This window comes from Neofelis nebulosa, chromosome X (assembly GCF_028018385.1).
Source record: "Neofelis nebulosa isolate mNeoNeb1 chromosome X, mNeoNeb1.pri, whole genome shotgun sequence".
NCBI classification, from domain to species: domain Eukaryota; kingdom Metazoa; phylum Chordata; class Mammalia; order Carnivora; family Felidae; genus Neofelis; species Neofelis nebulosa.
The window spans coordinates 63,867,454-64,418,157 of NC_080800.1; the positions used below are offsets into that span (position 1 = coordinate 63,867,454).

A 550,704-nucleotide genomic window follows, 5' to 3' on the forward strand; every position below is an offset into this window, starting at 1 on the left:
ATAAAAGAACAGATAAGAACCATATGATTCTGTCAATCAATACAGAAAAAGCATTTGACAAAATTCAGCATCGCCTCTAAATAAAAACCCTGGAGAAAGTCAGGATAGAAGTAACATACTTAAACATCATCAAAGCCATTTATGCAAAGCCCACAGCTAATATCATCCTCAATGGGGAAAAACTGAGAGCTTTCTCCCTGAGATAAGACCATGACAGGGATGTCCACTCTCACCGCTGTTGTTTAACATAGTGTTGGAAGTGCTAGCATCAGCAGTCACACCACAAAAGGAAATCAAAGGCATCAAAATTGGCAATTTGAAGTCAAGCTTTCGCTTTTTGCAGATGACATGATATTATACATGGAAAACCCGATAGACTCCACCAAAAGTCTGCTAGAACTGATACATGAATTCAGCAAAGTCGCATGATACAAAATCAATGTACAAAAATCAGTTGCATTCTTATACACTAACAATGTAGCAACAGAAAGAGAAATAAAGAAACTGATCCCATTCACAATTGCACCAAGAAGCATAAAATACCTAGGAATAAACCTAACCAAAGATATAAAAGATCTGTATGCTGAAAACTATAGAAAGCTTATGAAGGAAATTGAAGAAGATATAAAGAAATGGAAAAACATTCCTTGCTCATGGATTGGAAGAATACATATTATTAAAATGTCAATACTACCCAAAGCTATCTACACATTCAATGCAATCCCAATCAAAATTGCACCAGCATTCTTCTCAAAGCTAGAACAAGCAATCCTAAAATTCGTATGGAACCACAAAAGACCCCGAATAGCCAAAGTAATTTTGAAGAAGAAGACCAAAGCAGGAGGCATCACAATCCCAGACTTTAGCCTCTACTACAAAGCTGTAATCATCAAGACAGCATGGTATTGGCACAAAAACAGACACATAGACCAATGGAATAGAATAGAGACTCCAGAATTGGACCCACAAAAGTATGGCCAACTAATCTTTGACAAAGCAGGAAAGAGTATCCAATGGAAAAAAGACAGTCTCTTTCACAAATGGTGCTGGGAGAACTGGACAGCAACATGCAGAAGGTTGAAACTAGACCACTCTCTCACACCATTCACAAAAATAAACTCAAAATGGATAAAGGACCTGAATGTGAGACAGGAAACCATCAAAACCCTAGAGGAGAAAGCAGGGAAAAACCTCTCTGATCTCAGCCTCAGCAATTTCTTACTTGACACATCCCCAAAGGCAAGGGAATTAAAAGCAAAAATGAACTATTGATAACTCATGAAGATAAAATCTTCTTCACTGCAAAGGAAAGAATCAAGAAAACTAAAAGGCAACCAACGGAGTGGGAAAAGGTATTTGCAAATGACATATCAGACGAAGGTCTAGTATCCAAAATCTATAAAGAACTCACCAATGCTGATGGGCTAGATGGGTGATGGGTGTTAAGGAGAGCGCTTTTATGATGAGCACTGGGCGTTGTATGTAAGTGATGAATCACTGAATTCTACTCCTGAAACCAATATTGGACTGTATGTAAACTAACTAAATTTTAAACAAAAAATTGAAAATTAAAAAAAAATTTAATTCAGGTAATATCCAACTAAGGGGGTCCCTGGGTGGCTCAGTCGGTTAAGCATCTGACTTTGGCTCAGGTCATGATCTCCCAGTTCATGGGTTTGAGCCCCGTATTGGGCTCTGTGCTGACAGTTCAGAGCCTGGAGCCTGCTTCAGATTCTGTGTCTCCCTCTCTCTGTCCCTTCCCAGCTAGTGTGCTGTGTCTCTCTGCCTCTCAAACATGAATAAATGTTTAAAAATTTAAAAAATAAAAAATATCCAACTAAGGTTTCAGCGTGAAATATGGGTTCCCAGGGGAAACCTCAATATGTCTACCAATTTAACTCCTTGTCCATTATCTCTTACATGGAACAATTTATTTTCCCCAACTTTTATCTGTTACCCACATTCTCTTTTTTAATATAAACAGGGCCTATAATGATCAAATCATACCCTGAAAAATGAGATCAGGTCCAGAGGGGAGAAAAGGAAGTTTTAACCTTGCAGAGTGTTACAGGCAAGAGTAAACCCACATAACCATTAATTCATGATAGTTAAATTTGGACATTAACTTGATGGTCGGATGAGGACATCCAAATCATCACTATAGGCCCGCAGGATCCCAAGGGAAAGCAAACTCATGACTTCTCAAGGCATCCTATTTCTTCTCTAACCACCTCAAATATGTCTTTCAAGTATTATTGCAATGCAAACATCAATTCCCCTTTTCTCCCAAGTAAAGGACCTCATACTCCAGATATTTCTACCCTTCAAACATTATAATATACAAGTGTCCACTCTCCAAAGCTGCTAATATGATTCCCCACTACCCAGGTAAAGTGAAACAGGTCACTGAAGCAGTTACAGACTGTACTGCAGGCACCTTTGGTACTTCAGTCCTCACTTTCCCAGACCAGAGAAGGCTTTAGAAGGGCCTTGGAGACCTCTCTCAGAGGTGACCACACACACCTCAGCTGGTCTGGTCCTGCTGAAAGGCTCAGAGGAAGGGCAAAACTGCCAAACAAAACTATTAAGTTCTCACCTGTTTCCTTTGCTAATTACAGAATGCAGCTCCTGGCTTGACATGTGAAAAGGAATTAGAAATAAATAGGAGGGGGGAAGAAAAGATGAAAATGTGGAGAAAACCCAACCCCATCTAGTGGCAAGAGGAAATGTCTGATAACTGGGAAATCAGGTCTTCCTTTAGAAGGCCTCCGCACCCATACCCTCAGGTTTTCATCATCATTTTAAGTCATTCTCTACTATGCAGGAAGAGCCACTACAAAATAAAAATGAGGCTCCATGTCTTGCAGTCCATGCCAAACTCCTGTGCAACTTCAAAATCAGTCAGCTTTCAGAGAAAGTTAAAAACTACACTAGCTCCTTCACTAATCATCTATCTGAATATCACTGGGGACTAACTTCCCTTCTGGAACCAGAGACCTCATGGCAATTAAGGGTAAAAAGTCTAAGAACTTGGTAGTTTTCAAATTCTTTGGGTTCCAGATCCAAACATACTACCTTCCAGGTAAGGGCAATAGACACACAGATAAACCTAGGAACCCCTCCCACTTCACTCTCCCTTCCTCCACCACCACTACTATCCTTGAATTCATTTATGGAAGTTAGCATGATAATTCAGATCCTAATCCTCAGGAAATTGAAGACATTTTTATGGTACTCGTAATGTCTCTGTCTCAAAAACATCTATCTCCTGGCTAAGATGCACTGTACACCAGGTTTTCGAATGTAAAGTTTATATTTTTTCTTTGTAATAATATGTAAACTGTGGTGATATTCTTTTAATATATGTAAATATCCTGTTCTCCATCAAAACTTTACCCATTACTTTTAATATCTATTAATGATTCTTGCCTGAATCAATGATTACTGTGCTGCAAAACACAAGCATACCTTGTTTTATTGTGCTTTACTTTATTGCACTATCAAACACCATTTTTTCAACAGCATTTGCTCACTTCATGTCTCTGTGTCACATTTTTATAATTCATTCAGTATTCTAAACTTTTTCTTTATTATGTTTTTATGGTAATATATGACCAGTGATCTTTGATATTACTATTGTAATTGTTCTCGGGCACCACAAACCACACCTATATAAGATGGTAAACTTCTTTGATAAACGTGTGTGTTCTGACTGCTCCACTGACCAGTTGTTCTTCTATCTTTCTCCTTCTCTTTGGGCTTCCCTGTTCTGTTCCCTGAGATACAATATTGAAGTTAGGCCAATTAATAACTCTACAATGTCCTATAAGTGTTCAAGTGAAAGGAAAAGTCACACATCTCTCACTTTAAATTAAAAGCTAGAAGTTATTAAGTTTAGTGAGGAAGGCATGTCAAAAACCAAGATAGACCAAAAGCTAGGCCTCTTGTGCCAAACAGTTATCCAAGTTGTGAATGCAAAAGACAAGTTCTTGAAGGAAATTAAAAATGCTACTCCAGTGAACATACAAATGATAAGGAAGTGAAACAGCCTTATTGCTGATAGGAAGAAAATTTAGTAGTCTGCATAGAAGACAAAAACAGCCACAATATTCCTTTAAGACAATGACTAATCTAAAATAAGACACTAACAATTCAATTCTATGAAGGCTGAGAAAGGTGAGAAAGCTAAAGAAGAAAATGTTGAAGCTAGCAGAGGTTGGCTCATGAGATTTTGAGAAAGAAGGCATCTCCATAACATAAAAGTGAAGCATCAAATGCTGTTGTAAAATCTGTAGCAAGTTATCCAGAAGATCTAGCTAAAATAATTAATAAAGGTGGCTATACTAAACAACAGATTTTCAATGTAGACAAAACCGTATAGTGAAATAAGATACTATCTAGGACTTTTATGGCTTGAGAGATGTCAACACCTGGCTTCAAACCTTCAAAGGACAAGCTGATTCTCTCATTAGGGGTTAATGCAGCTGGTGACTTTAAGTAAAAGCCAATGATCATTTACCATTCTGAAAATCTTAGGTCCCTTAAGAAGTATGCTAAGTCTACTCTACCTGTGCTCTATAAAGGAAAAAACAAAGCCTGGACATCTATCTGCATCATGGTTTACTGAATATTTTAGGCACATTGTTGAGACTACTTCTCAGGAAAAAAAATTCTTTCAAAATATTACTGCTCATTGACAATGCACCAGGTCACCTAGAGCTTTGTGGAGATGTGCATGATTAATAATCTTTTTAAAGCTTGCTAATCCAATATCCATTCTGCAACCCAAAGATCAAGGAGTCATTTCGACTTTAAAGTCTTATTTAAGAAATACATTTCATAAGGCTATAACTGCCATAAACAGTGGTTCTTCTGATGGATCTGGGCAAAGTAAGTTGAAAAACCTCTGGAAAGGATTCATTATTCTTTTTTTTAACATTTATTTATTTTTGAGGGCGAGAGAGAAGGCGGGAGAGGGGCAGAGAGAGAGGGAGTCACAGAATTTGAAACAGGCTCCAGGCTCTGAACTGTCAGCACAGAGCCCGACATGGGGCTCAAGTTCATGAGATCATGACTTGAACCAATGTTGGACATTTAACCAACTGAGCCACCCAGGTGCCCTAGGACTCACCATTCTAATGCCATTAAGAGCATTTGTGATTCAAAGGAAGAGGTCAAAATATCAACATTAACAGGAGTTTTTAAGAAGTTGATTCTAACCTTCATGGATGACTTTGTGGGGTTCAAGACTTAAGTAGAGAAAACAACTAAAGATGTGGTGGAACTAGCAAGAGAACTAGAATTTAGAAGTGGAGCCTAGAGATAGGGCTGAAATTTCTATGTTCTCATGAGAAAATTTGAATGCATGAGGAGTTGCTCCTTATAGATTAGCAAAGGAAGTATTTTCTTGAAATGGAATCTACTCATTGTGAGGATTCTGTAAAGACTGTTGAAATGACAAAAAGGATTTAGAATACTATACATAGTTGATAAAGCAGTGGCAGGGTGACTCACTGAAAGCTCAGATGATGGTTAGCATTTTTTAATAGTAAAATATTCTTAATTAAAGTATGTACATTTTTAGACATAATGCTATTACACACTTAATTGACTACAGTATAGTGTAAATGTAACTCTTTTTAAGTATTGAGAAACAGAAAAATTCAATTGATTTTCTTTATTACAATATTCACTTTATTGCGGTAGTCTGGAGCCAAACCTGCAATATCTCCAAGGTATGCCTGTAGTGACTTTTCTAATTCTATTGTTTCTTCTAAAACCAACATTATGTGACTCCCCATATGATGTATTGAAAAAGACACAGCATCTTTTGTGGTATTTATACCAAAAATGCATAATCTCAATCTAATCATAAGGAAATATCAAACTCAACTTGAAGGACATTCTATAAAATAACTGGCCTGATCTGTTCAGAAGTAACAATGTCATGAAAGAAAAAAAAAAGGCTAAGGAAATGTTCCAGGCTAAGAAAGACTGAAGGTGAAATGCGTAATCCTGGATTGGATCCTGACTTGGGAGGGGACATTGCTATATAAGACATTATTGAGACAAATGGCAAGATTTGAATATCAACTATAAATTAGATAAAAGTATTTTATAAATGTCAAATATACTGAATTTAAAAATTGCACTATGGTGATATAAAAAGGAGTTCTATCCCTAGGAGATACAAACTAAAGTATTTAGGGGCAAAGCATCAGAAAATCTGCAACTAATTCTGAAGTAGTTCAGCAATAATAAAAAATAAAAAGAATAAGATAATAAGGACAGCACAAGTGTTAATATGACAGAATGTTAACAGTTAATGGATACAAATGAGGGACATACTATTGCAATGTTTCTATAAGTAAAATGTTTGCAAAGTAAAAATATTATATATATGTATATATATATAGTACACATATATCTTATGTAATATCTATTATATACAATGTATATGTATATATGGTCATACATACTATATGTGTATATATAATACACACTTATATAATAGTATATATGTATATGGTATTACATACATATGGTATATAGGTATAAACATGTATAGTATATGTAAGAGTAATATATAGTAATAGTAATATTGTTATAGTATATCATGTATAAGACCATATATAGTATAATGACTATATGTATTGTATATAATATACATTGATATGTATATTACATATATGTTTGTCTCTAAACTCATACTCATTCTTTATCTGCAATCCCAAAAGAATATGTGCTCCTCTTCTTTTTAAAATTTCAACTTTACACCTAGGCTATAGATCATATCTCCTCCAAACTTCTCTAGATCCTTGATCTATCCATTTTCCATTTTTGTATCTTCCAACATCTATATCCATCAGCTCTTTTCACACTGAGATCTACCTATCCCACCAAATCCTCCACTTTCACTCAACTGTCCCTGGTCTGTCTTCATTCCCTTCACTTGCAAATTCCTCTAATCAGTCAAAGATCAGTACCTATTGCTTCCATTCTCTCATCATGAATTCACCCACAACATAGAATCCCTGCCCCTTATTATTCACATCCAACTCACCAACAATCCTGTTCAATTATCAAAATAGATCAAAATAGATACAGAATCCAACAAATATATTCATCACCTCCACTGCCACTATCAAACAAACACCACTCTCCACTGAACCACTGCCACAGACTGCTAACTGATCTCCTTGCTTCTATTCTTGCCTCCCTTCAAATCATCCTCCACAAAACAGCCAGGGTGATTTTTAAAATATAGGTGAGTCAAATCATACCTGTTTAAGACCATTTAATTGTTCTTTATTGTCTACAGGAGAAAATAGAAAGTTTTTGACAGAGTTGCAGGGCCCTGCATGCTCTGGACATTGTTTCCATTTGTAGACTCATCTTTATCCACTCCTCACCAAACATTCTTCACTCTAGCCACACTCAACAACTCACCATTCCCAAAACATACCAACCATTCTCACCACCACCCCTATGCCTTTGTGCATATTACTTCAGTTTCCTGGAATATCCTTTCCTCACTTTTCTTGGTGAACTTGCCCTTCATATTTCAACTCAGCTGTCATCTCCAAAGAAAAGCACTACTGAGAAACATAGTATAATTGCAAAAACATGACCATTGTACACACCCTGACTTCAATAACTCTGAATTCTAATTATTTGCTTTCTTCTTTGTCTCTGCAAACTATAATCCTTAAGGTCTCATACTGTCTTGTTCATCATTGCATCTCCAACACCTAGCACAGAGCCTGAGGGCCAACAAGCAAGCACCAAATATATGTTGGATTTTTGCTTTTTGTTTGAGTCTGGCTTCTGCCCCAGACACTCAACTAAAATGGTTATCCCATGTATCATCCATGCCCTCTTCATTACTATATCAATGGAAGCTCGGGTTGTTCCCCTGCCTGGAATAGCTTCCCATTTTATTAAATCTACCTAACAATTCTTTCTTCATGAGTTAGCTCAGATCTCTCCTCCTAGAAGTTTTCCCTGATAATCCTCTCCTTCTCATATACTGATACAATTTTTAGGTGTCTCTCTAAAGTGAGACTGCCTGGTCTAGAAAGAAGGAGAGGAAAAGGAAAGAGTTAAAGGAAAAGAAAGGAGGAGGAAGAAAGATGAAAAAAGTAGAATCAGGATCAAAAATACCTTAACACACTACATGGATTGGACATATATAAGAAGAATAAAATGTAATCAAAATCAAAATAAATTTCTATAAGTGAAATATTATCCTGTGGAGCCCGAAGTAGTAGAACTAGGGAAAAAAGTTACAGAGGATGAATTACACCTCAAAATAAGACTTGACAAAAATAGGCAAAGATAGATGAAGCTGCACTGAATTCACCATCATAGGATCTCTTTTTTGTTTGTTTGTTTGTTTGTTTGCTTGCTTGTCTTTGTTTTTTATTATGTTTTCTGTTTTGTTTTTTATATGAAATTTATTGTCAAGTTGGTTTCCATACAACACCCAGTGCTCATCCCAACAGGTACCCTCCTCAATGCCCATTACCCACTTTCCCCTCCCTCCCACCCCCCATCAACCCTCAGTTAATTCTCAGTTTTTAAGAGTCTCTTATGGTTTGGCTCCCTCCCTCTCTTTCTTTTTCCTTCCCCTCCCACATGGTCTTCTGTTAAGTTTCTCAGGATCCACAAATAAGTGAAACCATATGGTATCTGTTTCTCTCTCTCTATGACTTATTTCAATTAGCATATTCTCCAGTTCGATCCACGTTGCTACAAAAGGCCGTATTTCATTCTTTCTCAGTGCCACGTAGTACTCCATTGTGTATATAAACCACAATTTCTTTATCCATTCATCAGTTGATGGACATTTAGGCTCTTTCCATAATTTGGCTATTGTTGAAAGTGCTGCTATAAACATTGGGGTACAAGTGCCCCTATGCATGAGCACTCCTGTATCCCTTGGGTAAATTCCTAGCAGTGCTATTCCTGGGTCATAGGGTAGATCTAATTTTAATTTTTTGAGGAAGCTCCACACTGTTTCCCGAGCGGCTGCACCAGTTTGCATTCCCACCAACAGGGCAGGAGGGGTCCCATTTCTCCACATCTTCTCCAGTGTCTATAGTCTCATGATATGTTCATTTTAGCCACTCTGACTGGCGTGAGGTGATATCTCAGTGTGGTTTTGATTTGTATTTCCCTCATAAGGAGTGACGTTGAGCATCTTTTCATGTGCCTGTTGGCCATCTGGATGTCTTCTTTAGAGAAGTGTCTATTCATGTCTTCTGCCCATTGCTCCACTGGGTTATTTGTTTTTCAGGTGTGGAGTTTGGTGAGTTCTTTATAGATTTTGGACACTAGTCCTTTGTCCATTTGCAAATATCTTTTCCCATTCTGTTGGTTACCTTTAGTTTTGTTGATTGTTTCCTTTGCAGTGCAGAAGCTTTTTATCTTCATGAGGTCCCAATAGTTCATTTATTTTTATTTTTATTTTTTAATATGAAATTTATTGTCAAATTGGTTTCCATACAACACCCAGTACTCATCCCAACAGGTGCTCTCCTCAATGCCCATCAACCACCCTCCCCTTTCTCCCACCCCCATTAGCCCTCAGTTTATTCTCCGTTTTTAAGTGTCTCTGATGGTTTGGCTGGTTCCAGGCTGTCAGTGCAGAGCCAGATGCAGGGCTTGATCCCAAAAATGGTAAGATTATGACCTGAGCCAAAACCAAGAGTCAGATTCTCAACTGGCTGAGCCACCCAGACACCCTTGGCAGGCAGTTTAGAGAGGAGATTGTGCCATCAGGTGGAGAAGTTGGACCTACATGTTTGATGACCTTTTCGTCCTGAAATTACCCAGTTATGTTAAAGGGAAGGAATAGAAGAGAAAGAGTGGGAGAGGCTGCATTACACGTATTGCCAATTTGTTAATCAAAGTGCTCAAGGAAATAGTGAAGAGATGAAAGGAACAAGAACGGATAACAAGTGTGTGCTAGCTCTAATGGCCTCTGAGATGTATAAGAAAATTGGTAGCATGGGAGCTGTCTGTCTCACTCATATTCTCAGAGACCTTCCCTGTGATTCTCTCCCTTCCCTCAACTCTCCAAATCCTTGAATCTCAATGGCCTTACCTCCCTCCATGTCTGTGGGAACTTATCATAACTGCCAAAGTGGCAAGATCTCTAGCTCTCCAGTTCTCTTGTCTGGGTAGCCCCAAACATCACTGGGTAGCAGTAGCAAGCAAAAATAACATTGCTGAGATGGGACAAAAGGCACACAAGTCCTATTTTTCTCTCCTCACTGCCTTCATCCCCGGAATCTTTTACCATCCTGGCTTACAGATATAGGGAGTCTGTGGGAGGAGTGGCTAGTTTTTGAGATCAGTGTCATTAGTTCTAGGGGTCAGAAAAGACACTTCCTACACCTCCTAAGAGAAGATCCAAAACAATGGAGTAGAATCTGTCCTTCTGACATTTTATAATGAGACCAAGAAGAACCTCTTGACTTAGATTCCTGGTTTAGTTTGTGGATTTGGTTACTGTTCCAGTGTCTCAATGGACTTCCTAGTGTCTGCCACAACCAGAGTAATATTATTAAAACATACTCTGATCACATCACTCCATACTTGAGACACTTTAATGGCTTTACACTGTTCACAGAATCAAGTTCAAGCTCCCTACCATGGCCTACAAGGATTCATCTTTTGCCTTTTGCCATTCACAGTGTTTCCACCACACTAAAACTGTTTCAGTTCCTTGAAAGTGCCATTGTCACTCACACCACTGGGCACTCAAACATACTATGTCCTCTGCATAGAAAGCTCCCTCTCAAGTAATTTTTCCACTTTTTTTTATCCCTATTGCTACTACCCTGACTCTGCCCTCCATTGTTTCTCATCAAGACTACCAAAATTGGAAGAAGGCGCTAAGATGATGGAGTAGTAAGCAGACGCTAGGCTTGCCTCCTCCTTTGAACACAGGTAGATAAATATCAAATCATTCTGAATACCCAACAAATCAATCTGAGAACTGACAGAACAAACTCCACAACCAGATGGAGAAAAGAGACCACATCATGGAAGGTAAGAGGTGAAGCGACATGATTTGGGGGAGAAATGGATCATGGGTGCTGCAGAGGGGAAGGGGCCCCAATGAAAAAGAGAGAAGAGAGAGGAGTGCACAGGGGGATTATACGAGGAAAACACTTCCCCAAAGCCATTGACTGGGAAAATGAGAGGAGCTGATTTTTGTGAATTTTTACAACCAGCAGGGCTCAAAGACTGGAGTTTTAGAGTTCCATGGCATGGCCAGTGTGGAGCCCTGAGAGAACTGCATTGTTCCTGTAGAGAAGTCAGACAGGTAACCTGGATGCAGACTGCATGATCTGAGGATCCTCTCAGGCTCACTGGAAGAGACAATTCCCACTTCTTGGAGTGCATCAGAGAGATGGCATTGCCCCTCTGAGGACGAAAGAGCTGGCTGGTACCATTTCCTTCTACATAGGAAGAGAGACACCTGCTAAGGGAGGGCAACATGGACACTGGCTCTTTGCTGTGCTTTACTCAAAATCCCATGCTCTTGCACTTTGGCGCAACTTCCCTTCTGGGTCAAATCTACATGGGTGTCAGTGCAGCAAGACTCTCCCCTAGAGGACTAGTGCGGATCCCCAACATGCCAATTCCCTAAAGTCCAGAGTTTTAAAACTCAACCATCCTGCCTGGGATAGAGCCCAAGGTGAACTGTGTTACCAGGCAGGCGATCCAAACACAGACATTGGGAAGGCAGTGATCTGAAGGATGCATGGGACACACAAGAGGAGATTGTTCACTTTTCTAGGATAGCTTCCCAGACAGTGGCAGTAGTGAACTCCCCTCTCTGGGGACAAGGGAGCTGGCTAACACCATTAACCTCCCCTACTCTTCAGCATAAACCAACTTCGGTAGCAGCACAGCACCGATATGGACAGGTGGCCTAAACTGCTTACACAAAGTCATGCCCCCCTGCACTCTGCAGGTGCTGCTTTTCTTGGGAAAGTGTGCCTGAGAACCAGAGCAGCAAGCACTTCCCCCAGATGAGCACAGAACCCCATATGCACCATGTCTCCTGACCACAGAGTTCTGCAAAGCTTCAACCCTAGTGGAAATAGTGTCAAGTCTCCTTTAACAAGTAGACCACAGCATATCTAGTTAAAACTCCACACACTCTGGTAAAGGTCCAAACACTCCCTACTGCAGGCAAGGAGAAACGCTGCAGAGGACTGACCTGAGGGAAAGAGCAGTCAAAACACAACAGCAGAGAGTATACACATCACACCAGAGACACTCCCTGAACCGCCAGGCCTAGGAAAGTATATGACCTCTTCTTTATAAAGCCATTACTCTCAGGAGCAGGAAACATAACAGGTCTCCTACCACACAGAAGACAGAGATCTACACATAATTCCAAGGAGAAATTCATCCCAAAAGAAAGAATAAGAAAAGGTCATAGCCAGGGATCTAATTGAAACAGATATAAATAACATGCAGAATGCAGAATTTAAAGCATTAATCATAATGAGGTTGAAGAAGTTAAGATGGTGGAGAAGTAGGGAAACCCTGGGCTTTCCTCATCCTTCAAACACAGCTGATTGAGCTGATTACTTGGAACACCCAGTTAATTGATCTATGGACTTGCAGAAGGATCTCCACAGTTGGAAGGAGACAACTTGACAGATGCGAGCTTTTGGAGCTCATACTCTGAGGTTTTGGAAGTGTAAAACTTTCTCCAGAGTGGAGTTATGGCACAAGCTCCTGGGGAATAGGGAGCTAGCCCCAGAGTGCATAGTGTGGTGTAAAGATCTCTGGGTGCACCAGGAAAGAACATTCCCCTTCCTAGATTACTTTTGGAAGAGGGTTTATTGCCTCCCCAAGGGAAAAAGAGCCTGCATGTACCAGCCAAAGACCTTTCATCATTAGAGTGGAGAGGCTCTACTCAGGAGCAGGGGAGCAGATCCATGCCATGCTGGATCCTTTAAGACTTTGGGTTTTGAATCCCAACCACACGCCAAAGAAAAAACACAGGAGAGCTGTGGTGCAGGGAGCTGACTGTTCTTGCTATTCTGTGAGGGCTGCCTGAACAGCAAGTATTGAGATTCCCGGTCCAGGGATGAAAGATTGAGGTGGTGCCATTTTCACCCCAGTGCCAACACGGTGAGAAGAACACAGTCGCTCCCAGTGGAGGTGGGAACTGCTTACACAAAACCCTGGCCCTCGGTGCCTGGTAAGGGCCTATTTACTGGGACAAGATTGACTCTGAGCCAAGATGGCCTCTCCTCCAAACCAGCACATCAGCACTAATAGACAACTCTTTTTTCTTGTTTTCCTCCTTCTTTTTTTCTTTTGGAGTCAGGCTCATAGTTTCCTGTTTGTGTGTGTGTTTGTTTTTTCATTTGCTCTTTTTTTGGATCAGGCTTTTTTTATTCTTTTCTTTTCCCTTCTTTTTCTTCTGTTTTTTTTTCTTTCTTTTTCTCTTTTCTTTTTATTTAGAATTAGCCTTATAGTTTTTTGATTCTCTGTTTGTTTTTGTGTTTCCTTTCCTTTTCCCTTTTTTTGGGGATCAGCCCCCCCCCCTTTTTTTGTCCAGAGTTACTTCAACAAACAAATCAAAGCCCACCTAATCAAAGGTCCAAACATTCCACTGCTGCAAGCAAAGAGGAGCTCTGCAGAGGACTGGCTGGTGGGAAAGAGCAGCAAAACGCAATAGCAGAATGCACACAGCATACACCAGAAACACTTCTTGAAGTGCCAGGCCCTGGACAGTGTATGGCCCTTTTTTAATACAGTAGTATTCTCAGGTGCAGGAAACATAACAAGCTTTTAAAACGTGCAAAATACAGAAACTTAGCCAAAATGACAAAATGGGGGGAATTCTCCCCAAAAGAAAGGTCAAGAAGAAATTACAGCCAGGGACTTGTCAGAACTGATATATGCAATATATCTGAACAATAATTTAAAACAACAGTCATAAGACTACTAGCTGGCCTTTTACGAAGCATGTAAGACACCAGAGAAATCCTTGCTCCAGAGATCAAAGACTTAAACTAGTCAGGATGAATTTTTAAATGCTATAAATGAGATGCAAAACAAACTATATACAGTGACAACAGGGATTGAACAAACAGAGAAGAGAAAAGGTGAAATAGAAATAAAATTATAGGAAAAAATGAAGCTGAAAAGAGTAAAAGGAAATTATTAGATCACAAGGAAAGATTTAGAGAACTGATTCCATGAAACAAAACAATATACGTATCATAGGAGTCCCAGAAGAAGAGCAGGAAAGAAAGACAGAAGGTTTATTTGAACAAATTATAGCTGAGAACTCCTTAATATAGGGAAGGAAACAGATATCCAACTCAAAAAGGCACATAGAACTCCCTTCAAAATCAACAAAAACAGGTCAACACCATGACATATCATAGTGTAACTTGCAAAATACAAAGATAAAGAGAGAATTCTGATCTGTCCATTGAAATTTGGTACGCCAGACAGGAATGTTAGAAAATATTCAATTGCTGGGGCGCCTGGGTGGCACAGTCGGTTAAGCGTCCGACTTCAGCCAGGTCATGATCTCGCGGTCCGTGAGTTCGAGCCCCGCGTCAGGCTCTGGGCTGATGGCTCGGAGCCTGGAGCCTGTTTCCGATTCTGTGTCTCCCTCTCTCTCTGCCCCTCCCCCGTTCATGCTCTGTCTCTCTCTGTCCCAAAAATAAATAAAAAACGTTGAAAAAAAAATTAAAAAAAAAAAAGAAAATATTCAATTGCTGAATAGTAAATATATACAGCCAAGAAATCTTTTTCCAGCAAGGCTGTCATTCAGAATAGAAGGAGAGATAAAGAGTTTTTCCTAGACAAACAAAAACTAAAGAAGTCAGTGACAACTAAACCAGCTCTGCAAGAAATTTTAAGGGGGACTCTATGTGGAGGAAAAAAAAAGACCACAGCAACAAAGACTACAAAGGACCAGAGAACATCACCAGAAATACCAACTTTACAGGTAATACAATGGCACTAAATTCATATCTTTCAATAATCACTCTGAATATAAATGGAATAAATGCTCCAATCACAAGTCATAGGTTATCATAACAGATGAAAAAAACCAAGATCCATCTATACTCTGCCTACAAGAGACTCATTTTAGAACTAAATACACATTCATATTTAAAGTGAGGGGATGAAGAACCATCTATCATTCAAATGGCTGTCAAAAGAAAGCCAGAGAAGCCATACTTATGTCAGACAAACTATATTTTAAATCAAAGAATGTAACATGAGATGAAGGGCATTATATCATACTTAAGTGGTCTATCCATGAAGAAGATCTAATAATTGTAAACATTTATGCCTCCAACTTGAAAGCACCCAGATATATAAATTAATTAATAACAAACTTAAAGAAACCCATTAACAAAACAATAATAGTAGGGGATTTTCTCACCCCACTTACAGCAATGGACAAATCATCTAAGCAGAAAATCAACAAGAAACAATGGCTCTGAATGACACACTGGACCAGGTGGAGTAACAGACATATTCAGAACATTTCATCCTAAAGCAGGAGAATGCACATTCTTCTCAAGTGCACATGGAACATTCTCCAGAATAGATCACACACTGGGTCACAAATCAGGCCTCAACAAGTACAAAAAGATTGAGATAATACCATGCATATTTTTGAAAAGCAACACTATGCAACTGGAAATCAACCACAAGAAAAAACTTGGAAAGTCCTCATATACATGGAGGTTAAAGAACATCCTACTAAAGAATGTATGGGTTAACCAGGAAATTAAAGAAGAAATTAAAAAACACATGGAAGCAAATGAAGATGAAAACATGACAGTCAAAACCCTTTGGCACGCAGCAAAGGTGATCCTAAGAGGAAAGTACATTGCCATTCAGGCTTATCTCAAGAAGCGAGAAAGCTCCCAAATATACAATCTAACCTTACACCTAAATGAACTAGAAAATGACCAACAAATAAAGCTAAAAACCATCAGAAAAAGGGAAATAATAAAGACTAGAGCAGATACAAATGATATAGAAACAAAAAACGTAGAACAGATCAATGAAACTAAAAACTGGTTTTTTGAAAGAATGAACAAAATTGATAAACCCCTAACCAGACTTATCAAAAAGAAAAGAGAGATAACCCAAATAGGTAAAATCATATACAAAAGAGGAGAGATTACAGCCAACACCACAGAAATACAAAAAATTATAAGATAATATTATGAAAAATAATATTCTAACAAACTGGGTAATCTGGAAAAAAATGGACAAATTCCTAGAAACTCACAAACTACTGAAACTGAAACAGGAAGAAAAAGAAAATTTGAACAGGACCATAACCAGCAAAGAAACTGAATGAGTAATCAAAAATCTCCCAACAAACAATACTCCTGGGCCAGATGGCTTCCCAGGGGAATTCTACCAGACCTTTCAAGAAGAGTTAATACCTATTCTTCTCAAACTGTTACAAAAAATAAAAATGGAAGGAAAGATTCCAAACTCATTCTATGAGCCAGCATTGCCTTGATTCCAAAACCATACAAAGACCCCACTAAAAAGAAGAATTACAGGCCAATATCCCTGATGAATATGGACACAAAAATTCTCAACAAGATACTACCAAATCAAATTCAACAGTACATTAAAAGAATTATTCACCATGATCAAGTGGGATTTCTTCCTGAGCTACAGGTCTGGTTCAGTATTCACAAATCCATCAATGTGATACACCACATTATTAAAAGAAAGGATACAAACCATATAATCCTGTCAATAGATGCAGAAAAAGCATTTGCTTTCTTAATAAAAAAAATAAGCATCCTTTCTTAACAAAAATCCTCAGGGAAGTCGGGATAGAAGGAACATACCTTAACATCATAAAAGCTATGTATGAAACGCCCACTGCTAATATCATCCTCAAAGGGGAAAAAACAGAGAGCTTTCCCTCTAAGGTCAGGAGAACAACAGGGATGTCCACTCTCACCACTGTTGTTCAACATAGTGTTGGAAGTCCTAGCCCCAGCAATCAGACAACAAAAAGAAATAAAAGACATGCAAACTGGCAAAGAAGAAGTCAAACTTTCACTCTTCACAGGTGACATGATACTCTACATGGAAAACCCAAAAGACTCCACCAAAACACTGCTAGAACTGATCCATGAATTCAGCAAAGTCACAGGGTACAAGAGGATATAACATAGAGATTAAGAAGAAAAGTGGAAATGCAGAATAGCCACTAAGAAATTCAAGAATTAACTACCTAGAGACATACAGAAGGGTTGCTGTGCAGCTATTTGAGGGCATAGGTTAGAATGTGAGGATGGGATCACGCCAGTCAGAGTGGCCAAAATGAACAAATCAGGAGACTATAGATGCTGGAGAGGATGTGGAGAAACAGGAACCCTCTTGCACTGTTGGTGGGAATGCAAATTGGTGCAGCTACTCTGGAAAGCAGTGTGGAGGTTCCTCAGAAAATTAAAAATAGACCTACCCTATGACCCAGCAATAGCACTGCTAGGACTTTACCCAAGGGATACAGGAGTACTGATTCATAGGGGCACTTGTACCCCAATGTTTCTAGCAGCACTCTCAACAATAGCCAAATTATGGAAAGAGCCTCAATGTCCATCAACTGATGAATGGATAAAAAAATTGTGGTTTATATACACAATGGAATACTACGTGGCAATGAAAAAGAATGAAATATGGCCTTTTGTAGCAACGTGGATGGAACTGGAGAGTGTGATGCTAAGTGAAATAAGCCATACAGAGAAAGACAGATACCATATGGTTTCACTCTTATGTGGATCCTGAGAAACGTAACAGAAACCCATGGGGGAGGGGAAGGGAAAAAAAAAGAGTTTAGAGTGGGAGAGAGCCAAAGCATAAGAGACTGTTAAAAACTGAGAACAAACTGAGGGTTGATGGGGGGTGGGAGGGAGGGCAGGGTGGGTGATGGGTATTGAGGAGGGCACCTTTTGGGATGAGCACTGGGTGTTGTATGGAAACCAATTTGACAGTAAATTTCATATGTTAAAAAATAAAAATAAAAATAAATAAATAAATAAATAAATAAAAAGAATGTGAGGATGGGAAACCATAAATTTGTATTAGCTCCAAATTGAATTGTGTGTGTGTGTGTGTGTGTGTGGACACATGCATGTGTGTTTTCCAACAGCCTGAGTGTTGAGCAGAGAAATGGTGATAACTTAAACTTATTCTGGGTTGCAGCTCTACAGGGCAAGTATAGCAAAAGGAGTAGGTAGCATGGTGAAAATGAATGAGGTAAGGCTCCTAGGCTTAAGATGGAGCCCTGGGGAACATCAAAATGGGAAGGGTAAACAGAAGATCATGCAAATGTACATGAGAAGGAATAACCAGAATTCACTAGTGTCGCAAAAGAAAAAGTCCTGAAAACTCTAGCATTTGGAGAGCCGTCTGGGATTATGTAATCCAAACCTTTAATTGTGGTAAATAAAGAAAGTGAGGCTCCAAGGGAGGAAGGGACTTGCCTGAGGTTTACAATGAATTAGTGGCAGAGCTAAAACTAAAATTCAGGTCTTTTAACTCTGTCCCATGCTCTTGTTTACTCTATGGCACTTTATTATCTTTTCTCCTCTTATTTTAAAAGTAATATATGTTTTCTGTAGACAATTTGGAAAACTCAAAAAGAAATAAAATGTAAAATTTAAATCTTTTATAATATTACAAATGACTGTAAACATATTGGCACATATGGTGGTTTTAAAACAAGTTCAAAAATTCTTTGACATTTGTCCTATCAAGAAGCAAAATCTAGTTCCTCTCCTCTAAAATATAGGTTGGATTTAGTGACTTGCTTCTAACAAATAGAATGCAGTGGATGTGATGTTGCATGACTCTTAAGCTAGGTAATAAAATCAATATAGCCTCCACCTGGCGGTCACTCTCTCGCTCTCTCTCGCTCTCTCTCACTCTCTTGAGATATTTGTTCTTGGAACCTAGCCATCATGCTATGAGGAAACCCAGGACACATGGAGAAGTCACATGTAACTCTTCCAGCTGAAAGTCCCAGCTGAGTTTCTAGCTAGCAACCAGCATCAACTGCCAGACATGTGAAGGAGGAAGCCTCTGAGATTTCTCCAGCTCCAGCCATTGTCTGACTGCAACTGTATGAGAGACTATGAGCAAGAATTATGTAACTGAGCCCAGTCAATCCTCAGAGTCTTGGGAGATAATAATAAATGATTGTCACTTTACATTAGTAAATTTGTCATACAGTGTTAAATAACAAATATGGCAAATTTCCTTCTAATCTTTTAAATGCATATACATTTAAATTATAATATTGGAAGGGCACCTGACTCCACTAGCTCAGTCAGTGGAGCATGTGGCTCTTGATCTCAGGGTTGTGAGTTCGAGACTGACATTAAGTGTAGAGATAACTTCTTTAGAAAGTTTTAAAAATAATAAATTTGATAAACATTGGAATTATAAAGTATATACTATTTCATATCCTACTTTCTTCACCTTGCATTATTCGTGATCATTTTAATGCAACATTAAATTTTGTTTTGAAAGATCATTATTATAGGTACATAATATTCTGCCATATAGACATATCATACATATTTAAATAGTCTTTATTGTTAGACACTTACATTATTTTCCCGTTTTCACTATCATAGATAATGCTGCAGTGAACATTCTTGCATCTACACCTTTTTTTAAAAGCATGTTTATTTTGCCATTCAAATGACAAAAGCACCACAGATTAACTGAAGCAATTCAAATACAATACAAAAATTCCTAAATTTAATTTGATATATTCTTTCACTCACTCTCCAAAGCCACCCCCTTAATGTAACCACTGTGAAAATCTAGTGTGAATCCTTAGACATTTTTTCCTTCACATATATAAATATATAAACATATAGCATGAGTTTATTTTCTTTCACAAAAATGGGGTCACTATAGCTTTCTTTTTTACCCAACAATGTGTCATAGAGAGCTTTCCAAGTCAATATGCCTTATTCCTTTCAATTACTAGATAATAATCCATAGTATAGATACAACATAATGTAATATAACTAGCTCCGTATCAGTACACATTCAGGTTGTTACTATTACAAAAAAAATATTTCAGTAAACTCCCTTGTAATCTTACCTATACATGCTGGCACTTTTATTTCTGACAGTTAAATTATCATAAGTGAGATTTCCAGGTCAAAGGGCATGTGAATTTTTCATTTTAACAAATACAATTAGAGGACTTCCCATTAAATATGACAGATTAAATACATGTTTATCTATTATCTCTTCTAAAACTGCACTAAAATAAAAGTAAATGAGTTTTTAAGGGGTATAAATCCACAAATACAAAGAGAACAGGAATGAAGGCAGCAACAGACAAGATATGTAAATACATTTTTAGAAGATGGAAAGTAGATGCAGGTTAGCAGAGCTGAAAACCAAGAGCCTGTGGCAAGAGGTGTGAATGTGAAATGAGAAGCAAGAAAATGCATGCCACAGAATTCCTGGAAAGCTCAGAAATTAGAGACAGCAGTGACCAAACAAAGCAGGGGCCCATCAAGAGGCTGAAAACAGAGCGTCTTGTTGTACGTATGTAAGAAGTGCTGTCAGAACACCCTCAGATTCCTTCCCTCATCCTGCTTAGCCAGAAAAATACATTTCCCTACTCTGACAGGAGACTGGAAGTTTGTTTTTAAAAAACTGATCCACAGAAGCCCCAGATCCAGATGTCCCAGGTAGAGTGGAAGGTACAGAAAGGGCATCATATTGAAAATAGGAGCACTAAATGAAATTCTACAGTAAGATCATTTTCCCTACTCGCAAACACCTTAGTTCCAAGACTAGCAGCCAGTTATGTATTTTCCAGGTAGAAAATTGGAGAATTCATCTCTGAAAAAACTGGAACTACTTCCAAAGAAAAGACCTATAGAATATGTCATTTGGGGGATCCCCAGTAAATTAGCCAGGCTTTCAGTCATCTTATAGTGAAGATCACCAAGTGATAAGCCCTGGCTCTATAGGAAAGCCTTCTATATTAAAGATAAAGAACGAAACAAGCAAATGAAACAGTGAAATAAAGAAAAGAGCAGAAGGAAACTTTTATTATACTCAGAGTTCTAAAATATTGTAACCATGAAATAAAAACAGGATGCTATAAAAAAATAAAGATTTAGAAAAACCAAAGAGAAGTTATACAAATATCCTATATTTTCTTATAAAACCTTTATAGTTAACTTTTTACATTTATATCTCAAATTCTATGCAATTTTTCAATATGGTACAAGTTGGATTTCTGAATATATTTCCTTAAAAATTGACATATAGCTGCTCCATGTGTCATTTATTGAGTAATCCATACACACAGACCTTAGTTCACATTAATTCTTAAGATAAAATCTTATAAGTAGAACTACTAGTTTAAAGGGCAAGAATAAAGCTTTTAAAATACATTGTCAAATTGTCCCCTAGAAAATTGTACCCGTTTTCATTCTATGAGCAATGTATGAGTGCATATCTCCTACAACCATACCAAACTATTATTATCTTTACCGATTTTATAAGCCAACAGTGGTATTCTTTTACTTAATTTTTTCTCTTAATTAATTTTGGTATAGCAAGAGGTGGGACTAAATTCCAGTTCTGTGATAATTTCAGTAGTTCCCTGTGACTTCTTTCCTGAACTTGCACTTTTTTTTTGTTCTACCTTTGTCCTCATTCACATATGTTTCTGCATGCTGTTTTATACACAGGATTAGGGCACTGACCTTACGAGTAGATAGCTCTGTAATATAGGACTGTCAATTAAAAATTTTCCACACCATTTCTGAAGTAAAGTTTGGCAACATATTAAAATTTGACATACACATACTCTTTGACCCAGCAATTCCCATTGGGAGAATGTTGTCTAAGGAAAAGATCATCAGAGAACTGTACAAAGATGTAGGTATAAAACTATGCATTCAGCTACTTTGACAAGTGTTATTTCAGGAAATTGATATGATAGCTCTTCTGTAATGCTAAAGACGTGTTTAAAGACACATATAATAAAGATGTCTTTAAAAGCAGAATCAGACCTATAACTACAGAGAATAAACTGGTGGTTGACAGAGGGGAGGGTGGGGGGTGGACATAATGAGCCAAGGGAAGTGGGAGATACAGACTTCCAGTTATGGAATGAATAAATCATTATGATAAAAGGCACAGCATAGGGAATATAGTCAATGATACTATAATAGCATTGAATGGTGACAGATGGTAGCTACACTTGTGGTAAGCACAGCATAACACATAGAGTTGTTAAATTACTGTTGTACTCCTGAAACTAACACTGTCTGTAAACTATACTCAAGTTTTTAAAATGTATTTATGAGAATAAATATGTGAAAAAACTATGCACTCAGTATTGTTGGTAAAAGCAAGAATCTAAAAAAAATTAAATGCTATCAATGGGAAATGAGTTCAATAAAATATTCTACATTCAATTAAATGAAGCACAGTTTTTTATTTTATTTTGTTTTCATTATAATAAGTGTACTCTTTAATCCCCATAACCTATTTCACCCATCCCCCCTACCCTCCCTCTGGTAAATATCACTTTGTTCTCTATAGTTAAGAGTCTGTTTCTTGGTTTGTCTTCTTTTTTTTTCTCCCTTTGCTCATTTGTTTTGTTTCTTAAATTCTAAATGAGTGAAATCACACAGTATTTGTGTTTCTCTGACTGATTTATTTCACTTAGCCTTATACTCTCTATCTCTACCCAGGTTGTTGCAAATGACAAGATTTCATTCTTTTTCATGGCTAAATAATACTCCATTGTGTGTATATATACTGCATCTCCTTTATTCATCTATTTATGGACACTTGGTCTGCTTCTATAGTTTGACTATTATAAATACTCCTGCAAAAACATAGAGGTGCAAGTATCCCTTTGAATACATATTTTTGTATTCCTTGGGTAAATGCCCAGTAGTTCCCTTAATCATAGGGTAGTTCTATTTTTAATTTTTTGAGTAACCTCCACTGTCTTCCATTGAAACAGTTTGCATTCCCACCAACAGTGCAAGAGGTTTTCTCCATATCCTCACCAACATCTGTTTTTTCTCGTGTTGTTGATTTTAGCCATTCTGATAGGTGTGGGGTGATATGGTAGTTTTGTTTTGCATTCCCCTGATTGTAAGTGATGATGTACATCTTTCCATGTATCTGCTAATCATCTGTATGTCATCTTTAGAGAAATGTCTGTTCATGTCTTCTGACCACTTTTTAATTGGATTTATTCATTTCTTGGGTGTTGCATAGTGTCAGTTCTTTATGTATTTTGGAAACTAACCTTTTATCAGATATGCCATTTGCAAATATCTTCTCCCATCCAGTGGGTTGCCCTTTAGCTTTATTGATTGTTTCCTTCACTGTGCAGAAATTGTTTATTTTGATGTCATCCCAATAGTTTATTTTTGCATTTACTTCCTTTGCCTCAGGAAATAAATGTGAGAAAATATTGCCATGACCAATGTCACAGAAATTACTGCTTGTTCTCTCCTCAAGGATTTTTCTGGTTTCAGGGCTCCCGTATAGGTTTCAATCTATTTTGAGTTTATCTTTGTGTATGGTGAAAGAAAGTAGTCCAGTTTCATTCTTTTGCATGTAGCTGTCCAGTTTTCCCAACACCATCTTTGGAAGAGATTATTTTTTCCCACTGCATATTTATTCCTTCTTTGTCAAAGATTAATTGACCATATAGTTGTGGGCTCATTTCTGGGATTTCTATTCTGATCTATTGATCTGTGTGTCTATTTTTGTGCCAGTACATACTGTTGTTGTTGTTTTTTACTATACCTTTGAAATATAACTTTAAGTCCAGAATTGTGATGCATCCAACTTTGCTTTTCTTTTTCAAGGTTGCTTTGGCTCTTCAGGGTCTTTTGTGGTTCCATACAAATTGTATGATTGTTTGTTTTAGTTTTGTGAAAAATCCTATTGATATTTTGATAGGGATTACATTACATGTGTAGATTGTTTTGGGTAGTATAAACATTTTAACAATATTTCTTCTTCCAATCCATGAGCATGGAATGTCTTTTTATTTCTTTATGTGCTCTTTATTTCATGAGTGTTTTATAATTTTCAGAGTACATGTCATTCACCTCTTTGGTTAGGTTTATTTCTAGGTATTTTATGGGGTTTTGGTGCAATTTTAAATGGGACTTATTCCTTAATGGAAGACTATGTTACTTATCTTGATTTTGGCAATCATTTCACAATGTATACATATATCAAAATATCACATTGTATACCTTAAACATATACAATTTTTATTTATCAATCATACCTCAATAAAGCTAGAGGTGTGGGGAATAGAAACAGAAGTGTTCTCAAATGACACTGAAGAATAATCAAAGAACCAGTATGAGAACCAGTAGAGTACAGTGCCCTAAAAAAAACAGTGTAGAAAGTCTCTCAAGGTCTAGAGTAACCTGGAGCTAACTTTCCTTTGATCTGAATACCAAAAAAGCAGCCTGTGATTGCATTAGCTTTTTTTAATAGCCATGTCATAATTTTAGTTCATAACTGAGTTTTCTGTCAATTGCAACTCCCAAGTCTTAGCTATAAGAATTGTAATCCAGTCAGATCTCCCTGTCCTAGACAGTTGAAGTTGCAAAAGCAGAACCTATTTTGTTTATATTTAATATCATTGTATTTGTTTCCACCTGTTATTCTACCCTATACAAGAATTTTTACATCTTGATTCTGACATCTGACATATTTGCTCTTTCTCCCAATTTTTTTGTCAACTGCAATGTAATAATATCACTGTCTATATCTTCATCCATACCATTGATTAAAATGTTGACTAGAAAATTAACAAGTCTGGTGAAGCACTGGATATCCCCTTTAGGATGTCATAAAACATGAGACAACCATTTTGGGGTTCAAATTATGAATCTTATAATATTCCATCATTCAGCCGATATTTCTTCATTCTGTCCACAAAGATGTCACAAAAAATTTACAGAAGTCAATATACACCGTTACTAATGAATTCCCTTTGTCTAGAACTCTAGTAACCAATCCAGAGAAGAAATCAATTTCTCTTGGTAGGCTAGCGCCTACATGTTCACTTCTCCATTCCACACAGCAGGTAAAGAACATTTATTCCACACTCACTATGTACTAGAAGCTGTATAGGCACTTTACATATATCATTCCACCTAAAGTCCTCCCAACAACCCTGAAAGGTAGATACTATTACTACTCCTATTTAATAACTGATAAAACTAAGGTTCAGAAATATGGGAAGACTTGTCTGAGATCACACCTCTAGCAAGTGATCTAGGTAGAATTTGGACATTCACATGCTAAAGACTGCGTTCTTCCACTATGTTTATGAGTTCAAGCTCCGCATTGGACTCTGTGCTGGTAGTGCAGAGCCTGCTTGGGATTCTCTCTCCCTCTTTCTCTGCCCCTCCTCCACTCATCCTCTCTCTTTCCTTCTCTCTCTCTCTCAAATAAACGTTAAAATAAAGTAAAATAGACCTTTAATAAATGTTTGTTGAATCAATCACAATGGTCATACAAAACTCCATTTATGCCACTGTTATCTACTTCAAAAGATCATATGGTTTCAAATTTGGGGTCAGTCTTCATATGGCCTTTTGTGGCTATATGCACACTGCTCTCCTTCCCAACTTTTTGCTTTACCAGGGATATGTTTCAAGAGCTGTAGGGGCTTTTGCAGCCTAATTCAGGCCAGCTCCAGTCTCCAAATAATCCTGTTGCTATACTAAAGGATATTGTTTCAAGGACAATAAGCAAAAGCCACTGTTTAAAGAAAATAGTTATCTTTTTATACAGGTATGACCAAGGTTGACTATAATGACTTGTGGGAAAAGTGACCCAATCATATCATCCCAGTGGTAAGTGAGAGAGGGAGGAGAGTGTACAGGACTGGCAGTCAGAAGACTTGTGATCTAGCCTAGGTTTTGTCATTGATGCATTGCAGGGCCTTGGACAAGTCACTGCCCATTTCTCATTCTCACTGTTAACCATCTATGGGTTTCGGATAAATAAGATTGCTTTGAGAGCTGACATCTGTAAACCTATGACCTAGACATGCAAGTATGCACGCGCGCACGCGCACACACATACACACACACACACACACACAGTAGAACAAGCCCTATCACTTGTGTAATCACCAGCCATTTATAGAACATATTTACATAAGGGCCAAATGTAGTGCTTTCTCTCTGCTTGCCAAGGCTTAATCATTTGATCATTTATCTTGTAATCTATATCCACTCACAAGAAGAATGTTGTTTTTCATGGTGTTACCTAAATTAAATTTGCTAAAGTGAATGGGACTGAAATCTGGGCCTGAGGAGTCTAATTGTACTATTTCAGTACTTTAAGTTATCTCGAGTGCTCAAGTCTGACTGATAAGAAAATCTGCTAGTGTTTGGGTTTTATCCCCTAGCACCGAGGGTGGTCTTAAAGTTCGCTGATCAATGGTAGATATTTTTTTAATGTTCACATTCTTCCTATTAAGCTTTTGAGTCTATTTTTTTCATTGACCTTATTCTTAGTAAAGGCTCCAGCACTCACCTGGGCTTAGGATTTCCTGGTTTGATATGATCAACCCCTGTAGTGTTCCCCAGACCCTCAAGATAGCTCAGCTTCTCTAGTAATCCCGTCATCTTGCTCCTCACCCTTCAAAATACAGCTAAGAATACAAACATTTTAGTGCCATTCATGGAACTCCATTTACCACTGGGGAGTCATATTCATGATCCTTATACATATAGAGGAACAAGCATCATGTATACTGGTGAGGTCAGTGACACTTAGGAAGTCTGGCTTCTGCTCCAAATCCTGCCACCATGTATGTGACCTTGAGAAATCCCTTTCTATTATTTGGGCTTTTATATTCATCTGTAAAATCGCAGGGTTGAACTATGTAATCTCTAAGGACCCTTTTGGTCCTAATCATGATTTGTTCACACAAATATATCCATGTTAGAATGTTCTCTCCCAGAAGTTGGAGCTGTAAATCTGATTAACATCACCTTCAGTACTTCAGAGTCACACAATTCCAGGAGTACTGTTCACATTGTGATGTATACCACTCACTTGATGACTTGAAGTCATCTGGCATTGTATTTAAGAGAACCTGACAAAGGCTTTTTGGGTATGTTGCCTGCCATGGCACATATGTCTTGGACCATGAATGCTGAGTTAAAGCCTATTTTCTCATTAACCCTTGGCACAGGAGTCCCCCACTCCAAAACTTTAGGTACCCACTACACTAAGAAAGCATATATCTCTAGATATCTGCCTTGGTCTCCTTCACCAAAATGTAGGGCCCAGGGGGAATGGCATCTGTATTCAAAGTAAAAAGAGCTTGCATTATATAAAAGGAATAAAGAGGTTCAATTTGGTTGAAGATAGAACATCTGAAGGAAGCATCTTGGCCTGAATAAGATCAACAGACCTTTTTCTCCCTAGCACAAAAGCCTAAATACCTAAGAGAGAAGGAGATCACAGAAAGGTAAGATTAAGACACTTTAAGCTACATGGAAGATTTCACAAATTCATTTGGGCCAAACCAAGAGTTCACTGCCTATATCCAGGGAGGGTATATATCAGAGTCATGAGGTATTAACCCAAGGTTATCTTTGGTAAAGGTGGAGAGGTTACACTTCTTTCAGGGGTATGAACTGAATGAATGCTATTAAAAAATCAAATGTGGTTATAAGTAGGACAAGACATGTGTGCACATTTACATCTATTCACAAGAGGCTCCAGAGAACTAGAGCTCTACCACATGCTCTGTACATGCACATGGACTCTAACCCTGCCAAACAGATGAACTGGTCTTTTCATCCATCTTTTAAACCATTGAATACTTTCCCTCACTGGACTCAATTTCCCAGTATGTAAATGATAGAGCTGGAATGCATGGCTTGAGGGCTACCTTATTGATGAGAATGCATGGCTCAGGGCTACCTTATAGATGATAAAATCAAGGAGAGGCCAAGAGAGCAGAAATCCAGACCGCCAACACACATTTCAACAGAATAGTTCACCTTCTATCTGATTTATAAATTGGCTTCCATGAAAGGTCCAGTTGAAAAACAAATTGTTGAAATGCTAAGTAGTTGGAAAACTACTGGCTTACATGCTTGCTAAGTACCCTATAAGATCTAATGTTAGAAATGTTAGAAAAGGGTCATAAACTAAGAACTTTTTTTCCCTTGGGAGACTAGTACTCTGCTGGGAAGAAATGATACTAAAAACCCCAAGAAGTAGCAAACACTCATCTTTCGCTGAGCTATGTAGATAGGTCTCTGGTTAAGTTTTGCCTCCCAATTGGGTCATGAGATAAAAATCTTCTCTGCTTTAGTTGCCTCCCTGTGGGTGAAATTCCAACTGAAAGAAAACTGATTTAGTTGAAAGAGGCCTGGATATGAGTATGGGTATAAGGGCTCCCTAGGTTTCAGGTGGAGCTCTGTTCAAGGAAATTAAATGGTGATGAGCATAACCCTCATCTGAACTTTCTAGAACAATTAGTTAATATGCCTACATTTATTTAGTTTATGATTTTAAGGGAAATTTAGATATTTATTTCAGGAGGGAGAAACTACATTTTAGCACCATCTGCTGGTGTTAAATTAGCTCTGGAAACCAAATGCCAACTACCTACCTTACTTGTAAGCTGAGCATCTTCTGGTACTAATTAGTAAAGGTGACTTACCTGTTTCTGTCATATGGCCACTTTGAATGATTCATGTGTAAAGAAGAGAGTTGTCATCAAAGGGTTCCGTAGGAGTCCAGAACTAATGACTCCCCCCAAAAGATTGGTAAAGAAGGTAACCACCCCAGAAAGTTCACAGATACACAACCTAACCTTACACCTTAAAGAGCTGGAAAATGAACAGCAAATAAACCCAAAACCAGCAGAAGACAGGAAATAATAAAGATTGGAGCAGAAATTAATGCTATCAAAACCAAAAAAAACAGTAGAACAGATCAATGAAACCAGAAGCTGGTTCTTTGAAAAAATTAACAAAATTGATAAACCAATAGCCAGTTTAATCAAAAAGAAAAAGGAAAGGATCCAAATGAATAAAATCAAGAATGAAAGAGGAGAGATCACAACCAACACAGCAGAAATAAAAACAATAATAAGAGAATATTACGAGCAATTAATTATACGCCAATAAAATGAGCAATCTGGAAGAAATGGACAAATCCCTAGAAACATATGCACTACCAAAACTGAAACAGGAAGAAATAGAACATTTGAACAGACCCATAACCAGTAAGGAATTTGAATTTGTAATCAAAAATCTGCCAAAAAGCAAGAGTCCAGGGCCAGATGGCTTTCCAGGCGAATTCTACCAAACATTTAAGGAAGAGTTCACACCTATTCTCTTGAAGCTGTTCCAAAAAATACAAATAGAAGGAAAACTTCCAAACTCTTTCTATGAAACCAGCATTACCGTGATTCCAAAACCAGAGACGCCACTGAAAAGGAGAACTATAGACCAATTTCCCTGATGAACATGGATGCAAAAATCCTCAACAAGATATTAGCCAACTGGATCCATTAAAAAAATTATTCACCACGACCAAGTGAGATTTATACCTGGGATGCGGGACTGGTTCAATATCCACAAAACAATCAATGTGATTCATCATATCAATAAAAGAAAGGACAAGAACCATATGAGCCTCTCAATAGATGCAGAGAAAGCATTTGACAAAATACAGCATCCTTTCCTGATAAAAACCCTCAAGAAAGTAGGGATCATACCCCGAGATCATAAAAGCCATAGAGGAAAGACCCAACGCTAATATCCTCCTCAATGGAGAAAACTGAGAGCTTTCCCCCTAAGGTCAGGAACAAGACAGGGATGTTCACTCTCACCACTGTTATTCAACATAGTCCTGTTATTCAACATAGTATTGGAAGCCTTAGCCTCACCAATCAGACAACACAAAGAAATAAAAGGCATCCAAATCGGCCAGGAGGAGGTCAAACTTTCACTCTTCGCAGATGACATGATACTCTATATGGAAAACCCAAAAGATTCCACCAGAAAACTGCTAGAACTGATACATGAATTCAGCAAAGTAGCAGAATATAAAATCAATGCACAGAAATCGGTTGCATTCCCATACACCAACAATGAAGCAACAGAAAGAGAAATCAAGGAATCAGTCTCATTTACAATTGCACCAAAAACCATAATATACCTAGGAATAAGTCTAACCAAAGAGGTGAAAAATCTATACGCTGAAAACTATAGAAAGCTTATGAAAGAAATTAAAGAACACACACAAAAAAATGGAAATATATTCCATGCTTCTGGATAGGAACAACAAATATTGTTAAAATGTCGATACTATGCAAAGCAATCTACATATTCAATGCAATCCCTATCAAAGTAACACCAGCATTCTTCACAGAGTAGAACAAACAATCCTAAAATTTGTATGGAACCACAAAAGACCCCCAATAGCCAAAACAATCTTGAAAAAGAAAACCAAAGCAGGAGGCATCACAACCCCAGACTTCAAGATGTATTACAAAGCTGTAATCATCAAGACAGTATGGTACCGGCACAAAAACAGACACTCAGATCAATGTAACAGAATAGAGAACCAGGAAATGAACCCACAAACGTATGGCCAACTAAGCTTTGACAAAGCAGGAAAGAATAGCCAATGGAATAAAGACAGTCTCTTGAGCAAGTGGTGCTGGGAAAACTGGACAGTGACATGCAGAAAAATGAACCAGGACAACTTTCTTACACCATACACAAAATAAACTCAAAATGGATGAAAGCCCTAAATGTAAGAGAGGAAGCCATCAAAATCCTGGATGAGAAAGCAGGCAAAAACTTCTTTGATCTTGACCACAGCAACTTCTTACTCAACACATCTCCAGAGGCAAGAGAAACAAAAGCAACAACGAACTATTGGACCTCATCAAAATAAAAAGCTTCTGCACAGCGAAGGAAAAAATCAGCAAAACTAAATGGCAACTGATAGAATGGGAGAAGATATTTGCAAACGACATATCAGATAAAGGGTTAGTATCCAAAATCTATAAAGAACTTATCAAAATCAACACCCAAGAAACAAATAATCCAGTGAAGAAATGGGCAAAAGACATGAATAGACACTTCTCCAAAGAAGACATCCAGATGGCCAACCGACACATGAAAAAATGCTCAACATCACTCATCAGAGAAATACAAATCAAAAGCACAATGAGATACCACCTGACACCTGTCAGAATGGCTAACATTAACAACTCAAGTAACAGCCAATGTTGGCAAGGTTGCAGAGAAAGAGGATCTAATTTGCACTGCTGGTGGGAATGCAAATTGGTGCACCCACTCTGGAAAACAGTATGAAGGTTGCTCAAAAAATTAAAAATAGAACTTACTACGACCCAGCAATTGCACTACTAGGTATTTATCCAAAGGATACCCTGTTTCAAAAGGGCACATGCACCCCCATGTTTATAGCAGCACTATCAACAACAGCCAAAGTATGGAAAGAGCCCAAGGATCCATTGATGGATGAATGGATAAAGAAGATGTCATATATATATATATATATATATATATATATATATATATATATACACACACACACAATGGAGTATTACTCAGCAATCAAATAGAATGAAATCTTGCCACTTGCAGCAACGTGGATGGAACTAGAGGGTATTATGCTAAATGAAATTAGTCAGTCAGAGAAAGACAAAGATCATATGACTTCACACATATGAGGACTTTAAGATACAAAACAGATGGACATAAGGGAAGCAAAAATAATATAAAAACAGGGAGGGGGACAAAACATAAGAGACTCTTAAATATGGAGAACAAACAGAAGGTTTCTGGAGGGGTTGTGGGAGGAGGAGATAAGCTAAATGGGTAAGAGGCATTAAGAAATCTACTCCTGAAATCACTGTTGCACAATATGGTAACTAGCTTGGATGTAAATTAAAAATAAATAAAAATAAATTTTTATGGTTTCAGGCCCCACAGTTAAGTCTTTAATCCATTTTGAGTTAAGAACAAATACTGTTAAAATGTTGATACTACCCAAAGCAATCTACATATTCAATGCAATCCCTATCAAAATAACACCAGCATTCTTCACAGAGCTAGAATAAACAATCCTAAAATTTGTATGGAACCAGAAAAGACCCCGAATAGCCAAAGTAATGTTGAAAAATAAAACCAAAGTTTAAGGCATCATAATTGCATACCTCAAGGTGTATTACAAGGCTGTAACCAACAAGATAGTATGGCACTGTCACAAAAACCGGCACATAGATAAATGGAACAGAATACAGAACACAGAAACGGACCCACAAACGTATGGCCAACTAATCTTCAACAAAGCAGGAAAGAGTATATAATGAAAAAAAGTCTCTTCAGCAAATGGTGCTGGGAGAACTGGACAGTAACATGCAAAAGAATGAAACTGGATGCCTTCTTACATCATACACAAAAACAAATTCAAAATGGATGAAAGACCTAACTGTGAGACAGGAAACCATCAAATCCTACACCAGTAAACAGCCAGCACCCTCTTTGACATAGGCCACAGCAATTTCTTAACATGTCTCCGGAGGCAAGGGAAATAAAAGCAAAAATGAACTATTGGGACCTCATCAAGTTAAAAAGCTTCTGCACAACAAAGGAAACGATCAACAAAACTAAAAGGCAACTGATGGAATGGGAAAAGATATTTGTAAATGATATATCAGATAAAAGGTTTGTATCCAAATTCTATAAAGAACTTATCAAACTCAACACCCCCCAAAAAAGCAAATAATCCAGTGAAGAAACAGGCATAACATATGAATAGAAACTTTTCCAAAGAAGGCATGCAGATGGCTAACAGACACATGAAAATATGCTCAACATCACTCATCATCAGGGAAATACAAATCAAAACCACAAGATACCACCGCACACCTGTCAGAATGGCTAAACTCAACAACTCGGGAAACAACAGATGTTGGTGAGGATGTAGAGAAAGAGGAGCACTTTTGCACTGTTGGTGGTAGTGCAGCCACTCTGGAAAACAGTATGGAGATTCCTCAAAAAACTAAAAATAGAACTACCCTATGACCCAGCAATTGCGCTACTAAGTATTTATACAAAGGATACAAAAATGCTGATTCAAAGGACCACATGAACCCCAATGTTTATAGCAGCACTATCAACAGTAGCCAAATTATGGAAAGAGCCCAAATGTCCAATGTCCATCAACTGATGAACGGATAAAGAAGATGTGGTGTGTGTGTGTGTGTGTGTGTGTGTGTGTGTGTGTATATATATATATATATATATATATATATATATATATATATAGTGGAATACTGCTTGGCAATGAAAAATAATGAAATCTTGGCATTTGCAACAACATGGATAGAACTGGAGGGTGTTATGCTAAGCAAAATAAGTCAGCCAGAGAAAGGCCTCATATGATTTCACTCATATGTGTAATTTGAGGGAATACAACAGATGAACTTAGAGGAAGGCAAGGAAAAATAAAATAAAAACAGAGAGGGAGACAAACCATAAGAGACTCTTAAATACAGACAACAAACTGAGGGTTGCTGTAAGGGAGGTGGGCAGGGAAATGGGTTAAATGAGTGATGGGCATTAAGGAGGGCACTTTTTGGGATGAGCACTGAGAATCATATGTAAGAGATGAATCACTAGGTTCTACTCCTGTAGCCAAGACTACACTGTATGTTAACTAACCTGGATCTGAATTTAAATAAATAAATAAATAAATAAATAAATAAATAAATAAATAAATAAAATAATTGAAAATTAAAACAAATTAAGACTTAATTTTTTGAAGTTCTAAGAGAGGCATGGCCTGACAGGAAGCTGCCTTCAGGGTCTGAGATGCTGTCCATATTATATAACAAAAGCTAATATGGTTTGATATTTTATGGTAGGTACTGTTATAATTGCTTTGTGTGAAATACATCATTTTAACCATCTCAGACTTAGGAGACAGCTTATAATGTTGATTTTACAGATGAGGAAACTGACACACAATAAAGTTAAGTAAATAATCCAAGGTCACACAGCTAGTATAAAAATCTATTAAGTCTACAGAGAACAAACTGACAGTTGTCAGTGCGTGGGGGGAATGGGCAAAAATAGGTGAAGGGGAATGGGAGATACAGGCATCCAGTTATAGAATGAATAAGCCATGGTGATAAATGGCAAAGCGTAAGAAATAAAATCAATGATATTGTAATAGCATTGTATGATGACAGATGGTAACTATACTTGTGAGCATAGCATAACCTATAGAGTTGTGGAATCAGTAAGTTGTACTCCTGAAATTAATGTAATATTATATGTCCACTATACTCAAATAAAATTTTAAAAAGACAAACATTAAATCTGACACCAGGGTGTGTTCTTTTAATCACTATGTTATAGTTAGTGCTCGCCCTTACTTAAAAGCAGAAAGACAATATCTATAGGTAATTATAATCAGAACTTTAAATTATGGTATCTAAAGGATGTGGGTTTAAAAAAAAAGGTTGAAAAAACAAAAAAAAACCTCATCATAGACACACAGTCAGTACCATTCAGACAAGTGTACATGTGATACTGCCATCTCTGGGCAAACATGTTGATGCTAAAAGATGAATCTATCACCGACTACCTAGGAAAAGGGTTTTCAACAAGGAAGTTTCTTTAAAGTGGAGAGTGAATTTAAAGAGATTTCAGCCAAATGGCTAATGAACTACAAAAATTAACAGAAAGATGTTCTCAGAGTTCAAAAATGGAGACATCCTTTAGACAGAGTTTAATAAAGGGACATGTGCGAATGAGATGAGGGGTACTGAAATGGGATGGTGATGCACCGTCAGACTAGCTATATAGCAAGCAGCGATTACCACCTCTGGGTCTGAAGGCTGAAGGGAAGGCAGAAGTTACTAGAGTCCTGAGAGAATATCTACATTAGAAAGTGTTACCAACAAGAATTGCCATAGCTAACCCATATTCCCTGGCTGGGAAGAAGTTGTGGAGATCAATGCCCTGACCTTCCTTTCCTCCTACCTCCAGAACTCCTGCCAGTACTTCCTATTGCCAAACCCAACCAGGCATCAGAGAATAAGAGAGGGGGTTGATGCTCTCCATACAAGGCAGCCAGCTGGGGCACAGATGAAGATGGAGATGGGTAGAGGGTGCATCTAGAGAAGCAGACTATATCCAGCTCATAACCCATTGGAATTCTGATACATACTTTATTTATTAATTTGGCAAGAACTGAGATTTTTATATTAGCTCTTTCTGTCAAGGAACCTAGTATACATCTCCATATTTGTTTTATGCTCTTCATTAGATTTTGTAATTTTCTGCACATAGATCCTTTATCTTTCTTGGAAAATTTATTCCTACATGTTTATAATTTTCATTGTTGGGTAAGATTAACTTTCCATCCTATCAATAAATGGTTCTCAGTGATATAAAAAAAAGGGAGACATCTTTAAGAACAACATTTTCTAGTTTCAAAAGAATATATATTTTTGGTTCTTTCAAAGTGTTTAATTATTCTTATCTGTATGTGGTCAGGTCCTGGCAACATATTTACAACCAGGCCAGTTTTAGCCAATGATCCATAACCAGTAACTCAAATTTATTGAAGCACTTATTTATTGCTTGCAACAAACCACCTCAAAACTTAGTAGCAAAAACAAAAAGAAAACAAAAAACATTTCATTATGCTCACAAATATTGGGAATCAGGAGTCTGGGCTAGACTCAGCTGGGTGCTTCTACTATTAGACTCTCTTGGGTCACTCATGTGGCTATTAACTATCTGGTAGTTCAGCTGGGGCTGGATGGTCTAAGATAGCCTCAGTCATTATGTGTGGCTGTCTGTTACCTGGGCCTCTCAGTGTGGTTTCATTTTCAATATGGTCAGCCTTGGGGGATGCCTGGGCAGCTCAGTTGGTTAAGCGTCCAGACTCTTGATTTCAGCTCAGGTCATGATCTCACAGCTCATGAGCTGGAGCCCCATGTTGGGTTGTGCACTGACAGCATGGATCCTGCTTGGGATTCTCTCTCTCTCCCTCTCTCCTCCTTTATCTCTCTTCCCCATCCATCTCTTTCCACCCCTCCCCTTGCTCTTTCTCTGTCTCTCACAAAATAAATAAACTTTAAAAAGAAAAAAAATATGATTAACCTGGTCTTTTTAATATGGTAGCAAAAGAGATCCCAGGAGCAAGAGAAGGCAGCCACAAATCACAAGGGTTTTTCAAGCTTCTATTTATATCACACTTGCTACTATTCCAATAGCAAGTTACTTGGCCAAGCATCAATGTGGGAGGGAAAGCATAAAAGTGCATAGATCCTGGGAGGCATGATTCATTAGGGACAATTACATTAACAATCTACCAGAGCTGTTATTCAAAATTTAGCCAGACACCAGTGGCTAACACAATTGTCTGCTTATTTTCCCTTTCTGTCTGGGTTCCTTGTGAGAAACTAGTCAGATGTCTTCCAAAAACAGTGCATGGTAGAAATCCCAAGCAGGAGAAGGCCTTGAAGCTATAGCCTGGTCTATCCCTGATCTGCTTGTGTCACAAAATGCCAACAAAAGGAAAAATGAAACTTAATTACATATTGCTAAGTGAAAGAAGTCAGTCTGGAAAGGCTGCATATTGTATGATCCTAATTACATAACATTCTGGGAAAGGCAAAACTATGGAAACTAAAAAGTACAGTGGTTGCCAGTGATTGAAGATGGAGGCAGAGATGAATAGGTGGATCACAAGAGATTTTTAAGGCAGTGAAACTATTTTGTATGATATTATAATGTTAAATACATGAAATTGTACATTTGTCAAAAACCACAGAACTCTACAACACAAAGTGTGAACCTTAATGTATACTATGGATTTCAACTAATAAGAACGTATCGGGGCGCCTGGGTGGCGCAGTCGGTTAAGCGTCCGACTTCAGCCAGGTCACGATCTCGCGGTCCATGAGTTCGAGCCCCGCGTCAGGCTCTGGACTGATGGCTCGGAGCCTGGAGCCTGTTTCTGATTCTGTGTCTCCCTCTCTCTCTGCCCCTCCCCCGTTCATGCTCTGTCTCTCTCTGTCCAAAAATAAATAAAAAACGTTGAAAAAAAAAAAAAGAACGTATCAACATTAGTTCATCAATTATAACAAATGTCCCCCACTAATGCAGTATTATTCAGCCTGTAAAACGAAGGAAATCCTGCATTTGTAACAACATGGATGAAACTGGAAATTATGCTAACTGAAACAAGCTAGACACAGAAAGACAAATATCACATGAGTGCACCTACATGTAAAATCTTAAAAAAAAAAAAAGTCAAAATTATAGTGACAGAGTAAAATGATGGTTACCAGAGACTGAAGGTGGGAGAATGGAGAGATATTGGTCAAAGGGCACAAAGTTTCAGGGGCGCCTGAGTGGCTCAGTCAGTTAAGCATCTGACTTCGGTTCAGGTCATGATCTCACAGTTTGTGAGTTGGAGCCTTGCGCCGGGCTCTGTGCTGACAGCTCAGAGCCTGGAGCGGGCTTCAGATTCTGTGTCTCCCTCTCTCTCTGCCCCTCCCCCGCTCGCTTGCGCTCTCTCTCTCTCTCAAAAACAAATAAACATTAAAAATATTTTTAAAATTTTTAAAAAGGGCACAAACTTTCAGATATAAGATCAATAAATTCTGGCCATGTACAACACAGTGATTATAGTTAGTAATAATGTATTTTATGCTTGCAATTTGGTAAGAAAGCATAAGAAAGCACAAAAGAAATATAATTAGGGGAGGCGATGGATATGTTAATTAGTCTGTGATAATCATTTCCAAGTATATACATATATCAGAACATAACATTGTATATCTTAAATATATACAATTTTCATTTGTCAAAAATAAATAAATACAAATTTAAAATTCTTAAGAGAAATCATGAGGGGAAGAATGTTTGGGAACTCTGCACTATCTGCTAAATTTTTCTGAAACCTAAAACTGCTCTAAAAAATTACCTATTGATTAAGAAAAAAAGTCTAAAAAAGAGAAAAGGAACTGTGGTAGACATATTGGTAGCTCCCAGTAAATTACTCTTCCCAGTGTTTATACCCTTGTGTAGTCCCCTCTCACATTGACTTTGGGCTTGACCTCGTGACTTGTTTTAGCCAGTGAAATATTGACAAGCATGATACAAATAGAGGCCTTTTTTCTTGGAATTAGACTTCTTGGAGACCAGCTGCCACGCAGTAACAAAGCCTGGGTTAATCCTGCTGGATATGGAAAGAGGCTACTTAAAAAGGCCTGAAAGACAAGATATGCAGAGATAGAAAACACATGGAGGAGAACCAAGGCACCCCAGTTCAGCCACCAGCTGAATTCAGACACAGACTGATACCAGAAAATATCACTTGAACAAAAGAACCCCTCAGCCAACAACCCACAATGTCATGAGAAATAATAAATTTTTGTTTCAAGACACTAAGGTTTGGGGTAGTTTATTGTGCAGCAATAGATAACTGAAACAGGAAGCTTTCTTTCAAAAAAATCTCTTGAAAAACTGAGCTATTGATAGCACTTACAAAACAATAATATGTGGGATGCAAGCACAGAGATTTATCTTAGATACTTCCCTGTGTAAAACTAGCTTTTCTGAATAAACAACAAAGAAAGATATTGACCTTGTTAGCAAGCAGTACATAATGGAAGTCCCTTGTTTCTCATAGTAATTCTTTACATTTATATAAATGATTTGTAGGTAGCAAGGTGCTTTCCTATGAACCCCATATTCCAATGGTGAAAATGTGGAGGCCAGAATGATAATTTGGGAATTGATGCAATATAAGGCCATAAGTTATTCTTGAGAAAGAATAATATGATGAAAATAATATTTGAGAATAATTCTTCTAGTATCCATATATAGGATCATTTAAAGCAAAGAATCTTGGAGTCCATGCAACAAACCACATTGTAAAGCAGGTGGAAAATACCAAGGGAAGTAATAATAATAATTTTAGAGCTGTGGCTGAAAAAGTATCCATAAGATTTACCATCTAATTAGATATGGTGAAAGAGAAAAGTCAAAATGGGCTTTATATTCATTTTCTATTGCTGCTAGGCCAAATTACCACAAACTTGGTAGCTTACAACGCCCATTTATTATCTTTCAGTTCCATAGCTAGGATAAAAGTCTGATACAGGTATCACTGAGCTAAAATCAAGGTGCCAGCATAGCTGTATTCCTTTTTGGAGGCTCTAGGTGAGAATTCCTTACCCTTGCCAGCTTCTAGAGGCCACCCATATTCCTTGCCCCATGAGCCTCTTTCCCCGTCTTCATAGCCAGCAGCATTGCATTTCTCTGAGGCGTTTGTTCCTAGTCACATCTGCTTGTGACTCCCTCTGCCTCCTTCTTCCACTTTTAAGGACACTTGTGATTACACTGGGCCCACCTGGATAATCCAGGAGACTCTACCCATTTCAAGGTCAGTTGATTAGCAACCATAATTCCTTAATTCCTACAACCTTAATTCTCCTTTGTCATGTAAGCTAATACATTCACAGGTTCTAAGATTAGGACATGGACATCTTTTGGGGTTTAGGGATACTAATCTGCTTACCACAAGCTTCAGCGGTTAGAACTTGGGAGCTCACAAGGATCGTGGTGCCACTGATGATGATGGAGAAAATGAAAGGAATTCATTTGGATGGGAAGGCAATAAAGGTTTGCCAAGTTAAGTGAAGTGTCCAAATGACAATGGTCCCCAGAACTTGAGGATCTAGATCCCAGGAAACTCATCATGATTAGGGACAAGAACTTGGAGAGTTTTACACTTGGAAATAAAGTCTTAAAGTCCTTGAGCCACTGATCCCCTAATAGAATGGGAATAACACAAGGATAAGAAGCTGAAAAAGGAAATGTCCGCATCACCTCTTATCTAGGTGCAACATGGGAAAATACTCATTCTTTGGAGAACTGAAAGGAACTAAAGGAAGGCCTAGAGAGCCCTGAAGATGGTGCAGCAAAATTCCAAAGGGGACCATTTAGCTTGTCCTTTCAACCACATCTGTGGCCCAGATGTTCCATGTAACCAGAGCACATGCCCACACCAAAAAGCCAACATTATATGCTCCATGAGGTCTGTGGCCAATGTAAAACTGTGGAGGAACCTGTCCACATGGAAAACCAAGTTTGTTATTTGTGTCACATCAAAGCCAGAGCCTCAATGAGTTACTGCCCTCTGAGGTCATTTAATTATGATTAAGTGAACTAAGAACCAGTGTAAATGGCATTTTATACTCCAGTGAATTAAGGTATGAGATGTAGCTAAAGTGAACAAGATTTATGGCCCAAACTCATGCAACCTTACAGTAATTTCATGACACTTTTATTATGAGGCAAGCGATGCCAGCTCTTGAAATAATTAAAAGTACATACCAACTCTAAGGCTGGGCTTCAGGCATTTATGGGAAACAAGGAGACAGAATGAGGAGGTTTATGTGTGCCTAATTTACTCTGGATAGCAGCAGCTGTTTCTTTTACTTGTAGCAAATGTCTTAATTAGAGTGGGAAGACTGACCCTGAGCAGGCCATGCTGGCTCCAGGAGGTCAGACCATACCACAAATCTTCAGGACTCAGGTTCCTCCCCAAATGAGGAATGCCTCACATACAAGTAGCTTTTCAAATCCCTGAGTTCATATGCCACTGTCCTCTTCAGATCCTTTTGTGCCCTCGGGATTACCATCTATAAATGCAATAACTGTCCACAGATCCCAAGGGAACTGGCAAAATGGGACATGGATCAGCCATAACATGCCTCATTTACCTTTGGCATTTTTTTCCCCATTGCCAGCTATCCCTTGCTTTTTGGTACTTCTACTTCTTTAAGATTTATGCACCACTTAGCATCTTCCTGGCTTTTGATTTTGCACTCCATCTCTGAGATTCCGATCTCATCTCTCCTACTCAGTGTGGGGGGGGGGGTCCCATAAACCAAACCCAGAGCCAACAATAAAGGAAGACCTCTATTACCTTCAGCTTCACATATCCAATTTAAGAAACTTCAAGTATGAGGATGAATCTTTGCCATTATAGTCAGTTAAGTTCAAATATGGGACAGAATCTTCTTCTGGCAGCTCCTGACACTCATAATAGGCATAAAGAAAACAAGGAGATGAAGAGAAAGTTGTTAACCTCTAATCACTGAATAAAATAATATATTTTTATTTATCAGGTCAGATGAGTTGAAGAACCTGACTGTTGCAATATTATCCCAACTAATCCCATCTTTAATCCTGCCCCACTCTAATTCAGTCTCCCTCGGTGAAATGAATAATTTTTCTAAGCAACAAATCAGTTTAAATCACTTTATTTTTTTTAATATATGAAATTTATTGTCAAATTGGTTTCCATACAACACCCAGTGCTCATCCCAAAAGGTGCCCTCCTCAATACCCATCACCCACCCTGCCCTCCCTCCCACCCCCCATCAACCCTCAGTTTGTTCTCAGTTTTTAACAGTCTCTTATGCTTTGGCTCTCTCCCACTCTAACCTCTTTTTTTTTCCTTCCCCTCCCCCATGGGCTTCTGTTACGTTTCTCAGGATCCACATAAGAGTGAAACCATATGGTATCTGTCTTTGTATGGCTTATTTCACTTAGCATCACACTCTCCAGTTCCATCCCCGTTGCTACAAAAGGCCATATTTCATTTTTTCTCATTGCCACGTAGTATTCCATTGTGTATATAAACCACAATTTCTTTATCCATTCATCAGTTGATGGACATTTAGGCTCTTTCCATAATTTGGCTATTGTTGAGAGTGCTGCTAGAAACATTGGGGTACAAGTGCCCCTATGCATCAGTACTCCTGTATCCCTTGGGTAAATTCCTAGCAGTGCTATTGCTGGGTCATAGGGTAGGTCTATTTTTAATTTTCTGAGGAACCTCCACACTGCTTTCCAGAGCGGCTGCACCAATTTGCATTCCCACCAACAGTGCAAGAGGGTTCCCGTTTCTCCACATCCTCTCCAGCATCTATAGTCTCCTGATTTGTTCATTTTGGCCACTCTGACTGGCGTGAGGTGATATCTGAGTGTGGTTTTGATTTGTATTTCCCTGATGAGGAGTGATGTTGAGCATCTTTTCATGTGCCTGTTGGCCATCCGGATGTCTTCTTTAGAGAAGTGTCTATTCATGTTTTCTGCCAATTTCTTCACTGGGTTATTTGTTTTTCGGGTGTGGAGTTTGGTGAGCTCTGTATAGATTCTGGATACTAGCCCTTTGTCCGATGTGTCATTTGCAAATATCTTTTCCCATTCCGTTGGTTGCCTTTTAGTTTTGTTGGTTGTTTCCTTTGCTGTGCAGAAGCTTTTTATCTTCATAAGGTCCCAGTAATTCACTTTTGCTTTTAATTCCCTTGCCTTTGGGGATGTGCCGAGTAAGAGATTGCTATGGCTGAGGTCAGAGAGGTCTTTTCCTGCTTTCTCCTCTAGGGTTTTGATGGTCTCCTGTCTCACATTCAAGTCCTTTATCCATTTTGAGTTTATTTTTGTGAATGGTGTCAGAAAGTGGTCTAGTTTCAACCTTCTGCATGTTGCTGTCCAGTTCTCCCAGCACCATTTGTTAAAGAGACTGTCTTTTTTCCATTGGATGTTCTTTCCTGCTTTGTCAAAGATGAGTTGGCCATACGTTTGTGGGTCTAGTTCTGGAGTTTCTGTTCTATTCCATTGGTCTATGTGTCTGTTTTTATGCCAATACCATGCTGTCTTGATGATGACAGCTTTGTAGTAGAGGCTAAAGTCTGGGATTGTGATGCCTCCTGCTTTGGTCTTCTTCTTCAAAATTACTTTGGCTATTCGGGGCCTTTTGTGGTTCCATATGAATTTTAGGATTGCTTGTTCTAGTTTCGAGAAGAATGCTGGTGCAATTTTGATTGGGATTGCATTGAATGTGTAGATAGCTTTGGGTAGTATTGACATTTTGACAATATTTATTCTTCCAATCCATGAGCAGGGAATGTCTTTCCATTTCTTTATATCTTCTTCAATTACTTTCATAAGCTTTCTATAGTTTTCAGCATACAGATCTTTTACATATTTGGTTAGATTTATTCCTAGGTATTTTATGCATCTTGGTGCAGTTGTGAATGGGAACAGTTTGTTTATTTGTCTTTCTGTTGCTTCATTCTCAGTGTATAAGAATGCAACTGATTTCTGTACATTGATTTTGTATCCTGCAACTTTGCTGAATTCATGGATCAGTTCTAGCAGACTTCTGGTGGAGTCTATCGGATTTTCCATGTATAATATCATGTCATCTGCAAAAAGCGAAAGCTTGACTTCATCTTTGCCAATTTTGATGCCTTTGATTTCCTTTTGTTGTCTGATTGCTGATGCTAGAACTTCCAGCACTATGTTAAACAACAGCGGTGAGAGTGGGCATCCCTGTCGTGTTCCTGATCTCAGGGGAAAAGCTCTCAGTTTTTCCCCGTTGAGGATGATGTTAGCTGTGGGCTTTTCATAAATGGCTTTTATGATCTTTAAGTATTTTCCTTCTATCCCGACTTTCTCCAGGGTTTTTATTAAGAAACGGTGCTGGATTTTGTCAAAGGCCTTTTCTGCATCGATTGACAGGATCATATGGTTCTTCTCTTTTTTTTTGTTAATGTGATGTATCACGTTGATTGATTTGCGAATGTTGAACCAGCCCTGCATCCCAGGAATGAATCCCACTTGATCATGGTGAATAATTCTTTTTATATGCCTTTGAATTCGATTTGCTAGTATCTTATTGAGAATTTTTGCATCCATTTTCATCAGGGATATTGGCCTGTAGTTCTCTTTTTTTTACTGGGTCTCTGTCTGGTTTAGGAATCAAAGGAATACTGGCTTCATAGAATGAGTCTGGAAGTTTTCCTTCCCTTTCTATTTCTTGGAATAGCTTGAGAAGGATAGGTATTATCTCTGTTTTAAACGTCTGGTAGAACTCCCCTGGGAAGCCATCTGGTCCTGGACTCTTATTTGTTGGGAGATTTTTGATAACCGATTCAATTTCTTCGCTGGTGATGGGTCTGTTCAAGCTTTCTATTTCCTCCTGATTGAGTTTTGGAAGACTGTGGGTGTTTAAGAATTTGTCCATTTCTTCCAGGTTGTCCAATTTGTTGGCATATAATTTTTCATAGTATTCCATGATAATTGTTTGTATCTCTGAGGGATTGGTTGTAATCATTCCATTTTCATTCATGATTTTATCTATTTGGGTCATCTCCCTTTTCTTTTTGAGAAGCCTGGCTAGAGGTTTCTCAATTTTGTTTTTTGTTTTTTTTGTTTTTTTTTCAAAAAACCAACTCTTGGTTTTGTTGATCTGCTCTACCGTTTTTTTTAGATTCTATATTGTTTATTTCTGCTCTGATCTTTATTATTTCTCTTCTTCTGCTGGGTTTAGGCTGCCTTTGCTGTTCTGCTTCTATTTCCTTTAGGTGTGCTGTTAGATTTTGTATTTGGGATTTTTCTTGCTTCTTGAGATAGGCCTGGATTGCAATGTATTTTCCTCTCAGGACTGCCTTCGCTGCGTCCCAAAGCGTTTGGATTGTTGTATTTTCATTTTCGTTTGTTTCCATATATTTTTTAATTTCTTCTCTAATTGCCTGGTTGACCCACTCATTCGTTAGTAGGGTGTTCTTTAACCTCCATGCTTTTGGAGGTTTTCCAGACTTTTTCCTGTGGTTGATTTCAAGCTTCATAGCATTGTAGTCTGAAAGTATGCATGGCATAATTTCAATTCTTGTAAACTTATGAAGGGCTGTTTTGTGACCCAGTATATGATCTATCTTGGAGAATGTTCCATGTGCACTCGAGAAGAAAGTATATTCTGTTGCTTTGGGATGCAGAGTTCTAAATATATCTGTCAAGTCCATCTGATCCAATGTATCATTCAGGGCCCTTGTTTCTTTATTGACCGTGTGTCTAGATGATCTATCCATTTCTGTAAGTGAGGTGTTAAAGTCCCCTGCAATGACCACATTCTTATCAATAAGGTTGCTTATGTTTATGAGTAATTGTTTTATATATCTGGGGGCTCCAGTATTCGGCGCATAGACATTTATAATTGTTAGCTCTTCCTGATGGATAGACCCTGTAATTATTATATAATGCCCTTCTTCATCTCTTGTTACAGCCTTTAATTTAAAGTCTAGTTTGTCTGATAGAAGTATGGCTACTCCAGCTTTCTTTTGGCTTCCAGTAGCATGATAAATAGTTCTCCATCCCCTCACTCTCAATCTCAAGGTGTCCTCAGATCTAAAATGAGTCTCTTGTAGACAGCAAATAGATGGGTCTTGTTTTTTTATCCATTCTGATACCCTATGTCTTTTGGTTGGCGCATTTAATCCATTTACATTCAGTGTTATTATAGAAAGATACAGGTTTAGAGTCATTGTGATGTCTGTATGTTTTATGCTTGTAGCGATGTCTCTGGTACTTTGTTTCACAGGATCCCCCTTAGGATCTCTTGTAGGGCTGGTTTAGTGGTGACAAATTCCTTCAGTTTTTGTTTGGGAAGACCTTTATCTCTCCTTCTATTCTCAATGACAGACTTGCTGGATAAAGGATTTTCGGCTGCATATTTTTTCTGTTTAGCACACTGAAGATATCGTGCCAAGCCTTTCTGGCCTGCCAAGTTTCAAAAGAGAGATCAGTCACGAGTCTTATAGGTCTCCCTTTATATGTGAGGGCACGTTTATCCCTTGCTGCTTTCAGAATTTTCTCTTTATCCTTGTATTTTGCCAGTTTCACTATGATATGTCGTGCAGAAGATCGATTCAAGTTACGTCTGAAGGGGGTTCTCTGTGCCTCTTGGATTTCAATGCCTTTTTCCTTCCCCAGTTCAGGGAAGTTCTCAGCTATAATTTCTTCACGTACCCCTTCAGCACCTTTCCCTCTCTCTTCCTCCTCTGGGATACCAATTATGCATATATTATTTCTTTTTAGTGTATCACTTAGTTCTCTAATTTTCCCCTCATACTCCTGGATTTTTTTATCTTTCTTTCTCTCAGCTTCCTCTTTTTCCATAACTTTATCTTCTAGTTCACCTATTCTCTCCTCTGCCTCTTCAATCCGAGCTGTCGTCGTTTCCATTTTGTTTTGCATTTCGTTTAAAGCGCTTTTCAGCTCCTCGTGACTGTTCCTTAGTCCCTTGATCTCTGTAGCAAGAGATTCTCTGCTGTCCTCTATACTGTTTTCAAGCCCAGCGATTAATTTTATGACTATTATTCTAAATTCACTTTCTGTTATATTATTTAAATCCTTTTGATCAGTTCATTAGCTGTTGTTATTTCCTGGAGATTCTTCTGAGGGGAATTCTTCCTTTTGGTCACTTTGGATAGTCCCTGGAGTGGTGAGGACCTGCAGGGCACTTCCCCTGTGCTGTGGTGTATAACTGGAGTTGGTGGGCGGGGCCGCAGTCCGACCTGATGTCTGCCCCCAGCCCACCGCTGGGGCCACAGTCGGACTGGTTTGTGCCTTCTCTTCCCCTCTCCTAGGGGCGGGATTCACTGTGGGGTGGCGTGGCCCGTCTGGGCTACTTGCACACTGCCAGGCTTGTGGTGTTGGGGATCTGGCGTATTACCTGGGGTGGGTAGGCAAGGTGCACGGGGGCAGGAGGGGCAGGCTTAGCTCGCTTCTCCTTAGATGATCCACTTCAGGAGGGGCCCTGTGGCAGCGAGGGAGTCAGATCCGCTGCCGGAGGTTTGGCTTCACAGGAGCACAGAGATGGGTGTTTGCGCAGAGGGAGCAAGTTCCCTGGCAGGAACTGGTTCCCTTTGGGATTTTGGCTGGGGGATGGGCGGGGGAGATGGCGCTGGCGAGCGCCTTTGTTCCTCACCAAACTGAACTCTGTCGTCCGGGGGCTCAGCAGCTCTCCTTCCCTTTGTCCTCCAGCCTTCCCGCCTTCTGAGCAGAGCTGTTAACTTATGACCTCCCAGACGCTAAGTCGCGCTTGCTGTCGGAACACAGTCCCTCTGGCCCCTCCACTTTTGCCAGCCAGACTCGGGGGCTCTGCTTGGCCAGCGAGCCGCCCCTCTGCCCCGGCTCCCTCCCGCCAGTCCGTGGAGCACTCACAGCCTCGCCGCCCTTCCTACCCTCTTCCGTGGGCCTCTCGTCTGCGCTTGGCTCCAGAGACTCCGTTCTGCTAATCCTCTGGCGGTTTTCTGGGTTATTTGGGCAGGTGTAGGTGGAATCTAAGTGATCAGCAGGACGCGTGGTGAGCCCAGCGTCCTCCTACACCGCCATCTTCCCTCTCTCCATCTAAATCACTTTATTTGTAAAACCTTTCAATGGATCCTCATTGCTTATTAGGCAAAGTCTATACTCCTTATCATGGCCAACAGCAGAACTTTCCAACCAGTGTGCCTTAAATGGATTACTGGTATGCCCAGGTATTCATCACCTCGGTCCTGTGGAGAGGCCTCGGGTAGCTGATCCCCAGAGACTTTGACCTTAGGGAGATCAGATTTATAAGCAAGGTTGGAAAGAGGGCTTTCAAAACTTTGGTATTTCCCTTCCTCTCTAACCATCGATGTAGTTCCAAAATTTGTGCCAAAGTGCATGCGTGTGCACACACACACACACACACACACACACATGTATTATTTTTCTTGATACATGAATGTATATGTGCTTGCCATCTAGATTATATAGAACATTATAACGCATTAGAATCACCAAGGGAACAAATTAAAATGCAGATGCACAGACCCCACTACAGAGATACAGTAATCTGGGAATCTGAGTTTAAAAACAAAAACAAAAACAAAAAGTCTGTGTAATTCTGATGCAGATGGTTTGTAGACCAAACTTTGAGAATTACAGCCTATTCTAGCTATACTGGACCATATCGTAATTCTTCAAATATACTTGCTCTCTCCCTTGTATTTGCCCATGCAGTTCCCTGTGCCTGGGATGTCTGTCCCCCATCTGATCACCTAGTTAATCCTTATTTATCCATTAGGCCTATTCTTTCACCTCGTTTCTGATGGCTAGCTTTCCCTCACTCCCCAGACCATGTTAGGTTTCCCTTATAATTTCCTCTGAGGCTCCATACTTCTCTTATAGGACTTAAATGATTATCTGCCATAGAGGCAGAGTCCATGTCAATCTTGTTTACCATTTTATCCCTAACACACTCAAGTATAATGCCTAGTTGACTATAGGCATTTAGTAAACATTTGAACTAATGCCTTATCTTGAATACAGGTCCCAAAGGAAATCTAACTTCATTTGGCCATTTGAGATCTAGATGTGATAACCTCCATCAGCTTCAAAATAAGGCCACCAATCTAGCTCTAAACTCTTAAAGACAGGAACCTGATTCTTCCCTGTTTTCTGGTTTGTATAAACATTCCTTGTGCTTTGTAGCAAAACTGGAAAAGTGCTGCTGCCCACCCCCCAAATTTTATTCTCTGTGGATGGCACCCTTTATCATGTCTAAGGCCCAGACATCCCATAGTTTCTCATTTATCAGCATCCTGAAAATGGTTTTCATTGCCCAGTATCACTCAGGAAAATTTTTTCCTTCTGGCTTCTTTTCTGAATGGTTTTCTCCTGCCCTAACCAGGGATGACATTTCACTTTCTTCTAAACCAGAGGGTTGTAAAGCATTCCTCAGGCCTTTTCATTCTCTATGCTAACAGGGGTACCAGTTTTAGGGCAACCTGGTTTTCCCAGATCATTCTTACTTTTAACATTGAAATGCCCCCTATCTCCCCATTTTCCCCATCCCCCAGCCCCTGGCAACCACCGTTTATACTCTCTGGTTCGATGAGTTCAATTTTTTTTAATTCCACATACAAATGATACACAGTATTTGTCTTTCTGTGTCTGTCTTATTTAAGTCAGCATAATGTCCTCCAAGTTCATTTATGTTGTCACAAATAGAAGGATGTCTTTCTCATGGCTGAATAATATTCCATTGTATAAATATAGCACATTTTCTTTATTCATCCAATGATGGACACTTAGAGTATTGGTCAAAAGGAAAAGCTTTCATTTATGAAATTAATTAATTCTGGGGGATCTAATGTACAGCATGGTGGTTATGGTTAATAATACTGTATTGTATACATGAAATTTGCTAAGACAGATCTTACACGTTTTCATCAAACACACACAAAAGAATGGTAACTATGTGAGGTGATGGATCTGTTAATTAATTTGATTGTGGTAATCATTTCACGACATATACATATATTAAATCATCATGTTGTATGCCTTTTAAAAATCACATTTTACAACATATATATATATATATATATAGGCAACCATACTTCACTAGAGCTGGGAAAAATAGTCTTTTAGAAAATAAAAAAGAAAGATCCCCATTTCAGGAAACCCCTTAAATCTGGGCAAACCAAAATGGTCGATCTAAATTTGCATTTACAACAATAACTGGCTCCCCCACTCCTCAGATAAGTAAATGTGGGCTACTCATCCCTGGAGCCAATAGGGATCCTCCAGTTGAAATTCCCAAAAACTGCCCTGGGACCATCATTTTTATAACCATTATCAAAACTACTACATCTTCACTGTTTCTGGGATGTACTGCTTTTATATCTAAGTAGTTGGTTTCTCTTATACACACACCATGCAAAAGACACCGCTATCTCTCACAAGTATACACTTCACACAGTAAAAAGCAATGTTTGATTTACCTGCTGTGGGCCTGTTCTCACTGCTTCAGATCTAGGCATTGTTGTCCTCATGACCTCAGGGTAGGGATTTTTTTTTTGTAATTTTTAAAAGTGAAATAAAACTTGCCATTTTAAAGTGGTTTGGTGGGGGCTTTAGTGTATTTACAATGTTACACAAACATCATCCCTTCTAATTCCAGAACATTTCCAATATCCCCCAAATATACCCCATATCTGGGCAGAGATCTTTAAGATCCCCTCCACTATTGAATATTCCTGTTCTTCAAATATGATAATGATGGTAAAAACAATAGATTCTGCATTTTCAATTTTTTATCTAATTAACAGAAATGAGATATACCGATCTAACATATCTGGTCTCATTTGCAACCAAAGACATAATATTTGAAGATAAAATAATAAAAATAACAATTCTCTATATGACATAATGTAATAATAATAATAACTGCTACTATTTATATGCTGCCTTACAGCTTAAAAGGAGTTCTCACATTGTCTCTCTCATTTGATAATATACATATAACTCTCAGACTCATTCAAGGTCTCAGAGCTGATTAAAGGGCAAAGCCAGAGCAGGAGCAGAACCTCTAACTTGACTCTTAGTCAATTACTCTTCCCTGACTCTATATTGCCTCACTGGCTGGGCTGATTGTTAGTCCAGCTAGTGCTTATGGAGCCAGTCTGTATTTTGATATAAAACGAACTGTCCTTTGATAGGATTCTAACTCCCAAACTTCGTTTTATTTGCTTACTCAAATTCCAACCAGGCAGAGAGACAACTAAGAATGATATCCAAAAAGGAGTTATGGCCCAAGCTGAAGACCCAACTTGGCACCTCCACCCTGAGGACAAAGTGAACATATACTCAAGAAAACAGATATCATTGGAAAGGCTCCAGCCTCCCCAAACATGAATTTCTCCTCTTTAGAGATCACCCAGACTAAAATATCCCTTTATATTCCCCCTTGATCCTAGGATTTCCTTAATCTCTCCTAGAGGTGCTAATTATGAAAAGCCAGAAGACCATGTGGTAGTAATGATATTAACCCTTCATATCTACACCAGGATTTATGGTTTATAAGGACTTTTCACATTTATTAGATCTATTTAATCCTCTCAACAATCTTGTAAGGTAGGTATGCATTATCCCCATTTAACATAAAATGCAACTGAGACCCAAAAGGGTAACCAAACACCTCTTTTGTCCTACAGTTAGTAGATTGAAGAGCCAAGAGTCCAAGACAGGTGCCTTGATGAGGCCACATGTCATATATTCAACTCCAATCTTGTCAGGACTTGACTAGAGGGTTAGTCTCCTGGTCCTTTCTTGTGATGATTAGCTATGGGCTGTCCCTGGGCCCCAGGGAGTTATATCTCCTTAAGCTCTCAGCCGCTAATTCCAAGGCACCCAGTACCTACCTAATACTTGATATTGCTACCTAATCCCTACCTCTGCCCTTCCAAATCAGGTCTTTCCCAGCAAGTTTTTCATAGACAAATGGGAGAATTAAATAGTAAAATCACTAAATACATTCCAAGTAGCACTTTTGGCCTCCCACTCCACCGTTGAATATACTTGCCATTCTCTCCGGGGTCTTAGTCATACTTCTTTCTGCTTATTTTTAAAGGGTAAGGGAGCCTCTCCAAGTTCCAAAGTCCTTACAAGAGGAGGCAGTCAGACTTGAAACCAATAACTGGTTCTGTTATTTAGTTTATGATCAGAGGCCTGGCTCCAGCTCTGGCTCTTGGCTGGCCTCAATGAACAGAAAGAAGGAAACTCGTTTTTCATTTCTTGTTTCCAAAGTCTGATCTAACTATCTGCATGCAAATTCCATGATGGAGTTAGGCGCTTTATGTGGCAGCAGGTGGAAAGTGTTTCTTTCCTGATGGGAATTCCTGGGCCCAAATCCCAAGCCCCTCCTCCTTTCTCATAGCAACTCACAGTCCCCTGCTCTCTGACTGCCCCACCATCTCCTAAGCAAATCAAACAGACTCCCAGCTAGGCCTGGCCCCAGCAACTTCTCCCTTAAGTGCTGAGTGCTTACCTGAATTGGGAACAAGGACCTCCAAGATTTTATTGAGTTTAGGGGCACCTGGGTGGCTCAGTCTGATAAGCATCCAATTTTGGCTCAGGTCATGATCTCGCAGTTCCTGAGTTCGAGCCTTGCATCAAGCTCTGTGCTGACAGCTCAGAGCCTGGAGCCTGCTTCAGATTCTGTGTCTCTCTCTCTCTCTGCCCCTACCCAACTTGGCACTCTGTCTCTCTCTCTCTCTCAAAAATAAATAAAATATTTTAAAAAATAATTGATTGTGTTAAGTTGTATGGGGCATTGGCAGGTACTCTGGGCTGAAAATGAGCAGCCCAAGACTCCTAGGCCTACCTATCTCAAATCACTTCACAGAGTTTTCTCAGCAAAGGTAAGAGTGGCTTCCTAGCCTACCTCCATAGGGATTTGCACAGAAAATGAAAAACCTTATTCAAAAATAAATGACAGAAAGTATAGAATAAACTTGTTCAGCCCACTATCCCTCAGCCCAAGCCCCAGGGCACAGTTAGTCCTTAGTTATGGATGAGTGTTTTAATAAGAAAAACAGAGCAGTTAAAACATGTATTGCCCTTCCAGGCCCTATCCTCTACTCTTTTCCCTGAATCTAAAAGTTACCTAAATTGAGGCTGATGGTGGGGGAAGGGAAGACCTGTGATGAATGTGTATGTGGGGGTGGTCCTTCCTCAGCAGGCACAAGAAAGGTCTGGACATGAGTCCACATGTGTATGGGTAAACATTAGAGTAGGGGGTCTAGGGATGTCAAGAGGCATAATGGCTAACGTGCCCAAAGTACGTGAATCACACCCATGTACAAAGCACATCAATGCCTACCATCACCAAACTCTCTTTTCTACCTGCTATTAATCCATTACTCCAACAAGACCACCTTTTGCTGGGACTTGAGCAAGGAGGTGATCCCTTCTTATGATTCCAGCTAAGTTCCAGTTTGATGCTGGAAGAGAGCCATGGGTGAACTTCTGGGCCCAATTACTTTGAGAAATGGGAGGATGTAGTAAGTCTCAACCAAGAAAACTGAGAAAGAGCAGTCAGAAAGTAAAAGAGAATATCATCATGAAAATTAAGGAAGGAGAGTTGTTAGAAAGAGGCTAAGCACAGAGAAAAGTGATCAAGAAATGAGCACAGAATAAACACTATTCGATTTGGTGACCTTTGAAAGAGTGGTTTCAATTAAGCCTTGAGGGCAAAAAGTAGCGAGAACTAAGGCCTGAGAAATAAGTTTGCCAAAGCTAGCACCCAGGTTTGAAAGGCTTGCAGGCCAATGACAGGATGTAGGAAGCAGCCAGATTCTTACATGAACAGCAATGTCAAGCAGAGAACATTCAAGGAGAGGAATAGCTCACTTTTCTCTCCTCCCTATTATTCCCCTATCAAAGTCACCATCAACATCTTGGTCACATTCCTTTTTCTGAGCCTAATTCACTTCATAATTTGTCCTATCCTGTTTCTAATAGGCTACAATAAAATTGTCTGAAGAAATATAGAACTGCAAACACCTGCCCTCTCACCCCAACTGGGATCTGCCTACTTCTTAACATACTTTTTAAAATTTATTTTAAGTAAGCTCAATGCCCAATGTGGGGCTTGAACTCATGACCCTGAGATCAAAAGTCATGTGCTCTACCGGCTGAGCCAGCCAGCTGCCTTGATGCTTAATATATTTTCCAGTCATCTCATGTTCACTCACCAAAGCAACTGTTTCAATTCTTGTCCACTTTCCTTGATCCACTGGCCCCCATACACTTTTTCTTGGCAGACGATCTTACCTCCTGCTATACCTACAAGATAGTCTTATCAGGTCCAATCCTTCCACTCTACCTCAAATATCTCAAACGCTATACCCTTTCTCCTTCCACCTGTCTTTAAGGAAGTTTACCAGTGCCCCAATCCATGCCTTCATTTCAGTTCCCAGCAGTCCCTATTTAGAGCTCTGCTCCCTCATTTTATCTCCTCTTAGGTTGACTTAGATATGGGCACCTTTGCCTCCCCAGCAAACCCCTGTGACAGAGATTCTTATGCTGCTCCAGCTTCCATGGCAAAACTTACAAAGAGTAACTGACTTGAGATAACAATCTAATTTCAAGCATTCAACACAACATAAATCCTTGGAAAACGAGCTTCTGAGAAGTAGTTTAACATAGTTGTTAAAAGCACATACTTTGGACCCAGACTACTTGAATTAAAATCCTGGCACCACCATTACTAGCTGTGTGATGTTGGACAATTCACTTCTTTCAAATTCCCAAACATATACAAAAGTTGAAGGAATTTTACAGTGAACATCCATATACCCACCACTAGATTTTACCATTAACATTTTACTATACTTGTTTTATCATATATATAATATATATACTTATTATCCATCCCTCTATCCATACATCAGACCATTCTTTTGTTCTTGTATCTAATAGCATGTTGCCTACATCAGTACACTTCCCCCTAAACACTCCAACATGCATTTTATTAACTATAGTTTAGAATAATTTGCATTTAACTTCTCTGTGTCTCAGTTTCCTTATCTATAAAGAAGGGATAATAATAGTAACTACCTCAGAAGATTTAGGGGAGGGTTAATACATGTAAACACTTAGAATAGTGCCTGCATATAGAAAATAGTCCAAAAATTTAGTCATGGTTATTACTATAGCAAATCCCACCCACTCCATTTCTCCTAAGAGAAGCAGGCCAGTGGCCAATGTTGCATCTCCACACACACACAAATTCATTAATTGTCTCTTAGGTCTTCTGAGGTCCCCACACCAATAGGAGTTTGTCCTTTCTCTCAAAAGAGACAACTTTCTCCAACCTTCACATCCCTAGGCAATCAGTCACCCTGGTCTGAAATCATAGAGCCTCCTTCCTGGTCATGTGACTCCTTTCTCATCTGTATTTTTTACACCCTAATTTGGGATACTTGGAGAGAGAAGTTGCAAAGAGCTGGAAAGGTTTCTGTCAAAGGAAGTACCTTTCTTCTATACCACACTTCCCTTGATTTTGCTTCAAATCACACTCCAATCTAACTTAAAAATCACAGGTTTGGGAAAGCCTGACTGGAGTATTTTCCCTGTAAGTCAAATAAGAAACTTAGGGTAGCAAGGAGAGGGTGGCACTGATCATGACCAAAGACATCTTTCCCCTCTCCAAGAGGAGCCACGTTGCTGAAAATATTTTCCTAACACTCCTGTTATTATACATAATGGAGTACAGGAAGCCCTAACCCAAACACAATCCACCCATAGCCCTGGACAGTTTCTCTCTGGGCCCCCTCACCACACTTCTTGACCAAGTTGTGTATGGTAAGCAGAATTTTAAGATGTGATCCCAAGATTCCCAGGCCCTGATGTTTACATCTTCTCCCATTTATTCAATCAAACACTAATTTAGATGCTGATGTAAAGCAATTTGGCAGATGCAATCAAAGTTCCTAATCAGTTTACTTTATTTTAAGATTATCCTAGGTGAGCCTGACCTAGTCAAGTGTGCACTTAAAATAAGTTAGAGATATTCAAATAAGCAGAGGTTCTTCTATTGGCCTTGGAGAAGCAAACAAACCATGTTGTGAACTGCCTGTGACAGGGGCCACATGGCAAGGACCTGAGGTTAACCTATAGAAGCTGAAAGTGGTCCCCAGCCAACAGCCAGAAAGAAAATGGAGACCTCAGTCCTACAACCACAAAGAAATATATTCTGCCAAAAATCAGTGAGCTTAGAAGAGGACTCTAAGCCTCAGATGAAAGTGCAGCTTTGAGGACAACCTGATTTCAGCCTGGTGAGACCCTGAGCAAAGGACCAACTAATCTATACTGTGATCCTGCTCCATAGAAACTGTAAGATAAGTCTGTGTTGTTTTAAGTCACTGAATTTGTGGTAATTTGTTACACAGCAACGGAAAAGTAATACAGTGTGAAAAATCTCTCTTTTCCCTTAGTTCAATGAAAACAAGTTGGGGATTTGTCAAAGAGTTTTTATCAGGAGACCAAGGGCAAACAAAACAAACATGCAAACAGACCCAGTTAATTTTACATAACATTGAACTCTAATCCTAATGTAACTCAAGTAGTTCCACAGGTTGACCTGACATAGCTAATGGGATATCCCATCCCTGTTCCTTCTTCTTGGACAATTCACTTTTTTTAAATTTCCAAACATATTTGGATATTCCAAACACTTCAACACTATCTGGGGTGAGAGAGTCAATGCTAAAGAAAGCCATTAAGACATGGAGCCCTAGGTTCTGGACTATGTCCTGTTTTACTTCCAAAGCCTTCCTAAACTTCTAGAACAGAAGGGTCCTTTCCTTTTTTGTCCCAGAGATTACTCTTTGGGATTACATACCCTTTTGAACCAACCTTGTAATCACTTCTCTAGTCAATCAGAGAGATTTTCAGGACTCTGGCTACTGGAAATCCTACCTTCTCTCCTGGCTTGGTCTGTGCTGTGGTCTGTGGACCACTAACTGAAGTTTATTCAACAGCCAATTTGTAAACTTGAGCTCTTTAGTTAGTAACATGATAACAACTGCTGATTGATGCTTCATTAGACTGCCTCCTTCTTCCCTGCTTATAAGATCAAATGTGCCTACAGAAGCTGTTTATTCTCTTAGAACAGGTGACATTCTTCAACTCCAGTCTCCAAAAAAATTCATGAAAATTCCCTAAGATCATGCCCAGAAGGTACAGTTTCAGTTTGTATAATACTCTACAGGATAAATAGAAACATACATGGAGTACCCGGGTGGCTCAGTCAGTTAAGCATATGACTCTTGATATCAGCTCAGGTCATGATCTTACAGTTTCTGAGTTCAGGCACCATGTCAGGCTCCACGCTGATAGCACAGAGCCTGCTTGGGATTCTCTCTCTTCTCTCTCTTCCCCTCCCTCGACTCACTCACATGCACTCTTTCTCTCTCTCAAAATAAATAAATAAATTTTAAAAAGAAATATACAATCACTGTCTATCAGAGCTAGAAAGAACCTTAAAGATTATCTAACTCTGTGGTGCCCAAGCATGGCTTTTCATCAGAATCCACTAGGGAGCTTGTTTGGTACAGATCCTTTGTCCTATACCCAGATATTGCCATTCAAGACACCTAGGGCATAGCTCAACGCTGTCCTGTCAAAAAATGTCTCCATATGATTATGATGCCCAACTAGATTTGGAAAGCAATGTTTTAATTTTTCTTCTTTCCAGATATGTGGCTTTCTTCTTCTATACCACTGTGGATTATCTGTTGAAGACTGCCGGCTCTACCCTTGGCTCCATTCACCATCGTTTTAGTTTTTGATTCCATGAATGGTAAAAGCAATGGTTAGCAAAGGAAGAAGGAAGATATTTAATCCTCTGGTGCAGGATTATTATTCTCTCCATTTTATAGATGAGGAAACTAAGAATTAAGTAACTTGCGCAGGGTCACAAAGGTAGTTAGTGGTAGACCCAGCGGTAAAAATCAAGTCTTACAAGTCTAGAGTTCCCTTTGCTAATTCTATGATGATTTCACTATCCAAGTGATGGAGACTTCCATGTGAGCTGTAGAAAGGACTAGAGTGAAAGGAGACTATCAGGCAGGGACTAGGGACCAAGGCAAAAGGAGGAACTTAGAGAACTGGTTCTCAACCTGGGATGATTATGCCCCCAGGGGACATTTGATGTCACATTTTAAGTTGTTACAACTGGGTAGGAGGGTGCTACTGGCATTGGTAGATAGATACCAGGGATGCTGATAGACATCCTACAATGCACAAAACAGCACACACACACACACACACACCCAAAGAACTATCTTGCTCAAATGTCAAGAGTGTCAAGGTTGAGAAAGTTTGACCTAGAGTGTAAGAAATTGGCTGAAGATGAGGGAATATCCTTCTTTGAGCTATACATAGGCAATTAAGTAGAAAACAAGGCAATGGAGGAATGCCAGGGCCCAGGCACCACAATGTCCACCCCTGTCATGGAGGTCTTTTGCTTACGTGTCCTAAAAGCAATGCTCCAATTTTCATCTGCCTGGAACTTTTGAAAGGGGACTTTACAATCACAGTTCCCATCACAGTTCTAGAAGCACTATCCACACTATGAGTGAAAATAACTTAACCTCACAAAGGAGAGAAGGCTCAGCAGAGAAGAACACAGAGAGAAAAGCGGAGAAATAGAAACAGAGACATGAGCAGCATGCACAAAAAAAAAACAAGCTTCAAAATATGCACAAGAAATAGCCAAGTAGCCACAAAACAAATCACAAAATAAATCATGTAACTAGGGAAAAAATTAATCTAAAAGGCAAATATTTATGAGGTAGGAGTAAGCTGAAGAACATAAAGGCTGAAAGATACCTGATCCTGCTGACCAGTGAGCCAAGGGTTGGCCTTAACCAGGGGTGAGTTGCAGAAGTCATTTTGGGGGTGCCTGGATTATCCCAAATTCCAGCTGAAGCACAAGGAAATCTGGCCCCTTATCCATGGTTCTAGTCATTATGAAAAATACCCTAAGATGGGCAGATTATCAGCAGGTACACTGACAGCAGAGGCTTAGGAAAGATCTTAAAATATGATACTGGATAATCAGCTGGTATAATTAATGAAGACAGATGAAAGAAACTAAATCTTAATTGGAGGAAACCTGAGGAGGAAAATATCAGCATGCATGTATTTGGACTGCATAAACATAGGTAAAGGGAATAGTTGAGATACGAGTAGAGGGATCATGGTCAGGAAGGTACTGAATCTCAGAGGAAGCAAGAAATCAAAAAGGTAGTGCAGAATACAAAAAAAATCTCTATCTGCATATCAAGTATGTTTGGACTGGCCCTGGATGCCAAAAACAACTTCTGTTTTGTTGGTGGAAAAGATATGGCCCTAGTCATAATCATATTTGTATCAGCTCCTAACACCCAAACTTTCTTTACTCAGAGTTGTCCCTGCAATATAGTCAACTCTTAAGGCAATATAGTGTTCTGAGGAAAGACAAGTCCCTTCCAAATGAGGTGGGCAGATAAGGCTTCACAAAAGTTGATTGACACCATTTGTTAAACAAATCTTTACTAAGAGCCAAAATGTGCAGAACATTGTTCTGGGGAATCTTAAGATTACAAAGGAAATGCTGGACATGGTCCTTGTCTTCCAATTGCAAAAAAAGTCCTTCAGAAAATGTAAACAGAGCCATACAATGTTCCTCATGTCACTGTTTATCACTGATAAAGGCAGGCAGTACATGCAAAGCAGTCCTAGGGTTCCCAGAAAGTGGACTTCAGAGAGAGGACTGAGATCTAATGTCCAAAGAGACTTCTTAGAGAAGTTGGAGCTTGAATGATAGGTAAGATTTAGCAAGTTTTTAACAAAAAGGGAAGGTCTGTCCAGGGGAATAGAACAACCAAGAGCATAGTTGGGTGTAAAAACATCTCATTAAGGAATAAGGGTGGGAGGACCCTGATGACCCTCAAAACATTCTATATAGGTGACCACAGCATATAGCATATAGGTTACTTAGTGTTCTGCATACACATAAGGTCAGCTTTCAAACATTCCTTCACTAAGTTGGATATAGCCTTCCTTGACTTGGCCTTAGATCTATTTTGAATTCCTTTCCACAGTGGCCCAGCTGGCTGGCTCCTCAAGATGGCTTTCTGATACATGGATTATGTTTCATCACCTACCATCTGGGATTACTAAATGAATAACTGTCTAGCTGTGTTATGTCAGGATGCCCAGAAAGGCCTAGTGATTTAATTTCAATAAACGTGATGTAGAGATGTGTTCCAGGCCTTCTGTCTGGAGTATTTTAACACATATAAAACCCAAAAGGAGTTGTGGCCACATCTGAGAGCCTACTTGAAGTCTCCAGGGGAAAGAGAGAAGAAAATCCCATGCCCTTTCTAAATCTGCCTGGTATTTGCACCACAAGGTTTCAAGGCTGTTTTGACTGTTTTCACTGTAAGAAAAATGAAAGGATATTAAGCTACTTAAAGGAAAATGGTATTTTGCTTTGACACCTGAAACACATCTTACTCTCAAAGGAAAATCCTTTCATTACACACTGAGTACAGTCAATACTATAGGACAAGAGTTACTATAATGGAAAAGGAGAAGAGAAAAATGGTCTCTCCTACCACAGCCTGCAACCTCCCTCGGTGATGAACTGCCTGGATCCCTACCCAGGTATTCCTCTGTGCCACACAGCTACAGTCACTGTGTTCAGTCAGTCATTCATTCACTTATTCTTCAACAATCTTTACCAGATACTAGCTCTGTATTACGTACTGTATCAGGTACTAGAGATCTAATCAAATGAAATGATCCTCTATCCTCCTGAAGCTTAAATGCCAGTGGAGGAGACAGATATTTTAAAACTACATGAATAGGGGCACCTGGGTGGCTCAGTCAGTTAAGCATCTAACTCTTGGTTTGGACTCCGGTCATGATCCCATGGTTTCTGGGATCAAGCCCCATGTGGAGCTCTGTGCTGACAGTGTGGAGCCTGCTTGATATTCTCTCTTTCTCTCTCTCTCTCTCTCTCTCTTTCTCTGCCCTTCCTCCTCTCATTCTCTCTCTCTGTCACAAAATAAATAAACTTTCAAAAAATTACATGAACAAACATATACTTAAAACCTGTGATCAATGCTATGAACGAAAAGACCAAAGTACAGTTGATTCTCATTTTTCACAGTGGTTACACTCTATGGAGTCTCTGCCAACAATGAATTAGTGAATCTTGAACCATTACCCCTAGGGAAATACAGGGTTAAATTCCTGTGCATCTCTGGTCACAATATTTGCATGAACCAATCAATACATAAACTTGTTTTATGTATGCCTCTGTTTAAAGGCACTTTATTTAATACGTATTGTTTGGGAATGCAAGCTGGTGCAGCCACTCTGGAAAACAGTATGGAAGCTCCTCAAAAAACTAAAAATAGAACTACCCTACAACCCAAAATTTGCACTACTAGGCATTTAACCAAGGGATACAGGTGTGCTGTTTCCAAGGGACACATGTACCCCCATGTTTATACCAGCACTATCAACAATAGCCAAAGTATGGAAAGAGCCCAAATGTCCATTGATGTATGAATGGATAAAGAAGATGTGGTATATATATACAATGGAGTATTACTTAGCAATCAAAAACAATGAAATCTTGGAGGCTTCTGGGAAGATGGCGGCGTAGGAAGACGCTGGGCTCACTGCCTCCTGCGGATCACTTAGATTCCACCCACACCTGCCTAAATAACCCAGAAAATCGCCAGAAGACTAGCAGAATGGATTCTCTGGAGCCAAGTGTAGACAGGAGGTCCACAGAAGAGGGTAAGAAGGGCAGAGAGGCGGTGCATGCCACACGGCTGGCGGGAGGGAGCCGGGGGAGGGGGGTAGCCCTCTGGCAAAACGGAGCCCCCGAGTCTTGCAAAAATGGAAGGGCCAGAGGGAATGTGTTCTGACAGCAAGCGGGACTTAACATATGGAAGGTTATAAGTTAACATATCTGCTGGGACAACGGGAGGGCTGGAGGACAATGGGAGAGAGAGTTGTTCAGCGCCGGACAACAGAGCACAGCTTGGTGGGGAACAAAGGTGCTTGCCAGTGCCATCTCCCTCGCCCATCCCCCAGCCAAAATCCCAAAGGGAACCAGTTCCTGCCAGGAAACTTGCTTGCACCGCGCAAACACCCAATGCTGTGCTTCTGCGGATCCATCCCTCCAGCGGGTCTGACTCCCTTCTGGTGCCACATGGCCCCTACCGAAGCTGATCTCCAAAGGAAAAGGGAGCTGAGCCTGCCCCTCCCACCCCTGTACACCTTGCCGATCCACCCCAGCTAATACTCCAGATCCCCAGCACCACAAGCCTGGCAGTGTGCAAGCAGCCCAGATGGGCCACACCACCCCACAGTGAATCCTGCCCCTAGGAGAGGGGAAGAGAAGGTACAAACCAGTCTGGCTGTGGCCCCAGCGGTGAGCTGGGGGCAGATATCAGGTCTGACTGAGGCCTGACCCACCAACGCAAGTTATTCAAGACAGCAAAGGGGAAGTGCCCTGCAGTTCCACACCACTCCAGGGACTATGCAAAATGATGAAACTGGAAATTCCCCTCAAAAAAAACCTCCAGGAAATAACAACAGCTAACGAACTAATCAAAAACGATTTAAACAATATAAAAGAAAGTGAATTTAGAATAATAGTCATAAAATTAATTGCTGAGCTTGAAAACAGTATAAAGGACAGCAGAGAATCTATTGCTACAGAGATCAAGGGACTGAGGAACAGCCATGAGGAGCTAAAAAATGCTATTAATGAGCTGCAAAATAAAATGGAGACGACCACAGCTCAGATTGAAGAGGCAGAGAAGAGAATAGGTGAACTAGAAGAAAATTAGTGAAAAAGAAGAAGCTGAGAAAAACAGAGATTAAAAAATCCAGGAGTATGAGGGGAAAATTAAAGAACTAAGTGATGCACTAAAGAGAAATAACCTATGCATAATTGGTATTCCAGAGGAGGAAGAGAGAGGGAAATGTGCTAAAGGTGTACTTGAAGAAATCATAGCTGAGAACTTCCCTGAACTGGGGAAGGAAAAAGGCATTGAAATCCAAGAGGCACAGAGAACTCCCTTCAGACGTAACTTGAATCGATCTTCTGCACGACATATCATAGTGAAACTGGCAAAATACAAGGATAAAGAGAAAATTCTGAAAGCAGCTAGGGATAAACGTGCTCTAACATATAAAGGGAGACCAATAAGACTAGTGACGGACCTCTCTACTGAAACTTGGCAGGCCAGAAAGGAATGGCAAGAAATCTTCAATGTGATGAACAGAAAAAATATGCAGCCAAGAATCCTTTATCCACCAAGTCTGTCATTTAGAATAGAAGGAGAGATAAAGGTCTTCCCAAACAAACAAAAACTGAAGGAATTCATCACCAATAAACCAGCCCTACAAGAGATCCTAAGGGGGATCCTGTGAGAAAAAGTACCAGAGACATCACTACAAGCATGAAACCTAAAGACATCACAATGACTCTAAACCCATATCTTTCTATAATAACACTGAATGTAAATGGACTAAATGCGCCAACCAATAGACATAGGGTATCAGAATGGATACAAAGATAAGACCGAACTATTTGCTGTCTACAGGAGACTCATTTTAGACCTGAGGACACTTGCAGATTGAAAGTGAGGGGATGGAGAACTATTTATCATGCTACTGGAAGCCAAAAGAAAGCTGGAGTAGCCATACTTATATCAGACAAACCAGACTTTAAATTAAAGGTTGTAACAAGAGATAAAGAAGGGCGTTATATAATAATTACAAGGTCTATCCATCAAGAAGAACTAACAATTATAAATGTCTATACGCTGAATACAGGAGCCCCCAAATATATAGAACAATTACTCACAAACATAAGCAACCTTATGACAAGAATGTGGTCATTGCAGGGGACTATAATACTCCACTTACAACAATGGAAACATCATCTAGACACATGGTCAATAAAGAAACAAGGGCCGTGAATGATACATTGGATCAGATGGACTTGACAGATCTATTTAGAACTCTGCATCCCAAAGCAACAGAATATACTTTCTTCTAGAGTGCACATGGAACATTCTCCAAGATAGATCCCATAGTGGGTCACTAAACATCCCCTCCTAAGTATACAAGAATTGAGATCATACCATGCATACTTTCAGACCACAATGCTATGAAGCTTGAAATCAACCACAGGAAAAAGTCTGGAAAACCTCCAAAAGCATGGAGGTTAAAGAACACCCTACTAAAGAATGAGTGGGTCAACCAAGCAATTAGAGAAGAAAATTAAAAATATATGGAAACAAACGAAAATGAAAATACAACAATCCAAACGCTTTGGGATGCAGCGAAGGCAGTCCTGAGATGAAAATACATTGCAATCGAGGCCTATCTCAAGAAACAAGAAAAATCCCAAATACAAAATCTAACAGCACACCTAAAGGAAATAGAAGCAGAAGAAGAACCCAAACCCAGCAGAAGAAGAAGAGACATAATAAATATCAGAGCAGAAATAAACAATAAGAATCTAAAAAAACTGTAGAGGAGATCAATGAAACCAAGAGTTGGTTTTTTGAAAACATAAACAAAATTGAGAAACCTCTAGCCAGGCTTCTCAAAAAGAAAAGGGAGAGGACCCAAATAGGTAAAATCATCAATGAAAATGGAATTATTACAGCCAATCCCTCAGAAATACAAACAATTATCAGGGAATAATATGAAAAATTATATGCCAACAAACCGGACAACCTGGAAGAAATGGACAAATTCCTAAACACCCACACACTTCCAAAACTCAAACAGGAGGAAGTAGAAAGCTTGAACAGACCCATAACCAGCGAAGAAATTGAATCATTTATCAAAATCTCCCAACAAATAAGAGTCCAGGACCAGATGGCTTCCCAGGGGAGTTCTACCAGACGTTTAAAGCAGAGATAATACCTATCCTTCTCAAGCTATTCCAAAAAATAGAAAGGGAAGAAAAACTTCCAGACTTATTCTATGAAGCCAGAATTACTTTGATTCCTAAACCAGGCAGAGACCCAGCAAAAAAAGAGAACTACAGGCCAATATCCCTGATGAATATGGATGCAAAAATTCTCAATAGGATACTAGCAAATCGAATTCAACAGCTTATAAAAAGAATAATTCACCATGATCAAGTGGGATTCATTCCTGGGATGCAGGCCTGGTTCAACATTCACAAGTCAATCAACGTGATACATCACATTAGTAAAAGAAAAGAACCATATGATCCTGTCAATCTATGCAGAAAAGGCCTTTGACAAAATTCAGCACCCTTTCTTAATAAAAACCCTTGAGAAAGTCGGGATAGAAGGAACATACTTAAAGATCATAAAAGCCATTTATGAAAAGCCCACAGCTAAATCATCCTCAATGGGGAAAAACTGAGAGCTTTTCCCCTGAGATCAGGAACACGACAGGGATGTCCACTCTCACCGCTGTTGTTTAACACAGTGTTGGAAGTGCTAGCATCAGCAATCAGACAACAAAAGGAAATCAAAGGCATCAAAATTGGCAAAGATGAAGTCAAGCTTTCGCTTTTTGCAGATGACATGATATTATACATGGAAAATCTGACAGACTCCACCAAAAGTCTGCTAGAACTGATACATGAATTCAGCAAAGTTGCAGGATACAAAATCAATGTACAGAAATCAGTTGCATTCTTGTACACTAACAATGAAGCAACAAAAAGACAAATAAAGAAACTGATCCCATTCACAATTGCACCAAGAAGCATAAAATACCTAGGAATAAATTTAACCAAGGATGGAAAAGATCTGTATGCTGAAAACTACAGAAAGCTTATGAAGGAAATTGAAGAAGACACAAAGAAATGGAAAAACATTCCGTGCTCATGGATTGGAAAAACACATATTGTTAAAATGTCAATACCACCCAAAGCTATCTACACATTCAATGCAATCCCAATCAAAATTGCACCAGCATTCTTCTTGAAGCTAGAACAAGCCATCCTAAAATTCATATGAAACCACAAAAGGCCCCAAATAGCCAAAGTAATTTTGAAGAAGAAAACCAAAGCAGGAGGCATCACAATCCCAGACTTTGGCCTCTACTATAAAGCTATAATCATCAAGACAGCATGGTATTGGCACAAAAACAGACACATAGACCAATGGAATAGAATAGAAACCCCAGAACTAGACCCAAAAAAGTATGCAACTAATCTTTGACAAAGCAGGAAAGAATATCCAATGGAAAAAAGTATCTTTCACCAATGGTGCTGGGAGAACTGGACAGCAACATGCAGAAGGATGAAACTAGACCCTTTTCTTACACCACTCGCAAAAACAAGCTCAAAATGGATAAAGGACCTGAATGTGAGACAGGAAACCATCAAAACCCTAGAGGAGAAAGGAGGAAAAGACCTCTCTGACCTCAGCCGCAGCAATTTCTTACTTGACATATACCCAAAGACAAGGGAACTAAAAGCAAAAATGAACTAATGGGACCTCATGAAGATAAAAAGCTTCTGCACAGCAAAGGAAACAATCAACAAACTAAAAGGCAACCAACGGAATGGGAAAAGATATTTGCAAATGACATATCGGACAAAGGGCTAGTATCCAAAATCTGTAAAGAGCTCACCAAACTCCACACCCAAAAAACAAATAATCCAGTGAAGAAATGGGCAGAAAACATGAATAGACACTTCTCTAAAGAAGACATCCAGGTGGCCAACAGGCACATGAAAAGATGCTCAATGTTGCTCCTCATCAGGGAAATACAAATCAAAACCACACTCAGATATCACCTCACACCAGTCAGAGTGGCCAAAATGAACAAATCAGGAGACTATAGATGCTGGAGAGGATGTGAAGAAACGGGAACCCTCTTGCACTGTTGGGAGGAATGCAAACTGGTGCAACCACTGTGGAAAACAGTGTGGAGGTTCCTCAAAAAATTAAAAATAGACCTACCCTATGACCCAGCAATAACACTGCTAGGAATTCACCCAAGGGATACAGGAGTACTGATGCATAGGGGCACTTGTACCCCAATGTTTACAGCAGCACTCTCAACAATAGCCAAATTATGGAAAAAGCCTAAATGTCCGTCAACTGATGAATGGATAAGGAAATTGTGGTTTATATACACAATGAAGTACTACAGGGCAATGAGAAAGAATGAAATATGGCCCTTTGTAGCAACATGGATGGAACTGGAGAGTGTGATGCTAAGTGAAATAAGCCATACAGAGAAAGACAGATACCATATGGTTTCACTCTTATGTGGATCCTGAGAAACGTAACAGAAGCCCATGGGGGAGGGGAAGGAAAAAAAAAAAGAGGTTAGAGTGGGAGAGAGCCAAAGCATAAGAGACTCTTAAAAACTGAGAACAAACTGAGGGTTGATGGGGGGTGGGAGGGAGGGGAGGGTAGGTGATGGGCATTGAAGAGGGCATCTTTTGGGATGAGCACTGGGTGTTGTATGGAAACCAATTTGACAATAAATTTCATATATTAAAAAAAAGAATGAAATCTTGCCAGTTGCAACTACGTGAATGGAACTGGAGGGTATTATACTAAGTGAAATTAGAGAAAGACAAAAATGATATGATTTCACTCATATGAGGACTTTAAGAGACAAAACAGATGAACATAAGGGAAGGGAGACAAAAATAATATAAAAACAGGGAGGGGGACAAAACAAAAAAGACTCATAAATATGGAGAACAAACTGAGGGTTACAGGAGGGGTTGTGGGAGGAGGGGATAGGCTAAATGAGTAAGGGGCACTAAGCAATCTACTCCTGAAATCATTTTTGCACTATATGCTAACTAACTTGTATGTAAATTTTTAAATAAAAAATAAAATTAAAAAAATACATATTGTTGATTCATTAATATTGAACTCGCACCCAACAGCATTATAACTCATGCCTGAGTGAAGCTTATCCAACACACAAATTTTCTCTGTTAGACACATCACAGTCTTTGCTTAGGAACGCTAGACAGCACTTCACCACTACACACGAGGACCACTTTAAACAGCAAAATACCAATAAAAAGAACAATAAAATGCAAAAAATGTAGCACTAAACAGATCACAAAAGGGACTCTTGTTTACAGTATATGAGCTGAAAGAAGACAGAGTACTGTCCTGTTCAATCTCAGCCGAAACACATGCCTTAGCTCAAAATTTTCACCATTCTGTGTCTGTCCATGAATGTCCAAAGTGCCATGAGTAATTTTTAACTTTTTATTTAATTAACTTTTTTTTTTAATTTTTTTTTCAACGTTTTTTATTTATTTTTGGGACAGAGAGAGACAGAGCATGAACGGGGGAGGGGCAGAGAGAGAGGGAGGCACAGAAGCGGAAACAGGCTCCAGGCTCTGAGCCATCAGCCCAGAGCCTGACGCGGGGCTCGAACTCACGGACCGCGAGATCGTGACCTGGCTGAAGTCGGACGCTTAACCGACTGCGCCACCCAGGCGCCCCAAAGAATCAGTTCTTAATTTCATTCATATTTTCGATTTTTTTTTTGTCTCTATGTCATTTATTTCCACTCTGATCCTTTTTATATCCTTCCTTCTACTACCTTTGAACTCCTTTTGTTCTTTCTCTAGTTCCTTGAGGTGTACAATTAGGTTGGTTTTTTTTCAGACTTTTTTTTGTCTCTTAAGGTAGGCCTTTATTGCTATGAACTTCCCTCTTAGAACTGCTTTTGCTGCATCTCACAAATTTTGATGTGTTACTTTTCCATTTTAATTTGTCTCAAGGTAATTTTTTATTTTTTAAATTTTTCCTTTGATGTATTGGTTGTTCAGCAGCATGTTATTTAATCCCCACATATTTGGGAATTGTCCAGGCTTCTTCATGTAATTAATTTCTAGTTTCATACAACTGTGGTTATAAAAGATGTTTGGTATGATTTCAATTCTCAAATTGATAAATACTTGTTTTATGGTCTAACATATGATCTGCCTTAGAAAATGTTCCATGTGCACTTCCTGGAAATGCACATGGGTGGAATGTTTTGGGGTGGAATGTTCTATAAATACTTGTTGAGTACTTCTGGTCTAACGGTTGTTTAAGGTAGATGTTGGGGCATCTGTGTGGCTCATCAGTTAAGCGTCAGACTTCAGCTCAGGTCATGATCTCACAATTCGTGGATTTGAGCCCCACGTCGGGCTCTGTGCTGACAGCTCAGAGCCTGGAGCCTGCTTCAGATTCTGTGTCTCCCTCTCTCTGCCACTCCCCACTCACACTCTGTCTCTCTCTTGCTCTCAAAAATAAATAAAACATTAAAAAATTAAAGAAAAATAAGGCAGATGTTTTCTTATTGATTTTCTGTCTGGATGATCTATCCATTGATGTAAGTGGGGTATTAAAGTGCCCTACCATTATTGTATTGCTTTCTGTTTTTAGATCTGTTAATATTTGCTTTATATGCTTAGGTGCTTCTAAGTATCAAAAATATTTGCAAATGTTATATCCTTTTGTTGAATTGACCCCTTTATCATTATGTAACATCTTTCTTTATCCTGTTACAGTCTTTGTTGTAAAGTCGCATTTTTTTTTTCTGATATAAGTACAGCTACTCCAGCTTTCTTTTGGTTTCCATTTGCATGGAATATTTTCTTCCATCCCTCCCCTTCCAGTCTGTGTGTCCTTATATCTAAAGTGAGTCTCTCGTATGCAGCCTATAGATGAGTTTTTTATCCATTCAGCCACTCTGTGTCTTTTGATTGGAGAATTTTGTTCATTTACATTTGAAATAATTTTTGATAAACACATGCCTATTGTCACTTTGCTAATTAGTTTCTAGCTGTTTTTGTAGTTCTTCTCTGTTCGTTTTTTCTTTACATTCTCTCTTCCTTTGTGGTTTTAATGACTTTATGTAGTGGTGTTTTTATAGTCCTTTTTCTTTAAATTTGTTTATCTCCTATATGTTTTTGCTTTGTGGTTTCCATGTGGCTTATATATAATAACTCATATCCATAACAGTCTATTTTAAGTTAATAACAACCTATGTTTGATCCCATTCTAAAGTTCATCATTTTTACTCTTCCCCCATGTGTATGTTTCTGATATCATTTTACAACTTTTATCTCGTGTATTCTTTAACCAAAATTATTGTTATCATAGTTACTTTTGTCTTTTAATATTCATTTTAGCTTTATAAGTAATTAAATCACTAATTTTACTATGTAATTACTTCTTCAGTGAGACTTATTCTTTCATACGTGTTATTATTACTAATTGGTGCCTTCTTTTCAGCTTAAAGAAGTTCTTTTAACATTTCTTTTTTTAATATAATTTATTGTCAAGTTGGCTAACATACAGTGTACATGTGCCTCTATGAGGCAGCACTCCTAATCCTTTGGATAAATTCCTAATAGTGCTATTGCTGGGTAGTCGGGTAGTTCTATTTTTAATTTTTTGAGGAACTTCCACACTGTTTTCCAGAGTAGCTGCATGAATTTGCATTCCCACCAACAGTGAAAGAGGGTTCCTGTTTCTCCACATGTTTGCCAGTAGCTGTTGTTTCCTGAGTTGTTAATTTTAGCCACTCTGACTGGTGTGAGGTGGTATCTCAGTGTGGTTTTGATTTGTATTTCTCTGATGATGAGTGATGTTGAGCATCTTTTCATGTGTCTGTTGGCCATCTGGATGTCTTCTTTGGAAAAGTGTCTATTCATGTCTTCTGCCCATTTCTTCACTGGATTATTTGCTTTTTAGGTGTTAAGTTTGGTAAATTCTTTTTGATTTTGGATACTAACCCTTTATCCAGTATCTCATTTGCAAATATCTTTTCCCATTGCATTGGTTGCCTTTTAGTTTTGTTGACTGTTTCCTTTGCAGTAGAGAAGTTTTTTTTTTCTTGATGAGGCCCCAATAGTTCATTTTTGCTTTTAATTCCCTTGCCTTTGGATACATGTTGAGCAAGAAGTTGCTGCGGCTGAGGTCAAAGAGATTGTTGCCTGTTTTTTCCTCCAGGGTTTTGATGGTTTTTTTGTCTCACATTTAGGTCTTTCATCCATTTTGAGTTTATTTTTATGTATAGTGTAGGAAAGTGGTCTAGTTTCATTCTTCTGCATGTTGCTGTCCAGGTCTCCCAGCACCATTTGCTAAAGAGTATTTCCATTGGATACTCTTTCTTGCTTTGCCAAAGACTAGTTGGCCATACATTTGTGGGTCCAAATCTGGGTTCTTTATTCTATTCCATTAGTCTATGTGTCTGTTTTTGTGCCAATACCATACTTTCTTGATAATTACAACTTTGTAGTAGACACTAAGTCTGGGATTGTGATACCTACACTGTTGTTTTCTTTTTCAACATTACTTTGGCTATTCAGGGTCTTTTGTGTTTCCATTCAGATTTTAGGATTGTTTGGTCCAGTTTTGAGAAGAATACTGGTGCAATATTGATTGGGGTTGCATTTAATGTGTAGATTGCTTTGGGTAGTATTGATATTTTAACAATATTTATTCTTCCAATCCACTAACATGAAACGTTTATCCATTTCTTGTGTCTTCTTCAATTTCCTTCATAAGCTTTCTATAGTTTTCAGCATACAGATCTTTTATATCTTTGGTTAGGTTTATCCCTAGGTATTTTATGGTTCTTGGTGCAATTTTTAATTGGATCAATTTCTTTATTTCTTTCTCTTGCTTCATTATTGGTGTATAGAAATGCAACCAATTTTTGTACATTGATTTTGTATCCTGTGAGTATGCTGAATTCATGTATCACTTCTAGAAGCTTTTTGATATTCCATGTATCATATCATCTGCAAAAAGCGAAAGTTTGATTTCTTTGCCAATTTGGATGCATTTTACTTCATTTTGTTATCTGATTGCTGAGGCTAGGCCTCCCAACACTATGTGTAACAACAGTGGTGAGAGTGGGCATCCCTGTCATGTTCCTTATCTCAGGGGGAAAGCTCTCAGTTTTTCTCCATTGAGGGTGATATTAGCTGTGGAATTTTCATATATGACTTTTATGATGTTTAGGAATGTTCCTTCTATCCTGATTTTCTTGAGGGTTTTTTATTAAGAAAGGATGCTGAATTTTGTCAAAAGCTTTTTCTGCATCTATTGACAGGATCATATGGTTCTTACCCTTTCTTTTATTAATGTGATGTATCACATTGATTCGTGAATATTGAACCAGCCCTGCAGCCCAATGAATCCCACTTGATCATGGTGAATAATTTTTTTCACATGCTGTTGAATTTGATTTGCTAGAATCTTGTTGAGAATGTTTGCATCCATGTTCATCAGAGATATTGGCCTGTAATTCTCCTTTTTAGTGGGTTCTCTGTCTGGTTTTGGAATCAAGGTAATGCTGGCTTCATAGAATGAGTCCGGAAGTTTTCCTTCCATTTCTATTTTTTGGAACAGCTTGAGGGGGATAGGTATTAACCCTGCTTTAAATGTCTGGTAGAATTCCCCTGGAACGCCATCTGACCCAGGACTCTTAATTGTTGGGAGATTTTTGATAACTGATTCAATTTCTTCACTAGTTATGGGTTTGATCAAATTTTGTATTTCTTCCCACTTGAGTTTTGGTAGCGTGTGGGTGTCTAGAAATTTGTCCATTTCTTCCAGGTTTTCCAGTTTGTTGACATATGATTTTTGATAGTATTCTCTGATAATTGTTTGTATTTATGATGTATTAGTTGTGATATGTCTACTTTCATTTATGATTTTATCTATTTGGGTCCACTCTCTTTTCTTTTTGAGAAGTATGGCTAGGGGGTTATCAATTTTGTTTATCTTTTCATAAAGCCAACTCTTTGCTTCATTGATCTGTTCTACTGGGGGTTTTTTTGGATTCTATATTGTTTATTTCTGCTCTAATATTTATTTCTCTTCTTCTGCTGGGCTTGGGGTGTCTTTGCTGTTCTGCTTCTAGTTCCTTTAGGTGGGCTGTTAGATTTTGTATTTGGGATTTTTCTTGTTTCTTGAGATAAGCCTGGATTGCAATGTATTTTCCTCTCAGGACTATCTTCACTGCATCCCAAAGCGTTTGGATTGTTGTATTTTCATTTTCATTTGTTTCCATATATTTTTAAATTTCTTCTCTAATTGCCTGGTTGACCCATTCATTCTTTAGTAGGGTGTTCTTTAACCTCCATGCTTTTGGAGGTTTTCCAGACTTTTTCCTGTGGTTGATTTCAAGCTTCATAGCATTGTGGTCTGAAAGTATGCATGGTATGATCTCAATTCTTGTATACTTAGGAAGGGCTATTTTGTGACCCAGTATATGATCTATCTTGGAGAATGTTCCATGTGCACTCTAGAAGAAAGTATATTCTGTTGCTTTGGGATGCAGAGTTCTAAATATATCTGTCAAGTCCATCTGATCCAGTGTATCATTCAGGGTCCTTGTTTCTTTATTGATCCTGTGTCTAGATGATGTATCAATTGTTGTAAGTGAGGTAATAAAGTTCCCTGCAATTACCGCATTCTTATGAATAATGTTGCTTATGTTTGTAATTGTTTTATATATTTGGGGGCTCCCGTATTCGGCACATAGACATTTATAATTGTTAGCTCTTCCTGATGGATAGACCCTGTAATTATTATATAACGCCCCTCTTCATCCCTTGTTACAGCCTTTAAAGTCTAGTTTGTCTGATATAAGTATGGCTACTCCAGCTTTCTTTTGACTTCCAGTAGCATGATAGATAGTTCTCCATCCCCTCACTTTCAATCTGAAGTTGTCCTCGGGTCTAAAATGAGTCTCTTGTAGACAGCAAATGGATGGGTCTTGTGTTTTTTATCCATTCTGATACCCTATGTCTTTTGGTGGGAGCATTTAGTCCATTACATTCAGTGTTATTATAGAAAGATATGGGTTTAGAGTCACTGTGATGTCACTTAGTTCTAACCATGTTGTTTCAAATGGCAAGATTTCATTCTTTTTTATGGCTGATTAATATTCCATTGTAAATATATCACATCTTCTTTATCCATTCATCAATTGATGGACATTTGGGCTGTTTCCTAATTTGGCTATTGTTTATAATGCTACTATAAACATTGGGGAGCATGTATCCCTTCAAATCAGTATTTTTGTATCCTTTGGGTAAATACCTAGTAGAGCAATTGCTGAATCATAGGGTAGTTCTGTTTTTAACATTTTAAGGAACTTCCATACTGTTTTTTCAGAGTGGCTGCACCACTTTGCATTCCCACCAAGAGTGGAATAGGATTCCCCTTTCTCCACATCCTGACCCACACTTGTTATTTCTTGTGTTTCTAATTTTAGCCATTATGACTGGTGTGAGGTGATTGATATCTCATTGTACTTTTGATTTGTATTTCCCTGATGAGTGATGTTGAGTATCTTTTCATATGTCTATTATCCATCTGTATGTCTCCTTTGTAAAAATGTAATAAGAAAAACAAATTCTTATTGAACTTATTTAAATAATCATTGCCATGAAAAATAAAATACTCAATAAAAGTTTCAGAATTTTGGAGGGATTAAACAGAAAGAAGAATATATCATTTAAAAAATATTTCCTTTCAGGAGTTCTAGGGTGGCTCAGTCCGGTTAAGTGTCTGACTCTTGGTTTTGGCTCAGGTCATGATCTCACAGTTTCATGAGTTCAAGCACGCTGGCAGCAAAGAGTTCACTTGGGATTCTCTCTCTCTCTTTCGGTCTCTCTCTCTCTGCCCTTCCCCCACTCATGCTGTCTCTCTCTCAAATAAATAAACTTAAAAAAAATTTCCTTTCTATTTATGAAAGTGTAATCTATAAATTGTCATGAGTTACAGGTAACTTAAGACAAAAAAGAATGAGATTCCTTACTCAGAAAGTAAACCATTAAAACATTAACAATATTCCAAACAAAACCCACAATCATCCCTCATCAGTTGATTCAGGTCTGTGTAATTAATTATTGTTCTACGTAGTCTTGGCTTAGTGATATCATGGACCCATCTGTTGACTAGAGTTCTGAAAATCCAAACTTGATTCATTAGTATGGTCTCAAAATTGTCTAAATGACGTCATCAGAACCCTGTACCTAATAATACCTGATATACTCTTTTTCAAAGGAACTTCTGTCCTTTTTTGGAAGATGAAGCACTCTGGTCTGTAGCTAATTGCAAATATTTCAAGGAAGCATTAAATTAAAACATAAAAAACTGGGGCACCTGGGTGGCTCAGTCGGTTGAGTTCAGCTCAGGTCATGATCTCACAGTCCGTGAGTTTGAACCCTGCATTGGGCTCTGTGCTAACAGCTAAGAGACTGGAGTCTGCTTAGGATTCTGTGTCTGTATTCTTCCCCTGCTTGCACTCTGTTCCTCTCTCTGTGTCAAAAATAAATATTTTAAAAAAATTAAAAAACAAAAAACTATCTGTAGATGACAAAAGACTGACATTAGCTGTGATTACCTTATTACTGATCATTTTCAAAAGTGAAAGATCTAATGAGAGTTCATTACATAAATAAAATAGCTGTCAAAATTAGAAAATAAAGTCAATTCAAAATAAAGTTTTAAACAAAATCTCTATAAAACATAATAATCTATTTTTAAAGAAGAGCAAATATTACATCTACTTTATAAGACTGTAACATAATTTTACCAAGAAAAAAACTTCAGATATAACATAATCGTAACACGCCATGAACATGTTAAGCCTATCATTAGAATATACCAAGAATATATCAACAATTCAAGTAAAGAGTTTCTGCAACTCTAGAGTAGGTCTTAAACATTTCATATTAATAAAACTCCATAGGGGGGTGCCTGGGTGGCTCAGTCGGTTAAGCATCCGACTTAGGCTCAGGTCATGATCTCACAGTTCGTGGGTTCAAGCCCCACATCAGGCTCTGTGCTGACAGCTAAGAGCCTGGAGCCTGCTTCAGATTCTGTGTCTTCCTTTCTTTCTGCCCTTCCTTGGCTCGCTCTCTCTCTCTCTCAAAAATAAACATTAAAAAAAATTTGGGGCGCCTGGGTGGCTCAGTCGGTTGGGCGGCCGACTTCGGCTCAGGTCATGATCTCGCAGTCCGTGAGTTCGAGCCCCGTGTCGGGCTCTGTGCTGACAGCTCAGAGCCTGGAGCCTGTTTCAGATTCTGTGTCTCCCTCTCTCTGACCCTCCCCCGTTCATGCTCTGTCTCTCTCTGTCTCAAAAATAAATAAATGTTAAAAAAAAATTAAAAAAAAAAATTAATAAAACTCCATAGGTAAGTGATTTGAATACCACAATTAAAAACCACTGGCTTAAATTCAGTAGAAAAAGCCTTTGCAAAAGAATCATGAAAAAATACAGTATCAGATATTAAGGTAAAAATTAGAATATATATTATTCATGTAAATAGTAGTAATCCAGAAAATGGATATCATACTTCTAGTAGCAAATGAATTGATCTATAGTATAACATTTCAACTACAAAATAGAGACTTTGGAACATTCTGTTATATGTGGGGAGGATCATAACAATGTGTAATGAGAGTTAAATAATAATATAAAATCTTTAATAATGTATACCAAAAATCTTATTCTGCATCTAAGATCCCAAGCAAATGAAATACACTTCATTTCCATGAGTTTCCAAATAAAAAATTTTTAAATCATCTGGCATTTTAAACAAATTACAGAGAGAAATTATTATGGCTTATTCCTTGCAATAATTTAATTTGTGTTTACAGTTGGACTGCATCTTAATGGACAATCACATCTCATTTCTGGTAAAAATTCAAAACTAACATGGTAATGCAGCCTTCATACCTGAAAAATTAGTATTTACAGTTGCAAAAATAGCAACTAAAACTATGCATTGGAGAATAACATTAATATAAAAACCTGATTTCTTCTCTGTTTAAAAAATACATCAAGAATTCTATTAATGAGGAGATCTTTCTAAATAAAATTTGTGATGCCTCTCAAGCAATACAAGGCCCTAATCTTACTTCTATAAAAGCCAGAAAAGTACTCTGAAAAAAATAAGTGGACATTAATTTCTTGCATGATTTCATCATTATGTCTCTACATTTTGAAGCCTAACTGCCATAATTTAAATCCAATTTTAACTCTAAGGCTTATAAACAAACAATCTCTGTGTTGATATTATGACTAGTTGAATCAAAGCCCTATATATTTGCCAATATTTTGTTAAAAATAGGTATCATTAATATACTAAAATGGAAACTTCCTTGTGAAAAATATATACATTGGACAAAAAAAACAAACACTGGCTTACATTTGTAACAACATGGATGGACCAAGAGGATATTATGCTAAGTGAAATAAGTCAGACAGAGAAAGACAAACACCATATCATTTCACTTAAATGTGGAATCCGAAAATCAAAACAAATGAACAAACAAATGGAAGCAGAAACAGATCCATAAATAAAGAGGACAAACTGATGGTTGCCAGAGGGGAGGAGATGAGGGATGACCAAAACGGGTGAAGGGGAATGGGAGTTACATGCTTCCAGTTATGGAGTGAATAAGTCACAGAGAATAAAGGCACAGCATAGAGAATATAGTCTATGGTATTGTGGTAGTATTGTATGGTGACAGATGGTAGCTACACTTGTGAGCATAGCATAACATACAGAGTTGGCAAAGCATTATGCTGTACATCTGAAACTAATGTAACATTGTGTTTCAAATGTACTTCAACATTTAATAATCCACTGGTTTAGAAGATACTAGATTCAAATTAAATAAGCAACATTGCAACCAAGTTAACATTTTTAAAAAATAACTGAAATTATGACTGATAATACTATTTTATTTATATTATTTGGCAAAGCAACACTAGGATTCTGACAAACAGAAACATTTCATGGACACAGAGGACACTGACAATTCTCTTGGAACTTCTCAAACAGCATACAATTTATGAAATACTTATATTAATAACATTTTACCTATACTTTACTGTAGGAAAGGCTGAGAATCCCTTCTTTAACTACTCTACTCATGCAACTCATTGAGAGTTATATATCAAACAAACCCAATTATCTCTAGCTGTTCTATTTTACAAGGTAAAAGAACAAATCTTTTTTGTTTTGAATTTTCCACAAGCCCTCTGGGAAATCTGAAAGACAGTTGTAGGTACAAAAGATATCATTTAGGGTTAGATTTTGGAAAACCAAATATCAAAAGTTGTCGAGATATTTGAACGTTTAAGATAGGATAATGGGCTACTGAAAAACAATACTTGGCTACCTATTTGACCAATTTGATAAAAGATTTGAAAAATAAAGATAAGAGGTGACATGATTATAAATAATCTTAGCTCTTTCTTAAGTAAGGATAATTTCTTTTTTTAAGTTTTTATTTATTTATTTTGAAAGAGAGAGAGAGATAGTGGGAGAAGGGCAGAGAAAGAGAGAGAGAGAATCCCAAGCAGGCTCTGCACTGTCTGTGTGGAGCCCCACGTGGGGCTCAAACTCATGAACCCTGAGATCATGACCTGAGCTGGAACCAAGAGTTGGACACTTAACCGACTGAACCACCCAGGCGCTCCAAAGACCCTTTTTGTAAATAATCAAGGACATAAAGTCAACATAAACCATAGAAGGTTATTCTAGCAAGGCACAAAAACTTTGTCTTCTAAGCAAATGGCACAGAAAGTGAAAAATAAACTTTTACAACCTATTAAGAGCAGACCAATAATTCAAGAAAAAATTGTCATTTTAACAGAGAAAAAATGCAATTCTAGTTTTGCATCCGTATAATAGCCCTAGGGGTGCCTGGGTGGCTCACTTAAGCGTCCAACTCTTGATTTTGGCTCTTGATTAAGGTTCATATGGAGCCCTAACAGGCACTGTGCTGACAGTGTGGAGCCTGCTTGGGATTCTCTCTGCCCCTCCCCCACTCACACATGCTCAAAATAAATAAACTAAAAAAATAGTTAACACTAAAGCTCTTTTTTGAAAATATTATAAATAAACACAGGCTTCCAATATCCTGTCTTTAACATATGAAAATCCTTTTGGAAACTTCCTCTTGACTTTACCTCTCCCGCCTCCCAAGTATATAATCAGTCTCTCCTCAGAGTCCCAGGGCAGCTTTTCCTGCCCACAGGTCCTGTCCACATGCTTTACTAAAATCAATTTTTTGCACCAATAAATAAACAAATTAAGAAATAAACACATCAAGCCTTAGCCAGCTGTGAATACAACAAATTTAATTCTCTTTCCACAAAACTTCTGTAACTTTCTATATCCACATACAACCCTTACAGTACAACTTTTCAAAATGGTAAAAATTAACACATTTATTAACATACCCAAGTATAAATAGCCTCTGTAGCATATAAAAATGAGGTGCAAATTATATAAATTTAAAATTATGCATAATAATGAATGTTTCAGTATTCTATCTTAGAAATTATCTAAGATATATGATGAATATCCAGTAATCAACTCAATTTAGTATTAGTCCAAGATTTTAAGTTACATAAATATTTTGGAAATTATCTTCAAGCTGACATGCTACAAAATATAATTACTCTTGAAATAGAGTTTGTCAGATTAATGATTTTATTTGGTTAAACACAAATTTACAACTCCACCAAAAGTCTGCTAGAACTGATACATGAATTCAGCAAAGTTGCAGGATACAAAATCAATGTACAGAGATCAGTTGCATTCTTATACACTAACAATGAAGCAACAGAAAGACAAATAAAGAAACTGATCCCATTCACAATTGCACGAAGAAGCATAAAATACCTAGGAATAAATCTAACCAAAGATGTAAAAGATCTGTATGCTGAAAACTATAGAAAGCTTATGCAGGTAATTGAAGAAGATATAAAGAAATGGAAAGACATTCCCTGCTCATGGATTGGAAGAATAAATATTGTCAAAATGTCAATACTACCCAAAGCTATCTACACATTCAATGCAATCCCAATCAAAATTGCACCAGCATTCTTCTTGAAACTAGAACAAGCAATCCTAAAATTCATATGGAACCACAAAAGGCCCCGAATAGCCAAAGTAATTTTGAAGAAGAAGACCAAAGCAGGAGGCATCACAATCCCAGACTTTAGCCTCTACTACAAAGCTGTCATCATCAAGACAGCATGGTATTGGCATAAAAACAAACACATAGACCAATGGAATCGAATAGAAACCCCAGAACTAGACCCACAAACGTATGGCCAACTCATTTTTGACAAAGCAGGAAAGAACATCCAATGGAAAAGAGACAGTCTCTTTAACAAATGGTGCTGGGAGAACTGGACAGCAACATGCAGAAGGTTGAAACTAGACCACTTTCTCACACCATTCACAAAAATAAACTCAAAATGGATAAAGGACCTGAATGTGAGACAGGAAACCATCAAAACCTTAGAGGAGAAAGCAGGAAAAGACCTCTCTGACCTCAGCCGTAGCAATCTCTTACTCGGCACATCCCCAAAGGCAAGGGAATTAAAAGCAAAAGTGAATTACTGGGACCTTATGAAGATAAAAAGCTTCTGCACAGCAAAGGAAACAACCAACAAAACTAAAAGGCAACCAACGGAATGGGAAAAGATATTTGCAAATGACACATCGGACAAAGGGCTAGTATCCAAAATCTATAAAGAGCTCATCAAACTCCACACCCAAAAAACAAATAACCCAGTGAAGAAATGGGCAGAAAACATGAATAGACACTTCTCTAAAGAAGACATCCGGATGGCCAACAGGCACATGAAAAGATGTTCAACGTCGCTCCTCATCAGGGAAATACAAATCAAAACCACACTCAGATACCACCTCACGCCAGTCAGAGTGGCCAAAATGAAGAAATCAGGAGACTATAGATGCTGGAGAGGATGTGGAGAGATGGGAACCCTCTTGCACTGTTGGTGGGAATGCAAATTGGTGCAGCCGCTCTGGAAAGCAGTGTGGAGGTTCCTCAGAAAATTAAAAATAGACCTACCCTATGGCCCAGCAATAGCACTGCTAGGAATTTATCCAAGGGATACAGGAGTACTGATGCATAGGGGCACTTGTACCCCAATGTTTATAGCAGCACTCTCAACAATAGCCAAATTATGGAAAGAGCCTAAATGTCCATCAACTGATGAATGGATAAAGAAATTGTGGTTTATATACACAATGGAATACTACGTGGCAATGAGAAAAAATGAAATATGGCCTTTTGTAGCAACGTGGATGGAACTGGAGAGTGTGATGCTAAGTGAAATAAGCCATACAGAGAAAGACAGATACCATATGGTTTCACTCTTATGTGGATCCTGAGAAACGTAACAGAAACCCATGGGGGAGGGGAAGGGAAAAAAAAAAAAAAAAAGAGGTTAGAGTGGGAGAGAGCCAAAGCATAAGAGACTGTTAAAAACTGAGAACAAACTGAGGGTTGATGGGGGGTGGGAGGGAGGGCAGGGTGGGTGATGGGTATTGAGGAGGGCACCTTTTGGGATGAGCACTGGGTGTTGTATGGAAACCAATTTGACAGTAAATTTCATATATTAAAAAATAAATAAATAAATATAAAATAATAAAAAAAAAACAAAAAACAAAAAAAAAACACAAATTTACATTTTTCATAATCTCATTTAGTAGAAGTAATGCTAGCTAACTTGATCAGTAAATGTATAAATTTAGGAAAAACATACCCCAGTAGAATAAAAATGTATGCTTATAGTATATTCAAGACTGATAATTTTTTTCTTTTTTTTAATATGAAATTTATTGTCAAATTGGTTTCCATACAACACCCAGTGCTCATCCCAAAAGATGCCCTCCTCAAGACTGATAAATTTTAAAAAGCACAGTTGTTTTTATTAAATGAAAAGTATTAAACAACTGTCATTTGCTAGATTTCCCTAAATTATGTGAACTTGAATTTTTAAAATATTTGAATTCGTTTCCATAAAAACACTTTTGTGTAGCACAGTGTAAGTATCCAATACAATACAATTTTCTTAATTTCTGGGAATTTTAGGAACATTCAATTTATACAAGCATTTATTTATTTCTAAGCCAATCAGAATGGAGCTCTTTTTAAGAGATTTTATAATCTAATTTGGTAATACCAACCAAAGGTAGAAAAATATTATACACTCACACAATGAAAGGTAGAGGTCTTTCTGAATTATACATAAACATACAAACACAAATAGAAAAACAGCTTCTGGCTTTAATTCTAAAATTTCAGTATGAGTCAAATGGAAACACAGAATTTTAAAACTCACTGATCCATATCAAAGAGCTGTTCTCTTCCTGATCGGCATGGAATTTTTAATTGATCTGAGCTCAAAACAGACAGAAAAGACTGACCAGATACTGTCTTCTTTCACCTAACCAAGACAAGATGTCTACAAACCATCAATCTATTCACAGAAATCACTGAATGGTCAAGTCAAGAAAACAAAAGAAGCCAATACCAAAATTCAAGCAAGTACTCAAAAATAATCAAAATCAAATCCTTACAGTTCTAACAGTGGACAAGAGTCTGGAATACCAAATCTGGAGCTGGACTAACTGTTGGGTCCCCAGATCACCAGTCAGAAGAGAAACACAAAGGCTTTTGAGAGGCCTTGTTATCTAAGGGGAATAAATATGTATCTGAAGGTGAGGTCCAATCCCATTTGAGTCATGACACCAGTAGAGAGCAAGATGGAGTCACTCATGTAACTTATGTCAAGCAGTGATGTCAGTGACTTATGTCAAGCAGTGATGTAAGCAGCCAAGGGCATTGGAGCTAAGACCGGATATTGCCAAAACCAGTACAGGCTGAAGACATCCAGAACTGACAAGCCACAGAACCAGAGGAGGTCTATGAAGGCCCAAGATTGATTAAACTCCTTTAAAAAGGGAGAATTTTTGCAGCAAACTATCAGACTCTCCAGATGCTGACCCTTTCACATCTGACCACATCAAAAAGGCAACTGCCAACAAGGGCTCTGCCTGATTAATCTCTGAACATAATGGAGATTCTCCATTTCTTAAACATAATAAGCCGCACCTGTCAAGAGCTGACCTGGACAGGATCAAGGCTTTATCTCAATTGCACATACAAGGACTGACTTCGAATTAGGTTTGTTAACCTCTTACCCCTTGTTGTATCTTGTTTGTTGTGTGACTTTGTGTTATGCTTTGCTTTATATGGTGTATATGCTTTGCTTTATATGATGTATATGCTGTATAGAAAGCCAAGTTAAATGTATAATGAAATATCATTGATTTTGGGATCTTGAACCTGCTTTACAATTATGTTAACCTTTGCATTATGATTGGATAAAGCAACATTATGGAAAGACACAACTCATACGTGTGCCTTCATAGCATGCTTGCAATAATACCCAAACCATGAAAGACAAAATACAACAGGCAATTAAGGACATGATTTTATTCAGGTTGTTGCAATAGGGAGAGTGTTCATGAATGAGGAATGTATCAAAGAAAAGGGAGAAGGCTTGGGATGAGTCTTAGCTCAGTCATTCAGAAAGTGTGGAGGTGGGTCTGGTCTTATAATGGTCCCAGATGGTCTTATGGTAAAGGTTTTTTTAGAAGCACAGGGCTCAAGATAAAATTCAACATTGTCAGACCAGACCATGCAGCATCTTGCTGACCATGATAAAGCTTTTGTCTTTATCCTAAGAACAATAGGAAGTCATTGAGGGTTTAAGTAGAACTATGGCAGGGTCACTTGACCTCAGACATTCTGGTGCTATCCTCCTCTGTCCTCCTCCAGAATATCCCTTCCCTCAATATTTCCTGCCCGAGTCTTCACAAAATGCTGTGTTCTGGGATCCCTATTACTATGATCCCTCTGCCTGACAGGATGCCCAATGGTGCCCCCAGGCTACCTCTCTCAGGCTTTCTATTTCAGGCCCTGCTACTCATCTGGTCTCCCATCCCTGCAGCAGAATCTTCCTGCAAGATCTATCCAACCATGATGAGTGTTAAAAGTCCAGGGATCACAAATTGGTCTACAAGAGCCAAACAGGTAGTCTAAATGAGAGAAGAACACATGGTATAATGCAACCAGTAAGAAAATGGGGGACTGTGGAAAACTGGAAGTGCAGATCCTGCCCAAATGTGGCAGCCACTGCTCAGTATAATTGTTATCAAATAAGCACCTTATTCAGTGTTATATGATCTTATTAAGTTTCTGAATTTTTAAATGTGGGCAACCAATTCAAAATGTTTGAAAACATTGTTCAAGTCACATAAAGTGTGAATGCTGGATTTGGCCTTTGGATTTCTGCTTGGCAACTTCTACTCTTCATCCCCAAGGAGATTATGCCCCTCTCAGCTTGCTCCCCACCCCATCTGCCAAATGAGTTCCAAGCCCCTGTTCCAGTGCCCTTGGCCCAAGAAGGAGTTAACCTACAAACCCACCGCACTGAAAGTAAATTATTTGATAATCACCTCTTGGTCCATGAGCACATTTAGTATCCACATTTATATATAAATCCAGCCCCATTAAGAGAATAAATTCATCTGAATCTACCACAGATAAAGGGTACAATTCTAATACGCATATGAGTGGTAGCTTCATCAGTGCTCCTGTCAGGGGCTGAAGTGTAGGGAAACCTAGTGGCCCCACAAAGGCCAGGAAGCAAGATATTTTCCAAATGAAGGGCAGTGAGGTTCAGCTCTTTCCCTTTTCACTCTTCCTCTGGAGAAGTGGGCAAGAGGCAGAGGAGTAGAAATGGCTGGCAAGCCCTGTGATAACCTATAAGCCACAAGACAACCAGCCTTTGGCAAGTTCGGGTACTCTGATCCAACTTCTCCTGGACCACTTTCCCAAAATTTATTCAAGGTCCTCACATTCTGAATGGAAAACTCTGAGACCCAGAGTGGCAACCTATCATGCCTTCAGTATTTCAGAATTTAATACAATCAGGAACAATGCTCCAAGAACCTTAGGTGTGGTTTTATTTACATATAAAGCAGAAAGGAGGAAAAATTTCTTTTCATAGCCAAATTTTGCACTACAGACTCCTGAAAAGAACCAAAGGACAAATTCATAGAACATACATACAAGGCATGCACATTCAAAATACACACTCATGCCCACAGTCCATACAGGGACATCCTTACCCCAGCCCTACTCATACCTGCAAACCCACACTACTCTTAGCCAGTAAACCCCTCACCTTCCCCTCCTGGTCCTCAATACACATGAAATTGTTGGCATTGATACTTGAGGCACAAAATTTATTTCTATTCAACATTAATAGCACCAGAGGAACTTTTAGCCAAGAATTACACCTCTTTCCAAAGGAGCTTAACACTGGACCCCAGCAAAGACCCCAGTCTATTCTGTGAGCATGTGAAAAGCCTCAGGAGCTGCTTAGGGGGATTAGCAGAAATAATCTTTCCAGACTAATGCCTTTTCTGGAGCCCAGATCTGATCTCCAAACCTGGTACAGAGCTCATCAAGCCTCTTGAGCCAGTGTGACTCAAAACTCAGGGGAGGCCCAGGTAAATTGCTAAAGATTGGTTCTGTGTGCTTTTGGAGGTCTTACAAGAAAGAAGCCCCTATGTGTCCTAGATGCCTCTGGCATTTAATGCAGGGGAACATAGTGTAAGCTGCTGCAGCAAGCTCTTTGTAGACAAAAGGGGGGTGGCTCCCTACCAAGGCAGTTTGGGAAATGGCTTAAAAGGCCCCCAAACAACAACAAAACATGGCCCTCCCTTGCCCAAGCACCTGGAATCCACCAATACTCATTCCTCCTGAAGCAGGAAAAGCTCCCTGTTAAAATGTAAATATATCATCCAATTAACACCCATTAACACATTAGCATCAATTTCTTTTCCACATTTGGTGATTAAATAGCCTAAGGAAAAAAAAAGTAGAGTCCTAAAGGAGTGGTAAATAGGTTTAGGTAAAGGTCAGCATGGCTAGTAGGGTAGGAAGGGACAAGAAAGAAGCCTGAATGTGTTTGGGCCTCACAATAACCCTGGTAAGTGGTGGGTTTTTTTTTTTAAGTTTTTACTTAAATTCCAGTTAGTTAACATACAGTGTAATATTAGTTCCACGTGTACAGTATTCAACACTTCCACACAACACCCAGTGCTCCTCACAACAAGTGCATTCCTTAATGCCCATCACATATTTAACCTATCCCCAAACCCCCATCCCCTCTGGTAACCATCAGTTTGTTCTCTATAGTTAAGAGTCTGCTTATTGTTTTCTCTCTCTCTCTCTCTCTCTCTCTCTCTCTCTCTCTCACTTTGGTAAGTTGTTTATCCATCCTTCTCTTATAGGCTTAAAGAGGTTAATTGACTTGCCCAAAGCTAATCAATGGCTAAATTCAACAGTACATCAGCAAATCATTTGAGTTGAACTCCAAAACATTTTCTGCATATCTGCTCTACTCAGACAATATGCTCTTTGTCCAGGATACAGAGATGTCAAGACATTGTCCTCATTGTCAATAAGTTCAGTCTACTATAGATGACAGTCAGGAGGTAGTGACACAGCCGAATAATGTGATAAGTAAGGGAAATAGTAGGCACTGTAGAAACACAGAGAAGGGGCACCTGACCCATATAAGGATGTGGGGGTACAACAAGGTCAAGAAAGGCTTCCTGCAAGAACTAAGACTTCAACCCAAATACTCTCATTCCAAGCCCCATACTCTCTCCATACCCTTGATAACTATCATGATGTTTTGACACTCTGGTTTTCCCAGCCCACAGATAAGACATAGCATGCTCCGAGACCCCAGCTCATCACTTCCAAGTTCTAAAGAGCTGTGGCTACCAGAGAAGCCAGGGTCCCAGGCCCTGCTTTCATAGTCAGGGCCTCTATGCGCTTTCCACAACATCCATTGTTCTTCCCCTTTAACTTGTGGGCCAGTGGGAAAGGGGGAGACCTGAGGAGCCTGGAATATGGTTTAAGGTCAGGTTCTGCTTCATTGAAAACCAATCAGAATTGAAAAAAAGATATTGTTTACTATATGCCAGATACTATGCTAAGCTTTCTGTAGACATTATCTCATTCCATCTTCCAACAGCCTTATGTAGTAGGTACTATTAACGCCTCCAGTTTAGAGATGAGGAAATGGAGAGTTGGAGAAATCACATGAGTTGGCAGAGACTGGGATTCTAACTCAGACCTGTGTAATGTGGTCCACTACACTATTGTTCCTGGATTGTTGTAAGTTCCCCCTTCCCTGCTTCTCAGCTACTTGCTCCATTCATTCAATTCATTGGTGTTTATTAAACACCTACTACCTTTAAGGTACTATACTTGAATACGCTGTAATTGAGATTCTAAGATATGTAAGCCAAAGAATTTAGCTTATGGGATTTCACAGAACATAAACTTGCTGATTTTTAGAACTGAAATGTCACATTGCCCAACTCTTTAACCTACAGCGAAGAAACAGAAACCCAGAGAGGACAAGTGAGTCACCGAAAGTCACATGGCTGGTTAATGGCTGAGCCAGGACCAAGATGGGTCTCCCTAAATCACTGGCTCTCAAACTTTGTGTATCAGAAGAATCTTCTTTCAAACAAAGATTCCAGATCCCCATCCCAAACTATACATTCTGAATCTGTGGAGATAGTACCTCGGAATCTGCATTTAAAGATGGGCTACACATGATCCTTCGGCCACACAAAGAAACTGTTTCTGTGTCCTGATGCATTATCTGCATCACTGAATGAGCACAATAAAACTCATCTTAACCTGAAGTGAGAAAGAAGAGCTAGGCCTGATCAAAAGTGGAAAATACTGTGAATAAAATCTACTTGGAGAGATAAGACCAATGCAAAGGAAACATTTGGGAAGGAACACATGACAGTAAAGGAAGAATTAGCAAAATATATAGCAAAGACAGTAAGGCTATAGCAGCCAGAGAAGGAAAAGATCTCTGTGGGCTGAGGTGATCAGGGAGGCCTTTCTGGGAGGAGGTGGGACATGAATCCAGCATTGCAGGATGAAAAAGATTGGGTGGACAAGGAAGAATACATTCAAGAGAGAGGAAATACTTTGAGCAAAGGTACAAAGTGAGGACATATATGTTGTATTCAGGAGACAGATAAGAGGCTTGCCCAATTCTGTCTGATTTTGGGGATATGGTAGGGGACCAAACACAGTCAGTCCCTGCTCTTATGGAGCCTACTTGGGACAAGGGGATGGAGAGGGACAATAAACAACCAAATAACCAAATGGGAATTTGAGGTAGGGAAAGCTGCTGTGAAGACAATAAACAGAGTGATATAGCGGGGGGTGAGAAGAGCTATCTAACTAGGGGAGTAAGGGACAGCTTCTGAAGAATTGCCATTTTTGCCACTAAATGAGGGTAGATATAGGAGAGCAACAGAGAATGATAGGAAAGACAGTTGTTAAGACCATAATTAGGGAGTCTCCACCCTAGTTTATCTGCTTTCCTCTAAGCTCTGGTGAAAGACACATAGGGCATCATTGAGCCTGTTTTGTTTTTTTTTTTAATTTGGTCAAGATAAGGTGGAGTCTATCTCCCCAGGCCTCCAGCAGCACAATCACTTGTCACTTGGCTCTGGAAGCCATGAGGAAACAGCTTTTGGACAAACCTGGCAAAGCCAACACCAGGCCCCAGTCCTGAGTGGCCACGACCAGCCACCAGGCTTCAGCAAGCACTAGGCTTATCAGAGCCCCTATGTCTCTCATGAGAAACTAGGCATGCTGTATGTAGCAAGCAGAAGCAATTGAGTTCTTTCATATCAAAACAGCAAAACAACAAAAAAGAAGTTGACAGAACCCCATTCTTTACTATCCAAACCACATACAACCCTTCCTGACACCCTGTAACCATGTGCCTTGCACCAAGTGGGAAATAAACTCTAAGCAGCCAGTGAGAAAACAAAATGATAGGGTGTGTTCTAGAAATAGGCAAAATGTATTTCTGGGTCACTGGGTAAAATTGGTTTGGGGGCCTAGCCTGACAAAACGGGTAACATCTAAGGGCACACTTTGCTCTAACATTCATGTCTTTCACTAAGTCCAAATCCTCACACATTCTCCCTTTCCCCTCAGATACCCAGAAGTTCCCAAACTGGTTCAGCTTTCTCAACTCTGTGGGAACCATGGGCCCTGGAGCCAAGGCTTGATCCATAAAAATTGCCCAGTGCCCCAGGACTCAGCCTAAAATGGCCCAAACACACAAGCTGTTACCTCTTACCTTTTTTGAGGCCTGAATCTGTTGCTCTAGAGCCAGGGCCTGAGACCCATGCTAGGAAAATGGCTCATTAAATTAAGTGATCTTCGGGGACACCTGGGTGGCTCAGTAGATTAAGCATCTGACTTCGGCTCAGGTCATGATCTTGCCCTTCAGGAGTTTGAGCCCTGTGTCAGGCTTTGTGCTGACAGCTCAGAGCCTGGAGCCTGTTTCAGATTCTGTGTCTCCCTCTCTCTCTCTCTGCCCCTCCCCTACTCACACTCTGTCTCTCTCAACAATAAACATTTTTAAAAAATAATAAATTAAGTGATCTTCCTTTCACCCTTCCTTTGCCTTCCCCCACCATCACAAAACCCCTGAAGCAGTAGCCATGACCTGTGTCTACAAATAGTGTACGGAAAAACCAACAGATTGGTGATTTGTCTTCAATGTCCCAACATCCCTTATCTTTGCCCTCCTCTCCCCTTCAGGGCAACCTCTCCCTAAACAAATGTCCTGGACCCTCATGGTCTCTCCTTTCACTCCATCTCCTCTCAAGAAACAATAGTAAAAGTCCATTAATATTAAGACCAAAGTAAATAATGAGGCTTAAGGAGCATTTGAATTGTTTTTCATATGGAAGGCTCAAGTTTAATGCTGCCTGAGATAATCTCAATACACTTTAAAGTAGAAACATTAAAAATAAAAACTAGTGATTCTTTTTCATTAATGTAAACAAGTTTCCATATTCCTCTGGTTTGATGGCAAATGTAGTATGTAGCATTAAAAGGGATGCTTTGTTTGCATTTCTTATTTACCAAAAGTATATTTCACTTTGCACAAAACAAGTGGAGAAAAAAGTAAGACTAGTAAATTTTATAGTCCTAATAAAGGAGTGAGGGAAATATTCATAGCCCTACACTACTTATTTTCATAATACCTATATTATACTTTGGCAATAATATGAATGGATAATACTTAGGAACCTGGGAAATGTGTCTCAGAAAAGGCAATCAGTGACAAACAATAACATAAATTAGATTGATATTAACTATGAAGTTTCTCCAAGATATGGCCCCACTTGCAAGTTGCTCAGCATCTAACTTGAGTGATGCAAGCAGGAAATAATGTGCTAAATGGTGTGTTACAAATCGTAAGAACAATAAAGACCAGGGGCGCCTAGGTGGCTTAGTTGGTTAAGCTTCCAACTTCGGCTCAGGTCATGATCTCAGGGTTCATGGGTTCAGGCCCCGCTTGGGGCTCTGTGCTGACGGCTCAGAGCCAGGAGCCTGCTTCCGATTCTGTGTCTCCCTTTCTCTCTGCTCCTCCCCCACTCATGCTCTGCCTCTCTCTCAAAAATAAATAAACATTAAAAAAAAAACTTTAAGAAAAATAAAGACCAGAAAGGGGAGAGAGCAGTGTAACTAAAAAGTGTCTTAAGGCTTAAATAATATTTAGATAAATGTAGATTAGATAAGATGTAGAACTTTGGGGGCTGACCATTGGGGATAATACATCACACTGGTGGTTGCCAAAATAACAAAAAACAAAAAAGTGGAAACTGATACTAGAAATGGTGTTGGTTATGGAAAGAGCCCAAATGTCCATCAAATGATGAATGGATAAAAAAGATACATATATTCAGCCATCAAAAAGAATGAAATCTTGTCATTTGCAATGATGTGAATGGAACTAGCGTGTATTATGCTAAGTGAAATAAGTCCATCAGAGAAAGACAAACACCATATGATTTCACTCATATGTGGAATTTAAGAAACAAAACAAGTGAACATAGGGGAAAAGAAGGAAAAATAAAATAAGATAAAAACAGAGAGAGAGGCAAACCATAAGATACTCAACTACAGAGAGCAAAACTGAGGGTTGCTGGAGGGGAGGTGGGGGGATGGGCTAAATGGGTGATAGGCATTAGGGAGGACAGCACTTGTGCTGAGCACTGGGTGTTATATGTAAGTTATAAATCACTCAATTCTACTCCTGAAACCAATGCTACACTATATACTAACTTGAATTTAAATAAAATCTTGGAAGAAAAAATAATAAAATAAAGTAAAAATGGTGTTGGTCATATACAGAACTGTCAAGGCATTTTAAAAAACTGTTTCAAGGGGAGGAGAATATAAACCAGAAAACTAAAGGGAATAGCATTAAGTACTGACTTTCAGAAATGGAGTGACCTAATAAAAAGACAAATTAGCCCTGGAACAACCAAAAAAACTATGTTAAAGGGACCACTGCCCCCTAAAAGATCCTGAGTGTGTACTTTCTTTGCTTCTCTTCTTCTATTCCAAACAAGCTCTCATAACTCCGATCAGCAAAACCATCTACAAGACAAATCCACAGTAGACACTACCATTGCAGTTAGCACTATATATCTTCCCTAATAAATTTTTATACTTACACAGAATATAGTAGCTGCCATTCTAAAAATATAATCACTGTGTGCAGGCATTGCATTAGGTGCTTGACCAACATTATCCCAGATCGTCAGCACAATCCCATTTAATCCTAATTCATTTTATTATTTTGATTTCCTCATTTAAAAATAAATTGCAGGAGGGGCGCCCGGGTGGCTCAGTCGGTTGAGCGTCCGACTTCGGCTCAGGAAATAATCTCATGGTTTCTGAGTTTGAGCCCCGTGTTGTGCTCTGTGCTGACAGCTCAGACCCTGGAGCCTGCTTCTGATTCTGTGTCTCCCTCTCTCTCTGTCCCTCTCCCCCTCGTGCTCTGTCTCTTTCTCTCAAAAATAAATAAATGTTTTTAAAAAATTTTTAATAAATTGCAGGCAGCACATTTCACCCATAAACATTTCAGCATGCATACCATTAATTAGAGTTCAACATTATTTTCAGTTGTTTTTCTTTACATATAAATACAATTTCCCTAAAAGTACATCAGATTCTTTAACCAAAATTAAGTTTTGTCATTTGCGCTTCATTTAGGCAGTGGTACTACCCTTTCACATCACTTATTTTGAGAAATTGCAACTTTAACCCCAGATGACTGTACATTCAGTGTAGGAAGGTGCAGAAAGTCACTCAGACTCCACTCTAGCACTATTAAGTAGCACTGTGACCTTGAGCAAATTATTTAACCTGAAGTCTCAATTTTATTTTAATTTTTTAGTGTTTATTTATTTTTGAGAGAGAGAGAGTGTGTGTGTGTGAGTGGAGAAGGGGCAGAAAGAGAGGGAGACACAGAATCCCAAGCAGGCTCCAGGCTCTGAGCTGTCAGTACAGAGTCCAGTGCAGGGCTGGAACCCATGAACTGTGAGATCATAACCTGAGCCAAAGTCGGACACTTAACCAACTGAACCACCCAGGTGTTCCACCCATTTTTTGACAAGTAAAATTAAGATAATGATAATTTCTTCAGAGGTTTGACAGCTGGATGATATCATATATGTAGAATGCTTAGTGCAAGACCTGGTATATTATGAGTGCTTGATAAATGCTAATTTTGTCACCCTTGTAACCAGAGTTTCCTTGATGTGTATGTTATACAGAGCCTTGTACAGTTTCCAGAAGAGGAAACAGATGCTTTGACCTCAGGCAAACTAGTGTGCTAAACAGTCCACAGCCCCTAGGTTTTCACAGGCTCCATAATGGTGAGAACCAGAGGGGTTGAGTGAGGATTGTGTCCATTCTTAGTCTCTGAATAGACCTACTGTTGGTATATTCTTAACTCTAAAAATGCATGTGATACATTTTTAGTGATAATTATGTATGTTGAAAGCATAGAATACCCTTTGAGAAAAGGTATTTCCATTCTAAATATATCGAATGAAATTTTCTGGATTTTTAGAAAGAAAACTGGGTTGTGTATTTGAATAAGTAAAGGTTTCTGTGAAATTTTTTTTAAAAAAACTCCACACACTCCATGGGCAGTCAGAATAATCTATGGTAGAAAAAAAATAATCACAATGGTTGACAATGGGGTGAGTTAGGGATTGACTGAGAAGGAATATTTTTGGTGGTGGTAATGTTCTGCATTTTGATAGGGGTTTGGGTTGCATAGATGTAAAGATTTGTCAAAACACATTGACTTGTGCACTAAAATCTGTGTATTTAATTGTATTTCAGTTTATCTTAAAGGAGTATTTGAATTTTGACACAGTGAAATTATAGATATTAGTTAATAGATGTGGAATTTTTTTTTAATTAGGTACTTTATGTGCATCCAAAAAAAATTTTAGGAAAGCAATTGCCTATTCTAGAAATATTGAGTTAAACTCTGGTTCCCTAAGGCAGAATCTAAAAGAAAGACAATGCAGGGGCTAGAAAGAGCCAAAACACAGATTTGTCATAACTGCAGGATGAGTATATTTGTTTTTAACCATAATAATGATTAATATTATGGCAACACCCTGCATTGCGGGTATAAAAACACAATCCTCTCCCAAAATATTACTCAGCCTCTGTGCTCCCAGATACACTGAAATTCTTTGGAAGGCAGCTGTAGGCCTTCATGGAGGCTCCTGTTCTTTCTTGTTTCACAGTTAGACAAACCAAAGCAGACCCACACCCTTCATGCTAGGTGCCCAATCATAAGGAAAGGACTGAGCTCACAAATCCCCACACAGCCAAGTATGTCCTATTCAAACCAACAGTTCCCTCATCCTCAACAACCACCTGGGAAATGGGCTGCTTCTATGCCAAACTCTCTGGTTTTTTTTGTTTGTTTGTTTTTGTTTTGTTTTTTTTTAAACGTTTTTATTTATTTTTGAGACAGAGAGAGACAGAGCATGAACGGGGGAGGGTCACAGAGAGAGGGAGACACAGAATCTGAAACAGGCTCCAGGCTCTGAGCTGTGAGCACAGAGCCCGACGCGGGGCTCGAACTCACGGACTGTGAGATCATGACCTGAGCTGAAGTCGGACACTCAACCGACGGAGCCACCCAGGCGCCCCCCAAACTCTCTGTTTAACAGCAGTCCAAACACTTCATCTTGGACCTTTGAGTGTAAGTTCAGAGAGATAACTGTTTATTTTTATCCACAAAATTCCTACACTTTCAGAATCTTATCCCTGCCTTCCACTTTCTTGGGGACTATTTGTGATTATATATCTTACACTAAGAAGTTAAATTTAACTCAGTCCTTCTACTCAGACCATACCCTCAGGTGTAGCTTTTCAGTTAACTGCTTCCTGGGAGGAAGGGAGTGGGCAAGGGCTAAGAAGATCTTGGAAGCCCAAGCATTCTAATTAGCATCACTTTTGAGTGCAGGCTCCAAAGGTTTTCCTTTCCATTTATCATATTTATTGAAAGGGAAGGTAAGACCCCAAAGAGTGCAGGAATTTGCCAAAGGTCACACCAAAAGTATAGAGTAGAGCTTGGGAACAGGATCCAAGTCCTTTGCCTCCAGCCAAGTGCTCCATCCAAAAAGATGTGTGATTTTCCTTAGTGAGTCAAGGAAAAATGCAGAGAAACAGGATGAACAGGAAAGAGAGAAACAAACAGAGCCTGAATGGATGAATTGGAAATCCCTGAATTGTAGAGGAGGAGGGCAGCAAGATGAGAGTCTCCTGTTTTCAAAGATGCTGCTCCAGCATCAGGCCACTCCAACTGTCCAGATGTCCTTCACTATCCTGGAGAGATAAGGAGGGGAAAAAAGAAAGGAAATAAGCTGGAGAAAAGATTTGGAAGAAAAAAGGATGGTTGAATGAATGTTTGAAAAAGAACGACATGCAATCCCAGGATACTTTGGGGCCCTAAGTTATAGTACACGTTGGTTCCCTTTCTCTTCTCCCCACCTCCCATTCTGCACTGTCTTAGACACACATACACACACACACACACACACACACACAGAGTCTATTCTGGGACAGCCCCTCTTTCTTCCGCAGACCTTCTGGCTGAGGCCTTGGGCTTCAATTGTGAAGGAATTGCTGGGACAACCCAGCCTACTTGCTGTTTGACCTATATATTTCACAGATGTTATTTCCCTATGTGAGTCCCCAAGAGGTCTGAGCAAAGATATTTTAGCAGGAAAATATCTATTCCAAATGGTCTTATTATATTCAAAAGGAAAAAATGTCACATTTTTTAACCCCTGTCTACCACCAGAACAAAAAGGCTTCTTCTCAATGCTCCTAGAGACTACTCCCTTAGGGCAGTTCTATGTAGACAGTTGAACTAAAATGATGTATACACTTCTACTACCCGACTGCCATTTTACCTATACCAGTGGGCTTCACTGGCCCCGGAGGACAACAGGGCCCTCTTGAATCAAGATGAGAACCACTCTCCAGAATCCAAATGAATAACACATCATGCATCCAGAGGTCACTTCTCTAGCAATCTCATATATTTGGAACAAAGAAAAGAATGAAGTGAGAAGGAAAAAAAAGATCTCAAGGAAGTGAGAATAGATGTCAATATCTATACAGTAAAGTTTGCAAGCTTTACTCAAAAGAATCTTTCTGGAGCCAATTTACTTTACTTTAGACTAAGTCCTTACAAGTGTATTTATTGTTTTCATAATCACAACAAATGAGAAACAGCAAATTATGAAGAGACAGAAATACTGATAACAGCAGAAGTGACAGTTGAATGTAGATTTGGACTGTAAATCAAAGGCTTAAGGTATTATCTTCTTAATAATACACTAGTACTGATTCCTGTTGTCAAACATGGAGCAACTTGCTGATCAATGAGAAACTTGGCAAGTCTTTAATGGCCAATCTTGCCTAGGTATCCCCATTAGGACATTATTAGTTTTCTCTGGAACATCCTTTCAGCCTGACCATTTGCTTAAGGGTAACAAGTTCTGATGGTGACAGCTCAGCTGTTTCCTTTTTTAAAAAAGTTTTTATTTATTTATTTATTTTGAGAGAGAGAGAGAAGGGGAAAGGCAGAGAAAGGGAGAAAGAGAAAACTCCAAGCAGTCACCACACCATCAGCACAGAGCCCAATATGGGACTCGACCTCACGAACTGTGAGATCATGACCTAAGCCAAAACCAAGAGCCGGATGCTCAACTGACGGAGCCACCCAGGTGCCCCAGTTTTCTTTCTTAAAAAATAAAACAATTAAACTCCTTAAGCCAAACTGAAGAAAACCATTGTCAAAAATGATGGAGTCCATTGACAGATAAATGGATAAAGAAGATGTGAGATATATATATATATAGACACACACACACATACATACATACATACATACATATATCACTCAGCAATCAAAAAGAATGAAATCTTGCCATTTGCAACTACATGGATGCAACTAGAGGGTATTATGCTAAGTGAAGTTAGTCAGAGAAACACAAATATCATATGACTTGACTCATATGAGGAATTTAAGAGACAAAACAGATGAACATAAGGGAAGCGAAGCAAAGAAAATATAAAAACAAGGAGGGGGACAAAACATAAGAGACTCATAAATACAGAGAACAAACTGAAGATTGCTGGAGGGGTTGTGGGTGTGGGATGGGCTATATGGGTAAGAAGCATTAAGGAAGGCACTTGTTGGGATGAACACTGGGTGTTATACATAGGGGATGAATCACTGGTATCTACTCCTGAAATCATTATTGCACTATATGCTAACTAACTTGGATGTAATTTTTTTAATTAATTAATTAATATTTTAAAATGATGGAGCCCAGGACTTCTGGGGAAGATGGTGGAGAAGGAGGACCTTAAGCTACTTTGTCTGGCAGATACAACTAGATAACACTCACATAAATGTAAATAACCCAGAAAATGACCTGAAGACTGGAAGAACAAACTCTCCACAGCTAAATGTAGAAAAGAGGGCACACTGAAGAGGGTAGGAATGGTGAAGATGAAGTTGGGAGCTTAAATGGACCCATGGATCCATCCACTGGAGAGAAGAAGCTGTGGAAACAGAGAGGGGATTAAAACAGAACTTTATCCCAGGGACCCCCTGCCAAGAAGATGAATCCTCATAACATTTGGCTTTAAAAACTAGAGGGGCTTAATTTGATGAGTACTTAAAACAGGTGGAACTTAAAGCCTAGTATTTTAAAAATCAGTGGGATTGGCTCTGGGAGAGCCAGGAGGGCAAGAAGAAGCTGAGTTCCCACCCTTGAAAAGACAACACAACAAGCAGCCCCACAGAGATACAGCACAGACGTAGTAGTTTGAAAAAATACCTGAGACATATGATAGGGAGAGTAGTTTATTCATCTCAGAGCATGTCCCACAACAGAGATCACAGGGAGACTCTTCCAAGAACAAAGATGCTGGCAGGCTCCATTTCCCTCCTCCACCTCCCAGCATAAACACATGATCACCTGCAGGAACCAGTATGGCACAGACACTGACTACCTAACTTCCTAACATCACCACCTTGCCCTCCTCAGCACATTGAAGATCCACCCCCATCTAATACATTCATTGCTGGAGTCCATCCACAGTTGTGCCACAGATCTGGCGGTGTGCAAGCAGCCTGACAGGGGCCAGCACCACTCCAAAACTACTCTTTCCTTTGGGAGAAAGAAAGATAACCACACACACACACACACACACACACACCAGTCAGACTATGGGCCAAGCAGTAGGCTGGGTCTCTCTGCAGGCCCTGACCACCAATGAAAGTTTCTTGGGGGACATCACAGGGAAAACACCCAGCACTTTGGTGCCACTACATCTCTGACAAATGCCTGGCCTGACTCAACTCAAGCCCACAGCATCCTCAGACTGGCCAACTAACATCACAGGGACCACACATTGCCTACAGTCAGCAAAGAGAGACACTGCAGATGATGGAACATACAACACTCCTAAAAGACACCCATGAAGCAGCAGGTTCTAGAGAACAGGAGACACAGCACTGCAGAGCACTACAGGACCTCTTCTTCATAAGGCCATTACTTTCATGTGCAGGAGACATAGTTGACTTTCCTAATACACAGAAACAGACACAGAGTTACATAAAATGAGATGATAGTGAAATATGTCCCAAATGAAAGAACATGACAAAATCACAGCAAGATACCAAAGCAAAACGGAGATAAGTAATATGACTGAGAGAGAATTTAAAGTAATGGTTATAAAGATACTCACTGAACTTGAAAAAAGAGTGGGGGCTATCAGTGAAACCCTTAACGAAGAGATAAAAAAGCAATCAGAGATGAAGAGTACAATAAGTGAAATTAAAAATACACTAGATGGAATAAATGGTAGGCTAGAGGAAGCAAAAGAATTAATCAGAGACCTGGAGGACAGAGTAATGAGAATTAATGAAGCTGAGCAAGTGAGAGAAAAAATTATGTAAAATGAGAATAGATTTAAGGAATATAATGACACCATCAAGTGTAAGAACATTATCATTATAAGGATCCCAGAAAGAGAGGAGAGAGAAAAGGGAGCAAAAATTTTATTTGAAAAAATAATAGCTGAAAACTTCCCAAATTCAGGGAAGAAAACAGATATCCAGCTCCAGGAGACATAGAGATCACCCAACAAAATTAGCCAAAGGAGGTCCACATCAAAACACATAATAATCAAAATGGCAGTAAGTAATGATAAAGAAAACCATTTTAAAGCAGCAAGACAAAAGAAAACAATTACGTAGAAGGGAAACCCCACAAGGCTATCAGTGACTTTTTCAGCAGAAACACTGCAGGACAAAAGGGTGTGGCATGGTATATCCAAAGTGCTGAAAGGGAAAAACCTGCAGCCAAGAATACTCTACCAAGCAAGACTATTATTCAGAATAGAAGGATAGATAAAGAGTTTTCCAAGCAAAAACTAAAGGAGTTCATGACCACTAAACCATCCCTACAAGAAATATTAAAAAAAACTCTTAGTGGAAAGGAAAGACCATAAGTAACAGTTAAAAAAAAAAAAGTAAGAAGCACAAAAGGCAGTAAAAATAAGTATATCTGTAAAAATCAGTCAAGAGACTCACAAAATAAAAGGATGTGAAGTATGACACCATATACCTAAAATATGGTGGGAGGAAATAAAGAGTGGATTCAAACTTAAGCAACCATCAACTTAATATGGACTGCTAAATGCAGAAGACTACATACACAAAACTAAAGGTAACCACAAATAAAATACCAGTAGTAGATATTCAAAAATAAAGATAAAAGAATCTAAGTACATAACTTAAGAAAGCCAACTAATCATGACAGAAGAAAGCAAGGGGAAAAAGGCACTACAAAAACAATTATAAAACAAATAACAAAATTGCAATAAGTAAATACCAATCAATAATTACTATGCATGTGAATGTACTAAACACTCTAATCAAAAGACATAGGTTGACCAATGGATTAAAAAAATGAGACTATCTAATGCTAAGTGAAATAAGTCAGTCAGAGAAAGACAAATACCATATGTTTTCACTCATACATGGAATTTAAGAAAGAAAACAAATGAGCAAAGGGGAAAAAAGAGAGAGATAAAGAGACAAACCAAGAAACAGACTCTTAACTATTGAGAACAGATTCATGTTTACCAGAGGGGCGGTGGGGGGGAGGGATGAGAGAAAAGGGTGATGGGGATTAGAGTACACTTATCATGATGAGCACTAAATAATGTATAGAATTGTTGAACCACTACATTTTACACCCAAAACTACTATAACACTATATGTTAACTATACTGAAATTAAAATTAAAAAATTTTTAAAGGAAAAAAATAAGGCCCATCTCTATGCTGTCTACAAGAGACTCATTTCAGACCTAAAGACAGAAAGTAAAGGGATGTAAAAGCATTTAACATGCAAATGGATGTAAAAAGAAAGCCAGGATAGCAATATTTATATCAGATAAAATAGACTTTAAAACAAAGACTGAAAAAAAAAAAAAAGAGGTTAGAGTGGGAGAGAGCCAAAGCATAAGAGACTGTTAAAAACTGAGAACAAACTGAGGGTTGATGGGGGGTGGGAGGGAGGGCAGGGTGGGTGATGGGTATTGAGGAGGGCACCTTTTGGGATGAGCACTGGGTGTTGTATGGAAACCAATTTGACAGTAAATTTCATATATTAAAAAATAAAAAATAAATAAAAATAAAAAAAATAAAATAAAAAATAAAAAAAAATAAAAATGTAAAATCTCTGAACAATGATTGATAGAATAAAAACCTCTCTGCATATCTAAGTGTCAGACATGTTACACACATTATCTCTTTTAATTCTTAAAAAAAAAAAAAACCTTCAAGAAAAATAAAGTTCAGAAAAGTTAATATGACCCGTCTGGGGTTATATGGCCTGTGAGTCACACACCTGGTGTTCAAGCCCCATTTGCCTGACTCTGTTCCATACCATGCTGCCTCTCATTCTTTGAAAAGATAATGGGTAGATAAGAGGGGAAAAGTCAATGAAGGAGCATGCATTCATAAAACAGTCCTCTATTGCTGCAAGTTGACTCTAACCCACCTCTCAAAAAACACTGTAATGAGCACTAATGGAAATGAAAAAGAATCACAAGACCCACTAATGTAGAAGCACAGCGTTCCTGGAATGCATAGCACTGTATAACTAGTTACCATTAGTAACAGTGTTACTAACTCATTGAGACCTTCATGGACAATTTTATATATGTATACACACTCATATATAAATCACATTTTAGTCTCACAATAACCTAAGAGGTAGGTTCAATTATTGTTTCAATGTTACAGTGGAAGAGACAGAATTGGAGAGGATTAAATGCCTTGCCTAAGGTCACACAGCCAGTGACAGAGTCAGGAGTCAAACTCAGTTCTGTCTGATTCCACATCTGGTACGCTCCAACTGCGTATCATTTCTGTACTTGATATTTCATACCTTCTACAAATTCATTCTTGGACTAAGAGAAAGCCTGTGACCCACCAGTTATGGTGTGTATCTAATTCCAAGGCTATCAGCCCCTGTAGTGGCCTAGCTCCAAACTCTTGGTGGAGGGCAAGTCATCCTGCCTCCACAAGCAGTGGTGGGATGACTTGCCCTCCACCAAGAGTTTAGGCAGTTATGATTTAGGCGGCTAAGCAATTCCTACTAGGATTTTCTCTCTCTTCTGCTTTGGAAATCTCCAAGGCACTTGAAAATACAAAGTTTTTATATCTGCAGAAGAGGAAACCCCTGTCACATTTAGAGAAACCATGAGTGTTGGTCTCACCCTTGAACCATCTGGGCATTGTTTGCCTCCCCCAGCTCTCAGCTCTTCCTTCCTCCATGCTACCATAACCATTCCCTAATCCACACTTGGTTCAGGAGAAAGTCAGAATTTTATAAATAGTTTCACGTCATGGCCATGCTTTGAACTACATAACCCCTTGGGTAAACTATGAGTTTATAAAATTTAGCTTTTAGAGAAAGCATTTGTTTTATGGCCAGCCAAGTCATGATACTGTCATCTCATCTCATACCAGAGTGACATCATCCTCTATTGTGGGCCTGAGATGCTAATCAGGAAAGACCTGGGTTTGGGCAAGTCCAGACAGTGAAAGCAATACCATGAAAAGACAACTTTGTGCTCCTTTTATGGGGTGGTAGAGAAGACAGAGGGTGCAGTAAATGAGGAAGCATATACTTCTGGACTCTGCTGCAGGCATTTTGAGCATTAATATGGTTATGTAAGCTCGTCTGGGTAGCACTGTGATGGCCTGTCCAGCTCCATGCTCCTTCCAAGGCCACCTAACCCCACTGATAGGTTTTTTCCTTCCATTTCTACAAAACTTGGACCCTGGGATTCATTCTATTCTGAATCAGGAGGAAATACAAGACATCTTCATCCATGCCTCACCAGCTGAGGCTCAAGTAAGTAGTGTCTGGCCTTGCTCCGATTTCATAATTCCAGTTCCAGTAACTGGGCTCTTGTCCTTTCCCTTACGTACAGGTATCTGCCTTATACCCAGTTCCTGTGATTGAGTCCCTGTCTTATTCCCTCTGAGGCCCTGTAGGTATCCAAATTCTTTCAGCACTGGGGGGAGAGAGGGCTTCCTTTCCAATCCCTCCAATCCCTACCCAACCTGGGTCTTTTCTGACAATTGGAGTACTTTTTTAAAAAAATATTTTTTAATGTTTTATTTATTTTTTACAGAGAGAGACAGAGCATGAGTGGGGGAGGGGCAGAGAGAGAGGGAGACACAGGATCCGAAGCAGGCTCCAGGTTCTAAACTGTCAGCACAGAGCCTGACGCAGGGCTTGAACTCACAAACTGTGAGATCATGATCCGAGCCAAAGTCAGACGCTTAACCAACTGAGCCACCCAGGAGCCCCTTAAAAAATATTTTTAAAGTAAATTCTATACCCAATGTGGGGCTCAAACTGATGACCTCAAGATCAAGAGTCACATGCTATACCCACTGAGCCAGCCAGGTGCCCCTGGAGTATTTTTAACTTCACATATTTCAATTTTGGATGCTGTCAATTTATATCCTATAGGAAAGGTTAACAAATCAGCACTCAGTTATGCTAAATGAATAAGCCCTAGAGATCTACTGTACAGTGTAGTGCCTATGGTTAATAATACCATATTGTATACTTAAAATTTGGCTAAGAGGATAGTTCTTACGTTAAGTATTCTTATCACCAAAAATAATAGTAATAATAATAAAAAAATAAAGACAATGAGAGGAAACCTTTGTAGGTGATGGATATGTTTATGGAATAGATTGTGGAGATGGTTTCATGGGTATATATTTATCCCCAAACACATCAAGTTGTATATATTAAATATGTTCAGCTTTTTGTATGTCATTATGCCTCAATAAAGTAGTTCATAAAATCATCATTTATTCATCTGTTTTCTCTCCCATCACCTCTTTATTTTTGTTAGTCATATTAACATTTCTACTTTGTTTGGATTTCTAACCTATTGGTAATGTGTCTCTGCCACCTTCAACTGCACTTCCTTGACACCAGCTCACTACCTAGAACCTTATCTAAATTCTGCTACCAAGTTTCCTAGATGCTATCTCTGCACGCTGCAGAGACACTTATGTCGGCCTGCTGCTAGGCTCTGTGGTATTGACACTAACGTACAACCTAGTCCTCCCTGGGCGTGTTGCTGAAACCTCCTCTTACCACCGACTCTGCTCCCCTTGGTTATGTCTCTCCTTAAGTTATACTCTGAGGCAGTTCTGGCCTCACCATCTCTAGTCACAGGTTCTGGTCAGGTTCCTTCACTCTAGCCCTCACACTCTGCTCTGAGGTGACATGACAGGATCTTTGAACCCTCCTGAACTCTAGGCTGTCCTAAACCATATGTGCTGTGCAAGTACTATTCAAGCTCCCTTGAAATGAACTTTTACCAATAAATTAGATGTCCTTCAATAGATGAATGGATAAAGATGTGTGTGTTTGTGTGTGTGTGTGTGTGAATACATGTGTGTGGAATACTATTCATCCATTAAAAAGAATGAAATCTTGGGGTGCCTGGGTGGCTCAGTCGGTTAGGCATCTGGATTCAGCTCAGGTCATGATCCCATGGTTCGTGAGTTCGAGCCCCACATCAGGCTCTGTGCTGACAGCTCAGACCCTGGCGCCTGCTTCAGATTCTCTCTCTCTCTCTCTCTCTCTCTCTCTCTCTGCCCCCCCCACTCACACTCTGTCTCCCTCTCTTTCTCTCTCAAAAATAAACATTTTTTGGGGCGCCTGGGTGGCGCAGTCGGTTAAGCGTCCGACTTCAGCCAGGTCACGATCTCACGGTCCGTGAGTTCGAGCCCCGCGTCAGGCTCTGGGCTGATGGCTCAGAGCCTGGAGCCTGTTTCCGATTCTGTGTCTCCCTCTCTCTCTGTCCCTCCCCCGTTCATGCTCTGTCTCTCTGTCCCAAAAATAAATAAACGTTGAAAAAAAAAATTAAAAATAAACATTTTTTAAAAATAATGAAATCTTACCCTTTATGACAACATGAATGGACATACAGGGTATTATGCTAAGTGAAAGAAGTCAGACAGAAAAAGACAAATGCCATGTGATTTTACTTATATGTGGAATTTAAAAAAAAATCAACAAACAAACAAAAAACAGAAACAGGCTCAAAAATACAGAGAACAAACTGGTGGTTGCCATAGGGGAGGAGGCAATGACTATGGGTGAAATAGGTGAATGGGATTAAGAGGTACAAACTTCTAGTTATTTTTTAAAATAAATAAGTCATGGGGATGAAAATCACAGCATGGAGAATATAGTCAATAATATAGTAATTTTGTACATTGACAGATGGTAACCACACTTATCATCATGAACATTTTGTAAGGTATATAACTATTGAATCACTATGTTGTACACTTGAAACTAATATAATGTTGTATGCCAACTATACTTCAATTTAAAAAAAAAAAAAAAAGACCAGAGGAAATAACATGCACTCAAAAGAACTGAAGTCTAATGGTTTATAGAATAAACCTAGCTCTAACCACGGATTGGATTAAATGACAGTGTATGAGGTCATTTGGATATTTTTTATCCTCCACTCCCTCTCCCAAATCCCTTTATCAAGGGTCATTTTGTTTTGCTCCAAGGATTTCCTACTTCCTGCAGAAGAGGGGTTCAGCCCTAGTCATAGAGTCCTACAAAAAATAAAGACAGTGGACAGATAAGTAGCAGATGATTCATGTCCAGGGGGATAAAGACTATTTCAGCTCTCTGTGCCTCCTGCTACTGAGCAGCTGTTTCAGCTGAGCATGCCTGCCAATGACCCTCTGACCTAGGCCTAAGCATGCCACAGTCCTGTTGGTTAAGCATTGGACTCTTGGTTTCCGCTCATGGTTTGTGAGTTCAAGCCCCACATCAGGCTCCACAATGTGGAGCCTGCTTGGGATTTTCTCTGTCTCCCTCTCCCTCTGCCCCTCCCCTGCTTGTGCTCTTTCTCTCTAAAAATAAATAAATAAACTTTAAAAAAAAAACCCTCTTTTGCTCTCTCTCCTATTACCTCTTCCAGGAAGCACATCAGTATTTGGCTTCTTAACCTCTGCAGCACTTAAAATCTATACCACACAATTTAGTATTTAATTCATCAAACTCTTAACCTTCTGTTGCTTCATGTAAGCTAGTTTATGCTCCACAATAATACCAGAAGTATCCTTCTTGACCTCCCTCAGGACACTTAGCATAAGCCTGAGCCTGTAATTGAGGCTCAGCAAAGACATGCTGGAGATACTTTCTAGAAACAAAGTCAGGGGTTTCCATTATTTTTTGCATAACTGGCTAGAAAATGGAGTGCTCAGACACAGCCATAAAAAAAACCCAGCATCCTGGGGAGCAGCTACCAAAGACACCACATGTATTCCCAAGTCATTGAACTACAGAGTGTCAGAGATTAAAGGAATCTTAATCATTTACTCCCAAACATTTAAACTGGGGTATGTATACTTCTAGGGGTTCATGGCAGTGTGTCAAGGGGTCCACAAAGCCACAGGATAAATATGGCATTCTTCCTTAGAGTGTCAATTTTACTAGAGTGTAAGAAGTTCAAAATATTTCTATATTAAAATAAATATGGCAATATCATATAGGAAAATGCAAACTTTGCATGTATTTTTAGGATAAAACACGAGGCCTCAAGGATGTTTCAAGCTTGAAGTAGGCTGCTTTGTGTTATCCCATTCACCCTTCTCCCCTACCCATGCTGGGGATTTCATTTTCCCTCTCCTTTGTCATTAGGGCTACTTCAGTTAAAAAATAAAAATTTGAGGAGACTGATCTAGTCCTTCTTTTCACAATTAGGAAAACTGAGGTCCACAGATGAGGAATAATTTGGCCAAAGCCCAAGACAGTAAGTTCAGCAAGAGCTGGGACCACAATGTACCACCATCAGAATGTACATTTTTTCCTAGTGACTTGCTCCAGTAGCTACTGAATGGGAACTACACTTCTCACTACTCCTTTCTAACTCTTTTCTGCCCCCTTGTACCCTTCAGCATTTTTTTTCTTTGCCAAGGGTTATACAACCTATCCTTAGGGAAGCCTGTGGCATCAGCAGTTCTGAGAGCAGGCCAGAAACTTTAGTCTCTTTCTATAGCTTCAAACACAGTAAATAATGCTGAATTTCCCAGAAATCAGAGTGTAACTGATGAGATTTAAATCCCTCACATAAGCAGAATAAAGTTCCCAGTTTTGGGGAGAGAGGAAGCAAAGCAAGGAGACAGTCCTGCTAATTGAAGGCCATAGCCAGGAAACAAAGAGCTGATCTTGAGACCATACATTTTTCCTTCTTTTATGTGAGAAAGAGATGCTAAAAGGCTACCTCAGCAAGGCTGCAAGGAAATGGGGACTTCAGGGAAGCCCCCCAACTGGCTTCCTATCTCATAAGGTAAATCTTTCATCAGGTTGTGGGACTAAAATAATCATCTCAGGTTAAAAAAAAAAAAAGAAAGGAAGTGACTTCGTATTCAAATGAACTTAGCTTCACAACCATCATATATATTCTTTGGGCAAATAAGCAGGAACTGCCTATAGACTCATACTTTCATCCACTTATTCACACCTTAAACAGATAATGCAAATTGTTACACAGACATACGCAAATTCTTCTGCACAGTGTCACAAACAAAAATCTAAGTACGCATTTGTGTTGGGAAAACCAATACAATCATAGTTTCTGACCACACTTCTCTCCCAACACCGAGCTCTGAACCTACACATCCACCATTAATACTCACGTTCACCGTCACACACATAAGGTTGAGAAGTGACCCAGGTTGCCAAAGGTTAGAGCCACATTCCACGGTGTCCCATTCCTCTCAAAGAACTAACAGATCATTTCACAAAGATGTCATCACCTGCCAACTAATGGCAAGTGACAGCCAGAATAAATGGTTCATTACCCCCTCCCCATTGCAGGTAGACCCATGGGAGAATAACAGCAGAGACAAAGGAGACTTCAGACTTGACTCTTACTGCAGGAGACTGACCAGACAAGTAAGATGGGGGCTTGTTCCAGCCAAAGAGCTGGAACTCTTTGGGCCCTAGAGTTGGGGTGGGGAAATCAGAATGCAGTCTGACTTTTGCAGACTTCTCAAACTCAGCTGTAAATCATGTAGGGGAAAAAAGACTGCTCTTTTAGCCTGGGTTTTCCTTGTCTAAAAGGAGATTGGGTCACACTGTAACACTGTCTCTTTTGAACAAGGCCCCAACACTTTCAGAGTAGTGTAGTGATCAACAGCATGGACTCTGAACCCACTCTCCAGGGTCTGAATTTCAGCCCCAGCTCCTATAATATGTATGACCTTGAGCAAGTTACTTAATTTTTCTAGCCCTCAGTTTTGCCCTCTGTTAAAAAATGGAATAATAATAGTATCTATCTAGTGGTAGCGTGATGTGATTTAAATACGAAGCACTTTTAAATAATGCCAGGAACTTAGAATGCTCAATATATGGAATTTACAAAACAGCAATTTCCTATTTTTCTCAGACCACCACTCTCGCATTACTTCCCTGCCCACAGAGAGGTGACGGTTCGGTTACCTCATTTCGGAGACAGGCCTCTAAAGCCCAGAGAGAACAAGACTGGCCAAATATCACAGAGAAAGAATAATAGGATTGGAAATGATTGCTTTTGGTTTACTCAGCCGGTGTTCTCATCTCTCCCTTAGGAAAAAATGAGCATGGCCTGAGGAAACCTGGGGAGGAAATATGACTGGGGCCAAGCAGGTTGTAAATAATACTAATAACAATGACCACTTAATATGTGCCAGGCAGTTTTAAGAACATTCTGTGTATTATTTCACTTAAACCTCACAGCAACCCTATGAGGTCATGACTATCATCATCATCATCATCAGCCAAAAAGAAGAAACTGAGGCTTCAACTCCTAGAATGGCTTTAAGCTGGGATTTGAACCCAGGCAGTCTGACATCAGAGATGAGGGTGCAACTGCCACACTGTACTGCTGTCCAAAAGACAAAGGAACAATATAAGTTCTTTTTGTTTTTTTTTTAATTTTTTAAATGTTTATTTTTGAGAGAAAGAGAGAGTGAGAGAGAGAGACAGAGAGAGAATGAGCGGGGGAGAAGAGAGAGAAGACAGAGGATCTGAGGCAGGCTCCCTGATCACATCCAAGAGTCCCGCGCAGGGCTGGAACTCAGGAACCGCAAGATCACGACCTGAGCTGAAGCCAGAAGCTCAACCAACTGAGCCACCTGGGCACCCCTAAGTTCTTTTTGAAGTAAATAGATTGAGGCAGTGTAATGTTAGGGTTATGTCCTAACTTAAAATCAACAGTTTAAGTCCAACCTCTGGCACTAATTATTGAATATCTTTGGGCCTCCGCTTCCTCGGCTGTAAAATGGAAATAAAACTATTTCTTAGAGTTGTGATAAAGCTTAGGGAGATAATGCATGTAAAGCACCCAGGGCAATGCGTAACCCAAGGTAAGTACTCGGCAAATAGGAGCAATTGATGTTATTAACTATGCTCTCTGCAGGATTTGCCTGGCAATACACCTCCCCATGCCCCTTCTCAGGGAAAATAAATTAGAAAGGAGAAAACATTTATAAGCTGTAGGGAAAATTAAGAACTGGGCTGAGCAACAATTCCAGACACCCTTTCCTACCTTCTGGGTGTGTGTGGGGGGTTGGGGGGTGGGGGTAGGTGGGAGGTGAGTACTAGCATTATTAACATCACCATCTCCTTCCTTGAGGAACAGATCCCAGCAGGCTGCCCCCCAGCGTCTGGTCACTTATAGCCTGAGTGAGAATGCTCTTTTTTCTTAGAGTTTTCTTTTTCTATGTCCTTTTCACATAGGCTGTTTTATTTTTCATATCAACCATATGAGATATCAGAAAAGGAGGATGGAATCTCAGGTGTGTTGAGTGTCTTCTATGTGCCAGACAGAATGCTGGACACTTTCCATCAGTGATTTCATCCTCACAATACCACTGTGAAGTTAACCTCACTTTAAAGGTGTTGTCCTGGGGCACCTAGATGGCTCTGTTGGTTGAGCGTCTGACTTTGGCTCAGGTCATTGTTAAGGTCAGGCGTAGGGCAGGGTAAAGATAAGAGTCAGAAGCTAAAAAATTTTAGCAGTCAAAGGCTTTATTGGGAACTAAGGTCTCGGATGAGGTTCCGTGACTCAGGAAGAGAGAGAGAGGAGTCAGGGAAGTCGCACCCTGGTGTGGTGGGGTGGGGTTTTTAAGCTGCAGCGGTTCAGGGTTTAGGTCCGGGTGGGCTTTTTTTGCGCCAGGTCTGCTGTCGCTTGGTGATTGGTTGACCTTCAATTCGTTCTGGTGAGCTGCTCGGGGCTTTCCGTTGGGTTGCGCTGGCAAGATGGCTGTCCCCTCCACTGTGGTTCCAGGGACATCCTAACAGTCATGATCTCATGGTTCATGGGTTCAAGTCCCGCATCGGGCTCTGTGCTGGCAGCTCAGAGCCTGGAGCCTGTTTCAGATTCTGTGTCTCCCTCTCTCTCTGCCCCTCACCCACTTGCGCTCTGTCTCCCTCTGTCTCAAAAATAAATAAACATTAAAAAATAATAATAATAAATAAAAATAAATAAAAGTGTTGTCCTGAACTCAGTGAGGGTTGCTTCTTTTCTTATGTACATTTTCCTTTTATCTCACATATCCAGCACAACCCTGGCCAGAGGTTGTGTCCTCTTGAGGATTTTCTATAAACCAAAATATTCTGAAATCTCACTGTCCTCAATACACTGATCTTTGCATAATCCCAAGACCCATAAATTGAGAGTAATTTGTCCCCAGTGGATCTGAAATCAAATTATGATTTTGCTTATTAGCTATATGATTCTGTGCTAGTCACCTAACCTCACCTCTAAAATGGGGATTTGACACCTCCTACTCCACAAGGTTGTGAAAATTAAATAACTTTCATAAAAGTGCTGTCAGTCAGGTCTCTTCATGGAAACATTTAAAATAGAATCATCAGTCAGCTTAATCTCAGAAAAGCCCCAGAAGGGCAATAGAATGCCTATATCCCTGATCTTCCATCAGGTAGGACTCCAGATCTGCAACTGTGGTTGGTGACTTTGGGAATTTTGGGGGACAACAAATGCAGAAATTCTCTGAAGTGATTGTTGAGGAAATGGCCTTTCACCACTGTCAATGTGTGATTTATATTATCATGGAGACATCTAAATCCTTTACAATCACATACTGCACAAAGCAGTTTCACCTATATTGTTTCATGTGACATTCACTAAAGCTCCCAAGAATTAGTCTTTGTCATTTAAATTGTCCCACTTGCTTTGTTACTCCTTTCCCCTTCTTGGAAGTGGCCCATCTGAATTTGCAAAATCCTTCCCATCTTCCTTTCAGGGCCCATCCATTATGAAGGCCACACTTTGGCCCAGAATCCAGTCCTAAATCCCCGAGATCAGTCTTCTTTCTGCTTTCTGAGTTTATACAGCACTGTACCTTACACTACTTTGTATTCTAGTCATTTATATACTTGTCTTAACCTCTGCCCCTCCACCCTACCTTCTTACTAAATCCACAAACTCTTCAAAGGGAAGAATGAAGAAGGAAGGAATGATTTCTTTGTTTTATGTCAGTCTCCCTTTAAAGATATTTTTATTATGAAATATTTCACGTGTGTGTTTATATATAAAGTAGAGGAAATTTATAATGAACACCCATGTACCCATCACCCAGCTTCAACAATTATTGCATCTATGCCTCCACTCCTTCTGCCTTCTCACTCTGGATTAAAGAAAATCCCAGATAGCCTGTCATTTCACCCATAAATACTCCAATAGGGACACCATCTTTTGCATTTCTGTGTCCCCTACAACAGGAAGATTGTTTTCATCTGTGCGCCTTACTACTGGGAGCACATAAGATAATTTCTGAGCACCTACTATGTGCCATACCTTGTGCTTGGCTCAGGAGGTTCTGTCTGAGCTAAGGGGGCACACCAGAACCAAGCCACGATGTTCCAAACCAAGAACTGCTACAGTTCCAGACAGTGAATATGAGGTGCACGTGGGAGCCCAGGATCAGGAATCAAATTTCACTAACTGAATTGAACGGAATCGGTTTTCTCTCAGGGACAGAGTTCGAACTGGTCATGAGACACGGGTTCTCCAGGAGGAGGCGCTGCAAAGGCGGAGGTGCAGTGGAAGTCCCCTGCGGGAGACTGGGAAGGCAGCCAGAGCCCGCTGAGGGTGCAAACTGCAAGCAACAATGCAGTTTAATAGTCGAACAGAACGCCGAGCGCCAGGGCCAGAGAGGGGTCCCAGGGTTCAGGTGTGGGGCAGGGGCGCGGGGACGCTGGACAGGCTGGGCACCTGCTCCCCAGGTCTTCCCGATGCTGCCGGTTGCCCCGAACTGCCGCCAGTTCCTGCTCCAACCATCGCTCTTCCTGATAGAGTATCTCCAAGCAGGGCACGGCGCAGAGCAAGGAAACACCTGTTTCCAACAAGAAAAGAGGTAGGGGAAAGCCCCCACCAGGCTTCCAATGGCCTCTCATCGGGTTTGCTCTCGGGAGTCTTGTAAAAGAGCGCCCAGAAAGCCAGTGCAGATCATTTTTCAAAAAGATCACTTTCTCTTTCTTACTCCCTCCTACTTTTCCTAAGCTGTAAACGTCCCTTTAAAAAAAAAAAATGTCTTCTTTCCTCCGTGAGGTTTCCAGCTCCTCCCAGACCCCTTAAAGACTCCGGCTTGGTGCTCGCAGGGACCGCTACTATCCCCAACTTCACTCGCCTTCGTGTTTTTCACTTCCTCGGCTCCCGCCGACCTACAGGTGGGGAGTGGGACTGGGGATGGGCAACAGAACAAAGAAACCAGGGAGCTCCTGTCCCAGGCCAGGCGCCCCTTCTGCAGTTTTCGACCAGCCAGGAACAAGAAGGGGTCAGGAACGCGTGAACCCCCAGCCCGGGTCTCAAGCCACTTTCCAAAGGCGAGACGCCAGAGGAGGCGTGGGAGGTGGGAACTGCCCACGCGCAGCTGACAGACCTCCACGCCACAGGCCTGAGTGGCCGTGGGCGCCAACAGCCTCCACGCACTGGGCTCCGTTATTTCATCAGCAGTTTCAGAAAAACCTGCCAAAAACAGTTATGCCTCACTGCAATGTGTAGCTTTTTCCTGCCATTTTTTTTTCATAATAAAAGAGGGAGTGAAGCTCGCTTGCTCTCTCCTCCCTCACCCCCTCCCTTCCAAAAGAGCCAAAAGGATACAAGGGGGGAAAAAAACCCACACACCAATCTCCGAGGGGATGCCAGTGAGGTGTGGCTTGTATTTAAATATCCAATATGTCAATGTAAGGGGAGTGGGTATGTATATAAAGTGCCGTTTGCATCTGATAGCTCGACGAAGCCAGCTATGAGAGGCCTAGGGAGATGGATGCGTAGGGGAAGCGCCACTTTGACTGAGAGAAAGGTCAGGAGCTCGTTGCCCCGCCGCTGAGAAGTTCCTTGGACGCGAACAGACGTCCACTGCAGCTAGGCAGAGCGCGGAGCGAGCGAGGGAGCGAACGAGCGCCTCCGAGTCGCCAGCGCTCGCTGAGGGGAGAGGTAGTTCGCGCCCCGCGGCCCCAGCTCGGCCCCGCGCACCCAGCCATGGCGGAGGTGGGGGGAGTCTTCGCCTCCTTGGACTGGGACCTGCACGGCTTCTCTTCGTCTCTGGGGAACGTGCCCTTAGCTGACTCCCCGGGTTTCCTGAACGAGCGCCTAGGCCAGATCGAGGGGAAGCTGCAGCGCGGCTCGCCCACAGACTTCGCCCACCTGAAGGGGATCCTGCGGCGCCGCCAGCTGTACTGCCGCACCGGCTTCCACTTGGAGATCTTCCCCAACGGCACTGTGCATGGCACCCGCCACGACCACAGCCGTTTCGGTGAGGACGCGGCCGGGAGGGACGGGAAGCGAGCGGACGGTTCTCTGGGGAACCGATGGCTCTGGGCTCCGGCTTGGGATCCGCGGGCCGCCCCCAAGCCTGTGCCGTCCGGGCCCGTCGAGGCGGGACACCGCCAGGGACGCGGGGCAGGCAGGATCGAATGGTGCAAACTTGGCGTCAGGGCTCCTGGCACCCTCAGACGCTCCAGGGAGGAGGCGGGGGCGCCTTGAGGTGCGGCCTCTCTTTTCCCCACTCCACCCTTCTTCCCTCCCCCATAGCGAGGGGATCATTCTGACGACGCTGCGCTTAGGATGAAAGCAGGTGGAGCTGGAGGAGGGTAGAAGCACCAGCTGAGGAGACCAGGGACCATGGCTGTAGCGCGGGGTCGAGCCTTGAGAGCAGCAGGGTTGTCCGGAGCAGAAGCCTTCGTGGGCTATCGATGTGGTGGGTGGGCGGTCCGTGCCGGAGTGGCTTTTAGCTGACAGGGGGATCCGCAGCCGTGGCACCTGTCTGCCTCTGGCTTGCTCTGCCTGGGGTGGAGGTCAATCCCGGTAGCAAGGCATGAGCTGGGTGTTGGAGAAACTGGGAAATCCTCCCGCTGTCCACTGCGTAGGGCACAGCCCTAGGTCAGCTATTGCCTAGATATACCTCTGGACTCCTTGCCTCACAGGGAGGAAATGGTCCGGGGCCCACTCCTGGGCCCACTCCCAGCCCCAGAAACAGGTGTCTCCTGGGCCCAGGACAGGAAATGTACAACCTCCATCCAGGATTTTCTCTGCCCAACACTTGGCAGATTGTTTAAAGAGCCTGTCTGACATACAAAACATAATTAGTATAAACCTTCATGTGGGATGGAGATCATTAGGTTTCAAAACAAATGTGTTCATTTCTCAGTAATTTGGCCATTTTTATTTTCAATTTCCTATTCTCTGTTAAACCATAATTCAGGTACTGTGACAGCTACCTTTACTTGGTAACCCCATCCCCCAATGCCCTATGGACCCTATGGCCCAAGGACATCTTCTATCCCTAAGCCAGTAGGAAGAGGCTTTGCCTACCCTCAGGCATGATACCTGTTCCCTTGCTTATCCCACCTTCCCCCGTTCCCCCCAAACCTCCCCATCTTCTTTTTCCCCTGCCTTGCTAGAGTTGCATCTGGAGTACACAGTAAGAGAGGGGGGAAGCACAGAGGCTAGTTTCTGGGCAAGGCCAAGTCTAGCAAACAACTTAGGGTTGGGGCTGATCTTCCTTGCTGAGAGCAAGCAGGAACCCTAATGAGATCTATGTCATCTTGGGGAAAAAAAAAACACTCACAGAGCTGGAGTACAGTGGGTTGTGTGTGGGGTGGGAGTAATGGAGGGGTGCAGGTGCCTGTATAAACTTGCAGCAGGTCCTCAAAAGGGTGATAATGTGGAGTCAGGGAAGAGGGAGTATTAACTTGGCTCCTTTCCCTTCCATCACTTGTGACTTTGCAGTTCCCTTTTGTTCCTCTTCGGAAGGAATGGGACTCCCACCCTGGGCTCAGAACCTCCCAAAGTCTCCCAGAAATGGCCTAAAGACATTGGGGTAGTCCATTCCTGATATATAAAAAGAGGAATCATGAAATGATGGAGAAATGTAGGGTGGGGGGCAGCAGAGGTGGAGAAACTGTGACCTTGGCTTCCAGCAGCTAGTGTTTGTCTGACTTTGTGCCTAAGCTGAGCCAAATAACCTACAAGGTCAACATAAATTAGTAATAGGCTCTTAGGATAAGTGGTCTTTAATTACCTCCCTAAGGACACATCTTGATTTCTTTTCATCTCTCAGGCCTGCTAAGGGTAAGTTTCAGGAGAAATCAAAGGAAATAAAACTGGCAGGAGGAAGGGATGTTTTCATTGCTGCTTAACTGACTGCTTCATTTTTGGTTTTGCCTTTTAAAATAACACTGCCTGAGACCACCTCTGCACCACCTTTTCCCTTTCCTCCTTCCCTGGCTTCCTGGCAGTTCCATGTATTTCCTGTAAAGGAAATGATAACTAGTCAAAGCTGTCTCTTTGTAACCTCCGCTGCCAACTTTCAAACACACATTTATTCTTTCTTGGTTTAGCTTTTGGCAAAGAAAGAGGTGGCGTTTGAGTTTGCTAAGTTTCCTCCCTCCACATTTGAGTTAATCAGCCAGGGTATTCAATAAATCGAAACTTTAACATTCCATAAGTGCTTTGGCAGTCAACATTCCAGCAGGGTAAAGTAGGCCAGACATAAGATATAAAATATTATAGATTTCTGCTTGGGGGGAGGAGGTAGTCTCCAAAGGCCATGTAAAGTAAATAGCTATTTGTTGTAATTTGAGAGCAGGGCCCCCAAGGATTACCCTGGAATCCATGTGTTCAGAATGAGTCAGGCTGAGCCCAAGAGCAGCCACGACTCCAAATAATAACCTGTTGGCATAGCCTATCCTCCCCCTCCCCTACTCCATTCTGCAATCAGTAGTCAGGAGTATTTCAATCTCCACTTGGCTGGTGGCATTCATGAGGTTCACAGGGATACTGACATTCCTGAGGGGCACCTGTGGACTGGCAGAGCTTGGGAGATAAACTGGAGGAGAGGCCTCACACCAGGTATGATGAAGCAGGCTAATGCAGCTGGTTCAGTTTTTGAGCAATCTGGTTCTTATTTGTCAAGATGCCAAAGCAGCACCGTCTTGGCCCTGAAGGTCTGAAAGGATGGCTGAGGGAGCCAGGCAAGTCATGTAACCAGATTCAATGACATGTTAGCCAACCATCTAGCTAGGTTCTGAAGCAGTGGAGCTCAGGGCAGATCTGTTTTAACTGAGACCATGGGGGGAAAGATGTAAGAAGAGCCTGTAAATTGTCAATCAAAGGCCAGAGGCTGAGATGGACAGGTCAAGATGAGGCAGAGTAGAGGGAGGTCCTGGACCTTGAAGGGGGTGAGAGTGCTGAGGACAAACATAGCCTACTTAACACTTTGCCTCAACACTTTGCTGTTAACTCCCCTCTCCAACTGTAACTGGGGAAATGTGAAAATGGCTTGTTTTCTCTCTCCCTTCATGCTGGCTGAGATTCAGGAGGTTTAGGAATATCTGTTCCATCATCATGTGCTACTGGGTTCCCATAGTTTGAATCCAGCTAATAGGAAAATTGGCAATGAAAATGATGCCCAAAGACAGCTGGGCAGGGATGATTCCAGCTGTTGGAGACCCCTGTTACTGGACACAACCCAAGTGACTTCCTGTATGATCTGTCCTTTGGCATCAGGGTTAACAGAGAGTTGGAGAAAAACTGTGGTGACTCAAATGGCCACACCTCTTGGGTTTCATGATTTGTTCTCAGACCAGGTCTTGGACAATGAGATCACAAGTTGCCCTCTGCTACTTAGTGAGCTCAGGGTGATCAGAAACATGAGATACTTAGAGAATGAGGGAACTAAGACTTGAAGCTCAGAAGTAATCTGTCTAAGCAAAGCAAATAACTGAAGCCTCCAGCAGGTTGGTATCACTCAAAGTTTAGCACACAGAACTGAATCATGACCTGGTTTCTTTTTTCCTTGCCATACTGGCCATTCTCCTTTGAACACACTCCTGTTTTTCCATAGACCTCTGTAAACACAGTAGAACTAAAAACAGTACACTCAGTGTGGTCTAAGGCAGAACAGAGAGGGGGCTGTCTCCTCCCTTATGCCATTACTAGACCTCTATCAGTGCAATCTTAGATCACACTAGCTTTTTTTTCACATTAGCTTTTTGATAAATTTTAATTTTTACATGACTAGTTTTACATTAGCTTTTTACATTATTATGAACTAATGCATATTAGTTTTACATTATCATGAATCACGCATACTGATCTTATCTTGTCCAAATCCCTTAACCTTTGTTGTGTATGTTTTGCTAAGCCACATCTCCCCATTCCAATGGTGGACTGACTTGTATTTAATGAAAATGCATAGAAACACAAAAGAATATAACATTTTTTCAATAAAATATACATGATTGCCTGAAGTACAGAGGGGGGTGGAAAGAGTATGGAAATAAAAAGAAATAGATAAATAAAAAGCCCTGGTCCAGACCAATTATGATAACAGGCAATAAAGCAAGGAGTGTGATTAATTCAACTGTCTGCACTTGTGGCTCACCATCCCCCAACAAAACCCCAAACAAAAAACATCTTGAGTAATCAGTTTGGGGACCAAAGTGCAGGACTTTACATTTATTCTAATTAAAGCTTATTTTGTGGAGTCAGTACATTTTTCCATCCTCTTGAAATCTCTTCAGATTTTGATTGTGTCACCTTCTCAGCTGTACATCTTTTGGAAGTAGAGTAAGCAGTTTCCCTATGTCCTCTTACAAGTCATTTATTAAAACGTTATACAAGGCAGAACCAAAATCAGACACTTGTGCAATGCAGCTAAAGGTTTTGATCCATTAAATCACTTCCTCCTTAACCCCCACTTGACACCAGCTATTTGCCCTTCTCCTCCTGCCATCTTGTGTCAATGTGTTTTCCCAAAACTCCTTTCTTGTACTTATAAGTGTTAGTAACAACCTGATTGACAATAAAATGTAAAAGATTTCAATGTTAGGGCACCTGGGTGGCTCAGTTGGTTGAGCATCTGACTCTTGATTTTGGCCCAGGTCATGATCCCAGGGTTGTGGGATGGAGCCCCATGTCAGGCTCCATGCTGAGTGTGGAGCCTGCTTAAGATTCTCTCTCCTCCCTCCCTCTCTCTCTCTCTCTTTTGGTGGCCAAAGCCTACACTCTGAGTGTTCTATACAATGGCAGCAGAACCTTTTGCATTCTTCAAATAGATCCAAGTGGGCCATGGAAACATGTGCCCTAAAGCTGCAACAGCTGCACACCTATCTGGCAGTCCAAATCACTGGGGCTTTTCAAGAGACTTCCCACTGGAGTCTTGAATCTGATTTACAAATGATACTCCCTATGTAGATTACATAGAATATTGTTACCCTTAAGAATTGCATTTTTGGATAAGAAAAACAGCCAGATATGAGCTCATTTCATACCTTTGGATGCCTCTGCGAGTCAATCATATAAAGTCTTGGTCTGTACTTTGAAAAACACGGTTAGAGACAGAAACATCAAAGAGGAATCTACTTGACCATTGTGTTTGTATCCATGGAACAACAGATTGTGCTACCTTAGGACAAAATTGTAAAGACTTCAGCATCACCAGGATTTCAGTTCTGGGTCCATTTTCCCTCTTAGAAGTTGATTTCTTTTTTCTTCCTACTGCTGCTGAGTAAATGAAAACATTTTCAAATCCTCACCTCTAACCTTGTCAGCTAGAGGGATGTTTCTGAATGTCTTCCAAACTTTCCCCTTAAAGTTGCAACATCTCAAATCAGTATTAAGTCCAGTACTACCTGCCAACTCTTGGCCATGGGTAAAGTTAAAATTCTAAAGAGAGAAGGATAAAATGACAGGCTTATCAGCCTGGGGCTGCCCTGGCTAAAAGAATTTTATAGGAGAAGGCTCTCACCAGGCCATATTTTGCCTTCTGCCGTAGGTAAGAAGAACAGACTTAGTGAGTGGCCTGTGTGGCCTTTGTTAGAGTCAAGTACCGGCAGTTGACAGCCTCATGTGGCTTTAAGGACATGGGAGCTAAGAGGGTGCAAAATGAATTCAGCCTAGAGGACAACAAGGTAATGCTGTGTGCTCTAGGGAGGAGGGAAGTGACTTTGGAAACATACAGAAATCTAGCCACATTCTTCCATTAATAAAGTACCCTCCCATTTCTTGAACTGTTGGTATTTAACAGCAATAGTACCTTGTAATTATGAAGCTTTTGTAGCCAAAGCCTTCACATGGTCTCTTCTTCATAATATGTCTAAGAGTGTTGAGTAAGAGGTTGTTCCACCCACCTTACAGATGGAAAAACTGAGGCCTAGAGAGACTCAGTATCTTTTCTGAGTTTCCATTGTTGCTGCACAAGATGGTGTCATAGGGAGTTGGGTATAGATGACTGGTAGCTCATGTCACCTGAATAGCTTCCTCTTGGCTTGATGTCAGTAATGGAAATGGCATTCACTTTTTTGCTCTAGGAATCCTAGAGTTCATCAGCCTGGCTGTGGGGTTGATCAGCATCCGGGGAGTGGATTCTGGCCTATACTTAGGAATGAACGAGCGAGGAGAACTATATGGGTCGGTAAGTTTAAGGTTTTCTTTTCATCAGAGGCTATTACCACCAGTGTTTGGACTATGTAAGGCAAACCTATAAAAACATTTATCTAGCACTTGAAATACTTCTGTCAACTGTGAAGGATTAGTGTCTTCTAGTTGCTTCTTGGATGCCTGGGAGCTTGCTATATAACACTTTCACTCATTCAGTTCCCATCAAAACTTAAGCTTTTCTGTGGTACATTTGCTTTCACCTTTTCCATTAGACAGCCAGCTAGTCTGATGATAATAGTAAGCTGTGCTGGTTTGTCAACAGATGGTAAGGGTTTGGGCCATTTACTCCCCTGAGGAGCACCTCTGAATTTTAATGGGTGCCTAGAGGAGTAGCAGACTAGCTGGCACAAAAATAGGCAGTGGAAGAGCTGCCCTTCAGATTGAGATTCTGAGATTAAAAACACAGTCCCTGATTTCCAAACTGCTTCAGCTTAATTCCAGAGGCCAAATGAAACAAACAAATGAAAAGTGAGGGTTCCAGAGTCTGGTGACAGGCTTAAGTCCCCAGCTAGGACTGGGTTGGCTGCAGTACATGTTCTCCATTCTGGAAGCTAGCCCAGAGCTGGGGAATGGTGAGTGACTTTGCTGACCTTAACCCTTTCAGGGTTTGGCTTTTGAGCCACATAGCACACTTTCTGGCTGCCTACACCCCATGAAATCAGAGTACATTTTTCCCTGACACCTAAGAGATAGGCCTGTCCCCAGCACTTGGTATCGGCAACCACAGCAAGTAGTATGCCAGCTGGATCAAGTGTGAGAAGGGGCAGAGGCAAGAGACCTGCCTCAGGAGCTGCTAGCTTGAAGTAGCCAGATTGGAGGAACTTTTCAAGGAGATCTTTTCTGAGCTTTTCAACTGACAGCCCTGAGGCCCTTCATTAGGAGAGATCACAACTCTCCTCTCATGGAGCTTTATATAGATCCAAGGCCTTTGCCTGCTAGTTGACATGGTTGTCTGTAATATCAATGGATTTGACATTATTTGCCCTAAGTAGGTAGAAAATTAGGGTGCCAGAAGAGCATTGGAAGGCCATAGCAGAAATTCTCAGGCTCAAAGAGCCCAGTGAGACCATCTCCTTTGGTCTCCTGCCTTTAGGAAAGATCTCTCCTTAAACATTTCAGTGTGGTTCATGAAAGAAGATGAAGGCAATAAGGACAGGACTGTTTTGTGCTATTTGGAAAGAAGATGCCTCAGGAATACTGGGAGATAGGACTGAAATTTTCTAATGTCAATATGCTATTGATATTTCAGCAAGCCGGGACGGGAAAAAGAGTCATATAATAGGCTCTGCTTTATTTTCTCACCCTCACAGAAAAAACTCACACGTGAATGTGTTTTCCGGGAACAGTTTGAAGAAAATTGGTACAACACCTATGCTTCAACCTTGTACAAACACTTGGACTCGGAGAGACAGTATTATGTGGCCTTGAATAAAGACGGCTCACCCCGGGAGGGATACAGGACTAAACGACACCAGAAATTCACTCATTTTTTGCCCAGGCCAGTAGATCCTTCTAAGTTGCCTTCCATGTCCAGAGACCTCTTCTGCTATAGGTAATGGACCCCTAGTGTGACCTCTGTGACCCCTAGGGCCACAGTTGTCTCTGCAAGCACTATACTCATAGCTTTTCAGTCTTCTTTCCTATAAATTTAGATAACAGAGAAGCACTTAATGTTCAACTCAACCCAGCTGTTCCCTTGTTCAAAGTGTATATCAAAGTTGGGTTATTTGGGAGAGGGATGTGGGAGGATGGGTGGGCTACAGGGAATCTTGTATATACTTATTTCTTTACTCATGTTCTTTCCCCCAAGGTGGCACGAGAAAGAATGGGGGCCCCTGCCATGGGCCAGGGGTATCTTGCCCCACAATCCACCCAAATACTTTGACAATGGGTAAATGAAAGACCAAGGAATCTGTCATAGATGCTACATACAGAGCTTTAGGAAAGTCTCATTAAAATCCTTGGGGCTATGGCCCTGTTGCAGGTCATCCCTGCACTTGCTATGGAGATTTATCATCTGTCCCGACATGCAGGTTTCCTGCCATTGGAACTAGGAGATGGGGTAGATTGTGAGAAAATGATATTAAAATGTAAGCATGGATACTGTGCATAAGGACAAACTATTTATGAAATGTACATGCTATTTATTTTATATATTTATTTATTTCAAAATAATTTTATTTTTAATGAGAGATGCTATGACTGGATTTTCATCAGAAAGAATAAGGTCCTACTGAAACAGGATAAATGAGTTATTAAAGGCTTTTATTGGCAATAAAATTTTATATTGTAACCATTGTCTAATTCTACTGAGTTATACATTTAGTGGGATGAGAAGGTTGGTTATACATTTAGTGGGATTAGAAGGTTGGTTACCTTCTTTCTCTCCAACTTATTAGAATCTCCTGATGTCAGCATTATGCTGCCTAGCCTAGAAGACTTATCACCAACAATGCTAGCATTATTTAGGGGCCTTATCTGAAGTCCTTTCAGGTTCTATGAGTTTAAACTTAGTGATGCATCAAAGCTTCAGGAAGGCCTGGACCAATAGCTCTTACAGAAGCTCCTATTTGTGCTTAAGACAAGGTGTAGATAAACACTCTTTTGGGATTTGGTTAGGCCTCAATGCCTGAAGGTCAGAAACCCTAATTGGTGGCTTCTTACTTTAGATATGAAGAAGAAGTGATTACAAATAAACAACAATCAGTAAGGACACCTATTTTTTTTTTAACCAACTTCCCTTCTGGAAGTGTTCTCCCACTTCCTCTCCAATCCACCCCCCATCCCCTGCCAGTGCTTCTAGAGCATTCTGAGAAGCTGTTAACACACTTCCCTAAAGAGGTAGTTCTCAGAGTATATGGTCTCTTGACCAGTAGCAGCAGCTGCGAACCTGTTAGAAATGTAAATTATCAAGAACTACCCTAGATCTACCAAGTCAGAAACTCTGGGATGTGGGGCCTAGCAATCTGCATGTTAACAAGCCTTCCAGAGGATCCCTGTGCCGGATAAATTTTGAAACCCAGTGCCCTAAAGGAATGGTTTTCAAAAAGAATTCTTTCTGAAACTGAATGGCTTATAAATAAAGTTTTAGGATAACTTTAGTCCATAAAACAAAAGTAGAGTTGCTCTAGTTCGAATGGAGATGGCATTCCTTGGAACTCCCTCTTCTCTAGAGCAACCCCTGATATATCATGGTTTAAAATCCCTGGCCTCTTTACTAATATTTACCGAGGTAGAAGCATAGGGTTATTTGAATTTTCGAACCAAATGGTGTCAGGATAAAACAAAATAAATGTCTCATTGCGTACTCAAGCCCCATGAAGGACTGGTGGGAAAAGGTTTTGGGCTTAGGCTAGTACCTTGATTCTCCTCAATCACATCATGTAGGCATCCACTGTTTTTTTTTTTCTGACTGTGGGGTAGCAGCAAATAACTTAGCAGCTCACTTAAAGTCTAAAAGCTCATCCAAATCTAAGTAACCAACAGAGAAATCACACATATGAGAATATATACATGAGACAGCAAATAAGATTATGTGATAAAAAGTGCTAAGTTGCATGATTATGCATGATCACAGATTAGAATGCTCACCAATGGATCCACCTAGGTGAAGATCTCACAGGGCTAGGGTGAGTAGGGAGAGTTTCCTGAAAGGGGTAACTCCAGCTGTGAAAAACCAACAGAACTTGGAGAGGCAAAGAGGCTGATGGCAATGTCTGTGTTAAGCTGCAGGGAAGAGACACCACCTCTAGAGGTCTCTAGGATAAGGGTAAAAATCAGCTGTGTGACGTTATCACATTTTTAATGAGCATGACATTTTTATTTTAAACCAAAACTTAACCTATATTATCTACAGTCAGCTACTTATAACTTTTGATACACAGCCACAATTTCTGAGGACTTGTGAGATAAATGAAATATATTTTAACCAATAGGAAGCTGGCACTTCCCTGTGAGTAGGGCCAATCATTACTCTAGTAAGACACTTGACATGAGCCTGGCAAAGCCATAAGCACAGTACTACAGGGCAGGATTACAAGGAAAAATCCACTGTAATGAAATAGGGAAAGACTCCAAATCTTAGGGTCAGGCCTTACCTTTATCCTCTGGGTGGAATTACAGGGAAAAAGACCAAAAGAATGGTGTAGGATCCCAGGAGGAATTCATAGGGGAGGCACTCTTTAGGAGTAACAATGAATGGGGCACATAGCCAGAAAATGTCAATGGGCAGCTATTCTCATTTTCAAAAGGATGGGAAAGGTAAATTCTGGAAATGGAAATGTAAGCTAGATAACCTAGTACTACTAGATCGTTTGACAGCTGAATGGCACCATATCCCTAAAGTGCAAAAGTAATTCTTTTGTGCCAACCTGAGAGAATTTTAGAGTAGTAAACTCTGGACCTTTGGTGTTGGATGAAAATATGCACAGAGACCATTTCTAATTTATCTTTGCATCCCCTCCCAGGGTTTAGGGTATTACTGGAACAAAACAAACAGGAAATGTTTGTTTCAATAGACACATGATTGGTTGAAAGAATAGGTGGCCCCTGTGACCCTGTGTGAAAACCATGATAGATGCTTTGTGTTTTTTATTTCAAAGATGTGGATTTTATGTATGAAAATTTTGACTCCTATCCTCTAAGAGATAGCTTCAAGTTTGGTGACAGGGAGGTGGGAGTGAGGAGAGGGAAGACCTGTGATAGCTTTACAGCTCAGTGGTTCTGAAAAACTCTCAACCCAGGGCCAGCCCCTACAACATTCTTGATAGCAACCAGATCTCCTTCGCCTCCCTACACATCTCTGTTTTCACCCTCACTGTCCAAGCTGAATGTTACGCTTAAAAGGCAAGCAGAGACCGAACTCACCATGCCCAGACACAAGGAGGTTATCAGAGCCATCAAAGCAGACTTCTTCCCAAAAAGAACATAAAGTATTGAAATAAAAGATTAAGTTATCTACCTTCAAGTCACTGAAGTGCTCAGCCACCAAATCTTTGGCTGCATAGTCAGAAATCCATCAGGATCAGTGTTCTAGTGGGACCACAGTTCACACAGGCTCAGTCCAAGTTGCCTAGAGTACAGACTTAATCTTCCTCCTCCTGAAGAGGGCAGCCCTTGGGGATTGCTGTCCTTCTCTCTGAAGTAGAGTTAGACTGCCTTTCCCGAGCACAAGAATAGGGATCTGTTGTGGAGGAGTGTGGGAGGCTAGGGAGAAGAAACCAAAGAGAAGAGATCCTCTCCTTAGAAAAGACATGTTCTCCCATCTGTCATTTAATTTCCTTGCTCAACAGAAGAATCAGAACATAATTTAGTTTGTCATTCCTAGAGGTCCTTCTGTTCTCAAGAGAAAACTGAAGACCTAATAGGTCTCTCTACACCAAGTTTCTGGTGACAATTGCAAAGATACCCAATTATCTCCTTAATCCTCAATAGTCTCTCTCCACTCCTCCATCCCAGAATAGGCTGCTTGCCCTCTGCATCTCTTTCCAATTTCCAGACAAGGTATGGGATCAGCCCTGTTAATCATCAGCAACGAAGCAAAAGACACAGACAGCATGCTCCTCAGATCCTAGAGTCAGACCAACCTTGTTTTACATCCAGATTCCTTAACTTCCTAGCTCTTTGACCCAAAATTCATTCATTCACTCATTCATTCATTCTTTCTTCCATGTGACAGATATTTATTGAGCACTTATTATGTCTTTAAAGATATAGAGTAAGGCAGCCATTCCTCTCCTCATGACATGATCTAGTCAGGAAGACAGACATAAACAAGTAAGCTTACATATAGTAATATGTGTTATAAAGAAAGAGAACTTGTTACAAGAGTGTTACAAAAGTGTATATTAGGGAGATACACCTATCAAATGAGTTAGGGAAGGCTTCCTAAAAAGCTGATGCTTAGGGTGGGCCCTGAAGGGTGAGTAGGAGTTAGCTTAGTTGGGGGTAGGAATGAATAGCTTTACAGGCAGAGAAAGCAGTAATACATAAAAGTCCAGAGGCAGGAAGAAGTTAAGCATAATCAAAAAAAATTTAAGAAAGTAGTATGGCTGAATTGTAGTAAGCCACATTGTGTTCACCTATAAGGATGATCATTAGGACCTACCTCAAGGGCTGTTGCTATAAAGATTAAATAAGATAATGTATGAAAAGTATAAAGTGTTTAGCACAGTACCTCGTGCATAGTAAGCACTTGATAAATATTAACTATTGTTATTACTTTTAGTTCATTATTTATTAGTATTAGTATTAATTTGAACACATCTATGAATGCATTATTCATATGCATCATTCCATCCCCTCTCCTGTATGTATGATTCTGCTGGGATTTTACAAAGGACAGGTTCCAGAAAGCAAGGTGGTACATGGGATAGTCATGACATACAAATGCTGGCCTCTTACTAAGAACATGTCATGAGAGCACCCACTTGGAAACTCCATCTTTGAATGTACCTGGTATGAAGTAAAACCAACAGAATCTCTCAGCCCTCACCCAACTTCTATTTTAGTTATATTTTAGCAGTGCATCCTAGGGTCCCAAGATCCTCCTTTCTCCAGGCTTCCATAACCACATCATGAGAAGACAGTATCACCTGAGTCCCAGATATCCAAAAATCCTTATCTTCATTTCTCTTCCTTATAGTTGGGTTCTCTGAGCCCCAGCCCAGTCCCCTTTAATGTTCCACACACCAGACTCCCTGTTGGCAGATATATGTTTGCCTTGTTGGTTTCTAATTTCCTTATATCTCACCAGTTGCAAATGCTCTAAGTTTCCAAAACTCGTCACACCATCCTAACCTCACCTAACACTATATCCTATAGATTTCTCCAGGCATCCCCGTTAGGCTATTAAACCACACCCAATCGGCCCCCGGGGAACTCTCCTACAACATAAACCCAGAGTATAACCTACTCAATGTGAAATCTGAATATCATATATCTAGCTAGTTACAGGGCAACTTAGCTCCCACCCAAAGCCTCATCCAACACTAGTTTAAAGTGCCCACTTTCTTTGGGGCACCTGGGTGGCTCAGCTGGTTAAGATTCTGACTCTTGATTTCTGCTCAGGTCATGGTCTCACCATTCATGAGATCGAGCTCCACGTCAGGCTCTGTGCTGGCAGCACGGAGCCTACCCGGGATTCTCTCTCCCTCTGCCTCTCCCCCTCCCTTTCTCTCTCTCAAAATAAACAAATAAACTTTTTTTTTTTTTTTAAATTTTTTTTTCAACATTTTTTATTTATTTTTGGGACAGAGAGAGACAGAGCATGAACGGGGGAGGGGCAGAGAGAGAGGGAGACACAGAATCGGAAACAGGCTCCAGGCTCCGAGCCATCAGCCCAGAGCCCGACGCGGGGCTCGAACCCACGGACCGCGAGATCGTGACCTGGCTGAAGTCGGACACTTAACCGACTGCGCCACCCAGGCGCCCCAACAAATAAACTTTTAAAAAATAAAAAATAAAATGCCCACTTTCTGTGTTTCTACTCCTGGATTGCCAACATTACTCAGGAAAGTTATGAAAATTGGGTCATTACATGGCTCCTCTACAAATACAGTCTTGTCAACTTCAAATGGACCAGTCTTTTCTACTTGACAATCCTTTTATTCACTTATAGTTTTGATTCTGGCATTCACCATAGCTTGTCATAAAAATCCCTAAATTTAAACACTTTTATATTGGCTCAGTGTTACCCAAACTCTGTTCAGTATCTGGTGTAATTGTCTAAAAATACAGACTCTTGGGGGCGCCTGGGTGGCGCAGTCGGTTAAGCGTCCGACTTCAGCCAGGTCACGATCTCGCGGTCCGTGAGTTCAAGCCCCACGTCAGGCTCTGGGCTGATGGCTCGGAGCCTGGAGCCTGTTTCCGATTCTGTGTCTCCCTCTCTCACTGCCCCTCCCCCGTTCATGCTCTGTCTCTCTCTGTCCCAAAAATAAAAATAAAAAATAAAAAATGTTGAAAAAAAAATTAAAAAAAATAAAATAAAAATACAGACTCTTGGACTCTGTTGGGACTTCCTAAATCAGAATTTACAACTTAAATTATCTATCAGTGGTTCTCAAACTTTTTATTCTGAGGAAAATCCTTACACACTTAAAAATTATTGAGAACCTCCAAGAGCTTTTGTTAATGTGGGTTAAAGCTATTGGTATTTACCATATTAGAAACTCAAATAAGTTTTTAATTTCCAAAAAAAATTGTATCTAATAATTCATTTAAAATAACAATAAATCCATTAACATCAATATAAATCATGTTTTAATGAAAAATAACTATATTCTAAAACACTCAGTGAGTGGTATTGTTTTCCAAACCTCTTTGATATCTCCCTTAATAGAAGACAGCTGAATTATTTTTTAACTTTATTTGAGAGAGATAGAAAGCATGAGCAGGGAAGGGGCAGAGACAGAGGGAGAGAGAGAGAATCCCAAGCAGACTCTGTGCTATTAGTACAGAGTCTGATGCAGGACTCAATCACACAAACTGTGAGACCATGACTTGAGCCAAAATCAAGAGTCAGAGGCTTAACCAGCTGAGCCACCCAGGTGCCCCAACATCTGGATTCTTATATCTGCTTCTGTATTCAATCTGTTGCTATATGTTCTTTTGGCTAAATTATAGGAAGAAGATTTGGCTTCTCCTAGATGTGTAATTAGAAAAGGAAGGAACCTGGGGTGCCTGGGTGGCTCAGTTTAAACATCCAACTCTTGTTCTCACCTAAGGCCTTGATCTCAGGGTTTTGAGTTCAAGTCACATATTGGGCTCCACGCTGTGAAGCCTACTTAAGAAAAGGAAGGAACCCACAAACCACACCCCAGAGTCCTTAGACCAAACTTTGAGAATCACTGATCTGTGTTTTTAACAAGTCCCCATGTATTTATATATTTTTTTTTATTGTAGAGAGAGAGCATGAGCATGGGAGAGGGGAAGAGGGAGAGAGAGAGAATCCGAAACAGGCTCCATGCTCAGCATGGCACTGACTCAGGGCTCCTTCCCACGACCATGGGATCATGACCTGAGCCAAAATCAAGAGTCAGATGCTCAACTGAGTCCCCCAGGCATCTCCCCCAAGTAATTCTTATCATGACAGTAGGGATTAAATATTGCTTTAGTTCATGTGACACAATATAAATTTTCATTTGTCTACAGTTCTCAACTCCAACCTGTTCTGGATCAGGCACTCTTTGGTATCGGTAGATGAAACCTCCCTCAACGTTTCACTAAGACCCAAGCCATCTAATTGTGGCTTCCTAGTAATCATTTTTCATTATGTTTAGTTTTGTTTTTTTTTTCTTTTCTTTTACTTTTATTTTTTAAATGTTTATTTATTTTTGAGAGAGAGAGAGAGAGAGAGTGAGAGGGGAGGGGGAAAGAGAGAGGGACATACAGAATCCAAAACAGACTCCAGGCTCTGAGCTGTCAGCACAGAGCCTGACACAGGGCTGGAACTAAAGAACCATGATATTATGACCTAAGTCAAGGTCGGACATTTAACCTACTGAGCCATCCAGGAGCCCCCTTGCTTTTTTCTTTTAAAGAGAATTTTTTTAAAAAAAATTTATTGTGGTACAATATATAAAACAAAATTTGCCATTTTAACCATTTTTAATTGTGTAATTCAGTAGCATTAATCACATTCACAATGTTGTGCAATCATCACCACTATCTACTTCCAAAACTTTTCATCTCCTCAAACAAAAATTCTGAAACCATTAAGGAATACCTTCCCATTACTTCCTCTACTCAGCCCCTGGTAACGCTTAATTTATTTTGTCTCTATAGATTTTCCTTTTCTGAACATTTCATATAAATGAAATCATTCATTTCATATAAATGAAATATATGGTCTTTTGTGACTGGCTTCTTTCATGTAGCATAATGTTTTGAAGGTTCATGCATATTGTAGCATGTGTCAATATTGCATTTCTTTTTATTGCTTAATAGTATTTCATTGTATACCATATTTTGTTTATCCATTCATCAGTTCATGGACATTTTGATTGTTTTCACTTTGAGGCTATTATGAATAATGCTGCTATTAACATGTGTGTACAAGTCTTTGTGTGAACACATGTTTTCATTGCTTTTGGATATATACCAAGGAGCAGAATTGCTCCTTTATGGTCATCCATTTGAGAAACCACCAAACATCTTTTCAAAGAGGTTATATCATTTTACATTCCCACTAGCAATATATGAAGGTTCCAATTTATGCACATTCTTACTATCACTTGTTATTTTCCAACTTTTTTATTGTAGTCAACCTAGTGGGTGTGTAGTGGTATCTCACGATAGTTTTCATTTGCATTTTCCTGATGACTAATGATGTGAGCATTTTTTCATGTGCTTATTGCCCATTTGTGTATCTTCCTTGGAGAAATGTCTGTTTTGATTCTCTGTCCCCTCTTTAATTAGCTTGGCTTTTTATTATTAATAAGATTCCTTTATATATTCTGGACACTACTATATGGTGTGAAGTAGAGCTCCAACTTCATGCTTTTGCATGTTGTATGCCCAGATGTTTTAGCATTAGCACCATTTGCAAAAAAAAACAAACAAAAAAAAACCAAAAAACAAAAAACCAAAACTATACTTTCCCCCATTGAATAGGCTTGGAACTCTTATTGATAATCATTTGATCATAGAGGTATGGGTTTCCTTCTGCATTCTCAATTCTAAACATTTATCTATATGTCTATCCTCATGTTAGTACCATACAGTCATGATTACTATAGATTTGTAGTGAGGTTTGAATCAGGATGTGGGAGTCTCCAACTTTATTCTAAGACTGTTTTAGCTATTTTTGGTCACTTGCAATTTCATATGAATTTTAGGATTAGTTTGTCAATTTATACAAAGAAGCTACCTGGGTTTTGATAGAGATTATATTGAATCTTTAGATCAATTTGGGTAGCATTGGCATTTTAACAATATTAAGTCTTCCAGTCCCTGTACATAGGATGTCTTTCTATTTATTTAGGTTTCCTTTAATTCCTTTCTAGCAAGTTTTAGATTCATTTTTCCTTTTCTCCTCTTTCAGAGAGTATTCCTCTTTCTATAAAAGCTATGTGCTTTCTTTGTACATTTGATCCCAACTCCTCCACACAGCCTTGTCTTTGCAACATGTCCAAATTTTTCTAGTTCTTGAAGAACTTCCTAAACATACAAGTAAAGGATGAAACTATTAAAGAAAATATCAGGAAGTTTGTAAAGTCCTAAATATAAAAAATAATTAATAAAATTAAAAGGCAAAAAAAAAAATCCTTAGGGAAACATTTTCCACAGAATACAAAAAGTTATCCTTAAATATACTGAATATAAGATGCTCACAAATATATAATAAAAACACCAAACCCCAACAGAATATGGCCGAAGAACATAAGCAATTCACAAAAGAAGATATACAACTTGCAAAAAACATAAGCAACATACTTCAACCTCAAAAGTAATTAGTGAAATGTAAAACAATGAAATATATTTTTCTTAGCATATTAACAAAGTGTTTAATATATGATAATATTCAGTCACCCACCACAATGAGGGTGCAGAGAACTAGGCCCAATCATATACTGCTATTGGGAGAATATTGATGCTGTAACTTAATATAAATCAAGAACTTTACAAATGTCCATGCCTTTTGATCCAGTAAATCTACTTATAGTAATTCAACCAAAGACTTATACACAAAGATACTTATTGCAACATTATGTATAAAAGCAAACACACACACACACACAACCTGACTTTCTAACAATAGAAGAATCACTATACGTTATGGTACATTGGTATGATTATGCAATCCATTTAAAATGAGGTTGATGACATCACTACTCATCAGGGAAATGCAAATCAAAACCACAATGAGATATCACAATGAGATATCACCTTACACCTATCAGAATTGCTTGAATCAAAACCACAAGAAACAAGTGCTGGAAAAAAAGGTACCCTCATGCACTGTTGGTGGGAATGCAAACTGATGCAGCCACTGTGGAAAACAGTATGGAGGCTCCTCAAAAAATTAAGATGGAAGTTCCATATGATCCAGTAATTGCACTATTTATCCAAGCAATATGAAAACACTAATTTAAAAGGATATATGCACTCCTATGTTTATTATAGCATTATTTATAATAGCCAAATGGTGGAAGCAACCCAAGTGTTCATCAATAGATGAATGGATAAAATAGATGTGAAATACACACACACACACACACACACACACACACACCATGGAATATTATTCAGCCATAAAAAATGAAATCTTGCCATTTGCAATAACATGGATGGATCCAGAAAGTATAATGCTAAGCAAAATCTGTCAGTCACAGTAAGACAAATACCTTATGATTTCACTCATATGTGGAATCTAAGAAACAAAACAAATGCACAAAGAAAAAAAAAAGACAAACCAAGAAACAGACTCAACTATAGAGAACAAACTGATGGTTACCAGAGTGGAGATGCGTGGGGGAGGAGTGAAATAAGTGAGGGGATTAAGAGTACACTTAACTTGATGAGCACTGAGTAGTATACAAATTGTGGAGTCACTGTATTGTACACCTATAGCTAATTTAACACTGTATGTTAACTCTACTGGAATGAGAAAGAAGAAAGAAAGAAAGAAAGAAAGAAGGAAAGAAAGAAAGAAAGAAAGAAAGAAAGAAGTTCAAGAAAGAAAGGAAGGAAAGAAGGAAGGAAGGAAGGAAGGAAGGAAAGAGTGGAATAGGGAAGATGGTGGAGTAGGAGGATCCTAAGTTCACCCTATCCCACATTTATAACTAGATATCACTCATATCCATGTAAATAAACCAGAGAGTGATTCAAAGACTTGAAGAACAGGGATGCCTGGGTGGCTCAGTCAGTTAAGTGTCCGACTTCCGCTCAGGTCATGATCTCAAGTTCATGAGTTCAAGCCCCATGTCGGGCTCTGTGCTCACAGCTCAGAGCCTGGAGCCTGTTTCGGATTCTGTGTCTTCCTCCCTCTCTGCCCCTCCCCGCTCATTCTCTGTTTCTCTCTCTTTCTCTCTCTCTCAAAAATAAATAAAACATTTTAAAAAAAGACTTAAAGAACAAACTCCACAACTAAATGTAAAGAAGTCACATCTGAGAGGTTAGGAAGGGCAGAAACAGTGGTCATGAGCTCCCCATAGGAGGGACAGAGCTGAAGGTACAAAGAGGGGAAAGAAATGGTTCTTCTCACCAGGGAACCCACATACAGAAGATGAATCTCTGTAATATCTGGCTTTGAAAACCAGAGGGGTTGCATTCTGTGAGACTGTATAACCAGCAGTACTTGGAGCTTAGAGCTTTAAAAATCAGCTGACTCTAATAAAACAGAAAGTGAATTTAGAATAATAGTCATAAAATTAATCTCTGGGCTTGAAAACAGTATACAGGACAGCAGAGAATCTCTTGCCACAGAGATCAAGGGACTAAGGAACAGTCACGAGGAGCTGAAAAGCGCTTTAAATGAAATGCAAAACAAAATGGAAATGATGACAGCTCGGATTGAAGAGGCAGAGGAGAGAAGGTGAACTAGAAGATAAAGTTATGGAAAAAGAGGAAGCTGAGAGAAAGAGAGATAAAAAAATCCAGGAGTATGAGGGAAAAATTAGACAACTAAGTGATACACTAAAAAGAAATAATATACGCATAATTGGTATCCCAGAGGAGGAAGAGAGAGGGAAAGGTGCTGAAGGGGTACTTGAAGAAATTATAGCTGAGAACTTCCCTGAACTGGGGAAGGAAAAAGGCATTGAAATCCAAGAGGCACAGAGAACTCCCTTCAGACGTAACTTGAATCGATCTTCTGCACGACATATCATAGTGAAACTGGAAAATACAAGGATAAAGAGAAAATTCTGAAAGCAGCAAGGGATAAACGTGCCCTCACATATAAAGGGAGACCTATAAGACTCGTGACTGATCTCTCCTTTGAAACTTGGCAGGCCAGAAAGGCATGGCACGATATCTTCAGTGTGCTAAACAGAAAAAATATGCAGCCGAGAATCCTTTATCCAGCAAGTCTGTCATTTAGAATAGAAGGAGAGATAAAGGTCTTCCCAAACAAACAAAAACTGAAGGAATTTGTCACCATGAAACCAGCCCTTGTAGGGATCCTGTAGAGATCCTAAGGGGGATCCTGTGAGACAAAGTACCAGAGACATCACTACAAGCATAAAACATACAGACATCACAATGACTCTAAACCCGTATCTTTCTATAATAACACTGAATGTAAATGGATTAAATGCGCCAACCAAAAGACATAGGGTATCAGAATGGATAAAAAAACAAGACACATCTATTTGCTGTCTACAAGAGACTCATTTTCGACCTGAGGACACCTTTAGATTGAGAGTGAGGGGATGGAGAACTATTTATCATGCTACTGGAAGTCAAAAGAAAGCTGGAGTAGCCATACTTATATCAGACAAACTAGACTTTAAATTAAAGGCTGGAACAAGAGATGAAGGAGGGCATTATATAATAATTACAGGGTCTATCCATCAGGAAGAGCTAACAATTATAAATGTCTATGCGCCGAATACCGGAGCCCCCAGATATATAAAACAATTACTCATAAACATAAGCAACCTTATTGATAAGAATGTGGTCATTGCAGGGGACTTTAACACCCCACTTACAGAAATGGATAGATCAGCTAGACACACAGTCAATAAAGAAACAAGGGCCCTGAATGATACATTGGATCAGATGGACTTGACAGATATATTTAGAACTCTGCATCCCAAAGCAACAGAATATACTTTCTTCTCGAGTGCACATGGAACATTCTCCAAGATAGATCATATACTGGGTCACAAAACAGCCCTTCATAAGTTTACAAGAATTGAAATTATACCATGCATACTTTCAGACCACAATGCTATGAAGCTTGAAATCAACCACAGGAAAAAGTCTGGAAAACCTCCAAAAGCATGGAGGTTAAAGAACACCCTACTAACGAATGAGTGGGTCCACCAGGCAATTAGAGAAGAAATTAAAAAATATATGGAAACAAACGAAAATGAAAATACAACAATCCAAACGCTTTGGGACGCAGCGAAAGCAGTCCTGAGAGGAAAATACATTGCAATCGAGGCCTATCTCAAGAAACAAGAAAAATCCCAAATACAAAATCTAACAGCACACCTAAAGGAAATAGAAGCAGAACAGCAAAGGCAGCCTAAACCCAGCAGAAGAAGAGAAATAATAAAGATCAGAGCAGAAATAAACAATACAGAATCTAAAAAAACTGTAGAGCAGATCAACGAAACCAAGAGTTGGTTTTTTGAAAACATAAACAAAATTGACAAACCTCTAGCCAGGCTTCTCAAAAAGAAAAGGGAGATGACCCAAATAGATAAAATCATGAATGAAAATGGAATTATTACAACCAATCCCTCAGAGATACAAACAATTATCAGGGAATACTATGAAAAATTATATGCCAACAAATTGGACAACCTGGAAGAAATGGACAAATTCCTAAACACCCACACTCTTCCAAAACTCAATCAGGAGGAAATAGAAAGCTTGAACAGACCCATAACCAGCGAAGAAATTGAATCGGTATCAAAAATCTCCCAACAAATAAGAGTCCAGGACCAGATGGCTTCCCAGGGGAGTTCTACCAGACATTTAAAGCAGAGATAATACCTATCCTTCTCAAGCTATTCCAAGAAATAGGAAGGGAAGGAAAACTTCCAGACTCATTCTATGAAGCCAGTATTCCTTTGATTCCTAAACCAGACAGAGACCCAGTAAAAAAAGAGAACTACACGCCAATATCCCTGATGAATATGGATGCAAAAATTCTCAATAAGATACTAGCAAATCGAATTCAACAGCATATAAAAAGAATTATTCACCATGACCAAGTGGGATTCATTCCTGGGATGCAGGGCTGGTTCAACATTCGCAAATCGATCAACGTGATACATCACATTAACAAAAAAAAAGAGAAGAACCATATGATCCTGTCAATCGATGCAGAAAAGGCCTTTGACAAAATCCAGCACCCTTTCTTAATTAAAACCCTTGAGAAAGTCGGGACAGAAGGAACATACTTAAAGATCATAGAATCCATTTATGAAAAGCCCGCAGCTAACATCATCCTCAATGGGGAAAAACTGAGAGCTTTTTCCCTGAGATCAGGAACACGACAGGGATGCCCACTCTCACCGCTATTGTTTAACATAGTGCTGGAAGTTCTAGCATCAGCAATCAGACAACAAAAGGAAATCAAAGGCATCAAAATGGGCAAAGATGAAGACAAGCTTTTGCTTTTTGCAGATGACATGATATTATTCATGGAAAATCTGATAGACTCCACCAAAAGTCTGCTAGAACTGATCCATGAATTCAGCAAAGTTGCAGGATACAAAATCAATGTACAGAAATCAGTTGCATTCTTATACACTAACAATGAAGCAACAGAAAGACAAATAAAGAAACTGATCCCATTCACAATTGCACCAAGAAGCATAAAATACCTAGGAATAAATCTAACCAAGATGTAAAAGATCTGTATGCTGAAAACTATAGAAAGCTTATGAAGGTAATTGAAGAAGATATAAAGAAATGGAAAGACATTCCCTGCTCATGGATTGGAAGAATAAATATTGTCAAAATGTCAATACTACCCAAAGCTATCTACACATTCAATGCAATCCCAAGCAAAATTGCACCAGCATTCTTCTTGAAACTAGAACAAGCAATCCTAAAATTCATATGGAACCACAAAAGGCCCCGAATAGCCAAAGTAATTTTGAAGAAGAAGACCAAAGCAGGAGGCATCACAATCCCAGACTTTAGCCTCTACTACAAAGCTGTCATCATCAAGACAGCATGGTATTGGCATAAAAACAGACACATAGACCAATGGAATAGAATAGAAACCCCAGAACTAGACCCACAAACATATGGCCAACTAATCTTTGACAAAGCAGGAAAGAACATCCAATGGAAAAAAGACGGTCTCTTTAACAAATGGTGCTGGGAGAACTGGACAGCAACATGCAGAAGGTTGAAACTAGACCACTCTCTCACAGCATTCACAAAAATAAACTCAAAATGGATAAAGGACCTGAATGTGAGACAGGAAACCATCAAAACCTTAGAGGAGAAAGCAGGAAAAGACCTCTCTGACCTCAGCCGTAGCAATCTCTTACTCGGCACATCCCCAAAGGCAAGGGAATTAAAAGCAAAAGTGAATTACTGGGACCTTATGAAGATAAAAAGCTTCTGCACAGCAAAGGAAACAACCAACAAAAGTAAAAGGCAACCAACGGAATGGGAAAAGATATTTGCAAATGACATATCGGACAAAGGGCTAGTATCCAAAATCTATACAGAGCTCATCAAACTCCACACCCAAAAAACAAATAACCCAGTGAAGAAATGGGCACAAAACATGAATAGACACTTCTCTAAAGAAGACATCCGGATGGCCAACAGGCACATGAAAAGATGTTCAACGTCGCTCCTTATCAGGGAAATACAAATCAAAACCACACTCAGATATCACCTCACGCCAGTCAGAGTGGCCAAAATGAACAAATCAGGAGACTATAGATGCTGGAGAGGATGTGGAGACACGGGAACCCTCTTGCACTGTTGGTGGGAATGCAAATTGGTGCAGCCACTCTAGAAAGCAGTGTGGAGGTTCCTCAGAAAATTAAAAATAGACCTACCCTATGACCCAGCAATAGCACTGCTAGGAATTTATCCAAGGGATACAGGAGTACTGATGCATAGGGGCACTTGTACCCCAATGTTTATAGCAGCACTCTCAACAATAGCCAAATTATGGAAAGAGCCTAAATGTCCATCAACTGATGAATGGATAAAGAAATTGTGGTTTATATACACAATGGAATACTACGTGGCAATGAGAAAAAATGAAATATGGCCTTTTGTAGCAACATGGATGGAACTGGAGAGTGTGATGCTAAGTGAAATAAGCCATACAGAGAAAGACAGATACCATATGGTTTCACTCTTATGTGGATCCTGAGAAACGTAACAGAAACCCATGGGGGAGGGGAAGAAAAAAAAAAAGAGGTTAGAGTGGGAGAGAGCCAAAGCATAAGAGACTGTTAAAAACTGAGAACAAACTGAGGATTGATGGGGGGTGGGAGGGAGGGCAGGTTGGGTGATGGGTATTGAGGAGGGCACCTTTTGGGATGAGCACTGGGTGTTGTATGGAAACCAATTTGGCAATAAATTTCATATATTAAAAAAGAAAAAAAAAATTCAGCTGACTCAGCACTGGGCAAGTCCAGAGGGCAAGATAGATGAGTCTCCACCCTTAAAGAGACAGCTGCCTTAGAGAGGCAACATAGAAACAACAGTTTTCACAACACTTGGCACAAAAAGGAAGAAGATCTGTTTATACTGATTTTAGAATGTGTTGAGGGACTTCTCCAGAAAGAAAGGAGATGGCAGGTGCCATTTTCCTCCCCCACTCCCTAGGATAAACACAGAGCCACCTGTCAGGGGCACCACTGCACAGACACTTGCTATCTAACCTGCTAGCAGTGTGCACCACCCATACGTTCTCTGAGGACTCACCCACTCCAAGGCAGCTGGCCTCAGCCCTGGGATAACCACAAATTTTGCTAACACCCCCACCCTGCCACCAGCTCTCTTGTGGTCACGCCTCTTCAGATTCAGCCAGCCTGGGTCTCACTAACACCACAGAGAGCCAGCAGGCAGAGAATCAATGCAGACATCTGGACTGAAAGAAAAAGCAACTGAGACACAACAGCAGGAAGCAAGCAATACATATAGGAGACTCACCTGAAATGCCAGAATCTGATGAACAGAGGACAGTGCACTGCAGGGCACTACAGGGACTCTTCCTCATAAAGCCATTACTTTTAAGAGTAGAAGACAGCTGACTTTCCTAACACAGAGAAACAGATAGATGTAGACAAAATGAGAACACAGATAAACATGTGCCAAATGAAAAAACAGGACAAAATCACAGCAAGACTTCTAAGTGAAACAGAAATAATATGCCTGATACAGAATTTAAAGTAATGATCATAAAGATACTCGCTGGACTTCAGAAAAGGGAGGACATCAGTGAGACCCTTGACAAAGAGATTAAAAATAACATTATAGATGAAGAACTCAAAAAATGAAATTTAAAATATAATAGATGGAATACACAGTAGGCTACAGGAAGCAGAGGAACTTAAGTGACCTAGAGGATAGAATAAGAGAAAGCAATAAGATGAACAGGTGAGAGACAAATATGGCATAATGAGACATAAAGTGTAATAAAATTTGCATTACAGGGATCCCAGAAGAACAGAGAGAAAGGGGAACAGAAAATATATTGGAAGAAATAATAGTGGGTGTGGGGGGTGGGTTAAATAGGTGATGAGGATTAAGGGGTGCACTTGTGATGAGTACTGGGTGATGTATGGAATTGTTGGATCGCTATATTGTACACCTGAAACTAGTATAACACTGTATGTTAACTAACTGGAAGTAACCAACTGGAAGTAAAATAAAAGCTTATAAATAAATAAATAAATAAATAAATAAGAAATAATAGCTGAAAACTTCCTGAATCTGGGGAGGGAAACAGAGATCCAAATTCAGGAGCCACAGAGATCCCCAAATTCAACTCAAGGAAGTCCATACCAAGACACATAGTAATTAAAATGGCGAAAAAATAGTGATAAAGAATTTTGAAGGTGACAACAGAAAAGAAGACAATTACGTACAAAGGAAGCCACATAAGGCTGTCAGCTGATTTTTCAGCAGAAACTTTGCAGTCCAGAAGAGCATGGCAAAACATATTCAAATTGCTTAAAGGGAAAAATATGCAGGCAAGAATATTCTGTCCAGCAACGCTATCCTTCAGAATAGAAGGATATCAATCAGAATAGAAGGAGAGATAAATAGTTTCCCAGACAAGCAAAAGTTAAAAGAATTCATGAGCATTAAACCAGCCCTACAAGAAATGTTAAGGGGGGACTCTGAGGGAAAAAACAAAAAAACATAAGAAAGAGTAAGAAAAAATAGGAAGCACAAAAGCAAAAAATATATATCTGTAAAAACCAGTCGAGAGAAGCACAAAATAAAAGGATGCAAAATATAATACCAAATATCTGAAATGTGGAGGGGAGAGGAGTAAAGTTGAGTTCAAAATTAAGTGAGCTTAATATAGACTGCTATATGCAGAAGATGTTATATATAAACTGAATGGTAACCACAAGTCAAAAAACATAATAGATACGCAAAAACTAAAGAGTAAGGAATCCAAGTATTTCACTAAAGAAAGCCAACTAATCATGAGAGAAGAGAGCAAGAGAATAAAGAAACAGAAACTACAAAAACAACCTTAAGGGATGCCTGAGTGGCTCAGTTGTTTAAGTATCCAAATTTCAGCTCTGGTCATGCTCTCATGGTTCGTGAGTTCAAGCCCCACATCAAGCTCCATGCTGAGAGTGCAGAGCCTTCTTGGATTCGCTGTCTCTCCCTCTCTCTTTGCTCATCCCCTGCTTGTGCTCGCTCTCTCTCTTTCTCTCTCTCTCTCTCCCTGTCAAAATAAATAAACTTTAAAAAACAAGTAACAAAACAAGTAACAAAAGGCAATAAATACCCACATCAATAATTACTTTTAATGTAAATGGACTAAATGTTCCTATCAAAAGACATAGGGCAACAAAATGGATAAAAAATAAGACCCACGTATATGCTGCCTACAAGAGACTCATTTCAGACCTAAGGACACATGCAGATTGAAAGTGAGGGAATGGGGAAACATTTATCATGCAAATGGATGTGAAAAGAAAGTTGGAGTAGCAATACTTCTATCACACAAAATAGACTTTAAAATAAAAGATGTAAAAGAGACAAAGATGGACACTACATATACATAAACAGAAAATTCCAACAAGAAGATATAACAATTGTAAATATTTATGTACCCAACATGAAAGCACACAAATACATAAAGCAGTTAATAAACAAACATAAAGGAAGTAATTGATAGTAATACAATAACATTACAATACAATACAATACAATACAATACAATACAATACAAACCATAACAATACAATACAAAAGTGGTACTTTAACATCCCACTTACATCATTGCATAGATCATCCAAATGGAAAATCAACAGGGAAACAGTGGCTTTGAATGACACATTGGACAAGATGGATCTAACAGATATATTCAGAACCTTCTATACTAACACAGCAGAATACACATTCTTTTCAAGTGCACATGGAACATTCTCCAGAATGGATCACATATTAGGCCACAAAACAAGTCTCAACAAATTCAAAAAGATTGAAGTCATAATGCATCTCTCCTGACCACAAAACTATGAAACTAGAAATCAACCACAAGGAAAAACCTGGAAAGCACACAAATACACGAAGGTTAAATAATATGCTACTAAACAATGAATGGGTCAACCAAGAAATCAAAGATGAAATCAAATAATACACAGAGACAAAAGAAAATAAAACACAATGGTCCAAAGTCTTTGGGATATAGCAAAAGGTGTTCTTAAGAGGGAAGTTTATAACAGTACTGAGGTACCTCAAAAAGCAATAAAAATCACAAATATGCAACCTAACCTTAGATTTAAAGGAACTAGAAAAAGAAGAACAAACAAAATCCAAAACCAATAGAAGAAAGGGAATAATAAAAATTACAGCAGAAATAAACAAGATAGAAACTAAAAAGATCTTTGAAAAGATCAACAAAATCAATAAACCTTTAGCCAGACTCATCAAAAGAGAGAGAGAGGGAGAGAGAGGACTCAAATAAATAAAATCAGAAATGAAAGGGCAGAAATAACTGACACCACATAAATACAAAAGATTATAAGAGAATATTACAAAATATCATATACCAACAAATTGGACAACCTAGAAGAAATAGTAAATTCCTAGAAACATATAACCTCCCCAAACTGAATCTGAAAGAAATTTAAAATCTGAACAGATCGATTCCTAGCAATGAAATTGAACCAGTTAAAAAAAAAAAAAAAACTCTCAACAAACAAAAGTCCAAAAGTGCAGGACCAGATTGCTTCTCAGGTTTTCTACCAAACATTTAGAGAAGAGTTAATACTTATTCTTCTCAAACTATTCCAAAAAAATAGAAGAAAACAAAAAACTTCCTAATTCATTCTATGAAGCCAGTGTTACACTGGTACCAAAACCACTGCAAAGACACTGCAAAAAGAGAGAGAGAGAGAGAGAGAACCAAAGGCCAATATTTCTGACAATCATACATGCAAAATCCTCAACAAAACATTAGCAAACAAAATCCAATGATACCTTTATAAAATCATTCACCACAATCAAGTGTGATTTATTCCCAGAATGCAAGCGTGGTTCAATATCCTCTAGTTAATCAATGTGATACATCACATCAATAAAAAAGAAGGGATAAAAACCATATGATCATTTCAATACATGCAGAAAAAGCATTTGACAAAGTACAATATCCATTCATGATAAAAACCCTCACAAAGTAGGTGTAGAGGAAACATACCTCAACATAATAAAGGCCATTATGAAAAATCACAGCTAACATTATACTCAGTGGGGAGGTAAAACTGAAAGCATTTCTGTTAAGGTCAGGAACAAGATAGGGATGTCCATTCTCACCACTTTTATTCAATATAGTACTGGAAGCCCTAGCCACAGCAATCAGACAACAAAAAGAAATAAAAGGCATCCAAATTGGTAAGGAAGAAGTAAAACTTTCACTATTTGCCAACGGCATGATATTCTACATAGAAAATCCCAAAGACTGCCAAAAAACTACTAGAACTGATAAATGAATTCAGTAAGGTCACAGGATACAAAATCAACATACGGAAATCTGTGGCATTTTTATATACTAATAATGAAGCAACAGAAAGAGAAATTAAAAAATATGTCCCATTTACAATTGCACCAAAGACAATAAAATCCCTAGAAATAACCTTAACCAAGGAAGTGAAAGATCTATACTCTGCAAACTATAAAACAGTGATGAAAGAAATTGAACACAAGACATGCAAGTAGAAGACATTCTATGCTCATGGATTGGAAAAACAAATATTGTCAAAATGTCCACACTACCCAAAGCATTCTACAAATTTAATGCAATCCGTATCAAAATATCGACATTTTCCACCAAATTAGAATATGTATGGAAACACAGAAGATCCTGAATATCCAAAACAATCTTGAAAAAGAAGAACAAAGCTGGAGGCATCAAAATTCCAGGCTTCAAGTTATATTACAAAACTGTAGTAATCAAAGCAGTATGGTACTGACACAAAAATAGGCAGGCACATAGATAATTGAATGGAATAGAATAGAAAGGCCAGAAATGAACTCATGTTTATATGGCCAATTAATCTTTGACAAAAGAGGAAAGAATATACAACAGAGGGAAAAAACAGTCTCTTCAACAGATGGTGTTGAGAAAACTGGACAACTACATGCAAAAGAATGAAACTGGACCACTGGGTTACACCATATAGAAAGATAAATTCAAAATGGATCAAGGACTGAAATGTGAGACCTGAAACTATAAAAACCCTGAAATTACTGCACAAGCAGTAATTTCTCTGACATCAGACCCACCCACTCTTTTCTAGATATGTCTCCTGAGGCAAAGGAAACAAAAGCAAAAATAAACTGTTGGGACTACATAAAAATAAAAAGCTTCTTCACAGAAAAGGCAACAATAAACAAAACTAAACAACAACCTACTGAATGGGAGAAGATATTTGCAAATGACATATCTGATAAAGGGTTAGTAGACAAAATATATTAAAAACTGATACAACTCAACACTGAAAAACAAATAATCTGATTTAAAAATGGCAGAAGACATGAATAGACATTTCTCCAGAGAAAACATACAGATACAGATCGCCAACAGACACATGAGAAGATGTTCAACATCACTCATCATCAGGGAAATGCAAATCAAAACTTCAATGAGGTATCACCTCACACCTGCCAGAATGACTGAAATAAAAAACTCAAGAAACAACAAATGTTGTGGAGGATGGAGAAAAAGGAACCCTCTTGCACTGCTGCAGCCACTGTGTAAAACACTGTGGAGGATCCTCAAAAAATTAAAAATAGAACTACCCTACAATTCAGGAATCACACTACTGGGTATGTACTCAAAAAATACAAAAAACACTAATTCAAAGGAATGCATGCACCCTTATGTTTGTAGCAGTATTATTTCCAATAGCCAAATTGTGGAAATAGCCCAAGTGCCATCATCTATAGATGTATGGATAGAGAAGAAGTGACATAAATATAACAATGGAATTTTACTCAGCCATAAAAATGAAATCTTCCCATTTGCAATAACATTGATAGAGCATAATGTTATGCAAAATAAGCAAGTCAGAGAAAGACAAACACCAATTGATTCATATTTGAAATTTAAGAAACAAAACAAATTGGCAAAGAAAAATAAGAGACAAACCAAGAAACAGACTCTTAACTATAGAGAACAAACTGATGGTTATCAGAGAGGAGGTGGGTGGTTGGGGGATTGGTGAGTGAAGGGGGTTATGAGTACACGGTTATGAGTACCATGATGAGCACTGAGTAATGTATAGTACTGTTGAATCACTATATTGTACACCTGAAACTAATATAACACTGTATGTTAACTACACTGGAATTAAATTTTTTAAATAAAAATTAAAAATAGGAGACTGATGCCCAAAGAGGGTAATATATTTAAGGTACATGCTTAGTGACAGAATCAAAATTGGCTCCAGAGTTTACCAAACTTCCATTCTAGGCTCTTCACATCACATCATTTTGTCTATAGTGCTACCACATATTACCACTTCATCATTACTGCTCCAACGTGCTGTCTTCATGTCAAGAGCATCAGCCGTATATTCCCAAACAGGTTGCAAGAAGGGTCACTTAAAAAAAATAGAAGGGGCTTTGCAGGTAGCAGATTTGGATTTGAAACGTGGATGTTCCATGTGATGTGTATGACCCTTTGGCAAGCCTCAGCTTTCTCATTTATAAAATGGTAGAGTAATACAAGACTAAATGACTCAATGAACATAAATAAAATAGGATAGTGGCTGGCACACGGAAAATAATCAATAGGAGATACATACAAATACACAAGCTTTTTAAATTTTTTTTTACATTTTTATTTATTCTTGAGAGACAGAGAGACAGAGCACAAGTGGGGAAGGGGCAGAGACAGAAGGAGACACAGAATCCGAAGCAGGCTCCAGGCTACCAGCAGTCAGCACAGAGCCCAATGCGGGGCTTGAACTCACATGACCTGAGCCGAAGTCGGACGCTTAACCTACTGAGCCACCCAGGCGCCTCCAAATACACAAGCTTCTTAATGCCAATATCCAGACCATAGCAAGTTCTCTCTTTTTTATTAATTTTATTTATTTTGAGAAGCACATAAACATCACAAGTGGGGGAGGGGCAGACAGATGGAGACTGAGAATCCCAAGCCAGTCTCCACACTGGCAGCACAGAGCCTGATAACGGGGCTCAAACTCATGAAACCGTGAGATCATGACATGAGCCGAAACCAAGAGTTGGATGCTTAAACCACTGAGTTACCCAGGCACCCCTCTATAACTTCTTTATCATACCCATCACACTGCAGGGAACTCAGTAGGTGCTAACAAATATTCATGGACTTGACTTGAGGCAAGGCTTACAGTATAACCAAAGGTTCCGAAAGCACAGAGAAATCCTATTGCTCTGCAGCCTGTGTCTCTTGCCCTGGAGTTTTTCTGCCCCCATGTACAGTGATTGCACAGTAATGACTGAAACCCCTGCGCCAACTGACAGAGAAAACAACCACTAGCTCCTCCCACACTACTCCACAAGACACATCTGGGAGGTGGGGCACAGAAATTCTAGGCTAAAGAGGCCAAGACGCCTGGCAGTTTTGATGACTTTTAGAAATTTAGTGATAAATATAACATTATATTCCCTGTCATATGAGCTGCTATATGGTGGGGAGCAACCTAAGGAAATGAAACATGATCAGATTTGCATTTTAATATCACTCTGGATGCAGTGTGGAGGATGGATTGGATGAAGGTGGGAAGACCAATGAAGAGACTACTGCAGTTATCCAGTCAGGAAGAGATGAGTAGCTGGAGGTTGAAAGTATAGGAGAGAAGGGAAGATGGATACATCCAGATCTCGAAGGAGGAGGGAAGAATTTGGCTCCATAGCACAAGTAGAGGAATTCATTTCTTGCCAGAAGGGAGACACTGACACTGAAAGACAAAAGAAGGGGAAGGAAAAGGTATGTTTGTGAAGGGGACTGGGGGGAAAGGAGGTTGAGAGGTTCTGACCTGATGCTTTTGTCATTCTCAGTGAACTGGGAGGCAAGGCCATCTTCTGAGCATGGAGAAGAGGGTAGTAGGCAGCTGATTAAGGACACTTAGAAGAGTTTCTAGGCAGCTGAGTTTAGAGATCATTATTTTGTTGTGACTCTAGTCCACAAGTTGTGGGATTTTTCTTTCTGAGAAACAGTCATAGGCTTTGGTGATTAGGATATCATGGGTTCCTGTCAAGAAAACATCTTCTGTGGCAGGGTTGGAGCAGAAGACATATTGCTGGACCTGAGGAGTGAAGAGCAGGGCGAGGGAAAATGCAGACACCGAGTATAGACCACACTTTCAAGAGGTTTAGCAGAAAAGACAAAGGGGTGATAGGGCTATGGCTTGAGGAAAAAACAGAGAAAGGACTCTTTGCATTTGTTTTTAGGATAGGATTGACTCTGAGGCCTAAAACAGATGCTGTGTATGTACTCTAATGGAGGTAATATATAGTAGTGTTTAAGAGCATATACTCTGGAGCCACCAGTGCCTGGGGTCAAATTCTGGCTTTGCCACTTACCTTAAAATTAAGTAAGTCACTTAAACCTCTCCATGCCTTAGTTTTCTCAATGGCAAAATAGGGGAAATTATAGTACCTGCATCAGAATTGTTGCAAGTAATAAATAAGATAATATTTGTGAAACAACAATAACTTGTATGTACTAAGTGCTTGATAAGTGTTAGATATTATTATCATTATTCAAGAAATAATTACATGCAGAATATGATTGGGTTTGTTTTGATTTTAGCAAGCTTATTCCCTCATTATTGTAAAAGTAATATATGCACCTTTTTTAAAAGTAGCTTTTAAAAAATTATACAAGTTTGGGTTTTTTTTTCTACAGAAAAAATCAGAAAATACAGATCACCAAAAAGAAGAAAACAAAGGTAGCTATATTTTCAATCCCTATCATCTTTAATATTCTGGTGTATACCATTCCAGACTTTTTCTATTCACCCTATAGTGGTTTTCAAATTGTGTTTTGGTCTTTGTAGCAGCTGGGGTTAATTACCCTAATACACCCAGGGAACTGCCCCAACTCCTGGTTCTGGGGACCCCAACACATGAGAGACCTAGGCCCTGCATCTCCTGGAGAGGAGAGGGAAGGTCAGACACCTTATCTGAGGTGCTGCTTCTAGAAACGCCCATCTTCTGGTTCCCCTGTGCAGAACGCAGATACCCTATCTCTGACTGTCCTGTATCCATTATCCTCTTGCTCCTCGAAGTATGGTCCCTGGACCAGCAGCATCAACATCACCCAGAAGCCTGCTAGAAATGCAGATTCTTAGGCCCCATCCCACACCTGTTGTGTCAGAATCTAAAATTTAATAAGTTCCCCTGGTGATTTGCACATACATTAAAACTTGAGAAGCACTGGACTAGCCCAGGTCCTTCCAATTCTAGGAATGAAGAGTTCCCTAAATGTTCTTAATCACTAGAAACTTCAAGAACTTTCCCACCAAAAGTTTTACCTTTCATTAGGCCATTCTGTTTCATGGAACATTCTGAGCTTTGTAAGTGAACAATAGGCCTTATGCCTTCCTCAGGATTCCAGTGTATCCCATTCAAACATTAAACATCTTTATGATCAAATTCAGTAGACAGAGGATGGAGCCAGGGAAAGACAGAATAACTCTGGTCCTAATGGGGCTTCTGATTTCTTCTGGATAAACAATGTCAAACAATTTCCTCTCAGAAGAGAGGAAATTATGTTATTTGGGCAATGTGGGCCATACAATCAGGGAACAAGTTCCCACTAGCAGATATAACAGGACAGCTTCTGTGGGATGTTTCTGCCCCTGAGTTCTACACACCATCCTAAGTCAGAAATGAGAAACTCCTATCAAGGATCACTTACCCATTAAATAGGTAATAAATGAAGGGGCCCTTGATTATAAAGCATTTTTTCATTGCAATAAACTACATTACTTCTTTTTTAAAAACTATGAAAAGAAAATATAAGACTTTATTAGGTAAACATAGTGGAGAATATAGGCTTTTGTTATGGCTTGTTAAGAAATCGGGACAGGGATGCCTGGGTGGCTCAGTTGGTTAAGCATCCAACTCTTGGTTTCAGCCCAGGTCATGATCTCATGGTTTTGTGAGTTCGAGCCCTGTGTCTGGCTCTCTGCTGGCAGCACAGAGCCTGCTTGGGATTCTCTCTCCTCTCTCTCTCTCTCTCTGCCCCTCTCCCACTCGCACTATAAATAAAATAAAACTTTTTAAAAAGATAAATAGGGACAGAAGAGATACTAAAGGAAAGGAGGAAGACAAAGAGACCCAAAGTAAAGGAGAATAGGCATATATATACATATATATATATGTATATGTATATATATATATATATATGTATATATATATTTACATACACACACACACACATACATACACGTTTAAGCACACAGAAACACAGACTGATGCTATTGACATTGGCATGATGTTCTCAGATAAGATATAACTGCCAAGACATCCACACATAAATTCATCAAACATTTTTCTCACACTTTTTCTGTGTCAAGTGCTAAGGATATTAAAGTGAATATGGGTCTCTGCCTTAAGGGAGTTCATACATCTAGCAGAGGAGCAAGACATTGATCAAGTACTCACACAAATGACCATTGTATTGGTTTCCTATTGATGTTGTAACAAATAACCACAAACTTGGTGGCTTATAACAACACCCATTTATTATCTTTCAGTTCTGTAGGTAAAAGTCTGATCCAGGTCTCACTGGGCTAAAATCAAGGTGTCAGCGGAGCGATACTCCTTTTTGGGGGTTCTTAGGTGAGAATTCTTCTCCTTACTCCTAGCTTCTAGAGGCCACCCACATTCCTTGCCTCATGACCCTCTCCCCACATTTTCACAGGCAGCAACATTGCATCTCTCTGAGGTGTTTGTTCCTGGTCACATCTGCCTGTGACTCTCGCTCTGCCTCCCTTTTCCACTTTTAAGGACCCTTCTGATTATATTGGTCCCACCTAGATAATCCAGGCGACTCCCCATTTCAATGTCAGCTGATTAGCAAACTTAATTCCTGCAACCTTAATTCTCTTCTGTCATGTAATCTAACATATTCACAGGTTCTGAGATTAGGACATGGACGTCTTCGGGGCTCCATTTTTCGGTGGCCTACCACACCATTTAACTACAAACTGTGCATTATAGAAGCTGTTGTCTTAAATGGGGCTATAGACTTCTGTGCACAAGTACAGAATTCTGGAACTATACTGAATTCTATTCTTTGCTGCCTACATATGTTTGTTAGCTGTTTCCTCTGAGATGCCATTTTCCTCAATCTCTATATATCCATATTCTAGCTATCTTTTAAGATCTTGCTCAAATGGCACTTAGACTTTATCAGGTGGAAAAATGAAAAATAATCTTTGTTCAGAATACTTCTACCTTTAGTATCTCAGTTGGTGTCTAATTGAACTTGTGAGGAAGCCGCTGTATTCAAAAATGAATTGTGATATCTTAAAACACACTTTAAAGTATTCAAACTGGACTTTTCAGACACTTCTTTTTGGATCACAGAAGGAAATGAAAAGAGAAAGCCAAGCCCTCTAGGCAACAGTGAAGAGGGACAGAAGGAAGTGACTTAGAAACACCACACCAAGGGGGAGTATTCTGTTTAAGACCTTGCTGAAAGTAAAAGCAGACAAATGGGAGCTGATATGCAAAAGAACAAAGTGATAAGGTACCCTTAATGGTTTGCTAAAGGGTGGAATTAAATCATGGTTCTAGGAAGGGTTGCAAGCCTCTTCAATGGCAAAAACATAGAATCTGATACACGTTGTTGAATCCTGCCTCCTCCAGTCAGTTATGAGACACTGGGTGAATAACTGAATTATTTTAAACCTATTTCCTCACCTGTAAAACAGGAATTACAAAAGTGACTAATCACAGTGCCTGACACCTAATAGGTGTTCAATAAATCTTGCTTTGTGAGTGAAGATTCAGAGAGGTGAAGAAACTTTTCTAAGTTTATACAGATTGAGCCAGGCCCTCGAATTCTAATGTATCAAAATTGTTTTGCTGGTTTTTCAGTTCTTTGGAAATATATAAACTATTCATGGTCCTTATAGCACATCTCCATAACTAAAGAATAGTTTACCCTTATCCTGACTGAGACCACTACACTAACAGAGCTTTCTCTCTTGTTTTCCTGTGAATATAGCAGCATTTCTCATTTGAAAAAGAAGATTTTAAAGTACTTGGTACATTAACCTGCCTCCTTTGAGGAAGTCTGAATGATTCCATTCTTGGCACTGAAGGACACTAATATCTGGAAAGTGGAACAGTGTTTCTAGAGCCTATTGTTCTAAACTTTGATGATTGTGGTAAAAGAACCTTTTAAACAGATTAAATATCCCTCTGAAACAAAGTCCTGAAGCCAACACCCTAGATACTAAATTAAAAGCTTAGGGGATATGTCAGCAGTCTTCCCATTTTACAGGTGACACACAAGAATTTGTTTCCCTTTCATTTTGGTTCACATATTCCTCTACTTTCCGCAAACATTTTCCATTTTGAAGCTTAGTTCAGTAATAGTTATTCTGAAATTTTACTTAATGTCGTCTGGCAGACTGAAGAAGTGAATTGGAATACAAGTGTAATAGCAGGCATCTGAATGGAGTGGAATGAGAAGTGGAATAGAAGCTAGAGGACACCGGTACTCTTGGGCCTCTTTCCGTTTCTGGGCCTTTGTTTTCCAGATTGTAAAGGGAAAGGGCTAGGCTACAGAGTCTCTTAAGATCCCTAGCATTCTATGATTCTATGGGCTTTCCCCACTACACTGAAGTATTAGAATATAAAGGAGTATATATATATGTATGTGATGGGGGGGGGTGAAGAAGGGGGAAAATGGCAGGCAGGCAGGCACTTCATTTGAGCTTACACATCCAGTAGAGTGTGCAAGATAAGGGAAGAGGGCAGGAAAACTTGCTAACAAAAGGTCTACTTTACTAAGGATAGTATTCAAGCAAGCCTGCATCACTAAAGCCTCCACTCTATAGCTGAAAGCCTACCAAGAGCTGGGAATGAACTAACAAGACCTCAGATGATTATATTAACCACGTTTTTCCCAAGTTTGGTTTTGTTTCCACTGAAATGTATTCAGCAGGCTAGACATGTTTCTACCGACTTTGCTACTGGCATGTAAGGACAAGGACAAGCAGCTACAGAAAAAAAAAAGATTACTATTTCACTCTTCTTAGTTTGGGTCACAAGATTTGACTCTTTATAAAACCTATACCTCAAAAAGTATGCCATATGTGTTGTGACGTAAGAGTCAATATAAGCAATATCGCCTCTTACTCATTATAAATTTCACCCAGACCAGACAATTTAAACATTGGCCTAATTTGGGGTTTAAAGTTATGAATAGAATGGAAAGTTATCGTTAAAAGCTGACTTTACAGAACCAGACTTATATTTACTTTGATGTTTTGTCATGTATATAAACCCAATCAGGCAACAAAGATAGAAGAATCAGATCCTTAAACAGTCTTTCATTTTCTGAGTTCCAGAAACACAGCTCTGGGAGTGCCTCTGGGCAAAAGATAAAGGTTACAGTTATGGAAGTGGTAATTAGAGCCCATTACAACTTATCTGCTTTGTCATTAAAACGCCTGTCAGACCTCTTATTTTTCTAACCCGAGGAAAAGAAAAGGTATACCTTAGTCTGGGAGAGTGTTAACCAAAGGCAAGGGATTTCTAATTCTGTTCACAAATTTACCACGTAACCTTAGACAAACCCATCGCCTTTTGCCTTCAAACTGTGCTTAGCTCACAGTTAAACTTTAACTCTTGGAGCTGAAAGGCACTTCAGGAACTCACCTGGTCCAGGGTCCTGCCTTCAGAAGTGAGTTGTCATTATAGTCCTATTTTCCAAATGAGACCTAAAGACCCAGATAGCTCAACTAGAATGTTATCTGCTGCCTAAGTGCAATGGATTTTATTTTGTTCTTTTACCTTAACTGTTATGAGGAGAATGTAATTATTCTTTTTTTTTTCACAGATATGTCGTATACAGGTTAACACACAATAACCACAAGGCACTTTGAAAACACCAAAGGAAACTTATAATATTAACAACAGATACTAGCACTTGGAATGGGTGGGTCTGAAGGAAAACTAAAAGGAATGGACTTAGCCCTTTGAAAAATTAGCTTGAGGAAACAAACAGCATTACACTCAATTTAGTTAAATGGACCGAACTCACTTTCTATATATACATGTAAGAGTATAATTAGGAGTAATGAAAAATGAAAAAAAGAACAGGTATGCCACTAACGGTCTTACCATTAGGCTTGAGAGGGTAATCAAAGCAAGTGACATTTTGCACGTAAAATAAGAAATCCTGAAGAAAGTGGGCTCCTTGGGGGAAGAGTAAAAGGAAATGACGGCTTTTTCTTGCAATTTAAGAAGTTCACTTATACAACCTCTAGTGATCTCTTCCTTTCGCCCTTAAAAATGGTCTATAGTCTGGTCACTGAATGCCTGGATTATCTTCCTGTCTCCAATCTTTCTTCATTTTGCATTCTTAACCATTCAAATTACCTGTGCCAAATCGCCTTTACCTGCAACTTTGAACACATTAACCACCTCACAAACCCGTAATCATCCGTTATTGAATGATTTATTCAGCATTTCAACATCTTCCATCAATCCACTCCAATATATTCTCTTTCCCAATCCTTCTCTACCTTTATTCCTTTTCTTTCAATACTACACTTTCTCCTCATATACCTGAAACAAATCCCATCCTTGCATCTGGTAAGTCATCTCTCTTCATCTTTCTTGAAAACCAACACTTACTTGATGTGAGAACTATAGGGAGAGGGTTGAGTCGATTCAATAGATAGAAGTCTCTTGGTAGTCATCTGATATGATTAACTAAAGGAGATTGGAGCTAACTCCCCTCTTCCTTACATGTTTCTACCAGCGACAAGGTGAGGACACAATGATGAAGCGCAGAATTTGGAGGAGTGCTACAGGGTAGAGATTGCTTGGAATATGTAGTAGTTGTGAGTGTTAAAGAGGGCCTGTAGTGTTTTAGGATTTGTGTCTTTTATTCGTTCAATTACAGCTTTCTCTCCATTATCTTTAATAAAGGCCTCAATTTATATGCTGCCTTCCTTGATGAACATATGTAGTAGTCACTATCAGATCTCTCAAGTGAAGGGTGACTGCCATAGTTAGCCAAGTAGGCACAATGGTGACAGGAAGGATATTCCAAACAGAGGGTGGCAGTATATACTGTAAAGCAATTTTATGGCAGTACATACGGGAGTAAAACTCTTAGGTGGGCAATTCCATTATTATATCCAACATGAGTAATATGGGCAGAGTTTGGTTACCTAGCAGATATTAGGCTTAGAAACAATATATATTTTGGATTTTAAATTTTTATTCACCTCCATATAACAGCATATATAAAATGTTGCACAGACAAAAAGCATTTCTGAAATTTGGTAACTCTTTTGGGATTGGCACAGATTACAGACTTGAAAAAAAAGCCATGGTGGAAAAATTTTCATCTCTAAGGGTAGATTTGGTACGGAGATAGCTAAAAGTCACTTGAGACTAAGTCTAGTGAAATCAGGTGGGTAATAACCTGAACATAATTTTTAATGAAATAAGCATGTAAAAGAATGACCTAATTTACTGTTAGAGTAAGTATCTATAGCTTCACAACATGCCACCCTTAAAAGAAACAAAGGTTACTGAGATAAGGTAAGTAATTAAAGTTTTGTTTGGGGCATAAATGTTAAGTATCTGATTTTGTGATAGAGGGAAAATGGGCATAGCTAAGGGGAAACTACAAAATATTCAGCTTCTTTGGAGGCCAGGTAATAAGGCTTCCATCAACCTGCTATGGCTTCAGGAGGGTAAGCAGCTTTTCTATCAAGTGTGGATTGGTAGCCTTGCTTGATTTAAATGAGTGATTTCAGCTGTTAGGAAACAGGAAATTGGTGCTGGATTACAAAGAGACAACCAAAACTAACACAAACACACATAGGCTTCCTGGTATGTAAATTATTTTTGAGGTTAGAGATCTCCTTTTACAGAATTTAGTACATAACAGATTCAAAGACCAAACTTTTTGACCTCCCAATATTAAATAACTAAATGTGCAAAAGAATCACCATTAAATAGGACATCAAAAGCTATACATTTTCTATGAAACAATATGTGCACAGATTTTCAAAGCTGTGAAAATGCAATAAAGAGCACAACACATTTTGGTCACTTTATTAAATGACATTAAATAGTTTAAGTTTCAACTACTAAACAGCACTTTGAATGGTGAAAACACAGATAGTATTATTGTCATACTTGAATGCTTTTCTTTAAAAACACAATTCCAGTCCTTATATATATTACAAAACAGCCTTAAAGGAAGAAGTGACATCTTTTCTACAGTACTTAAGATACTCAATATGAAACTGAAAAGCAGTCTAAACAGAAACAAAGGCAAGTCTTCACAGCTGTATGATTTCAGCAGCCAAAGCTGGATGATGGACCGAAACATTACTATACAACTGGGACAAAACATATACAATATCACAATACTAAGCAAAAACGCTTTACACCCAAAGAAATAAAACAGGTTACAAAATGTGGAGAATTTAGCAGGCAAAACTGTATTACAAGCAACATTTTAAATCGTCATTTTTTAAGCCATTGCAACTATTTAAAACATCTAAAACAAATAGAAAAATGAGCCTTTTAGTATCTTAATTGATGTGATTTTGTCTTTAAATATTTGTTAAAGCTTGATGTTATACTCAAAGTACATATTATGTAGCTAAAATGTCAAGTGAGAAGAGTGTATGCAAAGTGGTCCAAGTTTTATTTCAAACTCTCTTAGTTCCAATTAATCCTTTCTATGTATTACTCCTTAAGTCATAGTTTCATCCATGGTGAAAAAGGTTTAGAAGGTTGCCTACAATTTTTACATCCATGTCTTTGAGCAAGTAATCAGACCATGTTGAAAGTTCTCAGGTCTAGTAAATCAGGTTTAAAGTATTCTGAACTTGCAGAAATACCAACTGACAACAGCTGGCCATTGTGTACTGCCTTTAAATACTTCTCATAAATCTTGTCCTTTTCATTCTTCTAAAGTAAAAACATATCTCCCCCATCCCAATTAAATAAACTTGATTATATGGCTGGCACAATATCCAAATATATGGAATTTGTTAGTGATAACTCACCATGGTAAAGTGGGAGGGGGGATGGAGTGGATCCACCTAACCTCACAAATTCTGTATCACAAACCTTAGTGCTCTTGGATGTTTACCACTAGTTCTTTCATGATAAAAATGGAAATCTCTTAATCATCCAAATAACTCAAAACAGTTCTAGCTAATGTTAAACTCATTCTAATCCAGTGATACCTAGAGCAATTCCGCCACCCAACTTTCATTTTTTATGCAATTCCTTAGCTATTTCCACTACCTGTTACATCACCATCTCAAAAATGGTTTTGCCATGTTGAGTTGACTCCCATAGTCTAACAATCTTTTTCTTCAAGGAACTCAAGCAACCAAATTGTACATGAATAAACTCATAGGTCATTTTATAGGCTTGGATTAAGAAAAACAACAATTTAATGGTTTTCTAGTAAAAGTTCATAAAAGGGTAGTAGATGAATTTTGATCCTAAAACTGCCTCACGGATCTAAACTAAAAAAAATCAAACTTTGAAATGTAAGTTATTTAAAATAACATAGGAAAGTTGAGGGAAAAGAACATAAGGGTGACAGAAAAGAGGAAGAGCATAGAAGCCAGTGATCCTTATCTTTCGGAGGAATTATTTCACAATACTGACAGTACTGGGAATTATTAAAGCACATTCCTCATGTGAACTTAAGAAGTCAGCAATGGTTCTGCCATTTTGATATTTATAGAACAGGGTGTGACCCTACAACCACACCATCATCCTTAACCTCCTAAAATGCTAGAACTTGATTTTGTTAGTCCACATCCCACTGCCAGCAACAGGATGAAGCACTAGCACTGGCACAAAGCAGTTAGGAGGTGTGCTTTATATTAGTGCCAGGAGCGAGAAAATTCATGTGTGGGAGATAATCCACAACCCTGAAATTTTACCAGTAATTATTTAAGCACATATAAGTGAAAATAAAAAATGGCCCAAAGACTAAAGAAGAAAAAGGAATTCTCTTCTTAGGCTATACTTAAGGCTGTTTATACAATGCTAAGATAACTGCAAGACTCCTCCAAGTTTTAGAGCAGTAGTATTTGAGAATATTGCACACAATTCTGTGTCAAAGATAACCCTTAGTTTCTAACTTTCAGTCACGGAGATAACAGCAGGAGCCGAGTTGCAGACTTCAGTCAAAAGAACATTAAAACCATTTCAAACACTTTAATAAAGAAATGGATTAAGTACAAAAGTATTTTATAACTTGAGGAATCAACTCTAAGAACTCAGCTGTGTATTTTTATATGTAAAGAACGAATATATAAATCTGTATTCTTTGCTAAATTCATTAATTTTATGACAATTTTATGGTCGCTAAAAGCAGGCATAAAAATTTAGAGAGGAAATCTGTGGAGTTGTTACTGTTATGGAAGGACTTGTTTTCACTGAAAACAATTTGAAATATCTTCTGTACTCAATGTGTGTAAGAAGATTCTAGGCAACATCACTGACAAATGTCAGGAAAAAATGGGATGCCCTATTAAAAAAATTAAAACTAATATGGAAGATTGGCATTTAAGGGGACCAAACTATTTATACAGTTGAGTTCTGTTAAGTCATTGATTCCTAAAAAAATAAAAGATCTTTCTATGATTTTAACAATCCATTTAAGCTTAGTGCAAAATCACATTGATTTCCCTTGGGAAGGTCCTGGATTTTTGCTTCTCATTGGGGGTGGTGCACGTTGCAATGGTGGTGGCTGCATACCACCAGCTACTGACTGATACATTCCTCTCATATCAATTTGCTGGTAGTTAGAAGGATTCATGATTAAATTTGGAGGCTTTGGCATCATGAGGTGACCCAGTGTTGCTTGTTGATAAGTCATTTGTTGTTGTTGCTGCTGATTGTACTGCTGCTGGAGCCTTCGGTTCATAAGTATTCGCTGAACACAGCTGATTAACTAAAGAGAGAAAAGGGAGTGCATGTTACAAGTGCATGACCTGTCTCAAAGAGGCAAATATCAAGTTTTAAGTTAAAATCAATTTGTTAAGGGTGTACCATACCAAAAGGAAAACACATTATTGTTATCACCATTACTAATTTGAGGCATTCACAAGACCATTACTGTAGAAACCAGTTAGTAACACCATTTAGGGCTAAATTTTCTTAATGACTTGACTACTGTATTGCAATGCAAGCAGTATTTAGGTTAGTTGCCATAGTAACTGTCCTGCGCTATGATTAGTTTCAAGTATTAGTTACAGCACTTTTTGTCAAGTCTCATTTCTTGTTCATTCTTCTGAATATTTCACATAATGACAGACAAACATTTTTAGTGACAAACACCAAAGGGGAAAAGCATTTGCAGTGGGAATAATTCCTACTTGGACTATCTCAAATTTCCTAAGATAATCTGAAATCAATAATTCTACAGCGCTTTCTAAGTAAAATTCATGCCACAGAAATTGATTCCCTGGAGTCAAGAGTTGAAATTTCCCACTGAAAGGCAGATGGCTGGCAAACAACTATGCTGGGAAAAAATGATCAAAGGTCCTGGAATATGCTAGCCTTTTAAAGAATTAAATAATTTAATAGGAACTGGTGACATATATCATCTATAGCTCCACTTTTTTTTTTTACTCTCAAATATATTAAAAAGTATACTTATTTTGGGAAGGTGTTTAAAAATGGTAAATATGGTAAAAGTTTGGCAAAAATCCTTTTTAAAAAAAATTTTTTTTAATGTTTATTTATTTTTGAGACAGAGAGAGACAGAGCATGAATGAGGGAGGGTCAGAGAGAGAGGGAGACACAGAATCCGAAGCAGGCTCCAGGCTCTGAGCTGTCAGCACAGAGCCCGACACGGGGCTTGAACGCACGGACTGTGATATCATGACCTGAGCCAAAGTTGGATGCCCAACTGACAGCCACCCAGGCACCCCTGGCAAAAATTCCTTTTTAAATGTCCAGACTACATAAAATATAAAATTATGTGAAAGAGATCCTACATAATCTTCAAGGAGACCCACTTGGGAAGTTGTTGCTCTTCTGTAATCTGGTAACCAAGATATTACACCTTTACTTGACATTATTAGGTTTTCTGACAATACTTCTTCCAGGAACAACCAATGACCCAGCCAGCCAGCCATATGAGGAAGGGATGGTTATTGACATAGATGTCACACAAACCCATTATTATGAATTCAAGAAAATTGGACATAACTTAGAAATAGTCAAACTCTTACCATTTGTTGTTTTGTCAATACATCATTGTAGATTGCTTCTCTTCGTTTAACATCAAGCTCCTGACTGGCTTGTCTACTTAATGCTAACGCCTGTACTTGGGCCTCTGAGAGATTCATGTTTTCTTTCCACTAAAAGAAAAAGGTTCTATTTACTCCTTATTGCAGTACATTGAGGAAAAATAATTAAGGTACTTAAAAATATTCAGGATTTTAAAAGTTTTTTTTCTCTCTCCTTTATTCTTTTCTAAAGAAAACAAGGATGTAAAAAGCAAGGCACTAAGTTATCCACCGTTGTACAAGGTTTGGCTATCTCTGGAGTGAAACTACTTGGATTTAATTGGTGCAACAGATAAAACTTGTTTATGTAAACAACACATACATTTCTATGACTGACTGATTTCCCATTTCTTAGCTATTACCCATTTCTCTTTTGTGCCAGCTTTTAGGTAAAATTGCTGAATTATAGCTTGACACTATTATTCAGTTTACGAGCATTTTACTATTGCCAATAAAGATATAAGAATTATGCTGTTTTTCCCACAGAAGGAGTGAAGCAAACAACAATTAAAAATTAAAACAAATTAGGGGAGGGACAATATTGCAAGTTGGAGTAAGACAACTGCCAATTAACTTACTACGGCTGAAATTATATCTTCAAGAGGCTGAATCCTCACTGCCGTCACACTGTTCGTTGCTTCCACAACCTTTTCTCTTCCTTGATTAATGAGGTCCTAGAAGAATATAAGAAATCTTATATAGGGCATATAAAAGATGGCCTGGTTGTAAAGTATAAGGATCCTTCCTCTTGCCAATTGCTAGCACTTGTTTTCTTTGTAAATGTTTATTTATTTATTTTGGCGGGGGCAGAGAAAGAGGGAGAGAATCCCAAGCAGACTCTGCACTGTCAGCACAGAGCCCAACTTGAGGCTCAATCTCCTGAACTGTGAGATCATGACCTGAACCCAAATCAAGAGTCAGGCGCATAACTGTCTGAGCCACCCAGGCACCCCTTTTATATAGCATTTGGTTTTAAAATTCTTCAAATAATTGAAAAGCAGAAAACTGCAGCATCAATAAAGTGGGTAAAATGCATCAGTGAGGGTCTTGTTAGGAAGATAAAAGTTTGGGTTTGCACCAGTAATTTATAAATTTAAATACATTTTAAAAAGGAAACACTTTCAATTAAGTTATTACATTATTGGTATAATAAAACCTAATCTTTCTTATTTAATTTATAATTGACTCTTAATTAACTTATTTCATACTGAACATTATCATATACTTAATGCTGCATCTCCATTGCATCACAATGTAAATTAATGTATTCTATTTTCAAACATTAAGTTAATTTGTTTATTCAAAATATTTTATAACTGAAGAAAGTTCTATTTCCCCAGCTAGTCAGCTGCCTATTGTTCCTTAATTAAAACAATTCAAACAACATTAATTCAAGGCCTAATTCTCTTGTGCTCTGAACAAACCACATTCTACCATACTATGTTGGTTCAAAAGGGTCAACAAAATAAAAGAAAAATTTCTTGGTCTATTCAGAGGTAATCTTTTGGAGAATGTGATATTCCTGCATAGGGAACCCTCAACAACAGGCACTTGAAATTGCCTTTAATTCAAGTTAAACTACTTTTGTACTTCACAACTTACCTCCAGCTGTTGATTACTCATTGCTGACAGGGCTCCCAAATTGAAAGGAATATAAGGAGTTTGAGAGTTGAAACTGACAGGGGGTAAATTGGTCCCAGTTGGTATGTTGAAACGCATGGTCAGTCCCTAAAAACAAAAAATTATGCACTTTCCACACTGTGATTTAAAACTTGAAATTCTACATCACCTACTGGTTTAGAAAAGAATCCACATTCTCAGATCTAAGAAATTATTAACACTCTTCCACACACAAACAAAACACCCTTTTCACCCGAAACCAAGATCTTATTACACAGAAAGTTTTAACCCCTAAAGGTGTATTCTTTTTTTCTGATAATTCCCACAGAATGGGGCAACTCAGAGAATTCTAATGAGACTCCTAACATAACATTAACGTTAAAGAAGTTTGGTACAATGAGTTAGGAGTTTAAAGAATTCAGGTATTAGGATAAGGTTTCCCATGCTCAGGCACATTTTTGCTCAAGTGGATTGGTGTTTAAAATAAACATGGAAGGAATTATTTTAAATAAAGTTGCTGTTGGAGAGTGACATTAATTTCCAATAATGGAATATTTTTGTGTTCTGACAGTCAAAATTTAGATTTCAGGTACACATGCTAAAGCAACATTTACTCCTACCTCCAAACTCTAAGCTCCTGTATATCTGTTACTAGAGTGAGGGTGTTGATGGGAGTTAAGTGATGCTAAATATATAGCTTCCCACTAATCTCTCAATTCAGCAAGTGCTAAGCAGAAATGGGGTTACTACACTTTAAGTGGAAACTATTTTCTTCTTTCCTTTCCTCTCACCCTACCCCAAAAGGTAGCCAAAAGCCCATACACTGACTCTCATATTGTTCCTGACGACTATTATTATTACTTATTCCAAACGTGACCCTTTTCTTACTCACCTCTCTTTCAAATGACTAACGCAAATACAAAAACCAAAAAGCATTTTGAATGAACTACCTTCTTCTCTGCTTCATACTCAGCCCAAGCTGCTTTTCTTTCTTCTTCAGTCAACTCTTCTTCTTCTTTGTGGTCCAAAAGAGAATCGTGCTCATGATATCCTACAATGTGTTCTTTATGTATTTGAAGAAGTTCTGCAAGTATGGTGTCCTGTTTAGAGGGGTTGAAATAACAGAGAATTATTTTTTCTCTCTGGATCCTACCTCCAAAGTTCTTTGGCCTACTGTCAGACTAGAAACTAGACACTGGCTGCTACACATATTTCTGATATATATGATATAAATTACTTAGAAAACAGTCACAATACATGCAACACCAGCCTCTTATGTAAGAACTTTCTATATAACAATGTTTATATAAGCATGTTTTAGGGGTTCAATTTTTTAAATGACTACTTTTCAGCTTCAAGGTTTTTTTCCTCCAACTTTCTTCTAATTTTTCATATGTACTGCTTTGTATTTTGCTTTTTTTTTAAGATTTTATTTTTTAGGTAATGTCTACACCCAATGTGGGGCTTGAATTCACAACCCCGAGATCAAGAGTTGCATGCTCTACTAACTGAGCCAGTCAGGTGCCCCATGTTTTGTACTTTGTTCTGAGTTGATAATAAATGCTAATATAAGTCTGCTTAAATAAGAGATTACATTGGATGTGCATGCTAAAAATCATAGCTACTCCTGTTTATACATATTTAACAACTTTATTTTCACAATCACTTTGGCTACCAACCACTATACTACCGAAAACCAAATCTAAATTAATCTAAACAGCTACAGGACAATTTGACTAGAACATATAGCCCTTATATTTCAACTGTACAAAGGTCAAATATAAATTACACTGAAAAGACCCATGGTCAAATTTAAACTGATACACATTGTTTATCAATTTATTACAATTTTTTTAAGTCATAGTGTCTTAAGTCAGTCTTTTAAGGTTAAAAAAATTAAAAGCTTGAAAACTGGGATCATTTATATACTTAGTAAGAACAACCAAACTCCTGTTCTGTGTAATTACAATTATGAGAGGGACACAAAGAGAGGCTGGGAGAAAGGGGTTAAAGTGAACCATAGATATGTTACTTGCTAATAAAAAATTAAAATACTCACAAGTTGTTTATTAAGAAATCACAGATGAAAACCTGGATATATAAAAGGCAAATTAATTCACTTTACAAAAGGATTTTTCATAGCTTCTAACAGCAAGTTCTTTTAGAACACACTTTCTAAATTGAGTGTGAATCTAGTGAAGTAACAAATAATTATAGGGCAAGGGAAAGGTTGCAGAGGTATATAGTACATTAAATGTAATCTACATCTAATAATGCTTAATGCCTTCCTAAATTTCAGCACAGACAAAGCCCACGCTTGAAAATAATTCTGTCTTTACATCTCCATCCACCTCCAGAGTATAAGGTCCAATGCATGGTAGGAGCTCAAATGTCTGTTAAATAACTCAAGATGAAAAATTCAAATTATGAGGCCCTAAGTTTTTTCTGCACATAACAAATGCTAACACTATTTCCAAATATTCTGAATATCTGGTATTATGTAAATAACTCTTAATCTCACTACCCCCATAAACACCTGAAATAATTTCATCATTCCATGAAATAAAAGGAATTGATTTCCTTAATGAATACAGCTGTAATAATTCATTTTGACATGATGTGCTATTTCTTTTGTTGAAAACCAATAACATTAAAAGATTACACAAACGAGAGGGCTCAAGAAAGCCTAAAGGCAGAATACATAGATGCTAACAGGTTCAATTCTTCTGAAATGTTAACTAAACATTTCTCTTCTACACCAGTGTAGAAATCTATCATCAAAGCTGACTTCCCATATAAAGTCATATGCCATATAAAACAGGTTTATAATCACTAGATAGATCTCCAGAGTTCACAGTTACTGACCAAGCAGGCAGGGAGATAGGCCAATGTGATTAACTTCTATTAAAAGATAATGCCTTCCTTATGTGTAGGTCTCCCATGCTCACCCCCAACCATGACTCAAGAGAGAGGTATATAATAAAACAAGATAACACTAAATATTTTTAATAAGTGACCATGACAAATACAATTAGGAAAGTAATCTATTCTACAAAATACCAAATAAATTATAAGGTAGAAATGTTCTATGGATAGTCCCTAATTTTACTTCTGTTAAGCAAGAAATGATGTTCTTAACCATATCAAAAATAACTTCATTTCTCTAAGAAAGAAACCTAAGAGAAAGACCAAGAGAATTGTGTGCTAGGAACTGAATTTATTTTCAGCTGTGCCACTGATTCTCTCTGTAACAATGAATAATTTAGTCTAGCTATGACTGTCACTTAAACATGAATGAAATCCTCTCTACTCACATGTCTAACAGGATGATACGAGAATAGCAAAAATAGATGAAACACCCAATTCTTTGGAAATAAATCCTATGTCAATTAAGTGCAGTGTTTATTTCACAATTATAAACACCACAGTTAATACATTACTTTTTTATAGTTAGAGAGAAAGCCTTTCCAGAGATGCACATATGCAATGTACATGTGCACACGCGCACACACACTCTCATATATACCCTTTAAAAAATGTCTGATTAGGGAGTTTTATCAAGTCAACCCTTATCATCCTATAATTTCAAAGTCCAAATTTATCACCTTGGAATTGGTAGAAACCTATGTCAAGAGAGGCAAAGTAACTTGTTCCAGTCACACAACTAACACTAACTGGGACCAGAAAGTGAATTTCCTGACTTCTATCCAGTGATCATTGTATCACATTATAAAGAATGACCATGGTTTTGTTTTTTGTTTTTGTTTTTGAGAGGAGGGAGGGGCAGAAGGAGAGGGAGAGGAAGAATCTTAAGCAGGCTCCACGCCCAGCTGAAATCAAGAGTGGGACACTTAACCGACTGAGCCACCCAGGTACCCCAAGAATGAAATATTTTGAGGCATAGTTAGTTCCTCCATTTCCCAGATCTGTTCTCTTATATTAAAAAAGACTGAAGGATTCCAGGGGTGGGAGAAACCCAAGTATGTCTATTTTCCCCCCACTTTTTAACACTTTTGTACTTTTTGAAGTTTTTTTGAAGCATATGTTAATCTTTTAATAAAAGGAAATCTAAAAACTGAAGCAAACACAATTCTCAGAAACAAATCTGTGAAAGGCCAGTTCGTGCTTAGCCTAAACCTGACATGAACTATTTTACCATTTTCATCTTTTGGAGATAGTCATCCTAGGACACCCCACTTCCAAAACATTAGTCTTCTCCCCACCAATTCCAGACTTAAGATCTATCCTATCAAGTCAAGCATGATTGCTTTATTAAGGTCAGATTATGGTAGAGACTCAGCTTCTGTCCATACATTCACTTTCCTTTTGACCCACAGCCAAGTGAAAGCCAGTAAGTCAGAGAAGAAATGCATGTGACATTGTTTTGTATTATTAAAAAATTTTGGACCCTTTCCCCCAAATATTAGCTCCCTCCAAACATCAAACCAAAACACCATTGAAATTGCTTCTATTGGCTACAACACTTCCTTCTTTTCAAAGAATTTAAAAAAATACAGAAACAATGCTAATGTCCTATTTTAAAACCTAGAAATAACTAATGGTAACACCTGTCATATATTTCTCCACACATTCACATTTTAAACTCACACTCACACACACATTTTCACATAAAAATGGTATTGTACTACAGTTTTGAAAACACTTTTCTGAATTATTATCTTTCCATGGACATTTTACATCAAATACAAACCATAATTTTTAATGGCTGCAAGATGCTTACAAAGTATATAGATATACCTTATAATCTATTTAATTATTCTCCTACTTAATTAAGGGTTTATTAAGACATTTAGGCCACTTCCAGTATTCATTATGACCAATTCTGCAATGAAATACATTAATGGACAATTTTAATGTATTTCAACCATTTGTTCATACAATAACTATGCCGATAATACTCAAGGACTTAATGTTTACAACAATCTTCACTGTAACAAAGAAAAGACACTACATGTTAAATTAACTGATTTTTATAGGAACAAGATTCATTTTACACAGCTCACGAGGGCATGAGACAAAAGCACGAGGGCAAAAATGTTTCTTTCCTCTAGAGTGCCGTTTGAGACAAAAGAGAAAGATACAGAATTTCTGATATAAACTGTTTCTACATCTTTCCCTTTGTAAATTAACTGTAGCATACTGTCAATACAAGAAACAGATGATGAGATTAAAACAGCAAAGAAAAACGTGTAACAGAATTCTCAGAATGTTTCTTTGGGAAAAACAGTTTTGCAAGTCTAGAGCAAATCATACAAGTTAATAAAGAAAAATTTCATCCCAATGTACAACACAATCAGTGGAGAGGCTTTTTGTTTCTTCCCTTTGAAGCATGCATTTATTAGTTGCTATAGCAACACTATTATTGAAAACAATACTGGAACAGAATCTATAATCACTAGGCCAACAGTCATGAAAATGAGGTTTAAATTATATCCAAATGTGTACCTTTTCTTTGTCTAAACTTTATTTTCCTTCAGTAAGTGAAAAAGCTTACAAGCTGGGAAAAAGCATGGTCTATATTCTAGCTAACAGCTAAGTTAGCTTAAGCTTTAAAAATGACTGGTTTAATTAATAAAACAAAATCAATGATAAATTAAAAGTTTAAGTTAATTTATTTAGAAGTTTAAAGTATTTGGCAAGCTGACAAAAATTCCCATCTAATCAATTCTGAAATTCAACCTTGAAAATAAGAATTTTAAAAACAATCAAGTCTTTGCCTAAGGGTGGGGGTAGGGGTTTGCCATGTTTCAAAATATTTTGCTTGCCATCACTTTGAATTTGAATTTTATAATATCTGGAAATAAAATGCCACTGGAACACATAAGTGCCACAGGACCCATTCAAAAGCTATGAAAAAATCCTTTTATTACTTCAATAAGTCTAGATTTTTAGTAAAGAAACTTAATATTCCTGGTAAAAAAAAAAAGTTTCTACTTTCAAATTTGAAGCCTGTTCCAAACTGGAAAAAAAAAAGCAACATACTTGAAAAGTAACTAGGGAGCTACTGAATAAAGTTCATGTACTACCTCATATGAGATTTTTAGGTCAAGAGTATATAACTTCTGCCAAAAAGCATTTATAAACATATCCAGATTCCCAAATTGTAGGTGTAAAAAAGACAGTGACAACTACAGAACTTGTCACTTTCAAATAAGGAAAAGGCAGGCCTGCCAAACTGACTTTGGTGGAAGGTAAGAGCCAAACTCTCCTTTGATAAGAATGGTTTCTACTCAATTTAACATTCAAAGAACTAGATAGTATATTGAGTATTTAGCCTTTAAAAACTGGTTATCCGTTATAATTACTACATAAGCCACATGCCATTCAATGTGAGGTAAAGAGTGTCATTCCAGATTTTACAAGACTGCAGTGACTTTCTAGAGGTTACAGCTTTCCAAGTAGAGCCTGAAATGGAACTTGATTCTCAAGCTATACAATGTGGGGTTCATATTATCTCTTTATTTCATAAACACTGTTAACATCTTCTAACTATAGCTATGCTGTAAAAAGGATACAGATAGAAGGAAGACTATTTGTATGAAATAGGAATGAAAGCAGATATTTAGCAGTTCAAATTACATTTTAAAGAAAGAAAACATTAAACGATGAAAGACAAAATAGTAAAAACAAAATATACAAATATGGTCATCTATCTAGTGATTCTTGTACTGACCAAATCTCTCATGCAAATTATATTCCTTTAAGGGTTCAAAGTAATGAATATGATATAAACATCTTGGTCATGAAAACATCATTAACTGAAGAGATAGAAGGAAGCATTCACCTACTTGATTCCCCTAAAAGTATCACAGCCTAAATTTTCCACTGCTCCTATTCCTAGAATGTTACAAGGCATATTCTGAATCAGCCAACCTAACCAATCAAGTAACATACTTTAGGATAGTAATATACAGATACTGTAGCACTCAAGTACTTTATATTAATTCAGGATCACTGATCATTCCAACATGTTAGTTATGTCCTTCTGAATTCTCATAAATGAAAGTGGAAAAAAGTGAAAGGATATATAGCCTTGCTTTCCAGGTTTCTCCCTACACCAGATAATTTCATGACCAGACTGTTAGACATACAAACACCAAAATAATTTTTGCTGGAATCAACTGATTTGATAGAAAGAAGACCTATGTCAGCCTTTTGAATTTCAGAGGAAAATTTAATGGCAGGATTTATTTTAAATTATATACACATATATAAAACTTTGTAAATTGGGAAACTTTATGTGTAGTGATTAAGATCGCAGGCTCTAGAGTACTGCTATCCAACAGAACTCTGGGCAATGATGGAAACGTTCTGTCTGTGCTGTCCAGTATGATAGCTACTAGCCACATGTGGCTTCTGAGCACCTGAAATGTTACTAGTGCAACTGAGAAACTAAAATTTTAATTTAATTTCTTTAAATACAAATGTAGGGGCGCCTGGGTGGCTCAGTCGGTTAAGCGTCCGACTTCAACTCAGGTCACGATCTCGCGGTCCGTGAGTTCGAGCCCCGCGTCGGGCTCTGGGCTGATGGCTCAGAGCCTGGAGCCTGCTTCCGATTCTGTGTCTCCCTCTCCCTCTGCCCCTCCCCCGTTCATGCTCTGTCTCTCTCTGTCTCAGAAATAAATAAAACGTTTAAAAAAATATTTAAAAAAAATAAATACAAATGTAAATAACCACATGTAGCCAGTTGCTCTTGAGTTAGTGCCGATCTAGAGTCTTACTGGGTTTAAATCCTAGTTCTAACATTTACTGGCCCTATGTCCTTGAGCAAGTTACCTCTCTAAATCTCAGTCTCCTGGTCTGTAAAATGGGCCTAATAACTATCTATTTCACAGGATCTACCATGGATATTAAATATTACACATGAAGTGCCTAAGCACAGTGCCTTATTTACTAATGACCTTTGAATTGCTAAATCTGATGGTCGATTCTCAGACTTGATCCTATCCATCCACCAGCAACATCTGACAGATCTTAATCCCTCTCTTCACCAAAATACTATCTTCTCTTGGTTAGCTAACTGGAAGAATTCTACTGGTGTTATTTACTACTCTCTCTTACTTCCAACACTGTTTCTAAAGGTCTAAAGCAGACCCTAACTTTAAAAAACAAACAGTGTGTTACTCTACAGAGAAAGAGGTTTTACACTTTATCCAAGTTTTTCTAATGAAAAATTCAGGAGATGTTTGACAGGACAAATTATTTGATATCAGAATTGTCCTAGAAAACCTTGGATATATGGCTGTCATAGAAGGACCAATAAATTATTGCCTGTTCTGTGACTGTATATGTATTATATTTATTTTATTTTTTAAATATCTTTTTTTGAGAGAGAGAGAGAGAGAGAGAGAGAACAAGTGGGGGAGAGGGAGAGAGATGGGGACAGAGGATCTGAAATAGGCTCTGTGTTGACATCAAGTAAGCCCAATGAGGGGTTCAAAATCATAAACCATGAGATCATGGCCTGAGTCAAAGTTGGACGCTCAACCGATTGAGCCACCCAGGCAGCCCAATTTTATTTATTTTATTTTAGATGGAGAGAGAGTGAATGGAGGAGAGTGGCAGAGGGGGAGAGAGAGAATCTTAAAGGAGGCTCCACACTCAGCGTCGAGCCCAACACAGGGCTCAATCGCATGACCCTGGGATCACAACCTGAGCCAAAAATCAAGAGTTGGATGCTCAATCAACTGAGCTACCCAGGCACTCCACTGAGATAATGTATTTAAAGGAACATAGCACGAACACTTGATATGTAGTACTCCTTTTGCTTTCCACTTTGCCTCATCCTATATTTTTTAAAAATATTAATCTTTTTACACATCAGCTATAAAACATTCTTGCCAGAAACATATGCTGTGAATTTAATCAAGCCTTTGGGTCTAATTTCCAGTTTACAGAATATATAAGAGATAGAAGTTTAAACACACCAGGAAATAAATTCAGAATGAAGGGAGGGGATATGACTACACTAAATTAAAAATATAATAACAAGAGACAACAATCAAATATAATGTGTGGACCTTGAATGGATCCTGATTTGAACAAAGGAGCTATAAAAGATATTCTCAAGACAACTGGAGTACTTTGAATACAGATGTGGTATTAGATGATGTTAAGAAATTAAGAAGTTATTAATTTTATGGTATAGTGGTTATATAAGAAATGCCTTTATGTTTTACAGATTTGTTTATAAGTGTAATTATAAATGAAACATCAAAATCTTAATTTTAAATAATTTTTTTTGCAACTACATGGATGGAACTAAAGGGTATTATGCTAAGCGAAATTAGAGAAAGACAAATATCATATAACTTCACTCATATGAGGACTTTAAGACACAGAACAGATGAACATAAGGGGAGGGAAGCAAAAATAATACAAAAAGAGGCAGGGGGACAAAACATAAGAGACTCTTAAATATGGAGAACAAACAGAGGGTTACTGGAGGGATTGTGGGAGGGGGGATGGGCTAAATGGGTTAAGGGGTATTAAGGAATCTACTCCTGAAATCATTGTTGCACTATATGCTAATTTGGATGTAAATATAAAAAGTGAAATTAAAAAAAAGAAAAAAACCACATTTTTCATGTTTATTTTTGAGAGAGAGCGAGCGCGTGCATGTGCAGAGCTGGAGAGGGGCAGAGAGGATGTAAATTTAAAAAATGAAATTAAAAAAAGAAGAAAAACACATTTTTCATGTTTATTTTTGGGAGTGTGAGAGAGAGAGAGAGAGAATGAGCACGCACATGTGCAGAGCTGGAGACGGGCAGAAAGAGGGAGAGAAAATCCCAACCAGGCACTATGCTATCAGCACAGAACCTGATGCAGGGCTTGATCTCATGAACCATAAGATCATGACCTGAACCATAAGATCAAGAGTCAGACGCTAAACTGACTGAGCCACCCAGGTGCCCCTACTTTAAAAATATATAATTTAAAATATTTCAGAAAATAGAGGAGGCAATAGTGGTAAAATATTAACAATGACTAAATCTAGGTGTGGGGTATGAGTATCCATTATATTTTTCTGGTTTGAAAATTTTAAAAATAGGAAAAAAATTAAAAGGAACATTTTTTTAAATTTACTTTGCAATAATGGAGACAGAAAACACTAGACAATGTGACAGAATTCTGGGACAGCCCAAAGTCTGAAAAATGGGTCATTATCCTTTTTACCCTTTATTATCCTTTTTACTCTATATTTTAGCACACCAAAACAGTTTTCTAAAGCTGGGATCTGAATCCAAGTCACCTCTTTATAGATTTTTTAAAGCTAAACTGAATGCATAATTGCATACTAACACTGTTCTAAGAACCTCACGTGGAATATCTAATTTTCATAACAATTCTATGAAGTACATACTATTATCATCACCATGTAACTGATGAGATTTTCTAAGATAATGAATCAGCATGGGCTGCTGGCTCTTTCCCACCACAATTAACCCACAGAAACCACAGAAAGGAAAACAAACCATGAATTCCAGGAACTTATTGGTGCATGCAGGTGTACGTGCGCGCGCGCGCGCGCACACACACACACACACACACACACACACACACCGCACCCCTGCAGTGACAACAAACTGACATCATGAGGGAGGGAAGATGGCGGCGTAGGAGGACGCCTGGCTCACCGCGCGTCCTGCTGATCACTTAGATTCCACCTACACCTGCCTAAAGCACCCAGAAAACCGCCAGAGGATTAGCTGAACGGAGTCTCCAGAGCCAAGCGCACACGAGAGGCCCACGAGGAGGGTAGGAAGGGCGGCAAGGTGGTGCGCGCTCCACGGACTGGCGGGAGGGAGCCGGGGCGGAGGGGCGGCTCGCCGGCCAAGCAGAGCCCCCGAGTCTGGCTTGCAAAAGCGGAGGGGCCGGACGGAGTGTGTTCCGACAGAAAGCGCGACTTAGCGTCTGGGAGGTCATAAGTTAACAGCTCTGCTTTCGGGAAGGCTGGAGGACAAAGGGAGGGAGAGCTGCTGAGCCCCCGGACGACAGAGCTCAGTTTGGTGGGGAACAAAGGTGCTCGCCAGCGCCATCTCCCCCGCCCATCCCCCAGCCAAAATCCCAAAGAGAACCAGTTCCTGCCAGGGAACTTGCTCGCTCCGTGCAAACACCCAACTCTGTGCTTCTGCGGAGCCAAAACTCCAGCAGTGGATCTGACTCCCTCCCGCTGCCACAGGGCCCCTCCTGAAGTGGATCACCTAAGGAGAAGCGAGCTAAGCCTGCCCCTCCTGCCCCCGTGCACCTTGCCTACCCACCCCAGCTAATACGCCAGATCCCCAGCACCACAAGCCTGGCAGTGTGCAAGTAGACCAGACGGGCCACGCCACCCCACAGTGAATCCCGCCCCTAGGAGAGGGGAAGAGAAGGCACACACCAGTCTGACTGTGGCCCCAGCAGTGGGCTGGGGGCAGACATCAGGTCGGACTGCGGCCCCGCCCACCAACTCCAGTTATACACCACAGCACAGAGGAAGTGCCCTGCGGGTCCTCACCACTAAAGGGACTATCCAAAATGACCAAACGGAAGAATTCCCCTCAGAAGAATCTCCAGGAAATAACAACAGCTAATGAACTGATCAAAAAGGATTTAAATAATATAACAGAAAGTGAATTTAGAATAATAGTCATACAATTAATCGCTGGGCTTGAAAACAGTATACAGGACAGCAGAGAATCTCTTGCCACAGAGATCAAGGGACTAAGGAACAGTCACGAGGACCTGAAAAGCGCTTTAAACGAAATGCAAAACAAAATGGAAACGACGACAGCTCGGATTGAAGAGGCAGAGGAGAGAATAGGTGAACTAGAAGATAAAGTTATGGAAAAAGAGGAAGCTGAGAGAAAGAGAGATAAAAAAATCCAGGAGTATGAGGGAAAAATTAGAGAACTAAGTGATACACTAAAAAGAAATAATATACGCATAATTGGTATCCCAGAGGAGGAAGAGAGAGGGAAAGGTGCTGAAGGGGTACTTGAAGAAATTATAGCGGAGAACTTCCCTGAACTGGGGAAGGAAAAAGGCATTGAAATCCAAGAGGCACAGAGAACTCCCTTCAGACGTAACTTGAATCGATCTTCTGCACGACATATCATAGTGAAACTGGCAAAATACAAGGATAAAGAGAAAATTCTGAAAGCAGCAAGGGATAAACGTGCCCTCACATATAAGGGGAGACCTATAAGACTCGTGACTGATCTCTCTTTTGAAACTTGGCAGGCCACAAAGGATTGGCACGAGATCTTCAATGTGCTAAACAGAAAAAATATGCAGCCGAGAATCCTTTATCCAGCAAGTCTGTCATTTAGAATAGAAGGAGAGATAAAGGTCTTCCCAAACAAACAAAAACTGAAGGAATTCATCACCACTAAACCAGCCCTACAAGAGATCCTAAGGGGGATCCTGTGAGACAAAGTACCAGAGACATCCCTACAAGCATAAAACATACAGACATCACAATGACTCTAAACCCGTATCTTTCTATAATAACACTGAATGTAAATGGATTAAATGCGCCAACCAAAAGACATAGGGTATCAGAATGGATAAAAAAACAAGACCATCTATTTGCTGTCTACAAGAGACTCATTTTAACGTTTTTTTTTTTTTTTTTTTAATTTTTGGGACAGAGAGAGACAGAGCATGAACGGGGGAGGGGCAGAGAGAGAGGGAGACACAGAATCGGAAACAGGCTCCAGGCTCCGAGCCATCAGCCCAGAGCCTGACACGGGGCTCGAACTCACGGACCGTGAGATGGTGACCTGGCTGAAGTCAGACGCTTAACCGACTACGCCACCCAGGCGCCCCAAGAGACTCATTTTAGATCTGAGGACACCTTTAGATTGAGAGTGAGGGGATGGAGAACTATTTATCATGCTACTGGAAGCCAAAAGAAAGCTGGAGTAGCCATACTTATATCAGACAAACTAGACTTTAAATTTAACGCTGTAACAAGAGATGAAGAAGGGCATTATATAATAATTACAGGGTCTATCCATCAGGAAGAGCTAACAATTATAAATGTCCATGTTGCGAACACTGGAGCCCCCAGATATATAAAACAATTACTCATAAACATAAGCAACCTTATTGATAAGAATGTGGTCATTGCAGGGGACTTTAACACCCCACTTACAGAAATGGATAGATCATCTAGACACACAGTCAATAAAGAAACAAGGGCCCTGAATGATACATTGGATCAGATGGACTTGACAGATATATTTAGAACTCTGCATCCCAAAGCAACAGAATATACTTTCTTCTCGAGTGCACATGGAACATTCTCCAAGATAGATCATATACTGGGTCACAAAACAGGCCTTCATAAGTTTACAAGAATTGAAATTATACCATGCATACTTTCAGACCACAATGCTATGAAGCTTGAAATCAACCACAGGAAAAAGTCTGGAAAACCTCCAAAAGCATGGAGGTTAAAGAACACCCTACTAAAGAATGAATGCGTCAACCAGGCAATTAGAGAAGAAATTAAAAAATATATGGAAACAAACGAAAATGAAAATACAACAATCCAAACGCTTTGGGACGCAGCGAAGGCAGTCCTGAGAGGAAAATACATTGCAATCGAGGCCTATCTCAAGAAACAAGAAAAATCCCAAATACAAAATCTAACAGCACACCTAAAGGAAATAGAAGCAGAACAGCAAAGGCAGCCTAAACCCAGCAGAAGAAGAGAAATAATAAAGATCAGAGCAGAAATAAACAATATAGAATCTAAAAAAACTGTAGAGCAGATCAACGAAACCAAGAGTTGGTTTTTTGAAAACATAAACAAAATTGACAAACGTCTAGCCTGGCTTCTCAAAAAGAAAAGGGAGATGACCCAAATAGATAAAATCATGAATGAAAATGGAATTAGTACAACCAATCCCTCAGAGATACAAACAATTATCAGGGAATACTATGAAAAATTATATGCCAACAAATTGGACAACCTGGAAGAAATGGACAAATTCCTAAACACCCACACTCTTCCCAAACTCAATCAGGAGGAAATAGAAAGCTTGAACAGACCCATAACCAGCGAAGAAATTGAATCGGTTATCAAAAATCTCCCAACAAATAAGAGTCCAGGACCAGATGGCTTCCCAGGGAAGTTCTACCAGACGTTTAAAGCAGAGATAATACCTATCCTTCTCAAGCTATTCCAAGAAATAGGAAGGGAAGGAAAACTTCCAGACTCATTCTATGAAGCCAGTATTCCTTTGATTCCTAAACCAGACAGAGACCCAGTAAAAAAAGAGAACTACACGCCAATATCCCTGATGAATATGGATGCAAAAATTCTCAATAAGATACTAGCAAATCGAATTCAACAGCATATAAAAAGAATTATTCACCATGACCAAGTGGGATTCATTCCTGGGATGCAGGGCTGGTTCAACATTCGCAAATCAATCAACGTGATACATCACATTAACAAAAACAAGAGAAGAACCATATGATCCTGTCAATCGATGCAGAAAAGGCCTTTGACAAAATCCAGCACCCTTTCTTAATTAAAACCCTTGAGAAAGTCGGGATAGAAGGAACATACTTAAAGATCATAAAAGCCATTTATGAAAAGCCCACACCTAACATCATCCTCAACGGGGAAAAACTGAGAGCTTTTTCCCTGAGATCAGGAACACGACAGGGATGCCCACTCTCACCGCTGTTGTTTAACATAGTGCTGGAAGTTCTAGCATCAGCAATCAGACAACAAAAGGAAATCAAAGGCATCAAAATTGGCAAAGATGAAGTCAAGCTTTCGCTTTTTGCAGATGACATGATATTATACATGGAAAATCCGATAGACTCCACCAAAAGTCTGCTAGAACTGATACATGAATTCAGCAAAGTTGCAGGATACAAAATCAATGTACAGAAATCAGTTGCATTCTTATACACTAACAATGAAGCAACAGAAAGACAAATAAAGAAACTGATCCCATTCACAATTGCACCAAGAAGCCTAAAATACCTAGGAATAAATCTAACCAAGGATGTAAAAGATCTGTGTGCTGAAAACTATAGAAAGCTTATGAAGGTAATTGAAGAAGATTTAAAGAAATGGAAAGACATTCCCTGCTCATGGATTGGAAGAATAAATATTGTCAAAATGTCAATACTACCCAAAGCTATCTACACATTCAATGCAATCCCAAGCAAAATTGCACCAGCATTCTTCTCGAAACTAGAACAAGCAATCCTAAAATTCATATGGAACCACAAAAGGCCCCGAATAGCCAAAGTAATTTTGAAGAAGACCAAAGCAGGAGGCATCACAATCCCAGACTTTAGCCTCTACTACAAAGCTGTCATCATCAAGACAGCATGGTATTGGCATAAAAACAGACACATAGACCAATGGAATAGAATAGAAACCCCAGAACTAGACCCACAAACATATGGCCAACTAATCTTTGACAAAGCAGGAAAGAACATCCAATGGAAAAAAGACAGTCTCTTTAACAAATGGTGCTGGGAGAACTGGACAGCAACATGCAGAAGGTTGAAACTAGACCACTTTCTCACACCATTCACAAAAATAAACTCAAAATGGATAAAGGACCTGAATGTGAGACAGGAAACCATCAAAACCTTAGAGGAGAAAGCAGGAAAAGACCTCCCTGACCTCAGCCGTAGCAATCTCTTACTCGGCACATCCCCAAAGGCAAGGGAATTAAAAGCAAAAGTGAATTACTGGGACCTTATGAAGATAAAAAGCTTCTGCACAGCAAAGGAAACAACCAACAAAACTAAAAAGCAACCAACGGAATGGGAAAAGATATTTGCAAATGACATATCGGACAAAGGGCTAGTATCCAAAATCTATACAGAGCTCACCAAACTCCACACCCGAAAAACAAATAACCCAGTGAAGAAATGGGCAGAAAACATGAATAGACACTTCTGTAAAGAAGACATCCGGATGGCCAACAGGCACATGAAAAGATGTCAACGTCGCTCCTTATCAGGGAAATACAAATCAAAACCACACTCAGATATCACCTCACGCCAGTCAGAGTGGCCAAAATGAACAAATCAGGAGACTATAGATGCTGGAGAGGATGTGGAGAAACGGGAACCCTCTTGCACTGTTGGTGGGAATGCAAATTGGTGCACCCGCTCTGGAAAGCAGTGTGGAGGTTCCTCAGAAAATTAAAAATAGACCTACCCTATGACCCAGCAATAGGACTGCTAGGAATTTATCCAAGGGACACAGGAGTACTGATGCATAGGGGCACTTGTACCCCAATGTTTCTAGCAGCACTCTCAACAATAGCCAAATTATGGAAAGAGCCTAAATGTCCATCAACTGATGAATGGATAAAGAAATTGTGGTTTATATACACAATGGAATACTACGTGGCAATGAGAAAAAATGAAATATGGCCTTTTGTAGCAACGTGGATGGAACTGGAGAGTGTGATGCTAAGTGAAATAAGCCATACAGAGAAAGACAGATACCATATGGTTTCACTCTTATGTGGATCCTGAGAAACGTAACAGAAACCCATGGGGGAGGGGAAGGAAAAAAAAAAAAAAGAAGTTAGAGTGGGAGAGAGCCAAAGCATAAGAGACTGTTAAAAACTGAGAACAAACTGAGGGTTCATGGGGGGTGAGAGGGAGGGCAGTGTGGGTGATGGGTATTGAGGAGGGCACCTTTTGGGATGAGCACTGGGTGTTGTATGGAAACCAATTTGACAATAAATTTCATATATTAAAAAAAAACTGACATCATATGCCATCTGAAGCAGAGTTATTGGAAAAATGTACCAATAATTCAAAATAAGCATGAAAGTATAGTTAAGGAAGGTATTACCAATAGGATATTCAAACAAAACCTATCTAAAAAGAGCCAAAATGAAATATTAGGGATAAAAAATAATCACTGAAATAAAATAATAACTCAGTGGATAGTATAAAAAGCAGAAGAGGAATATATACATATACATATATATGTAGGTAGAAGGTACACATATATGTAGGTATATATATATATATATATATATATATATATATATATATACACACACACACACACACAGACACATACATATATATATATACACACACATATATATAGATATAGATACCATATACATACACACACACACAAACACAAAAACACACATATATAACCTAGTGAGTTAGGAGATCAGAATGAGGCTCCCTTCAAGGAGTCAGTAGGAAAAGATAACGAAATAGAAAATATATAGGTATATATATATACCCATATGTATATGTATATAGGTATACATATATATGGTAAGATATGGAAGCTAAAGCAGAACGGCAGGCATTTATTTACTAATAACAATCTCAGAAGGAGATGAAAATGAAGATGAGATTTTTGAATAATGGATATAAATATCTCAGAATTATAGATCAAGAAACTGAGGCACAGGGAAGTCAAATAACTTGACAAAGGTTAAGATTCAAATCCAGGTGGTCTTTCCCAAGGTCTCCTATTCTCAACGACTATGCTGTGCTGACTCAGTGCTAGAGGTAAGTAAGTTCAGCACCCAAGATAGTTAAGGAGGAATAGGCTCAGCTTTACCAACCTAGGATTTTGCAGTAACTGAAGGATGAAATCTATACTCTCCAATATTACACACCTTGATTAACACTGAAAATGCTTTTTCATAAACTCATAGAACTGATCAAGAAGTATAAGGATATGAAGAAAAGGGAATGCTTGTGGAATGATGGTGGGAATGCAAATTGGTACAACTACTATGGAACAGAACATGGAGGTTCCACGAAAAATTACAAATAAAACTACCATATGATCTAGCAATTTCACTTCTGGACATTTATCAGAAGGAAAGGAAAATACCAAGATACCTGAACCCCCACCTTGGTCACAGCATTATTTATAATAGCTAAGGCATGGAAACAACCTAAGTATCCACTGATGGATGAATAGATAATTAAAATGTGGTACATATACACAATGGAATATTATGTGGCCATAAAAATAAGGAAATCCTGTCAATGCAATACATGGAGGGACCTTGAGGGCATTATGCTAAGTGAAGTAAGTCAGACTGAGAAAGACTAATACCTATGATCTCACTTATATGTAAAATCTAAAAAGCTGAATTCATAGAAACAGAGTAGAGTGGTGGTTCCAGGAGCTGAGGGTATATGTGAAATGGGAAGATGTTTGTCAAAAGGTAAGATGAGTAAGTTTTGGTGATGTAATGTACAGCATGGCAACTATAGTTAATACTGTACTGTATATCTGAAAGTTGCTAAAAGAGTTGATCTTTAAAGTTCTTATTACAAGAACAAAATGTGTAACTATGTGTGGTGATGGATGTTAACTATAGACTTATTGTGGTGATCATTTAGCAATATATACATATGTATACTGAATCATTATGTTGTACACCTGGAACTATTATGTCAATTATATCTCAATGAAAAAGAAAGTTGGTAATGAAAAAAAAGGAGTGTGAAGTCATATCAAAGAAGAGTGCCTCAGTCTAATTCTACAAGTTTAATCATGTAACATATTAATGTCAGCACAGTAGAGTGTAGTGGTTAAAGTGTATGGTGTCTGCAGTTACAGCACTGAGATCAAATGCAGGTGCCATCACCTCTGTTATAATTTCATCATCTGTAAGATGGAAACAAACTGTGCCAGCTTTGTAAGGTACCTATAAGAATTAAATGACTCAATGGTAATAAAGCCCTTAGTACAGTGACTGGCATTAAAAAATGTAAGTGATAGCTCCTGCTTATTATTCTTAATTCAAAGGTTTAGCTGATAATAACTATAAAGACAAATCATGCTACTATATACCTTCTACCCCACAACAGTGGTGGACCTTATTAAAAATACAGATTCCAGGGCACCTGAGTGGCTCAGTCAGTTGAGTGTTCGACTTCACCTCAGGTTGTGATCTCGCAGTTTGTGAGTTTGAGCCCTGCATCGGGCTCTGTGCTGGCGGCTTGGAGCCTGCTTCAGATTCTGTGTCTCTCCTTCTCTCTGACCATCCTATGCTCATACTCTGTTTCTCTGTCTCTCAATAATAAATAAACGTTAAAAAGAAAATTAAAAAAAAATACAGATTCCCAAGGCCCACTCCCAGAAATTGATTCAGTAGGTCTTAGATGAAGCCAAGAATATGCAGTTTTATGAAGCTACCAGGTGATTCTGATGCTATTCAGATGCTAGTTCAAGAACTACACACAAGAAAAACTGCTATTTTATTTATTTTTTAAATATAATTTATTGTCAAGTTAGCTAACATACAACGTATATGGTATGCTCTTGGCTTCGGGGGTAGATTCCCATGATTCATCACCTACATACAAAACCCAGTGCTCATCCCACCAAGTGCCCTCATCAATGCCCATCACGCATTTTCCCCTCTCCCCTGCCCCCCAGCACCAACCCTCAGTTTGTTCTCTGTATTTAAAAGTCTCTTATGGTTTGACTCCCTCTCTGTTTGAAAAACTGCTCTTTTGTTATTTAAATTTTTTTAAATACTTATTTATTTTTGAGACAGAGAAAGAGCATGAACAGAGAGAGGGAGACACAGAATCCAAAGGAGGCTCCAGGCTCCGAGCTCTCAGCACAGAGCCCGACGCGGGGCTTGAATTCATGGACTGAGATCATGACCTAAGCCGAAGTCAGGATGATTAACCGACTGAGCCACCCAGGCGCCCCGAAAAACTGCTATTTTAAAGGTATGTCAACCATTGCATTTTGACAGTCAGCTTGCAATCTAAGGACAAAAATTCATTTGTTCACTTGTCACGTTTTTAATGAATACTTACTATGTGCTAAGTATTATAGGAATATAGTGATGAAGATTCCCTGACACAATCCCTACCCTCACAGGCCAGTAGTAGGAAGGTTCTAATCTACAGAGCACAGACATCTTTTGTCTATAAAGCCAAAACAGTTCCTGCTACTTAATTCATTTAATCAGTGAACATTTACTAAATACAAACCTGGTATTTTAAGTTTCAGAATTTCCATGATCTTGAGTAGTAGATATTTCTAGTGATTCAAAAGGAGACACTTCCTAAAGTCTACCCCACATCCTCCCCAATGGAATCTTGCATTCCACACCCAACTCTGCTAGTGAGGTAGCCTTAAAGATACTGATATTTCCATTAGCAGTGATTTGTAAGACATCTTGCCAGGGTTAGGGAGGCTGCTACTTAGGGGCATCACTGGCACTAAAGTCCCTTTAAACCCAAATGGTTTCCCTAAAATACTCGGTAACCTTGGCTATTTAATAATTGTTCTTGCTCATTATAAGGTGATATAATCAATAGAAGACACAAAACAGCACTTTAGATAGAGCATGATCAGTCTATTAACAAGTATTTATTTTATAGTTTGTGGAGGAACACTAGAAGGACCTCTTCATTTTAAAAACTTACTACAGAGGTATCAGCTGGCTATAACATAGATAACTTCTAAAGTTGTATGTATTATTTATGAAAAAAATCTTTGAATTAAGGGTAGTAGTTCATAGTCAAATGCATGCTAACATCATTAAAGTTGATTATCAATATCTAGTATTATTCAGTCTTGATTATAATTGATCTCTACAAGAATTCAAGCCTCAAATACCTGTCTCTTCTGAAGTCTAGCTGAGATTACTGCCTCTGGCCCCTAAATGTTTTTAGTCCTCTACTGATCTGTCATATGTCAAGCTTAATCTCCTAAGGATCAGAACTTCATGATTCCTCTGAAATTCTAAAACATTGGGTTTGTACTGGTATCAGAAAAATTAACCAAATATAATGGCAATATTAATAACAGTTATGAAAACAAAAATAGCAGCTAACATTTGAGCACTTACTATGTGCTAGGCAGTGGATTATCTCCTCTGTGAGATAGGTACTACTATCTTCTTATGTTCTTGAGGAAAGTGAGGCTTGCAAAGTTTACATGGCTTGCCTATGATTACATCCTAAAAAGGGTGGTTGGCAGGTGATGTGGAAAAAGGAATGGGCTTAAACCATTTGCTCTTTTTACTTGGTATCATCCATCCCAGTAAACACTGAATGGGAGACTTTTATAATCTACAAAGAAATTGTAAAATTAAAACAATTTCTCTAGAGTACATTATGAATAACTGCCCAGCTAGCTCAGTTAGTAGAGCATGACACTCTTAGATCTTAGAGTACATTATGATTTCTGGTGGCCTATTCTTATTCAGATGAATAATCATTCTTATGCCAGTGAATACAATAATAGAAACAATACCAGAACTTTCTTTATTCAATAATAAATATATAGCTTGTGATAAAAGAGGCAGAGAAGTAGGAAATAATGACATCAAACCTCATATATGCTTCAATTATGAGCATGGCTCCTTATGGGCACATGTCAACAAATATTGGGCTCATGTGCCCCCATGTGGTTAATATGCTATAGGTTACTGACACCTGCCCTACAATTAAATTGGTCCTTCTGAACTTTTATTCTTAAAAATAAATGTATGAAATTCCCTACAAAGGTTGATTAGCTATTTTATACTTCACATCAGATTATTTTAGTGAGTATATTTCTCTCTAATGTTAAATAAGACTAAGTAAGGTTAAACCTTATATAACCACTGCTGGTCAACAAAACTGCATAATAACATCTCTGTTCAGTAAACTATGCTCTGAGCTATTAAAACATTAATAAAGGACTAAAGACAAAGGGAGAAAATTGTACACAAGATCAGGGTGGAGGAAGCAAACCTTGGATATGTTAGTTTAAATCTCCATTTTGTTCTCTCTGGAATTACTGACACTCAGGACACCTTTACAAAGACATAGGTAGGGATCCGGGGAAGATGGTGGCGTAGGAGGACGCTGTGCTCACCGCGCGTCCTGCTGATCACTAAGATTCCACCTACAGCTGTGTAAATAACCCAGAAAACCGCCAGAAGACTAGCAGAACGGAGTCTCTGGAGCCAAGCGCAGACGAGAGGCCCACGGAAGAGTGTAGGAAGGGCCGCGAGGCTGTGAGTGCTCCACGGACTGGCGGGAGGGAGCCGCAGCGGAGGGGCGGCCTGCTGGCCAAGCAGAGCCCCCGAGTTTGGCTTGTAAAAGCGGAGGGGCAGGACGGAGTCTGTTCCGACAGCAAGTGGGACTTGACATCTGGAAGGTTATAAGCTAACAGCTCTGCTCGGAGAACGGGAGGGCTGGAGGACAACAGGAGGGAGAGGTGTTGAGCCCCGGGACGACAGAGCTCAGTTTGGCGGGGAAAAAAAGAGCTTGCCAGCACCATCTCCCTCGCCCATCCCCCAGCCAAAATCCCAAAGGGAACCAGTTCCTGCCAGGAAACTTGCTTGCACTGCGCAAACACCCAACGCTGTGATTCTGCGGATCCATCCCTCCGATGGATGTGACTCCCTCCCGTGCTGCAGGGCCCGTCCCAAAGCGGATCTCCGAAGGAAAAGCGATCTGAGCCTGCCCCTCCCCAACCGTGCACCTTGCCAATACATCCCAGCTAATACGCCAGATCCCCAGCACCACAAGCCTGGCAGTGTGCAAGTAGCCCAGATGGGCCAGGCCACCCCACAGTGAATCCTGCCCCTAGGAGAGGGGAAGAGAAGGCACACACCAGTCTGACTGTGGCCCCAGCGGTGGGCTGGGGGTAGACATCAGGTCTGACTGGAGCCTCAGCCACCAACACAGTTATTCAAGACAGCACAGGGGAAGTGCCCCACAGTCCCACACCACTGCAGGGACTATCCAAAATGATGAAACGGAAAAATTCCCCTCAGAAAAATGTCCAGGAAATAACAGCTAACGAACTGATCAAAAATGATTTAAACAATATAAAAAAGTGAATTTAGAATAATAGTCATAAAATTAATTGCTGGGCTTGAAAACAGTATAAAGGACAGCAGAGAAACTCTTGCTACAGAGATCAAGGGATTAATGAACAGCCAGGAGGAGCTAAAAAATGCTATCAATGAACTGCAAAATAAAATGGAAACAACTACAGCTCGGATTGAAGAGGCAGAGGAGAGAATAAGGGAACTAGAAGATAAAATTATTGAAAAAGAAGAAGCTGAGAAAAAGAGGGATAAAAAAATCCAGGAGTATGAGGGGAAAATTAGAGAACTAAGTGATGCACTAAAGAGAAATAATCTACGCATAACTGGTATTCCAGAGGAGGAAGAGAGAGGGAAAGGTGCTGAAGGGGTACTTGAAGAAATAATAGCTGAGAACTTCCCTGATCTGGGGAAGGAAAAAGGCACTGAAATCCAAGAGGTACAGAGAACTCCCTTCAGACGTAACTTGAATCGATCTTCTGCCCGACATATCATAGTGAAACTGGCAAAATACAAGGATAAAGAGAAAATTCTGAAAGCAGCTAGAGATAAACGTGCTCTAACATACAAAGGGAGACCTATAAGACTCTTGACCGATCTCTACTGAAACTTGGCAGGCCAGAAAGGAATGGCAGGAGATCTTCAATGTGATGAACAGAAAAAAATATGCAGCCTAGAATCCTTTATCCAGCAAGTCTGTCATTTAAAATAGAAGGAGAGATAAAGGTCTTCCCATACAAACAAAAACTGAAGGAATTCATCACCACTAACCCAGCCCTACAAGAGATCCTAAGGGGGATCCTGTGAGACAAAGTACCACAGACATCACTACAAGCATGAAACCTACGGGCATCACAATGACTCTAAACCCATATCTTTCCATAATAACACTGAATGTAAATGGACTAAATGCGCCAACCAAAAGACATTGGGTATCAGAATGGATTAAAAAACAAGACCCATCTATTTGCTGTCTACAAGAGACTCATTTTCGACCTGAGGACACCTCCAGATTGAGAGTGAGGGGATGGAGAACTATTTATCATGCTACTGGAAGCCAAAAGAAAGCTGGAGTAGCCATACTTATATCAGACAAACTAGACTTTAAATTTAACGCTGTAACAAGAGATGAAGAAGGACATTATATAATAATCACAGGGTCTATCCATCAGGAAGAGCTAACAATTATAAATGTCTATGCGCCGAATACCGGAGCCCCCAGATATATAAAACAATTACTCACAAACATAAGCAACCTTATTGATAAGAATGTGGTCATTGCAGGGGACTTTAACACTCCAGTTACAGAAATGGATAGATCATCTAGACACATGGTCAATAAAGAAACAAGGGCCCTGAATGAAACATTGGATCAGATGGACTTGACAGATATATTTAGAACTCTGCATCCCAAAGCAACAGAATATACTTTCTTCTCGAGTGCACATGGAACATTCTCCAAGATAGATCACACACTGGGTCACAAAACAGCCCTTCATAAGTATACAAGAATTGAAATCTTACCATGCATACTTTCAGACCACAATGCTATGAAGTTTGAAATCAACCACAGGAAAAAGTCTGGAAAACCTCCAAAAGCATGGAGGTTAAAGAACACCCTACTAAAGAATGAATGCGTCAACCAGGCAATTAGAGAAGAAATTAAAAAATATATGGAAACAAAGGAAAATGAAAATACAACAATCCAAACGCTTTGGGATGCACCGAAGGCAGTCCTGAGAGGAAAATACATTGCAATCGAGGCCTATCTCAAGAAACAAGAAAAATCCCAAATACAAAATCTAACAGCACACCTAAAGGAAATAGAAGCAGAACAGCAAAGACAGCCTAAATCCAGCAGAAGAAGAGAAATAATAAAGATCAGAGCAGAAATAAACAATATAGAGTCTAAAAAAACTGTAGAGCAGATCAACGAAACCAAGAGTTGGTTTTTTGAAAACATAAACAAAATTGACAAACCTCTAGCCAGGCTTCTCAAAAAGAAAAGGGAGATGACCCAAATAGATAAAATCATGAATGAAAATGGAATTAGTACAACCAATCCCTCAGAGATACAAACAATTATCAGGGAACACTATAAAAAATTATATGCCAACAAACTGGACAACCTGGAAGAAATGGACAAATTCCTAAATACCCACACGCTTCCAAAACTCAATCAGGAGGAAATAGAAAACTTGAACAGACCCATAACCAGCGAAGAAATTGAATCAGTCATCAAAAATCTCCCAACAAATAAGAGTCCAGGACCAGATGGCTTCCCAGGGAAGTTCTACCAGACGTTTAAAGCAGAGATAATACCTATCCTTCTCAAGCTATTCCAAAAAATAGAAAGGGAAGGAAAACTTCCAGACTCATTCTATGAAGCCAGTATTCCTTTGATTCCTAAACCAGACAGAGACCCAGTAAAAAAAGAGAACTACAGGCCAATATCCCTGATGAAAATGGATGCAAAAATTCTCAATAAGATACCAGCAAATCGAATTCAACGGCATATAAAAAGAATTATTCACCATGATCAAGTGGGATTCATTCCTGGGATGCAGGCTGGTTCAACATTCGCAAATCAATCAATGTGATACATCACAGTAATAAGAGAAAAGATAAGAACCATATGATCCTGTCAATCGGTGCAGAAAAGGCCTTGGACAAAATCCAGCACCCTTTCTTAATAAAAACCCTCGAGAAAGTCGGGATAGAAGGAACATACTTAAAGATCATAAAAGCCATTTATGAAAAGCCCACAGCTAACATCATCCTCAATGGGGAAAAACTGAGAGCTTTTTCCCTGAGATCAGAAACACAACAGGGATGTCCGCTCTCACCGCTGTTGTTTCACATAGTGTTGGAAATGTTAGCATCAGCAATCACACAACAAAAGGAAATCAAAGGCATCAAAATTGGCAAAGATGAAGTCAAGCTTTCACTTTTTATAGATGAGATGATATTACACATGGAAAATCCAATAGACTCCACCAGAAGTCTGCTAGAACTGATACATGAATTTAGCAAAGCTGCAGGATACAAAATCAATGTGCAGAAATCAGTTGCATTCTTATACACTAATAATGAAGCAACAAAAAGACAAATAAAGAAACTGATCCCATTCACAATTGCACCAAGAAGCATAAAATACCTTGGAATAAATCTAACCAAAGATGTAAAAGATCTGTATGCTGAAAACTATAGAAAGCTTATGCAGGTAATTGAAGAAGATATAAAGAAATGGAAAGACATTCCCTGCTCATGGATTGAAAGAATAAATATTGTCAAAATGTCAATACTACCCAAAGCTATCTACACATTCAATGCAATCCCGATCAAAATCGCACCAGCATTCTTCTCGAAACTACAACAAGCAATCCTAAAATTCATATGGAACCACAAAAGGCCCCGAATAGCCAAAGTAATTTTGAAGAAGAAGACCAAAGCAGGAGGCATCACAATCCCAGACTTTAGCCTCTACTACAAAGCTGTCATCATCAAGACAGCATGGTATTGGCACAAAAACAGACACATAGACCAATGGAATAGAATAGAAACCCCAGAACTAGACCCACAAACGTATGGCCAACTAATCTTTGACAAAGCAGGAAAGAATAGCCAATGGAAAGAAGACAGTCTGTTTCACAAATGGTGCTGGGAGAACTGGACAGCAACATGCAGAAGGTTGAAACTAGACCACTTTCTCACACCATTCACAAAAATAAACTCAAAATGGAGAAAGGACCTGAATGTGAGACAGCAAACCATCAAAACCCTAGAGGAGAAAGCAGGAAAAGACCTCTCTGACCTCAGCCGTAGCAATTTCTTACTTGACACATCCCCAAAGGCAAGGGAATTAAAAGCAAAAATGAACTACTGGGACCTTATAAGGATAAAAAGCTTCTGCACAGCAAAGGAAACAACCAACAAAACTAAAAGGCAACCAACGGAATGGGAAAAGATATTTGCAAATGACATATCGGACAAAGGGCTAGTATCCAAAATCTATACAGAGCTCACCAAACTCCACACCCGAAAAATAAATAACCCAGTGAAGAAACGGGCAGAAAACATGAATAGACACTTCTCTAAAGAAGACATCCACATGGCCAACAGGCACATGAAAAGATGTTCAACGTCGCTCCTCATCAGGGAAATACAAATCAAAACCACACTCAGATATCACGTCACGCCAGTCAGAGTGGCCAAAATGAACAAATCAGGAGACTATAGATGCTGGTGAGGATGTGGAGAAACAGGAACCCTCTTGCACTGTTGGTGGGAATGCAAATTGGTGCAGCCGCTCTGGAAAACAGTGTCGAGATTCCTCAAAAAAATTAAAAACAGACCTACCCTATGACCCAGCAGTAGCACTGCTAGGAATTTACCCAAGGGATACAGGAGTACTGATGCATAGGGGCACTTGTACCCCAATGTTTATAGCAGCACTCTCAATAATAGTCAAATTATGGAAAGAGCTTAAATGTCCATCAACTGATGAATGGATAAAGAAATTGTGGTTTATATACACAATGGAGTACAACTTGGCAATGAGAAAGAATGAAATCTGGCCCTTTGTAGCAAGGTGGATGGAACTGGAGAGTGTGATGCTAAGTGAAATAAGCCATACAGAGAAAGACAGATACCATATGGTTTCACTCTTATGTGGATCCTGAGAAACGTAACAGAAACCCATGGGGGAAGGGAAGGAAAAAAAAAAAAAAGAGGTTAGAGTGGAAGAGAGCCAAAGCATAAGAGACTGTTAAAAACTGAGAACAAACTGAGGGTTGATGGGGGGTGGGAGGGAGGAGAGGGTGGGTGATGGGTATTGAGGAGGGCACCTTTAGGGATGAGCACTGGGTGTTGTATGGAAACCAATTAGACAATAAACTTCATATATTGAAAAAATAAAAAAAAAATAAAAAAAAAGACATAGGTAGTACAGTGTTAGAAAAGGGAAGTACAAAAGAACTTTTATACCAGTTTTAGTGACTTTTGTTTTCTTAAGAAAGGGTACAGAGCTTAGGCTATATACTCACTTAAGCATATTAAGAAATATGAACTTGACCAAGATTTTCATCTCCGATATCTGTGTAATTCAGAAGTTTACTATCAGAAAAGATACTTTCCCTAACATAATCTACATAAACATTAACAGAAGTGAGTTATTACTTTAATAGTTAAAAAATAAATAGTTAAGAATCAGTCAACAGATCTTTATCACTACAAACTTATGTTAAAAGGTAAGTTTAGATCATGTTGGAAGTTTCAAAATGGCTGAAAAACACTATTACCCTAAACAACTAAAGAGATGTACTGCCACTCTGTAGACATGATTCTAAAATCAATATATTTAAAATCAATATATTTAAAAATGGGTTCATGAGAGTATGAGACTGTTATATTTCAAAAAAAGAAAAGCAGCACCAGCAACAGCAAGAAATCAATGAGGGGATTTAACACAATATAATTCATGGGTGGAATGGAGAACAGAGCTGACTAAGCTGATTCAGTACAAAAACTGAAGACACAAATTAAAGCTCCAATTCTCTTCCTTTCACACACCTGCTGTGATGGATGACTCACTCTTCATTTCAATTTTACTATTTGCAACAGTAAGTCTAACACTGCTTATCAATGATATATTTCAAAAAAAGGCCATACAAAAGTGCCAAAGTTATTTTATTCATTATGGATGAATAGAATAGTGAAGAAGTGAAAAAGGAAATAGTGAAGGAAGAAAAGAAATAAAGGATATAGTTCTTGCCTTTAAAGAGCTGCAAAGATAAAAGACAAAAAGTCAAGTGGTTAATAAATTAAGTCTGAGATACTAATTAAAAAGTAGAGAAGTAAAAAAACGTAAACAAAAAACAGAAATGCATGAAGAGGAATTCTATAATAATTAAAGAGGAAGTGATAAAGCAGAAAAAAATATATAATAATCATATACCAAGTAAAGTGAAAATAAACTTTCATTTTTAGCAGGCTTTCATCTTGAACATTATATGTAACAAAGGAAGGTGTTTGCAACTGTACTAGAATAATAGGAGCCAACTTTGAAATGTCTTTAATAAGGGCAGGTTCAAATACCAAGAAAATCACCTACTTATACCTATTTCAGAGAGGACCAATTTTCAAATTCTTGTTAAAGGAAATCAAAACCAAACAGTAATGGGCAGAGTTAAGTGAAATTCTACATATAAGCCCAGGGAGCAAATTTAACATTTACTGAGTACCTACACTGTGCTTGGTACTTCTCCACCCTCACCGCTACCACTTTACTTCAGGCCTGCATTACCTCTCTCATCTGGATTTTAAGTGCTATTAATATAGCATCCTAACAAGTACCTTTACATCTACTTTCCTTTCTCCAATCCATCAAGTACACTGATACCAAAGTGATTTTTTTCTAAAATGAAAATTCAGCGTTGGCTGTTTTCTTAAAAACACAATGTAACACAATGTCCAAACTCTAACTTCTATGATCTGATTCCCATCTGTCTCTCCAGTCTTTTCTCTTACCTCTTCCCCATGCCTTACCTCCCTTACTCTACCACCATCTCCTTTTACTCTATTATACATTTTTAACCACTTTAGGCTCCCAAAACTTGCCATGCTTTTTGGTGCATGTTTCTTTTTTCTGTTCCTCCTCTTGAGGGGCCTTCACCTTTTACCCTCATAGCAATGCAAACAGCTACCTACTTCTATTTTCAACATCAGTTCAAGTCTTCCTAATGTCAACTCCCCACCTCAACTTTTCCAAGAAACACCTGAATATTCCTTCCTTTTTTAGTATATGTGCTGCCGAAGCGAGCACTGAATATTCCTTCCTTGATGCCTATACAGATTTGTATCATAGGACCCATAATTTTTATTATATTTACTTGCTTATAGTACACTGATTAGACTACAAACTCCTTAGGAACAGGAACCTAGTCTTGTTTACCAATGTATTCTTAGTAACCAGCATAATGATAGTTACTTTTCAGGTACCTGAAAAGTTTTTAATGAATGAATGAATAAATAAACTTCATTATTTAGGTAAATTTTTTTCACTGCCTACTAAGTAAAAGCTACAGTCTATCACCAGTTATTGAGTTCTCCCATTTATTTTCTTGAAGTGCTTGATTCACTCCATAATCATCACCCTATTTTTTTAAGTTTATTTATTTATTTTGGGAAAGAAAGAATTCATGTGAGTGGGGGGAAGGGGCAGGGAGAGAGGAGAGAGAGAATCCCAAGTAGGGAGAACACGACCTGAGCAGAAATCAAGAGTCATTTAACCAACCAAGCTGTTCAGGTGCCCTTTATCACCCTATTATGCATCCTCATCCTGCATTTTACTACCAGATTAATTTTCCAAAAGCTCACATTCATCATACAACAGATCCATTCATGAACTTATGTAGTAAATACTATTTTAAATACAAATGCCTCCATTTACCTTTCATGGCTGTCTATTAGCTGGCCCCACATTACCCACACCTCACACATCCAATTTCAACTCTTCACCTGGCCAATGTCTTCATCATACCTTGAATTCGGTACATAAATCATTTTCCCCTTTGCCCAAATTGTTGCATCCTACATTCAAACCTCATTCTTTCCTAAACCAACTAAATACTAACCATCTTTTATTGGCCAGTCTGATGTTTTTCCACCAAAACTGTACCTGAATGCTCTATCCTCCATTTTTTAACCATATATACTATATGGAAAACACATTCAGTACTAGTCACATCAGCACTTCATTCTTTTTTCTTAAACCATGCTAATTTTCTCTCCACAAGTGGGTTATCACCTTCTTCAGGTAAATCTCATACAATATCCTATTTCCTTTTAGATCCCTGACAGTTCTTAGTTACTGTGATAGTTAGAAAGGCATTATAGTATATACAGTACACTGTTTTTAAAACTTTTTTTAAAAAGCCCTAACCTCTGAGTAAGTTACAGGAATAAAAAGCAGAGCATAGGGGGAAAAAAGGTACCAACATCCTCCCTTTTTAAATATATATATTTTTAATGTTTATTTTTTGAGGGAGAGAGAAAGAGCATGAGGGGGAGAAGGGCAGAGAGAGAGGGAGACACAGAATCCGAAGCAGACTCCAGGCTCTGAGCTCTCAGCATAGAGCCCTCATGGACCATGAGATCACGACCTGAGCTGAAGTTGGACGCTTAACCGACTGAGCCACCCAGGCGCCCCATCAATATCCTCCCTTTAAATGAAATCTTATGTTGCAGCCCAAATGCATAAAAGAGATAAAAGGAGAGAGACTCTGATTGAAATGAGATGTGGGGTTTGGAGTGCTGCCTGCCTGTCTAGCCTTCCCCTACTCAGCCACATGGTGGCACTGGAGCACCTATGCTACTCTACTGGAAGCTCCTTGGAATATGACATTTGAAAGCTGCTAAATTCAAGTTCTAGCTCTTAACACTGGACATGTACCCTTGGGTAGTCACATTCTCCCTAGACTTCCATCTCCTAAAATAATGAATATGTATGAGAAAAGTTAAACTTTAAAGTTTTCTATAAATTTGAGGAATTTACAACTTCACAAGCCATGAGCTAAACGCTGTACTATACAATCTCAATAGTTACATTACACAATGGTATTAACTGTGAAAGAATTCTACATTTTCTTTTATTTGTTAATGTTTTTATTTCTGAGAGAGAGACACAGAGCATGAGCAGAGAAGGGGCAGAGAGAGAGAGAGAGAGAGAGAGAGAGAGAGAGAGAGAGAGAGAGAGAGAGGGAGACACAGAATCCGAAGCAGCTCCAGGCTCTGAACTGTCAGCACAGAGTCTGACATGGGGCCGAACTCACAAACTGCAAGATCATGACCTGGGCTGAAGTCGGATGCTTAACCGACTGAGCCACCAAGGCTCCCCAGGAATTCTATATTTTAAAATCCAGCTTTATTTAAAATAAAATAAAATAACAAATATAACATAACAACATAAAATAGAAGCATTCTAAATGCCATCTGATTTTAGGAATCCTAGGTACTCTGCCCTGTTTCATGTACTTGGACTTAACATTCTAATTTCTAATGGGGGGCAGTAAAGTATATAATGATTAAGACTCCATGCTTTAAAGTTGGGCATACTTGAAGACCAGCTTCGCTACTAATTACGTGTGTAAACTTCAATAAGTTACATAACCTCTCCAAACCTTAATCTCCCCATCCAAAATGAAAACAGCATTATTGGCTTTTCAATTGCTGCTGGATTGAAGAAGATAATCTGAACAAAGTGTTTAGCACACAGTATGAAACCCAGTAAGAAATCAGTAAAAGTTAATTATTATTTTCCTTTTGGGAAGAGTTGTGGGAGAGTCAATATTCCTTTTCCTTTTTGTTCTTGGGCAAAGGGTTATACCATCAAAAGCAAAATAAGGGGGCACCTGGGTGGCTTAGTTGGTTAAGTGTCCGACTTCAGTTCAGGTCATGATCTCATGGCTCGTGGGTTCAAGTTCGACATTGGGCTCTGTGCTGACAGCTCAGAGCCTGGAGCCTGCTCCAGATTCTGTGTCTCCCTCTCTCTCTGCCCCTCCACAACACTCACTCACTCTCTCTCTCAAAAATAAATAAGCATTTTTTTAAAAAAAGCAAAATACAGTAAGTAAAGTCTATAAATGAAAAAGCATGATACTTTTAACAACTCAGAGTACCAAGTTATAAAACAGATGGTTTCTTTTCAGACATCTTACAACAATTAAATAGCATTCCTTTCCTGCAGGATTTTTTAAATCTTCTTTAAAGTACAGACGATATCTTGCTGGTCTTGGTATACCCTCACAGTACACCTCAAAATCAGCTAATAATAAATGTTTGTCAAATTAAATTTTTTTAAATGTTTTTATTTATTTTTGAGACAGAGAGAGACAGAGCATGAGTAGGGGAGGGGCAGACAGAGAGGGAGACACAGAATCTGAAGCAGGCTCCAGGCTCTGAGCTGTCAGCACAGAGCCCGACGCAGGGCTTGAACTCACGGACTGTGAGATCATGACCTGAGCTGAAGTCAGAGGCTTAACCAACTGAGCCACCCAGGCGTCCCAAATGTTTATCAACTTAAACAAATATTCCCATAATCAGAAATTTACCACATAACGAATAACTTCAAAGCAATTACTCCCTTTCAAAGTGGAATGTTTGCTTCCTATCAGAAATATTACTAACCGTGATGCACTTCTTATAAAAGTTGAAGCTTAAAGTGTAATTTTAAGAACGATGCTAATCAGACAAAAATCATTCTCAAATTGAAAAGGGAAACTTCACTATCTTTAAAATTATAAACATACATGCAAGTCCTTAAAAGAATACTTCTTGCCATACAGAATTAAGTAACTAATAAGAAAGCTGTTGGGGATACAAGAGTTAAACAAATCAAGGCAAGTGAACACTATGCAGCTGATTTTTAAAAAGTAGAGGTATATATACCAATATAGAAAGATGTTCAAGAAACATCTTAGGTGAAAAGAACAAGTTGGAGAAGAGTATATATGGTACGATGCCATTTGTGTTTGTGGGTTTTTTTTAATTTTTATTTTAACGTTTATTTATTTTTGAGACAGAGAGAGACAGAGCGTGAACAGGGGAGGGGCAGAGGGAGAGGGAGACACAGAATCTGAAACAGGCTCCAGACTCTGAGCGGTCAGCATAGAGCCCGACGCGGGGCTTAAACTCACGGACCGTGAGATCATGACCTGAGCCGAAGTCGGACGCCTAACCAACTGAGCCACCCAGGCGCCCCTGTGTTTGTGTTTTTAACATTTATTTATTTTTGAGAGACAGAGAAGGAGTGGGAAAGGGGCAGAGAGAGAGGAAGACACAGAATCCAATGCAGGTTCCAGGCTCCGAGCTGTCAGCACAGAGCCTGACATGGGGCTCAAACTCACGAACCATGAGATCATGACCTGAGCTGAAGTTGGACGCTTAACCGACCAAGCCACCCAGGTGCCCCTGTGTTTGTGTGTTTTTAAAGATATACAAAAAAATTTGAGTGCATAAAATTTTCCAAAGACTATTTAAGAATTCTACTGATGTTCTATAATAACATAATTTAGAAAGCCAAATCACTATCAATTTAGTATTTCATAACATGAAAATGAAGTAATATTCTTTAATGAAGTATTTTAAATGTTAACTTAAAAAATGTTATATTCAAACCCCCATGTGGCCTTAAGCCATTATCAAAGAGATTTGATGGACACTGTCACAAAAACTCTTTCATAAATGTTCTACCAGTGACTTTTAAAAAGTGTATTTATTTGAGAGAGAGAGCGTGCCAGCAAGTGGGCAAGGGGCAGAGAGAGAGGGACAGAGGATCCCAAGCAGGCTCCATGCAGTCAGCACAGAACCTGATGCGGGACTCAAACCCACAAACAGTGAGATCATGACGTGAGCCGAAACCAAGAGTTGGACGCTCAACCAACTGAGCCACCCAGGCACCCCACCAGAGAACTTTAAATGGAAGAGTAGTTCACTGATTAGAAAAACAAAGTATTTAAAGACAAAAGACATTTTTAAAAAATTTACAAATGCTTAATGTCCATGTTACTTAAGAATTGACACGTACATTAAAAGTTAACTGGAGAATCGCTTCTCGGCCTTTTGGCTAAGATCAAGTGTAAAAGTTAACTGGAGAAATCACTGACTGACGTTAGCATTAGAGAGTTATTTATTACTATTTATCTTTTGCTTTCATTAAATGTGTCCAACTGTATGAAAAGCTAAGATACTTATGAGGTAACACATACACAAATGACTAAAGTGACTTTGGTAGAGTGATACTATAACCTGGTAGCTGCTTTCCCAATTCTCTTAACAGCTACAGGGGACATTAAGTGCTTGAATCTGAAACCAAGACAACAGGAAAAGCAACCCCCCAACAACACCGCCTAAAACAGCTTTTTAGATGAACTAGAATAGGTTTAAATATATTTAGATCACTTTATATCAGAGAACATATGGCTTTGTCTTACATTCAAAAGGGTCAAAATGATATCTACCATTATAATACATTTCTATATTGATCTAAATAATGTCTTTTTTTAAATCCAAGAACAATGGACCGGAAGACAGATGTAGATACTACTCCTGATTCTGCCACTTATTAGCTGGAAACTATGAGCAAGTCACTGAATATCTCTGACCCTAGCTTTCTCCACTTATATAAAATAAGAGGGCTTGGCAAGATTACCTCTAAGTATCCTTTTCCAAGTGTGAAAGTCTTACTTGCTTTATGACAGTGAAAAATATCAAGTAAGATACACCTTTATTTGCTGATTCTTAACCGCAACAAATGTTATGACAGCAACAAATGTTAAAGAAAAGACCATTAAAATTTCATATAGAAATATTAAAATTATGTATGCCCTCTACTGGAGATTATTAAAAGAGAAACATACTGTTTCCTTTAAGGTTTCTACTCCATAACTTTTTTTTTTTTTACAGAGCTGAACTTTTTATTTGGCATTAAATATGTATTTCAGATTACACGATCTTTTTGTGGTGTTATGTAGAGAACTGACCAAGCACCCTCTCATTTAAATACAATTTTATTCTCTTTGGAAAATTCTGAAATCTAGCCTTATTCAAATGACTAACTTTCATAGTAGTAGTAAAATATCTTTAGTCCATGGTGGGTTTTTTTTTTTTTAAGCTAATCTAAAGATGTTTACCTTTGGCAGCATAGGAGTATCTCTCTTCTTCTTTTTTTCAGAATTAGGGTCATCTAATAAGTCTGGCTCAAAAGTATAAAGTTCAGTAAGCTCATTCATGGTAAAATGACGCTCGACCTGCTGCTGATCAACAACTCGAAAAGATAGTGACTGCTTAGTTACTTGACGATCATAAATCTTATCTTCCATGGTTCCCTTGTAAAAAGAAGGAACAATATACAAATAAGCAACTTTTGTACACATGAAACTTAATCAAGGAGAAATACAATTATTGGTTAATACAAAAGAGCAAAACTCTTCATAATAATATACTGCCATAAAGCAAGTTTTATTAGCAATAATGCTTAATTCATGAGAGATTTCATCTGTTCACTGTAGTTTACCTTGACAAAAAAGAAAACTACATTACTGATAATCATTCTGTATTATCTGACCAATACACATTCATGTTTTGCTTTATATATATCTGTACTTGGTGGAAGTAGAAGTGCAGTTAAACACCAGGGTAAACAGAACACAGAAATAAAGAAGTACATGAAATAAGATTTTAGAGGGTTATAAAATAATACAAGAGAGTAGCTTAATTCCTTCTGAATGGAATATAATAAGCTCTCAATCACTACAAACTGCCTTTCTATCGTCTTACTTTCCATAATTTCAGGACAGAAAATTAATAACTAAAATGCCACATCTATTACATATATAGCATTTTAAACTAGAATGTAAAAGAGCTTTTAGTTCAAGGATAGGAAAGGGGTGATAGTGTAGTCTGCCAATTAATAGTAGTATGTACTAGAGAAGATCAAATGAGCAAGGATCAATCTACCAATAAAACCCAGTCTCTGGTTCAGAAGCCCAGATTTGGAGGCAGGTGGAGAGAACAGCATCTGTTCCCAAAACAGATGTACCAGTTAAAAGGCAACTTGCTTGATTCCATAAATATGTATTACCTTGTACTTCTTTAATTTTACTTATTTTTCTTAAATTTCAGTTTCTGTTTTTTAATATCTGAGTTTATATTTAAAGCAAATAATGTTAATATTCTTTCCTAGAAAGTATTACTCTTTGTAATAACTCATTATTATTATAAGTTAACTTTTTCTTCCTATTTACCCATATTTTCAAATTAAGAGAGTATCTGGTGGCCACTAAAAACAAGAATTATTTGACCTTTACATCTATAAGCAAATTAGATTTACTTATTTGCTTTTCTATGTATGCTAAGTAAAAGAACTATAAATTTTTAACTTTCCTAAACAAGCAAGAAAATTCTAAATCAGTTTACCCATGCAAATCCATCTCAAACTGAGAAAGGTGACATTATAGACATGGATGAACTACAAAACAGAAAATCATGAGAGGCCAAAATTGAGTTCTGCTGCATTATATATAGTATAGGATTGATGTTCTCAATTTCATTTGCCTCTTCATAATGCATATATGTTTGGCACTCCAAAAATATTATGTTTCACCCAACCTTTCACTATGAAAAAGAAAATATAAATTACAAACCTACCTGAGCTAAGAACCTATATACATACACAGGTTTAGTTTGTCCAAAGCGATAAACTCTGAATATACTCTGGATGTCATAAGATGGATTCCAAGAAGCATCAAATATAATCACTCTATTAGCAGCTACCAGATTAATTCCAAGAGATCCTGCTTTGGTGGAAATGATAAACAATCGTCCTCTGAAAATAAAAACATGAATAAATGCTTTAGTAATAAGCGCTTCACAGATATTATGAAATGACTTTTTAATCCTAAGGCAGTTTTTTGAACAATTAAAAGTTCAAAGAATTCATTTCTCACTTACTGAAAAAAATAAAGACATGTCTAAGGAGTCAGACTGATGATTTATACATGCAAGATGAATCTTATTGCTAGAAAATCAAATAGTCTCATAGGAATAAAGATAAATATGGAAATCACATTAAAGATAAATATGGAAATTATGTATTCAAAGCATTTGTAGATTCTGAGTAAATAGAAAATCCGTGTATATATAACTCAAAAGTCCTATTGTGTTCGGTACTGTTATGAGCAAGCACTAAGTACATCAAAATGAAGGACAGTGTCCAAGGAACTAAGTGTAGTAGGAATGAATGATAAGCAATTATAATAAATATAGTGTAATGAACACAGGGAGAGAAGTTAGACAGATGCAAAATACTGCAGTAGCTAAAACAGAATCAAGAAAACAGACTGCTCCAAGAAGGATGTGAGGATGTGTTAAAAAAATTTCTGTGTTGGAACACAAGAATTTATATTGCTGAGAATTTGAAAATGAATTAGTTGACAGGTTCATAGAAAACTAAGCAAATGTTAAAAAAGAAATAATTACTTGAACAAAAATAAATATGTGCATTAAAAAGGGAAAAATAATCACAGTTTTTTAAGTGGTTTATGTATGAATATTTACATAGTCACAAAAAAGCAAATACTTCCAGACTCATTTAGGCAAATATTACAAAACAATACGTTGGGAAAATGAATGAGGAAAAGTGTGTGTGTGTGTGTGTGTGTGTGTGTGTGTGTGTGTGTGTGTAAATTCCCACCTTAGATTGTAATGTGGATATACGAAAGTAAATACCAGAAGAATTGCCAAGAGTTGAAACCGGTTACCTGCAGAGAGGTATCATGTGTAAGAAGGGGTTGGTTAAGGGACTGATTTTGATCTCAAGCCTTATAAAACTTTTTAAAAATTTGTAAATATATTACTTTGATATAAACAAACTTTAGGAAGATTTTATACGACATTTTTTTGAAAATATAAACAAATTTAAAGAAAAAAAATAGTTCCATTCCCCAGAAACAACCTCCATTCCAAATCATGGAATATTTCCTAGGGTTTCTTTTTTATAATCACATATATTTTTGGCTTTACATATACATGATAATATCTGTGTATATAGTTTATATTAGGAGTATTTCTTCAACTTTCTTGGTAAACATCAGGCTTGGTAGCTAAATAATATTCCATCAGAGGACTATATAATTTACTGTTGGCCAAACTAATTAAGAGTGAGAAAACCCCTGGAATATAATAAACTTTCAAAATTCTCCACGAAATGCCTTTAAATACCAAGCCTTACTTTCTATAATTTCATAAGGGAAATTTGTAACTAAAATGCCATACTGATTACATACAGTATTATAAACTAAGATGCAAAGAAGCTCAAAATTTAAAACAGGAAAGAGTCAACACAGGTACTAAATTCATGTTTTATATGGAATTGGTGCTACTACATGTCTAAGAATACAAGCTACAGAAGTTATCAAAAATGGAAGATAATATATTCATTCACACTGTTATAAATAAGATCATAAGATTGAAAATAAAAAATATGTACAACATAGAGGACTAGATTACACTCTGGCTACTCAATGAGTTACATTACCAATAAAAATCTATATTATGTTAGGGGCACGTGGGTGGCTCAGTCGGTTGAGTGTCTGACTTCAGCTCAGGTCATGATCTCATAGTTCACGAGTTTGAGCCCCACATTGGGCTCTGTGCTGACAGTTCAGAGCCTGGAGCCTGCTTCGGATTCTGTGTCTCCCTCTCTGCCCCTCCCCAGCTCACACTCTGTTCTCTCTCTCTCTCTCTCTCTCAAAAATAAATGAAACATTAAAAAATTTTTAAAAAATCTTTATTATGTTATGTGAAAAAAAGCAAGATCTAGAACATTATTAAGTATAATTTCAACTGCACTAGAAACCAAAACATATACATACATACAATGTTAACAGTAGTTCTCTGGTCATGGAATTGTGATAATTACTTCCTTCTTTTTTTTAAATTTTTTTTAATGTTTATTTATTTTTGACAGAGAGAGAGACAGAGTATGAGTAGGGGAGGGGCAGAGAGAGAGGGAGACACAGAATCTGAAGCAGGTTCCAGGCTCTGAGCTGTCAGCACAGAGCCGAACGTGGGGCTTGAACTCACAGACCACAAGATCATGACCTGAGCCGAAGTCGGACGCTCAACCTACTGAGCCACCCTGATAATTACTTCCTTCTTTATACTTATCTATAATATTCATTACAGAGAACAAACTGTGTTTTTTGTTTTTTGTTTTTTTTTTTTTTTTTACTTAGTGGACATATTTAGGGATCATTGGCAACTAGGGCTCCAAAATTATTCTCGTTATTTATATCTATTCTGCACCAGTGAAAGGATCAAGCATACAAGAATGGCATAAACTATGTAGGTTAAACACACACACACACACACACACACACACACACACACACACACACAACAGGAAACCTTGTAGAGAACTTCAAAACTCTTTGGTATGTACCCAGTAATGAAGAGTTGAAGGGGCTTAAATAAGCACCTTTATCAAATTGCTATGCATCCCAAGTTCTGAGCTAGACTGTTAATACAAAAAAATGAAAAAATGTCCAGCCACTGCACTAAAGGAGTGCAATGACAAGATAAAAAAACATATAAACAATTGTATGCAGTCTAATTTGCAATAATAGAGGTAATTTACATGGTAAATATTCTGATTTTTGAAAGCATAAAAGTGGGAATGCAAAATTGTTTGATTTTGCGTCCAAAAGAAAAATAAAGTCAAGTAAATGAACAAGTAGTATTAAGAATTATTTTGCAACTGGGGTGCCTGAGTGGCTCAGTCGGTTAAGTGCCCAACTTCAGCTCAGGTCCTAATCTCAAGACTCATGGGTTCAAGCCCCATGTCAAGCTCTGTGCAGACATCTCAGAGCCTGGAGCCTGCTTTGGATTTGGTGTCCCCGTCTCTTTCTCTCTCTGCCCCTCCCTGCTTGTTGACTCTCTCTCAAAAATAAAAATCAAAAAAATTTTACAATTATTTAATTGTTAATATTATTCAGTATGGAGTATATAAATTCATACTGAAATAAGCTAACCAGGATATTTTAAGATTTTCCTAACACTAAACATCAGTATTAAAATATACAAACGCAATGAAAATATTAACTATTATTTGAATAATGCTGCTATAAACCATCTGGATATGTTTTTTGGTAAAGACATGTAAACCTTTCTGTTAGGTATTGCTAAGAGAATTGCTGGGTCATAGGGTACGTATACAGCACTATTAAAGCTGAACAAATAGTTCTACTAAGTCGTTGTTCCAATTTACATTCCCACCAGCAGTTTGAGAGTTCTAACTGTTCCAGATCCTTGACAACTCATGGCATTGCCTTTTTTTAATAACCTTCAAAAAAATTAGCTTAAGGATCACAAGAATTTGTATCAGTAGTATAGAGTTTCCATGTACCCTTCATCCAGTTTTCCCCAATGGTAATAACTTACATAACTATGGTACGTTGTCAAAACCAGAAAATTGATGTTGGTACAATACTATGAATGCAAGCTTATTTGATTTCACCAGTTTTTACATGTGCTTTTTTTGTTTGGTATACAGCTCTATGAAATTTATCATGTATGTAGAATCATGTAATCATTTCCACAAGCAGGATATAGAACTGTTCCACCACCACAAAAACAAACCTCTTTTGTGTTATCCCTTAGTATTCATACTTTCCCCCCAACAAACCCTAATCCCTGACAACCACTAATCTGTTCTCTACCACCATAATTTTGTTACATCAAGAATGCCATATGAGGTGTGCCTGGGTGGCTCAGTCGGTTAAGTGTCCGACTTCAGCTCAGGTCATGATCTTGCAGTTTGTGAGTTCGAGCCCCATATCAGGCTCTCTACTGTCAACGCGGAGCCTGCTTCAGATCCTGTCTCCCTCTCTCTACCCCTCCCCCTCTTTTTCTCAAAAAATAAACAAACATTAAAAAGAATAAAAAGAACACCATATGAAAGGAATCATATAGCATGTAACCTTTTGAAATTAGCATTTTTCATTCAGCATAATGCCCTTGAGATCCATCCAAGTTCTTTGGATCAATATCAATAGTTCCTTCCTTTTTATTATTGAGTACTATTTCATTATATAGATATAACATAATTTACCCATTCAAATGTTGTAAGACACTTGGGTTGTTTCCAGTTTTTGACTGTTACAAATAAAGTTGCTATGAACACTTGTGTATAGGTTTCTATGTGAAAACAAGTCTACATTTCTCTGGCATAAACTTTTAAAAGTGATTGCAGGATTGTATAGTAAGAATATGTTTAATTGTTTAATTTTTTAAAACAACTACTAAGTTGTTTTCCTTTTATTCTTTAAAAATTTTTTAGGTTTATTTATTTTGAGAGAAAGAGAAGGCGAGCAAGCAGGGGAAAGGCAGAAAGAGGGAGAGAGAGAATTCCAAGCAGGCTCTGCTCTGTGTGTGCAGAGCCGGATGCAGGGCTCAAACCCCAGAACCTGTGAGATCATGACCTGAGCCAAAATTGGGAGTCTGGTCACTTAAGGGACTTAAGCCACCCAGGCACCACCCCCACCCCCCAAGTTGTTTTCAAGGAAGAATGGCTGTGTCATTTTACATTCTCATCAACATTGTGGAAGAGATCTAGGTCTCAGCATCCTAATCAGCCTTTTACAGTGCCACCATTTTTTATTTTAGCCATTCTGATATGAAGTGATATCCTGTTGTAGTTTCAGTTTGCATTTCCCTATTGGCTAGTGATGAATGTATTTTCAAGTGCTTATTTGCCATGCTGCATTGATCCTCTTAAATGAATGTCAGTTTAAGTCCTTGGCCCATTTTCTAACTGAAAAATGTTTGTTTTTTCACTATTACATTTAAAGAATTCTTTACATATTCTGAGTATGAGCCCTTACTAAAAAATGCTTTTTGCAAATATTTTCTTCAAGTCTGTGATCTGTCTTTTCTTAACAGGGTCATTCACAAACAAAGTTTTTACTTATTTTACTTTTTTATAACTGTTTTAAAATTTATTTTTAATTTACATCGAAGTTAGCATATAGTGCAATAATGATTTCAGTAGAATCCAGTGAGTCATCCCCTACTACAACATCCAGTGTGCCCCAACAAGTGTCTTCCTTAATGCCCCTTGTCAATTAAGCCCATCCCCCCACCCATAACCCCTCCAGCAACCCTTAGTTTGTTCTCTGTATTTAAGAGTCTCATATTTTGTCCCCCTCCTTGTTTTTATATTATTTTTGCTTCCCTTACCTTATGTTCATCTGTTTTGTATCTTAAATTCCACATATGAGTGAAGTTATATATTAGTCTTTTACTAATTTCGCTTAGCATAGTATACTCTAGTTCCATCCACATTGTTTTTATAATTTTTTTAAGTTTATTTATTTGAGAGACAGAGACAGTACAAGTAGGGAGGGGGTAGAGAGGGAGGGATAGAGAGAGAATCCCAAGCAAGCTCTTCATTGGCAGTACAGAGCCCAAGGCAGGTCTCAAACCCACAAAACTGCAAGATCATGACCTGAGCCAAAACCAAGTTGAATGTTTATCTGACGGAGCAATCCAGGCATCCCTAAAGTTTTTATTTTTAATTATCCAATTATTGACTTTTTATCTTCAATGGATTATATCCCTTTGGTGTCATGACTGAAAAACTATCTGCTTAAACTTAGTTCCTTAAGATCTTTTTCCCAATGTTTATTTATTCATTTTTGAGAGAGAGAGAGAGAGAGAGAGAGAAAAAATAAATGACAACGAACACAGGGGAGGGGCAGAGACAGAGGGGGAGAGAGAACCCAAGCAGGCTCCATGCTGTCAGCACAGAGCCAGATGCAGGGCTTGATCCCATGAACCATGAGATCATGACCTGAGCTAAAATCAAGATTCAGGCACTTAACCAACTGAGCTACCCAGGCACCCCTTGAAGATTTTCTTCTATGCTTTCTTATACAAGTATAATGTTTCACATTTAAATTTATGAACCATTTTGACTTGATTTTTGAATAGGGGTGAGGCTTAGGTCAAGGTTTGTTTCAGCCTGTGAATATGCAATTGTTTCAATACCATTTGTTGAAGAGACCATCCTCCCTTCACTGAAACACTTTTGTACCTTCCTCAAAAATGCTTTTAACTTGCATTTCTCTGATGATTACTAAAGATGAGCACTTTTTGTATGTTTACTGGCCATATGAATACTGTCTTTTGTAAAGTCCTTTTGAAGTTCTTTCCTTTGGCATTGGCTGGTTTATCCTACTAATTTTGTTTAAAATTTTTTTAATGTTTATTATTGAAAGACAGAGAGAGACAGAGCATGAGCATGGGAGGGGCAGAGAGGGGGAGACACAGAATCCGAAGCAAGTTCCAGGCTTTGAACTGTCAGCACAGAGCCTGATGCAGGGATCGAACTCACAAACTGCGAGATCATGACCTGATCTGAAGTCAGACACTTAACCAACTGGGCCACCCAGGTGCTTTTATCCTACTAATTTTTATTAATTCTTTGCATATTCTGGGTAAGAGTCCTTTTTGGATCTATGTATTAAGAGTAGCTTCTCCTAGATATTTACAAATGGCATATCCAACAAGTGGTAAATATCCAAACTATATAAAGAACTTCTACAAAGCAACACCAAAAACCTCCAAATAATTCTATTAAAAATGGGCAGAGGACATTTGTCCTGAGTGGACATTTTTCCAAAGAAGACATACAGATGGCCAACAAACACATAAAAAGATGTTCAACATCACTAACCATCAGGGAAATGCAAATCTCCACAAGGAGATCTCACACCTGTCAGAATGGCTAAAATCAAAAACACAAGAAATGACAAGTGTTAGGATGCAGAGAAAAAAAGAACCCTTGTGCATTACTGGTAGGAATACAAATTGGTACTGCCACTGTGGAAAACAGTATGGAGGCTCCTCAAAAAATTAAAAATAGAATTAACATATGATGCAATAATTCTTCTACTGGGTATTTACCAAAAAAAAAAGAAAAAGAAAACATTATTGCAAAAAGATATATTCACCCCTAAGTTTATTTATTGCAGCATTATTTACAATAGCCAAGATATGGAAGCAACCCAAGTCTACACTGATAAAGGAATGGATGGATAAAGATGTGGTGTGGAATATTACTCAGCTTTAAAAAAGAACAAGACTGTACCACTTGAGACAACATGGACGGACCTCAAGAGTTTAATCCTAAGTGAGGTAAGTCAGACAAAGACAAATACCATATGCTTTCACTCATATGTGGAATTTAAGAAAAAAAATGAACAAAGAAACCAGACTCTTCAATATAGAGAACTGGTGGTTGCCAGAGGGGAGGTGGGGGGGGGGGGGGGGGTAGGGGTAAATTAGATAAAGGGGATCAAGAGTATGCTTATCTTGATGAGAACTGAGTAATATATACAATTGTTTAATCATATTCTGCACCTGAAACTAACATAAGCACTGTAATATTAATTGTATTTTAATAAAAAAATGGTAACAAACACAAAATCAAAAGTATATGTTTGTATAAGCATAGAAACTCTAACCATGGTTATATCTGGGTTACTAAATTATAAACAATAACATTTATTGTCTTCTTTGTGATTTTCCATAGTATCTGTAAAAATGAGAAAATAGCTTCTATTTTGTGGCCTGCCTTTTCATTTTTAACATGAAATTCCTTTGATGACTAAAAATTCTTAATTTTACTGAAGCTCAACTCAACAATATTTCCTTTTACGGTTAGTACTTTGTGGGTCCTTTTTATGAAAGTTTTCTTAATGCAATATCAGGAAAATATTCTTTACTGTTTCCTTCTAAAACTTTTGTTTTAGCTTCCACATTTAAATCTACAAACCATGGATTTAGTTATCAGGGAAATACAGTTTAAGATTACCAAGTCTTACCAGTACGTATCAATCACAATAGCTTTAAAAAAACAGACATTGTCAAGTGATGATGAGGACAGAGAACAACTGAAACGCCTATATGCTACTGGGGGGGAGGGGTGCAGAGTGCAAACTGGTACAACCATTTTGGAAAAATGTCTTGGTAATATGAGCTAAAGCTGAATGTACATGCATCTTTTACTCAGCAATCTTACTTCTGGGCATATACACAACAGAAACACATACATATGCTTGACAAATGACAGATACAACAATCTTTAAAAAGTTGACTCTGGGGCGCCTGGGTGGCGCAGTCGGTTAAGCGTCCGACTTCAGCCAGGTCACGATCTCGCGGTCCGTGAGTTCGAGCCCCGCGTCGGGCTCTGGGCTGATGGCTCGGAGCCTAGAGCCTGTTTCCGATTCTGTGTCTCCCTCTCTCTGCCCCTCCCCCGTTCATGTTCTGTCTGTCTCTCTCTGTCCCAAAAATAAATAAAAAACGTTGGGAAAAAAAAAAAAATTTTAAAAAGTTGACTCTTTGGACTTCCACTCTGGAAAGATGGGAGTAGACATACTCTTCCCTATTCCTTACAATAAGGAAAGCAAAAGACCCTGGACATTACATATAAAACAATCATAAGAAGTTTCTGAAAAGTGAGGAAGAGGAGAAAGACTGGCTAGGGACCTTGGGTGCTAAGGAACAACATGGCACTAAGTTCCATAGGATTTCTTCCCAAAACGAGGGCTAAAGAACCCAGCAATCTGGAAATGCCAGTAGATACTGCCAAAAAAAGAGTCTCCAAGAAAATCCTGCTCTCTCTAGCCAAAGGACCAAAAAAAGGGGCACCCTAGAAAGACAGAAAACTTTAAAACAATAATCATTCAATTGCAGTCAAGCAGTACAGAAAAAAAATGCGGTGCACCTCCATCCTTGTCACTAAAGGCTGAGTGGGGAGTTCAGACTCCTACCTTCTCCTAGTTGTAACAAGGCATGGCCAGAGTGGTGTCAGAGAAGTCTGAGTTAACACAGTCCTCCTCTCAACCCAGCAGTGTCAGTAAAGACCATGAAGGGAACTCAGACATCCATCCCCACCCAGAAGTTACAAGAAAAACCCTATATCTCTGTACTAGGGTAGTATCAAAGGATATATAGTGGAGAGTCAGGAATTATACCACAACCCAGTTAATGAGTTACCCCTGCAGTGTCAGTGGAGGCCCATGGGTAGGGGTTGTAAATAGGCAATCCTAACCCTCCCAGCCAGGATAGTATCGGCAGAAATGTAGTCGGTAGACTCAACTCCCACTCTCATCTTCCATCTGAACATGTGCCAAAAGAGGCCTGCTATAACAGAAAATTTAGATCCACAGTCTCATGAAATAATAAGCAAATATCCAGTTAAATTATATCTTTGTCCTAACAGGAACCAGTAAAATCTCAACTTCAATGAAAAAACGCAATCAACAGACACCAACACTAAGATGACATAAATGTCAGAATTGTCTGACAAGGATGGAAAAAGTTGTTACATTTCTAAATATGCTTCAATAAGGAGTTATTAACACACCTGAGACAAATGAAAAAAAAACTGCCTCAGTAAAGAAATATAAGACATAAAGAAGAACCAAATGGAAATTTTAGAACTGAAAAATACAATAAAAAACTAAACAGTAGAATGTAGAGAACAGAGATTCACTTAACTTTGAAAACAGAACAATAGAAATGACCCTATCTAAACAACAGATAGAAATCAAACAAATAAACAAAAAAATCACAGAAAAACAAAATGGAGACTGAGGGAACTATAGGACTCTAACATTATTGTCTACCATTCTTATCACTGGAGTCCTAAAAGGAGAGGAAAAAAAAGAAGGGACTATAATAGTATTTGAAGAAATAACGGCTGAAAATTACCCAAATTTAGCAAGAAACACAAACCTACAGATGCAGAAATTGAATGAACCACAAACAGGGCAAACTCAAAGAAATTCATGCCAAGAAGCATCATAGGCAAACTTTTGAAACTAAGATAAAAAAAATCTTGAAATAAGCAAGAAATAGAACCTTACTGACAAGAAAAAAAGATTTTAAAAACAGATTTTTTTTAATTAAAATATATTTGACATATAATATTGTATAAAATTAAGGTATACATGTTAATTTGATACACTTATATACTGTAATATGATTGGCACTGTACCAACAATTAGCACCTCTACCATGTAAATATTTTCTTTTTACTGGTTGGAATAATTAAGTTCTAATCTCCTAGGAAGTTTAATGATTATAATAAAATACTGTAGTCTACATTCACTTATTGGTTTAGCCACTATGAAAAACAATATGCAGTTTCCTCAAAATTTTGAAAATAAATCTACCATATGATCCAGCAATTCCACTTCTGGGTATATATACAAAAAAAAAATGAAAACAGAATGTCAAAGGGATATATGCACTCCCATGTTTACTGCAGCACTATCCACAATAGCCAAGATACGAAAACAACCTAAGGGCCCAGCAACAGATGAAAAGATAAAAAAGATGTGGTATATATGCAATGGGATAGTGTTCAGCCATGAGAAAAAAAGGACATTTTGCCATATGTGCCAACATGAATGTACCTTGAACACATAATGCTAAGTGAGATAAGAGAAAGACAAATACTGCATGATATCACTTTTGTGTGAAATTCAAAAAGCCTAACTCATAAAACAGCAGGTATTTTTGAAAGTAATTATGAAATCCAGAAGGAAGTGGTAAAACATTTTTCAAGTGCAGAAAGAAGAGAAATGCCAACCCAGAATCCTATACCCAGCTAAAATACTCTTCAAAAATGAAGAGGAAGTCAAGAAATTCTCTTCTGAAGGTACTCGGGAAATTTATTGCCAGCAGACCTGCTCTGAAAGGATGACTAAAGGAATTTCTCTAGAAAGAATGGAAGTGATAAAAGAAAAAATACTGACACATTAAGAAGGAAGAAACAACAATTAAAAAACAAAAAATATGAGTAAATAAAATAATTTTCCTTCTAATTTTTCTAAGTTATACATAATTATTGAAGAAAAATTATTACATTAATGTGGTAATCCACTTATATAGAGAAAACCAGTTAAGACAATTATATTATAAATGGGAAAGAGAAAGGGACATAAGGGCATAAGGTTTCTACACTTAGTTAACATGGTAAAATGATGACATTAGTCGACTATGATAAATTATGTCCATGTAATGTAATACTTAGAGCAACCACTATGAAAGTTATAAAAAGATACATCAAAAAACACCATAGATGAATAAAAATACAATTTCACAAATGGTAAAAAGTAACCCACAGGAAGGGTAGAATAAGAAATCAGAAAAAAAGAGGGGTGCCTATACTGTTTTAAACTCTATACACTGTTTTCTAGAGTGGCTGCACCTGCTTGCATTCCCATCAACAGTGCGGAAGTGTTCCCCTTCCTCTGCATGCTCACCAACGCCTGTTGTTTCCTGAGTTGTTAATTTTAGATATTCTGACACTTGTGAGGTGGTATCTCATTGTGGTTTTGATTTGTATTTCCCTGATGATGAATGATGCTGAACATCTTTTCATGTCTCTGTTAGCCATATGAGATGAATTTCTTGAGATGTGATGACACCATTTTGTATCTTGACTCTATCTTGCATTTGTCAAAACTTATACACTAAAAGGAGTGAATTTGACTGTAGATAGATTTAATTTTTTTAATGTTTATTTATTTATTTTGAGAGAGAGAGAGAGAGAGAGAGAGAGAGAGCACATGAACAGGGGAGAGGCAGAGAGGGAGACAGAGAATCACAGTAAGTCTCTGCAGCGTCAGTGCACAGCCTGACACGGGTCTTGGTCTCACCAACTGTGAGAACATGACCTGAGCCAAGATCAAGAGTCGGACGCTTAACCAATTGAGCTACGCAGGTACTCCTAAAATTATTTTTCTTAATTCTCTATACAAACGAAAAATGTTTCCCACCTCACATTAGTTTCATCATTAAATTCTTCAGCCCATTTTTTCCTTGATTGTGCAGTAGTAGAACCATCTAAACGGTAATAGTCAATGTTTCGCAGCCACTTCCCTTCACCTGGAAATTTAACAAGAAAAAAGAGATTTGATATACATTGTTCTGCTAGTAATAACAGATTATATTCCCCGCTCACCATTTAAAATCTGATTATCATGCATAGCAACACAAAATTTTTTTTAATTAAAGTGTAATTCACAATATTACAAATAAATTTACCACAGATTTACTTCTAATACATACTGAATAGCAAAGGTACTTTTAAAAAAGTATTTCATCTACATGTGAATTTCTTAAAAGACTACCTTGATGACAATCTTTTAAAACTGTCAAAAGAATATGGTTAAATTGCATTATGCTCATGAAGCTTGCTTTTAACTGAATTTGTAAATGGCCATGTTTCCTCCCTTATTAACAAGTTGACCCTGGTAAGGGTACCTGACACAGAATGCATTTATTCAATCACTGAAGAAATATTTATAGAATGCCTAATATGCGTCAAAAATTATTCTATGGTCTGGCCACATATATCAGCATATATTCCTATTTCATGACAATTGTGTGTGTGTGTGGGTGTGTGTGTGTGTGTGTGTGGGTGTCTGTGTGTGTGTGTAAGGACTTTGACTTTATAAGTAAAACAGTTATCAGACATGTCAACTTTTGGACAGTGAGGTGAAAATTTACCCAAGACTTACATTAAAATTAAAATACCAAATTTAGTGCTTATGACATTTATATTTTATTATACATTAATTTTCATTACAATTCTCTAAACTATAAATATAATACTACTATTATCCCTGAATCCGATCCTAGAATCTTAACATAAAAAAAAGGTGACAAAACTGAGATTCAGGTCTTTCGGTGAACTTTTTACTTAAATTTAGTATTTAGTATCAAAGGTGCTTTTTAACATGCTTATTTACTTACCCATGTCTTTACTTATATTTAAAACTAAAATTTCATTGCTAAAAATGGGTAAGAAAGTCTACTTATTTATGGCTTTTATTTCCTTCAATTGGAAAAAAAGGCATACACAGCTAAGGAAAAGAGAATTTGAAATAGATGGTTAGATAAAAAAGAGGCTGGAGTCACAATTCCATTAATTGATCACCTAAACTGGGTAATTATGAAAGTTAATATGCTAATCATACATAAAATGAGATTAATATTTTTAAAATTATTTCAACATATTCACCTTCCGATGGTAATACAAATGAATAATCTGTACTACCACTTCTGGGAATCCAACACTTAAAAAGTGACAAAGTCAAATACACATTTTTTAAAAATACCAGTTTCACCATTTACTAGCAATTTCATTTAGAAAATGTGAAAATGTGTTTCATTGTGTTTAAAAATGGAGAGTTGGAAGATGGCGGCATAGGAGGACTAGGCTCACGGCGTCCTGCTGATCATTTAGATTCCACCCACATCTGCCTAAATAACCCAGAACAACGCAAGAAGACTAGCTGAACAGACTCTTCAGAGCCAAGCGTAGACAAGAGACCAACTGAAGAGGGTAGGAAGGACGGAGAGGTGGTGCGCGCTACATGGACTGGCGGGAGGGAGCCAGGGCAGTGGAGGGGCAGCCCGCCTGGCAAGGCAGAGCCCCCGAGTCTGACTTGCAAAGTGGAGGGGCTGGATGGAGTGAGTTCTGACAGCCAGTGGGAATTAACATCTGGAATGTTATAAGTCAACAGCTCTGCTCAGAGGGCGGGAGGGCTAGAGGACAACGGGAGGGAGAGTTGTTGAGCCCTGGAAGACAGAGCTCAGCTTGGTGGGGAACAAAGGCGCTGGCCAGTGGCATCTCCCTCGCCCATCACCCAGCCAAATCCCAACAGGAACCAGTTCCGGTCACCGAACTTGCTTCACCACGCAAACACCCAACGCTGTGCTTCTGTGGATCCATCCCTCCAACGGATCTGCCTCCCTCCCAGTGCCACAGGGCCCATCCTGGAGCAGACCACCAAAAGCAAAGCGAAATGAGCCTGCTCCTCCCACAATTGTGCAACTTGTGGAACCACCCCGGCTAATAAACCAGATCCCACAGAAGCAGCACGACAAGCCTGGCAGTGTGCAAGTAGCCCAGACATGGGCCACACCACCCCATAGTGAGTCCTGCCCCTGGGAGAGGGGAAGATAAGGTACACACCAGACTGACTGTGGTCCCAGTGGTGGGCGGGGAGCAGACAATGGGTCTGACTGCAGCCCCGCCCACCAACACAAGTTATTCAAGACAGCATGGGGGAAGTGCCCTGCAGTTCCACACCACTCCAGGGACTATCCAAAATAATAAAACAGAAGAATTCTCCTCAAAAGAAAACTCCGGGAAGTAGCAACAGCAAACGAATTGATCAAAAACAATCTAAGCAATATAACTGAGCATGAATTTAAAATAATAGTCAAAAATTAATCACTTGGCTTGAAAAAAGTATAGACAGCAGAGAATCTATTGCTACAGAGATCAAGGGACTAAGAAACAGTCAGGAGGAGCTAAAAAATGCTATAAATGAGGTGCAAAATAAAATGGGGGCGACCATAGCTCAGACTGAAGAGGCAGAGGAGAGAATGGGTGAATTAGAAGATAAAATTATGGAAAAAGAGGAAGCTGAGAAAAAGAGACATAAAAAAAATCCAGGAATCTGAGGGGAACATTAGGGAATTAAGTGATGCGATGAAACAATAATATCCGCATAATAGGGAATCCATGGGAGGAAGAGAGAGAGAAAGGGGCTGAAGGTGTACTTGAAGAAATCATAGCTGAGAACTTCCCTGATCTGGGGAAGGAAAAAGGCATTGAAATCCAAGAGGCACAAAGAACTCCCTTCAGATATAACTTGAATCGATCTTCTGAACGACATATCTTGGTGAAACTGGCAAAATTCAAGGATAAAGAGAAAATTCTGAAAGAAGCTAGGGATAAACATGCTCTCACATATAAAGGGAGAATGATAAGACTAGTGACAGATCTATCTAGTGAAACTTGGCAGGCCAGAAAAGAATGGCAGAAAATCTTCCATGTAATGAACAGAAAAATATGCAGCCAAGATTCCTTTATCCAGCAAGTCTGTCATACAGAATAAAAGTAGAGATAAAGGTCTTCCCAAACATAACAAAAACTGAAGGAATTCATCATCACTAAACTAGCCCTATGAGAAATCCTAAGGGGGATCCTGTGAGACAAAGTGCCAGAGACGTCACTATAAGCATGAAACCTACAGACATCACAATGACTTCTAAACCCGTATCTTTCACTTATATCACTGAATGTAAATGGACTAAATGCTCCAACCAAAAGACATAGGGTATCAGAATGGATAAAAAAAACAAGACCCAACTATTTGCTGTCTACAAGAGACTCATTTTAGACATGAGAACACCTTCAGATTGAAAGTGAGGGGATGGAGAAATATCTATCATGCTATTGGAAGCAAAAAGAAAGCTGGAGTAGCCATGCTTATATCAGACAAACTGGACTTTAAATTAAGGCTGTAACAAGAGATGAAGAGGGGCATTATATAATAATTACAGGGTCTATCGATCAGGAAGAGCTAACAATTATAAATGTCTATACGCCGAATACAGGAGCCCCCAAATATATAAAACAACCACAAACAGAAGCAACCTTATTCCTAAGAATGTGGTAATTGCAGGGGACTTTAATACCCCACTTACAATAATTGATACATCATCTAGACACAGCATCAATAAAGAAACAAGGGCCCTGAATGATACATTGGATTACATGGAATTGACAGATATATTTAGAACTCTGCCTCCCAAAGCAATAGAATATACTTTCTTCTCGAGTGCACATGGAACATTCTCCAAGATAGATCACATACTGGGTCACAAAACAGCCCTTCATAACTATAAAAGAATTCAGATCATACCATACACACTTTCAGACCACCATGCTATGAAACTTGCAATCAACCACAAGAAAAAGTCAGGAAAACCTCCAAAAGCATGGAGGTAAAGAACACCCTACTAAAGAATGAATGGGTCACCCAGGAAATTAGAGAAGAATTTGAAAATATATGGAAACAGATGAAAATGAAACACAACAATCCAAATGCTTTGGAATGCAGCGAAAGCAGTCCTGAGAGGAAAATACATTGCTATCCAGGCCTATCTCAAGAAACAAGAAAAATCCCAAATACAAAATCTAACAGCACACCTAAAGGAAACTGAAGCAGAACAGCAAAGACGCTGCAAACCCAGCAGAAGAAGAGAAATAATGAAGAGCAGAGCAGAAATAAACAATATAGAATCTAAAAAAACTGTTGAAGAGATGAATGAAACGAAGAATTGGTTTTTGAAAAAATAAACCAAATGGATAAACCTCTAGCCAGGCTTCTCAAAAGGAAAAGGGAGACGACCCAAATAGATAAAATCATGAATGAAAATGGAATTATGACAACCAATCCCTCAGAAATACAAGCCATTATCAGGGAATACTATGAAAAATTACATGCCAACAAACTGGACAACCTGGAAGAAATGGAAAAATTCCTAAGCACCCACCCACTTCCAACTCAAACAGGAATAAATAGAAAACATGAACAGACCCATAACCAGTGAATAAATTGAATCAGTTATCAAAAATCGTCCAACAAATAAGAGTCCAGGACCAGATAGCTTCCCAGGGGAATTATACCAGACATTTAAAGCAGAGATAATACCTATCCTTCTCAAGCTATTCCAGAAAATAGAAAGGGAAGGAAACTCCAGACTCATTCTATGAAGCCAGCATTACTTTGATTCCTAAACCAGACAGAGACCCAGTAAAAAAAAGAAAACTACAAGCCAATATCTGTGATGAATATGGATGCAAAAATTCTCAATAAGATACTAGCAAATCGAATTCAACAGCATATAAAAAGAATTATTCACAATGATCAAGTGGGATTCATTCCTGGGCTGCAGGGCTGGTTCAACATTTGCAAATCAATCAATGTGATACATCCCATTAATAAAAGAAATGAACCATATGATCCTGTCAATCGATGCAGAAAAAGTATTTGACAAAATTCAGCATCCTTTCTTCAGAAAAACCCTCAAGAAAGTTGGGATAGAAGGAACATCCTTAAACATCATCAGAGCCATTTGTGAAAAGCCCACAACTAATATCATCCTCAATGGGGAAAAAGTGAGAACTTCCCCCCTGAGATCAGGAACACGACAGGGATGTCCACTCTCACCACTGTTGTTTAACATAGTGTTGGAAGTTCCAGCATCAGCAATCAGACAACAAAAGGAAATCAAACGCATCCAAATTGGCAAAGATGAAGTCAAGCTTTCTCTTTTTGTAGATGAGAGGATATTACACATGGAAAATCCGATAGACTCCACCAGAAGTCTGCTAGAACTGATACATGAATTCAGCAAAGTCACAGGATACAAAATCAATGTACAGAAATCAGTCGCATTCTTATACACTAATAATGAAGCAACAGAAAGACAAATAAAGAAACTGATCCCATTCACAATTGCATCGAGAATCATAAAATACCTAGGAATAAACCTAACCAAAGATATAAAAGATCTGTATGATGAAAACTATAGAAGGTTTATGGAGGAAATTGAACAAGATATAAAGAAATTGAAAAACATTCCATGGTCATGGACTGGAAGAATAAATATTGTTAAAATGTCAATACTACCCAAAGCTACCTACACATTCAATGCAATCCCAATCAAAATTGCACCAGCATTCTTCTTGAAGCTAGAACAAGCAATCCTAAAATTTGTATGGAAACACAAAAGACCCCGCATAGCCAAAGGAATTTTGAAGAAGAAGACCAAAGCAGGAGGCATCACAATCCCAGACTTTAGCCTCTACTACAAAGCTGTCATCATCAAGACAGCATGGTATCGGCACAAAAACAGACACATAGACCAAGGGAATAGAATAGAAACCCCAGAACGAGACCCACAAATGTATGGGCAACTAATCTTTGACAAAGCAGGAAAGAATATCCAATGGAAAAAAGTCTCTTTCACAAATGGTACTGGGAGAACTGGAGAGCAACATGCAGAAGGATGAAACTAGACCACTTTCTTACACTGTTCACAACAATAAACTCAAAATGGATAAAGGACCTGAATGTGAGACAGGAAACCATCAAAACCCTGGAGGAGAAAGCAAGAAAAAATCCTCTCTGACCTCAGCCATAGCAATTTCTTACTTGACACATTCCCAAAGGCAAGGGAATTAAAAGCAAAAAATGAATTCTTGGGACTTCATAAAGATAAAAAGCTTCTGCACAGCAAAGGAAACAACCAACAAAACTAAAAGGCAGCCAATGGAATGGGAAAAGATATTTGCAAATGACATATCGGACAAAGGGCTAGTATCCAAAATCTATAAAGAGCTCACCAAACTCCACACCCGAAAAACAAATAATTCAGTGAAGAAATGGGCAGAAAACATGAATAGACACTTCTCTAAAGAAGACATCCGGATGGCCAACAGGCACATGAAAAGATGTTCAACGTCGCTCCTTATCAGGGAAATAGAAATGAAAACCACACTAAGATACCACTTCACACCAGTTAGAGTGACTAAAATGAACAAATCAGGAGATTATAGATGTTGGAGAGGATGTGGGGAAATGGGAACCCTCTAGCACTGTTGGTGGGAATGCAAACTTGTGCAGCCTCTCTGGAAAACAGTGTGGAGGTTCCTCAAAAAATTAAAAATAGACCTACCCTATGACCTAGCAAAAGCACTGCTAGGAATTTACCCAAGGGATACAGGAGTGCTGATGCATAGGGGTACTTTTACCCCAATGTTTATAGCAGCACTTTCAACAATAGCAAAATTAGGGAAAGAGCCTACATGTCCATCAACTGATGGATGAATGGATAAAGAAATTGTGGTTTATATACACAATGGAATACTACTTGGCAATGAGAAAGAATGAAATATGGCCCTTTGTAGCAACGTGGATGGAACTGGAGAGTGTGATGCTAAGTGAAATAAGTCATACAGAGAAAGGAAGATACCATATGTTTTCACTCTTATGTGGATCCTGAGAAACTTAACAGAAGACCATGGGGGAGGGGAAGAAGAAAAAAAGAGGTTAGAGAGGGAGAGAGCCAAAGCATAAGAGGCTCTTAAAAACTGAGAACAAACTGAGGGTTGATGAGGTGTGGGAGGGAGGGGATGGTGGGTGATGGGTATTGAGGAAGGCACCTTTTGTGATGAGCACTGGGTATTATATGGAAACCAATTTGACAATAAATTTCATATTTAAAAGTAAATAAATAAAAAATAAAAAATAAAAATGGAGATAGCCCAATACCTATTGCATACAGTTGTTTTTAAATGAGTTGATATAAGAGAAAAAATCCTTAGAACAGTGTCTATCACACAGTAATTAAGCTTACTGAGTACTCAATATTATCACCCAAAGATCCTACATCAAATTATATCTGTCTCTAATATGGCACATTAATATGTGATCATTTCTGTAACATGATTTCCTGTAATACCCCTTGAACTTAGTTCAGTGCCCAGTACACAGTCATAGAAGTAGAAATAGTAGTAGTGGTGTTGGTGGTGACAAAAAAGAAACTGAACAGATTAATGATTAAAATAAATGTTTGTTGAAGATATTAAATATGAACTAACAACCACATGGAAAAATATTCAACCTTGCCAGTAGTCAGAAAAATACAAATCAAAACAAGAACAATTATTTTTACCCATTAAAGATGGGGAAAATATAATTACAGTACTACAGGTATATAGTAAAATGGGCATTTGCCATTTATTCATGGTAGTATAAAAACTCATATGTTTCCTAGCACTTTGCCTTTCATATAATGAAGCACTGCCAGAACATAGAAATGAACTCATAAAACTAATAGTAGATAACAGAAAAACCTATTTAAGCCAACAATACGCATAACCATAGTCAAATTGAGTAATACATATACACACTACCTATATATATATGTATATATATGTGTACGTTATATACACAGATACATATACATACATATACATATACATACATATATACATACATATATATATTGTTGAAGACATATGAATAAGGAAGGACCTCAGAAACAAAGAAGGCAGGGAATGAAAAACATTAAAAAGTGCCAGTATATACCAAGCACTTAAATCTAATGGGCACATAAAAAATGCATCACAAGAGCATGATTCTCTATGGAAAACAACTAGAGAATATCCAGATAAGGACAATGTATTACCTTGCAAATTCAGCAAGTATTTACTATAGACCTACAACATGTTCAATACTATGCTGGACATCAGTAAAGCCTTGCCTGACTGCTTTACATCTTGTCCCCCAAAACTCACTATTACCTTTATAGTATTTCATTATTTACCCACCGCATTTTTTTAAAACTATATATTTCTTTGGTGGGGGAGTCAAGATGGTGGAACAGCATGGAAGTTTTTTGTGGGTTCTGCATCCATGAAATACAGCCATACCAACACTAAACTATCCTGCACATCTAGAAAACTGATTTGAGGATTAACACAACAATCTGCACAACCTGAACCACAGAATTCAGCAAATACCCGGCACGGAGAGGTGAACTTGGGGAGCGAGAAGCCACGGCGGGCAGGGACCCGCTCTTGTGGGCAGAGAGAGGACGGAGAAAGGGGGGGGGAATCCAGGAAAAGTACTCCTCTGCAAAAGCAGTTGGAGAGAAAGTGAAAAATTGGATACAGCCACAGGGACTGAAATAAAAACGGAGAAGGGAGAAGGGAGAAGGGGAAAGGGGAAAGGGGAAAGGGGAAAGGGGAAAGGAGAAAGGAGAGGGTTTCGATTCCATTAAGACTATAAACAAGGGGAGCACAGAGTCTGCAACTCTACAGCTCCATACCTGGCAATGCTCTTGTGGGAAGGGTGAATCCCCAGGAATAGAGTGGGGTCCGGGAGGTTCTTAGGTCACACGGGGAAAAGCAGTTCCACTGCTGGAAGGGCATTTGGTACAGACTGTTGAGGCCCCTTGGTCCCAGCAGACCCCAGAGGATGCCCACATTCACTGGTGCTGGAACAAGGTCGTTAAGGGTGATGCCTGGTGCCAGATGTGTGCTGTGATTTTCCATAATCCCCGAAACGCTGCTGTTACACAACCTCGCGAACTTTTCTGGGGTGGGCAGGCACCTGGCCGTAGTCTCAGGGCACCGGCAGCAGCAGGGTCCAGCAAGTGTTCCTGGGTGCAGCTGGCATTCGGCCACTGCTTGATGAGACCCTCCCGCAGAGGGGCAGAACTGGTCAAAGCCGCACTCCTTCAGAAGTAAGGCACAAGGGAAAACAACCACATCTGAGACAAAACTCAGGAGACAGGTACTGCCTGGGGCTTGGTCACGGACCAATTGGGGAGTGGATGAAAGCTGAAGACAGAAGACAGGTGTGTGACTGCTGATCAGGGAGAACAGAGTTCCGATACTAGAGAACTGGGTAGCTGGGTGATGCCATTTTCACCGCTCCCGTGCATACGCATCCACAAGCACCACAACACTCCACCCCAGTAGGCTAGCAGCGCCATCTAGTGGAGAACGGAGCCACTACATTAAGCCCCACCCAACTGGGCCAACCTCCCTCTTCAAGAACACAAATCTCATCGCCTGCTTAGTTTATGGACGATAAAGTGCTTCATAGTCTGACTTCTAGGGGAAAACGAAGTAATTTCAGTCATATTTCAATCTGTTAAGAGGTCCATCTATTCAAATTTTTCTTTTTTTAATATTTTTCACATCTTTTCTTGAATACAGAAAGAAAAAATTCATTTTTACTTACAACTTTTATTAAAAATATTTTTAATTTTTTATTGAATTTTTTGCTTTTATGTGAATTTTCCAACTTCTATTTTACTTCCATCATTTAATTTTAGTCTACTACAGTGTATTCACTTTTTCAAATTTTCAAACAATTTCCTTTTTTTCTTTTTCCTTGCTTGCTTTCTGGTTTCTTTCTCTTGAATACAGAGAAAAAATTTTTATTTTCAATTTTTATTAAAAAAATTTTCTTTAAATTTTTACTATATTTTTAACGTTTATGTAAATTTTTTCAAATTCTATTTTATTTCCATCATATTATTTTAGGCTACTACAGTGTATTTACTTTTTCAAACGATTTCCTTTTTTTCCTATTTTTCATTTCTTTTTCTTGACTACAGAAAAACTTCATTTTTATTTTTAATTCTTATTAAAAATATTTTTCTTTAATTTTTTCTACAATATTCATTACTTTTGGTACTTTTTTTTCCAATTGTTTTACTTCCATCATTTCATTTTAGTCTACTTCAGTGTATATATTTTTTCAAATTCTCAAACTATTTCCTTTTTTTTCTTTATTTTCCCTTTTTCTCTAATCTATCAAAACACTTTCAACACCCAGCCCAAAACACACCTAGGATCTAGCATCATTTATCCCATTTGTGTGTGTGTCTTTTTTTACCTCATTAATTCCTTTTCTCCCTTCAAAATGACGAAATGAACAAATTCGCCCAAAAAGAAAGAACAGGAAGAAACGACAGCCAGGAACTTAACCAACACAGATATAAGCAAGATGTCTGAACCAGAATTTACAATCACGATAATAAGAATACTAGCTGGAGGTGAAAATAGATTAGAATCCCTTCTGCAGAGATGAAAGAAGTAAAAACTACTCATGATGAAATAAAAAATGCTTAACTGAGCTGCAATCATGGACGGATGACGCGGCAGCAAGGATGGATGAAGCAGAGAAGAGAATCAGCGATATAGAGGAAAAATTATGGAAAATAATGAAGCAGAAAAAAAACAGGGAGATTAAGGAAAAAGAACACGATTTAAGAATTAGAGAAATCAGTGACTCTTTACAAAGGAACAACATCAGAATCACAGGGGTCCCAGAAAAGGAAGAGACACAAATAGGGGTAGAAGGGTTACGTGAGCAAATCATAGCAGAAAACTTTCCTATCCTGGGGAAAGACACAGACATCAAAATCCAGGAAGCACAGAGGACCCCCATTAGATTCAACAAACACTGACCATCAACAAGGCACATCATAGTCAAATTCACAAAATACTCACACAAGGAGAGAATCATGAAAGCAGCAAGGGAAAAAGGTCCCTAACCTACAAGGAAAGACAGATCAGGTTTGCAGCAGACCTATCCACAGAAATTTGGTAGGCCAGAAAGGAATGGCAGGATATATTCAATGTGCTGAATCAGAAAAATATGCAGCCAAGAATCTTCTACCCATCAAGGCTGTCATTCAAAATAGAAGGAGAGATAAAGAGTTTCCGAGACAAACAAAAATGAAAGGAATTTGTGACCACTAAACCTGCCTAGCAAGAAATTTTAAGGGGAACTCTCTGAGGGGAGAAAAGGTGAAATATATATATATATATATATATATATATATATATATAAATACCAAAAGCAACAAAGATTACAAAGGACCAGAGAACACCACCAGAAACTCCAACCCTACAAGCATCATAATGGCAATAAATTCATATCTTTCAGTACTCACTCTAAACATCAATGGACTCAGTGCTCCAATCAAAAGACACAGGATAACAGAATGGATAAGGAAACAAGATCCATCTATATGCTGTTTACAAGAGACCCACTTTAGACCTAAAGAAACCGTCAGACTGAAAGTAAGAGGACTGAGAACCAACTATCATGCTAATGGTCAACAAAAGAAAGCTGGAGTAGCCATACTTATATCACACAATCTAGACTTTAAAATAAAGACTGTACCAAGAGATGCAGAAGGGCATTATATCATTATCAAAGGATCTATCCACCAAGAAGACCTAACAATTTTAAACATTTATGCTTCAAATGTGACATCACCCAAATATATAAATCAATTAATCACAAGCATAAACTCATTGACAGTAATACCATAATAGTAGGAGACTTCAACACCCCACTCACAGCAATGGACAGATCATCTAATCAAAAATCAACAAGGTAATAATGGCTTTGAATGACACACTGGACCAGATTGACTAAACAGATATATTCACAACATTTCATCCTAAAGCAGCAGAATATACATTCTTCTCCAGTGCACATGGAATGTTCTCCAGAATAGATCATATACCGAGACACAAATCAGCCCTAAGCAAGTACAGAAAGATTGATATCATACCATGCATATTTTCAGACCACAACACTATGAAACTCAAAATAAACCACAAGAAAAAAATTGGAAAGGTAACAAATACTTGGAGACTGAAGAACGTCCTACTAAAGAATGAATGGGCTAACCAAGAAGTGAAAGAGGAAATTAAACACTATATGGAAGCCAATGAAAATCATAACACCACAACCCAAAACCTCTGGGACACAGCAACGGTAGTCATAAGAGGAAAGTATACAGCAATTCAGGCCTTCCTTTTTTTTTTTTTATATGAAATTTGTCAAATTGGTTTCCATACAACACCCAGTGCTCCTACCAACAGGTGCCCTCCTCAATACCCCTCATCCACCCTCCCCTCCTAAAGAAGGAGGAAGAAAGATCTCAGATACACAACCTAACCTTATAGCATAAGGAGCTGGAAACAGAACAGCAAATAAAACACAAAACCAGCAGAAGACAGGAAATAATAAAGATCAGAGCAGAAATTACTGCTATCGAAATGAAAAAAAAAAACCCAAAAACAAAAAAACAGTAGAACAGATCAATAACACCAGAAGGTGGTTCTTTGAATTAACAAAATTGATAAACCCTAGCCAGTTTGATCAAAAAGAAAAAGGAAAGGACCCAGATAAATAAAATCAAGAATGAAAGAGGAGAGATCAAAAGCAACACAGCAGAAACAAAAACAATAAGAGAATATTATGAGCAATTATATGCCAAAAAAATGGGCAATCTGGAAGAAATCGACAAATTCCTAGAAACATATACACTACCAAAACTGAAACAGGAAGAAACAGAAAATTTGAACAGAGCCATAACCAGTAAGGAAATCGAATTAGTAATCAAAAATCTTCCAAAAAACAAGAGTCCAGGGCCAGATGTCTTTCCAGGCGAATTCTACCAAACATTTAAGGAAGAGTTAACACATATTCTCTTGAAGCTGTTCCAAAAAATAGAAATGGAAGGAAAACTTCCAAACTCTTTCTATGAAACCAGCATTACTTTGATTCCAAAACCAGGGACCCCACTAAAAAGAACTATAGACCAATTTCCCTGATGAACATGGATGCAAAAATCCTCAACAAGATATTAGCCAACCGGCTCCAACAACACATTAAAAAAATTATTCACCACGACCAAGTGGGATTTATACCTGGGATGCAGGGCTGGTTCAGCATCTGCAAAACCATTAACGTGATTTATCACATCAATAAAAGAAAGGACAAGAACCATATGATGTTTTCAATAGATGCAGAGAAAGCATTTGATGAAATACAGCATCCTTTCTTGATAAAAACCCTCAAGAAAGTAGGGATAGAAGGAGCATACCTCGAGATTATAAAAGCCATGTATGAAGGACCCAACGCTAATATCATCCTCAATGGGGAAAACCTGAGGGCTTTCTCCCTACGGTCAGGAACAAGACAGGGATGTCCATTCTCGCCACTGTTATTCAATATAGTATCGGAGGTCTTAGCCTCTGCTTTCAGACAACACAAAGAAATAAAAGGCATCCAAATCGTCCGGGAGGAGGTCAAACTGTCACTCTTCACAGATGACATGATACTCTATATGGAAAACCCTAACGATTCCACCAAAAAACTGCCAGAATTGATCCATGAATTCAGCAAAGTTGCAGGATATAAATCAATGCACAGAAATCGGTTGCATCCCTTTACACCAACAATGAAGCAACAGAAAGAGAAATCAAGGAATTGATTCCAGTTACAATTGTACCAAAAACCATAACATACCTAGGAATCAATCTAACAAGAGGAGAACAATCTATACACTGAAAAGTATAGAAAGCTTATGAAAGAAATTGAAGAAGACACAAAAAAATAGAAAAAGATTCTATGCTCCTGGATAGGAAGAACAAATATTGTTAAAATGTCAATACTACCCAAAGCAATCTACATATTCAATGCAATCCCTATCAAAATAACACCAGCATTCTTCACAGAGCTAGAACAAATAATCCTAAAATTTGTATGGAACCACAAAAGACCCCAAATAGCCAAAGTGATGCTGAAAAAGAAAAGCAAAGCTGGAGGCATCACAATTCCAGGCTTTAAGCTATACTATAAAGCTGTAATCATCAAGACTATGGTACTGGCACAAGAAAAGACTCTCAGATCAATGGAACAGAACAGAGAACCCAGAAATGGACCCACAAACATATGGCCAACTAATCTTTGACAAAGCAGGAAAGAATAGCCAATGGAATAAAGACAGTCTCTTCAGCAAGTGGTGCTGGGAAAACTAGACAGCAACATTCAGAAGAATGAACCTGGACCACTTTCTTACACCATACACAAAAATAAACTCAAAATGGATGAAAGACCTCCATGTAAGACAGGAAGCCATCAAAATCTTGAGAAGACAGTAGGCAAAAACCTCTTTGATCTTGGCCGCAGCAACTTCTTACTCAACATGTCTCCAGAGGAAAGGGAAACAAAAGCCAAAATGAACTAATGGGACCTCATCAAAATAAAAAGCTTCTGCACAGTCAAGGAAACAATCGGCAAAACTAAAAGGCAACTGACAGAATGGGAGAAGAGATTTGCAAATGACATATCAGATAAAGGGTTAGTATCCAAAATCTATGAAGAACTTATCAAACTCAACACCCAAAAAACAAATAATCCAGTGAAGAAATGGGCAAAAGACATGAATAGACACTTCTCCAAGGAAGAAATCCAGATGGCCAACCAACACATGAAAAAATGCTCAATATCATTCATCATCAGGGAAATACAAATCAAAACCACAATGAGATACCACCTGTCAGAACGGCTAACATTAACAACTCAGGCAACAACAGATGTTGGAGAGGATGAGGAGAAAGAGGGTCTCTTTTGCATTGTTGGTGGGAATCCAACAGGCGCAGCCACTCTGGAAAACAGTATGGAGGTTCCTCAAAAAATTAAAAATAGAACTACCCTACTACCCAGCAATTGCACTACTAGGCATTTATCCAAGGGATACAGGTTTGCTGTTGCAAGGGACACATGCACCCGAATGTTTATAGCAGCACTATCAACAATAGCCAAAGTATGGAAAGAGCCCAAATGTCCATCGATGGATGAAGGGATAAAGAAGATGAGGTATATATGTATATGAGTGTGTGTGTGTGTGTGTGTGTATACACACACACACACATACACACTCATATATATATATATATATACACACACACACACACACACACACACACACACACATACACACAATCGAGTATTACTTGGCAATCAAAAAGAATGAAATCTTGCCATTTGCAACTACGTGGGTGGAACTACAGGGTATTATGCTAAGCGAAATTAGAAAAAGGCAAATATCATATGACTTCACTCATATGAGGACTTTAAGAGACAAAACAGAAGAACATAATGGGAAAGGAAATAAAAATAATATAAAAACAGGGAAGGGGACAAAACATAAGAGACTCAAATATAGAGAATAAACTGAGGGTTACTGGAGGGGTTGTGGGAGGGGGATGGGTAAACGGGTAAGGGGCACTAAGGAATCTACTCCTGAAATCATTGTTGCACTACTTGCTAACTAATTTGGATGTAAATTAAAAAAAAAAAAGAAAAAAAAAACCTATACATTTGTTTGCTTCTTATTGGTTTTCTCTAACAAAAATATAGCCTTTAGGAGGTTAGGGACATTTTGTCTTCTATGGGTTCTGTAAACTGCTAATATGAGGCATACTAATGAGGCAGTGGCTTAGTGGTAATTCTTAGCACCACTTAGATAAGGAAGAGAGATCTTTTCAATTTTTAGCAACCCAGGCCCAGTGTACCAATATTCCATGTAAGATTTTGCTTGGGGAAAAAAAGGAACTCTACTTTTTTTACTAGGTAAATATCCTAGCAAACCAATGATAAAGTATGTGGTGTGATATCAAACAAAGGGCAAATGTTCCTTTTCAATTACTATAGCGACCTAAGCAACCAATGCACCTGTCTAAAAATAAAGATACCATCTGCCTATAATTTGCAGAGGATGTTATTGTTTTGTTTCCTAAAAAGTAAAAAATATATATATATATATTTAAAATGAATAGAAGAATAGAAAGTATTATCAATATTATCAACAGAATTGGAAAATTAAAATTAAAAACAACAAGCACTATAATGCAAGAGTACTCAGGGTACCATCAAACAAAAAAAAAGAAAATTTTTTTCAAAAACTGGAACTAGAACAAAGAATCCTAAAATTTGTATGGAACCACAAAAGATGGCAAATAGCCAAAATAATCTTGAGAAAGAAGAACAAAACTGGAGATACCATGCTCCAAGATCTCAAAGTATATTACAAAGCTACAGTAATCAAAATAGTCTGGTACTGGAACAAAAACAGACACATAAAACAATGGAACAAGGTAGAGAGCCCATAAATAAACCTACACACATATGGTCAATGAATCTATGCCAAAGGAGGCAAGAATGTACGATGTGGGAAAAAAAGCCTCCTCAATAAATGGTATAGGGAAAGCTGGACAGCTACATGCAAAAGACTGAAACTGGACCACTATCATACACCATATACAAAAATAAATTCAAAACGGTTTCAAGACTTAAATGTAAGACCGGAAACAATAAAACTCTTAGAAGAAAACACAGGCAGTAAGCTCATTAACATTCGTCTTAGCAGTATTGTTTTTTTGACCGGTCTCTTCAAGCATGAGCAGCAAAAGCTAAATTAAACAAATGGGATTATATACATAAACAAGTGGGATTATATCAAATTAGAAAGTTCTTGCACATTGAAGAAAACCATCAACAAAACAAAATGGCAATCTACAGAATGGGAGAAGAGATTTGCAAATCATAAACCAGTAAGCGGTTCAATTCCAAAATAAATAAAGAACTTACACAACTTAATACCAAAACACTCAACTTGATTTAAAAATAGGCAGAAGACTTGAACATTTTTTTCAAAGACTACATAAAGATGGCCAACAGGCACATGAAAAGAGGCACAAAATCACTAGGCATCAGCGAAGCCCAAATCAAAACCAAAATATCACCTCACACTGGTCAGATTGGCTATTATCAAAAACAAAAAAACAAAAAACAAAAAACAAAAAACAAATGCCGGTAACAATACTGAAAAAAAGGGAACCATTACACAGTGTTGTGGGAATGTTAATCCCCTTACACAGTGTCGTGGGAATGTTAAATTGGTGCAGCCACTATGGAGATTCTTCAAAAAACTAAAAATAGAACTACCCTATGGTTTGGCATTCTACTTCTGGGTATTTTTCCAAAGAAAATGCAAACACCAATTCAAAGAGACCAGGGATGCCTGGGTGGCTCAGTCAGTTAAGCATCACACTCTTGATTTCGGCTCAGGGCAGGATCTCACTGTTTGTGAGATTGAGCCACATCGGGCTCACACTCAAAGCCCAGAGCCTGCTTGGGATTCTCTCTCTCTCTCTTTCTCTCTGCCCCTCCCATGCTCACATGCACATGTACACTCTCTCTTTGAAACAAATTTTAAAACAGAAAACAGTAAAAACACAAAGAGATATATTCACTATGTTCACTGCAGCATGACTTACAATAGCTAAGACATGGAAACCACCTAAATGTGTGTATGCATGCACAATGGAGTATTACTCATCCATAAAAAAGGATGAGATCTTGCCATTTGGTGACAACATGGATGGACCCAGAGAGTATTATGCTAAGTGAAATAAGTCAGACAGAGAGAAAGACAAAGACCATATGATTTTACTTATATGTGAACTCTAACAAACAAAGAAATGGAAACAGACTCATGGATACAGGAAACAAACTGCTGGCTACCAGAATGGGGAGGGGATGGGGGATGGGCAAAAAATGTGAACAAAATTAAGAGATACAAACTTCCACTTATTAAATAAAGTCATGGTATATAACGTACAACATAAAGAATATAATTAACAGTATTGTAATAACTGTGCAGTAAAAACATGGTAACTAGACTTATCATGGAGGTCATTTCATAATGCATAAAAAATACCAAATTATTATGATGTACACCTGAAACTAATAGGGTATTGTGTCAGTTTTATGTAAAATTAAATAAAGGCCACAATATATATAGCCTGCTTTTTCAAAATATTTCTTCATCAAAAATATGTTTATATCTCAATAGCTGTTAAAAGAAAAATATGATTCTGATCATTCAAATAACTACACAATTATCTGAAGAAAAGATTTGAATAATAAACAGATTACTTTTTATTGGAAAGAAAACCTAAATAAATTTTGTTATTGATAAGAAGTAACTGTCAATTTTAATATTCAGATAAAGAAATAAGGATACTGCAAATAGTATTCATAATATACACTGTATTATTCTCAAATAGAAAAATAGTATACCCTTAAATTCAGTAATTTTATGTGGAAATTTAACCCAAAGAAAATTTTATTTTTATTTTTTATTTTATTTTATTTTATTTTTTTACATTTATTTATTTTTGAGACAGAGAGAGACAGAGCATGAACAGGGGAGGGGCAGAGAGAGAGGGAGACACAGAATGGGAAGCAGGCTCCAGGCTCTGAGCCATCAGCCCAGAGCCTGATGCGGGGCTCAAACTCACGGACCGCGAGATTGTGACCTGAGCTGAAGTCGGACTCTTAACCGACTGAGCCACCCAGGCGCCCCAACCCAAAGAAAATTTTAAAAACCCACCCACTACTATCAAAGTACCCATGGTAGATTACCTGTAATAGTGAAAAATTGAGTACAATAATCCTAATGTATAATAATGGCAAAATAGTTAAGTTATGATTTTTATTAGATAGATTACTGTAGAACTGAAAGTGATATATATAGTAACATCATCTACAAAGTAACATCAAAATGTTTGTGAAATGATCAGCAAAAAAAAAAAACAAATTTAATCTATGGGAAGAGGAACTCTTGGTGTGACAGCATAAGGAACTCCATGGACTTGCTTCCCAGCAAAAGAGGTGAAAATTAATTTTTTAAAATGGTGGTGATAGCTGCATGGTAATATGGGTATACTTAATTACATAGAACAGTACACTTAAAAATGATCAAAATGGTAAAATCCTTTTCCCCTTCCTATCTCTCTCCTCCCAATTTGGTTTTCCTTTTTTCTATTAATTGACTGAGTAGGGGAAATATGGTTAAGACAGACTAAGGAGCTATCTGATATATCCTGAGGCAAACAGATTAGAAGACTCCTTCTTAAATCACAGAAATACTGTTCCCTCAATTTCCTGGGCATTTAATTTTTTTGTACTTAATATCTGTATTCACCATTAGACTATCAGCTCTTTCAGAAAGGGACTACAAGTGTGTTTCCTAAGATACTCATCAAATATATGTATATGTCCACTAATTTTATTTATTTTTTTAATATTTATTTATTCTTGAGAGAGACTGAGCACAAGTGGGAGAGGGGCAGAGAGAGAACGAGACACAGAATATGAAGCAGACTCTGGGCTCTGTACAGAGCCTGATACGGGGCTCGAACCCACAGACCACAAGATCATGACCTAAGCTAGTCAGACACCCAACCGACTGAGCCACCCAGGCACCCCAAATGTCCACTAATTTTAAATATAAATCTGTCTTATAGAATAAAAAATCATTACAGAGTTTTAATTTTCTTGTCCTGTATCTCTTACCAATTTTTAAAAATTTGTATTTTTAACAAAACACAAACCTAAATCAGAAAGATTTGGTGCAAAACAAACAAACTAACCTCCTATTTTACCCAATCTCCACTAGGAGCTGGTGATGTATCTTCTTAAATTGTGGTAGAAAAAACAGACACCATAAAATTTACCATCGGTTGATTTTAAGTGTATAGTTCAGTAGTGTTAACGTATCTCCAGAACATTCTCATCTTGCAAAGCGAAACTGTATACACATTAAACAACTCCCCATTCTCCCTTCCCCATAGTAAGCCCATTCTACTTTCTGTCTCTGTGAATTTGACTACTGTAGACATCTGAAGTGGATGGAATTGCATAGTATTCATCTTTTTTTGTGGTGGCTTATTTCATTTAATAACCTTAATGAACTCTGTCTCAGGGTTCATCCATATTACAGCATGTGACAAGATTTCCTTCCTTTTAAAAGCTGAGAAATATTCTACTGTGTGTTTATACCACATTTTGTTTATCCATCCATCTACCAATATACACTTGGATTGTTACTACCTTTTCATTATTGTGAATAATGTAGCTATGAATATTGGTGTACAAATATCTCAGAGACCACGCTATCAATTATTTTGGGTATATACCCAGAAGTGTTATTGTAGGATCATATGATAATTTTAGTTTTAATTTTTTGAGGAACTTTTATACTATTTTCCACAGTGGCTGTATCATTTTACATTCCTACCAATAGTGCACAAATGTTTCAAATTCTCTACATCATTACCAACCCAGTATTTACTGATTTTTTTTTTTGATGTTAGCTATTCCAATAGGTGTGAGGTTGTATCTCATTGTGGTTTTGATTTACATTTCTCTAATGATTAGTGATGCTGGGCATATTTTCATGTGCTTGTAGGTCATTTGTATATTATCTTTAGAGAAATGTCTATTTGAATCTTTTGCCCATTTTTTAAAAATATAATTTGTCAGGTTGGCTAACATACAGTGTATACAGTGTGCTCTTGGTTTTGGAGGTAGATTCCCGTGATTCACTGCTTACGTACAACACCCAGTGCTCATCCCAACAAGTGCCCTCCTCAATGCCCAACACCCATTTTCCCTCTCCCCTGACATCCCATCAGCCCTCAGGTTGTTCTCTGTATTTAAGAGTCTCTTATGGGTTTGCCTCCCTCTCTGCTTGAAACTATTTTTCCCCTTCCCTTCCCCCATGATCTTCTGTTAAGTTTCTCAAATTCCACATATGAGTGAAAACATATGATATCTGTGCTTCTCTGACTGGCTTATTTCACTTAGCATAATACCCTCCAGTTCAATCCACATTGTCGCAAATGGCAGGATTTCATTCTTTCTCAGTGCCAAGTAGTATCCCATTGTATATACAAACCACATCTTCTTTATCCATTCATCAGTTGATGGACATTTAGGCTCTTTCCACAATATGGCTATTGTTGAAACTGCTGCTATAAACATTGGGGTACTTGTGCCCCTATGAATCAGCACTCCTGTATCCCCCGTATAAATTCCTAGTAGTGCTATTGCTGGGTTGTAGGGTAGTTCTATTTTTTATTTTTTAAGGAACCTCCACACTGTTTTCCAGAGCAGCTGCACCAGTTTGCATTCCCACCAACACTGTAAGAGGGTTCCCATTTCTCCACATCTTCACCAGCAGCTGTTGTTTCCTGAGTTGTTAATTTTAGCCACTCTGACCGGTGTGAGGTGGTATCTCAATGTGGTTTTGATCTGTATTTCCCTGATGATGAGTGATGTTCAGCATCTTTTCAAGTGTCTCTTTTGCCCATTTTTTGAATTAGATTATCTGTTTATTGTTGAATTATAGTTCTTTACGTATTCTGGATATTAACCCCTTAAATGATATATGAGTTGCAAATGTTTTCTCCTGTACTGTAGGTTGCCTTTTTACTCTGACAAAATGTTAAATTTTATGTCATGTATATTTTACAATAATGTTATTGATAATGATGATAAAAACTACCCACAAGAAAAGCCCAGTTCCAGATGGCTTCACTACTGAATTCTGGCAAACATTTTAAAAAGAGCTAACATCAATTCTTCCCAAACTCTTTCATTTTTTTCAAACTCTTTCAAAAAACAGGAAAAGGAATACTTCCCAACTCATTAAAATGAGGGCAGTATTAGCCTCATACCAAAACCAAATAGTAAAAGAAAACAAAACTGAAAACTAGTATCTCTTATGAATAAGGATGCACAAATACTCAACAAAATATTAGTAAACAGAATCCAGCAACATATAAAGCGAATTATATACCATGAACAAATGGGATTTATCCCAGGCATGCAAGGTTGGTTTACTATCTGACATTCAAAGTAATGTACCATATCAAAAGAATTTTAAAAACCCATATGATAATCTCAGTAGATGCAGAGAAGTCATTTGACAATATCTAACACCATTCATGATAAAAAAAATTACAAAACTGGAAATAGAAAGGAACTTCCTCAGCTTCTATGAAAAAACTACAACACTATACTAATGGTGAAAGATCAGATGCTCTCTCCCCCAAGATTAAGAACAAGAAAAGGGCATCTGCTCTTGTCACTCAACACTGTACTAAGAGGTGTAACCAGGGAAATTGGTCAAGAAAAAGAAACAGAAGTAATCCACATTGGAAAGGAAAACATAAATTATCTTTACTTGCAAATAATATGATCTTGTATATGGAAAACCCTTTATCCACTTAAAAACTATTAGGACTAATAATTGAATTAATATGCAAAACTTAATTTTTTAAAACCATTTGCAAGACACAATCCAAAATTATTATTAAAAACAAAATTCCATTTAAATTACCATCAAAAAGAATAAAATAAGTAGGAATAAATTAACACACAACATGCAAAATGTATGTACTAAAAACTACAAAACACTTGTGAAAGAAAATTAAAGACCTAAATAAATCCTAAAACATCCTAGTTCCTGGATCAGAAGACTGAATATTGTTAAGATGGCAATGCTTCCTAAAATGAAATAAAGATTCAACGTAATCCCTATCATAATCCCAGTTAGAATCCTAATCAGAATCCCTGTGCTGACTTCTCTGTAGAAATTTACAAACTGATTTGAAAATTCATATGGAATTGCCAGGGACCCAGAATAGCCTAAACAATCTTGAAGAAGAACAAAACAGGATGATTCACTTTCAAAACTTACTTTCAAAGCAAAGATAATCAAGACAGTATGTTACTGGCATAAGGACTGATATAGATTTGTGGAATAGAACTAAGAATCAAGAAATAAGCCTATGGCTCTATGACCAGCTGATTTTCAACAAGGGTGCCAAGACCATTAAACAGGAAAAGAATAGTCCTTTCAAGAAATAGTGCAAGGATAACTGAATAGACACAGCAAAAGACTGAAGTTACACCTTTACTTCACATCATATATAGAAATTTAGACCTTTACTTCACGTTATATATAGAAATCAACTCAAAATGGATCAAAAACCTAAATATAAGAGCAAAAGTTATACAATTCTTTGAAGGAAACATAGGGATAAATCTTCATGAACATATCTGGCAATGGTTTTTTAGATATAACACCAACAGCACAAGTAACAAAAGAAAATACAGATCTCCTGGACTTCATCAAAAAGACTAACTTGTGTCTATCAAAAAACACTATCAAGAAAGTGAGGGGCACCTACGTGGCTCAGTCAGTTAAGTGTCTGACTTCAGCTCAGATCATGATCTCGCAGTTCATGGGTTTGAGCCCTGCATCTGGCTCTGTGCTGACAGTTCAGAGCCTGGAGCCTGCTTCAGATTCTGTGTCTCCCTCTCTCACTGCCCCTCTCCCCCTCTCTCTCAAAAAAATGAATAAACACTAAATTTTTTTTAAAAAGAAAGTGAAATGACAACCCACAGAACAAGAGAAAGTATTTGTGAATCATATATTTAATAAGAGCTTCATATGCAGAAAATATAAAACAAACCTCCTAAAACTTAACTCAATGACAACCAAATTCAAAAATGGGCAAAGGACCTCAATAAACATTTCTCCAAAGATACAAATAGTCAATAAAAACATGAAAAGATGTTCAACATTATGAGTCATTAGAGAAATACAAATCAAAATCACAATGAGATACCACTTCATAGCCACTAGGATGGCTTTACAAGCTGGCCTTATTTTATTGTGGTATTTCTCACATACTGTTTTTTCACAAATTGAAGGTTTGTGGCAACCCTGTGTCAAGCAAGTCTATTGGTACATTTGTGCACTCTGTGTCTCTGTGTCCCATTTTGGAAATTCTAGAAACATTTCAAACTTTTTCATTATCATATTCATTATGGTGATCTGTGATCAGTAAAATCTGACGTTACTATTGTAACTATTTTGAGGTACAAATTACACCCACTGAAGACAGAGAACTTCACTAATATAATGTTGTGTGTGTTCTGACTGTTCCACCAACTAGCCAATCCCCCACATCTCTCCCTCTCCTCAGACCTTCCTATTTCCTGAGACACAATAATAATGAAATTGGGCCAATTAATAACCCTACACTTGGCCTCTAGGTGTTCAAGTAAAAGGAAGAGTCATAGGTTTCTCACTTTAAGTCAAAAGCTAGAAATGATTAAGCTTAATGAGGAAGGCATGTTGACACATGTGATGGGCCTAAAGTTAGGCCTCTTCTGCCAGTTAGCCAAGTTGTAAATGCAAAGGAAAAGTTCTCCAAGGAAATTAAAAGTGCTACTCCAGTGAACACATGAATGATTACAGAAGCAAAACAGTCTCATTGCTGATGTGGAAAAAGTTTTAGTGGTCTGGATAGAAAATCAAACCAGTCATGACATTTCATTAGGCCAAAATCTAATCCAGAGCAAGGCCCTAACTCTCTCCAGTTCTATGAAAGCCAAGAGAGGTGAAGAAGCTGCAAAAGAAAAGTTTAAAGCAAGCAGAGGTTGACTCATGAGATATAAAGAAAGTGGTCTCCATAACACAAAAGTGCAAGGTGAAGCAACAAGTGCTGATGTAAAAGCTGTTGCAGGTTATCCAGAAGATCTAGCTAAAATAATTAGTAAAGGAGGCTATACTAAACAACATTATTTTCAATGTAGACAAAACAGCCTTCTATTACAAGATGATGTCATCTCTGACTTTCATAGCTAGAGAGAAGTCAATGCCTGGCTTCAAAACTCAAAGAACAGACTGACTCTCTTCTTAGGGGCTAATGCAGCTGGTAACTTTAAGTTGAAGCTAATGCTCATTTACTATTCTGAAAAATCCAGGGCCTCTGAAGAATTAAGCTAAATCTACACTGCCTGTGCTCTATAAAGGGAACAACAAGGCCTGGATGACGGCACATCTGTTTTTGACCTGGTTTACTAAGTATTTTAAGTCCACTGTTGAGGCCTACTGCTCGGGAAAAAAAAAAGGCTTCTTTCAAACTATTACTGCTCATTGACCATGCACCTCATCAGCCAAGAAGTCTTATGAAAATGAACACAAGATTAATGTTGTTTTCATGATCTGCTAACACACCATTTATTCTGCAGCCCATAGATGAAAGAGTAATTTAAACATTCGAGTTTTATGATTTAAGAAATACATTTTGTAAGGCTGTAGTCTCAAAATAAATTGAAAACCTTCTGGAAAGCATTCACCATTCTAGGTGCTATTAAGAACATTTGTGGGGGCACGTGGGTGGCTCAGTCAGTTAAGCATCCGACTTGATTTCAGTTCAGGTCATGATCTCACGGTTCATGGGTTCAGACCCACATTGGGCTCTGCACTGATGGTGCAGAACCTGCTTGGGATTCTCTCTCTCCCTCTCTCTTTGCTCCTGCCCTGCTTACATGCACACACTCTCTCTCTTTCAAAATAAAAAATAATAAAAAAGAACATTTGTTCTTCCCTCTTCATGGGAAGAGGTCAAAATATCAACATTTGGAAGAAGTTGAATCCAACCCTCATAGATGAATTTTAGAGGTTCAAGACTTCACTGGAAGAAATAACTTCAGATGTGATTGAAATAGCAAGACAACTGGAATTAGAAGTGAAGCCTGAGGGGTGCCTGGGTGGCTCAGTCAGTTAAGCATCCAACTCTCGGTTTCAGCTCAGGTCATAATCTCACACTTTAGTGGGCTTGATCCCTACATCGGGCTCCACCCTGGCAGCACAGAGCCTGCTAGGGATTTTCTGTTTCCCTCTCTACCCCTCCCCCACTCACACTGTCTCTCTTTTAAAATAAATAAACTTAAGATAGAAGTTCCGGAAGATGGCGGCGTAGGAGGACGTTGGGCCCACCGCGCGTCCTGCTGATCACTTAGATTCCACCTACACCTGCCTAAAGAACCCAGAAAACCGCCAGAGGATTAGTAGAACAGAGTCTCCGGAGCCAAGCGCAGACGAGAGGCCCACGGAAGAGGGTAGGAAGGGCGGCGAGGCGGTGCGCTCCAAGGACTGGCGGGAGGGAGCCGGGGCGGAGGGGCGGCTCGCCGGCCAAGCAGAGCCCCGGCCAAGAGCTTTCCGGCCAAGCAGAGCCCCCGAGTCGGGCTGGCAAAAGCGGAGGGGCCGGACGGTGTTCCGACAGCAAGCGCGACTTAGCGTCTGGGAGGTCATAAGTTAACAGCTCTGCTCAGAAAGCGGGAAGGGTGGAGGACAAAGGGAGGGAGAGCTGCTGAGCCCCCGGACGGCAGAGCTCAGCTTGGCGGGGAACAAAGGCGCTCGCCAGCGCCATCTCCCCCGCCCATCCCCCAGCCAAAATCCCAAAGAGAACCAGTTCCTCCCAGGGAACTTGCTCGCTCCGCCCAAACACCCAACTCTGTGCTTCTGCGGAGCCAAACCTCCGGCAGTGGATCTGACTCCCTCCCGCTGCCACAGGGCCCCTCCTGAAGTGGATCACCTAAGGAGAAGCGAGCTAAGCCTGCCCCTCCCGCCCCCGTGCACCTTGCCTACCCACCCGAGCTAATATGCCAGATCCCCAGCACCACAAGCCTGGCAGTGTGCAAGTAGCCCAGACGGGCCACGCCACTCCACAGGGAATCCCGCCCCTAGGAGAGGGGAAGAGAAGGCACACACCAGTCTGACTGTGGCCCCAGCGGTGGGCTGGGGGCAGACATCAGGTCGGACTGCGGCCCCGCCCACCAACTCCAGTTATACACCACAGCACGGGGGAAGTGCCCTGCAGGTCCCCACCACTCCAGGGACTATCCAAAATGACCAAACGGAAGAATTCCCCTCAGAAGAATCTCCAGGAAATAACAACAGCTAATGAACTGATCAAAAAGGATTTAAATAATATAACAGAAAGTGAATTTAGAATAATAGTCATAAAATTAATCGCTGGGCTTGAAAACAGTATACAGGACAGCAGAGAATCTCTTGCTACAGAGATCAAGGGACTAAGGAACAGTCACGAGGAGCTGAAAAGCGCTTTAAACGAAATGCAAAACAAAATGGAAACCACGACGGCTCGGATTGAAGAGGCAGAGGAGAGAATAGGTGAACTAGAAGATAAAGTTATGGAGAAAGAGGAAGCTGAAAGAAAGAGAGATAAAAAAATCCAGGAGTATGAGGGGAAAATTAGAGAACTAAGTGATACACTAAAAAGAAATAATATACGCATAATTGGTATCCCAGAGGAGGAAGAGAGAGGGAAAGGTGCTGAAGGGGTACTTGAAGAAATTATAGCTGAGAACTTCCCTGAACTGGGGAAGGAAAAAGGCATTGAAATCCAAGAGGCACAGAGAACTCCCTTCAGACGTAACTTGAATCGATCTTCTGCACGACATATCACAGTGAAACTGGCAAAATACAAGGATAAAGAGAAGATTCTGAAAGCAGCAAGGGATAAATGTGCCCTCACATATAAAGGGAGACCTATAAGACTCGTGACTGATCTCTCCTTTGAAACTTGGCAGGCCAGAAAGGCTTGGCACGATATCTTCAGTGTGCTAAACAGAAAAAATATGCAGCCGAGAATCCTTTATCCAGCAAGTCTGTCATTTAGAATAGAAGGAGAGATAAAGGTCTTCCCAAACAAACAAAAACTGAAGGAATTTGTCACCACGAAACCAGCCCTACAAGAGATCCTAAGGGGGATCCTGTGAGACAAAGTACCAGAGACATCACTACAAGCATAAAACATACAGACATCACAATGACTCTAAACCCGTATCTTTCTATAATAACACTGAATGTAAATGGATTAAATGCGCCAACCAAAAGACATAGGGTATCAGAATGGATAAAAAAACAAGACCCATCTATTTGCTGTCTACAAGAGACTCATTTGAGATCTGAGGACACCTTTAGATTGAGAGTGAGGGGATGGAGAACTATTTATCATGCTACTGGAAGCCAAAAGAAAGCTGGCGTAGCCATACTTATATCAGACAAACTAGACTTTAAATTAAAGGCTGTAACAAGAGATGAAGAAGGGCATTATATAATAATTACAGGGTCTATCCATCAGGAAGAGCTAACAATTATAAATGTCTATGCGCCAAATACCGGAGCCTCCAGATATATAAAACAGTTACTCATAAACATAAGCAACCTTATTGATAAGAATGTGATCATTGCAGGGGACTTTAACACCCCACTTACAGAAATGGATAGATCATCTAGACACACAGTCAATAAAGAAACAAGGGCCCTGAATGATACATTGGATCAGATGGACTTGACAGATATATTTAGAACTCTGCATCCCAAAGCAACAGAATATACTTTCTTCTTGAGTGCACATGGAACATTCTCCAAGATAGATCATATACTGGGTCACAAAACAGCCCTTCATAAGTTTACAAGAATTGAAATTATACCATGCATACTTTCAGACCACAATGCTATGAAGCTTGAAATCAACCACAGGAAAAAGTCTGGAAAACCTCCAAAAGCATGGAGGTTAAAGAACACCCTACTAACGAATGAGTGGGTCAACCAGGCAATTAGAGAAGAAATTAAAAAATATATGGAAACAAACGAAAATGAAAATACAACAATCCAAACGCTTTGGGACGCAGCGAAGGCAGTCCTGAGAGGAAAATACATTGCAATCCAGGCCTATCTCAAGAAACAAGAAAAATCCCAAATACAAAATCTAACAGCACACCTAAAGGAAATAGAAGCAGAACAGCAAAGGCAGCCTAAACCCAGCAGAAGAAGAGAAATAATAAAGATCAGAGCAGAAATAAACAATATAGAATCTAAAAAAACTGTAGAGCAGATCAACGAAACCAAGAGTTGGTTTTTTGAAAAAATAAACAAAATTGACAAACCTCTAGCCAGGCTTCTCAAAAAGAAAAGGGAGATGACCCAAATAGATAAAATCATGAATGAAAATGGAATTATTACAACTAATCCCTCAGAGATACAAACAATTATCAGGGAATACCATGAAAAATTATATGCCAACAAATTGGACAACCTGGAAGAAATGGACAAATTCCTAAACACCCACACTCTTCCAAAACTCAATCAGGAGGAAATAGAAAGCTTGAACAGACCCATAACCAGCGAAGAAATTGAATCGGTTATCAAAAATCTCCCAACAAATAAGAGTCCAGGACCAGATGGCTTCCCAGGGGAGTTCTACCAGACGTTTAAAGCAGAGATAATACCTATCCTTCTCAAGCTATTCCAAGAAATAGAAAGGGAAGGAAAACTTCCAGACTCATTCTATGAAGCCAGTATTACTTTGATTCCTAAACCAGACAGAGACCCAGTAAAAAAAGAGAACTACAGGCCAATATCCCTGATGAATATGGATGCAAAAATTCTCAATAAGATACTAGCAAATCGAATTCAACAGCATATAAAAAGAATTATTCACCATGATCAAGTGGGATTCATTCCTGGGATGCAGGGCTGGTTCAACATTCACAAATCGATCAACGTGATACATCACATTAACAAAAAAAAAGAGAAGAACCATATGATCCTGTCAATCGATGCAGAAAAGGCCTTTGACAAAATCCAGCACCCTTTCTTAATAAAAACCCTTGAGAAAGTCGGGATAGAAGGAACATACTTAAAGATCATAAAAGCCATTTATGAAAAGCCCACAGCTAACATCATCCTCAATGGGGAAAAACTGAGAGCTTTTTCCCTGAGATCAGGAACACGACAGGGATGCCCACTCTCACCGCTGTTGTTTAATATAGTGCTGGAAGTTCTAGCATCAGCAATCAGACAACAAAAGGAAATCAAAGGCATCAAAATTGGCAAAGATGAAGTCAAGCTTTCGCTTTTTGCAGATGACATGATATTATACATGGAAAATCCGATAGACTCCACCAAAAGTCTGCTAGAACTGATACATGAATTCAGCAAAGTTGCAGGATACAAAATCAATGTACAGAAATCAGTTGCATTCTTATACAGTAACAAGGAAGCAACAGAAAGACAAATAAAGAAACTGATCCCATTCACAATTGCACCAAGAAGCATAAAATACCTAGGAATAAATCTAACCAAAGATGTAAAAGATCTGTATGCTGAAAACTATAGAAAGCTTATGCAGGTAATTGAAGAAGATATAAAGAAATGGAAAGACATTCCCTGCTCATGGATTGGAAGAATAAATATTGTCAAAATGTCAATACTACCCAAAGCTATCTACACATTCAATGCAATCCCAATCAAAATTGCACCAGCATTCTTCTTGAAACTAGAACAAGCAATCCTAAAATTCATATGGAACCACAAAAGGCCCCGAATAGCCAAAGTAATTTTGAAGAAGAAGACCAAAGCAGGAGGCATCACAATCCCAGACTTTAGCCTCTACTACAAAGCTGTCATCATCAAGACAGCATGGTATTGGCATAAAAACAGACACATAGACCAATGGAATCGAATAGAAACCCCAGAACTAGACCCACAAACGTATGGCCAACTCATTTTTGACAAAGCAGGAAAGAACATCCAATGGAAAAAAGACAGTCTCTTTAACAAGTGGTGCTGGGAGAACTGGACAGCAACATGCAGAAGGTTGAAACTAGACCACTTTCTCACACCATTCACAAAAATAAACTCAAAATGGAGAAAGGACCTGAATGTGAGACAGCAAACCATCCAAACCTTAGAGGAGAAAGCAGGAAAAGACCTCTCTGACCTCAGCCATTGCAATCTCTTACTCGGCACATCCCCAAAGGCAAGGGAATTAAAAGCAAAAGTGAATTACTGGGACCTTATGAAGATAAAAAGCTTCTGCACAGCAAAGGAAACAACCAACAAAACTAAAAGGCAACCAACGGAATGGGAAAAGATATTTGCAAATGACACATCGGACAAAGGGCTAGTATCCAAAATCTATAAAGAGCTCATCAAACTCCACACCCGAAAAACAAATAACCCAGTGAAGAAATGGGCAGAAAACATGAATAGACACTTCTCTAAAGAAGACATCCACATGGCCAACAGGCACATGAAAAGATGTTCAACGTCGCTCCTCATCAGGGAAATACAAATCAAAACCACACTCAGATACCACCTCACGCCAGTCAGAGTGGCCAAAATGAAGAAGTCAGGAGACTATAGATGCTGGAGAGGATGTGGAGAGACGGGAACCCTCTTGCACTGTTGGTGGGAATGCAAATTGGTGCAGCCGCTCTGGAAAGCAGTGTGGAGGTTCCTCAGAAAATTAAAAATAGACCTACCCTATGACCCAGCAATAGCACTGCTAGGAATTTATCCAAGGGATACAGGAGTACTGATGCATAGGGGCACTTGTACCCCAATGTTTATAGCAGCACTCTCAACAATCGCCAAATTATGGAAAGAGCTTAAATGTCCATCAACTGATGAATGGATAAAGAAATTGTGGTTTATATACACAATGGAATACTACGTGGCAATGAGAAAAAATGAAATATGGCCTTTTGTAGCAACGTGGATGGAACTGGAGAGTGTGATGCTAAGCGAAATAAGCCATACAGAGAAAGACAGATACCATATGGTTTCACTCTTATGTGGATCCTGAGAAACGTAACAGAAACCCATGGGGGAGGGGAAGGGAAAAAAAAAAAAAAAGAGGTTAGAGTGGGAGAGAGCCAAAGCATAAGAGACTGTTAAAAACTGAGAACAAACTGAGGGTTGATGGGGGGTGGGAGGGAGGGCAGGGTGGGTGATGGGTATTGAGGAGGGCACCTTTTGGGATGAGCACTGGGTGTTGTATGGAAACCAATTTGACAGTAAATTTCATATATTAAAAAATAAATAAATAAATAAATAAAAATAAAAAAATAAAAAAAAAATAAAAAAAAAATAAAATAAACTTAAAAAAGTTTTTTGAAAAAAAAAAAGAGAAGTGCAGCCTGAAGATAGGACTGAATTGCTGCAATGTCAAGAAAAAACTTGAACAGATGAGGATTTGCCTCTTACAGATGAGAAAAGAAAGTGGTTTCTTGAGGTGGAATCTACTTCTGGTGAAGATGCTGTGAAGATCACTGAAATGACAAATGATCCAAAATGTTATATAAACTTATTTGATAAAGCAGCAGCAGGGTTTGAGAAGACTGAATCCAATTTTGAAAGGAATTCTACTGGGGATAAAATGTTATCAAACAGCATTGCATGCTACACAGAAACTGTTCATGTAAAAAGTCAATCAATGCACCAAACTTCACTGCTGTCTTATTTTTTTAATGATTATTCATTTTTTTTGAGAGAGAGCATGAGTGGGGGAAGGGCAGAGAGAGAGAGAGAGAGAGGGGGAGACAAAGAATCCAAAGCAGGCTCCAGGCTTTTTTGCAGTGGTCTGGAACCAAACCCTCAATATCCCTGAGGTATGCTTGTAATAAAACAAAGCAATGCAAAGCAAAGCAAAGCAAAGCAAAACAAAACAGAAGATAACTATTGGTGAAGATGTGGAGAAACTGGAACCCTTGTACACTGCTTGTGGAAATGTAAAATAGTACAGCCAGTAAGGAAAACAGTTTGGTGGTTCCTCAATAAGTTAAACATAAAATTACCACATGACCCAATAATTCCATTCCTAAGTATACAACCAAAAGAAGTGAAAACAGATGCTTAAATACTTGAATACAAATATTTATCATAGCACTGTTCACAACAGTCAAAAGGTGAAAACAACCCAGATATGTATGAATGAATAAATGGATAATCAAAATGTGGGTATTATCCATACAATGGATATTAGGTCTTTATTAGGTCTTTATTACCTAATGAATAAGATATTGACACATGCTACAACATGGAATAACCCTGAAACACACTATATGAAAAAAAAACAGTCACAAAAAAACACATATTATATGAATCCCTTTATATGAAAGTTTCAGAACAGGTTAATCTATAGAAACAGAAAGTAGATTGATGAGTGACTGCTTAAGGTTTGAAGAGGTGGAAGGCACGGGTAGGAGGGTAATAGCTAAAGGATACAGGGATTCTTTGGTGGCGATTAAAATGGTTGAAAGTTGTGGTGATGGTTGCACAACTCCATGAATATACTAAAAACCAATAAACTATTCACTTAAAATGGTTGAACTGCATGATATGTGAATTATATGTCAATAAAGCTCTTCACAAAACCAAAAAAAACAAAAAATCTTATTTTATGTTACAATTCCAACAGTTAAGACCATATTTACATAGATAAGGACAAAAAGAATGTGCAGAAAAAATGAATACATTAAAGTTGTGTGGGTATTTTTTTCTTTTATTGTTAAAATGCTCGTAAAATACATTTAAACGAAGGTTTCAAAAATTATAATACAGTGCTCGCTTCGGCAACACATGTACAAAAATTATAATACAGAAATGTTTGTAACTTACCTTTGTAAATAAGAGGTTTATCTTTATCTTCCGTCTTTTCCCTGCTAGCCAATTCAAGAAAATCTTCAATCAAGTCCAGAGATATGAGAGACTGGCTGAAAACAAGGCTAAAAAAATGGAGAGTGTTCATGAATTAGAATATTCACATAGTAAAGATATCACTTCTTCCCAAACTGGTCTACAAATTCAACACAATTCTAATCAAAACTATAGTATGACTTTTTGAGAAATTAACAAGCTGATTCTAAAGTTTATATGAGAATGCTGAGCACACACAGTACCCAAAACAACTTTGAAAAAGTTGGAGGCCTAACTCTATGTGATTTCAACATTTACAAAGCTTAAGTAATCAGAACAATGTAGTGCTGATTAAGGGACAAGCACAAATCAATGGAACTGAATATAGGGTCCAGATACAGAAAGCCACACAATATAGTTAGCTAAATGGTTTTTTACAAAGAGCAGAGGCAATTCAGTGGAAAAAGGATAATTTTTTCAACAATGATCTTGGCAAAATTCAACATCCATATGCAAAAAAAAAAAAAGAATTTTGGTCTAAATCTCACACTTTATACAAAAAGTAATTCAAGATAAAGCATAAATCTAAATTTAAAATGTTAAACTGTAGAATGTTTAAAAAACACAATTAAGAAAATTCGTGTAACTTGGGGTTAGACAAACAATTCGTAGAACACCAAAAGTATGATCTACAGGAAAAAAGCTGATAAACGGGATTTCAGCAAAATTTAAAACTTTTATTGTATAAAAGACGCTACTTAGTGAATATGATAAAAAAAAAAAGTCTTATTAAAAGTATTTGAGTAATTTTAGACTTATACACATTCTAAAACACTTTGTTATTCCATTTCAAATATGTCTGATTCCTGATTCGCCATCCCAATAGTTTTCTAACTCCTGATTTTAGCCATGAAAATGGCTTATGCGGTATTAAATATAATAAATAATTTCAATATAATTACTATATAGTGATTCAACACTTCTATACAACACCTGATGCTCATCACAAGTACACTCTTTAATCCCCATCACCTGTTGAACCTGAAACTACAATTACATTGTATGTTAACTAACTGGGACTTAAATAAAAACTTAATACACACACACACACACGTGTGTGTGTGTGTGTGTGTGTGTGTATACATACACATAAAATAAAATCAGGGTGCCTTGGGGGAGAAGAAGGTAAAAGTGTCACTGGCCCCTTAGCCTTTGCTCTAGGTCACCAACTTTCAAGGTCTCTAAGAAACAGTTTGAAAATCACTACTCTCATCTATCCCTTTGGTGAGAAGTGGACATAATTATACACAGGAAATGAAAAAAAAATCTAGAAAGAGAATGAAGGAAGGCTCATTCTCTCCCTTACATATGCAAACAAAGTAGGTTAGTATATAAGGAACTAGACATCTGTCCAAGCAGTTTGGTTTTAATTGATTCTGAAAGCTGTACTATAAGAGAACGATGCTTTTATGACTCCAGAAGATCCTTCAACACTCAATGCTGGATGTCTTCAGATTTAGTAGAACTAAAAAGAACAACTCAAGTTATGAAACAGCTGTTGGAGTTAACAACATATGCACTGGCTATTGTATGACTTCCTAAACTCTGCATGCACTATGGAAGTCTAATGTCTCCTAGTTGGTACTCCTGGTATACTGGTAAGGAAATGAATTTATTCCCAATACTAAGTATAAATGACCAACGGCCTTGATCCCTCAGTAGGTTGATTATCTTTCCCAGAATCAAAACCTTTACTGAATCACTTCTTTCTGAGCTACAGATTAAGTTTCTTGCAATTCCTATAACTAGGAAAATTATTCTTAGAAATACTAATTATTTATTTAATTGGAATTAATCTGGAATTTGGGTTACTATTCTGGAAAAAGGTTGACTTGAGTCAGCATTAAGACTGGTTCTGGGAACCACTGAGCTCAGAAAAACCTCACTATGAAAAAGGTGGTATTATTAGGATTAAGTGGCTACATACTAATGGTTATCTCTGTTAACTTTTTCTAGTTGCAGATAACATGAAAAACTATTGCCCGGATTGGTAATAATTTTCATACTTGTATAAACTACCTTGGCTTTATCTATTTTATTAGTGACTCCTATGAAAATATAAAATCAATACAAATCAAATTTATACATATACAAAAAAAACCTGGAAAATTAAAATTTAATCAAATTTTAATATTTAAATGACAGAAAACAAGTTAGAAGGGCTGGACTGAAACCAGTAGTGTACTGGAATTAGCTATAACTAGCTTGGAACAGGAAAGTAGATTGTTAGCCTTTCTTCCCACCACTGGACATCATGATGATAGCTTAAAATTGAACATGGCAGTATTTGACTATGAAAATCAGCAAATGTTACAAATTAGAGCTTTTCTTTCTTGCTTCATTTCCTTCTGTGTTATTAGTTTCCTGAAGAGTCAGTTGTTAAACGTTTATCAACACACCATTGGCTAAAATCACTGAAATTCATTTATCTTTTGCCCCACGAAATATCAAGTTTACACTTGGGTCAAAAGATCAACTGCACAAATAGAGAATAGAAAAATCTGATTTAACAGCAGTTCTTCTTTAAAAAATAAACGAGAGTTTCAGCTGACCATGAGTTCAATATGAACCAACAGTGTTACTTAGATGTTGGAAAACCTCTCTATTGGACCGCATGGATGAACTAACTATAGGGTCCAGAATAAACAAGAACCTGCTTTACTATAAGTCTGTGTTAATAAAAACTCAGTTGAAGTGTTTTGTTTGCTGTGACATTTTGAGATGGGTGCTAAAAAACTGAAGTATGTTTAAAACCTATGAAATTAGGCCATACAAAGAATAGATCAATGCAGAGAAAAAAAAAAAAAAGCTAAAAGTGACAAGAGAGATGAACCCACCATTATCTGAAAAGGAGACAATTAAAACAGTAGTACTGATGTCTGCAACCTGCATTGGAAGGCATCAGGAAAATAAGATGGATAGATAAATAGATATGTAATAAAGAAAGTACAATGAAATATAGAATATAGTATAGATGCTAGGTGATAGGTATATGGGTATTCACTGTAAAATTCTTTCTGTTTTTATGTTTGAAAACTTCCATAAGGAAATGTTGGACAAATAAAGAATAGTGGTAATCACAGTTAAGGAAATGCATAGTTTTATAGTATTAGCACTGATAATGTCTATCAGTTGGGCTTATAACTAAAAAAATATCACTATAAGAGTATAAAAAAAGCAAAAGATATGTTATTTTAAACCACAAGGAAAATGTCTAGAGATAAAGTACAAACTAAAGATAAGGATACAATTTCTAAAAATTTGAAGTATTCAACTATAGGTAGCCTTCTGAAATGGCAAATGTTCTACCATAGGAGAGGCTACGAGAACATCATGATGAAAATGGTGGAAGAGATTCTTGCACTGCCTAGGAAATTCAAAGACCACTAAAATCCCTTCCATATTCTTAAAATTCTTGCATGGTACCCAAATAAAAATTAATTTTAAACTACAGAAGTTGATAGCAGAAAAGAGCAAAGCATGTCAGAGCAATCATTTCTCCTGACTTCTTAGGAATGCTGAATTCAAATATCCACTTTCTACTTGCATCTTCTATGGATATCTAATAGGGCTCTCAAACTTAACATAGCCAGAACAGACTTCTTTACGATGTCTAATAAACGTAGTTCTTCCCTATTCTCCATTTTAGTAAGTAGCACCAGAATTCACCAGCCTCCTGGTCTGGAAGCCTAGGAGTCATTTTTGACTACTCTTTCATTCTTATTGCCCTGAATTTAATGTACTAAATCTTGTTATTTCTATTCCAAAACATGTCCTTTACCTCCAATATTGTCACTCCATTCATCACATATCTGAACCACTTGTTTCTGTGTAAATAAAGTCGTAATATACAACAAAAATAAATTTTATCGAGTACTTACTAAGTGCAAGATATAGTAAGTTAATAAAAATAATAAAACAGTCTGTGTCTTCAAACAACTCACTATCCAGTGAAAAGACATACAAGTATATTAGAATGTATTAACATTAGGGTCGCCTGCGTGGCTCAGTCAGTTGAGCGACCGACTTCAAATCAGGTCATGATCTCACGGTTTGTGAGTTCGAGCCCCGCATCAGGCTCTGTGCTGACAGCTCAGAGCCTGAGCCTGCTTCTAATTCTGTGTCTCCCTCTCTCTCTGCCCCTCCCCCACTCATGCTCTGACTCTGTCTCAGAAATAAACATTAAAACTTAAAAAAAAATTTTTAAAATGAATTTATTAACATTAGATGTATATTAAAAGATGGATTAGAAATATTAATAGCAGATCTACCTCCTTCCAAGAGTTAAAAGAACTAAGTTTGAAAGTTTTTAAGATAAAAGGTTTATTTCAGCCTTATGTTAAAATGTTATTAAAAGAATCAAAGACACATTTTTAAAATATTTTATGATCAGATGTTGGGACCTTATAACAACCTAAACAGTAAGTATGGTTCAAAACATTAAAAGTATGTATTCTGAATAGTAATTTGAAGGATGAGAGTGGAAGGCAGGGACGCAAGGAAGGGAATGGGGACACAAATGCTAGAAGTAAAACAAACAGGAACAAAAACAAAGGAGAAATTATGGAGAATAGTCAAAGAGGTGAAATACAGTCTGAAGGGCACTAGATTTGGAGATTAAAAGGTCACTAACTGACTTTAGGGGGAAAAAAATCTCAATAAAGTGACATGGTAGAAACCACACTACATGGATTGAAAAATAATTTTAAAGATAGTGAAATATAGATATCCATCAGAGGCTTGGCTCAAAGAAATAAGTTCAAGGTGCAATAGCCAGAAAGGGAAAACCGCAATGAAGAAATAACCAGAATATGCACTCAGAACTAGTGGCTTAGAAGGAAGATAGTGGTCTATCACTACACTAACCAAAAAAATTACATCGTTCTAAGGAAGAAAACAAAACAGATTTCTTCAAATAAATTGTTTAAACAACAGAAGGATAATTAAAAAGGTTCATTTATAGAATAAAAATAGGAGAAACTTACACTTTATCCCCAATTTCCTCTGCCATTCGAAGAATTTCAAAGAGAAGTACCATTTTTCCAGAATGTTCTAAAACCTCAGCATCAGCATCTGTAACAAAATCTTTGTACCAGTCTGGAGCTGGGCTGCTCGGGTTAGAAGAAGAAGTAGCTTTACCTAAATAAAACAAATGAAACATAAATAAGTAGGCAAATAAGGAAAGAAAACTGAAAGATCCTAAAAGAAAGATTAAGACAGGCACCAAGAGAAACAGGAGAGAGAGGGAGAGAGGGGAAGGAAGAAGAGGAGAGGGGAGGGGGGATGACGGGGAGGGAGGGCACCCTCTTGCAAAAAAGAGGGAAAAAAAGACCACCCCAGGAAAGAGAGAGTTATACTGTGAGAAAAAGACACAAGGTGGGGGAGTGGAGTAGAGGGGACAAACCCATCCTAGGAGAGGGAGAGAAAGAGACAGGGAGTCAGACACACACAAACACACACGTATGGATGCAAAGGAAGAAAAACATTGAGTGGGAGCAGGCACACCAAGTGAGAGAGTAAGCAAGAGAAAGACCCTGAGAAAGTACAACTATGAGAAACAGTGCCTGGGAGTGAGAGACTTAGAAAAACAGAGACCCTAAGAGGCAAAGCCCCCAAGGCACTGAGAGAGTGTAACTCCCAACACACATCTCAAGAGACAAAGACTAGGAGAGAAAAAGACATAGAGAACCAAAGAAAGACAGAGAAAGGTAGGGAGGAGAGGAGGGAGGGAAGAGACAGACTGACTCAGAGATTAAGAGAGAAAAGATCTTAGGGTCATGAAACATTTCTCTTTCCTACTAGAATTCTGGAAAACAAACAAGGATTGATCCCAGAATGATCATATCATGTTAAATCATTTTCTTATTTTCCCTGCAAACTTTTGACTATAAAAGATGTAAGAAGAAAGTAATACAAAATAATCCATTATATCTAAACATAAACAGTTCAATTCAAAACAAGGAACATAAAGGTTTACCTGGTTTTTGTACCTTCCCTCAACTGCTTTTTAATGCAAACTATTTTAAATTTTTACACATTTTTGTTATAAACAAAATATTTTATACATTCACAAAAGTATATAGAATATAATGAACACCAGTGCTTCCCACATCCCATCTTCATTAAATTTTACCACTTATTAATTAAATCTGCTTCTGATGCAGTTGACGGCTAATATGTAACCATACCCAATTACATCCTCTTCTATCCTTCCCTTCTTTCTAGAAGGTTTCTAAAATCCCAACTTATGAAACTCTCTAGATTTACAGGGTATTAAGGTATGTGAAATAAGTCAGACTCATAAGGGAAAATACCATATTATTCTGCCCATAAGTGGAATCTTAAAAAATGAATAAAGAAAAAGCAGAATCAGATCTATAAATACAGAGAACAGTGTTGCCAGAGGGGAGGAGGATGGGCAGACAGGCAAAATGGGTGAAGGGGAGAGGGACATACAGGCCTCGGGTTATGGAATGAGTTAACTCATGGGAATCTAAAAACAAAGCAAAACAAATGAATAAACAAACAAAAAGCAGTATCAGACCTAAAAATACATAGAACAAACCAAGTCATGAGAATGAAAGGCACAGCATAAGGAATACAGTTAATGATATCATTAATAGCAAAATAATAGGACAAATGATAGCCACATTTGTGGGGAATATAGCATAATGCATAAACTTGTCAAATCACTAAGTTGTACACCTGAAACTAATGTAATATTGAGTCAACTACACTTAAAAAAAGTAAAAACTCAAATGTATATAAATGAAAATAAAATAAAACCCTCAATTCAATATTTACTATTTTTGTGTATGTTTTTATATTTTCACTACACATGTATGCCTAAACCCTATATTACCTTTCATGTTTTTAAACTCCATGTAATCAGTACATACTGGATGTATATGATTTATTTCTTCAATAAATGTAGCTTATCATTTTTCATTCAAAGTGAGACTTAATCACTCTAACCGCTATGTAGAATTCCACTGCCCAAATATACCATCATTTTTAACTCTCCTCATAGACATTATGGCATCTCCTCATCAGTCCCTCTCATAGACATGTAGATAATTTCTAATTTTTGGCTACTGTCAAAAGAACACTCAATGTTGTTATATTTTCCTAGAATATTGTCTATCTCATAAGTTTTAAATTTTATGGCATAAACTTATACGTGTGATATTTAAAATTCTCACTAAACATAACTGTAATCTTTATCAAAAACTTCTATTATCGGAGGCCCTAGAGAATCTAATTAGGCTGTTAGTTTTGTGTGTTAACTTTTATCAGGCTTGCTGCTAACTTATTTTGTGGCTAACGTTAACTAAAGATAATAGTTTCCTTGGTTATTCTGTAATTTTTTTTTTAATATGAGATTCATTGTCAATTGGTTTCCATACAACACCTAGTGCTCATCCCAAGGTGCCCTCCTCAATACCCCTCACCCACCCTCCCCTCCCTCGAAACCCCATCAACCCTCAGTTTGTTCTCAGTTTTTAAGAGTCTTTTAAGTTTTGGCTCCCTCCCTCCCTAACCTTTTTTTTTTTTTTTTTTTACCTTCCCCTCCCCCATGGTCTTCAGTTAAGTTTCTCAGTATGCACATAAGAGTGAAAACATATAGTATCTGTCTTTCTCCATATGACTTATTTCACTTAGCATAACACTCTCCAGTTCCACCCATGTTGCCACAAAAGGCCATATTTCATTCTTTCTCATTGCCACGTAGTATTCCATTCTGTATATAAACCACAATTTCTTTATCCATTCATCAGTTCATGGACATTTAGGCTCTTTCCATAATTTGGCTATTGTTGAAAGTGCTGCTATAAACATTGGGGTGCAAGTGCCCCTATGCATCAGCATTCCTGTATCCCTTGGGTAAATTCCCAGCAGTGCTATTTATTGCTGGGTCATAGGTTAGGTCTATTTTTAATTTTTTGAGGAACCTCAACACTGTTTTCCAGAGTGGCTGCACCAGTTTGCATTCCCACCAACAGTGCTAGAGGGTTCCCGTTTCTCCACATCCTCGCCAGCATCTACAGTCTCCTGACTTGTTCATTTTAGTCACTCTGACTGGCGTGAGGCGATATCTCAGTGTGGTTTTAATTTGTATTTCCCTGATGAGGAGTGATGCTGAGCCTCTTTTCATGTGCCTGTTGGCCCTCTGGATGTCTTCTTTAGAGATGTGCCTATTCATGTTTTCTGCCCATTTCTTCACTGGGTTATTTGTTTTTCGGGTGTGGAGTTTGGTGAGCTCTGTATAGATTTTGGATACTAGCCCTTTGCCCGATACGTCATTTGCAAATATCTTTTCCCATTCCGTTGCTTGCCTTTTAGTTCTGTTGACTGTTTCCTTTGCAGTGCAGAAGCTTTTTTATCTTCATGAGGTCCCAATAGTTCATTTGCTTTTAATTCCCTTGCCTTTGAGGATGTGTCAAGTAAGAAATTGCTGCGGCTGAAAAAGAGGTTTTTTCCTGATTTCTCCTCTAGGGTTTTGATGGTTTCCTGTCTCACATTCAGGTCCTTTGTCCATTTTATCTTTGTGAATGGTGTAAGAAAGTGGTCTAGTTTCATTCTTCTGCATGTTGCCATCCAGCTCTCCCAGCACCATTTGTGAAAGAGATTGTCTTTTTTCCATTGGATATTCTTTCCTGCTTTGTCAAAGATTAGTTGGCCATACTTTTGTGGGTCCAATTCTGGGGTTTCTATTCTACTCCATTGGTCTATGTGTCTGTTTTTGTGCCAATACCATGCTGTCTTGATGATTACAGCTTTGTAGTAGAGGCTAAAGTCTGGGATTGTGATGCCTCCCACTTTGGTCTTCTTCCTCAAAATTACTTTGGCTATTCAGGGTCTTTTGTGGTTCCATACAAACTTTAGGATTGTTTGTTCTAGCTTTCAGAGGAATGCTGGTGCAATTTTGTTGCATGGAATGTGTAGGCTGCTTTGGGTAGTACTGACATTTTAACAATATTTATTCTTCCAATCCATGAGCATGGAATGTTTTTCCATTTCTATCTTCTTCAATTTCCTTCATAACCTTTCAATAGTTTTCAGCACACAGATCTTTTACATCTTTGATTAGGTTTATTCGTAGGTATTTTATGATTCTTGATGCAATTGTGAATGGGATCAGTTTATTTGTCTTTCTGTTGCTTCATTGTTAGTGTATAAGAATGCAACTGATTTCTGTACATTGATTTTGTATCCTGAGACGTTGCTGAATTCATGTATCAGTTCTAGCAGACTTCTGGCGGAGTCTATTGAGTTTTCCATGTATAATATCATGTTGTCTGCAAAAAGTGAAAGCTTGACTACATCTTTGCCAATTTTGATGCCTTTGATTTCCTTTTGTTGTCTGCTTACTGATGCCAGCACTTCCAACACTATGTTCAACAACAGCAGTGAGAGTGGACATCCCTGTCATGTTCCTGATCTCAGGGGGAAAGCTCTCAGTTTTTCCCCATTGAGGATGATATTAGCTGTGGACTTTTAATAAATGGCTTTGATGATGTTTAAGGATGTTCCTTCTATCCCAACTTTCTCGAGGGTTTTTCTGAAGAAAGGATGCTGAATTTTGTCAAAGGCCTTTTCTGCATCGATTGACAGGATCATATGGTTCTTATCTTTCTTTTATTAATGGGATGTATCACATTGATTGATTTGCGAATGTTGAAACAGCCCTGCAGCCCATGAATGAATCCCACGTGATCATGGTGAATAATTCTTTTTACATGCTGTTGAATTCGATTTGCTAGTATCTTATTGAGAATTTTCGCATCCATATTCATCAGGGATATTGGCCTGTAGTTCTCATTTTTACTGGGTCTCTGTCTGGTTTAGGAATCAAAGTAATGCTGGCTTCATACAATGAGTCTGGTAGTTTTTCTTCCCTTTCTACTTTTTGGAATAGCTTGAGAAGGTTAGGTATTATCTCTGCTTTAAATGTCTGGTATAATTCCCCTGGGAAGCCATCTGGTCCTGGACTCTTACTTGTTGGGAGATTTTTGATAACTCGTTCAATTTACTCACTGGTTATGGGTCTGTTCAAGTTTTCTATTTATTCCTGTTTGAGTTTTGGAAGTGGGTGGGTGTTTAGGAATTTGTCCATTACTTCCAGGTTGCCCAGTTTGTTGGCATATAATTTTTCATAGTATTCCCTGATAATGGCTTGTATTTCTGAGGGATTCGTTGTCATAATTCCATTTGCATTCATGATTTTATCTATTTGGGTCATCTCCCTTTTCCGTTTGAGAAGCCTGGCTAGAGGTTTATCCATTTGGTTTTTTTTTTTTTTTTTTCAAAAAACCAACTCTTGGTTTCACTGATCTCCTCAACAGTTTTTTTAGATTCTATGTTGTTTATTTCTGCTCTGCTCTTCATTATTTCTCTTCTTCTGCTGGGTTTGGGTGTCTTTGCTGTTCTGCTTCTATTTCCTTCAGGTGTGGTGTTAGATATTGTATTTGGGATTTTTCTTGTTCCTTGAGATAGGCCTCGATTGCAATGCATTTTCCTCTCAGGACTGCCTTCACTGCATCCCAAAGCGTTTGGATTCTTGTGTTTCATTTTCATCTGTTTCCATATATTTTTAGATTTCTCCTCTAATTGCCTGGTTCACCCATTCATTCTTTAATAGGGTGTTCTTTACTTCCATGCTTTTGGAGGTTTTCCTAACTTTTTCTTGTGGTTGATTTCAAGTTTCATAGGACTGTGGTCTGCAAGTGTGCATGGTATGATCTGAATTCTTTTATACTTATGAAGGGCTGTTTTGTGACCCAAAATAGTATGTGATATATCTTGGAGAATGTTCCATGTGCACTAGAGAAGAAAGTATATTCTGTTGCTTTGGGATGCAGAGTTCTCAATATATCTGTCAAGTCCATCTAATCCAATGTATGATTCAGGGCCCTTGTTTCTTTATTGATCCTGTGTCAAGATGATCTATCCATTGTTATAAGTGGAGTATCAAAGTCCCCTGCAATTACCACATTCTTATCAAAAAGGTTGCTTGTGTTTGTGATTGTTTTATACATTTGGGGGCTCCCGTATTAGGCACACAGACATTTATAATTGTTAGCTCTTCCTCATGGACAGACCCTGTAATTATTACATAATGCCGTTCTTCATCTCTTGTTACAACCTTTAAAGTCTAGTTTGTCTGATATAAGTATGGCTACTCCAGCTTTCTTTTGACTTCCAGTAGCATGATAGATAGTTCTCCATCCCCTCACTTTCAATCTGAAGGTGTCCTCGGGTCTAAAATGAGTCTCTTATAGACAGCAAATAGATAGGTTTTGCTTTTGTATCCATTCTGATACCCTATGTCTTTTGGTTGGAGCATTTAGTCCATTTACATTCAGTGATATAATTGAAAGATATGGGTTTAGAAGTCATTGTGATGTCTGTAGGTGTCATGCTTGTAGTGGTGTCTCTGGTACTTTGTGGTCCTTGCAACATTTCACTCACAGAATCCCCCTTAGGATCTCTTGTAGGACTGGTTTAGTGGTGATGAATTCCTTCAATTTTTGTTTGGGAAGACCTTTATCTCTCCTTCTATTCTGAAAGGCAGACTTGCTGGATAAAGGATTCTCCGCTGCAATTTTTTTTTTTTCTGTTCATCACATTGAAGACTTCTTGCCATTCCTTTCTGGCCTGCCAAGTTTCAGTAGGTAGGTCAGCTACTACCCTTATGTGTTTACCTTTGTAAGTTAGGGCCTGTTTATTCCCTAGCTGCTTTCAGAATTCTCTACTTTATCCTTGTATTTTGCCAGTTTCACTGATATATCATGCAGAAGATCGATTCAAGTTACACCTGAAGGGAGTTTTCTGTGTGCCTCTTGGATTTCAATGCCTGTTTCCTTCCCCAGATCAGGGAAGTTCTCAGCTATAATTTGTTCAAGTACACCTTCAGCCCCTTTCTCTCTCTGTCTCTTCTTTTTCTTCTGCTACTACCATGATATGGATATTGCTCTGTTTGATTGCGTCATTTATTGCTCTAATTCTCCCCTCATACTCCTGGATTTTTTTTTTTTTTTCTCAGCTTCCTCTTTTGCATAATTTTATATTCTTATTCACCTATTCTCTCCTCTGCCTCTTTAATCCGAGCTGTGGTTGCCATTTTATTTTGCACTTCATTTATAGCATTTTTTAGCTCCTCATGACTATTTCTTAGTCCCTTGATCTCTGTAGCAATAGATTCTCTGCTATAGAGAAAAAAGTCCTCTATACTTTTTTCAAGCCCAGAGATTAATTTTATGACCATTATTCTAAATTCTTGTTCCATTATATTGCTTAAATCATTTCTGATCAATTCATTAGCTGTTGCTACTTCCTGGAGTTTGTTTTGAGGAGAGTTCTTCCGTTTTGTTATTTTGGATAGTTCCTGGGGTGTTGCCAAACTGCAGGGCACGTCCCCTGTGCTGTCTGGAGTAACTTGTTTTTCTGGGTGGGGCCGCAGTGAGACGAGATGTCTGTTCCCAGCCCACAGATGGGGCCACAGTCAGACGGGTGTGTACCTTATCTTCCCCTCTCCCAGGGGCAGGGCTCACTGTGCAGAGGTGTGGCCCCTATCTGGGCTCTTTGCACACTGCCAAGCTTGTGGTGAGACTTGGATGGGATCTGGCCAAGGGTGTATTAGAAGGGATGGATCCGCAAGGTGTACAGAGGCAGGAGGGGCAGGTTTAGCTAGCTTTGCCTTTGGTGGTCCCCTGCAGGAGGAGCCCTGCAGCTCTGGTAAGGAGGCAGACCAGTTGGAGGGATAGATCCACAGAAGCACAGCGTTGGGTGCTTGCACTGTGCAAGGAAGCTCGGTGATGGGAACTGGTTCCCTTTGGGATTATGGCTGGGGAAGGGAGAGGGAGATGGCGCTTGCCAGCACCTTTGGTCCCCACCGAGCTGAGCTCTGTCTCCTGGGGCTCAACAACTCTCCCTCCTACTGTCCTCTAACCCTCCCGCTTTCCAAGCAGAGCTGTTGACTTTTAACATTCCAGATGTTAAGTCCTGCTGGTTGTCAGAACTCACGCAGTCCGCCCCTCTGCTTTTGGAAACCAGACTTCAGGGGCTCTGCCTTGCTGGGCGGGCTGCCCCTCCACTGTCCCGGCTCCCTCTTGCCAGTCCGTGTAACGCGCACCACCTCTCTGCCCTTCCTACCCTCTTCCGTGGGCCTCTTGACTACACTTGGCTCCAGAGAGTCCATTCTGCTAGGCTTCTGGAGGTTTTCTGGGTTATTTAGGCAGGTGTGGGTGGAATCTAAGTGATCAGCAGGACGAGGTGAGCCCAGTGCCCTCCTATGCAGCCATCTTTCACCGGAACTCTCCTCTATAATTTTTATCGTCATTTCACTCTCAGTGTATTTGTAATATGTGAGAATCCTTGGTCATACATCATACATCTCTGTACTTATTCTGCATCTGCTTCTGCCAGGTGCTCCAAAGGATCAACAACCCCGAATTACTTTTGAGGTATTTCAGCTTGAGATTTTTAGACTAAGTAATGTACATTCAAATAATAACCTATATAAGGGAAAGCCCAAGATTATGAATGCAAAGAAAACTATTTTTCTCAACCCAGAGACCAGGGTGAAACAGATAAACTTTGTCATCTATCTGGATTGATGGGCACATTTTTTTTCTATCCTATTCTTCAATGGACTATATATACCCTTTAGAGATTCAGCTTTAATCTGGGTTCAAAGAACTCTCCACCTCATAGAGGGCTCAAAGCCTTCTATCATATCACTGAGTAGGTGAAAGCCAAAGCTGCTAGTCACAAGACTAGCATATCCCTAGGGCTTCCATAGCATACCTTGAATGGTTTAAATTATCAGTTCCTTTTTTTGTGTGTGTGTCTGGGTCCTGGTAATTTCCATTACTTATAGATAGCTCATTAAGTTTTGATATTCAAACCACAATGAACTATTATCTAAACATGTCACATATTTCCAAGAATCCATACCTTTCCTTGAATCCATACCTTTCCCATTCTTTCCAAGGCAAACTTCTATTTATGCTTCACTCTCTTCAAGAGTCACCTAAAATTGCATCTTAGAAAAGCCTGCTTTGCAAGGCTGGCCCTGGGTACTTGAATGGTAAACAGCTTTCTGTACTAATATAAAACTTTCCCTGATAAGAATGACTCACTGTGCCTAGAGTGGCTTATTCTGAACACATATTTTCTTTCTGAGAGGCTGAAATTTGGTATGCATCAGACAGACAGTGTTTAAAACATATATAAAAAAACTTAGACACTTGGGTCTCTAATGAATGAGCTTCTTTTGTAGATGACACTTCACATGTTATCATAACTTATTTCTGAAGAAATCAGTACATCTCGAGTGACTCCACTGGGAGAAGACTCTTGGAAGGTTATGCCTGGTTTCCTCTGGACTCTATGTGCCTTTTCCCTTTGCTGATTTTGCTTTGTACCCTTTGATTGTAAGAAATCATAGACCTGAATATAACTATATGCTGAGTCCCTGTGAATCACTGAACCTCAGGGTGGTCTTGGGGGCCACTGACAAATAGCTTATCAAGCAAATGTTAACTAAACTCCATTCTACAATTAGTCAACTGGCCAAGTAACAAATTCCTTTAGAGAATTCTGCAGTTCCACAGATCACACATAACTTTAGGAATGGTTACCCACTAAGGGTAATTTATCTAAGGTGAAAATGTTAGCAATAAAAAATGCTGGCAGAAAGTTAGTAACAATGTGGTAGCAAAAAAAAAATGTGGTAGCTAGGTAAGAAGTCTTGGATAGATGATAATTTCTGTGCAAATACAAAAGATTCCATTTGAATTTTGATCCTATTGGATATAACCACAATACTTTATAGTAATGTCTAAAAAACTAAAAACTGGTTTAGAAATACAAGGGCTACTCCAGTTAATGAATATCCTGAATATCTAATTAAAACTTACAGGTATTTTATGTTGAATATTCTTATTTCATCATCCACATGGATTAACTATTACTTCTGTTATAACCTTGTCCTTATATACATGACAAGAAAAAGAAAATTAATTAATCAAAGCCACTCCTTAATATCCACTCTGGATATCACAAAATGCTTACAAGGTAAGGCACAAAAGGAATACAAATGAACAGCAACAACTTTACCCGTAATTTCTTGAAGCACGTTTTTCTAAATATATATGTAACTACATTTGCAGCAAGATACACAGCAGTTTTATAAGGAAAAGCATATCTTTAAAGTATTATATATCTATATAGTACTAGTAGTAGAATGTTAAACTCCATGAGTGCATTTTGTTCACTGATATAACCCAAGCTTCTACAGCAGTGCTTGGCACACAGTAAGCACTCAAATAAATATTTGTCAAATGAATAAATGTGGTTTATTAGTGCTAATTTTATGCTCCTATATCACATACAATGATTCTGTCACAGAAGTTTATACCCATATAATAAATTACAGACATTTTAAAGTGTAAATGCTCACCAATGAAGCTTACTCTAAAAATAGTGAAATAATAATGAATTGAATACTTTGTAGTTTACATAGTCATTTCCTCATAAAAAGACTGTCTTTCTAATAAAACACTGAAAAATAGAAATAGGGATGCTGTAAGGTTAACTTAAAAGACGTATTCAAGATATTGCTTCTGAAAACATTCAGAAAGCTACTGTAAAAAGAAACAGCAACTCATTGAAAGTAAAAATGAAATATGCAGTGAAAATCATAGCTCAATTATAACCATCTACTTAATTAATATACAGTTCAAATTCTAAATGCAACATTTTAGCCCTTTAATCCTTCCTATTTAGGTTTTCTTACATTTCTTATGAGAAAGTAATTATATATAACTTTTAATTTTTTTTAAGTTGATTTATTTATTTTGAGAGAGAGACAGAGAGGGAGACTGCCTAAGTAAGGTAGGCACAGAGAAAGAGGGAGAGGGAACTCCAAGCACGCTCCGCGCTGTCAGCCCAGAGCCCGACAGGGGGCTTGAACTCACGAACCCTGAGATCATGACCTGAACCGAGAGGAACAGTAGGAGGCTTAACCAACTGAGCCACTGAGTTGCCAAGAAAGTAATTATTTTTTACAAAGCTACACAATACCTATTATATGTGTCTATATACTATGATCTACTCAGCCTTATTTGGAGTAATCTAGATCTAAATTACAAAAATATGAGATAGAGAAAAAGCATGAATGGGGAAAGGGCAGAAAGAGAGGGAGGGAGAGAATCCCAACCAGACTCTGCCCTGTCAGCACAGAGTCTGATGCTGAGCTTGAACTCATGAACTGTGAGATCATGACCTGACCCTAAACCAAGAGTTGGATGCTTAACCAACTGAGACACCCAGGTACCCCCCAAAATAGATTTTTATCATCAATTTGTTCTGGAAAATATTTCTAATAAACTATACATGTACACAGCTGAAGAAAATATAAGATACATCTACATATGAATGACTTCTATTGGACTGCACACACCTAAAATGTAAAGACCTTAGACAAGCAGTCAAAATTTGTCATTTGGGACTCACAACCTTCCCTATCTGCTTTTAAGTTCATGACATATAGTCAGCCACCTACTCTCTGCCCCAATTCCTTCCAACCATTTTTATATGATGACATATATGGAAAACAATACTATTTACATAGCAACCCAGAGAAAATGGAAGAGGTTGCTCATTTCTAGAGGGGACCCAGCTACCTCAGTACCCACTTGTACTTGTAAGTGACAAAGGGATCAGTACCTCAGCATACTTTTATTTAACCCATTTATAGCACAGGATGAGCATACCAATTAGTCTACTCTCCCTCTTCTCCTAACCATAAGTTACAAAAAAATTTCAACAAGAATATTTTAAGAAAATCATTCCTAGGACCACATAAATTTTAAGCTATTTATTTACAATTATGAGACAACTGAGGAGAAATTTAAATGAAAAAGAGCTTCTTAATAAATTCAATTACAACTATTCCTTTACTATTCTTAGAAAAGTATTCTTTAAATCTAACTGGAAGATGAACAGTGACAATAAACTGCCTTCATGGGACAACAGCAGAGAAGAATAAGGAGGAAAATTTTGTAATTTAATTGTACTATTCCTCTGATTTATAAGAGAAGTAAACAAGGGTCTGGGTAGGCTAAAATCTATTCCAAAGAGGTACTGAAGACAGAAATGCTTTATATTTTTTTAAGGTTTTATTTTAACTCCAGTTGGTTAACATACAGTGTAATATCCATTTCAGGTGTACAATATAGTGTTTCTTCACTTTGATAAAATACCCAGTGCTCATAATAAGTGCCCTCTTTAATCCCCATCATCTATTTAACCCATTCCCCCCAATCACTTCCCTACGGTAACCATCATTCTCAGAATGACTTATTTCGCTTAGCATAATACACTCTAGTTATATCCATGTCATTTCAAAAGGCAAGATTTCACACTTTTTTATGGTTGAATAATATTCCATTGTGTATACATATACACACACACCACCTCTTATTTATCCATTTATCTGTTAATGGACACTTGGGCTGCTTCCATAATTTGGCTATTTTACATAATGCTTCCATACATATAGGGGTGTATGTACCCCCTGTGAACTACTTTTTTTGTATTTTTTGGTTAAATACCTAGTAATGCAATTGTTAGATCATAGAGTAGTTCCATTTTTCACATTCTGAGGAACATCCATACTGTTTTCCAGAGTGGCTGCACCAGTTTGCCTTCTCACCAACAGCGTACAAGTATTCCATTTTCTCCACATCCTCAGCAGCACCTGTTGTTTCATGTGATGCTGATTTTAGCCATTCTGACAGTTATAAGGTGATATCTCATTGTAGTTATGATTTGCATTTCCCTGATGGTAAGCGATGATGAGCATCTTCTCAGGTGTCCACTGACCATCTGTATATGTTCTTTGGAAAAATGTCTGTTCATGTAGGCTGCCCATTTTTTAATTGGATTATTCATTTTGGGGGTATTGAGTTTTAGAAGTTCTTTATACATTTTGGATACTAACCCTTGATCAGATATGTCATTTGCAAATATCTTCTCCCATTCCAAAGATTGTCTTTTAGTTTTGTTGATGATATCCTTTGCTGTGCAGATTTTTATTTTGATGAAGTCTCAATAGTTTATTTTTACTTTTGTTTCCTTTGCCTCAGGAAACATACCTAGAAAGAACTTGCTACAGCCAATGCCAGAAGACTTACTGCCTGTGTTCTCTTCTAGAATTTTTATGATTTCAGGTCTCACAGTTATGTCTTTGATCCATTTTCAATTTATGTTTCTGTATGGAGTAATAAAGTGGTCCCGCTTCATTCTTTTGCATTTTGCTATCCAGTTTTCCCAACACTGTTTGTTGAAGAGACAATGTTCTTCCCATTAGATATTCTTTCCTGCTTTGTCAAGGATTAACTGACCATGTAGTTATGGATTCCTTCCTGGGTTTTCTATTCTGAACACATTTATCTATGTGTCTTTTTGCACCAACACCATAATATTTTGACTAATAGAGCTTTGTAATATAACTTCAAATGAGGAATTGTGATGCCTCCAGCTTTCCTTTCTTTATCAAGGATTCTTTGGCTATTTGGGATCTTTAGTGATTCCATACAAATTTTAAGATTCTTTGTTCTAGCTCTGTGAAAAATGCTTTTGGTATTTTGATAGGGATAACATGAAACGTGTAGATTGCTTTAGGTACCATAAACGTTTTGACAATATTTGTTCTTCCAATTCATGAGCGTGAAATGTCTTTCCATTTCCCTGTGTCCTCTTCAATGTCTTTCATCTGGATTTCATACTTTCCAGAGTACAAGTCTTTCACCTTCTTGGTTGACTTTGTTCCCAGGAATCTTCTTGCATTTGGTAAAATTGTAAATGAGTCTGAGTCCTTAATTTCTGTTTCTTCTTCTTCATTATTGGTGTATAGAAATGCAACAGACTTCTGTACATTGATTTTGTATCCTGCCACTTTACTGAATTTAAAAGTTACAGAAATTTTGTGGACTCTTTCAGGTTTTCTATATAGAGTATCATGGCATCTGGAAATAGTAAAATCTTGACTCCTTCCTTGCTGATTTGGATGCATTTTCCTTCTTTTTGTTGTCTATTTGCTGTGGGTAGGACTTCCAGTAATATGCTAAATAACAATGGTGAGAATGGACATTCCTGTCTTGATCCTGACCACAGAGGAAAAACTCTCAGTTTTTCCCCACTAGTGATGATATTAGCTGTGGTTTTTTCATATATGGCCTTTATTCTGTAGAGGTATGTTCCCTTTAAATCTACTTTATTGAAGGTTTTCATCATGAATGGATGCTGTACTGTGTCAAATGCATTTTCTGCATCTACTGAAATGACCATATGGTTCTTATCCTTTCTTTTATTAATGTGGATTGATTTGTAAATGCTGAACCACCCTTGCACCCCAGGAAGCCATCTGGCCCTGGACTTCTGTTTGCTGGAAAAATTTTGATTACTGATTCAATTTCATTGGAGGTTATCAATCAGTTCCAGTTTCCTATTTCCTCCTGTTTCAGTTTTGGTAGTTTATATGTTTTTAGGAATTCATCCATTTCTTCCAGATTGCCCAATTTATTGGCATATAGTTTTTCATAATATAATCTTATAATTGTATTTCTGTGGTGTTATGGTCTCTCCTCTCTCATTTGTGATTCTATTTATTTGGGTCCTTTCTCTTTTCTTTTTGATAAGTCTGGCTAGGGGTTTACCAATTTTATTAATTTTTTTCAACAAGCCAGCCCCTTCTTTCATTGATCTATTTAGTGGGGTGTTTTTGTTTTGTCATCTGTATCATTTATTTCAGTTCTAATCTTTATTATTATACTTCTGCTGGCTCAGCCCTCATTTGTTATTCTTTTTTTTTTTTAGCTCCTTTAGGTATAAGGTTAGGTTGTGTATTTGAGATATTTCTTGCTTCTTGAGGTAGGCCTACATTGCCATATACCTTCTTCTTCTGACTGCTTTTACTGCATCACAAAGGCTTTGGACCACCATGTTCCCATTTCATTTGTTTCCATGTATTTTTTTATTTATTCTTTACTTTCCTGGTTGACCCATTCATTCTTTAGTTAGATGTTCTTTAGCCTTCATGTATTTGTGGTCTTTCCAAATTTCTTCTGTGGATGTCTTCTAGTTTCATAGCATTGTAGTCATAAAATATGTATCATATAATCTCTATCTTTTTGCACCTGTTAAGGCATCATTTGTAACCTAGCATGTGATTTATTCTGGGGAATGTTCCAGGTGCACTTAAGAAGAATGTGTATACTGCTGCTTTAAGATTCAGTGTTCTCAATATATCTGATAAGTCCATCTGGTCCAGTGTGTCCTTCAAAGTCATTGTTTCCTTGTTAATTTTCTGTTTAGATGATCTGTCCATTAATGTAAGTGGGGTATTAAAGTCCACTAATCTTACTGTATTATTATCAATTAATTCCTTTGTATTTGTTACTGTTTTATATTATTATGTTAATTTTACAGAGACAGAGTGCAAGTGGGTGAGAGAGGCAGAGGGAAAGAGAGAGAATCTTAAGCAGGCTCCATGCTCAGCACAGAGTCCAATGTATGGCTTGATCCCACAACCCATCACGACCTGAGCCAAAATCAAGAGTCAGATGCTCAACCAACTGAACCACCCAGGTGTCCCGTTAACTATTTTATATATTTGAGTGTTCCAAGTTGGGGGCATAAATATTTATAATTGTTAAAACTTCTTATTGGACAGACCCCTTTATTATGATATAATGCCCTTTCATCTATTGTTACAGTATTTGGTTAAAACCTAGCTTGTCTGAAATAAGCATGGCTACTCTGGCTTTCCCTTGATGTCCACTTGCAAGATAAATGTTTCTCCATCCTCACTTTCAATCTGCAGGTGTCTTTAGGTCTAAAATAGTCTTCTTGTAGGCAGCATGTAGATGGGTCTTGGTTTTTTATCCATTCTGACACCCTAAGTCTTTTGATTGGAACACTTAGTCCATTTACATTCAGAGTAATTACTGACAAATACGAATTTAGTACCATTTTATTACTTGTTTTGCCAAAGTTTCTGAAGATTTTCTCTGTTCCTTTCTATTCTTTGTCGATTTTGGTCTTTCTTTCCCATTCAAAGTGTCCCCTTCACATTTCTTGCAGGGCTAGTTTAATGGTCATGAACTCCTTTAGTTTTTGTTTGTCTGGGGAACTATTTCTCTCCTATTCTGAATGACAGCCTTACTGGATACAGTATTCATGGCTGCAGATTTCTCCAACTCAACACTCTGAATATATCATGCCCCTCTCTTTTGGGCTGCCAAGTTTGTTTAGAGATCTCCTGCTAGCCTTATGGATTTTCCCTTGTGACTTAAAGACTTCTTTTCTCTTTTCTCTTGCTGTTTTTAAGATGTTTTTATCACTATATTTTGCAAATTTAGTTAGAATATATCTTGGTGTTGGCCTGCTTTTACTGATTTTGAAGGGAGTTCTCTGTGCCTCCTGGATCTGGATTTCTGTTTACTTCCCAACATTAAGGAAGTTTTGAGCTATTATTTCCTCAAATACTTTTTCTTCCCCCTATTCCTTGAAGAGTGAAATGTTTATTAAGGAATCACCAAATTAATTCAGCTGCAGCCATGCTTGTTTGAACTCAAGGTCATTTACCTAGATGGCACCTATCTCTCTTCCCTTTACATTAAATTGCTTTGCTACATGACTCTCAAGTGACAACTATTTAGAGCTATTTACCCTGTTCTGTCTTTAGATATTTGCTATTTCAAATATTCAGATTTTTAGTCCCAGCTTTGGAATTCCTAGACACCCAGTCAAGCAACACTAGGATATATGGGGCCTTAACACTAACCCTTCAAATCAAGATATAGGTCAAAGCAACTTTAGCCAGTAGAAAATTCAAAGATGTTCAGTTGTGGGGAACCTGGGTGGCTCAGTTGGTTAAGCGTCTGACTGCGGCTCAGGTCATGATCTCACAGATCAGGAGTTTGAGCCCCCGTCAGGCTCTGTGCTGACAGCCCAGACCCTGGAGTCTGATTTGGATCCTGTCTCCCTCTCTCTGCCCCTCCCCCATTCATGCTGTCTTCCCCCCCACAAAAATAAATAAACATTAAATAAACTTCAAAAGACATTCAGTTGTATGTACACTCATGCACAAGAGAAAAAGAGAAAGAGAAAGCAAAAGAGGTGATAAGCTCTACATGATACAGGGAAAACTTAAAAGTATACAACTATAGATTATGAAGAATTACAAAGGAAAAAGCCTAAACTATTAACACTACTTTCACTGTGCAGAGTTAATTACATTCATACTTGATTATAAGCAATGTTTCTAGTCATTTATATGTAGTTAAGTGAAAATACCATGGTGGTTCTGAAATTAGATGTGTCTAGGTCTGAGTCTCACTTGTACCAATCATTTATAAAAATAAAAATTATCAACAGCATTGCAAGTCTACTCAAGAATTAAGTTAGCTAATGCATGAAGTGAAAACAATACAGCAATCAGTTTATATACATATACATAAACACTAGTTTTTCTTTCTTCCTTTTCTCTTAAATACCAGAGAGAGCACAATGGCTTGCTTATAATTAAACATTCACCAGATACTTGTTATTATGTGACCTGATTATTCTAGATGCTTACAAGTTGAGGAAAGATATTCCTTTGAGCAAAAGAGTAAGGATAAATTAATAACTGAGAAAACCATGGCCATGATATTTTCTAAATCAATGTTCCATGATAAAGGCAACATTCATTAGACTCACTTTCTTCCAGCTTTAACGAAACTGAGGGATTGCTTCCCGTTTCATCCACATTTCCATCACCACCCCCTCGAGATCTTGAATTCCAGACTTTAATCACTTCAACATCATTGTCACTGCCACTTCCACTTGAGCTACTATCTTTTTTTCCTTTTTTACCCTTTGTTTTCTTCTTTCTAAAAAAGGAATAAATTTAAACTGTTAGGAAAGCATAGTAAAGACACAAATGCCAATTATGAGAGGACAATCAGCAATTAGGGATTTTAAATGTGTTAACACAGGACACAAAATGATGCAATTTACTTTGTATAATCATCGGAGCTTAAACTCATGGAAGTTTCATCGGAATCTGAAGCTATAAATTCATCCATACTGTCTTCATCAAAATATCCCTAGAGGAAAAAAATGATGAATATTTTAATAGTTTATTTCAACTTCTATTGAAAATTATAATGATATTTATTTTATCTAAGGATAAATTAATTTTCATGGGACAAGAAAAAACTAAGGAACTATCATAGATTAGAAAAAATAAAGGAGACAGGATAGATATGCTTACTAAATGCAATGTGAGGTCTTGGATTGAATCATGGAAAAGAAAAAGGACATAAATACAAAACTGATGAGATCCAATTAAAGTCTGTTGTTTAGTTAATAGTATAGACTCAATGTTAATTTCTTAATTTTGGTCATTTTATCATGGTTATACAAGATGTTAAGAATAACATTTAATATTCCTTCCATAATCATAATGCATTCTAACATACAGAAATTAACTAGAAATAAAGTAAGTTGAATTACTGCACCACAAAGCAAAAGAAAATTCAAATATACAGTAAGTTTATATAGATCAACATTTTTCCTAAAGTTATTATGCTTCCAACAGATACCTTTAAGGTTACCTGATTTACCTTATTTTCTTTGCTAATGTAGTCCAGCTGCAAACACCAAGGATGAGTCCAGATTCTACTTAACATCTGAAAATCCTGGAAAAGTTTTGCACCTGCCTTTCCTCTTCCACCTTCACTGCTATTACCTACACCTGATCAATAAAAAAGAAGTTAATGTTGAGACATAAGAATTCTCTATGTTGGGAAAGGTGGGCAGAGATGGGTTAAAGAGATGATGGGGATTAAGAAGGGTACTTGTCATGATGAGCACAGGGTGATGTATGGAAGTATTGAATCATTACATTGTACACCTGAAACTAAATTTACACTACATGTTAAAAAACTTGAATTTAAATAAAAACTTAAAAACTCTTGTTTTAGGGGCGCCTGGGTGGCGCAGTCGGTTAAGCGTCCGACTTCAGCCAGGTCACGATCTCGCGGTCCGTGAGTTCGAGCCCCGCGTCGGGCTCTGGGCTGATGGCTCGGAGCCTGGAGCCTGTTTCCGATTCTGTGTCTCCCTCTCTCTCTCTGCCCCTCCCCCGTTCACGCTCTGTCTCTCTCTGTCCCAAAAAAAAAAAAAAAAAAAAAGTTAAAAAAAAAAAAAACTCTTGTTTTAGACAAAGCCTTTCTGTATCCAATCTTTTGACAATTCTTTCCAAATATTCTTACACAAAGAAATGTAGTCCTAAAAATCATGTTTTTCATATTAAAAACATTAAATTTCTTCTGCCCAGAGTAATTTCAACAAAATCACATTTTTCTATGAAAGTGAAATAAAAATGAAATGAATGTACATTTCACTAATATGACAAAATTAACAAGGGAGTAAGATGCAAAACAAACCCGATTAAAAGACAAAAAGCATTTAAACAATAACATATTTTTCTGTCCAGTTTCAAAAGATGCAAATTTACCAGTAATTAGTAAATCTTGCCTCCCCTCATGGCAAGAGAAAATTTAATCGTATGAAACACTAAATCTGGTACTGATTATTCTGTCTTATAAGAGGTATTTCTACTAAGTATGATAGAAATCACTCTATGAAAATGAAATTATCTAATTTCTTGATATACAACTTTCACAGCATTCCCTTATAATTTTTTCATTTCCATAATGTAAGTGATACTCTTTCACATTTGACTTTAGTGTGTCTCCTCTATTTATTACTTTTTAAGTACAGCTAAAAAGATATTATGTTGATCTTTTCAAAGAACCAAATTTCGGTTTAAATGATCTCTATGTTTTTTTCCCCCTTTATATTTATTTATGCTCTAGTCTGTATTCTTTCCTTCTTTTTACTTGCTTTGGGTTTAGTTTGCTCTTAGTTTCTTAAGGTAAAAGGTTAGATTATAAATGTGAGATCTTTCTTCTTTTTAAATTATAGGCATTTACAGTTGTAATTATCCCTCTTTAAGCATGCTTTACTTGCATTCCATATTCAAGAACCTTATGTTTTTGTCTAAATATTTTTTAATTTCCCTTGTGATTTTTTCTTTGATCTATTGGCTATTCAGGGCTGTGTTATTTATATACATTTGTGAATCTTGTAACTTTCCTTCTGTTAATGTTTTCTAATTTCATTGCCATGTGGTTAAAAAAAATATTGTGTGACTTCATCCTTTTATATTAATTGAAACTATTTTAAAGTCTAAAATATGGTCTATCTTGGAGAATGTTCCATGTGTACTTGAGAGGACTGTGTACTCTGCTGCAGCTAGATGGAGTGTTCTACAGATATCTGTTAAAGTCTAGTTGGTTTATAGTGCTTTCCAAGTCTTGTATTTCCTTGTTGATCTTCTACCCAGCTGTTCTATCACTGAATGCCTTATGAGTCTTTAATGTAAAGAGGGATTAAAAAAAAGGTAATCTAAACTATATCATTTTATTCTCCAACAAAGCCTTAAAAGCCTATTTTTGTTTTGTGGGAGAAAAATTACTCTTGCAAATAACATAAATATCGTCTATTATAGAGAAATTTTATACGACTTTTTTAGACCTAAGACAGAAAAAGGGAGAAATTATTTTTTTAATGTTTATTTCTTTTTGAGAGAGAGAGAGAAAGAGGGAGAGAGAGAGAGAGCAAGCAAGGGAGGGGCAGAGAGAGGGGGAGACACAGAATCTGAAACAAGCTCCAGACTCTGAGCTGTCAGCACAGAGCCCAACGTGGGGCTCGAACTCTGAACTGAGAGATCATGACCTGAGCTGAAGTTGGACCCTTAACCAACTGAGTACTGAAAAAGGGAAAAAAAGTTTCTTATATCTACACTACTGACTTATATTAGCATTGATATTCTTTGTGGGGAATGCGAACCACATAAAAAACATATGCTAATAAGGTAGCCAAATAAACATCCACAAAAGATGTTGTCTACTCAAAAATGTACTATCGTTATTGAATCATTCTATCTTTAAAAAAATTTTTTTGACTTCCAAATGACTTTATTTGGAAAACTTGCCAAAAAAGGTTAGGTGAATACATAATGAATTAAGCAGGGCAATCTGTTATTCAACCTCATTTACATCCATGGTTTTTACATGAGATGTTATCATGGGGTCTGAGGTAAACTAATAATGGTCTCCCAAATATATCTACATTGCAAACCTAGGCACCCATGTGTTATTCCTTACAAAAAAGAACTTTGCAGATTCAATCAAGATACGGGGCCTAAAGTAAAGAAGACCATCCTAGTTGATCCAGGAGCGTTCAATACAACCATAATAGTTCCTATAAGAGGCATCCAAAAGTGAGAGTCAGAGAAGGTGATGTGATAACATAAGCACAGATTGGAGTGATGCACTTTCAATATGGAGAATACAGGCAGCCACCAGAAGCTAAAAAAGACAAGGAAACATTTTCCCTCCCTAGAACATCCAGAAGGAACCAGCCCTGCTGACTTTAGCCCAATGACACTAACCTTGGATCTCCAACCTCCAGAACCATGAGTTGTGTTCTAAGCCATCAACTTGATGGTAGTTTTCTGCAGCAGCAAGAGGAAACCAAAACAGCATCCTAGTGAAATGTTTATCAAACCTGGTGCACATAAGAATTACTTGGGCAATTTGTTGTACAGATCCTTAAATTATATTCCAATAAACTGTGATTTCCTAAATCTGTGATGAGGCACAGAAATCTAAACTTTCTAAGAAGTTTCTCAATGCTTGCACTGCAAATTAGGGTACAAGTCAAAAGAAGAATGGTTGGGGAAAACTCACTGCTTCAATTAGTATCCTAGGGCTGCCGTAGTAAATCACTACAAACCCAACATTTTAACACCACAGAAATATATTCCTTCACAGCTTGGGAAATCATAAGTCCAAAATCTGTCCTGAGCCAAAATCAGAGTCCACAGAGCCACACACATTCACTCTGGGAGCTCCAGGTGAGGATTTGTTCCTTGCCCCCTCAAGGCATGACTTGTAGCCATATCAATCTTTGCCTCTATGGTCACCATGTCGCCTCTTCTGTGTAGATCAAATCTCCCTGAGCATCTCTCCCAAAAGACACCTGCAACTGGAATTAGGGCCCATTTGGACAATCCAGGACAATCTCCTCATCTCAAGATCCTTAGTTTAATCACCTCTGCAAAAATCCCTTTTCTTATAAGGTAACACAGGTTCCAGAAACTAGGTAAGATCTGACCTCTCCAGGTGGCCATCATTCAGCCTACCCCATTATTTTAAGTGCCCTTCAAGGTTATTCAAGGATGAAGACAGTAGAGCTGAAGCAAGCTTTCCAAAAATACAAGACTACAAGCTTTTGATTCTTTACAAATTACAATTCTCCTTTTGATTCTTTACAAATTACAATTATACTATTAAAACCCAGTCTCAATGGAGTATTCTGATGATCAATTAGCTATAATAAACAGGGAACTGGAGATGATCATAATAAAATACCAGGGACTATATAAATAAATTTTATACAGTTTCCCCAAGTCCTGAAAATCATTTCAAATAATTTTCCACATAAATGAATAAAAAGCATTGGGAGTAATTTGGCCACTAAGAATTTAGAAACACCTTTTAGGATTTCTACAATTGCTTTAGCACAAAATCCTTACTAATCAAATAATTCCTTTGTACCATTCTCAGAAATCTGATTTTCTCACCTCCAATGTTCCTTCAGTTAACTGTTAAGAATCAAGGCCATTTATAACATAACAAAGCTTTATGAAAGCCTGAAACCCAAGCAATAACAAACTACCAAGAGGTGCCCAGAAGAATTCTACATATAATGAACAATAAGTGAAAAGAGTATCTCGTAGATATTAGTTATTCCACTGCCTCAATACTTCAACACAGGCCTTAAAACGCTGACTTCAAGGAAATGGCTGTTACACCTGTTCAAGTCTAAATTTAAATCTTATAGTCATACCACATTCTAATTAGCCACACAGTATAGAAATCTCACAAAAAAAACTACCACCCTTGAACTACCATGCAAAGTCCACTAAAACTGGTTAACATTCTTTGGGGTATGCATATTTTATTTCATAGAAAGTAGAAGAAAGAAAGGAGCAACATTTTAAGTACTATAGAGTTCCCAGCTCATATCATCAAATAGCCCATCATTAGCCCAAATTCCTACTAACTTTCAAGTTAAGGGTGCTTCACAAAAGCAGACACTCAGATCAATGGAACAGAACAGAGAACCCAGAAATGGACCCACAAATGTACAGCCAACTAATCTTTGACAAAGCAGGATAGCCAATGGAATAAAGACCGTCTCTTCAGCAAGTGCGTGCTAGGAAAACTGGACAGCGACATGCAAAAGAATTAACCTGGACCACTTTCTTACACCATACACAAAAATAAACGCAAAATGGATGAAAGACCTAAGACATAAAACCCTAAGACAGGAAGCCATCAAAATCCTCGAGGAGAAAGCAGACAAAAAACTCTTTGATCTTGGCCACAGCAACTTCTTACTCAACACGTCTCCGGAGGCAAGGGAAACAAAACCAAAAATGAACTACTGGGACCTCATCAAAATAAAAAGCTTCTGCACAGCCAAGGAAACAATCAGCAAAACTAAAAGGCAACCAACAGAATGGGAGAAGATATTTGCACATGACATATCAGATAAAGAGCTAGTATCCAAAATCTATAAAGAACTTATCAAAACAATAATCCAGTGAAGAAATGGGCAAAAGACATAAATAGACACTTCTCCCCAAGAAGACATCCAGATGGCCAACCGATACGAAAAAAATGTTCAACATCATTCATCATCAGGGAAATACAAATCAAAATCACAATGAGATACTACCTTACACCTGTCAGAATGGCTAATCCAGTGAAGAAATGGGCAAAAGACATAAATAGACACTTCTCCCCAAGAAGACATCCAGATGGCCAACCGATACGAAAAAAATGTTCAACATCATTCATCATCAGGGAAATACAAATCAAAATCACAATGAGATACTACCTTACACCTGTCAGAATGGCTAACATTAACAACTCAGGCAACAACAGATGTTGGCGAGGATGTGGAGAAAGAGGATCTCTTTTGCATTGTTGGTGGGAATGCAAGCTGGTGCAGCCACTCTGGAAAACAGTATGGAAGTTCCTCAAAAAATTAAAAATAGAACTACCATACGACCCAGAAATTGCACTACTAGGCATTTATCCAAGGGATACAGGTGGGCTGTTTCAAAGGGACATATGCACCCCAATGTTTACAGCAGCACTATCAACAATAGCCAAAGTATCGGAAGAGCCCAAATGTCCATCGACAGATGAATGGATAAAGAAGATGTGGTATATATGTACAATGGAGTATAACTTGGCAATCAAAAAGAATGAAATCTTGCCATTTGCAACTACGTGGATGGAACTAGAGGATATTATGCTAAGCGAAATTAGAGAAAAACAAATATCATATGACTTCGCTCATATGAGGACTTTAAGAGACAAAACAGATGAACATAAGGGAAGGGAAACAAAAATAATATAAAAACAGGGACGGGGACAAAACATAAGAGACTCTTAAATATGGAGAACAAACAGAGGGTTACTGGAGGGGTTGTGGGAGGGGGGATGGGCTAAATGGGTAAGGGGCATTAAGGAATCTACTCCTGAAATCACTGTTGCACTATATGCTAACTAATTTGGATGCAAATTTTAAATAAATAAATAAATAAATAAATAAAGTTAAGGGTGCTTCAAGCACAAATTATAATATCAAGGGATCTCAGACTAATAATATCCCCAGACCCCTAGCAGAAAAAAAACAGCAAATCCTTTCTGGACTAACCAACCTTTATCCTGGGCCTCAAAGAATTCCCACATGTTAATAACCCCAAGGGATACTAGGAACTTATGGTCAAAAGTACTTAAACACACATGGAAACAAGGCAGCATGCTTGAACTGACAGAAATGAGAGAGATGAAAGAGATCTATAAGGATTTCAGAAACTGGAATAATCAGACATAGACTATAACTGTTTACTATGTTTAAAGAAATTTTTAAAGACAGGGGCGCCTGGGTGGTAACAGTCAGTTAAGCGTCTAACTCTTGGTTTTGGCTCAGGTCATGATCTCAGGATTCGTGAGTAGGAGCCCCGTGTCAGGCTCTGCACTGCTGGTGCAGAGTCTACTTGGTATTCTTGCTCTCTCCCTCTCTTTCTGTCCCTCCTGTGCTGTCTCTCACTCTCTCCCTCTAAAAATAAATAAACTTAGAAAAAAAGAAATGTTAAAGACAATCTTGAAAGTACATGTAAGGCACAGGAAATCATAAAGAACGAACAATTAATTAGCTGGAAGATAACTGAATAAAACTTCTGTGGATAAAAAGTAAGCCACTGAGTTTTTTTTAAGTTTTATTCAGATATAGTTTACATACAATTTACCACTACAATTTATTAGTGTATTCACAGAGTTGTGCAACCATCACCAAAATCCAGTTTTTAAAACATTTTCATCACCCTCAGAAGAAACCCTGCACCCCTAAGCCATTATCCCCCAATTTCCTTATTTCTCCCACATCCTTAGGAAACCACTAATCTACTTTGTCTCTACAGATTTGCCTACTCTGGACATTTCATATGAATGGAATCATACAACATGTGGTCATTTGTGACTGGCTTCTTTTACTTAAGCATATGTTTTCAAGGTTGATCTGTGTTGTAGCATGAATATGCATTTTCTTCCTTTTCATACTGAGTAATGTTTTATGATATGCATGTACCAAATCTGTTTATCTCTTCACCAGTTGATGGACATGTTCTAGCTCTTAACTATTATGAATGATGATGCTGTGAATATTGGTGTATAAATCTTTTGTGTGCACAAGTGTTTTCCTTTCTATTGAGTATGCACCTAGACATGTAATTGCTGGGTTATATGGTAACTGTATACTGAACCTTTGAAGGACTGCCAAATTGTGCTCCACATAAGTTACACCATTTGACATTCCAGACCAGCAACACACAGAGTTCCAATTCCTCCACATCCTTACCACTTGCTATTTTTTAATTTCTTGGATTATAACCATCCTAGTAATAAAATTTATCTCACTGTGGTTTTGATTTACATTTTTCTGATAGCTTGTTATGCTGAACATCATTTAGAGCAGTGGATCTCAAGCTGAGGGTACATGAAATCATCTGTAGGGCTTATAAAAATGTAAGTGCCTGAGCCCTACTCCAGATGCACTTAATCAGTCTCTAAAGGATGACACTTGGACCCACGCAATTTTAGACACAAAGCATATTACTGTTTTCCATTTATAAGAGTACAATTCAGTGGCATTAAGTATAATCACAATGTTGTGCAAACATCACCACTCTCCATTTCTAAAACCTTTCCATCATCCTAGAAAGAAATTCTGTACCCATTAAAAATAACTCTGTATTTCCTTCTCCCCCAAATGCTGGTAACTACTACTCTCTGCCTCTATGAATCTGACTACTCTAGGTACATCTAAGTGGAATCAACAGTATTTGTCCTTTTGTGCCTAGTTTATTCTTTGGGGCTCATTAATATTGTAATGTGTCAACATTTCCTTTTTTAAAAATTTATTTATTTTGAAAGAGAGAGAGAGTGAGCATGCATGGGAGGGGCAGAGTGTGTGTGTGTGTGTGTGTGTGTGTGTGTGTGTGTGAGAGAGAGAGAGAGAGAGAGAGAGAGAGAGAGAGAGAGAGAGAGAGAGAGAGAATATACCAAGCAGGCTCCACACTGTCAGCACAGAGCCCCATGCAGGGCTCAAAACTCACAAACCGTGAGATCATGACCTGAGCTAAAACCAAGAGTCAGACGCTTAACCAAATGAGCCACCAGGCGCCCCAGCATTTCTTTTCTTTTTAAGACTGAATATCCCAGGGGCGCCTGGGTGGCGCAGTCGGTTAAGCGTCCGACTTCAGCCAGGTCACGATCTCACGGTCCGTGAGTTCGAGCCCCGCGTCAGGCTCTGGGCTGATGGCTCGGAGCCTGGAGCCTGTTTCCGATTCTGTGTCTCCCTCTCTCTCTCTGCCCCTCCCCCGTTCATGCTCTGTCTCTCTCTGTCCCAAAAATAAATAAAAAATGTTTAAAAAAAAAAAAAAAAAAGACTGAATATCCCATTGTATGTGTGCGTGCGTGTACATAAAGGAAAATTAAGAGGGCTTTAATTTCTTTGAAATTCATTAAAAGTCAGTCTTATGACTTTAATTCTGTAAATATTAAATCTAATATAAGTTATCACTGCTAAAATTAACACCAAACTATTGCTAGTATAAAAAGCAAAATTTAAATGAACTTCTTAAAACCAAGTACAATCTAAAAAGAGTCAAATATAGAAACAAAAGAAATTTTGGAATGTGTAACAGAAAAATACCAAACATTGTAAATACAAGTGAGAGAGGTGGGTGATAGGTTTCTAGTAAGAATCAAGATACCTTTAATAGAACCCATGTGGCCTTTTATGGACATTTTTCTCAAAGGGACTATTAAGTCAGGTTATTCTACTTTAAGGAAAAGAAAACATCACATTTAGTAGGGTAGAACCCCAGACCTTTTCACAATTAAAATATTCATGGCACCAGATAAGAAGTTAACAATCATACTTTTCAGAGTTTGAAGCTTTTAATAATTAGTACTTTAGATATTTACTATCAATTAAAGTCACAAAGAATAAAGCCCCCTTAATTCTTAAATATTGCATTACCCTCAAAAGAGTACATTTTAAGGTCTATATATGAGCCATTAACATTTTGCTATTGGTTATTAAAGACAAGTGATTCTCTGATACTTGAAAACACAGTAGCTGGCATTTTCTCTAAGATAAAACAAAATTTTAAATGGAAAAAATAGTAAATTAAATGACCAAATTTACTACCTGTTATTACTCAGATATAAATGAAAGGTAAGTCTGGATATCCCTCTCTAAGTACATAGTAGTTCTCTCACTGGAATAACATTTGGTTACTTAATTATGTCTCCAATTTTTGTCATTCAAAACACAATGGTACAATAAACCTAACAGTTTCTGACTGATATACAAATGAAAATGTGTGCCTTCCAGAAGTGATTTTTGGGGCGCCTGGGTGGCTCAGTCGGTTAAGTGTCCGATTTCAGCTCAGGTCATCATCTTGTTGTCTGTGAGTTCGAGCCCTGTGTTGGGCTCTGTGCTGACAGCTCAGAGCCTGGATCCTGCTTTGGATTCTGTGTCTCCTTCTCTCTCTGCCCCTCCCCCACTCATGCTCTGTCTGTCTCTCAAAAATGAATAAATGTTAAATTTTTTAAATTAAAACAAGTGATTTTCTTCTAAAAGTCAATAAAAGCTGTTTTTATAATACAGCAAAAAAGCACTTCTGTAAAATACTAACATTCAAATCCTATTTTCCCCACAGCAAAATAATGCTTGAGGACCATCATTATTCTGTTCTCTAAAATGCCCTGCTGTTAAAAAATTAAAATAAAATAAAATGCACTGCTAATATGAAGAGTATCCCTTTACTGATACAAAGCATCATTTTAATGTGTGTGTACATACTTCCACCTTCTATTATTTTTTTGATCAATTATTTTATTCACAATGGCTAATGGGTACTTTCTAACCTGTATCACCTAAATAAACCTAACATATCACTTGGTGAAAGTTACCAGAATGAAGTGACTAAGAAATAAGAAACCTCACTTCAGACCAGAGGCTAGGTTTTGCTCTGTGAACAGTGACAACCCTGGGCACACAGTCATGGACACAGACACATGAGCTTATTGATGATAACATTAATACCTATCCATTGTATTTTTTAAAAGCCCATAAAAAAGAATAAGAAGTACTCTTTATCTAAAAGATCCTCATAATGAAACCACCAAAAAACTATAAAACTAAAAACAATTTCTGTCAAGCATTTTGGTGTATTTTAGGCATTTGTGTATATTTTTATTATAATGTTGGGAACATAATATATGTCCTGCCTTGCATTTTGCTTTTTTTGCCTTTTATTATTGTGGTTCAATTTTTTAAATAATACACTTGACTTTTATATATTTTCTTTTACATTACTAATAATTTTCCTGAAATAAAGCTCATTACAAGCTAAGAGCATTATTCAATATACTGTGTATGTTTTTTTCACCAGTTTGTTCCTTAGTTTATTTTGACAATTTAGTGTTTTTTAAATTAGAAATAATTTGTGCTTTTACAAAATAATCATACCCATGTTATTCAAATGCACAATTGAAAAAAAACACAAATGACATGGTAAAATTACTAAAACAACATCCTTCAGAAAAAGAACGTCTTTAGAGAAAATATAAAAATAAACTAAGCATATTTGTTACCTGTTAAGTGATCTAAGTAGTACTGATAGAGCTTGCACTGAATAGGAGTCATTCTCACAGCTAACACATATTCATGTTTTGGAGGCAAGAACTTTGTTAACGCTGTATAATCTTTCCTCTGTAATTAACAAGAAAGATAATGAAAATTAGTTAACCTAAATATATGAAAGGAATTGACTGTTCAAAGAATTATCATTGCTTGCAACTAAAAGATATGCATAAACAGGTACCAAACATACAAGAAAGCATTTTCTTAAACATATTTACCCTCTTTAATCACACAATGATCATCATATGATTGTAATGATTATATTTCATATGACTATACAATATGATGTATTGGTAATAAGAGACTGCAACACACCAGGCAGGTTTTTAATTGAAGTGGTCATATTACCAACCAAGTAATTTATGTTTTCAAATGGTCTCCTCTATATAGAAAAAAGAAAGAAAAAACGTGGGAAGGGGATATAGTAGGCAGTGTTAAGAAAAAGACTTGCTTTAATCATACACTAAAAACAATGAATCAAAGTCTGATGCAGTCTGGGTTGTCCTTCGGGTAAGATGTGCCAATATACCAGAGAATAACACATAACTTTAGGGGAACTGTTTACCCACTTGAGAAAGCAAGCCATGTATAAACACCCTTGAGACCATTTAATTATAAGAACAAGAAATAACAAACACGAATGTGCTAGATACAAATGACTACTAAACCAGGAAAACACTGCCTAGGTAGCAGCAGCAATACAGAAACAGAGAACGAGTTGCTAGTACCTGTGGCTAACCTGAACAAACAGAACGACTGCCGTATATGATGGTAGAATATCCAGCCAGGGAAAAAAAAAAGAATATCCAGCCAGAAGCACAGTCTATCTCTAAAGATTTGTTACATCTTTGTGGCTATGATTAATATCTAGTGTCTGAAGAAAACGTGCGGATCTTAAGATCTACTAACTGCTGGCTCAAACTCTACTTATTCACTCACCAATAGAGGCTCACTAAATATCTGTATGTAAACAGTACTAACTAACCCATTCAGGTTATTTTATTACTTCAAATTAATAAAACTGTTTCTTCAGGATTTTGTTAAAAATGACCCTCTCACAATTCATAATTGCATTTCCTACAAATATTTCAAATAAGTGAGGTTCAAGCCACTATACTATAAAATTAAGGTGAGCATAGGAATTTCTTAATCATAATAGCTGTGTTTCTTTTACATACTCCCTATCTTAAAGATGAGAAATCTAAACATTAACATATTAAAATATGAAGCTATACACTTGGCAAATGAATTAATCAAGTATGCTCTAAACCTCACAATGGAACTCTTTTCTTGAAAGTTCAATGTTTCAAAAACTTTTGAAGACAACGCTAGGAGATTTAACTATAAAACTATATATTGAAAAAAGAGGAAAGAAAACATAAAACAAAGTTTAAATTCAGAAAACATTTGGGATTGTAATCTAACAAAGCAACAATATTTTATTATATGGAACATATTTGTACCTGAACACATCCAGCTAACATCTCATAGAGAATGTGAGCACGCTTTTTCATCACTCTGACATCTACCATGGTAGAATCTGCACACTGACCATTTTGGATTGGATTTATAAATCGATTCCTGAACTCCTTAATGGATCCCAGCAAATTTTCCTTGATAAAGTTAACCATGCAATGATCTAAGAGAGAAGACATTAGTTCACTAACGACAATAATAGCTAAAAGGGACTCAGATAAACCTTCTGATAAAATGTTCATGTCAAAAACACATGCCATGGAAGCATTAGAATTAAGCTACAAAGAAAAAACAGTAAACCGAGTATAGACTAAACATTGGTTATAAGTCAGTTCTGGAACTGGATTTCCAAACCAGATGAGAAATTCAAATAAAACCATCCCTATATTCTAGATATGAATGTTTAAAAAAAATACCTAAGAACATTTTATTCTACTTCCCTGTTCTTTATAATAGATATGGAGTATGAAACAAGTATTCTATAATTCTAACCATGATTTTATGGACAGCAAGGGTATCTAGTGAAAAAACATATATATATTGAATCAAAATAATAAAATCAGGTAATAAGCCACTATATCAAATTTTGTATTAACTGTTCTAGTTCCAGAAGCTCTTAATAGAGTTATCAGCTGTCCTATACAATATAAGATCACAACGTGAAATAGCGTTTTTTCACCATCTCAATATAAATTAGCAGTTATTACATCAAAATTGATATTTACAGGATACAAAGGACTCTCTTAGAAAATTCTAAGAATATATAATTAGATATTAAAAGTAAGACAGAACATATTATCATTATAGCATAGCCCTTAAAAAGTCATGAATAATATGGGTGCCTGGGTGGCTCAGTCGGTTCAGCATTGACTTTGGCTCAGGTCATGAGTTGGAGTCCCACATTGTGTGAGCACAAGCCCTGCTTCAGGTGCACACGAGCCCCACTTCTCTCTCTCTGCCCCTCGATCACTTGTGTCATCTCTCTCTCAAAAAAAAAAAAAGAAACAACTAAAAAATAAAGTCATGGATAATATTGAGAATTAAGTGCAGTTCAATCAAGAACTAGGAATGAACTCTACATGCAGTGTCACTTAAAGCAAAGTTCCACGGGAGTAAAAAAATACTTCTTTTTGAATTTCACTGTCAAACACCACTGGTTTGCTTTCTTCACTGTATCATAAAACTCTTCTAACTAATGTTTTATTGTTTTTGCAATGTGAAGTAGCATTTCTACAAATGAAGTAACAGAAAAGGGGGAAACTGGAACAGATAAAAAATGAAGATAAAATATAGGTTACAATGAAGTAATAACCAGTATTACAAATAATAAAATAGAAAATAATTAAGTTACTAAAGGGCTGGAAATAACAAAAATAACAAAAAGCTATTACAACGGATTATAAATAGGAAATTTCAATTTATTAGCTGAATATAACTCCTGTTCCCTCAAGTATTCTCACACATATGAAAATGAGAGAAATTCACAAGTCATCTGGGTTCACATCATCTGTCCTCAGTCTGAACAAATTCTATGCTGACAGATTCGACATAGCTCTCCTTTTCGCATCTCCACATTCCTAAAAATATTCACACTTGGCATTTCTTTTCAATTTCCTATAGTACCTCTCCCTAAATTATAGTTTGTTACAGTATCTCCTGAATAGTCACCAATGCATTTGTACTTTTAAAGCCATCATTAATACATCTGATAATTTTTATAGATTTCAAATTCTATGTTTATATTTGAACATTCAAAATGGTACACCTTTTGACTGTGGTTTACTATTCATATTTACAAAGCATTCCGCTTGAAATGTATGGTATTCTTTCACAGAAGACTAAGATGGACCTATGTAGATCATGGTCAGAGACTATACTAGACAGAAGAAAGACAAATGGCAAAGTGGCAAAAATATATCTGAGGCAATGCCAAAACTCTACAACATAACTGCAGATATTAACTCACACTCAATTAGGTTATTTTGAAGTGGTGTTCCTGTTAAAATAATCCTCCTCCTTGATCGTATAGAATTCATAGCTTTTGAAACAGCAGATGCTTCATTTTTCAGAATATGGCCTTCATCACAAACAACAAAGTCGGGGCCTATAAAAATGTGTAGAAAAAAACAACATTTAAGCTGAAAATGTAACCCATTTAAGAAAATAAGTTAACCCTTTAAAGTGCTCCTCTTGTGGGAATAAAACAACACGCTCATAAGAACAGTCATATTTTATCTGCTGCTATATTTGCTGTATTTTGTAATGTGGCACTAACTAGTATTAATTATATCCCAACAGTAGAGTATTATATCCCTATATAATATATTATATATATATATATATATATATATATATCCCTATATATATCCCTATATATATATCCCTATATATATCCCTATATATAATATAACAATAAAACAGTAAAGTACTACTACAGATGGTACTTAAGATTCTCTGAATAAGAATATAAGAATAAAAATAGAAGAGTGTAAAGATCTCTCCAACATATTTTAGGTATTTGAAAAAACAAAATATATTAATAATTGGAAAACAGTAGCTAAAGATATATTACAGCAAAACATATCAAGTTAACACAACTGCCTAAGACTAAGCAATTCATATATACGTGAAAAGACAAATTTCAAGCTACATTTTAAGAAATACTGTATAAATCAATTGGCTATGCAGTATCTTCCATGTAACTTATTCCAAATAACTAATACTCTTTGCAGGGTGAAAATTTAATTGATAAAGGACAGATAAATTGATTGTTATATGGCTACAGGATGGGGGAGAACACTTTCCAAGCTATAAAAGACCTTACACCTGAGAGTAACGTCTTCAAAAGAAATACATCCACTTTCATAACATATTATTGCTTCCTAAAGCATTATTTATACATAATTTGCTTGCTGGTTAACACACATACTACTTTAAATATTGATTTCAACAAAAGCAGTTGTCAAATTACTCCCCATCTGTTAGGCGTTAGAGAAAATTCATCTTCTACATGATTTCAAAAGTAAACATTTCAGTATGATTGGCCAAATAATACAATTATTATTCAGTATTCAGATGGGGCTACACAAATATTAAGACATTTTAAAATTACTAATATACTTTCTAAGAACAAAAATCTACACATAGCTTTGTATTAAAAAGCTACATACTGGTTTCTTTTGAATCCTAAAAGTTTTCAAGAAAGAAAAATTGTGTTTTACACAAGTGACTTAACTGATTTTCACCATCTAATATTCAGTGTCATGAGGGTATGCTAAAACAGGTACTCCCATACAGTCTTTGTGAGCGTCTAAATTACTATCTGACATTTTGGAAGACAACTTTACAGTATTAAAATGTAAAATAGTGTACCTTCTGACCCATTATTTCAATTTCTGGGAATTTATCCTAAAGATATAGTTCGGCAAGTATCCAAAAATACATAAAAATATTCTGTGAAGCATTGGTTGTTATGGTGGAAAATTGAAAACAACCTAAAAGCTTGTCAAAGGGTGTTAATAAAATTATGATTTAATGGAATGTTGCAGAACTAAAACTAATGATATAGATTTCTATGTACTAACCTGGAAAGACATGCCAAAATATATTAAATAAAAAGACGCAATGTGCAGAATGTATGTTATGCTGTTTGTATTTAAACAACCACTTCAAACAGGGTGATTTTATCTATGTATACATATATGTAGCAAAGGACTAAACCTGCCCAACCTTTGCCTTCAGCAGCTGGGAGGTAACCTCTAAACTTGGAATATCCTGCCTGAGAAAATGGTCTTTGTTTACTTGGATGGCTTAGGACACACACCAGATAGTCTAAAAAGGTGAATTATCGGGGCAACAAGGCCTTTGGGCCATATGGCATCTTCTTGACCTTTAGAAGGGGTAAAGACTAAGATCACTCACATGGGTGGTCAAACATGTCTTTGTGACCAAGCCCAAACTCTAAACACCAAGGCCTGGATACGTGTGCTTGGTTAGCAACACTCTGTATGTACTGTTACACATCATTGCTGGGAGAAGTAACTGCGGTCTGCACATTTCCACTGACAGATCAGTAGGATTTCTCCTGGATGCCCTGTGACTTTTCCTGTTGCTGATTTTAATTTGTATCCTTTCACTGTAATAACCAACACAGCTTTTCTGAGTTCCATGAGTTCTAGTTAATTACTAAACCTGAGAGTGGCCTTGGGAATCTAAACACTGCAATATAAAAAACATGCCTGAAAAAACACCCACACAATCTTCTTTAAAAATGGGCAGAGGACCCAAAGAAGATATGCAAATGGGCAACAGGTACACAAAAAAGACCTCAACATCACTAATCACCAGGAAAATGCAAATCAAAACCACAATGAGATATCATCTCATACCTGTTAGAATGACTATTCTCAAAAAGACAAGAGATAACAACTGTCGGTGAGGATGTAAAGAGAAGGGAACCCTTGTGCACCATTGGTAAGAAGGTAAATTGGTGCAGGCACTATGAAGCTTCCTCTAAAATTGAAAAGTATAATTACCATACGAAACAGCATTTCTAATTCTGGGTATATCTCCAAGGAAACAAAATCATTATCTCAAAGAGATATCTGCACTCCCATGTTCAGCCAAGACATGGAAAAACAACCTAAGTGTCCACTGACGAATGAACTTTTATTTTTTAGTATATACCTTTTCCTTCTGTTTGTATTTTGCTTAAGAACATGTATTGCTTTTATAATTTAACTTAAAAAGAACTATTTATTAGTGTGGCAATGGAAGGCAAGGGGGCCCTTTCTTTAGCAGGGCTATCTGAGCGAATAAGAGTAGGAAGACAGAATAAAAGCAAATATACTCATGAATAACCCTGAATCAACAAAAAAGCTAAAAGATGTTATTCATATTCTGTTTACAAAGATAGTAATGTACATAACATTCTAACATAAAAAAGTTTTAAAATCTTAAGAAGTTTTAGGGGGCCTGGGTGGCTCAGTCGCTTAAGTGTCTGACTTTTGATTTAGGCTCAGGTCATGATCTCACGGTTCTTGAGTTCGAGGCCCTGCATCGGGCTACGCACTGGCAGTGCAGAGCCTGCCTGAGATTCTCTGTCTCCCTCTCTCTCTGCATAAGTTTAATAATCCTGAATATCTACTTTCTGGAAAACCTCATTCCAATGATCTATGAACGAAGTGGTAGGATGTGAAAACAGCTATATTTAGAAATCATAATAGAAAAAATAAAGGGAGAATGCAGTCATGCAGTTCTGAAAAGGGATATAGCAAGAGGCTTGAAGAAAAGTTCTTCTGTTCAAAAATCAAGCCTGAGTGAAATAGTTCCATACACCATGGAAATCTGTCATTATTTTATTTAATTACCTAGGTCTATTTTATTGTTTAAATCAAATAGTACCTTGAATTAATATTGTGTGTATATATAAAGGACTGAAGTACTGATAACATGCTACAAACCAAATAAAGCTTGAAAGCCTTATGCTAACTGAAAGAAGTCAGATATTGTATGATTTCACTTTTATAAAATGTCCAGAAATATTTTTATGAAATGTCCACAAAAGGAAAATCCACTGAGACAAAAAATATGTTGGTAGTTTCCAGGTGATAGGGCATTTGAAAGTGACTGCTAATGGGTACAAAATTTCTTTTTGAGGTACATGAAAATGCTGTGGGGTTCAACAAAATAGTTGTGATAGTTACATAACACTGTAAATATACTAAATGTCACTGAATTATACTTTAACATGGTTAAATGGATTTTATGTTATGTGTATTTTTACCACAACAAACTCTAGTCATTAAATTAAAATGAGATAATGTAGATTAATACTAAAGCTACCACAATGAATAAATGCTTAGCGTGACTTAACGTTAACTGTGCTATGAATTAAACAACAACAAAAAGCTAGTAACGAGGTTATAAAGAGATAACTCTATTCATTTGTCAAAACCCATTAAACTCTACATTACAAAGTATATACTTTCATGTGTACAAATAATAAAACACAGAAACTAACCTAAGTGACTTTAGAAAATAACGTTTTAACTATAAATTATTAAGCTATAGACAAAAACAACATAAACACTGTACTATAGTGGTTAAATCTGTTTCTCACATAGAAACAACTGTGAAACAATATGGCTAACAATTCTGAAATTATGTGTGTAATGAAACTGAACAAATAAACTGTGTAATGCAACTGAACAAATAAACAGATGGCAGGTGGCTGGAGCCAGGATTCCCATAATTGGAAAGACAAGTAACAGATTAACGAAGAAGGTGAAACTGAACCCTATGACACTGGATTAGAGTCAAAGACACCATTACAAAATCAAATTTATCTCTATACACACACACAAAAGGAAAGATTTATGCATAGACATAGATCAGTACACATATCACCTAGTTCTTCTGTCTGCTTAGAGGACTTAGAAGCAATGATACTCCAGTAGTAACAAACACTACTAAGCACCAGATCTTGGTTTGTAAACACTATTTTTCAATAAGAGAAACCATGGCACATTACTGAAATGGTTAATTCTGGGGTAGGGGGCAGAGACAATATAACATGAGCCTGGAATACCTTATAGTACCAGAAAGTAATGAAGTGCTTAAAACAACAACGACAAAAAGAATGAAATATCAAAGGGGTACACCAACCAATCTACAAATGTGAAAGAGCTCCCAATGGCCAAATAGTAACAATTTGAACAGCAAAATAACATTATAGTCTAAAATATAAACTAATAATAGATTATTAGTCTATAATGCTATAAATCAATGATTGATTATATAAAAAAGAAAGGACAAATCTTTCTTAAAGAAAAATTCCAAATTTTATGTGTAGATACTGGCCACTAAGGGAGACAGAGCTTAATCCCAGCTTTCCCCTAACTTGGGTAAGCTAGACTTTGTGACTGACTTCCAAAGAACAGGGACAGGTAAAAATAGCAGATCCAGTAATGTCATGTCATTCTAATGTACTCCTGATATGATTGTGTGTGATAAGAAGGGTGTTTCACCTCTGGTAAATTTTTTCAAAAACCTGTAACTCCAAACTAATTACAAGAAAAACAACAAATACACACTAGTGAACATAAAATAGGATACTTGCACAGTACCCAAGACTAACAAGATAATGAAAAATAAAGATAGAAATTGTCATAGACCAGACAAAACTGTGAAGACAAGCCAATTAAATACAATGTGGTATACCCTGGATCAGATCCTAGAATAGAATGCAAACAAGAAAAATGGTGAAATTCAAATATAGTTTGGTGTTTAGTTAACAATAAACCAACACTGTATCAATTTCTTAGTTTTGACAAATCTACCATGGCAATACAAGCTGTTAACAGTGGGAAATCTGGATGCAGGGAATATGGGAGCTTTTTTTTACTATCACTTCAAGTTTTCTGTAAAAAATTATTCTAAAGTAAAACATGTTTAAAATTTCACTAAATGATTTACATGGAAATAACAAATGTTACTCTTCATGTTATGAGCTTTAATTTTTTTAAATGTATTTCCTCATGAACAAATCACAATATTAAGTGTTTGGACACTGTTGTTTTAACTATTCCAAAGCAACTTTCTGAAAAATATGTTGCAATACTATTCACTAGCTTAAAGTTCTCTGACAATAAAACCACCACAGAACTTTTAGACAAATATTTTAATCACGGGAGAAAGATAAACTCATTGAGCCTTAGATTTACAATGGCAATGTTACTTTGATGCATGTTAGTTACATCATTACCTAAAAAAAGAGGCAAAACAGTACAAACATTTAGTTCTAAGATTAATAAGGTCTGAGAATTTAATGTATAACATGGTGAGTATAGCTGATAACACTAAATTTAACTGTAGAATTAAAATTTGCTAAAAGAGTAAAACTTAAATGCTCTCACCAAAAAAAAAAAATGGGGTGAGTAAATATGTGAGGTCACAGATGCGTAACTCAAAGTGGTGAATCCTTCTGTTAGGCAGGAAGCTAATGGGCAACAGGAGTATGGACCTTAGACGTCCTGATGGAGAGCCCCAACCAAGGACCACCCAGGGACCACCCTATTCCACCCATGTAACAGTCAGTTTGCAATTACAACATCCCAACAGAGGAAGAGTTAAGTTTGTTGTGCGTGTTGCACTTTTGCAGAAAGCAGCTGCTTGTCCTTATTTGACCTATGTCTCTAGAATAGAAATAATGCTGTGGTTTCCTACCCCATAAAGGTGTTTCAAATACATATTGGAAAAGGACATGCATAGTTGGCTAATTATTATATAATCCAGGCCTGTCACTCAAATGTTGCAAACCTAGGAACTACCCAAAAGAAAAAACTGATATAAGCCCACACTGAGGAGTTTCAGGGCCTCAGTCTCTCTGGAGTTGCCAGCTTCTCCCTTGGAGTATACTTTAATAAAACTTTGCTCTGCTTTTCTTTCGTTTCACTTCTCTGTAATTATTTAATGTGGCAGCGAGAATAGCAAGCCACTTTCCTTTTCCATCTAACTCTTGGTAACACTTCCAAATGTATTTATACATCAAATCATCACATTGTATAATTTAAGTATCTTACAATTCTGTGAATTATACCTGAAAAAATTGTGAAAAGAATATAAAAAAATAAATGAAAAAAAGGTAAAGTGATGGATTCTAAAGAATACTGTTACTCTGACAGTGAAAATTACATTTTCTCAACACACATCTAAAGCCTCAATAAGTGTCTTAATGTAATTAGATATGTTAAAATAAAGTTTAAAAAGGAAAAAACAAATAATTAAAAATTAATTCATTTTGTGGGGCACCTGGGTGGCTCAGTCGGTTGAGTGTCTGACTTTGGCTCAGGTCATGATCTTGCAGTTTGTGAGTTCGAGCCCCGCATCAGGCTCTGTGCTGACAGCTCAGAGACTGGAGCCTGCTTTGGATTCTGTGTCTCCCTCTCTCTCTCTGACCCTCCCCACCTTGCACTCTGTTTCTGTTTCTCTCTCTCTCTCTCTCTCAAAAATAAATAAAAAGATAAAAAAAATTTTTTTTAATTAACTAGTTTTGCAAATAGTACAACTTGCTGCTTTTCCAAGTGCCAATTAGGAATTAAATATTTGGATCTTAATGTCATAAGGTTAGACAGTGTTGCAAATATTAACTTTCCATAGTGATGACACTTCAAAACATAGTGGGGGGGACCATGTAGCAATTCTTCTAATGATATAAAGTTGGGAAAGAAACTTAAAAACTGTTTTCAAAGTATGGAGAGAGGTCTTGTTATCATCTAATATTCAGACAGCTGGAAGAAAATGCAATTGTGACATAGGCACCTAATGTAATTTTACTTATTAACCAGATCTCCCATAAAAACTTCAAACACTTCCAGACTCAACAACTGAATTCTGAACAGCTGGCAACAGTAAGGGTGCTATCACCTTAATAAAATTTTACTAAGAAAAAAAAAAGAAGGAAAAAACCTGAAGGATAAACAAAACACAGCTACTTACCAGTTGCTCAATAAAGTAGTTACTTGTTAAACCAAACATCAGCAATTTTTTATTCAACTTATTTATCTCAGTGCCTCTTAATATATTACCTGGATCAACCAAAGCTTTGTTAAAGATTTCCTTAAGTTTCCTACTCTTCACATTCCTTCCTTGAGCAAGATTTCTGTACATCTCATAGCCTATGATCATAACACCACCATCTTCTTGCCACCTCTGCAGCATGTAGCTTCTCTCCTGAGGACGTTTCACAGTTGCTAATTCAGAGACCTTTTGTGAGAAAATAAAGATTTTTAAAGGTAGCTATTAGACATGTAGGAATACTACTTATTCCCATGTAAATATGCATCCTTAATAATTAAAAATCCTTTTCTTTTACTATATGAATTTCTTGCAGTTATTTTAATAAGAGAAAATATTTAAAATATAATACCTCAAGCTTCTCATCATCTTTTAATCCTTCCTGCCACTTTTCAAATTCATTCATCCAATTCAAAGCGGTATTAAGAGGACAAACCACTAAAGCTGTGCTGAAATCCAATTTGTCACACAAAAGAACCGTATGAAGAAAACTTACCACCTACAAAAAACCAAATTAAGTTACCATCTTCAACTAAAATATCAGTAAAAAAGTTAAAATAAATGAAACAATCTTACGATTTAGTAGCTTGGTTTTCTTCTACCTTTAAACAATAAAGCAACCAATCAAAGGTCACAATTTCCAAACAAGGCAAAGTACATGGAAAGAGATATTATAATATATAAAAAGATGGAGTTTGACTACATAATATATAAGGCTCTTCTAACCTTAAAGCTTCATGATCCTATGATCAATAATAATAATAATAATAATAATAATAATATGAATATAAGTAACCATACCAAAACTATGACGAAGTCGCTACTCTCCACACAATGTCTATCCCCACAAATGTTCAGAAGCTACCATCACCCATTCAGAAGAGAATTCTGTTATGCAGTACTTTTCTATTTTCAAGTGTTCTAACTTGATACCTTGGGAAGATCGAAGCAGAGTACAAGGACCCTAAGCTTGCCTTATCCCACAAATACAACTAGATAACTATCAAATCATCATAAATACCCAAGAAACCGACCAAAAGACTGGCAGGATAAATTCTACAACTAAAGGTAAAGAAGAGGCCACATCGAAGAAAGTAGGAAGTGTGGAGATGCGGTTTAGGGCAGAAAAGGAACATGGCCGCTATGGCAGGGAGGGAGCCATGGTTACGGAGAAGGGTAAGGGACAGGATATCACACAGTAAAGCAGACAGGGAAAATGAATCCCCACAGCAACTGGCTTAGAAAGGGAGGGGCTGAATTTCATGAGTTCTTAGAAAAAGCGGGGCTTAAGTTTTAAAGGTCAGCAGTCATCGCTAAAATAGAGCCCTGAAGACACCGTGCTGCTCTTGAAGAGAAGGCAAACAGCCCGTGGGCATACAACATGGAAAGAATGAATTGAAGAGCAACTGGAGCACACAGTGGGGAAGATATATGCTTATCTCAAACCACATCCCAGCACTCACCAAGAGACCCCTCCAGGAACAAAAAAACTGGCCAGCACCATTTCTCTGTCCTGACCCTGAGCATAAGCACTGGCACTCCCTACCTAACTTATTTACAATAAGCCCCCAACAATAGCACTCCACTGGAAGCACCCCTCCAAGTCACCCCCAGACCAGCCCAAACCCCTGCTCACACCATGTCTCCTGACCAAGGAGTTTTCATGGTCTTGTTTTAGCAGCAGTTGCAACAGTTCTCATTTCACAAGCAGACCAGAGCACACCTAGTTAAAACTCACCATATTCAGACCATGGACCAAACACTGCTAAGATAAAGAGAGCCTCTGCAGACAACTGGCCTGAAGGATAAAGCAGCCAGGACAAAACAGCAAAGCACACGCAGCACCCATTGGAGTTAGTCCCAGAAGCAACAGACCCTGGGGAACATGGGACACTATATGGCACAGCACTACAGGACCTCTTCTTCATAAGGCCATTACCCTAAAGAACAGGAGATGTAGCTTACTTTTCTAACACAGTGAAACAGGCACAGAGACACAGACAAAATGAGAAGACAGAGAAATTTATCCCAGATGAAAGAACAAAACAAGGCTAAGGCCAGAGGTCTAAGTGAAACAGATATAAGTAATTAACCTAAGACAGAATTTAAAGTAACAATAAAAGGATATTCACTGGACTTGTGAAAAGAGAGGAAGACATGAGTGAGACCCTTACCAGAGAGATAAAGAATAACACAGCAGAGATAAAACTCTCAATAAACAAAGTGAGAACTAGGCTCCCTGGAATGAAGAGTAGGATGGAAGAAGCACAGGAATGAATTAATGACCTAGAGGACAGAGTAATGGAAAGTAATCACATTAAACAAAAGAGAGATAAAAGAATTATGCAAAATAAGAACAAAATTAGGGAAATCAGTGACTCCTTCAAACATTAATAACATTTGTATTTATATAACCCCCAAAAGAAGATGACAGAGAAAAGAGGGCAGAAAATTTATTTGTAAAAATAATAGCTGCAAGCTTCCCTAATTTGGGGAAGGACGCAGATATCCAGATCAAGGAAGCACAGAGAACTCCCAACAAAATGAACAAAAGCAGACCCACACCAAAACATATTCTAATTAAATTGGCAAAATATAGTAGAAAAAAACCAACTTTTCAAAGCAGCAAGACAAAAGACAACAGTGACATACAAAGGAAAACCCATAAGGCTATTAACAGACTTTTCAGAAGAAATGTTGCAGGCCAGAAGGGGCTGGCATGAAATTTTCAAGGTTCTGAATGGGAAAAATCTGTAGCCAAAAATACTCTGTCCAGAAAGGCTATCATTCAGAATAGAAAGAGAAACAGTTTCCCAGACAAACAAAAACTATAGGAGTTTAATGACCAATAAACCATCCCTATAAGAAAATTAAAGGGGACTCTTTTGAGTTGAAAGGAGAGAAAACGTGACAGTATAAAAGTAGGAAACACAAAAGCATTAAAAATGAACATCACTGTAAAACATCAGTAAACGAACAAATAAAAGGATATAAAATATGGCACCATATACAGAAAACATGTGGAAGAGAGCAGGAAACAATTGGTTTGAACTTAAATGACCATCAACTTAATATAGACTGATATACGGAAGAGGCTATAACAAACCTAATGATAACCATGTATCAAAAACCACCAATAAACATGCAAAGAATACAGAGAAAGAAATCCAAATATATTAAAGAAAATCAGAAAAACAAGAAAGAGACAAAAAACAAGAAATGATCAGAGAAAATCTTCAGAAACAATCACAAAACAAATAATAAGATGACAATAAATACATTATCTATCAACAATTGCTTTGAATGTAACTGGACAAAATGCTTCAACCAAAAGACACAAAAGAACAAAATGGATAAAAAAAAAATAGGACTCATCTATATGCTACCCACCAAGAAACTCATTTTAGACCTAAATACACCTTTAGATTCAAAGTGAGGGGATGGAGAAATATCTATCACTCAAATGGATGTGAAGTGAAGACACCAAAGGTGCAGGGGGACCCTAAGCTTGCCTAGTCACTTGAACACAGCTAGATAAATAATGCAACCATTCAGAACACTGAAGAAATCAATCTGAGGTCTGAGAAAATGGGCTGCAAGACTAGAGACAGAAAAACAGCCACATGAGAATGTCTATTCTCACCACTTTTATTCAACATAAGACTGAAAGTGCTAGTCACAGCAATGAGACAACAAAAAGAAATAAAGGGCATCCAAACTGGCAAAGAAAAGGTAAAATGTTCACTATTTGCAGATGACATACTACATATAGAAAACCCAACAGATTCCACCAAAAAACTGCTAGAACTGACAAATGAATTCACTGAAGTCACAGGATACAAAATCAACATACAAAAATCTGTTGCTTTTCTATACACCAATAACAAAGCAGCAGAAACAGAAATAAAGAAAACAATCCCATTTACAATTGCACCAAAAACAGTAAGATAACTAGGAATAAACCTAACCAAAGAGGCAAAAGATCTATACTCTGAAAACTATAAAACACTGATGAATGAAGCTGAAGAGGACACAAAGAAATGGAAAGACATTCCATGTTCATGGATTGGAAACACAAATACTGTTAAAATGTCTATACTATGCAAAGCAATCTACACATTTAATGCAATCCCTATCAAAATGCCACCAACATTTTTCAGAGAACTACAACAAATAATCCTAAAATTTGTATGGAACCACAAGGAACCCAAATAGCCAGACCAATCTTGAAAAAGAGAGGTAAAGGGGCGCCTGGGTGGCGCAGTCGGTTAAGCGTCCGACTTCAGCCAGGTCACGATCTCGCGGTCCGTGAGTTCGAGCCCCGCGTCAGGCTCTGGGCCGATGGCTCGGAGCCTGGAGCCTGTTTCCGATTCTGTGTCTCCCTCTCTCTCTGCCCCTCCCCCGTTCATGCTCTGTCTCTCTCTGTCCCAAAAATAAATAAAAAATGTTGAAAAAAAAAATTTAAAAAAAAAAAAAAAAGAAAAAGAGAGGTAAAGCATTCAATTCCAGACATCAAGGCATATTACAAAGCTGTAGTAATGAAAACAGGATGCTACTGACACAAAAATGAAATATAAATAAATGGAACAAAATAAAAAACCCAGAAATAAACCCCAAATTATATGGTCAATAAATCTTCAACAAAGCAGGAACGAATATCCAATGGGAAAAAGTTTCTTCAACAAATGGTGTTGGGAAAACTGGACAGCGACATGCAAAAGAATAAACCTGGACCACTTTCTTATACAACGCACAAAAATATTCAAAATGGATAGAAAACCTAAATGTGAGACCTAAATGCATAAAAATCCTAAAAGAGAGCACAGGCAGTAAGGTCTCTGACACTGGCTGTAGGAACATTTTTCAAGATATGACTCCTGAGGAAAGGGAAACAAAAGCAAAAATAAACTGGGCTTCATCAAAATGCAAAACCGCACAGCAAAGGAAACTATCAATAAAACTAAAAGGCAACTTTTAGAATGGGAGAAGATATTTTCAAATGACATATTGGATAAAGGGTTAGTACCCAAAATATATAAAGAACTTATAGGGGCGCCTGGGTGGCGCAGTTGGTTAAGCGTCCGACTTCAGCCAGGTCACGATCTCGCGGTCCGTGAGTTCGAGCCCCGCGTCAGGCTCTGGGCTGATGGCTCGGAGCCTGGAGCCTGTTTCCGATTCTGTGTCTCCCTCTCTCTCTGCCCCTCCCCCGTTCATGCTCTGTCTCTCTCTGTCCCAAAAATAAATAAAAAACGTTGAAAAAAAAATTAAAAAAAAAAAAAAAAAAAGAACTTATAAAGTTCAACACCCAAAACACAAATAATCCAGTTAAAAAATATTCAGAAGATATGAATAGACATTTTCCAAAGAAGACATACAGACAGCCAATAGACACAAGAAAAGAAGGTCAACATCACTCATCATTAGGGAAATGCAAATCAAAACTACAGTGAGATATTATCTTTCCTCTGTCAGAATAGCTAAAATCAGGGGTGCCTGGGTGGCTCAGTTGGTTGAGCATCCAACTTCAGCTCAGGTCATGATCTCACAGTTTGTGGGCTCAAGCCCTGCGTTGGGCTCTGTGCTGACAGCTCGGAGCCTAAAGCCTGCTTCGGATTCTGTGTCTCCCTCTCTCTCGGCCCCTCCCTGCTCACACTCTCTCTCTCAAAAATAAACATTAAAAAAATTTTTATTTAAAAAATTGATTTTAAATTTATTATATTAAAATATTTAAATATTTTAATAAAAAATTAAATATTTAAAATATTAAAAATATTTATTTAATTTTTTTTATTAAAAAAAAAAGAATGGCTAAAATAAAAAACACAAGAAAAACTAGTGTTGGTAAGGATGTGGGGACAAGAGTCCTGGCTGCACTGTTGGTGGGAAAACAAACTGGTGCAGCCACAGTGGAAAACAGTATGGAAGTTCCTCAAAAAGTTAACAATACCAATTACACTACTAGGTATTTACCCAAAGAATAGAAAAACACTAATTCAAAGGCATACAGACATATATCCATGTGCTCACATAAGCATTATTTACAACAGCCAAATTATGGAAGCAGTCCAAGTGTCATTTGGTAGGTGAATGGATAAACAAGATGTGAGATCACACACACACACACACACACACACACACACACACACACACAGAGGAGTTATTAGCCATAAAAAAGAATGACATCTTCCCATTTACCACAACATGGATGGAGCTAGAGAGCATAATGCTAAGTGTAATAAGTCAGTTGGAGTAAGAGAAATACCACAGGATTTCACTCACATGGAATTTAAGAAAGAAATGGACAAAGGGAAAAACAGACAAATCAAGAAACAGACCCTTAATTACAGAGAGCAAACTGATGGTTACATTGGGGATGAAGGTGGAGGGGGATGGATTAAAAGATGATAGGGATTAAGGAGTGCACTCTTCATGATTAGTACTAGGTGACATATGGAGTTACTGAATCACTGTACTGTACACCTGAAACTAATATAACACTGTGTGTTAACTAACGGGAATTAAAATCTTAAAAAGCCAAAAAAATGGTTAAAATGGTAAAAAATAAATAAATAAATAAAAATAAAAAACAAAGTGTCCTGACTCATTGAGTCTGTAATAGGTATCTCATGGCTTAATATTACATATATATTCACTAATGTTATCTGTATTACAACTCCTACCAATCAGAAATGCAGTATTTTAACAGTGAAAAGTATTTTACATTCTCCTTACTATAGGATCACAGACTGTTAAAAAATTGTAAAGGAAATTCATTACACTTCAAAATCTTTGCAGTTTTTTACTGGCTATGACTTGTAACTCTATTCCTTCACTTCATTAGGATTTCTGCTCTGCCTCACCTCCTAAAAGCTACACTCCCTCTCTATTCCCTCTGAACTCTTCCTATCTGAAAATATGTATTTCTTATTTGATTAAAATCTCTCAACCACACCAGAATATAAGCTTCCTGAGGAGGGATCTTCTTATTCACCGCTCTATCTCCAGCCACTACAACTCCGCCTGGGACACAGAATAGAATCCGATATATATTCTTGAAAACATGAAATATACAAAAGCAGAATACCTTTCTGTTCTTACCTGTAAAGTCTTACCAAGGCCCATACAATGGGCTAGAATGCATCCTGAACCTGGAGATTTCTTTGTTTTTTTTACAGATTCACAGCAGCAGTCCCACATAAACTGAACACCTAAAAACAACAGCTTCATTAAGTTTAAAGATCCAAGTTAAAAATCTTCCTTCATAAACACATCAAAAACATAACCAAACTTCTAATAAACAGAATTTTAAAAAGAGATAATCTTCTAAGTATAAATGAGATGCTCCCAAACCCAATAAGGTTAATTAGAAAAAAGGACAGCAAACACAAGCATACAGCCACTTCCCTTCATTCACTAATCTATCACAGCAAATCTTCATTCCCTGGGACGATTCAAAGAAACATATGAATAATCTAAAATAGAAATGTTATGCAAAATTTTATCCAATTTACAGATTCCTATCAAATATTCTTTCATGCTTGTTGAGTTTATCAGGAAAACAACCCAGGAGATAATTTATCATCTCTCCCCTTATTCAATAGTAAAGACTAAACAAAAAGGGGGGTTCACCATCCAAGAAGTAGGAACTATAGAACTTCCCTTATGAATTCATTCATATACACACTGAAAACTGACTGATTCCATTCTAACAAAGTGGAGAAAAGGGATAATTTGGTATCTTTAAAAATACCAATGTCAGAATATTATTAACAAATATATCTGAAAATGTTCAAATAGCATTTTCTGAAGAAAGCTTTTAGCTAATGGTGGTACCTCTCCCTACCCTGCAGTTGCCCTTAGCCAACCACTGGAGACTATATGAATCCATTTGCTATATATACCATTTGTAAGTGGCACTTATTTCCCCTTCTATAACACTCATTTCCTTTACAATCATCCAATTGTTTCTCCTCATATATTTATGAGCTCCATAGTGGGCAGGGTTCATGATTGTTTTCCACACCAATGTACTGCTAGTGCTTAGCAGAATGTAAGGCACACAGGAGACACCAAATATTGGTAAAACTTAATTAAAAATGCTTTAATTAGGGGCACCTGGGTAGCTCAGTTGGTTAGGCATCTGACTTCAGCTGAGGTCATGATCTCACGGCTCATGAGTTCCAGCCCTGCGTTGCACATGTGATGACAGCTCAGAGCCTGAAGCCTGCTTTGGATTCTGTGTCTCCCACTCTCTCTCTGCCCCTCCCTTCCTTGCTCTCTCTCTCTCAAAAATAAATATTCAAAAAATTTAAAAAAATAAAAAATAAAAAAATAAAAATGCTTTAATCATATAACTGTTTCTTACCATCTACTTGATGGGGTTTCAATTTGATAACCATATTTCTATGAACCTGCACTAAAGGTTCTTTGGTTTCTTCATCTTCATCTAAAACCAACTTGGTTGTTATTGGACACTTGGTGGGTGAAGCATCTTCAATTTCTATCACCTACAAGAAAGGGAATTATAGTTAGCCAACTCAGAGAAATCTTTCAAGCAATACTAAGGAAACTTTTCCAAAATATAGACACATCTACTTACACACCACATATCCAATACTTTGTTCAAAAAGATCAGGACATATCACAGGTTAATACAGGTTTTCCAAAATCAAAAACCTGTATCACTGTGGTAATATGGTTAATTTAAATCATCAGTTCACACCTAACATGTATCAACACACGTGATAAGTAAAGCTGTCGAGAAAAGTAGTCTTCTAAAACACTCTATATATGGTACAACCCTAAAGATTTGAATAGACACATGGCTCGCAAACAAGCATGGTTCTATTTTCTAGAAAACATCTGAAAATGTGCAAGGGCACATAGGTTGTCACAAGGACTGGTATGTAATGTAGGCAGAGAGGAAGGTAAGTATAGATGTTCTACAATGTAAAAGCCAGTCCCAAACAAAAACTGACCCACCCAAGATGCTAAATGACTGCCACTGAAAAACAGTGGAAGTATGCATTGTGAAAGGAAAAAACTTTTAGAAACACTGGTTTGAGAACCACAGGCTCAAAAACATGACAACAACATATAATATCCTCTAACTGCAAAAGGAAAACAATTATCTAAGTTTCTTATTTAAAAGAAAACTTAGATATAAATACACATGAATACATGTATGTGTATACATTTTTTGCTGTCTTATCCCAATATGTATCCATTACATACTACAACCAAGAACTGTATAATATAGGTATAAATATTCCCATTTTACAAATTAAAAAAAAAGTGAGAGACCCAGAAGTTAAATGACTTATACAAGGTCATACAATTATCAAATATCACAACACTAAGATTTACACCCAGAGGATCAGACACTAGAGTCCTTGCTCTTAACCACTACACAATACTATTTTAATAAAGGAAATGCTTCTATAAACAGTTTTGTTCCATGAAAACCAATAAAATTCATTATTTTGAAATTACACACATTATGGGGATCCTGGGTGGTTCAGTCAGTTAAGCATCCAACTCTTGACTTTGGTTTAGGTCATGATCTCACAATTCATGAGAATGAACCCCATGCTGGGCTCCATTCTGACAGTACAGAGCCTGCTTGGGATTCTCTCACGCTCTCTCAATGCCCCTCCCCCACTTGTGCACATCTGTGCTCTGTCAAAATAAATAAACATTAAAAATAATTGCAGACATTATGATGTGTAAGGAATGTCATATAAGGAATAAAACTTAGCCAGTATTTTCTTTCTTATTTAAAACTGTAACTATGGATTACTTAATATTCACTATGGAAATTTTCAAAGGTAAACAAAAGTAGAAAGAATAGTATAATCAACCGTGTTACCCATTATCCATCTTCAAAAATTAACAACTTCTGGTCAGTTTTTTTTTTTCCATTGGCAGCCTCCTCCTACCCATTCTCTAACTCCTCAGATCCCACAAATGATTTTGAAGCAAACCTAAGAAAGCATGGAATTTCATCTGTAAATGTTTTTAAATGTCTCTTTAGAAGGACACTCTTTTTATTTTTTTTAATTTTTTTTAACGTTTTATTTATTTTTGAGACAGGGAGAGACAGAGCATGAACAGGGGAGGGTCAGAGAGAGGGAGACACAGAATCCGAAATAGGCTCCAGGCTCTGAGCTGTCAGCACAGAGCCCGACGCAGGGCTCGAACTCACAGACCGTGAGATCGTGACCTGAGCCGAAGTCAGCCGCCTAACCGACTGAGCCACCCAGGCGCCCCAGAAGGACACTCTTTTTAAACCATAACCTCAGTATTATTCTTGCATGAAAAAATAAAAAATAAGTCACAAAACTGTGATAAATTACCTGAATAGATACTGTACTTGTGTAAAACTGTAAATGATATACAAATCAGGATTAATACTATACTAGATAACATCCTAGTGGAGAATAAATACCACAGACCATTTAGATCCAAACTCCATTTTAACAAGTTACTTAAATCCTCTCAGCTTCAGTTTTTCCATCTGCAAAGTAGGAAAGATTATAAACAGCCTTCAGGAGTTGTTGTAGACATTAAATAAGACAATGTATGCAAAGTATCTGACATAGACTAAGAATTCACTAAATTTTTCACTGTGTCCTAGCTTGGATGTGTGCCAGCTTTGTATCACTGGGGCAAATCCACTAGTCAAAATGGAAAATTCCTGAGTGTCTTGTCCTGTTTGCATGGTGTGGCAGGCAGCATCCTAAAATGGTCCCTAATATCCCCATCCTCTGGTGTAAACACCCTATATACTCCCATCCGTTTGAGTGTGGTTGACATCTGTAAATATGAATGGGATATCATTCCCATAATTAAGTTAATAATCAGCTGGGTTTGATTAAACCAAAAAGAGGATTCTCCTAGGTGGGCCAGACCCAATCAAGATGAGCCATTTAAAAGACAAGTGATAAGAAATAGTCTCTTACTGGTCTCAAAGCCATGCTGTGAAGAGAAGTGTCTAGGAGCTAAGGATCTCAATGCTACAAGCTACAAAAGACTTAATTCTGACAAAAAGTGACCTTAAAAATGACACACAGTCTTATATAAAAATCTCCATTCTGGCTAACACCTCAATTTCTACTTGGTGAGACACTGAGCAGGCAACCCAGTAGAGCCACACTCAGGCCACTATCAAGCTCCTAACTTACAGGACTGTAAGATAATAATTTTGTCTTGTTTTAAGTTGCTAAGTTTGTAATAATATTTTAATATATCACTAGAAAACTCATGTACAAGGCACTAATTAAGACTTTGGAACCATATGTTCATTAGTGGTTTGGATAATATTTTTATTATTAAGTGCTATCTTAGGGATTGGGGATTATTCAATCTTCATCTTGAATGTAGGAGGAGATAATTTTTTGTCTGTTTATTTTTTTCATTGTCTTTATAGTGTAATCTTTAATCCCTGTCCCAATAACCCCACGCATCTCCCCTCTGGTAACCATCAGTTTGTTCTCTATACTTAAGAGTCTGTTTCTAAGTTTGTCTCTCTCTCTTTTTTTCCTTTGCTTATTTGTTTTGTTCCTTAAGTTCTTCATATGAGTAAGATCATACAGTATTTGTCTTTCTCTACCTGACTGATTTCGCTGAGCATTATATTCTCTAGCTCTAGTCATGTTGTTGCAGACGGCAAGATTTCATTCTTTTTTATGGCTGAATAATATTCCACTGTGTGGAATATACACACCAGTTTTCTCTATCCATTCATCTATTGATGGACATGGGCTGCTTCCATAGTTTCGCTACTATAAATAGTGCTGCAATAAACAGAGGGGTGCATGTATCCCTCCATATTAGTGCTTTTGTATTTGGGGGGTAAATACCCAGTAGTGTGATTCCTGTATCAAAGGGTAGTTCTATTTTCAATTTTTTGATGAACTTCCATGCTGTTTTCCCAAATAGCTATACTAATTTACATTCCCACCAATAGGGCAAGAGGGTTCATTTTTCTCCACATCCTTGCCAACATTTGTCGTTTCTTCTCTTCTTGATTCTGGCCATTCTTACATGGATAAGGTGACATCGTGGTTGTGATTTGCATTTCCCAGAGGATTAGTGATACTAAGCATAGCATAACATAAACTTGTTGAATCATTATATTGTACACCTGAAACTAATGTAAGACTGTGTCAACTATACTCAAATAAATACACATAAAAACATTTAAAAAATTAAAATAAATAAAATAGCAGTACTCTCGGATGCAGGAAATAACAAGCTTTTAAAACACGCAAAAGACAGAAACTTAGTCAAAATGACAATGGAGGAATTTTCTCTGAAAAAAAGGTGAAGAAGAAATCGCAGCTAGAAACTTGCTCAAAATAGATACAAATAATATATGTGAATAAGAATTTAAACCAAAGTCATCAGACTAATAGCTGGGCTTGAATAAAGCATAGGAGATACCAGAGAAACCCTTGCTGCAGAGATCAAAGACCTAAAAATAGAATGAATTAAAATATGCTATAGTTGAGATGCAAACTAAACTAGACACAGTGACAGTGAAGACTGAAGAAGCAGAGGAGAGAACAGGTAAAATAGAAGGCACAATTATGGAAAATAATAAAGATGAAAAAAAAAAGGGAAAGGAAATTACTAGATCACGAGGGGAGAATTAGAGAACTAAGTGATTCCATGAAATGAAACAATATCCATACCATATGAGTCCCAGAAGAAGAGCGAGAGAAAAGGGCAGAAGGTTTATTTGAATAAATTACAGCTGAGAACTTCCCTAATCTGGGGAAGGAAACAGGCATCCAAATCCAAAAGGTACAGAGAACTCCCTTGAAAATCAACAAAAATGGGTCAACACCACAACATATCACAGAGAAACTTGCAAAATATAAAGAAAAAGAAAATTCTGAAAGTAGTTAGGGATATACAGGCCTTAACCTACAAGGGTAGACACATAAGGGCAGTAGCAGACCTGTCCACTGAAACTTGGCAGGCCAGTAGAGAGTGGCAGGAAACATTCAATGTGCTGAATATGAAAAATACACACCAAAGAATCCTTTATCTAGCAAGTCTGTCATTCAGAATAAAAGGAGAGATAAACATACCCAAACAAATGTTAAAGGAGTTCGTGACCACTAAACGAGCCCTGCAAGTAATTCTAAGGGAGACTCTCTGAGTACAAAGCAGCAAAGACTACAAAGGACCAAAGAACATCACAAGAAACATGAAATCTACACATGACACAATGGCACTAAATACATATCTTTCAAAAATCACTCTGAATGTAAATGGGCTAAATGCCCAATCAAAAGACGCTAGGTATCAGAATGGTTAAAAGCCCAAGATCCATCTATATGCTGCAAGAGACTTTACAAGAGACTAATTTTAGGCCTGAGGACACCTGCAGATTGAAAGTGAGGAGATAGAGAACCATCTATTATGCTAATGGAGGTGAAATGAAAGCCAGAGTATCCATACTTATATCAGACAAACTAGATTTTAAAAGAAAGACTGTAACCAGAGATGAAGAAGGGCATTATATAATAATATACGGATCTACTAATCAAGAAGATCTAACAATTATAAATATTTATGCCCTCAAGTTGAAAGCACTCAAATATATAAATCAATTAATCACAAACAAAGAAACTCATTGGTAATAATACCATTATTGTAGGAGACTTTAATACCTCACCTTACAGCAATGGACAGATCATATGGTCAGAAAATCAACAAGGAACAACGGCTCTGAAGGACCAGATGGCCTTAACAGATATTAAAAAGCAGAATACATACACAGTCTTCGTGAGTACACATGGAACATTCTCCAAAAGAGATCACATACTGGATCACAAATCAGCCTTCAACAGATACAAAAAGATCAAGATCATATGCTATTTTCAGACCAAGAAGCCACGAAACTGGAAATCAACCACAAGAAAACATGTGGAAAGCCCTCATATACATGGAGGTTAAAGAACATCCTACTAAAGAATGAATAGAAATTAAAGGAGAAATTAAAAAATACATAGAAGCAAATGAAAATGAAAAACACAACAGTCCAAACCTTTTGGCATGTGGCAAAGGCAATCCTAAGAGGAAAGTACATTGTAATTCACGCCTATCTCAAGAAGCAATAAAGGTCTCAAATACACAACCTAAACTTATACCTAAAGGAGCAAGAAAAGGAGCAGCAAATAAAGCCCAAAGCCAACAGAAAGGAAATAATAAAGAACAGAGCAGAAATAAACGAAACAGAATTAAAAAAAAAAAAAACAGTAGGAAACAACAATAAAACTAAGACCTGGGGAAAAAAACCAACTAAGAGCTGGTTATTTGAAGGAATAGACAAAACTGATAAACCCCTAGCCAGATTTCTCAAAAAGAAAAGAGAGAGGACCATACATAAAATCATGAATGAAAGAAGGGAGATCACAACCAACACAACAGATAGATATACAAGCAATTATTAGAGAATACTATGAAAAATTATATGCCAACAAACAGGACAATCTGGAAATGAACAAATTCCTAGAAACTCACACACTTCAAAAACTCAAAGAGGAAGAAATAGAAATGTGAACAGGCTCATAACCAGCAATGAAATTGAATTAGTAATCAGAAACCTCCCAATAAATAAGTCTTGGGCCAGATGGCCTCCCAAGGGAATACCACAGACATTTAAAGATGAGTTAATAATTATTCTCCTCAAACTGTTCCAAAAAATAGAAATGAAAGGGAAGTTTCCAAACTCATTCTATGAAGCCAGCATTACCTTGATTCCAAAACCAGACAAAGACCCCAGTAAAATAGAGAATTACAAGACAATTAATGAACCTGGATGCAAAAATTCTCAATAAGATACTACCAAATCAAATTCAACAACACGTCAAAAGAATTACTTGCCATGATCAAGAGGGATTTATTCTTGGGCTGTATGGGTGGCACAATATCTGCAAATCAATCGTGATATATCACATTAATGAAAGAAGGAATAAGAACCACGTGATCATCTCAATAGATGCAGAAAAAGCATTTGACAAAATACAACATCGTTTCTTGATAAAAATCCTCAAGAAAGTAGAGATCTAAGGAATATACCTCAAGTTCATAAAAGCCATATATTTTTAAGGCCCACAGCTAATATCATCCTTAGTGGGGAAAAAGGGAGAGCTTTTCCCCTTAGATCAACAACACGACAGGGATGTCCACTCTTACCACTATTATTCAACGTAGTACTAAAAGCCCTAGCCTCAGCAATCAGACAACAAAAGAAATAAAAGGCATCCAAATTGGCAAGGAAGAAGTTAAACTTTCACTCTTCAAGATGACATGATATCCTACATGGAAAGCCAGAAAGACTCCACCAAAAAACTGCCAGAATGGATACATGAATTCAGCAAAGTCATGGGATATAAAAATCAATGTACAGAAATCAGTTGCAGGGCCTGGGTGGCTCAGTCGGTTAAGCTTCCGGTTCCTGATTTCAGCTCAGGTCATAATCTCGCAGTTCATGAGATCAACTCCCACGTCCAGCTCTGTGCTGACAGCATGGAGCCTGCTTGGGATGCTCTCTCTCCGCCCCCCTCTCTCTCACACAAAAAATAAATAAATATTAAAAAAAGAAATCAGCTGCATTTCTATACACCAATAATGAAGCAGCAGAAAGAGATCTCAAGGAATCAATCCCACTTACAACTGCACCAAAAACCATAAAATACCTAGGAATAAACCTAACACAGGGGTATGCTGAAAATTATACAAAGCTTATGAAGGAAACTGAAGAAGACACAAAGAAATGGAAAAACATACCACATTCATAGATTGGAAGAACAAATATTGTTAAAATGTTGATACTACCCAAAGCAATTTACACATTCAGAATATCACCAGCATTTTTCACAGAGCTAGAACAAACAGTCCCAAAATTTGTATGGAACCAGAAAAGATCCCAAACAGCCAAAATATTCTTTAAAAGGAAAACCAAAGTTAGAGGCATTACAATTCTGAAGTTCAAGGGGCATTACAAAGCTGTAATCATCAACACAGTATGCACTGGCATAAAACATACAGATCAATGGAACAGAATAGAGAACCCAGAAACAGACCCACAGATATATGGACAACTAATCTTTGACAAAGCAAGTGGTACTGGGACAACTGGACAGCGATATGAAGAATGACACGGGACCACTTTCTTAAACCATACACAAAAAGAAGTTCAAAATGGGTGAATTACCTCTATGTGAGACAAGAAAGCATCAAAATCCTACAGGAGAAAACAGGCAACAACCTCTTTGAACTAGGCCACAGCAATTTCTTACTTAACATGTCTCCAGAGGCAAGGGAATTAAAAGCAAAAATGAACTACTGGGACCTCATCAAGATAAAAAAAACAAAAAACAAAAAACAAAAAACCCTTCAGAATGGCTAAAACTTCTGACAGCTCAGAGCCCGAAGCCTGCTTCGGATTCTGTCTCCCTCTCTCTCCGACCCTCGCCCCACTTGTACTCTGTCTCTCTCTCCTTCAAAAAGAAACAAATGTTTTTTAAAGTTTAAGGAAAAAGGCCAAAACTTAAGTACCTAGAGAGAAAAAAACCAACAAGAATCACATATTTCATATTATTCCTCAGAAGTACAAGACAAGGAGGTATCAGTTAAACACAATAGTTTGAAAGAGGTGTGGAGTGAAAGGAAAATTGGTTGAAACTCTAAACAAGTTAACAATCAGGGCACCTGGTGGCCCAGCTGGCTAAGCCTCTGACTTTGGCTCAGGTCATGATCTCATGGTTTGTGGGTTTGAGCCCTGCATCCAGCTCTGTGCTGACAGCTCAGAGCCTGGAGCCTGCTTCAGATTCCGTGCCCCCCTCTCCACCTGCCCCTCCCCCACTCAAGAGGGCTTCCGCTCAATCTCTCTCTCTCTCTCTCTCCCTCTCTCTCTCTCTCTCAAGAATAAACATTTAAAAAAATACAGGTAAGAGGGCTCCTGGGTGAATCCATTGGCTAAGCATTCGACTTCAGCTCAGGTCATGATCTCGCAGTTCGTGGATTTGAGCCCCGCGTCAGGCTCTGTGCTGACAGCTCAGAGCCTGGAGCCTGCTTTGGATTCCATGTCTCCCTCTCTGTGTCCCTCTCCCACTTCTGCTCTGTCTCTCTCAGTCTCTCAAAAATAAACAGTAAAAATAAAAGAGGGACATGTATCTATCCCCCCTTAAAAAAATACAGGTAAATAAGAACAGTCAAACCTACCAGATTACCAAATTAGTCCATTATTAAAGTAAGGTATCTAACCCACTTCAAAAATTCTGGGAAGCAAGGTGCATGGGAAAATAAGTATCTAGGAAACAAGAGATCTAAAACAAGAGATAGGTGTGGGAATTCCCAGAACAGTGAAAATAGATGAAACAGACAAGATTAGAATGAGAAAACAAGGCTCCAGCAGTATCATTTCAAAGAAAAAAGAAATAAACTGATCAATCACCTGATGTGTTTTAAAATTATTGAGGAATCTTAGGGTTTTACTAAAAACACAGGAAATGAATTAGTCATAGGTATGCAGAAAATAAGAAAATACAATCTAAAACGTTATTAACTATAGAAAATGCTATGGGCATCCAGCATTAACTCTAGAAAATTAACTCCAGAAAATGCTGGGTGGCCCTGTTGGTTAAGCATCTGACGTTGGCTCTGGTTAAGCATCTGACGTTGGCTCAGGTCATGATCTGGTGGTGCATGAATTAGAACCCCCTGTGAGGCTCTGTGCTGACAGCTCAAAGCCTGAATCCTGCTTCAGATTCTTTGTCTCCCTCTCTCTCTCTGCCCCTCCCCCACTCATACTCTGTCTCCATCTCTCTCTCTCTCTCTCTCAAAAATGAATAAACAATAAAAAAAATTTAGAGGGGTTCCTGGGTGGCTCAGTCGGTTAAGTATCCGACTTTTGCTCAGGTCATGATCTCAGTCTGTGATTTAGAGCCCCACGTCAGGCTCTGTGCTGACAGCTCAGAGCCTGAAGCCTGCTTCAGATTCTGTGCCTCCCTCTCTCTCTGCCCCTCCCCCTCTCATGCTCGCTCACGCGTACGCATGCTCTCTAAAAAATAATCATTAAACAATTTTTTTGAATGGGGCGCCTGGGTGGCTCAGTCGGTTCAGCATGGACTCTTGATTTCGGCTCGGGTCATGATCTCACAGTTTGTGGGTTCAAGCCCTGCAACTGGCTCTGTGTGGACAGCGCAGAGACTGCTTGGGATTCTCTCTCTCCCTCTCTCTCTGCCCCCACCTGACTCATGCTCTGTCTCTCAAAATAAATAAACATTTAAAAAAAAATTTTTAAAGAAATTTAGAAAATGTAAAAAGGAATGTAATCATTATACACAATATGTATATACACATGTATATGTGTGTGTATGAGATATACATGCAATAAACACTATGTAGCCCTGCTGTAAATATTTACCGATACAGTCATGCAAACACTGACTAACGATTTCAACAGAACTGTGGCATAACCATACTGAGGGAATGGGAGGAGGGAATTCTGTGTTTGGCAGGCAGTATATGAAAACTAAATCTGTGGTTATCATATAATAATGGTAATGTCTAAAACTGAGAAATAAAAAAAAATTATAAGCATATTAAACAGAACCATATAGGTAAGAGCAAAGAATGTCTAGAAGAACTGAGTCATTACCTTTGAATAGAGTCTGAGTAACAGAAGACTTTTTTTTCAATGTAGACTTTTGATAATATTTGATTTTTAAAAAGCACACTTATTGAATTTAATAAAACGTTAATTAGAAAAGAAACATTATAGGATTATTGTGGAAGATGGTGGCTTAGGAGGATGCTGGGCTCACCGCACGTCCTGCTGATCACTTAGATTCCACCTACACCTGCCTAAATAACCCAGAAAACCACCAGAAGACTAGCAGAACGGAGTCTCCGGAGCCAAGCGCAGACGACAGGCCCACGGAAGAGGGTAGGAAGGGCGGCGAGGCGGTGCGCGCTGCACGGACGGGCAGGAGGGAGCCGGGGCGAAGGGGCAGCCTGCCGGCCAAGCAGAGCCCCCGAGTCTGGCTGGCAAAAGCAGAGGGGCCGGACAGAGGGTGTTCCAACAGCAAGCAGAACTTAGCATCTGGGGGTCATAAGTTAACAGCTCTGCTCAGAGAGCGGGAAGACTGGAGGACAACGGGAGGGAGAGTTGCTGAGCCCCGGGACGACAGAGCTCAGTTTGGCGGGGTACAAAGGCGCTCGCCAGCGCCATCTCCCTCGCCCATCCCCCAGCCAAAATCCCAAAGGGAACCAGTTCCTGCCAGGGAACTTGCTCACTCCGCAAAAACACCCAACACTGTGCTTCTGCGGAGCCACCCCTCTGGCAGCGGGTGTGACTCCCTCCCACTGCCACAAGGCCCCTCCTGAAGTGGACCACCTAAGGAGAAGCGAGCTAAGCCTGCCCCTCCTGCCCCCGTGCACCTTGCCTACCCACCCGAGCTAATACGCAAGATCCCCAGCACCACAAGCCTGGCAGTGTGCAAGTAGACCAGACGGGCCACGCCACCCCACAGTGAATCCCGCCCCTAGGAGAGGGGAAGAGAAGGCACACACCAGTCTGACTGTGGCCCCTGGGGGCAGACATCAGGTCGGATTGCGGCCCCGCCCACCAACCCCAGTTATACACCACAGCACAGTGGAAGTGCCCTGCAGGTCCGCACCACTCCAGGGACTATCCAAAATGACCAAAAGGAAGAATTCCCCTCAGAAGAATCTCCAGGAAATAACAACAGCTAATGAACTGATCAAAAGGATTTAAATAATATAACAGAAAGTGAATTTAGAATAATAGTCATAAAATTAATTGCTGGGCTTGAAAACAGTATAGAGGACAGCAGAGAATCTCTTGCCACAGAGATCAAGGGACTAAGGAACAGTCAGGAGGAGCTGAAAAACGCTTTAAACGAAATGCAAAACAAAATGGAAACGATGACGGCTCAGATTGAAGAGGCAGAGGAGAGAATAGGTGAACTAGAAGATAAAGTTATGGAAAAAAAGGAAGCTGAGAAAAAGAGAGATAAAAAAATCTAGGAGTATGAGGAGAAAATTAGAGAAGTGATACACTAAAGAGAAATAATATACGCACAATTGGTATCCCAGAGGAGGAAGAAAGAGGGAAAGGTGCTGAAGGGGTACTTGACGAAATAATAGCTGAGAACATCCCTGAACTGGGGAAGGAAAAAGGCATTGAAATCCAAGAGGCACAGAGAACTCCCTTCAGACGTAACTTGAATCGATCTTCTGCACGACATATCACAGTGAAACTGGCAAAATACAAGGATAAAGAGAAAATTCTGAAAGTAGCAAGGAATAAACGTGCTGTCACATATAAAGGGAGACCCATAAGACTCGTGACTGATCTCTCTTTTGAAACTTGGCAGGCCAGAAAGGATTGACACGAGATCTTCAATGTGTTGAACAGAAAAAATATGCAGCCGAGAATCTTTTATCCATGAAGTCTGTCATTTAGAATAGAAGGAGAGATAAAGGTCTTCCCAAACAAACAAAAACTGAAGGAATTTGTCACCACTAAACCAGCCCTACAAGAGATCCTAAGGGGGATCCTGTGAGACAAAGTACCAGAGACATCACTACAAGCATAAATCATACAGACGTCACAGTGACTCTAAACCCGTATCTTTCTATAATAACACTGAATGAATATGGACTAAATGCGCCAACCAAAAGACATAGGGTATCAGAATGGATAAAAAAAACAAGACCCATCTATTTGCTGTCTACAAGAGACTCATTTTAGATCTCAGGACACCTTAAGATTGAGAGGGAGGTTATGGAGAACTATTTATCATGCTACTGGAAGCCAAAAGAAAGCTGGAGTAGCCATACTTATATCAGACAAACTAGAGTTTAATTTAAAGGCTGTTAACAAGGGAGGATGAAGGGCATTATATAATAATTACAGGGTCTATCCACCAGGAAGAGCTAACAATTATAAATGTCTATGCGCCGAATACCGGAGCCCCCAGATATATAAAACAATTACTCATAAACATAAGCAACCTTATTGATAAGAATGTGGTCATTGCAGGGGACTTTAACACTCCACTTAGAGAAATGGAGAGATCCTCTAGACACATGGTCAATAAAGAAACAAGGGCCCTGAATGATACATTGGATCAGATGGACTTGACAGATATATTTAGAACTCTGCATCCCAAAGCAACAGAATATACTTTCTTCTCGAGTGCACATGGAACATTCTCCAAGACAGATCATATACTGGGTCACAAAACAGCCCTTCAGAAGTATACAAGAACTGAAATTATACCATGCATACTTTCAGACCACAATGCTATGAAGCTTGAAATCAACCACAGGAAAAAGTCTGGAAAACCTCCAAAAGCATGGAGGTTAAAGAACACCCTACTAAAGAATGAGTGGGTCAACCAGGCAATTAGAGAAGAAATTAAAAAATATATGGAAACAAACAAAAATGAAAAGATAACACTCCAAACGCTTTGGGATGCAGCAAAAGCAGTCCTGAGAGGAAAATACATCACAATCCAGGCCTATCTCAAGAAACAAGAAAAATCCCAAATACATAATCTAACAGCACACCTAAAGGAAATAGAAGCAGAACAGCAAAGGCAGCCTAAACCCAGCAGAAGAGGAGAAATAATAAAGATCAGAGCAGAAATAAACAATATAGAATCTAAAAAAACTGTAGAGCAGATCAACGAAACCAAGAGTTGGTTTTTTGAAAACATAAACAAAATTGACAAACCTCTAGCCAGGCTTCTCAAAAAGAAAAGGGAGATGACCCAAATAGATAAAATCATGAATGAAAATGGAATTATGACAACCAATCCCTCAGAGATACAAACAATTATCAGGGAATACTATGAAAAATTATATGCCAACCAATTGGACAACCTGGAAGAAATGGACAAATTCCTAAACACCCACACTCTTCCAAAACTCAATCAGGAGGAAACAGAAAGCTTGAACAGACCCACAACCAGTGAAGAAATTGAATCGGTTATCAAAAATCTCCCAACAAATAAGAGTCCAGGACCAGATGGCTTCCCAGGGGAGTTCTACCAGACGTTTAAAGCAGAGATAATACCTATCCTTCTCAAGCTATTCCAAGAAATAGAAAGGGAAGGAAAACTTCCAGACTCATTCTGTGAAGCCAGTATTCCTTTGATTCCTAAACCAGACAGAGACCCAGTAAAAAAAGAGAACTACAGGCCAATAACCCTGATGAATATGGATGCAAAAATTCTCAATAAGATACTAGCAAATCGAATTCAACAGCATATAAAAAGAATTATTCACCATGATCAAGTGGGATTCATTCCTGGGATGCAGGGCTGGTTCAACATTCGCAAATCAATCAACGTGATACATCACAGTAATAAAAGAAAAGAGAAGAACCATATGATCCTGCCAATTGATGCAGAAAAGGCCTTTGACAAAATCCAGCACCCTTTCTTAATAAAAACCCTTGAGAAATTCGGGATAGAAGGAACATACTTAAAGATCATAAAAGCCATTTATGAAAAGCCCACAGCTAACATCATCCTCAATGGGGAAAAACTGAGAGCTTTTTCCCTGAGATCAGGAACACGACAGGGATGTCCACTCTCACCGCTGTTGTTTCACATAGTGTTGGAAGTGCTAGCATCAGCAGTGAGACAACAAAAGGAAATCAAAGGCATCCAAATTGGCAAAGATGAAGTCAAGCTTTCGCTTTTTGCAGATGACATGATATTATACATGGAAAATCCGATAGACTCCACCAAAAGTCTGCTAGAACTGATACATGAATTCAGCAAAGTTGCAGGATACAAAATCAATGTACAGAAATCAGTTGCATTCTTATACACTAACAATGAAGCAACAGAAAGACAAAGAAAGAAACTGATCCCATTCACAATTGCACCAAGAAGCATAAAATACCGAGGAATAAATCTAACCAAAGATGTAAAAGATCCGTATGCTGAAAACTATAGAAAGCTTATGCAGGTAATTGAAGAAGATATAAAGAAATGGAAAGACATTCCCTGCTCATGGATTGGAAGAATAAACATTGTCAAAATGTCAATACTACCCAAAGCTATCTACACATTCAATGCAATCCCAATCAAAATTGCACCAGCATTCTTCTCAAAATTAGAACAAGCAATTCTAAAATTCATATGGAAACACAAAAGGCCCCGAATAGCCAAAGTAATTTTGAAGAAGAAGACCAAAGCAGGAGGCATCACAATCCCAGACTTTAGCCTCTACTACAAAGCTGTCATCATCAAGACAGCATGGTATTGGCACAAAATCAGACACATAGACCAATGGAACGGAAATAGAAACCCCAGAACTAGACCCACAAACGTATGGCCAACTAATCTTTGACAAAGCAGGAAAAAACATCCAATGGAAAAAAGACAGTCTCTTTAATAAATGGTGCTGGGAGAACTGGACAGCAACATGCAGAAGGTTGAAACTAGACCACTTTCTCACACCATTCACAAAAATAAACTCAAAATGGATAAAGGACCTGAATGTGAGACAGGAAACCATCAAAACCCTAGAGGAGAAAGCAGGAAAAGACCTCTCTGACCTCAGCCGTAGCAATCTCTTACTCGACACATCCCCAAGGCAAGGGAATTAAAAGCAAAAATGAACTATTGGGATCTCGTGAAGATAAAAATCTTCTGCACAGCAAAAGAAACAACCAACAAAACTAAAAGGCAACCAACAGAATGGGAAAAGATATTTGCAAATGACATATCGGACAAAGGGCTAGTATCCAAATCTATACAGAGCTCACCAAACTGCACACCCGAAAAACAAATAACCCAGTGAAGAAATGGGCAGAAAACATGAATAGACACTTCTCTAAAGAAGACATCCGGATGGCCAACAGGCACATGAAAAGATGCTCAACGTCGCTCCTTATCAGGGAAATACAAATCAAAACCACACTCAGATATCACCTCACGCCAGTCAGAGTGGCCACAATGAACAAATCAGGAGACTATAGATGCTGGAGAGGATGTGGAGAAACGGGAACCCTCTTGCACTGTTGGTGGGAATGCAAATTGGTGCAGCCGCTCTGGAAAGCAGTGTGGAGGTTCCTCAGAAAATTAAAAATAGACCTACCCTATGACCCAGCAATAGCACTGCTAGGAATTTACCCAAGGGATACAGGAGTACCCTACAGGATAGGGGCACTTGTACCCCAATGTTTATAGCAGCACTCTCAACAATAGCCAAATTGTGGAAAGAGCCTAAATGTCCATCAACTGATGAATGGATAAAGAAATTGTGGTTTATATACACAATGGAGTACTACATGGCAATGAGAAAGAACGAAATATGGCCCTTTGTAGCAATGTGGATGGAACTGGAGAGTGTGATGCTAAGTGAAATAAGCCATACAGAGAAAGACAGATACCATATGTTTTCACTTTTATGTGGAAACTGAGAAACTTAACAGAAACCCATGGAGGAGGGGAAAGAAAAAAAAAAAAAAGAGGTTAGAGTGGGAGGGAGCCAAAGCATAAGAGACTCTTAAAAACTGAGAACAAACTGAGGGTTGATGGGGGTTGGGATGGAGGGGAGGGTGGGGGATGGGTATTGAGGAGGGCACCTTTTGGGATGAGCACTGGGTGTTGTATGGAAACCAATTTGACAATAAATTTCATATATTGAAAAAAAAAAGAAAAGAAACATTATTAACCAATTAAAAGTACATGGAACATGTTAATATACATTTAAATTATATGAAATAAACAGGAGAGGAAAATACAGCATATACCACATATAGTGACCGCAGTTATGTGAAACACCTGTATATATACTGATAGGGATCAGAAGAAAATAATAATATAGAATATTAATGTCTATTTACCTAATGATTATTGTTTAAATTTTTAAAATACAATTTAAGTAACATCACAAAAAGAGATAAGAACACTCTGAAGTACTGAAAAGTGAGATGCAAGAAGAGGTGTATATTACCATCCATGAGTATTTTTGCCAAAAAAAGAACTGAATCTAAAACTGATCAGATCTCTACATCCAACAGTTTATAGCGCATACAGGAGCCAGTGAAAATATACCACAGAAATGCAACAAGAAAAGCTCAGAATATAGGAAATTCTACATGAATAATCTAGCTTTTTCAACAAATGTACTCCAAGAAAGAAAAAAAAAATGGAAAGAGAAAAAGGAAAATTTCCAGATTTAAAATAGATTTACAAGGTATAACTTTTAAATGCAAAGAACATGTAGTAAAGCATTCTTAAGATCCTGATACATACCAACAATTTTTAAAAAACACTAATATGTTTGTGAGGGAAATGAAGAAATGTGGAATGTTAACTAGGTATTTGATGATACTATGCAAAGTCAAATTTTAAGCACAAAAAGGATACCATAATAATGTCTAAACGGTACTTATCTTTTGACAATATACTCTGAAGTATATGTAGACAGAATGATATGATTTCTGAGACTTCTCCAAAATAATATGAAGGTAAGAGAATAGATGAAACAAGACTGGCCATGTGTTGTAACTGCTGAAGTTGGTAACTGTTGTTGGTACATGAAGATTTATAATACTATTCCCTTTGCCTGTATATCTGCTTGAAAACTTATAATCAAAAAAGGTTTTTTTAAAAATTTAAAATACTTTATGAATTTGAGCAATAATCTTTAAACATTTTTCTACTTCATATAAAACACAGTCACTTTGGTGATCATTCAAGAATTTCAAATCTTTCCATGTACCTAATTATATTAATATGGCCTAATGAAGATCTTAATTTGCATAAAATACTAATAGGGAAAAGCAACCATAACTAAAAATCTGTAGTGATTACAACATTCTGTTCTTAAAATACAGAGATATATATGTATATATATACATACATGAAAAAATACTGAGATATATATGTATATATATATACATACATGAGTCATATTTTTTGAAATCATTATTAAAAACTGGCTTACCTCTCTCAATTTTTCTCGTTCACGTTCCCTCTCAGCAATACGTTTTCGCCTCTCTTCCTCTTCCTTAAGAGCATTTTGTGTTTCAGTTCTTAGCTTATCATCTTTAAGAATCTTTCGAATTTTCTTTCTGCCTTTTCCAGGAGACTTGGAATCATCATTTTCATCTTCTTCTTCCTCTTCCTCTTCCTCTTCATCTTTATCTTCTTCAGAATTACTCTATGGAATTTAAACGATGAGAGGTAAATACCACAAAATTGTCTAATTTATCCATTTCACATTCCAATAATTAATTTAACAAGAAAAAGTAAAACAAAACATACTGAAGAGCTTTAAAATTATACTTTGCAAAAAGGAAGAGCATTAATTGAAAACAACCCAGAAAAGGAGGTAAAGGACTGGAACAGATATTTCTCCCAAGATACAGAAATATCCAATAATCCTGTGAAAAGATGTTCAATATTACTTGTGATTAGGGAAATTTAAATCAAAACCACAGGGGTGTCTGTGTGGCTCAGTTTGTTAAGCATTAGACTTCATCTCAGGTCTGGACCTCATAGCTTGTGAGTTTGAGCCCCGTGCTGGGCTCTGTGCTGACATGACAGCTCAGAGCCTGGAGTCTGCTTCAGATTCTGTCTTCGTCTCTCTATGCCCCTCCCCTGCTCTCTCTCTCTCTCTTTCCCTCTCAAAATAAACATTAAAACATTTTTCAATAAGTAAATAAATAAAAACCACAAATAAGATACTATCTTGCACCCATTAGGATGAATATTTTTAAAATAAAAAATAAGAAGTGTTGGTGAAGATGTAGAAAAATTGGAAGCCTAGTACACTGGGTAAACAGTGTGATGGTGCCTCAAAAAGTTAAATATAGAATTACCACATGACCCAGCAATTCCATACCTCAGATTATAACCAAAATTAAAAGCAGGTACTCAAATATTTCTATACCCACATTTATGACATTATTCAAAATACCCAAAGATGGAAACAACCCAAATGTTCATCAACAAATGAATGGATAAACAAAACGTGATATGTACATAAAGAGAATATTATTTAGCCTTAAAAAGAAAGGAATTCTGATACATGCTGCAACATGGACATGCCTTGAAAACATTGTCAGTGAAATAAGCCAGACACAAAAAGACAAATATTGTATGATTTCACTTATATGAAGTATATAAATTGGACAAATTCACAAACACAGAAACTGGAAGAAGTTACCAGGGGCTAATTACAGAGTTATCAATTGTGAATGTAATTAAGACCACTGAAATGTACACTCAGAAATGGTTAAAAGTTTCATTTAAAAACAAATGAACCCCCCCCCATCTGGGAGCCTAGTGTTGACAGAATGAAACATATTACAGAGAACTTGTACTTACATAACCCTGATTACATGAAAGAAATTTCAATTGGCTAACATCATTGCTAGAAGAAGTTTACTCACACATGAGTCATTATTCAGGATAAAATGTTTTATGTCTTCAGAAAACAGAACACTTCTCATCAACTCTATAGCTCCAAGAATGTAAAATAACAAAGTACAACTTAAAATTTCCATCAGATTTAGTTAAGGAACAAAAAAAAATTGATACTATATCATATTACTGCTATTTATTATTATATTACTGCAAATATTATTAATATTACTGCATATTTATATCAATAAGTCAATCTTTCCACAAAAGTATTAAAATATAAATAAACCAGTAAAATTAAATTAATGAATGGGATGCAAAGAGGTAGTAACATATTTACTATAGTCTATGGTGCCAGTTATGATTCAAGCACAGAATAAATGTCATTTACCTTGTTTTCACTGGATGAGTCTTCTTGAACCTTAATGCGTCGCCTTTTCTTTTTCTGTTTATAACTCCGCTGATTTTCTTCCAACTCTGCTTTCTTTGCAGACCTAAAGAACATTTAAAATGAAAAATAAAATATTTCAGGAATTTCCTTAAATTAATTATATACTATTTTACTTTTTAATTTTTTTGAGAGAGAGAGTGTGCTTGAGTTGGAAAGGAGCAGAGGGAAAGGCAGATCATCTTAAGGAGACTACGCGCCCAGTGCAGACCCCAACCCAGGGCTCAATCTCACAACCACGAGATCATGACCTGAGCCAAAATCAAGAGTCGGACATTTAACTGATTGAGCCACCCAGGTACCCCTAATTAGATACTATTTTAGAACTGATTTCCCTTTGTGTACATTCCTAAAAAAGACAACAAAAACAAAAAGCAAAAACTCTTCACTAGGTTCAAAAAGGATAACCCTTACTTCGAATCCAATAATTAACAATTTAAGTTATTCAGAGGAGAGGTTTGGCATGAGTCATAAGATGGATGATGCCTTTAGAAATATAAATAGCCAACATACAAACAAAAAATATTCATCATCTCTTAGAAAAAAAGGCAGATTATAAAAGCTAGATGCTGGTTTCTTAAAATGAGCTTACAAACAAAGAAAATAGTAACAACTTTTGGCAAAAAAAAGTACTTTGGGCTTAGAAATCGGTGTATAAAGTTACATATTTTAAGACAGTACATTCCTGGCATAAATAACAGACACACATATCAATGAAAGAAAAATGTGAGTCCAGATAAAACATCACATTTGTGATGAACTGATTTTCCACAAGGTGTCAAGACAATGCAACAGGTAAAACAACATCTTTTAGATAAATGGTACTGAGACTAGTAGTTATCTACATGCAAAGGAATAAAGTTGGACCCCTATCTTACATCATATATAAAAATTAACTCAAAATGGATCAAAATCCCCTTAAAACAGACAGACATACAGATAGATAATGTTCTGGCTAACAGACTGCTCACTAATTTATTGTTGAAAAAGTGAGAAAATGGCTATAGACAGGGACCCTAGGCTTACCTTGTCCCTCAAAGACAGGTAAATAACTGTCAAACCATTCTGAATACCTAAGAAATTGACCTGAGAACTGATAAAACAAACGCCACAAGTAAAAAGAGAGAAGAGGCCACACTGAAGAAAGTAGGCAGTTCTGAGGTGTGGTTTGGGGGAGAGACCGACTGTGTGTGCTGCAGAAACACTGGATTGCAAAGAGATACACACAAGAAAAACACATCCCCCAAAGCCACTGGTGGGAAAATGAGAGGAGCTGATTTTCATGAGTTTTTGCAACCAGTGGAATCAAAGACTGGAGTATTAAAGGTTGGTGGGCTTGGCTAGATTAGAGACTGGAGTGCACAGTCCTACTCCTGGACAGAAGGCAGGCAAGCAACCCTGTTGCTGTTTGTTCCACAAACAGTGCAATCTGTGCATAGGGAGACACTGTTCACTCTTCTTAGAATGCATTTGTGAGAGGTGGCATTGCTTTATAAGGCAAAAAGACCAAGTGGGCACCATTCCCTCAAGAAAGTTTTGAGTTTAAAGTAGCAGGATTGGCTGTGATAGAGATGAAAGGGCACTGCACTGCTCCAGGCAGGCAAGCAACCCGGGAAAAGACAGTGTGAAAACAGAGATCTGAAAAACACCTACTATGCACGAGTGGAAATTATTCGCTCTTCTAGAAGGGCTTCCCTCAGACGAGCCAGCATGGACTCCAACTGGCTGGTGCCATTTCCCTCCCCACCCTCAGTATAAACCAACTTCAGGAAACAACATGGCACCAACATTGGCTGCTTAACCTGCTTACACCAAGTCCTATCCCCCTGTGCTCTGCTGGTACTGCTTTTCTCAGACAAGTGTCTGAGACCAAAAGACCAGTAAACACCGATTCATGCAACACATCTACTGACCACAGAGCTCTGCAAAGCTTTAGTTCTAGTGGAAATACTATCAGGTCTCTCTGAGAAAGCAGACAACAGTACACCTACTTAAAACTCAGCACATTCTGGCCAAGGTCCCAACACTACCCACTGCAGGGAAGGAGAACCTCTGCAGATGACTAAACTGAGGAATAAAGCAAAGACACTTCCTGAAGTTCCGAGTCCTAGACATTATATGACCTCTTTTTCATGAAGCCATTACTCAGGAACAGGAAACCTAACAGGCTTTTCTAACACACAGAAAAAGATAAAGACATAAAGAAAATGTCTACACAGAGTAATTTATCCCAAAAGAAACAACAAGAAAAGGTCAAAGCCAGAGATCTAATCAAAACAGATATAATATGCCTAATGCAGAATTTAAAGCAACAATCATAGGTTACTGGCTGGACTTCAGAAAAACATGGAAGATATCACAAACACATTTACCATAGAAATAAAAGAGCTAAAAACAATCATTCAAAAATTAAAACAGAAATAAATGAGATTTGAAACAGACTGGATGTAATGACCACAAGCATGGAAGAAGTAGACAAATGAACAAATGATATAGAAGATAGAATTATGGGGGTCGCCTGGGTGACTCAGTTGGTTGAGTGTCTGACTCTTAATTTCAGCTCAGTTCATGATCCCAGAGTCATGGGATTGAGCCCCATGTCAGGCTCTTCACTGGGTGTGGAGCCTGCTTAAGATTCTCTCTACCTCTGCCCCTATCCCCTACTCGCATGCTCTCTCTAAAAAAAAAAAAAAAAAAAAAAAGAGGAAGAAGATAAAATTACAGAAAATAATGAATCTGAACAAAAGAGAGAAAGAAGAATGATACATCATGGCATCAGGCATAGGGAACTCAGTGACACCATCAAATGTAATAATACATTACATGTATCATGAGAGCCCCACAAAAAGATTAAAGAGAGTTAAAGGTATATTTGAGAAAATAATAGCTGAAAACTTTCATCATCTGGGGAAGGAAACAGACATACAAATCCAAGAGGTACAGAGAACTCCCATCAAAATCAACAAAAGCAGAACACCAAGACATATCATAATTAAATTCACAAAATATAGTAATAAAGAAAAAAATCATAAAAGCAGCAAGACAAAAGAAGTCCCTAACTTACAAGGGAAGATGCATAAGGGTAGTAGCAAATCCCTTCATAGAAACGTGGCAAGCCAGAAAGGAGTGGCATGATATATTCAAAGCTGAATGGGAAAAATCTGCCAACAAGACTACTCCATCCAGCAAGGCCATCATTCAGAGTCAAATGAGAGATAAAGAACGTCCCAGACAAATAAAAACTAAATGAGTTCATGACACCTAAAGCAACCCTGCAAGAAATATTAAAAGGGACTCTTCAAGTGGGAAAGGAAGACCAAAAGAGACAAAGATAAGAAAGGAACAGAGAAAATATCCAAAAACAATGACAAAACAAGTAATAAAACGGCACTAAATTCATATCTATCAATAATCACGCTGAATATAAAAGGACTAAATACTCCAATCAAAAGACATAAGGTACCAAAATGGATAAAAACACAAGACCGATCTATAACCTGCCTACAAGAAACTCATGATAGACCTATGGACATCTGCACATTGAAAGTTAGGGGATAGGTAAATATTTATCTTGTAAATGGACGTCAAAAGCAAGCCAGAGTCACTATATGTATATCAGACAAACTAGATTTTAAACAAAAGACTTTAAGAAGAGATGAAGAAGGTTATTATACCATAATAAAGGGGTCTCTCCAAAAAGATCTAACAATTGTAAATATTTATGCCCCCAACATGAAAGCACCCAAATATATAAAACAATAACAGACATAAAGGAACTTATTGATAATAATACAATAATAGTAGGGGACTTAAATACTCCACTTAACAATGATGGACAGAACACCTAAGCAGAAAATGAACAAGGAAACAATGGCTTTGAATGACACACTGGACCAGATGGATTTAACAAATGCATGCAGAACATTTTATTCTAAATCAACACAATACACCTCCTTTTTGAGAGCACATGGGACATACTCCAGAAAAGATCACATACTAGGTCACAAATAAGGCCCCAAGAAGTACAAAAAGATTGAGATCATACCATGCAACTTTTCTAACCGCAATACCATAAAACTTGAAGTAAACCACAAGAAAACATTTGGAAAGACTACAAATACAAAGAGGTTAAAGAACATCCTTCTAAAGAATGACTAAGTCAAGTAGAAAATTAAAGAAAATTAAAAAATACGTGGAAACAAATGAAAATGAAAGCAGGACAATCCAAAACCTTTGGGATACAGTAAAACCAGTCATAAGAGGGGAAGTGTATACCAAGACAAGCCTACTGCAAGAAGCAAGGAATTCTCAAAGACAAAACCTAACCTTACATGGAAAGGAGCTAGAAAAAGAACAAGAAACATAGCCAAAAGGCAGCAGCAGAAGAGAAATAATAAAAATTACACAAAAAATAAATGACGCAGAATCAAAATCAATAGTAGAAGAACAAACAAATCAATGAAACCAGGAGCAGGTACTTTGAAAAAAATTAATAAAACTGATAAACTCCTAGCCAGACATATCAAAAAAAAAAAGACCCAAATAAATAAAATCACAAATGAGACAGGAGAGATAACCACAAATACCACAGAAATACAAACTATAAGAGAATATTATGAAAAACTTTATGCAAACAAATTGGGAAATATGGAAGAAATGGATAAATTCCGAGAAAACATACAAACTACAAAATTGAAACTGGAAGAAAAAGAAAATTTCGACAGACTGATAACCAGCAATGAAATTGAAATTGGTAGTCAAAAACCTCCCAACATGGGCGCTTGGGGGGCTCAGTTGGTTGAGCGTCCACCTTCAGATCAGGTCATGATCTCACGGTTTGTGAGTTCCAGTCCCACGTCTGGATCTGTGCTGACAGCTCAGAGCCTGGAGCTGCTTCGATTCTGTGTCTCCTTCTGTCTCAGGTCCTCCCCCACTCACAGTCTGTCTCTCTCTCTTTCTCTCAAAAATAAACAAACATTAAAAAAATTAAAAAAAAAAAAAAACCTCCCAACAAAATAAACTCCAGAGCCACATGGCTTCCTAGGGGAATTCTACCAAACGTTAAAAGAAGAGTTAAGGGGCCTGGGTGGTTCAATCAGTTAAGTGTCAGACTTTCGCTTAGGTCAAGATCTCACAGTTTATGAGTTCAAGCCCCGCATCAGGCTTCTGCTGTCAGCACAGAGCCTGCTTTGGATCCTCTGTCTCCCTTTCTCTGCCCCTCCCCTGCTTTCTCTCAATCTCAAAAATAAATAAACATTTATTAGAATAGTTAATACCTATTCTTCTCAAACTAATACAAAATAGAAATGGAAGGAAAACTTCCAAATTCATTCTATAAGGCCAACATTACCCTGATTCCAAACTAGATAAAAGACTCCACTAAAAAAGACAACTGCAGGCAAATGTCCCTGATAAAGACGGCTGCAAAAGTTCTCAACACAAAAGTAGTAAAAAAAATCCAACAGTACATTAAAAAACATCATTCAACACAATCAGATGGGATTTATTCCTGTGCTGCAAGGGTGGTTCAATATTCATAAATCAGTCAACATGATTTGCCACATTTATACAGGAAAGGATAAGAATCATATAATCCTCTCAATGGATGCTGAGTAAGTACTTGATGAAGCACAGCACTGAATCTTAATAAAAAACCTCAACAAAGTAGATATATATGGAACATACCTCAACATCATAAAGGCCATATATGAAAAACCCAAAGCTAATAAAATCAATAGTAAAAAACTGGTAACTTTTCCTGTACAGTCAAGAACAAGAAAGGGATGTCCAGTCTCTCTACACTGTTATTTAACATACTAGTGGAAGTCCTAGCCTTAGCAATAAGCTAACAAACAAAAATAAAAGGCTTTCAATATCAGCAAGGAAGAAGTCAAACATTAACTGCTTACAGATGCCATGATATGCTATATAGAAAACATAAAAGACTCCACCAAAAAATTGTTACAAATGATAACAAATTCAGTAAAGTTGCAGAATACAAAACCAATATGCAAAACTCTCTTTCATTTCTATACCCCAATAATGAAGAAGCAGAAAAAGAAATAAAGGAGTCAATCCCACTTCCAATTGAACCAAAAACCATAAGATACCCAGGAATAAACCTAACCACAGGAGTGAAGTATCTGTACTCTGAAAATGATAAAACACTTCTGAAAGAAATTGAAGAAGACACAAAGAAATGGAAAAACATTCCATGCTCGCGGGTTGAAAGAACAAATATTGTTAAAATGTCTACACTACACACAAAGCTATCTACATATTTATGCAATCCTTATAAAAATACCAACAGTATTTTTCATAGAACTAGACTAAACAATCCTAAAATTTGTATGGAACCACAAAAGACCTCAAAGAGCCAAAACAATCTTTAAAAAGAAAAGCAGGGGCAGGGGAGGAGCCAAGATGTCAGAAAAGCATGGAAGTTTTTTGTGTGTCTCACGTCCATGAAGTATAGCCAGACCAACACACCTAGAAAAATGACTGGAGGATTAACACAACGATCTGCATAACCTAAACCACAGATTTAAAGAAAAAGAAAAAATTCATTTTTGTTTTCAGTTTTTATTAAAAATATTTTTCTTTAATTTTTATTATTATGTATTTTACTTCTGTGTAAACTTTCTGAAATTCTATTTTACTTCCATAATTTATTTTAGTCTGCTTGAGTATATTCACCATTTCACATTTTCAAACAATTTCCTTTTTTTTTTAATCGCTTTTTCATTTATTTTTCTTGAATGCAGAAAAACTTCACTTTTACTTTCAATTTCTATTACAAATATTTTCATTTAATTTTTTAACTACAGTTTTTGCTTTTATGTAAATTTTTTCAAATTCTATTTCACTTCCATCACATTTTTTAGCCTACTACAGTGTATTCACTTTTTCAAATTTTCAAACGATTTCCTTTTTTTCTTTTCTTTTTTCTTTTTCATTTCTTTTCTTTTTCTTGAATACAGAAAGAGAAAAAATCATTTTTATTGTTAATTGTTATTAAAAATATTAAAAATGTTTTTCTTTAATTTTTTTCTACTATATTCTTTACTTTTGTGTATTATTTTTTCCAATTCTATTTTACTCCCATCACCTCATTTTACTCTAAGTGTATTCATTTTTTCAAACTCTCAAACAATTACTTTTTTCTTCTTCCCCCCCTTTTAATCTCTAATCTGTCAAACCACTTTTGATACCGAGACCAAAACACACCTAGGATCTAGCATCATGTAGTCAATTGTGTGTGTGTGTGTGTGTGTGTGTGTGTGTGTGTGTGTGTGTGCTTAATGTTTTAATTTTAATATTTTTTAATTGAATTTCAATTTTTGTACCTCATCAATTCCTCTTCTCCCTTCAAAATGACAAAACGAACGAATTCACCCCAAAATAAAGAAAACAAAGAAACAATAACCAGGGACTTAACCAACACAGATACAAGCAAGATGTCTGAACCAGAATTTAGTATCATGATAATAAGAATGCTAGCTGCAGTCAAAAATAGATTAGAATCCCTTTCTGCAGAAATACAAGAAATAAAAAATAGCCATAATGAAATTAAAAATGCTATAACTGAGCTCCTATCACGGATGGATGCAGTGGCAGCAAGGACAGATTAGGCAGAACAGAGAATCAGCAATATAGAGGACAAACTTATAGAGAATAATGAAGCAGAAAAAAAGAGGGAGATTAAGGCAAAAGAGCACAATTTAAGAATTAGAGAAATCAGTGCCTCATTAAAAAGGAACAACATCAGAATCCTAGGGGTCCCAGAAAAGGAAGAGAAATAGGTGTAGAAGGGTTATGTGAGCAAATCATAGCGGAAAACTTTCCTAACCTGGGGAAAGACACAGACATCAAAATCCAGGAAGCACAGAGGACTCCCATTAGATTCAACAAAAACTGACCATCAACAAGGCATATCATAGTCAAATTCACAAAATACTCAGACAAGGAGAGAATCATGAAAGCAGCAAGGGAAAAAAGGTCCCTAACCTACAAGGGAAGACAAATTAGGTTTGCAGCAGACCTATCCAGAGAAACTTGGCAGGCCAGAAAGGAGTGGCAGGATATATTCACTGTGCTGAATCAGAAAAATATGCAGCCAAGAATTCTTTATCCAGGAAAGCTGTCATTCAAAATAGAAGGAGAGAGAAAAAGTTTCCCAGACAATCAAAAATGAAAGGAGTTTGTGACCACTAAACCAGCCCTGCAAGAAATTTTTAAGGGGTATTCTCTGAGGGGAGAAAAGATGAAAATATATATATAAATAAATAAATACCATAAGCAACAAAGATTAGAAAGGACCAGAGAACACCACCAGAAACTCCAACTCTACAAGCACCATAATGCCAATAAATTCATATCTTTCAGTACTCACTCTAAACGTCAATGGACTCAATGCTCTAATCAAAAGACATAGAGTAACAGAATGGGTAAGGAAACAAGATCCATCTATACGCTGTTTACCAGAGCCCCACGTTAGACCTAAAGACACCTTCAGATTGAAAATAAGGGGATGGAGAACCATCTATCATGCTAATGGTAAACAAAAGAAAGCCAGAGTAGCCATAGTTATATCACACAATCTACACTTTAAAATAAAGACTGAATCATGAGATACAGAAGGGCATTATATCATAATCAAGGGGTCTTTCCACCAAGAAGACCTAAGAATTGTAAACATTTATGTGCGAAATGTGGCAGCACCCAAATATATAAATCAATTAATCACAAACATCAAGAAACTCATCGATAGTAATACCATAATAGTAGGAGACTTCAACACCCCACTTACAGCAATGGACAGGTCATCTAATCAAAAAACCAACAAGGAAACAATGGCTTTGAAGGACACACTGGACCAGATGGACATAAATATATTCAGAACATTTCATCCTAAAGCAACAGAATATACATTCTTCTCCAGTGCACATGACACATTCTCCAGAAAAGACCATATACTGGGACACAAATAAGCCCTAAGCAAGTACAAAAAGATCAAGACCATACCGTGCATATTTTCAGAACACAACACTATAAAACACGAAATCAACCACAAGAAAAAATTTGGAAAGGTAACAAGTACTTGGAGAATGAAGAACATCTTACTAAAGAATGAATGGGCTAATAAAACAGTTAAAGAGGAAATTAAGAAGTATATGGAAGCCAATAAAAATGGTAACACCACAACCCAAAACTTCGGAGACATAGCAAAGGTTGTCATAAGAGCAAAGTATATAGCAAGCCAGGCCTTCCTAAAGAAGGCAGAAAGATCTCAGATACACAACCTAACCTTACGCCTTAAGGAGCTGGAAAAAGAACAGCAAATAAAACCCAAAACCAGCAGAAGACAGGAAATAATAAAGATTAGAGCAGAAATTAATACTATCGAAACCAAAAAAAAAAAAAAAAAAAAACAGAACAGATGAAATGAAAGCAGAAACTGGTTCTTTGAAAGAATTAACAAAATTGATAAACCACTAGCCAGTTTGATAAAAAACTAACAGGAAATGACCCAAATGAATAAAATCAAGAATGAAAGAGGAGAGATCACAACAAACACAGCTGAAATAAAAACAATAATAAGAGAATACTATCAGCAATTATATGCCAATAAAATGGACAATCTGGAAGAAATGGACGAATTCCTAGAAACATATACACTACCAACACTGAAACAGGAAGAAACAGAAAATTTGAACAGACTCATAACCAGTAAGGAAATCAAATTAGTAATCAAAAATCTTCCAAAAAACAAGAGTCCAGGGCCAGATGGCTTTCCAGGCAAATTCTACCAAACATTTAAGAGTTAACACCTATTCTCTTGAAGCTGTTCCAAAAAATAGAAATGGAAGGAAAACTTCCAAACTCTATGAAGCCAGCATTACTTTGATCTAAAACCAGACAGAGACGCCACTAAAAAGGAGAATTACAGACCAATCTCCCTGATGAACATGGATGTAAAAATCCTCAACAAGATATTAGCCAAGCAGCTCCAACAATACATTAAAAAAATTATTCACCACAACCAAGTGGTGTTTATACCTGGGATACAGGGCTGATTTAATATCCCCAAAACAATTAACCTGATTCATCACATCAATAAAGGAAAGGACAAGAACCATATGATCCTTTCAATAGATGCAGAGAAAGCATTTAACAAAATACAGCATCCTTTCTTGATAAAAACCCTCAAGAAAGTAGGGATAGAAGGAGCATACCTCGAGATCATAAAAGCCATGTATGAAGGACCCAACGCTAATATCATCCTCAATGGGGAAAAACTGAGAGCTTTCCCCCTAAGGTCAGGAACAAAACAGGGATGTCCACTTTCACCACTGTTATTCAACATAATATTGGAAGTCTTAGCTCTGCAATCAGACAACACAAAGAAATAAAGGCATCCAAATCGGCCAAGAGGAGGTCAAACTTTCACTCTTCGCAGATGACATGATACTCTATATGGAAAACCCTAATGATTCCACCAAAAAACTGCTAGAATTGATTCATGAATTCAGCAAAGTTGCAGGATATAAAATCAATGCACAGAAATTGGTTGTATTCCTATACACCAACAATGAAGCGACAGAAAGAGAAATCAAGAAATAGATCCCATTTATAGTTGCGCAAAAAACGATAAAATACGTAGGAATAAATATAACCAAAGAAGTGAAAAATCTATACACTGAAAAGTATAGAAAGCTGATGAAAGAAATTGAAGAAGACAATGGAAATGGAAAAAAATGGAAAAAGATTCCATGCTCCTGCATAGGAAGGACAAATATTGTTAAAATGTTGATACTACCCAAAGCAATCTACACAGTCAATGCAATCCCTACCAAAATAACATCAGCATTCTTCACAGAGCTAAAACAAATAATCCTAAAATTTGTATGGAACCAGAAAAGTCCCCAAATAGACAAAACAATCTTGAAAATTAAAACCGAAACAGTAGGCATCACAATCCCAGACTTCAAGCTATACTACAAAGCTGCAATCATCAAGACAGTATGGTACTGGCACAAGAACAGACTCTCAGAACAATGGAACAGAATAGAGAACCCATAAATGGACCCACAAATGTATGGCCAACTAATCTTTGACAAAGCAGGAAAGAATATCCAATGGAATAAAGACAGTCTCTTCAGCAAGTGGTACTGGGAAAACTGGGCAGCGACATGCAGAAGAATGAACCTGGACCACTTTCTTACACCATACACAAAAATAAACGCAAAATGGATGAAAGACCTCCATGTAAGACAGGAAGCCATCAAAATCCTCGAGGAGAAAGCAGACAAAAACTCTTTGATCTTGGCCACAGCAACTTCTTACTCAACATGTCTCTGGAGGCAAGGGAAACAAAAGCCAAAATGAACTACTGGGACCTCATCAAAATAAAAAGCTTCTGCACAGCAAAGGAAACAATCAGCAAAACTAAAAGGCAACCGACAGAATGGGAGAAGATATTTGCAAATGACATATTGGATAAAGTATTACTCAGCAATCAAAAAGAATGAAACCTTGCCATTTGCAACTACGTGGATGGAACTGGAGGGTATTATGCTAAGTGAAATTAGTCAGAGACAGACACATAGCCATTCATATGAGGACTTTAAGAGACAAAACAGATGAACATTAAGGGAAGGGAAACAAAAATAATACAAAAACAGGGAGGGGGACAAAACAGAAGAGACTCATAAATATGGAGAACAAACTAAGGGTTACTGGAGGGGTTGTGGGAGGGGGAATGGGCTAAATGGGTAAGGGGCACTAAGGAATCTACTCCAGAAATCATTGTTGCATTGCTAATTAACATGGATGTAAATTTTAAAAAAGAAAATTAAAAAAAAAAAGAAAAGAAAAGCAGGGGTACCTGGGTGGCTCAGCTGGTTAAGCGTATGACTTTGGCTCAGGTGATGGTATCACCGTTAATGGGTTGGAGCCCCACATCAGGCTTCGTGCTGGCAGCTCAGAGCCTGGAGCCTGCTTCAGATTCTGTCTCTCTCTCTGCCCCTCCCCTGCTCGCACACTTGCTCTCTCTCTCAAAAATAAATAAACATTAAATAAACTTTTTTAAAGAAAAGCAAAGCTGGAGGCACCACGATTCCAGACTTGAAGTTAGAGTACAAAGCTGAAGTGATCAAGACAGTATGATACTGACACAAAAGCAGACACACAGATCAATAGAACAGATAAAAAAAAAACTGAAATGAACCCACAACTAAATGGTCAACTCATCTTCAACAAAGCAGGAAATATTATCCAATGGGAAAAAGACAGCCTCTTCAACAAATGGTGCTGGGAACACTGGGCAGCAACATGCAGAAGAATGAAACTGGACCACCTTGTTACACCATATGCAAAAACAAATACAAAATCAATTAAAGGCCTAAATGTGAGACAGAAAACCAACAAAATCCTAGAGGAAAACACAGGCAGTAACATCTTTTACACTGGCCTTAGCAACTTCTTACTGGATATATCTCCTGAGGCAAGGGAAACAAAAACAAAAATAAACTATTGGGATCTCATCAAGATAAAAAGATTCTGAACAGTGAAGGAAACCAGCAACAGAGCCAAGAGAACCATTAGAATGGGAGAAGATATATGCAAATGACACATCTGATAAAGGGTTACTATCCAACAATGTATAAAGAACTTATAAAACTCAACACCAAAAACTTAATCCAGTTAACAGGCAGAAGACATGAATAGACATTTTTCCAAAGAAAACATACAGATGGCCAACAGGCACATGAAAAGATGCTCATCATCATCGTGAAAATGCAAATCAAAACTACAATGAGATATAACCTGACACCACTCAGAATGGCTGACATTAACAACCTAAGAAACAGTTATTGGCAAGAATGTGGACAAAGGGGATCCCTCTTACACTGCTGGTGTGAAGCAAACTGGTATAGCACTCTCCAAAACCATATGTATGTTCCTCATAAAGTTAAAAATAGGGGACCCCTCAGTGGCTCAGTAAGATGAGTGTCCGACTCATCATTTCAACTCAGGTCATGATCTCATGGTTCACTGGCCGAGCTCTGGATCAGATCCTCTTTCTGCTTGGATCCTCTCTCTGTCCCTCTCTGCCCCACGCCCACTCCTGCACTCTCTTAGTCTAAAAATAAATAAACTTTTAAAAAGCTAAAAATTGAACTACTCTAAGATCCAGCAATTGAACTAATAAGTATTTGTCCAAAGGATACAAAAATACTGATTTGAATGGATACATCCACCCTGATGTTTATAGCAGCATTATCAATTATAGCCAAATTATGGAAAAAGCCTAAGTGTCTCCACTGATGAACGGACAAAGAAGAGTGTGTGGGGGGACTGTGTGTGTGTGTGTACACATACACCCAATGGAATATTACTCAGCCATAAGAAAAAATAAAATCTTGCCTTTGCAATGACATGGATGGAGCTATAGAGTACCATGCAAGCAACATTAACTCAGAGCAAGACAAATACCATATTATTTCACTCATATGTGGAATTTAATAAACAAAGCAGATGAACAAAGTGGGAAAAAAACAGGCAAACCAGAAAACAGACTCTTTACTACAGAGAACAAACTGAGGGTTACAGGAGAGGAAGTGGGTGGAGGGATGGGTTAAATGGGTGATGGGTATCAAGGAGGGCACTTGTGACTGGGTGTTGTATAAGTGATGAATCACTAAATTCTACATCTGAAACTAATATTACACTGTATGCTAACTAACTGGAATTTAAGAAAAACATGGGGGGGGAAAGCAAAAACATGACAACACATATGACAAAAGTTTTAAAATTATACAAGTTGATGGGGCGCCTGGGTGGCTCGGTCGGTTAAGCGTCCGACTTCGGCTCAGGTCATGATCTCGCGGTCCGTGAGTTCAAGCCCCGCGTCGGGCTCTGTGCTGACAGCTCAGAGCCTGGAGCCTGTTTCAGAGTCTGTGTCTCCCTCTCTCTGACCCTCCCCCATTCATGCTCTGTCTCTCTCTGTCTCAAAAATAAATAAACGTTAAAGAAAAAATTAAAAAAAAATAAAATTATACAAATTGGACCCACAATGTCACTTTTAGTAATTTGCTCTAAGGGAAATAATCAAACATGTGTGTGAATACGCACACATACATATATATGTGTGTATATATACATTATAAAAACATTATAATAAAAATATTTCTATATCTCTATATATGACAGTATGCACATATTTTTATGACTACAATATCTATACTAGAGAATACTGATAACTATCTAAACATTTAAACCTAGAAGCTTAGGTAAGGTTTCATAAAGGTTATAGGGAAAGAAAGGATCAAAGTCCTCCATATAAGAGCCAAAACTATAAAACCTGTCAAAGAAAATAGCCATAAATCTTTATAACATTGGATTAGGCGATGGGATTCTTAAATATGACACCAAAACCACAACCAAATTAAAAACAGATAACTTACACTTCATCAATATTAAAAACATTTGTGCATGAATAGATACTGTCACGAAAGTGAAAAGATAACCACAGAATGGGAGAAAATATTTGTAAATCACATATCTGACATGGGTCTTACACCCAGAATATATAAAGAAAGCACTGTTACAAATCAACAATAAAAAAGACCACACAATTAAAAATTGGAAAAGGCATTTAGACAGGTCTTTCTCCAAAGAACATATACAAATGGCCAGTAAGCACATGTGAAAATGCTTAAAACTAAAAATTAAAATTAAAATTATTAGTCATTTGGAAAAGTAAATCAAAATCACAATGAGATGCCACCACACACACACTAGGTTGGCTAAAATCAAAAAACCAAAAATAATAAATGTTCATGAAAATGTGCAGAAATTGGAACTCTGCACACTGCTGGTGGAAATGTAAAATGATGAGCCACTGTGGAAAAAAAGTTGACAGTTCCTTAGAAAGGTAAGTATAGTATTACAAAATAACCAAGCAATTCCACTCATAGGTATATTCCTATAAATATGAAAATATATGACTGTGCAAAAATTGTGTACAAATGTTCATAGCAGCATTAGTTACGATATCCAAAAAATGGAAACAACCCAAATATCTATCAAGAGATGGTAAATAAACAAGCAAAGTGTGGATTTATATGCTCAATGAAATATTATTCACCCATTAAAAGTAATGAAGTAGGCGTGCCTGGGTGGCTCAGATTCTGGGTGGATCATGACTTCAGCTCAGGTCATCATCTCACGGTTTGTGGGTTCAAGCCCCGCATCCGGCAATGCACTGACAGCTCAGAGCCTGGAGCTTGCTTCAGATTCTCTCTCTCTCTCTCTCTCTCTCTCTCTCTCTCTCTCTCTCTCTGCCCCTCCTTTGCTTGTGTGTGCACTCGCTCACTCTCCGCCCCCCCCCCCCGTCAAAAATAAATAAATAAACTTAAAAAAAAAAGGTAATAAAGTAGCCAGATGAGACTGGGAAGCTCAGGACTCTTGTTCTCCCACAGAAACACAGAATACAAAGCATGTGGTAAAAAGTAACTTTTGGAAAACTCCATAAACCAGTTAAGGAACTGCAACAACCAAGGGAACACCTAACCAACAATCACATTTAAATTGACAGGATATTTTGTCATTTTTTTGCTCACACTTGCTGCACCCCATTTCCAACTTGGTTCAATGGGATCAGCAGGAACCTACCCAATTCTCAGCTCCTTCCCCAGGAATGATGGCAAAGAATGAAACTTGCAGGGCACCTGGGTGGCTCAGCCAGTTAAGCATCTGACTTCAGCTCAGGTTATGACCTCGTGGTTCATAAGTTTGAGACTCGCGTGGGACTCTGTGCTGACAGCTCAGAGCCTGGAACCTACTTCAGATTCTGTGTCTCCCTCTCTCTCTTCCCCTCCCCTGCTCGCTCTCGCTCTCTCTCGCTCTCTCTCTCTCTTAAAAATAAACATTAAAAAAAAGAATTAAAATTGCTTGCAATGTTCTGACTTTTCTGGGGGCTGCCTAACAGAAAGGAACTGTCTCCTTTAACTCAGAGCACACAAAAGCACACGAAAAGAGGCTCAACATAACTAGCCATTACGGAAAACACATATAAAAACTGCAGTAAGAAAGCATCTAACAGGGCAACCATGTGGCTTAGTTGGTTAAGCCTCCAACCCTTGGTTTCAGCTCAGGTCATGATCTCATGGTTTGTGAGTTTGAGCCCCATGGTGGGCTCCACACTGACAGTGTGAAGCCTGCTTGGGATTCTTTCTCTCCCTTTCTCTCTGCCCCTCCCCTGCTCTCTCTCTCTTGGTCTCCATTGAAATAAATTAATTTAAAAAAAAGCACCTAACAGTCATGTGGATGGCTAGTAGCCTCTCCCACTCCCACAAATCCAGAAACGAACAAGTGCTGGTGAGGATGTAGAGAAAGCAGAGTCTTTATGTACTGTTGGTAAGAATGTTACGAGTGCCTGGGTAAGCATCTGACTTCGGCTCAGATGATCACATGGTTCCTGAGTTTGAGCCCCACCTCATGCTCTGTGCAGACAGCTCAAGGCCGGTAACCTACTTCGGATTCTGTCTATCCCTTTCTCTCTGCCCGCCCTCCTCCCCTCCCTCCCTCCCTCTCTCTCTCTCAAAAATAATCAAACGTTAAAACAAATTTTAAGGGGCACGTGGGTGGCTCAGTCAGTTGAGTATCTGACTTCGGCTCAGGTCATGATCTCATGATTCATGGGTTTGAGTCTCATGTTGGGCTTTGTTCTGACTGTATGGAGCCTGCTTTGGATTCTGTCTCCCTCTCTCTCCGCCTCTCCACCACTTGTGCACTCGCTCTCTCTCTCTCAAAAATAAACATTTTAAAAAGTTTTTAAATTAAAAAAAAAAAAAGAATGTACAGTGATACAGCCACTATGAAAAACTATTTGGCAGTTCCTCAGAGTTAAACACAGCCTATCATACCATCCAGCAATTCCACTTCTGGTATATAACCAACAGAATTTAAAGCAGGGACTGAAGAAATATTTGTACACTCATGTTCAAAACAGAACCATCATTTGCAATTGCAAAAGGTTCCAGTAAGCCAAGTGTTCAATGATGGATGAAGAAATAAACAAAATGTGGTGTATGCATACAGAACATTATTTAGCCTTAAAAAAGAAGTATACTGTGATATATGCTGCAACATGGATGATGCTTGAGAATACTGTACTAAGTGAAATAAGCTGGCCACAATAAGGTAACAAATACTTTTTGATTTCACTTATATAAGGTACCTATAAAAATCAAATTCAGAGATACAAATGGTAGAATGGTAGTTGTTTGGGAATAAGGGAAAGGGGAGTTATTGTTTTATGGGCAAAGTGTGTGTTGCGCAAGATAAAAAAGTTATAAAGATTGGTTACAGAACAACGTGAATGTACTTATCACTATTGAACCATACACTTAATAAATAAAACAGTAAAGTTTATGTTACATGTTATTTTATGACCATTTAAAATTTTTTAAAAAGATAAAAGTACTAATACAAGCTACAGCATGGATGAACCTTCAAAACATTATTTTAATTGAAAGAATCCATTCATTTAAAAAAACATATTGAGGGCACCTGGGTGGCCTAGTCGGTTAAGTGTCTGAATGTTGACATTGGCTCACATCATGATCTCATGGTTCATGAGTTCAAGCCCTGTGTCAGGCTCTGCACTGATGGCACGGAGCCTGATTGGGATCCTCTCTCTACCTCTCTCTGCCCCTCCCCAGCTAATGCTGCACAATCCCTCTCAAAGTAAATAAACATCAAGAAAACATATTATATGAATCCGTTCATATAAAATGTCCAGAATAGGCAAATCCATATATAAAGTAGATTAGCTTTTGCCAGGGAATGGAGGGCAGGAAGAATGGGAAATGACTGCTAATGGGTACAGGGTTGCTTTCTGCGGTGGTGAAACTGTTCTCAAACCAGATAGTGCTAGTGGCTGCAGAACTTGTGAATATTCTAACCACTGTATTCTGCACTTTATTTTTTTAATATATATTTATTTATTTTGAAAGAGAGAAGGAGAGAGCACTAGCAGGGCTCCATGCTCTCAGTGCAGAGACCCAGGTGGGGCTCGATCTCACAAACTGCAAGATCATGACCTGATCATGATCAAGAGTCAGACACTCAACCAAATGAGCCACCCAGATGCCCCTGTATTATGCACTTTAAAATGATGAGAACACTAAGAAATAATGGCCAGGGATTCAATCAATGCAGATATAAGTAAGATGTGTGAACTAAATTTACTTTAAACCATTAAATTAAAAACAATGATTAGAAGGATACTAGCTGGGCTTGAAAAAAGCATAGAAGACACCAGAGAATCCCTTTCTGCAGAGATAAAAGAACTAAAATCTAGTCAGGCCAAAATCAACAATACTATAACCGAGATGCAAACCCAAATCAAAGCAATACAAAAAAGGATGGATGAAGCAGAGGAGCGATTCACTAGATAGAAGATAAGACTGTGGAAAATAATGAAGCTGAAAAGAAGAGGAAAACAAAGATCAGAGGTCACAAAGGCAGACTTCGGGACATCAGCAATTTTTTAAAATGTAGTAATATTCAAATCACAGGAGTTCCTGAAGATGATGAGAGAGAAAAAAGGGCAGGAGGTTTGTGTTAGCTAATTATAGCTGAAAACTACCCTAATCTGGGGAAGGACACAGACATCAAAATCCAGGAAGCATAGATAACTTCCATCAAATCCAACAAAACCTAGGAACCACCAAGACATACCATAGTAAAATTCACAAAATACACAGACAAGGAAAAGAATCTGGAAAGCAGAAAGGGGAAAAGTCCTTAACCTTCCCTAACAAGGGAAGACACATCAGATTGGCAGCAGATCTGTCCACAGAAACTTGGCAGAGCAGAAAGGAATGGCAAGATATAATCAACGTGCTGAATGGAAAAAATATGCAGCCAAGAATGCACTATTCAGAAAGGCTGTCATTCAAAATAGAGGAAAAGATTAAGACTTTGCCAGACAAACAAAACTAAAGGAGTTTGTGACCACAAAACCAGCTATACAAGAAATTCTGAGGAGGACTATTTGAGTGGAGGGGAAAAAAAAAAAAAAGACCAAAAGCAACAAAGACTAGAAAGGACCAGACAGCATCACCAGAATTGACAACTCTACATGTAATAAAATGTCACTAAATTTGTATCATTCAATAATCTGAATGTAAATGAACTAAATGCCCCAATCAAAAGACATAGATACGGTATCAGAAGAGTTAAGAAATGCAAGATCCATCTATCTATATGCTGCCTACAAGGGACTCATTGTAGACCTAAAGACAACTGCAGATAGAAAGCGAGGGGATGAAGAACCATCTATCATACTAATGGTTACCAAAAGAGAGCTGGAATAGCCATATGTATTAAACATAAACTAGATTTTAAAACAAAGACTGTGACAATACAGTCTATCCATCAAGAAGATCTAATAATTGTAAATATTTATGCCACCACCATGGGACCACCCAAATATATAAATCAATGGGAAACGTAAAAAAACACACTGGTGATAACACAATAATAATTGGGGATGTTAACATCCCACTTAGAGCAATAGAAAGGTCATCTAAAGAGAGAGTCAACAGGGAAACAATGGCTTTGAATGACACACTGGACCGTATGGACTTAACAGATATATTCAGAACATCCTATCCTATAGAAGCACAATACATATTCTTTTCAAGAGCATATGCAACATTTTCCAGAATAGATCACATGCTAGGTCACAAATCAGCCCTCAAGAAGTATAAAAACATAGATGGGATGCCTGGGGGGCTCAGTGGGCTAAGTGTCCAACTCCAGCTCAGGTCAAGATGTCGCGGTCCGTGATTTTGAGCCCCACATCCGTATCTATGCTGACAGCTAAGAGCCTGGAGCTTGCTTCATATTCTGTGTCTCCCTCCATCTGCCACTCCCTCGCTCATGCTCTATCTCTCTGTCTCTCTCTCAAAAATAAATAAAAACATTACATTTTTTAAAAATAAATAAATAAAACAGGGGCACCTGGGTGGCTCAGTTGGTTAAATGTCCAACTTTGGCTAAGGTCATAATCTCATGGTTTGTGAGTTTGGGCCCCACGAAGGCTCTGTGCTGATAGCTCAGAACCTGGAGGCTGCTTCGGATTCTCTGTGTGTGTGACTCTCCACCCCTCCCCTGCTCTTGCTCTGTCTCTCTCTCTCTCTCAAAAATAAAACATTAAATTTTTTTAAAAAAAAGACAGAGATCATACCATACATATTTTCAGTGACAACACTATGAAACTTGAAGTCAACCACAAGAAAAAATTTGGAAAGCCCTCAAATATACAAAGGTTAAAAAACATCCTACTAAAGAATCAATGGGCTAACCAGGAAATTAAAAAATAAAAAATTACAGGGAAGCCAACGAAAATAAAAACACGGCAGTCCAAAACTATGGGATGTAGCATATGCAGTCCTAAGAGGGAAGTATATTGCAATTCAGTCCTATCTCATGAACCAAGAAAGGTCTCAAATACAGACCCTAACCTTACACCTTAAGGAGCTAGAAAAGAACAGAAAATAAAGCCTAAACCCAGCAAAAGAAAAAAAATTATTAATAAAGATTATAGCAGAAATAAATGATATTTAAAAAAAAAAAAACGTTCAACAGATAAATGAAACTAAAAGCTGGTTGTTGAAACAAGTGACAAAATTGATAAACCCCCGAGCCAAACATATCAAAAAGAAAAATGACCCAAATAGAGAAAATCACTAAGGAAAGAAGAGAAATAACAACCAACATTACAGAAATACAAACAATTATAAAAGAATACTCTGAAAACATATATGGCAAAAAAATGGGCAATCTGGAAAAAAATGGACAAATTCCTAGAAACTCAACAACTACCAAAACTCAAACAGGAAGAAATAGAAAATTTGAACAGTCCCATAACCAGCAAAGAAATTGAATCACTAATCAAAAATTTCACAATAAATAACAGTCCTGGTCCAGATGGCTTCCCAGGGGAATTCAACCACCATTAAAAAAGAGGTAATATTTATTCTTATCAAACTGTTTGGAAAAAAAATTCTGTTTCAAAAAAACATTCCAAACTCATTCTACAAAGCCAGCATTACACTGATTCCCAAACCAGACAAAGACTCCACTAAAAAGAATTACCAGCCAACATCCCTGATAAACCTGGATGCAAAATTCTCAAGAAGATACTAGCAAATCAAATTCAATGGTACATTAAAAGAATTATTTACCATGATGAAGTGGGATTTATTTCTGAGATGCAGGTCTGGTTCAACATTCACAAATCAATCAACGTGATATACCCCATTAATAAAAGAAAGGATAAGAACCATATGATCCTGTCAATAGATGCAGGGAAAGCATTTGACAAAATACAGCATCCACTGTTGATAAAAACCCTCAACAAAGTAGGAACAGATAGAACATACCCAAATATCATTAAGGCAAGATACGAAAACCCACATCCTCAATGGGGAAAAAGTGAAAACATTTCCCCTACAGTCAGGAACAAGACAAGGATGGCCCTCTCACCATTACTATTTAACACAGTAATGGGAGTCAGCCTCAGCAATCAGATAACAAAAAGAAATAAAAGCCATCCAAATTCGCATGGAAGAAGTCAAACTTATATTATTTGTAGATGATATGTCATTCTACGTAGAAAATGCAGGACTCCACCAAAAAATTGCTAGAATGAGGGGAAGAACCAAGATGGCAGAACACATGGAAGTTTTTTTTGCATCTTGCGTCCATGAAATACAGCCAGATCAACACAAAACCATCCTGCACACCTAGAAACCTGATTTGAGGATTAACACAACAATCTGCACAACCTGAACCACAGAACGTAGCAGGTATGTGGCATGAGGAGGTGAACTGGGGGAGAGGGAAGCCGCAGAGGGCAGGAAGCTGTTTTTACTTGTGGAGAGAGGACGGAGACAGCAGGGGAAAGAGCACGGGAAAAGCAACCCCCGCCCCAAAAATCAGCTGGAGAGAAAGTGGAAAAGTGGAAACAGTCACAGGGACTGAAATTAAAAGGGAAAAAGGAGAGAGTTTAAATTCCACTAAGACTCTATACACAGGGGGAGTGCAGAGTCTGAAACTCTGCAGCTCAACATCTGGCGGTGCTCTGCTGGGAAGGGCAAATCCCCAGGAGCAAAATGAGGTCCGGGTGCCCAAGGGCCCCAGGGTACAGGTGGTTCCCCTACTGGGAGGACACTTGGTAGAGGCTGTGTGACCCCCCCACAGACAAAGGCACCAGCAGACTCCGGAGAACAACCACATTCACTGGTGCTGGAACAAGGTCGTTAAAGGTGAAGCCTGGCGCCAGATGTGTGTTGAGATTTTCCATAATTCCTGAAATGCTGCTGCTGCTACACGACTGTGTGAACATTTTCTGGGGCGGGTTGGCACCCAGATGCAGTCTATGGGCACTGGCAGCAACACAGTCCCGCGAATGTTCCTAGGTGCGGCTGGCACCTGGCCACTGCTTGGTGAGACCCTCCCCCAGAAGGTCTGTGTGGGACAAAGCTGCAGTCCCTCAAAAGTGAGGGGTTGGGAAACACAGCCATATCTGAGATAAAACTCAGGAGGGAGGTGCCACCTGGCAACCTGATGCCTTGGTCACGGACCTATAAATGTGGGGAGTGGACGGAAGCCGGAGAGGAAGGACAGGTGCTTGACTGCTGATCAGGAAAACAAAGTTCCGATACTACAGACTGGGTAGATGGGTGACGCCATTTCCAACCCTCCTGCGCATGCTCATACACTCCAACAAACGACAAAACAATCCACGCCAGTAAGCTAAGCAGCACCATCTAATGGAGAACAGAGCCAATACACTAAGCCCCGCCCAACTGGGCCAAACTCGCTCTTCAGGAACACCACAAGTTTCTCCACCTGCTTAGTTTACCAACTATAAAGCACTTCAACTTCATAGTTGGACTCCTAGGGGACAAAGATTAATTTCAATCGTATTTCAGTCTATTCACTGGTCCATCTATCCAATTCTTTTTTCTTTTTCTCTTTTTAATTTCTTTTTCTTGAATACAGAAAGAAAAAAAATAGTTTTATTTTCAATTTTTACTAAAAATATTTTTCTTTAATTTTTTTCACTCTACTTTTTACTTTATTGTAAGTTTTTCAAATTCTATTACTTCCATAATTTCATTTTGTTCTATTCCATTGTATTCATTTTTTCAAATGTTCAAAAGGTTTCCTTTTATTTCCCTTTTTTCTCTAATCTATCTATCAAGCTCCTTTCAACAACCAGATCAAAACACACCTAGGATATAGCATCATTTATTTGATTCTTTTGTGTATGTGTGTTACTTTTAATTTATTAATTTTAATTTTTTTTCCTTTTACCTTATTAATTCCTTTTATTCCTTCAAAATTATGAAACGAAGGAATTCACCCCTAAAGAAAGCATGAAAAAACGACAGCCAGGGATTTAACCAACACAGATACAAGCAAGATGTCTGAACCAGAATGTAGAATCACGATAATAAGAATACTAGCTGGAGTCGACAATAGACTAGAATCCCTTTCTGTGGAGATAAAAGAATTAAAATCTAGTCAGAACGAAATAAAAAATGCTATAACTGAGCTGCAATTTCAAATGGATGCCACAGCGGCCAAGGATGGATGAGGCAGAGAAGACAATCAGCAATACAGAGGACAAACTTATGGAGTATTAAGCAGAAAAACAGGGAGACTAAGGCAAAAGAGCATGATTTAATAATGAGAGAAATCAGGGACTCATCTAAAGAAACATCAGAATCACAGGGGTCCCAAAAGATGATGAGAGAAAAACGGGTAGAAGGGTTATGTGAGCAAATCATAGCGGAAAACTTCTGCTAACCTGAGGAAAGACACAGACATCAAAATCTAGGCAGCACAGACAACTCGTATTAGATTCAACATAAACCGACCATCAATAAGGCATGTCACAGTCAAATTCACAAAATATTCAAGCAAAGAAAGAATCATGGAAGCAGCAAGGGAAAAACAGTCCTTAACCTACAAACGAAGACAGATCAGGTTTGCAGCAGACCTATCCACAGAAATGTGGCAAGCCAGAAAGGAGTGGCAGGATATATTCAATGTGCTGGAAAAATATGCAGCCAAGAATTCTTTATCCAGCAAGGCTGTCATTCAAAATAGAAGGCAAGATAAAATATTCCCAGACAAACAAAAATTAAAGGAGTTTGTGACCACTAAACCAGCCATACAAGAAATTTTAAGGCGGACTCTCTGAGGGGAGAAAAGATGAAAAAAAAAAACAAAAAAAAAAGGCCAAAAGCAACAAAGAACAGAAAGGACCAGAGAACACCACCAGAAATTCCAACTCTACAAGAAACATAATGGCAATAAACTCTTATCTTTCAGTACTCACTCTGAACATCAATGGACTCAATGCTCCAATCAAAACACATAGGGTAACAGTGGATAAGAAAACAAGATCCATCTATATGCTATTTACAAGAGACCCACGTTTGACCTAAAGACACCTTCAGGGGGCGCCTGGGTGGCTCAGTCAGTTGAATGTCCGACTTCAGCTCAGGTCATGATCTCATGACTCATGGGTTCAAGCGCCACGTCAGGCTCTGTGCTGATAGCTCAGAGCCTGGAACCTGCTTCAGATTCTATGTCTCCCTCTCTGTCTCTGCCCCTCCCCTGTTCACACTTTGTCTCTCAAAAAAAAATAAACATTGAAAAAAAATTTAAAAAGTACCTTCAGATTGAAAGTAAGGGGATGGGGAACCATCTATCATGGTAATGGTTGACAAACAAAAGCCAGAGTAGCCATACTTATATCAGACAATCTAGACTTTAAAATAAAAACTGTAACAAGAGATGAAGAAGGGCACTATATCATAATTAAGGGGTTGATCCACCAAGATGACCTAACAATTTTAAACATTTATGCTCCAAATGTGGCAGCACCCAAATATGTAAATCAATTAATCACAAACATAAAGAAACTCATTGATAATAATACCATAATAGTAGGGGAATTCAAGACCCCACTTACAACAATGGACAGATCATCTAAACAGAAAATCAACAAGGAAACAATGGCTTTGAATGACACACTGGACCAGATGGACTCAACAGATATACTCAGAACATTTCATCCTAAAGCAGCGGAATATACATTCTTCTCCAGTGCACATGGAATCTTCTCCAGAATAGATCACATATTGGGACATAAATCAGCTCTCAACAAGTAAAAAAAAGATTGAGATCATACCATGCATATTTTCAGACCACAACACAATGAAACTCTAAATCAACCACAAGAAAAAATCTGGAAAGGTAACAAATATTTTGAGACTAAAGAACATCCTACTAAAGAATTAATGGGCTAGCCAAGAAGTTAAAGATCAAATTAGAAAGTACATGGAAGCCAATGAAAATGATAACACCACAGCCTAAAACCTCTAGGATGCAAAAAAGGCGGTCATAAGAGGAAAGTATATAGCAATCCAGGCCTTCCTAAAGAAGGAAGAAAGATCTAAGACACACAATCTAACCTTACACCATAAAGGGGTGGAAACAGAACAGCAAATAAAACCCCAAACCAGGGGCGCCTGGGTGGCGCAGTCGGTTAGGCGTCCGACTTCAGCCAGGTCACGATCTCGCGGTCCGTGAGTTCGAGCCCCGCGTCAGGCTCTGGGCTGATGGCTCGGAGCCTGGAGCCTGTTTCTGATTCTGTGTCTCCCTCTCTCTCTGCCCCTCCCCCGTTCATGCTCTGTCTCTCTCTGTCCCAAAAATAAATAAAAAATGAAAAAAAAAAAAAAAAAAAAAAAAAAACCCCAAACCAGCAGAAGACAGGAAATAATAAAGATTAGAGCAGAAATCATTGCTATAGAAACCAAAAAAAAAAAAAAAAAAAAAAACCAGAACAGATCAATGAAACCTGAAGCTGGCTCTTTCAAAGAATTAACAATATTGATAAACCAGTAGCCAGTTGGATCAAAAAGAAAAAGGAAACCACCCAAATAAATAAAATCAAGTATGAAAGAGGAGAAATCATAACACAGCAGAAATAAAAACAGTAAGAGAATATTATGAGCAATTATATGCAAATAAAACGGGCAATCTGGAAGAAAAAACAATTCCTAGAGACATATAATAAACTTAGCAAAACTGAAACAGGAAGAAATAGAAACTTTGAACAGACCACCCATAACCAGTAATCAAATCGAATTAGTAATCAAAAATATCCAAAAAACAAGAGTCTAGGGCCAGATGGCTTTCTAGGGGAATTCTACCAAACATTTAATGGAGAGTTAACACCTATTCTCTCGAAGCTGTTCCAAAAAATAGAAATGGAAGGAAAACTTCCACTTTCTATGAAGCCAGCATTACCTTGATTCCAAAACCAGACATGGAGCCCACTACAGACCAATTTCCCTGATGAAAATGGATGCAAAAATCCTCAACAAGATATTAGCCAAGCGTCTCCAACAATACATTAAAAAAAATTATTCACCACGACCGAGTGGAATTTATACCTGGGGTGCAGCTCTGATTCAATATGAGGAAAACAATCAATGTAATTCATGGCATCAATAAAAGAAAGGACAAAAAACACATGAGCCTCTCAACAGATGCAGAGAAAGCATTTGACAAAATACAGCACCCTTTCTTGATAAAAACCCTCAAGAAAGTAGGGATAGAAGGAGCATATCTCGAGATGATAAAAGACATATATAAATGACCCAACGCTAATATCATCCTCAATGGGGAAAAACTGAGAGCCTTCCCCCTAAGGTCAGAACAAGACAGGGATGTCCACTCTCGCCACTGTTATTCAATATAGTTTTGGAAGTCTTAGCTTCACTAGACAACACAAAGAAATAAAAGACATACAAATCAGCCAGGAGGAGGTCAAACTTCCAGTCTTTGCAGATGACATAATACTCTACATGGGAAATCCAAAAGATCCATCAAAAAACTGCTATAACTGATCCATGAATTGAGCAAAGTGGCAGGATATAAAACCAATGCACAGGAATCGGTTGCATTCCTATACACCAACAATGAAGCAACAGAAAGAGAAATCAAGGAAGTGATCCCAGTTACAATTGCACCAAAAACCATAAAATACCTAGGAATAAATCTAACCAAAGAGGTGAAAAATCGATACACTGAAAAGTATAGAAAGCTTATGAAAGAAATTGAAGAAGACACAAAAAAATGGAAAAATATTCCAGGCTCTTGGATAGGAAGAACAAATATTGTTAAAATGTTGATACTACCCAAAGCAATCTACATATTCAAAGGAATCCCTATCAAAATAACACCAGCATTCTTCACAGAGCTAGAACAAATAATCCTAAAATTTGTATGGAACCACAAAAGACCCCGAATAGCCAAAGCAATCTTGAAAAATGAAACAAGAGTAGGAGGCATCACAATCCTGGACTTCAAGCTGTATTACAAAGCTGTAATCATCAAGACAGTATGGTACTGGCACAAGAACAGACACTCAGATCAATGGAACAGAATAGAAAACCCAGAAATGGACCCATAAACGTATGGCCAACTAATCTTTGACAAAGCAAGAAAGAATATCCAATGGAATAAAGACAGTCTCTTCAGCAAGTGGTGCTGGGAAAACTAGACAGTAACATGCAGAAAACATGGAAAAAACCTATTTGACCTTGGCCACAACTTCTTACTCAACATGTCTCTGGAGCCAAGGGAAACAAAACCAAAAATGAACTACTGGGACCTCATCAAAATAAAAAGCTTCTGCACAGCGAAGGAAACAATCAGCAAAACTAAAAGGCAACCAACAGAATGGGAGAAGATATTTGCAAATGACATATCGGATAAAGGGTTAGTATCCAAAATGTATAAAGAACCTATCAAACTCAACACACAAAAAACATATAATCCAGTGAAGAAATGGGCAAAAGACATGAATAGACACTTCTCCAAAGAAGACATCCAGATGGCCAACCAACACATGAAAAAATGCTCATCAGGGAAATACAAATAAAAACCACAAGATAGCACCTCACACCTGTCAAAATGGCTAAAATTAACAACTCAGGCAACTACAGATGTTGGTGAGGATGTAGAGAAAGAGGGTCTCTTTTGCACTGCTGGTGGGAATGCAAACTGGTGCAGCCACTCTGGAAAACAGTATGGGGGTTCCTCAAAAAATTAAAAATAGAACTACCCTATGACCCAGCAACTGCACTATTAGGTGTTTATCCAAAGGATACAGTTATGCTGTTTCGAAGGGACACATGCATCCCAATGTTTATAGCAGCACTATCAACAATAGCCAAAGTATGGAAAGAGCCCACGTGTCCATCGATGGATGAATGGATAAAGAAGATGTGGTATTCTTTGAGGATTACTCACCAATAGGCTTTGAGTATTACCCACCAATCAAATAGAATGAAATCTTGCCACTTGCTACAACGTAGATGGAACTAGAGGGTATTATGCTAAGTGAAATTATTTAGAGAAATACAAATATCATATGACTTCACTCATATGAGGACTTAAGAGACAAAACAGATGAACATAAGGGAAGGGAAACAAAAATAATATAAAAACAGGGAGGGGGACAAAACAGAAGAGACTCATAAATATGGAAAACAAACAGAGGGTTACTGGAGGGGTTGCAGGAGGGGGGATGGGCTAAATGGGTAAGGGGCACTAAGGAATCTACTCCTGAAATCATTGTTGCACTATATGCTAATGAATTTGGATATAAATTTAAAAAAATATAAAATAAAACAAGTTAATAAAAAAAATAAAACAAAAGAAAGAAAAACTATCAACAAAGGTAAGGAAAGAGCCCATATGTCCTTCAATGGATGAATGGATAAAGAAGATATGGTATGTGTGTACACACACACACACACACACACACACACACACAGAAAGAGTGGAGTATTACTCAGCAATCAAAAAGAATGAAATCTTGCCATTTGCAACTACATGGATGGAACTAGAGGGTATTATGCTAAGTGAAATTAGTCAGAGAAAGACAAATATCATATGACTTCACTCATATAAGGACTTTAAGATACAAAACAGATGAACATAAGGGAAGGGAAGCAAAAATAATATAAAAACAGGGAGGGAGACAAAACAACAGACTCTTAAATATGGAGAACAAACAGAGCGTTACTGGAGGGCTCGTGGGAGGGAGGATGGGCATTAAAGGGCATTAAGATTTAGGAATCTACTCCTGAAATCATTGCTGTACTATATGCTAACTAACTTGGATGTAAATTAAAAAAAAAAATTGCTAGAATAAATACATGAATTCACCAAAGTCATAGGATATAACATCAACATGCAGAAATTTGTTTCTTTTCTATACACTAATAATGAAGCAGCAGAAAAAGAAAAGCAAGGAATCAATCACATTTGCAAGTCCTCAAGAAATAATGTTACGTAGGAATAAAATTAACTAAAGAGGTAAAATATCTATACTCTGAAAACTATAGCACACTTATGAAAGAAATTGAATAGGACACCAAGAAATGGAAAAATTCCATGCCCATGGATTGGAAGAAAAAATATTGTTAAAATGTCTATACTTTCAAAGCAGTCTACATCTTTAATGCAATCCCTATCAAAATACCACCAGCAGTTTTCACTGAGCTAGAGCAAACAATCCTACATTTGTATGGAACCACAAAAGACCCCAAATAACCAAAGCAATCCTGAAAAAGAAAAACAAAACTGGAGGCATCATGATTCCAGATCTTACATTGTATTACAAAGCTGTAGCCATCAAGACGGTATGCTACTGGGTCAAAAATAGACACTCAGATCAATGGAACAGAATAGAGAACCCAGAAATGGACCCACAACTATATGGCCGACCCATCTTCAACAATGCAGGAAAGAATATCCAATGGATAATAAATGGTGTTAGGAAAACAGGACAGCAACATACAGAAGAATGAAACTTGACCACTTTTTAACACCATTTATAAAAATACATTCAATATGATGAAAGACCTAAATATAAGACAGGAAACCATCTAAATCCTAGAGGAGAACATAGGCAGCAACCTCTCTGACCTGAGGTGGAGCAACTTCTTACTAGACATGTCACTGAAGGCAAGGGAAATGAAAGCAAACATGAACTACTGGGACCTGATCAAGATACAAAGTTTCTACACAACAAAGTAAACAATCAACAAAACTAAAAGGTAGCCTACAGAATGGGAGAAGATATTTGCAAATGACATATCGGATAAAGGTTAGCATCCAAAATCTATAAAAAACTTATCAAATTCAACACCCAGAAAACAAATAACCGAGTTAATAAATGGACAGAAGACATGAAAAGACCTTTTTCCAAAGAAGACATCCGATGGCTAACAGACACATGAAAAGATGCTCAACATCACTGATCATCATCACACCTATCAGAATGGCTAAAATTAATGACACAAGAAACAACAGGTGTTAGCGAGGATGCAGAGAAAAGGGATCTTTCCGGCACTGCTGGTGGGAATGCAAATGGGTTCAGCCACTCTGGAGAACAGTATGAGGTTCCTCAAGAAAGTACATAAAACTACCCTATGACCCAGCAATTGCACTATTAGGTATTTACCCAAAGGATACAAAAATATACATCTGAAGGGGTACATGCACCCTGATGTTTGTAGCAGCATTATCAACAATAGCCAAATTACGGAGACAGCCCAAATTTCCACCAACTGATGAATGGATAAAGAAGATGTGGGGTGTGTTTGTGTGTGTGTGTGTGTGTGTGTGTGTGTGTGTGTGTGTTTAATGGAATATTATTCAGCCATCAAAAAGAATGAGATCTGTCCATTTGCAATGTCGTGGATGGAGCTAGAATGTATTATGCTAAGTGAAATAAGTCAGAGAAAGACAGATATCATATGATTTCACTCATATGTGAAATTTAATTAAGAAACAAAACAGATGAACATATGGGAAAGAGGTGGGGGGAAGAGAAGAGAGGGAATAAAACCACAGGAGACCCTTAATGAGAAAAAGCAAACTATGGGTTGACAGAGGGAGGTGAGTGGGAGATAGGCTAGATGCGTGATAGGTACCAAGAAGGGACTTTGTTGTGATAAGCACTGAGTACTGTATGTAAGTGATGAATCACTAAATTTTACTTCTGAAACCAATACTGTACTGCATGTAAACTAAAATTTAAATTTAAAAAACAAACTTGAAAATACTTTTATCTCAAAAAATAAAATAAAATAAAATAAAATAAAATAAAATAAAATAAAATAAGTGAATTTTTGTGTTATGTGAATTCTCAGGTTTAAAAATCTCTCAATTTATCCTATTGTTATTTCCCTAATATACAATATGTTGCTATATTCCAGGAACAACCTGGTAACTGCTCATCTAAAAAGATCTCAAATGTTTTAAAATTTACAGGTATGACACCTATGCAGATGCACATATCACATTCACACAAATACAAATAGGTTGCCCATTTGATAAATTATAAAAGGATATTATTCTGAAGGAAATATACTTGATCTTAGACAAAAGGCCAATATGTGATATTCTGGAGGAAATTAAAAATTCTTAGAAAGGTCAGTATTATCTAAAATACTATGCTAAGAAATAGGGGCACCTGGGTGGCTCATTTGGTTAAGCATCCAACTCTTGATTTCAGCTCAGGTCATGATCTCATGGTTTGTGAGATCAAGCTCCGTGTCGGGCTCTGCACTGAGCATGGAGCCTGCTAGGGATTCTCTCTCCTCCTCTACTCTCCCCCACTCACAAGCATGCATGCACTCTCTCTCTCTCAAAATAGGTACGTAAACTTTAAAAAAAATACTATGTAGTATTTTAAGTAACTAGTCATCTAGATCAGTACCTATGTGTACTGAGAGAACAAACACATCTTCATCACTATAATACTAGTATACTACTAAGACCAATAATTAGCTTTCAGGGAACATTTCCTATATTCCAAGTGGGCATATTAGAAGCCCATTTAATGCCCATCATAATCAATAAGGTAAGTGCTACTATAATCCCCCATTTTACAGATGAGGAAACTAAAGCACAGAATAATCATACAAATAACAAATATTAGAGCCAACAGTTAGATTAGGTAGGCTGTCTACAAAGCCTGTAATCTACTACACTGGTACATCCCCCCATATAACAACCAAAATTACAGTCAAGCGTGATTTTGCACAAAGTCCTCCCAGTTTAGAACACATATTTCAACCATATATGTTTATATGTACTCTTTTTAAATTAATTTTCACAATTCGTTTCAAATCAAATACTAAATTTTTTACTTTATTAGTAACACCAACCTTTCTACAAATAACTTGAAGCATGTTTATTCATATACCTAAAATTTTTGAAATAGTGATATAATATTTACCTTGTTCTGGGCCGTTGTTCATCTTCAGATTCACTAACTTCTTCACTAACTCCTGATTCCTGAAAATCAGAATCTTCAGAATCTTCACTGCTCACTTGAAAAAAAAAATTAAGTTATTAAATACTTCCCAACAGAAATGCAATTCACTTAATTTGTCAGTAACTTCACATTAAAACTTAAAACACTGTGTGAGTATCTACAGTATGTACGTTAATGTATATTTTAGTATGTACATTAATGGATATTACACATCATATAGATTAGACCAGTTAATAATGCAAATAGAATTTATAAAAACTATTCAAATGTATTCCAACTATGATTATAAAACTATGGTTCTATATTAAAATATAAGTATTAATTATGTATGAATTTTTAAAATGTGAATTTAACTGTCAATAAAATATATCCATTATTACGAAAGGTGAATAAAAAGAATTCTGGTTATTCAAAACAAACAAAGTAGGCTGGCCAAAATGGAGTAAGGACAAATACAGACTCTGCCATTTATGACAACTAGAAATTATGAACAGAATATAGAAAGAAATGACCTAAGCACTCTGAAAAGGAAACAACAGCAGGCAGACTGGGGACTGAAACAAAAACTTGAATAATGATTCCTATAAAATTGAGGTTGGGGTAGTGACTATGGGTGTCATAGGGTTTTTTCCTTCTTTCTTTCCTGATTTCAACAAGAAGGCAGGCTGAATTCCAAAACTATGCAGAGGGTGCCAAGAGCAAACTGGGAGAACCCCATTTCTAGCCACAGCACTGAGAAAAAGGAGCTGAGCCCTGTATATCATGAGAGTAAATGGAAACCCCAATTTTATTTTTCTCTCAAAAATTTTATTTTTCTGTACCAAAATAGCCACTATGACACAGGTATCTAAACTCTAGCAGAATACACATTTTTCTAGCCAGAGGAAACCAGGCAGGGAATACACAAAATGAGTCTCAAATATCTTGTGGTGCCAGAAAATAATCCAATGCTCAAAGAATGATTGGGGTATATTCAAAGAACACTTGATCCAACTTGAAGGAGCTTCTAAGAGCCAAAGCTGGGACAATGTGAGCAACAAAATGAACAACTGAATTACAACTAACAATAAAATATCTATAAATTCATATTAAGTAATGGGATAAATAAGGGAAAACAGATAGCTCTTCCTTACCATTACTAAATGTGTAAGTAAAGAAAGAAATAGAAAATAACCACTAGATAAACATCACAAAAATTGCTTCAGACAAGATGAATGCTAAAATTAGTGGGCTCTAGTATGATGAGAAACAGGATATTTGAATAGTCTCAAAGTATCTCTCCACAAGACATTAATTAAATATGAATAGAAAAAGATATTTTTGCATTGGAAAAACCCAGCAGACACCAATTTAACCAAGTAATCAGTATTACCAGTATAAGACATAATGTCATCATATAATTTCGGTGTAGGATACTCTGAGAAGGGTTAAATATTACTTTTGTGGTGTTCTTGTCAAAATGTTTAATAACCTCAATTTAACCATAAGAAAACATTAGACAAATACATATGGATTAACAGTCTAGAAAATAACTGATCAAGGTGCCTGAGTGGCTCAGTCGGTTGAGCATCCAACTTTGGCTTAGGTCACGATCTCACGGCTCATGAGTTTGAGCCCCGTGTCGGGCTCTGTGCTGACAGCTCAGAGCTTGGAGTCCCCTTCAGATTCTGTGTCTCCCTCTCTCTCTCTCTCTCTCTGCCCCTCTCCCACTCGCTCTTTTGCTCTCTCAAAAATAAATAAAAACATTTTAAAAAATTTTTAAAAAGAAAATAACTGGTCAATACTCTTCAAAAGTGTCAAGGTCATGAAAGAAAAGGAGGAGAAACAGTCACAGATTGGAGTCTATCAAGGAGACATCACAACTAAAAGCAATGTGGCATCCTAGTTTGGATTCTGGAATAGAAAAGACATTAGTGAGAAACTAACCATAACCAAGTAAGATCTTTAGCCCACTTCAAAGGTCAGAAAATATTTTATGTAAAAAGTCTGATGGTAAATATTTGCAACTTTGTACGCTATATGGTCTCTGTTTCAACTACTTATCTCTATTCAACTTTGCCACTCTAATTACACAAAAGCAGTAACTAAGTATAACCTGGTTCCAAAACACTTTATAAAAATAGGTAGACGGTCAGATTTAGCCTACAGGTATAGTTACTCAACCCCCAGTTTAACTAATAGTATTCTATCAATGTTAATTTCCTGGACTTGGTTATTGTACTATATAGTTAAATTTAAGGTGTTAAATTAGGGAAGCTAGGTAGAAGGAATATAGGAAATCTGTACTATTTTTGCAACATTTCTTTCAACTTTAAATTTTGAAATAAATTTTTTCAAAGATATATATTGATCTGAAATCAGAATCTATAATCTGATCTATCTAAAAAAAGACATGGGTTAACATAAATACAGTAAAGAATTGATAATGGGGGAAAGGGGAATAAGGAGTTATTGTTTAAAGAGTTTCAGCTTGGGATGACAAGAGTTGTGGAGTGTTGATGGTTGTACAACAATGTGAATATACTGTCACTGAAATGTACACTTAAAAATGATTAAAATGGTTAAAATTTTATGTTGTGTGTACTTTACCACAATAAAAAACAAAAATAAAAAAATAACTGCTAAGCAACTGGGAATTTGAAGAACACGTGTCCATATGCACACATATAAATCCTGTCATTAAGCAAAATTCTAAACCTATTATTAATTTTTCATCACTTTATTTTGAAAATTTTCAAACGTACCAAAACTTTGAAAAAACTGTTGAATGAATATCTACAACCCTTCTCCTAAACTCATTTGTTAAATTTATTATATTTGTTTGCTTTCTCTTTGTGTATACACACACAGGTTTTTGCACTGAACCATCTAAATGTAAGTGCAGATATCATGGCACTTTATCCTATTTTAGTATATGTGCTGCCGAAGCGAGCACATGGCACTTTATCCTTAAGCATAAGGATGCTGTCCTATATAAATAGCATTATCACACTTAAAAAAAATCAATTTAATATTATCTAATAATAATAAAGGCAATAATTAAATTTTTTAAATTATCACCAAAATAACTTTTATAATTTTGTTTCAAATTTAGGTGAAAACTGAAAGTTCACGTTGCCCTTGATCTACTAAGTCAGCTATTCTCTCTTGATTTCTCCACATTGCCTAACTTAAATTTCCAGACAATACAGGCACAACAGTTTGTAAAACCTGAAAAGTTATGCAACTTTATTTATTTATTTAATTTATTTATTGAGGGAGGGAGGGAGAGGGAGAGGGAGAGGGAGAGGGAGAGGGAGAGGGAGAGGGAGAGGGAGAGGGAGAGGGAGGGAGAGAGAGAGAGAGAGAGAGAGACACGCAGAGAGATAAGGAGAGAGAGAATGCCAAGCAGGCTCCGCACTGTCAGTGCATAGCCGATGTGGGGCTCGATCCCACGAACTGTGTGTAACCGTGAACCTGAGCCGAAATCAAGAATTGGGATGCTTAACTGACTGAGCTACCCTTTGAAATAAAGCCCCTTTGCAACTTTAAATGTAGTATCAATCAATATTATAATCCATATTAGAAACATAAATGATAGGATTCGTTTACTCCCTCCTACAAAAACAAATGAAAAAATACTTGGTAATAAATTATCCACAGAAGAGGACAGTGGAAACAGGTGACAAAAGACTTAGACTTTAATAAAACATTTCAAATGTAACTGTGTCCACTAAAGGGCTCTATCCTGATCTGAGCCTCAGAGGCAAAATCCGTATTTCCCCTTTTGTTGAAGATGCACAGGAATTCGTGTGAAGTTATGTAACCTACTTAAATTGTTCAGTTGCTTTATAAAATCTGAAAAACGAGCTTGTAGTCATGCTGTAAAAAATTTTTAAAAAAAGCATTCACAAAGTGATGGACTATTATTTATTGAACATGAAAATATCCATGACATATTTAGAGTGTGTGTGTGTGTGTGTGTGTGTGTGTGTGTGTGTGTGTGTGGTGGCAGGGGGTGGGGTGGGGGAGGGGGTTCTCTTCTTCCTCTTTAATGAATAACTGTTCAACAAAGGGCTGTTTAACAGCCCTTTAAATGTTCAGGATTCCAAGATTCTGATATCAACTATTTTGGCAATGTCAACTATTCTGGTAATATTATACATATACCATGACAACTCCAAAAACCTGGCAGTCATCCCAGACTTTTGTCTTTCATATCAATTAATAAGATCTAACAATTCAGTCTATGACTCCTGTCAATTTTCCTCTTCAAAAATTGTGCTTGGTATCAACTATAGCAATATCCTCCAGAGACACAAATCTAAGCTCTGAGTATAACAGAATAATAAGCAACTAATCTGATCATATTATATTCTTGGTTAAAACCTTTCAATGGGAACAATGGGTGGTTGTGCTGAGGCTGTGATTCATGAGTACTAGTAATGAATGTCCTGCGCCATATGTGTTCATCAAGCTGTCTGCTTACATAGCTTGTATACTATAAACAGGCAAACTGTATGGTTTGTGAATTATATCTCAAAAGGGCTAAAGTACAAAAATATTACAAATAAAAATATTTTTTAAAATTAAAAAAAAAATTCCCAATGACTCTCCAGCCTCTAGAGCCTATTGTCCTTGTCAGATACTTCCGAAACTGCTTTCCTATTCCTAGTGGCAAAGAGTTAATCTGAGTAAAGTTTTTAAAATTTGCCCCTAAGAAACCAAAAGGTTTCTCTGAACTTTCTGCTAATTTTTCAATTTATATGTGATTATTTAAGAATGCTCTACCCCAATGCTCAAATAAAATGGATACACCAAAGAGGTATGCAATGTTTACTCTACAGCCTCATGTACCCATGAATCAACTGTCAAGTATTCCAGTTTGAGAAACCAAAGCTTACAAGTGTCTCCAACACCTGGTCTCTGTCTTGGCCCAGCCTCATGTCCTGTTGATCCTTTCCCTATTCCCTCCTATACTTTAGCTATATACCATATTAACTGCTTCCCCTCAACCATGTGTGAACATTTTGCAGAGGCTTCTGAAGTTTTTCTCTTCTTATATTATAAATCTTCACAACACATCTACCTGGTCCCCAATTACAACTTGGGTCTGCTGAATGAAACTTTTCATCTTTGTGAAGTCTCCTCTGGGGATAAATACCATCCCCTAAGAAGCTAAGGAAATGTTCCCTTGTGCCACACTATACAATACCTCTGTTGTATAAGACACCCGTCATGGTGCTATAATTTCATATAATATTAATGTCAATAACTCTTACTAAACCACTGACAGCCAAACCTGGCTGCATATCAGAATCATATCAGAGATGCTTTATAAAATACATGGATACTTTGGTCTCACTACCACCAATTATGCTGTAATTGGCTTGAGATGCAGTCCTGTAATATGTATACTTCAAAATCCCCAAAGTAATCCACATGTATAGCCAGGCTGAAAACCACCATACAAGACAATGATTTCCTTACTTATTTTTGTATTCTCAATGTTTATCATGATGTTGGAAACACATAAGCACTCAATGCAGAAGGATTCAGACTTTTAATGTAATGAAAATTTGAGCTGACTATATACAAGCTTTGCATATAATAAATCTTCCCAAATTAACTGCATTGTCTATCTTTCCTTAGGAAGCATTATTTCTTCCTGCAGTTACAGACAATCCTGTATTTTTTACATAGCTTTTAAGTATATTTTATTTATTGTCATATGTACCTTTTTAATCTAAGTTGTGTATGACTACTAAAGATTAAAAATAGGGGTGCCTAGGTGGCTCAGTGTGTTAAGCCTCCAACTCTTGAGTTTCAGCTCAGGTCATGATCTCAGTTTGTGAGTTCGAGCCCCACATCAGGCTCTGTGCTAATGCAGGGGTGGTGCGGAGCCTGCTTGGGGTTCTCTCTCTCCCTCTCTCTCTCTCGTGCTATCTCTCTCTCAAAATAAATGAATAAACTTTAAAAAAAAAGACTAAAAATATATTCTTTGTGTCATCTCATAATTTTCTGGGTTATCTTCCCACTCTAAATTCTTTATTTCACTCTCATTTAAGAGAATAGTTTTTGCCAGTGTGCTGATATTCACTGATAATAGTTAAATTTCATTACTGTAGGAGCCCTGGGCGGCTCAGTCGGTTAAGTATCTGACTTCAGCTCAGGTCACGATCTCACAGTTCATGGGCTCAAGCCCCACATCAGGCTCTCTGCTGTCAGCACAGAGCCCATTTTGGATTCTCCCTCTCTCTCCCTCCCTCTCTCTCTCTCAAAATAAATAAACTTTAAAAAGTTTGACTACTGTAATTGGTTTATAAAATCAGTATATTCCTTACATTCAGAATTAAAATATCTTACCTTTCCTTCTATTTCTGCCTTTGGCTTCTTTGTGCTCTTTAGGCTTCATCTTTTTTTCTTCTCCAGATTCTCCATCACTCACAGTGAGTTTGTGTCTCAAAAGCCTATGTCTGTATCTTGGCTTCTTAGATTCTTCAGATTCTGAATCTGATTCAGAATTGACTTGATGTTTTGCTTCTAAGTGGAGAAAAGAAATCAGTAAAACCTTCAGACATTTTTCCTTTAAAACCTGTTATAAAACTATTTTGATTGTTGAAAATTTTCATGATTTACAAAAAAAAACCAGAGCTGTGCACTTACTTTGATATCACTGGTGATACCAGGCAACCTTATACATTAAACTTGATCAATTACTATAATTAAATATTAATTAAACATCACCAATACATTCATAGATTTTTTTAAAGGTAAAAAATATTTTGCTTTAAAAATCATCTGTTTAGGGGCGCCTGGGTGGCTCAGTCGGTTGAGCAACCGACTTTGGCTCAGGTCATGATCTCAAGGTTTCTGAGTTCAAGACCCACATCGGGCTCTGTGCTGAGAGCTCAGAGCCTGGAGCCTGCTTCTGATTCTGTGTCTCCCTCTCTCTCTGTCCTTCCACCACTCATGTTCTGTCTCTCTATGTCTCAGAAATAAACATAAAAAAATTAAAAAATAATAATAATCATCTGTTTATTGGCAATAACTGAAAAAACATGCACAACTATTACCAGATACTCAAAAGGAGTAAAGGTAGTAAAGTTTTAAATATTTAATACATTTCAAATGCATGTATTATGAGATTTCACGGACAGATAGTCTTCAAAGACTGAACTGGTCAAACAATGAAATTATGACATCCTGTACTTCTCTTTGGAGCTCACCCTCATCTCCTGGGTTTCCTTCATTGTGTTTTCCAGTTCTTTTTTTTCCTTCTTCTGGTTCATCATCTGAAGATCCATCCTCATCAGAGGAAAGATTGGCTTTAATTTCTTCTAAAAGCATCTTCTTGGCAATTCTTGAGTAAAAAGACAGTAAAAAACTATATATTTGGTGGTGAAGTGTAACAAATTAAAAAATTTTTCACTATCAAAATAGAAATAAATGTGTAAAAAGATTTTATACTGTAAATAAAAGACTACCAAAGCCATGTTTTAACCTAAGCTACCAACCAACCAAAACTTTTGAAAGATGCTCTTAGCACTGATTTTCTTCCAATTCTAAATACTTCTGCAATATATTTAAAAATCTGAGGGACATTTCTACTATTTTGACCAATTGCCATTTCATGATGCATACTTCCAATCCTGTATTTGCTCTGCAGCCATCATCCAACAACTGCAATATGAGGCTCACAATAATAAATCAACTTTTCCAGACAAATGGCATTCCAAGGCAAAACTCCACATGAGAGGATCATTCAGCAAAACATATTCTTAGAAAATCAATGTGTACATAACCACTTTCTTATGAAACAGTGCCTGAAACTGGTGGATAATATTTTTCGCACTTAAATTTCAATTTACTTCATAAACTCTGTTATGAAATGCAAGCATATACTATTCACTAAGTATTGAAGCAATCAGAAATCCCTAATAATATTCAAACTAGGGCAGATAAGAGAAGGGACAGGAGTGCTATTAATTACACACATGGTAAAAGAACACAAATTACCATGAGTTTTCGCTTTCCACGAAAGTAGATAGTACAGTAGCCTCACTCATATCAAAATTTCTCAAGATGCTCCTCAAAGACCAATTTGTTAATGGAAAAATCAACTGCTAAAAGCATGAGAAGATACTTCTTTAATACCATCTCATGTTAAAATAAAATATATTCCTAATAAATTTCCATGCTTATGCTAAAGGAAAACATCTGAAAATGTAAGATAAAAGCAATCAAGCAGCTTTTGTATATAATGAGGTATTTTGCACCTGAAGTGTCTTTTTGATATAAATTCATAAATCACACTAACAAAGGAATACCTTATAGACAGGTTCAAAAGGAAAGTAGCATGATTCTCAGTTTTCCATGGACTTTTTTTTTTATATATGAAATTTATTGTCAAATTGGTTTCCATACAACACCCAGTGCTCATCCCAAAAGGTGCCCTCCTCAATACCCATCACCCACCCTCCCCTCCCTCCCACCCCCCCCCCACCCCCCATCAACCCTCAGTTTGTTCTCAGTTTTTAAGAGTCTCTTATACATTGGCTCTCTCCCTCTCTAACCTCTTTTTTTTTTCTTCCCCTCCCCCATGGACTTCTGTTAAGTTTCTTAGGATCCACATAAGAGCAAACTTTTATGGGAAACATCCACTGTGCAATCAAGATTAACTCTCTAGCTCATCAAAAACTTGCAGCTTGAATCATGGAACTTCTGTTATTTTTGGATGTGAAACCCTTCTTTATATTTCTTAACATACACTCACATTTCAATCAAAAATTCATTCAATGGTAAGGGATGTTAATGCCTTGGTAATTTTATTTCAAAGGTACACTGTTCATTACTATTTTTATTCAAAGAGGTATAGCAAAGGCACCAAAACAGACTGAAGCAAAATAGGTAATCACTTCATAAACATTTATTATCTACCTTTTGGTGCTTCCTTCCCTAAATATACAGATCGGAAATAGACAACACAGAGAGTTACCAAATGCTAAAGGAAACCACAGATGAGTTTGCTTTTTTGAGGGATTTTGATATGATTTGTGTTTCAATAAAGTGAAGATTAGATCACTCCAATTTAATCCTACTGGAGTTGAGTTATAAAGTGTTGCTCTTACACTTCTAGATAAGTGGTTTGCTGACTTGGATTGTACACAATAAACATTTTAAAATGGGGAATAATCTAGGGTTGCCAACTTTTCATTTTGCCAAGAAAAAAAATTTAAAGCCAAGTATCATTTATTTTCATCATGTTATAAAATAAAGACTCTTTCAACACACCCTCCACAAATTAGGAACAGATTCAGAATGAAGGGTGGTTCTTTAAATTTAATAAAAGCATCTGTCTAGGAAAACTCTCTAATACAAACTACATTTGTTATTTCCCATGGACAAGGAAGTGTTTTCTTGAACCAATTTCAATAAAACCACTCTTTTGCAATGAATAAAAGTGTGTGTGTGTGCACGTGTATATGTATAAATATAAAGTGTTGAATAATAGATTACAAATAGAAAAACATAGTTCCACTTGCAGTTACAAGATGTTATATCACCATGTGGGTAGTACAATAATAACCAACAAAAGTACAAGTATTAATTTAGTCACACTAAAGTTTACTTCAATCTCTTGATTTCAGTTTGTATTACAAGTTCAAAAAAAGTCTATAATTCTATACTATCTGTAAAAACCTGGTTGTTAATTGTAAGAAACCACAAGTTGTTTTTTTTTTCTTTCAAACTCTAGACTCTTAAGAATACATCTACTAAATGGAAGGTCAAAATATGTAAACCTACCTAATTCATACTTAAGTTCTGGATTGTCATGAAAAAACTGAGAAATATGATACACATAAGATAATAAAATACAATTCTATATCAACTATGAAATCATATAATAAATCATGGAAAATTAAATGAGATCCATACACTGAAAAATTACATGATTTTTAAATGAACAACCTTCATTAAGAACATAATATATAGAACAATCACAATCACTTTAGAAGCACAAAAAAAATTACAAAATTCAGAGAATAGTGATTTTTCTCCAAACTGAAAGTTATATACAGAATGATGGAGATTCCCTTAGCTTTACCTCCCTGAGATAGTTTAGTTTAGATTTACCCTCTAACACCTTTTGACCAATGAAAAACCTAATGTATAGCCATGCATATTAAAGCCCTAAAAAGAATAAAGTTAAATTATTTGCCTGACTGATGACTCAAGTCCAATATGTCAAAGACTCACTGCATCATAAACCTTGCCTATCATGTAACCTACACCTCAAAGTTAGAAATTTATTTGAAGGACCTAAGGGTTGAGGCTGACCTTCAACCTGAGTAGTCAGCAAACATGTTGAGATGAGATGTGTCCCATCTATAAAGCCTGCTGTGAGATGCTTTAAGGGAAACTCCACTACCTTAACTCTTGAGTCACGGGCCACAGAGACTTCAAGGACATCATCACTTGAGAACCAGCTGAGGCTGGCAAAACATCATTTTGGAGGCCTTGGCTGGACCCATGCTGGTATGCATGTGATGGATGTATAATCATGATCCCTAGTTGATTCCTGTTTGCTCTGAAGTTTCCTTTCTTGAGGCTTTCCAGGAGGTTTCTGAGAAAATCATCCAGGCAACAAGGTACTGCCCCCCTGAAATCTCAATGCTCAATATTACATCTTGGGGCAGGTGTAGCATCCAAAGCAGTCACGACTCTATCAGAAGCGTTAGAGGCACAGGCTGTGCCACTCTGTGGCAGAAAACCTGGGCAGAGCTGGAAGTAATGGAGCCACTCCTCCATTTTCCTGAAAGGGAGGGAAGGGAGAAGGGGAGAAAGCAAAACAATATGGGAGGAAGAGTAAAAACCCACAAACAATGATTGGAACTGGTGCATGAGAGAATCATAGAACCCCATAATCCAAACAAGCTCAGTCTTCTAAATCACATAATACCAAGATAATGTCTTATTACCCCTTACACCTTCATCTACTACAAGAAAGCAAAAATAAAATAAGGAATAAGCCCAACAATGCAAAGATAAACAAACAAGCAAAAAAAAAAAAAAAAAAAAAAAAAAAAAAAAAAAAGAGAGAGAGAGACAAAGCCAAGAAAAGCCTTTAGTTATTCTGATCTGATCTAGAAAAGAGATGCATAATGTTTCTTGTTTAAGTGCTCAAACAGGGAACGAAGTAAACTACCTCTTTCTGGTAGGTGAATCACTAATTCAAAACATTAAATTTCTGAAATAGAAGCAATCGAGAGAGTGATCTCTTGTACCATGGAGGTTTTAGGCAAATAGCTATTACAAAAGCAACACAAAATGTGAGAGCTAGAAAAAGGGACCTTAGAGTCCAATTCTGTCACTTTACAAAGGAGGAAACAGGCTTAGAAAGGGAAAAAGATGAAGCCATAGAAACAAAGCTAGTTAGTGGCAAAGCCAGAAGTAGCACCTAAGATCCTGAATGCCAATATTCTCTAATTTTAGTATGCCAGTGCTATCTATATTCTCTACTCATTCACTACTGCTATGTTTATTAGTACTTTGTGAATACACTATAGTCACATTGTTAAAGATATCTGTATTTCACTGATTTCCAAATATGTTTTTTGAAATGAAAGAATTCAAGCTTCGACTTTTAAAGATTAAATAAAAAAGGTTTCTAAACATCTTTAGTCCAGTATGCTCCATTTCTGAAATGCACTTGACAGGCCATCTCAGACACATCCTTATAATCTATTCTTTTATCTTTTAAGAGGTTCTGAAAACAGGTTTGAAGAAAAGTGCTAAATAAAAAATGCTATTTTAGAAGGCCAAAACAGTATGGTGCATCCATACACAAAGATGACAAAATTAAAAACAAAAAAACTGTTTACCTTTGTGCACAATATCACAATAGAATAATTAGTTAAAACAGAATTCTGAGGCAGATTACAGGTTTAAATGTATACTCTTTAGAGATGCAAAACAAGTATCTAAGTATATGTAGTGTTAAAATACCATACCATATTCAAAATGTTGATACATAAAACAATTCAAATGGCTACAGCCAAAAAAACATTGAAAACTTTTTGTGACAACAAGGTGGGGAAAACATATTCTACTAATAAAGTGTGAGGCATTAACAAATGTTATATACTTCAGGGTTAAGAAGAAAAACTAGGGGCGCCTGGGTGGCTCAGTGAGTTAAGCATCCAACTTCAGCTCAGGTCATGATCTCGCAATTTGTGGGTTAGAGCCCCGCGTCAGGATCTGTGCTGACAGATCAGAGCCTGGAGCCTGCTTCAGATTCTGTGTCTCCTTCTCTCTCTGCCCCTCCCTCACTCATGCTCTGTCAAAACTAAACATTAAAAAAATGTAAAAAAAGGGGCACCTGGGTGGCTCAGTCACTTGAGCGTCTGACTTCAGCTCAAGATATGGTCTCACGGTTGGTGGGTTTGAGCCCCGCATAAGGCTCTGCGCTGACAGCTCAGAGCCTGGAGTCTGCTTCAGATTCTGTGACTCCCTCTATCTCTGCCCCTCCCCCACTTGCACTCTGTCTCTGTCTCTTGAAAATAGATAAATGTTAAAAAAAATTTTAATGTAAAAAAAAAAAGCCAGAATATTTTATAGAATATGGAATTCCTCATTTTCAAAATCTGTATTAGTATTTTTTAAGTCTTTAGTTCAAAATTAGTACCTTGATATGAACCGTTCTATAAAATATGACTAAAGTATAATGAATGATCTGTACCCCAAAATGGTAGAATTTACGAAATAATGATGATGTCACTAAATAATCAAAAAGCTAAACAGTTTGAAATACTTTTTAGTCATATGTTTACGATGTTTGCAGTTAATGAAAAACAGCACCGTTTTCTTTTTAGTGAGAGTACCAGAAAAATTAGTATCAAATAAATTTTTTAAAAACTCTTATAAACAGAAAAAAATAAAAGCTGTATGAAATTAAGAATGCACAGTGTAGTAACAATTTATGCTATGAAGTTTGCTATACTGTTTGAATAAACTCAAATTACAAAATGTACATTCCCTGATTTTATGTAAAATTTAAGGCAGTTATGGAGGAAATTTTAACAAGAAAAAATTTATTAACATAAAAAAACAGAAAATTTGTTCATATTAAAGAACCAGTTTAATATTTTCTTATACTTGAAAGGCAAAAACAGATATTATTCATCTCAATTCATCCCAAACTTCAAAGTTAAAGACAAAGGAGACATATATTAAGTCAGAAAAATGGATCATTTTTGCTAACACTAGAAAATACAGACCCTCTTTTTGGGGAGGGTCTATTTTCTATGCTCTAAAAGTCCCAATATCACCAAAGAACAAAGAACAGGAAAGAAAGGAGGGCTGAATATAATGTTTAAATCTTAAGCAGAGATCACTACTACTGACCATATTTCTTTTCTTGCTGAAAATTCTAGCATTTAAAAAGGAGTCTTATGGCAACTGCAACCAGTTTGGTTAACTACAAATAGATCCTATCTACTGACTAGACACCTATATATACTTAAATGACTTACAATACTTACCTGCACTATAAAATAAAGTAAATTTTAAAAGTTACTTTGAAGCTATCAGGCATTTAAAACCCTTACTCAAACATAAAAGTAAGTGAAATGCTTCATTCAAAATGCTACCTTTGTTTTTTAACACAATAAGGGATAACAAAAGCAATTTTGGTAACAGGACCACCGTGAAAAAAAAAAAATTTCACAGAGAAACAATTCTTCCAGATTTAGCAAATTCCTATAAAGAATAAAGAGATTCTTCCAGATTTAGCAAATTCGTATAAAGAATAAAGACATGTGTAGAAGATAAACATTCTGAAAAGTGTTTAAAATGGAAACCAAATGAAGTCTTTTGTTAAGGAACTTGAGATATACTCAACCTTTTAAACATTGCTGAAATCAGGTAAACAATCATTAAATATCTTCATTAGCATGAACAACATCCAGGAACAATTAATTACTTCTGAGAATATGCTGAATTAATAGTACAGAACCTTCATCAACAGAATATCCACACCAAGCTAGTAGGGAGAAAACAATCATTTGTATATTTTCCAGTTGAAAAGCAAGGTATCACCAAATAACAAAATAATCGGAAACTTTTAAGGCAACAGTGTACTCCCACTATAATTAAGTGGAACTTCTATTAACAATGGACAATTCCTTTAAGCAATCCCCATGTCAAATTTTGCTTCTATGTAGTAAGTATTTAGCCCCACTGAGAAAGAAATTATGAGAAAAACTGGAATATTATTAGATCCAATTAAGCATTCTTCAATTATAAGGTAAATATTTGTATGTGTGTGCCAGGGAAGGGTATCCATATAAAATCTCAGTTTTTAGTCAAAATTGGAATAAAGAAAGAATGCTTATTTAGAAAACAATCTCCAAATAAAGAATATTCTGAAAATAATTCCTTTTTGGAGAGAATGGAGTCTTCACTGATTGTGTAGTATGCAACCTCTAAAGACAAGCCTAGTTTAATGATCCTCAACACAAACACTGTTAAACTTGAACAAACTACCATCTTGCCTCTTGAGACTAATTCACAGTGCAGGTATACGAATATAGGACACTAGAAAATGTTTGGTCAAAATATACCTATTAAGGAATCGTAACACATTTTCAATGCCAACTAACTATAGAAATGCAACAGTAATCAAATTACATGAATAAATGTTGTTTAAATGAAAGAACCAATTTAAAACACAACAGGTATTTGAAAGACAACATTAACATAATGGCATATTCAAATAACTGACTTTTAAAATTACATGTATAATTTAAATAACCTAACAAACTGTTTTGTATTCTTCTCCCTTTCAAAAAGTATATAAAGTCTAAGCTATAAAATTCTAAGTAAATTATCAATTATACAAAATTAAACATATAAAGTTAGTCTATTTATTTTTCTAAAAAGTTCAACCAAAGAAAGTTAAACTGTCAATCAACCTACAATACTTTGTCATTGTTTATTAAATACTATTAAACAGAAACTAATTTACACGTTAGACCACTCTATCTCACAGTAGCATGCATTTACTTTCAAATATGAATGGTGCCACATAAGAGTATGCTAAAATAACAAATTTACATATTCATACTTAATAAAATATTCAGTACATGGCTAAGTTTTTTAAATGACCTCAAAAGCTATCATAGCTTTAAAACAGAAAACACACAGATAAGAGTGAAATCTACTTTCACATAAAATATATATAAGTATATATATATATTCATATGTAAGCTGGCTACAAACTACCTTCCATATCTTGATTTTAACAAAATCTTTCAACTTTCATGAAAAGATACATAATTAAAATTAAATGCTTGAACAAGAAAAAGTTTTACAGAAATTTATTGCATCCAAACAGTTAAGCCATGGCATTAATACACTATTTACCTCTCCATAAATATCAACACTGAAAATGTATTAACAACATTGCTAAAAAGTCAAAGCATATGAAATGTATACAAAATTTATACACAATTACACAATTGTGTACAAATTTACACAAAATTACAACATGCTGCGTACTAAAATACATCCGACTCAAAAATGTGAAATTGGTAAAAATAATTCCAAGAATTAATTGTGATCTGCAAACAAATTTTTAAAATTTGCTTAGTGCATATTCAAATATGCTCAAATACATCATCTATGCTAAAATAGTTCCAGATGGTATTTGTATCCCCACGATGGGTATTAGATACCTCTTTGGTATGTTCAATATGAAATAAATTATTAATGGTGTATTTTATAAAGGCACATTAAAGTAAGTATAAAGAAAAACATGTTCAAGATAAAATTCAATTTATCTCAAAAGTACTCGACAGGGTTGTATTTTTTAATCACAAATACAAGATGGAATTAACTATACCTTCCAATATAATACTTGCCAGTTACAGAGATATAATCAAACTTAAAAGATGAAAATATTTATATTTTGACAGGTTCTAACACAAATATAAAATTATCATACCTTAATGACACTCTCATCTGGTGGCTAAATATGAGATTAAGGTTCATCACTCATAGTTAAATTAGAATATAGCATGTTTTAAATATTATTAGCCTTTCAATAATATTGGAGTCCTTGTGGTTTACAGGAAAACAAATTAGTAATATAAATAGAGGAACTAAAGCATTTTAAAAGACAAGTTTTTAAATGCTTCCATAATCTATGATCATGTACTATAAAACTTGCTGAGGAATAACATGTAGGCCTTTACCATTCCATTCTCGACCCCACCCCATCTCATAAAATAACTAGGTATGTACATATTTAATTTTTATATACTAGGTAAGCAGCAACTGAGTCATTGTGTCCATGATTAATCTCTCTTTAAAAGTACAAAATAAAATTGTTCATTTACCATAAGAAAAACATTCTATTGGGAGAATGCTGATCTTGGAAACACAAAACCCTATCAGCAACAACAAGATACAGAAAACAGAGCTAGAAAACAGCTGGCCCCACAGCATTTACTAACTCAAAGTTAATTTCTTACAAAATTATGACACAAAAATTACATGTATATTTTCAAATTTTCTTAATATCATAACTTACTATTAGGAATAAATGGATAGTTAATATAGTGTTCTTTAGTAAAACCATCAAATCTGTCATTGATATTTGGTGCTAGAATTAATCACAGAAAATTTCATCCCATCTTTTCATTTTAGAAATCAGAAAATTTTGGCAGAGTAGTTAAGTCACTTGCGCATAATCACACAGTTGTTAGAGAAGTTAGAACTAGAAATCAGATATTCTTATCCCCATTATTCCCAAATTCCACCTACTACACCACACTAAGTTGTCGAAGTTTTGCGTAGGATACACTATATTCCAGGAAGGGTTTAAAGGACAGGTAAAAAATTTAGGGTTATATTCTTTAATACATTCATTTTCATTATTCTTCATTGTTAGGATATGGGTATGTCTTTGTATTTTTTTCTACTCCTACCATCCCTTAGATTAAGTGAATATGTACAGGCTACACTGTTTACTTTTAAATCAGCTGTTTAAGTTTTATTAAAGTTAATACCACCATACTATCTATTTTATGTGAAAAATAGTTAAAATCCAAATCACTCTGGACACTTTGTATATTGATACTTATTTTGAAAACAATTTCTTAATCTTACATATCTGAGCAATCTCCTTTCTTTCACTTTGAATTGGTCTTAATAAATAGGACCACCATATTAGATGGCAATTAAAAACAAAAATCAAATACTGAGGAGATGTCTGTTGTCACCAATTTATTGAAATGATTTACTTTCATCAATAAAATAATTTGCTGAAATTAAAATATTCTCAAAGAATTATCACAGTTTACATGGGAACATAAAATTGACAGTGCTGTTTTTATAACACACCCTATGCTAGGTGTGTTAATATTTGTATTTACTTTCTCTTAAGGTTTATGAGTTTTAGCCCATTTTCTGGCCTTTCAAACTTGCAGGAAGACTGTGAGCGAGTCTTTCTAAGGCAGGCACTCCTGGTTTTTACAACCTGCTTGCGGTTCCGTTGCTGCTGTTTGTGCCCACGCCTAGGGTGTGTTATAATCTTTTTTAAGTCCTTACAGATGGAATCATACCTATTCTCAGGATCATTGTCGTCATCATCATCATCCACCGTGACAGGCACTGATTTAGATAAGGCTTCATCTCCTTGAGGGGAAAAAAGTGTACTTAAAATTAGGTTTGAATTATCTATATAAATAAAACCATGTAAAATAAAACTGAAAGCTAAAAAGTTTAAAACAACTAGTGGGTTCTAAACTGTACTCTGAATCCAAAACATGAGTAAAAAAAATTTATACAAAAAACACAATGGGGAATTTATGAAGTGCCAGCAGTAACACAATAGTTGTATCTTATATATTTCAAAGTTCCTTCCCAGAATACAAGTTTTTTTTTAATATATGAAGTTTATTGTCAAATTGGTTTCCATACAACACCCAGTGCTTATCCCAAAAGGTGCCCTCCTCACCACCCATCGCCTACCCTCCCCTCCCTCCCACCCCCCATCAACCCTCAGTTTGTTCTCAGTTTTTAACAGTCTATATATATGCTTTGGCTCTCTTCCACTCTAACCTTTTTTTTTTCCTTCCCCTCCCCCATGGGTTTCTGTTAAGTTTTGCAGGATCCACATAAGAGTGAAAACATATGGTATCTGTCTTTCTCTGGATGGCTTATTTCACTTAGCATAACACTCTCCAGTTCCATCCATGTTGCTACAAAGGGCCATATTTCATTCTTTCTGATTGCCACGTAGTACTCCATTGTGTATATAAACCACAATTTCTTTATCCATTCATCAGTTGATGGACATTTAGGCTCTTTCCATAATTTGGCCATTGTTGAGAGTGCTGCTATAAACATTGGGGTACAAGTGCCCCTATGCATCAGCACTCCTGAATTCCTTGGGTAAATTCCTAGCAGTGCTATTGCTGGGTCATAGGGTAGGTCTATCTTCAATTTTTTGAGGAACCTCCACACTGTTTTCCAGAGTGGCTGCACCAATTTGCATTCCCACCAACAGTGCAAGAGGGTTCCCGTTTCTCCACATCCTCTCCAGCATCTATAGTCTCCTGATTTGTTCATTTTGGCCACTCTGACTGGCGTGAGGTGATACCTGAGTGTGGTTTTGATTTGTATTTCCCTGATGAGGAGCGACGTTGAGCATCTTTTCATGTGCCTGTTGGCCATCTGGATGTCTTCTTTACAGAAGTGTCTATTCATGTTTTCTGCCCATTTCTTCACTGGGTTATTTGGTTTTTGGGGTGGAATCTGTATTGTATTCATGAGTAGAATCACCAAGAGATATATTCAAGTACAGTAAAACTGATTCCTTATAAAAAGCTACACTGCTGGGGCACCTGGGTGGCTCAGTCGGTTAAGCGTCCAACTTCAGCTCAGGTCATGATCTCACGGTCCATGAGTTCGAGCTCCATGTCGGGCTCTGTGCTGTCAGCTCAGAGCCTGGAGCCTGCTTCAGATTCTGTGTCTCCCTCTCTCTCTGCCCCTCCCCCACTCATGCTCTGTCTCTATCAAAAAATGAATAAACGTTAAAAAAATATTTTTTAAAAAGCTACACTGCTATCCTTTGACTAAAAATCTAAAGTGGCTGGAGCACCTGAGTGGTTCGGTGAGTTGAGCATTGCACCCCTGATTTTGGCTCAGGTCATGATCTCACAGTTCCTGAGATCAAGCCCTGCATCAGGCTCTGTGCTGAACATGGACCCTGCTTAAGATTCTCTCCCTCCCCCTCTCTCTGCCCCTCCCCTGCTTGCGCTGCCTCTGAAAATAAATAAACCTAAAAAAAAAATTAATCTAAAGAGGATAAGATGAAGGGGTGCCTGGGTGGTTCAGTGGGTTAAGAATCCGACTCTTGATTTCAGTTCAGGTCATGATCTCATGGTTGGGAGATAGAGCCCTGCATTGGGCTCTGCACAGAAGCATGAAGCCTGCTTGGAATTCTCTCTCTCCCTCCCTCCCTCCCTCTCTCTCTGCCCCTCTTCACTCTCTCTCAATGAATATTTTTAAAAAAATAAAAATGTAAAAAAAATGGTTAAGATTTGTGCATTTCACTCTATGTAAATTTCACCTCAAAAACACACTTCTATATTAACCTGTAATTAATACTATTTATGGTGAAGTAATTAGGGAGAAGTATGTTGATAATTAGCATTTACTTTGAAATGCACCAAGGATTTCAAGGGCATTCATTACATTGAGTGAAAAAAGTCAATCTCTAAAGGTTTCACACCTCATGATTCTACCTCAAAATAACAAAATTAAAGATGAAAATGGAATTAACAGTTGCCAGGGGTTAAGAATACAGTTAAGCGGGGCGCCTGGGTGGCGCAGTCGGTTAAGCGTCCGACTTCAGCCAGGTCACGATCTCGCGGTCCGTGAGTTCGAGCCCCGCGTCAGGCTCTGGGCTGATGGCTCAGAGCCTGGAGCCTGTTTCCGCTTCTGTGTCTCCCTCTGTCTCTGCCCCTCCCCCGTTCATGCTCTGTCTCTCTCTGTCCCAAAAATAAATTAAAAACGTTGAAAAAAAAAAAATTAAAAAAAAAAAAAAAAAAAAAAAAAAAAAAAAAAGAATACAGTTAAGCAAGTGGGTGTCTGGGTGGCTCAGTCCGCTGAGCTTCCAACTTCAGCTCGGGTCATGCTCTCACAGCTCAGGAGTTTGAGCCCTGCATCGGGCTCTGTGCTGACAGCTCAGAGCCTGGAGCCTGCTTCAGATTCTGTGTCTCCCTCTCTCTCTGCCCCTCCCCCTCTCATGCTCTCTGTCTCAAAAATAAACATTAAAAAAATTTTTTTTAATTTTTAAAAAAAGAATATGATTAAGCAAGGTGATGTGCATAAGGGGTAGCAAAAGGGAACCTTGTGGCAATGAACAGTTCAGTATCTTGACTATGGTAATGGTTATACAAAACTACACAAGTGATAACAATTGCAGAGAACTGTACTTACATATACATAAACACACAAACAAATCAGTGCATGAAAAACTGGTTAGACCGCAATAAATCCTCAGTTTTCTGATTTTGACATTGTACTACAGTTAAGTAAGATGTCACCGCTGGGGAAAACTGAATGGAGGGTATCATTCAAGACCTCCGTGTACATTTTTTTTTTTGCAATTTCCTGTGAATTTATAATTCATTCAAAATGAACAGTTAAAAAGACCAAAAAATTAGGTATATTGATGGATAAATATAAGGATATATAAATAAATATGTGATAATGTGAACACAGTACAATGTTAATGACAGAAACTTTTCTGTATATTTAAATTTGCTTCATAATAAAAGATAAGGACAAAATGTTAGAGAAAAAAAATCCATAAAGAACACAGACAACTATAGGTTTAGGATAGAAATATGCTAAACATAGAAAGGCAAAAATAAATCTTAGAATACCCTAGCAAACTCATAATCAATACCTCAAACAGACCACTCTTCAAATGAAGTATTACTAGTAATATTACTGTTGTTCCTCTACTACACCTTTCAAAATTTGACATATCCTTCTAAGTTGAGTTCAAATGTTACCTGTTCAAAGTCTTTCTCTAATATTTAGATTAAATGGCCCAACTGCTATTTATCACACAGCTCCATTTTAGTTTTATATGTTTCTTGTGGTATTTTTTAAAATAATGATTTATCTATGTCTATCTTATTCATTGGACTGCAATCTCCTAGGACCATATTCTTCATTTTGGTTGCTCATGCCCCTGCCATTCTCAAGCCCCAATTTTTCTAGTAAACTATTACACCTCATTATAGGATACCCACATATGGCTGGATAAACTGGAATCATCTAAATATACAGGAGCAGGAGAGGCATTTTAAGAGTTCAAAAATATTGTTCCCTTAAGTTGGACATATTAGGAAACTACACCATGTTTATATACGCATAAACAAATTATAAACGAATGTCACTTATCATTGGCTCACAACCAAACTTATCTTGAAAAACAGTACTTTTTATAGTGCGTATTTTCAATGCCCTTCATAATCTTTTCTGCTTAAGATTTTTACAAAGTCCAATTTCTAGATGTATAAATTTCCAATCAAAATTATCTTCTTCATCTAAAGTAATCAGTTCCAAGAAATATCCAGGGTAAAGAAAATCCAAACAAGGCTTATTCCACCAAATAGCTGAGAGAGACTGGCATCTCCTGAAGAGCTCAATTCTCAAGGCTTCTATGGATATGTACTACTAGCACACTGGTACTTGAGAACAAAGTTACACGCAACACAATGATCACAATGGAAAAAAATGATCTATACAAGTGCTCAGGTAAGGAATTATGGGGGTATGCACCCTATGAATATTTGCCATACATTGCCATCTCTTCTTAAGATCAAATGAATACATATTACTTATTATATATGTATTAGTTTTAAACATGAGAGGTATATCATAAAACTCTCTTATAAGTGTCAGATCAAGTTAGATTTGGGGAGATGAAAATTAGCAATTGAAATCAAACATGCTGATTTCACGGGGAAGCTGATTAATCATGGAAACCAATTTTCCAAATTTTAAGATTAACTCAATAGTCTACAATTAGCCAATGAGAATATCCCATGTCACTACTCACAATTTATTATTCTTATACTCTAATCCTTAATAAGAGTTTTCCCAACTAACCTGATAACAAAACATTGATATGAAATCAAAGTAACTATGCGATTGTAATATGAATACAAACAATATCTTAAACTACCATATAGTTGACCCTTGAACAACACAGGTTTAAACTGCACAGGTCCACTTATAACTGCATTTTTTACAGGATAGTACTATAATTGTATTTTCGATTAACATTTCCTTTTATCTAGTTTACTGTAAGAATATAGTATATACAACATAGAAAATATGTGTTAATCAACTATTGGTGTCTGTGGTAAGGCTTCCAGTCAACATTAGGCTATTAGAGGAATTAGTTTTTAAGGAAATTATTTTTTCCTAAACTAAAAAATTAGTTTTTGAGGAATCAAAAGTTACACATGGATTTCTGACTGAAAAGGGGGTCAAGGGGGTCAAGGGGGTCAGCATCGCTAACCCTTACATTTTTCAAGGCTCAACCATAATTTTAAAATCAAAGAGCTCTCAATGTAAGTTTTGTAAATTGTTGCCTAAGTTCATCCGGCAGCAAAACTTGATCTAAACTGTTTAGTCCTTTAACTATGAATGTTCAGATGTTCTGCAGCAGAAATACTAATTTGCTCATGGGAGTATTGCCTCACATGAAACTAGAGCTATAACATAATATATGCTAACTAATCTACATAATCTTTCTAAAAATCAAGAAGTTGAAAACTCTAAAACACACTGGACCCAACAATTTCAGGGACAGCAGACTTGTAGTTAAAGCCATACAGGCAAACATCCATATAGGCATCTGACAACGCAAAGCATTAAACTGAATATGCAATGAAAATCACACTTGGTTTCCAAATCAACTCATCAGATAAGCACTATATACAAGAAACTGGGATTTTATTAAAAGGCAATATTCATGTTAATTGCACAAATTCCTATTGGGATAAATTTAAAATCCTAACTTAAGGATTCAAAGGAAAATTTTAAACATTCTGCCTGTGCTGGGAACATAGTTATACCTGAAATCTCCTCAATAAGATTTTAAAATAAAATTCATGTGGACTTCTGGGTAAGATGATGGAATAGGAAGATCTCAAGCTCTCTTCATCTTATGGTTATGTCTACATAACAGCCACATCAGAGTAAATAAAAAAGAAAATGAACTTAAGACTGGTAAAACAGACTTGCCACAGCTAAATGTAGAGAAAAGGCCACAACCAAGAGGGCAGAAAGGGCAAACAGATGATGGGGAGCCAAAGAGAACTGTGGGTCTTTCAGCAGAAGGGAGGGATGCCATACACGCACAGCGGGAAGAAGAGCAGACCCCAACCCAGTCATCCCAAGCATGGTAAGCAACCTTATTGATAAGAATGTGGTAATTTTAGGGGACTTTAATACTCCACTTACAACAATGGACAGATCATCTAGACACAGGATCCCTAAAGAAACAAGGGCCCTGAATGATACATTGGATCACATGGACTTGACAGATATATTCAGAACTCTGCATCCCAAAGCAAAAGAATATACTTTCTTCTCGAGTGCACATGGAACATTCTCCAAGATAGATCACATACTCTGTCACAAAACAGCCCTTCGTAAATATAAAAGAACTGAGATCATACCATGCATGCTTTCAGACCACAATGCTATGAAACTTGAAATCAACCACAAGAAAAAGTCTGGAAAACCTCCAAAAGCATGGAGGTTAAAGAACACCCTACTAAAGAATGAATGGGTCAACCAGGCAATTAGAGAAGAAATTTAAAAATATGTGGAAACAAATGAAGATGAATATACAACAACCCAAACGCTTTGGGATGCAGCGAAGGCAGTCCTGAGAGGAAAATACACTGCAATCCAGGCCTATCTCAAGAAACAAGAAAAATCCCAAATACAAAATCTAACAGCACACCTAAGGAAATAGAAGCAGAATAACAAAGACACCCCAAACCCAGCAGAAGAAGAGAAATAATAAAGAGCACAGCAGAAATAAACAATATAGAATCTAAAAAAACTATAGAGCAGATCAATGAGACCAAGAGTTGGGTTTTAAAACAAAATGGATAAACCCCTAGCCAGGCTTCTCAAAAGGAAAAGGGAGATGACCCAAATAGATAAAATCATGAATGAAAATGGAATTATGACAACCAATCCCTCAGAAATACAAGCTATTTTCAGGGAATACTATGAAAAATTATATGCCAACAAATTGGACAACCTGGAAGAAATGGACAAATTCCTCAGCACCCACACACTTCCAAAACTCAAACAGGAAGAAATAGAAAACTTGAACAGACCCATAACCAGTGAATAAATTGAATCAGTTATCAAAAATCTCCCAACAAATTAAGAGTCCAGGACCAGATGGCTTCCCTGGGGAATTCTACCAGACATTTAAAGCAGAGATAATACCTATCCTTCTCAAGTTGTTCCAAAAAATAGAAACGGAAGGAAAACTTCCAGACTCATTCTATGAAGCCAGCATTATTTTGATTCCTAAACCAGACAGAGACCCAGGAAAAAAAAAAGAGAACTACAGGCCAATTATCCCCGATGAATATGGATGCAAAAATTCTCAATAAGATACTAGCAAATCGAATTCAACAGCATATAAAAAGAATTATTCACCACCATCAAGTGGAATTCATTCCTGGGCTGCAGGGCTGGTTCAACATTCACAAATCAATCAATGTAATACATCACATTAATAAAAGGAAAGAAAAGAAGCAAATGATCCTGTCAATCGATGCAGAAAAAGCATCTGACAAAATACAGCATCCTTTCTTAAAAAAAACCCTTGAGGGGCGCCTGGGTGGCGCAGTCGGTTAAGCGTCCGACTTCAGCCAGGTCACGATCTCGCGGTCCGTGAGTTCGAGCCCCGCGTCAGGCTCTGGGCTGATGGCTCGGAGCCTGGAGCCTGTTTCTGATTCTGTGTCTCCCTCTCTCTCTGCCCCTCCCCCGTTCATGCTCTGTCTCTCTCTGTCCCAAAAATAAATTAAAAAAAAAAAAAAAAAAAAAAAAACCCTTGAGAAAGTTGGGACACAAGGAACATACTTAAACGTCATCAAAGCCATATATGAAAAGCCCACAGCTAATATCATCCTCAATGGGGAAAAACTGAGAGCTTTCTCCCTGAGATCAGGAACACGACAGGGATGTCCACTCTCACCGTTGTTTAACATAGTGTTGGAAGTGCTAGCATCAGCAGTCAGACAACAAAAGGAAATCAAAGGCATCCAAATTGGCAAAGATGAAGTCAAGCTTTCACTTTTTGCAGATGACATGATATTATACATGGAAAACCTGATAGACTCCACCAAAAGTCTGCTAGAACTGATACATGAATTCAGCAAAGTTGCAGGATACAAAATCAATGTACAGAAATCAGGTGCATTCTCATACACTAATAATGAAGCAACAGAAAGATAAATTAAGAAACTGATCCCATTCACAATTGCACCAAGAAGCATAAAATACCTACGATAAACCTAACCAAAGATGTAAAAGATCTGTATGCTGAAAACTATAGAAAGGTTATGAAGGAAATTGAAGGAGATATAAAGAAATGGAAAAACAGGGGCGCCTGGGTGGCTCGGTCGGTTAAGTGTCCGACTTCAGCTCAGGTAACGATCTCGCGGTCCGTGAGTTCGAGCCCCGCGTTGGGCTCTGGGCTGATGGCTCAGAGCCTGGAGCCTGCTTCCGATTCTGTGTCTCCCCCTCTCTCTGACCCTCCCCCGTTCATGCTCTGTCTCTGTCTCAAAAGTAAACATTAAAAAAAAAAATTAAAAAAAAAAAAAAAGAAAGAAAGAAATGGAAAAACATTCCATGCTCATGAATTGGAAAAACCAATATTGTTAAAATGTCAATACTACCAAAGCTATCTACACATTCAATGCAATCCCAATCAAAATTGCACCAGCATTCTTCTCGAAGCTAGAACAAGCAATTCTAAAATTTGTATGGAACCACAAAACACCCCAAATAGCCAAAGTAATTTTGAACAAGACGACCAAAGCAGGAGGCATCACAATCCCAGACTTTAGCCTCTACTACAAAGCTGTCATCATCAAGATAGCATGATATTGGCACAAATACAGACACATAGACCAATGGAATAGAATAGAGACTCCAGAATTGGACCCACAAAAGTATGGCCAACTAATGTTTGACAAAGCAGGAAAGAATATCCAATGGAAAAAAAGACAGTCTCTTTCACAAATGGTGCTGGGAGAACTGGACAGCAACATGCAGAAGGTTGAAACTAGACCCCTTTCTTACACCATTCACAAAAACAAACTCAAAATGGATGAAGGACCTGAATGTGAGACAGGAAACCATCAAAACCCTAGAGGAGAAAGCAGGAAAAAACCTCTCTGACCTCAGCCGCAGCAATTTCTTACTTGACACATCCTCAAAGGCAAGGGAATTAAAAGCAAAAATGAACTATTGAGACCTCATGAAGATAAAAAGCTTCTGCACTGCAAAGGAAACAATCAACAAAACTAAAAGGCAACCAATGGAATGGGAAAAGGTATTTGCAAATGACATATCGGACAAAGGGCTAGGATCCAAAATGTATAAAGAGCTCACCAAACTGCACACCCGAAAAACAAATAATCCAGTGAAGAAATGGGCAGAAGACATGAATAGACACTTCTCTAAAGAAGACATCCAGATGGCCAACAGGCACATGAAAAGAGGCTCAAGGTTGCTCCTCATCAGGGAAATACAAATCAAAATCACACTCAGATGCCACCTCACACCAGTCAGAGTGACTAAAATGAACAAATCAGGAGACTATAGATGGTGGCGAGGATGTGGAGAAATGGGAACCCTCTTGCACTGTTGGTAGGAATGCAAACTGGTGCAGCCTCTCTGGAAAACAGTGTGGAGGTTCCTCAAAAAATTAAAAATAGACCTACCCTATGACCCAGCAATAGCACTGCTAGGAATTTACCCAAGGAATTCAGGAGTGCTGATGCATAGGGGCACTTGTACCCCAATGTTTATAGCAGCACTTTCAAAAATAGCCAAATTATGGAAAGAGCCTAAATATCCATCAACTGATGAATGCATAAAGAAATTGTGGTTTATATACAGAATGGAATACTACGTGGCAATCAGAAAGAATGAAATATGGCTTTTGTAGCAACATGGATGGAACTGGAGAGTGTTATGCTAAGTGAAATAAGTCATACAGAGAAAGACACATACTATATGTTTTCACTCTTATGTGGATCCTGAGAACCTGAACAGAAGACCATGGGGGAGGGGAAGGAAAAAAAACGTTAGAGAGGGAGGGAGCCAAACCATTAAAGACTATTAAAAACTGAGAACAATCTGAGGGTTGATCAGGGGGTGGGAGGGAGGGGGGGGTAGATGATGGGTACTGAGGAGGGCACCTGTTGGGATAAGCACTGGGTGTTGTATGGAAACCAATCTGACAATAAATTTCATATTAAAAAAAATGAAAACCAGAAGGACCTAACATCCTGAGTGCTTACAATCAGTGGGACTTCACACACAAAATTTTAAAAATGAGCAGTTCAACTCTGGAAGAACCATGGGGTGACAGGAAATTGAGTCCCTATCCTTAAAGAGATGTCACAACAAACAACCCCACTGAAATACAGCATAAAAGCAGCAGTTTGAAAAATGCCTAGGGTATATGGGAAGGAGGTTTCTTTATTAACCCCTAAGCATGTGCTGGAAGGGCAGGGATCTTTGGGAGACTTCTGCAAGAACAAAAAGCTAGCACGAGTCATTCTCCTCCTAGCCTACATACACATATACCCCGCCCTCAGCCTAGATACACATATACCTGAGGGAACCAGCACAGCACCCACACTCTCCACATACCTTTGCTAACAGCATGTCCCAACCCACCATTTCTTCTATGGATTTGCCCCTCCACACCAGCCTTGCCTTTGGACATGAGTTTTATCAGGTGGCTGCAAAACACCTCCCACAGGGGACTGGCGTGGACCTTGCTGGCACCATACACACCCCACCCCCACGTTCTTCTGCGGACTGCCCCTGCCAACACATCCTTGGCGGGAGACCAACCAAAGCAGTGGCACAAGCCTGGCAGTGTGCTAGCAGCCCCAACAGTGGCCAGTACCACTCCAAAGTAATTCCTTCCTGGAGGCACAGGGAAATATAAGCATACACATGAGTCTAACTGCAGCCTTAGCAGTGGGCCTACCAACAAAAGTTTCTAAGGAGACAACACACAGGGAGAACACCCTGCAGTTCCAAGCTATGGCATCTCCGTCAAATGGCTGGTCTGACTCAACTCAAGCCCAAGGCAAACAGCAGACTGGACCATAACACAGTGACCAAACCCTGCCCACCAGAGGCAAACAGAGCCATTGGAGATGACTGGACTTAAGGCAAATGAGGCTCAGCCATAAAATTAGGGCACACTCCACACACACACACACACAGGAGACATTCCAGAAGTGCCAGGTTCTGGTGAACAGGGGACACTGCCCTACCAAGCACTATAGGACCAGTTCTTCATAACATCACTAGTTACAAAAGCAAGAGACACAGCTGACATTCCTAACACATAGAAAAAGACACAGAGAATTAGACAAAATGAGGAAAAAAAGGAGTCTTTCCCAAATTAAAGAACATGATAAAATAACAGCAAGAGAGCTAAACAAAACAGAGATAAGTAATATGCCAAAGAGAGAGGATTTAAATTTAAAGTAATGGTGACAAAAATACTCACTGGAATTGAGAAGAGAGGAGGACCTCAGTGAGATGGTCAACAAAGAGGTAGAACACACAAACAAGAACCAGAAATGAGGAACTCAATAAGTAAAATTGAATACATACTAGATGGAATAAATAGAACAGAGAAAGTAGAAGAACAAATCAGTGACCCGGAAGATAGAGTAATAGAAAGCAATCAAGTTGAACAAAAAGGAGAAAAAAAAATAAAAACTAAAAATACACTTAGGGAACTCACTAACACAATCAAGCGCAGTAATAAGCACATTATAAGGATCCCAGAAATATAAAAGAAAAAGGGGCAGAAAATTTACTTGTAGAAATAATAGCTAAAAACTTCCTGAATCTGGGGAAAGAAACTGACATCCAGTTTCAGGAGCAGAGGGCACAAAGAGCCCCTAACAAAATCAACTCAAGGAGATCTATACCACATAGTAATTAAAATAGAAAATGTAGTGATAAAGAGAGAATTTTAAAAGGAACAGGAGAAAAGAAAAAAGGTACATTCAAGGGAAACCTCCTAGGATATAAGCAGATTTTTCAGAAGAAACTTTGCAGGCCAGAAGGGACGGGCATGTATATTCAAAGTGCTGAAGAAAAACAAAACTGCGACCAAGAATACTCTCTCCAGTGGGGTGCCTGGGTGGCTCAGTCAGTTGAGCATCTGACCTCAGCTCAGGTCATGATCTCACAGTTCGTGAGTTCAAGCCCCACTTAGGGTTCCACACTGACAGTGCGGAGCCTGCTTGGGATATTCTCTCTCTCTCTCTCTCTCTCACCCCTCCCCCACTTATGCTTTTTTTTCTCTTTCTCTCAAAAATATATAAACTATTAAATAAATAAATAAATAAATAAATAAATAGAATACTGTCTCCAGCAAGACTATCATTCAGAACAGAAGAAAAGAGAAAGTTTCCTAGACAAATAAAGTTAAAGAAATTCATCATGACTAAACCAGCTCTGCAAGAAATATTAGAGGGGATTCTCAGAGTGGCTCAGTCAGTTAAGCATCTGACTTCAGCTCAGGTCATGATCCTGTGGTTCATGAGTTCAAGCCCACATCGGGCTCTGTGTTAACAGCTAAGAGCCTGGAGCCTGGTTCAGATTCTGTGTCTCCCTCTCTCTCTGTCCTTCCCGCCCCCCCTCCCCCATTCATACCCTGTCTCTCTCAAAAATATATAAATATTTTTAAAAAACTTAAAATGAGGGGGGATTCTCTGCGTGGAAAGATAAGACCATAATCAGTAGTAAGAAAAGTAGGTAGCACTAAAGCAGTAAAATTAAGTATATCAATAAAAAACTGTAAAGGGATTCATAAAAAAAGGATGTACAGTAGGACACCATATATCTAAAACATGGGGAGAAAAGAGGGAGTAAAAATTTAGTGCTCTTAGAATGGATTCAAACTTAAGCAACCATTAACTTAATATGGACTGCTATATGCAGAAGATGCTATATATAAATTTAATGATAACCACAAATAAAAAACCACTAATAGATATGCAAAAAACTAGAGAAAAGAATCCAAGCACATCACTAATGAAAGTCAGCAAAAGATGAGAGAAGAGAGCAAGAGAAGGAACAGATAAAAACTACAAAAACAACCATAAAAGAAGTAACAGAATGGTAATAATGCCTATCAATAATTAAATGCTCCAACCAAAACACACAGGGTGACTGAATGAATAACAAAGCAAGACCCATCTATATACTGCCTATAAGAGACTCATTTCTGACTTAAAGACACATGCAGATTGAAAGTGAAGAGATAGAAAAACATTTATCATGCAAATAGATGTAAAAGAAAGCCAGGTAGCAATACTTATATCAGCAAAAACAGACTTTAAAACAAAGATTGTTAACAAGAGACAAAGAAGAATACCACATATAATTATAAATACTATGATCCAAAAAGAAGGCATAACAACTGTAAATGTTTATGAATCCAACATGAGACCATCCAAAAACATAAAGGAGTTAATAACAAACATAAAGAAAGCAATCAATTGTAACACAATAATAGCAGAGTACTTCGACTCCCCACTTACATCAATGGATACTCATTCACACAGAAATCAACACGGAACCAGTCCTTTGAAGGACAGTTTGGACTAGATGGATCTAACAGATATATTCAGAACATTCCATCCTAAAACAGCACAATACAATCTTTTTCATGTGAACATGGAATACTCTCCAGACTAGATCACAGATTAGGCCACAAAAGTCTTAAACAAATCCAACAAGATCAAAGTCATACCATGTGTCTTTTCTGACCATAACGCTATGAAACTAGAAATCAACCTCAAGAAAAAATCTGCAAGAACACAAATACATGGAGGTTAAATAACACACTACTAAATGAATGGGTCAACCATGATACCAGAGAGAAAATTTTTTAAAAATGCATGGAGACAAATGAAAATGAAAACAAAATGTTCGAAAATCTCTGGCATGCAGCAAAAGTTATTCTAAGAGGGAAGTTTGTAATAATACAGACCTACTTTAAGAAGCAAGAAAAATCTCAAATAAATTTTAAAAAAAACATTAAACTTAAAGAAGCTACAAAAAGAACAAATGAAACACAAAACCAGTAAAAGAAAAAATAATAAAGATTTGAGCAGAGATAAACAAAAACAATAGTTAAAAAAAAAACAATGGATCAATGAAACCAGAAGCTGATTCTTTTAAAAGATCAACAAAACTGATAAACCTTTATCAGACACACCAAAAAAAATGAGAGGACTCAAACAAAATAAAAAATTAAAGAGGAGAAATAATGGACACCACAGAAATTGAAAGGATAATAAGAGATTATGAAAGATTATATGCTAACAATTGAACAAAATAGAGGAAATGGATACATTTCTAAGAACATATAACTTCCCAAAACTCCATTGTGAAGAAATTGAACATTTGAACAGAACAACTGCCAGCAATGAAATTGAATCAGCAATAAAAATCTCCCAGCAAACAAAAATCCAGGACCAGATGGCTTCACAGATGAAATCTAAATATTTTAAGAAGTTAATACCGGTTCTCAAATTATTCCAAAACAATAGAAGACAAAGAATAATAACTTCCAAATTTGTACTATGAGGCCAGCATTACCCTGATACAAAAATCAAAGACACCACTAAAAAAGAGAACTACAGGCTAATACCGCTGAAGAACACAGATGCAGAATTCCTCAACAAAATACTAGCAAAACGAATCCAACAATACTTTTAAAGAAACCATTCATCACGATCAGGTAGGATTTATTCCTGGACTGCAAGGTGGTTCAATATTTGCAAATCAACAATCTTATGTCACATCAATAAGAGAAAGGATAAGAAACATACGATCATTGCAATAGATGCAGAAAAAGCTTCCGACAAAGTATAACATCCATTCATGATAACAACTCTCAAAAAAGCAGGTTTAGAAGGAACATACCACAACACAATAATGGCCATATATGAAAACCTCACAGTTAATGTCATAATGGTGAAAACTAAGAGCTTTTCCCTTAAGGTCAGAAACAACACAAGGATGTCCACTCTCACCACTTTTATTCAACATAGTACTGAAAGCCCTAGCCACAGCAATCAGACAACAAAAACAAATGAAAGGCATCTAAATTTGTAAGGAAGAAATCAAACTCTCACTATTTGCAGAATATATATATATAAAACATCCTAAAGACTCCACCAAAAAACTACTAGAATTGACAGATAAATTCAATAAGGTTGCATGATACAAAATCAATGTACAGAAATACACTGCATTTCTATACCCTAATAATGATGTAGCAGAAATACAAATTAAGAAAACTGTCCCAATGTACCAAAACTAATAAAATACCTAGAAATGAAGTTAACCAAGGAGGTGAAAGAACTGTATTCTGAAAACTACACAACTTTGATGAAAGAAATTGAAGAGGACACAAACAAATGGAAAGATATTCCATGCTCATGGACTGGGAGAATAAACACTGCTAAAAGCCCATACTACCCAAAGCAATCTACACATTTAATGCAACACCTATCAAAATACCAACATTTTTCACGTAACTAGAACAAACAATCCTAAAATTATATGAGACCACGAAAGACCCCGAACAGCCAAAGCAATCTTGAAAAAGAAAATCAGGGGCACCTGGGTGGCTCAATCTGTTGAGCACCCGACTTCAGCTCAGGTCATGATCTCACAGCTCGTGGGTTTGAGCACCATATTGGGCTCTGTGCTGAAAGCTCAGAGCCTGGAGCCTAATTCACATTCTGTGTCTCCCTCTCTCTCTGCCCCTCGCCTGTTCACGCTCTGTATCTCTCTCTCTCCCCTCAAAAATAAATAAAACATTAAAAAAAAATTTTTTAAAGAAAGAAAAAGAGAAACAAATTGTGGGGTATCTCAATCCCAGATTTAAGATATACTTACAAAGCCATAGTAATCAAGAACAGTATGGTACTGGCACAGAAATAAACACATAGGTCAAGAGAATAGGATAGAAAACCCAGAATTATATTCAAGATTATGTGGTCAATTAATTATCAACAAAATTAATTTATTCAACAGAGGCAAGAATATGTAATATGAAAAAGACAATCTCTTCAAGAAATGGTGCTGAAAAAACTGGACGGAAACATGCAAAAGAATGAAACTGGACCACTTTCTTACACCATAAAAATAAATTCAAAATGGATTAAAAAACTAAAATGTGACACCTGAAACTATAAAAATCCTAGAAGAGGTGTACCTGGGTGGTTCATCTGGTTAAGTGACCGACTTCACTTCAGGTCGTAATCTCATGATTCGTGGGTTCTAGCCCCATGTAGGACTTTGTGCTAACAGCGCAGAGCCTGGAGCCTGCTTTGGACTCTTGTGTCTCCCTCTCTCTCTCTGCTCCTCCCCCACTCGTGCTCTGTCTCTCTCTCTCTCAAAAATAAAATAAGGGGCGCCTGGGTGGCTCAGTCGGTTAGGCATCCAACTTCAGCTCAGTTCATGATCTTGCAGCTCATGAGCTCAAGCCCTGTGTCGGGCTCTGTGCTGACAGCTCAGAGCCTGGAGCCTGCTTTGAGTTTTGTTTTTCCCTCTCTCTGCCCCTCCCTCGCTCATGCTCTCTTAAAAATAAATACACATTAAGAAATTTTGGGGAGGCGCCTGGGTGGCTCAGTCAGTTGAGTGTCCAACTTCAGCTCAGGTCATAGTCTTGCAGTTCGTGGGTTTGAGCCCCACGTCGGGCTCTGTGCTAATAAACAGCTCAGAGCCTGGAGCCTGCTTCAGATTCTGTGTGTGTGTGTGTGTGTGTGTGTCTCCCCCTCCCCTGCTCGTGCTCTGCCTCTCTCTGTCTCTCAAAAATAAATAAATGTTAAAAAAAATCTTCAAAAAAAAATTTTTTATAAAAAAAAATAAAACATTTTTAAAAATTTTTAAAAAACTCCTGAAGACAGCACAGGCCGTAATTTCTCTGACATCTGCCATAGCAACATTTTTCTAGATATGCCTTCTGAGGCAAGGGGAAAAAAAGCAAAAAATAAACTATTAGGACTACATCAAAATAAAAAAAATAAAATGCTTCTGCACAGCAAAGGAAACAATCAACAAAACTACAAAACAACCTACTGAATGGGAGACAGTATTTGCAAATGACATATCTGATAAAGGGTTAGCATCCAAAATATATAAAAAACTTATACAACACAACACCAAAAAAAAACCCCACAAATAATCCAATTAAAAAAGGGCAGAAGGCATAAACAGACATTTTTCCAAGGAAGACCTACAGATGGCCAATACACACACAAGAAAAGATGCTCAACATCATTTATCATCAGGGAAATGCAAATCAAAACCACAATGAGATATCTCCTCACACCTGTCAGAATGACTGAAATCAATAACTCAAGAAATAAAGTGTTGGTGAGGATGCGGAGAAAAAGGAATCCTCATGCACTGTTGGTGAGAATGTAAACTGGTGCAGCCACTGTGGAACAGTATGGACATTCCTCAAAAAATTAAAAATGGAATTACCATAAGATCCAGTAATTCTACTACTATTTATCCAAAGAATACAAAAATATTACTTCAAGAAGATATGTTTATTGCAGCATTATTTACAATAGCTAAATTATAGAAGCAACTCAAGTGTCCAATGATAGATGAATGGTTAAAGATGTGGTATGTATATATACAATGGAATATTACTTGGGCCATAAAAAAGAATTTTTGCCATGTTCAACAACATGGATGGATCAAGTGAGTATAATGCTAAGTAAAATAAGTCAGAGAAAGACAAATACTTTATAATTTCTCTCATATGTAGAATTAAGGAACAAAACCAATCAACAAAGGAAAAAGATAAACACAACACACTCTTTAACTACAGGGAACAAACTGATGGTTACCAGAGGGGAGGTAGGTGGGGGAATGGATGAAATAGGTGAAGGGGATTAAGAGTACATTTATCATGATGAGCATGGAGCAACGTATAGAGTTGTTGAGTCACTGTATTGTACGCCTAAAACTAATATGACACTGTATTTTAAGCATAAGCTGGAACTGAAATATAAATAAATTTTTTAAATGAATAAATAAATTTGTTTAACATGTCCCTGGTTAACTGCCAGGTTTACGGATTAAAAAAAAAAAGACAATGCAAGTGACATGTGTATTTATTTTACAACTGTTTTTTAAGAACTGCAATAATGATAGAAATTATTTTCACAATTCTATTTGGGGGGGTACCACTAACAGGTTAACCCAAATCCTAATTGTCCTAGTTCTCTATCTCCTCAGAGAAAGATAATTCATCTATTTTTTGGATTTTTCTTTTGTTATAAACAGAAACATCTGTTCACGTGATTAGTAAAAAATTGACAAGTATCAGTAATGGGTTTAATGAAGTAAATTTAAAGTTTTCAGAGAATTTCACTGGACACAAAGTTAATCTACCCAATTTAAAAAGCCATGTGCAGGGGCGCCTGGCTGGCTAAATTGGAAAAGCATACAACTCTTGATCTTAGGGTTTTGAGTTCAAGCCCTATGTTGGGTGTAGAGATTACATAAAAAATCATATACAATGCAAAGCAGTTAAAACTTTCACACTATGTTACACCAGTACCAAGCACACATCTCCATTACATGAATATATACCTACCAAACTATTGGCACAGGTCTGATTTTCCTTCATGAACTACTGGTTACTACTCCAGAACACTGGTAAAGAAATTTTGTCATCTACCCAACAAACCTGGTATACCTGATACAGAATATTAATGATATTTGGCATACCTTCCAATGATGCCATAAAAATAAATGAAGGAAGGCTTTCGAGTAAATCTTTAAAGAATTTTTAAAGGGCCTTTTCCTAAACAGTAACCTTGCATTTGATTGGCTTCAGGGAAAATTAAACAATGTGGTTATTCATGAGGGTAAAATCATAAATTATAAATTTATTTATTTTTTGCATACCTGAAGATTGGCAAAATCCAGTATGTGAAGACAGCACTAAATTTTCGGTCACAGGCTTAATTTTCTGTTCATCACTGCTCCCCTCACCTACAGAATTCTGGTCATCTCCTATATCAGAAGATGATGAACTAATGTCAGCTTGCTTCCTTTTAGTGCTTGTTCTCAGGGAGTTTCTCATTTTCTCCTTGACACTGACTGCCTTCTTTTTAGCTGAAGTTCTCTGTTTCTTCAGCTTTTTATTGTCTTCAGAACTTTCCTCACCATCAGAAGATGATGAGCCACTATGTACTTCCTTGGTATTTCTCTTTGAATTTAAATTTCTTCTTTCCTTCAGTTCTATTCTTTTCAGTCTCTTATCAGAAGAATCACAACCATCTTCTTTCATGGAGTATTTCTCAGTATCAGATGATGAACAATCTCGTCTCTTCGTTGAACTCTTTTCAGGCAGGTTGCACCTTTTCTTCACTCTACTGGATACTCCATTCTTACTCCTTTTATCTTCTGAAGAATCACAACTATCTCTTTTCCCCTGTAATTTCTCAGCCTTATCGGATAATCCATCCTTCTTTTCAGAAGTTTTATCTTTTATTTGTTTTCTTTTCTTTTCCCCATAAGTTGTGTCATTCTTATTTTGTTTTATTCCTTTAGGAAAACGAGAAATTTCTTCTCCCTCAGGTAATTTCTCAGTGCTATCAGATGATGATTCATACCGTTGTTCCATCTTAATTACATTTTTCTTCAAATCTGTAATTTTCTTTTCTTTTACTTCAGTTCCCTTTTTGCTCAGCTTTTTATCATCTTCAGAGGATTCCTCACTTTGCTCTTTCTTTGGGAACTTCTCAGCAATGTCCAGTAATCCAGTCTGTACTCTCTTACCCATTTTGGTTTTCAAATGCTTACTCCTTTCTTTAGTTTCAGCAACCTTGTCTTCTGGAGAATTAAAACTCTCCTCTTTCCCTGAAGGCAACTTAGCACCATCAGAAGAAACACCTGACTGCTGCTTTTTAGACATTCGATCTCTTAAGTCCATGATGGTCTTGTCTTTATCAACTGTGCCTTCTGCTGAAGAGAAATTCTCTCTCTCTTGTTTCCTTTCAGCATCATCAGATGATCCTTCTTGTGCAATCTTCAAACTTTTCTGCCCTTGATTATCCATTCCTTTTTTCCTGTGTGTTTCATCTTCAGAAGAATCATAATCTTCTTTATTTGGAACTCTTTTTTTGGTTGTTTTGGTAGCCCCAATTTTACTCATGCTCTTTATCTCTTTCTCTAATTCTGAGTCATAATTGGAAGATTCAGACTGGTTTTGTCGTTTCTTTTTAGAAATTATAGACCTTTTAGCTGATTTGCCTTTCTTAATATCATAATCTGAGCCAGAAGTAGAACTTTTTCGTTTCCTTTTTCCTTTATCATCTTTCCCTGTTTGAGTCTTTAAATCATATAAAGTCTTCTCACGGTTTGTATGAGTTTCATTAATATCAGTATCTGAAGAAGAACTGTGACTCATCCTGGATACCTCTTTCAGGATTGCTAACATTTCATCAGAATCGGAATTCTGATCCACAATCTCTGACTGCTTAGATTTAGGCAATTTATTAGGTTTAGGATTATCTACAGCACTGTCAGAAGAATTCCGCTTATCCTTTTTTCTCATTGGAACGGATAGTTTTTGTTTCTCCTTAACGGTTTCATTACTTTCTTCATCTGAATTAGATGTTGCAGGATTGGTTTCTGTCTGTCGCCTCAAGGGTGTAGTCTTCACACGTGGGGATCTTCGAAGATCAGATTCTTCTGAAAGTAATGGAACTTCACTTTCAAACAAATGCTCATTATCATTCTTTTCCTCTCCAAGTCCACAGTTCTCTGGCTTGGTGTTCAGACTAGAACTTTTATAGCCATCTTTATCTTGTGGAACTTCCTGACAATCAGCACCTTTAATTGGCGAATTAGAAAGGGAAACAGGGGTGAGTTTAACATATAATTCTTTTGTTACTTTAGCTGTAGTTTTTGACTTAATACCTCCTCTGTTGTCTTTTGAAGTAATACTTAATTTTACAGAAGAATTCTCCAATTCTTGCTCTGTTCCACTGTTGCCATCTCCCTGATTATCTGCTGAACTCTGAACTTCCATAGCTGTCTCAAGATTCTCAAAAATGTCTTCTGGAACTGAGGAAGGAACAGACACAATATCCATATCCAAATCTTCAGAAGTGTTAGTAGGTTCATACTGAGGTTCTTCTTTTTTATCAGATTTCTTATGTTCACCACTGGCACTTTTATTTGCTCTTTGTTCCTGTACTACAATACTCTGATCCATGTGCTCACTATCTACCTGCTTTCTTGACAGTTTAGCTTCTGATTTTGAAAAATCTTTCCTTTCAAAAGCACAGGGTTTTTCTCCCTTTCGTACTTTTGTTTCAGATTTAGCATCTATGACTTTATGCTCTTTGGTATTTTTCTCCTTGTTTACAGCATCCAAAGCTTGAATCTCTGAATTCAAATCTTCTTCTAATGCAAGATGAGCTTTCTTGATATCAGCCAACACAGATTTAAAAGCCTTAAGCTGACGTAACTTTGTAGCAGAACTGATTTCTGAATTATCTGCTGCCTGCTTCAAAAACTTAACATAACTGGAGTTCATGTTAGCTGTGGTCTCAATCAGTTTTTTTGCCTTCTTAATCATCTCTTTAGGCACAATTAGTGCTGAATAAGAGTAGGTTACAGAACCAGAACATGAATCATCTAATTTCTTTTCTTCTCCATTACAATTTGAATTATTTTTCTTTGGAGAAAATCTGGGTGTATGGTCATATACTTTATTACTCTTTTCATTGTCAACTTTTATCTTCTTTTTATTTTGTTGCAACAATTGTTCTAAATTTTCAAATACGCTGTTACATGCAGTAACCAAGTCCAACAAAGGTTCTGGGTGACAAATGTAGCAATACCACTGGTTGTTTTCATCCATTATTGTAGAGAGCTCCTTTCGACCAAGGTTGCGCAAAATGCATTTCTTACAGAAAGCATTATGGCAAAAGTCGCAACAAATCAAGTTTCCACCTTCTGCACACCACCTGAAATTATTAAAAGATTAAAATGTTATTCCCAGGGGCACCTGGTGGCTCAGTCAGTTAAGCCTCTGACTCTTGATTTCACCTCAGGTCATGATTCTGGGGTCATGGGATCAAGCCCTGCATTGGGCTCTGTGCTGAGCATGGAGCCTCCTTAAGGTTCTGTCTCTTTCTCCATCTGCCCCTCTCCCCAGCTCATGCTCGCACGCTCTCTCTCTCTCTCAAAATAAAGACATAAAAAATAAGTATTATTCTCAAATTACTCTCACTTTAAATTTTTTCATTATTAAAGCAACTTAGGGGTGCCTGGGTGGTTTAGTGGTTACACGTCCAACTTCAGCTCACATCATGATCTCACAGCTTGTGGGTTAGAGCCCGGCATCGGGCTCTGTGTGGACAGCTCAGAGCCTGGAGCCTGCCTCATATTCTGTGTCTCCCTCTTTCCCTGCCCCTCTCCTGCTCACTCACTCTCTCTCTCTCTCTCTCTCTCTCTCAAAAATAAATAAACATTAAAAAAATTTAAAGCAACTTAAAATTTCGTGCCAGGAATTTTAATAGTAAAGTTATTTGGATCATCTGCCTATTCTTTATTGGAAACTTAAAAGAGACATAAACTGAAGGTTTTGTGGAAAAAAAATAACCTTCCATTAGATACATCAATGATGATACTATAAAAAATGGATCTAATAACATACTATGTAAGAATTTCCCCCCAAAAAGTAGACAGTACTGAATTTTAGCTCATCATGATTTATTACCTACCTACATTGTTCATCCATTCCATCAGAGTCACGGCTAATATCATCACTCATGTAATATTTAAAGCAATTCTATTAAAAGAAAAGGGGAAGGGGAAATTTTAAATTCAAAATGAATAACATTCATAATGGACAAAAACTTTATTTTTAAGTCACTAAAAAAAAGTAAAGGGAGTGTGTGAGTGTGTGTGTGTGTGTGTGTGTGTGTGTGTGTTTTAGAGAATCAAAGCAAAAACATGGCACTGCCCAATGCTAGGGTAGTATTCTAATATTTCCAGATATAGAAATATCTCAAGAAAATTAATTCCTTGAAATAGATTTCCATATCATCAAGTACCACTATTCCTTATATAAAATTTATAGAAGATTTTGGTAAAGCAAATTTCTGATCTCATACAACTAGCTACTAAACCTCTACATAAAAATGTATTAGATGTTGCTGCTACTTAATGAATTTAATAGTCTTCATATATCAACAGCTACTATGTACACAGCTAAGCAACATTATCCTACATTAAGCTACATTCCCTTTAAATCTCAAGCCCTTATAATGGAAGACAGGAGGTATTACACCCAATTTGAGAGAAAAGGCTAAGATTCATTATCATTAATATGTAAATAAATTTTCTAAAGTCATACAACTAGTTAAGAGCCAATGCTGGTATTCAAGTCCAAGTCCCACGGACTTTAAATTCCTTTTCACTAAGACTGGAAAAAGGTTAGGTTCCATGCCCAGTGTTGAAAAGTACTGATTACTGAATTGGGCTAGGCTCAACAGACTGGTCCTTGGAAAAACATCAATTATATATATAAGAGAAAGGAAATACACATTACAAATCCAGGAATATAAAATTCAGCTACCACATTTGAAAACTAGAAGCTAAAACATGTCCCATAAATAGGCTTCTGGCTAAACTGAACTCAAAGAATGGAGTAACACAAATTGCTAAAGGAGAAAGTAAATTTAGTCCATTTAAGTAGGTGTATATCAACAATTCAAATAATGAATGATCCAGAATTGGAATTCTGAGGAAAATCTGGTCTGCCCCTGCATTTCAAGGAGGCATTTTGTTGGGACACTAACACAGAATTAATCTTAGCAATAATGAGTTAGGGAAACCATAACCTTAATATTATAGATAATTAAAATTAACTCCAAGGTATTACTAATAAAAGAATATACACAGAATGTTAAAACTGTCTTCAACACATATGAAGCATTTTTAATTCTATTATCTCCAACTTGTGACAAAACCTTGCCCCATGTGGAAAGCTTAGATTTGGTTCACTAGAATTCATAGGTTATAAAACACATGTGTACACACATAAACTCTTCAGATTTGCCAACACACCATGCTCCCCTTCACCTATCAGTCTTTGAATACCATGTTGCCTCTGCTTAAAATATGCTGAACCAATCCCACTGCACCAGGCTAATTCGTATTTATATTCCAGATATCAGCTTATATCATTCTCCATTATAAAGTCCCCCTACCCAACTCCAAATTACACAGGTTCTGGTGTGTTCCCATAGTACATAGTATTCCCCCTATCGTGTCACTTATTAGGCTTTTTGTAAGGTCTGTCTTCCCCACTACAGTTTAAGTCCTCCAAAGACAGAGACCATTTCCATCTTCTTCATCAATGTGAACCAAAAGTCTAACATATAGTAAGCATTCAAATATTTGTGGAATGAATTATAAACAGATGATTACATACCTTACAAATAAGTACTTGCAGTGAAGGATGTCTATAAATGGAATCTTTTTGAAAATGATTGACCTGCTGTCCACAAGCTGTGCAGCTCACAATCCCATGAAGCCCATCTTCTAGGAGAAAGGAGTGACCATTATTCACACATACACACACACATAAAAAAAGATATTTACTTTAGTCAGCATTGTGCTACTTTTACATTGGAAATTAAATACTTCAGAATCCTTAGAAAAGTGACATTTTGGCCACAAAAGGCTAATAATTTTATGGACTTACTAAAACATGACAACCTTAGCAAATTCTAGAACTAGAAATACTTATCTGTTTCCTTTAGATGCAAATCTTATTTCCCACAACAACTTGATAAAAACTCCATAAGAGAAGTTCTAAAAATAGGGATCAAGAGCTCTTTTTCATTTTGCTATTGCTTTGCAAATAAATTAATTATCAGTTCTTAATGAACAGGGAAGCAAGTGATATACATGTCTTTTGTAACCTTATACTTAAGTTAGATATGCCATTAATTTTTTATCCTTAAAATAAAAATATCTGCACAGACTCTTCCAGTATAGTGTGTGAAAACCTGACGATTTTAAATTACCAATTTCTTTCCTCAGATTACTTCAATACCATCCCCATCTCCCTCAGATTATTTCACTATAATTCCCATTAACCTGCCTTCTATGTCAATTTCACCATCCATTCCATATCAGCACGGTCTATTTCCAAGTAAGGACAAATAAGACTTGCACATATATCTATCTTGGCAGCAAACCCTGAGAAAGACAGTGTTTGCAGGAAAACAGACTGAAGATAACCTAACATGACAAAGAGGAAACCTCTTCTGCCTTACTCTTGTCCCTAGTTCTGCCTTGAGCAGTGTTTCACAATCTAAGCTGAACATCAGAATCCTCTCTGAAGAAACTTTTTAAAAGCAGAGACAGCCATTACACCCCTAAACCTCTGAGAATCTCCTGGACATTTTTTTTTTTTTTTAGTTTTATAGATGGTTCTGATGTGCAACCAAGACCTTGATACAAGTAAGATGGTAGATTAGGATTCTAAACAGACCAATAAAAACGCCTGCATTCACAAATAAAAAGATGATTAGAAGAATAATAAACTATCTCTATATCTAAATAAAAGACAAAATAACACATATATTTCTCACCTTTTAATATTCTATTTTGGTTTTTTTCTTACTCTTTATGTGCAAGACACCATGGACCCAAACATTATCACAAATATTCTTATTTGCAGAAGTTAAAAAAGTTTAACCAAGTTTTAAGGGCACAATCATACTTTTCCAGACAATATAGAAAATTTGAATACTGACTATGTAAGTTGCTAATATTTTATTTTAAATCAAACTGTCCTACATCAGTGTTTGATCTTGAGGATTCATTCTGTATTTGTTTTAGTAGAAACAAATACACAGTGTACTTCATTTCAAACAATGATTGAATTCAGATATACTAACAAAAGCTAGAATATGAATATTCATCCAATGTTAACATAATAAATATTAAACATCTTCTATGTGCTTTTTGCATGTATATCACTCAATAATCAAAACTCGGTGATCCTTTGGATAATTTCTCCCACATGTGCACAAAGAATCATATACACAATATTCATTGCAGCACTATTTAGGAAATTAGAAAACTTTGAAAATAAAAAATTCCATTTGGGATATGGATAATGGTTTACTCATATAACAGAATTTTATACAGCGGTGGAAAATAAAAAAATAGATGTATGTTTTACTGATATGGCACACTTCAAAAACAATGCTGAATGTGAAATGGTGCAAAAGAATATAGAGGACACTATTTTGTATATTTTTAAATAAAAAATAAATGCTTTGTGAATAAATATCTATAGGAAAAATATAAAAACGTGCATGAAAATAATACACACGCATATGAATAGAAACTTCAGAATAATCATTATTAGAGGGGTGGGAGGAGGAGGAAATAAAGGAGTAGGACTGAACCAGTATTTCATTTAAGGGAGATGTGAACCAAATACTGAATAATGGTGAAAGGTTACTTTTTGTACTTGTTTCTATATGCATATATTTTAAACTTTTATTTTTAGTTGTGAAATATCTTAATGGTTATAACATAGTGTAGAAATGGAAAAGAGGCATTTTCATTTCTGGGCTCAATACATTTTAATAGATTTAAATAAAACAAAAGTCTATAAAACATTAATTAAAAAACTGAAGATGACACAAAGAAATGGAAAAACATTCCATGCTAATGGATTGGAAGAACAAATATTGTTAAAATGTCTATACTACTCAAAGCAATCTACAGATTTCGTGCAATCTCTATCAAAATACCACCGGCATTTTCACACACTAGAACAAAGAATTCAAAAATTTGTATTGAACCACAAAAGACCCTGAATAGCCAAAGCAATCTTGAAAAAGAAAAGCAAAGCTGAAGGTATCACAATTCCACACTTAAGTCATATTACAAAGTTGTAGTAATCAAAAGAGCATGGTACTGGCACAAAAACAGACACATACATCAATAGAACAGAACAGAAAACCCAGAAATAAATCCGTAATTATATGGTCAATTAATCTTTGACAAAGCAAGAAAGAATATCCAGTGGAAAAAAGTCTCTTCAACAAATGGTGCTGGGAAAACTGGACATCTATATGCAAAGAATTAAACTGGACCACTTTCTTTCACCACACACAAAACAAACTAGTTGGCCAGCCATTGGAGTATGCAACTCTTCATCTCAGGGTTATGAGTTCCAGCCCTTTGTTGGGTACAGAGCTTACTTAAAAATAAAATCTTGGGGCGCCTGGGTGGCGCAGTCGGTTAAGCGTCCGACTTCAGCCAGGTCACGATCTCGCGGTCCGTGAGTTCGAGCCCCGCGTCGGGCTCTGGGCCGATGGCTCAGAGCCTGGAGCCTGTTTCCGATTCTGTGTCTCCCTCTCTCTCTGCCCCTCCCCCGTTCATGCTCTGTCTCTCTCTGTCCCGAAAATAAATTAAAAACATTGAAAAAAAAAAAATTAAAAAAAAAAAAAATAAAATAAAATCTTTAACAAACAAAAAAAAAAATCCTAGAAGAAAGCACAGGTACTACTGTCTCTTGACATGAGCTGTCACAACATTTTTTGAGATATGTCTCCTGAGGCAAGGGAAATAAAAGCAAAAACAAACAAAAAAACAAAACTATTGGGACTACATCAAAATAAAAAGCTTCTGCACAGCAAAGGAAACAATCAACAAAACTAAAAGACAACCTACAGAATGGGAGAAGATATTTGCAAATGACATATCCAATAAAGGGTTATTATCTAAAATATATAAAGAACTTCTAAAACTCAACACTCAAAAAACAAATAATCTATTTAAAAAATGGGCATAGGTCATGAACAGACATTTTTCCAAAGAAGATGTTCAACAGACACATGAAAAGACATTCAACATCACTCAGGGAAATGCAAATCATAATAAAGACAATGAGCTATCATCTCACATCTGTCAGAATGGTTAAAATCAAAAACACAAGAAAAAAAGTGTTGACAAGGATGCAGAGAAAAAGGAACCCTCTTGCACTGTTGGTGGGAATGCAAACTGGTGCACCCACTGTGGAAAACAGTATGGAAATTCATCAAAAGTTAACAATAGAACTACCCTACGATCTAGTAATCACACTATTGGGTATTTACCCCCAAAATACAAAAAAAAAAAAAAAAAAAAAAACACCCACTAATTCAAAGAGACACATGTACCCCTGTTTATAGAAGCATAATTTAAAATAGCCAAATTATGTAAGCAGCCCAAGTTTCCACTGATAGATGAATGGATAAAGAAGATATGGTATATATACATAATGGAATATTACTCAGCCATAAAAAAGAATGAAATCTTGCCATTTGCAATGACATGGATAGAGCTAGAAAGTATGATGCTAGACAAAGTAAGTCAGAGAAAAACAAATACCATATGATTTCACCCATATGAAGAATATAAGAGGAAAAAAATGAGCAAAAGAGAGAGAGAAACCAAAAAACAGACTCTTAGCTATAGAGAACAAACTAATGGTTACCAGAGGGGAGGTAGGTGCTAGGATTCATAAAATAGGTGATAGGGATTAAGGAGTATACTGGTCATAAGCACTGGGTGATGTATGAAACTGTTGAAACACTATATTGTATACCCGAAACTAAAATAACACTGTATATTAACTATACTGGAATGTGAAATAAAATAAAAAGAAATAAAAAGAAAAGAACAAAATTATTGTGCCAGATAGAAAAATCAGATGTAAAATAAACTTTCTGACAAAATGGGGAAAAGATGTCAAAATAGGCTATGGTATTTTTTTTAAGTGTCTCCTGAAATGGTCCATATAGCTATATCTTTAGGTTTAATTTTGTTTCCAACCAATGTAAGATTACTTTATAAACAGTTTACTTTCTTGATCATTTCCTAAATTAGGCTTCAATTATAGAATTAACTTTCCTAGGAAGTTTGAATATTAACTAGCAATTCAGTACCTAAGATCACTAGTTTATTCATACACGTGTATACTAGTAAACACAGTTAAATTTCCCGTGTGATTTCTGACAGCCTAAAGATGTAGCAAATCATTAAGACAAAAATTAACATGAGAGCTTTAGGTGCTACTATATGGCTATAAACATACATATTTCATTAACATGATATAAACATTACTACACAGAACACTCAATAAAATGTTCCAGAAACATACCAGCTCAGACCAAACACCAGCAGCACTGTGAAGTGGCATTAAGTACACCCTCCCCAACAACTATGGTTCTTTTTTCATTCTCCTGTTGGTCCTTACACACATTCTAGACACTGACTGCTCCAGAGTCCTTCCCAAAAGACACCACTTAGATATTAATTTTGACACAATGCAGTACACTTAGTTATCTGTCCTCTAGACTCTTGCTACTGATCCCTACATCAATCACCTTCTACTTGCTAATTCTTGTTTTAAGAAAACTATTTAGGGGCGCCTGGGTGGCTCAGTCGGTTAAGCATCCGACTTCGCTCGGGTCATGATCTCACGGTTCATGGGTTCGAGCCCCGCGTCGGGCTCTGTGCTGAGAGCTCAGAGCCTGGAGCCTGCTTCAGATTCTGTGTCTCCCTCTCTCTCTGCCCCTCCCCTGCTCATGCTCTCTCTCTCTCAAAAAATAAATAAACATTAAAAAAAAATTAAAAAAAAAAAAACTATTTAGCTTTGGTGAGCTCTGTTGCTGCAATGACAGTTTCCCTACTATGAAACTACATTCTCAATAAATCTTCCACATGCTTGAAAGGAGCAGAACGCCCCCTTGTGGACAGAAGACTAAACAACATTCCCTTGATTTTCTCCAACAACCTAATTATTTAATCTGACAAAATATATAACAAATACAGATATATTTTACTAATTCCATCAAGATAATCATGTAGCACTGAAATAATAATCTACACAAAATTTCACCAATATAACTACTATTCTATAATTTCACAAGTGAAATAATAAATATTAAACAGACATGCTTCCATTATACTTCTACTTAGAAATTTAGTGTCATGTTCTATTTTTTAGAGATTCATTCCTGTTATAGGCATAGATTCTGGCTCTGTTAATCTGCCCAAAAATACGGCACTATTTAAAAATCATGCAGAAACGAATGGGAAACACACTCCACTGACATAAATTTCTAAACGAATCCTCCTTATGCTAACTTTCTACAGATGATTAGCCAACATGGTGCATGTACAAGTGTGGGGGTAGACAGACAAAAGAAGAGATGACTCAGACAGGTGGAGGGAAGGTTATAGCTCTAGCTCCCTTCTCCTTCCTACTCATCTCTACATTATCCTTACATCAATTGATCTCCTACTTTAATGTAGGAAAGAACAAAACAGGGCTCATTCTTGACATCAGCCCCAAAAATTCTAATGTGTTAGGAGTGGAGTCAAGGGATTTGCATTTTTAATAAGCACCCCAAACAACACTAATGCACAGGTAACTCTGTAAAACAATGTATTAGATATACATAAAGTTACCCGAAGGCCACAGGCAAGGTATTATCCAAATCTGAAATTCTTTCAGGGTGAGAGGGAACACATGGTATTTTGGCATATAGGCATTACAGAACTAACATGTATAAGGAGGAAATGCTAAGCTTCTTGAGATAACTTTATAGCCACTGAAGGCAAAGGTATTTTGATAAATGGTGTTTAACCTTTTCTGCTTCAGAGCTCAGAGAGAAACAGAAGTTATTTTTAAGTAGTGCTTTTAATAAACAATGGGCAGAAAAGTGGAGGTATTTTTAATGAGCACATCAGATTTTCCAATATGGTCATAAACAGCAATTTAAATTCATGTTTTCATTTTCACTTGTATTTACCTCCGCGTTTTTTGAGATTTTCAGTTTTCATTTTACTTCTGCTTCTAAATTCAGGCCCTTTAAAATCATCTTTGTCTTCATTCAGCACTGGCTCTGGTTGTACAATCACTGTACCTAGAATGATTTCATTTAAAAAACCATTACACATATTAAATGTGCAAGTGAAGTGCAAGACTTCAGTTCAGATAAAGCCAACATTGCTGGTACATAATTTTGTCTCTTTCAAGCTTTCAATACTTGTATAAGGACCTCTCAAGAGTAAATAAAACAGGGAAATATAAAAGGGCCAGGTGTCAGCAATCAGATTACTTATTGGAATATAATTAATAGAGTGGGGGTATTATGAACTGATTATAACAGAAATGTGTGAATAAAGTAGAAAGCTTCAGCCCAGTTCTGAATTTTTACACTGCCTATCACAAAAAACTGCGTTTGAGTATGAACACCCATGCTAAGTTCCAAAAGAGTTTATACAATAGAAGGACCAGAAGGAAAATTTTAAAACGACATCCTATTCTTCTCATAAAACAAATCACAAACTCAGAAAAAGATTTTTAAGGGTTTTTTTTTAATATCGCTTTGGGGGAGGATAGTGGGAGGCAATGCAAGAAGTTAATTCTGCTATTACTGCTATACCTATTCTGAGGCATTTCCCAACTAGTATGTCAAAGTTTCAGTACCCTGAAAAGTCCTTAAAGAGTCTTAAACAGAAGACTGCCTTAAGATACTTAAGTTCAAGTGCTCTAACAATAAGCTGTAGAATGAGATCAATTGTTGATTTCTATGGAATAATTTAGAAAGAATGTACTCTCTTAGATACAAAACACATAAACTGAGAAGACAGGTTGTTAATTTAAGTTTTCATTATAATCTCTCAAGAGCAAATAAAGCAGGAGCATAGTAAAAAGGGTCCAGGTCTCACGTTTACCTACATTGCTGGGCTTAGTAATTGGGCATTATTGGCAATAATTAAGAAAGTAAAACCTGGTAGCTGTCAGGGGTGGTCTCCCTGAAATACGGGCCTATATTATTCAGCAAGCAAGTAGATTTTGGCAAGGTAGAGCCTCTAGTTATATGTATTTCTGAGTCTCCATAAAAAAAGGTGGAGGCAAGCAGGCATAGAGGACTGAGTTTTACAAACTAGTGAATTTAAATAATCTACACACACAAAAAAAAACTTTATTTACAATAACCATTTCACATATATACTCTCAGAGGAGCCATGGCATTTGAAAAGCTAAAGATTTATAATTAACAAAAAATAGAATTATTTCTGAAGATTCTTCTCTAAATGGAAGCAAAGCAATAGAGTAGAAAGAATACTCCCTAGCTTTGGATTCAGGCAGACCTGGGTTCAAATCTTAGTTTCTCAATTTAAAGCTGAAAAAGTACCTTGAGCTCTGAATTTGTTCCTTAATCTCTACAAGTAGAAACAACTACCTTACAGTATTGGTCTGCAGATTAAATGAGTTAGTTCTATAAGAGTCTGGTACCTATCTATATATACTCAATACACTATAAAAATAATTATCATCACCCAAATTCTACCTTATGAAACAGGTCTATTTTTGGTTTGGTGGAAGAGAAATATGCTTAATTTCAGGTTAGAAACATCCCATACTAACTTTCTTCCACACTATCATTTAAAGAAAGATTTGAATTCCTATTTCTTAGCTCACCCAGTGGCCATCGTAAGGACTCCCAGTGACAACCACTGGGAATGTAACGATCCAAGGTGAGTCACTGCCTATGGGACTCACACTCCCATATTAGCTATTTCTGCCCTAAGCCACCAACCATTGCGTAAAATTGTCATAAATGATATGCAAAGCCAAGTAAATGGTAGGCCCACCAATTTTCCTTCTATCTCTCTTCTTCCTTTCATTCATTCCTTTTCCTTATTTCACTTCTCATCTACTATAACTCCTAATTTGTCCTGGTCAAGCAATGTCTTATGCTCCTTCCCACAATTTTTTTAAACTTTCATAATCAAAATCTGTGTCACAAAAATATAAATGTAGACAGAGAACAAAGTTTAGTAAACACTACTATAAATGATCTGTGAGGATAAATTTGAAAAATCTGCTAAGAGCCTTAAACATATTAATAAAGAAAAAATATTGAAACTTTTGACTCTGAAACACCATGAAATTACCAAGACCTTTATCATTACTCTTATCATATAATCATACTGCTCTCAGACTTGGGCTATGAAACTTCCAAGATTTTCATTTGGCTTTTTCTTACCTCAATCTAAAGAATGAGGTTTTTAAGATCAGAACTGCAACAGTTGAAAGGTATGTGACAAGACTTTTTAAAGAGATAAAAGTTAAAAAAAATACATCTAAATCTATCTTTGATAATTAACTTCGGCTTTTAGTCTTAGAGAATTTAAGAATGCAGTAAGATTAAACCAGACTTTAAATGTCTTTTTAAAGTTTTCAGAATATTATGTTTTCCTATATAGCAAGCATATTTAAATTTGAACCAAAACTTAGTTTAAACTTTTAAACTAACTTCCACATTCAAATATTATTTTGAAACTAAAATCCCTTTTCTAAAACCCAATGGAAAGAGGAAATAAGTTTTATTCTTTTTCAGAGCTGACTGCAGTCTAAGTTTTTAACCTCAATAACATACATTATCATTACCATTCTAATACATCTCCAGACCACCACTATTAAGATGCTAGTTTTGTTCCCTTACACACAGCTAAACAATAATCAAGTTCTTAATTTTATAATAACGACATTTAAAAACACATTTCAACTTTAACTTCATATGAAAAATTAATACACATTACCTTTTGGCAAGCTTTGCATAGTAATATCATTTTCTGAATTTTCATTAGAAGCATCTTCATTTACAGTTTCATCCAAAGGTTTTTCATCATCAGATTCAACATACTTTGTCACAATTGAAGGTTTCCTATGAAAGAATTAAGTCCACAGAATTATGGGCATTTCTTACAATTGGAAAACTACCCAAAGAACATGTTATATTGAACAGTGGCTCTTAACCAGAAATACACATCAGACTCACCTGGGGAAGCACACATCTCTGTACTGTATTACAGAAAATTAGGACTCAGTAGGTCTGGGGTAGGACCATGGTATGTTCATTCTGAAAAAGCTCCCAGGGGGATCATGAAGGGAACTCCTCTTTAAAAATCACCACTTTAGAGAATAAGTTAATAACAAGCAAGTTGTATTTATTAAGAGACATTCCCACTGGTAAGAGACAACAAATGCCCAATACAATAAACTGTGAACTTCTAATCAAATCTATACTCCACAGTATATTATGCTTTATAGTATGATTGGAAGTAGTTTCAGTCATTATGTACAATTTGTTTTGACAATTTAACATAGAAAAATATTTTTACCACTCTTTGATCTTCTTATAACTTCCTCATAATTATAATGGCTATCCTTCCCCATCCTGAACAATTTCACATAATCCTAAAAAACGCATTATTGCCTCATGAGGTATTCATTTCACTTTCTCCTCTGTCCTTTGAGCACATATATAAATGATCTAAAAGAAATAATCTACGTTTTGCAAGGGCCACTAATGCATAATAAATCTTCCTTGGAAAATTCCAGTAAATTTCAAAGTAAGAATGAATCAATAACTGAAGTTAATTGATGAATACAAGAGGATTCATTACACTATACTGTCCAGTTTTTAATGTGTACATTTATATAAAACAGTTTACTTAACTAGAACAAGAGTGCTTGAAATAAGTTTAGAAAAGATTATTATTCTTAGAAAAAGAAAATAAAACATCCTGAAAACTTTTTCCCTTCAGTATCAACCAACCTTTTTGATCGTGACGATCCCGATGATTTGGATTTTTCCGAAGAGCTAGCTCCCTAAATGTGAGAAATAAATTTAAAAGTGACTACAATTATCAAAGAAACATCCCTACAATTAACTACTTCCCTTTACCAAGATCTCTGATATAGTGATATAAATAGTATTACTTTTATGCCTAAAATACTTTTATAAAAGGAACTTCAAAAACTAATTCATTTATTCTCAGGCTTCCTTAGATTAAGATTAATTTTCTGGTTCATTTTTTTAAATTAAATTATTACTGTTGAATTTTGTAGGGTAGGTAAGAATGCACTGCTACATCATGATTTTTGCCCAAGTCAACAAAGACAAAATAAAGGTATAGAAGTAATCAGATCACAACAGACAGTTTTGAGGATGTAAAAAAATGTGTCATTTTCTCTATCCCAACATATGGCACAAAGTATCTTCTATGATTCTCTTTGAGATACTAAATTTACCTTCATTGTGCCAGTAATAATCAGTATATTTCTTGAATTAAATTTTTTATACTAGGTGGAAAAAATCTCAAAACTATGCCTGGGTATCCCAGGTAAAGGACCTCAGAATGGGTTCCTATAATAATGCTTAAGATACTCTAAATATCCAGTCTTGAGAACTCTCAGAACCATGGAGTCATGTTCATAAACAATCACCTTGAGTGTCACTACTGCAATATAATAACGTTCAAATACCTATCTGTTAGCAAGCCTTTAGTTGTCTAACTTTAGGTATATTGCTAAAGTGAAATACACAACTTTAGGTATATTGCTAAAGTGAAACACACAATAATAAAAACAATGAACACCTTCTAAAAATAAACAACTACCCAAAATGAAGTATCATAATACTTGGGTATAACAATAAACTTAAACACATGCATGTACTAAACAGAAGCAATTTGATGATATACACTCTAGTTATTAATAATTAATAAATATATTTTAAATGTTTCAAATTAGTCTCACCTCTTCCTTGCTGTTTTCCATCATATCTGAGTTATTTCCAGAACCACTGTTTTTTTCTTAAAAGAGAAGAAATAAAAACTTTATTTATCTCTTCAAAGCATCATGAAACAGAACACCAATATCTGCAACTCCGTAAACCCACTCTTCAATCTATGAAGTACAACAGTACTAGTAATACATTATTCACATTAAAATATTCCTAAAAGAAACCTTCTTACACTGTTGGTGAGAATGCAAAATGGTGCAGCCACTCTGGAAAATAGTATGGAGATTCCTCGAAAAGTTAAAAAAAAGTTTTAAAAAAGTTAAAAATACGACCCAGCAATTAATTGTACTACTAGGTATTTACCCAAAGGATACAAAAATACAGATTTGAAGGGGTACATGTACCCTGATGTCTGTAGCAACATTAACAATAATCAAACTAAGGAAAAACCCCAAATGTACATGTGTGTACACACACACACACACACACACACACACACACGAATACTACTCAGTCGTCAAAAAGAATGAAATCTTCCCATTTACATCAATATGGATGGAACTAGAGTAATATTATGCTAAGCCAAATAAATCAGAGAAAGACAAATACCACATGATTTAACTTCTATGTGGAACTTAAGAAACAAAACAGATGAACATAGGGGAAGGGGGAAAAAGAAAGAGAGAAGCAAACCATAATTCAGAGTATAAACTGAGGGTTGATGGAGGGAGGTGGGTGAGGGATAGGCTAAATGTGTGATGGGGATTAAGGAGGGCACTTGCTATTATGAGCACTGGGTGTTATATGTAAGTAATGAATCACTAAATTCTACTCCTGAAATCATTATTACACTATATATTAACTAACTAGAATTTAAATAAAAATTTAAGAAAGAAAAAAATATTCCTAGAAGAATATTCTCACTAGAATCACTCTATTATCACACTAACTCCTTCTTAAAAAGCACTAAATTTCTAAAAATAGTAGTTTGGCATCAAAACACTTCCTACTGTAATTTTCTTTTTTTTTTAAGTTTATTTACTCTGAGAGACAGAGACAGCACAAGTGGGGGAGGGGCGGAGAGAGAGAGAGCAAGAGAAAGAATCCCAAGCAGACTCCATGCTGCCAGCACAAAGCCCAAGGTGGGGCTCAAACCCACAAAACCATGAGATCATGACCTGAGCCAAAACCAAGACTCAGACGCTTAACTGAGCCACCCAGGCACCTCCTTACTGTAATATTCTAAGATATCTTCTCTTAAAAGAAAACTTAACCTCTATCTTCTACTAACAATAAAATCATATTATTTCCCTTCACCTAAGACAATGGAAAAATAACAAACCTAAAGGAGGCAGAGGAAAATAAATAATAAAGATGAGAGCTAAAGTTAATGAAACAGAATTAGGAAAATAAAAATCACTGAAACCAAAAGTTAGTTCTTTGAAAAGCTGAATGAAATCAACACACCTGAATCTAAATTGACAAAGAAAAAAGAGAAAAATTCAAATTACTAGAATCAGAAAGTAAAGAGGGACATTACTATTTACCTTAAAGAAATAAAAGGATTATAAAAAAATATCATGACCAATTTAAGGCCAAAATATTAGATAACAAAATATGGAAAAGTTCCTAAACACACACAAGCTAACAAAACTGACTAAAGAAGAGAGTGTGAATAGACTTATAACTGAAGAGCCTGAATTAGTAATCAAAAAACTACCAACAAAGAAAAAGCAAAGGTCCAGATGTCTTCACCACTGAAATATATCAAGCATTCAAAAAAAGTATTCTTGATGCACCTGAGTGGCTCAGTCAGTTAAACATCTGACTCTTTTTTTTTTTTTTCAACTTTTTTTTTTTAATTTATTTTTGGGACAGAGAGACAGAGCATGAATGGGGGAGGGGCAGAGAGAGAGGGAGACACAGAATCGGAAACAGGCTCCAGGCTCCGAGCCATCAGCCCAGAGCCTGACGCGGGGCTCGAACTCACGGACCGCGAGATCGTGACCTGGCTGAAGTCGGACGCTTAACCGACTGCGCCACCCAGGCGCCCCTAAACATCTGACTCTTGATTTTAGTTCAAGTCATGATCTCCTGGTTCGTGGGTTTGAGCCCCACATCAGGCTCTGTGCTGACAGTACAGAGGGTGCTTGGGATTCTCTCTCTTTCCCTCTCTCTGGCCCTTCCCTGTTCACACACTCTCTCTCTCAAAATAAATAAACATAAAAAGAAAGAATTTTTTCACAAACTATTCCAATAAAAAAAAAGGTGGGATACTTCCAATAAAAAAAGTATGGGATACTCATACATGTATATGAGACCAGTTATCATACCAAAACCAGAAAAGTTACCACAAAAAGAGAAATCTACAGAACACTATCACAAATACAGACAGAAAAGTCCTCAACAAAACACTGGCACACTTCAGAATAAAAGACAAGTCTTTCTCCCACAGACTAGGAGAAAACATCTGCACAAGATCTATCTGATAAAAGACTATTATCTAAAAGATACAAAGAACTCAACAATAATAAACAACATGATTAGAAATGGGCCAAGATCTGAAGATATCTTACCAAAGACGGAACACAGGTGGCAAATAAGCATATGAAAAGATACTCTACATCATATGTCATGAAGGAACTAGAAATTAAAACAATCAGATAACACCGCAAAAACAATCAATGGACAAATGCAGAACGCTGACAACACCAAATGCTGGTGAGGATGTGGAGCAACAGGAATTCCCATTTGACTACTGTTGGGAATGTAAAAATGGTACAACCACTTTGGAAGATATTAGGACAGTTTCTTACAAAACTAACCATTCTCTTATCATATGATCCAGCAATCACACTCCTTGATATTTATTCAAAAAAAGATGAAAATGAAGTCCACTCAAAAATCTGCATATGGTTGCATCTGGGTGGCTCAGTCGGCTAAGTATTCAACTTTGGCTCAGGTCATGATCTCATAGTTCAGGAGTTCCAGCCCTGCATTGGGCTCTCTACTGTCAGGGCAGAGCCTGCTTCAGATCCTGTCTCCTTGTCTCTCTGCCCCTTCCCAGCTCTCTCATGCAGGCACTCTCTTGCTCTCACTCTCTCTCTCAAAAAAAAAAAAAAAACATTAACAATCTGCACACAGATGCTTATAAACACCTTTATTTTACATAAACAACCTTGGTAATTTATATAAACATTTTATAAGTAGCTTCATTCATAACTGTCAAAATACAGAAACAACCAACATATCTTTCAGAAGGTGAATGGGATAAACTAACCGTGGTACACCCAAACAATGGAGTATTATTCAGCACTAAGAAGAAATGACCATGCAGCCATGAAAAGAGATGGAGGAAACAAATGCACATTACCAAGTGAAAGAACTCGATGCAGGGCTCAAGTCACTATGAAGTGGCCAACTATGTGACACTCTGGAAAAGGCAAAAGTATGAAAACAGTGGCTGCCAGGAGTTAAGGGGGAAGGAAGAATGGATAGATGGAACAGAGAATTTTTAGTGCAGTGAAACCAACCTGTATATTATTAGGGTAGATCCATGTCATTATACATTTCTCAAAATCCTTAGAATGTACAACACCCAGAGTGAAATCTAATGCAAACTCTGCATTCTGGGTGATATGACTTGTCAGTGTAGGTGCATCAATTGCAACAAATGTACAGCTGTGGTGCAGCCTATTGACAGTGGGGGAAGCTGTGCATGTATGGGGAGAAATACATAGGAAATCCTGCACTTTCCATTCCACTTTTCTGTGAACCTGAAACTGCTCTCAAAAGTAAAATCTATTTTAAAAGACCCTTAAAAAAGGGATCATCCTCACCTATCTACAAAATATTCACAGGTTAACACCATACTAAGTGGTGAAAAACTGAATACTTTCCTAAGATCAGAAATAAGAAAGAAAATTCACTCTTGCCACTTATATTCAATATTGTAATGGAGTAGCCAGAGCGAGTTGTCAAGAGAAAGAAATAAAAGGCAGTAAGATTGAAAAGGAAGAAGTAAAACAATCTCTCTTTGGAGTTGACATTATCATATATATAGAAAATCTGTGGAATCCACCAAAAAACTATCAGAACTAGTAAAAGAGTTCAGAAAGATTGAAAATACTAGAACAGGGGCGCCTGGGTGGCTCAGTTGTTTAAGCGTCTGACTTCGGCTCAGGTCATGATCCCATTGCTCACGGGTTTGAGCCCTGCGTCGAGCTCTGTGCTAACAGCTCAGAGCCTGAAGCCTGCTTGGGATATTGTGTGTCTCTCTCTGCCCCTCCTCCATTCATGCTGTCTCTCTCTCTCTCTCAAAATAAATAAATAAACAAAAAAAAAGAAAAATACAAAAATATACAAATATCAATTGTATTTCTATTCACTTGTAAAACATGACCTAAAAATAAAGAAAACAACCCAACTTAACATTAAGATGGCTATACTCCTCAAACTGATCTACCTACCTATGCAAACCCTGTCAGAATCCCAGCTGACTTCTTTCTAGAAATTGACTAGCTCATTTTAAAATTCACATAAAATTAAACAGGAAAAGCCAAAACAACCTTCAAAAGGAAAAACAAATAGGAAGACTCACAATTTCAAAACTTAGTGTAAAACAATTTTAATTAATACAGTGCAATACTGGCTAAAGGACAGACATACAGATCAGTCAGAAAACATTGAAAGTCCAGAAATAAAACCACATATCTATGGTCAACTGATTTTCAATAAGGATGCCAAGACCCTTCGGTGGGGAAATAGAATCTTTTCAACAAATGATGCTAGTAGCATAACTATGTGTCCACATGCAAAAAATGAACCTAGAGCCCTGCCTCACTCCACATACAAAAGTTAACTACAGGGGCGCCTGGGTGGCTCACTCAGTTTAGCATCCCACTCTTGACTTCGGCTCAGGTCATGATTTCACAAGTTCATTGAGTTCAGATAAAGCCCCACATCCCGCTCTGCACTGACAGACTGGAGCTTGCTTGGGATTCTGTCTACCTCTCTCTCTGCCTCTCCCCCACTTGCTCGCGCTCTCTCTCTCTCTTTCAAAATAAATAAAAATAAACTTTAAAAAAAGTTAACTCCAAATGCATCAAATACGTAAATATAAAAGCTAAAGCTATAAAACTCTTAGAAGAAAATACAGGGGCAAATCTTTATGACCTCAGATTTAGTAATGGATTCTTAGATATGACAACAAAAACATGAGCAACAAAAGGAAAATTAGATTACTTAGACTTTATCTAAATTAAAAGCTTTTGTGTTTCAAAGAACATCATCAAGAAAATGAAAGACAACCAACAAAATGAGGGAAAAAATTTGCAAATCATATGTTTGATCCAAGTTTCCACTGAAAGATGAACAACAAACTAAATACGCTACATACATATAATGGAATACTATTTGGCCTTAAAAAGGAAGGACAGAGGGGCACCTGGTTGGCTCAGTCGGTTAAGCACCAGCTTTGGCTCAGGTCATGATCTCACGGTTCATGAATTCGAGCCCCATGTCAGGCTCTGTGCTGACAGCTCAGAGCCTGGAGCCTGCTTCAGATTCTGTGTCTCCCTCTCTCTCTGCCCCTCCCCTGCTCACGCTCTGTCTCTGTCTCTCTCTCTCAAAAGGAAATAAACATTAAAAAGAAAAAAAAACTTAAAAAATGGGAAGAACATCCGGATACAGGCCACAACACTGATGAACCTTGAAGGCATTATGCTAAGTAAAATAGAACATCTGGATACAGGCCACAACATTGAAGGCATTATACTAAGTAAAATAAGCCAGACACAAAAGGACAAAACCTGTAGACCCCTCCCACTTATAGGAGGAGCCTAAAGTAGTCAAATTCATAGAGACAGAATGTAGAATGGTGGTTGCCAGAGGCTGGGGGAGAGAGGATTGGAAAGTTACTGCTTAATGGGTACAGAGTTTCATTTGATGAAGATGAAACGTTCTGGAGATGGATGGTGATGATGTTTGCACAACCATGTGAATGTACTTAATGCCAGAGAATCGTACACTTAAAACTAGTTAAAATGGTAAATTTTATCATAATAAAAAGTCTGGATATATAAAGAATTCTTACAAATCAACGATAAAAAAACAAATGCCCAATTAAAAATTGGGCAAAGGATGTGAAAAGACAATTCTCCAAGGAAAATATATACAAATTACCAGTAAGCACATGAAAATATAGTCATCATCAGTCATCAGGCAAATGACAACCAAATCCAAAATGAGACACTACTTCACATGCACTAGGATAGCTAAAATCAAAAAGTCTGATAATATTGTTGGCATAGATACAGAGAAATCAGAATCCTCATATGTTGCTGGTGGGAATGTAAAGTGGTGCAGCCACTTTGGAAAACATTTTGGCATTTCCTCAAAAGATTTAACATAGTTACCATATAACCTAGCAATTCCACTCCTAAGTATGTACTCAAGAAAAATGAAAATATACTGCCATACACAAACATGTTTACAAATGTTTATAGCAGCATTATTCATAATAGCCAAAATATGGAAACAAGACAAATATCCATGAACAGATCAAACAAATGTCATATAAAAGAACATTATTTGGTCATAAAAAGGAATGAAGTACTAACACATGCTACAACACAGATAAACCTTGAACACATTATACTAAGTGAAAGAAGCCAGTTAAAAAGGACCACATATTATACAATGCCACTGATAAATCCAAAATAGGGAAATCCAAAAAGAAAGTAGATTAGTGGGGTTGTTTAAGGCTGGGGTGGGGGGGGTGTTTCTTTTGACGTGATACAAATGCTATAAAATTGACTGTGGTGACGGTTACACATATCTGTGAAATACTAAAACTGCTAAATTGTATACTTTAAATGGGTGAATTTTATGGTATATAAATTATATCTCAATAACTGTTAAAAGTGTTATTAATCATTAAGGAAATGTTTTTTATGTGGTTTCACCCACAACAACATATCACTAAATCTTGACCAGCATATATAAAATTAAAAAGAAACTAGAGGTAACTCCAAATGCTGGTATGGATGCAGAGAAACTGGATCACTCATACATTGCTTTGGCACTATTAAAATGGTGTGGCCCCTCTGTAAAACAGTTTATAGTTTAGGAGTGTCTTAAACATGTAATCATCATATGACCAACAAACTGCACTCCCAGGCATTTATCCTGGAGATGTGAAAATGTATGTTCACACAAATGTTCACCAGCAGTTATATTTGTAATAGCTCAAATATGGAATCAGCCCAGATGTCCTTTAACAGGTGAATGGTTAAGCAAACTGTAGTACATCCATACCATGAAACATCATTACACTGCAATAAAAAGGAAACAACTACAGATAATGCTACAATGCAGATGAATCTCTAGGGAATTAGGCTAAGTGAAAAAACTGAATCCCAACGTATATATACATAGGATTCCATTTATGTAACATGTTTTGAAATGGAGGACAGATTAGTAATTGCCAGGAATTAAACATAGGTAGGAGTCAGGCTAGAGAGGTTAGCATGATTATGAAAGGACAAGATGAGTAATCTGTGAGGGTGGATACACAACTGTGGCGGGGGTTGGGGGGGGAGATTGTGAATTAATCCAAGTAACGGAATTGTACAAAACTTAATAAACCCACACAAGTACAAGGAAAACTGAGGAAATATGAATCAGACTGATAGATATCAATAGCTTGATTATAATAATATAGTTTGGTAAAATATTACCATTATGGGGGCAGTGGGCAAAGTGTATACAAGGGCTCTGTATTAGTTGTTACAACTGCAAAAAATATTGCACGTGAATCTATAATTTTCTGAATATAAATGTCACTTTAAAAAACTGTCAGAAAACTAGGAATAGAGGGAAACATCTTCAATTTAATAAAGTGTATTTACAAAAACCTTATATAGGGAAAAAATAGTTAACATAGAGGGAGGGAGGCAAACCACAAGAGACTCTTAAATACAGAGAAGAAACTGAGGATGGATAGGGGGTGAGGGAAAATGGGTGATGGGGTATTGAGGAGGGCACTTGTTGGGACGAGCACTGGGTGTTGTATGTAAGCCAATTTAACAATAAATTATATTTTAAAAAAAATTTTAAATAAAACCCCAAAAAAGATAACTATACAGTTTTATTGGAGAAAGGTTTTCAAGAGTAAGTGTTCTGTATACTTTTTATTTTTTAAGGTTTTCTATTCTAAGATGGATAAATTCTATTAGTCTGTCATCAAATTCACTGACACTTCTATTCCTACCTTTACTCTGTCAAGTACAATGATTTGTTGCTCAAAATTATATTTTTTAGTTCTATAATTTCAAAATGGGTTTTTATAGTTTTTATGTCTGTGCTAAGATTTCCTATATATGTCTATTCATCATAAATGTATTTGCCTTTTTGTGCTTGTGCATAGTTTAAAAGCTGCTTTAATATTCTTGTCTGCTAATAGCAACATTTGAGTTGTCTGTAGACTGGTCTCTAATGATTACCTTTCTACTTTAGAACTTCTTCTATTGGATTGCATACTGTTCATTTTGAAAGATACAGTGAAGACACTGCATCCCATTATGTTCCTCCAAACAGTTGATATTTCTATTATTGGGAGATATTAGCTAAAATCAAACCCCAAAATGATTACCCTGTACTAAAAGCAACTAAAAGTTTTCTACTGTTCTTTTTAACCCTACCTGAGCTGCCTGTAATCTGGGCTGCACTTGAATAATTCAATCACAAACATGGTTGGAGTTCTTGCAGCTTCTGGAGCTCCCAATCTGTAGCTCTCTTCTAAATGGAACCTTCCCCTCTTTTTACAAAAGCTGCTACAGTCTGGCATAAAAAAGGCTCTCAGATCAATGGAACAGAATGGAGAACCAAGAAATGGACCCACAAACGTATGGCCAACTAATCTTTGACAAAGCAGGAAGGAATAGCCAATGGAATAAAGACAGTCTGTCTCTTCAGCAAGTGGTGCTGGGAAAACTGGACAGCGACATGCAGAAGAATGAACCTGGACCACTTTCTTACACCATACACAAAAATAAACTCAAAATGGATGAAAGACCTCCATGTAAGACAGGAAGCCATCAAAATCTTCAAGGAAAAAGCAGGCAAAAAACTCTTTGATCCTGGTTGCAGCAACTCAACACGTCTCTGGAGGCAAGGGAAACAAAAGCAAAAATGAACTATTGGGACCCCCTCAAAATAAAAAGCTACTGCACAGCGAAGGAAACAATCAGCAAAACTAAAAGGCAACCGACAGAATGGGAGAAGATATTTGCAAATGATATATCAGATAAAGGATTAGTATTCAAAATCTATAAAGAACTTATCAAACTCAACACCCAAAAAAACAAATAATCCAGTGAAGAAATGGGCAAAAGACATGAATAGACACTTCTCCGCAGAAGACATCCAGATGGCCAACCGACACATGAAAAAATGCTCAACATCACTCACCATCAGAGAAATACAAATCAAAAGCACAATGAGGGGCGCCTGTGTGGCTCAGTCGGTTGAGCGTCCAACTTCGGCTCAGGTCATGATCTCATAGCTCGTGAGTTCGAGCCCCGCAATGGGGTCTGTGCTGACAGCTCAGAGTTTGGAGACTGCTTTGAATTCTGTGTCTCCCTCTCTCTCTGCCCTTAACCCACTCGCATTCTTCTCTGTCTCTCTCAAAAATAAATAAACATTAAAAAAAATTTAAAAGCACAATGAGATACCACCTCACACCTGTCAGAATGGCTAGCATTAACAACTCAGGCAACAACAGATGTTGGCAAGGATGCAGAGAGAAAGGATCTCTTTTGCATTGCTGGTAGGAATGCAAACTGGTACAGCCACTCTAGAAAACAGTATGGAGGTTCCTCAAAAAATTAAAAATAGAACTACCCTACGACCCAGCAACTGCACTACTAGGTATTTATCCAAGGGATACAGATATGCTGTTTCAAAGGGACACATGCACCCCCATGTTTATAACAGCACTATCAACAATAGCTAAAGTATGAAAACAGCCCAAATGTCCATCGATGGATGAATGGATAAAGAAAATGTGGTGTATATATGCAATGGAGTATTACTCAGCAATCAAAAAGAATGAAATCTTGCCATTTGCAACTACATGGATGGAACTGGAGGGTATAATGCTAAGTGAAATTAGTCAGAGAAAGACAAAAATCATATGACTTCACTCATAAGAGGACTTTAAGATACAAAACAGATGAACTTAAGGGAAGGGAAGCAAAAATAATATAAAAACAGGGAGGGAACAAAACATAAGAGACTCTTAAATATGGAGAACAAACAGAGGGTTACTGGAGGGGTTGTGGGAGGGTAGATGGGCTAAATGGGTAAGGGACATTAAGGAAACTACTCCTGAAATTACTGTTGCACTATATGCTAACTAATTTGGATGTAAATTAAAAAAATAAAATTAAAAAAAAAAGCTGCTAGGGTCTCTAAATTTCTTTATACCTTATCCAACAAGAATGCAGATTACTATCCAAGTCTTAACTGACACCAATTGAGCTAACTGGCACTTTCCTTAAGGAAAAAAGGCTTAACAATTGGAAATTCACTATTGCTATTTCCTTCTTCCATGTGTTAACTCACCTCCTATTTATGTCTGCTTTTTGTCACTGGCCGTTCCTTCACATAGCTGTTTTCAGTATTTTGGTCAGTTTGTAACTGGTATCTGTGGGAAATAATGTGCTTATGCAAATAAGCTAGTCTGCCACCAAACAATATACATCATTTGTAGAAGAGAATTCTAAACAATTCTAAACAATGGTTGGCAAATTTGAAACTAGGTGAATACCATGAGGACTGAGCAAATGAGTATAAAAAATGGAGGATAACAGGGCCAGATTTCTGTGTTACAGAAAGAAATTAAAATATAAAAAGAGGAAGACTACAATGAAATCTATGGTACAAATTACAATTAAAAGTATCAATATCAACTTGGGGAGAAGATGATATAGAGTAGGAGGATTCTAAACTCACCTCCACCTATGGATACACCTCAATAGCACCCACATCAGTGTAAATAACACAGAAAATGACCCAAACACTGCCAAAACAGACTCTCAACCACAATCATAGAGAATACGCCACATCAAAAGTGATAGAAAGGATGCAGACATGGTCACCAAAGTGACCCGAGACTGCAGGAAGAAGGGAAACTGCAAACACAGAGAAAGGATAAGAGCAGAACCCACACCAGGCTCCCCAGGCATGGGGGACCTGCACTGGAAAGGCAAATGCCCCATGTAACATTTGGCTTGAAAAGGTGAGGAACTTAACATTTTAACTTTTTATAACCAGTGGGCCTCAACACTTTGAACTTTAAAAATCAGCAGGCTTGGCTCTGGGAAAACCAGAGGGCAAGAGGAAACTGAGTCCCCGCCCTTAAAAGGGCCAGCATAACAAACAACCCTGCTGAGATATCACATAGAACCAGCAGTTTAAAAAACACCTGAGGTATACAGGAAGGAGATTTATTTATTTACTAATCTCAGAACCTGCACAGAAGGCACAGGGATCTTTCAGAGACTATTCTAAGAAAAGAATGGGCAGGCACCATTTTCCTCCCCAACCCCCAGTCCAGATATCCGGATACTTTCGGGAACTAGTGAACACCCTTGGGACCAGTGAATACTCTCCACCTAGCTTGCAAACAGCACACCATGCCCTCCACAAGAGTTCTGCAATGTAGCTCCAGGTCCTCTCCAGAGCAGATTAGTGCATAACTTGCTAATACCACGAACCCTACCCACACCACTACCTTTCCTGCCAATCTGCCCTATTTGACACAACCCCAGCAAGAGTCCACCTAGAGTGGCACCATAAAACTGGCATTGTGCAAGCAGACCTAACAGTGGCTAGAACCAATACAAAGTGACTCATGCCCTGGGGAGAAGGACAAATAACCACACAGCCCAGTTCAACTGTGGCACCATCAGAGGGCTGAGGGCAGACAGCTGGCTGATGACAGGCCCTGCACAATGATGTAAGTCTCAGGGGACAACACAAGGAGAGTACTCTGTAGTTGAGTTCAGAGGATACCCTGCAAATGTCTCATAGCAGGAGCCATTCCCAGACTGGCCCACTGACAACACAGGGACCAAACTCTGCCCATAAGAGGCAAAGGGAGCTTTGCATCTAACTGCACTGAAAAAAAATGTGGCTCAACCACAACAATAGTGTGCAAACAACATATATACAGGAGACACCCCCAAAACTCAAGGTTCTGGTGAACAGGGGACACCACACTACACGGGACTACAGGAAGTCTTCCTTATAAGACCATTACTTACAAGCATAAGATACATTGACTTTCCTAACACACAGAGTTAGACAAAATGAGGAGAAAGAAGAATATGCCCTAAATGAAAAAAAAAAAAAAAAAAACCTGACAGGTAGAGAGGCAAGTGAAATGGAGATAAGCAATATGACTAATAGAGAATTTAAACAAATGGTCCTAGAGATACTTACTGGAATTGAGAAAAGAGGAGATGATCTCAAGGAGACCCTCTACAAAGAGATAAAATATAAGAAAGAATGGGGTGCCTGGGTGGTTCGGTTAGGCGTCTGACTCTTGATTTTGGCCCAGGTCATGATCTCTCAGTTCGTGAGATATCGGAGATACCTGCACTAACAGCACAAAGCCTGCTTGGGATTCTCTCGCTCCCTCTCTGTCCCTCCCCCACTCACATTCTCATTTTCTCTCTCTCTCTCAAAATAAATAAACTTAAAAAATAAAAATAATAAAGAACCAAGCAGAGATGAAAAACTCAATAACTGAAATTAAAAATACACGGGGCGGGGCGCCTGGGTGGCGCAGTCGGTTAAGCATCCGACTTCAGCCAGGTCACGATCTCGCGGTCCGTGAGTTCGAGCCCCGCGTCAGGCTCTGGGCTGATGGCTCGGAGCCTGGAGCCTGTTTCCGATTCTGTGTCTCCCTCTCTCTCTGCCCCTCCCCCGTTCATGCTCTGTCTCTCTCTGTCCCAAAAATAAATTAAAAAAAAACGTTGAAAAAAAAAAAAATACACGGCGCGCCTGGGTGGCGCAGTCGGTTAAGCGTCTGACTTCAGCCAGGTCACGATCTCGCAGTCCGTGAGTTCAAGCCCCGCGTCAGGCTCTGGGCTGATGGCTCGGAGCCTGGAGCCTGTTTCCAATTCTGTGTCTCCCTCTCTCTCTGCCCCTCCCCCGTTCATGCTATGTCTCTCTCTGTCCCAAAAATAAATAAAAAACATTGAAAAAAAAATTAAAAAAAAAATACACGAGGAGGGAATAAATAGTACACTGAAGGATGCAGAAAATGGATTAGTGACCTGGAAGACAGAGTAATAGAAGGCAATCAAGCTGAACAAAAGAAAGTAAAAAATTTAAAAAATGAGAATAGATTAAAGGAACTCAGGAACACCATCAAGCATAATAACATTTACGTAATAGGGATTCCAGAAAGAGAAGAAAGATAAAATGGGGTAGAAAGTTTATCTAAAGAAATAATAGCTGAAAAATTACCAAATGTGGGGAAAGGAACAAAAATCCAGATACACAGGGCACAGAAAGCACTCCCAAAGTCAACCCAAGAAGGTCTACACCAAGACAAACAGTAATTAAAATGGCAAAAAGTAGTGATAAAGAGAGGATTTTAAAATGAACAGGAGAAAGCAGGTACATTCAAGGGAAACACCATAAGGCTATCAGCTGATTTTTCAGCAAAAACACTGAAGGCCAAAAGTAGGTGGCATGATTTAATCAAAGTGCTGAAAGGAAAAACCCTGCAAACAAGAATATTCTACCAGCAATGCTATCATTCAGAGTAGGAAACATAAAGTTTCCAGACCAACAAAAAATTAAAGAAATTCATCACCATTAAACCAGTCTTACAAAAAATATTAAAGGGTATAATCTGAGTGGGAAGATTACATCGTAAGTAAGATAAAGAAAAAGAGGAAGCACAAAAGCAGTAAAATTAAGTACATCTATAAAAATCAGACAAAGGATTCACAAAACAAAAGGATGTAAAATAAGACACCATATATCTAAAACATAGGGGTGGGGAGAAAAAAGTAAAACTTCACTGCTTTCAGTAGTGGTTCAAAATTAAGCAACCACCAACTTAATATAGACTGCTATATGCAGAGGATGTTATATATAAACATAATGATAGCCACAAATCAAAAGCTGGTAACAGATACGCAAAACATAAAAAGAAAGCAATCAAAGCACATCACTAATGAAAGGACGCAAACAATGAGAGAGCAAGAGAAAAAAAAAAGACAAAAACAACCATATAACAAATAACAAAATGTCAATAAATACATACCTACTGATAATTACTTTGAATATAAATTGACTAAATGCTCCAATCAAAAGAAATCGGGTAATAAAATGGATAACAAAGCAAGATCCATCTGTGTGCTGCCTACGAGAGACTCATTTCAGACCTAAAGACACATGCATGTTGAAGGTGAATGGATGCAAACACTTATTATATGAATGGAAGGGAAAAGAAAGCTAGGGTAGCAATATTTATATACGTCAAAATAGACTTTAAAACAAAGACTGTAACAAGAGACAAAAAAGGACACAACAAGATCATGAAGGGAAAAATTCAACAAGAAAACGTTAACAATTGCAAATATGTATTAACCCAACATGATAGCATCCAAAAGCACAAAGCAGCCAATAACAAACAAAGGAGGTAACTGACAGTAACACAATAATAGTAAGGAACTTCAACTCCCAACTTACATCAATAGATAGATCATCCAAACAAAAAATAAAATTAGAAAGTAACCAATGGCTTTGAAGGACACACTGGACCAGATGAATCTAACAAGTATGTTCAGAACATTCCATCTTAAAACTACAGAATACAGATTATTTTCATATACACATAGAACATTCCCCACACAACGGATCATGTGTTAGGCCACAAAACAAGTTTCAAAAACATCAAAAAGATGGGGGCACCTGGGTAGCTCAGTCAGCTGAATGTCTGATTGTTGATTTCAGCTCAGGTCATGATCTCAGTTTGTGGGTTCAAGTCCGGTGTCAGGTTTTGCACTATCAGCACAGAGCCTACTTAGGGTTCTCTCTCTCCTCCTCTCTGTGCCCCTCCCTCACTAGCATTATCTATCTCAAAATAAATAAGTAAACTTAAAAAGAAAAGATGAAGTCATACCATGCATCTTTTCCAAACACTATGAAACTAGAAATTAACCACAAGAAAAAAATCTGGAGAACACATAAACACATGGAGATTAAATAACATGCTAATAAACAATAAGTAGGTCAACCAAGAAATTAAAGAGGAAATAAAAACAAATGTAAATAGATGAAAATAAAAACACAATGGTCCAAAATCTTTCACATGCAGCAAAAGATGTTCCAAGAGGAAAGTTTATGGCAAAACAGGCCTACCTTAAGAGGTAAGAAAAATCTAAAATAAAAAACCTAAACTTACACCTAACGGAGCTAAGAAAAAAAAAAAGAATCACAAATGAAACCCAAAACAGGTAAAAGAAAGGAAATAAAAATAAGAGCAGAAACAAACAAAAAAGAAACTAAAAAAACAATACAACACATCAATGAAACCATAAGCTGGTTGTATGAAAAGATTAACAAAATTGATAAACCTTTATCAAGACTCATCAAAAAATAAAGAGAACTCAACATTAGAAAAGAGGAGAAATAAAAAAGCAACTGAACAGAAATACAAAGGATTAGAAGAGAATAGTATGAAAAAGTATATGACAACAAATTTGTACAACCTAGAAGAAATGGATAAATTTTTAGAAACATATAACCTCCCCAAATTGAATCAGGAAAAGTAAAACTGAATTTGAGAAGACTGATTACCAGCAGTAAGGTTGAATCAGTATTCAAAACACAACCAACAAACAAAAGTCCAGGACCAGATGATGTCACAGGTGAATTCTACCAAACATTTAAAGAGTTTAGGTGCGCCTGGGTGGCTCAGTCGGCTGAGCATCTGACTTCGGCTCAGGTCATGATCTTGAGGTCCATGAGTTCGAGCCCCGCCCCGGACTCTGTGCTGACAGCTCAGAGCCTGGAGCCTGCTTTGGAGTCTGTGTCTCCCCCTCTCTCTGCCCCTCCCCCACGCATGCTCACTTTCTCTCTCTCTCTCTGTCAAAAATAAATAAACATTAAAAAATAATAATAAAACAATAAAGAGTTTAATACCAAGTTACCCAGGTAGCTCAGTTAAGCGCCGACTCTTGGTTTTGGCTTGGGTCATGAACTCACAGTTTTGAGTTAGAGCCCCACATCGGGCTATGTGCTAACATTTCAGAGCCTGCATGGAATTCTCTCTCTCCCTCTCTCTCTTCCCCAGCCCCACTTTCTCTCTTTCTCAAAATAAACTTTAGAAAAAATTTTGAGGGACACCTGAGTGGCTCAGTCAGCTGAGCATCTGACTTCAGCTCAGGTCATGATCTCATCGCTCCTAAGTTTGAGCCCCGCGTCAGGCTCTCTGCTGACAGCACAGAGCCTGCTTCGGTTCCTGTCTCCCTCTCTCTGCCCCTCCCCAGCTCGTGCTTTCTCTATGTCTCAAAAATAAATAAAAACATCAAAAATGGGGTGCCTGGGTGGCTCAGTTGGTTAAGCGTCCAACTTTGGCTCAGGTCATGACGCCGCGGTTTGTGCGTTCGAGCCCCACGTCAGCCTCTGTGCTGACAGCTTGCTCAGAGCCTGGAGCCTGCTCCGGATTCTGTCTCCCTTTCTCTCTGCCCCTCCCCCGCTCACACTCTGTCTCTGTCAAAAATAAATAAACATTAAAAAAATTTTTTAAAGAGTTTAATACCTATTCTTCTCAAACTATTCCAAAAAATAAAAGAAAGAAAGCTTCCAATTTCATTCTATAAGGCCAGTGTTAACTCTGATACCAAAACCAGATAAAGATACCACTAAAAAAAAGAACTAAAGGCCAATATCCCCACTGAACATAGATGCAAAAATCCCTCAACAAAATATTAGTAAACTGAATCCCAATAATACATTTAAAAATTCATTTACCATGATCAGGCAGGATTTATTCCTGGAATGCAAGTGTGATTCAATATTCCAAATTAATTAACATGATATATCACATTCACAAGAGAAAGGATTAAAAAATATGATAATTTCAAAAGATGCAAAAAATGTCTGACAAAGTACAACATCCATTCATGACAAAAATCCTCAACAAAGTAGCTTTAGAGGAAACATACCTCAAAAATAACAAAGGCCATTTAAGAGAAACCCGCAGCTAACTGGAAAGAACTGGGAGCTTTTCCCCTAAGGTCAGGAATAAGACAAGGATGCCTTGCACTTTTATTCAACATAGTACAAGACGTCCTAGCCAGGGTGCCTGGGTGGCTCAGTTGGTTAAACGTCAGACTTCAGCTCAGGTCACAATCTCAGTCTGTGAGTTCGAGCCCTGCGACGGGCTCCGTGCTGACAGTTCAGAGTCTGGAGCCATCTTTGGATTCTGTGTGTGTCTCTCTCTCTCTCTGCCCCTCCCCTTCTCATGTTCTGTCTCTGTCTCAAAAATAAATAAAAACATTTTAAAAAATTTAAAAAAAGAAGTCTTAGCCACAGCAATCAGACAACAAAAAGAAAGAAAAGGCACCCAAACTGTTAGGAAGAAGTAAAATTTTCACTATTAGCAGATAATATGATACTTTCTAGAGGAAACCCTGAAGACTCAAACAAAAAAAAACTACTAGAACTAATATAAGAATTCATTAAAGTCTCAGGATACAAAATCAATCTATAGAAATCTGTTGCATTTCTACACACTAATAATGAAGTACAAAAAAAAAAAAGATTAAGAAAATAATCCCACTGACAATTTTACCAAAAACAAGAAGATACCTAGGAATAAACCTAAACAAAGAGTTAAAAGATCTGTACTCTGAAATCTACAGAACACTTATGAAAGAAGTTGAAGAGGACACAAAGAAATGGAAAAACATTCCATGCTCATGGAATGGAAACAAATATTTTTTTTTTCCCCAAGTTCACATCAGACGGGTAATGTGCCAAGGTGGTAACAAAGGTTTAGGGGAGGCACATGCCACACAATTGTGTGAACACCCAATCATCATGCTTATGAACTACAAAAGGTTCCAGAACAAATACTATTAAAATGTCGATATTACTCAAAGCAATCTACACGTTTAATGCAATCCCAGTCAAATAACCAAGAGCATTTTTCATAGAACTAGAAAGAACATTCCTAAAATTTGTATGGAACCACAGAAGTCCCTGAATAACTAAAGCAATCTTGAAAAAGAAGAACAAAACTGGAGGTATCACAACCCCAGATTTCAAGATATGCTACAAAGCTATAGTAATCAAAAACAGTATGGTACTTCCATAAAAACAAATACATAGATCAATGGAACAAGACAGCCCAAAAATAAATCCAAGATTATATGGTTGATTAATTTTCATATAAAGGAGGCAAGTATATGCAATGGGAAAAAAAAACAGCCTCTTCAACAAATGATAATGGGAAAATTGGACACCTATATGCAGAAGAATTAAACTGGAACACTTTCTGATACCATAAACAGAAATAAACTCAAAATGGATTAAAGACCTAAATGTGAGACCTATAAAAATCCTATAAAACTATAAAACTATAAAAATCCTAGAAGAGTGCACAGGCAGTAATTTATCTGAGATCCACCATAACAACACTTTTCTAGAGGTCTTCCGAGGCATTTGTTTCCTGTGTAATACAATCACACAGAAAACAAAAGCAAAAATAAACTATTGGGACTACATCAAAATAAAATCCTTCTGCACAGCAAAGAAAACAATCAACAAAACTAAAAGACAACCTACTGAATAGGAGAAGACATTTGAAAATGACATATCCAATAAAGGGTTAATATACAAAGTATGTAAAGAACTTACACAACTTGGGACACCTGGGTGGCACAGTTGGTTAAACGTCCAACTTTGCCTCAGGTCATGATCTCACAGCTCATGAGTTCGAGCCCCACATCGGGCTCTGTGCTGACAGCTCAGAGCCTGGAGCCTGCTTCAGATTCTGTCTCCCTTTCTCTCTGTCTCTCTGTCTCTCTCTCTCTCTCTCTCAAATACATAAACATTTAAAAAGTGTTAAATTTTTAATGTTTTATTTATTTTTGAGAAAGAAACAGAGTACAAGTGGGGGAGGGGCAGAGAGAGAGAGGGAGACACAGAATCCAAAGAAGGCTGCAGGCTCTGAGTTGTCAGCACAGAGCCCAACACGAGGCTCGAACTCATGAACCACAAGATCATGACCTGAGCTGAAGTCAGATGCTTAACTGATTGAGCCACCCAGGTGCCCCAACATTAAAAAAAGTTTAAAAAAAAAAAAAAAGGACTTACATAAATCAACACCAAAAAAAAAACTACACAATAATCCAATTTTTTAAAATGGGCAGAAGACACGAGCATACATTTTTCCAAAGACAGAGATGACCAACATGAAAAGATGCTCAACATCATTCATCATCAGGGAAATGCAAATTAAAACCACAATGAGATATCACCTCACACCTGTCAGAATGGCTGAAATTTAAAACATGAGAAACCACAAGTGTTTGCTAGGATATGAAGAAAAAGGTACACTTGTGCACTGTTGGTGGGAATGGAAACTGGTACAGCCACTATGGAAAACCATATAGAGGTTCCTCAAAAATTAATAATACAATCACCATATGCTCCAGTAATTCCACTACTGGGTATTTACCAAAAAAATATATAAAAACACTAACTTGAAAAGATATGCACACACCTATGTTTATTAGAGTATTATTTACAATACCCAATATATGGAAGCAACCCAAGTGTCCATCAATAGATGAATGGATAAAGACAATGTGGTATGTATATACAATGGAATATTACTCAGCCATAAAAAAGAATGAAATCTTACCATTTGCAACAACATGGATGATCTAGAGGGTATAGTATTAAGCGAAATAAGTCAAAGACAAATACCATATGATTTCACTCATATGTGGAACTGAAGAAAACAAAGAAAAAAAGTGACAAACAAATGACTCTTAAACATAGAGAATAAACTGGTGTTTACCAGAGGAGAGATGGGTAGATGAAGTAAGTAAAGGAGATTAAGAGTACTCTTAATGTAAAGAATTGTGGAATCACTATATTGTACACCTGAAAATAATATAAAACTGCATGTTAATTATATCAGAATTTAAAAATTAATTTAAAAAATAAAAATGTCAAAATCAACTTATGAAAATAGAATACATATATCCGCTTTCTCTGTGAAAGGGCCTGGAAGCAAAGACGTCCTGGTGGCAATGAGAACCTCATATAACCAGATGTTGGTTTCTAAACACATTATCTCATTAAAATGAACCAGAACTCCTTGGAGAAATAACTGATTCTTGGGTTAGGAAAAAGACAGTGCAAAGTAAACATTCAACATCTCATAAGGGCAGAAAGTAATGAAGTGCTCTAGAATGAGGACTTTTCAAAAGATCAGCAGAAGCCATACAGAAGGGGCTCCCACTGGCCAACAGTGATACAAAAGAGCACTGAAATAAATAATGATGGGGCACCTGGGTGGCTCACTCAGTTAAGTGTCTGACTTTAGCTCAGGTCATGATCTCATAGTTCATGGGTTTGAGCCCCCCACCAGGCTCTGTGCTGACAACTCGGAGCCTGGTACCTGCTTCGGACCCTGTGTCTCCCTCTCTCTCTGCCCCTCCCCTACTCATGCTCCCTCACTCGCTCTCTCTCAAAAATAAACATTAAAAAAAGTTTAATGATAGAATTATTCTTGGCAAAGAAAGAAATTACTACATACTAATATAATCAAATGAAGAGAGAATGGCATGTAAAGCCCTCCCTTATAGTAATATACCATCTAAAACATAGAAGTATAGATTATCAGCATTTGGAACTCACCAAAGTAATACATCATTAGCAGAGAATCATGAAGGGATACTGTAGTATGCATAATTTCTACAAATGGCCCCCCAAAATTTCATGCCCCACAATATCCAGAATCTGTGAATGTGAGGAAACGCTACTTCCATGATTGTGCTATATAAAATGGCACAGCTGGCCTTAAAAATTGGAGGCAGGGGGCACCTAGGTGGCTCAGTCAGTTAAGCGTCCAAGTTTGGCTCAGGTCATGATCTCACAGTCCGTGAGTCCTAGCCCTGCATCAGGCTCTTTGCTGACAGCTTGGAGCCTGGAGCCTAATTCAGATTCTGTGTGTCCTCTCTCTCTGCCCCTCCCCTGCTCACACTCTGTTTTTCTCTCTCAAAAATAAATAAACATTAAAAAAAATTGGAGGGAGGGGTGAAAGGGATTTGGCTAATCACATGAGTCCTTAACAGTGGGTAAAATTCTCCAGATGGTGGCAGAATTGACAGGAAGAAGTAAGCAGAAGAGTTAGAGAGATACAAATCATGAGAAAGACTCAACATGCTGTTGCTACCTTTGAATATGGAGGGGGTCATGTGAGAAGAAATACAAATAGCCTTAAGAAGCTGAGAGGATCTTGTCCAATGACCACCAAGAAATGGGAACCTCAGAAGTACAACCACAAGGACTTGAATTCTGCCAACAATCTGAATGAGCACAGAAATGGATTTTCCCACAGAGCCTTCAAAAAGGAATACAGTCTTTATGTTTTTAAGTTTATTTATTTATTTTGTGAGAGACAGAGACATAACATGTGAGCCAGGGATGGGCAGAAAGAGGGAGAGAGAGAGAATCCCAAGCAGATTCTGCACTATTAGCACAAAGCCCAATGCAGGACTCAAACTCACAAACTGTGAGATCGTCACCAGAGCTGAAACCAAGAGTCGGATGTTTAACTGACTGAGTCACCCAGGCACCCCAGAAAGGAACATAGTCATTTTTTTTATGTTTATTTATTTTGAAGGAGAGAGAGAGAAAAAGAGTGTAGCAGGGGAGGGGTAGAAGAGAGAGACACAGCCTAAAATTTTTTTAATGTTTATTTATTTTTGGAAGAGAGAGAAAAAGAACATAGTCTTAATGACACTTTCACTTTAGCCCTGTGATACCCTGGGCAGAGACCAGAAAAGGTCACTGGACTCCTGACCTACAGAAATGTGAAATAATACATTTGGATTATTGGAAGCTGCCATGTTTGTGTTAATTTGCAACAGAAAACACATAAATTAACTTTTGATGATGAAAAAGAATACCTAGTTTCACAGTAATCTCCTACAAATTACTTATTAGTTACAAAGGAATAAATCATTAAGTTTACAGTGGATTAATCTAGCAAATCAACCATAACAAAGTATCCTAAGTTAACATCACCAATAAAAAAAAAAATTACAGGGGTGCCTGGGTGGCTTAGTCAGTTAAGCATCTGACTTCATCTCAGATCATGATCTCACAGTTTGTGGATTCAAGCCCTGTGTCAGGCTCTGTGCTGACAGCTCAGATCTTGGAGCCTGCTTCAGATTCTGTGTCTCCCTCTGTGCCCCTTCCCCTCTTGCGCGCTGTCTCTCTCTCAAAAATACATACTATTTTTTTTAAAAAGTGTTATAAAAAGAAAAAAATTACAGGGGCACCTGGGTGGCTCAGTCGGCTAAGCATCTGACTCTTGATTTCAGCTCAAGACATCATGGTTCATGGGTTTGAGCCTTGCATCGGGCTCTGTGCTGATAGTGGGGAACCTGCTTGGGATTCTCTGCTTCCATCTCTCTCTACCCCTCCCTTGCTTGTTCTCTCTCTCTCTCTCAAAAATGAATAAAAAATTTAAAAAAAAGAAAAAAATTACATCATGTGTCTTGTGAGATGATGTATTGACAACAACACAGCACCACTTACATAGTAACCTTGACCAAAAAAATAAATAACTTGAATCTACCTATTCAGACAAATTCATATCAAGGGTCACCAATGTAATAGACCTTTGCATTTCAAAATTGTCATGGTTACAACAGAGAAATGGTTTTAGATTTGAAAAGACTAAAGAGACCACTATACACAATATGTTATCTTCAAGTGGATCCTTGACTTGGGAGGGACAACTTATCTATAAAAACTGTTGGGGCAATTTTTGAATTAAGAATAGGGACTATGGATTAGATAACACTACATAGGGGCGCCTGGGTGGCTCAGTCGGTTAAACGGCCGACTTCGGCTCAGGTCATGATCTCACGGTCCGTGGGTTCGAGCCCCGCGTCAGGCTCTGTGCTGAAAGCTCAGAGCCTGGAGCCTGTTTCAGATTCTGTGTCTCCCTCTCTCTGACCCTCCCCCATTCATGCTCTGTCTCTGTCTCAAAAACAAATAAATGTTAAAAAAAAAAAAAAAGATAACACTACATATTTAGTTTTACCCACCTACTTACCCTTCCCATTATTATTCATCAATTTCTGTATTTTGGTATTGCCATTTCAAATTATTTTCCTTCTGATTAAAAAAAAGCCTTTAGTATTCCAACTAGTGTAGGTCTACTAACATGGAGTTCTCACTTTTTTTCTATATTAATTTCACCTTTACTTTTGAAAGACGTTTTCACTGAATATAGAGTACCAAGATGGCAATTATTTTCATTTGGTACTTTAAAGTCATGTAGCTTCTATCATTCATGTATGCTATCACTGTTATTGCTACTCCCTTTGAAAGCAATGAATTTTTTCCTCTGCCTGTTTCTAAGCTTTTCTCTTGGTTTTGTTGTTGTTGTTGTTGTTTTGTTCTTTAGGAGTTTAATTTTCTCTCCTTTTGGAACTCTAATTATATGGTTAACCTCTCACTGTGGTCTACCTCTACTATACTTTTTGTACCAATTTGATCTGTGGTGCACATTCGTGTGTGTGTGTGTGTGTGTGTGTGTGTGTGTGTGTGTATTCAGTTCTTCTATATGTAGCTACCCATGAAAACCTGAAAATAAGTTATCATCACATGATACAGGATACTTTTAAAAAGGAGAAAAGGAGGGACAAATGAGATGTTAAGTCTTATTCATACAAAAAAATATACCAATTCTACTCAGAAGTTATCAAACATAAAAATTTAACTCATAATACACAAACAACTGCTAAGATAATATATTTCTATACTGCTCCCGCCTCTTCTAATACTACCTATTTTCCATAGTGACATTTATCACCCACTCTAGAAGACATCTCCATTAGGCATAAAACCATAAGTACATCATTCTCTAAGCACCTATAACCACACAACCTACATTTTATTTATCTAAATTAAAATCTCCAACATCAGGAGCACCTGGGTGACTCAGCTGGTTGAGCATCCTGACTCTTGATTTCTGCTCGGGTCATGGGATCAAGCCCTGCGTTAACACAGAGCCCACCTGAGATTCTCTCTCTCTCAAATGAAATAATTCTCTAATATCAGATATTAGCTAAATACTAAATACATAAGAGCTATTAAAGCTTTTGCTAGCTTCTCCCTCCCAAAAATGAATGGAAAATAGACTAGAAGATATTGCATATTATTTTTCAATTTACCTGTGCTTTGGTTCATCACAAGTCTTGGAGGAGAACTTGTTTCTTCAGATTCTTCTGATGAGTGTGCCAGGAAGTCATGAAGCTTCTGCACCAATGTATTCAACTTGCTTTCACTATTAAAACAAAAAATTTAAAGAACTTCCTTAATTAGCTTGTCATGTATTTAATCAAGTGTAAGGGTCTAACAAACTGAAAACATTAAGTCATCTGAAAGAAAGTATATTCAATATAAAAGTTAAAAAAATGAATGTTAATTATTTCAGTAAGGATTTGAAAAATGAACAACCCAACCTACTTTACACTTACCCAGGATCAAAATATAATTTAAGGAAAAAGCTGACGAGATTTTGCTCTACATCATTTAGAATAATAATTGAGTAATGTATCGAATATATTTACTAAACACTCCCTGGAAAGCTTCTACAGTTTTTTTGTTTATCATTCTGTCTTCTGCTTGTCACAGAATAATTGTATAAATGACACAAAGATGAATAAAATTTAAAACAGGACTTAGGAGAGCTCACAGATTCCCAGGGAAATATTTATGCAGCTTAATTGTTACAGCATATCCTGCTAAGTTATATAATAGGTACATCTGTAATCCAACAGTTATACAAGTTAAAAGCTTAAAAAATGCACAAAAATAAACATGTACCCCAATTCTAGTATGTTTTCCTAAACTTTTAAAAGAGGAAAAATAGATAAAACTCACTTCATTGAAATTTAAAACTTTTGTGCATTAAAAGATAGCATCAAGAAAGTAAAGAGAAAATCCATACAACTAAAGAAAACTATCTTCAAATCATATATCTGAAAAGATATTAATAGCCTTTTATATAATATATATCCTTTAATAAGACAATACATATCCTTTAAAATGATTTTTATGCTTTTAATAAAGAATTTTTACAATTAAAACAATAAAAGAAGACCCAATTTAAAAATGGGCAAGGACTTAGATATACATTTCCCCAAAGAAGATATACAAAGGGCCAGTAAACACATGAAAAACACTGAGCACCTGGGTGGCTCAGTCAGTTAAGCGTCCAACTTCGGCTCAGGTCATGATCCTGTGATTCATGTGTTTGAGCCCCGTGTCAGACTCTGTGCTGACAGCTCAGAGGCTGAAACCTGCTTCAGACTCTGTGTCTCCCTCTCTCTGCCCCTCCCCTGCTCATACTCTGTCTCTCTCTCTCTCTCTCTCTCTCTAAAATAAATAAAACATTTATACACATGAAAAATGCTCAAGATTATGAGTCATTAGGACAATGCATTAGGTGCCTGGGTGGCTCACTGGGTAGAGCTTCCAACTCTTGATTTCGCTCAGGTCGTGATCTCACAATTTGTGAGATCAAGCCCCGCATCTGGGTCTGCAATGACAGCACACAGCATGCTTCAGATTCTCTTCCTCTCTCTATGCCCCTCCCATGCACATGCACACATTCTCTCTGCCTCAAATAAACATTTTTTTTAAAAAGGAAAATGCAAATCAAAACCATAGTAAGATACCACTCTTTAGAGTGGATGTAATTTTTAAAATGAAAAATAAGAGTTAGCAAGTGTGTAAAGAAATTGGAACCCAAATACATTGCTGGTAGAGATGTAAAATGGTATAGGCACTGTAAAAATGTTTAGTGGTAACTCAAAAAGTTAAACATAAAGTTTCCAAATGACTCAGTTATTCCATTCCTAGATATATATCCAAGAGAATAAAATCACATGCCCACACAAAAAATACTGTACACAGGGGCGCCTGGGTGGCGCAGTCGGTTAAGCATCCGACTTCAGCCAGGTCACGATCTCGCGGTCCGTGAGTTCGAGCCCCGCGTCAGGCTCTGGGCTGATGGCTCGGAGCCTGGAGCCTGTTTCCGATTCTGTGTCTCCCTCTCTCTCTGCCCCTCCCCCGTTCATGCTCTGTCTCTCTCTGTCCCAAAAAATAAATAAAAAACGTTGAAAAAAAAAATTTAAAAAAAAAAAATACTGTACACAAATGGTCATGGCAGCAATGTTCATAATAGCCAACAAAAGGAGAAAGTACCCAAATGTCCACCAACTGCTAAACAATGGAATATTATATCCCAATAAAAAGGAAAGAAATATTCATCCTAAAGCATGCTAAAGCATGGATGATCATTGGAAACATTATGCTAAAAAAGGCAAATGCAAAATGCCACATATTGGATGATTCCATTTATAGATATAAAATGTCCAATATATGCAATTCTATAAAGACAATAAGATTAGTAACTGCCAGGCGATAGAGGAAGTGGGGTATTGGGAGGTATGTGTTATTTTGGGGAGGCAATGAAAATTTTCTAGAATTACAAAGTGTGACAGTTGCACAATATTGTAAATTTGCTAGAAAAAAAACATTAAATTCTAAACTAAATTGATGTAAACCGTGAATTTTATGTGAATTTTCTCAATAAAAATTGCAAAGAGAGGAAGACATTCAAGAATCCATTTATATATTTAAAGGTAATACCTGCATATACACTTCCAAAAAATCCATAACCAAAATTTAAAAGGCAAACTAACTTGAAAATAAGAATATAAAAACATCCTCATTAGATTTTCTAAAAATACTAAATTCCTAGTAAGTGAATAAAAAGAAACAACTTTTTAAAAGGGAATACAACGGAGTAACAAAAAATTGGAAGAAAAAGCACTACAACCTCACTAGTAATCAACAGAATGAAAATTAAAACACTGTGAATCAAGTAACAGTTGTTATCAGTCCTCCCTGGGCCAGGTACCACCACCATTCAAGCAGTGCACTAGGCCCACCCCAAGGCCAGTAGCCCCCTGTGCATCATTTTCCTATGTTTAGTTAGGGAGAACCCAGGATATTAAGGGAAAGAAAAAGAAATGAGATATACCAGACATAACTGCAACTATTTTGTTTCAATGAAGAAAGTTATTTTACAAAATTCCGAAACAAACTTGCCTCTAGGATAAAGATACCAAGAGTGTATGATTTCTACTTTTTCCCATAACCTTGCTTTGGAAAAGTTAAATGTACGAAAAATTACCGAATTACTCCGAGTCCTTAATCTTAAATTAGAAAATGGAACCAGATCAAAAGATACTATGTATCAACCCATGGCACACAGAATTTCTTGTAACCAAAATTCAAAAATAAGAATATCGTTCTATATTCTTGTCCCATCAACAGATTATAAAAGAGAAAAAAGTTATTCTTTAGAAAGGAGTACAGCAAACCAACAAAATAGTGATTTTCTCACTCATTCCAACCACAAAGCCAGCTATCACATGAATCCATGCTGTAGCTGACCAAGGTCAGGACTGTGGATAAGTCAGCACAACCCATTAATACTACTACCACATGTAAAAATTAAAACGAATACAATCAGTAGAACTTTCTCTTTCTGTGAAGGATAGCACTTTTAGGCATAAACATGTTTGTCTTATATTATAAATTAAGAAACCAGGTAGAAGCCCAATGGTTAAAAAAAAATGTGGATACTTAAAAAATTTTGCTCATTCTTTTGAAAAATCTTCTTTGAGGTGGGTGGGATTTTTGCAAACAGCTAAATGTCATTTAGAGTCAAATATGGTGAATTATCAGGTTGGATAAAATAACTTTTTTGCCGAAATCTCAAATATTCCTTAACATTTTCTTGCATGACTTCTACATTGATTACAAAAGGAGAGTTCTCAAAATGTCCTCAGGAATAACATCATCACTGATATCAGTATGGCGTACTGAGAAGGGAAGTACCCATCTGCATATAGAAGCTCTGATGTCACCTTTTAAAATCTGCCTCATTTCTAGAATCACACTTTTTTTAAGCTTACTTTTTTTAATGTTTATTCATTTTTCAGAGAAACACAGTGCAAGCGGGGGAGGGGGGAGGGCAGAGAGAGAGTGAGACACAGAATCCCAAGCAGGCTCCAGGCTCTGAGCTATCAGCACAGAGCACGACATGGGGCTCTAACTCATGAACTGCAAGATAATGACCTGAGCCAAAATCAAGAATACATGCTTAACCAACTGAGCCACACAGGCGCCCCTGGAAACAGTATTTTAAACACAACAAACCATTTAAGGAGAGACAGACCAAGTGTGAGCAGGGGAAGGGCAGAAAGAGAGGGAGACACAGAATCCCAAGCAAGCTCCAGGCTCTGAGCTGTCATCACAGAGCCCAATGCAGGGCTCGAACTCACGAACTGCAAGGTCATAACTGCAAGGTCATGACCTGAGCCAAAGTCGGACACTTAACCAACTGAACCACCCAGGTGCCCCCCAACAAACCATTTAAAATGTGACACTTATCAATACTTTTGTAAACTAAACAATCTTCCTAAGGCAAAACTGCATACATTAATTTATTAGTTTCATAACTGTGAACTATTACAAAGGATATTTGTATTAAATTCAGACATGATTGTCACTCTCTTCATCCCTCTACCAAAACGTGAAGCTAACTCAACCAGTACTATATAGGTTACTTAACTGTAGGTCCTAGTCCTTAAAACAATCTTTTTAAGAGTGGTTAAAAATCTGCATTGAGGGGGGTGCCTGGGTGGCTCAGTCGGTTGAGCATCCAACTTTGCCCCAGGTCATCATGATCCCGCACTTCGTGGGTTTGAGCCCTGCATCAGGCTCTGTGCCGAAGACTCGGAGCCTGGAGCCTGCTTTAGATTCTGTGTCTCCCTCTCTCTCTGCCCCTCCCCTACTCTGTCTCTGTCTCCCAAAAATAAACATTAAAAAAATTAAAAATCTCCATTGAGGAAGAATGTGTACCGCCTTCATGCTCACAGTTACACAATTATAACATGGGCTTGTTGCTGATGACCTGTAAAAATTGACCTATCTGCCAGTGGATCATAAAAACTTTAATTCCTACTGTAAGCTAACCATATCATGAATGACTAGATTTTAGACAAATTTTGAGCCCTAATGTCAATATTTTTAACTAAGGGCTGTGTTCTTTCCCTTGAATGTGTTACTAATTTTTTTCCATGAATAACTGTGGAATTACAAAAATTTTATGTGTACTCTTTTGTACTTTTATTTTGGAGATGTATATGCATAGAGGAACTAGCCATTTTTTGAATTAAATTTTTCATTTTGAGATAAATGGAGAGTGACATGCAGTTTTAAAAAAGATTCTGTGTATTCATTACCCAGTTTGCCACAATGGTAATGTATTAAAAAAAAAAACTATTTTTCACATTTAATCCATTCATGCATCTGTTCCCATAGATGGGCTGCTGTGTTTAAGGCACAGCCATGGACCATGCAGTCTCTAAAATTTGGTAATATGACCATGGGTGTGATCATATTGACCAAAATAGGTTTTTTAATGGAAAAAAGAATGGTAAACAATTTAAAATTTTTTGTTCACTTCATGACTATTTAAAACAGCATATTATCCAAATTGGAAAGAGTTAAATTATTTCTGTTCACAGATGGCTTCTTATATGTAGAAAATGGCTCCTGGGTAGCTCAGTTGGTTAAGCATCTACTCGATTTCAGCTCAGGTCATGAACCCAGGGATCTTGGGATCAAGCCCCACATTGGGCTCCAAGCTGAGAGTGGAGTCTGCTTAAGGTGGAGCCTGCTTAAGATTTTCTTTCTTTCTCTCTCTCCCTCCCTCCTTCCTCTCCCCCCACCTCATGCACTCTCAAAAAAAAAAAAGTTCACGATGTCACAAAAAAATTGAGATAGTTAATAAATTCAGTAAACTTAGTGGATACAGTATCAACCACAAGAACTAATTCCATTTCTACACACTAACAATGAACAGTCCAAAAAGGAAATTAAGAAAACAATTCCATTTACAATAGCATCAGAAACAGTATTTGGGAATAAATTTAATCAAGGAGGCAAAAGACTTAAACACTGAAAACTGCAAAACAGCAATGTTTTCATTGCTGAAACTGAAGACACAAATAAATGGAAATATAGTTTCTATGGGTTAGAAAAAATTAATATGACAATACTACACAATACTAAAAGTTAAAATGACAATACTACACAAATGACTTAGAATTTCATTTCAACCCCTATCAAAATCCCAACAGCATATTTTGCAGAAAACAGAAAAGGCCATCCTAAAATTCATGGGGAAGCTCCAGGAATCACAAATAACCAAAACAATCATGAAAAAGAACAAATTTGGAGAACTCACACTTCCTGATTTCAAAACTAACTGCAGAGCTAAAATAAATGAAACAGTACAGTATTGACATAAGGACAAACTTATAGGCCAATGGAACAGAAACACCAAAACCCTTGTGTGCATATGGTCAATTGATTTTCACCAAAGGTGTCAAAATCATTCCATAGAGAAAGGGCAGTTCTTTCAATAAAAGGGCTGGAAAAATGGGATATCCACATGCCAAAGAATAAACCTGGACCCTTACCTGATATAATAAAAATAAAAATTAACATAAAAGGCAACAAAGAACTAAACATACTAGCTAAAACTATTAAATTACTCAAAGAAAACACAGGAAAGAATCCTTGGGACATTGGATTTGGTGATGATTTTTCTTTTTTTATTTTTTTTTAACATTTATTTTTGAGAGACAGAGAGAGAGAGAGAGAGAGAGAGAGAGAGCGAGCGTTGAGTGGGGGAGGGGTACAGAGAGAGGGAGACACAGAATCGGAAGCAGGCTCCAGGCTCTGAGCTGTCAGCACAGAGCCTGATGCGGGACTCGAACTCACGACTGAGCCACCCAGGCACCCCTGGATTTGGTGATGGTTTCTTGAACATGATATCAAAAGTACAATGCAACAATAGAAAAAAAAATAAACTGAATTTCACTAAAATGAAAAACTCCTGTGCATCAAAGGACACTATAAAGAGAGTGAAAAGACAACCCACAGATTATGAAAAAATATTTCCAAATCATATATCTGAAGTGGTATTAACATCCACAGTATTATATAAGAAAATCCCAGAACTCAACAACAAAAAACAAATTTAAGAATAGTCGATGGTCTTGAATAGATATTTCTCCAGAGAAGATGTACAAATATCCAATAAGCACACAAAAAGAGGCTTACAACACTATAGGGAAAACAAATCAAAACCAAAATGAGGTACCATTTCACACCCATTTTTATTACAAAAAAAATGGGAAAAAATGAGTGCTGATGAGAATGTGGAGCTATTATAACCCTGGGTGTATTGCTGGTAGGAATATCAAAAGGTAGGCCCACTGCAGAAAAACAATATGGTAATACCTCAAAAAGTTAAACAGAATTACCATATGACCCACGGCTCAGAGCCTGGAGCCTGCTTTGGATTCTGTGTCTCCCTCTCTCTCTGCCCCTCCCCCATTCATGCTCTGTCTCTCTCTGCCTCTCAAAAATAAAGAAACATAATAAAAACAATTTTTTAAAAGAATTACCATATGATCCAGCAATTCCACCTCTAAGTATATATCCAAAAGAAAGTTGGAAATCAAACAAATATTTGCACACAAATGTTCATACCAGGATTATTTACAATGGCCAAAATCCATCAAAAATAGGTGAACGGAAAAACAAAAGGAATAAAAGGAAATGATATTGCCTAAAAAGAAATGAAATTCTGACACATGCTATAACATAAATGAACTTTTAAAACATACTAAATGAGCAAGCCAGACACAACAAAAGGAAAAATATGTAATTCCACTTGGTTGATGTTCCTTGAAGTCAAATTCATAGAGACAGAAAGAATAGAGGGCTGGAAGGGGGAGGGAATGCAGTTATTGTTTAATGGGTACAGTTTCTGTTTGGGAAATGATGAAAAAGTTCTGGAAATGGGGAGTGATGATGGTTGCACAAGAATGCCAATATATTTACCTAAACCCACTGAATCATACACTTAAAAATGGTAAATTTTTTTTAATTTAAATGTTTATTTTTGAGAGAGAGAGACAGAGTGTGAGTGGGGGAGGGGCAGTGAGAGAGAGGGAGACACAGAATTCTAAGCAGGCTCCAGGCTCTGAGCTGTAAGCACAAAGCTCAAAGTGGGGCTCAAACTCACGAGCCATGAGATCATGACCTGAGCCAGAGTTGGATGCCTAACCAACTGAGCCAAGGTGCCCCTAAAATGGTAAATATTTTAAAAGATATTTAACACTATCAAATAAATATTATAAAAGAAAGTTGGTGTTGCACCTGGCCCCTAAAGATATGAACAAAGAATGTACTAACTGCAGCACTGTTTACACTAGAGAAAATTTGGAAATAACCCAATTATTCTCAAAAAACAGAATGGATAGATTATATGTTCACATAAAAGAATACTATATAGCAGTTAAATGAATGAACTAGAGCAACATGAGTCAATATAAAGAAACTAAAAATAGTTCAAATGGAACTTTAGCTTTATCTACAAAATTCTAATAATCTAAAATTCTGAAACAAATACTATTAAATTTTAATTACCACATTCATTAATAATAAAACAAGTATCTTCACATATTAGTCCACAAAACAATCCCCAACAAATTCAAAACGATTGAAGTCATACCATGCATATTTTCTAACCACAATGCTATGAAACTGTAAGTCGACCCCAACAAAAAGTCTGGAAAGACCACATTCACATGGAAGTGAAATAACATGCTACTAAACAATGAATGGGTCAACCAGGAAATTTAAAAAAGTACATTGAGGGTTGCCTGGGTGACTCAGTCGGATCTGACTCTTGATTTCACTTCAGGTCAGGATCTCATGGTCATGAGATCGAGCCTCATGTCAGGCTCTGTGCTGAACATGGACCCTGCTTAAGATTCTCCCTCTCTCCCTCTGGCCCTCCTAAGCACGTGCCTGCCTCTCTCTCTCTCTCTCTCTCTCTCTCTCTTTCTCTCTCAAAAATAAAGTATATGGAAATGAATGAAACTGAAAACACAATGGCTCAAAGCCTGTAGGAAAAAGCAAAAGCAGTTCTAAAAGGAAAGCTTACAGCAATATAGGCATACCTCAAGAAGCAAGAAGAATCTCAAATAAACAATTTAAATTTACAACTAAAGGAGCTAGAAAAACAAAAGCTAAATCCAGCAGGAGGAAAATAATAAAAATTAGAGCAGAAATAAATGATACAGAAACTAAAAAAAAAAAAAATAGAAAAGATTAATGAAACCAGGAGCTGGTTCTTTGAAAAGATAAATTGATAAATATCTAGCCACACTTATCAAGAAAAAGAGAGAAAGGACTCAAATGAATAAAATGACAAATGAGAGAGGAAAAATAACAATCAACACCACAGAAATACAAATAAGAGAGTATTATGAAAATGTATATGCCAAAAAATTGGACAACCTACAAGAAAGGGATAAATTCCTAGAAACATAAATTACCAAAACTGAAACAGGAAGATACAGAATATTTGAACAGACTGATAGCCAGCAAAAAAAATTGAATCAGTAATCAAAAAACTCCCAAGAAACACGAGTCCAGGACCAGATGGCTTTACAGATGGAATTCTATCAAACATTTAATAAAGAGTTAACACCTGGTTTTCTCAGACTATTCCAAACGGTAGAAAAGGAAGGAAAACACCCAAACTCATTCTATGAGGCCAGTATTACCCTGATACCAAAACAAGATAAAGACACCACTAAAAAAGATAGCCACAGGTCAACATCCCTGATGAACACAGATGCAAACATTCTCAACAAAACACCAGCAAACCGAATCCAACAGTACATTAAAAAATCACTCACCACGATCAAGTGAGATTATTCCTGGGATACAAGAGTGGTTCAATACTCAAAAATCAATCAACATGATACATCACATCAATAAGAGGAAAGACAAAAATCATATAATTTCAATCGATGCAGAAAAAGCACCTGAGAAAGTTCAAAATTCACTTATGATAAAAACTCTCAACAAGTAAATTTAGAGGGAATATACCTCAACATAATAAGGGCCACATATGAAAACCCCACAGCTAATATCATCCTTTAATTTTTTTAATGTTTATTTTTGAGAGAGAGACAGAGCATGAGCAGGGGAGGGGCAGAGAGAGAGGGAGACACAGAATCCGAAGCAGGCTCCAAGCTGTCAACACAGAGCCCGATGTGGGGCTCGAACTCACAAGCAGTGAGATCATGACCTGAGCTGAAGTCGGACACTTAACCAACTGAGCCACCTAGGCATCCCTAAATAAATATATTTTTTTAAAAGATGCTCAACAACACCCATCATCAGGGAAATGCAAATCAAAACTATTAAGTCAGAGAAAGACAAACACCGTATGATTTTAGTCATGTGTGGAATTTAAGAAATGAAACAAGCAAAGGGAAAAAAAGAGAAAAATTAAAAAACATACTCCTAATTACAGAGAACAAACTGATGGTTACCTGTGGGGAGGTGGGTGGGAGGATGGGTTTAAACAGGTGATCAGGATTGAGGAGAGCATTTGTGATGAACACCAGATGATATGTGGAATTTTTTTTTTGTTTTTTTAAAAGTTTATTTATTTATCTTGAGAGAAAGAATGCGAGCAGGGGAGGGACCCAAGAGGGGAGGGAGAGAGAGGGACACAGAGAGACAGAGAGAGAGACAGAACCCCAAGCAGTCTCCTCACTGTTAGTGCAGAGCCTGACACAGACCCGAACTCATGACCCACGAGATCATGACCTGAGCCAAAATCAAGAGTCAGATGCTTAACCAACTGAGCCACCCAGGAGCCACTCATGGAATTGTTGAATCAGTGTATTTTACACCTGAAGCTAAGATAACACTGTATGCTAACTAACTAGAATTAAAGTAAAAACTTTAAATAAAAAACTTATCTTGTAAGCAGTGCCCTACAGGTCCCGGCATCCTAGGTGAACCTGGTTTGCACAGCCTGGTCCAGGGGAATGGAGGGTGGGATTAGAAGGTGTGAGGCAAAGCACACTTCCCAGGACCAAGTGCCCTGCTTCCTGCACTAGACCCTGTTCCCCACGCCCACCATGGCTACAATTCAGCAACTGGTAGGAAGATGGTTTTAAGGATTATATGAAGGAAGAGTAAAGACTTTCCTGAATATATTAAGGAAGGACAAATGGGAGTGGCACTGTGAAAAATGGGCACAAAGGCCAAGCCAGATTGTGTCATCACTTCTGACAACAAGTCTCTCACCATAAAAACTGAGAACGCTTTAGAACGGTTTTCTTGTAAAATGGGAAAGAGGTTTGAAGAAACGACAGCTGATGGCAGAAAAACTCAGAATGAAGAAACGACAGCTGATGGCAGAAAAACTCAACTTTCCATACAGTATATTGGTTCAACACCAGTAATGGAATGAGAAGGAAAGCACAATAAGTAGAAGATTAGGATATTATTGATGGAATGTATTATGAATGGTGTCACTGGTACCAGGATATACGAAAAAGTATAATGAAAATCCCACCATCACTTTAAAGAGGAATTAACTGTCAAAATGAACAAGCTCAGTTCAATAAGCAAATCTCCATAATGCTGCCTTTTTTTATTTCATTACTGTGTTCAATTATCTCTACCACAAACATTTTACATGTAACTACCCAAAAATTGACTTTATTAGGATCATCCCTTTGGTTAGTAGATAAATGTGTGCTAACAAAACCTAAGCAATGTAAAACACATTACTTTGCTCTGACTCCCTTACGGTAACTTTTGAAAAAATTGTCATCACCTAAAAGGTAAATAAAGTATGTGAAGAAATGGATATTAAACTACAACTTTATTAAATGCTAACAAAAAGTGTTTAATGTGGTTATCTCTTTTTGCCTATGAAATATTTAAGGGAAAAATGACTACTCATTGTAGAACAAGGTGCTATGAAATAGACACTCACATATGGCCAGTGGTAATACAAGGATTTAGAAAAGAACTTGGGAAAAGCCTTTGATCTTATCCTAAATTATTCTGCCTATATCTTAACTAGATAAAGAAAATAATTCTAAATAAATAATTTTAATCACAAATGATAACAATCTATGGGTTATATACAGTGACACAAAATCTATAATATGTATAATAATGTCTGAGTAAACAGGTATGCATAAGTTATACTTTTCCAAAAATTTTCATCTTTATTCATTTTCATCTTTATCATTTTATATATACTTATTGACATTAGTTTAATTTTTTAATAAAGCATTTTATGGACACATGAAATTACCTGAGTTCTCCCGTTCTACTGCTCATGTTTAAACCACTGCACTTACCACACTATCCTTACTTGGATTCAGGAACAACTAAAGATAACTTGCTAACAATAAGAGAAATAATTTTAAAATCAATTCCTAAAACTTCCAACTAAAATTAGAACCTGATCCTCACAAAAATCAAGACCTGAAAGGGGTTACACAAACATTTAAAACAAAGAAGAGCACCAAAATTAAAGCCACAATTATGCCATTTCACACAGGTCCATTTATTTAAAAAAATAAAAAATAAATAAAACACTAGCCACTCAGCTACAACATATAAGGGGCTTACAAGTCCTCACTCTTATGCTGACAAGAAAAAAGATGAAAAAACTGAAAATCAGTATCTTAGATCCTTTAGAGACATGAAGTCACAGGGCAAATCACTACCAAGAAACCCAGGGGCGCCTGGGTGGCTCAGTCGGTTAAGCGTCCGACTTCGGCTAAGGTCATGATCTTGCGGTTTGTGAGTTCGAGCCCCACGTAGGGCTCTGTGCTGACAGCTCAGAGCCTGGAGCCTGCTTCGGATGCTGTGTCTCTCCATCTCTCGGCCCCTCCCCTGCTCATGCTCTGTGTCTGTCTCTCAATAATAAATAAACGTAAAAAAAATTTAAAAAAAAAAAAAGAAAACCAGAGAGACAGGCAGATACAGCTTATCTGGTATGGGAACACTTCAACAGTAAGTTATGAATCATTAGAGGCCAAGAATGTATTAACTTGAGAGTTAAAAAAAAATCCAGGAGTCCCAGTTTTAGGTGGGGGGCCCACACTTTGCTGGGTTTACCTCTAGGAGCCCCCATAAGGTTTTCAGGTTTAAACAGTTAAGATCTGTAGAAAATCCTCTTGTGCCTTTAGCAGAAGGGGAAAGTAGCCATACTGAAATAGCCCAGAGCATTCTCTTAACAAAGTCATCCTATCAAGGTATATTACTTTAATAGGACAAAATCTACCTGAAGGAAGAGCAATTCAATTAGACAACCTCAGCCTGTTTCACCCAACAGTGGGGGACAGCTAAGAAATACATCTCAAGGCCTCAGCCCAAAGACTCAAGACCACTAAAAATAACTGAGATTTAATTTTAAAATTAAAGAATACTATCCCTCCCTAACTCCTTTATCACATTAACATAGATCCAGTATAATAACTGAATTTCAAGTGAGCACAATACAAACTTTGTTTTAGAAGGAATTCTTGGGGCGCCTGGGTGGCTCCATTGTCTGACTTCAGCTCAGGTCATGATCACGTGATTTGTGAGTTTGAGTCCCACATGAGACTCTGTGCGGACAGCCCGAAGCTTGGAGTCTGCTTCAAATTCTGTCTCTCCCACTCTCTCTGCCTCTCCCCTTCTCACATTATCTCTCTCTCTCTCCCAAAAAATAAACGTTAAACAAAAAAAAAAGAAGGAATTCTTGAGGTGCCAGAGTGGCTCAGTCAATTAAGCATCTGACTCCTGATTTTGGCTCAGGTCATGATCTCACGATTCCTGAGATCAAACCCCATCGATCCCCATGAGCCCAGAGTCGAGCTCTTGTCCTTGACAGCATGGAGTCCTCTTGGGATTCTTTTCTCCCTCTATCAAAATAAATAAATATTTTAAAAAAGAAGGAATTCTTAGAGAAACAGAAAGAAAATAGGGAAAAAAGAATTATAACAAAGAAACTATAAGGGAATAATCCTCTGGTACCTACAGCTACAGCAAACAACACATAGCCCAGTTCCTAGCTAGATTAACATAAAAGTTCACAAAGTTCACACTAAAAGTGAACAACTTCAGGACATCCAGGTGACTCAGTCAGTTAAGCATTCAAAACTTGGCTCATGTCATGATCTTGTGGTTCATGGGTTCGAGTCCCACATCAGGCTCTCTGCTGCCAGCTCAGGGTCTGCTTCAGATCCTCTGTTTCCTACTCTCTCTGCCCCTTCCCTACTTACGCTCATGCTCTCTCTCTCAAACATAAACATTTAAATAAGTAAATAAATAAATAAATAAATAAAGCCAATATCCTCAATTCCCACTACCAGAAACATCTAGCTTCCAAAGAAATTACAAGTCATGCCAAAAGGCCAAAGGAGAGGTACTGGGTGGCTCAGTCAGTTAAGCATCTGACTTCAGCTCAGGTCATGAGATCTCTAGGTTCCTGAGTTCAGGACCCATATTGGACTCTGTGCTGACAACTCAGAGCCTGGAACCTGCTTCAGGTTCTGTGTCTCCATCTCTCTCTGCCCCTTCCCTGCTCACGCTCTCTCTCTCACTCAAAAAACAATAAACACTAAAAGACTTTTTTTTAAAAAAACGTCAAAAAAATAACAAAAGAAAACAAGAAAAACCAAAATCTAAAGAAACAGAGAGCAGCAGAACCAGACTTATTTAAGACACAGACTTTTGTAATTATCAGGAGAATCTAAAATAACTATGGATAATATGATAAGGACTCTAATGGAAGAAATAGACAACATGCAAGATCAGATGGGTAGTGTAAGCAGAGAGAGGAAAACTCTAATAAATAAACAAGAGGAAATGCTACAAATCTGAAACACTGTAAAAGAAATAAAGAATGCCTTTGATAGGCTCATTAGTAGATTGGACACAGTCAAGGAAAGAATCAATGAACTCAATGAGGAAAGAAACAGTGACACTGATAACATGTCAAAAGAATCTTTCCAAGCAAACAACAAAAAACCTTTCCAAAATGAAATAAAACTGAAAAAAAATGGAACAGTAAAACTAATAACTAGGGGTGCCTGGGTGGCTCAGTTGGTTGAGCATCCCACTCTTAATCTCAGTTCAGGTCATGATCTTGCAGTTCGTGAGACTGAGCCCTACATCAAGCTCTGTGTTGACAATGTGGAGTCTACTTGGGATTCTCTTTCTCTCTCACTTCCCCTTTCCTACTCCCACATGCATATGCCCACTCTCTCGCTCTCAAAACAAATCAAAAAGCTTTAAAAAATCACTTAAAACAAAAACTAATAACTGTAGGACAATTACAGAAATTGTAACATATATGTAACAGGAATACAAAGGACAAAAGAAAAAGGAGAAGAAATGGTTGAAATAATAATGGTGGGAAAATCTTCCAAAATTAGTAACAGATACCACAAATTCAGGAAGCACAAAGAACACCAAAGCAGGATAAATACCAAGTATCTACACCTAGCGGTATCACATGCAAACAGAAAACCAAAGACAGAAAAATATTAAAATTAGCCAGAAGAAAAAGACATCTTATCTACAGAAGAACAAAGATAAGCACTATATCTGATATGTTGTCAGAAACCACACAAGCAGAGAGTGGAATATTTTTAAAGTGTTGAAAGAAAAATAAAACACCAATCTAGAATAATGTATCCAGCAAAACAATCCCTCAAAAGTGAAAACAAACTACTCTTTCTCAACAAACAAAAGCTGCAGTAATCTATCAACAGTAGACTTGCCTTGCAAGAAACGTTAAAAGTTCTTCAGAGAGAGAAAAAAAAATTATACAGGTCAGAAACACAAATCTACATGAAGGAAGAGCATTAGAGAAGGAATAAATGAAGATAAAATAACATCTTTTATTTTTCTTATTCCTAACTGACCTAATAGGTAACTATTCAAACTAATAGATGCAAAAATGTACTGGGTGATTATAGCTTATGGGTAAGGAAAGTAATCAAGAGAGAAGGGCCAACATGGCGGAGAAGTAGGGGCATCCAAAGTTCCCTCATCTCTCAAAGCAGTACTGAAGCCAAAGGACTTTAAACTCCAAGAGTCCAAAAGACAAAGAGACAAAAGTCACTTCCAGGGACCCACTGGGACAATCCGACGGGCCATAGGTGCATGACTGGAGACTGGGAGAGATAAAACGAATGGAGGGGAGGGATCCCCTTCTGCAGAGAGACAAAGAGAAGAGAAAGAGAGGCTAGGGAAGCATAGGGCTGTATCTAGACAAGAAAAAAAAAAAAAAAACATGGATCAGAGCACAGAAAGTTCCAATCTCTGAGGGGCTTTCTCCAGACTGGGGCCAGCTGCCCTGATTGCACACCTGGGGAGGAGGGGAGCCAGCCTCGGACTCATTGGCTAGGTCAGGGGCATGGTCCGCAGTAGGAGAAAGCAATCCCCTCCCTGGAGTGCTATGAGACTAGGGTTTATATCCACTGGAAAGACAAAGACTGCCTGCGCCCACCAGCCAGAAATCATATATGGGGCAGCACAGAGCGGCACTCCCCCAATACGGGATGCACTGTGCAGGAGTCTGAATCCCAGCCAAGCGCCAGGGAGGCATGGGAGTTGGTGGAGCAGGAAAAACCTCCCTGTTTACGCCTACGGCACAGTGAGGACTGCTTGAACAGAGTGGTTTGGGACACTTGGTCCATGGAGGAGAGACTGGGGAGTCGTCATTTTTCTCCCATCACCAACAAGGTGGGGCTTCAGGGAATGGACAGCAGGCCCACAGTGGAGGCGGGACGGCATACACCAAACCACACCCTTCTGTGGCTGATAACTGCATATCTACTCGAACAGGATTGAAGGTGACAACCACACAGCCCCTTCTCCAGATCAGTGCTATTGCATTGCCTGATTTAATTCTCGGGCAATTCTTATTATATAAACATATTCTTCCTTCCTTTCCTCCTTATCTCTTCCCTCCTCTAGTCTGGTTACCCTGGTTGTTGGTTTGTTTAAGCAGACATACTTTATCCATTCTCTTGACACATGCTTTACACTTCTTTATTTTCCTTTCTCTCTCTGGATTAAGCCATACAGTTTATGTCTGATCAATTTTATTTTCTCTTTTTCCCCACCTCCTTCCTTATTTTCCTTACTCTCTCTCTGGATTAAGCCATATAGTTTCTTGGCTCAATTTTATTTTCTTTTCTTTTTCCCCGCCTCCTTCTTTATTTTCCTTTCTCTCTCTCTCTGGATTAAGCTGTGTAGTTTCTCTGCCTGGCCAATTTTTGTTTTTTCTTTTTCCACTGCCCCTGTCATTTCTATCCTTGTATGGGATAAGACCTCTTCCATCAACACTGCCTCCACCCTGTTGTTGACTTACAGCTGGTGTTTCTGATTTTTTGTTTTTGGTTGTTTGTTTGTATGTTTTTGTTTTGTTTTTTTGTTTCTTTTTTGTTTGTTTTCCTTTCCAGTGCTACTTCAACGAAATCAAAGCACACCTGGTGGAGGGTCCACAACATCACTACAAGTAGGGAGATAAAGTAACCAAATACTCTCCAAAAAAACACCTCCTGAAGGGCCAGCCCCGGGACAGTGTATGACCCCTCTTTAATATAGTAATGCTCACAGGGGCAGGCACATAACAAGCTTTTAAAACACATAAGGGACAGCAAACTAGCCAAAATGACAAAACAGAAAAATGCTCCTCAAAAGAAATTCCAGGAAGAAATGACAGCTAAAGAATTGATCAAAACACATATAAACAATATAATTGAACAAGAATTTAGAATAATAGTAATAAGACTAATTGCTGGGCTTGAAAAAAGCATAGAAGACAGCAGAGAATCTACTGCTGCAGAGATCAAGGAAATAAAAAATAGTCATAATGAATTAAAAAATGCTGTAAATGAGGTGCAAAATAAAGTAGAGGTGGTGACAGTGACTACTAAAGAGGCAGAGGGAGGAATACGTGAAACAGAAGATGAATTTATGGAAAAAGATGAAGCTGACAAAAAGATAAAAAATTCTGGATCACGAGGGGAGAATAAGACAACTAAGTGATTCGATGAAAGGGAACAATATACGTATCATAGGAGTTCCAGATGAAGAGAGAGAGAAAGGGCCAAGGTGTACCTGAACAAATCTAGCTGAGAACTTCCCCAATCTGGGGAAGGAAACAGACACTGAAATCCAGGATGCACAGAGAACTCCCTTCAGATGTAACTTGAATCGATCCTTTGCATTACATATCATAGTGAAACTAGCAAAATACAAAGAGAATTCTGAAAGCAGTTAGGGATAAACAGGCTTTAATCTCCAAGGGTAGACACATAAGAGTAGTAGCAGACCTAACTAATGAAACTTGGCAGGCCAAAAAGGAGTGGCAGGAAATTTTCTTTGTGCTGAATAGGAAAAATATGCAGCCAAGAATCCTTTATCCAGCAAGCCTGTGGTTCAGAAAAGTAACAGATAAAGGTTTTCCCAAACAAACAAAAATTGAAGGAATTCATCAGCACTAAACCAGCCCTACAAGAGATCCTAAGAGGGACTCTGTTGCAAAGACCACAAAGGACCAGAGACATCACTACAAGCATGAAACCTACAGAGAACACAATGAATCTAAACTCTTATCTTTCAATAATAACATTGAATGTAAATGGACTAAATGCTCCAATCAAAACACACAGGGTATCAGAATGGATAAAAAAAATAAGACCCATTTATTTGCTGTCTACAAGAGACCCATTTTAGAACTGAGAACACCTTCAGATTGAAAGTGAGGGGATGGAGAACTATCTACCATGCTACTGGAAGTCAAAAGAAAGCTGGAGTAGCCATTCTTATATAAGACAAACTAGATTTTAAACTAAAGGCTATAACAAGAGTTGAAGAAGGGCATTATATAATAATTACAGGGTTTATCCATCAAGAATAGCTAACAATTATAAATGTTTATGCACCAAATTCAGTAGCACCCAAACATATAAAACAATCACAAAAATAAGAAATCTTATTGGAAAGAATGTGGTAAATGCAGGGAACATTAAAACTCCACTTACAACAATGGACAGATCATCTAGACAGAAAATCAGTAAAGAACCAATGGCCCTGAATGATACACTGGATGAGATGGACTTGACAGATATATTTAGAACTTTTCATCCTAAAGAAGCAGAATACACATTCTTCTCGAGTGCACATGGAAGACTCTCCATGACAGATCACATACTGGGTCACAAAAAATCCCTCAATAAATATAAAATAATTGGGACCATACCATGCACACTGTCAGAACACAATGCTATGAAACTTGAAATCAACCACAGGAAAAGTCTGCAAAACCTCCAAAAGCATGAAGGTTAAAGAACATCCTACTAAAGAACAAATGGGTCAACCAGGTAACTAAAGAAGAAATTTTTAAAAAATATGGGAACATATGAAAATGAAAAGACAACAATCCAAACGCTTTGGGATGCAGCAAAGGCAGTCCTGAGAGGAAAATACACTGCAATCCAGGCCTATCTCAAGAAACAAGAAAAATCCCAAAGACAAAATCTAACAGCACACCTAAAGGAAATAGAAGCAGAACAGCAAAGATACCCCAAACCCAGCAGAAGAAGAGAAATAAAGATAAGAGCAGAAATAAACAAAATAGAATCTAAAAAATACTGTAGAGCAGATCAATGAAACCAAGAATTGGTTTTTTGAAAAAATAAACCAAATTGATAAACCTCAAGCCAGGCTTCTCAAAAAGGAAAGAGGACCCAAATAGATAAAATCACAAATGAAAATGGATTTATCACACCCAATCCATCAGAAATACAAGCAATTATCAGAGAATACTATGAAAAATTGTATGCCAACAAACTGCTCAACCTGGAAGAAATGGACAAATTCCTAAACACTAACACACTACGAAAACTAAAATGGGAAGAAATAGAAAATTTGAATAGATCCATAACTAGTGAAGAAATTTAATCAGTTATCAAAAATCTCGCAACAAATAAGCATCCTAGACCAGATGGCTTCCCTGGGGAATGCTACCAGACATTTAAAGCAGAGTTAATACCTATCCTTCACAAGCTGTTCCAAAAAATAGGGAAGGAAAACTTCTAGGCTCATTCTATGAAGCCAGCATTACCTTGATTCCCAAACTAGACAGAGACCCCACAAAAAAGGAGAACTACAGGCCAATATCTCTGATGAATATGGATGCAAAAATTCTCAACAAGATACTAGCAAAATGAATTCAACAGCATATAAAAATAATTATTCACCATGATCAAGTGGAATTCATTCCCGGGCTGCAGGGTTGGTTCAATATTCACAAATCAATCAGTGTGATACATCACATTAATAAAAGAAAGGATAAGAACCATATGATCCTGTCAATAGATGCAGAAAAAGCATCTGACAAAATACAACATCCTTTTTTAATAAAAATCCTCAAGGGGAGCATGGGTGGCTCAGTCAGTTAAGCGCCCAACTTCGGCTGAGGTCATGATCTCACAGTTCATGAGTTTGAGCCCTGCGTCGGGCTCTGTGCTGACTGCTCAGAGCCTGGAGCCTGTTTCAGATTCTGTGTCTCCCTCTCTCTCTGCCCCTTCGCCACTCGTGCTCTGTCTCCCTCTGTCGCAAAAATAAATAAAAACATTAAAATAGTGTTTTAAAAAAAAACCCTCAAGAAAGTTGGGATAAAAGGAACATACTTAAACATCATAAAAGCCATATATGAAAAGCCCCCAGCTAATATCTTCCTCAATGGGGAAAAACTGAGAGCTTTCCCCCTGAGATCAGGAACACGACAGGGATGCCCACTCTCACCACTGTTGTTTAACATAGTGTTGGAAGTCCCAGCATTGGCAATTAGACAACAAAATGAAATAAAAGGCATCAAAATTGGCAAAGAAGTCAAACTTTCACTTTTCGGAGACATGATATTCTGCATGGAAAACCTGAAAGACTCCACCAAAAGAGTTGGATTCAGCAAAGTCACAGGGTACAAAACCAATGTACAGAAATCAGTTGCATTCTCATACACTAATAATGAAGTCACAGAAAGAGAAACAAAGAAATTGATCCCATTTACAATTGCACCAAGAACCATAAAATACTTATGAATAAACCTAACCAAAGATGTAAAAGATCTGTATGCTAAAAACTATAGAAAGCTTATGAAGGAAATTGAAGAAGACACAAAGAAATGGAAAAACATTCCATGCTCATGGACCGGAAGAATAAATATTGTTGAAATGTCAATACTACCCAGAGCAAGCTACACATTCAATGCAATCCCAATCAAAACTGCATCAGCATTCTTCTCAAAACTAGAACAAACAATCCTAAAATTTGTATGGAACCACAAAAGACCCCAAAGAGCCAAGGTAATATTTAAGAAGAAAACCAAAGCAGGAGGCATCACGATCCCAGACTTTAGCCTCTACTACAAAGTTGTAATCATCAAGACAGCATGGTGTTGGCACAAAAACAGACACATAGGGGCGCCTGGGTGGCGCAGTCGGTTAAGCGTCCGACTTCAGCCAGGTCACGATCTCACGGTCCGTGAGTTCGAGCCCCGCGTCAGGCTCTGGGCTGATGGCTCGGAGCCTGGAGCCTGTTTCCGATTCTGTGTCTCCCTCTCTCTCTGCCCCTCCCCCGTTCATGCTCTGTCTCTCTCTGTCCCAAAAATAAATTAAAAATGTTAAAAAAAAAAAATTTAAAAAAAAAAAAAAAACAGACACATAAACCAATGGAATAGAATAAAGAACCCAGAATTGAACCCACAGATGTATGGCCAACTAATCTTTGACAAAGCAGGAAAGAGAATCCAATGGAAAAAAGACAGTCTCTTCAGCACATGGTGCTGGGGGAACTGGACAGCAACATGCAGAAGAATGAAACTAGACCACTTTCTTACACCACTCACAAAAATAAACTCAAAATGGATTAAAGACCTAAATGTGAGACAGGAAACCATCAAAACCCTAGAGGAGAAAGCAGGCAACAACCTCTTTCACCTCATCCGCAGTAATTTCTTACTCAACACAGCTCCAAAGGCAACTGAATCAAAAGCAAAAATGAACTATTGGGACTTCATCAAGATAAAATGCTTCTGCACTGCAAAGGAAACAATCAACACAACTAAAAGGCAACCGATGGAATGGGAAAAGATATTTGCAAATGACATATTGGATAACGCACTAGTATCCAAAACCTATAAAGAACTCACCAAACTCCACACCCTAAAAACAAATAATCCAGTGAAGAAATGGGCAGAAGACATGAATAGAAACTTCTCCAAAGAAGAGATCCAGATGGCCAACAGACACAAGAAAAGATGGCCAACATCACTCATCATCAGGGAAATACAAATCAACGCCACACTGAGATACCACCTCACACCAGTCAGAGTGGCTAAAATGAACTCAGGAAACAACACATGCTGGCGAGGATGTGGAGAAACAGGAACCCTCTTGCACTGTTGGTAGGAATGCAAACTGGTGCAGTCGCTATGGAAAGCAGTGTCAAGGTTCCTCAAAAAGTTAAAAGTAGAACTACCCTATGAACAAGCAATAGCACTACTAGGAATTTATTCAAGGGATAGAGGAGTGCTGATGCACAGGGACACATGTACCCCAACATTTATAGCTGTGCTTTCAACAATAGCCAAATTATGGAAAGAGCCTAAATGTCCATCAACTGATGAATGGATAAAGAAGATGTGGTTTATATATACAATGGCATACTACTTGGCAATGAGAAAGAATGAAATCATGCCATTTGCAGCAACGTGGATGGAACTGGAAGTTATTATGCTGAGTGAAATAAGTCAGTCAAAGAAGGACAGATATGTTTTCACTCATATGTGGATCTTGAGAAACTGAACAGAAAACCATGGGGGAAGGAAAGGGGAAAAAAAAGAAACAGAGAGGGAGGGAGGCAAACCACAAGAGACTCTTAAATACAGAACAAACTGAGGAGAGGGAAAATGGGTGATGAGCATTGAGGAGGGCACTTGCTGGGATGAGCACTGGGTGTTGTACGTAAGCCAATTTGACAATTAATTATATTTTTAAAAAGGAAAAGGAATCAAGAATACTGTTACAAGGTACCTATACTACTTGTGAAGTGATATACAGGTATCCCCCACTTTTCTAATGTTAGTGTCATGCTACTTCACTTTTATGAAAGACCTACATTAATATTTGTTTTAACTAATCAAAAGAAATTCAAAGAGGATTTTGACTCTTACAGAAAAAAGCAAAAAGTGAAAACAGCATTTAACGTTTGTTCTGCAGCAAGCTGTTATTACAGAGACAGTACACACGCTGAGCAGCAATAGTAGCACTGCCAAGCTCCTTCCCTGGGAACTACATCCAGCCTCTATCTTTCAACTGTGTTTCCAAGAATTTGTGCTTTATCTCAATTCATCTTGTGAATCCATTAGTAAGGTGTGTCCTAAGGTATCAGGAAAAGCCTAAAAAGAGGGTTTTTTGGGGGGTCTGGGAATGCTTTAAATTTTTTCCATACAAATTAATGGTAATTGCTTCTTCATGGTAAGCTATTTCAGCTTATGAAAGGTTTCATAAGAACACTCTTCTTTAAGATAGTAGGGGAAAACTGTAGTATTATTTAAAAGTGGACCCAACTCTTGGTTTAGACTCAGGTCATGATTTCATGGTTTGTGAGATCCAGCCCTGCTTCAGGCTGACAGTACAGAGCCTGCTTCGGATTCTCTCTCTCCCCCTCCCCTGCTTGCTCTCACTCTCTTTCTCTCTCTGTCTCTCTCTCTCAGAAAAATAAATATCTTTTAAATGTTCAATTAAAACCAAAGGTGAAAGGGGGAAGTTGAAAAAGGAAACAAATGCAAGCATGGTACATATTAATCCAACTCTATATCAAATTTCACTTTAAATGTGAATGATGAATATACCAACTAAAACAGGGTGTCATATTATCAGGGTGCCATTTATCTCCAAGAAACCCACTTTAAATATAGACATTGATTACAAATAAAGGGATGCTAGGAAAAATGGGGAGTTGTTATTTAATGGGTATAGAGTTTCAGGTTTTCAAGATGAAAATATTACGGAGACTGGTTACATAACAATGGAAATGTATTTAACGCTACTGAAATATACACTTAAAGGAGTTAAAATGACAAATTTTATAATATGTATTTAACCATATATTTTGTTTTTTAAATAAAGGGATGGGGGCGCCAGGGTGGCTCAGTCGGTTAAGCATCCGTCTCTTGATTTCAGCTCAGGTCATGATCTCATGGTTGGTGAGTTCAAGCCCCATGTTGGGCTCTGTGCTGACAGTGAGAAGCTGTTTGGGATTCTCTCTCTCCCTCTCTCTCTCTCTGCCCCTCTCCTGATCACGTACATGCCCCCTCAAAAATAAATAAAATAAACATTTGAAAAAAATAAAAGTTACAAAAAATATTTTTTAGCATTTTAAATCTTCAAGTATCTTCCTTTTCTAAGGACACAGAACTACTCTAAGAGACCAATTTCAGTTCATCTGACTCCATGTCTAATCTGAGAAAGCAGCTAACAGTTTAAAATATATCACTCTTGATAATCTACTTGAAAAAACATACAACTTTGTACATTTGCCCACTTTACTCCTGCTTTAAATACCAAGAATCAGGGCACCTGGGTGGCTCAGTCAGGTAAGCAGCTGACTTCGGCTCAGGTCATGATCTCACAGTTTGTGAGTTCAAGCCCCACGTCCGGCCCTGTGCTGACAGCTCAGAGCCTGGAGCCTGCTTGGGATTCTGTGTCTCCCCCTCCCTCGGCCCCTCCCCTGCTTGCACTCTGTCTCTGTCTCTCTCTCTCAAAAATAAATAACCATTAAAAAATTTTTTAAAAATACCAAGAATCACCCTCAATGATGATAACATTTAGGGATTTGACAAATACAGGATGAAAACAGGCTACACAGAGGGTGGTGTAATTACTATTAAGAGTAATATCTGACATCTAGTTTTATATAAATTTCCATCCCTTCCTATTTTCCTACTTTATAGACTAAAGCTATTTGCTTGAGTTTAATATTTACCATATGCTTTTAATCATTTCACTATATCATTATTATTCTTTAAAAGAAGTTGATCATATTACTCTAAAGGCTTTTATAGTATTTGATCTTCTAGGTTATAAAACAGCAAAAAGTGAACATATCAGTATAGCATAAAAATCCTTTTCAAATTAAAAAGATTTTTCAAATCTGACTCCAATAACCTTCCTTTTTTCACCTCTACCTCCCATATTCTCTCCAATCACATTTAATGTCTCACTGTTCTCAAGACACAAAAGGGCCTAGATACGACCTTTCCACCACCTAGAACATCTCCCCTCCTTGGCAACACCTACCACCTTGACTTAAGTACCGACTCAAAACTGCCATTTCTCTCTCTCTCTGGAAAATTCTGCCATCAACTCTCCAAGGCAATTGTTTGCTGTTGTTCCACATTTCTTGGTTCACACCAATGTAACTCACTTAACTACATCACAATATATTTCAGTCATTTACTCCTCCACCTAGCTCAATATTAATCATCTGTGAATCCCTATCATCTAGAATAGTGGTTCTCCAACAGGAGGATTTGCCATTCCCACACCCTCACTATCCAGAGGAACCTTCTGACAGTGTCTTTAAACATTTTTTGTTGTCAAAACTGGTGGGGGGGTGTTACAAGTATGTACTGGACAGAGGCCAGAGATACAATGCATACACAGGACAGCCTCCCACAACAAAGAATAATCTGGATCAAAATGTCTATAATGCCAAGATTGAAAGAAAGGCAACCCCGGTCCCAGTCTGTCAGATAGCGACCAAACAGGTCAAAACACCCAACCACAATTCTTTAAGACTATGATCCACATCACTCCCTTTGGCATCTGCAAGTTGCACTAGGAATGCGGGTGACTGTCTTCATGGCTGCCATCTAGCAAGGGAGTGAGACGTGGTAGGTGCATAAAGTTAAAACACCATAGTGCTGTCATATCGAAGTTCAGCAGCTTTTTCTATTCCCTGTTAGTTGTGTGTTTATTAGAGTTCCAAAAAAGTAGATTCTTTTACTAGTGTAATTATTGCCTTTATGAAGTGACAGAATTTTGGAGTTACCTGCTCTGCCACTGTATATGATGTCACTCCTGGTGTGTTTGTTGTAATCCCTATGCCAGTACCACATTTTCTTAAAAACTATAGCTTTTTGTGAAATATACTTGGGCATCAATGCCCACATTGTTCTTCTTTGTACTATCTTGGCAATTCTTGAACCTGCACTGTTCCTTTTTTTTTTTTTTTTTTTTTTTCAGAGAGAGAGAGACCATGAGCTGGGAAGAGGGGTGGGGGGAAGAGGAGAGAGAGAATCTTAAGCAGGCTCCACCCTGAGCATGGAGCCCGATGCATGGCCTGGGATCATGACCCGAGCCAAAACCAACAGTGGTTTGCTCAACTGACTGAGCCACCCAAGTGCCCTGTCCAAAGCATGTAAAGGCAAATATACTATCTATAGCCACCAGGGCAAGGGATAACAAGTGGGCCAGGCACTTGACACACATAAAAGATGGGAAGAAAGAAGCAGATAGATACATAAGGAGGGGCACCTGGGTGGCTCAGTCGGTTAAGCATCTGACTGCGGCTCAGGTCATGATCTCGCAGTTCACGAGTTCGAGCCCCACGTCAAGCCCTATGCTGACAGCTCAGAGCCTGGAGCCTGCTTCAGATTCTGTGTCTCCCTCTCTCTCTGTTCCTCCCCTGCTTGTGCTCTCTCTCTCTCTTAAAAATAAAGATTTAAAAAAAAAGAGAGATACATAAGGAAATAAGAGCTCCAAAGAGCTCCATAAAGCTCCAGCACATACAAAGGAATTTGGAAGGACATACCTATGCCCAAGGCTGCACACATGCTCAGAAAAATCATGAGAAGGCCAAAAACATTCATATTTGGCTGACTTTTACCCTCCACCCAATCAGGTAAGTGACAGTTACCAAAGAGTTTTTTTTGTTTGTTTATTTACTTTTGAGAGAAAGAGACAGAGAGACAGAGAGAAAGAAACACAGGCGGGAGCAGGGGAGGGGCCAAGAGAGGGAAACACAAACCCAGGCAGGCTCCAGGCTCTGAGCTGTCAGCACAGAGCCCGACGTGGGGCTCAAACTCGCAGACCACGAGATCATGACCTGGGCTGAAGTCGGACACTTAACCGACTGAGCCACCCAGGTGCCCCGCTACCAGAGTTGTAAATATACAGGCTAAGCAGTGAGAAGTGCCCCAATACTGAGACAATCTACAAAGACAGAGAGTTGGTTTGGTTTGATTTGGGTTTCTGTTTGTTTTGGGACTGTTATTTTTTTCCTTGTAGGTATTTAAGGAAAGCTCTGTCAAACCACTAACTGACCAATCAGCTACCAGAACAAACAGTTCAGTATCCACACATGACAAATATAGCCTTTATGAAAATAGGTTAGAAAGTTCACTAAGCAAAAACTACAGGAAGCAACAACAAACCCTGGGGTGGGGGGGGGCAGGTATTTTCCAGTTACCATATTACAATATTCAAAGTATCCATTTTCAACAAAAAGATACAAACATGCAAAGAAACAAGAAAAGTATGGTCCATTCACAGGAGAAAAAAAAAAAGGAAGAAATTAACAATACTGTCCCTAAGGAGGCCCGTATGTTGGAATTAGTAGGCAAGGGCTTTATTTCTTTAAGCTTTTTAAAAAAAAATTTTTAAGTTTATTTAATAATTACTGAGAGGGGGGAGGGGCAGAGAGAGAGAGAATGACAAGCAGGCTCCGCACTATCAGCACAGAGCCTGATGTGGGGCTCAAACTCAGAAACTTTGAGATCATGACCTGAGCCAAAATCATGAGTCAGATGCTTAACCAACTGAGCCACCCAGGCGCCCCAGCATGCAATGCCTTTAAATCAACTTTTAAATACATTCAAAGAGCTAAAGGAAACCAGCATGTCTCACCAAGATAAGAATATTCAAATAAAGAAATTCTAAAAAGGAACCACATAAAATTTTGGAGGTAAGTAGTATTATAGCACTCATGAAAAAATCACTATACAGGTTCAATACAACAAGGATAAGAAAGAACAAGTGAACTTAAAGACAGCACCAATTGAGATTAACCACTACAAGGGAAAAAGAAGGAGGGAAAAAGAAGGAGGGAAAATGAACAGAGCATCAGAGACCTATGAGACATCATCAAGCCCAGCAACACATGCATAATGACAGTCACAGACAAGAAGAAAAAGGAGCAGAAAGAATATTTAAATAATAATCAAAGCATGCCAAATTCATGAAATACATCAATCTACATATCGAAGAAGCTCAATGAATTCCAAGAATAAACAGAGATACACACTGGGACAAAATACAATTAAACTGTCAAAGCCAAAGAAAATCTCAAAATCAATGAAAACTGACAAGTACAAGGGATCCTCATCAAGATTAATAGTTGAACACAATGGGGGCGCCTGGGTGGCTCAGTCAGTTAAGCGTCCGACTTCGGCTCAGGTCATAATCACAAGGTTTGTGAGTTTGAGCACCGCGTCAGGCTCTGTGCTGACAGCTCAGAGCCTGGAGCCTGCTTTGGATTCTGTGTCTCCTTCTCTCTCTGCCCCTCGCCCACTTGTGTTCTGTCTCTCTCTTTCTCTATCAAAAATAAATAAATGTAAAAAAAATTTTTTTTAAATAGTCGAACACAATGGAAACCATAGAACAGTGAGATGACATATTTGAAGTGCTGGGGAAAAAAGGTCAACCAAGAATTCTATATCTAGCAAGTACATCCTTGAAAAATGAAGAATTATGTCAAAAATCAAAAGCTGAGGAAATGCATTGCTAGTACACCTGCACTACAAGAAATGCTAAAGGGACTCCATCAGGGTGAAATAAAAAGATGCCACAGTATAACTTGGAGCTATATCATAAAACAAAGAACAATAGGAAAAGTAACCACATTAGGTAAATACCAACACTACATTTTTCTTTCTTTTTTTTTTTTTTTGGATTTATAACTACTCAATCTCTTTACTTAGCTGATAATCAAAAACATCCCAAAAAAGAAAAACCCAAGACCACTGGCTTCACTGGTAAATTCTACCAAACATTTAATGAATAATTATCACCTCACAAACTCCTCCAAAAAACAGAAGAGTAGGGAACACTTAACTCATTCTACAAAGCCATCACTACCCTAATATCACAGTCAGACAAACACATCACAAAAAAAGAAAACCACAGGTCAATATCCCTTATGACTACTGATGTGAAAATCCTAAACAAAATACTAGTTAATAATGTAAAAATCCTAAACAAAATGCTAGCAAACAGAATTCAATAACTCATCAAAAAATTATACACCAATGACCAAATGTGATTTATCCCAGGAATGAAAAGTGTGACACAAAAATAAATGAATGTAAAATACCACATAAAACAGAATAAAAGGGTAAAAATCACATAATCATCTAAACTGACACAGAAAAAGCATCTGACAAAATTCAGCACACTTTCACAATAAAATCACTCAGAAAACTACAAAGAGAAAGGAACTTCCTCAACTGGATAAAGGGTATTCATGAAAAACCCACAGCTAACATCACATTTAATAGTGAAAAAGCTAGATTACAACCTAAGATTAAAAACAAGTATGCTTGTTTTTGCCATTTCTATTCAATAGAAAAGAAAAAGAAAAAAAAATATTCAAACAACAAAGGATGAAGTAGTTTGTAGATGATGTGATCTTATACATAGAAAATCCAAAAGAATCCACAGAAAACTATTAGAGATAATAAATGAATTCAGCACAACTGCAAGATGTAAGATCAGTACACAGAAAGCAGTTATATTCCTATACATTAGCAATGAACAACACAGAGAGGATATTAAGAAAATACTTCCCAGTTAAAAAAAAAAAACACTTCCAGTTTACAACAGCATCAAAAAGAATAAAATATATAGGAATAATTTAATCAAAGAGATTCAAAACTTGTACAATGATCATTAAAAAATATTGCTTAAAGAAATTAAACAATTCCAGGGGTGCTTCACTGGTTCAGTCAGAAGAGCTTCCAACTCTTGATCATGGGGTCGTGAGTTTGAGCCCCACATTGGGTGTAGAGATTATAAATGAAATGAAATGAAATGAAATGAACAGAAATGAAATGAAATGAAACAATTTCAATTAAAGAGAATGATATCCCATGTTCATGGAGTAAAAGATTTAATACTGTTGAAAGCAATACTCCTCAAAATGATATACAGCTCAAATGTAATCTCTATTAATCTGCAACACACCCAAAAGATTCCACCAAAAAACTGCTAGAACTGATCCATGAATTTAGCCAAGTTGAAGGATATAAAATCAATGCACAGCAATCAGTTGCATTCCTATACACCAATAATGAAACAACAGAAAGAGAAATCAAGGAATCGATCCCATTTACAATTGCACCAAAAACCATAAAATACCTACGAATAAACCTAACCAAAGAGATGAAAAATCTATACACTGAAAACTATGAAAGAAATTGAAGCTGATGAAATTGATGAAAGAAATTGAAGACACAAAAAAATGGAACAATATTCCATGTTCCTAGGTTGGAAAAACAAATATTGTTAAAATGTTGATACTAGCCAAAGCAATCTACATATTCAATACAATCCCTATCAAAATAATACAGCATCTTCACAGAGCTAGAACAATCTTAAAATTTGTATGAAACCAGGAAAGACCCTAAATAGCCAAAACAATCTTGAAAAAGAAAACCAAAGCTGCAAGAATCACAATCCTGGATTTCAAGTTGTATTACCAAGCTGTAATCATCAAGACAGTATGGTACTGGCATAAAAACAGAGCTCAAATCAATGGAACAGAATAGAGAACCCCAAAATGGACCGACAAACATATGGCCAACTAATCTTTAACAAAGCAGGAAAGAATAGCCAATGGAATAAAGACAGTCTCTTCAGCAAGTGGTGGTGGGAAAACTGGACAGCGACATGCAGAAGAATGAAGCTGGACCACTTTCTTACACCATACACAAAAATAAACTCAAAATGGATGAAAGACCTCAATGTAAGACAGGAAGCCATCAAAATCCTCGAGGAGAAAGCAGGAAAAGCCCCTTTGACCTTGGACACAGCAACTTCTCACTCAACACGTCTCTGGATGCAAGGGAAACAAAAGCAAAAATGAACTATTGGGACCTCATGAAAATAAAAAGATTCTGCAGAGCGAAGGAAACAATAAGCAAAACTAAAAGGCAACCGACAGAATGGGAGAAGATATTTGCAAATGAAATATCAAATAAAGGGTTAGTAGCCAAAGTCTATAAAGAACTTATCAAACTCAACACCCAAAAAACAAAGAATCCAGTGAATAAATGGCAAAAGATATGAATAGACACTTCCCCAAAGAAGACATCCAGATGGCCAACTGACACATGAAAAACTGCTCAACTTCACTCATCATCAGGGAAATACAAATCAAAACCACAATGAGATACCACCTCACACCTGTCAGAATGGTTAACATTAACAATTCAGGCAACAACAGATGTTGGCAAGAATGCAGAGAAAGAGGATCTCTTTTGCACTGCTGGTGGGAATACAAACTGGTGCAGCCACTCTGGAAGACAGTATGGAGGTTCCTCAAAAAGTTAAAAATAGAACTAACCTATGACCCAGCAATTGCACTACTAGGTATTTATCCAAGTGTGCTGTTTCCAAGGGGCACATGCACCCCAATTTTTATAGCAGTGCTAATGACAATAGCCCAAGCATGGAAAGAGTCCACATACCCATCAACGGATGAACGGATAAAGAAGATGTGGTATACATATACAATGGAGTATTACTCAGCAATCAAAATGAATGAAATCTTGCCATTTATAGCTACGTGGATGGAACTAGAGGGTATCAGGCTAAACGAAATTAGTCAGAGAACAACAAATGCCATATGACTTCACTCATGAGGAATTTAAGATACAAAACAGATAAACATAAAGGAAGCAAAAATAATATAAAAATAGTAGGGGGACAAAATATAAGAGGCTCTTAAATATAGAGAACAGAGGGTTGCTGGAGGAGTTGTGGGAGGAGGGATGGACTAAATAGGTTACAGGCATTAAGGAATCTACTCCTGAAATCACTGTTGCACTATATGCTAACTTGGATGGAAATTAAAAAATAAATTAATTAAAAAATAAAAATAAAATAATTCTTATCAAAAAAAAAACCAAAAAACCACAACAGCGGGGGCACCTGGGTGTCACAGTCTGTTGAGTGCCCAACTCTTGATTTAGGCTCAGGTCATGATCTCACAGTTCGTGGATTGAGCCCTGTGTCAGGCTCCATGCTGACAGCACAGAGCCTTCTTGGGATTCTTTCTCTCCCCCTCTTTCTCTCTTCCTCCCTCCCTCCCTCCCTCCATCCCTCTCTCTGCCCCTCCCCCTCTCAAAATAAACAAACTTTTAAAAAAAGCTGCAATGGCCACTACTTGCAAAAATCAAAAAGTCAATCCTAAATTTCAAATGGAAATTAAAGGGACCCCAAACAGCCAAACCAATCTTGAAAAAGGAGGGCAAATTTGGGACATTCTCATTTCCCAATTTCAAAACTTATTACAAAGCTCAAGTAATCAAAACAGGTGGTACTGGCATAAGGATAGACATATAGACCAATGGAATAGAACAGAAAGCCCAGAAATAATCCATACATCCACAGTCAACTGACAGACAAGGGTGCCAAGACCACCAAATGGAGAAATAACAGTCTCTTCAACAAATTGTGCCAAGAAAACTAGATATCTGCATTCAAAAGAATGAAGTTGGAACCTATCTTACACCATACACAAAAATTAATTCCAGGGGTGCCTGGCTGGCTCAGTTGGTGAAGCATGTGACTCTTGATCCTGGGGTTCAGAGTTTGAGCCCCACGTTGGGTGTAGAGATTACTTAAAAAAATCTTTAAAACAATTAATTCAAATTGGATCAAAGACCTAAATATGAGCTAAAACTATACATTCTTAGAAGAAAATGGGATAAATCTTCATGACTTCAGATTTGGCAATAATTTCTTGGATGGCACTAAAATACTAATGAAACAAAAGAAAAAGCAGGTAACCTGGACTGCATCCAAACTGAAAACTTTCATGCACTACCAAAACAGTGAAAAGACAACCACAGAATGGGAAAAATAATCACAAATCGTATATCTGATAAGGGGTTAATATCCAGAATTTTTTTTAACATTTTATTTATTTTTGAGACAGTGAGAGACAGAGCATGAACAGGGGAGGGTCAGAGAGAGGGAGACACAGAATCTGAAACAGGCTCCAGGCTCTGAGCTGTCAGCACAGAGCCCAACGCAGGGCTCGAACTCACGGACCAAGAGATCATGACCTGAGCCGAAGTCGGCTGCTTAACTGACTGAGCCACCCAGGCGCCCCAATATCCAGAATTTTTAAGATTCATACAACTAAACAAACAAAAAAAAACCCAACTTAAAATTGAGCAAAAGATCAATAGACATTTTTCCAAAGAAGATATACAAATGGCCAATAAACACATGAAAAGAGACTTTACATCACTAGTCATTAGGGAAATGCAAATAAAAACTACAATGAGGTAACACTCCACAACTGTTAGTATGGCTATTATAAAGAAAAAACATAAAATACTGAAGTACAGTGTATATGCAGTGTTTAATCTTAATTTCAGGTGTACAACATGATTCAACAATTCTATACATTACTCAGTGCTTGCCATGGTTAAGTGTAGTCACCATCTGTCACCAAACAAGATTACCATCTTTTTTTTTTAATTTTTTTTAACATTTATTTATTTTTGAGACAGAGAGAGACAGAGCATGAACACGGGAGGGGCAGAGAGAGAGGGAGACACAGAATCTGAAACAGGCTCCAGGCTCTGAGCGGTCAGCACAGAGCCCAACACAGGGCTCGAACTCACAGACCATGAGATCATGACCTGAGCCGAAGTCGGCCGCTCAACCGACTGAGCCACCCAGGTGCCCCAAGATTACCATCTTATTGATGATATTCTCTATGCTGTACTTTGCATCTCCATGACTTATTTATTTTATAACTGGAAGTTTGTACCTCTTAATCTATTTCATTTTATTTTATTTGTCAACTAATTTTTTTTTAATTTCAGTATAGTTGACAGAGTCAACTAAATTTTTTAAATTAACTTAATTCTAAAATAAAATAAACTGTATGAACTCATTTTTCTAAAAGATAAAAGAGGGGTGCCTGGGTGCTAAATCTGTTAAGCATCCAACCCTTGGTTTCAGCTCAGGTATTGATCTCATGGCTTCATGGGTTTAAGCCCCACACGGGGCTCTGCACTGGCAATGCGGAGCCTGCTTGGGATTCTCTCTCTCTTCCTCTCTCTGCCCCTCCCCAACTTGTGCTGTCTCTGTCTCTCTCAAAATAAATAATTTTTTTTTTTTAAAAAGAAAGGGCAGGTAGCTCCTTTAAAAAATAATAATAAGGGCATCTGGGTGGCTCAGTCAGTTAACTGTCCAACTTTGGCTCAGGTCATGATCTCACAGGTTTGTTGCTTTGACCCCAACAGGCTCCACACTGACAGTGAGGAGCCCGCTTGGGATTTTCTCTTTCTTTCTTTCTTTCTCTTTCTTTCTTTCTTTCTTTCTTTCTTTCTCCCTCTCCCTCTCCCTCTCCCTCTCCCCGTCTCCCCCACTTGTGCACACGCTCGCTCTCTCAAAATAAATAAATAAACTTAAAAAAAATTGTTACCCTTCTACAACCCAAGTGGGAATGTAAAATAGTATGGCCACTCTGGAAAACAGTTTAGTGGTTCATCAAGAGATTAAAGCTAGAATTTCACTTCTAGGTACATATCCAAAAGAACTGAAAGTAGAGACTCAAATAGACATTTGTACATCAATGTTTACAGAAACACTATGCACAGTAGCCAAGATGAAAACAGCCCAAATGTCCATCAACAGATGAATGGATAAATTAAATGTGGTGCATATATGCATAGTGAATGGAATAGTATTCAGCCTTAAAAAGGGATGAAATTCTGACACATGCTACAAAATGGAAGAACCTTGAAGACATTATGCTATATAAAATAAGCTAAACACAAATACAATTCCACTTATATAGGAGTATCTAGTATAGTTAAGATCAGAGACAGAAAGTGAAATGGTAGTTACCAGGGACTTAGGGGAGAGGAGAATGGAAAGTTATTGTTTAATGGGTACAATGAAGTTTCAGTTTGAGATGATGGAAAAGTTCTGGAATTGGACAGAGGTAATGGTTGCATAATGATGCAGAACACTGGGAGATACAGGGATTCTTTTTGAGGTAAAGGAAACATCCCAAAATTAGATAGCAACAATGATGGTTGCACAACTTTGTAAATACATTTAATGTACTTAATGCCACTGAATTGTGCACTTTAAAGTGGTTAAAATGGGGGCGCCTGGGTGGCGCAGTCGGTTGAGCGTCCGACTTCAGCCAGGTCACGATCTCGCGGTCCGTGAGTTCGAGCCCCGCGTCGGGCTCTGGGCTGATGGCTCGGAGCCTGGAGCCTGTTTCCGATTCTGTGTCTCCCTCTCTCTCTGCCCCTCCCCCGTTCATGCTCTGTCTCTCCCTGTCCCAAAAATAAATAAAAAATGTTAAAAAAATAAATAAATAAAATAAAATAAAGTGGTTAAAATGCTAAATTTTATGTTAAGTGTATTTTATCGCAACAGAAAAGACATGAAAAAAAACCAGAAAAGAACAGTACAAATAACAAGGCTGGTAGCAGTAACATCTGTCCGTTACCATTCTCCCTTCCAGCATATGAAAAATCTCTAAAATCTGTTTTGAAAGTTCATAGGTATAAGCTATCTCCTTATATGCCAGATTTGTTGCCAGGAAAATATATTTCTGTGATTTATTAATTATTTTCTTGTCTTGTGTTATTTATTTTTAGTCTAAAAAGCACTTAAGGGCAGAGTCTCAATTTTTCTGGTTTTATTACGCTCAGTATCAACAGCACCTTCTTAGGCAAATAAACACTATTCAGAATCTGTATGAAAATGTCAAGCTTTCTAGGGGCGCCTGGGTGGCGCAGTCGGTTAAGCGTCCGACTTCAGCCAGGTCACGATCTCGCGGTCCGTGAGTTCGAGCCCCGCGTCGGGCTCTGGGCTGATGGCTCGGAGCCTGGAGCCTGTTTCCGATTCTGTGTCTCCCTCTCTCTCTGCCCCTCCCCCGTTCATGCTCTGTCTCTCTCTGTCCCAAAAATAAAAAAAAAAAAAAAAAACGTTGAAAATGTCAAGCTTTCTAAAATATTTAAGAAACAATGGAGGACTAATAACATTCCAGTCTATTTTTTTAATATCAAGGTATAAATGCTCTAATGGAAATAAATTATAAATTTGTAATAAAGCAGCAATATGTGAATAAGGTCTGCGTTTTTTATTATGTGGTCTTTGAATAGTGGTCTCTATGTAATACTCTAATTAAAAATTAAATTGCAAAAAACGTCACCATTTTCATGTGGGCCAAAGTACTAAAATCTTTAAAAAACGTTTCAACTTACTTGACACACTGATACCTGCTTTATTAAACACAGTTCATTCCAACAACATATCACACCCCATCTTTACGCAAAGGCATTCTTCAAATGGAGACAAGAGGCAAAGAATGTGGCAAGAGCAAGAAAGTGAAGCAAAAAGTTTTATTCCTATTGTAAGGAGAAAAAAGAAAAGAGTCTTCAGGTGAGAACTAGGGTTCTCTTTCCCTGCAGAAAAAAAAATACAATTTTAAGACATTTAGATTTTAGAGCCAGAAAACAGCACCTGTTTCCACAACTCATCCTTCAAACCAGGCAGGTAACCCTAGCTCCCTTCCAAAATAGTCAGGTAATTGCTTAGAATTCAGATGTCAGAGACAAATCATAATACGCTAATAAGTAGGTGGCAGTATTTAGGAACACAAGTTATTTAAATCTTTTTTTTTAATTTTTTTTAATGTTTATTTATTTTTGAGAAAATACAGAGAGACAGAGTGCAAACTGGGGAAGGGGTAGAGAGAGCGAGACACAGAATCTGAAGCAGGCTTTAGGCTCTGAGCTGTCAGCACAGAGCCCGACGTGGGGCTCGAACCCATGAGCCATGAGATCATGACCTGAGCTGAAGTCGGACGCTTAACTGAACCACCCAGGCGCCCCTAAATCTTTTAATATCTATTGGAATGGGGAAGAAGAAGTTCCAAAAAGTCATCCTTTCCTGCCTTGAAATTCCATCTTTTATCAAAGTTAATTCTACCCCTGATTCAAGTAAAACCACTATGTTCATACACCATATGTGTCAGTAGCACTCAACTGTACTTAGCACATGCTACTATATTTTTAAGGGGAACAGGTTGAACATATATGCCTATATTCTCTTAAATATATTCCTTGTCTAAAGGACTGTTCTATCTTCTCAGTATGACCAATAATTGGCATAATTGAGTATAGACTCAAATATGTCACCCCATGCTCAAAATATTCAAAGTCTTCCCATGTTTATAAAGTACGAAACTCCTAAGCATACATTCAAAGCTCTCTGCAAAATAATTCACACATGAATTTCCAATCTTAACACATCTCTTCCACTGAATTTTCTTTTACTTCTCTTATAATAAGCAACACATTCTGCTTCTAGTTCCTTGTTTAAAACTCAAAGTAATCTCTACTGAACTATAAGCTCCTCAAAGGAGGAAAATGGTCTGGGTTTGTCTCTTTTTCCCATGTGGGAAGAAACAAACTGCCTTGTAATAAATTCTTATTAAAATGAAAATAATCTAGGGGTGCCTGGGTGGCTCAGTCGGTTAAGTGTCTGACTTCAGCTCAGGTCATGATCTCATGGTTCGTGAGTTCCATCCCGGCATCAGGCTCTGTGCTGACAGCTCAGAGCCTGGAGCATGCTTTGGATTCTGTGTCTCCCTCTCTCTCTACCCCTCCCTTGCTTGTATTCTGCACTCTGTGTCTCTCTCTAAAATAAACATTAAAAAAATTTTAATGAAAATAATCTGCTCAGAGATTCCTTAAAAGAGTGGTGATTGGTTAAGCATTAAAAAAAAAAAAAAAAAAAAAAAAAAAAACCTGATGGGGCTCCTGGGTGGCTCAGTCGGTTAAGCTTCTGACTTAAGCTCAGGTCATGATCTCACAGCTCGTGGGTTCAAGCCCCACATCGGGCTGTGTGCTGACAGCTCAGAGCCTGGAGCCTGCTTCAGATTCTGTGTTTCCCTCTCTCTCTTCCCCTACCTTGCTCGTGCTCTCTTTCTCTCAAAAGTAAAATAAACATTAAAAATTTTTAAAAAACAACACCTGAAGTCATTTTACCCTCCAGTATCTTCCTGTCTCTAAAATGAGATATTCAGTAAGCTGTGTCAGATGCACTATATATAGTCAGCCTTCGAAAGAAATATATTTCATATACTTAACAAGTAACAGGTGCAGTCACTTTAATATGAAACATTCACTCTTGATTCTCTGTTTAGCACTCAGAACACACAATGAAAATGCACAAATAGGGTGTTCTGTGGTTTTGAATTTTGGGGGTATATAAGGAAGGTGGAAAGGGGAAAAGAAAAAACAGTAAGAGGTCAGCAAATTCTCCCCAACACTATAGAAATTAACCAAACCTAGCTTCAAATATCTAAATTAAATGGCAAGGAGTGATAATCTTAGTATTAAAAGAAAAAGCATTTTAGGGGTACCTGGGTGGCTCAATTGGTTAAGCATCTGACTCTTAATCTTGGTTCAGGTCATGATCTCACAGTTGGAGCCCCATATGGGGCTCTGCACTGACAGTGAGGAGCCTGCTTGGGATTCTCTCTCCCTTCTCTCTCTTTCCCTATCCCACTCACACACTCTCTCTCTCTGTCTCTCAATAAATAAATAAACTTAAGAAAAATTAGAAAAAACATTTTAAAATATAGTAAGAGTAAAGATATCATGTGCTTCCTGATAAAATGTGCTGAGAAAGACACATGACTTCACAGTGTTTCTAGCAAAATACATGATCACAAGGAAATATCAGACAAACCCAAATTAACTGTTCTGTATTCTTCAAAAATACATAAGGGGAAAAAAGCAAGGTACAGTGCTCCAGAGTAAAAAAAGATTAAAGACACATGACAATGAAATGCAATGCATGTTCCAGAATTGGATGCAGGGCCAGAAAAAAAATAAACTTTTTGTCTTTCACTATAAAGGACATTATGAAGCAACTGGCAAAACATGAATAAGGTCTGTAGAGTAGAAATACTACTGTATCAATGTTAATCTCTAATTTTGCTAACTATAATGAGGTTATAGAGAATATTCCTATTTGGGGGAAATACATATTGAAGTATTCAGGGGTAAAGGAGCATCATGTCTGCAACTTAATCTCAAATGACTCAGAAAAGTAACATAGAGAGAATGATAAAGCAGATGTAAAATATTACTATTTGATAAATCTGAGTGAAGGATCTATGAGAATCTATATACAATTTTTGCAAATTAAGTCTAAATCTATAATTTTTAACTTTCTATTTTGAAATATAGTGAAAAGATTATCCTCTGTCTCCTTGAAGGTATATCTCCTGAGGTTACATTAAAAACATTTTAAAAATCATTCAAATATTACATGAGATCAGTGAGACAGTGACTAGAAAGTTGTTTTAAGAAAATGTCTTTGATCTCTGGATATTTTTAAAATATTATTTATAATAACACAAAAATATCTTTTATGGGAGTAGGACTAAGTTACTAGCCAAAATGTATATTAATACAGATTTTTTGAAGTATAATATAAGTTTCATGGGGAGAAGGCGTTAGTTTGTCTTATTCACCTAAGCAGTACTTTAAACAGTTCTTGGCACATGGTAATAGTAATCAGTAATAATTAGTATTTGAGTAATTAGTATGTCCTAGACACTAACCTAAGTGCTTTGTGTCCACTAACTCATTAAATATTCACAGAGTCCAAGAAATATTTGTGAATGAATTAGTACTTTTTGCAGGATGACGATTACATTCAGTTCAGAAATCACGTTAACATCAGTTCCTAAAAATCACCAGGTTATGGAAAGTTGTGCAATGAACACCACAGGACTCATAGGGAAAATGGGGTTAGAAGCAAAACATTCACATGCCTGGGTGGCTCAGTCAGTTGGGCACCTGACTCTTGATTTCAGCTCCAGTAGGGATCTCAGAGTTCATGGGTTCGAGTCTGACATCGGGCTCATCCCTGACAGCCCAGAGCCTGCTTGGGATTCTCTCTCTCTCTCTCCCTCTCCCCCGTCCTCTGCATCTCTCTCAAAAAAAATAAACATTTTTTAAAAAGCACAACACTCAGGGGCGCCTGGGTGGCGCAGTCGGTTAAGCGTCCGACTTCAGCCAGGTCACGATCTCGCGGTCCGTGAGTTCGAGCCCCGCGTCGGGCTCTGGGCTGATGGCTCGGAGCCTGGAGCCTGTTTCCGATTCTGTGTCTCCCTCTCTCTCTGCCCCTCCCCCGTTCATGCTCTGTCTCTCTCTGTCCCAAAAATAAATAAAAAATGTTGAAAAAAAAAATTAAAAAAAATAAATAAATAAAAAGCACAACACTCAAAAAATTTCATCAATGACACATTTTTTAAAAGAAACCTGATTAAAATGATAGCACAATTTTACACAGTTTACACATTAAGTGATTAAGAAATACACAAATACAATAATAAATACAGCACTTTACCTTGAAAAAGACCTGAAGTTTGCTTGTGGAAGCACATCAGAAGGGCTGCAGCTCATGAATTACTGTGAAATGATGGAAGGAGGGTTATCTGAAATCGGATGGAAAACTGTAACAACAGATGTGGATGGGAGTGGCTCATAACACAAGGGGTGAACTAAGCTAGCCAACAGATGTTTGAGGTAAGAGGTATGTGCATGTATATGCATGTATTTAACACACTTCAGTTCAGCTGGGTATAGTTCACTTAGGGAAAATTCTTTCCATAAAGGACCAGATAGAAACTATTTTAGGCTTTGTGGACCATTAGGTCTTTGTTGCAACTATTCCACTCTGAGATTGTGGTACAAAAGTAGCCACAGACAATATAAACAAATGGGCTTAAGTATGTTCCAAAAGAATTTTATTTACAAAAACAGGCCACTAGTTGGTTGTCCTGATTTGCTGATCCCTGACCTTGCAGGCAAAATCCCGCATAAGAAAATAAAAATTTTGTCTTATGCTCAAATTGTTACCTGATTTATCAACCTTGTTGAGACATACACACATTTTCAAAACAAACATTATAGCAGAACTATATTTAGAATGCTATCAAATAAATCAAAATATGAATATAATTCAAATAAGCAAAATACTAAATATAGTATTACATGAATATAAATAATTTTTTAATTTGGACTTTATAAATCAAGTATTACCCAAAAGTCAACTGAGCACTTTAAATGACCAAAATAAAGACAACTAAGGATAGATTTGAACAACCAGAGTCAATCAAAATCTGTGCATTACATTCTATATAATCGTTAAGGAAAGCGGAAAATACTTTGACAGCTCTTTTGAACTGAAATTATCAGGCTCATTTACAAGGGCACATGTGACTTTTCTAAGATCATCAAACCACAAAAGTTAACATACAAATTACACTAGAAGATGAATAAGTTTTGGACATGTAATATACAGCATGGTGACTAAAGGTAACTATACTGTATTATATAATTGAAAGTTGCTAGAGACTAGATCTTGAAAGTTCTCATCACCACAGCAAAAAAAATGGTTATGTACGGTGAAGGTGTTAACTAACCTTATTTTGAGGTAAACATTTCAAAATATATACAATTATCAAAATATCACATTGTACACCTTAAACTACACAATGTTACATATTAATTATATCTCAATAAATCTGGGGAAAAACATACTAATTGCACAAAAGTTATACAATATTTGTCCAGGAATTGAGTTAAAAATTCTAAGTTTACCTGCTTCTAAATAGAAAACACTAACATATACAACGATCCTTTGCTCAAGCTGCTATATCTCACATCTGGAATCTCCCCTAGTATTCTTTGTCAAAACTATCCATCCTCCCATCCTCCAAGGGCCAGATTCAAATGCTTTCTCTATAAAGCCTTCCCTGGACCTCATCAGAAATATCTTCCTACTCTGAACTTAGTTTTTACCAAATGCAGCATTTATCACTTTATATCCTACTTCAAAACTATTTGTGTATGTGTCTTATTTCCTCTGCTATATGGAAAATAAGACTAACCTTTTAACCAAACTAATCTCTCTGCCTGGGCAGCCCTTTTTCACAGACAACCCTTAATTTCTAACTCATCTTTAAGACTCACTACAAATACCATTTCCTCTGTAAATCCTAGATATCCCAAAAATGAGGCCTTACTTCATTTCTGATACTCAGTAAAACCAATATACCCCCACTTTAGCACTGTTTTATACCTATTTACTTGATATCTCCCTCATTAGATTAAGAATTCCTTAAGGAGGTGGGAATTTTGTCTTACTAACTTTTGCATACCCTAGCACAGTGCCTGGTCCCTAGTTGATACTCAAGTATTTGATCTACTAAGAAAGCATTCTCTCAAAATATGGAATATAAGATATAAACATGTGAACACCACTGCCATACCAATAATTTCTTAAACAAATATTGTATAGAACAGTTACCAAGAAAGATGGACTACAGATACCAAGAATGGCTACTTCAAGCCAAAGCTGAAAGACAAAGTCTCAAGAGACATGATCTGAAAACAGTGGCTACAGCGCCCAATTCACAGAACCTTTTCTCAGGGCAAAAAGCACAACTGGCCAAAACTAATAAAGGTCTTTTCAGAAGTATCATCCCCAATTATAAAAGGGCAGAAATATAATACACTGGATATAATAATCTTTCAAAATAGAACATGTCCTGGGCAACAATAATCACTGACAAACTTCTCAGCAAAAAGTGTTTCCTTTCCAATGTTCCAACAAATATATGTACGTGACACCATTACAGATTTTATTATCAACAAAACACCTGTATCCTAACATGTAAGTTCTAAGGCAAAAAAAGATATGCATACATGGTAAAGAAACTTCCCTTCATCACTACCCTTCTTATCTCCCAAAGTAAGATAAAAAAAAAAAAATGACTGACATTCACATAAGCAGGAACATTTTTTTGTTTCTTTTTAAACTCTACGCTCAATGTGGGGCTCAAACTCACAATCCCGAGATCAACAGTCTCATGCTCGGGGCACCTGGGTGGCTCAGTCGGTTAGGCGTCCGACTTCGGCTCAGGTCATGATCTCGCAGTTGGCGAGTTTGGGCCCCACGCCACGGCGGGCTCTGTGCTGACAGCTCAGAGCCTGGAGCCTGCTTTGGATTCTCTGTCTCCCTCTCTCTCTGCCCCTCGCCCACTCACACTGACTAACTAACTGTTCCTCTCTTTCTCTCTCTCTCTCTCTCTCTCTCTCCCTCTCCCCCCTCCAAAAATAAAAATAAACACTAAAAAAAAAAGAGTCTCATCATGCTCTACCAATTGAGCCAGCCAGGTGCCCCTTTTTTTTTTTAATAACCTTATAGAACATCTAATACAGGTTCATTTTACAAATGACAAAACAGAAGCCTAGAAAGTATAAATTTTTCCAAGGTCCTATAATCAGTTAGGCAAAAAGATCTATACTTAGAAAACCCAGATTTGGCTCAGAGTTCAGTTTTCATTCCTAACACTAGTAGTTCTCAAACTTTTAATTTTAGGACCTCTATAGAGTCTCAACAGTTAAAAATTAACAAAGACCACACATATCTTTAGTTTATTGCCTTTTAAGAACCAATGTTCTAACCATGTTACTTCCTCCAGAACAACTACAGGCTTTATCAATATTTATTAAACTTATTCCCATTTTACAGATGGAAAAATGGAGGATAAATAGCTTGCATGTTAGCTATTAAGCAAATCATAAGACAAACATTAGCATACAGGTACAGAGAAATCCTACCTAGATGCTCCTTTTACTGTCCTATTATATCCAACATTCCTAAAAGAAAATCTAAACATCATTTTCAATTGGCTTAAACTGTTTGAACAGCGTTTGCCAAAGCTCAGGAAAACACTCCAGGTCTGGAGGAAAGGACTTCATGTAAATCCAAGAACTGTCTGATACAATCCATAAATGTATTCAGACTCCAAAAGTGAAACAGACACATAAATACACACACTTTCTTGCAGAAAATTGTTTCACACACCTGTATCTATATAGAAATTTCTTTAAGTACTACATTTATCTTATCTCTAGAAACACAATATACAACTGAAAGCTGATGGCCAACTATACCAAGGGTTGCCAGTAATGAGAACTGGCACGATCAAAATTAAAGTCACAAATGTCTTTCTTTTCATCCCAATCAGCAACATAACCAAACAACTGGTATTTAAATACTTTCAAAACCTTTTATAAAATGTGCATGTACTCCCCCTCCACAGCCTGGCTTAACACTTTCCACTTGGTGGGAATGCTAATATTTCACAGATAACATTTTTCAAAAATTAAGTTAGTATGCAATTCATTGTGAATTACTGTCCTAAAAGATACTTCCTATGACATTTTCCCAGCATCTCTCCATTTCAACAACTTCTGCTTTTTAAAATTTAAGACCATGGAGGGGTGGGGGGGGGGCGGGGGGCTCAGGTGGTTGAGCATCCAACTCTTGATTTTAGCTCAGGTCATGATCTCACAGTTCGTGAGATCAAGTCCCACTGTCAGTGCTGAGCCTACTTGGGATTCTCTCTCTCTGCCCTTCCCTTGCTCGCTCACATTCTTTCTCAAAATAAACAAATATTTAAAAATTAATTATTTTTTAAAAAATAGAATTTAAGACCATGGTGTGCTTGGCTGGCTCAGCTGTGGAGTACACGACTCTTGATCCTGAGTTCAAGCCCCACTCTAGGCATAGAGCTTACTTAAAAACAAATAAATAAACTAAAAAATACAATGAAATAAAACTTAAGACTAATAATGTTATACTGCTGTCAACTTTTCAAGTAATCAGCTGCCATAAGGATTAGAATGACAAGTTCCATCAAATCTCTAAGACCTTTATCCAAAAATAAATTTCATCTGTCAATCAGAAGCTGATCTTTCATAATGACAAATATTTCAAGAAACAAACCGATCTCATTTAAAATAAAATACATAACAAAAAGCCCTTTAAAAACAATAACAAAACCTTTAAGGACTGAGACACTGATTTTTCAGTGTATGATTCAGGTCATCAGTTTATTTTTGTTCCTTCTTGCCTTTCAGCTATTTTTTTCACCACAGAATCATAGATAACGTCTTTTTTTTATAAACATTAGTAAAAATTAGAACTAATCTTTGTTCCTACTTTAAGTGCTCAACAAAAGTTCTAATAAAGGAAAAATCTGTGGAGGGGCACCTGGGTTACTCCATCGGTTAAGCATCCAACTCTTGATTTCAGCTCAGGTCATGATCTCGCAGTTCAAGAGTTCTAGCGCAGCCTGCATCAGGCTCCACTGTCAGTGTGGAGCCTGCTTAGGATTCTCTCTCTACCTCTCTCTGTGCTCCTCCCCCATCTCTCTCAAAATAAATAATCTTTAAAAAGAAGAGAAAATCTAATTTGGATGTAAATTTTTTAAAAAATAAAAGAAAAAAGAAAAATCTGGAACTATTACGTAAAATAAAACTAACAATTATGTATAAAATTGCTCATATTATTTCTATCTCACATTAGAAGAGAATCAAGAGTGATTCAGTATTGTGGATTAAACTGAATCAAGCACTACCTGTCCGATTATCCTTTGACTATGATTATGACTTGGGATGAATGACACTTCAGCCTGAGACAGCTCTCAACACCCACTTAGAGCTCTTTCACAGTAAATAATCAGAAAGCATCATACATTTTTATATTAACATTAATGTATGTGGTTCTTTACAAGGGGTTTTCTTTTACAAGGGACTCTCCTGGAATTCAATGTTTCAGTTATTCTCACTATCTCATCTGTACATAAAAGGCAAAATACTATTAACAGCTACAAACTTAAAGACCTACGACAAATGACCACAACAGCAGCTAAAATGAACTTCTTCCACTGTAATACTTGGGCTAAATTAAAACGATCATAATCACATTAGACATGGCAGGTCAAGGGGGCATTAATGCCTTGTGGTTAAGAACGTAAGTTCTGGAGTCAAAACTAGGTTCAATTCTAGCTCCACCAATTACAAGCTGTGTATCTTTAGTCAAGTTCTTTGATCTCCCTATGCCTCAGTTTCCTACTCTTCTGTAAAATGAGGAACACCAAGTACCTATCCCATAGGGTTGTTTTGAGAATTAAGATTATACAGATGAAGATAAACAATAAGCACTCAATTTTAGTTACAATTATTACTCTTACCACCAAGATCTACAAAAATTCAAGACAAGAGAAAAAAACTGACCCTGGCATAAAATGAATGAAGTCTCCTTTTATGAGACTTTCAGTAAAATACAGAGATTATATTTAATTACAAGGTATACCCTTCCTATATATGAACATGAGCACCTAATAGCCAATAAGTTGTATTGGGTACCTCTTATGTACCCAATACCCTATAAATAAAGGTTTATTGTAGTTGGACCAATTAACACAAATTCAGAAACAGGCTAAAATCTTTACACAGCTAGGGATCTGATAAGAACTAAAGTGTATTTTTTTTCTCAAGGGAAGGAAAACATATTCTATCTACTGTGTGTTAATGTACAAAAATAGACAATATCACAGGCTCATTCCCAAATTCTACATGCTAGGTAAAGTGCTCTAAAAATGTATACCATCATAATACTCAAAGGCACATTTTGCCAATTACCAATGCAATTCTGATCCATGCCCCCTGTAGTTTATTTTGCCACTAGGCACCAAGAATATATTTAAGAACAGAAAAATTACTTAATTCACGAGGAATGAAAAGTCAGATGTCAAACAGCCTGCAAAGCAAGCCAGCCACCTGTGTAAAAGTGGTATACATGTCATATTAACAACCCATATTTTTAGACACTATCAAGAGGCAAATCAGAAGCACAAGAGAAAAACAAGCTCAAACTAATAAACATGCTTGATTGTTAAAAGGAGCCTGCCAGGCAGTTTCCCTTGGAATAAATCGTATTTCCCATCGACCCACATTAACCTACTCCCCATTCCTCACGGAATAAATTTTTAAAACGTAGGGTCTAATTACTTTTGCTCGAAATTTGCCCAGAAAGTGGAGAAACATTTGAGGTCTGCCTTACCACTCATTAAAGCCGGACTTCACAAAAAGTATACTGAGGTCCTCTGGAAGCAAAACCCTGCGTTAGTATCCTCTTGCCTAGAGATAAATCCAAGGATACCCTTCAGGATCTGGAGTAGAGAAGGAATGTAAAAACCTAGCAAGACCCACCCGTTCACCCCCACAAAAAAGAGCTTGTCCCCAGGGGCTGCAGAAAAAAAAATTCCGCAAAGCCGGGGTATTTCCCGTATCCTGCTATCCAAACGCCACTAAATCCTCCCAGAATCTCACATCCTCCCGCCCGCCCGCCCCTCCCCCTCTTCCCACTCCCCCCTCCTCCCAACCCCTCTCCCTCCCCACGCAGTTTCCAGGCCCAAAGATTAGGAAGATCGACCGGGATACCAAAACCTCCTCCGACTTAGGGGGGGGTCTCAATTCCACAGGCACCAAAGAACAAACTAGACGAGCCAACTAAGCTTCACCGGTTAGGGGTGGTTGAAGGAAGCGCTCAACACGCCAGGCCGCGCCCCCCCATCCCCACCCCCACCCTTACCCCCACCCCCACTCCGGTTAGAAGCTACTGCCGAAACTCCGAAAACCTCCTCACCTAAAGAGAAAACAAGGTCTCTTTCCGCTAAGCGACACAAAGGCCTAACACACCAAGCTAAAGCATTCCCAAACACCCTGCTCAGAGGGCGCATAGGCCCAGACCGCTAGGACCCGTGAGACGGGGTTGTATTTTACCTCATGGACTCAGCAGTCATGTTTTCGCTTCAACGCCTTGTAGCTTCAACGACCGTAGGGCGCCGCTTTGCGCTCTCCGGCGCCGGGTTACGACAGAAATGTAATGGACTCTTAGTCGTCACTATAGCTGGTGCTGGATCCTCCCCACAGCTCAGAGGCCGGTACCACTGCCCCCGCCGCAGGAGCCGCGGAAACAAAGCGACGCCGCCGCCGCCGCCATTTTGTTGGGCCGAGGCTCAGGCAGAAGAATTGGCGCGTCCTCCCTCTTCCTCTTTCCGTCTCCCATTGGCTACTCCCTCCGCAGCTCAAAATCTTATTGGCCACGGAAATTCACCTTCTTTGGGGGCCTGTTGCTAAGGCGGTCTACGTCATTTGATCCACTCCACCTTCTCACAGGGGTTCCAATTCAGTCATAATGACCTGAAAGCGCTAGTGACGTATTTTGACTTTATTCTGAAAATGCTTTTTGATCCATCCTCTTTTCTTTCACATATTGACAAAACAATAACAACTTACATTTATTGAGAGTTTATACCAGCACTATACTAATCCTTTATTCGAGTTATCTCATGCAATCCTTATTCTTTTTGAGGCAGACGCTTGTTAACTACATTCTCCAGATGAGGAAACCAAAACACAGTCTCACACTAGTAGCGCCAAAATTCAGACCAAACACCACACTCTTAACCTCTAAACTATATGACCATCCTATATATTTTCTTTCCCATATTCCGGGTTATGTTCAAGTTCTTTACTTTCCTACATGTTTTTTATATATTAATAAGCATGCCAGCATACTTACAACTATATACACAAGACGAACTTGAGATCTGCATACAATTCGTTCGATATTGAATAAACTGTAAACTGCCATACAGACACACACACACACACATCGACCATTCTCCGAGTCTGATGTGATGTTTAACTCCCCAACCAATCAAGGTCTATTTCCTCCTCATCACAGAGGTTTGGCTGGGTAATCGCCAAAACCCTTTCCAGACTTCATGTTCTTCTGTAATTTAATTGTCCACTGGTAATCTCTGCAAGTCACATATCAGTTCTCTGAAATTGAATAGTTTCTAATTTGATTTCCAAATTTATTCTGACATACATGTTTTATTTCATTTTATTTGCTTTTCTTGAAATTTGCAAGTGCTCCTTTTGTATTTGGGTGAAAGAGTTGCTGCTTTCTTCCGGAATTGGAAATAGTGAGCCTGTTTTAAATGGAATGCTTTGATAACTTGATAAGCACAGCAAATTTTTAACTAAGAAAAGTTTGGGTGAACCTGGCTGGCTCAGTCAGAAGAGTATGCACCTCTTGATCTCGGGGGTCATGAGTTCAAGCCCAATGTTGGGTGTAGAGATTACTTAAAAGAAAAAAGAGAGAAGTTTATACACATTTCAAGTCATCTTTTAAATATTCAAGGACTATTGCCAACTGTAGAAACCAGCCTTCTATATCTGGTCTACTAATTTTCTTCTTGTCTTCCGTAATGATAAACATCACTTAAACATACAATTTACAGAAGTTATATTTTCCTCCTGGATAAAATGCAGTTAATTTGAAAGGAGATACAAGACAGCACACAATTTTTAAAAAAATATTTATTTTTGAGAGACACAGCGTGAGTGAGGGAGGAGCAGTGAGGGAGGGAGACACAGAATCCGAAGCAGGCTTTGGGCTCTGAGCTGTCAGCACGAGCCAGACACAGGACTCAAACTCACAAACACTAAGATCATAACCTGAGCTGAAGTCCGGCACTCAACCAACTGAGCCACCCAGGTGCCCCACACAACTTTTAACCTAGTTCTTGGTGATAAGACTTCTTAACACTAAGCATTTTAACATGACAAATTCCACAGAGAAGCATCTTAATAACAAAATTATAATAACAGAAATTTTTAAATATATAACTCACTGTATTCATGAATCATAAGAAAGATCATTCCTCTATTATTAAAAGATGACTAACAAAGTTTCACTGATATATTATAGTTGTATCACTGTTTTGTATCACTGTCAATAGCTGATTTTCAATGAGTTTCCTTCTACCATATTTTAGAATAAATTCACTCATTCAAATATCACATTTTTCATCAAATTGCCACAGAAATCAACATAGAACCTTTCCTTGGTGTGGTACCTGGCTGGCTCAGTCAGTAGAGCCTGCAACTCTTGATCTCAGGGTTGTAGAATTGAGCCCCACATTGGGTGTAAAGATTACTTAAAAATAAAATCTTAAAAAAAAAAAAAAACCCTTCCTTGAACTCAACCATAAATGTGTAATTTGTGAATTTTCTTGAAAGACAAGGTATATTACCTTTAAGAGAGCAAGTTGGATAAGAAAATAGAGACTCTAATAATTTTTAATAAACACCATCACAAATTCTATTTTATGTCAAAATCAAAATGCTTTGGCAATATCAATTAAATTTTTAAATACATATATGCTTTAATCCAGAAATTTAACTTCTAGGAATTTGACCAACAGATATACTCTACATGGGAAAAATGAGATATCCACAAAACTATTCACTGCAGCATTGTTTGTAACATCAAAACTTTGAAAATGACATTGATAGTCCTCAATGGGGAACTAGTTAAATGAATTATGTCATCCATGCAACAGAATACCAAATAGCTCCTTAAAATAAAAAAATGTCAAAAATCAGTTGTGTTTCTACGCACTAAAAATAACCAATCTAAAAAGTAAAGTAATAAAGCAATCACATTTACTATGGCATCAAAAAGGATAAAATACTTAGAAATAAACTTAACCAAGTAGATGAAAGACTTGTACACTGAAATCTATGACACATTGCTAATAGAAATCAGAGAAAATACAAATGAATGGAAAGATATCTCATTCCCATGTATTTCTGGAAAACTTAATGTTTTTAAAATGTTTCTACTAGCCAAAGGGACCTACAGATTCTTTAAATTCTCTGTCAAAATCCCAATGTCATTCTTTGAAGAATTAGACAAAAAAATCCAAAAAGTCACATGAAAGCTCAAGGGACCCTGAATAACCAACACAATCTTGAAAAAGAGAAGCAAAGTTGCAGAACACACATTTCATGATTTGAAAACATACTACAAACCAACAGTATTCAAGATAGTGTGGTATTGGCATAAAAGATAGATAAATAGATGATAGATAGATAGATAGATAGATTCCAATATAACAGGACAAAAGGGCCCAGAAATAAACGCTTTCACATAAGGTCAAATGATTTTCAACAAGGTTGCCAAGACTACACAATGGGGAAAGGATAGTCTCTCCAAAAACTGGTGCTGGGAAAATTGGAAATCCACTTTCAAAACAGTGAAGTTGGACTTTTAACTCACAGCATATACAAAAATTACCTAAAATGGATTCAAGACCTAAACCTATACAATTCCTACAAGAAAACATAGGGGAGAAACACTTTAGGACATTGGATTTGGCAATAGTTTCTTGGATGTGACACCAAAAGCATAAGCAACAAAAGTAAAATAGACAAATGAGACCATATCAAACTTGAAAATTTCTGCACATCAAAGAAGACTATAAACAGAGTGAAAAGGCAACCTATGGAGTAAGAGAAAATATTTACAAATTATATTTGATAAGGGGTTAATATCCAGAATATGTAAGGAACTTCTATGACTCAACAACAACAACAACAACAAATAACTTCATTAAAAAATGGGCAAAGTCAGTGACCACTCACAATGTGAATGCAACACATCAGTAAAGTACTGGGGTGCCTGGGTGGCTCAGCAGGTTAAGTCAACTTCAGCACAGGTCATGATCTCACAGTTTGTGAGTTCGAGCCCCACATCAGACTCCACACTGACAGTGTGGAGCCTGCTTGGGATTCTCTCTCTATCTCTCTCTCTCTGCCCCTTCCCCACTTGAGCTTTCTCTCGCTCTCAAAAATAAATAAATTTTTAAAAAGTATTACCTTGAGTTAAAGAAATTTAGCATTTACATTGAATATTTTTTAAATCTCATTTTTTAAAATGTTTATTTTTTTATTTTGAGAGAGTGAGAAAGTGTGCAAGAGTGAGTGGGGGAGGGGGAGAGAGGGGAAGAGAGAAAATCCCAAGCAGGCTTCTCACTGTCAGCACAGAGCCTGACTCCGGGCTCCATCTCACAAAATGTGAGATCATGACCTGAGCTGAAATCAAGAGTTGGACCATTCAACCAAGGGAACCACCCAGGTGCCCCTAAAATCTCATTTTATTTCTTAATTTTTTTTTTATTTTTTTTTAATTTTTTTTATTTTTGAGACAGAGAGAGACAGAGCATGAGCAGAGAAGGGGCAGGGATATAGGGAGACAGAATCAGAAGCAGGCTCCAGGCTCTGAGCCATCAGCACAGAGCCCGATGCGGGGCTCGAACTCACAGACAGTGAGATCATGACCTGAGCCGAAGTCGGACACTCAACCGATTGAGCCACCCAGGCGCCCCTAAAATCTCATTTTAAAGAAAAGGTGCTATTAGGGCAAAAAAATGTTGGATGATACATCCAAAGGTATGAAGACTAGATATCTTCAGGTGATATGTCTGAGTGATTTTTTTCCTGTTTTCTATTTTTCCATTTTCTCCAAATTTCCTACAATGACAATATACTATAAAGTTGATGGGAGAAAGTTAAATAATTTTAATTGTTGTAAGCAACAACAGAACTATCAATTTTCTGCCAGCAAATATGAATTCAAGTAACAATTATGCCAACATAAACCTTAGCTCAGTATTGTTTTAAAAAGTGCTTTCTCTGGGGCACCAGTGAGTCGGTTAAGCATACGACTCTTGACTTTGGCTCAAGTCATGATCTCATGGTCCGTGAGTTCAAGCCCTACATCGGGCTCATTGTTGACAGCCTGGAGCCTGCTTGGATTTCTCTCTCTCCCTCTCTCTCCGCCTGCTGCTTCCCCCCTCCCCACTCACACTCTATCTCTCTCTCTCAAAATAAATAAACATTTAAAAAACTTTAATAAAAAAAGTACTCTCCCTCAATTCCAATCCTGTGGTTAAGCTTTCTGAGCTTTCTACCTTAAAACCTTAGTAGTGTGTTTTTCATAAATGCCCTTTATCAAATTGAGAAAGTTCCCTTCTGTAACTAGTTTTCAGTGTGTTTTTATCATATGGGTATTGAATTTTGTCAAACGCTTTTTCTGCATTTTCCTTCATTCTATTAATGTGGTATATTACATTTAGTTTTGTATCACCATTGCATTTCTGGGATAAATCCCATTTGGTCATAGTGTATAATCCTTTTAATATGCTGCTGCATTTGATTTGATAGTATTTTGTTAAGGAGCTTTGCATCTATATTTATAAAGAGTATTGTACTTATCTGTAGTTTTCTTTTTTTGTGGTATCTTTCTCTGTGTTATCACAGTGATGGTGGCCTCACAGAATGAGTTAGGAAGTGTTTCCTCCTCTTCTAATTTTTGGAAAATTTGACAGGGATGGGTGATAATTCTTTACTAAATGTTTGTAGAATTCACCAGTGAAACCATGTGGTCTGGAGCATTTTTTGGAAGGTTTTGGATTACTGACTCAATCTTACTTTTTATAGGTGTGTTCAAATTTTCTATTTCTTTTTGAGGCTTCTTTGGTAGTGTGTCAAATATTTTCAGAAATTTGTCCATTTCATTTAGATTATGTAATTATATGGCATACAATTATTCATAATATCCATTTTAATCCTTTTTTTGATCTGATATTAGTAGTAATATACTGTTTCATTTCTAATTTTAGCAATTTAACTCTTCTCTCTTATTTTCTCAGTATAAACCTTTGTCAATTATGTTGATCTTTAAAAAAAAACATTTGAATTTGTTAATTTTCTCTATTGTTTTTCTATTCTCTATTTTGTGTGTCTTCATTCTAATCTAATCTTTAGTATTCTGATAGATTTTGTTATAATTTATTCTTCTATATATTTTCTAGATTATTCTATACCTATATATACCTATTTCTTATTTTCTAGTTACTTAAGTTATAAAATTAGATTATTAATTTAAGATCTTTCTTCTTTTTAATTTAGACATTTACAGATATAATTTTCCCTCTGAGCAATACTTTCACTAATTCCCATGTTTCTGTATTTTCTATTTTTGTTTTCATTCATCTCAAATTATTTTCTAAATACCCTTGTGATTTCTTCTTTGACCCGTTGATTGTTTAAGAGTATGCTGTTTAATTTCCTCATACTTATGAATTTTCCAAATTTCCTTCTGTTACTGAATTCTAGTTTTTTCTCATTGTAGTCAGAGGAGATATTGTTTGGTGGAGTGTTCTCTGTAAGTCCATCACTCCAGTTGGTTTATAGTGTTGTTCAAGCCCTCTATTTCCTTAATGATCTTCTTTCTTGTTTTATCAATTATTAAAAGTGGAGTACTGAAATTTCCAATTATTATTGTAGAACTGTCTATTTCTTCCTTCAATTCTATCAGTATATGTTTATAATTATTATATTCTCTTCAGGGATTGACACTTTATCAATAAATAAGGTCCTTTTTGTCACTTGTAACAATTTTTTAAAGATCATTTATTTCAAGAGGGAGAGAGACAGAGAGAGAAGGAGGGAGAGAGAGGGAGGGAGGGAGGGAGAGAGAGAGAGAAAGAGAGAGAGAGAGAGAGAGAGAGAGAGAGAGAGAGAGAGAGAGAATCCCAAGCAGGCTCTGTGCTGTCAGCACTGACCCCAATGTGGGGCTCAATCTCACAAACTGTGAGATCATGACCTGAGCCGAAACCGAGTCAGATGCTTAACCAACTGAGCCACCCAGGCCCCCCTAAAACAATGATTCTATACAGCTCCATCCTTCCCCTTTTATGTTGTTATCATCAACTAATATCTTTATGCATTGTGTTCTCATTAACATAAATTTATAATTATTGATTTATGCATATTCTCTTTAATCATATGGGATAATAAAGAGGAATCATTAACCAAAAATGCAGTAATACTGGCTTTTACATTTACCTGTGTAGTTACATTTACTAGTGATCTTAATTTCCTCATATGGTTTTGAGTTACTGTCTATTGTACTTTAATTTTGACCCAAAGATCTTCTAATGTTTATTTATGAGAGAGAGAGAGAGAGAGCGAGAGAGAGAGTGCGAAAGAAGAGGGGCAGAGAGAAAGAGGGAGACACAGAATCCAAAGCAGACTCCAGGCTCTGTGGGCACAGAGCACAACACGGGGCTCGAACTCATGAACAGTGAGATCATGACTTGAGCCAAAGTCGAACCTGAGCCAGCCAGGCACCCTGACCTGAAGATCTTTTGATCTACTAGAAGCAAGTTCTCTCAGCTTTTGTTTTATCTGGGAATGTCTTAATTTTTCCTTCATATCTGAAGAATTGTTTTGCCAATTCTAGAATTCATGGTTAATATATTTTTTCAGTACTTTAAATGTCATCCCACTGCTTTTTGACCTCCTTTGTTTCTAATGAAAAATTGGCTGTTAATCTTATTGACAAATCATTTTTCTCTTGGCACTTTCAAGTTTCTCTATCTGTCTGCCTGTCTTGGTATGGATCTTTTTGAGTTTATTTTACTTGGAGTTTGGTGAGCTTCTTAGATGTGTAGATTCATGTCTTCCATCAAATTTGGGACATTTTCAGCCATTATGTGTTCATATATTCTTTCTGCCTTTTCTCTCTCTCTTTTTTCTTCTGCCAGAACTCTCATTATGTTAATTGTCTTCTTCTATTTTTCTTTCTGCTTCTGCAACTGGATGATTATAATTGACTTATCTTCCTGATTACTATTTCTTTCTTCTGCCTGCTTAAATGTGTTTTTGAAGCAGTAAATTTTTTTCATTACTGTATCTTTCCACTCAAGAATTTCCATTTGGTTCTTTTTGTGATATCTATTTCTTTATTTTTTCCACCAAGACTAATATCTTTTATTTTTCCAGCTTTATTGAGATGTAATTGACATATAATGTTGTATACAAGTAAGATATACATGACTTGATACACATTGTGAAACGTTTACCATAATAAGGTTAGTTAACACATCCTTCACCTCACATAATTACCATTTTGTTATGATCCATCTCTTTATTGATATTCTATGGTGAGACATTGCTCACCTGATTTTCTTGAGTTCTTCGAACATGGTTTCCGTTAGCTCTTTAAACATATTTTAAATACCTGGTTTAAAGTCTTTTTCTAGTAAGTATAATATCTAGGCTTCCTGAAGCATAATTTCTGCCAATTTCTTTTTTTCCATGTGAATGGGCCATACTTTCTTACTTTTTAATGTCTCATTTTTTTACTGAAAAATGGACATTTTGAATATAGTAATGTGGTATCTCTGGAAACCAGATTCTCTTCCTCTCCCAGGGTTTGTTGTTGTTCATTGTAGGTTGTAGTTCTTGCTTAGTGAGGTTTCTAAACTACTTTTGTATAAGTAGTGTGTGCTGATTGTTGCCACTGGAGCATGCTTTTAAACTGTTTTTATAAAGACTGAATTCTTTGTCATGTGTGGATCCTGAAGTCTGTTTCACTAGCTTAGTGGTCATTTAATGATTTGTGAGTTGATTTCCTTAAACATATGGAGGCAAAAGAAAAGAAAAGAAAAGAAAAGAAAAAAGAAAAGAACTCTCTTGATCTTTGCAGATTGGATTTGTGTTGGTGCAGTCCTTCAACACTTAGCCAGTGTGCTTACAACTCTGCCTTAGCTTTCAATTCCTGCTCACAATGAGCATAAAGATCAGCCAAGGGTGAAAGCTCAGAGAATTCCTAAGTCTTTTCTGAGTATGCATTCTGTTTTTGGTATATAAAATTTTTATTTCTCAAAGTGTCTTCTCAGATTTTCCTCCCAGACTTTTGGTGCAGTTGTTTGTCACAACTGCCATGTTTTTCCTCAGGCAGCATTGGCTTCTTCATTTGTCTTTCAATATTTTCAAGGAACACCCTGTTCATAACTGCTTTTCTGCCCTGAAAGACTTCTGAGTTAGGCAAAATTGAGGCAAGCCCCTTGTGTCATTCTTTCCAGGACCACACAAACAGGTCAAAATAGACAAACACAATATTTTGGTAACAAAATCTGTTCTGCTCTCTCTGGGACCAGCTACCTACACTGGGAACACAGGGTGAATTCAAGACTCTGACACACCAGAGTGGGGAAATCAGGCAAGGCTAAAATAGCACAAAGCTCTCCTACTATGCTTAAGTTGACTTTTCTTGATTCAGCATTCACTTGGTTGCTTTTTTTTTCACATTTTTTAATGTTTATTTATTTAATTTTTTAAATGTTTATTTATTTTTGAAGGAGAAAGTGACAGTGTGAGTGAGGGAGGGGCGGAGAGCGAGGGAGACATAGAATCCGAAGCAGGCTCCAGGCTCTGAGCTGTCAGCACAGGGCCTGATGTGGGGCTCAAACCCATGAACTGTAAGATCATGACCTGAGCTGAAGTCGGACACTCAAATGACTGAGCCACCCAGGAGCCCCTCACTTGGTTGCTTTAAAGCTTGACTATTTCCAGAGTTCTGACAACAGTGATACTGACAGTTTTGCTCATTTTTTTCATTGTTTCTACAGAGGGATGGGCCCTTTAAACTGTTTACTTTGCCATCTTCTGTCTTGGTTATTTTTGGCCCTTCACATTAGCATATAAAATTTAAAATCAGCATTTCAATCTTCACACTAAAAAATCTGCCACAATTTTTACTGGAATTGATGTGAAAATTGAGAGCATTATAACACTGAATTTTGAAATGTATGAATAGGGCATATCCTTTATTTAGGTGTTAATTTCTGTCAATGTTTTGAGGTTTTCAGTATATGTTTTGCCTATCTTTTATTACATTTATTCTTAATACTATCTTTAAAAATTTTTTTTAATATTTTTATTCAGTTTTGAGACAGAGAGACAGAGCATGAGCGGGGGAGGGGCAGAGAGAGAGGGAGACACAGAATCTGAAGCAGGCTCCAGGCTCTGAGCTGTCAGCACAGAGCCCGACGCGGGTCTCAAACTCATGGAGTGTGAGATCATGACCTGAGCCGAAGTCAGACGCTTAACCGACTGAGCCACCCAGGTGCCCCATATTCCTAATACTATCTTAATCTTAATTAACATTTGACAGAACTAGCTAGCTAGTCACTATGAAGGAATTCTATCCGATACCTTCCTTCTGCTGAGCTTTTGGGACTATAATCTATTATGTATGCTACTACAGCAAAATGGTAATACTGATATTTTAGTATTTATATTTTTATATTACCAAAACATTGGTATTTTATAAAAATATGAGATAAAATTGTCACAATAGTCTACATGTTGTCCTCAGATGTTACCCCTGAAAACAGGCCAGGAACAAAGATTAAGGATTCTTTGTACTTCCAACTTGAGTCTTGGAAATAGAATGATTAAGAAGGAAAATCTCCATTAAAAGAGGTGAGGAAAAGGGCGCTTGGGTGGCTCATTTGTTTAAGTGTCCAACTCTTGGTTTCAACTCAGGTCATGATCTCATGGTTTGTGAGGATGAGCCCTGCGTTGGGTTCTGTGTTGACAGTGTGGAGCCTACTTAGGATACTCTCTCTCTGCCCCCGCCCTGCTTGCTCTTTCTCAAAATAAATAAACTTAAAAAAAAAGAGGTGAGGAGAGGTCAGCCTTGTGAGAATGAATGTGACCTTTGAGGGAGAAAAGGGAAAGGAAAGAAGAGATCTAACCACAGAGGAAGAGAAGTTGGGTTTTCAGGGGTCGGGCCTAGAAACCTCCCTCCCTCTTTTTTCCTTTTCTCTTCAAATTTCTCTGCTATCTTCTCTTTCTGTTTCTCTAAAGTTTCTTCACCTCAGTTGTAATAAGATTCTATGGGAATTGGATGGAGGTCCAAATTGGTTGTAAGGGAAATATAAATGACTAATAAATAAAAGATGTTCAGAGTTACTAATAACTTGGAAACTGGTAATTGAAATGAGATACGTTGAAAGAATTTTAAAACCAGAAAAGGGATAAGAGTGGTAAGAATATTTTTAAAGTAGTGCATTTTGTTATTTTAGAAGTTTCCAAGTACCATGTAACTCTGGGTATGACTCAGGATGTAAATGAATCTGACTTCATGTATTTTTAAGGCCTCTTTTACTTTTATTTTTTAATGTCTATTTATTTTTGAGGGAGAGACAGCACGAGTGGGAGAGGGGCAGAGAGAGAGAGGGAGACAGTCCAACTCATGGATCAAACCCACCAACTGCAAGATCATGACCTGAGTCGATGTCGGACGCTTAACCTACTGAGCCACCCAGGTGCCCTCTGACTCCAGAGTTTAAGTACTGAAATGATACTATACCTACAAGAATATTTTGGCATTTAGGTGGGGGCAGGGACCAAAAAAAGAGACTATTTTGGCATTTCAGTACCTTAAAAATCTATCTTGTGAATTATTCACCCTTTAAAATTTCAATTTCTGTCACAGAAACTTTTCTCTTTGCCTCCCACCCGAACCCCAAGAAAGTGATTAAGCCTTTATCTGTACCCATGATATAACATATATTCTCCCACTAACACATAGGGATTGCAGTTGTTTACATGTTTATTTCCACCACAAGACTGCAAGCAACTCAAGAGCAAGGACCTTTTTTTCTTTATTCAATCAGTGAAACTTTACTGAGCATGTACTATGCAGGCATTTTAGAAAATGAGCATACAAAGATGAGTAAGACAATACTCCTGTTCTCAAGGAACTTACTGTTTAGGGGAGAAACCCAGCAATTAGAGATAGACTAACAGAGACGGCATGCACTAAGTAAGAGAAGAGGGGTATAGATCCAAAAGTGGGAGGTCAGGAAAACTTCCAAGAAATTATGTTTGAACTGTGTTTGAGGGGGAGAAAACATTTCATTACTTTTATTTGAAGATCACAAAAAGAACTTTAGACCTGAAGTTCTCTAGCTACAACTGCTGGCCACAGAGCCATGGCGAGGCATCATAAACTGGAAGGTTCAAACCAAATGGATCATTTCTGAGTCTGGATTTTGGGTGATGCCAACACAGCTTAATGAGGTTTTTTTTCCAGCTGGAAGTCATTGTTTACAAAGCACTCATTGAAATATACTAATCACCACTGATTGTGAAGGCAGGGTTTATCTGAATGTCCTTAAATTGTTGCCCAAAAGAGCCTGAAGACCATGCTTCAACATTTTAACCATGAGTCATATTCTATCCAGCTGTACTCATATTTTCAGGACAATGGTGAAATACAAAGTGGTGTCAGTGAGGATATGCCAGTATGGGGTTGGAGCCAAGGCATTAGTATTTTAGTTGTGAGCATTAGTATTTTAGTTTTGAGTTGTGGTAAAAAAATATTTTTTTTTTATTTTTTTAAAGTAAGCTCTAGGCCCAACATAGGGCTTGAACTCATGACCCTGAGGTCAAGAGTCACATGCTTTACTGACTGAGCCAGCCAGGTGACCCTAAATTCTACTTTCACAGATTAAAGGGAGTCTATTGAAACTCCTCCCTTCTGAAGCCTACATCAACCATTCCAGGGAAATGCCTCTCCCATCAGGACCCTTCATCCAGGGTCTAGATGTCAGGAAACAATCATAGACTATGGTTTCTGTCTCCAGGGAGTAACTCGCATCTCCCACTGAAACCTAATCCATAGGAAATTTGCAACAAAATTGGAAACTCTGTAGGCATTTCCTTAGAATAACCTTCAGTGAACTGCATCACCTAAGTTAGATTTTCTTTTTTTTTTTTAATTTTTTTTAATGTTTATTTATTTTTGAGACAGAGACAGAGCATGAACGGGGGAGGGTCAGAGAGAGAGGGAGACACAGAATCTGAAACAGGCTCCAGGCTCTGAGCCATCAGCACAGAGTCCGACGCGGGGCTCGAACTCACGGACCGTGAGATCATGACCTGAGCCGAAGTCGGATGCTTAACCGACTGAGCCACCCAGGCGCCCCTCTAAGTTAGATTTTCTTTAACAGTCAAAATAAAGGGGCTGATTAAATGGTCCCTTTGGCTTTGACTTTCTATAATATTAGCATACTATTACAGTTGTTGATTTCATCCTTGCTCATATTTGGGAAGAACCTCTTTAAATCAAGATCTGATATTAACTTACTGGTTTCAAGTAAATCCTTTCTAGATTTTTTTTCTAAAAAATATTTCAATGCATATGAAATAACTTGCACCTATAATGGCCTCCACAGCATTTCAGAGCTTCTTCAGAACTCTGACTACAAAACATCCTACATTTCAATTGATTTAATTCGATACCAAACCTGAATATCACAAATTATATGTATTCAAATTTTAAATACATGTATCTTTAATATTTTGCACCTAAAACAGTGGTGCTGGAAGGTACATTGAGGTGATTTAGTCCAATGCACTCACATTAGAATAAAGAAACAGGTCCTGAGAGAACCTATTCAAGTGACTTGCCTATGGTCACATAGTTAGAGAGTAAGGAAGGACCAAAAGCTGTTTAAAAGCCAGATCTCTCTACTTCCTATCCAATGTTCCCATTCCATGTTTGCAAATGTACTGTTGCCCAGTCTCATATAACTTGATAATCTGTCTGGGTAACTTTCAAATCAATTATTCAGTACAAAAACAAAATTTACCTAGTCACAATGTTCATAGGGACAAAACTAGATCAACCATTTATGACAGCCATTCATCTATTAATCTTGGCTGTTTTGAATCTAATAGGTGACAACATTAATGAAAGATAACATATGAAATCCCAGAAGAATGTATCTCAGTTTAGAAATACCTAAGGGGGGGCACCTGGGTGGCTCAGTCGGTTAGGCATCCGACTTTCGCTCAGGTCATGATCTCGCAGTTTGTGAGTTCGAGCCCCCACATCGGGCTTTGTGCTGACAGCTCAGATCCTTACTTCAGATTCTGTGTCTCTTTCTCTCTCTGCCCCTCCCCCACCTTGTGCTCTGTCTCTCTCTGCCTCTCAAAAATAAATAAATGTAAAAAAAAATAAAAAATAGAAATACCTAAGGAAATTGGCTTATCAAATTCACTGTCATTAGGACAATAAGAAATTCAATTATAATCTCAAAATGAAATAATCTAATATTACAATTCTAATTTAGTGTTTTAAATTCACCCCTCTTTACATGTTAATCAAAAAACTCAGAGTAGATTATAAAAGTTTATTGATATGGTCAAAAAGCAAATAGCCAGACATTTGGTTATCTGTGCTACTACAATGTCATTTTGAATAGTATTTTTTAAATGCATAACAAATAATATTTAAAACATTACTAGAAAAGTAAATTAAGAGTCTACTTTAAGGCACTTCAGATGAAAGCAAATTTCAAAGTTTCCATAAAATTAACTCTATTCTAAGTTTAGTAAACCTGCTTTCTACAGATTTTAGCTAGAATGTAACTTTTCTCCCTGCACAAGAAAAATGTGCTATAAGGGAGACAAAACAAATAAAAAAAAAAGTGCCATTCTTTCAATGCTCATGGCACATTATCTGGAGCTATACAGATTACATGGCAGTAGTACTACCCTGGTCAGTCTGTACAAATCAGGGCATCTTTATACAAGTCTTGTAAGAATCACAGCATAAATTTATTTGGCCTGAGACAATTACAAGAATAGCAGATAAGGAATCCAAAATCACACAATTTACAGGGAAGTAATTACCAAAAAGTGAATCCACTAAAGGGGAAATGGTCAACTGTATGTCCCCACCCACCAAATCTTTAAACAAAAACCCTCATAAAATGTTTCTTCTTAGGCAATTATATCCATCTCTTCTGCAAATCTCTTTATATAAGACTTTTAGACCACATGGGAGTTATTAGATAGTAAATAGTAGGCAAAGTATTATTTTAATGTAATACTTCTAAGATTGCTTTAAAATTTTTTCACAATCGTAATTATCATATTTCCATAATAGTGGAATTTCAGGATATTCTTCATAGCTATAGGAAAGGTTATGGCTAGATCTAACGATAACTTTCATTCTTTCATTCTTCACATAAATTTGGTTAGCATTTATGGTTATTTCCACTGACAGAAAAAAAGACAAAACTCAAAAACTCTTCAAATATTTACTGTTTCTCTACTTGAGGTGTGGGAATGAAGGCTAAAATAATAGCAAAAACAGAACTGTCAAGAAACAATTTACTTTCCATTCACAGGCAACAACTCAATTATGTCAGGATGTGCTTCTTCCAGTCTAAGGGAGTCCTTTTCCTAAATACGAGGGTTAATGAAATATGTTGTAACTGTAATACAGAAATTGACTTAACCAGATGAACCTATTTTTTTCTCTAAGGTACAAATGAAATAAGCAACAATCTTTAATTTGCAGAAACATTTCAGACAATTTTTAAGTAACACTGATTTTAGCACTAAGCTACATTTTTATTAGAGTGGAACCTACCGTAAATAAAAGAAATTAAGGAGACAGAATAAACCTGAAATCTTTCCAAATAAAAATAGTTAACAACACATTCATGCAGAAATCATAATCCTGTATTTTAGACTTTTTAATATCTATAGCTACCACAAAGCATAACTAGCACTGTATTTCAGCAGAAAACATGAAGGAGGGGGAGGACTGGCTAGTCTTTTCTACAGGTTAGATATGTACTCTAAACAATATTGTTCTATTTTCAGAAGATTGCATAGCACATATTTCCCCGCCCAAAAGGAAAGATGTGCAAAGTATACACATCCATGCAAAGATGGAAAAGCTAAAACTGGATTCCTGATACATTTATCTGTAATAGGCATATGTAGGAACACCTGGTCAGTTCTTTTTTTCCCCTAATTTTGGGTAAGATAATATAAAATCAGATAGCCAAAAGCTTACTAAAGCAGTTTTGAACCTTGTTCTAATTAAAATGTAGTAGTTATAAAATTTTTATAATGTACTTAATTTTACTAAATTAAATGTTACATAAAGTTCATCAGGAAGGGAAGGTTAGGAGGAGAATTGTATCCAAAATACTTCATGGTTTTGACAAGAAATTGCTTGTTAAGGCACTACAAATCTTCTTTGGTTAAATGATTAACTATTTAAATCAATTGAAAAAAAAGAGGTAATACAAAATACACAAATTTCATTCTTTACAACACACACCCATTTTTCATTTTCCAATTTCCATTACTCCAGTGTCTACATATCTCTGGGGTCCTTTTTAACTCATCAGAAAGCTGAAATAAAAACATTAAACAATATGTTAGTCTTTGAAAAAAAAAAGGGCTTTACTTTTTTTTTTTTTTTTTGAGAAACAGAGAGTGTGTGCACATGCAAGCGGGGAAAGAACGGAGGAATAGGGAGAGAGAGAATCCTAAGCAGGCTCCATGCCCAATGTGGAGCCTGATGTGGGGCTCAATCTCATGACAGTGAGATCATGACCTGAGCCAAAATCAAGAGTGGGATCTTAACTGACTGAGCCACCCAGGCACCCCACAATAGGCTTTAATTCTAACAAATACTGTTATCTTGATTTTAACAGACAAAAGAGCATTTGGGTGTATGCATAATAAACTTTGAGTATTAATACCAAAAGTGAGAAACACCGAGATACTGAGATGGTCTTAGACGAGAAGGAAATAGACATAAACTTAAGTTAAAATATGTCATGAAGAGAAATACTGATTAATAACTGAATCATGGGGCGCCTGGGTGGCTCAGTCGGTTGGGCGTCCGACTTCGGCTCAGGTCACGATCTCGCTGTCCGTGAGTCCGAGCCCCGCATCGGGCTCTGTGCTGACAGCTCGGAGCCTGGAGCCTGTTTCGGATTCTGTGTCTCCCTCTTCCTATGACCCTCCCCTGTTCATGCTCTCTCTCTCTGTCTGTCTCAAAAATAAATAAATGTTAAAAAAAAAATTAAAAAAAAATAAATAAATAACTGAATCAACCATAGTGATGAAATAAAGCAATAGAAATGCCAGCAAGATTGCCCTTGTACTCCATTCAGTATTCTATAGAGGAGAAATTATTTTAAAATATATATATACACAGAAGAATAAAATTATAAAGGTAGAAGATTATAAATCAAAAATCAAAGTTTGGGTAGGTTTTGTTCTTAAAATTAAGTTTGCCAGCATAAATATCCATCAACTGATGAATGGGTAAGAAGATGTGGTGTGTGTGTATGTGTGTGTGTGTATGTATATATATATATATATACATATATAATGGAATATTACTCAGCAGCCATAAAAAAGAACAAAATCTTGTCACCTGCAAAGACATGGATGGAGCTAGACAGTATTATGCTAAGTGAAATAAGTCAGTCAGAGAAAGACAAATACCATATGATTTTACTCATATGTAGAATTCAAGAAATAAAACAAACAATGGGGTGCCTGGATGGTTCAGTCAGTTAAGTGTCTGACTTTTCATCTTGGCTCAGGTCATGGTCTCACGGTTGTTGAGACTGAGCCCCACACTGGGCTCCATGCTGACAGTATGGAGCCTGCTTGGGATTCTCTCTCTCCCTCTCTCTGTGTCCCTCCCCTGTGTGTGCTCGCTCTCTCTCTCTCAAAATAAGTAAATATTAAAATAGAAAGAAAACAAATGAGCAAAGGGGAGGGAGAAAGAGGGAATCAAACCAAGAAAGAGACTCTTAACTACAGGGAACTGATGGTTACCAGAATGGAGGTGGGGGGAGAATGGGTTATATAGGTGATGGGGATTAAGGTGTATACTTCTTATAATGAGCACCAAGTATTATATGGAAGTACTGAATTACTAAATTGTACACCTGAAACTAATATTACACTGTATGTTAACTAACTGGAATTTTACTCACCATCAAAAAGTATTTAATCTTACTACTTGCAACCACATGGATGGAGCTAGTGTATTTTGCTAAGCAAAATAAGTCAGTCACAGAAAGACAAATACCATATAATTTCACTTATATGTGGAATTTAAGAAACAAAACAGATGAACATAGGGGAAGGGGAAAAAAAGAGAGGGAAGCAAACCATGAGACTCCTAAGTCTAGAGAACAAACTGAGGGCTGATGGAAGGGAGGTAGTCAGGGGATGGGCTAAATGGGTGATGGGTATTGAAGAGGGCACTTGTGATGAGCACTGGGTGTTATACGTAAGTGATGAATCACTAAATTCTACTCCTGACACCAGTATTACACTATATGATAACTAAAATTTAAATAAAAATCTGAAAAATAAAAAAAGAAATAAAATTAAGTATGTTTGCAAGAAAAAATTCAAAAAAAGATTGATTTATGTTGTTCATTGATCAAAAGAATCTAGGACTGTCACAATATAATCAACCAAGGAGTTGTTCAAAATTACCTACTGCAAACATGTGTTAAAAGTAATATGAAAAATGAATTTGTCTCTCAAAAATATCACTTGATATACTTTATTTTTAGTGTTCATAGTCCTTTATACAACAGGACAATGTTGTATTAAAAGAACAGGAATTATGGCAACTGGTACTCAGATTATAAAACTAACTCACAACATTCCCCATTATGTAGGTACACATCTCATGGCTACTAACAGAATAAAATCGAGAATTTACAACCAGGACAGTAATTTCTTCCCTGAGCCTTAGAGATCTCTATGAACATTTCAAGCCAATTAGATCTTCTTAAACACTCTTTCTTTTTTTGTTGTTGTTTTATAGTTTGTTTATTTTGAGAGAGAGAGAGTGTAAGCAGGAGAAAGGAAGAGAGAGCCAGGCAGGCCCCATGCTGACAGATCCTCAAACACTCTTTCTTATACTCTCCATAAACTGGATTCTAGGGTACCTCGATGGCTCAGTTGGTTAAGCATCCGACTTTTTTTTTTTTAATGTTTATTTGTTTTTGAAGGAGAGAGAGACAGAGCATGAGCAGGGGAGGGGCAGAGAGAGAGGGAGACACAGAATGTGAAGTAGGCTCCAGTCTCTGAGCTGTCAGCACAGAGCCTGATGCAGGGCTTGAACTCACAAATCACGAGAGCTGAAGTCGGATACTTAGCCGACTGAGCCACCCAGGTGCCCCAAGCATCCGGCTCTTGATTTTGGCTCAGGTCATGATTTCACTGTTCATGGGGTTGAGCCCCCATGCTGTTAGCACAGAGCCTGTTTTGGATTCTCTCTCTCTCCTTCTCTTTCTGCCCATTGTCCCTGCTCATGTGCTCTTTCTTTCTCAAAATAAATAAAAACCTTAAAAAATCAAAATAATAAAAAAATAAACTGGATTCTAATGAAATGTTCTGTTTATGCCATCTAAAGAGCCTTGAAAAGTAGAGGTGAGAAGTTTTAAAATAACATTAAAAGATAATTTGCTCGAGGGTGCCTAGGTGGCTCGGTTGAGCATCCAACTCTTGATTTTGGCTCAGATCATGATCTTGCATTTCGTGGCATCAAGCCCCATGCTGGGCTCTGTGCTGACAGCATGGAGCCTGATTCGGATTCTCTCTTTCCCTCTCTCTCTGCCACTCCTTGCTCCCTCTCTGTCTCTCAAAATAAAAAAAAATAATAAATAATAAATAAAATAATAATTTGCTCCTCAAGAGTAAGTAGAGTATGTGGACAAGGCATAAAATAATCTAATCATTAAGTGTTTTTAGATTTTTAGATTAAATTAGGTGATGTCAGAACAACCCTCAAAGATATTCTTGAGAAGAGAAATCACATACTATTGTCCATTATATCATAATTTTCTTAAGGTAATTTTTATATGCAACATATCTAAGTTAATGCCTATCTCTGCTTTAGAAGTTAGACTAGTTTGGAGGTAAAGAAAAACAAATATTATAAAGCAACATTAACTCTAATCATCATTAAGTATAGGTAATCACTACGTAAATATAAAATAATCATACCTATATGGATATCCATGATATTTAGATCTGAAAATAGACAGCATCCAACTGAAGAATAATACAACAAGTACAATACCAGCCACACACATTACTGGAGAAAAACAAAAGGAGAGCAAAATGAGCATGTAAAGCAAAATAAAAAACTGGGGCACAAATTTTAGTCTACGAGAGTGAAAAGGAAGGGATATAATTTACTGGTAAATTGCGATTTTCCAAAAATTTTCATACCTATTCTTCTTTAAAATTTTTTCTAAAGTTTATTTATTTACTTTTGCGGGGGGAAAGGGGCAGAGAGAGAGGGAGAGATAGAATCCCAAGCAGGCTCTGTGCTGTCAGCACAGAGCCCGATGTGGGGCTTGAACTCACGGTCCGTGATATCATGACCTTAGTCGAAATCAAGAGTTGGACACCCAACTGAGTGAGTCACCCAGGCGCCTCCATACCTATTCTTTATCTTCAGGATTCTGCCTTCCCATTTAATTTGAACCATTACAATATAATAGAGTAGTTCCACTTATACACTTGTGCAATTTAATTGTATATAATACATTCCTTTAAAATTATCACAGTCAAGAAATTAGTGTTAGAAAGTTCTACTGACAAGGAAATCACTCACTAAATTCCTTCTAAACCCTTAAAAGTGGCCTTATTGTATTGATAAATATTGATTTAAAGACATCTGATAACATCATTGTGACACCCTTACTTGAAAGTACTTTATTTATTTATAGGTAACTACACTGCCTAAATAAGGTACTCATTCAATATGGATGCCTCATTTGAATAATGAGGGGGAAAATACTGAATCCTAGCTCTAAATTCATAGCTCTCTACATTCATTTCATATGCTCTGATTTGGCATAGCAGTTAACGACCTTAACTCTGGATGCTGACCCCACAATGCTCAAGTATGATTCCCATAACTTGAGGCTCTTTGAGTCCTGCGAATAACACTGGCTAAAAAGCACAGAGGTGGGGATGTGGGAAAGCATGTGTGCTACAGCAGAAGTTCTAGGGAAACATACTTATTGGCCAACACAAAAAACAGCTTTTAGTTATCTTATACTTAGGGAAGTTTTTTTTTTCCATTTTTAAGTTATCACATAATATGATTAGGGACTAAAATGTAAATGTTAAAGGGGCACCTGGGTGGCTCAGTCAGTTAAGCATCCGACTTCAGCTCAGGTCATGATCTTGCAGTCTGTGAGTTCAAGCCCCATGTCAGGCTCTGTGCTGACAGCTCAGAGCCTGGAGCCTGCTTTGGATTCTGTGTCTCCCTCTCTCTCTGCCCCTCCCTCACTTGCACTCTGTCTCTGTCTCTCAAAAATAAATAAACATTAAAATTTTTTTTTTAAATGTAAATGTTAAATATATTTTTTCTGAGTATTAACACATGATCATTGTAGAAGTTTTTTTATCCAATTAAACACACACATACATGTATATCTATATCTATATCAATCTACATATAAAATCAGTCTGTGTATGTTTGTATTCTACTTTTTTCATGTAACATATCTAAAAGTGTCTAAGACAGTTCTGGTATAAAACAAATGTTAAATAAGTGCTTATGGTTATTATTTGTATTATTTTATTAGGTTAGAACCTTAGAAGTAGATCAAATTGTGATTATTTTAATATATGTCACCAAAATACTTTATAATTTAAATTCATGCCACCAGTGTAGTACCCAGAGGGCCTATTCCCAATAATGGATACTGAGAAAGGCAAGTTTTTAAGTCAGGCAATGAAAGGATGTATACTGACTAGATAAAAAATTGATACATTTGTTCTGCTTTTGCAATATGTGAAGATTCATTTCAATTCAGAAAAATAAGAATCTTCTAAATCTGAAATCCAATGTCATCATCTTTTTTCTAGAATAAAAAGTAGACTTTATTTAGTGAGTTTAATTTGATAACATTTAACTCTGTAGTCATAAAAGTAAAACTCTGATTTAAAGTTATTTTATGTAAGTAAAATAAAACTACATTGCTAGCATTTTTTTGCAACAAGCACCCATGTGTGAATATTTTAATATATAAAAAGTTCACCCAAACCAATAGAAACAGTTCTAAGACTAACAGATTAAATAGCAAAAGTCAAAAAGGCTTTTTACAGAAGGGAAAACACAAACAGCTAATAAACATTTAGAAAAATATTCAACTTTACTAATAACCAAAGAAGTACAAAATAATATAAAGTTTCCCCCGCATCTGATTAGCAAACACACACACACACACACACACACACACACACACACACAACCACACACACAGATTTTTAATGAGCTTAGTTTAGCTAATGCTGACAAAGTTACTGTGAAACAAGCTTTTTTTTTTTTTTTTGGAAACAAGCATTTTTAAATGCCACTAGTAGGAATCTAAACTATCAGAACATCTGGGGAAAGAGTTTGGCATCATCAGTTTAAAACATCGAGAGAATTAAAAAATACACAGGACCATACAGTCATTCAACTTGTAGGAGTCTACCTTCTTTTTTAATGTTTATTTATTTTTGAGACAGAGAGAGACAGAGCGTGAGCAGGGGTGGGGCAGAGAGAGAGGGAGACAGAATCCAAAGCAGGCTCCAGGCTCTGAGCTGTCAGCACAGAGCCCGACGCGGGGCTAGAACTCACGAACCTGAGTTGAAGTCGAACGCTTAACCGACTGAGCCACCCAGGCGCCCCTGTAGGAATCTACCTTAAGAAATTAATATGAGGGGCGCCTGGGTGGCTCAGTCGGTTGGGCGTCTGACTTCGGCCCAGGTCATGATATCGTGGTTCGTGGATTCGAGCCCCCGCATCGGGCTCTGTGCTGACAGCTCAGAGCCTGGAGCCTGCTTTGAATTCTGTGTCTCTCTCTCTCTCTGCCCCTACTCACACTCTGTCTCTGTCTCTCAAAAATAAATAAACATTGAAAAAAAGTTAAAAAAAAGGAAATTAATATGAAATGAGAATAAAGCTTAATATGCTATGATAGTCATTAAGGAAATATTATTATAATGGAAGTTAGAAGAAAATCTAAATGTTTAACAAAATCAGAATGGTTAAGTAAACTACTGCATAGAGTACAAATTTAAAATTATGTATAGGAAAATATTTGTTAGTGAATTGTTTAAGTCCAGTTACAAGGGGAGGTACAAGATTTAAAATTTTATACAGAGTTTTAAATATGTTTTTACAAATGAAAGACACTATATTAAAACATTAAAATATTTAGCTTCTCAATTATGGAATAATGGGTAATTCTTCCCCCAAATGTTTCACACTCTGATTTCCCTTCACATTTTCTACATTAAGTGTATGTTACTTTTAAAATTATTAAGAAGTAAAACAACACACTTATATCTAAGAGAGGAAGTGATTAAGAGGACATTCTTTTTTCTATATTAAAAGCAGAACTGTTATGTAACATTATATGCCAACTATATTTTAATAACACAAAATAAAAATTAAATAAAAATAAAAAATAAAGATATAATTGTTACATTTTGGCATATGATATAACTTACTCTTTCGCTTTCCAATATCCATGTCAGAGGTAGCAGCTTCACATAAGAGCACCATCCCTAAGGTAACCCCACCATCTTAGAAAAATTGTTTAAGGAGAAATTCATACAGACACAAAGACATACTACTTTAATATTCTTATTATTTCATGAAGAAAATTACAATGAACATACAAACCTTCAAATTTCAATTACCAAAAACTAAAATACATAATCTTGTATCTATACAGAATGGCAATTATTTACTATGAAGATATAATAAAAATATTAAGGTTGGAAAATTACTTCATTTGTACAAATAAAAACTAATATTTTCAACAAATATCCCACAATAACTCACAAATGAAATATGAGTTTTCCTGACATGGTACTTTGATATAACCTTTCTGGACATTCTGGCAACTATTGCTCCATCCTTGTATATGTTTTATTTATTTATTTATTTTAATGTTTATTTATTTTGAAAGAGAGAGAAAGAACTTGAGCAAAGGAGGGACAGAGAGAGAGAATCCCAAGTAGGCTCCATGCTGCCAGTGCAGAGCCCAATGCAGGGCTTGATCTCATGAACCAAGAGATCATGACCTGAGCCGAAATCAAGAGTTGACATTCAACCACCTGAGCCACCCAGGCACCCACAATCTTGTATACATTTTAAAACATAAATAGCCTTTATGATTATTCAACCACCCTCCCAAATTGAAAACACTTGAAATGTACACCATTTGGAGAGAATAGCAACTAATTTTTATTTGAAAAATAACTTTTCAAAAATTCTCCAGAATTTCAACAATTAACTTTTAAAGTACAAATTACTACTAAACTCAGCTTGACATATTCTAATAAAAAAAAAAAGAAAATCCTGTATGTCATCACCTCAATTTTATTCAGCTTAATATAAAAGCTACATAAATACAAAATATACCTACTCATGAAAATAGGTTACACATGGGATGGTTAACTGCTAAAATAAGCAAAATTGAATTTTAAAGCAAATATAATGTATTCTAATAGAAAAGAGAAATTTACCCTGCAGTTTGGTAAATACAAACAGCAGTTAAAAATGCCCAAATCACCAAGGTCATGATCTCACAGTTCATGGGTTTGAGCCCTGTGTCAGGCTCTGTGCTGACAGCTCAGAGGCTGATGCCTGCTTCGGATTCTGTATCTCCCTCTCTCTGTCCCTTCCCCACTCGGCAATCTGTGTCTCTCAAAAATAAATTAAACATCAAAAAACTTTTTCTTAAAGCCCGTATCAGGGATGCCTGTGTGGCTCTGTCAGTTAAGCAGTCCACTCTTGATTTCATCTCAGGTTATGATCTCACAGCTTTGTGAGTTTGAACCCCATGTCGGGCTCTGCGCTGATTGCTCAAAGCCGGCTTGGGATTCTTTTTCTCTCCGCCCTTCCCCCTCTAGTGCTCTCTCTCTCTCTCCTCAAAGTAAATAAACTTAAAAAAATTCCCAAATTAATTACACATACACACATACACATTGTAGGCTACCACATGTGGGTATGATTAAGAAGAAAGGGAAAAATAGGTGTTCAGGTAAAGCCTGAATTTATCATTGGCTCTATAGTTTATTCATCCCTTCACTATGGTCTTGCACTCTCTCTCGATAGCCTTTTTTTAGGCATTATGCCCATTCATCATGCTTTTAGTTGCTTAGACAAGTAGTATTCTTCAATGATTATTTTTTTCTAAGGTTCTTTATACCCAGATACATGAAAAGACTGATCATTTCTGTAGGCTTTAGTTAGAAGGCACTCTTGATTAATGGCTGAGACTTTTGCTTTTGGAATGGTTTGTTTTGTATCATGGTCTATATGTATTTTCTTTAAATAAGCTTTCCATCTTGCAGTATACCACCAAGGTCTTTGTGTGCTGTTCTCAGTTATCAAGAGCTGTGATGTACTTCCATATGTATTGTTTCATTTCATTTATTGATTCATATTATTTATTGACAAACTTTTACTGACACTGCCTATTATATGGCAGGTGCTTCTAGATGTTGGGAGTTAAAATTTGGACAAAATTAGGGCGCCTGGGTGGCTCAGTCAGTTGACTGTCCGACTTCAGCTCAGGTCATGATCTCACAGCTCATGGGTTCGAGCCCCATATTGGGCTCTGTGCTGACAGCTCAGAGCCTGGAGCCTGCTTCTGATTCTGTGTCTCCCTCTCTCTCTGCCCCTCCCCTGTTCACGCTCTGTATCTCTCTCTCCCCTCAAAAATAAATGAAGATTAAAGAAAATATTTTTAAAAAGTTGAACAAAATATAGACCATTCTTTGGACAAGTTTACATTCTAGTGGTATATATAAGTGATGAAACAAATAATAAATAATTACCTAATCATGATTAAATGTTACTATGGGAGAACTGAATAGAAATTAGAGAAAGTAGTATTTTATAACACATAAGAACTGGGCTATAAAATGAGCTACCAGTGGGGCGCCTGGGTGGCTCAACTGGTTAAGCGTCCAACTTCAGCTCAAGTCATGATCTTGTGGTTCAGGAGTTTGAGCTCCGCACTGGGCTCTGTAGCTCAGAGCCTGGAGCCTGCTTCTGATTCTGTCTCCCTCTCTCTCTGCCCTCCCCCACTCACGCTCTGTCTCTCTCTTAAAAATAAACATTAAAATTTTTTTAAAGAACTAGGAGAACTAAAGTATATTATATATATGATGAAGGCAAAGACATTTGCATAAAATGAGGCATAATTAGAAAATTGTGGAAAAATGTTTAAATTACGTACTTTGAATTATTATTGCCTGAGGTAATTTAAGCAATGACATACAATTTCTTTGCCTATTGAATTAGCAGTTTAAAAAAGTGAGAAAACAGGGGCACCTGGGTGGCTCAGTCAGTTAAGACCTCAGACTTGAGCTCAGGTGACGGACAATCTCACAATTCATTAGTGCACTTGTGCATGCACTCTCACACTGTCTCTCTCAGAAATAATAAATGAATAAACTTTAAAGAAAAAATGTGAGAATACATAATAATACTTAGAACTTGTCAGGGCTATCAGTGCACATATTCTGGCAGCAATCCTCCTTCCCTTTTTTTCAGTAAAATTATTTTGGAAAATAATTTAGACAAAACATCAAGAACAATAGAAAGATTTGTACACTTTGCTTCAAATCTTACTTCTGAGAATTTGGAGATATGTCAAATTATCTTATATTTATTTTTTTAATGTTTATTTTTGAGAGAGAGTGTGCATGAGTGGGGTAGGGGCAGAGAGAGAGGGAGACACAGAATACAAAGTAGGCTCCAGGTTCTGAGCTGTCAGCATAGGGCCTGACGCGGGGCTCCAACCCACAAACCATGAGATCGTGACCTGAGTCGAAGTTGGACACTTAACCAACTGAGCCACACAGACGTCCCTGCCAAATTATGTTTATATCCAAGTAAACACTCATTGCAATGTTCAACAATAGGAGAATAACTGAATTATGATATACATATTATATAAACATTAAGAATGATCACTATTTTTCTTTGCCTGTATTTTCTTATTTCTCTGTAATTCTCATGCAACGTTTATAACTATAAAGGCCAACAATGATACAGAAAATGCTTGTGATATATTAAACCAAACTGCATACAAAGTATGTCTATAACTACAAAAAAAGGATCAACCCCTCAAAAAAAATACAAATAAGCAAAGAATGCAAGAGAATATGCAAAAATAAACCTAGATTTTAATATTAGGGTTTAAGATCATGGATGACATTTTTCTGATCTGCTGTTTTATTTTTTACATTAAAATATATTTAATGTATAATTCCATTTGTGTAAAGTTAAAAAATAAGCAAAACTGATCCACATTGTTAGCTGTCAGGATAGTAGTTACCTTTGGGTGGGGAGGTAGCAATCTGGAGGAGGTGATGAGATGGAGGAGGCTTTGGGTTGTGAGTAAAATTTTATTTCATCAACTGGGTGGTGGTTACACCTAGTTTTGTTCATTTTGTGAAAATTTATCAAACTGTACACTGCACTTATAAATTGTGACCATTTCTGCATGAATATAATAATTCAAATTAAAAAGTTTAAAATGTTATTTTAAAAGTTGCTTTTAGTAGATCACTCAATTCATACAGATTGCTTTATTAATCATGTAGTAAATTATACAATACTAAAATAATGATAAATATGTGGATATTTTCCAAACTCATATTTACCAGTTAGTAGTAGTCTCATTCTATTAGTTCTTATCACATGGTAACTTTTGAGTTTTCAGGCTTTGTGTCCATTAAAAAAATAAGGGATTTTCAGTCTTCCATAAAATTCCCTACTGCTAACAAAGTTAAATAACTTCATTCATGGTCTCACCATCACACCTTATTACACAGTATTTAAGGTACTGTCTTGTAATCTGTACACATCTGTTTGTCCCAATACTGTAAATTCCTTAGATAAATCATGCATTCATAACATTTAGCAAAGTAATTGCTCAGAAAACATCACTCACACCTTCCTAACCACTACCAAAAAAGCTAAAACAAAGGAAAAATAAATATCTCACTGAAAAAAATTTCCTATTTTGCATCCTATTAACCAAATTTACAAAAAATGCTGTATTTCCAAATAGAAACTATTGTGACTTCATCAAAATAAAAAGCTTCTGCACAGTGAAGCAAATAATCAACAAAACTAAAAGGCAACTGACAGAATGGAAGAAGATATTTGCAAATGACATATCTGATAAAGAGTTAGTATCCAAAATATATGAAGAACTTACAAAACTCAACACCCAAAAAACAAATAATTCAGTTAAAAACTGGGCAGAAGACATGAATAGACACTTCTCCAAAGAAGATGTACAGATGGCTAACAGACACATGAAAAGATGCTCAATTTCACTGATCATCAGGGAAATAAAAATCACAACCACAATGAGATACTACCTCACACCAGTTAGAATGTCTAAAATTAACAACACAGGAAACAACAGGTGTTGGCAAGGATGTGGAGAAAGAGGAACCCTCTTACACTCTTGGTAGTAATACAAACTGGTGAAACCACTGTGGAAAACAGTATGGAGGTTCTTCAAAAAGTTAAAAATATAACTACCCTATGATCCAGCAATTGCACTAGTAGGAATTTACCAAAAGGATACAAAATTACAAATTCAAAGGGATACATGCCCTCCAATGTTTATAGCAGCATTATCAACAATAGCCAAAGTATGGAAAAAGCCCAAATGTCCATCAACTGATGAATGGATAAAAAAGATGTGAGAGATATAGATGAGATAGAGATAGAGATAGAGATATATAGATATAGAGAGGGAATAGAATATTACTCAGCCATAAAAAAGGAATGAAATCTTGCCATTTGCAATGATGTGGATGGAGATGGAAGAAGGTATTATGCTAAGCAAATTACATCACTCAGAGAAAGACAAATACCATGTGATTTCACTCATATGTGTAATTTAAGAAACAAAACAAATGAACATAAGAGGGGGGGAAATGAGAGGCAAAGAAACAGGCTCTTAACTATAGAGAGCAAACTGATGGTTACCAGAGGGAGGTGGGTGGGGGAATGGGTTAAACAGGTGATGGGTATTAAGAAGGAGGGCACTTGTGATGAACATCCAGTGTTGTATGTAATTGTTGAGTTACTAAATTCTACACCTGAAACTAAATTTACACTATATGTTAACTAACTAGAATTTAAATAAAAACTTGGAAAGGAAAAAAATGCTATCTTTCAACAGGCTTGCAATCTGTTCCAAATGTATGTGAAGCTTTAAGTAATGTTTAACCTTTAGGCAGAAGAAAAAGGTAAGACTATTCCTATTTCTTAAATTTCTTGTATAATTATACTTAAAAATTGAGGACAAGCTTAGGAGAGAATTTTGACAGTCTACAATGTTAAAGAGACCATGATTAAGGTCCAGGTTCTACCAGAAAGAGTGACATGGTTCATAGACCAGGCTCTCAAGTTGAAAGCCATGGATGGAGAAGATGGAGAAAATGGGAGAAAAACATTGAAGAGACAGTAACTAAAACATTTTTCAAAATGAATGAAGGGTACTGACCCACAGATTGAGGAAGTTCTGTAACCCAGAAAACAGGAGGAATACAAATAAAAACATCAGGAAAAAAGTCTTAAAATCCATCAGAGAAAGACACACTGCCTTCAAAGAACAATAATAAGAATTAAATGTAACTTTTTCACAGAAACTACATAAGTAAAATACAATGGAATAACATTTCCAAAGTGCTTAAAGAAATCTAGAAATCTATACCTGTAAAATACCCTTCAACAATGAAGAAGAAATAAATTTTTTTGGAAAAAAAGTTAGGACAAAGCTAGAACACCAACAAACCACAAATCACTTAATATTGTATAATTTTATCTGCCATTTTGCTACACTATTCAGTTTCAAAATATCATTAATTGAGATCATCTTGAGACACTGAAAAATTTCCAAGGTATAGTAATTTGTTAATACACCAAACCATAAACGAGCATTTTCAAATTAAATTTTCAAATAACTTGAAATAGGACAGAGAAAGACAAACTTGTATCATCTCTTATACGTGGAATCTAAAAATAAATTGTATATACACACATGCCTGCAAGCATTCATGGATACAGAGAACAAACTGGTGGTTACTAGAGAAGGGAAGTAAGGGGTGGGAGAAATGGGTGAACTTTTTTAGTTTAAATAAATTGAATAAAAAATATTAAAAGAATAAAAAAATAAATTGAATAAAAAATAAATTTTAGGATTTGAAAGAAACATGGTTTGGATCATATTTTTCTTGTGATCTTCTTTCTTATCATAAGGAATAGGTGTTTATTATTAATTTTTTTAGCTCACCATTCCATGGTTGAACAGATGAACTTTCCTGGCTCTGAACTGGATTTTAAGCATATTTGTTTTCCATATTATACATGAACACTGTTTTGAGAAAATATCATTTTCCCAAATGTCCTTCAATTAAAACCAAAAGCTTAAATTTTTTCCAGAATGTTTCCCTTCAAGTATCTCTATTAAATAAATCACTGATATAGTAAAATAAAATGGGGAACGATTTACAAAGATTGACTAAAGGGGGTATTTCCAAGGGTTTTGATTTTTTCTTTACACTTCTTTTTATTTTCTAAATTTCCTTTAATTAACTTGTATTGCTTTTATAATCAGAAAAAAATTTTTAAGGGATTAAATTACTCATATTGATTGTAATCACCTTCAAATTTCTTAGCCAGTTCTTAGTATAATCCATTGTCAACAGAGTAAGTGTTGAACTAGATGACCTCTAAGTTCTTTAGATTATGAGATGAGACCTTACCATCAAGCCACTGGGCAGTTTTCTCTAACAGCCTGGGCTACAACTGACTCTAATGTCAATGTCAGGACCCCTTGGCCAAGAAGCACAACTCTAGGAACATTACATTTGTTTACCTTGTTGATTTGTTCTGCAGAGTCACTGCTTGTATATTCGTAGAGTGGCGGTAAACTGTGTTCAGTAATACTATGAAATTTAGACACTGACCTGTCTGTTACTGTTGAGACTGAAATTTTCAGATGTGAGAAAGTAAAAATCTGCCCTGCCATTCAAAAGAATGGGACAACATACAAAAAGCAGCTACAAAGTTCACAGGAAATAATATTTCTACCTAGGACATGCTGCAGCTATAAAATGTCAAAATAACCTCTGTCTTTGAGTAACTACTGTTTTTTACTAAATGATGAACACTGTTCTCTAAAATCATATACTGATTCAAATTATATCACTAAGGTAACAATCCATTCTTGCCTGGAGGATCTAAGTTACTAAATGTACAATTTCTTCTTTTATTTCAGAGAGAGAGAACACACGCCAAGTAGGAGATGAGGGGCAGAGAGAGAGAGAGTCTTAAGCAGGCTCCATGTCAGCATGGAGCCAGACATGGGGCTTAATCCCATGACCCTGGGATCATGACCTGAGCTGAATTCAAGAATCAGATGCTTAACCAACTGAGCCACCCAGGTGCCCTAATGTACAATTTCTAAGTAGCCTCAATTTACAACTAAATAAAGCTTCAAATAAAGAGTTTGTGAAGACAAACTCCCACATTTATCTGAACTCTGTATAGTTTCTAGGAAACAGAATCCTGTGTCCACTTCACAGTCCAAACTTGATACTGATCCCTTTACATTTAGCCTGGCTTTCCTTTAAGTTTATCAAAAACACTGCTTCCTTTACATTTCACCTAAGCTTCACCCTTCCTTCAAATTTTATAATAACTCTATCTTTCCTTAGGTAAGATGTCGCATGATTCTTCTGATGTGCAGTCTCCCTTGAATCAGTGATCAATAAACCTGGTTCTATCAGACTGCAGGTTTGTCTCTGCGCTAAGATAGATGACACAGAAATATGATTCCAAAGATATTAAAACTTGCATTAATAAGAGAGCAGCCTCAGGGTGCCTGGGTGGCTCAGTCATTTAAGCATTTGGCTCTTGATGTAGGCTCGGGTCATGGTCTCACGGTTCCTTAGTTCGAGCCCCACGACAGGCTCTTCACCAACAGTGCAGAGCCTGCTTGGGATTCTTCCTCTCTCCCTCCCTCTCTGTTCCTCTCCCAATTGTGCTGTTTCTCTCTCAAAATAAATAAATAAACAAAAAAATAAGAGAGCAGCCTCAACCAAACACTGTAGACAAAATACTAGAATGTGAGCAAACAGACAAATTAAAATGTAGCACCAAAGACTTATTATAAAGAGGATACTAAACAGAAGAACAATATGTGTTTCAGCTACAAACTGGGCTTGGCTGCTTCCATGGATATAATTCTGGGGGGAAAAAAGACAAAATTAAATCTTTAAACATACATTAACTTTTGGTATTCTAATCCTAAAATGGGCTATTTTCAATTCCTATGAAATTGTTAATTTACCTGATGTATACCAGCATTGGATCTGTGGTATTCATCAATAAGTAATTTGGACAAAATAAACATTATTTCTGTGTTTTTATTCATTTGCCTTTTCATTGTACTTATACTGTGTTTTCAACAACAGAACATATGAGAAAACTAGTATTTCAGTGTACAAGACCATGAGGTACAATAATGTAAACTTCATGAAGACAAAGATTGTTTTTCTTCTTTATCACTATAATACTTAGCACAGTGCCTAGAAACGGTACATGCTCAAGTACTTGATCAATTATTCTATTTAGTTCAAGTCTGACTTTCATAGCCTAGTCAAAAGGACTCACCAAATGGGATAAGGAACTTTCCACTTTTTTTTGTTTTTTAGGAACTTTCTACTTTTAAGAGAACTTTTCAGTAATTTAAGCTCAGTATCAGAGAACTTAAAAGGTAAAAACTAAACCTAGGTCCTTCACATCCTGGCAATGATGTCACAAAAAAATTACTAAGGTTAACTTCGGTATACAATGGAAAGAAATTCCAGACTTCCCTTACCACATGTCCTGTGTGGGGATTCTTATGAGCATACGGTGGTCCTCTTATATGGTTCCACATTTGACCTGATGTCATAGCAAGCACAAAACACTAAAAAACAAAAAATAATGAACTACTTATACAACATGGTGCAGCTGCTCCCACACTGATTAACAGGTTTATGAAAAGTGTGTCTGCTTAAGTAATATGTGAACAAAATTTTTTCAGATAAATGATTTTTGATTAAGTCTTGTATTTCACAAGAACCAATAATAGTTATTCTGAAAAGAAAACCCTATTTTAAAATTATAAATAAGCTGACACAAGTTTCACAATTGAAAACTGAAAAGTCTTTTAGAATATTTTCAAAGGGGGGCACCTGGGTGGCTCAGTCTGGTTGAGTGTCTGGCTCTTTGTTTCCGTTCAGGTCATGATCTCATGGTTCAGTTTGGGAGTTCAAGCCCCGTGTCAGGCTCTGTGCTGGCAACCCAGAGCCTGCTTGGGATTCTTTCTCTCTCTTCTTCTCTCTTTCTCTCCCTCTCTCTCTGACCCTCACCTGCTGGTGCTCTCTCAAATAAAAATTAAAAAATTTTTTGAGAGAGCGAGCGAGCGAGCGAGAGCGGAAGAGGGGCATATAGAGAGGGAGGCACAGAATCCAAAGCAGGCTCCAGGCTCTGTGCTAATAGCACAGAGCCCAACATGGGGCTCAAACTCACGAACCACGAGATCACGACCCGAGCTGAAGTCGGACACCTAACCGACTGAGCCACTCAGGTGCCCCAGCATTAAAAATTTTTTTAATACAAAAGAAAATTAGAAAAAAAAGAGCATTTCCAAAAGAAATGCATATTTTCATAGGGGTGAATAAAAACTGAGTATGAGTTCCTCCAAACCCTGGCCATCCTAATGAGATAATGGAGGAAAGAAACTGATTTTAAGGCATGAAATAAAAACATAAAATCTCTTCTCACAGGTAAGAAATAAACTTAATGCTACCTAACTATACTATATTGTATGCAAACAATTTTTGTTCTAAATTTACTTACCAAGGCTGCAAAAGCCCATCCAGTCTTATTGAAGAGAAATTCCATATTGCTTCTTCGAAGATATACGAGTCCACCAATAACAGCCAAAAGCAATCCCAACATAAGAGGACCAGCATAATTTGGAGGTCTAATTACTCTAATCTAATGGAAAGGAAAGAAAAATGTTTTAAAGTATGAAATTTATTTGTTAATTATATAGGTCAAACTGATTTGAAATGAAAGCAATTAAAAATTAGTGTGGTTATCGTTGTGATGAGCACTGGGTGTTGTATGGAAGTGGTGAATCATATTTCACATGTGAAACTAACATTATACTGTATGTTAACTAACTGGATGTTAAAAAATTGTTTTTTAATGTTTAATTTTTGAGAGAAAGACAAAGCACAAGCGGGTGAAGGGCAGAGAGAGAGAGAGACACACACAGAATACAAAGCAGGCTCCAGACTCTGAGCTGTCAGCACAGAGCCCGACGCAGGGCTCAAACTCACATACTGTGAGATCATGACCTAAGCTGAAGTTGGATGCTTAACCGACTGAGCCACCCAGGCGCCCCAATAAAAATTTTTGAAAAATTATTTCAAATTCTTTCAGGAAAAATTACTTTTTTTCTTTTCATCCTGATCAAAAGAGTCTATAGTATATCCTAAAATGGGATGGGATAAGTACAACATTCTGCTTACAACATAACATCTTTTAGATTAAGATGCATTTGCTAAGTTGGGGTGCCTGGGTGGCTCAGTCGGTTGAGCGTCCAACTTCGGCTCAGGTCATGATCTCACGGTTCGTGAGTTTGAGTTCCACGTTGGGCTCTCTGCTGACAGCTTGGAGCCTGGAGCCTGCTTCCAATTCTGTGTCTCCCTCTCTCTCTGCTCCTCCCCTGCTCACACGCTGTCTCTCTCTCAAAAATAAATAAAGATTAAGATGTATTTGCCAAGTATCTCTAGATAGTCCATGGACTTAATGAGGTCAAAGGAGTGGTTTCCATACTGAATTCAAGAAGGTGATAGAAGATGTTTTATAATTTCACTCTTTCATCAGGATGATTCTGTTAAATGCTACTTTTGAAGGGGCTACTGAACTATTACCACCTCAGTGATATGGGGAGGAGACCAATTAGGACCTCCCCTAAGACTTGAAGTGGATAATGGCAAAGTAACTTTCTACAAAGTAGGGAAACTTACATTGACATCAGTTCTGTCAGCAATCCACCGGGCAATCTGTTCAGCTGAAAAACCACGCACCTGCAACTCATATGTATCACCTCGTTTGGGTTTCCCTTTTGCAGGAAAGTTGATGAAAGTTGGAGCTGAATTCATGTTTAGCTGAATAAAAAGAAGTCCATGAAAATATAAGTTATCAAGAAAATAATCTTAACAGCAAATATTTTCTTGAAATTTAGGCATCTTAAGGAAAGTGGTAAGTGGTGGAGTCAGGATTCAAATCCAAGGCTGCCTGTGACCTTAATTAATTAGTACACTTTATTCACCAAATATTAATTCCTAGCTAAGTAGTCTATACTTTCTACTTTAGAATGGAAAATCTCATATATCACAAACATTTTCATCTGTTCAGAAATTATGCAAAAATAATACATTTGTTAGAACTAAAATTACCTTATGTAGCTGGACTAAGCTCCAAATAGAGTACATTCTCAATCTGGAGAAAACAAGACAGTGCTCTAAAACTGCAATGAAATACATACATACATACATACATACATACATAACACTGCAGTGAAAACCATCAAAATGGTAGTCATATGCAAAAACAGTTAATTCTAAAAGGTTCATAAATGTTTACTGATAAGCATCACATTTTTCTATTCTCTATAATGAGACGATGGTATGCTTAAAGAAGACAACATTGGAATTGCTAAGGTAGAGAAACCATGACTGACTCATCCGCATTATATCTTTCCTGATGTGATATAACTGTATTTGTGGAAAATACAAAGTCTGAGTAAGTCCAGGGAAAAGATGCTGACCAACTGATGCAAACATTCAGGTCCCTCAACAGGCAATCCAATAATGGAGACTAGCTTGTATAAGACAACTATAATTTAAAGACATCAGCCAATAAAATAATCCAACTCCCTTGCTTTGATTCTATACTCACAATAGAACCCCCTAATAGTAATTTTTTAGACTTTCCCATAAGGAAGAAAAGTATAGTGATTAGTCGATATGATTATTTGGTCTCCTTGGCAATATAATATGGCAAATTAATGAATTAATAGATTAGTACCTTATTTACCAACATCCATGTGAGTGTGCACAGTCTCCAGAACTAGGTAAATTCTGGCTACATTGTTAAAATTCAATTTCTGGGGGCACCTGGGTGGCTCAGTCGGTTAAGCGTCCAACTTCAGCTCAGGTCATGATCTCACAGTTCATGAGTTCAAGCCCCGCATCAGGCTCTGTGCTAACAGCTCAGAGTCTGGAGCCTGCTTCAGATTCTGTGTCTCTCTCTCTCTCTGCCCCTCCCATGCTCATGCACTGTCTCTCTCTGTCTCAAAAATAAACATTAAAAAAAATTAAAATTCAATTTCTGAATTTGAAAAGCTAAGAACCTTGGGGCGCCTGGGCGGCTCAGTTGGTTAAGTGTCCGACTTCAGCTCATGTCATGAACTTATAGTCGGTGAGCTTGAGCCCCACATCAGGCTCTGTGCTGACAGCTCGGAGCCTGGAGCCTGCTTCAGATTCTGTGTCTCCCTCTCTCTCTGCCCCTCCCCTACTCATGCTCTGTCTCTGTCTCTCTCAAAAATAAACAAACTTAAAGAAAATTGAAAAGCTAAGAACTAGACCCTGGACAGTTTTCACTCCATCAAACTGTTGCCCAAATTTTAGGCCAAAGTCTTTTTCTTTTTAATTTTTATGTATGTATGTATGTAATCTCTACACCCAACATAGAGCTCAAACTCATGACCCTGAGATCAAGAGTTGCATACTCTTCCAACTGAGCCAGCCAGGCACCCCTAGGCCAAAATATTCAATAGTTAACTATATCACTTTTGGATTCATAAAAAAATGTCTAAAAATACAGGTAATATATGAATCTATTTCCTTTATAAAATTAAAAAAAGTTTACAAGGTTATAAGGACCAACAATTCTAGCAGCCACTATTATTATTTCTAAACCTTCTTGAATTTATTCATATATGTGTGTGTATACCACAGAAAACAAAAATATTGCTTTGTGTCCACTTTAACACAAATGGTATCATATTACCTATAATATTCTGCAATTTGCTTTTATATGCAGCCATGTTTGAGGGATCTATCCATGATAGTACATATATATCAACCTCTTTCTTTTTTCTTTTTTTTTTTCATTCTTTTAACCAAGTTTTATTAAGCACCTATTTGTACCAGGTAACAAAATTAAGAAATGCACTTAAAATGGCAAGGGAGCAAACTTCAGCACAAGCCCGTATTTACTGGTGGATCAATGAGACCCAAACCCTTTCTGGCAAGAACCTGGCAAAAAAGCCCAGCCGTGACCTGGGCGTGGAGCCGTCGTCACCCAGTATACGCTTTGACTTGCAGGGTCCTCAAGTCAGGTGGCACGTTAAGGAGACTGAGATGCAGCTACCTCTCTTTCAGGGGCAAACAGAGAGACGCAACCTGCCTTTTGCCACGCAGCAAGCACCCAGCCACCCAGCCACCCAGCCAGCGCAAGGCTTGAACGGGGCTGGGAATTAAGTTTACAGCCATACCTACATGTGCCTCTGTCCCATGCAAACTCAAACTCTCTCCAGAACCAAGATGAGCACCTTCCAGGTAGCCCTTGTCCGGTGCCGCCCCGGGGGAGCAGTGCTGGCCTTTCTTTTTTTTTAAGTTTATTTATTTTGAGAGAGAAAAATTAAGAGCATGAGCGGAGGGGGGGCGCAGAGATAGAGGGAGAGAGAGAGAGAATCCAAGCAGGCTCTGCACTGCCAGCACGAAGTCTGATGTGGGACTTGAACTCACAAACTGTGAGACCATGACCCAAACTGAAACCAGGTGCCCCTCAACCTCACTCTTATAGATTATTAAGTAACTATGCTATTGTTAAACTTTTAGTTTTTTTTCCAATTATACATAATGTTGCAATGAATAGCCATATACTTACCTCCCTGTACACCTGTGAGAGGTTTTCTATAGAAATGGACTTGTTAGGTCACAGGGTAGAAAAGTTTTAAATTAAAATGCATAGAGTCCATTTGCTTTCCAAAGTGGCTGTACCAATTTATACTTTTACCCACCAATGTAGGAAGGTATCTATTTCTGCAAAGTCTTGTCAAAACCTCATATAATAGGTAAACATTATACATCACCATTATTGTAACTTGTATTTCCATAATTAGTAGTATAACATCTTTATGCCAAATCACCCCTTTTAAAATATCTTGTAGACCAAAGACACAATCGATAGAGTGAAAAGGCAATCTACAGAATGGGAGAAAATATCTGCAAATCATATTATCTGATAAAAGGTTAATACCTACAATATACAAAGAACTACAAATCAACAACAAAAAACCCAAACAGATTAAAAACTGGGCAGAGAAAAAAAAACTGGGCACAAGATTTGAACAGATGTTTGTCCAAAAAAGAGAAACAACTGGGCAACAAACACATGAAAAGATGCTCTATATCACTAATCATTAGGGAAATATAAATCAAAACTATAATGAAACTATACCCATTAGAATGGCTACTACCAAACCAAACCAAACCAAACCAAACAACTAGAAAATAAGTGTTGATGGGGATGTAAAGAAACTGGAACCTGTGTGTACTGTTGGTGGGAATACAAAATGGTGCAGTCACTATGGAAAACAGTATGGAGGTTCCTTAAAAACCTAAAAATAGGGGCGCCTGGGTGGCTCAGTCGGTTAAGCGTCCGACTTCAGCTCAGGTCATGACCTCACAGTCTGTGAGTTCGAGCCCCACGCCGGGCTCCGCGCTGACATCTCGGAGCCTGGAGCCTGCTTCCGATTCTGTGTCTCCCTCTCTCTCTGCCCCTCCCCTGCTCACACTCTGTCTCTCTCTCTCAAAAATAAATAAACATTAAAAAACAAAAAAAACCCTAAAAATAGAACTACCATTAGAGAAATTTCAATTCTAGGTGCATATATCTAAAAGAATTGAAATCAGGGTCTCAAAGAGATGTTTGTACACTTACGTTCACAATAGCTATTCACAACAGCATTATTCACAATAGCCAAAAGATGGAAGCAACTCAAGTGTCCATCACCAGATTAATGCATAAATATGCTATATACATACAATGGAACATCAGTCAGCCTCAAAAAAGAAAAAAAATTCTGACACATGCTACAACATGTATAAACTTTGAGGACATAATGCTGAGTGAAATACAGCTTATTACAAAAAGACAAATACTGTATGATTACATTTATGTGAGGTACATAGAGAGTAGCCAAATTCGAAGCAACTGAAAATAGAAAGAATGGTAGTTGCCAGGGGCTGGGCAAGAGGGAATAGGGAATTATTTAATATGTAAAGAATTTCAGTTTTACAAAATGAAAAGACTTCTGGAGATCAGTTGCACAACAATGTGTTATTTAACACTATTGAACAGTACATTTAAGATTGGTAAAGATAGGGGCGCCTGGGTGGCGCAGTCGGTTAAGCGTCCGACTTCAGCCAGGTCACGATCTCGCGGTCCGTGAGTTCGAGCCCCGCGTCAGGCTCTGGGCTGATGGCTCGGAGCCTGGAGCCTGTTTCCGATTCTGTGTCTCCCTCTCTCTCTCTGCCCCTCCCCCATTCATGCTCTGTCTCTCTCTGTCCCAAAAATAAATAAAAAACGTTGAAAAAAAAAATTTAAAAAAAAAAAAAAAAAAAAGATTGGTAAAGATAGTACATTATATGTTATATATATTTTCCCACTTATAGTGGCAAGTGACACTACTATTTAGAGAAAGATTTGAATTTCTTCCACAGATGGACATATTTCTATCCTTATACCACCAACTCTAAATATAGCCCTAAAATGAGCATCGAAAAAAATAATAAAAAAATAAAATGAGCATCAAAATGAAAGCTATCTGATGTAAAAGAAAATTAGTTTTGTATTTTTACAAATCACTAACAAAAAGTCTTTGTGTATATTGTTAAAATAAATGGAATTACAATTTTTAATTTCTAAAACAATCCCAGCTTGAATAGTAGACAATTAGAAAGCAATTTCTTAAACTCTAGAAATTGTTTCCTTTGCTCTAATAAAGACTAAATGCACTAATCTTTTAGGTTATAGCATTTTATAAATGTACTAACTTTGAGTTATTGATCTGTGACTAGAATGACACATGACATACTTTAAAATGGGAACATTAAGCTATTTACTACTTACTGAACATCTATTATGTGATTAATACAATAGCTACAGGATGTTGGATCTGCTCTTAAGTAAGTAACTATATTCTAAGGGGGACTGTCAAACAACTCTAGGACTAATTCTACTATAATGTAGAATGTGGATACACGTAGAATAGAAATATAAGGAAAATAGTATGGTGACACAAGAAAAGGGGTGACTTACATTTCATCTGGAGGATTTGAAAAGGCTGCAAGGGAGTATCTGAAATGAGGCTTTAAGGGTAAATAGAATTTTAAGAGAGGAGAAAAAGGGAGCAAGGATATTTCATGTTGTAGGAAGCAAACAACGATGCTGAAACAAGACAGGGTATGACATAATATAAATATGAGAAAGGTAGTTATGTGTTTAGAGTAAAGAGGGCATGAATGGAAGACTAAGGAATTTTGGCTTTAGTCTATATGCCACTATTTCCAAAAGTATGTTCCATAGAATCTAACCAAAATCCTCCATTAAATAGTCCAATAACTTGGGAAATTCTACATATCACAGCCCACTGTTGGAATTGAAAGAGTAACATATCAGCATATTAAAGTCTATAAGAAGTCCTGTGTTGGGAGACAATTCTCATAGGTTTCTTGTGTTTCTGTACACGTTGCATGCAGAGGAACTGGCTGCCTTTGTTGTGGATGATTTGCCCAAGCATATTTGTATAGCCTTAAAAGACAGAGATAGACCCCCTCCAAAGCAAAGAGCATGCATGCTTTCTACCCTTATAGAAGATCTGGGTTTCCCAAAGCTTGGAGATATTCTCCCATAATGCAAACCACTGGCCTTCTCTGCATTGTCCCATGGGAAGTGGGGCTTGGGGAAACAGTACAAGAAAGTGCTTTGGAGATAATTTAGAGACCGTTGTTGCTGTGAATAATAAAGTCCTGGGGTGCCTGTGTGGTTCAGTTGGTTAAGCATCTGACTTCGGCTCAGGTCATGATCTCACTGCTAGTGAGTTTGAACCGCATGTCAGTGTCTGTGCTGACAGCTCAGAGCCTGGAGCCTGCTTTGAATTTTGTGTCTCCCTCTCTCCCTCAGCCCCCTCCCTCACTCATGCTCTGTCTCTCTCTCAAAAATAAATGAACATTAAAAAAATTCAAAAATAAATAAATAAAGTTCTTTAACTCTGACCCAGGAGTATCATTTCTTTTGCCAATATCTATGAAACCATGGCAGGCTAACTTATTATAGCACAATTGTAAGTAGAGTAAATCCCTCAGATCCTTCATAGTTCATGATACACTGAAGTCAAAAATAAAATTTAATTTTGTTTACCTTCAAGTTTCCCGAATATAATTTTTCCCAATGATTCTTACTAATACTCTCCTGAAAAACCTCTGGAAACTGTTATAGCAGGTAATAGGGATAGAGTACTATATGGATGGTAAGTGAACCATTTGAAAGGCTACTGTATTAGTTCAAATGAAAGAAGATGCCATTCTGCCCCCTAACAGGGGAGAAAAAAACCTGAAAAACTCTTGTGAAGTTCATAGTCCAGGGGGTATAGTCTCACTAAAAGACTGAGACCTAACCATAGGACCATAAAATGTACCCATTCCTCCTCACCACCACATTACTAAAGGCCACTTTACCACAGCTCATTTTAACCAGTACATCATGTATGGTATGAAGAAAAAATTACAAGGCATACCAAAAGTTAAAATAAAAAAAACACAATTTGAAGACACAGAGCAAGTATCATAACTAGACATGGCAAGGATGGTGGAATTATCAGACAGGGCATTTTTTAAATCTATGATTAATATGCTAATAACTCTAATGGATAAATTAGACAGCATGTAAAAACATTTGGGCAATGTAAGCAGGGAGATAGAAATCCTAAGAAAGAACCAAAAAGAATTGCTAGAGATGAAAAACACTATAACAGAAAGAAAAACGCCTTTGATGAGCTTATTAGTACACTAGACATGGCTGAGGAAAAAAATCTCTAAGCTAGAGGATATATGAACAGAATCCTTGAAAACTGAAAAGCAGAGAATAAAAACTAAAAAGAACAGAACAGAATATCCAAGGACTATAGGTCAACTACTACAAAAGATGTAACATACACACAATGGGAATACCAGAAGAAGAAAGAAAGGAACAGAAGAAATATTTAAAACAGTAATGATTGAGAATTTTCCCAAACTATGGGAATGCAAACTGGTGCAGCCACTCTGGAAGGCAGTATGGAAGTGCCTCAAAAAGTTAAAAACAGAACTACCCTACAACCCAGCAATTGGCACTACTAGGTATGTATCGGAGGGATATAGGTGTGCTGTTTCAAAGGGGCACATGCACCCCAATGTTTATAGCAGCGCTGTTGATGATAGCCAAAGTATGGAAAGAGCCCAGATGTCCATCGACAGATGAATGGATAAAGATGTGATACATATATACACAATAAAAACAGGGAGGGGGACAAAACATAAGAGACTCTTAAATACAGAAAACAAACTGAGGGTTGCTGGAGTGGCTGTGGGTGGGGGGATGAGCTAAATGGGTAAGGGGCATTAAGGCAGACATCATCAATCAACTGGATATAATTGACATCTATAGACTACTTCATCCAAAAAAGGAAAATATACATTCTTCTCAAGCTCACATGGATCACTCACCAAGACAGACCACATTCTGGGCTATAAAACACACCCTAACAAATTTAAAGAGTATAAATCATACAATGTTTGCCCTTAGACAACAATGTAATTAAACTAGAAATCGATAACAGAAAAAGAACTAGAAAATCCCCAAATATGTGAAAATTAAATGATACATTTCTAATTAACACTTGGTCAAAGAAGAAATCTCAAGAAAAATATAAAAATATTTTGAACTAGGGGTGCCTGGGCGGCTCAGTCGGTTAAGTGTCCAACTCTTGGTTTTGGCTCAGGTCATGATCTCATAGGTTGGGCTCTGCACTAGCAGCATGGAGCATGTGTGGGATTCTCTAACCTCTCTCTGTCGTTTCCCTGCTTGTGCTGTCTCTGTCTGTCTCAAATAAATAAACTTTAAAAAATATTTTAAACTAAATGAAAATGGAAACACAACTTACCAAAATCTGTGGGATAGAGCAAAAACAATGGTTAGAGGAAAATTTATAACATTGAATGTATAATGAGAAAAAATATCTAAAACCAACAATCTAAGTTTCCCCTTTACAAAACCAAAAAAAGAAGAGCAAATTAAATCCAAATTTAGTAGAAGAAAATAGATTAAAAGAATTAGAGCAGAAACCAATGAAATTCAAACTGGTCAATAGAGAAAAATCAATGAAACCAAAAGCTTGTTCTTTGAAGAGATTAAAGAAATAGATAAGTGTCTGGCCAAATTAAGAAAAAACGAGTGGGTGCCTGGGTGGCTCAGTCAGTTAAACATCTGACTTCGGCTCAGGTCATGATCTCACAGTTCGTAAGTTTGAGTCCTGCATCCAGTAAGCTTGTGCCCCACTCTGGGTAAAAAAAAAAAAAATTATGAGCCCCACTTCAGGTGAGCCCTGCTTATCTCTCTCTCTCTCCCTCTCTCTGTACTTCGCTCACTGTGCCCTCTCTCTCTCTCAAAAAAAAAAAAGAGAGAGAAGACACATAATACTAATATCAGATATGAAAGAGAGATTATCACTACAGATCCTATGGACATTAAAAGGATAGTAAAAAAAAAAAACTATCAACAAATTAGATAACCTATATGCAATGGACCAGTTCTTTGAAAGACCTAATTTGCCAAAACTCACACACAAAAAATAAACAATCTGAATAGGCTCATACCTATTAAGGAAATGGAATCGGTAAAAATAACCTTCCAAAATAGAGAGCACCAGGTTCAGATGAGTTCAATGGTGAATTCTACCAAACATATAAAGAAGAAATTATACCAATTTCTACAATCTCTTTCAGAAGATAAAGCATATCTTTTATCCTCATACCCAAAACAAAGACATTATAAGAAAACCACACATCAATGTCTCTCATGAACATGGATACAAGAACTCTAACCAAAATATGAACAAATTGGGGCGCGTGGGTGGCTCACTTGGTTAAGGTCTGACCAGCTCAGGTCATGATCTTGCAGTTTGTGAGTTCAAGCCCTGCATCAGGCTCTGTGCTGACAGCGTGGAGACTGGAGCCAGCTTCTGATTCTGTGTCTCCCCCTCTCTCTCTGCCCCTCCACCACTCACGCTCTGTCTCTCTCTCTCAAAATAAATAAACATAAAAAAATATATGAACAAATTAAATCATTAATGTACACAAAGAATTATACACCACAACCAAGAAAAATTTAAACCAAGTATGCAAGGGTGGTTCAATATTCAAAAATTAATACAAAGAAACAACAAGTATTGGTGAGGATATGGAGAGAAAGAACCCTCCTGCACTGTTAATGGGAGTGCAAATTGGTACAGCCACTGTGAAAAACAGTATGGAGATTCCTAAAGAAGTTAAAAATAGAACTACCCTATAATCCAATAACTGCACTACTGGGTATTTTACCCAAAAAATACAAAAATACCAATTCAAAGGGACACAAGTGCCCCTATGTCTTCGGCAGCATTATTCACAACAGCCAAGTTATCGAAGCAGTACAAGGGTCCAACTAATAGACAAATGGATAAAGAAGATGTGGTATATATATATGGTACACACACACACACACACACACACATTGGGATATTATTCACCAATATAAAAGAATGAAATCTTGTCAGTTGCAATGACACGAATGGAGTGAGAGAGCATAATGTAAGTGAAATAAATCATTCAGACAAAGACAAATATCATATGATTTCACTCAAGAAACAAAACAAATGAGCAAAGGAAAAAAAGAGAGACAAACCAAGAAACAGATTCTTAACTGTAGAGAACAAACTGATGGTTACCAGAGGGGTGGTGGGTGTGGGGGATGGGTGGAATAGGTGATGGAAACTAAGGAGTAGACTTGTCATAAGCACTGGGTGTTGTATGGAATTGCTGAACCACTATATTGCACACCTGAAACTAATATAACAGCGTATGTCAACTATATTGAAATTAAAATAAAAAAATAATTAATGCAATTTATCATAACAATAGGCTAAAAAGAATCACATGATCTTATCAATAGATACAGGAAAAGCATTTGACAAAATCCAAACTTATTCATGATAAAATCTCTTAGCTTCCTCAACTTGATAAAAATGCCTACAAAAATCCTACAAATAACATTATACTTTTTTTCCTTCTGATAATGCTACATTTTTTAATTTTTTTAAATCTTTTTTTAATGTTCATTTATTTTTGAGAGAGAGAGAGAGAGAGAGAGAGAGAGAGAGAGAGAGAGAGATTGAGAGGGAATCTGAAGTAGGCTCCAGGCTCTGAGCTGTCAGCACAGAGGCCGACGCGGGGCTCGAAATCTCAAACTGTGAGATCATGACCGAGCTGAAGTCAGATGCTTAACTGACTGAGCCACCCAGGCGCCCCTATTTTTTTTTTTAATTTACATCCAAATTAGTTAGCATATAGTGCAATAATGATTTCAGGAGTATATTACCCATCTAGCCCATCCCTGCTCCCACAACCCCTCCAGTACCCTGTTTGTTCTCCATATTTATGAGTCTCTTACGCTTTGTCCTCCTCCCTGTTTTTATATTAGTTTTGTTTACCTTCCCTTATGTTCATCTGTTTTGTCTCTTAAAGTCCTCATATGAGTGAAGTCAATATATTTATCTTTCTCTCACTAAGTTTTATTTTGATGAGGTCCCAATAGTTCATTTTTGCTTTTGTTTCCCTTGCCTCCAGATATGTGTTGAGTAAGAAGATACTGTGGCCAAGATCAAAGAGTTTTTTGCCTGCTTTTTCCTTGAAGATTTTGATGGCTTCCCGTCTTACATTGAAGTCTTTCATCCATTTTGAGTTTATTTTTGTGTATGGTGTAAGAAAGTGGTCCAGGTTCATTCTTCTGCATGTCACTGTCTAGTTTTCCCAGCACCACTTGCTGAATCAGAGACTGTCTTTATTCCATTGGCTATTCTTTCCTGCTTTGTTAAAGGTTAGTTGGCCATATATTTATGGGTCCATTTCAGGGTTCCCTCTTCTGTTCCATTGATCTGAGTGTCTGTTTTTGTGCCATAACATTATACTTAATGATGAGAAACTCAAAGCTTTCCTAGTAAGATTAGGTACAAGAATGGCCTTTGTAACCAATCCTTTTCAACATCATCCTAGAAGTTCTAACTAATGCAATAATGCTATAAGATAAAAGAGGAAATAAAAGGCATATAGATTGGGAAGGAAGTAAAATATTGTCTTTGTTTACAGATGACAGGATCATCTATGTAGAAGATCCAAAAGAATCGACCAAAATAACTCCTGTAACTAATAATCGATTACAGAAAGGTTGCAGATTACGAGTTTAATATACAAAAGTCAACTGCTTCCATATATACCAGCAATGAACAAGAGAAATTTGACATAAAAAACAATACAGGGTACCTGGGTGGCTCAGTCAGTTAAGTGTCTGACTTCAGCTCACATAATGATCTCACAGTTCATGGGCTCAAGCCCCACATTGGGCTCTGCACTGACAGCTCTGAGCCTGGAGCCTGCTTTGGATTCTGTGTCTCCCTCTCTTTACTCCCTTGCTTATGCTCTTTCTCTCTCTCTCTCTCTCAAAAACAAAATAAACATTAAAGAAATATTAAAGGGGAGCCTAGGTGACTCGTTGGTTTGAGCATCCAAGTTTGGCTCAGGTCAAGATCTCACAATTCACAGGTTTGAGCCCCACATCAGGCTCGCTGCTGTCAGTGCAGAGCCTGCTTTGAATCCTCTGTCCCCCTGTCTCTGACCCACTTGCGCACTCTCTCTCTCTCAAAAATAAGTGAAATGGGCACCTGGGTGGCTCAGTTGGTTGAGCGTCTGACTTTGGCTCAGAACATAATCTCACAGTTCATGAGTTCAAGCCCCACATCAGGCTCTGTGCTGACAGCTCAGAGCCAGGAGCCTGCCTTGGATTCTGTCTCCCTCTCTCTCTGTCCCTCCCTCACTCTCTCTCTCTCTCTCAAAAATAAAAACATTAAAAAAATTAAAAGATAATAAAACATTAAAAAATTAAAAAATACCATTTATATTAGCATCCCCCAATGAAATATTTAAGTATAAATCTAACAAAATATGTACAAAACCAATATGAGGAAAACTACAAAACTCTGATGAAAGAAATCAAAGAAGAACTAGCAAAATGGAGAGCTATTTCATGTTCATGGATAGGAAGTCTCAATATTGTCAAAATGTCTTCCCAACTTCATCTATGGATTCAATACAGTCTCAGTCAAAATCCCAGCAATTAATTTTGTGGATATTGACAAAGTTATTCTAATGTTTATATGGAGACAAAAAAGACTCAGAATAACCAACACAATGTTGAAGGAGAACAAAGTTTGAGGACTGTCACTACTCAGCTTCAAGCTATGGTAATCAAGACTGTTGTATTAGCCAAATAGCACATAGATCAATGGCACAGAACAGAGAGCCCAGAAATAGACCCACATAAAACTGATCTTTGACAAAAGAGAAAGGCAGTTACAAGGAGAAAGGACAGTCTTTTCAACAAATGGTGTTAAAACAACTGGATGTCCATGAGCAAAATAAATAAATAATCCACCTAATCTAAACGTGGACTTTATGCTTTTCACAAAAATTAATTCAAAATGGATCAAAGGCCTAAATGTAAAAGGAAAAAATATAAAACTCCTAGAAGGTAACATAGGAGAAAACCTACATGACCGTGGATATAGTGATGACTTCTTAGATATAACACCAAAGACATTATCTATGATGGCTATAACTCATAAATTGTACTTCATTAAAATTAAAAACTTCTGCTTGGTGAAAAAGAGTCCAGAAAACAAGATGACACACAGATTGGGAGAAAAAAATTTGCAATACACTCATCTGATAAATGACTGTTCTCTAAGATATACAAAGAACTCTTAAAATTCAACAATAAGAGAACAAATGAGACGATTTAAAAATGGGCCATGGCGCACCCGGATCACTTAGTTCAGCTTCTGACTCAATCTCAGGTCAGGTCTTGATCTCAGGGTCATGAGTTGAAGCCCCACATTGGGCTCCACATGGGTCGTGAAGCCTACTTTAAGAAAAAATGGGCCAAAGTCCTTATCAAAGAAGATGTATGAATGGCAAATAAACATTTGAAAAGATGCTCTACATGATATGTCATCAGGGAAATGCAAATTAAAACAGTAAGATACCACCATACAACTATTAGAATGGCCAAAATGCAGAACACTTGACAACACCAAATACTGATGACTATGTGGAACAATGGAGACTCATTTATTGCTGTTAGAAATGAAAAATGATACAGCCACTTTGAAAGACTGGCAGTTTCTTACAAAACTAAGCATGTTCTTACCATATGATCCAGCAATCACACTCCTTGATATTTACCCAAAGGAGCTGAAAACTTAATGTCTGTACAAAAACCTGCACATGGATGTTTACAGGAGTTTTATTCTTAACTGCTAAAACCTGGAGGCAATTAAGATATCTTTCAATACATGAATGAATAAAGAAACTGGTACATCCAGACAACAGAACATTATTCTATGAGCACTATGAGCACTATAAAGAAATGAACTATCAAGCCATGAAAAGACATGGAGAAACTTTAAATACATATTACTAGGTAAAAGAAGTCAATCTGAAAAGTTTACATACTGTATGATTCTAGTTATATCACATTCTGGAAAAGGCAAAATATGGAAATGGTAAAAACATCAGTAGTTACCAAGGGATGGGGGGAGGGATGAATTGGCAGAGTATGGAGGATTATTAGGGCAGTGAAAATACTCTTTATAATACCATACTGATGGATACATATCATTATACATTTGTTTAAGCCAATAGAATGTACAAGATCATGAGTGAATCCTGATGTAAACTATGTACTTTGGGTGTTTATGATGTGTCAATGCAGGTTCATCAACTATAACAAATGTACTACTCTGGTGGGGAATGTTGATAATGAGAGGCTACTCATGTGTGAGGGGAGGGGATATAAGGGAAATCTCCTTATCTGCCCCTCAATTCTTTTGTGAACCTTAAGCTGCTCTTAAAACAGCCTTGGGGTGCCTGGGTGGCTCAGTTGGTTAGGCGTCTGACTTTGGCTCAGGTCATGATCTCATGGCTTGTGAGTTCTAGCCCGGCATCAGGCTCTCTGTGCTAACAGCTCAAAGCCTGGAGCCTGCTTCAAATTCTGTGTTCCTCTCTTACTCTGCCCCTCCCTCACTCATGCTCTGTCTCTCTGTCTGTCTCCCTCTCTCTCAAGAATAAATAAAACATTAAAAAAACTTTTTGTAAGTCTTAATTTTAAAAAGTACAGGTGTTGGAATGCCTAGGTGGTTCAGTCGGTTAAGTGTCCAACTCTTGGTTTTGGCTCAGGTCATGATCTCATGGTTTGTGAGTTCAAGCCCCGGATCAGGCTCCGCACTGGAAGCATGGAGCCTGCCTGGGATTCTCTCTCTCCCTCTCTTTCTGCCCCTCTTCTGCTCTGTCTCTAAAAATAAATAAACTTAAAAACCTTTCTTTAAAAATACAGGTGAAAAAAAATACAGGTGCAAGAGGTCATGATTAATAGAGCTAATGGGTATGGGATTCAAAGCACAGGAAAAGGGTTAAGCTTTGATCAGGAATAAGGAGATTTTCCACTAAGTCAGGAAGCAAGAGGATAGACAGGTACCTAGTTCTACTAAGAACTTCACTATTACATAATGGTGGCACAATGGTGGTATTCACACTGTGATTTAAAAAGTTACTTGATAAATTGTAGAGTTAAAACTGGTCAGTACTATAATTAGAATGATACAGAGAATACTAGCAGGGCCCCTGCACAAGGATGACAAATTCATGAAGTGTTCCATGTTTAAGAAAAGAAAGAAAAACTGGTTAAAATGGTAACTTTTTGTATTATATATAGCTTAACACAATAAAAAACTACAAAACCTACTTGATTACTACTCATTTTCCATATTCTAATAGCACCGACCATTACATTTCATGGCTAGCTCAAGTTCACCTTTTATCTCACTAACTACTTTAGATATCACATAAGACAAGTCCTATTTAAAATTTCTTGTGTCCAGGGCACCTGGGTGGCTCAGTTGGTTAAGCATCGGATTCTTGGTTTTGGCTCAGGTCATGATCTCAGGGTTCATGGGAAAGAGCCCTGCACTGGGCTCTGTGCTGACAGCGTGGAGCCTGTGGAGCCAGCTTGGGATTCCCCTTCTCCCTCTCTCTCTGCCCCTCCCCCCAACTCACTCGCTCTCATTCTTTCAAAATAAATAAATATTTAAAACTTTTTGTGGCCAAGGGAAGATGAAGGAGTAGGAGGACCTTGAGCTCACCTTGTCCCATGGACACATTGAGGCAGCAGCTACATGTATTGGAAACTAATTCTGAAAATGACCTGAAGACTGGCAGAAAAGATCTTCCACGGCTAGTTGTAGATAGACCACATCAAAAAGGGTAGGAGGAATGGAGATATGGTTGGAAACCAAACCCCCAGTACAAATGACCACAAATAGAAGGGACATCACAAGCACAGAGGAGCAAGGCAATTAATCAGATCCCACACCAGGGACCCCTGGCCCTGAAGGCCTGCACTGGGAAGGTAAGTCTCCATACATCTTGCTTTGTAAATAAGTGGGGCTAAGGGGCGCCTGGGTGGCTCAGTTGGTTGGGCAGCTGACTTCGGCTCAGGTCATGATCTCACAGTTTGTGGGTTCGAGCCCCATGTCGGGCTCTGTGCTGACAGCTCAGAACCTGAAGCCTGCCTCGGGTTCTGTGTTTCCCTCTGTCTCTGACCCTCCCCTGCTCACACTCTGTGTCTCTATCTCAAAAATAAATAAACACTAAAAAAAGTTATTAAAAAAAAAGAAAAGAAAAGAAGTGGGGCTTAACTCCGGGAAAGCAAGAAGGAAATAGGAAAAAGAAAACGAATCCCTACCCTCAAAGAATCAGCACACTAAATGACTTAGCCTGAAATACAGAAGCAGCAGTTTGAAAAGTACCTGGGGTATATATGAAGGAAATTTACTCACCAATTTTAGGACATGTGCTGGAGGGGCAGGGATCTGCAGACTTCTCTGGGAACAAAAGTGCTAGTGGGTACCATTTTTATCTTGCCCACCCCTAGCCTACATATTCAGTCACTTGTGGAAGCCAGTTCACACACTCTCCATCTACCTTGTTAGTGCCACATGTCTGGCTCTGGCATTCCTCTTTAGACCTGCCCCACTTAACACACACACCTTGGCAGGTGCCCCTGCAAAGTGGCTTCTGCCCCACCACACTTGGCAGGCAGCTCCAGTTGGAACTAGCACCCTTCCAAAATGAATTCTGCCCTAGGGTGGGGAGGAGATAACCACATACAACAGCATGCCTGCAGTTCCTAAAGGTAGGCCTCTTAGCTGACTGCACTGACAGCCAGCGCCAGCACTACCCTTCCCTGCATCTGTAGCTATCACAGCACCTAGCTGTAAACAACCAGGTTTAGGGCCAGACCCACCCACCAACAAGCCCATGAGGGCTGCAGCAGGGCCTCTCAACAGTGTAGGAGGCAAACCCTGTCTAGTGCACTTGCAGTAGGTGAATTGGTTATTGAAACCAGTTGGGGTGAGGGCCAGCCCCGCCCACCAGCATGCCCACAGCAATCACAGCTCATCCACAACAGGAGGGCACATGTAGCTCATATAGGGAGCACTTGGTTCTGGTGTACAGGGTAACTGTACTACAGGGCACCATGAGGCCTCTCCTATACAAGGCCACTACTTTCAAGACCAGGAAAAAAAAAAAAAAGACCAGAAGATGTAGGTGACCTACATGACCACAAAGAAACAAACACAGAAATAGACAAAATGAGGAGACAGAGGACTGTGTCCCAAATAAAAGAACAAGCCAAAATCACAGAAAAAGAGCTAACAAAATGGGCATAAGCAATATGCCGGATAAAGAGTTCAAAGCAATGGTCATAAAAGTACTCACTGGTGTTGATGCATGGGGGCATGTGTACCCCAATGTTTATAGCAGCACTTTCAAAAATAGCGAAATTATGGAAGGAGCCTAAATACCCATCAACTGATGAATGGATAAAGAAGATGTGGTTTATATATTCAATGGAATACTACTTGCCAATGAGAAAGAATGAAATCATGCCATTTGCAGTAATGTGGATGGAACTGGAAGGTATTATGCTGAGTGAAATAAGCCAGTTAGAGAAGGACAGATATCATATGTTTTTACTCATATGTGGATCTTGAGAAACTGAACAGAAGACCATGGGGGAAGGGAAAGGGAAAAATAGATATAAACAGAGAGGGAGGAAGGCAAACCACAAGAGACTATTAAATACAGAGAAAAAACTAAGGGTGGGTGGGGAGGTGGGGGACAGGAGAAAATGGGTGATGGGCATTGAGGAGAGCACCTATTGGAATGAGCACTGGGTATTGGATGTAAGCCAATTTGACAATAAATTATATTCATAAATAAATAAATAAAAGTACTCACTGGACTTGAAAAGAAGGTGGATGAACTCAGAGAGAACTTCAAAAAAGAGATAAAAACTATCCAAAAGAACCAGACAGAGGTAAAGAACACAATAACTGAATTAAAAAATGCATTAGAGGGAATAAACAGCAGACTGGGAGACACAGAAGAATGGATCAGCAATCTGGAAGACAGGATAATATAAAGCAACAAAGCTGAATAGCAGAAAGATAAAAGAATAATAAAAAAAGAGAACAGCTTGGGGTACCTGGCTGGCTCAGTTGCAAGAGCATGCAACCCTTGATCTCAGGGTCAAGAGTTCAAGTGCCACGTTGTTTTACTTAAAAGTAAAATATTTTTAAAAAAGAGAACAGCTTAAGGGACCTCTATGACATCATCAAGCATAATAATGTTTGCATTACAGGAATCCCAGAAGGAGAAGACAGAAAGAAGGGGGAAGAAAAAATTATTTGAAGAAAAAATAGCTGAAAACTTCTCTAATATGGGGAAGGAAACTGACATCCATGTCCAGAAAGCACAGAAAACCCAAAACAAGATGAATCCAAGTAGGTCTACACAAAAACATATAATTAAAATGGCAGAAATTAATAATAGAGAAATTTAAAAGCAGAAAGAGAAAACAGTTACATACTAGGGAAGCCCAGTAAGGCTACCAGCTGAGTTTTTCAGCAGAGACTTTGCAGACCAGAAGGGAGAGTGGCATGATATATTCAAAGTGCTGAAAGAAAAAAAAACAGCAACCAAAATACTCTACCAGGTAAGGTTATCAACAGAATTGAAGAGCAGATAAAGAGTTTCTGAGACAAAAAAAAAAGTTACAGAGGTTCATCACCACTAAACCAAACTTAGAGTAAATGATAAGGGCATTCTTTATTTTATTTTTTAAAAGTTTATTTATTTTGGGGCGCCTGGATGGCTCAGTCAGTTGGGCGTCCGATTTTGGCTCAGGTCATGATCTCGCAGTCCGTGAGTTCCAGCCCCGCGTCGGGCTCTGTACTAACAGCTCAGAGCCTGGAGCCTGTTTCAGATTCTGTGTCTCCCTCTCTCTCTGGCCCTCCCCCGTTCATGCTCTGTCTCTCTGTCTCAAAAATAAATAAACGTTAAAAAAAGAGAAAGTTTATTTATTTTGAGAGAGAGAGAGCAGGGGAGGGGCAGAGAGAGAGGGACAGAGAAAGAATACCAAGGAGGCTCTGCATTGCCAGCACAGCCCAATGTGGGGCTCAAACTCACCAATAGTGAGATCATGAAGGGGCATTCTTTAAGTGGAAAAAGGCCATAACTAGAAGTAAGAAAATTATGAAATGAGGACATTTCAATGGTGAAAGCAAAAATGCAGTAAAGGCATTAGATTAATCACTTATAAAGCCAGCATGGAAGTTAAAACACAAAAGAAGTAAAATCAATTATATCTACAAAAATTAGTCAAGGGATATACAAAATCTTAAAAACAAGGTAACATAGAATGTCATAATCCACCCACAACACTAGACAAATCCATCAAACCACAAGGGAAGAGAAGAAGAAAATATAGATCAGAGAAGACCTACAAAAACAACCAGAAAAAAAATAACAAAATGGCACTAAGTACATACTTATCAGTAACTACTCTAACTGAACTAAATGCTCTAATCAAAAAACATATCATGGAGCACCTGGGTGGCTCAGTTGGTTAAGCATCTGACTCTTTAAATTTTTTTTTTTTAATGTTTACTTATTTTTGAGAAAGAGAGCGTGAGCAGGGGAGGGGCAGAGAGAGGGGGAGACATAGAATCTGAAGCAGGCTCCAGGCTCTGAGCTGTCAGCACAGAGCCCAGTGTGGGGCTCAAACCCTTAAACCATCAAACTGAGAGATCATGACCTGAGCTGAAGTCGGACGCTTAACCAACTGAGCCACCCAAGGCGTCCAAGTGTCTGTCTGACAACTGATTTTGGCTGAGGTCATGATCTCAGGATTGTGAGATTAAGCCCTGCCTTTGGGCTCTGTGCTGGATGTGGAGACTGTTTAAGATTCTCTCTTTCTCTCTCCCTCTCTCTCTCTGCCCCTCCCCTGTTTGTGTGTGCTCTCTTGTGCTCTTTCTCTCTCTCTAAAAAAAATATGGTGACTGAATGGATAAAAAACAAGAACAATCTATGTGCTGCCTACAAAAGGTTCATTTCAGACCTAAAGAAACACACAGACTGAAAGTGAAGGAATGGAAAATGTATTCCATGAAAATGAAGGCAGGAAAAACAGCCAGGTATACTTATATCGGAGAAAACAGACTTAAAACAGAAGACTGTAGCAAGAGACAAAGAAGGGCATTACATAATGATAAAAGGATAAATTTAACAATACAATTATAAATATTATAAATACACACCCAACATAGGAGCACTGAAATAAATGAGGCAAATATTAACAGATATAGAGAGAGACACTGACAATAACGCAATAATAGTAGGAGACTTTAACATCCCACTGACATCAATGGGTAGATCATCGAGACATAAAATCAATAAAAAAAATTGTGGTTTTGAATGACACATTAGACCAGACAGACCTAACAGATACATATGGGACACTCTATCCAAAAAACCCAGCTGAATACACATTTTTTTCAAGTGCACATGGAACATTCTCCTCAATAGATCATAAATTAGGTTATAAAACAAATCTCAAAACTTAAGAAGATTGGAATCATATCAGGCATCTTTTCAATCACAATGCAATGAAACTAGAAATCAATTACAAGAAAAAAAAACAGAAAAAACACAAATGCATGGGGCCTAAAACAACCAATGGGTCAACAAATAAATCAAAAAGGAAATTAAAGAATACATGGAGACAATGAAAACAGAAAAATAACAGTCCAAAATCTTTGGGACACCACAAAAGCAGTCCTACGACCTAAATGTGAGACATAAAACCACAAATCTAAAAGAAAACACATACAGTAATCTCCTGGACATTGGCCATAGCAACATATTTATACATATGTATCCTCAGGCAAAGGAAATTAAATAAAAAATAAACTATTGGGACTATACCAAAATAAAAAGGCTTTTGCATAGGGAAAGAAATCATCAACAAAACAAAAAGGCAACCTAACTGAATAGAAGATATTTGCAAATCACATATCTAACAAAGGGATAATATCCAAAATATATAAAGAACATATAACTCAACACCAAAAAACCCCCAAATAATCCAATTAAAAAATGGGCAGAGAAACTGAATAGACATTTTTCCAAAGAAGACATACGGGTGGCCAATAGACATATGAAAAGATGCTCCATATCACTAATCACCACAGAAATACAAATCAAAACCAGAATGAGATATTGACTTACACCTGTCAGAATGGCTTGAATCAAAAAGACAAGAAATAACAAGTGTTGACAAAGATGTGAAGACAAGGGAACCCTTGTGCACTGTTGGTGTGGACATGTAAATTTGTGCAACACTATGGAAAACAGTATGCAGATGCCTCAAAAAATTAATATTGGAAATCTCATATGACCCAAGAATTACACTACTATTTACCCAAAGAAAATGAAAACATTAGAAAAGATACATGCATTCCTATAAAATGAACTACTGGGACCTCATCAAAATAAAAAGCTTCTGCACAGCGAAGGAAACAATCAGCAAAACTGAAAGGCAACCAACAGAATGGGAGAAGATATTTTCACACAATATATCAGATAAAGGGTTAGTATCCAAAATCTACAAAGAACTTATCAAACTCAACACCCAAAAAACAAATAATCCAGTGAAGAAATGGGCAAAAGACATGAATAGACAATCCTCCAAAGAAGACATCCATGTGGTCAACCGACACATGAAAAAATGCTCAACATCACTCATCATCAGGGAAATACAAATCAAAACCACGATGAGATACCACCTTACACCTGTCAGCATGGCTAACATTAACAACTCTGGCAACAACAGATGTTGGCGAGGATGCAGAGAAAGAGGATCTCTTTTGCATCTTCGGTGGGAATGCAAGCTGGTGCAGCCACTCTGGAAAACAGTATGGAGGTTCCTCAAAATACTAAAAATGGAACTACCCTATGACCCAGCAATTGCACTACTAAGTATTTATCCAAGGGATACAGGTGTGCTGCTTCCAAGGGACACATGCACCCCCATGTTTATAGCAGCACTATCAACAATAGCCAAAGTATGGAAAGAGCCCAAATGTCCATCGATGGATGAATGGATAAAGAAAATGTGGTATATACACACACACACACACACACACACACACACACACACACACACACAATGGAGTATTACTCGGCAATCAAAAAGAATGAAATCTTGCCATTTGCAACTATGTGGATGGAACTGGAGGGTATTATGCTAAGTGAAATTAGAGAAAGACAAAAATCATATGACTTCACTCATATGAGAATTTTAAGACACAAAACAGATGAACATAAGGGAAGGGAAACAAAAATTATATAAAAACAGGGAGGAGCACAAAACAAAAGAGACTCATAAATATGGAAAACAAACTGAGGATTGCTGGAGGGGTTATGGGAGGGGGGATGAGCTAAATGGGTAAGGGGCGTTAAGGAATCTACTCCTGAAATCATTGCTTCACTATATACTAATTTGGATGTAAATTTTAAAAAATAAAAAATAAAGTTAAATTAAAAAAAAAAGATATATGCATTCCTATTTATTGCAGAGATATTCATAATAGCCAAGATATAGAAGCAACCCACATGTCCATCGATAGATGAATGGATATAAAAGATATGCCATGTATATACACGCGTGCGTGCGCGCGCACGCACACACACACACACACACACACACACACACACACCGAACTATTACTCAGCCATGAAAAAGAATGAAATTTTGCCATTTGTGGTAACATGGGTGGAACTAGAGGGTATTACGCTAAGTGAAATAAGTCAGACAGAGAAGGATAAATACCACATGATTTCACTTATATGTGGAATCTAAAATTTTTTTTAACGTTTATTTATTTTTGAGACAGAGAGAGACAAAGCATGAACGGGGGAGGGTCAGAGAGAGGGAGACACAGTATCTGAAACAGGCTCCAGGCTCTGAGCTGTCAGCACAGAGCCCGATGCGGGGCTCAAACTCACGGACTGCGAGGTCATGACCTGAGCTGAAGTCGGCCGCTTAACCGACTGAGCCACCCAGGTGCCCCACTTATATGTGGAATCTAAAAAACACACCAACAAACAAACAGAAACAGACTCAGAAATACAGAGAACAGGGGCGCCTGGGTGACTCAGTCAGTTAAGTGTCTGACTTTAGCTCGGGTCATGACCTCGTAGTTCATGGGTTAGAACCCCATGTTGGCCTTGTGCTGACAGCTCAGAGCCTGGAGTCTGCTTCAGATTCTGTGTCTCTCTCTCTCTCTTTCTGCCCCTCCCTCACTTGCACTCTCTTTCTCTCAAAAATAAACATTAAAAATATTGTTTTTAAAAAGAAATACAGATAACAAACTGGTAGTTGCCAGAGGGAAGGGATGATGGGCAATAGGTGAAGGAGATTAAGAGGAACAAACTTTCGGTTATAAAACAAATAAGTCACAGAAATGAAAAGTAGAGCATAGGGTATATAGTCAAAATATTGTAATAACATTGTGTGGTGATGGATGGTGAATACCCTTATCATGCTGAGCAGTGAGTAATGGATGAAATTGTGAAATCACTATGTTGTACACCTGAAAGCAATACGACATTGTATATCCATTGTACTTAGATAATAAAGAATATATAAATAAGAATTCTTGTGACCATTGAAAAAGATATTCTACTTTATCTATAGTTAGTTTATCCCTACTTAATAAAATAAGCCAAAGATCTTACCATTTGAAACACATCAGAGCCTTCATCAAAATCTACCATAGCAAAAAATATCCTGTTGGTAAATGCACTGGAGTATCGCCAGGAGTTTGCCAGGATCTGAAATTCTTCATCAGCTTGCCTAGATACAAGCAAATTTGTGAAGATAAAACATAAAACATTTTTAAAAGCAATCTAGTTTGTCAGCAGTAAAACAGAGCCAAAGAAGCCATAGCAGTTTTTCCAAAGGGGGGTAAATATTTTTAAGAGAGAAAGAGAGGGGAGGAAAGGAAGAGAGAGAGCGAGAGAGAGAGAGAGAGAGCGAGCAGTAAGGCTCTGCTGACAGGGTTAGGACAAACCTTGGAAAAAATTGCCACTGTTTTGACATGAGAGAAGGCTTATCCTAAGTGCTAGGGATTTCAACAGAAAGTAGTTACTCGACTCAGCTTCATACTTTGTGCCTGTTTCTTATTTCAAAGCTCTTTAAGTAGTCACTGGAAAAATACAGCTAAGTGTACAACAACTTTTTTAATACTCTAAATTACTTAAGTGTTTAAAGACAAGGTTTAAGTATTTCCAGAGAAAGAAGGCTATAATAGTAACTCATTTTATAAATCTAATGTGTAACATGCTAGTTAGTAAATAAAAATACAGTCATAGGAATTATTAGGGTGAAAGATAAGAAGAATCTAGGGAAGTGAGATTAAGTGAAACCTCAAGTCACGTTTGACTTTTCCCTTATTGCCCAAATTTTTTCAGTTTCCAAGATCTGATCATTCTTCATTTGCAATTATCTTTTAACTCCATCCCTTCTAATTAACTTTCATTGCCACCAGCTAAAGTCAGATCCTTAATATTGGACATTAGAATATTAAAATACTGACTCTAGTTTCTCCTTCTCCAATCCTTCTTCTTACACTACAATATACATCAGTCTTCCTAAATTACTACTTTCCTGAAACTCCTACTCTTCTCAGAAACCACTATTGCTTTTCTACTACTTTAGAACAGTCTCTAAGCTTTCACCGGTCATTCAAGGTTCTTTATCATCTAGTCCTAATAAGGCATCTAGCTTTTATGTAGCCTTACTACTAATCAATCCAAAACAGGACTTCTTAATTCCAGCACCTTATTTGCCACTATCTCTGTACCCTTGCACACATTTTTATTTCTAACCAAAATATCCTACTTCTATCTAAATCTGATCCATCTGTCTAGCCTTAATACAAATCCTTTCTTCTTCAGGCCAATCCCAATCTTCCTATTTTAAGTCCTTCCTGAAATCTTGTAGTATTTATTATGTACATAATCCATTTGCTACTTAATTATAAATTGCCTTATATTATCAGCTAAATTTTCACGTGTGGAATTCATTTCCCTAGCCATATTATAAGGATAGGCATCTTACACTTCTCATCCTGATAGCACCAAATATATAGTATTATACACATTGCTGTTAACTTTTATTTTTTGAATGAGTTTAGGAAAATGTGAGCTAATATTAAATTTGGTACTATAGAAAGATACTAATAAACACTTGTCATTAATTTGCATTTAATACAGAATTATGAAGGAGTTTGTGTTTGTTTCCTGATTTTTTATATACTCTTGATTGCTGAGTAAATTATTGAACTAAGAGTGATTTTAGGGGACGCCTGGGCAGCTCAGCCGGTTGAGCATCTGACTTCAGCTCAGGTCATGATCTCGCAGTTCGTGAGCTTGAGCCCTGCGTCAGGCTCTGTGCTGACAGTTTGGAGCCTGGAGCCTGCTTTGGATTCTGTCTCCCTTTCTCTCTGCCCCTCCCCCCACTCACACGTGGTCTCTCTCTCTCTCTCTAAAATAAATAAAGGAAAAAAGTGATTTTAGGGGCACCTGGGTGGCTCAGTCGGTTGGGCATCTGACTTCAGCTCAAGTCATGATCTCGCGATTCATGGGTTCAAGTCCTGCATTGGGCTCTGTGCCTAATTCGGGTTCTGTGTCTCCCTCTCTCTGCCCCTCCCCTGTTCACACTGTCTCTCTCTCTCTCAAAAATAAATAAAAAACATTTAAAAATTTTTAAAAAAGAGGGCTGCCTGGGTGGCTCAGTCGGTTGAGCGTCCGACTTCAGCTCAGGTCATGATCTCATGATCCATGAGTTTGAGCCCTGCGTCAGGCTCTGTGCGGACAGGTCAGAGCCTGGAGCCTGCTTCCAATTCTGTGTCTCCCTCTCTCTCTGCCCCTCCCCTGCTCATGCTCTGTCTCTCTCACTCTCAAAAATGAATAAATGTTAAAAAATTTTTTTTCTTCAAAGACATCCAGATGGCCAACCAACACATGAAAAGATGCTCAACTTCACTCATCATCAGGGAAATACAAATGAGATACCACCTTACACCTGTCAGAATGGCTAACATTAACAACTCTGGCAACAACAGATGCTGGCGAGGATGCAGAGAAAGAGGATCTCTTTTACATCATTGGTGGGAATGCAAGCTCGTGCAGCCACTCTGGAAAACAGTATGGAGGTTCCTCAAAAAACTAAAAATAGAACTACCCTAGTTGCACTACTAGGCATTTATCCAAGGGATACAGGTGTGCTGTTTCCAAGGGACACATGCACCCCCATGTTTATAGCAGCACTATCAACAATAACCAAAGTATGGAAAGAGCCCAAATGTCCATCGATGGATGAATGGATAAAGAAGATGTGGTATATATATACAATGAAGTATTACTTGGCAATCAAAAAGAATGAAATCTTGCCATTTGCAACTACGTGGATGGAACTGGAGGGTATTATGCTAAGTGAAATTAGTCAGAGAAAGGCAAAAATCTTATGACTTCACTCATATGGGGACTTTAAGAGACAAAACAGATGAACATAAGGGAAGGGAAACAAAAATAATATAAAAACAGGGAGGACAAAGCATAAGAGACTAATAAATATGGAGAACAAACAGAGGGTTACTGGAGGGGTTGTGGGAGGGGGAATGGGCTAAATGTGTAATGGGCACAAAGGAATCTACTCCTGAAACATGGTTGCACTATATGCTAACTAATTTGGATGTAAATTAAAAAAATGAAAGAAAAGAAAATTTAAAAAAAGGAGTGATTTTAGATTTTATGTTTATTCATAACATCTCTTCAAATATAAGTACTACCCATAGTACCAATTACCTTGACTATCTCTTAACTCTAGGGAGAAAATCCTTTAAGAAAAGATAGAAGTCTTGGGGTAGCATAATGTATATTCTAAAAAAAAAAATTGTCTATTCCTTCACATAGGCCCAGGCTGTCAGAATTTGGAAAGCCTTCAAGATTTTATTAAATTAGTTCGTCACAGGGTAGCTTTGTCATTTCATTTAAAGTGAATTCCCAGACCACACACACTGATCTCAAATATAAGTTAAAAAAAAACACCAAAAAGCTAAAGCTGTTCTATTTTTCAGTACCCACTATTTGTACTTTTGTTTAAAGAAATATAGTCCTTTTGTTTAAAGTCCTTTTGTTTAAAGAAATCTCAATCTTTGTTCCTAAGATCATTCAGAAACAGGAAAATAAAATCAATACACCATTGTTTGATGAAAGTTTAACTGAGATTAGTCGCCATTTCCACGGTTTATAATCACAACAAAATAATCTAGAAAAAAGAAAACATCTCTAAATCATACATCTTTATTTTCTAAAAATGTTCTCTTGTAATTCCAAATTTGGAATTTGGAATATATTATATTCCAATATAGCAATAATAGCTACCATTATTGCATTAATAATTATCTCTACTTTTGGGTAAACCAGTTAAAAATTTTGGAACTTGTTTCTTCATAAATGAGAGAATACTTGCTTTACTTACCTTCTGGGGTTGTTGTATAAAATAAGAGTATGAAATTGAAAGCACTTACAAATGATAAAATACTACATCAATGCTACTAGCATACATTTGTATAAGTGACACCAATTTATAAGACGATTATTCAACTTTTACATTATTCCTATCATGGCTACCAGAATAGTTTACCCTTGTTTTTTGTTCCCCCCACTAATGTGGGAAACTAAGAAATACTGTAAAAGGGCAGTAGTATTATGTGTTACTACAGACATCCTAAGTAAGATACAGACATTAATTGTTTATGTACCCACAGAACCAATTTGGTTCTTCTGGGATTGAGAAATGGTTAAAATCTTATGTTATTTAATTTTAAAGTATAGTTGAAAGTTCATACTTGCACACAACACACTGTCTGTGAAGTTGGAGAGCAGTGAACATGACAATAACGGAGTAGTTTCTTGGTGGGGCTTTAACAAGGCGACGAAACTTGTCTCCATTCATTCTTATTACGGGTCTTTTATTGGTCCACTCCATCAGTTGACTAACCTTTTCTGATAACACCATCTAAAAAAAAGGGAGGAGCATAGTGTTAATGCTCTCAACTTGTCATCTGAAGTTCCTTTGAACTAAGCAACTTAAAACCAAGACTAACAAGCAGAGGTACGTAGAAAATGTGAAAGACAGAAAAATAGAATCTACTAATTGGAGCTGATTATGATAATTATTCTTAAAATTCTATTATTTCATAATGAGATTTAGTAAGATACTACACTGTTGATGTGAATTACTTATTATTTACTAATAAATAAAATATAAAATCATAAAACCTTTCATTTACCAAAGATTCCAAAGAATGTTGAGTTAAACCAACCAGCTACTTTTTGTATAAGATGTTGCTTCTCAAAACCAAAACAAAACAAAACACACCTATAAAGAAACTGGAGTAGTTAAAACAATCTCAAAAACAAAGAACAAAATCGGAAGAGTCACTCTACCTGATTTTAAGGCTTACTATATAGCTACAGTAAGCAAGGCAGGGTGGTACTGATAAAAAAGAATAGATACATAGATCAATGGCATAGAAACAAGAACCCAAAAATAGACCTATAATAAGTATAGCCAACTGATTTTTCACAAAGGTGCAAAAACAACTCAGTAAAGGAAGGAGAGCCTTTTCAGCAAACAGTGCTGGAGCAACTGGACATCCATAGTAAAAACCACAAACCTCAAACTAAACTTCACACTTTATACAAAAAACTTAAATTGGATCACATGCTTAAATATAAAAATTAAAACTATAAAAAATCTTAGGAAGGGGTGCCTGGGTGGTTCAGTCAGTTAAGTGTCCAACTTTGACTCTGGTCATGATCTCGCAGTTCATGAGTTCAAGCCCCGCATTGGGCTCCGTGCTGACAGATTGGAGCCTGGAGCCTGCTTCAGATTCTGTGTCTCCCATTCTCTCTCTGCCCCTCCCCTGCTCGTGCTCTCTCTCTCTCTCTCTCTGTCAAAAAATAAACAAACATTTAAAAAATTAAACATTTTAGGAAAAAATAAAAAAGGGGCGCCTGGCTGGCTCAGTCAGTAGAGCATCTGACTCTTGATCTCGCAGTTGTGAGTTCAAGCCCCATGTTGGGCATAGAACTTACTGAAAAAAGACTTTTTTAGGAAAAAAAAATAGGAGAGAACATTTAGGATCATGGGGTAGTTAAAGAGTTCTTAGACCTAAAACCAAAAAGCACGATCCATAAAAAAGAAAAAAAAAAGATAAACCTCATCAAAATTAAAACTTTTTCTCTAGGAAAAACCACGTTAAGAGGATGAAAAGACAAGCTACAGAGTGGGGAAAAATATTTTAATATCATGTATTTGACAAAGGATTAGTAGCTAGAATATAATTTTAAAAACTATCAAAATTCAACAGTGCCAATACCAAAAATCAAATTACCTCATTAAAAATGAGCAGAGAAGGGCACCTGGGTGGCTCAGTCAGTTAAGCGTCTGACTCTTGATTTCAGCTCAGGTCATGATGTCCCAGTTTGTGAGACTGAGCCCCATGTCAAGCTCTGCATGGACAGCACAGATCCTGTTGGGGATTCTCTCTCTCCCTCTCCGCCCCTACCCTGTTAATGCTCATTCTCTCTCAAAATAAAGAAACACTTTTTAAAAAATGGACAGAGAACCTGAATAGACATTTTTACAAAGACATACAGATGGCCAACAGAAACAGAAAAAAAAATGCTCATCACTAATCATCAGGGAAATGTAATCAAAACCACAATATTACCTCACAACTGTCAGAATGGCTAGAATCAAATAGACAAGAAATAACAAGTGTTGGCAAGGATGTGGAGAAGGAACCCTTATGCACTACTGATGAGAGTATAAATTAGTGCAACCACTGTGGAGGTTCTCAAAAAATTAAAAACAGAAATACCATATGATCCAGTAATTCCACTCCTGGGTATTTACACAAAGAAAACAAAAGCACTAATTCAAAAAGATATATGTACCCCTATGTTTACTATAGCATAATTTATAACAGCCAAGATATGGAAGCAACCTAATGTCCATAGACGTATGGATAAAGAAGACATCTAGAAAAATGTTGCTATGGCCTATGTTACAGACTTTACCGCCTGTGCTCTCTTCTAGGATTTTTAGTTTCAGGTCTCATACTTAGGTCCTTAATCCATTTCGAGTTTATTATTATGTATAATGCAAGGAAGAGGTCCAGTTTTCCCAACACCATTTGTTGAAGAGACTGTCTTTTTTCCATTGCCTCCTTTGTTGAAGATTAATTGACCATATAATCATAGGTTTGTTTCTGGGCTTCCTATCCTGTTCCATTGATCAATGTGTCTATTTTTGTGCCTGTGCCATACGGTTTTGATTACTACAGCTTTGTAGTGTAACTTGAAGTCTGGAATTCTGATACCTCGAGCTTTATTGTTTTCAAGATTGCCCTCGCTATTTGGGGTTTTTTATGGCTCCATACAAATTTTAGGATTGTTTTTTCTAGTTATGTGATAAATGTTGTCGGTATTTTGATAGGGATTGCATTAAATCTGTAGTTGCTTTGTGTAGTTTGGACATTTTAACAGTATTTCTTCTTCCAATCTATGAGCATGGGATATCTTTCCATTTATTTGTGTCATCTCCAATTTCATTCATCAATGTTTTATAGTTTTTAAAGTACAGGTCCTAGATACTTCTTTCACTAGCCCTCTGTCTTCTCTAGTATGTGGTTTTATAATGGAACTTCTCTTTTCACATTTGAGTTGAAAGCTTTCATTTTTTATTTTAATTTTGTAACTTATTTTTCATTTTTGAGCGAGAGTACGTGAGTGGTGCAGATGGGCAGAGCAGGGGAGAGAGAGAATCCTAACCAGGCTCCATGCTCAGTGTGGAGCCCGATGCAGGGCTTGACCCCGTGACCCTAGTATCATGACCTGCACCAAAATCAGGAGTCAGATGCTCAACCACTGAGCCACTCAGGCTCCCTGAGTTGAAAGATATCTTGATCAGTGTAAAATCTCTAGTACTGAAGAAACTTCTTCCTTAGGGTACCTTTTATCCATTGTCTACAGCCCATTGTTTGGGTATTGAAAGCTATGGCTCAGAAATAAAAATTTTGTTTTTCTACAGCATCTACACTAAGTCCCACTATACACTCCCCAGATACCCTTTATTTTCCAAAGACATAACCTTCAAAAGTAAAGAATTAAAATGTTGCCCATGCCCTTCATGCCCTTCATTCCCTTCTATTTATTAATATTTTATAGTTATTGGTAAGATCCACAAAGAACTATAGTACAGAAAAGTAGGTGGTTTATCAAATGAATTATTCAGAAACTACAAAAAGCAATTGATTTGGAAACAACTATTGCAAACAATTTTTCCACTAACAGTTTTACAAAACATTTAAGAAAACATATCCATTCACAGTTTTTAATTTGTATTAAATACATTTATTCACAACAAAATACAGGGTTGTTATGGAAAAAACTAAATTCATAAGGAAAGACTTTTACAATCAAGTAATTTTCCTCCTTCTTGAACTACACTATATTCTATTCAAATAAAACAAAAAAAAGGAGCAATATTATTCACAATTAAAATACTTACCAACAAAGTTAAGTAAGCTTGAACTCTCTCTTCTCTGGAAACATTTTAATTAGTATGGCCACAAAATAATCCCACTAACAGGAAGTCAATTAATATCTCTAATCCTGTTAGTAATAATCAAGTATGATGAATATTTTAGGGCTACGAACGATTAAGAGAGCCAAGAAAAGGCAGCGACACAACAGTTTCATTTCACTCTACCTGCTTGCATAATATTTATCTAAGTTAGCTCTAGTAAATTAGACTAAGTCTTAACAACTACAAATTCTCCTACTGTCCCTGAATCTCTCTCATGAAAAATAGCATATGGGAATCCATTATCATTTAAAACTAAAATCTGATCCTGCTGGTAAGATTTCTTCTGAATTTCAGAAGTAATAAAGCTAAATAAACATCACCAGTCTGAATTCCTAAAATGCACCTCCCTTTCCCACAAAGCTTATTTGACTGTATCTGTGTTCTAGACCATCAGGGTTTATTCATAACATTTCTTGCTATTTTCAGCTTTTTGTTAATCATCCACTAGTTTTCAGACATTAGTGAAATAAAATTCCTGGTTAAGGAATACATTTCCAAGTCCATCACTAAATTAAGAGATTGAACAGATCTAGAAACATATCTGGAAGATAATGACTGAAGGAAAGAGACAATAAGCAGAGAAGAGAGCATTTTTTTTTGAGAGAGGGAGAGTGTATGTGTGCACACAAGTGGAGAAGGGGGAGAGGAAGATGGAGAACCTTAAAGCAGGCTCCACGCCCAGCATGGAATCCAACATGGGCAGCGGTAGGGGGCCTCGACCTCAGCTCCATTTCACTATGTTGAGATCATGACCTGAGCTGAAATCAAGAGTCACATTCTTAGCCCATTGAGCCACTCAGGCACCCCTGAGAATGGAGCATTTTTTGATCCTTAAATGTCATCTGCTCCATTCTCAGTTTACCTAATTTCTGGACAGGGTCTGTCCCCTCTTCTTGATGTTTTAGTTTTTGGGGGTACCTGTCCCCTCTTCTTGATGTTTTAGTTTTTGGGGGTACCTCAATTTGCTTTGCAACTGCTACTAGGCCTTTGGTTCTTAGTAATAAGTTATTTTCTAAAGAATCACAAGGGTTGAGGTGCCTGGGTGGTTCAGTCGGTTAAGCGTCCGACTTCGGCTCAGGTCATGATCTCACGGTGCGTGAGTTCAAGCCCCGCGTCAGGCTCTGTGCTGAGAGCTCAGAGCCTGGAGCCTGTTTCACATTCTGTGTCTCCCTCTCTCTCTGCCCCTCCCCTGTTCATGCTCTCTCTTTGTCTCAAAAATAAATATAAATAAACGTTAAAAAAAATTAAAAAAAGAATCACAAGGGTTGAGCATCTGACTTCAGCTCAGGTCATGATCTCCTGGTTCATGTTTTCGAGCCCTGCATCAGATCCTCTGTTCCCCTCTCTGCCTCCCTCTCCCTCCCCCACTCATGCTCACTAGCTTTCTTTCTCTCTCTCACAAAAATGAATAAACATTAAAAAAAGAATCACAGGGGTTTTGCACGTGGCAATTTTATGTGTCAGTTCTCAAAGTAATGTCAGAGAATGTAGAAGTTTTCCCAACAATAACCTTCCTTGTCAAAATATGTAGTACTTCTATTTTCTGAATAATATTCATAAAAATATCACAAAGATATCAACTGAAAAGTAATTTACTACCACAGAGGAACACAATCTTATTTTCTAATATTAATCTAATGTCCTCTATATGCCAGGTACAGCATTAAGCACTTTACAGCCTTCATCATTTAATTTTCACAATATGCATAGAAATAGGCATTTTTGCATTCTACCGATAAGGAAAATGAGACTAAGAGTAACTGGCTAAGGATCACTTGGATTACATTAACATATATGCTTTTTATATTTTATAAAATTTTTTGGAAAACTGAGAAAAGAGGGGAGACCTATTTGTCATCCTAGCATTATTATAATCATTTTTATTAGGCTTCAGTATGCTTTGTGCATTCATTGTTTTCCATATTTCATATTATTTCTCTGTTACAGATTCCCAGAAGTAGATCAAGATATACAGATCATTTTATCAAAGGTCATGCTTACTCATTTTTATCATGCTGCCTTCCTAAAATGACACCAGATGCAAGGACAAACAATTTTCCTTCTACTAAAGGGAGATACAATTCATCAGAAAAATAAAATAAGTCATTTCAAAAGGAACCTTTGTGGCCTAGCAGAGAGGAAGGGGATTGGAGTCAGACCTGGGGTGAAATCCCAGCTCAGTCTCTAGAGCTGTGCTTCTTTGGGCAAACTCACATCTCTCTGGTTCAACATCAGTTACCTCTTCCCTCATCTTTCTAAAGGGATTAATACTCTGCAGGGTTATTGTGAGAATTATAGATAATGTATATAAACCACAGTGCCTGGCATGTAGAAGGTATTGAATAAATATTATAGAATAAGTCAATGTTCCAGTGAAAACACTGTTATGAGTGTAAATAATCAGATAAGTAGGGTAGCATTACATTTAACAACAGACAACCAGGAGGAACTTGAGAAGTGATTTTTAATTATATTACTTTAGGAAAAGTGTCTTTTTAAAAGGAATACTTAGATTATAAGACTGGACATCACCCTAAAGTTTAAAGCCACATCTACTATGATGGATAGACCTGAGATTAAAAAAAAAAAAAAAAAAGAGTGTGGGGGGGCCTGGGTGGCTCAGTCAGTTAAGCGTCCGGCTTCGGCTCAGGTCATGATCTCATGGTTTGTGAGTTCGAGCCCCGCGTCAGGCTCTGTGCTGACAGCTCAGAGCCTAGAGCCTGCTTCGGATTCTGTGTCTCCCTCGCTCTCCGCCCCTCCCTCACTCATGCTATGTCTCTCTGTCTGTCTGTCTCTCAAAAATAAATAAACATTAAAATAAATAAATAAATAATGTTTTCAAAATTGACAAAAAAAGTAAGTGTTCTGTAACAGAACACCTATATTTTTTAATTGTCTCTAAGTAGTATCACAGTTATCTTTTTTTAACAGTTTAAAACATCCTCAGTTACAGGGGAAAGGGGTAAAAACTAAACCATCTTTACCATCCTATATTAATTCCTTGTTTACTGATGAGAAAATCCAACTTCAGGCTGTGAAATCTAAACAAACTGCAAGTGAAAGGACAGATTCCTGACTCTATATACACACAATTAATGAATTAACTTGATGTTTATCAAGGACCTTTTTGACATTGATGGATGCCAGGAAACAAAAATTAATTTAAAAGTATCTGTATTCAAGATGATCACAGAGTATGGGAAAGACTGATATATGAACATGATTACGTGATATGCTGAATTCATCTCAATTCACCTGGGGGGACTAGGAAAAGCTTGGTTGAGGAAGAAGATAATGTTTGAGCTAAGACTTGAAGAGTAGGAATCCTCAGGTGAATGAGGGGGGGCGGTGAGAGAAAAGGAAAATACTCCAGAAGTCCAGCAAATACAGACAGTTGCAAGAAAATACAGAAATATCAAGGAAGGCAGATAATTCAGTATGACTAGTACAGTCATAGTATAGAGAGGAGCTTGGACTGAGATGAGCCTGGAACAAGCCAACCAGGGACAAGCTACAGAAGCCTTTTTATACTTTGCAAAATAGGTTTAAAAGGCTTCCAGATTTTCATGTTAGCATCTCTGGCAACACTACAAAGGATTGGTTGAAGGAAGGATGGGTTCAAAACGACCAGTTAGGCAGTATCACAACAGATTTGCAAGAGTGGTAAGGGTCTGAAAAGTGGGCATGATGGGAAGGAAGTTGGAATCTGATTCCTTTTTAAACTATTTTACTGAGATAAAATTTACATAACATAAATCCACCATGTTAATCATTTTAAAGCATAGAATTCATTGCTGATTCCTTTTCATTTATTTTTTTAATTTTTTGACGTTTATTCATTTTTGAGGGACAGAGAGAGACAGAGTGCAAGCAGGGAAGGGGCAGAGAGAGAGGGATACACAGAATCCAAAGCAGGCTCCAGGCTCCAAGCTGTCAGCAGAGCCCGACGCGGGGCTCGAACTCACAAACTGCAAGATCATGACCTGAACCGAAGCCGGACCCTCAACCAACTGAGCCACTCAGGCTCCCCTGCTGATTCCTTTTTTTAAAAAATCTATCTTCTGGGGCGCCTGGGTGGGTCAGTCGGTTAAGCCTCCGACTTCAGCTCAGGTCATGATCTCATGGTTCATCCCCCCACGTCAGGCTCCATGCTGACAGCTCAGAACCCGTAGCTTGCTTCAGATTCTGTGTCTCCCTCTCCCTGCCCCATCCCCGATCCCACTCTGTCTCTCTCTCACTCTCTCAAAAATAAACATTAAAAAAATTTTAAAAATAAATAAATAAAATTTAAAAATCTATCTTCTGCTAGGCACTTCTTCTATTTCAGTGAAAGATTAAATGACTAAATAGAATTTAACTGGTAGAAATAGTAGTTTTAAAAAATCTTCACTTTTCTTATTTAAAAAGGAGTAAGTAGTTACTGTAGAAATTCAGACAATACCAGGATATAATGTAAAAAGTTAAAGTGTTCCCCTAATGAACAATCCCAACTACCCAGAGATAGCCACTGTTAAGATTGTTATGTATCCTTACAAAGGTTTCTCTATACATACATATGCACTTATATGTAGGTTGGGGGGGGGTTGCATAAAAGGCACCTGAAATGTAAAGTATTTCCCGGGGCACCTGGGTGGCTCAGTCGGTTGAACGTCTGACTTCGGCTCAGGTCGTGATCTCACAGTTTGTTGAGTTTGAGCCCCGTGTCAGGCCCTGTGCCTAGAGCCTGCTTCAGATTCTGTGTCTCCTTCTTTCTCAGCCCCTCCCCCACTCACACTCTGTCTCTCATTTGACTATGACTAAACATTAAAAAAACTTTTTTTAAAGAATTTAAAAAAGTATTTCCCTGCATCTTGTTACCCATGTAAAAACAGCTTGGAATCCCCCACCCCCCAAAAAAGCCTGTTCACTTCACTATACATTTGAAAACTGTGTTTTTTTAAAATTTTCTGCCAACCTAGTAAGTAATTCACTAACTTCCTGGCTTCTTTTATCGACTAGTTCAAATATTCAGAAACAGAAAAAAATAGGCTCCCTTAAAATGTTTTTTTTTTAATTTTTTTTAATGTTTATTTATTTTTGACAAAGAGAGAGGCAGAGCATGAGCGGGGAGGGGCAGAGAGAGAGGGAGACACAGAATCAGAAGCAGGCTCCAGGCTCTGAGCTGTCAGCACAGAGCCCGACGAGGGGCTCGAACTCACAGACCGCGAGATCATGACCCGAGCCGAAGTCGGACGCTCAACCGACTGAGCCACCCAGGAACCCCTAAAATAGGCTCCTTTAAATTCAGCTCAGTTGACAAGCATGTGAGACGTTTAAATGGTATTTTAAAAGTGTGTGTACAGGTGTTGTGTACTAGAGGAAGCACAAAAAAAAGTTCCTGTACTACAGGAACTAGCATAAGACTGACCTAGGATTTTAGTTCTTGTTCTGCAACAAATAACTGTGTAAGCTTAGTACTCAGTTTTCCTCATCTATAAAATTAGAGAACATAAATAATTGTTAGTAATCTCTAAGAGCATATGGCTCTAAGTCACAAATGTTTCAAAACACAATGTTAAAATGCCTTCCTTTGCTTGCATTGCTTAACGGTAAGTAAAGAATATTGTATGTCCTCTTCTTGCCAAAGCCAGTAAATTCCACAAAGAGGGAATCTTAGTTTTGTTCACTTACGCATATCAAGCTCCTACAACAGTACCTGGCATATTTGATATTGGTAAATGATTGAAAATGTTTTAAGAGCTTCCATCCCAGTAAATTGCTTCGAATCACTTATTTGGACAATGTTATAATCCTGGCATAGTTTTAGCTTTTCAGTTTAATTCTCACATTCCTGAAGCGAAAATGCTACAAACATATAGCTCTTAGTCGTCTAGAAAGAAGTTGCATCTACGGACTGCAGAAAATCTACCCACCGACCTAAAGTCAAACTTCCCTTAGCACCTGATGGGGTCCATACTGAAAGTACTGTCAACACTCGCAACTGTGTACATGCACAGGCCTAACGAAGCCAGATTGTCATCTACCCCACCCCTCTCAGACTCTACATCCCCAGAAGACAAGAAGTTACAATTTCTTCTCTCGCGAACCCCATAACTCTTAAAAACGGTGAAAATGGAGCCACCAAAAGACACAGAACCATTGGGGGAAAAGGAATGGGAAAGAGTACAGACCCTCTCAAGCCCCACTATTTGGGAAAAGCCCGTGTTGTCGCAAACAGCGTCCTCACCTCCTTCTTTCTTTGGGCAGAAGCTGAGGCAACCCCGTAACTGAGCAGCAGCGCCACCGCCATGTTCGCGGAGACACACCAAAGACACCAACGCGCTGCCATGTTCGCTCCTCTCCCTCTGAGAAGCTAAACTTTCTTCGGGCTCGGTCTGAGGGTCGGGCGTGAGAACAGGCGAACCAGCCCCCTGTCCCTCCTCATTGGTCCAACTTAGCCCTTTTGGGTGACCCTTCACATTACGTCACGGCGCTCTACTGCTAGACGCCCACTAAAAGACGGTTCACTTCTAATTGGTCTCTGTTAGCCAATAGAAAAAGGATAATCTGGTGGTTTTTCATTGGTTTGCTAAGGATGATTAACCACCCCTTTCGTTTACGAAAAGCTGAGACATTTCATGGATCTTCACAGGCGCATGCGCAGTTGGGAAGCGTTGGGGGGTGTTTTTTTTTTTTTTCTACCCTAATCCAAAATGGTTTAAGGTTGCTGAAACGGAGTCTTCCCCGCTGATTTAGAAGTCCTTGAAACCCACTTTGTTCATGTAATGTTCCAGAGAAAGTGGGCCCAGCCACGAGAATGTTAGCTATCTTATTCCTCATTCTGCCTGTAAAGCTTTTCGAATCAGATGAAAATAGTAAAGGCAGGAAAGCAGAAATACACTTGATATCAATGAGGGAGATTTTTAAAAGAAAATGAGTAAGAGCTTGTTGAATACTTTCTGTGTCCCAGGAACTGTGCCTTGTCCTCTGAACAGAGTGGACGTCAAAGTTATTTAAGTTTTTTTTTTCATGAAAATGTTAAAGTTAACGTTCTTTATTGCTTTAAAACACCAACAAAGACTTAAATTTCAGTTTATAGACAACAAATGCCGTCTTTTTTGTTATTTTGTTTGGGAGATGAGCGCGAAACTAAGGTTGTAAGGAAGGATTTCTGTCTTTTTAGTTTTTGTGTCATAGTCCGTTTCTTTAAACACAAAATTCCCCTTATCTAAAAAATAACAAAAATGCTACATAGCTAAAGAAGTTTCCATTTATTTGGTCCAGTTCTGTTTATCATAGTAGGTTGTAAATCTGGGATGATTTAACTAGACAAGAATAATATACTCCAGAGGAAAATATACCAACAAAATAAAATCAGGTGCCTATAATTTGGATTTAAATTCATGGTGTGAAACATGATATGACTACACTTTTAGGCCTTGCTGGAAGTACATGCACATACACACACAGAAAGAGAATTTCATTATGTTGAAGACACAAAGATATGCATATAGAAAGGAAAATGGCTCGTTCTAAAGTGATGAGATGTGATCGAGAGATATGAAAAACATTTTAAAATGTTCACAGACACTAATAATAATACAAAATAAAAGTATATGGGGACATGCTGTGCAATTCCATTTATATGACATTCTGGAAAAGACACACTCAAAGGGACAGAGAATAGATCAGTGGCTATCTGGGGTTGGAGGTGGGGAAAAGGGTTGGCTACAAAAGGAGCTACACAAGGAGGTTTTTGTGGTGATGGAACTGTTATATCTTTTATTGTTGGAGTGGTGACACTAGGCATTTGTCAAAACTCACAGACTGGTACACCATAAAAGAATGAATTCTACTGCATATAAATTGAACAAGTAAAAATTAAGGTAAGTTTTTAAAGAAAACAGAAATCTCACTTATCATGTTGGCAAAAATTCAATACATGCCAATTTCGAGGCTGTGGGGAAACATGCACCTTCATATAATGCTGGTGGAAATGCAAAATGGTATATCGATAGAGGGTAATTTGACAGCACCTAGCAAAATTACATATGCATTTGTCCTCTGATCCAGCAATCCACTTCTAGGAATCTACTCCAAAAGTAAGAAAATATATGTGTACAAAGTTACTCATTTAGCACTATTTATAACTGAAATATACTCAAAACCACCCAAATATTCAAATACAGGAGACTGAACATACTATAGTACATTGTTGGTTCACAAACTGGCCCCTGTACATGCAGGGCAGGGAGAGACTGAAGAAAGAAGCAGACCATTCTAGATTGGTAAGTTTTTTAAATTTTTTAATTATTTTTTTGAAGTATAGTTGAAATGCAATGTTATATTAGTTCCAAGTATACAACAAAGTGATTTGACAATTCTATACATTATGCAGTGCTCACCCCCATGAGTGTAGTCACCATCTGTCACCATATCATGTTATAACAATATTATTGAGTATATTCCCTATGCTGTACTTCTTACCTCCATGACTTATTTATTTTACAACTGGAAGATTGTACCTCTTAATCCCCTTCACCTATTTCACCCATCTTACCTCCCCACTCCCCTCTGGCAACCGCCAGCTTGTATTTATGAGCCAGTTTCTGTTTTTTGTTTGTTCATTTGTTTTGTTTTGTTTTTTAGATTCCACATATAAGTGAAATCACATGATATTTGCCTTTCTCTGTCTGACTTATTTTACTTAGTACATATCCTCTAGGTCCATTCGTGTTGTCACAAATGGCAAGATTTCAGGGCACCTGAGTGGCTCACTTGGTTCAATGTCCAACTCTTGATTTCAGCTCAGGTCATGATCTCATGGTTCGTGGGACTGAGCCCCATGTCAGGCGCTGCCCTGACAGTGCGGAGCCTGCTTAGGATTCTCTCTCTCCCTTTTTCTCTCTGCCCCTCCCCTGCTTTCCTGTTCTCTCTCTCCCACTCAAAATAAATAAACATTAAAAAACAAATGGCAAGATTTCATTTTTTATGGCTAAGTAATATTCCACTGTATATAACACGTTTTCTGTATCCATTTATCTATCAATGGACACTTAGGTTGTATTTTTACTAAGCAAGGGAACTTACTTGTGAGGCTTATCTTGGGCAGCTGCAAAATGAGTAGAATTCCTCCCCTGCCCACCAGATCTCAAAAGGCCTTAACTGGGTTCAGTCATGTATTCTGTACAAGTGGTCTCAACAATAACTTACTCTCAAAGTTATGTCATTAGAATAGCTCTCATTGTGGAGATAGTAAGCATAATGTACATTCCAAGAATGGGGTTTGAGTGAGGAGTATCTGATTGCCTGGATCCAGTTCGCAGGTCAACCAGCAGTCAAGTCCTCACGATTACCTCCTCCAACATAGATAAACAACATTGAGTATTTTACATATATATATATATATATATATATATATATATATAAAGGTAAATGATATGGATTTTCAAGATCTATTGTTAAGTGGGAAAAACCCAAAGTACAAAGGAATATACATATTTGCTACATTTCTGTAAAATAGAAGAGGAAATAAGAAAATATACACATATTTGCCCATTTTTTGCAACAGGAAACACAAAAAAAGTTAAACCAGAAATTAATGAAATTGGTTATCTATAGGAGGTGGAAGAAATGGAGTGGAACAGTTATGGGAGGGAATGACACTTCTCTAAGTATACAAGTGTGTATAGTTTTGACTTTTGCAATAATGTAAATATTTATAAAATAATCCAATTGTAAAAACCAAATCATTTGGTTTTTCAAGATGAAAAACGTTCTAAAGATGAATAATGATGATGATTGCACAAAAATGTGAATGTACTTAATGCCACTAAACTGTACACTTGAAAATTGTTAAAGGTAAATATTATGCTGTGTATATTTTACTACAATTTAGAAAATAAATTAGACGAGTGCCTGGCTGGCTTAGTCGGTTGAGCATGCGACTCTTGTGAGTTTGAGCCCCACATTGGGTGTAGAGCTTACTTAAAAAAATAATAATTTAAAAGATAAAGTAAATTAGAAAAAATTTAAATCATATCAGTAAGAATGTGGGAAAACTTAAATTGAATATAAACAGAAAAAAGAGAGCTTGACACTATTTCAAATGAAAAACAACCACGCTATGACGGCCCCTGGGTGGCTCAGTAGGTTAAACGTCCAACTTCATCTCAGGTCATGATCTCATGGTTTGTGAGTTTGAGCCCCGCATTGGGCTCTGTGCTGACAGCTCAGAGCCTGGAGCCTGCTCCAGATTCTGTGTCTCCCTCTCTCTCTGTCCCTCCCCCACTCGCACTCTGTCTCTCTCTCTCAAAAATAAATAAACATTTAAAAAAGTAAAAAAAAAAAAAAAAAAGAAAAACAACTACACTAAAGAAAAAAACAAATCTGAATAATTTATGAACACAGGACTTTGATTATACACCATTAGTCGAAAAAAAAAAACCCTACAAGCAAATCTTGAACTCTACTAAGTTGGTTTGTTTTTTATAGCGATATGAGTATTGTATATAATATATTGTATATAATGTAATATGTATAAACACTGATGTTATTGAGAGCCAGGATTCTCACTATGGAAGAAGGGAGATACAAATATGAAAGGGGGGAAACTAAAAAAGAACTTTTGGGGATTGGACTGGCATTGGAGGTATTAGTATAAAAATATTATTCATAACATATATTCCTAGCCCTATTTGCTGAAAGGACTAGAAGCAACGACACTCCAATATCAATGAGCATACTTGGTGCTGAATATATGTTGCTAAATAACATCTGTAAAAAAATTAGGGCTCCTTAGAGAAATGGCTGGTTCCAGTACCACGGCAGGAAAAGTACAAGATGAACCTTGAACATCTTATGTCAGAAAATAAACACATGATAAAAAAATAATGAAGTCATGTAAAAAAATACATAGAAACCAGCTCGAATGGAATCCTACTGTTCACATCTGGGACTATTGATTATTAAAATAAATCATGCTAGTAATGGATTATAGCTGTTGAATCTACAAATCCATACTGATAATGAACAAATAAAATGGAGGAGGGGATAAAATTCCTCCCTACAGCAGAACACCCA

General features: G+C 37.6%; 3 protein-coding genes, 1 non-coding gene and 1 pseudogene across 12 annotated transcripts; 2 read left to right on the forward strand and 3 right to left on the reverse strand.

Moving 5' to 3' along the window:
- Positions 1 to 111,861: 111,861 nt before the first annotated feature.
- On the forward strand, positions 111,862 to 120,616 carry FGF16 (fibroblast growth factor 16). Its single transcript, XM_058713569.1, has 3 exons — positions 111,862 to 112,171; positions 118,230 to 118,333; positions 119,670 to 120,616. Exons 1-3 carry the CDS (start codon positions 111,898 to 111,900, stop codon positions 119,913 to 119,915), a joined length of 624 nt encoding a protein of 207 aa, XP_058569552.1. The 5' UTR covers positions 111,862 to 111,897; the 3' UTR covers positions 119,916 to 120,616.
- Positions 120,617 to 152,999: 32,383 nt separating this feature from the next.
- Positions 153,000 to 473,377, reverse strand: ATRX (ATRX chromatin remodeler). Of its 9 annotated transcripts, none has more exons than XM_058712602.1 (37): positions 473,130 to 473,377; positions 472,408 to 472,484; positions 465,835 to 465,896; positions 425,257 to 425,369; positions 400,753 to 400,808; positions 399,770 to 399,822; positions 398,751 to 398,875; positions 395,948 to 396,061; positions 389,551 to 389,660; positions 387,836 to 387,903; positions 384,003 to 387,076; positions 365,285 to 365,357; positions 354,887 to 355,020; positions 354,024 to 354,200; positions 347,640 to 347,733; positions 315,161 to 315,263; positions 313,349 to 313,564; positions 295,695 to 295,836; positions 294,428 to 294,537; positions 287,682 to 287,828; positions 287,341 to 287,518; positions 279,720 to 279,857; positions 277,741 to 277,916; positions 276,229 to 276,346; positions 265,480 to 265,610; positions 264,872 to 264,960; positions 264,572 to 264,744; positions 246,784 to 246,937; positions 241,721 to 241,827; positions 208,102 to 208,210; positions 195,899 to 196,076; positions 194,383 to 194,577; positions 159,806 to 159,955; positions 158,838 to 158,963; positions 157,814 to 157,909; positions 157,179 to 157,307; positions 153,000 to 155,893 (listed from the first exon to the last, which is right to left on the reverse strand). In XM_058712602.1, the coding sequence occupies exons 3-37, from the start codon at positions 465,888 to 465,890 to the stop codon at positions 155,615 to 155,617; spliced, it is 7,491 nt and encodes a 2,496-aa protein (XP_058568585.1). In that variant the 5' UTR covers positions 465,891 to 465,896; positions 472,408 to 472,484; positions 473,130 to 473,377; the 3' UTR covers positions 153,000 to 155,614. The 9 variants fall into 9 exon arrangements, with proteins under 9 accessions (XP_058568585.1, XP_058568587.1, XP_058568588.1 ...); XM_058712604.1 differs by having other exon boundaries at positions 472,408 to 472,516; XM_058712605.1 differs by lacking the exon at positions 472,408 to 472,484 and having other exon boundaries at positions 389,551 to 389,657.
- Positions 418,789 to 418,893, reverse strand: LOC131503344 (small nucleolar RNA U13). Its single transcript, XR_009257433.1, has one exon. It is a non-coding gene; the product is annotated as a small nucleolar RNA U13 (small nucleolar RNA).
- A 13,870-nt stretch (positions 473,378 to 487,247) lies between the features above and the next one.
- On the reverse strand, positions 487,248 to 546,120 carry MAGT1 (magnesium transporter 1). Its single transcript, XM_058714858.1, has 10 exons — positions 545,870 to 546,120; positions 535,835 to 536,004; positions 531,657 to 531,774; positions 508,065 to 508,205; positions 506,884 to 507,024; positions 505,859 to 505,948; positions 505,160 to 505,223; positions 496,437 to 496,511; positions 492,924 to 493,014; positions 487,248 to 489,284 (listed from the first exon to the last, which is right to left on the reverse strand). Exons 1-10 carry the CDS (start codon positions 545,969 to 545,971, stop codon positions 489,269 to 489,271), a joined length of 1,008 nt encoding a protein of 335 aa, XP_058570841.1. The 5' UTR covers positions 545,972 to 546,120; the 3' UTR covers positions 487,248 to 489,268.
- On the forward strand, positions 523,088 to 523,177 carry LOC131503303 (U6 spliceosomal RNA; annotated as a pseudogene).
- Positions 546,121 to 550,704: the final 4,584 nt, after the last annotated feature.

Coding starts and splice junctions, on each gene's coding strand:
- FGF16 (XM_058713569.1), top strand. CDS start 111,898: ATGGCGGAGGTGGGGGGAGTCTTCGCCTCCTTGGACTGGGACCTGCAC. Junction 112,172..118,229: donor CCACGACCACAGCCGTTTCG/GTGAGGACGCGG, acceptor TTTTTGCTCTAG/GAATCCTAGAGTTCATCAGC. Junction 118,334..119,669: donor GAGGAGAACTATATGGGTCG/GTAAGTTTAAGG, acceptor TCACCCTCACAG/AAAAAACTCACACGTGAATG.
- ATRX (XM_058712601.1), bottom strand. CDS start 465,890: ATGAGCTGCAGCCCTTCTGATGTGCTTCCACAAGCAAACTTCAGGTCT. Junction 425,370..465,834: donor AACTTCAGGTCTTTTTCAAG/GTAAAGTGCTGT, acceptor TTGTTTTAATAG/TGAAAGCAAGTTGAATACAT. Junction 295,837..313,348: donor AACGAGAAAAATTGAGAGAG/GTAAGCCAGTTT, acceptor CCTTTCTTGTAG/GTGATAGAAATTGAAGATGC.
- MAGT1 (XM_058714858.1), bottom strand. CDS start 545,971: ATGGCAGCGCGTTGGTGTCTTTGGTGTGTCTCCGCGAACATGGCGGTG. Junction 505,949..506,883: donor GATGGGCTTTTGCAGCCTTG/GTAAGTAAATTT, acceptor TTTGTTTTTTAG/TGTTTTGTGCTTGCTATGAC. Junction 493,015..496,436: donor GGATATTGGAAAGCGAAAGA/GTAAGTTATATC, acceptor GTTTTTCTCCAG/TAATGTGTGTGGCTGGTATT.